The following is a 479,503-nucleotide window of genomic DNA, read 5'->3' as shown; positions in this document are numbered from 1 at the left end:
TAGTTTTTGCTATATGCAGAGGCGTGCCTGCATGTCTTTAAAATGTTTTTATATTGCATTGGTAATTGTAGGCTGGACCTTCACTAAGCTGCCAGTAAAAGGTTGTTGGTGCAGCACAACCTGTGAACACAACTAACTCTCACACTTAACACTGATCAATAAGAATTTTGTCTCCGTTTGCACAAAATAATCGAAACTCTGATTTTCGTCTCGATGCATTCTCAATCATCCAGGTAAGTAAATCTCCAAAAGTTGATTCTGTTCATCTTGACGTAGCGTTTCTCCCACTGAAAACCCTACGTCCATATGAACAGAATCAACTTTTGGAAACTCTGATTTTCACTTCTGGAGTACATCCGGCTTTCTTAAATATTTCCATCTGCCTAATTTCCAGTACAGTCACTAAGAAAAGTGAACCCACTGTTCAACAAGTTAAGCTCTTAAGTACAATTCCCAATATCCCACTGCCTCTAAAGCTCACACCAGCGTGGAGTAAAAACTCAATATTCTTTTAGGTTAAGAGTTAATTATCCCACAGTAAATCCTGGTGTTCTGCTTCACCATTAATTCAGCCTGATTTTTATGGAGTTTTTTTTTTAAAGTTCTGAGGATGTGAGCCATGCAGAGCCTTCATTTTCATGTCCCTCTTCTGTGGAGCCAGCTCCCTGCTTGGATTTACTTTTAAGATTAGACTCAAAACTTTCCTTTCTGACAAAGCTTATAGTTAAGGCTGGATATGATGACTCCGAACCCTTGGTTACAATGCTGTAGGATCAAACTGCTGGGAAGGCTTCCAATGATGCACTGACTCTTTCTTCTTCACTCATCTTATTCCACTCCTCGCGTGTTTCCACCAATGACTGTATTTACTAATTTGCAACTATAAAACTATGGCTCTCTCTCTCCCATAGTTTGCCTTTCGTCCCATCTCACTTTGCTCTCTTCATTTCCCATCATTTCCTGTTTCTTCCTGTCAGAAGGGAGGTTTTCCTTCCCACTGTCACCAAGTGTTTGCTCATAGAAGGTTGCTTGATTGTTGTATTTTTCTGATATTGTAGGATCTTTATCTTATAATATAAAGGGTCTTGAAACAACTATTGGCTGTAAATTGGCAGGAGATTAAAAAAAAGAAATTTTATTGAATTTAATCCTTTGACAAATTCTTGTTAAGACTATGATGAAGAGTTATGCAATATTGAATACATTTTTTATGTTTTTGATGATCTGTGTACCTAAGCTTTTCTATAAAAATTGAAGAGTTTTTTGTCTCAAGCAATAGCTGAGGAGCTCCATGTCCCAGTAACCCAGAGACTTTTCCAAAGAGCTACTTCCCGTTTGCAAACAAGAAAGTGAGTGGTTTCATAAATTATGGCCTGTCATCATACAGATCATGAAAATGACAAATAATGCCATAGCTGACAGTTAAAAATATATGATATTGGAATATTTTGTTACTCTCCATTAGGTATTCTTTGTATTTAAAATTTTCTTGAACTAAAACATTATCACACTGCACACGTATGAGTTCATCCAGGCAGCGCATGGAAGGGAATCATAAGAGCAAAGATGGTCTTATCTTCTTAAGCCACAGAGGAGCATGTAATCCTTAAAACAATACAATGACCAATAGTCTAGTTATTAGATTTTAACAGGCTGGCTTTTTCCTCTATGTGTGCTTTTTCCTTCAGCCCAATATAAAAGTGATTTTTTTTTTTTAAAAAAATGCTTAACCTATGATAAGCTACCCTGTGGTGTCTTTTGTGAATCACCTTCTCAATTCTGAAAGTATTTATCCTCAAGATTGCAGAGTATCCAAGTAAAGGAGCTGATCAGAAAATCTCATTTAATATCAGAATGTGTTTTAGCCTACAGACTTTATTTTATTGCACATAATTTGTTATAGCAGGAAAAGCACAGGTATTATTGATAACATCAAAAATAACTGCACACTAAGTGCTTTGTTAGTTTCAAGGTCCTCGCATTGAGGAGAAATGTCCTTCACCTAGATTTAATCTATTGATCTATTCCTTCATGTGCACAATAAGTTTTAGAAAAATAGGCATGACAAATGGACAGTAATTGCACTATGAGGGGACCAGTGTAAAGATGACTGTACTTTTGTAAGGAAATCTTTCACGATTATCATTGTAGTACTGCTTATTCAAGCATTTCTAAAAAAAATAAAATAAAACAACTTTTTTTTAAATCAGAAGAGGAAAGTTTGTAATGCTTGTGAACATTTTTCCTTCACGTGGGAGAAAAAGATAGTTGGCCGATTCACAGAAATCGAATTGAAAATCTCAGAGTTGCAGTGTTGTGCCACCTCTGCAATCAGTGTTTTTTCCCCCATTTCCCACCTCTGTCATGGTCTCCTTTACACACACGCACAGGCACACACATTTATGGACATGTACTAAAACGAAAATGTGCAAGGCTATCTTGATAGTGACTCATATCTGTCTATGTCTATGGAAACAGGAAGTTATTACCTGTAACTATGTCACTGTCTGAGGTCATTCCTGTGCACATCAGCAAGTCTGCTTTTCAATTCTCCTAATAGCAGACACAGAGACAGAGAAGTAGAACAGACAAAAGTAACATCTAAGTAATTCAATCTTGAACACTGACTCAATCTTTAATATAGACTCAAAGATCTGAATAGAACAGGAAGATTGCATAATATAAAACATGAAAAGAGAACCAAATAAAAACACAAAAATCATTTATCTACAGAAAGATCACTGAACTGTCTGCACAGCCTGGATCGATAATGCATGTCACTAAATCTTATACTCACGTGAACTTAATTTACAGAAGCACTGATCCTGTCTGATTAATCAATACATGAAATTTTTTAATGCGGCCTTATATGTACTGAATTCAGCAGCTACTGAACCATCTCAGCATCATTATAAGCTGCCTGAAGTTTCCATGTACTCAATTTCTTATAGTTTGTCCAGAAGTATGCAGCAGAGGTCTCAGCTTTATCTGTAAATACACTAAACTTGCAAAAGGGGGCGTTTGCCTGTGCATCTCTTTAGTATTGCATATAAATATCTTCATCATCTAACATTTGATATGTAATAAAATGTAATTAATATGACCCCTCGAAAAGTGATATAGTGACTCCATGGTGTAGTGGTAACCACGACTGCTTGGCAAGTGGAAGGTTTCTGGTTCGTATTCACCTGGAGACACAAATCCCTTTTAAGGTTGTGTCAGGAAGAACATCTGGTGTAAAACTCTGCTAAAGCAAACGTGGAGTTCCCTGTCTTATGCGACTCCTTCTGATACCCTACCATTGAAAGCAGTTTTATCAGAAAATACATTTTAAAAACATAACTACTGAAAAAAGAAAGAAGGACTGTTGTCGTCTCAAGTAAGCTAAAAGACAAAGTGGTGAAGGACGTTGGGAAACCTTATTAATTAATGGTATTTATATAGCGCTTTACTAGTCCCTAAGGACCCCATATCCAGTCATTCACCCATTCGTGATGGCAAGCTACATTGTAGCCACAGCCACCCTGGGGCGCACTGACAGAGGTGAGGCTGCCGGACACTGGCGCCACCGGGCCCTCTGACCACCACCAGCAGGCAAATGGGTGAAGTGTCTTGCCTAAGGACACAACGACCAATGTCCAAGCCGGGGCTCGAACCGGCAACCTTCTGATTACAAGGCGAACTCCCAACTCTTGAGCCACAGTCGCCCCATAATGAGACTTGGTCTATCTGAATGTTACCTGACATGGATCGTATCTTGTGACTGGTGGTGCTGTGGCTTGAGTGGCTTCTCCTGACAAACAGGAAGTGGCATTTGGACGTTTGTGCCATCAGATTCTTGAACAGCTGACCTATTTTTGACAGTAATAATAATTGTTTTGCACATCAGGTCATCCTACATATTAAGCCAGCATATTAAGCTATAGCTCTTTTGCACACAACTCTGTTTCGAATCTCCATATTTTGTCTCTCTTTCTGTCTTCATTTATTTACTTGTACTATTTGTATTTATATGTTCTATTTCTATTGTATATATGGGGGTGGACAGCAAACAAAGAATTTCATTGCACAGAGAAATGCCTTTTCCCCTTGTGACACATGACAATAAACACTTTCATTTCATTTTCTAACTTATTTTTCATTTATATTTAATTAATTTTTCAATTTTTTTGTTTTGAAAATTTATAAAAAAAAATTATATTTTTTTGCAAAGTTTTTTATTTACTCTATTTTATTTTTCTCTTTCATTTTTTGCCCAAGTGGACTTTAGAGTCCTTTACATATAGAACAGATAACAAGCAGTTGTATAAATAATCACTTAGTTTTTGTCATCAACAATTTTTATTTATTTCATTTTAAACTTCAATAACAGAACTTAAGGATAACTACATAAATAAATAGTTTTAAAAAACAAACAACAACAACAACAACAACAACAACAACAAAAACACAACAAAAAAACAAAAAAAAAACCCCCAAAAAAACAAAAAACAAAGGAAAGTTATCCTATTCTTTCTTCGCACACCAATCCCCACACCACCACTCTGTCATTACTCTTCTATTCTTCAAGTTACAGAAAGCCAGCTTGTAAAGGGGGACCAAATACAATCATATTGATGCAATTTATAATAATCACTTATTTTAAAGACAAACAGCTGATAGTAGTTTCCTGTCAAACCAAATCTAGCTGCAACTATTATCAATCTAAGAATCATCCCTAACATTCAAACTGTATTGTTTCCTGTATGTGCTGATCAAACCTTCCCTGACAGATATCACCTCTTCTGCACTCTCTCTGCCTGATCTTCACTGAGTCCCAGTCCCCTCTGAAGCTCGAGCTCTCTGATCATCAGCCCACACAGGACGCTGGCACTACCTCCACACATCTCTACAAAGGTACACCGGAACAGAGAGGATAATAACTGCCCGCCTGCAAGTACTGCAGCTCTGCTGGAGGTGAGGGAAGGAAAGGCATGAGGTGGAGGACAGATGAGGGGGAGAGAGACTGAGAGAAAGAACGAAAGAGGGGAACAATGTTAATGCTTTTACCCAATCGCCAGCCAGATCCCGGTTAAGACCTCTCTTTCTCCCAAAGAAGTCTTTTGTGGAATCATGACAAAGCTGAAAAAGCAAGCCTTTGTCTGAAAACAAAGAGAAGTGTGTGCGCGTGTGTGTGAGAGAGAAAGAAAGAGAGCTTGCTATTGTAGTTGTATATCTGTGTGTGTGTGTGTGTGTGTGTGTGTGTGTGTGTGTGTGTGTGTGTGTGTGAACCCAAGTGTGTTCACATCCAAGAGCAAAATCACATGTATTGGCTTGAGAAATTGCTTCTCTTGAGTGTGGGGAAGTGAGTAACAGATACAACTGTTGTACGCAGTGTGCGTTTGTTGGAGTGTGTGTGTGTGCGCTTGTCTCCTTTTTGCTGAAGATTGGGTCGGGGGAGGGGTGTGTATGATGGCCTCTGTTCATCTGTAACATTCTTTAATGATTTCACACAGTGTGAAATACACTTGCGTGCACACACACACCATTACAAAATGCCCCTCCCACATCACCCCCAGCTCCCACTCCTGTCAACGGTCAGCATCTCAAGATATGAAGCAAGACATCCAAGAGACATCGCGTCCTCTGTGAAAACACACTCAGACATGCTCCAGAAGAGTAATGAATCAGCCTCTATAGCTGCCTTGTTAATGGAAATCCAACCCGGCAGATGTGGCCTTCTGGAAGAACACGTGGAGTGTAAAACAGGCTTATGTGTGCACACACAGGTGCCAGTAGCCACGGTCTGTTCAGCCACCAGAGGATAGTGTAGGTGTGTGAGTTATGTGTTTGTGAGACGCTGTGGCTGGACCTGTGAGTCACTGCTCAAAGAGACTCAAATGAGTGCATGACCTAAAAAACCTAAAAGGAATAAAATCCAGACGCGGTTAAGCAGCCGAGACATCGACTGAATTGATGGAAATGGTAACAATTTGCAAGAAGGGTACATAAACTGACACTTGAATTCATGCATTAAAAGCCATCCAGTCATGTAAAACATCATGAATTGTCATGAATTTACTTGAGCTAATAGCATCTCCAGCTTGCCCTGACATCAAGCCTCATTAGATTTTCTAAAAAACTGATGAGTAAAAGCAGTGGATGGATATATATATTAAACAAGAAAATGTGAAATAACTCAAAACATGTTTTATATTTTAGATTCTTCAAAACAGCCACCCTTTGCTTTGATTACTGCTTTCCACACTCTTGGCATTCCCTCTGTGAGCTTCATGAGGTAGTTACCTGACACGGCTTTCCAACCGTGTCGAAGGAGTTCCCAGAAATTCTGAGCACTTGTCTCCCCTTTTGCCTTCACTCTGCGGTCCATCTCATCCCGAAACCACCTCGACTGGGTTTAGGTCAGGAGTGTGGAGGCCAGGCAATCTGGTGCAGCACTCCATCACTCTCCTTAGTCAAATGGCCCTTACATAGCCTGGAGGTGTGTTTGTGGTCATTGTGCTGTTGAAATATAAATGATGGTTCAACTAAACGCAAACCAGATGAGATGGCATGTTGCTGCAGGATGCTGTGGTAGTCATGCTGCTTCAGTGTACTTTCAATTTTGAATCAATCCCCAACAGTGTCACCAGCAAACCACCCCCCACACCATCACACCTCCTCCTTCATGCATGTCGAGACCATCCGGTCACCTTTCCTGCGTTGCACAAAGATACGGTGGGTGGAACCAGAAATCTCAAATTTGGACTCATTGGACCAAAGCACAGATTTCCACTGGTCTAATGTCCATTCCTTGTGTTTCTTGGCCTAAACAAATCTCTTTTGCTTGTTGCTTTTCCTTAGTAGTGGTTTCTTAGCAGCTATTTGATCATAAAAACCTGATGCTATTTCTAAATATATCTTCCCCACTCGCTGTCTGAGGAGGGTGCACAGTATCCTGCGGGACCAACATCACCCTGCGCGCCACATTTTCCATCTGCTGCCCTCAGGGAGAAGGTACAGGTCTATACAGGCCAGAACATCCAGACTGGCCAACAGCCTGTATCCACAGGCTGTGAGGCTCCTGAACTCTCTGCCCCCCTCTCACGGATAATAACCATATCCAACTTCTTAATAGCAATGAACTGGTCTGCATTGGTGCATCATATCTTTATTCTCTTCCCCCTCCTGCCCCCCCCCTCTTTCTTAAATAGATAACTATCATATCTGATATCATATCTCACAGTACAATAATATTGAATGGGTTGCATTGTTGTATTTTGTCATGTTTCTCAGGTCTTTGTCTGAATTTCTACGAACATTATTGCTAAGGATTGTCTTATTGCATTGGAGTCACACTGGGTTAAATATGTACACTTGGGTTTTAAGGGGTATTTATTATTTTCTTCTTTTTTTTTGGGTTGTATGGAAGCCCCAAACGCAATTTCATTGTTCTTGACAATGACAATAAATAAATAAAATACTAAAATACTAAATACTAAATGTCACCTGGTGTTGTTGTAGCCCTCTGCTTCAAGCTTCTTCATGTTGTACATGCCTTGGTATAACAAGCATTTTCTTTTTGAGTTACTGTTACTGCTTTCCTATCAGCTCAAAGCAGTCTGACCATTCTCCTCAGACTTCTGGCATAAACCCAGAGAGTTGCTGCTCACTGGATAATTTCTCTTTTTCCGACCATTCTCAGTAAATGTTTTGAGGAAAATTCCAGTAGACGAGCGCTTTCTGAAATGCTCAAACCAGTCCTTTTGACACCACCAACCATGCCACATTCAAAGTGACTGAAATCACCTTTCTATCATTTGAACTGCAGCAGGTTATCCTGACCATGTCTACATGCCCAAATGCACTGATTTGCTGCCATGTGACTGGCTGATTAGACCGAGCAGCTGAACAGCTGTACTTAATGAAGCGGCTGGTGAGTGTATGTGTTTAGTATTGCCAACCCATCCTATTAATCCTAAGTGCATTTTGGTTTCTGTACCATTAATCATTTGTTAATCATAAACACTAGCAAAGAATTGCCCTGCGGGAGGTTTTTCCAGGCCTGCAGCTGCTGTGTAGAACACAGACATGTATGTTAATTTATCATGTTCTTCTTTTTATCTTCATTATACGACTGTTTACGGTCAGGTAGCAAAAAAAAAAGAGTTCATGGACACCAAAGAAATTAATAATAAATAGGCTAAATATATTTCTTCGTCTTTGGAAGCTGTGGTGCAGGCGCTATTCGCATCACTGCTTGTTTGATATGCGCAACATCATATTCCTGTGACACGTGTCACTGCATTTTGGCAAAATTTATTCGTAAACAGCAACTTACAACTAACATACACGTTCGTTTTGAGATCGGCTGCGATTTATAAGGATTTGGTGGTTTTAAAAATGTTTTCCAAAAGAACTATAGATGTTGATATCAGTATCAGATCGACACTAGAATGATAGGATCGATATTTTGTTCCTATCCTCTAAATACAATATGTAGCCCACCGAACTGTGTTAAAAACAATTTTTTCCAGAAATGTAAAAGTATGCATCTATAACCTTTTTTGTGTTGACTGTCATGTCTATTTTAGTTATAGGTCATTTAAACAACAACCCAAAGAGCTTCAGGGACAGGCACATTTACCTTTCAGCTTTTCATGTATTTTTATGTACGCTGAAAGGAGTGCTTTGTTGTGTTGACCAATTTTTATGGAATGTAAAAATCACAGTAACTTACTGGTCATTAAAATGTGTTCATAATTTGCATAAGTCACACCACACTGCTCTTCCCTACATAAGCTGGCTTTATAAATTAAAAGTGTTGGCATTCGCAATACCGGCTCTGTATTTACTCATTATACGACAGATATAAAAGAATGCAGTATTACACAGCACTACCTGGTACTCTAGGCAGCTTAAGTATTACGTTTCATCCAGACATGTTTAGGAGGAGTTACAGAAATACAGATATACACTATGATCATATAGGGTAAGATTCATAAAGGATCAAGTCATAACTATAGCTTATGAAGGAGCCATAAACACAATGAAGCCATGGAAGACATATAGCCTATAAAACATTTTGAATTTGACACAAAACACATTCACTTCTATTACTGCTCAGGTTTTTAGTTCCTCTCTCATAAACACACCTGAACCTGAGTAGATCACCAACACATGGGCCATGTGACAGCTGAGATATTGTATTATTGTATGCAATACCCGTCATATATGTTAATTTAATGCATAATTAAATGCCCCCCCATACACACACACTCACATACACACATTATGTTATATTATTTTAAGATAATCCACGTACAATTACGAAAAACAGTTTCCATGGCAACTGCTTGTAAACACATCTCCAGGCAAATATTTGCACATTCTGTTAGTTTCAGCCAGAAGGGATACAAAAACAGAGAAGTGAAAATAGAAGGTTTTTTACTTTATTTCCTGTCATACAAAGATATCAGAACAATTACCCGTATTATTATTATTATTATTATTATTATTATTATTATTATTTTAAGTTAGGCAGTATAGTAAGGAACACGCTTTGCAAACCAGAAGGCAAAATAAGGATGGAGAGGTGATGAGGTAAGGAAAGTGTGAAAGTGAAAAGACAAAATTAATTTCTTGAAGGGGAAGACAGTTGATGACGACATAAAAAAAAACGGGGAAAATGAGAAAATCACACAAGAACAGATTAGTGTCAGGAGAACAATAGTGGATAAATAATGGATAAACAAAGGCACCAGAGCTGAACTGGGGGACAGAGGTAAGTGGGACAAATGGATGGCTTCTGAATATATAAACAGCCTCTGTCTGGAAACCAAGCGCCCTAAACTCCATCTGGATTTACCCCTGCACTACACCCAAAATACATCTGTGGAGGTTGACCCAGCCTATTTCTGCTACTTAAAGAAATGTAATGAAAGTTCCATCATTAATCCATGTTCGCACCCTCGCACTATTAAATATTTACAAGTAAAACAATATTTATATATTATATATATTTTTAAAACTCACAATAACACACAGTTGTTTCGACTGTGCTGTGTTCTGTGTGAACCCATGCATGGATGGCTCCATGTTATTCCGCTTCAGCACCCTCCCAGAAATCCCCACACTGCGCACGCGCGGCTTAAGCGCGCTACCGCAGACAGGGGGCGTTAACATGGCGCTGTCTCCTCCACGACCGCACTGACTGCAACCTGCCAATGAGAGAGAGAGCGAGAGAGGAGAGACAGAAAGAGGAGAGAAAGCGAGAGAAGCGTAGGTTTCCATTCCTGTCAAGCTTCCATCATTTTTTTCTCCTACACCTATGAGTCCCTACACATTTTCAGGTGGATAGGGTGAATTTCCAGAGTTTTTCAAACGCCGCTCCCCCTTGTTTCACCTGCGCAGTGGATGGTTTTTGTTCGGCGGCAGCAGCAGACGCCCGAGCTTGTAGAGCAGGTGTGAGGGACAGCGGCGACCGCTCCTCTCCTCCCTGTTTCCGAGGGGAAATGTCGAGCGAGAAGCCGGTTTCAGTACCACCGGGCTCTGCTTCTTCGCTCACGGACACGGACCGAGAGTCCCATCCTCCGGCGGGCTCCTCCACGCAGCAGCCGCCGCCACCGCAGCAGCAGGTCGCCGCGGGCTCTGGCTCCGGCACCACCGGGGAAAGGATGGTGTCTGCAGCCGGCTCTATGGTCCTCCCGGCTGGGGTGATCAACCCCGCTGTTCCGATAAGGAATATCCAGATGAAATTTGCCGTGCTGGTGGGCCTGATCCAGGTCGGGGAGGTTAGCAACAGGGACATCGTGGAGACGGTGCTGAACCTGGTGAGTGGGAGCAGGACCGAGCAGTCCTGGAAAACGCTGAAAGGAAGCCATAGAGCACAGCACAGTCGCTGCGCCCCAACCCGCTATGTTTTATTTACGATGCTTCGCTCTCTCCTGGTTGTGTGGCTTTCAGGGGATGATGTCATTTGTTTGTTCGAGAGGTGGTTGATATTTCTCTTTTATTTCCTTTAGATGAAACAAGGCCGCTGTAAGAAATAATAGTGTGTTATATTTAAGACCAGAGAAGTTGAATGAAGCATGTGACCCCACCGAGGCTCTGAGGGTAGTCTAATCACCGGCCATTGTTGACTAAATGACCCGTTTGCGGTAGCTACAACAACCGGAGACATTCGCAGTCAAACTGTGGGGGATACTGAAAAAGTCTATGCAGGCTATTCTCCTGACCCCGATATGTACCCTGAAGTGATGCATAGGCAGATTGTAACAAGCCGCGAGTGGTTTTAATGTTGCGCACAACATCAGGACCCCTACAACGTACTCCATTCGTGTCCCTAAACGGGCAAAATCATGCATGTGTGCACGTCCTGGCAGCACAAAAACAAACAGATCCAACGCGGACAAAGGCCGACTAGCATTATGCTACCATCGACATATGTGTGTGTGTGTGTATGAGAATGGGTCAAAATTATGCACAGGCCTATTGTTGGAGGCAGGGCCCTGCATCCCGAGCCCAAAGGAGTCACATATACGTTTGTGTATAGGTGGCTTTGGAGCTGTTAATGGTTTATATTACTCTGCTTCAAGCAGCCATTATTTCTGGAGCACATATACGTTTCCACCCCTCTTCCATCTTTACCCCTCCATCGGAGGCTTGTGTCGGCGATGCAGGGCCTAGATCAGAGGATTTAATCCAGCTGGGTTTTTTTTCTTCTTTTTTCCCCCATGACTGGTGTGTACTGTTACGAAACAGATGAGCAAAATGTACAGCCGATGTAGGTCTGGAAGACTAATGCTTTTGGGGGGAGGTATAGGACGTGTGCGCGTTGGCTGTGTCCCCCTCCTTCATCTATCAGGCGATGGCGTGTGCTGCATGATATTACATGCATCTAGCATGGAGAAGAGGAGGAGGGGGTCTGATCATTATTGATTTTCTTTTGAAGGTAGAATAATAATGACTTGATAATGAATTTTTTACCCGATTACAGTGCAGCGAGTCTGACGGCCTGTTAACTCACTGGATGCTTGGAGCAGGACAGCCTACAGTTGAGCCAAACCAGTTTGATCTCAGTCAGACTGTGGTGAGCCATTCTGATTCAGGTCGCCTCTCATCTCCCCAATCGATTATTGGTACTACGGGGAAGTGCAGAGGGGCTTTCGCTGGCTCACTCCAATCTTGTCTCCTTCTTTTACAACCCCCCGGGTTGCACAAGCTGATAACCATCCATCCTGTTCCACAGCCTCCTCCTTCACTCTGGAGGGACTGAGAGGAGTGATGCTGCCTGCATAGACTAGGTTGGCAGGGCAGCGCCATGCATTTAAAAGCAGGTGGAGAGGGGTTGAGGGAGGGTGGGGGAGGAGAAGAGAGAGTGGAGGAGGAGGAGGTGGTAGGATGCTGCAGTGGCTATGTGCTCAGAAAATCACCAGCTGATGCAGCGGAAGAGGACAGGACTGGTCCACATCAGATCAGTGAAAGCCCATCAGAGCATTCAGCTGAAATGCACTCTGCATCATTTTCTGTAAATAACCCGCTTTTAAGGCCTTAATGTTTATTTGCAAGTGTTGCATTAGGCCCGACACGCTGACAAATTAAAGCAGCGTGTGTTGGTCATACAAAGCTTTACTTGCTAAATCCTGAATTGAACAATCAGTTCTGGTTGCAAGGCTGCCAATAGCTAAGCCTGTTAGGGAATTCGGCTGCCCAGCTCCTTAATTAAAAGAGTTGAAACAAAGAGGTGTGGAGGCAGGAAACCTCAGTGGTCATGCTGCTGGTACAATGAGTCCACTGTGACCCAAAAGCTGATCCATTATTCCAATCAGTGTGGGAGACCACAGCAGCCACATTCTCCTCCACCGGGGCTTTATTGATCAGATCCCACTGCGGCTGGAGTGAACAGATGGGCCTGTCTGCTGTATCAGATATGCTCCTTGGTCTGTACGGCGACATGAAACTGTGTAGAAAGAAAGAGAAGAACAGTCGAGAAATCAACTTTGAGCCCGAACACTTCAGTGCTGCCCTTGTTTATTCTTAATCTTTTAATAAGTCCACACACATAGACTAATAGACCTTCACTAGGTGTGGGGGGGTGCTGACAGCAAGGTGCTCAGCAATTATCATCAACAAGGCATCACAGTTGTCAAGGCAACACCGGTCTTTGATTGCCTGCATCCAGACGCTCCACCACCTGGTGTTGCTCTGCACTTCCGGACTTCTCACACAGCACTCTTCCACAGCGTTTCTTTGCTCTCCCTCTCTCTCTAGCTGCCTTTGTCAGTCTCCTGTTTATGTGCTTAATATATCTTAAAGTACAGAACAGGCGATGAGTTACTTTTTTACTTATTGTATCTCCCATTGGGGTTAAGATTGACTTGAAATCTGGCAATTGTTAAGTCCATAGCATGTGATTTTCATACCTCGCTGAGCCCTATGTGGAGGCATCTATGATGGATGTGTTTGTGTTCTAATTTATTCAGTCTTTCTCTTAAATTTGTCACCTTTCTGTAGGTAAGTAGATGTACATCAAACTGCCTAATGTAGATTTTACAGATCATTGGTTCTCAGTCTGGGAGTTGAGGCCCTTTCCGAGGGATCATAAGATGATTAATAGGGGAGGGGAGCAGTAAGCAGATTTATTTTTTCAGACGTTCATTTAATCTTTTGCTTTTTTTTTCTATCCTTAAGAATTACTGAGTAGTTTTACATTTTTAGGTCCCAAGAAAAACTGGGAACCCAGATCTCTTCAGCTGACCTGGAAATATTCAGCTGGTGTTGCAGTAATTTAAAGTTTAGGCACCACTCTTATGGGCAGCCCTCTCCACGATGGGATACTTCAGTCTGTTTGATTGGGCCCATTTCACAGTTGAGTTTTCCCCTTCCAAGAACTTCCTGTCGTTTGCCTCACTGCACTGTTTGTTCTGTAGATTTTAACCCTAAAATCTTTCCAGTTAATGTTCAGCCACTTCTTCCACCCAGTCGCTGGTTATTTGTGTGACACGTTGTGATGCTGGTGGAAGAAAGCCAGGTGAGAAGCAATTTTTGTTGACAGAGAGAAGAGTGTTGATGTGTGACTTATCTGTCTGAACCGTACTGTCATATCTATTCTTTGTTTGAAGAACTGAGACATATATTTCAAATGCATCTACAGGCAATACTGTCAGTCCCTCTGCCTCAGTACAGCACCAGCTGGGCTTATTTATAGGCGGCTTTATCTAGTTGTAATGCTTTTTTTGGGATCAAAACGGCGTGTTTATCTGGGATAGAAAATGATTGGTGACACACTCTGGCTCACTCTTAGTTTTTATGCCACCTTCTTTGCTTTTCCTTTCCTCCTTTGCCATCCTCCTCGGTCAGATGCAATATCTTCTGGCAGTGTCAATCCCCACCTGAGCCTCCTCAGTGGTCCCACTGACTCTCTGTTAGCAAACGTCTCATTATTCTTGTCCACACGTTCCACAATCACCAAGGTCACCTGATCCTGAGTCCTCAGCCGGCAGAGCGAGACTCGGCACAGCACACCAAGTCAGACACATCCTGATTATAAAAATACACCGAGGTGAATGCAGGCACACTTCAATCCATTCATCGAGGTTATAAATGGAGGAACAAATGCATCACAGAGACTCGCTCTGTGTCTTTGAATCTCTGTCTGGTGCGCTGCGACTCTGGCATGCTGATTTATGCTTCATGGATTTGTAAAGGAATAGGTCACCCATTTTCAAGATGCATTTTGTGCCATTGTACTTTGCCCTGAGGTGGTTTGAGACATCAGCACAAAACTCAGTTTAAATGAACCGTTTTTCAAGGGTGCCCCATGGCTGCATACCTAGGGCATAGGTTAACTATTTCCCTGCAGCACTGTGATCTTCTTGCATGGCCTCGCGGTGGAATAACAATGCGTCATCTGGTGCTCGCACAACCGTGGAGATGAGCGTATTAACAAGCATCAGCTAACAGACTTGAACAGTCATTTAAATCATGTGCTCTCTTGCTAGCGTGGTTTAAATGGACTTTTGAGTATAGTGAGTAGTTTTAAAGACACAAAGACAAAGATCTGATTGAAAGTTGTTGTTTTTTTTAACCGTTCAGTACTGCTGGCCCATATTGGACTGTCATATAATATAAGTATTGGTATGTATATTGTCTGATATGCACACATATGTTTTAAATCTGCCAGCTCCACTTTGTTTTTTCAAAAACTGTTTTCCCATCTTCTGCAAGATGATATTGAGGTGGTTATTTTTGGGAAAGATTAGCTGCTGTAAAGCTGCAGAGAAGCTTACGGTTGCCAGTTTGTGCCTAGGGTCCACAGGCAGTAAGCAGCGTTAGCTAACGATGTAAACAGTGCTGGACAAAAACACTGCATGAACGCTCTCTTATTTTGTTTCCCTAAATGAGTATACAAAATATATATATATATATATATATATATATATATATACACACACACACACACACACACACACACACACACACACACACACACACACACACACACACACACACCCCTATGTAAGGAAGAGCTAGAGGACAGAAGGTGTGGCTTCTGCTGCAAGGTCATGGATGACTTTGCTATCTATCACACAGCTGGGTTGTCCTGACAGGGAGCATGAAAGCCAGGAAGAAAACGATGATGTGGAAGGATGCTCATCTTGTACTTTAAAAAAGAAAAGAACAAAATGCGGTTGAAGGAGAAAGATGGTGAACTAAAGGGTGAGAAATGATGAAAAGGATTCAGAGCGGTTCAGTTTGTGATTGTCCTTCAGGTGCTCTTTTATTCTTGAGTGTAACATAGGTCCAGCTGTATGATGTTCTGTGGGGGTCTGATGAGTTCCAGCCCCCCTGCGGAGCCTCATCATGCTGTGGGTATCACTGTTCTCCTCTTTCCTCTGCTCTTTTGGGTACAGCAGGGAAATGTAGTTGGGAGTCCCATAAACCAGGGAAAATGTGAGACTTCGCTCACATTTAAACTTTTAATTGGCCATTTTTCTTCATCGATCACTTGTCACAGCGTGGAATTAACTTGTACTACTTTGTTAGCATGGCTAGCGTTCTTCCAGAGCCGAGATTTGCACCTCTCAGATTCTCCCGCAGTCCGGACAAATCTACAAACTCTTTTCATAGTGTTGCAAATTTCTGGGGAAGGAAAATACCCAATTAGAAGTATAAATGCCAGGTTGTCCATTAAACTACAAACCTTGTTGCTCCCAAATCCTCTTATTACCAAGCTCCTCCAGAATGATCTGCTTCTGAACCAAAGAATCTCTTTTAAGGCATAATGCTGAGGCCCGCTTTCATTATCATTTCTTTTTCAGCCTTTTTAGCTTGAATTAAAACACGATTTGCGCTAAACTCAAACCAGACTGATTTGTATGCGTGTGTATTAGGCATCCGGGCTAAAAACGTTCACCTCTCTGTCTTAAGGCTCCTAAATTCTGCTTCGCTTCTCTAAATTCCTTCTCATCCTTTGTTAGCAGCTATTTCCAGATGTGGGGTTTTTCCAAGGATAAGCCGTGTAAGATTTGGGTGAGCGTGTCTTCTGAGAATGGGAAGAAAACAAGGGGCAGAGGTTTGGTGGGGAGGAGGGAGGAAGTGGCTTCTCTGTCACTTCCTCCCTCCCTCTAGATTGTTCATCTCCTCTAAGCACATCCACTTCCCCTTACCCACTGGTGTAATCTTGTCTCGCTCTTTGGCTCCCTGGCTGGGTGAAGCGGCCGTTGGATGAATGTAGATGATCCCTTTTATGATTAGGTAATGGAGCTGTCTGCAGCGCCACCCCTCACTGGTTCTTATTCTCGGAATACTTTCTCCGTCTTCTCGTCTTTGAGCATTAGAAGGTCTGGAGGGAGACTTTGTGTTGTCCTGTCATCACCTCTTACCTACTGTTGCTAGGTTTTTGTAAATGCAACTGCAGATGGAAGAGAAGTGCAATAAGGAGATGACATAAGGCGCTCAGGCCTGGCTTTTACCTGCAATGCTATAAATTGTCATAGAGGGGATTTTATGTCTAGAGTTTGATTTCTTTAAAACACCATCGGCATAGGGGTCTTAATTTAGCAAGAGCAGGTTTTATGAATTATGAATGAATTGCATAAGGGAAGCACATGCTTGTTGGCAATTATCGAGCTGAAAATGTAATCGCTTTTGAACCGAACAGTCACCTTCTGTGTTTGCTGTATGCTTTAAGGCTCCATTATCAATCTTGATAATTTTTTGATTGAATTTGTTATAATTACCACTCATAAATAATTCAACTTTTATTGATTTTTTTTAATGCCTCAATATGCCAATATGAGATTTGTTAGGTTAAGGACTGAACACTGAGTACACTTCAGCAAATCTAAAATGTGATTCAACACATGATTCGCATCATTAGCAAAGTCATTAGCACAGAGGTTCAGTTACTTTTTCCAGTCTGCGCTGTGATTGACGACCCAAGGTTTTCAATAAAGACATTAAAAGGGCAGCTGTTTGTGTGTTATTAGTTTAGGCGTAAATGTGACCTGAAACCTGAAACACTCAGCCCTGTTAGTAATTCGCTGCATCAAAAGTATCCGTGAATAGAAGTAAGGTCCGCATATTAATACTGTGTAAAGTACTTAACCAAAGATAACCAACTCGTCCCTTTGCATTTGTAAAAGTGTAACCAGCTGGACTTTGAGATTTCTCTTAAATTCCTTAAGATATAAAATATTAATTGATTAATTTAATATCAGCTTTTTTTCTCTGGCCTAATGCATAATTCATTTTCACAGCTTCACATTAAGAGCTCCAGGAAGCATATGTTCTCGATTGTTCTGGTTGTCCTCTGCTGTGCTCCTTGCTTCAACACCATTGTGTCTGTGTGTCTGGCTGCTTCATGCTTTTGTGTCTGCCTCTATTGTGTTTTGTTTTTTTTTTGTGTGTGTGTGTGTGTGTGTTTTTTTTTTTTCTCCCCCAAAAGTGTGCATTGTCTGCGTGTGATTGTAGTGAGATGGGAGGGGCCATAACAATATAATTCCTATGTCATCTTAATACAAAACATTTGGATCAAAAACACTGTTGAGAATCTTGTTTGTTTTGCATCGGTGTATGCGTGTGTGTGCGTGCATTTACATCTGGCACAATGACAATGCAGTAATCTCCAAAATTATAACAAGCTGCTTTGTTTGATTTACCTGGTTTTTGTGTGCCGGCGAGGGTGCGCCCCCAACATCCCAGAAAGAGGAGAAATGAGTGTTCCTACAGAACCCCTGCTTTAGTTTCCTACACCTTCATCTGCACATTTTCTCTGGCAACACACACACACACACACACACACACACACACACACACACACACACACACACACACACACACACACACACACACACACACACACACACACACACACTCTCTGCTCTCTTCCTTTTTGTAGCCCACATCATTCCCTGGCAGGGGTGATTTTATATTCATGCTGGCCTACTTCGCCTCACTCCCTTGGCTCTAAACACACACACACTTGCCTTACTGGAAGTATAGCTAACTGTGTACCTATTCATCATGCTGCATATTGCAGTGGCCGACGGTTGATTATAGCCAAGTTTGTAGTGTGTGTGTGTGTGTGTAATTTTAGTATTCTATATTAGAAATCTAGGATCTCTGAGGTATGTTCGTGCATCCCCTACAGCCTGAAAACGGTGTCAGAAGTTGTCATTTAACACCACATTACACTGGTTAGTAGTTCTGCTCTGCATCACAGCAAATCATTGTCTGCTTTTTGCTTTCCACCCTGTTACACAGTGAGTGAAGAACATATCAGGACGACATGGCCACCACATGACATAGACTTGAAATAGTGTATATATATTAGACTTAAAACTTGTTGTTTTTTTCCTAAGTAAGAATAAGAACACTAGTTACCCAGGCCACAGTGACACTGTATGCTTTTTTTTGTGTGTGTCTTCCTTTTTTGTGGAGGTGATGCCGTTAGCGTAGCAGCGCTGGTTTTGGCTCACAAAATGAAGTTAGGAGTGTGAGCCATGGTTCATATCATCAAGGGAAATAAGAACAGTATCATAATCTACTGTAGAGTCCTTATTTGGCAATAACATTGTGTAGGTGGGCTGGATATCAGTCAGTAGTGTCGACAACTGATAAGAAAGCAGTTCGGGCCATGACAAATCTTACATGTGGGGTCTTTCCAGTGCAGGTGCTTGGAGTAGGTGCTACGTGGAGCGTATATTTACACGATCGACCCTCTTAATCAGCTGTTCTGTGTCCATTGAGGTGTAGGATCAACTGGACTTACGAGGAGAATCATTTTGCGGCAGCTTTGGCTGTGGTGTCAGTTGTAAATGTGCCAACACGACGACAAACACAAAGACGGTTGCTGCAGTGTTGTTTCCTGTGCAAGCCTATATGCCGGGTTTGAAGTCGTTTATAGTGAGAGGGCTGCTACATCACCTGTAGCAGAGTTCAACTAGTCTGTATTAAGCCAGGGCCATTGAAGCCTGTTCTTCTGGGTGGGAATGTGTAAGAACTTACTTTGTTTTACATCTAGTAACCATCTGGTACAAAAGTTTATTGACTGATGTTTGGATCTAGCACCTTTCTAGTCATCTATGTTAGCGTGGGCAGCTAGAAATACTGTATTAGGTGGAAACGTGGAAAAGCCAATACCGGAAATTATAGTAGCCGACTAGTAACCTGTCGACCTGTTTTTTGTTTTTGTTTTTTCCTTGTTTTGTATTTAGTTTTTTCGTTTGTAGCTCTAACAAAATAATTGCAATGACCCAAAAACCAGCTATACATATATTAGATTTCATTTTGACTGGTTGTTTTTAAATCAGTTTAGTTTCTGAATTTTTGCTTTTAATCCAGAGTTGATTTTCCTGTTGATTTCCTTATTTTAGATGAGGTTTTATTAGTCATCAGTGTCAGAGTCAAAATTTAGGTATTGCAATAAAAACACAGAATGTCTTGAAATCAGTGCCTCATCAGACAGGTTGTAACATTTTTACCAAACTAATAAAAACTAAAACTAAGGATTTTTTTTTTGTGTTTTTCCAAATTCAAAAAATCATTTCAGTTAGATTTAGTTAACTATAATAACCTCAGCCTCAAAAACAGCAGTTACTGCAAAAATCAGCCTCACTCCATTTATTCTCTGGAACAGAGAAACTGTAAGCACATGCAAAACAAACCCTCTGAAGCATATCAGGGTGTATATGTGTGTTAGATCACAAATGCTGCTATAATCAATGCTCTTGCAGTATTTGCATTAAAAGCAGGATAAAATATAGTCAGTGGGTAAAGTTAAAAAAAAAAATGTCATCGCTTCACTGAAAGTCTACTCCTCCAGTTTACATGTAAGTATAAATAATGGCTTTTCTTAGACTGCTCATTAGATAAAGAGCTTATTTTTGTTGTTATGCTGCTCATTTGAGGCAGTTATTCCATACAAGTACACAAGAATATTACAGATAATATATATAGCACACATCTAATTAAAAAGTTAAAACACAAAGACAGTGGCAGGCTCACTCTCGGTGCCCAGCAGCCAGTCAGAAAAGATGCAAAACCTAGTACATCTTTGAATTTAACAGACTTAATTGAACACCTTTGGAAACGCTTCATGACAGTGTGGCCTGTTTTGCCTGACCTCTGTATTTGCCCACCAACCAAAAGTTGAAAAGGTGCTGATGTTTCGGTATTTCTCCATAGGATGGAAGAAAAGAACTAATGATTGATGGAGAACAAGATGTTTGTAAAGCCCATCCTGCCCTTAGCTAGAAGCATCTGTGTGACATTCCTAAACCTATTTCATAGTAATTGAGGAAAAATAAACCATGTCACAAAAGGCTCAAAATCCACTGAAACTCTTAACAGCATGTGGAGTAGTGTTTGTGATGGTAAAGTGCTAAATTATCACATTTAAAAAAAGCTGTGCTGTCATAAGACCTTTTACAAAGCATATAAAAAGAAAAAAACTGTTTTGTGACTTAAATCAAATATGTGTAGAAAATGCATTAAAAAAATCACTCATTTGTTTTAACCTGAGAAAATAAAAGCCAGTTTTCAACTAAGCTGGGTGTGCCATTTTATTTATTTATTTTTCAGCAGAAATTTGGTTTCAGACAAACACTCACAGCCACACAACATGTAATTAGCATTGAAGCGCCTCGTAAAGTTTGCCAAAGTAAACCATGGGAGGACCACCGTCATGAAAATACTCCTAACAATAAACCCAGTCACTCAAATCACCTTCACACAACTATATATGAACACTTTAAAGAAGCTAGCAAAGGGAAAATGGTCAAAGCTAAAGCTAGAAGGAACACAGAACTAGCTAGCAGCCTCAGTATGAGCAAAGCATCAATGCAATTACAAGGAGAAAAGCACCAATGTCCCGTAAACATGCTGGGAAATGATTTAAAAACCTGACATTGTTATATAAATCTGTTGCAATTGCTTTTGTTTGGGAAGGTAAAATATGTCACATAAAGGTGGCTGTAGAGCGGCTCATTTCCAGTGAATTATTTATAACTAACTGTTTACAATTAATTATTTATAGTTAAAGAGCACTTTATTTTCAATTGTTTCAGGGAGAGAAGATGATCCTGCAGCTTAATGCAATTTGGAGGAATTGTAAAGTTTACACATTTCTTTTATAATGAAATTAAGTTCAGGCACTGAAGAAACGTCATCATGTTGCCTAGCAACCATTTCCCAATAGGCTAAAGAGACCTGTTTGTAGCGTTTATGCACCTGTAACATCTTGTGTTGTATCATTTTAATTCCATAACAGTGTCATCTCATTAATTATCCCCAAAACTAAAATAATCCATGATATATTATGACATCAAGATGTTGCCTAGTAACCAGCCAACAACTAACATCATGAAGTAAACAATACTGAAGCACTGGCATGTACTGGTTGAATTAAATTAACTCTGACTAGTTGTACAAATAAATATTGGAGAGAAAAAAAACATTTATGTTATAATTGACATTTATAAGTTTTTGGTATTTATGAGTAAAATGACACAAACCAGTTATTCAAATAAGACGTAACCACATGTAGAAATGTTCGTTTCTGATACCAGCAGGACAACCATGATCCTGTAGCACTATGTTATGGTTTATCCTCACCCCTCCTTCAGGCACTTTCACACTCGGAAACCCTCGAGGAGAGAGGTACAAGAAATCATTTTGAAGCCAATATCTGACAGTGTTGGTGACTCACTGTACTAACCTCCAAAAGCCCCTGTGCCTCACCAACCCACCCCTCTATATCCACTGACCCCTTACCCTGCACTCGCCACATTCAAGCTCTGAATGCGGTCAGCTCAGGGTAAGGGTTGGATTATTTTATCTGAGTGCAGAGATGGAGGCTCTTATAATCAAGTTAATGTATGGATTCAATAGATGGCTGAGTCTCACCCTGTGCATTGTACCGTGGGGGTCACGCATGGAAATTGTTTCATTCCCAGTTGCACAGTGACCTAAATGAAAAATCTGGCATTGCTGACAAGAATCATACAGACATCGATTTGTGAGAGTGTGTGTGTGTGTGTGTGTGTGTGTGTGTGTGTGTGTGTGCATAGATAGTCAGATAGATGGATGGATGGGTACCTAAAATGTGATTTTGTTGCTTGCCTAAGGAACTGGAATTGCACTGAAATGTTTATCTCCAAAGCTGCTACAAATGATTCATGAGATGTCTGTATTTGAATGTCACTGCTGACTCCTGCCAGGAGTTATTCCTCCCATGACATAATTTTAGTCACTGCAGTCTTTCTTTTTTTCTTTTCTAAAAATCCTAATCTTTCCGTGTGTTTACTCTCTTATTTCAAGTGTGAGGCCTTCTTGGCAAAGAGAGCGTGCATGCTGGCATGGCTCTGTGATATTTGAGAATGGATTTTGTGTTGATATGACCTTTTGATTGGAAATAGTTTGTGTGTGTGAGTGAATTTGACATTCATGAGATCATTATCTGGGTTTTTATATTTTTGTAACTTTATCATAACCGACACTTAAACATTTCGTGTACGTGCAGTTATAATTTTGAAAGCTTAATATTATTTCATTGTAGTTAGACTGGAATCGGGAGTTGGATATCGGCCACTAATACCTAACCTAATGGCAGCTACAGTGAGACATTTATTAATTACTTTCCTCGATTTGTTTACTAATAAACAAATCCATATGTGTAGTGGTGGATGACTTGTTATGTAAATATTACTAAATAGAGTAAAAAAATGACTTAAATAGTGGTTTTGTAATTGGTTTCCAAGGTAAAAATTGTTAAATTTTGAGTACATTTTGTGTGTAAGGAAGGCATTTCTGGTTAACTTAATACCACAAGTTTTTTTCATAAACGTTGTTGCGTATGTAGTTTTTAGATGTTTTTAAATGTAACTCCAGCTTATATTTTTGGGTTCTAGTTGCCCTTCTTTACGTCTCAAAGTTAAGTCTTTTGATTAGGTCTTTCTAGCTTGCTCACACATCCATTAGTTATCTAATAGCATCCAAGAAAATCTCCTCCAGGATGATGGCATGCACCAAAACAGAAGTCATCAGATAAATTGAAGCTATGAGAGATAAAGTATTAATGTATTAAATCCCCTAAAGGCATGCAAATAATGCAAAGGACAGAAGGAGATGACTTGAAAACATGGTTTATGTAAAAAAAAGAACTGGCCAAAACTGACTTGATTTGAATCTAAAATGATCAACACCAGCACAAACTTCAATTGGTTGTCTTTCAAGGTTTTATTTCCAAAGCACGAGCTTCTGACAACTGCTTCTCTCTTACCGCTGTTTTTGTTTTACTTCAAACGCCTCATGTTCACCACTGTCCAGCGTGGAGGACGAGTCTGAAGTAAAGCTGATGGACAGGCCTGTACTGGTACAGCACCACAACAGATGTGTAGTTGAGGCCTGAGCTCATTCTTTTGGCCGTCTTTTATTAAAAAGCACATTTTGGAATTGTTAGAGAATAATTATATAATGAAATACGTCAGAGCCGAGTTTGGCTTCAGCAAATTTGGCTTCTTTGTGTTCAGTTTTGTAATTGTCTGGCTTGACTTTTGATTGTCTTGGGTGTGTGGGTGTGTGTGCACACTGTGTGTGATCTTTTTTTTTTTTGTACAATAACGCAAAGTACATCATGGTCCGCTAACCCCTCAGCCGTATTTTGTGTGCGCGCGCATTTGAGTGTGTCATTCCTGACTGTGTCTTATGATGATGGATTACTGAGACCCACTGGAGCTGCTTGCTCCCGCTCTTATCCTCCATCAACTGCGGTTCAATGGAACAGTACTCTCCATTGTTTCAGCTGATGGCGAACATGCACGGAGGCATGCGTTTGTGTGTGAGTACTCACACACACACACTGTGCATGCACACATCCTATCTGATGTAGTGCATGCACGACAAACCAAACCAAGCAAACAGATTAGCGATCCTGAATTGCCACCAGCTTGATGCGAGGCAGGTCTGCTGGGTCTTATCTAGTGATCTTTGAACTTAACATCAGCTAGTCTACAGCGGCCTCATCTCACAGACACACAAAGACGCACACACTCAAACGCATTCCGTAAAAAGGCAATCATCACATAACTGAATATGGAGCCAAGAAGAAACACACTTGCACATATAAAACGCCAGACTACTTGCATACTGCAAACAAGTTGCTCTGATCAATCATTCCTTGCGGAGGCTGAGAAAGAACAAGGAGCACATAGTGACTTACACCCAGTGAGGTGTAAGCAACACGCTGGATGCCCTGTAGGACTTCACTTCCTCTCAGCTTTGAAATTATCACATTTTGAGTGAAATCAGGAGACAAGTTGCGAAAGGCCTTGTTAAAGTACAGAACGCAAGCCTCGAGTGCTTCCTTCTGAGGCTCCCATGACATAACGCACAAGCATGCCCTTGTTACTTCCTGTCTTGAGGAAAAACTGAAAAGAGAAATTAAGTTACATCAGTTCCTAGACAGAATCTGCTGTTTCCAAGTGGAAGAGGAGAAAAATGCTGAAAGAAGGGTCCTTAAAGTTCCACTTCAGCACCTCACGGTTTAACTAATGCCTTCACCCGGCTTCAGCAGCATCTCTCATTTGTTTGATGCAGTCCTTCCCACGGTGAGAACATGTCCTTGATTTCACTTCTCTCCTTGGCCCTTTCTATTTTTTTCTCTCTTTGAGCCTTTCTACTTTAGATACTTTTTCGCTCTCCCACTCGTGACTTCCAGGCATTTTATTTTATTTTTTATTTTTTTGGCCTTAACACATAAATCATAAAAGTTGTGTTCTGGTAAAAGGCCCAGGCAGTGCTTCCTTACTGCAGCTCTTAGGTTGTCTCCAGAGTGTATGAAGAAGTTACACCCGTGTTCATTCATTCCTTTGGTTTCAGGTGTTAAATGAGCAAAGCTAAGTGCAGCACGTGGTGACTCTGGCATATTTATTTAACGATTTATCAATCTGTACTTTCCAGAAATGATGAAGCTAACGCTGTTGCCATTCTGTGAAAAAACATTTCTTTTACAAAAACAAGCAGCTCAAAAGGCAGCCGATTGCCTTAATTGCCATCATTAACTTGATTAGCTTAAAAGTCAGTTTACATTCTGGTGCTGCCTCTTGATTACAGTTCACTTAAAATACTTGATCTGATATTTTCTATGAACATGACAAGCTTTTCACCTCTCTCGTGGCATTAAGTGGAGAGCAGTCCTTATGGTGTCACAGTTTTGCAGCTTTATCACAAAAGTAAATAAAAACACAACCAGCGTAGAAGAAATCGGAACGACTACGAACCTCGAATTTCTCAGATGACGCCACTCTGGAGGCTACGCTTGAAAGACACACACTAAGTTATTAAAATTGTATAGTCAGTTCCTTCAGTACAGAATAAAGTGTCATTGGCTGCTCCATTGTCACATGGGGTTGCCACAGCAGGTGGTGATGCGTGTTTGATTTGGCAGAGCTTTTACTCCAGATGCCCTTTCTGACACAATCCCAAAAGGATTTGCGTCTATGGCTGGAATCGAACGAGCAACCTGCCACTTGCCAAGCAAATGGTTAGAGACGACTACACTATAGATTTAAAGTGCAGCTGTTTGACTTCATACACGTCTTTGTAGAAAGGATATGTTGCTGAGGGTGGCTGCCGCACCCAACAATAGCACGATATGACTATACCACTTTTTTATTTTTTCTTTGCGTCCTACTTATTTATTCCTGGGTCCAGGACCCAGTTAACACTAGATGAAAGGGATCAACCGAACAACAAGAGCAAACTGAACTGAAAAGGCCATCGACTGAATTGTGTTGTATAAAGAAAGATGTAAATTTATTCATGAGAAAGTGCATCGGCTTATTATTTTAGCTGAGAGGCACGGTTCTAGCAGTTCAGCGCTGTCAGTCTCAAGCACATGCTTTCAGATTTCTATGATAAATGGTTTTATGTAGGGGATGCACATGCATTTTAATTTTATATATCCAACTCCTTTTTTTAATTCCCTGGCTAAAATAAATAAATTAAAAAAGTAGCACCATGCAGCAGGCTTTTATTGGAAGAAAATCCAAAAATCTCAAACTTTCATTGGCGCTCAGGCTTTCCTAATCTTCAAATTTATTACATAAACTTAAAAAAGCATTTTTTAAAGATCCCACTGATAAACAGCCAAACGAGCTGTGCCTAACTTTAATCAAAAGTCTGAGCTACTGTTACTGCTATACTTACTACTCAGTACTGCATCATTTCAGTGTGATGTTTTTATAGCTTTTTGAATCGGAAACGTGGTTTTTAATAATGTGTTTGTGAAAGAGTATCAGGGCGTGATCTATAACACGAAAGAGCAAAAAAAAGTTTTTTTTTGTTTTGTTTTTGTTTGTTACCCAATAGCATGTGACAAGGCTTATTGCAAGATCCGTTACTAAGCCTCTTTAGCCAATCAGGTGGCAGACATTTTAAACTGCAGTTGGATGAAGTCAGCTTTGCGATCACTTGGCTGCAATCCTCCAATCCCTGCAGTGTGTGTGTGCGTACGTGCACATCTTTCTGACCTGGATTTTTTTCCCCCTGAATATAATATCAGCCGTGCTGAGTATGGCTCTGCTCTGCTGCGGGGGCTCCTGCAAAGAGCGGGGCTTTCGCATCTTTGGTCGTATTTTGCCGCCACGCACTCTTAGACCTTGAAAAGATCCTGGTGGTATTAATACAGCAATTAGTGCAGTTGCAGCTTCAGCTGTTTGTCAATGACTTTTTCCGCCCAAATGAAGGATTTCCAATGCAGCTTCTCTTAGTCAGTGTATCTGTCAGCAGAGAGAGCAGGAGCTGTCCGCTGTGCTGAAAAGAGTCCGCTGTATCTGTCCGTCTTCTCTCTTTATCTGTCATTTCCCCCAAGCAAACATTCACACTGTTACTCTTTCTGCAGTTTTTCCTTTCTGCCCTGTTGGTGACATCTGACCTCACTTTATTTCCATCTCCCTTTCCACTCTTGATCTCTTCTTCTGTTAAAAGCTCTTTTTCCCTTCACTTCTGCTCCAGTAAACAGACTTCTGAAAAATCTTTTTTTTTCTTTTACAAGCTACTCAAATGCTAATGAAATGGTGGCTCATTATTATTGGATTATTTTGGGAAGACTCTCCGCATCCCTGCAGTTCTCTTCCAGTTATCTCCTCCCTTCTCTCTCTCTTTTCTCTTTTCTTTGTGTTTACTCATGCTGTCATTCATGTGAATTGCTGCTACTGCTGTGTGTTGGTGACGAATCAAGCGAGAGTGCGAATGACTAAGACCTACAAGACATTTTGCAATGAATTGTTTAAAGGCCTTTAGCCCTGTGAATGCTGAGTATGTGTGCTGGCTTTGGCCGACTTTAACAGCGGCGTCCGAGTGTTTGCGCTCACTTGTCTGCGTGTGTGCACAGTATGTTTTAAGCTAGCACTTGATAAGGTTTGAGTCAGGAAGCGGGAAAAGGCACACTGAACTGGTCTGCAGCGAACTGGAGACTTTGTAGTGGCTGTCATAAGAAACACATCTCAGCAGGTATTACTGTCTTATCTTGCCTTTTCTCACTCCTCTTTTATGCAGCTCTCCCTCTTTGGTTGCTGGCGGTGCTAATAGAAACAGACAAGCCGGTACATGGGAGTGCTCAATAGCTTTGCTTCTCTTTGATGCATGTACAGACGCACATTCATGCTTATTTTTGTGGAAAACGTGCCCAGGGTACAGCTCCTGGCACTGAGAACCAAAATGCAGTTGTTTTGTTTTTTTTTAAATGCATTTCTTTTTTATGTAATGCAAATGTAGAGCTTTCACTTATTTGCTTAATTGGAGGCAGCACATGCTTGATTGGAATTCGTCACCTTACCCACACAGCACCCTTGACAGGATTACACTAACTGATGGGAAACAAGCCTTCTTTGCCCATGGGCCTAAATATTTATGCATACAGGGCTTTACCCAAATTAAGTCCTGAAATGGTACAAGGACTGAATACCTAATTTTTAATTTGGTGCATTATGGCTCAAAGTTATTGCATACATTAATGCAACACACACAAAAAAACACGCCTATAAATACATTCGTATTTGCCTTATTCAAACCAAATGTGGCCCGTGTTTACTACTACAAGTGGGAAACATGATAAGTGAGAAACGAGCAAATCGTTTGGGGAAACATGAAATCTTACAAGCCCTGGCCCATGATAAGCGCGTCGGATAAGCACTCTCAATCAGACGTTAAGCCCAGTTTATTTTCTCCGGTTTTCTGTGTGTCAGACCTGTGATTGGATGGCTTATGTGTGAGAGGAAAAAAAGTGAGAGGGATGAGAACAGTGTTGATGTTGCTGCATGGAGCTGCTGTATGTGGCTGACGTATCAGCTTGTAATAAACGGCCATCTGCACTCTTCTTCGGGGAAAACGCAAAGTGCGTATTAAGAAAGTGCATTTTGTGTGGCAAGTTCTATGAGATGTTTAAAGCTCCCCGATGCTTTTTGTTGTTTTCTTATAGATGTATACTCACATGTATTGGTGGAAGATGAAAGATGGTGCTCTGTTGCCACATTAGCTTCAATGCAGTTTTTGAGTGGCTGGTTGAAAACATGTCATTTTGTGTCAGCTCCTAAAGAGATGCTGTAGTTTTTTTGTTTATTTATTTATTTATAAAATGAGAGTGTTGAGTCTATGTGAGGATATACTATACCATGCCTAGTAGCAGTACGTCCATAGTGATGTCTACCACACATTTTTATTTCTCTGTCCATCACCATTTTCAGGTTAGCATATTAACACGCACTGTTTACCTGCATGGATTACAGGACTACAAACAGAATGCAAAAGGAACCAGAAAGCTTCCCATACCTAAAATTTTGGTTATGCTTTATTTTCATTAGAACTTGACCAATAGATATATATTGGCCCAGCTGACATATCGGTCCATATTGGCTATTTGCCAATAAATGCTGATAAATAAAAATCTTAAAGTAAAAAGAGTTTGGGGTCTTAGAAATCCTGCATCCGTCATTCTCATTCATATGCAGACTAAATTTCCGTAAACTGTTCAAGAAAATAAAAAAATCTGACTCTTAAAATCAGTTATAGACGATCAAAGTTATTTCCTCCTTAGAAAAATGGGAACGTTTATGAGTCAAGCTGTCTAGAAGCTTTTAAAGCATTACAGTCCAAAACCGAAAGTGCACCTGTCAGCCTGGACGGAGGGAGAGGAAGGGAATCATGTCAGTAGGATTCAATGTTTCAGGCCCATTAATGGCTGTGGCTTGGCAGTCCTTTAAGTAGTTATTTCAGTCACAACTGATGTGGTGAACTTTAAGTATATAAGTATAAATACTGCACATCCGCTTAGTGTACAGTACCAGTTTGTGTAGTTATGGCAGATTTTCATGCCGTCAACTTATCGTCTGGTTTTGGCGAATGCTGTCATCTTCATTTCTTTGCACAGGCTTTACTGCCACTCTTTTGTTTTTGTCCTGCATCTCCGACTCATCCCACATGCCTGCGTCTTTGATTTTTTTTTTTCTTTTTATATTTGTGACCTTAAAAATAGCTACGCTGATCACAGGGTGACCTCACCAGTTTTTACTGGTCCAAACCACCCATATATCCACCCCCCTAGTGTGGATTTATGTAATTCTTGCAGTATCTGGTGTGTGCGTGTGTCTGACATTTCTGCAGTTATCTTCACTTCTCTCTCTTCATCGCACTCCAAAGCTTGAAGTGAAAGCCCTACACTTTATGCATAACAGCCTTTAGATATTCCACACACTCATGGCTGATCATGTTTATTTTGCTGACTCACTGGGTGTGTGTGCGTGTACGTGTGTGTGTGCTGACTGTGTGATTGTGTGATTGTTGTTTTGAATGAGGCTTCATGAGTTTCTCATCCCATCTGCCATCTGTGCAGACGCTGTTACAAAGGCCCATAGGAAATGCAGTCTTGGAGGCTATCCCCTCCTCCCTATGTGTCTAGAGGCTCCAGTCAGTCAACATGTCATTGTTAATCACAATCACAGAGGAAGAGGGAGAGACACATGCATTGCCCTTTTTATTTCAACATCTCATCCTCTTTTCTTTCTTCTTCTTCTACTTTTTATCATGCTGTTTTCTCTGGGGGGTGGGGGTGGGGGGGTGGAGGAGGCTGGATCCTGTTGCAGCTGAAACTGGATTAAAATGCCAACTATCATTTTTTTTGCCATTTATTTTGATTGTTTACACATTAATTATATTTTTGTTTATTCTATTTGACTGTATTGGTCCTGGTTAGCTATATATTTTTCAATGTCTGATTACATATCCAAAACACTACCATTAGTAGTTAATCACTTATAGAATTAATCAAATCTCATTCTCTCTCATAGTGCAATCCATTAATCAACTTTTTCTTAGAATATGTTGTTGGAAATATGCCTGTCTCCTCCAACCACCGTTGGGCCCCTCATATATTTTCAACCTAAAGGTATAAAAAAACAAGATTAAGAAGAAGTTTATCCTGTGAATCTGCGCTAGTGATAAAATTAACTGAGGCTCTTATCAATGCAGTTTTCCAGAAAATGAGGTCATGCAGGATACAGAATGTGGATTATTGAGTGTTTAGTGGCCAGTTTAGCCCTAGTGTAATCTATATCTTTGCAGAGATTTGCTATGGTCATCACTGGAGCACTAAACCCTCAACTGCTCATTGTAAAGCTGCGGGCAATAAAATCGCTCTGCCGGCCTGATAAGAAAAGCACAATAGCATTCGGCCGCTGTCTCGCCCTCATTTTCTTTTTCGCTCCATCTCGCCCGTTCACTCTCACAAACGCACTCTTTCTCATCACTGTTTCCCTTCAGTGCAAGCCGCTTCCTCTTGCCCCTTTGCAGTTCACACCATTCACTCTGTTGTTTGTTTTTCTCTCATCATCTCCCTCTCTGATTCCCCCTTTTTTTTCCCTTTTTTTCCTCGCTCTCCTTCAATTTTGCTCTCCTGCGCTCTGTTGAGCCCTCTTGGCGAAGCGTTAAGTGTATAATCTGTGATCTCATGTCTAGATGGGCCTCTCGTCTCCTCTCACTCTGCACACAAAGGGCTTGAATGGCCACGACTCACTCAGGGGACACAAATGAGTAATGACTCACACATGCGCGCACTCTCACACACGCCAAATAAACACACACGTACACATGGCCGCACCTCTCCAGCACACTCCCGGGGGCTTTGAAGTTGCATATTGATGATGCCATTTCCAAAGGCTCAATTGAATGTGCAGAAGCAGAAGAGGTGGCTATTGACCGTCCACTCACCTCCCTGACCTGTCATCTCTCTGACAGCCATAATGAGCAACAGGTGCCTCTTTTGCCAGGTTTGGCCTTGATAGTTATCCAATATTCAACAGTCAGTCGTAGTAATCAGCCAGCATAATCGCTTGTTTGATGTGCCATCACAGCACTACATAATGGGCTGCGGTGGGTCTGTGAGAGATTGTTTTCGATTAAATAATAATTACTGAGATGAATTTTCACATTCAGTTAATGCTCAGAATAGCTGTGTTTAAAGGCTTAAATTAAGGTGATAAAATAAGAATTTTAATTAAAAGGATTTGTAAACGAACTAGAAAGTAACAAAAAAATTAACGGTAAATGGGTGCTTATAAATGATGAAGCACAATCATTAACAAAAAAAATGGCGTGTGGTAAGATAGCTATTGTCTTCATGTCACGTCAAGACCTTTTCATGTCAAGCTAAGAATAAGCAGAGGCAGAAGAAGTCAGATCACTAATGCCTGAATGGTGCTTTCGTTTAAGAGTGGCGAGAAATGTGTTTCCTGTGTCGTTGTTATGTCTTATCCTTAATTTATGCCGCGATTCGTGTGCAAGTTCTTGCCTACAGCGAGCCCACGGAAAGCGGTTTTCAACCAACACAAACGTGCTCCCATGCAGTCATCCAAAATCCCAACTGCACTTTGCTTGACGTGGATGACACTGTGGGTCAGTCGAATGTTGATTGGTTGACAGGTGGGCTTGAAAATGGATGTGACAGCAGGTTTCACAGAGAATGGCAGAGACACGAAGAAAAAACCATCAAGGATAAAAAAAAAAATGCAGTAAGAAAAGTGCAGACAGTGGCTACAGCAGATATTTATCATTGTTTTTAACACTTGGTCTCACTTCAGCTCTTTGTTATGATTGTTATTCATTATTCATTCTTCTTCATGGCTGGCTGACAGACTGATAAGACTAGCCCGGAAAGAGGTTGTACCACATATTTTCTATACTGCCCCCATCTGGCAGTAAATACTCTCTGTGTGGAGATGAGCAGTCAAAAGCTGCCGATGAATAATTTCCCCATTACAAGGACACTTGAATAGAACAGGGCATTTTATGAATTGCTTTCATTGCATTAGATTACTCATAAGTTTCATTTTCATTTACACAAAACCTTAAAAACTTTCATTTTTATTTTTGGCCTTCATCATATTGGACACTGCAGAGAGAGTTAACAGGCAAGGAGAGTAGGAAATTCAGGAAAATGGTCTGGGGCGGACTCAGACCCATGTGATTCACCGCTGATTTCACATGTCTCCGCCAAAATCTGGCACTACCAAGATGCCTCGAAATTCCTGGAAGCAATGACATCAGTGACTGCAGGAGTGGCATCTACAAGGAATACAGTTGATTCACAGACACAGCCACAAATTCTCTCTGTAATGATTTTCTCTCCATAAAAATGACCAAACTTATACAGCGTAACGTTTCATTTTTTACTATTATAAATAGGAAAGTGTGATTTGTTCTCAAAAGGCACCAAAGTTACACATTGGTCAAATGAGCTGCACCTCAGAATGACATTGAGCGACTGCTAGCAGGTAATATCGCTGATTAAGAGACTCGTTCCCGGTGGGTGATGGGCTCCGCCAGGGCTGCCCTTTGTCTCCGGTTCTGTTCATAATTTTTATGGACAGGATTTCTAGGCGCAGCCAAGTGGCGGAGGGCTTTCGCTTTGGTGGCCTCAGAATCTCATCTCTGATTTTTGCAGATGATGTGGTTCTGTTGGCTTCATCGGGTGAGGGCCTCCAGCTCGCACTGGAACGGTTCGCAGCCGAGTGTGAAGCAGCGGGAATGAGGATCAGCACCTCCAAATCTGAGGCCATGGTTCTCAGCCGGAAAAGGGTGGAGTGCCCACTCCGGGTCGGGGATGAGTTCCTGCCCCAAGTGGAGGAGTTCAAGTATCTCGGGGTCTTGTTCGCGAGTGATGGGAGAAGGGAGCCGGAGATCGACAGACGGATTGGGGCTGCAGCTGCAGTAATGCGGACGCTGCACCGGTCCGTCGTGGTGAAGAGGGAGCTGAGTGTAAAAGCGAAGCTCTCAATTTACCGGTCGATCTACGTCCCTACCCTCACCTATGGCCACGAGCTGTGGGTAGTGACCGAAAGAACGAGATCGCGGATACAAGCGGCAGAAATGAGCTTCCTCCGAAGGGTGGCTGGCCTCTCCCTTAGAGATAGGGTGAGAAGTTCGGCCATCCGGGAGGGGCTCAGAGTAGAGCAGCTGCTGCTCCACATCGAAAGGAGCCAGCTGAGGTGGTTCGGGCATCTGACAAGGATGCCCCCTGGGCGCCTCCTGGGTGAGGTGTTCCAGGCATGTCCCACCGGGAGGAGGCCCCGGGGCAGACCCAGGACACGCTGGAGAGATTATATCTCTCGGCTGGCCTGGGAACGCCTTGGTATTCCCCCGGATAAGCTGGAGGAGGTGGCTGGGGAGAGGGAGGTCTGGGCCTCTTTGCTTAGGCTGCTGCCCCCGCGACCCGGCCCCGGACAAAGCGGATGAAAATGGATGGATGGATGGATGGAAGAGACTCAAAAGCTTGTGTAGTTCAAGAAATGAGTAGATCGTAGCCAAAAACATCCAGATAATTGCCGTTAAGATAACAAAATGTTTATTTTTCACAATTTAAGTTGGTTACTCAATGATAACGACATTATTAATGGCTTCATACTGTTAAGTGTCCCTTTAAGGCATGATTATGTTAAACTCATTTAATATGAACAATACTGGGCCCCCAGGGTGTCATTTATTTTATTACTTAAAGCTTTTGAAATTCTGACCTGTCTTAGCTTGAAAATGCCGATGACCCTTGGAGCTGCTCTGGATTATCTGTGAGCAGTGTTGCTGGCGAGAACCGCTCGGAGGGACAGAGGGACTGTTTGTTTTACCGAGCTCTTATGAGAGCTGGTTTTGGCTGGCCAAGGAGCCTGCCCGTATAAGCCCTTTGTGGTGTGACGGTCCTGGCACCCTCCACCCCCACCCCAGCCTTCTTGAAACTCCCACTTCCCTGACACAGTACGGATGATGCCAAGCTCCCAGTGCCAGCTCCCGTTGGGGTCTGAATGAGCAGTGCTGCAAGGCCAAACAGTACAGCAATAGAAATGGGAGAACGGGCGTGGTTTCGGGCGGTGGGGGGGTGAAACGGCAACACATAAGTGAACAATTATAGAGCTGGTACATTGCAGGAATAACTGACTTTTATAATCACCTCAGTCACAGAGTGAAAAAGTGAGAACGAGTGGTGTCTGGCAGACAAACACTTCTCAAGCCAATAAATACACCACAATATAAGGAGATTACTCATCAGTCATGAGCCCTGTGGGAGATATTCTTACATTTCAGACTGCTGCTGAGTATGTTTCAAGGTTAAACAGCACATGCTCAGTGATCAGAAGAGTGTACTCTACAGTGTAGGCATATAACAAGTAGGCTTCTGTTCATATGCATTCCAGTGTTTACCTGTCAAATGTGAACTCTAGCTGGTTGCCTTGCTCTCTTTTTCTGTGTATGTGCGTGCGTGCGTGCATGTGAATGGAACATCCAGCCCTGGACGGCGTGCTCTGGGAGCAATCGTTGCCGTAATGGAGCCAACGCAAACGTCTTCTAGCAGTTGCCAGGAAGACGGTGAGGTCAGCGAGTGGGTGGCACTGCCATGCCTGTTTATCGTGATGCATGAGGAGCAATGTGGCTCCCTCCCTGGTTTGTGTCTTTTACCCACCAGGGTGGGTAGTAAAGGCCTCTTGTGCGTGCTCATTGATTTGTGAGGGCATTGTCGTTATGGGTGGGAACCGACACTGTAGACACGTGGACCGGGGTTGAAAAGAAAGATTGAAGGTTACGAGTCTTTATGCAAAAGAATCATGTTCCCTCATAAAACTAATTAGGAATCTTTTGTGGCTGTGCACGATGGAGGCGGTGATGGTGCTTGAGTGCGCTCGAGTGTGCTCAGGCTGTTTGTGATGAGCCTTATTGCTATTTAGGTGGCGTGTTTATTTATACATCAATTAAAAACCCCATTCCAGCAAATAATGGACTCAGGCATCTATCACATTTATTGAAGTCTCATGAAATGGAGAACATTAATTTTGACTGGAACATTTTTATACTGAAGAAGTCTTTTTCAGTCTGACTTTCCTTCCTTTTTACGTTTTGAGGTTCAGGCGGTTTTTGGCGGTGTCATCCAGGTTGTTGTTTTTCTTTTCTTTCCCCCCAGATGTTGTTTCTGGTAGAGCAGACATAATAATAATTATTCAGACACTTCTATTTCTCCCACTGCGCTTTCTGCACTCGCGCTTTCCCCCCTCCTTATTGTTTGTCACGAGACTCAATTCGTTGCAGTCGTTTGCATCACCCCTCTCATCTTGGTGTGATCTTCCTCACACGGGTGGGAAGCAGTATGCACAGCGAGATTCTTGTGCTGTACACGTGTAGGTTTGGCCCGGGGATGTATGCGTTTCTCTGTTCAAGTTGCTCCGTATCCGTGAGCAGGTTTCTGCAGAAAAAAATAATTACGCCGCCTCCCCCCCTTAAGCCTCTATTACATGTAATACTGAGCGTCTTCAGACGGACAGGCTGTATAGATGTAATACAACACAGTGGTCCCCAGTGAGCTCTGTAATTGGGAACCTCAGAGGAGAAGGGGAAATTCAATGTGGGATGAGTTAATTCTTCCTCTTTTTATTCCATACCTCATTCAGGGGTCCACTCTAATCTGTGCATTCACGGAGTGCAGCGGATCAATTCTTATCACTGAAAGGGGGGAGGAGAGACATAGGGAAGAATAAGAAAGAGGCAGGAATGAGAGGGAGGTAAGAGCAAGTAACATGCTGATTGTACACTTGGAAGTGTTGAAGAATTGAAAAAGGTGCAGGTCTGTAAAAGGAAGGGAAAAGAAGCATGATGGATATTATGGATAAGGACCAACCTTTAATCTTATAGTTCTGTGAGCCTGAGACTCACAGAAAGTCATTGGATGGGGCAGCACATGACAAATGTTGGTGTTGCTAATGATTGCCGCACCTTTTTTATGTCAATATTATATATGGCAGCGTCAAAAGCCAGGTTTGCAGGAGCTTCGGTGACAAATGGGTTACATAAGTGTTCATTGTTTGATGTTTGTTTGTTTGAAATGTATTCATAAGTCAGGTTTTCTAAATTTTGACTTTCAACTATTATTATTTTTTCTAATAACAGTCTTTTGCAGTGCTGTAACTACTGGCTGTTAAACTGAAGCGTACTTGCTCAGATTTTGTCAGTTTAGGTAGCAAAACATCTGTGCACTAATAAATGGTGACAGCAGCGTGTCCCTTGTTCCATTCCCCAGCAGCTGGTCTTTTACTACATGTCACTCCTCTGCTCTCTTCCCACACATTTCTCCTGTCTGTGTTAAAGTTTGCTGTAGTGGAGTGTTTATTGGTATTCCAGCATAGGGTGAGCTTACATTGCTGGGTATGACATTTATACAGGTAGGAAAGTAGGATGACATAATCAAAGACTATGCTTGTTTGCAAAGTTGCTTGTAATTATAAAAGCTCTGAAGTTTTCTTGGTGTGCCTAAATGAGATCCACTGATACTGATTTATTTTTCCCAATTCTTATTTGCTTTGTAACTACAACTGACAGCATAAGCAGACAAAAATAAACTTTTCTTCATGGTAAAATGTTATTTTCATTATAAAATCAATCATTAAGTGTAGGATCGTCTCTTGCTTACCCTACCGAAAAAAGGCAGTAGTAATAGATTTATATAACAAAATAAATGTCAGATACTTGCATTATTTTTCCAGTATTTTTATAAAGTCAGCAGATAATAGGATATCGACCCTTTGCACTTTTTCCCCTTGTCTCTATAATTTTCCTCTTGCTCAGCTTTTGCTCATACCGAGGCTCTGGATAGCTTTAGCGTTAGCCACTTTTCCTTTGTTGTTTTTTTTCTTTAAAATATCCAAGTTCGGTTTGGTCTGTTAAGAGTCTGATTGGGTTTTGGAAAGGTTTGTGTTTTTACTCACACTGAGATGCTTCCACCATGCTAACGACATGTTAGCATTAGGCTGTGTGTGTGTGTTTGTGTGTGTGTGTGTTTGGTTGTGCTGCTATGCACGCATGAAATAGACTGGCTTGTAATCGGGCACATGTGAGATTGGCCAGTCACAGATGAGGCCCGAGAATTATAGAAATTGGTTGATTCTGGTCCCTAGCTGATCGATTCATGCGTCTGTACGTGTAATATTCAAACCGACCAAACATTTTGATGATGAAAATGAAAGTTGAACCAACATTGTGGTGACTACAACAACTTCAGTTCCCCTTCTGTGTCCTTGGATTATTTGTTAGCCCTTCTACCAACAGAATTGTTTTCTTGTCTTTGATAATCAATTAATTATTTTTTTAAAATTCTAGTAGGTTAATTAACTTATTGCTCAACCCTCATCATCCCTGCGGTTATGATGCTCATACCAGGGACAGAGATGTGCTATCTGTAACAGGCTGAAACATAAAATTTCATATGCAGCAAATGAGGCAAAGATGAGCTGTTCATAAACAGCTTTAAGGTAAATGGACTGGTTCTTCCATAGTGCTTTTCTACTCTACATGAGCACTCAGAACGCTCTATACAACTTGTATGAGTCACCCATTCACACGCACATTTCTATCTAAGTGCTTTCGAGCTAAGATTCACACACATACACACTACGATGAACACATCGGCAGTAACTCCGGGAATGCTCCGGAATAACCAGACGCATTTAATTCCTTCATTTCAATAATCTGCTCTATCCTCTATAAGTTCTCTTGCTGAGAACATTTGGTTCATCTGCAACAGGAGGTGTATTATTTGTCAGTGAACACAAACGATTGCCTTTTGTTTTAGACAATTGCCAGGAAGACTCTTGGTGGAAAACAGTGCTGGACACAATGAAGTGAATCTAAATGTCTCACAAGGTGTATTGATTCATCCGGGATGTGTTTAGCTGCTGTCGAATACAGATTTGTTGATTTGTCAGATGAATATTATTGTGTATTTGTTCTTTAAAAGTTTCATTTTGAAGCTAAGTGTGTGAAACTTTTTTTTTTTTAACAGTGATCCAAAAACAACACAGTTTGTAAATTGCTATGTGATCATCTCTTAAAGATAGCAAGAGTGCGCAGAGTATAACTTTACATTCCCCGCTGAGCTTGTAATAGTTTTTGCTTAAGGGTCGTTTAACCACATGCAGAATGAATTATTGAAAATAAACCCTTTATTGAACAGCACCAGCATTATCTGCGTCTTCCCGCTCCTGACTGCAGACAGCACACCACAGCCCTGCTGCCCCTCCAGTTTAATCACATTGTGAAACAGACCGACTCTCCTTGATTTATCGATTAGTTTTATTCTCTCATGCCGTGTAAACACCACAATAGTCATAATGTTTATCCTGTTTGCTGTCTTGCTAGCTTCTGATAATCTATTGCATGTTTCTTTTCCATCTGATTTAATAACCCCTGTGGTGTTCTCATAGCTTGCTGGTTGCTATGGCTACCGTTTCCTGGATAGCGTAGCGTGCTGAGGGTGAACTGTGTGGGTATGGCTGTGTTCATGTGGCGTGTTAGTTAATGTGCTAGCGTGTTGTTGCTGTACTTACCCAAGTAATTATAGTTGCCAGCCATTAAGAGACGGAAAATCATTTGCATTTAGTTTTTAAAGTGCGGTCTCCTCACACTAATGCCATCAGAGAGGAGAGGGACTGACATGTGCGTTAACTTTGTATGTGTTCAATTGGTGTTGTGCATCTGAGGTGGTAGAGAGGGGCATATTTATGCCTGCTGTATTCTGAGAGTAATTGGAGGAAGAGAGGAAGGAGAGGAAGGAGTGTGTGTGTGTGTGTGTGTGTGTGTGTGTGTGCGTGTGTGTGTGCTCACATGAAGGATGTTTATTTGTTGCAGCATATGAGGCCCCGGGCAGAAGAGATGCTTTCCCAACCACAATCAGCATCCATCAGATGCCAGGCTTACCTCTCCTTCAGACATAAGGTTAAATGCTACACTAAATCATTCACTCTTCTTGTTCTCTCTCTCCACCCTCCCCCCCAATTCCTGCTCTACGTCTGTTCCCTTCCCAAACCCTCCCCCTTCTCCCCCTTCCCACTTCTTCTCCTAAAGCTGGTGGGCGGCGAGTTTGACCTGGAGATGAACTTCATCATCCAGGAGGCAGAGAGCATCGGCTGCATGGTGGAGCTGCTTTCCCACTGCGAGGTGACGTGCCAGGCGGAGATCTGGAGCATGTTCACAGCCATACTCCGCAAGAGTGTGCGCAACCTGCAGACCAGCACCGAGGTTGGCCTCATCCAGCAGGTGTTGCTGAAGATGAGCACTGTGGACGACATGATTGCAGGTGAGCAGTGGGTACACATGGATACATGCGCACATACTTTGTATTTTGATCAGTTTTTTTCAAGATTGGACAACCTATAAAATGAGAATATAGTGGGATATAATGATAACTTTACAGCTTAATTCCCCTGAATTAACTCCACCCTGTAATAGCAAAAACCACGCCTGACTGTTTTTAGATAATTCCCCGAATTACCACAATTTTAATATGACCTCAAATTTGTGGCTTTGAACCAGGTCCAAACAGCTTACAGAGGAAGCGTCTTCAGTGTCCGTGTCCAAACATATTAATGTCTTTTTTACTGGGCTTGGCACTGTGAATTCATCCCAGAGTCAAACTGTCAACGCAAAAATTTTGCCTTCTGTGGGGTCTGAGGACACAAACAACTGGATCGTGCCATTGTGCACCTGCATCTGGTGTTTTTTTTAATATGAAACATGAACACAGTTGTCAGTAACTACAAAGGATACTCTCTAAATTACTCTTCTTCCAACCTCATGCTGTTTCGGGACAGTGTAGGGGATCCAGCACACATTGCAGATACACAAGTGCAATTAGTCTGGAACGGGACTTCCAGAGAGCTTTCAAAAAACACTGGCAGTGGCACAGAGGTGGACTATGACATCACTTTGAAGAGAAGATCAGCCATATTTAAATAAAGGCTTTTGCTCTTTATGGCTGAAGAACTTACTGGTCACACTTAGTTTATGATGATGGTAGTGCTTGAGGAGAGAAACATGCGGATGTATCGCTTATTGATTCTAACTTATTGGTATTTGAAACAAATGCTAACAAAATATTATGATATTATTATTATTATTTAAATGGTTAATAGGCCTTAAATCAAAGTTTGGGATTGAACACAGCTGCCTTGGTTACCATTAGCTTTTACTTTTAATAGCATGTGTTTTTTATTCAGTTGCAGTGACACACACACACACCCACCTTATAGCTATTAGGCCACCAGCGTTATCTGTATGCATGCCTTCACAATGACTGTTTGCATGTGAGGCGTTCAGGGGACATCTTCAAACTGTGACTACAGAAAGTCGAATGTGTCAAAACTTTGTTAAGTTCTGGAAGAAGACCCAAAACGTCACCCATGGAATTTTCAGGAACCACTTATTTTGAATTGCACGCTTGGTGTAAAACTTCTCTGATACTGAAAAATAGGTAAGACTCAGACTAGAAGAGCAGAGTCTGTGCTAAGGTCAGTGTCTAAATCTGCATTTATATGTAATGAGTTCCTTCTGTAAACTCCAGCTCTCCACTGTGCGTCCAAGTTTCATGCACTTTGTTCTGCACTTTTTGCATAACCTTGCTGACAGAGAGGAAAGAAGTCCTCTACCAAGGCCAGTGGCCTATCTCTCTACTTTAACGAAAGTGATGGGGATCCATACCAAAACCTAATGGGCTGTTCTTTAACAGATGCCCAACCTCTCAACCTTGTAATCGTGTTGACGAAGCAACAACCAGCTGAATCTGTAAACGTGCCTCCACCTTGATGGAAAAAACTCAGATGTTTTTCCCTTATATCAAAACCTATTCCACGTGTCCATGAGTGTTTGCCCTGCAGTGAAACATCCATAAAATCCTTCGGTGCAGCAAAAGCAAAATACTAACCTCGATGTGTTTCTGTGTGCTCACTGCCATTTGTTCACGGGGCTTGATTGCAAAACAACACATCCACATTCACCTCTTTACATGAACGTATTGACCTTGGCTTCCCTTTAATGATGCCTCGGAGTGCACATCTTTTGCTCCACCCCCCCAGTGTCCTCTCTGCCCTAGCTAGCGCCGCAGGATGATGTGTTTTATAACTTCTTTGACTTATTACTGCTCACTACAGCAGAGTATACGCCACTTAAATCAATTTAATGCCGATTCTTCCAGAGAGCTGTGATTATAACATTTTTCCAAACCTATGCAAAATGACCCACATGAATTGAACACAACAAAAACAGAGCTTAGGGGTTTTGAATCTAGGACATTGTGTATTGCATTTTCCTCTCATACCCAGCACCTCAGTGAGATATCCCTCTCCTTTATTCCCTGTCGCTAGGCTTTGGCTAATGAAATATTATGGGAAGACTCTATTCATATCTAGCAGGCCTAATGGGAAAGAAGAGCCTTTCTAAGCAGATTGGCTCCCTCTGAGAGAGCTGTGCTGTCTCTCTGCCATATCCACACTGATCTGTTGTGGTTGTGTAAAGTGAAAGTCAATGAAGCAGGAAGGTCATTTGGGCTAAACAAAAGCCTCAATGTGGTATTTAATTATATGCTTGAATATTGAGAGGGAATTGTATTTAAAGTCTTGTTTTTATCATTTCATGACATGTAGCCATTAAACAAAAGCTCTTTCGCAGCCTTAGAGAGGGAGGTTTGCCACTATTGTCTGTTAAAATGTGAACAAATTAAAGGAATAGATTACGATTTTGGTGAATATGAATATTTGTTTTTTGTTTCTTTGGGGTTTATTTGCTAAAAGGAGATTAATACTACTCTGCATGCTGTTTTTTGTACTATTAGCAGTTAAATGACATGTGTGGTCAGAAGTTTACAGACACTCATCATTGTACAGCATCTTTAATTACTTTAAAAAAAGGGAAGTGGGTGCACACGTTTGAATTTGGTTTGGATTTTATCTAATCGACACAGGATCAACATTTAAAAATGTAGGGCCTCTAATATTTTCCTATACTCAAATCTTTTAAGTTATGCTGTAGCTTCTTCGGTGCCTTTTAACCCTGTAAAGCCTGATACAAGTTAAAGATCATATCTGCAAATTAATATTGAATTCATTAATTATTTTTTTTATTCTCACAATTATTTCACAGTTCAGGCTTAAAGGGTTAACCTGACAAGTCCAAGGTCTGTTAACTTCTTGTGAGTGATTATAATTGATTTTGCCAGGTTAAAAATTGGTATTGGACCAATGCTCAGAACAATAGGAAGGAACTCTGTGAAGATTTAAGAAGGAGGATTGTGTAGATTTACATAAATAAACAATTGTATGTAAATACAGGATATTCAGATGCGTCACCCTCAGATGAGAGGATATTTGGTTAGGTTAGGATGTTCAGACAACCCAACAAGCCTGCCATGAACTGGAAACTGTTGGAACACTGGCTTCACTGGCCATAGTGGAGTGAGCTTTTGCCATGGACTGAGGAGATCCAGAACAAACAAGAAGCTCCTGTTCCAAATTCGACACCTTCGAGCTAGACTGGAATTTGCAGCTGTCCACATGAATCAGCCAAATGGCTTTTGGAGAAACGTTTTGTGGTCAGAGGAGACAAAGATTGAGCTAACTGGCCACAATGACATGAGGTTTGTTTGCAGGAGTAAAGGCGAAGCTTTCAAACATAGGAACGTTGGGTCTGTACCAAGAAGCCAACCAGTTTAGATGAATCCCACCAGTCCATCCAAAATTATATCAGAAGCTTTTTGATGGCTGTCAAAACTGTCTGATTGAGGTGCACCCTGCTAAGTGATGTTTACCCAAGTGGGAGTAGAGGTGATGTATGTGTATAGTCGAGCCCGTATGTACAATTGTGACCCTGTGTGGATTAGAGAAAATCAAAACTCACTTCGTGTTCTTAAAGTGATTAAAGATGTAAGCTGTACAGTCATTGCACTCTGGAAAAAGAACAGTTCAAAGAAATCATTAAAAGCCCCAAATCACCACAACATGTAAACGTTTGACCACAGCTATATTTGTGAATCATAATTAACGCTGTCACAGCTGACAATGTATTTAGCCCTTTCTCAGTTGTTTGGCCTTCTATTCCCTGATGTATTAAGATCATTATGTATTAATGGAGCTTTATCCGTTGTCATGTGTACTCTGACCGTATTTAGCAGTGCTGTGAAAAGCAACACTCGTTGAGGTTTGAGGTTGTGTGTGTTTTGTTTACATGGCAGTAGCTCTGAGTACTTGGATGAAGCGCCGCTGATTTTTACTTCTCTGAATAATAAATTGCTCAACTGACAGTAGAACAACCTGTCAGTGTCTTATGCCCTCACCATATTCTATCAGAAATGTCAGTAGAGAGACTTCCAAACGCTGACTCACACACAAACTCATAGGAGCATGCACATTCAGGATATCTCTGCTGTCTTACACTTACTTTCTGCCTTTTGTTTGTGTGTGTGTTTTCTTTGTTGTCAGACCTTCTGGTGGACATGCTGGGAGTCATGGCCAGCTACAGCATCACAGTCAAGGAGTTGAAGTTGCTCTTTAGTATGCTGAGGGGCGAAAACGGCATCTGGGTAAGTTTTGGTGGTGATTTAAGAAGCGATTAGAATTTTAGATTGTGGGTACGTCTCCGCAGGATCTGTCATTTCCACGACTTCCATTCATTGTCTGTGTAAGCAGGTGAGCAGTGTTGTGGTCTAGGCTCCTTCATGCAAATCAAGGGCATCCAGCGCAACTCAAAGCCTCTATAAACTGAAAACTAGCTGTTGTAAGTCGACAACGACAGCAACAGCAACTGCAGGTCTTAAATTCTTGCAGAAACACATTTTGTTACACTAAAGCTACTTTGGGCTGCTCTCTTATTCCCCAAGGGGGCCGCGTGTTTGATTTGGCACAGATTTCATGCTGGATACCCTTCCTAACACAAGCCTCCCATTTATCCTGGCTTGGGACCAGCATTAGGAGTAACTGGCTTGTGACCCCCACCCCCATGAGACTGAAATTGTGTCTCTACCTGGTCATGAAGCAGGGCTATTTCATGTGTTTACCTCTGCGCCAGTCTTAGAGAGCTTATTTGGAAACGAGCTGCCACTTTGGTCTCGGTTTAAAAAGATCTGGAACCAGACAGCCCACACGAGTTCATCCAGTAGGGTGCAGATTATGGTTTGCATGGTTGTAGCTGTAGAGAATAAAGTACGTCATCCAATCTAGCGAGTTCTCCTGCAGGCCAATGCCGGGAAGTGGCGTGACACGCACCATTAGCTACGGGCTAAGACTCATGCACTTAATGGTTCTTTACAGTTTAACAAATATCAACACTGCAAAAAATTTTTTGATGTATGTCATGTGTTTCATATTGGGAGCATTTCTGATGTGGTGTACCTCAGGGGACAATTCAACGACAGAAGGAGCTTCAGTCAGAAACCCTTTGTTTGCTCAGATGGCAGCAGACCAACAAATATATCAGAACATTATTGAAGATTCATGTCTGGTTTGAGAGGAGCTGGTATTCACGAAGCAATATTAATTTTCTCTGCCAACACTGATGATTATTGGGATGTTGTAACCTTGGATATGTTTGATCTTTTTAGGTTTTTTGTTTTTACAGATGTCACATTTGCTGCTGAATTAGACATTTCACTGTTTTTGATTTACTGGTATTCACTTGCTGTGGAAGCTTAAAAAATGCAAACTATATTAGCCATACAGCATGAGTTTGTCTGCGTGTCATTAGTCTGGATGTCACTTAGTGAGATGTTTGTGCTAATGCACTAGAATAATGCAGGATGGGTGTGTATACCTTTGACTCCATATTAGGATTCATTTTTGTATGTTTGTTAAGACACTTTAGCTTGTGTTCTTGTTTTTGTTTTTGCTTGTAATTGATTTTATTAGTGTAATTGAAGAGAAGCATGGTGAAAAAAAAAAAAGTGACAGTGAAAGCTTAATCAGGTGTGAAGGTGAAGGAGCCAGTAGAGTCCAGTAGAGTCACATTCAGGACACATATAATCATCTGAACCGCTCTATGAAGCTGAATGCTTTGTTCGGGGATTTCCATTTCTTCTTCTTTACTTCTCCTTACCTCAAACTTTCTTTACTCTTGCACAGTGAGCCAAATAAACGTCTGTTATCACAACCTGCCAATTTGGCATTGAATTGCTTTGCAGGCAATTGGAAGAGAGTTTGATTAATACATTTCCTCCTTTATTGAAACGGCAACACGAACCACTCTTGCACTTTGGTTGCTTCAGGCTTTTATACTGAAACCCGTATGCTGTTTATTGTCGAATTTCTGCTTAAATTGGCTTCTGCTATTGCTGATTCATGCTTACTTTTAGAGCTACAAACGCCAGTACCTGAAAATGGGATTAATTCAGGAGCTTAGATTTGGGAGTGCTTAGTGCAATCTCAGCTTACATTGCTTCTTGTTGTAAGCTTAACAGCTCCCTGTAGTTTGCTCATTGGCCCACCTTCTAGTCGGACGGTTTAGCTGACTCAGAGCGGATGTTTTAAAACTGTACTGTGAAGATTAACGAGGGTTTTATGAGTCTAAACTGTCTCCTATGACATCCTTACTGACTGTAGTTTTAGCAAGGTTTGCAGAGTGTGCGATGATTCGGTGTTTGTTAACTCATCCTGTGAATCCTTGCCACTTCTTCGGCAATCCCCCCTTCTAGGCAGTCTCCAGGGCAACCTCCATCAGCAACCTCTGGTCACTGATCAGCAGGCCACTGCTCTCTGCTGTCCAATATCTATCACTAACCCATCCACCTACTGCTGTTTTCCCATCTTTTCCGATTCCTCCTCCCCTCAGCAGCCCTCTCCAGAGACAGATCGATTAAGGGTTGCCATGGTATTGATGAGGTGTTGTCGGGGGTAGGACGGAGGTGATTGAAGAGTTATTGATCCAGCTGGGTTGTGGTAGAGATGTGATGTCACACCATGTTGTTTTTTTTTTTTTTTAACAGTCTTACTCTCTCCTGTGCCCCTGATAGGGAGCATCTGTCACTTAATAATGGCAGTCACTTTGGTCTTCCCTCCTCTCCTCCAGCCAAGACACGCTATCAAGCTGTTGTCAGTGTTGAACCAGATGCCACAGAGACACGGCCCGGACACCTTTTTCAACTTTCCAGGCCGGAGTGCAGCGGTGAGACCGACCAGAACGCACTAACCACTTATACACCACTTATCTATCAGAATAATTCTTTTTTATCCAGATTAATCTATGCTTGTTTGCAGTCAGTCAGCTCATATTAAAGGGCATTTTCTCGTGCGTATGAGTGTAGTGATAGCTGATTGTTCTGCTCCAGGCTATAGCTTTACCACCAATTGCCAAATGGCCATACCAGAACGGATTCACTATCAACACTTGGTTCAGGCAGGATCCACTCAACAACATCAATGTGGATAAAGACAAGCCGTACCTCTACTGGTAAGTTCATTCATCTGGACTGTTGAAAAAGTTAAACATCTTCAAACGTGTACGTTTTCTTGAATTTCAATGAAAAATCAGCTCGAGTACTGTTAAAGAGTTTCTGTTAGCTGTGAATCTTGCACTTATTTCCCTGACTTGTTGACCTAATGATGTCACCCTGATATTATTGTGTTAGAGAGGCGTTAAATCGAGGAAAAGGAATCCAAACGTCGCCAAGTTGGGTTTTTTTATCAGCCCTCCAGGATCACAAAAGCACAGGATTTCTTTGTAGACTCTTGGTATGCTTTAAAAAAAACAAAACTCTAGATAGGTTTGAGAAAAAGAAAATGACAAAAGAGGCTCAGACATGAGCAAATTTCTATAGTGGCAGCACTCGCTAGTGTTCTCAGTTTAAAGAAATTTTACTTGTGTACGAAGTGGTTTTAGTTCGTACAGACGTCCTTGTGCTTTCACTATTGATCCAAGCAGAGGAGCCGACATAGCTGCACAAAGCAAGTTCAGGCCTGTTCCTTCTGGATGTCAAAAAGCATTATAGTTACAGTTGGAAGAAAACTAACCTGAGGTGAACACGGATGACACAGTTTGAAAGTGTGCTGCACTTAATCACAGTATGCGAAAGCACTTAATATACTGCAGACTGCAATCTGTCGCAATCTGTATGAACGCCATACAGGATAGGTTCACAAATGTGCATGTAAGAAAGGTTTCAATCGGTGCTTTTGGAAAGGTTGAGTGGACAGATTTCCGTCAGGGTGCACGCACGTGATGGGTTTTAACGTCACGTCAGAAACTGAATGAATCAAAAGAATTCTGGGTTAAAGGAAGGGGAGGTCAAACTGCTTGTGTGAGACAGAGGATGAACTGAAGTTGTTGTTGTCTTTAGGCAACAAAAGCTACTTTTGGCTTGTTCAGAAGGGTTCACAACAGCAAGCACAGTTTCCCTTGTGGGATCAACAAAGTGTCTGTCTATCTATTCCTAAGAACTCTCACCGTGGGAACTTGTCGCGGAGTCATGGGGTCAAAGTGCAGCTGTTACAAGATTAAAAATAAAAAAATCTGAAAATCAGACAAGCATTTTTTTCATGTTTTCAATCATCACAACAAGTTGCATTTGTAGGTTTTTAATAATTTTTTTTAATACAAGTAAATACTCAGACGGCTTTAGACAAGTAACAAACTGTTAGCACTCGCTGTTGACTATCGCAAACAAATTGTGATAGTTTGTTTCGATTTGCAACAGGCGTTAAGACATTGTTTTAATCATGTTTCTGTTTAGACGCGTAATCCATATTATATTTGTGAAAAGGGAAATAAAAATGAGGATTTTTGGTCTAAAATCAGATGTAGAAAAATGCTGAAGTTGTTTGAGTCCATTCTTATGGTGTTTTTCAGCAATGAGTTAACTAGTCAGACTGAATGACATGGTTAGGAAGTTAATAGATAAACAGATAATAAATTAGAACATAACTTTAAATGTCAACACACTCCATTATAAGTGACCTGTTGGGTGGATGCCTCCTCCTCGCTGTGCAGCTCTGGCCCTCGCTGGCCTCACCGTTAGTGTTGCAAGTGCAAGCCGTTAGCTGCTATGAAGCTTCATTAGCTTCGACCTTTTATTTAATTGAACTCCCTCACGCCACTGCTTGGCTTCTTCTCTCTACCTCTTCGCTCTTTGACACTAACTAGCGCCGTCCTGCCTTCACCTCTCCTCCCTCTGATTCATTACGGAGGGAAACGGTTGTGAAGTCGTCTACGGAAGCGCGATGTGCATCCATATATCCTCCAGATACTATCTCGGAGATGAGTGCTAATCAGGAAAAGTGCTCGGATGTAATCTTGTTTCCTTAGTAACAGTTTGGTTTGTCAGGTTGTCATGGTAAGCAGGGTGCGAGAGAGGGAGGGCAGCCTCCTCTTCTCTGGCCCCGGTCTTATCATCCTCCCCCAGATGCAGCTGCTACTCCAGCTGCCTGTCTGATATTGGCCTCAGCAGCTGCATGAAGGCCGTGATAACGCAGTACGTGTCCTACTAATGTGTACCAGGGATTCACTTGAGAGGGATTTATATCTCCTTCCTGCTGTATGCGCGATCCTTCTGGGTCTATTTTAAAAAGAAAATATGTCTGCTTGTTTCAGGAAGAAGCTTAGCTGTGAGACTAGGTTTTATGTGGAGGTTACAAGCGCGGGAAGAGAAAAATTATGCGGGTAAAATGGAGGGATTACTGGTGTTTCTCACAAACCTACAATCTGGGACCCTTGGCATCGCTGAAAAGAAAGCACCTTAAAATCCTGCTTTTTGTGACCCTAAAAGATGCGATATGTGGCTGTGAAAGGTGCCTTGTGCATGTATTTCAGTAGTAAGGGTATCTTGAGGTGCAGTTGTATTTGTGAAATAAAATCCAGCTCTTTTAGTCTAAGCAGCTTCATGGTTCACATGTCATTAAGAGGGACAGCTCATTCATAAAGTTAGCCTAAGCTAATTTGTTTTCATTTACAGCTAGCTGAAAACTTATCACAGCCATTTTCAGACTCGTATCTCGACTCTACACCAAAGTGAAATGAGTGTTTCTCTTTCTCATTCTTCTTCAGTTTTCGCACCAGTAAAGGAATCGGTTACTCCGCGCACTTTGTGGGAAACTGCCTCATTGTGACATCGTTGAAGTCGAAAGGAAAAGGCTTTCAGCACTGCGTGAAATATGATTTCCAGCCCCGCAAGGTAAGAAAAAGAAACACCCATTTTCTAGAGCTCCTGTGCCACTTGTTAAATGACACAGCATCAGGAGAGTGCTGCTGCTCTCCCCCATCTCTCTGCACACACGCCGAATGTTGATGAGTCCAGATAAGGTCTGTCAATTAAGACCTGCACGCTGCCCCTGTACCGCGCTGTCAGCATTTTGCCACTGTCCCACACACGCGCTCGCACACATCCTCGCACGCGCACATAAACAAACACACATTACTTGATGAGATGGCCTTCCAGAGGATTTGCTGACCCAGTAGAATCCCTGCACCGCCTAACGAAGTTCCCAGTGGTTCCATTTGATAAATTTCAAAGCCACCGTGTCTCACAGCGTTTTGCCTTGTCGTGCACATGCGTTAATGCGTGTGTGCATGCATGTACGAGAGACTGAACGCTGGCAACGCACACTTTGTGCTCCCTACTCCCCATGTATACATGCACCTGCAAAATTATAGCTTCCCCACCCTCCCCTTTGCACTCCTGTTCCCCATTGCAGTCTCTCTCCAGGGAACCTGTGTGTATTATCACCAGGGAAGATGTTTTCTAATGAAGGCACACAAGCATATTGCTGTAGCCATGCACTATAAAGGTGGGCAAAGTGAAAAAAGAGAGAGAACAACAAGCGTTCTGTTGAGTAAATGAGTTCAACACTGTTGTAATTCATGTTAGCTGACCTTCTTATAGTGAGCTAAAGTAGAGGGCAGTGAGAGTGAGTATTCTCTGTATTACAAAGATATGAATTTTCACTAAGCTAGGAAATAAAATAAAGTCTTGATGAAAACATACAGTAGTGGATACAGCAGGAGGCTTTTGTCAATATCTTTCAGTAGTTTGTGTTTATTAAATAACAAGTGCAAAGGTGCAAGTAACACATTTTGTTCACCACAGGCTTCAACTGGTTTGCTTTTACAGTAGCTTTAGTAGTCTGTATGATGCATTCAGCCACCAACAGAGCCATTGTCCAAATCAACAACATCAGTGTACCAGATATTTTGGAGCAATCAAGGCTGACAGTGTTTTTCCTTCTATTACTTGCAACCCCGAGAGATCCCTTCACTCTCTCTGAGAAGCAAAAGGGGAAAAAAAAAAAAGAATAAAAAAAGCAAATTATTTGCCTAACTTGTGAGCCCTTTTTTGTGTTTTTTTTTTTTTTTGTCGTTGTGTGTTTCACTCTTGGTTTTCCTCTCTGCTGTCACAGCACAACACCCCAACAAACACATGACAACAGGCTATAACTCGCTCTGCATTTCAAAAGCAGATGAGGTATAAAAATAGGAAATCCCAAAAAGTGCAATTGCAGCACGGGACTCAGGTGTCATCGCTGTGGACCGCCCGACCCCCGTAGCAGTAAACATTATACGCCAAGGCCGTTGCCGTATTTCTCAGTTCTCAGTATGAATGCGTCACCTTTTCACTAAGTTTCAATTTCGTTTCAATTCAGCCCTGAGGGTTTGGATGTAATGCGTCTGATGGACAAACAACTGTCAGTAATAGCCAAGGTGAGAGCAGAGGCAGAGGAATAAAATCGATTAAAATACCGTTCTGGTTGTATATAAAAACGAAAAAAACCAAAACAAGAAAGGTCTCAGTCGTCACGAAACAGTTCTGAAGAACTCCCACAAATATAAAAGCCTCGGGTAAATCAAAGAACATTTAGTTCTTGTTTTGGTAATTTGGTGCAGTGATGCTTTTCTTGTTTTGATTAATCATCTTGTGTGTGTGTGTTTTATTTTAATGTGTTTTTTCAATTTTTCAGTGGTATATGATCAGCATCGTCCACATCTACAACCGCTGGAGGAACTCCGAGATCCGTTGCTATGTGAACGGTCAGCTGGTCTCCTATGGTGATATGGCCTGGCACGTCAACACCAACGATGTAAGGGCGCTGATGTTGTTTGCTGTGGATTTTACGTGGTAGCGTGCACAGTTGATTATGAACGCGGAGTTCATTATTCAGCTGCTTCTATTTGACGATTGCTTAAAAAAATAGATTTAGCTTCAAAATAAGGATTTCCGCAGCACTGTCAGAAATCCAGTACTGGCCTGGCTCTACTTCACACCTCTCTCCTGTTGTGATATTGGCAGACATCTGAGGTTTGCCCTCTGCATTTGTCAGCAGGAACAAAGTTGTCCTTGGGCCTCTTTCCAACATAGCTCACCCAAACTCCAACTTCCAACTTTTCCATTTAGCAGGTGACAGGTAGCTGCACGGCCTTTGTTCCCCTTCCATCCTGGCCAGCTTTTGACATTTCTGCTGGTATTGAAGGTTGACGTTGTTGTAAGAAACTGAGGGAGAGGGTTTTGCTGTTCATGCAGCTCATTCAGAGACTTGAAATCAAGGGTCTCGGAAAACGTCGACGGTATCGGGGTTTGTTTGGTCCTGAGGGCCGAAGATAAAACGTTTGTCCTCATTTTGAAAAAAGGCAGAGGAGTAAAGATTTCATTGTGATAAGGGCTATGAGAGCGAACGGGACAAATGTAATAGCAGGTGAGAGTAGAGTTGGGACCGAGCGATTAGGAACCAGCAGCTATCAAAGGTTTATCTGTTTTCCACCATCCACTGTTTATAGCTTCAGAGATCTTATGATTCAAAATGAACCATATCTGTCTTTCAGATCACTGTAAAGATCAGCAAACTTCAAAACATATTATTTTTCTCCAAACTGTCGATTACTCTGATTACATTTCTGTTTGATTATGTCTGAAAGGTAACATTATCTTGTGCTCTGTCTTTCCTTCAGAGTTACGACAAGTGTTTCCTGGGTTCATCAGAGACAGCAGATGCTAACAGGGTGTTCTGCGGTCAGCTGGGGGCCATTTACGTTTTCAGTGAAGCTCTCAACCCAGCTCAGATTTTTGCTATTCACCAGCTCGGCCCAGGATACAAGGTGAGATAGCGCCCGCATCCATGCTTATCACCACTATAGCACATGTTCTCCAAATGCTTTGCAGTGCTTCAGTGTCACAGTTAGAACATCCCGGCCTCCTGACTATTATTTAATGTTTCTATATGCTGTCGGTTTCCATTCATGTTGTTGTTTATAACCTGAGGATTTTACCTGTATCTTCAAAGTCTGCACTGTGCACTGGTACCTGCTGTGTGCTGATTTAAACACAAACAATAACGGTGTTTGATTAAATGTAATATCATAAATCAAGGCGATCTTGAAATATTGGGGCCTCACCACAGACCACAAATCTTAATTATTGCACTATTTTAAAGTTAAAGGCAGGGTTGAACTTTAAAAAAACTAAGAAGGCTACAAAACCAACACTGGATAGAAGCTTGGAAAAACATCTGGTTTTTATGAGTCTCCTTGTCTATTGTGATTGTATGGTAGGGTCCGAATGTGTAAACAACATGAAAGCATGGGTCCATCCTGCCTTGTGCCATGAGTTCAGGCTGGTGGAGGGGTAATGGTGTGGAGCATATTATCTTGGCACACTTGGTACCAAGCGAGCATGGTTTAAACAACACAGCCCCACAGAGTATTGTGGCTGACCACGTCCATCGCTGTATGACCACAGCGTACCCATCTACTGATGGCTGCTTCCAGCAGGATAATGTACCAAATCATTTCAAACTGGTTTCTTGAACATGACAGTGCACTCAAATGGCCTCCACAGTCACCAGATCTCAACCCAGTCGGGCACCTTTGGGATGTGGTGGAACGAGCTGTGTGGTGCTATCATGTCAATATGGACCAGAATCTCTGAACAGTGTTTTCAGGACCCTGTTGAAGACATTATGAAGTACTTCATCCCAGTACTAGAATATGAAGTGTGTTTAACGAGCTGATTAGAAGTAGTATTTTAAATAAGAACATTTTTTTAGGCACTTCAAACATTTATCTGTTTATAAGACTTTTCTCTGCTGCTACTGTTGACGTGTCCGTTGTCTTGGTTTAAGTTGAAGCTACTTCTTGCTTTTTAGCTCTAATGTGTGAAGCCGTAACTTGAAAGCAGGTAAAAAACATCTGTACACATTTTTAACAATAATACCAAGTTTATTCCAGTATAGAAAACGCACGTCTTAGAAAACTAAATGTAAAAATATACATCAAACGTTATTGTTCAAAGCCAGGCTTTCTCATAGAGGTCATCAGTAATGTAATCTAAAAGGTGCAGGAGTTTTTCCATTTGATTCATCGTGCTTCTGTCAGTTTCAGTGTCATCAACATCAGTTTGTGAAGACAGCAGCAGATGATGTTGTACAGCTTGAGTTCATCTACCTTCCTTCTCAGTGAGCTTTTTGAATGCCTAGATTTACTCATACACCTAGTTTTTTTTTTTTTTTTGGTTGCACTCATTTCCTTGAGGTTAAAAAGGCACAAAAGGCAAATACAGACCTATCCATACATGCCACATTTTAACTCAAGTGTTTTTTGGGGTTTTTTTTAGGACTTTGTGTTCCTGTGGTTATTAAAGTTATTTAAATGAGGCTTCACAATGTTGGGTGTTGAGCTCTGATTGCTTTAGAAATCACAGTTTCTGCCTTTTGGTCTGGCTATCAGTGGCAGCTGAAATGCCTTGCCAGCTGTCTGCTTCTTGTTTTGGCACACTCGCACGCCTCAGGCCACTTACGACTTGTTTATGAAGGTGTCCAAAGATGTCAGAATTTTAAAAACCGCGAGTCGTCATGGGGATAAGGCAGCTGATGTGATTTCAGCTGCTTATTAGAAAGAAAATATCCTTAATCAGATTTTGTTCTTTTAAATAATGTTTTTCTTTGGCATGTTTGCATGTATTAGATGGCAGCTGTGTGTATACATGAGCGATCTGGGGGAAGGAGAACAGGTGAATGGGATGCAGTAAAGATCTGGCCGGCCTGAAAGTGAAACTACAGGCGCACCGGTGAAGGGATTTGAAATTGTCACTGTGACGCTGACGGGGAAAGATGCAGTATATAGAATGCAGGAGTTAGAGCTGTCTCTCATATACGAGCGCTGAATCATACATGTGGCCTTTACACCTTTCCTTTTTTCTTTTAATCATCGAGGCATTTGATGAACTAGACTTCTCTTGTGCTCCTCGAAATGATCGCATGCATGGGGTTTGCTGTTTCTCTGCCATGAATACTGATTCCTCTCTCTGTCACAGCCCACAGTTTCCTGAGGCTGATCAGTCAGATGATTGCCTCTCTGCATGGCTTAGAATGGGCTTCTCAGATGCCCAGAAGAGACCATTAAGTGGCTCAGTTGTTTTAAAGCCACAGGCCTCGGCGCTGGCATTGTAATGACAAGTGCGTGGGCTTTTCGCTCAGCCAAAGGAGGGACGCCAGTGGGTCTGTTTGTGTCACGCAGCTTCCTGTCTTAACTCGAATGTAGGTCGGTCCTCGTTCCCGTGGCTTCACGCATATGTGGACGTATGTGTGTGTGTGTTATACGTTTCTTCTTGGGTTTTGCCTAGTCTGTGTTTAATCGAACTGTATCCACATATATACACACAGTATGTGTGCGCGCAGCCGTATGCGGCTTCTTAGTCCCGGCCACTGTCAGTGTTACTGTTCAGTAATGAGGAACAGCAAGCAGACAGACACTCTGCTTTAGCACAGTGAGGGTGCGCGTGGTGTTCCGGTTCGACGAGGCTTATGATGGCTGACACGCTGTTTGTGCTAAATGTCTGCGTGCGCAGTTCAGCACTTCCATGTTCTCCTAATGACAGAAGAAGACGGGACATAACGTCTTGTTTTTCTGTGCGGGCCACGGTTGAAAGGAAGCTCTGGTGTTATTTTTATCTTCCTCTGCGTGTGTATGTGTGTGTTCTGTATATGTCCTGCCACTCATGTGTTGAATATGTCATTGGTTACACTGTTTATAGGAGGCCCAGATGTCCTCGTTGCAGAGCTCTGCCAGCAATCTGGCCACAACTTAATTAATGAACCATGCGAGTATGTATCTGGACACCTGCATTGTGCGCTTGTGTGTGTTGTTGTGTGTATGTCTCATATGTTTCATTATAGTGACATTCACAATCTTTTTTTGTGGTGCGAGTTGTTAATGTTGAACCTTTAGATTTCTGTGCAGATTAACATGTGTGACTAACGCTGGCTACAAATGTCTTGGTAGATTTCTGATATTTTTGCTCTAATTCAGTTTTAGAAAGTGTTTAGAGTTGACATTTAGTTTTGAATATTTACAGATAGCCAGTCCTAGATTTAGATATTTTTTTTTTTTTATAAATAGCTTATAATAAGTCAGGAAACATTTCTGTCAGATGCTGGAATTCTCATCCTGAAGAGTTGGCCGTCATTCAGTAAACTGTCTGGAGTTGCAGGCAGGCGAAGGATGAGCTGAATGGTTTAAGCGTGCGTGCACGGGCTCGTGCGCCGTTATCACTGCAGGCCATGTCGCATCTGCATCTGTCAGGTGCGAAAAAGGCAAGAGTTGTCGCTTTCATTCCTTTCGGTGTGAGGGGACACATGTTTTTAAGTGCAGCCGCGTAAGGCTTTACATATGTAAAAACCCACGCTTTAATGCATGTTCCTCCTTCCACCTGACGGATATCCCCTTATGTCTTCGTACTTTGAAGAGTCAGCAAAGATCTTTCACGCTTTCAGCAGCCCGCCTTCCCCCTTTTTACTATGGCAACCTGAATGCAAGCTCACATTTAAAAGAGCTGCGTCTATACACACACACACACACCTTGTAAGTACAGCACAATAAACAGGCTGACGCTGCAATAAATCTGCATCCTAATAAGTGCATTAATTTCACATTCAGGCTATACAATACTTTTGTAGGGCCCGCTCCAAAATAAACTGAAGAGGCTTTTTATTAGTGATTGTGAAGAATTATTGCAGAATTTCAGACAATTTTTAACAGATAAGCTTATTGACACACGCTGCTTCACAGAGGAGCTGTTTAACACGGGGTCATCAGCTCCCGTATCTGACTAAAGTAATATCTTCTTAATTCAGAAAATAGAAGCATGCTGTAATTACCATTAATTACTCTTGCAAACAATGCTGTGCTGTGAAGACTGTGTGAAAAGTGGCTTTAGATGCAGATTAGTGGCCTCTCCCGGCTCCTCTTTGCGTGTCCATGCAAGGAAGCGTTTTGTGTTTCTCGTAACTGAATCAGAGAAGGTTTAGTGTAAATTTGTATTCAGCCCTTGGATGGAAATAAGGATGTTACATTTAGTGGTGCATGGTTAAAACTGCTCAGGGCATTTTTAATCTTTTTTTACGCTAGACCTCAGATGAAAGGTTTAGAAGAAGACGGGCCTGCAGGTCTGTCATCGGCCCACGGCTTTCCTGTGCAGTCAGGCTGAGTGAGGTACCTGGGGACCCAGACGCTTGTAGGTGGAGAGTGGCCCCCGCCTAGAGCTGCTGCAGAGGGTGGCAGATCAGTCCGCTGGCCTTTCATCTGCTGGGCTTTATACTTTGTGTGTAGCAGCACTGCTGCAGGACACATGAACCCAGAGACCTGTGCAGATAGACGGATATAGATAAAGATGAAGTGCAACCTACAGTTCCTACAATTTGTGCGTGGACTAAAGAAATGCGTCTATCTTTAGACCGCGTGTCCTGGTTTCAACATACTGCTGTGTTACATTCGTCCATAATGTCAGTGGAGGAACAGAAAAGTGAGAAAATGATCCAAAGTAAAGCTATTTTAGATTCCAGGCTGTGTGGGTTTTTTGTTGTTTTTTTTGTGGGATAAATGTAAATAATGTTTCCCTTCTCTTTTGTGTGTTTGGTGTTGGTGGACTACAAAGAGAGTGATAAATTTGGATCTCCGAGTGCTCCTCTCCCACACATCCGCTCCCCCATCCATCTCTTATTCTGGGCTAATTGAATTAGTGCCCGGGTTAGCGCTGTGTTCATTAAGCTAATGCTGTGTTGTTTACACACGGCTCATGCTGCAATTAAGCAGACTCCATTTTGGGTGTTGAACTTGTGCACACAGAGACGTGCTTCTGTCGTCTCGGGGAAAGTCATTTGTCTGTCTGATTCAATGGTTTCCTCACACAACCCTTGACATCTTCTTCTTCCTCCTCCTCCACCTCCACCGCCACTGCAGAGCACTTTCAAGTTCAAGTCCGAGAGCGACATCCACTTGGCTGAGCACCACAAGCAGGTGTTGTATGACGGAAAGCTGGCCAGCTCCATCTCTTTCACCTACAACGCCAAGGCAACGGATGCCCAGCTCTGCCTGGAGTCGTCGCCCAGGGAAAACCCTTCCATCTTTGTCCACTCACCGCACGCACTCATGCTACAGGTTAGTTTGGCTTGTTTCTTCTGAGAGAGCTCGCTCTAAATCACAGCCCACAGCTCTTGATGTGTTTAGTAATGCATATGTGAATGACTGAAGTGGAATGAAGTGATTGCTCAGTGTGATTATCAAGCTAGTTTTTCATAGGCTGACTCATGCTCGCCTCAATTGCATTTGTGAAAAATAAGTGGTATTTACCTTGCTTGGAGTACTGTAGATATAAGGGATTTCCTCAGTATAAGATATTATAGCTGATATGATATTTAAGAAAATATAGAAAACAGATTTGATTTTGACAGGACTCTTAGATCTTAGTTTAACCTTCTTTGAAGGATACTGCTTGTAGTTATGTTTAAGCATATATCTTTCAAGGTTGATGGAGGTCTGCTCAACCAGTGGTGCTTTTCTTTTCTTAAAAAAAAATCTCCTGATTTCTGAGAATTCCCTCAGTTGCACAGTGTGTGAAAAATGCACCAACCATCCAGGCAGCAAATTCTCTATTTTATAATTATGAGGGCACAAAGGGAGTCCTGTTTTCTTATCCAGTTAATTTAGTTAAGGAAGGTCTTGCAGTCGCCTTTTTCATGATTTTAGTTCAGTGGGTTAAAACAGCTTAAAGTGGTACACAGGTACCATTTATAGCCCTAAGGAAATGCTCCGTTTTGAGATAATTAAAATTATTTTGAAGTAAATTGTTTCAATTTGTCTCTGTGGGATCTAAAACTAGTCTTTAAAAAAACAAAACAATAGATGCACTAAATGTGTGTGTGAAAAGAAGCGAGTCTTAAATTACCATATGTGGAATAAAAAAATGTCTGCAACATTTTCTATTGTTAAGTCTGCATATGAGAGCTGTTTGCTCTTTAATAGTGGAAGTGAGCATGTGATTTCTACTGTGTGAACATGTCAAATAAAGTCAGCGCTAACAGTCTTTTTTCCAACCCCCAGGATGTGAAGGCTATTGTTACCCACTCCATCCACAGTGCCATTCACTCTATAGGAGGCATACAGGTCCTGTTCCCTCTCTTTGCACAGCTGGACTACAAGCAGCTCAATGACAGCAGCGTGGACACCACTGTCTGGTGAGTCATCTGCATAAATACAGAGAACCTGATGGCTGTCTGAAGAGCACTTATATCAACTGCACCATTTTTTCTTTTCCAGCAGAGGAAATCAGGCTGAAGCTTCAAAATATTACATGTTTTGTTTGCTATGCAGTGCTGCAGCTGATCCTGGTAGGGACCCCGAAACAAACTAGGGAAAATGAGAAGAAGTAAATATAGACAATGGTTGACATTAGAGAAAGGTAAATGTCGTATGTGGGAGAGTTGTCTTTCTTTTAAAAGAATAACCTTGGTTGTGCTGCAGGCTACAAAATAACTGATTACAGAGAGTAAAAGGAGGAAGAGCAAGGTGTTTTAGAAAGTCAACGTGTTCTCCTTGCTCCGAGATTCCCCTAAACCGCCCCATCTCATCAGTATTAATCCAGTTACATCCAGTATCGAGCAGCTTTGCAGTCCGATTATTTAAAAAATATATCATCAAGGAAATGACAATAAGAAACAGCAAAGCACCTTGCTTATTAAAAATATATGCTGGGGTATGTGAATGTGGGTCTGAAGAGTGATGAAGCAAACACGGCATGGATCGTCTTGCCTGCAGTAGTAAACATGTTTGTCCAGTAGTGATTTCAATGCAGCATTGCTGGTGTGTGCTTATGTTGCAGTGCTACTCTGCTGGCATTCCTGGTGGAGCTGCTGAAAAGCTCAGTGGCCATGCAGGAGCAAATGCTGGGCGGTAAAGGCTTTCTGGTGATCGGATACCTGCTCGAGAAGGTCAGTACAAGAGCCTCCAGGAAAGAGTTTGCATTCTATTTGAGCTCCATTAAGTTCATCAGGGTTTTTTATCAAGCTTTACTTACATTTCCGCTGTATTCTCTGCTAGGTAGCTTATATGTATATAGCTATTTAAACCTGATGCGGCGTGATGCAACAATATTTTTGTCATTTGTTGTTTTGTTAAAATGTTTTGGGCTATACTGACAGGTGTTTCTTTTATTTTATTCAGTGCAATATTAAAGGTCAAATTTATTGCAGTGTTGATTGCATTTCATCAGTATTACAGAACTGTGCAAAAGTCTTGAGCCACCTGTCTTTCCTTTATGTTTTGCTTCTAATGAGCCAGAAATTCCTGATATACATGTTTGCATGTATGTTTTCAAGCTTTCCGAAGGTCTTTCAAAGTTTTATTTGGACATTGGTTGCTTTTCCACTCATTTTCAGTCCAGTCCTTGTATTTGACCATCTTCAGAGAAATGCTTTTGTTTGTTAGTGTACCTATGAATCACGAGATAAACCAGTGTTGTGTCTACACATGAACCGCACTTTAGCAAATTTAGCATTTAGTTACTAGCAGCCTGTCACAAAACACATAATTTGTTTCCCATTTCTGCTGTTGAATCTGTAAATTTCCAAGACAAATCTGACATAAAATAGTATTATTAGTTAGTTAGTTCGTTAGTTAGTTATTTCCAGAGAGCTATTAGCCAATAATGTGGCATATTTCCACATTATACTGCGTGTACAACTTGGTGAGAGGAAAATGGACTAGTGGAGGACAAAAGCAGAAGTGGCAGGCTGAAAAATCATACAGCAGATGAACAGTATGTGAGTCAGGTCCTTAAGAAATAGGACAAAATCCAGCAAAGACCTGCCACAGGACCTGAGAGATGTATCTGGATCTTAAGTTGATCCATTTACTGTTCACTGAAGCCTCATCAGAAATGGTCTGAGTGGAAGAGTGGCTGTCAAGAAGCCATACTTAAGGAAGAGAAATGGGTGGGGAAGGCTGAGATATGCTAAATTACATTAGAATAATTGGACTAAAAATCAGTGACAACAAGTCTTATGGAGCGATGAATCCAAATTTAAATATGTGAAGTTAGGAGAGAGGTACAGCAGTGTCTACAGCCATCTGTAAAACACGCTGGAGACTTTTACCATGCAGTACCATCTGCAACATCTTTATCAGTGAAAACATTTCAGCATGATAATGATCTCAAACGCCAATCTAGTAAAAGCATAACTGGATAGAAAAACACACTGAAACACTGTCGGTCATGGATCGGCCTCCCCAGAGCTCACGCCACAATATTACTAAAGCAGCGTGGGATCATATTGACAAAGAACAGAACAAAAGGCAGCATAAAAGAGCTTTGAATGTCCTTTAAGAAGGCTGGAGAGCTATTCTGCTTAAAGACATTACAGGAAAGCTTACCTAAGAGAGTCCAGGCTGTGCTAATAAGGTGGTCATATCAAATATTGACTTACAAGCTTTTTAGAATATGATTTAGTTGTGTATATGTTTCCCATTCTTCTAGAAAAACGTAAAGAAAGGAGCGTTGTCTCAAGGCCTCGGTGCAGTGTAGGTATTAGAAGTTGTTGTGCGAAGATAGAAATGTGCAGAGGAAAGAGACAGCGATATCATATGCACACTTCTTAACAAAACAGATGGTGTAAATTAATTACCTGAGACCTGTGTTGAACTCTAGCTTAGGTACCTAAAATTATGTATTGAAAAGCGTCATTCAGCAGGTGATTGGCTGTATCCGTGGTTACACTGGCTGTACTGTAGGATGACAGCAAATAAAACGTTAATAATAATAATTTAAAAGAGTGTTTATCAGCTTTTTTCTTTTATCAGCTTCAAACCTATAATTGCGTGCTCTTTTCCTAGTCTTCACGGGTCCACATCACCAGGGCAGTGCTTGAGCAGTTCCTGTCCTTTGCCAAGTATCTGGATGGTTTACCTCATGGAGCGCCACTCCTCAAACAGCTCTGTGACCATGTCCTCTTCAACGCTGCCATCTGGATACACACCCCCGCCAAGGTCTGTTTATTTTCAGGCATCTCCTAAAAATGTGTGCGAGTGTGTTTTACATGACCTTGCTGCAAAGAAAATAAAGGTCTGGAGGCCTGTAAAAAAATAACCAGCAGAGGGAAGAACATAAAACATAAAAAGAAAGCAAGAGATACTGTTTTTTTCTGATTATTGTGTGCTCTAGGTTTGGTCTGAATTCAGGAAAAAAGAGAGACATGTAAACATCATAAAAGAAAGATGAAGGAGGGGCTGATATCTCTCACTGGCTTTTGCCCTTTACAATAATATAATAAACAAGGATGGAAGAAGACATTGGGGGGAGGGGCTGGGGCATTACACAGGAGAAGGACAGAACACGCGAACGAGGGGAAACAATAAGAAAAAGTGACATTTGAAAAGACCTCGGGACAGAGAGCGATGTGTTGTTCCTCTTTTCCTCCTCACTCTGAACTCGATGTGGCATCGCTGAAGGGCCCCTCAGCTCTTGCCTCCATTTATTCTCAAATCTTCCTGGCTCCCTGTCTCCTTCCCTCTGACCCCGAGAGCTGATTGGCCTCTGGGTATAGCGGTGCAGCCGACGGCGTCCTGGAGTAAAAACAGACGCTATGCAAGCTTCTCAGGAGATGGAGGAGTGTGCGAATGTCAGAATGCAACACTGTACAAATACAGCGTATTGATCTTGGCTTTTATCTCAGAGATTCAAAGTGACTGAAGTATGTGATTACATATTGTTGTTTTTTTTTTTTTTTTACCTGCAATTGAGTGCCACTGCAGGAAAGACGATAAGTTCTTATTACATGATAATAATTAAGGTCACAATAAGAACAGCATAATAAACATACTAAGCAGCCCCACACACACAAGAAATCTTAAAATCCTTTAATCTTGCTTCCTTTGTACCGTTCTGCCTCCCGCTGAGTGTTATTATTTTCTGCCTCTCAGTGTATTATCATTACCTTTGTTATTGGCGAAAATAGCCTCGGTCATGTTCAGGACTTAATGAAACACTTGAAGAAATCACATGTGAATCACATCGCCCGTCTCTCATAATGTGTCCCCTGCTCAGTTTTAAAAGAGCCCGTTTCTCCTGGTAAACACAGTCCTTTCAGAGAGGGAGGAATATATATTCTTCTTGTTTTTGTTTTAATAAGCCATTGTTGGAGCAGCGGAGCCCGAAGTGTTGCAATACGATCAAGAATTTTCGTAAGTTCTGCTGAGATGGTTTTAAATTGCACCAGATAAACAGCTTAATGTGAGAAATGTAATATAATGAAGGCCATTTAAGTCATCTGAGTGCACTCTCCTTTTTAGATGAGCTGTGATGTGGTATGGTCAGGCAGTGGCACCCTGCTAATTTCATCCGTCTAAACAGAGCTAACTCGTTAAGGCTGGTCCTTAGCGTCACGGTCACTGTAATGAGCTCAGAGATTTCTGAGCGTACAGCACGCTCCAATCTATGAAAGTGCGATTGAGAGGATTGGTTAGTGGAATATCAATAGAAGGGGGGGACTTTTTACTTTTTTTTTTTTTTTTTTTTTAAACGGAACATAAAAGGAGGAAAGGAGCAAATTAGCGATTGGAGAACGCACGCCTCAAATGCCAGAGTCAGTAACTGCCTCCTCATATGAGGCTCGAAGAGCTTCAGGCACAGAAACATCAAAATAACACAAAGCAGGAAAACACTGGTGCTTTTACTGGAGGGAAGTTTCCGCTGTGGCCGTCCTTTCACTGTTAAACAGCTTTTTTCATGAATATCATAAACACAAAGTGATGATTTATTTCTCTCCCCAAACTACTTGTCCGTCAACATGCGCATATAAAGACAAGGCACGTACCGTGCATGTGTTGTTTGAATGTATTTTGTGTATTTCCAGGTCCAGCTGTCCCTGTACACATACCTGTCATCGGAGTTCATCGGCACTGCCACCATCTACACCACCATTCGCCGCATCGGCACCGTCCTGCAGCTGATGCACACTCTGAAGTACTACTACTGGGCAATCAACCCCCTGGAGTGCAGTGGAATCACCCCCAAAGGTCTTGGTATGTTTACAGTGCACACAGTTTGCATGAACACAAAGGCATGCTCGCTGTAAGAAGAAAGACAAGAGTGAATAAGGAGCAATGACAGTCCCTTAGGCTCACAGCTCACATGCTCACAGTGTTTCCATCACTTCACCACTAGGGACTCAAAGACAGTGCATACGGTGCACTCTGCCACACACGCACACGCACACACACACACACACACACACACACACACACACTAGTGATAAATTGTGCGCAGTTTTACGGTTCAGTATCAGGTCCAAGGACACTTTGTTATGTGGACTGAGCCACAGCTGCTCTGGCTTTGCTTCTTTTATTTTTTTTGCTAATTTGTCAGATCCCATCCTCTGTGATTCAAATATTTAAAGAGGCTGCTGTCACACACATCACAGAACTGATACAGTTACAGCCAAACTAATGCACAGTTTAGCTGGTCTATTACCTTAGTTTAACAGACTTAACTTTCTAGCATTAATACATGACCACATAAAGGCTTCCAGTCGTCTATCCAGGAAGTTTCTTTTACTGTGTTTTGCTCTAAATCTCCATTATTTCTAAATTAATACGATAATTGTTACCTTTACACGCCTGTTAATGACTTCCTTCTTTCCTTGGTTGTGTTAAAACGCTTCATCTCCTGCCTCGTGGCGTTGTTGTTTTTGTTGTCTCGGTTAACAAATGAATTTCACACTTGTCATGAAAATAGAGAGTAAATAATTCAGAGCTCGGACAGAAGATATTTGCTAGAATATACAGTAAAATATTCTCTTCTTAAAAGCCTGACAGTCGCCCGTTTGAACCACATCAGTTTAACATTTAAACGACTCTTAAAATCATGATTATGTGAGATTTAAGGAATGTTTTCTTTCACAGTTATGAGCAGTAATTTTGAGCTTCTTGTTAATCATTTTCATTTGATTTTTATTGTGCTGTAATAGTGGTGCACTTGCTTTTTTTTCTTAAAAGATGGAGATGGGCCTTGCAAAAAAATAGTTTTAGAAATGCAGCTCAAGAGGTTTTTAAATTGTGAAAGGGAGTTTTTTGCTGACAGTTGACAACTAAAGGTCACCTCAATACCCGAATAAGTGATTAATAACTTCAAATTGCCGTACAAATTTGCAGTGACATCGTACTCAGTCATTTCAAATAGTTAAAGCTATGAATGTATATACAGTAAAGAAAATGATCATTTCTGCTATATATTACACAGTTGTCTTGATGTATGCTCAATCATCCAGGTAAGTAAATCCCCAAAAGTTGATTCTGTTCATCTGGACGTAGTTTTTCAGTGGGAGAAACGTTTCGTCACTCATCCAAGTGACCCTAAAAATAAACTGAACTTGACCCAACCTAAATCTTTGGACTAAAATATAAATTTTATTAAGATATCTACATTGTGGGCACTTTCTTTTGATCACCAATACTTTCTTTTGCAGTTCTCCACAGGGTGAAACAGATTTATGCCTCCACAATATGAGTAATACATGTATACACACACAGACACACACACATTCAGAGTTTTTCCCAACAACCACTGGTGTTTATGGGAATGGCTGAGCGGCTTCTTTTGTGTATTTAAGAGTGAATAAGACCATTTCAGAAGCAGACACTGCATGTTCTCTTTTCCAACTGCTGCATTTTATTTCTTAAGAACAGAACAGGTGATAGCTGTGACACCTGTGTAAATAAATCTTTTATATTTCCTTAAATGTACCCACACCTTGTGCTTCTTGTGAATGCACTTTCTTTTGGAAAAAGGTCTCAAAGATTTGTCCATGGTTTTTTTTTTTATAAAGCCACTATAAAACATATCTATTTTAAAATAACACAGGGCTGACTCAGATATTCAATTTTCTTTGCCTTTGTAATAGAGCAGGGAACAGCTAGCAGTGCTAGCACCGCCGCTGTTGTCACGCTCTGTAGCAGCAAAAGGTCGGAGGAAGCCTCACACTTTAATCAACCTCTCCTTTTGCCCGGGACCCTCCGCTGACTATGAGTACGCATCCCATGTCTCCATGGTAACAGACATGTGATTGGCAGATCCAAGGGAGCTTTTGGAATTTCTAATCAAGTGGCTGTCTGGCTTCTTTTCTGTTTGGCGATATTAGTGTTTGCCTGCTGGGATTTAGCCCCATAAAAAAAAAAGGCGCAGATAACAGTATAGCAGCAATTAGCCTCAGACACATTCGTACTGTAGTTCAAAGCTAAAAGCAGCTAGTTGTGGTTTGAAAGCCTGCAAATGTATGCACTTGACTATACTGTATGAATGTGATATGCACTCATTTGCATAGTAATGGACAGTTATGTTGCTCATACCACGAGCTTTGTGGATAAAAATGCATTCAGCTAGCTGAAGAATGGGCTTGAATCCGAGTTGGAAGGACAATTTTGTATTTTTAGTATTTTCTTTTTTATCTTGCACCAGACTTGGACTGAGCTTAAAATACCAAATTCCTTTAACTGTGTATTTTACAAATGGCTAAATTAGGTGGTGGTTGGAAGTTCCAAGGAAAGAGTGTGTAGTCTTCACAATAAAACCTCTTGGGTCTTTTGCTCTTAAATTGCATTAACTATAATCAGATGTCCTCCACTGAATTTAAAAAAAAAAGAAAGGAAGGGGCTCTAAATGAATTACACTCAGCGGACACTTAACGTACGACTTGTTAGTACCAGGCTGGAGCTCATTTTCCCTCCAGAGCTGCCTTAATTCTTCATGTCAGAGATTCAATGAGGTCCTGGAAGTCCTCTGACATTTTCTTTCTGCATTGACGTGATAGCCTCAAAGAGTTGCTGCAGATTTGTTGTGATGAGTCTTCTGTTCCATCACATCCCAAATTTGCTCGCCTGGATCTGGTGAATGGTGAGACCATTTGATGACGGTGAACTCCTTGTCATGTTTCATAAAGCATTTTGATATGATTTGAGCTTTGAGACATGGTGTGGTATCCGTCAGAAGGTGGTACACTGTGGTCTTAAATTGAAGGACATGGTGTGCAACAATAGTCAGTCAAGTCATGGTGTTTAAACCATGCTCAGTTGGTACCAAGGGACCTGAAGTGTGCCACCATCAGTCTGAACCGAATATACAAGGCAGGATGGAGCCGTGCTTTCAGGTTCATGTTTCACACAAAATTTTGATTTTGTCATTAAAACGGAATTGATCAGGTGATTATCAATTTTGGTAAGTTTTTGTTTAATCTCAATTGTCCCTATTAACCCAGTGTGGTCTTCTGTTGCTTGTAGTCGATCTGCAGTCAGAGATGCTCTTCTGCAATAATACCTTGGTTGTGACGAGTGATTATTTGAGTTACTGTTGTCTTCCTGTCAGCTCAAAGTAAACTGGCCATTCTTCAGATTGTTATGAGCTGACAGGTATACCTAATAAAGTGGCCAGTGAGTGTCTTAGTCATGACAAATCTCTTTTTTTTTTCTGTCTATACACTTTTTTCTTTATGTATTAAGCCTCGTTCAGCCAACTTCCGTGACTTTTTCTATGTACTTTGTGTTAATTGTTGTAAAATGGGCAAATCTTGAGGAAATTCATTTTCTTTTTAGATCAAATCTGAAGCGTGTGTTTGTGTGTGTGTAGTTGTGGCAAAGGGCCCAAAGTCAGAACAAAATCGCACCACTTTAAACCTCTTTATCTCTCGAAAGCTTGCCATTATCCAGTTAAAATAAAAACTACTCGTTTGTTATCGTAAATTAGACTAGATAAAACTGTGCAGCCAGACTAGGAGCACACAAAGACGAAAATTAATTTCAAAGAGTAAGTGATGGTAATTAAACCTGCCCAAGGAAAGCTGTTTAGAAGAATATAAGCTTTATTCAAGGCGTCTTATGACAAAAGAGCTTTAAATAAGGAGGTTCCACTCACACCGCTTTCACCTGGTCATTTAATGCAGAGTGGCTGGGTAAACATGATGGATGGTCAGTGTCACCGTTCAGGCTACACGCACCAGCTTGACAGATAAGGATGATGGATCGCAGTGGATTGCTTGGGTGTCATGTTTTGGCTCCGTGAAGAGCAGGAGAACAGACTGAAACACGTACACACTCGCGTGATTGAAGGGCAGCAGAGCGTGACAAAGAAATGGAGGGACAGGCTTCACATCGTCTTCCTTTCACACCCTCGGCCTTTTATGTTTCTCGTGAGCCTACTTCTGCTGGCTAAGCAACAGTGGGTCAAGTCTTGTTTCTGAGAGGACGTGGTGCATTTTATTCCGTTTACAATAAACACTGTTTGCGATTGTATTTCTCTTCCTTTGAGGAATACATAATAAGGGATAGTTTCAAACACCCTGACACAGCAACGTGTGAAATGACAAATACACACAAACTGGACATCATAAATGTTTACTGGTTCTAATAAACAGAACAATTCTGTCGGGAGTGATGAGGACACGTAGCATTTGAGGTTTATTGGGTTGCATTGTGGGTGCTTGGTTGCTAAAGGCATCGATACAAAAAATAGAGTAGTTGAGGAAAATGGAGAATAAGTAAAAAAAAAAAAGTAGGAAAGGAAGAAGGGAACTTTATCTGACTGCAGTGGGATTCAGAGGATAAATGTCCTTGTTTTTGAAGGGTGGGTCTTATATCTTTCTTGTTTTGATCTAAATCAATGCATTTTTAGGCTTCCTGGCACCGCTTTCCATTAGCTAGTTATTTGGCAGCTGTTTTGAGCCGATTCATCACAGCTATAAATTCAACTGTATCTGACGTGCACATTAAACACTTAAAAAAAAGAATGAAATACAGTTACATCAATTAAAATTTAATGCCATCATCTGAGTTGTCAGTTTTTTTGTCTTAATCATTTTAAAAGTGATAGAGTTGTGAAGCTTTGACGCAGAAGAAACAAACACTATTGCTCTTTTTGCATGTGTGTGTGTAAGTTGCCCAGTTCTAGATGTATCTGCTATAGAAAGCATGCACCTTTTCCTGAACCTTAACAGAACTTTAGTAATTCAATTTTAGTTATATTCCGCCAAGTCACCACAACAGTCTCCTCAGCCTGCTTTATATTTCAAGGTAAAGACAGCACAATAATACAGAGAAACCCAACAATCAGATGACCTCCCTATGAGCAAGAACTCGGTAACAGGGGGAAGGAAAAACTCCCTTTTAACAAGAAGAAACCTCCAGCAGAACCAGTGTCAGGGACAGGCGGCCAGCTGTCGTGACTGGTTGGGGATGAGTGGAGGGATGCGGGACAAGAGACACACTGTGCCGCTCTCAAAAATACATTTTAAATCATTTTTGCATCATTTGGTTTAAAAAACAAAAAAAATGGCACAGCATTAAATCAACAGGGCGCTGCTTTCATCTTTACATAGTTCTACATTAAGTTAATCTTCATAAATTAAACTATGCAGATAAATAATAGAAACTCTTTCACTTCATTCATCGTACCAGCGTGATGGATGTGACTAAAACTCGTAGCAGAGTAGTCGACAGCTCTTTTCCCTCCTGCATACAGTGCAGATTTTGCCACATTGGAAAAATAATTGCTCAAGGGGAGAACATGTCTTTTGACAAGTATGTTGACCATTTTCCTGAAGCCTTCATTACTCACTGTGTTTAATGGGTGCACATTTTTGGCCTAATGGAAGGGGAATGTGTTGGTTATTTAAGGGCTTCTTTGTGTGCTCGGTGGATTTGCAGATGCACTGTACAGGCTCGTTTTTACGGACGTTTGAGTTCCCGATGGACAGTTCACGTTACAAAGCACTGCACTGTTTTTCTTGGTCTTCATGCATTTATCACACTGCAGTTTGTGGTGTGTTTTCAGGTGGTGGAATTGTTAGTCCAATAATCACACAACTGGTATGTTAACTCCAACTTTAATGGTTGCCTTCTTTCGTTCCGCCACACAAGAAGAAACCGACCCTCCAAAAACTTCTACTTCCCCTTCCAGCCTCCGCGTAGCCATGCCCCCCTTCACTGGACACTTGCGCAGTGGGACAGATACATCTTAAAAGAATAATTCAATGTTTTGCTTTGCACATGACTTCTTCTTGGTTAACATCACTTGAGTTAAAACCAGAGTATTTCAAAGCATCGGATGAAGACCTTTTATAAGGGCATGCTCTTTGCCTTCTGTGAAAGTAAACTTACACGGAAAATACTGTTGTGTTTTTTTAGCTCGATTATTTGTGTGTAAACCACCACAGCAAACAACTCATCCAGTACCAAAGCTGTAAAGTATATACAGTGGATTACAGCGGTTGTTTGGTTTGGATCACATTTTTGTGAATTACTGCGTCTTTGCTGTAATACGTTAGATTAGTACAATCATAAAATATCCAAATTGCCACTAGAGTTAATGACAGTTATTTACAGTCATATAGCAGAGTGAGTGTGTGCGAGCGTGTTTGTGTTAACGTGTTTTTCTCTGCTCTCCAGGAAGCCTAATAAAATCCAATATCAGTAAACACCAAGGCTCAGTGGTGGGCTTATTTAGCCGATCATTATCGAGTGTAAAAATGTATTTTTAACAGGAAATTAATTTTGTGTTTGCGCGTCTTTGTCTAGATGGACCACGACCGTCCCAAAAGGAGATCATCTCACTCAGAGCCTTCATGCTCCTCTTCCTCAAACAACTCATACTCAAGGTAAAATGAGAGAAACCGATTTACCGTGATCTTCATCGCATAAGATCCAAGAAATCGCTTCTTTTTTAGCTTTCTTTTCCTATTATGTCCTCTGTTGTTTTTTCTCCTGGGGACTGTTGGCTTAATCTAAAATGTGTGTGTGGAGAATTGCATTATAGATTTGCAGCGTGAATAAAACACTGTAGCTTTTGTGTTTGTGCGCTCTGATATTGATTTGTTCCTGTATTTGCGCGCGCGCGCGCGTGTGTGTGTGTGTAAGGAGGTTGTTACTGCTTCATGGTAAAAATGCAGCCAGAAACAGAATTAATGAAGCGGTGTGTAGTTAATAAGAGGTAAAAAACAACAGGAGATCACGAATGTTTAACTGAATGTCTGGTTTTCACAGGACCGGGGCGTGAAGGAGGACGAGCTGCAGAGCATTCTCAACTATCTACTGACCATGCATGAGGTAAATGCTAAATTCTGTATTAAAATAGACACTGAGAGAGGGCAAAAGAGGGAAACGGAGAGACTGTGAGAGCGGTTGAGTGGAGCTGGTGGCAAAATGTGCATTATAATTTGTGGGCTGAAGTTATGGTCCACTTAAACGAGTGAGTGTGAGTCAGCTTCAGTGCTGTGACCGCATGAAAAATGGAGCAACAATGAACTGAACAGAATGTTCTCTTCTGTAACAATTATATCTATTCTTGCTCTGAAATACCACCTGCCATTCTGTAATCCACCCCCTCCGCGTCCACCCTTACAACTCTCTTTGTCCTCTTAACCCTGTGTCCGTCTGTCCCACAGGGCTTTCTCCATCTCACCTGCTTCATCTTTCCTTTCTTTGCAGGATGAGAATATTCACGACGTGCTCCAGCTGTTAGTGGCCCTTATGTCTGAACACCCGGCGTCCATGATCCCCGCATTTGACCAGAGAAACGGCATAAGGTGAATGCTGCTCACACATCTGCATACATATTAAAAAGGTTTTACACAACACCAGAACCTGAAAAAATAAGTTTATGGTTAGAGCTATGCTGTTTGTGTCAACATAGGCATCCATATGCATCTATGTCGATATCTATATTAGTATTATATATTATTTTGTTATAAGAAAACCCATGATTTATTATGAATAATTTAATTGAAGTAGATAGTGTTCATTCAGAAAAGTGTAATATCTTTCATAAATCCCCAAACTGCTGCGTCATAGGTGTTGTGTTTCTTATTATTATTACTATTTGCCTCCTTGGCAAACTTTTAAAAGAATAGGAATGGTAGATGTGGTTTATACATTAAAAATCATTTTAGTTTCTTTCTTGGCAATTTATTGTTTGAAATTAAAACGACAGGATGCTTTCATAAGGTTTTATAGGTGCATAAAGGTTGAAAATATGGCAGTTTAACAAATTGCTACTTGGTTGCCAGGTAGCATGATAGCGTCATAATTTCAACATGCATAATTTAACTTTTGTAGACGAGTTAAAGGTTAGTGTCATAAAATAAAAATTGTACAATGCTTTTAAAGGGTGATGTAGGTGTATAAACGCTAAAAGCTGACCATTTTAACCTGTTGGCAGGTGGCTAGAAGGCAACATGATGATGTTATATTATCTGATGTAGATAAGAACCTTCGGGGGTCTAAGATTTACCTATGTGCCAAGTTTGGTTGCTCAGCTCCTGGTGGTATAGGAGGAGTTTGGGGACAAAGAAACAAATAGAGATTTAGTATATTGTAGTAGGATATTTAACAAGTGTCTCCATAGTGTAGTGAATTACACATTTGCTTGGCAAACCAAAGATTGCTGGAGAAACAAGTCGTTTTTGGAGTTGTGTCAGGAAGGGCACCTGGTTTAAAAGTCAAACACGCTGGCCCACCCACTGTGGTGACCCCTTGTGACAAGGGAGCAGCCAGAAATAAATGTTTAAGAGCAGGTCGGTCAAATCAAGGCATACACCAACAAAAGTTCGAATGTGACCTGCTGAAGTGTGAAGATTGCAGGAAATTAGGCCATCGATGTTTGACTTTTCACTTCTGTACCAGTAAGAATTGCGTTGCAAATTGTTCAGAAAGAAAAGGACCTGTTGTCCGAAAGGTTAAATTCATCGAGCCAGAGGTCAGAATCATCATTGGGGCCTTCTTACTAACAAAGGCATTGCATTAAGGTGGTAGGTGGGCGGATGTGTTTCTTTGATTCATAAGAAGAGATCCTTTGTAACAGCAGACTAATTGAATGTGGGAAAACTGAGATGGGATGAGCCCGACTGATATAGGATTTTTAAGATCAATATTTGGTCATTTATATATCTGACATATTGGCCAGTTTTTTTTCCTAAAATTTGATATGTGTAGATATTCAAAAGCCAAATATTACTTATGCTCTGCCTGACTGCCTAGCTGGTTTTATTTGTGGTGTTGCAAACGCCTGTGGCCTCTGGTGGACAAACTGTGCAATGTCAGTATTCGTGGTTGAAGGGTGTTTCTCCCATCTCTTTACTTTTTAAAGTTTCATTTATTGGATGTTATAAATCCTGATACTGATATATCAGCACCACTCTAGTAATTACCCTTGTGTCAGTCTGTTCTGTTCATCATCCATAAAATGTGAATGTTTTCACAGTGGGCTGCTTTACAGTAATAGAAAGGGGGTGTGGAGAATGTGTTGGTTTTTGGTATGAAGCCCCTTTCTAAAACCAGTGAAAGATTTAGACATAGATTTAAAATTTACTCAATAGTATTAGTTTAATTGTTTAATTCAGATAAAATTCCTGTAGTTTCACATTATGTTTCTCGAGTAGCTCGAACTACGCAGCCTTTTTCAAAGACGTACCCTTGCTGTGCTTGTAATTCCCCCAAAGCACGACGACACATGGATGTCTTTTTGGTTGCTATGGTAATTCTTCTGTTGCTAGAGAGCTAGTTGCAAACTGTGGCTTGTTCCTCTTTTTTTTTTTTTTTTTTTTTTTGATGTACTGTGTGCACGCTTCTTTGAAGAAAATGTTTCAGTCAGCGCTCGTGTTGCAAACTGTGACTCTTAAGAATGTTTGCTGAGTTTCAGGCAGCAGGTGTTTACTACACAGTGAAGAACCCCTAATTTTGCTCTTGTTTTTTTGTTTGCTTGATGTTTGCTATTGTAGTAAAGAAAGATGTTATAACTGTCTCTCTGACCTGTGACTCTGTCTCACATGTTACAGGGTAATCTGCAAGCTCCTGGCCTCTAAGAGTGAGAGTATCCGGGTCCAGGCACTCAAAGTTCTGGGCTACTTCCTCAAGCACCTTGGTCACAAGTCAGTACTGCTTGCTGAGCTTTCCTGGTATATTTCCTTTGTGTGGTTTTCTGCAGCACTGAAGTGAGGGAGTACTTGATATTTTCCTATAATCCTTTTATCTTTTACTACTAAACCCCCCCCAAAATGCTGCATCAGTGGAGGGAGATGGAGATGTGCCACGCATAGTGTAGGTTTGAGTGTGTGGAAAGACACTGCAGTAAAGCTGCAACAGTGCAGTCTCCACTGAACCTTAGAAAGACTGTTTGTTTGTGTGTTTGTGTGTACACCAAGATAATGCCCTCGTCAGCAGTGAATGCTGGGGGATTTATTCATCCCATGTGACAGCCGCGCCTCTCGCTGCCTGACATGAGAGCAGGCTGCCATAATGCACCTGAGCCCTGCACCGTCAGCCCCCCACCTACTTAACATCTGCTTTAGCCAAACATCCCGTAGGGCTGCCCCTTTCAGTCTACATGTCATTTCACTGCATATGGAAATTTAATATCGATCCTAATCAGTACATCAGTCTTAAATTAAATACTAAAGCCAATCATGCATACGTTACAGTAAAGTAAAAAGTGCTTTTCCTAATAATCTTCAAATATTCTTAAATATACTGAACATTGTCAGGTGGTATTAGATTTACTGATAATCTGATTTCTCATATTAAAAAAAGAAAGCACAATAAAAAAATCAGGGTTCTGCTATGATAACGTCTTAAAAGCCAGTGACATTTTGAATTAAAGATTATCTTACCCTGAACTTATCTAGACATTTCCCAGCAGAACTGCATGTTAGAATATAAATGTCTGATGTAGCCAGAGCAAAATCTTTAAAGTTCATGCGATGTCCACTGTAAGAGCGATCTAGGTAGCTGTCGACTTTATATTTAAATAAATACACGTCTGCTGCTGTGTTTCTTGGGAAGGTTTTTTCCAGCTGTCAGTCAACTCAAAGTGCAGCTACTCCTAAAAGGCAGATGGCCTACTTTAATCATGCGGCATAATGCAGAACTGTGCGCAGGTCTTGAGCCATCCCTCAAGTCCTTAAAGTGGTCTTGAGTTCTCCAGGCTTTTCAAGTTTACCAAGTTCTTTTGGACATTGGCTGCTTTTTCAGCCATTTTCAGTCCAGTCCTTGTACCTGACCATGTTCAGCTGAGCTATCTGCAGCAGTATCTGAAAGTCATGTCAAGGAATAGGAGAAAATCCAGCAATAAACTGACACAAGACTTGGTAGATCTAGCTCTAGCTAGTTGATCCATCTACTGTTCCCTGAAACCTCATCAGAAATGGTCTCTGTGGAAGGGTGGCTGTCAAGAAGCCATACTTGAGGAAACGGGAAAAAAAAGAGTGAATTGTGCCAAATTACATAAGAAATGGACTAAAAATCAGTGGCACAAATGCAGAAACGCGCCAGATTTTGATCCACCATGCAATGCCGCCTGGAAAGCAGCCTTAATTGCCAGAATGACAGTGGTCCCATACACTGTCAGTGCAGTGAAAGCATGTCTGGATGGGAGACTGTTAGTCATGGATTGGTCTCCCCAGAGCGCGGACCTCAACATTACTGAAGTGTGGGATCATCGTGGGAGAGAACAGAATAAAAGGCAGCAAACATCCACAGAAGAGTTTCAAATGTGCTTCAAGAATTATTCTATTCCTGAAGACTACTTAAAGAAATTACAACAAATTTTGGCTCAGAATTGTACAAACAGTGTACTTCCATGTGTGTTTGCACGTTTCAGTAAATCGCTGGATCTTTTTTCCATTTTCCCTGCAAAATATAAAGAAATGAGGAGTAGCTCAAGACTTTTCAACAGCACGGTAGTTTAATACCTGTCGTAGTCGTCTTCACTGCCATCCTCTACAATAGCCTGCCAGACTCGGTAACAGCTTCTTGAGTACGGTTACACTGAATCTATAGACTTGCCTTATTATGACAGCCAGGTATATAGACGATGCTTTTATTTATAAGCCATTTTGCCTCGAGTTTATTCCATTTTTTTTAAACAAAGTTGGAAGTTTGAGCTGATGTCAAAACCAATTTCTCTAAATGAGAGTATGTTTTTGGAAAATATCATTTAAAACGGCACAATAGTAGCTAAAGTGACTCATTATTTTGACTGTATATGCGCGTGTGATTAAATCCTCCAAAGGCTTTGGTCAGGAATATGAAGGCGCTTCAAGCATTATTCATTTAATTCAATTGTAAAATACTCAGAAGTTATTCATCCCTTATTCCTGAGCCTCTCAAGTTTAAACCCTCTTATAAGCACAATTTTTACCCACCGGCAAGGTAACTAATAAAAGTTAATCATTCACAGCCATATGAGCATTGCCCCGCTGCCTCCTATGGTGTCGTCGTATTGTTAATGCCTCTTGTTAATTTCTCTTGTTGGTATTCAATTCGTATCCTCTCTGGTCCCATCATCGCTGACAGGGCCACATGGTGCCACCTGCCAATATCAGACCGTCACCCGGTCAGTGACAATCAGTGTCAGTTTCAACTGTCATAAAGCCTTTACAAATGTGTGTGTTTGTTTCCCTGCAGGAGAAAGGTTGAGATCATGCACACACACAGCCTATTCACGCTGCTGGGAGAGAGGCTGATGATGCACACCAACACCGTCTCTATCACCACCTACAATACTCTGTACGAGGTAGGTGGATGTCAGTAAATATTACAATGGATCAAGCCATCGGATCTGAGTTGTTGGGATCTGTGTGTTTATAATTTAATGACTACTGTCAATCTTCTAACCGTGCAGATTCTGACTGAGCAGGTCTGCACTCAGGTTGTTCACAAACCACACCCAGACCCCGACTCCACTGTCAAGATCCAGAATCCCAGTAAGTGCATAAGCACTTCACCTCGCATCTGTGTCTCTCTGCGGTCTTTGGTCTGCCAGTAATGGAGTGTTTTGTTTGTTTTGCCTTTTCTTAATGCGAGTAAACAAACAACAAAGTGTAAATTGAGAAGCTGACACTGCTGCCATCTTCCACTTCTTGATCTCATTCCAAATGCTTTAAAAGTATTTGCTTCTCCTTCTCTCTCATCTTGTTCTTCTCTTCCCTTTACTTGGTTTTCTTTTTACCTCACACCCAGTGATTCTGAAAGTGGTGGCCACCTTGCTGAAGAACTCCAGTCCCGGTGTGGAGCTGATGGAAGTCAGGAGACTTTTTCTTTCTGACATGATAAAACTCTTCAGTAACAGCCGCGAGAATCGCCGGTAAAAAGCACACAAATCACTGTACCTGCACTTATCCAGCCGTGTTCATTAGCTCCTCACTGTGGCTTTTATTTTGAAATCAAACTCATGCTACAGCTCATCTCACATGCTGCCTGTTTTGTGCACCAGCTGCTTGCTGCAGTGCTCCGTGTGGCAGGACTGGATGTTCTCCCTCGGATACATCAACCCCAAGAACCCAGAAGAGCAGAAAATAACCGAGATGGTGTACAACATATTTAGGATCCTTCTCTACCATGCCATCAAATACGAATGGGGAGGATGGAGGGTCTGGGTGGACACCCTTTCAATAGCACACTCCAAGGTAAGAGTGGGACATGCACAATTCAGTAACAGTTCCCAGTAGTCTTATTTCGTTTAGTACAAGTATAGCTTGTTATTTCGATTATGTTATTTCTGCTGTATTTTAGATTTGGTGGTATGTCTCTGTCCTGGGACTTCCAAAGCCTTCCATGTACATACATGAATGCCAAAGATGGCGAGATTGGCAATAAGACCGAGCAAGAGCAGTGAAGGTGTCAATAAAAGCAAACGTGACATTAGTAAAAATCAGAAATGGCAAATAAAAAGGAGGAGCTGTATTAGAGGGGAGTGCAAAGTGGCTTGCAGATCGGTAACAACTGCAAGCGAGCTAATGGGAGATTGTCCAATAGGAGCCTTAGATAGGGCTTAAGCTCATGTGGGCTGCCACTGATGACAGCTGTTGTGCAGCACTGCCGGTTGAGCTTGACTTTCTTGTCTGCTGTTTGGCTACAAATGAGCAGATATTAATGGGGATTTTCCAGGTGCTGATATTCTGATTCAAGCTGCTTATAAGCTGTACAGAAACCTGGTGATTTGTGCAATTTGACCACTGTTATGTGTTGTTTCAACATCTTCCAGGGCCAGAATGACCCAGCATTGAGACACTTTCAGAAACTGATCACCTCTCTTTTCACTGTTCAGTGACAGAACTTTAACTCGCCCTTTTTTCTCATCTCGGGGTAAAAGTGAAGGGGCATTATGGGTAATGGTCTAATGGCCCCGGAAGGCTAGTGTCCCAGTTTTCTGCACTTTGGTGTAAATGATCTATGAGTCTCCTTTGGACTACCGTGTGGCTATTGATGTGAAGATTCACTTTTGTTAGTGCTTGTGTGCCGATAACATTACCAGTTATAATCTACCATCTGTCACAGGTGACCTATGAAGCCCATAAGGAGTATTTGGCGAAGATGTATGAGGAGTACCAGCGACAGGAGGAGGAAAACATGAAGAAGGGAAAGAAAGGCTCAGTTTCCACCATCTCCGGCCTCTCTGCCACACCTGCGCCTGTCGTCAATGGCAACTTGGAGATCGATGACAACTCCCAGACGCAGACACCTGAGAGTGAGGCGGAGTACAGCGAGGGGGCCGGCGCAGACTCACGCAACCTCCTCGCAGAAGGCGCGGTGAAGAGACCTAACGGAGAAGCACTTACACCTGGGGAGCAAAGTGCAGGTCCAGGCGTGAGAGTGGAGGTCCATGACCTTCTGGTAGACATTAAAGCAGAGAAAGTAGAAGCCACGGAAGTAAAGCTGGATGACCTGGACCTCTCTCCTGAAGGTCTTGGTGGAAGTGTAGGTGGAGGAGGTGGGGGAGGAATGGAAAATGGACCTCTGGTTGAGGTAGATTCTCTCTTGGACAGTGCTTATTGCAGTGTGGTTCAGAACCTAAATGGGAATCTGGCGCCTAAAGATGACACATCTGGTTCGGGGGTTGGAATGGGGACAAACCTCGGGCTTTCAGGAGTCAGCCTGGATGATGATGGGAACATGGGTCCCCTCATCACATTGGCGGATGAGAAAGACAGTGTCCCGAGCAACAACGGATTTCTCTTCAGTAAGGTAGGATTAGTATTACTGTGCTGCCTAATCCTTCTTAGTCCTTTTTACTCTCCCAAATAATGTTTCTAAGTTTTCCTCAAACCTGAAGCTGTACTGTTTTCCCATTTTTCCCCATTCATTCCTTCCAGGTTGATGAGAAGTTGCTTCCAGCTTTGGCAGCCACAGACCCCCTTGTACTGCCCAGTCCAGATCAGCCCACTCCATCCGGCCCAGCCCCAGCTCACTCCACCACCAGCGCTAGTGATGACCTCAGCCTGCTGGCCCACATGACCAGCTGCGGCTCTGATTTAACACAAACCCAAAGCCACACTACCGGGGAACTTCCAGAGGATGGGCCCTTCAAAATCCAAAGCCCTCTTGCTGACATCAGCTCAATTGCTGAGGCTGAGAGCCAGACCCAGGGAACCTCTAGACCAGATTTCCCAGAGGGAGAGGGCACAGACGGTGCAGACGGAGAGACTGCAGGGCTTAAGACTGGAGGAGATACAGCCAGCACCACCTCTGACACAGAGAGGTCAGATGATGGGAAAGACAAGGACACAAAGAAGATCCAAACTACTGCAACCACTCAGGTGTGTTTAAGTGTGTTCAGCTGGTTAAGAGGGAGCTCCTCACATGTTGTGTACACACTGGTCAGCAAATAAACTAAGTAACTCTGCCATGAGGTGTTATCCTGCACATATGAGTGATTTTTTTATTTCCTTCGCTGCATTTATCAAAATGTTAAAAAAAATTATAATGTGAATGCATTAAAATAAAAATAGAAAAAAGTGTGTAATCATCCTTATAAATCACATTAATACCTATTGTCTTTCATCTAATACCTCATGACTTTCAAGTGGCTGCAGTGCCTCATTATGCTACCCTTGCTTGTTGGAATTTTGGGTAATAAAATCACAGAAAGCTGGGGAAAGTGCTTTTTCACCTCCCCCACTGAGATTTATCCTCTCAGTTTAAGGACTGAACAAGTGAGCCACTGGTCACAAGCCTGCCTCTCTACCCTGTCCAATGTGATTTGTGTTGTGATTAAAATAAACACTTCAGCAGCAGTCCTGTTTTCCCGGCCAAAAAGCTGAGAAGCTGCCCACACACGAGCTAAGTTTCAGCAACCGATCAGTGAATGCACAATGAGAGTCTTCTGTGTTTTTTGGGGGGCTTTTTTCCTGTGGTTTTGACACCTTAAATGAAATTGAATTTCATCGATGCGTGTATGCCAAGTCTTATATTAGACCAAATGAGCTTCACTTGCTTATTCAACAACTGTTACAGGCCCTCCACGGTCGCACTGCAGCCCAGTTGGAGAGGGACCTACGCGTTGATTTGGGTTTCAGGGGTATGCCCATGACGGAGGAGCAGCGGCGTCAGTTCAGCCCAGGCCCGCGTACGACCATGTTCCGAATCCCAGAATTCAAATGGTCTCCAATGCACCAGAGGTTGCTCACTGACCTGCTGTTTGCCCTGGAGACAGATGTGCATGTGTGGAGGAGGTGAGTTCGATGCTGTGTTCGCCAGGTGTGTGTTAGTTGACCATTTTTAGTCATTTTACGCCTCGTTTTAAATAAACTGATTATGCTAAAGATCTGATTCATGTGACAGCTATATTGTGTTTTCCTGTTAGAAACTATGTCTTACTTTCAAACGGTTTGCATTTTATTCTCTTCCAGCCACTCCACGAAGTCGGTGATGGACTTTGTGAACAGCAATGAAAACATCATCTTCGTCCACAACACGATCCACCTCATTTCTCAGATGGTGGACAACATCATCATTGCCTGTGGAGGCATTCTGCCTCTCCTGTCTGCTGCCACCTCCCCTTCCGTAAGTGGCTCTTCTGCACCCCTCTGTGGTAGGAGGGAAAACTGCAGGTCGACAGCTCTTTCACAGGCCTGTTACTGGAGCGTTAAAGCCCACACAGACTTTTTTTTTTTTTTTTTTGTATGTGTGTGTGGTTTTTTTAGTTCCCCTTGCAGCACAGATCTTGTGTGCCTTGATAGGGCTATTTCCCTGAATTAATCTAGAAAATCACAGTAGACAAAATAAAATAAAAAAAAGACTTGTAAACGAATTTAACTCCCAATTAAACCAGTATGTGCAACTGTCAACCTAACCCTTCTTAACAATATTTAGTTCTAATCCCTTCAATTAACCGTTTTCGTTAGCTTGATAGCCTATTGTTTTAAGCGTTTTTGCATTTTAACCTTTCTTTTCCTCTCTGTGTTACATGTGTTTTGTGTATTTTCTTGTCTTTTTTTCTCTCTGTTTTTGTCTGTTTTGCATGTGCAGAATTCTAAGAGTAGTGCCAACACTGTAAGTTTGCAGTTTCTTCCTCTTTTTCTATTCTACTAATACTTAGCTCTGGTTTATTAACCATTGTGACTGACACTAACCCTTGCTTGTCTGACATCCATAGTGTTTCTGCGTGTTGTGCTCCTCTGCTGCTTACCTTATATTGTCTAAATCTATTGATTTCTTAGTCTCTGTTCATAAAGATTAAGTATGTCAACCCAGTTAGAATACTATGTGAATATATAGGGGGTGAAAAAGCCTAAAAAGCCACAGCATGGATCAATAAGAAACAAAAGGGAGAAGATTATTTGGGGGGTATATAGTCTGCTTATATATTTTACGAGAGAGAGTATTTCCAAACGTCCTTGGGGGTTTCATCTGCTAAGCCTGTCCCATTTGTATCAACGCTAAAGAAGGCAGGAGGAGCCGGACCCCAGAGGGGGTCAAAGGGAGAGGAGGTGACCCCTGTTCCTGGGGGAGGAGGCGCAGGGGGAGAGGTGCGTAAAGAGCTTGAGACTCTCATCATCACCAGAAGAGCTAAGAGCACCAACCCAAGCCCTTCTGTCTTCACCTTGTGTGTCTGTTATCCCCCAAAATGTCTGTGCTCACTTGCTCTGATGAGCCACCAGATGCTTGCGCTGTCAGCTCTCCACAGCCCTGCACGTCCTGCTTACTGAAGCAGAGACACAGAAAACTACACCGCTTGGTTTTGACCCCTGCAATGCTGCCTTCAGATTTTCAATGTAGTCGCACCACAGTTTGATAAATCAAGGGGCCCATAAGATATTCAAGGCTAGCCCAAGTGTGTCCACACTACTGCTGTTAATGCTAAAAACCCACACTGTCTTTGCCACAACCCCACTGTCACCATGATATGTGTGTCACCAGGCTGTACTTTGTGTTTTGTAGAACACCTCATGTTGCCAAACGTCATCATTATAAGTATGTTTTTCACTAAACCAGCATGACACTCAAGGTTGCCTTCCGTGTTTGTTGTGCAACAGCCAGCCGTGACCGTTTTGGTCCTGCTCATTGCAAGGCGCGACTGCATAGGTTTTTTCTGTTGTTTGTTAAAATAATAAGATAACTCAGGATTTCTTCATCCCTCCTAACTTCTGAGAGCATCCAGTGCGTTGTGTTTAAGTGCCAGTTTTTCACTGAATAACTGGCGAGCACGTGTTGTGTTTTCCCTCTTTCGCAGACGGAGTTGGAGAACATCGAGGCGACGCAGGGGATGTCTTCAGAGACGGCCGTCACTTTCCTCTCTCGTCTCATGGCCATGGTGGACGTGCTGGTGTTTGCCAGCTCCCTCAACTTCAGTGAGATTGAAGCGGAGAAGAACATGTCGTCAGGAGGACTGATGAGGCAGTGCCTCCGCCTCGGTGCGTCCGAGTTGAATCTCTTCAGTGTTTATAAAATGTTTAGATGAGCTGATTCTTAGTCGAGACCAGCAGTTCTCAACTACGAGGGCCGCAGGAAGAAGTGCAGGAGGAGCATGGGTGACCAGGTCAAGCTAAATTATAAGGCAGCTGTTGTGTTTTGGCAACTATCAGCTTCTGAAGGCTCGTGCAAAAAAACAAACTGCTTCATGGCCTTGTTGCATATGACTGGAACTGAAAGTTACTTATGTCAGCATTAAGATTACTGAACAGTTTTCAAATTAAATGTGTAGTTTTAAAGTTAAACATATGAAAATATGCCAGTTTTTATTTCCCTGAGGTTTAAAATGCTTTTTTGTTTATCACTATTGGAATAAGTATTTTTAAATTATACAGATATACTGTAGATAAGTCCATCCATTTTTATCTGCTTAGCCAATTCAGGTTTTGGGGAATTGGAGGCACCTTGGGTAGAGAGCTTAGAGAAAGAGAGGGACAACCACTGGAGATTTGAAAATAAAAAAACAAATTCATTTTTTGCTAATTGGCAAAATAACCGCAACAAGCTTTCATTCCAAAATAATTGTTGATTCCCTTTACACCATGTTGGAGGCAGTCCTGGCTAACTCTTGCTAATAATTGGCTGTCTCTGTTGTGGACCACCTTTTTATCATTTAGCAGTTTGTGACAAATCCCAGGTCTCAATCCCAGATGACCCCCATTTTTCACAAGCTGGCTCAAGCTGACTAACAAGGAATCCATGCAAGAGGTTTATGTAAATAAAACATTCATTAGAGAGAAAACAAACATGAACTTGAGTGGAAAACCCAGGTGAGCTGCTTTAGCCGGTGAAAGCAGGCCACGACCGCCTCAGTAGGAGGTTCATCACAGGGTGCTTCCAGTGGATCCAGATTACTTATATTTAATCTCTGAGTCTTTCTGTCGCTGTACCTTTCTAAGGAGGAAAGATGGAAGGCAGTTCCTCAGTTTGAGAGCTCCAGTGATTGGTTAATTAGCTGATTATTGACTTGTTCAGTGTTTTATAATCAAGTGGTTTTTCTCACAGAAATATTTGATTGCTGGCAGAGCACATCAGTTTACTTAATTTCTTAGATTATTGTAAGTGGAGTATTTCTAGGATGACCTTACATTTCTGCTACACCATATTGTAATGTCATTTCTGATGTAGGGCAGAGAAATGATCACATCACAAAATAAAAATCGTTCTTTGTTTGTAATGTATGGGTGCATGTATGTGTGCTTTAAATAAATGCTTATACACGCTGCAGTCATGACATGCATGACTTCAGGACATCCCCTGTTTGTTTTTTCTTGAAATGTAAAAGCCGACTCCATTACACTATACTTACCTGTTTTTTTCCTCTACCTCTCTGTCTCGTTCAGTATGTTGTGTGGCGGTTAGGAACTGCCTGGAGTGCAGGCAGAGACAGAGAGATCGGAGTTGCAAGTCCTCCTTAACCAGCAGCAAGTCACAGGACAGCCTCCACAGTGCCTCCACCGCCAGCAAGGTAGCACACGCATGAATCGAGGACGCATTCAGCAACACCTAAAACTGTCACAGAAACATGCATATGTATGACACGCCACCTTTTGATATCCTGTCTTCCATATTTAGCAGGATCCAGACAGACTTCTCCAGGATGTAGACATTAATCGTCTCCGAGCTGTGGTTTTCAGAGATGTGGTAAGCGTGCGGGTGTATTTTTGGTATATACAGTATTCGTCTGGTTATAGATACAGGGAGCAAAAAAAAAAAAAAAAAAGAAGATGCCTGAGTGTTTCTCTGCTGAATAACTTTGTGTGCGTGTGTTGTTTTGCTGCAGGATGACAGTAAGCAGGCTCAGTTTCTGGCGCTGGCAGTTGTTTACTTTATCTCAGTTCTCATGGTTTCGAAGTACCGGGACATTTTGGAACCCCAGCGAGAGATTGGCAGATCTACGAGCTTATCCGGGAGAAGCATCCGCCACGAGATTAACTCTCCAACCAGTACAGGTGACCTTTGTTTTTCTTTTGCTCCATCATCCTCCACATGCAAGCATGATTTTGGATGTTTGCATTGTTTGACCAAACAATGATACTGATAAGAAGAATCAATATGACACCAATAAAATAAAAAAAAGAGAAAATAAGGGTGTTACTTGAAAAAATGCTTTAAAGCATTAGTCTTTTTTTTCAGTTGAACATCAAAGGTCAGTATGTTGTGGAATTTCTTGATAATCCAATCTGCACTGAGAAAATATACTTCTTTAATTGTATCAGTGTTTATCCATAAAAAAAAAATTTCTTCCAAATTTCTCCAGAACATCCATCCACAGCCTTCCCCGACCGCGACAAACAGACCCCCACCCCTGTGGATGACTCCCCTCGTGCCGGCCTTCCACACACAGACTCGGGCATTGGAGAAGAGGGCCATGTGAGCGGATCGCTAAACGGTTCGGAGATGGGTCTTGGACTCGGGCTGGGCCTGGTGGGGAGAGAGACGGATAAAGATAGAGATAGAGACAGAGACATCGGAGGAGGAAGTGGGGGAGGAGGCACAGATCTGTTATGCAGTCTGTCATCTGATGTTAGAAGGTCACAGGAGAGCCTTTTGGATTCTCCCCATAACCCCGGCTCCACCCCCAACGCTAGTCAAGCCCCGCCTTCGTCCATCTCCAGCATCAGTCAAACAAACAAAGGCATCAATGTCAAGGTGGGCGTGTGATTCCAGCATCCACATGAGCCTAATTCTGAGAAAACAATAGTCAGCACATATCTTTAGATCTCTCAGTTGTAGTTTCTTTAAATATTTGAAAATCACTGTTTTATTTTAACTAATAGAAATCTGGTTTAATGCAGTCCAAATGTATGTATCCATTTATGTTTACCCTATACTGTAGAGGTCACGTGAATTTTCTATTACTTTTATCGCCTGTATTTGTAGCTGGTTGATTACCTGAGCTTAGATGCTCCTTTCAGTGAGCTTATGTGTGATTAGAACATACTCACTTTTCCATGTTAGATAAAAGAACAAAATAAAACCACCATTCAAAGCAAAATTTAGTGATACGCCTCATAAGTATCGTGTTCTGTCTCTCGTTCGCTGCTCTCGGGAATGCAGGAAATCCTGAAGAGCCTGGTGGCAGCTCCCGTTGATGGAGGGGACTTGGGACAGGAGTCTGGGCCAACTCCCTATCACCCAGACCCTGCCTTGAAGACGCACCCCATGCTGCCCATGCAGTTCCACTCCTTCGACAGGTCAGTCCCAGTTTTTGGACCTACGTGGGGCGTAAAACAAGCAGAGATATTAGCTTCGGTGCACCCTGACACATCCATCAGTTAAACGATTTTGGGTACAGAGACTACATTGTTTAGTGTAGTGCTGTTTGTCAAGTTGCTTTGTACCAGTTTTAGAAAAACAGTGGGTGCAGAAACCGATCGTTGCCTCATATGTGGATAATTCTCACTTTGAACAAAGTTCTTTTGATGGTAACATTTACAAATACACACATTGTGCTCCCCTGCCAGCAGTCTGTGATATGTTTTGTTTGATGGTGACTACAATGGCACAAAGACAAGAAAGGCAAATGCAGCTGAGTGGTTTGAGTAAAATGGATGCATTAGTTTGAAAATTCAGTTTTAAAAAAAAAACCCCAGTAATGTTAATTTTTGTTTATCAGCAGTGATAGCAGGATAGTTTGGATTTTAGATTTAGATACTTGGACACGATGGGGGATGATAAGTTTAAAAAAAGGTTTCAGTTTTTTTGCTGACGACATGCTGATATCTCCTGTACAGAAACAGGAAACAATCACATCTGTATTATTAGTAGTTTTGAAATGCGTGCTCGCCCTTTCAGTTTTGACTGCTATGTTGACATTTTTGGAAGATTAATCAGATCTCCCTCTGTATCTCTGCACAAAAGAAAGACCTGCACTTGTTTTAAAAAAAGAAAAAGCATGTTCGCAATAGTTTTACCTACTTTGACATTTAAAATAGTCTCTAATATTGCTGCTAAGCTCCCAGTAGTCTCTACATCTGAAAAATAAATGTCCTTGTTGCTCCCTGATTTTTGTCAGCTGTTATGAATAAAAAGCAGAAATTACTCTTTGAGAGGATGTCTCGATATCTTTGGGGACATTACTGGGCCCTGAAATTCACTGGTACTAAAAGGAATGTGAAAAAAATGTAACGATGATGATTCATAGGTAGAAAAATTGAGTTTGCTAAAAGAAAGTTTTCTGTTTCTTAGGTCAATTAATACATTAATTAAATTAAGAAACCGTAGTTTCTACATTGAAAGACCCCTCCCTGAGCCTCCTTATGCTGGAGGTTTCTTCCTGTTAAAAGGGAGTTTTTCCTTCCCACTGTCCCCAAAGTGCTTGCTAATAGGGATCATATGATTGTTGGGTTTTTTTCTCTGTATGTATTATTATAGGGCATGGATGAGCAACTCCAGGTCTCGAGGGCCGGTGTCCTGCAGGTTTTAGATCCTTGATCCAACACAGCACTCGAGGCCTGGAGTTTTCTACCCACGTTGTAGGGTCTGCCTTACGATATGAAAGCACCTTGAAGCGACTGTTGCTGTGATTTGGCGCTATATAAATACAACTGAATTGAATTGATGTTTGCACATCTGTCTGAAGAAGAACTTACCCCTTGAAAGCCTAATAGGAAGAAGTTAGTGAGGGTGGTCTACCCTTGGAAAAACTCAGAAACTATTCTAACTTTATTGATATATACTGAGGTGTCAAAACTCATCATTAGTGTTACAAAGGACGTTTTCAAATGTCATCTTCGTGGGGAAAAGAGTTTATTCTATTCTATTTTATTTATTTGGTGCTGTAGCATACAGTAAAACCCAGTGATTTGACAGTCTGACCATGCACTAGGCGACAGTGGGGAGGAAGAACTCCCGTTCAACAGCAAGAGACCTCCAACAGAACCGGGCTTAGTGAAGGACAGCCATCTGACATGACTGGTTGGGGTTTAGGACGGAGACAAAACAGAAAAGAGGATCATAGAGAAATGGCAAACAGCAAATGGGATGCACCACATCGCATGCAGTGGTCGTATATGCATATATGGAGAATTCAGAGGGTAGTGGACGTGAAACACTCAGAGCGTCATGGGATGTCCCTCAACAGTCTGAGCTTATACTGTAGAAGCTTAACTTAGGGATGATTCAGGGTCACCTGACCTACAGGGTTTATTAGAAAGCATAGTTTTAAGATAAGTCTTGAAAATGGAGAAGGTGTATGTCTCCTGAACTATCTCTCACTGTACTTTTACAATAAGCCTATTTCAAGGTCTAGACGTAACAAATACATGGATACATGTTTGCCTGATGCCTTTATGTCTCGTCTTTCACAGGAGTGTCGTGGTTCCAGTCAAAAAGCCTCCACCCGGCAGCCTGTCAGTCAACACTGTGGGCACGCCCACCACTAGCGGAGGAGCCTCAGCTGGCAGCACACCCAACATTTTTGCTGCTGCAACAGCAACACCCAAGAGCATGATCAACACTACAGGTGGGAGAGAACACACAGCTGTAGCGCACACTTAACCCACCCATGTCTTTTTGAACCTACTCGTGTAATTTCGACGTGCATATATTCGATATTTTACTCATAAAGACTTTTGCCCAGTTGGTAGTGTGTGTGCTAAAGGAGATAGAGCACATAGAGAACTGCAGCATGACAAAGGTGTTTGTGTAAAAGGCCTCAAGCAGCTCAGAAACCGCTCAATCAAGCAGGGTTGAATTTCTTCTTTTGTTACAAAAAGTCTTTGAAGCTTCATGCTTTTGTCCTTTAACAGGCAGAGCAAACTGAACCAGCAGATCCTTTCAGGGTTAGTTTTAGCTTGTATATGAGGGCAGATGAAGGAAGTTGCAGACTGCGCAGCAACTATAAGATACTTATCTTATGGTGGACGTTGCACATATGGCTCATACTTAATACTGAATGCAGAAAAAACAGAGAGATATTGTCTATTAGATGATCCTTGACCCAAATTTAGGATAACGACAACATCAGCAGACTTGCAGATCATCCTTTCTGAGTAGAATCATGCTCAGCAGATCCACTGCAGCAGAGTGGATTTCTATTTGAGAATTTGTCAGCCTGTTAGACATATTGTACTTTATCATACATGCATAATGGATAAGGAAGGGATTTGTTCTCTGGAATGGATTCTGTATATTGATTGAAAAGCTTTTTTCTCAAACCGGGGCCATTACCAAAAGGACAAGCAGCAGCATGTCCAGTTCCTTTATTACTACCATTACTGTTAACTTCATACTAATCTTGGTTCTTGTTACTATTTTCCCTCCTGTCCAGGTGCCGCAGATTCGGCCTCCTCATCCTCATCTTCCTCTTCATCTTTTGTCAATGGTGCAACTAGTAAGAATCTGCCAGCGGTGCAGACAGTGGCACCAATGCCAGAAGACACCATGGAGAATATGAGGTCAGAACTCTCGCCATCATACAGCCTTTGGCCATTTCATTTCATAGGTTCAGTTCCATCCTACTTTATTTTGTCCCCCTGTCTCCTGCTTTTGTTTTTTATGTTAAATTGTCTTTTTTCCTGCCTCATTCCTGTCCCTTCATCCTCCCTAAAGATTTCTCACTTCACTTACACGTTCATTACAGGATTATAGGGTAAGATGAAGTTTTTTCTGGACTGATGTGGCTGTGGACATTTTTATTAGGCTCATGTAAGACACACCACATTTGACATGCTAAACTAATCAACCGCAAAAGACGGGTTCAGGTATCGTTCCATCAGCTAATATCAGCTAATATTAATCATCTTCTAGCCACACATATTATATGTTGTCATGCACACGCACCCCTGACACTTCTCACTTACCGTACAGTATGATGCTCATCACCTCTGATATGAAAACTTTGTATGAAAACGTCACCACTTACTAATTAAGACCGTTAATGTCTTAGGCTCAACAGTCTTTTTTTTGTATTTGTAAACATGTAAATGAACTTGTCATTAACAAAAATCTGTTTTGTCTTCAGACTTTATAGGTGTCACTAAAAAAATTATGATCATCTGCAACATGAGGTCTTTACTAATTACCAGTTAGCGTGATTAGCAGTGTTCCTTTACCATTGTAGGAGTTTGCACTGTAACATTTTTGTTGTACTCTACTTAGACATGTTAGCAGATACAGTCATGTGTAAAAGCAAGTTTTCGCAGGAATCTGTGCAGTCCTGTGAAAAAAACTAAGTACACCTTCACGGAATTAAGAAGGTAAGTCGCAGCCAGGTGCTGCTAATCGAATGCACCTGATTAATTGATCATCGCCACGTGTGAGCATCTCTATGAAAGCAGATGCTTTGGCAGTTTGCTGCTCTGGAGCATTCAGGTGTGTTTAAGCACAATGCCGCAATCTTCCCCAAGTTTACTCCAACGTCAGAATGTGCAATGCTTAGGGAAACTGCAGAAAACTCAAGAACTACATCTCAGACTCCACATAGTAACACTGCTTAGGTTTGCAAAGCTGCACAGCTGAACAAACCACAACGAGATCAAGTGGAGATGTTTAGCTGTAATGCACAGCACCATGCTTGTCAGCACGGTGGTGGAGGGGTGTAATGTTGCTTGTTTTTCAGCCAAAGAACCTGCTTTTTGGCTCCTTTTGTTATACCAAAGTATTTTAGAGTAAAACATGAGGCCATCTGTCTGTCAGATAAAGCGTGGCCCAAATTGGGTCATGCAGCAGGGCAATGATCCCGAGCACAGCAGCAAATCTACAACAGAATGGCTGAAAAAGAAAATGATCAAAGCTCAGACCTCAACCTGATTAAATGTGGTGGGCCCTCAAGAGAGCTGTGCATAAATGAATGCCTGAAATCTTCAGTGAAGTCAAGCAGTGCTGTAAAGAAGAGTGGGCCAAAATCGCCACACAGCGATGCAAGATAAGGAAATCAGGAAATCATTACTTTGCTCTGTAAGGTGAATCGTGGGGTTTACTTTCACAGGTTTTTCACAGGACTCCATATAGTTGTGTAAAAAGTTTTTTTCACATGGCTGCACATGTTCTTCTAAAAGTGCACACACACAGGAGTGGGTGGGATGCGTGTGCATGTCTCCCTTAATCAGTGCGCATGTCTGCACGTGTGTTTTTATGTGTGTGTGTGTGGTTTGTATTGCAGTGCCTATTGTGAGGTGGCGCAGTGTGCGCTGCGCAGCGGTCAGACGCCCCCTGAGCTCAAGTCTTTTAGCTCTCTGGCTGGCTTCCAGGCAGCCCCCCGAGATGCAGGACAGTGTTTTAGGCAAGGAGATACTCGTCCTGTCCCCATGCCCCTCCCTCTGCCCCTCCTCCACCACACACCCTCTGCCACGCCCAACCACTACTAAATGTTCCCAGAATGCCATGCAAGAAAGGGCCGACTTCCTCAACAGCTTCAACAATTTTTCAGTAGCAGAGTCAACTCTGTCATTTCTGGCATGGTCATCTCCTCACACTAACCCCAAACTCCAGGCCAGACCTGAGTCGAGATGCTTGTTTTAACCTTCACCGCAGCTTTCGCAAATCATCTGGTTCTCCGAGCAGGTTAAAACAAAACCACAATTGGTAGATTAGCGACCCAGGTCTGTTTCAGAGATCGCATTACCTACAAAGCCAGGAATATAAACTTCACTGCCATCGCGGCTCCATAATTGAGTCTGCTGCTTTGTACTCTTCATGTCTCAATTTCTAAAGAATGGAAAAGCATTTAAAATGCAGCTGTACACACATAAAGACGCAGTATACCATTCAAGAGACAAGTCTGGCAGTTTTTCAGGTTCAGTTTTTATTACACTTTAACCTTCACTCATCCCACAGTGCTAAGCTGACCGGCTAACAATTATCCTTTCTAACTCATCTTTTTCCTAGTAATACTAATACAGACATACTGCTTCCATACCACACCATCGTTTTTTTCTACATTCTGTGTCCGACTTGCACTTTTTTCTGTTTCCTTCACCTGCTTTTTCTCTTCTCCTGTGTCCTGTGCCTCCCTTCCTTGTTCTCACGTGTCTCCACATATTTCTTTCATTCACATTTGTCCCTTCTCGCCTACTGTATATCCCCTGAGATTTTTCCTCAAACGCTCTTGTACCCTCATCTGTATGTTGCTCATGTTATCGGCCCGCCTATCGTTTTCATCCTTGTCTCTCGATTATCTCCGCCACAGTATCACCACAAAGCTGGAGCGCGCTTTGGAGAAGGTGGCCCCTTTGCTCAGGGAGATATTTGTGGACTTTGCTCCGTTCCTGTCCAGGACGCTGCTGGGTAGCCATGGGCAGGAGCTGCTCATAGAAGGTACAGGTGCTGTACACGGCTCCTTTTTCTCTAACTGGCGTCTCTCTGTGGAGTCTCCTCATTCACTGTCCCTCACAGTAATGTATGTGTGCGCGAGACAGAGTGAGATCGAAAAAGAGTGAGTGGAGGGTTGAGAACGAGGTGGTGTGTGTGTGTGTGTGTGTGTGTCTGTCTTTGAACTGGCTGCTTCACCCATTCGTCAAGCAGGTAGGATTTTGCACTGTTTCTATTCAGCTAGCTAGATGTGTCAATATTTTTAGATAAGATTATGCCAGTTTTAGCGTTACGGGTGTAAGAGATTGTACTAAATGCGTTGCAGTCCTGCCTCTGCTCACCTGCTTCCTGGTGTCCCTCATCTTTTCCGTTTGTTCTTGTCTTTTCTGTGGCATGCTTTTTTTAAACGATGATTGTGCACAGCAGCAGAAACCGCTGACACTACAGTGTCTTCTTGATGATATTTTTGTATCTTGCAGTGGTGTGTGTGTGTGTGTGTGTGTGTGTGTGTGTGTGTGTGTGTGTGTGTGTGTGTGTGTGTGTGTGTGTGTGTGTGTGTGTGTGTGTGTGTGTGTGTGTGTGTGTGTGTGTGTGTGTGTGTGTGTGTGTGTGTCAGTGTGTCACAGAGAATAAAAGAGAGGCTCCTGACTGTGTTGTATGTGTCTGTGCCACAGGTCTGGTCTGTATGAAGTCTAGCACGTCTGTGGTGGAGCTCGTAATGCTGCTCTGTTCTCAGGTTGGTAACTTCTCACCTCTCCTCTCTGTGTCTTGATGAAATGTCCTCACGCTTTCAATCAGTTTTGTCAAAACCTGACGTGCCTAAGTGTTTTTGAAAGGCTTTTTTTTTCGGGTGGGGGGGTTAGAGCACACCGGAAGCTTCAGAGTTATTGATCTGCCCTGTGAGGCAGGGACGACTGTGTAATAAGCGCATTGCAGATGTAATCTAATATCACAGCATAGTTTTCCCTCAATAATAATAAAATCAGGGCTAGAATTGTGACCTATGCAAGGTTTAAGTTTTACATAAAAACACATTATGTCACAGACGTTACATCTTAATTCGTTTTGTCTGGCTCATTTATCCGTCTGCTATCACAGTAAGCCAGTAAGCTCAGTTTACTTCAATAAAACTCCATAAAACTCAAAGCGAGAGTGACACTTACCTTCGCAGAGCCTTTCACAAGTGGAACCTGTCACCAGCTTTTCTTTTCTTTTAAGTTGTAAAGTTTCTCAAAGCGCTCTTGTTCTTTTAGGCGTTCATTTCCATCCTCTCGCTCTCCATTTTCTTCATCTTTACCTCTATGTCATCTTCTCTCTCGCCTTTTGTCCTCTTACATCTTCAGCCGTGGTCATTTTTAAATCGGTGTTTCAGGAGCAACTGCTTTCATCTCGTACCACTCTCCACACTGCCCTTCTCTTTACCACTCCCTTTTCTTTTCCTCTCTGTTCCACTTCTGGGTGGCTGCTCGTCAGCATGTATAGTATTACCATTGGCTCCGGCCTTGTCTGCCATTAGAGACCCGGGAGAGCAAACCCTAGCCCAGAAATCGATCCTCCGGATGGGGGGATGTAACAGGAGATAGTCCCACGTGTCCTTCACAGCCTTAAGAGCCAGTGGAGCTAATGGAGGTCTGATAGTTTGAGGCTTTCAGCAGCACTCTTACCCTTCTCCACTCTCCATTCTCTCACAGACAGGAGCATTTTTACTTGTTTCTTTCATCTTTCCTTTGATCAGTGTTGCACTACTGTGCACTTTTCACACAGTCAATGGTAAATGATGAAACCATTTATGTCCTCTGAAATAAAGCTTTTTTTAAATTTCTTTTTTAAGCCTTTTACGTGTTGATCAGCTCGTCCAGTCAGGGTCTGATGATGTAACAGCATTTACTGTGGAAGAATGAACAAATGTTTGACCAATTAAAGGAAATCCCCGATATAACAAATGCAGATGCCTTCACACAGGTTCACTGCAGTACTGTGTATTAATAATCAAGGGTTTCTGGCATGTACTAAAAAGCCAAGAAGGCATAGTTGTTGTTGTTTTAATTAGCATAATTGAAGATAAGTGGCTTTGAAGGAGGAATCATAGTTTAAAAGGATGGCCTGGATGATTTTAGATTAGTGGAAAAAATACTTCAGTATTATTGGTTGAAAATATCAATTACCAACACATATTTTATCACTGTGATGCTGGTCATTAGGTTGATGTTTAATGAAAACAAGAAGGCCAAGAAAGCAGGACACTTGTGTTGTCATGGTTTGAGGAAATGCTGGCTGCAGATCAGTTTTGTCCTGTATTGAAACTTCTCTATCCTGATGAGAGAGATCCTTTCCAGTATATGACAGTGCCCCCATTGCATGTCACGAGAGCTCAGTGAAAGTTTGAGTATGAAGGTCACTAGATCACAACGATATTGAACGCCTATAGCAGATGAATTCTGGGAGACCAGTTTTCTCCACTTTCACTATCAAGACACCAAATGAGGGAATATCGTTTGGAATAATCATCCCTCCTGTAGAGTTCCACGCGATCAATATCGGATCAGTGAAGCTGCTCTGGCATCTGCTGTCACTGCGTTTCTGAGGTGCTTTCAGCAGGTTTCCCAGGCAGGAACTTCAACCTACTGCAGGCTAAAAGAAAAATTAAATTCAACACTCCATTAAAACATGTTTATGGGAACTGAACCGTCATGTGTTTTCTTTGTTTTTCATCAAATACAAAGATATTCAGATGTAACTCTGAATATGGTACAAATATATTATAAATTGTTAATCCTGTATATACTGATATGTAGTGTAAGCTGTAGTAGATACTACATGTGTATATACTTTGCATTGCATTGCATTTGCATGCCCGTGCTATAATATTGTTTGGCCTGTCGGTGCTGGTTCCAAACTGATTTACTTGATAAACTTGAGAAATGTTTAAAAATGGGGCGGTAGATGTGGTTGCTAGGCAATATAACAGCATCATAATATAGCATCCTTTCTGATCTAGCACAGGTGACTCAGAAGGGAGTACGCTAATTTAGATTCTGGCAATATAAAGAAAATGTGTTTGTGACAAAATTATTGATACATTTTATAAGATTTCACAGGTGCATAAATGGATTATTTTAGCTTGTTGCTAGGCAACATGATGACGCCATAGTGTCTGATATGGATAAGAACCATCGGGGCACCAAGATGTACCTGCATGCCAAGTTTGGCTGCTCAACTCCTGATGAGCTAAGAGGAGTTTGCAAACAAACAGACACCCAAACATAGATTTTGTGTATCGTAGTAAGATTACCTGTGAGTGTTCAAGGATTACAATTTAATTCTTTAAAACAAAGAAATGGAGAGCAGAAGTAGAAGGCAGCATAGCACAGAAACACTCAAGTAAAGTACTTGTAAATCATATGTTTTATTTCATATTTTATTGAAGTATTTGGGTAATTGTATATTGCGCCACTAGTCATTCTGATGCTCTGATCCACTTTCATGAGCCATTGTAAAACCAACAGTAAATGAATTAACATTCTTTAGTCTCCAAAATAAACTGACTACATGTTTAGAACATGAATAAAACCAGTATAAAATGACCCGTAGAGGTGTGTGCATGGCTTGACCTGTTCATCATTTACCCTTTTTTACTCCCAGCTGTGGTTCATCGTACTCTTTTTGGTGTCTCTTCTACACTTAGGAGTGGCAGAACTCAATTCAGAAGAATGCTGGACTCGCTTTCATTGAGCTTATCAATGAGGGAAGGTAATCCATCACACTTAATGATTATCGCAGCACATCACTCTGTAATTCACACATTAACACTAATTCTGTATCAGTGCTTAACAACTAATGGGTGTGATAGAGCCCTAATGAGAACCTTGCCAGGATAAGTGCACAGTGCCATGTGTGACCAGCAGGAAGTCGAATCATTATTGTGCAATTACATTTACAGCTGATTTGAGCCGGTCTAATTTCAGTGCTTGCAGTTTTGCTTTTCCTTTTTACTCCAAACTACCCGAGTATCAGTGCAAACCCAACAAAGAAAGCACAAAGTGGAAAACGACAGCATTGCATTGAAAATGAAGCAGATGTTAGCTGAAATCATTAGCCATTCTTATTGCTGCACATCCCATCTTGTTGAGAATTTATGTTTTCTCTAAATAGAGATGGTTCCTTCCATTTTATTTTATTCTTTTGCTCTTTTTCCACTTACTCCCACTGCCAGACTCCTGTGCCATGCCATGAAGGATCATATTGTGCGCGTTGCGAATGAAGCGGAGTTCATCCTGAACAGACAGAGGGCTGAGGATGTACACAAACATGCTGAATTTGAGGTATAAGCACAAAATACAACTTCTGTTTGTCACTTGCTGTATGTATGCGAGCAAGAAGCCACAGAAACTGGACGATATGTATTGTTTTCAACGTTTTTAAAAAAATCAGCAGTGCAGATAAGTGAAGTCCTTTTGTTTTGTGAGGGCTTCAGGTAAATATTGTTCAGGTTTATCTGGTCCATTTTCCAGAAAGCAGGTTCAACAAACTAACTTTGAACTCTGGGTTGGACAAATTTAAGTTTTCAGTTCCAGAAATAAGGTCAGTAAACTCTGCGTTAAGAGCATGCATAAGTAATGGAGCAAAAAGCCATCATTAATGGAGCTCTGATACCAAGAGTCACCATGGCAACAAGTAAATAATAAGCAGAGCTTATTTTTATCCATTGGAATATGAGTGTGAGTCGGTGTGGGCCATGACTTTTATCTTATGAGAAAAGAGTCAATTCAACCATCGTCTGGGTTTGGGTCAGCAGTCTCTGTGGATAAGCCACTACCCACAGCTTATGACCGCAGCTGAGTGTCGGACCGTACACTGATTTCTAAATCAAATTTTTACACCCAGTATCACCGATTTAGATGATTTTTAGTGGAAATGGCCCCAAAGTTTTCAAACTGTGAATTTTCAGACACTGAAACCTTTACAAATTATGCATCTAGTAACTGCATATCAATGTATAATCGATGCATATCGAGGCATATATTTGCAGCCTGTTTAACTTTACAAAGTTTCGTTCTGTTTTATTGTCATGCTCCCACTTTTTCTGTCACTGTGAGCGATTACAGCATCACAAATTATTGTGTTTAAATTTAATATTTAAACTTTAGTTTTAAAACATTTGCAAATATTTCTGTCACTGAAGTGAAGTGACTTGAAAAAACACTTTTTTTCTTTAGAAAAAACAGCTGCATTATTGTTCAAAGAATCACGGAGTTAGAAAGATGTAGCCTGTTATTTTAAACTGTTCATAAATCCATGATGTCCACTGATTGCTGTCTATGCGCTGACATCATTGACTGATTGATCATAAAAGCACTTGTGTGAAATATAACATGAAGCTAATACCGTATATAATTGGGATTTCATGTCTGCAAAGACGTAAAATTGTGCGATGAATTCACTCTGCTATTCATTTTTCTATCAGCCTTACAAATGAGGAACTAAAACCAGACAGCAGACAGGTTCACAGAGTCTGTTACCGCAATAAATGCCTCAAAGTTTTATTCAACTCTTTTTGGAACAGAAAACTCAGTTTTTTCTCATCTCAGGGTTGACAAACAGCCTTGATCCTCCAAGAAAATGATAATCAACTAATTGTTGATATTTAAGAGTAAATGGACTATCAGTATATTTTTTTATATAAACATTTTTTACAGTTTTTTTTTTTTACATTAGATTGCAATTGACAGTTTCGGAATAACTTCAGATAAATCTTGTTAGCATATGTGCAATATAAGATAAGCAGTTATCCACGCGTGTATCGGCCTGATGTGTAAATACTAAGGATCCTCATCTGATCACCTACTGACTCCTTGTTAGCACCATGTCCTCGTCGCAGTAATGGTCCACGGTCTTACTGTTTCTGGTCCTTGTTTAACTTTCCACGTCCCCTTCTCCTCCAGTCTAACTGTGCGCAGTACGCTGCAGACCGAAGGGAGGAGGAGAAAATGTGTGATCACCTCATCAGCGCCGCTAAGCACAGAGATCATGTGACTGCTAACCAGCTGAAACAGAAGATCCTCAACATCCTGACCAATAAGCACGGAGCATGGGGAACAATGTCACAGAGGTAGACCATCACTGTGTAATCTCACGAGCGATCCCTGCAGGAGTATGAGTAAGGAGTCAGATTTTGATATAAATTAATGAAATGGGTAATAAAAATGTGCAGTATCTGACTCCTAATATATTTACTGCCTGGAAGCATCAAGAGACTGATGTCCTTATTTTGTTTTAATGCACTTCAGCATTTGCTCATCCAGACCTTCCTACAGGCTGGCGGCCACATGTGATGTAACATGTAACATCTAACCTTATCCATCCTTCATCCGTTATGCCACTATTAAAGAAACTGTTGGTTGTTTACAGTTCATAACTCAACAATATTTGTTCTTCCTCTTTATCTAAAAGCCCGTTATTGGTGTTTGTAGAGTTGGAAAAGCCCTCATGGTCAAATGATGCCCTTTATCCTAATAACGAGGAACCTTTTAGACTGTAGGAAATTAGTTTGGGTGGTTTTTAGCATAAATGTCACATATAACGTCATCTCTGTCTTTAGACAAGTGCCTCAACTGAAATTGCTCATCTTTTTTCCTCCCGACTTTCAGCCAATTACACGACTTCTGGCGTCTAGACTACTGGGAGGACGACCTCAGGAGGAGGCGGAGATTCGTGCGAAATGCCTTTGGATCTACTCACGCCGACATGCCGCTCAAAGCTCTCGATGAGTACAGTCAGTAATGTTTACTAACATACAAATATTGCTTTGTTTTGTTTTTTTCCTGCATATTCTAACATGCTCACTTAAACATAAACAGGTACAGAAGACGAGGAGAAGGGACTCAAAAAAAAGAATTTCCGGAGTCAGTCGGTGGTCACCCAAAACCCGGAGGCAGAGCTCATGCTGGAGGGAGACGATGACGCTGTTAGTCTGCTGCAGGAAAAAGAGATCGATAACCTCGCTGGTAAGAAACAAACAAACACACACACACACAGACACACACACACACACAGACTTTGTTACAGTCCAGCTGAACAATAAACTCTCTGACTCTTGTTTTTAGTACGTTTTCGTCCGAGACTTTTTATCTCCAAAGGCAAGTTTGACATTTGAAAGCTTTGCAGCTAATCTAACCGTCTGGCTGATTTATCTCACAGAAGATTAAATCACAATTCACTAAAAACTGATGCAAATCAGATCAAACACCTTGTTTAATCCAGTGATTCCTCCCTGGCTTTCATAACCGATCGGTTGTTTCCAACAGAGGGGAAAGAAGCCAATGATTGGTCAATCTTAACTAACATGAAATGACCCTAATGTGCTGTTTTATATTCTCCTGTGATCATGCTTATTGGCATGACCCGGATACTTGTATAACTACCGATAGTAATGCCTGACCCTTGAATTTGTCCCCACAGGTCCGGTGGTTCTGAGTACTCCAGCTCAGTTGGTAGCACCAGTGGTGGTGGCTCGAGGCACTCTGTCCATCACTACTACTGAGATCTACTTTGAGGTAGATGAAGAAGATACTGCGTTTAAGAAGATGGACCCTAAAGTAAGAACAAATCATTTTTCTTTATAAGTGATCAGTGCACAGAAAGAGAGAGGAGGAAAACCGGTAAATTACAGGGTTAACTTATAAGTCTTTCTTTGTGCTTTTTTTCCCAATAATGTGCATCTTCATTAGGTGCTTGCCTACTCGGAGGGTTTGCATGGCAAATGGATGTTCAGTGAGATCCGAGCTGTGTTCTCCAGACGATACCTGCTACAGAACACTGGACTAGAAGTCTTCATGGCCAACAGAAGTAAGTCTCCAGAGTTCTTACTGAAACGATCATACTCACAGGTGACACTGCAATTAACCCGCTTTAGTATAGAATGACTACACTACCTGATCTGTTTAAATGTACTCTTGGATATTAGCTCAGTGTTAAGTGAGTGGTTCATTTTAAATCAGCATTAACTGTATCTTGTTCTCCCTCTAGCATCTGTGATGTTTAACTTCCCCGACCAGGCCACCGTTAAACGGGTTGTCTACAGTCTCCCGCGGGTCGGTGTAGGAACGAGTTATGGTCTGCCACAGGCCAGGTATGCACAGCTCTGTCTTCGAAGGGCAATGCCAAGATTTGATAAATGGAGAATTACATTTCGTGTGTGTGTACATTTCAGGCGGATTTCCTTGGCCACTCCTCGCCAGCTGTTCAAGTCATCCAACATGACGCAGCGCTGGCAGCGGAGAGAGATCTCTAACTTTGAGTACCTCATGTTCCTCAACACTATTGCAGGTGAAGTCCACTTTAAATGAGCGCTGACTCTTCTACCTCTGGACCTGTCAATGATATACGTGTGAACAGAAGATCGGTCAAGCACACAAATCTGGCTGATATGTCCAAACATTTCTGCTGAGTCATACGGACATTTCTTATTCACTGTGAAGTTTTTTAGCAGTTTAAACTTATTTGGTTGCTTCGATTGCCAAGGATAGAAAACGCACACTTCCATTGTGTATTTCCTTCATTGGTGATTCTATAAACACTTTAATGAAGAGGGCAGACAAAGAAGGTGACAGATTTGTAATAAGATGAATGCTTTGTCTGCAGTTTGCCAAATTGTTCTTTATATACTAGAAAACAGATTTAGAAAAATGAATAAAACCACTTGTTTTAATACATATTGAGATACTGAGTAAGTGTCAGAAGCACACAAAGAAATTGAGTGAATATTTGTTTAACTCCTGACATCATTTATCAACAGTTTGTACTTTTATCTCTCTGCTTGACTTTCTTTTTTTTAACTAAAAACATGCGTCTTTAGTTAATGTGTGTATAACATTTCATCTGGGCTCAGCGGTTCGTTAATATTTCAGCACGAGTCCGGCATAATGGATGTGTAAGATTTTAAAATATTTATAGCAACGTTTCTTTTCCCAGAGTAACATTTACACAGACATTTTATAGTTTGTTATAATCTAAGAGTAGTGTGTGTGTGTGTGTGTGTGTGTGTGTGTGTGTCCTTGCAGTTTATAACAAGACTAACGCCACACTGTTGTCGCTGATGGCTGTTGTGTCTTCTGCAGGGAGGACCTATAATGATTTGAACCAGTACCCTGTCTTTCCTTGGGTCTTGACCAACTATGATTCAGAGGAGCTCGATCTCACACTACCGGGCAACTTCAGAGACCTTTCCAAGGTTAGAGCTCCCACCCATAAAACTCTTTATGCACCTTTTCCAATTTCCTGCGTGTGTGCTACTTGGAGATGCTATCAACTCAAATGAATCAAAGTCACAAAATAGCATTTACGGTACATAATGTACCAAGGAATAGCACAAATCTCTCCTTATCACATCCCCACCAAGAGCGTATACACCCCGCTATGCAGAAGAACGCTAATGTGTGGTTTCTCTTCAAAGTATTCATCCAGTTATTTCTCTCTGATTTCTTCTAGCCAATCGGTGCCCTGAATCCCAAACGAGCAGCATTTTATGCTGAGCGCTACGAGACATGGGATGACGACAGCGCACCTCCTCACCACTACACAACCTTATACTCCACAGCTCATTCAACACTGATGTGGATGCTCAGAATAGTGAGTGCCTACTTAACACACTTATAAACTGGAAACAGCTAACTAAACACACGCCAGACACTCAGGGCTGCTTTTCACATGAACGTGTCTGTTTTCTGTTCCTGTAGGAGCCCTTTACCACATTTTTCCTCAGCGCTAATGATGGTAAGTTCGACCATCCAGAGAGAGCCTTTTCTGGCATCGGTCGCTCGTGGAGGAACTGCCAGAGGGACACGGCTGATGTGAAGGTAACGTGGAACAACCTACTGAAGTGACTGGTTTGAGGTTGTTGGACTAGATGTATTCAGCATAAAATCCATCCGCACTGAGACCTAACACCAGGAGCATGAAATTATGGTTTTCTTCTTTCATTTCCAATTTGAAAGTATTTAGAAGTGGCCTTATGGCCTCAAGTGGTTAACATATTTGTTTTGCATATGAGGAAAGGTCCTCAGCTTAATTCCAGGAGGAGGCACAACCCCAGTTTTAAGGGTTTGCAAGTCAGCGGTGGTCGCACTCCAGGATAAATGGGAGTTTTGCAGGGAAGGAAAAGGCATCTGGTGACAAATCTGTGCCAGATCAGACATGTGGAGCCGTTTGCTGTGGTGACCCCTTGGGAAATAAGGGAGCAGCTGAAAGTACCATATGTGAAATATTTGATAATAATTTGCTAAAGGAGCGTCAATAATTGATGTGGATTTTTCTTAGATCCAGTTAACTAAAGCAGCAGCATAGCCTGTTATTATACTGAGAGTGCAGAGGGTGGATTGTTAGATGTTCACCAGGCTAGGTATTTTGTGTGATTTTGGTTTGTTGGCTGTTTGTTTCTGATCTTGGGGTGTTCGTTTTATAATATAACAATTTCAATGTTTTTTTATATGAAAATGCATTGAAATTAAATTTAGCTTCCACTAAAACAACAAATAACGAGTTGGTTTTTTACATGTAACAAAGAAATAATTATACTGTAAGTAATTTTAAGTGCTGCATAATTATTTTCAAGTACTGCATAATTTTCTGGTAATTTGGCAGAAAACAAAATAATATTTTGCCATCTTACAGAGCAAGTAGGCTGTACCTGTGTGTGGGCTGTATTATAGAGTGGCTTAACCGAAATTGTTTCTGTTTTATTGGAAAGGAGATACAAATTATACTGTAAGTAATTTTAAGTACTGCTTAAGTAATTTTTGGTATTGTTTAATTACATGGTAATTTTGCAGAAGAACAATATTTCCCCATCGTAAGTAGGCTGTACTCTTCAGGTCTTTATTTTTTCTATTTATTTAATTGTGCTTTTTTGTTTATGATGTACTCAAAATCAGTTACAATATCATTTGTGTCTCCTTTCCAGTAAGATATGCAGACATTAAGCAAGGTTAAGCCACCACATGGCACAGCATGCTCCTCAAAAAGAGGCAGTGACTGAACAATGTGTTTTTGCTCGTGTCCATAAGGAGCTGATCCCAGAGTTCTACTACTTGCCCGAGATGTTCGTCAACAGTAATGAATATGAGCTCGGGATGCGCGAAGATGCAGTTCCTGTAAGTGATGTGGAGCTTCCCGTCTGGGCCAAGAAACCCGAGGATTTTGTTCGCATTAACCGCATGGTGAGAAAAACAGAGACTTGTTTTTTTTAATACTAAACCTGGAAGTTTTGTTTCTTTTTTTTTCTTTGCCTCACCTTCAAATCTGGAGATAAACTGCGAATATTCTCTCTCTCTGATTCTTTCCCTCTCTCCAGGCATTGGAGAGCGAGTTCGTGTCGTGCCAGCTTCACCAGTGGATTGATCTAATATTTGGCTACAAGCAGCGAGGGCCAGAAGCGGTGCGAGCTCTCAATGTGTTCAACTTCTTATCCTACGAGGGAGCAGTCAACCTAGACAATCTAGATGCTGTACAGCGTGAGGTTTGTTGACGATTATCATTAAAGTGCAGAAATCGAACTTGTGCGTGGTAAGCCCATCTCTTCCTCTCTGATTCCAGCTGATTGAGGCCCAGATTCAGCTTAGTGGTCAGGTGCCCTCCCAGCTGCTGATCGAGCCACACCCACCTCGGTCCTCCGCCATGCACCTGGTGAGATACCTCAACAGCCTTAGCACATCTTGGCACGCACTTACAGACAAACACCTGATGAAAACACCAAGTCAACTGTAGGAGCGCTGCAGAGCTACTGAGCTAGCAGTGCTTTGAATCTTCATTGTTTTCATTTATTTATCATATTTTTAAAACATTTCTACCCAGTGCATCAATTATTTTTAGTCCGCATTCTCCGAGAGGAATAGCTTCCATTAGCAAGATGTAAGCTATTTGAAGTTTTATTACATACAGTAGTATGTAATGGTGTTTGTAGCCTCTCTGTAGTCCCTGCTACTCTCAGCAGCATGAGGCCTCTGCTTCTCTACATCAGAGCCATCAATGTCAACCCAAACCCGTCAGACCCCGAGCCCTCAGCAACCGGTGCATCCGCCTCCTTTCCTAGACCTAGAGCCACCCTCAGTGTGTGTACCTGCTCTGACCCTGTGCTCCCACTAATATACCGTTTCCCCTGCCGTCCCTCTGTCCCATCTGTTCTGTCTGTCCCTCTCCCTTCGTCTCCATCCCCCTTCCTCCAACCTACCCTCTTGCCCTTTCTCTCTCTCCCTTTCTCTTTCTCTGTCTGTCTCACCAGTGTTTCCTTCCCCAGAGCCCTCTGATGTTTAAGGATCAGATGCAGCAGGATGTCATCATGGTGCTCAAGTTTCCCTCCAACTCTCCCGTGACACACGTCGCGGCCAACACGCTCCCCCACCTCAGCATACCAGCAGCCGTGACGGTCACATGTAGCCGGCTGTTCGCCGTAAACCGCTGGCACAACACTGTCGGTGAGTGTACGTTGATGGAAGTCCGTGTAAAATTTAAATTATTAAAGAATTTTTGCGACTGATTTCCCAAAGCCGGTAATGCTTGTATACTTACAGCTGAGCCTGAAGCATTTGCTCTTGTTGTTTCATAATGCCCTTTAGTCCTGTTTTGTTCACACCCTCGATGTTGACATAGAAATATTTGTTAATTAAAGCTTCAATTAACCTTATTAATGACCTCATTAGCGCAACAGACGACGTGTAATTAATCATGGTAATGTGATTATACAGGATCACGGGCAGCTTAAGTGGCTTTTAGTACCGACTGCCACACGAGGCACTTAATTTTTAATGTACGCTTGCATCAGAGCTCCCATCAGAGAGCACTGGATCAGGCCTTCTTCACCACTTGAAGATGTGCGTATGTATGACTGTGTAATATTTGTGCCTCAAACCCTTCAGGCCTCCGTGGAGCTCCAGGATACTCCCTAGAACAAGCTCATCATCTGCCCATTGAGATGGACCCTCTCATTGGTCAGTTCTCACACATATTCACAGCATTTTATCCATTCAAAAAGTTATAGATGCAATTTATGTCGTATTTTATTGACCAGAGGTGGGATGTGGCCCAGATGCAGATCTGAATCAAGGAGTTTTTAATATTATAGGTTATTGCAGAATTTATCACAGATGCTTATATGCAGCTCTTGTTTTTATATAAGCAGTTGCAGACCATAGTTTTGATACACATGTTCTGTAAGTAGATAAAGGGAATTTCCAGATCACTGGGGGAGCTGTGGCCAAAAGCATCACGTGATGCATCGGGAATTTAGATATACTGTTAACCATTTTCCATTTTTCTGCCCTCATTAGCCTGATTACATCTTTTTCTTCCCATGTAGCAAACAACTCAGGCGTGAACAAGCGTCAGATCACTGACCTGGTGGACCAGAGCATCCAAATTAACACACACTGTTTTGTGGTTACTGCTGATAACCGTTACATCCTCGTCTGCGGCTTCTGGGACAAGAGCTTCCGTGTTTACTCCACAGAAACTGGTTGGTTTTTGTATTATTTATAAGTCATGTCAAGCACTAAGTACAGCAAGCATTTCCTCGAGGCTGTCAGCTTCCTTTTTGAAGCTTAAATTTATGATTCTGTCAGAGTCGTTGCTTTGCATGTTTATTAATTTATTACATAGAAGAGATGCAGGCTTTTTTGGAAATACATGCAGGCACATGGAGGTAGATGCTGTTTTTACTGATCCTCGGGTTTAAAAGGAGACACGGCTTGATTAAGTTATCATCACGAAGCATTTTTATCCCACCGTCGCCTTCCAGGAGTTTGATAAGGAGAGGCACACACACGTTGGCAAACTTGTCTACCTCCCTGCTCTCCACAGGAAAGCTGACCCAGATAGTTTTTGGCCACTGGGATGTGGTGACGTGTCTGGCTAGGTCAGAGTCTTACATTGGAGGAGACTGCTACATCGTGTCAGGATCCAGAGATGCCACTCTTCTTCTGTGGTACTGGAGTGGGCGGCACCATATTATAGGGGACAACCCTAACAACAGTGAGTGGTGAAATGGTGGATACAGAATGTGTGCAAGTTAACTAGTCGTTGTTTGGGACATGAGTGCATGAATGCGCTTCAAGGTCAAACATTAAGTTGAATAATTAGAGCATGTTTATTGTATATTTACAGCAATGGAAACATTTTTACTGCAAATGTAGTGGTTTGACTCTTAACTGTGTTTTCCTCAGGTGACTATCCTGCTCCCAGAGCAGTACTGACAGGACATGACCACGAGGTGGTGTGTGTGTCCGTCTGCGCGGAGCTGGGATTGGTTATTAGTGGAGCCAAAGGTTTGTACATCTTTATATGTCTTTGCCCAGAAGAGGTTTATTTGCAAATAAATATTTAATTTAATTATAAAAGATGCACATCAGAGAACAGTGGCGTGGACGCAGTGAACGTTAATCACAGTGAATGTTGCTTTTGCCAAAGCTTTACACTATCTTGCTTTGATCTTTTCCCTCAGAGGGCCCGTGCCTCGTCCACACTATCACAGGGGACCTGCTCAGAGCCCTGGAGGGTCCAGAGCTGTGCCAGCAGCCACGCCTCATCTCGGTGTCTAGCGAGGGACACTGCATCATCTACTATGAGAGAGGCCGCTTCTGCAACTTCAGCATAAATGGAAAACTGCTGGCACAAATGGAGGTCAACGATTCGACACGGGTAAAGCTGTCAGGGTTACTCGAATGCAAACATTTTCATACACTGGTGTTCGCATTATTCAGCCATAAACCAAGAGCTTCTTTTAACTTGGACTCTTTTTTTTCTTTTCCAGGCAATCCTGCTAAGTAGTGACGGGCAGAATTTGGTGACAGGAGGCGATAATGGAGTTGTTGAGGTGTGGCAGGCGTGTGACTTCAAACAGCTTTACATCTATCCGGGCTGTGATGCCGGAATCCGTGCCATGGACCTATCACACGACCAGAGGTAAAACAGGAAGAGGACAAAGACTGCGTCACCTTTGTGATGTGATTGCAAAAGTTTCGATGGTTCGCAGATGTGATTTACTGTGTTCTCTGCCCTCAGGACTTTGATCACTGGCATGGCGTCTGGCAGCATTGTGGCATTCAACATAGACTTCAACCGCTGGCACTACGAACACCAGAACAGGTACTGAGGACAGTGCGAGGAAGAGGACGATGGAGGGAGGCGAGGAGGTGATGCATTCTGCTGTGTATCTGCAGCACAGGGGAAACTACAGGTTCAGAGACGATGGAAAAACAAGTACCGGACCTTAGGCTGTATTCCCTTGTGAAGTTCACTTGATTTTAGGATGCGACGGCGCTGGTGGAAACTGCTTCCTCTGTGCATACGTGTATGTACGCGCACACACACGTGTGTAACCACAGACACTTAATACCCAGAAGATACACACCAAAACCTGCTAATAGAATAAGAAGACTGCAGAGTGGGGAGGGGGAGGCAAGGTGAGCAGATATTGTAGAGGTCTTTCATACCTGTACCACTCACAGGACTGGTACATTTGCTGTTCCTCAAAGAAATCCTAGGTTTTCTTTTCTTTTCTTTTGGCTATGTTTAACATTTTGTTCTTTACTTTTCATTTGAGGAGATGCCAGCACATCGCTTATTGGGTGGATAATTAATGAAATATGTATCTAAACTGATAAGAAATGGTCAGAAATGAACTAGCTCTACCCATTGTTCAAAAACAGGTGCTATTGGCTTGATCTTAAATTCACCCTTGAAAAATTGCTGGAAGGTCTAATTTTTTAAAATTGTTTAATCTTGTTTAATTTCACCTGTTTTATTCTTTTCTTTTCTTTTTTTGAATATTCATTTAGGTTTTTTTTGTTCTTTACCCTCAGCAGGCTTAAATCAGATTTTTATGTAAATAAGGCTCTGCTTCCTTCAGAGTCTACACTTCTACTTTCACTACACGAACTGCGCTTATCACCTTTAATTTATTAATGACTTGCTGTATGTAAAATACTGTGTAATAATTATTATAATGTTGACAAGGCTGATGGTAATAACGGTGGTAAATGTTTTGCCAGGGAAGGTAATGATAAATAGGTCTTACCAGTGCCACCAAGGATGACGAACACAAGACTGACATGATTTCCTTTGTATATTTGGTGATCGTTCTGTCAAATATGTACATATAGTCTCGGTTCAGGCTTGGCGGGAGACTTGATCAGCTGAATAAGACTGGAAGCGCAAACTTTCACTTACCCACATTTGTTGATTATTTAAAAAAAAAAAAAAAAAAGAGAGAGAATCAAATCAATGTAAAAGTTTTGTTTTGTATTTGCACTTTGCACCAATCACATATCATTATTTATTAGCTTGGTTCTTTCTGGTCGGCTGCCATTTCGTTTAGGTCCATTTTCCTACGGGATAATTTGTGCATTGATGTTTGTATTTAAAACGTTGAGCTCATGTGTGATTATAAGTTTTACAACCTCACAGTTGTAAGCAATATCATGATTCTGTAGCTGATAGAGGCGGGGCGGAGGGCGGAGAGAGAGGATGAAATGTGAGATGTACCGTATGTGTGAAGCCATCTTGATCAAATGCGCACATGCACATACTCTATCGACAGGTTCAACTTACGTATCCAAAAAAAGGTTAAATATTTTTGGATCTATGAAACCCTAAAAAAAAAACTATTGTATTCATGTTTTATTGCAAAGATGTAAAATATGACGTGTGAGTTGGAAAAAAAATCATGATAAGAAAATAAAATATGCAAAGAATTTGATGACTTGGCTTTTCATTGATCACAACCGTGTATCACGCGTACATTTATTGCCATTTTGAGTGAAATCTTACTTCCATAAATGCGATTTCTAGTTAAAACGCTGCATTTTGCACACACTTGTCATTCGTTGAACTACCTGCTGTTTTTTTTTCTTTCCTGTTTGTGAAAATAGCAACATCCTGCATCACAGACATCAATACCCTGTTAGTAGTACAAAATTACCACTTTCAGTTTTCAGCATTTCCTGCATTGTTCTTTTCTAAAGAACCCATTTAAACCTACTCCTGTGGAGCTTCTTCAAATAACACAGGAACAGAACAGCCGTCCTCACTGAAAGTTGTCACAGTGATTATACAACCTGAAATTTCACAGACGACATTAGAGGTTCAGTTTTATCTATTTTCTTTTATTTCACCAGTTTAAAATAGTCATTTGTTCTCATAGCTGAACATCTTTATGTGCAAAATTAAACTAAAAGCTAAAATTATACACTAGTTGTTGAATTTGTGAACTTTCGCTGTGAAACTATAAACAGATTATTATTTTACTGCTTTGCTGCAACTCTTAAAAAACACAATCTTGCTTGCTTGGCTGCTTATAAAAAATGGCCACACATTGCTCTCATCAAACATCATTTAATAATTTGATTCAATTCAGTTTTATTTATTCATTAAGCAGCCTGAACTGTTAATACAAGGCAGGATGGATCCATGCATCGTCTTTCCAATCTTCTGTTGTGAGCCCTTACCAACTGTAGCTTCAGTTTCAATTAAATTCCATTTTATTTACATAGTGCCAAAACACAACTTGCCTCAAAGCGCTTTATAATGTAAAGACTACAATAATAAAGAGAAAACCCCAACAATCAGATGACCCCCTGGGAGCAAGCACATGGCAGCAGTGGGAAGGAAAAACGCCCTTTTAACAGGAAGAAAGAAATTGTTTGTTTTCTAATAAAGTTTCTAAAACGCGCCTTTCATATTCACCCAGTGCATCAAATGTAAGTCACTGACCGGCCATTGGGAGTAACTTGGGGGTTCAATGTCTTGCCCATGGACACTTCAGTAAGCCACTTACTTACATAAGCCACTTACTCTGTGATACTAGGTCTGCAGATTTTAAACATGCCTCAGCTCTTTGTTCATAAATATATAGAATATATATCTCTTTATGTTTTAAGTGCTTCTAAATAAGAGAAACATTGGTTTTGATAAAATTTACATGCCAAACAGTTAAAATGACCAGGCAGTAGAAAATAACACTAGTTTAAGTATCAATTTATGCCACTAAAAGTGAATTTTATAGTCTAAAATTATAAATGAAATATTAAAATGATATGACTTAATTTTATACTGAAACGTTTTGATTTCTATTTTTTTTTTTTATTAGATTTAAAACTAATTACTTTAAAATGACCAGAACTTTACAATCTGATTGACTGACTGACCTGGGTGTTTATTAATCCGATTACAATAAGAAATATAGTAAAATAACAAGGCTATGGTCACTATTTTAATATTAAAATTAATACCACCTCATGTTTTAAAAGAATCTGTATTTGAATGTGCTATTTAATGCTATCAATGTTACCTGGAAATATTTGCGGTAGTTATTACTTTGTAATAACCTTAAATCAGGCCAATATGTTTACATATTATCATATTGTAAAACATTAACTGTACAATTACAAACTACACTTACTTTTATTTGCACATTAACAGCCCTAGTTATTAATCTCTTTATTTATACTTTATACTATACTACATCTACCATTGCTCACCTAAAAACTACGTTCAATACCGCACTCTATTTATGGTTATTATTGCTTTATTACTATATTGTGTACCCACTTTTGTTTCCACTGAGCTGTATAGCCACCGAAAATTCAATTATTAAGGTCTTGTATACCTAATTATGGCATCTTATTGATGTGTCTAGCACAGTTTTTATAAAGATATTACCAGAATTGGCCAAATATTAATAATAAAAGATGAATGGATACATATTTTTGTATATATTTTTGGGTTGTATGTGGCATTTTTTCAATCATTTAAAAAAAAATTAAAATCCAGGGATTCGTGGATTGGGAAGAATGAGCTGAAGTGAAACTACAGCAAAGCTAATAATTACATCCAATTTGTTTACAGTATATTTGATGCTTTATCTTATGCTTAGTACTACAGCCATTTTCCTAATTTTGCAAGACAAACAAATCCATTAACACCTCAATTATAACTGGAATGATAAACGAAAGCATTGCCACTAATCTCTTTTTTAATTAGTGTGATGTTTCAGCATGTATAGAAGTTAAAGGGATTTTGTGATTAAAGTTTATACATGGGGGAGTGCTGAGTCTGTCAGACCGTACCACTTGAAATACACAGATTAATTGGAGAACAGTGAGGATTTGTCAAGGAGTCTGACAGCTCTGGCTGTTTTTATTGCTTGCGGCTGTCATCTGTGAGCCTTTGTGGTCTTTACAGTTTATTGACTTTTCTGACAAAGTGTGGCAAAGATGAATGAACCGTTTTCAAATAATTCTCTCTGTACGTGCCATACATTTTTGTCACAGTGTCAAAAAGACTTCAACTCACAATATTAAAAAAATAACAAACAAGTAAATGATGTATTTTCAGAGTAAACAACCATTTCTCTAACCGAAGCCTGGAATAAAAGCTGATGGCAGCACAGAGCTGCTGTAGTCTCTATGGAGACCGGGATCGGACGCCTTATAAATTGACAGGCAAGAGTGGTAATCTGTCGCGCTGGTAGACCTGTCTTTCAGGCTCGGAATTTCCTCTTGTAGTTGATGGCACTTTTGACCTGGCCTGTCTGGAGCTGGAGTCCGTGGGTGCCTGTCTGTCAAGTCTCCAAGCGTCATTTCTTTCTTACCTTCACATCCACATCACCGTTATCGGTCCTCTTCTTGTGCAACCTCCTTTCTTCATACTTTGAATGATTACAAGCCTGACGTGATCACAGTTTGGATGTATCTTGCCTTTTCATTTCCAAAACCTTACTGAACAGCTGAGACACATCTATGTACTTCATGTACAAAGTTAAAGAGCTTTAATAGGATTTTTATACCGAGTTTGCAATGTAGTCTACAGACATTATGAAGCATGCTGTACAAAGCTTCACTTCAAACAATAGTATTTCTTCTAAGTTGAACACGAGTGCAATACGAGAAATGACAAAAAGAAAAAAGAGGAGAAAAGATAATGAGTCCCTCATTATGCTGTTCCCCGCAAAGGGAAAGCAGAATCTCAGATTCATTTGTCTTAATTGTGAAAGTAAGACTCAGAAGGGTGCATTCACACTCACCCTTCAAGACCTCTTCATCACATTATGAGCAGATATTTCCCCTGTGCCTATGCAGATTGCATGGCCCCGCCAGAATTAGAATATGCATGCACGGACTGTAATGCCATTATGTCAGCTTCTTTGGGGCTGACAAAAGGTTTTTGTGTTTGTATGTCACAGTGAGGAGGTGCTGGACCTCTGTGTGCTTTATATGTGTGCGCATGCTTGCCTTTGTTTGCATGGGCATGCACCAATGAGAGCACATGTGCATATGTCTGTACTGTATGTGCTCCCTCCCACATCCCTCAGGTGGAGAGTGCAGAGATGGTGGACCTCTGAGATGAGATGCTACATATCTCCATGTTGGTGAAGGAGCTTCCTCCCTCGCTGCTGCAGTCGGGGACAGAGGAAGAAGAGGAGATGATGTTCTTGAGCCTGTGTAGGGAAATGACGAGCAGCGTCAGAAGGAACACCAGCAGGCCGAGAAAGAGCCATACATAAACATAAACATTCCCTGGACGCCCCGGAGATGAGGCGGCCGCAGATGTGGAGGCAGAGGTCGGGGAGAAACGGAGGAAAGTCCCATTGTCTACTGACGAGATTCCAGTCTCATTTTGGTCCATCAACGGAACGTCAATCCCAGACATCCTGACTGTTGTTTCGTCATGGAATAACAAGAGAGACAAAAGGAAGAGGAGGGAAATTTATTGAGGAGCAAAAACACGTTTAGTTTAAAAATCCAGTATTTACAAAAAGCCTTTAAAAAGTGATTTCTCTTTGTCTGCTGAAGAATGGGAGATGCTTCCTGATGCCCACACCCTCACATAATCCCAAACAGCCTTGGTTGGAAATGATCAATTAAAAAAAGGATTTTTGTTCAGATTAAAAGTCAGGAAGCTTTTTGTTTTACTTTATTTATGCCGATGACACTGCCATGAACAGCAGGGGGAGTGCTTGTCTTATTGAATGCCTGTCAGGCTCGGTGCCCAAAGCTGTGCGTGCTCATAAATGAAGCCATCCTTATCTGATGAAATTAAACCCCTTATAATCAGCTTTCACAAAGACAGATGAAAACCAATCCTCCTCCACTGTATATTAATATTGTTAATAATATTCCATCACAAATTACTGCATGGCACGAAACTGGCGAGGAAATGCGAGCGACCGCTGGAGGAGCAGTCAGAGTCTTTGTGCTGGTGAGACACAGAGGGGAAGGGGGCTGTGCTGAATTTGGGTTAGACCAGCCTTGTGTCTTGACTTGATCTATGACAGCAGAGGAAAGACACTTCAAAGCGAGGAATAAATGACCATGACCGGTATGAAAGCTAGAGGTCAGCAGCACACTTTTCATCTCCCAGTGGTATGAGCTCAACTTCTTTCTTATCTTCTGTTCCTGGCCTCCTTTTCTCCCCATTTTTTATAGCCTACATTTCAGCATGCCCCATATGTGAGCCCGGCCACTCGTGCGATATTAAGGCTGGAGAAAATTATACTCCTGCCTTTTGATCTGCAGTAATAACCTCTGTTAATCAGATCAGTGCTGCTGAAAACTGCGGAAGTAGCTACAATGTAAAAACATGTTAGAAACTGGAAGGTTTCACTTTAAATGCTTTGCCATTTCATTTCATTATGATGTTTCAGTCCGGAAATTGGGAATGTTGCTCTGACAATATTAATAAAAACATTATAAACTTGTCTCAGTGTCACAAAGTGTTCTCTCAATTTTGTAGTTTGCTGCTCAGACACCAAATCAGTTTGATGTGGACTAATAATCATTTATTTAACCTGACCAATGAACACTGTGTTTTAAATTTAATAATACTACAAAGGGACAGTTAGCTAGTAGATTTAACCTTCATAAGCTAATTAGTTAACTAAGCTTGAACTAGCTGCTTGTTATTCTGAATTGGCAGAGATTAAATGATGCAAGTTGAATAGCTAGTGAATGCAAGTTATAAGCATTTTCAATCTATTAAACGCTCATAATGCTACATTGTTACAGTCATTAGTATTTTTTATATATTATTATACACTGATGAATCCCAAGCAGCAAACCCCTGGGTCTGAAAAATGATAATACAGACGTACAAAACTGAAATTCTTCAAATGGACATTTGAGCAACTGAAGTCCATGCTAACCTTATGGAAGCTTCTTTTTGACACTATTTTGATTAATTAATTGCATTTTTCATCAGTAGGCCAAAAGTTTTGGTTAGTATCTCAAGACATTCACACTAAATTTTAAATAAGTCATCTCTAAATTTGGATTTACCCAGAAGTGACTACAAACTGCAAGCTACTCAGTGAAAACTTGAAATATTGAGAAATTTCTACTTCTGTTCGATCCTGTTTGTTATCTAACAAATAATTCCCTGTCATGCAGTTGATTAAGTAGCACACAGTAAACCGAAAGTTCAAATCTTATTAGCAAGTTGCTTACATCTAATTAGCCATTTGTGGATAGTCTTAGCAAACGAAGTTTGCTAAAACATTAGCTAACAACTGATGCTTATTAGCTTAGCACTCCATGCTTTCTTTCATCCATCCGCTTCCGCTTATCCTTTTTCAGGGTCGCGGGGGGCGCTGGAGCCTATCCCAGCTGTCATAGGGCGAGAGGCAGGGTACACCCTGGACAGGTCGCCAGTCTGTCGCAGGGCCAAACAACCATTTGCATTCACATTCATTCGCACATTCACACCTAGTGACAATTTGGATTATCCAATTAACCTATCCCCACAAGCTGCATGTCTTTGGACGGTGGGAGGAAGCCGGAGTACCCACGCAAACACGGGGAGAACATGCAAACTCCACACAGAAAGACCCCGGCCTGATGGTGGAATTGAACTCAGGACCTTCTTGCTGTGCGGCAACAGTGCTAACCACCGTGCCACCGTGCTGCCTTTCATTCAGATAAGGTAATAAATGGTGGGAGGTGTAAAAGATTAGGCTCCTTTTTGATAAAGTTTACAGTTAAGGCTGCCTGCCCACTTTTTTAAGAGCTTCATTTTATCCACTGACGCTTTGGAAAATCATTACTCAAAGAGTTATAAGACTTGAACCAAGCCAATAAGCTACTAAGTGAATATGACCATTAAAAGATTTGATTTGGATAATAAATAAATAAATAAATAAATAAATAAAAGAAAGTGAAAAGACTGTGCAACTTAAATACATTTGGCAGTGAATGAACTAATCATGCCAAAATGCACACCAAATACCAGCTTCCAAAGGGACTAACTTCAAGCCTTCACGAATGGAGTTGTTTTCATCTAAAATATTGTATACTACTACTACGTCTAATAATAATAATAGTTTTGTGTGTGTATATATATATATATATGTGTGTGTGTGTGTGTGTTGTGTGTGTAGTTAAATATTGATATGGTGCTCCTAACTGCATCCACCGCTCTCACTTTCTAAGATTTTGCGCTCTCTGAAGTTTAAACATTTCCATGATAACAGTAACCTCCACCAATCAAAGAGATCTCTGTTTCAGCTGAGGATTGTGGGTAGAGTTCTTTTCCACAGCACTGCAAATTAAACACTTTTTTTATTAATAACACAAAGTTGATAGGTTTCCACAGCAACACATAGCACCATGCCACAATGTTCCACTTAGTAACAGTGGATAGCTGAATGGTTACAATATAGTGACTCCAAATCAAAATCCCAGTGGGGAAAATGAGGGGGATTTTCACTTCTGGAAACTCACTTTTCTACTTTCTTCTTTACTTGACTATATTCTACATATTGCTGAATAGTTTATGTTTTGTCCTTGTCCTCCACTATGCTCTCCTGTCGTGGCCTTGAGGCTGGTTCTACTAGAGGTTTCTTTTTGTTAAAAAGGAGTTCTTCCTCCCCACTGTCACCAAGTGCTTATTAATATGGGATCATCGGATTGTTTGGGTTTTCTGTCTAATATCTGAGTTATGTACCTTACAATGTAAAGCGCTTTCAGGCAGTTGTTAATCTGAGATTGCTCTGTATAAACAAAACTGAACTGAATGTGCAAACCAGTGGGTGACAAACAGTGGCTATATCCATCTTTTATATACAATCTGTTTTGTTGCACAAAGTTTCAGATAATTTCATTTGGTACAAAACTTTCTGTGATGATTTTTGCTTATGAAGTTTGGCAATTTGGCACTCCATTCCCAGAATCTTTTCTTCCCTACGTATTCACTCCATTTTATTCTCTTACTGTCTCTCTCTGGATGGTACATTTGGCAATAACTCTAGCTCTCTTTAATTTAAAGCCCAAACTACCTTCAGGGAGATGCACAGCATAATGAGGAGGAATGAGTTGGGCTGCAGCCTTTCTGTGATTGCGTGCTCTCTTGCCCTAACTCTGTATTCTTTATCAAACGCTCCCAATGGTTGTCCTGGCCCAGTGAAAAACGGTCTTGCCGCTTTTGTTAGCTTATAGTGCCTCTCTTTTTCCCCCAGACTCTTTTGGAAACTTGTATTGATATTCCCTGCACACGCTGCTCACATTGCCTTTCATTGCTTCTGCTGTCTTTTTGCAATGCATCGTTCTCTGTACTGTTTTCTCTCCCAACCTGACATCTTTCATTTAGTGCATAAAATGTTTTGGTCACATTAGATTTCCAATATATTGAGGTTAAAAAAATGTCAGTAATTAGTTGTGTATACATCTGAAACATCCCCAAAAACTTGCCAGTGAACTCCTGCCTACTTATCTATCTTCAAATCTCTCTTCTTCTCCTTCTTCTCAGCCACATTTCCTCATCTTACCTGTTGGCCTCATCTTTCCATACCACTCTTTCCTCCTCTGTATAGGTTGTTGATTTTAATGATATGTTGTTTTGAAATTTGCACTGAAGCTGGTTCATTGTGAGCTGAAGTGGCTGATAATTGTGCTTAATGATGCTTTTTGTATCCAGGCAACGATGCACGCTCAGTTCTTTTTTTAAGCTAATCTACTTTAAGAGGGCAGGCCATGCAGTCCTTCTGACTCTGGAGAGGTGAGCCATACACATGCACACACACACACATGCACACACCCGCCTACATATAATAAATACCAGTAGCTATTTTCCTTAGGAATTGCTGCAAATGTAGTACAGAGAACACAGAGGACTAATTGGGAAAATGAGCTATCTTTATACAGGAAAATTATATGAATTTTAAAAGTGGCTTGGCTTTCACGTGTTGGAACATGAGTTGTTTATTCCTGCCTCCAGTGAGTCAGCAATCTCACATCACATGCTTCTGTTAACAAATTTATGGTTTTTCTTCCTTCTGAAGGTTACACTAAATTCACATTTTAGTGTCAGGTAGAAACCCAAGTCATTGACTTTATGTATCAAGTCTGTTGCAAAAGTTTTCTTTGTTGATCCTTAACTGCATCCAGAGTGATGTAGTGCACAAGTGTACGAGATCCCAGAAGGCTGTCAGCAAAAATATTTACACTGTGTTAAGTTAAAATTTTAAGTGGCCTTCGTCTTATCTCTTGTTTTTCTCTGGTTGTGCTGGATCTGGGTTTTGTATAATGTATAATGTTTTGCTGCAATCAGGCCTTGCTCACTATTCATTCTGCTGACTTTGGACAGATCGTTGGTTATTTGCCCTTGAGCCTACACCTCCTTTCTCTGACAGAGGGTTAAAGATAAAACGCTGGCTGCTGAAGATGGACTTAATTTCTTTTGCCTGTTTTAATGTGTGCGCTTTATTCCCATCTTTTTATGTGTCTCCCACAGAGTTGTCGTCTCAAAAAATGATGTATCTGCTCAGTAATTCATGATTTTTATTAAGATTGCTCATAAACATGGATATCAGATATTCAAGCCCATTTTGGGGGCAAGAGGCATGCTTAATGCCTCATGAAAATCCTTACATCATTACAAATAAACAGGATTTATTTTCTAGGTGTAAGGTCAGCAACATAATTAAAAGCTTTGTGATCTTAAATTGTTGCTCAGAGAGACACTTTTTTTAATAGACACAATATAACATTTTTTTCTATCCATGCTGTCAATGTCTTCCTATTCTTGCCACATCTCAGATTCACTGAAGTGTGATCTGGACTGCTCTCACACCTCCCTCTGAGCAGAAGCTGCTTTTTTAAAGCCAGAATGGCCCCTCTGTTGGACAGCCTCTCCAACAGAGAATGAACACCACTGCTGGTAGCTGCTCCTCTGAGAGGAAATAGGATGAGTGAGGGCCGTACCTTGAGGCTGGACATCAGCAAACTTTACTTGACATGACTTACATCTCTGTCCTTTAATACTTTTCTCCCAGTTTTACTCCCAGTCAGGGTTGCACAGAGTTCAGCACTGTGAGACTGTTCTGCCTTTTAGTCCTCTTATTCTCATGTTTCCTCTTGAGTCTAGCAGCCTGGAGCTCATCAGTGGGTTCTTGCTGAAGTGCTCTCTTTTTTTTGCTCTCTGATATGACTTGTGTCTGATTAAGTATTTCAGCTTTTTATTCCTATAGCAGCATTGGTTTCTGGGCTTTGTCATGAACTTGAAATATGTTCTGTATAGACACGGCTGTCTGCTGCACACTTCAGCAAATTTCTCTGCGTATCTTCACTGTTGCTTTCTTAGACTTTATATTTTTGCCACTGGTCTATCTCTATAGACAGTGAGCCTCGATTCCCAAGGCTCTCTCTTTTTCCTGATCAAACTCCTTCTCTTTGATCTGCACAATTTCTTGAGGTCTCTCCTCAAACAACCTCATCCTCTGCTACTGGAGTATGTTCAGCCAAACTCCTTCTGAGACACGGTGCCGCGTAGCTTCCCGTGCTCCACTTTCTCAATCTGTTCTTCACCCAACACCCTCCTAATTTTCTCATCATCTCTGTGTAATCTTCTTCACGGTCACCATTCAGCTTATGCCTCTGCCCATTCGTCCCCATCAGCCCTCTTGTCCTATTTTGCATGTTTTCATTTCTTAGTGCGTATCGTCTTTTTTTTTCTTCTATGCTTGTTGATATTGCTGGACAGTGCACGTCTTTGCAGTTTTATACCCGATGTGTCGATAAAATCATAGAACAAAGCAAATCTTACTGTGCTTTCTTGTAAGCCTTGTATGAGTCTAATATTAATTACTTGATTAATAAATGTTCAGTCTTTACGCAAGTCTTTTTTTTTTTTCACATTCAGCACCATTCATGCTCATTCAGGGCCAAACAGAGACAGCCTTGGAGCCTCTCTGCAACTTTTTATTAAACCTTGTGGTGTCCGAGAAAGAAAATAGGCCCGGCCATTGCTGGAATTTTAACAATCCATGCATGCGGCTTATGCAAATATTTACTAAAACTGCAAGTTCCCACTGAGATGGATTCTCGTGTTTGTTTAGTTCTGGTACTAGCCCTTCACTTCATGAATAATGGACAACATCCATGTGTTTCAAAATGTCATGGCATTTAGACCATATTCTTTTGTGGAAGTGTGTGCATGTGTGTCGATGCGCACATACTTTTTCATGCACGAAAAAGCACACAAGAGGAGCCAAAAAAACCCAGAAATCCTGGGGATATACATTGTATTGGATGCATGCAACACTTGCACATGCGTATGTATACTTCTATAGTCCAAATAGCAGATTACCAGGAGATAAAAGTAACCTGGATTTCAGCCATGCTACGTATCTTACATTCAAAGCCAGATCAGCTGAAAGCAGACCTAAGCCTCACCACATGAATTCCAATTTGCTTCTGCAGTTGCAAATACCACAGATAACGCACAAAGGGTCAGAGATATGCAGGAATGATGAAAGTATGAAGAAACAGATGTTACAATATTCACCAGAAGCTGTAAACCGTTTCTCCGCTCTTCTTGTTTAGCATGACAACAAACATCATCTCCAGTTTTTTGTGCACTTAAGCAAAGCATTAAAAAAATGTGCACAAATATAAACATAACTGAAGAGGCTCCAGATTTAGAAAAAGGAGGAGTTGAACTGACTGCAAAACTACTAAAGAGCAAACTGCAGTTTCTATTCTGAGCTTTTTACATTTCAATAGCAAAATCTCGAAGCGCACCTGACTGCACTCAAAGCTTTACTGGGGGTCGTGCCCCGGTGTTCAAGCTGCTATCTGATTCTCTCAGATATTCAGGGCATGAAAGTGCTGCTTTCAAAAGGCCAAATTGGAGTGAGATCTCAAAGGTGCTGCGAAGGGTTTAATCTAACTGACAATAAGGTAGCATGAGTTAACCCACGAGCAGACAGGAACAGTGATCATCATGAATAGGAAGCACTGGACGATTTTTTTGGTCAGTGGCCAGTGTGGATAATGAGCTCCTTGCTTTGATGTTTCACTGTGTGTATGTGTGTGTGTCTGTTAGTTCATCCCTGTGGTAAAGTGTATTTTTACACCTCATTCTCATATCTGTTAATTACTCCTGATATTTCTGAGCGCCGTGGCATAAAACCCGATGCTGAGTTACTCTGCCTGTGCAGCTCATTTACTCTCTGATTATTATGATGAGCTGAGTGAGTCATACATCAGTTCAAATGCAAACAAACCCCGCTCTTGTCAGGATTGCTCTGAAAGGACGCTTTCCTCACCCTCTTGGGGGGAACAATTGCCCCACTCATCGCTTGTCACGCTTTTCCTCCTTTTCCCAACTGTCACACCGGAATCCCGCTCACCTTCCAAGTTGGTGACTAAAATGAATTCTTCCCGCCATGCATGCGTACATCTCGCACACTTTTCCTTTTAAATCTCTCTGACTTTGACAGAAAGGCTGCCGGTGACAGCAGCTTCACCGCAGCTCTGCGGGTGTTGATAAACCATAAATAAAGTTGTCTGTGAATGAAGAGATGAGTTCAAGCTGAATAATCTCTCTGTGTTTAGCAGGATCCTTCCTTATAGATCTCATCAACAGATTCCCTGCTCTGTCTGGTTCATTATAATAATTTGGAAAAATGTTGTAAAATAAAACAAAGTAGCCTGAAGCATCAGCAGCATGCATGCAGTTGCTGAGAAAAGAAAGAGGAATAGATACAGACCTTTATTTTTCTTATGTGAAGCAGCTGCTCCTCTCTCACGTTGTGCAAAAATCCATCTCTTGTTTGGTCTTTCAGCCGAGCAAACCAGATCTGTTGCCCCTCAGAGCTTCCCTGTGAGCCTCCCCTCTCCCTCTCTCTCTCTTGCTCTCTCTCTCTCTCTCTTGCTCTCTCTCTCTCTCTCTCTCTCTCTGTCATTCAGTGTGAAACACGGCCGCACAGGCTCGTCAGCCAGAGACGAAGCAGTCACATATGGGTCCCTTCTAGAAATGGAGTGACACATATAAAAGGCCTACAACAAAAACTGTGGCTGCTTAAATGTACTGACACTTCCTTTCCTTGAGAAGCAGCAAAGATGGGCAGAAGAGAGGAAATTTTAATTCCATCCTCACCTCTCTCCCCTTTCCACTTCTCCGTCTCCACCCTCCCACTTTTCTCTTTGCTTGCTCATCAGCTTCAATAACGATCACACCAACGATCAGACACATTCACAGAGCAGTTAATAAGCTGTTCGCGAAGCCTGTTAACGCCACACCACAAGTTGTCCGACAGACACGCAAGTAAATGAAATGACAGTTTTAGCCATTTTAATACATTTCTGTCATTGTGTGCTCAAACACACAATTGAGCCGCCTTTGCTTTGGCTCTTCCGTTTGTGTGAGGGACACACGGCCCAGCTCTGTGCTCTCAGCTAAACTGTGTCAGTAGACAGCATCCAGTGGTGAGTAATAACCGGCTGCTGTTGTGGAGAGGCAGACCGAGCTGTTTAAATGAGACCCCAGACCTGTGGATGAATGAACAACAACAAAAAAAAAAAAACGTGGGGGGGGGGAGCCCAAGTGGAAAGTCGTAGCATTCAACATCTCTTTCTCACCTCCCTTCATCTTAAAGCTCTTATCTCGTGTTTTCACTCCCGTCTCTCTTCTCTCTTTTTTCTCCTTCACCTCCTCAAACCAGTTAGCAGCGGCTAAGCGCATCTGTTCTGTTGAAAAGTCTTTTTATGTGAACTGAGTATGGACACATGCCGCAAATTACACATGAAACGAGGCGCCTTTTTAAAAAAGGCTTCCCATAACTTATCACTTGCTGTATTTCATCGAGTGATGAAACAGAGAGGATCGTATTCTCGACAAACTATGTCGATTTATAAGCAGGAGAAACACTCTGCCAGTGGTGTCAACCACTCTGGATTTATTGGGACAGGCTTTGAAATATGTGTCTGCAGCTTGACAGCAGAGATTTAAAGCAGACTGGTGGCTGTTACAATTTCCGTCTCTGTCCCTGCTCTAGGCCACTCTCGCTCTCTTAATAGGTCCCTGCATTCCATTAGAACTTTGTAGATTTGCCCTGCCAGCCACGATCACACGACTGCACACCTACCAACATCCCAACTATCTTTCTGCTACTAACAACAGACCAGCTTCTTTTACGCCTGGCTGCCTGTCATTTTTTAAACCTGCTTGTTCCTCACAGTAGCCTCTGCCTATCTGCTTGCCCGGAAGCCTCAGCCGTTTTTCATCGCCTGCTCTCCATCTGTGGCCTCCAACCTGTGCTGCACATGGTTTTTGAGACTAAGGCACAGCTGTGATTTGACTAGATTGATATGCTAATTTCAGCATGCTAAAACCTTTTAAGAAAATGATGCCAGTGTGTTAATTTTAACTAGATAAAATTCTTATTGTGTGCACCATGCCTGTTTAGCATGTTAGCATGCTATTGATCATTTACTTCATTAAAATTGAGCTTGATCGTGTCATTAAATGAAGGGTCCAGTAACCTCAGGTGCTGCTGGAACTGAAATATTTCACTAAAAAGGGAAAGGCTCAAAGCCTCTAGAGGAAAAGCTACTGAATTCATTCTTTACATGTCTCTATCAAAGATTTCAACCCATTAATTATAATTATTTAATGTGTTTATAATTATTTAAAATTCTTACCACACTTTGAAATGCCCCGCCCCCTACTTTACCTGACTTTTCAAAAATGATTTATTTTATCTGGATGAACTGACGTTTAAATTGCTTTGTTTGGCACTAGATATGTCTTCTTTTGGTGTAAAGCACTCCAAATAAAATCCAGTCTCATCTGACTTAGCATAAATTATGCTTGTTAGCACCTTAATGGTATTCATGAGGTGTTAATTGTGTGGCAGATGTCACCTGTCTCTGCTCTGTGAAGGGAAAAAGGCACCTCCTCCTCCACAGATGCCTCTATCTCCTGCCATCTGCCCGCTGACATGCGCACCAGAGAGGAATAGCAGCAAAGAAGAACGCAGGGCAGAGATGAGATGACTTTATTTAACATCCAAATCCAGCATCGGCAAACATCACCGCTGGTATTCAGGTGTACGTACTCTGACAGCTATGCTAGAAAAAGGGCTTTGATTTATTGGATCTGCACAAATATATATATGACTATATTTTGATTGGCAACCCAATAAGAAGCTGGTTTTGCATTTCATTTAACTACTCTAATAATTATTTGGCCTGATCTCACACCATAGAAGACTATTTCTAAACCTATCAAAGGGAATCACTGCGGACAACTTTTTTTCTAAATAGGGAATATGCTAGGCAAAGCTAATTAAGGCAATGGGAGTACATGCACCCTCACTCTGTGCAAACTCAAATGTTCTTGTGTGCGTTTTTGTTTCATGTGTGTGTGTGTGTGTGTGTAAGAGCAAGAAAGAGGACTGAAGGATAGAGATAAGCGCTTCGGCCTCAGCTGGCTTTTGTCACTAATCCCAGAAGGCGAAGAAGTAGCTGCCGATTCCATGTCACTCCCTGATTTCCCAGCCTGTTCTCAGTCCATGCCATCCTAGAGCTGCCCTTGTAAGGACACCAGTCTCTGCACTGCATGTTAATGAGAAGAAACATGCAGCAGTCAGGGTACAGCTGCAAAGGAAATCTCTGTTTGCTAAAACCCGTGTGAACACAACTATGAACTCTGAGATAAACGGCAGGAAAGTGTCACAATATTAGTTACGGATTATGTTCCAAGATGCGTACATTTTAGATGTGCCGCAAGATATGATTTACATCCCTCTGGTAATTTGAACCAATTTGCCGAGCATCCCGCTGAGAGGGAGGCTCATAAAAAACAAAATTTCCCTCTGTGATGAGCACAGGAAAACTGCTTCATATCCTCTCCTGACTGCAGGAGAAAGTATTGCTGCGTCTTTAATCACGGGGAGGCAGCGTGCCTTTGTCTCCAAGATGTACGAAATTATTAGTGACATTTGAAAGATTCTGAAACCAATAAATATGCAGCACACTGCCGCTTTTCGTCTCATGGCGGTGGCGTGCCAATCAGAGTGATCTTCAGAGATCTGAGAGCGTGGAGCAGAACGAACATACTGAGGCGTATCAGTGACACACCCACATGTCCACGCACACACACACAGAGGACAGAAGCCTGATAGGCGAGCACTTGTCCAGAATAACAATGAGAGATAGCAATGTGATACTGGGGCTGTCTCAAACCACCCCCTAGCAGTGCGGCAGCTCGACCACAAGAGCACAAGCGTAAGCTCAAAAGTCCGACAGCCGACCGAGGCACCATCCTACTCCAAACTTCACCATTAATAGCACTTTGCAATTTTTTGGCGCTCTCCTTCTGCAGGGTACACTCTAAATTCATGAAAGAGGAGAAGAAAGAAAAACATCCTCAAAGTCAGATTCATTTGAATATATGAATAATTTACTGCACCAAAAGATTTGAGGCCCTTAAATTGCAAAAAAAAAAAAAAAAAATAGAAGCCCTTAGTCTCTTACTCAGACATTCATAATTCATATGTCCCACAGCTCTGACTGGGAGATATTTGATGTACGAGCAGTCCGCAGAAGGTACTGGGGATACAAGGACAAAACGCGGCACTTTGTCTTTCAGCGTGATTACTGAATCGTTTTGTCTTTGCTGTGAATATCAAGTAGTTGACTTTGTTTTCTGTTCTGCTCTCTCCTCCTTTATGTTTTCCTCTCATTTTTTTAATTAATGAAAAGGAAAAAAAAGAAGAAGAAAAAAGCAGTAAACAAAGTTTTTGTCAAAGGTTTGTTATTGTGGCACGCCGTGATATAAAGTGTAGCCCTGGGGTTATAAACTGAACAGCCTGTGTGTGTGTGTGTGTGTTATACGGCATCCTGATTTAAGCAACATAATTATCCTGCCATTATAAGAAACAGACAATAGCACACCCCTGCTCTCTGTGCTAATTTTCCTTTCATGCCTCTGGTTTACTGCAGTGATGGACCTCTTAATGAATCAGACTGGCACCAAGCTTCCGCATCATATCCCTGATTAAAAAGTCCTTAAATCTACATGACAGCTTATAAGTAAACAATAAATAGAGTGGGTGGACGGTGGGAAACAATATGACCTTTAGTTAAGAGACAAGGGAGGAAGATTGTAGTCATCATATTTAATGTAGGTTGTTGGCATCTCCTGCGAGCACTTAGACTCCGTCCTGCAGTTTTCTTCAGTTTGGCACAGATGATTTGTCCTCTTTGGAGTTCTCTGATTTGAAAATGTGCTTATTAAAGCACTGATTGCCTTCTTTAAGAGCCAGTCACTGCTGCTGATCAGTTTTCAACCCCACACGAGGCCTGTGTTGGCAGCAACTAACAAAGCAATGCTAGAGTTAAAGACCTCTTCTGTGTGGTGTTTGCGTGTGCAGATAGGCTGCAGAGACAACGCCATACAATGGGCTTGTGGGAATAGGGATTGGGATAAGCTTAATCAGGCTGAGCTGCCAGTGTAGGTTAGCTACATAATATTTCCTCTTCTTTGAGCAGCTGTAGCATGAAAATGACAAAAGGTAAAAGGCAACTGTAAGAAGATATATCTGACTACATTCCAGTTTGCCATCCTCTAAATGTGCCATCACTGGGATGATTCACTGGACTCTGATGATACATTCATGACCAATTAAATCTTTTTTCTTCTTGCAAAAACCAGTGAATTTGAAAATATCTGTCCAGCAAGAATAATCCTCAGCAGATTGGGGATGCCTTTTCATCTCCTTATCCTTCAAGTTAGTGGCAACTTTCATCATCCTTGCTTCTATTTTTGAACTTTTCTGTGCTCAGGATGGGAGACAGTCTCAGCTCTGGTCCCTCTCAGCACTGTAACACCTCTGGACCAAAGGCCTCCTAGAGATATGAAACTCGTCCTCAGCTTGGTGTCTCCTGGACTGTCCTGCTTAAACCCCCAGCACATCTGATGCATCCAAGCCTTTCACTGGCAATGCATCCCACTAATGAAATGGTACCAGCCCTATGCTATCTGTCACGGGCAATCTGCATCTGCTTAGGGAATGAACGGAAATGAGAATGAGAGATTAAGAAAACAGAGGAAGACGGACAGACTTTGTGTCCCATGAGCTGGTGCCTGTGCAGATATTGATTTTATTTTAACAGAAGAAAATAACCACATCAGGAAACCTTATCCCCCATGCCTACTGTATAAAATAGGCAAGGATATATTATCAGGTCTTTGGTAGAACAAAGTTCCAAAAGCATTTTTCCTGTTAGAAAGAAAATTACTGCTCTCCCTCGACGTAACATCCTCCTGTTTGTGTTTGTTTCTCCCACACACTGATTCAACAGATGACGGATGATTCAAATTTTAACGTATCAATTTACATTACATTACTTTGGAGGAAAAGAATACACAGCTGAGTTTAAAAATGACCAATAACAGTGGAAGAAAGATGCTCCTTCCTCTGCTGTGGCATGAAAACACTGTTTAAATCCAAATCATCAAACATGAATTTTAAATACATGAATATATTGTTATATGTGTGAGGAAAACATGTCTAAAAAGGGTCGTTTTGAGACACTGTGGACTCTGTTTAAAGGTGGAAGGTTTGGTAATGTGCCCGTAAAAAGGCACAGTCGGCTACAAGCGAAGGACCCTTACATCAAATACTAGTGTCAGAACATATTAAGAGCAATGATTGACTCGAGGCTAAAGAAGCATCCTTGTGACCGAAAGGCTAAAAGTGGGAATTTCTAAACTCAGCAGCAGCATGACTGCTTCCTAAATACCTCTATACCTGTAGTTCCTGCTGTGACTAAATAACACTAATAAAAACAACAACTCAAGATTATTCCACAAGGTCTGTTGCCAAAGAAAGACATAGACTTTGAGACACTTTGGAATTTTAATTAGCTGAACATTTCCTCGATTTGCATCACCTCCTTTCCCGAGTGGGCAAAAGTTCAGGGCTTTTTTGCTAAATTAAATTTAACAGGGTCACAGTGTCATATGCTTAGAATTTTATTCAAATCTTATTATTATTATTTCCTTGCACCATGACTGAAGAGAAAGCCTGCCACCTGATGGACTACACAAAATGTGCACTCATTTTTCTCAGGCAAAACACACACAGGCTTCAATAAAGATCATTCATTCTCTGTGAATCCACTGACTACACATTTTTGTGTTTATACTTATGTACATGGAAACTCCCTGTTCAGGGGCACATTACATAAAGGTATTTTTTAGCTTCTAGCAATTTATAGCTTCTTGGAATACATTTTAATGTTTGGATATGAATGTTTCCGCTTTGTTTTCTGCTTGTTTGTTTTTGTTTTTTTGGTGTAGTTATCTAATAATGGATCAGTTGTGACTCCGACAATGTGTCATCTTAAAAATGTAAAAGATATTATTTGCATTGCTGCTTGTCTTTGATCAGTGGCTGTTGATCAATGGTCATGACAATTTGCATATTAATGATCAAAGAACTGACCTCACAGCCCATTGTTCACCAGAGGTGCTAGTTTCAGTCATTGTGCAGAGGTATTGTTTATAGGTTTGGGGAAGCTTTCAGGAAACCTGAGTAAGGAAACATTTCTCCCACTGAAAACGCTACATCAAGATGAACAAAATCAACTTTCTGTGACTTCCTTACCTGCATGATTGAGCCTGCATCAAGACGTGGTGCTGAAGGTTCTACAAAAGTCTTTTAACATGATAACTTGTCTTCTACTTATGGATCTTTATTGACTACAGCTTAAAAGATGGCTCAGTGCCAGAAAATCAACCCATTTAAATGAACTCAGTCAATTCTGCCATGAAAGTTCAAATTTCACATTTCAAATTTTATTTGTCACATTCACAATCATACACAGTACGACATGCAGTGAAATGCTTGTTGCTCTGCAATGCCCGACCATAAAACTACAGGAAACATTTACAGGAAAACGGATATAAGAGTTGCATAATAGATAAAACAAAACAAAACATTGAAGTAAGCTTGTAAAGAATAATATGTAAAGAATAAATTAAGAATTTAACCTAAGAAGTAAAGTTTGAACTAAGAATGAAAGTTACATTTTAAAATAAAATGTGCAATAAACAAATTGAAGAAATTATAAAAAACTGTGCAAATAAACAGTGTGCAAAGTAACAGTTTACAGTGGAGTAAACAGGTTACTGAGGTATAGTAATGAGGTACATCATGTTATTATTATTAGAGTGCATGTGCATTGATGTGATGTATGAGAGAATCCAGTCCTACAGTCCTACATCTCCTTATGATGGCTTCTAAAAGCATCTGATTGAGAAATTGAAAGAAATCATCAAAATCCCACAAATTGCTATGACATCCATGTCCATGATGACTGAAAGTAAACTTCTGACCACACATGGTTGTGTAATCAGGCCTGTACAGCTTCAGGTGTTTCACCAAATGCTGCTTGATGGAGTCAGCAGATTTAAACAGTGACCCAGATAAATGTCATCTTTACTTTCTGCTGTCACATTGTTCCTCCATCCATTACCAGGTTTCCCATGTTTTAGCACGTGAGTGAGAGAAGACACAACGTTAATATTATTTATAATATAATATAATATTTATATTTATAGTTGTGAAAATAAAAGTAGGTAAATAGATTTTGTACTCAAAACTTTACAAAAGTTAGGGTTAATCAGTGTGTATATTTTTGTAACACCCACAACTTTATAGATGACGAATATGGTAAGAAAGTGAATTTAAAAATAATATTTAACATTATTCATAAAGCAGAAGAGGGAAAAAGGCCAAGTGAGATTCTCTGTCAAGCAGTTTTTTCAGCATGTTATAAAATGATAAAGTCCTCTACGATTCACAGAAATAATCTTTTCTTTTTCTTCTTTTCCCTTTTTTGGCAAAGACTATTTATATGTGGAGTATGGCGAAGAGTATTAATAACTTATACATGCAGGCAGCCTTCCTGTTCAATAATTCTCCTACAGCCCCTGCAGCACCTGTAGATTTAATAAAACACACTGACCGAACACAACTCATTTTTCTCGCCTCAGGGCATCAGTTAAGATTGATCTATAATATGTAGAGTCGAAGTTGTGAAGAGTTCAAATAAAACTAATCAATCAAGGGAAAATATTGAGCGGATAAATCCAGTAACCCATGTGACGTTGACCGTCGGCGGTTGCGTTCTGCCACGTGATTGGACAGAGACTCAGGAGGAAATAGCTGATTTTCGAGGCAAACATCGCCGAAAGAAAGTAAAAAAAACCTGCTACACCCAGAAACCTGCTTCAAGTCACGCGAAGAGATCCAGAGGGCGCTGTTGGTACAGATTATTAACAACCAAGTCAGGGGCAGCTGTCGATTGTCCGACTTGGTCGGTGGTGGTGACGCTGAAACGCTAAACTGCTAACTGCACTGATCCTGATCATGGTGAGTTTACAGTTAGGAACAAATACACTAAAAAGTACATGTAACCATGAGCTGGCAGTGGTCTGTGATACATCGGGGTTATGCACTGTGTTTTCACAGTGCAACATCCTGTTTTCCTTGATTTTTTTCTGACTGATTCCTTCTGCTAATTTTTAGTAACCATGGCAATGTGAGACCATAATTGCACCGGGAATATTCATAGTGCCGTGCAGGTCCGGAGTCACCCCTGATTCCTGGATATTTTTCCTCCAATGATCCAGACTGTCTTGTATTTTTTAAGTGGTCTTGAGCAGTAGCTCTCCAGGCTTTCTAAAGAGCTTTCACAGTGTTTTTTTTTCCACCCATTTTCTGTCCGGTCCGAGTAATATTTTTGTTTTCTTCGGGTTTCTTTTATTTATTTGTTTGTTTGATAAGGCACTTAACACTGACACGAATGATTAAAGCTTAAAAATAATATATCAATGTTGCATCTACAACAACTTAGCAAATAAACAATTTTTAATATCATACTTAAAAAGGCCGACACAAAAACATCATAATTTATTCTAACTGCTTTTTTTGGCGAAGAATTTTCAGTCGAAAATTTTGAAATGTATCCTGCATTTGCATGTATGTTTGCACATTTCAATAAATCTGTCCTCCAAAAAACCTTCTTTTTTTAAATTTTTCTAAAATATAAAGAAAGGAAGGGTGGCTCAGGACTTTTCACACCACTGTAAATGATTCTTTATTTCATTTTTAGAAAATATGAAAACAATGCATACTAATCTTTCCTTACTGAAAGATTAAAAACATGCCTTTTTAAAAAATAGAATTACTGAAAAGACACTGTGTTCACACGCTTAGTGAATGGGAACTTTTATACTTTTTAACATCCTAATAGTGGATTATGCTTCTGAAGTCACAGAAAGTTGATTCTGTTCATCTGGGCGTCGCATTTTCAGTGGGAGAAACTTTTCACCACTCATCCGAATGACTTCTTCAGTCTTAGCTGACTCCAGGTTTTCCCACCCTTCTAAACAGCGCATGCACTGACTAACGATGGGCTGTGAGTTCAGTTTTATGACTGTATACAGTTGTCATGACCACTAATCAATGACCATGAGTTAATGTAATTAGCGAACTGTGTCCTGATATATTTATATGGCTCAGTGGTATTTCAGAACAGGATAATAGACCCCTTCTTTCACTTCCTCCATATGCAAAGTAGACATTCTAGGTGAAACTGGGGAACTTATGGCACGCCCATGTTTATGCCATATTTGTCTACATAGTGTGTTGATGTTTGTGACACACAACTTCTGATTATTAGATCAAAAGTAGATCAAATTTCCTTTACTGCCTGATCTCATACTTTAAATTCAGATACATTTTGAAGAGTTTACTTATCTCAAAGTCTTTATTGGATCTGCTTTTCCTCTGATTTTTAGTACATTAATGGTAAAAACAAAACAAAACTGTCTCACCTGTTTGTTTAGCAGGTGACTCTATGATTTGTGAAGCTTGGAGACCCTTAACAGAGGATTTCATTTATAGATTTAGACTCGTAATTTTTCTGCAATCCGCGACTGAATCTCGGTTCCTGTGATCCGCCATCTTACTCACGCACTAGCTTTAGGCAGTCCTTGCCAAAGTGAGTAAAAATGACATCAAGATGTCATTTGTAAGAGTTACAAACCCATTCTCTCTCACTGTAGTATTGAAAAAGGACATGCTCAGGAATACACGGTGTAACACTTTTGCAAACAGTTTTTTTGTTGCTATGACCTCAGTTGGTGTAGATTTAAGATGACCTATGACTTTTCTCTCTTTTACCATTTTTTTTGTGTATTTTTACTTGCAGAGCTGAAAGATTCACTTTTCAACTTTTAGTTGTTTAACTCATTTAATACCAGCAGTTTTTAGTAATAGTAAACTGATCAATCCATGCATTTTTTTTTTTCACGTAGCTTCACCGGTCCCTGCCTCTTGTATTTGATAGCTACAGTTGTGGTTAGAAGTTTACATTTACTTATCAATGACATGAATGCCCTGCTAATTTTGGGTTTTGCCATCTTCAACCAAACAGTTTCAGTAAAAGCAGTTTTAATTATAGTATACGCAGCACAACACTGAGCATCATCCCTGCCATACATGCTCCATCTCCTGTTTTTAGAAAAACAGGAGGTGGAGAGTGATTGGAGTCAAAATGAGCTGGAAATCTGTGACAAACTAGAATCAGTAGAGCTTTAAAAAGGGAACAGTACAAATTTTATATAGAAATTCCACCCATGATGCCAGCAGGGACACAAACAGTAACTATATTCTACATTGGAGAAACTAAAAGGACATTCAGCTGTGGTCAGAAGTTTGAATTGACTTTTCTCTAATCCACACAGGGTCACAATTATACATACGGGCTCAAATACATGCATTCACTTAAATCTTTTTATAAGTGGTCAAAAAGTTGTACAAAGTCTTGAAAAGGCCAAGGAGTGTTAACTCATTATTAGTGATTATGGTCGACTACAACTGTTATTTTCATTTGCCAGGACAAAAAAGATTTGTTTGACAGCACTCATTGGATTGACCAATGCTCAGAACAATAGGGACGTCTAAGAAACTCAGTGAAGATCTAAGACGGAGAATCGTAGAGTTACAGAAGTTGGGAACGTCGCTAAACAATTTCTAGACACCTGCAGATTCCAAGATCATCAATTCAAACTAGACTATATAAGTACAAGTTATTCAGATGTGCCTGAAGTCTGGAAGAAGACACAAACTTTCACCTTCGTGCTCATCTGAAATTTGCAAGTGCATACATGGATGACCCAAATTCCTGTTGGAGAAATGTTTTATGGCCAGAGGGGTTTAGGAACAACCCTTACATTGGGAGGGGGGTCTGATAAATTTGTTAAGCAATATAGGAATAAAAGCTTTAATCATTACACTCCAGAGGCACGTCATCTCATCAGAAAAAGACTTGGCTATGTTGATCATGACTCAAAGAGGGAAGGACACTCTTGGCAGGGTTTACATTCTGGGCCAGAGAAGACAGACGGTTTGAGAAAGCAGTAAAGGAAACCAAAGCCCCCATCTGTGAACGACCATCGTTCAAAACGGGTGTTGGCTAACGACTCGAGCTTATCCACGTAATCATAGACAAAGATTAAGCTATTTGGCCTCAATGACAAGTAAATGTAGTAAGGAATAATGATATGTAATTCATCAACTTCACATCAAAACAACAGTTAGATGGCTGAAGCTTGGACACAGTCGGGTGTGAACTGTGATCCCAAACACAAAACTGGTTTTGTAATGGATAAAGCAGGCTAAAATTAAGCTTCTGGAATGGCCTTCCCAAAGCCCTGACCTCAACACGACTGATAATCTGTGACACATGTCCACCCTAGTTTAAATATGAACCCTACCAATTCTGTCAAGAAGAGATCTACCCAGAATTATGCCAGAAACTCGTTGATGGCTACCAAAAGCATGTGGTTGAGCCACAACATGCTAAGAGACATTTAACCAAAGAGAAACTTATACCATAGGTTAGTGGGGTGTGTATGTATATTTTAAAGCCTGTGTGTGTACTTTTGAGCCTGTGAGAATTATAGAAAGCTATTAAAGATGCTGTACAAATATTGCACCCTGTTAAAAGAGCAGTTGAAAGTGATAATTAAAAGCCCAAAGTGACCATGACTTTGATGCACATGATGAATGCGTATAAACTTCTGACTAAAACTGTAGTTGATCTCCCTTATATGATATTTTCTATGTGATAGTTTTATTAAAAAAACAAACAACTTCATCCACTTTAGCGCTGCGAAACCTGTAATGTGTTTTCCAACATTTCTCTAACTTAAAATCAGTCACTTGCAATCCTGTTTGGCTGCTATACTGCTTTAAAGCATTTTTACTCTGAAAGTAAAGTCTTCATACTTGCTTGCTGTGTTTGCCAATGTATACAGGAAACTGACAGAGACCTGATAATCATTATAATCTTTCTGGATAAAAAAAATCATATTTTTTACTTGTTCTTTTCCAATGTCTTTGTTTAAAGATGAACTTTAGCAAAAGTCAACGCAGTCGAGCCAGCAAAGAAAATATGGCACCCTCAGCCAGAGTAGATACACTGCAGAGGTCCAAACAGCGGACGGTGCTCGGAGTCTTGTCAGAAAATGAACTGCGAGGTCGATCCCTCAGCCAGGTAGGTGACAGAGAAAAAACACTCCCCACCGCTGTTAACGTGACAATCATGTTAGCTTGTCTATGTTGGTTCTCAGTCATCTAGGACAAAGTAAATGTTTCAGCTTTCATTTAAGAGGCTTCTTCATTTGATATTCAACCTCTAATGGAGATTGTGCCATTGGATGTCATCCCGAAGGTCACTGAGCTACTATTGTCACATGAGCCAGGTACAGCAAATTTATTACACCATAAAAACAAGAAAAATTAAATATTTTAGAAATACCTCAAAACCTTTTTAAAACTAGCAATTACTGTATTTACCAACATACTGGTCTTGTCTGAGAAGCCAGAAATTAATCAAGCATAAGATTTAACATCTAAAATGGATTTTTCTGTTCAGGAATGCAAGTAAATAATTTTAGTTTGGCTTCGTAATCACATCATTTTCCTGCTTTTTTGTAAAACAGTAAAATTGAAAATGAACTGTTCACCAAAATAACAGTAATAATTATATTTTATACTTAAAATTGTCATTCTGATTAAAGAGCTTATGCGTATTGGTAGATTAATATTACAGAAACCAAGGTTGTTAAATCTAAACTGAAAATTAAAACTAGACACAAAAAACTAAAAAGCAGACCTTTGAAAAAAAGTTAAATTACTTTGTGAACTTGGAAAACTAAATAAAATAAATAATAATAAATAGTGTTTTTTTTTTATCAGAAATTGCCTCATGAGGCTTTGATAGTTGTGTTTATTGAGACTGTGGATGACTGTGTCAACTGCTTTCAAAAGGTAATGGGTCGTTATTGTAATGTATTTACTGATGTCCTTAAATCTTGTCTCTGGTATGTGCCCACCATAATAAAGTGAATTACTAACAACTAACAACTAAAACTAAGACTGAAACATTTGACTTGAAGCAAAAGGTTAAAATGAAATAAAAATAAAAATTAAGACTAGAAATGAATTAGAAAAGTGTTTTTGGTTATTATCAATACTGCTGATTTAGGGTGGATGAGTAATAAACCTTACACTAGGAGTTGGTCGGATAAATTTGTTAAGCACTGCATGAATAAAAGCTTTGATCAGTGCCAGTGCAACACAAGACTCCACTAGATTGATCAAAGGAGAAAGGAAACTCTCGCTAATGTTCACAATGTCTGGACTGAGAAAACAGACGGTTTGAGAAAGGTGTAAAGGAGGCCTTAGTCTTTGGTGCCAAAGAAAAACGATTACAGGTCACCAGAGAACTTCAATCTATACATCTAAAAACCACAAACCAGGCGAGAAATTTGGGTGTAGTGATGGATGCAGACCTAAACTTAGAAAAACACATTAAGACAATAACAAAGTCAGCTTACTATCACCTCAAGAATATATCAAGGATAAAAGATCTGATGTCTCAACAGGACCTGGAAAAACTAGTCCATGCATTCATCTTTAGTAGGCTTGATTACTGTAACAGCATCTTTACAGGTCTACCTAAAAAATCAGTCAGACAACTACAGCTCATTCAGAACTCTGCTGCTCGAGTCCTCACTAAGACCAAAAAAGTGGACCACATCAGTCCAGCTCTGAGGTCTTTACACTGGCTGCCTGTCCGTCAGAGGATAGACTTTAAAGTTCTGATGCTGGCCTATAAAGCTCTGAATGGTTTAGGACCAAAATACATCAGTGACCTCCTGACCCAGTATGAACCTTCCAGATCCCTCAGGTCATCTGGATCCGGTCTTTTATCAGTTCCCAGAGTCAGAACCAGACACGGAGAAGCTGCATTCAGCTTTTATGCTCCTTATATCTGGAACAAACTCCCAGAAAGCCTCAGATCAGCTGAAACACTCAGTTTATTTAAATCCAGGTTGAAGACTCACCTGTTCTCAGCTGCATTTGAATAAAGCACCAAATCCACACTTTAAGCTTAAATTTCAAAACTTACATTTAACTACTGATTTTATCTACTGTTCTGATTTTATCTGTTTTGATTTTATATACTGTTGTTTGTTTGTTTGTTTGTTTGTTAATTAGTTAGTTAGTTTATTTGCTTGTTTTAATCAATTTTAAATCATGCTTTTTATTTGTTCTTGTTTCTAATGTCTCTGTAAAGCACTTTGAATCACCTTGTTGTTGAATTGTGCTATACAAATAAACTTGCCTTGCCTTGCCTTGCCTTTGTCCACTGTGAACGACCATCGTTGAAAACGGGTGGTGGTTGACGACTTGGGAAGCTTTCTCAGGAGTTTCAGCTGCCAATCAAGTTGCCTCAGATAATTTTAACAAATCAAACGATGATGAATGGGACAATGGTAGATAGAGGCTTCACCCTTTGTCCCCATTCTCAGTAATGATCAACGCCCCTTTTTCATACCTTCACTCATGTGTCGACCCAATAGTAGGTCAGCGACTCTCAGGACCAAGTCCCACTGGGGGTTTATATATCTGGAAGTTCTCTCCTCTGTTATTTCAAAACTGAACAAGACTCGTGGAGGAGAAGGGAAACATCACGCAAGAAATCCAGCTCTCTTCTTTTTAAGGAACCAAGGCCATCATGTTGGGTTATTATCATTTTCAGGGTGGCCAGTTTTCCAGACACAGCTCAACCTCAGAAAGCTCTCAACTCAACTGTCTGGGCTGCCCTTCCAGCTCCAGCTTTGATGTGTACGTGGAAGAGGCTTGCGAAGTTGTCCTTGCGGCTTCTGGCGAAGAAGTTGTCGGACACCGTAATTACCAAGATGAGGAAACCAATGCCCTGCACAATGAAGATATGGTAATCATGCTGGAGCTGAGTTCAAGTGAGTATGACAGATTAAAAAAGAATCTACCAAGAAAACTTGTTGTTTTTTCCTCTTTCCTTAATGCTCATTACTTTTTACTTTTATAGGTCCACGCCAGGATGCTTCTACGCCTTCTGAATCTGAGGAGGTTTTTTGTGTGGAGTATGCCAGAGATATTCACCAGCACTTGAGGAATAATGAGGTTTGAATTTTTTTGTTTGTATGTTTGGTTATTTTTATTTATTTATTTGCCCAGTGACCTCCATAATTTCTTTCAACCTTATTGCAATGTAATTGTGACTTGTTGTTCTTTAGTTCACTATATAATGTTTTGGCTTCTGATTGCAGATTGCATTCAGGCCAAGGCCAAAGTATTTAGAAAGACACCCAGAGATCACGGATGATATGCGCGTCGTTCTGGTGGACTGGATGGCTGAGGTGGCGCAGGAATTCCAACTTCAAGCTGAAACTCTTCATCTTGCTATCAATTACTTGGACCGATTTCTCTCCCTCATCGGAAATGTGAAACGAGGCAAGCTGCAGCTGGTTGGCACGGCTGCCTTGGTGATTGCTGCGTAAGTCACTGTTTGTTTCTAATGATCAATGCTTTTTTTTCCCTTTTCTTTTTTGCTAATAGTCTGTGCTAATAGTCAACCTTACATATAACATGCCATCTGATCTGCTACTTTTTTTTTTTTTTAGAAAATATGAGGAGAAGTCACCTCCTAAACTCGACCAATTTGTGACCATCACAGACAACACCTACACTAAGAAACAGCTGCTTCGGATGGAGCAAGCATTTCTAAGTGTGCTGGGCTTCAACTTGGCGGCACCCACCATAAACTCGTTCCTTCACCTTTTCATGGCCATCCAGTCTGTCTGTGCCAACACCAAAAACCTGGCCCTGGTGAGTAAATTGAACCATTTAACAATAGTCAGGCCAAATGCCTTTAAGGAATATGGATATGATTTTCTATTTTTATTTATTGTATTTTTTTTAATTTCTGCTTTCTAGTATGTGGCGGAGTTAAGCCTGCTGGAAATGGATCCATTTCTACAGTACAGCCCATCTATGGTTGCTGCTGCAGCCTACTGCCTAGCTTCCTACACCATAAATACGTCTTTATGGGTAAGTTTAATATTTTATTTGGTTAATCTAATTTTATTGAAATTTCTTAAGAAATTAGGAAAAAAATGTGACTTTTAACCTGTGTTTTTCTGCTTTAGCCCGATTCTTTAGTGGCTTTTAGCGGATACACGATGGCTGACATTTCTCCCTGCCTGACTCACCTGTACAAGCTATACGCCAGCGCAGAGAGTCGCCCACTACAGGGCATCAGAGAAAAGTACAAAAATTCAAAGTAAGGAATGGTTTATGTATTTTAAAATTCAAACCACTTTAAAAACAACTATGATAAGATGAAAGCCTGTCATGTGCAGTTTTGCATGTCTTATTTTCTGTCTTTCCTTATGATGTTTTCTGTCTCCGTTTACAGGTACTGTGGCGTTTCATGGATCACTCCCCCTGCTTTTTTGTTTTTCCCGTGACTCACTGCTACACCCATCTGACACAATGAAATGAAGAACAAAACAAGCAAGCAAAGTGGCATTTGCTGCCAAGACTATTCATATAAGCCGATCTGGACTTTTTTTTTTTAAATTTATGCAGATGAAAATAACCTGTCCAGATGATCCAGATATCTGCAATAATAAGCCATGTCTGATATTTTTCGAGTTGTTTTGCATGAAAATGTCTGTTTTCTGGTAAGATGCCGTAGAAGTGGTTACCTCAGAAGGTTTCCTGCATCACACACTATTGTCTTTTCATGCAGAATATTTGCTTTTTACATTTGTATATATTTGCAGTGTGTGCTTTTTAAACTTTTATTAACTTTTTTTTTCTACAGCACTTGTACATGTGCAATACATACTTGCAAACACAAACCGCAAGATTTATGTTAACACAGAAAATGATTTGCATTAAAACAAACCGCCTTTTAAGCCTGAACTAAGGCACCATTCTGCGCAGTTAATGTAAAAGTGAACTAAAAGCCACTTTTTATATGTACATGGTGGCAATGGAAAAAGTTTTGGAAGGTAGTATTTAGTGGTAGTTTACTAGAATTATGTATTATGACTGATTGAAAAATGTTTTTAGATAGTATGAACTTTTCAATAAAAGTTCATAGTTTCACAAGAGTTTTTGTCACTGTGTTTTATTTCTTCTTCTGAATGAAATTCTTAATGCATTTAAATTGCAATGTTTAAATATTGTTGTAGCATCCAGTCGAACTGAGAAGGCCAGAACTGATGGTTGTTGAATGACCTTTATTATTCCTTGCCGTGTATCAGACAACGAACCAACGTAAGAGCTAGACAAACAAATAAAACAATTAACATATTATTCATGTAACAGCATCTTAACCGCTCATTACGCTGGTCTAACCGTTTTCTATTAAACTATATAATACATATTATGCATTTCAGATTGCTCAAATTAAATCATATACATTACAAACCTTGTTCCCCTGTCGACTGTAGCTAGAACCATTCGTTTTTGTACAATTTAACTATATTCTTCTCTCCCTTTTCTCCGTTAGCATTAGTTTTCCGTTTTCTTCCGTCTCTTTTGCACATCAAGTTGTTTACCGTTACATCATTCACTTCCGGTCACATAGAAAGTTACCAAAATAAAAGCACAAATGTCATATTACGTGAATATGAGATAGCTTTACATATTCGCCGTTACAATTGTGCATTAAATTGTAAATTAAATATCACACCGGGATTTTCGGCGTTTTTAATTTGTCATCTTTAAAATGACATCTTTAATTTTTAAAGGTATAATTAAAGGATGTATAAAAGTCCGTGATTTGGGGGTCTAAACGGCTTTATCGTCATCATCATTCAGACGGGACTGACATATGTTTCGTAGATTTTAGACTGGCAAGGCATCTACAACAGTTAAAAGACGGACAATCGGTTTGGAGTTTACTTTGAAAGGACTGGCCGGAAGGGTTTTTTTTTTCTCGCGCCTATCCCGGTTACTTTGATGCGCGAGGCTGGTGGAGCGCGAGAAGACGCCGCAGAGTTAAGAGAAAACTGATATGAGGAGGGGATTTTCAAACCTAAATGTCAGTAGAACACTTGAAGATTCAAATAACGACTCTTTGAAGCATTTTCTTTTTTTTTTGGCAGTAATTGAAGTTCAGTTTCCTAGTAGTCTCCCAGTGATGTGTGGGAAAGCTTTAGAAAGCTCGCACGCAGGTCTTGTTGTTCAGGTAAAACCTGCCGTTTAACCTCTCTGCTGGCAACAGCTGCCAATAACAGTTACATTGCTGAGATTTTTCTCACGTAACTCATAAACGCTGCTGTCACAGAGTACGTAAGATCTGAATTAGTGCCACTGACTACATTTTCTTTCTAGAACAGGTACTATACACTATACACACACAGAAGAGAGCTAACAAGCTTTCATTATCTCCTCTCTAGTTTTCTTGCGCCCTTTCCTCAGTGGTAGGCAATGGGTGAACCTGCTGAATTACTGCTCATCAGGGACCAGTATGAGCTGGCGTTTCATTCTTTGAGTCGTGGACTGGCCGGAAGGGTTTTTTTTTTCTCGCGCCTATCCCGGTTACTTTGATGCGCGAGGCTGGTGGAGCGCGAGAAGACGCCGCAGAGTTAAGAGAAAACTGATATGAGGAGGGGATTTTCAAACCTAAATGTCAGTAGAACACTTGAAGATTCAAATAACGACTCTTTGAAGCATTTTCTTTTTTTTTTGGCAGTAATTGAAGTTCAGTTTCCTAGTAGTCTCCCAGTGATGTGTGGGAAAGCTTTAGAAAGCTCGCACGCAGGTCTTGTTGTTCAGGTAAAACCTGCCGTTTAACCTCTCTGCTGGCAACAGCTGCCAATAACAGTTACATTGCTGAGATTTTTCTCACGTAACTCATAAACGCTGCTGTCACAGAGTACGTAAGATCTGAATTAGTGCCACTGACTACATTTTCTTTCTAGAACAGGTACTATACACTATACACACACAGAAGAGAGCTAACAAGCTTTCATTATCTCCTCTCTAGTTTTCTTGCGCCCTTTCCTCAGTGGTAGGCAATGGGTGAACCTGCTGAATTACTGCTCATCAGGGACCAGTATGAGCTGGCGTTTCATTCTTTGAGTCGTGGACTGGCTGCTGAAGAGGCAGAGAAAAGAGCCGAGGCCCTCGAGTATTACAGGAAGGGTCGGCTTCACCTCACTCAGGGACTGGAGGTTCCCACTGGAGGGCAGCGGCAGCAGGGAGCGAACTGGGACACAGCCCGGCGGCTTCAACAGAAGATGAGGGATACTTTAAAGACAATTGAGAACCACCTTTCTGACCTGGAAACATCTCAGCTTACTATAACAGCAAACCAGAGAGACCAGCTGTTGAAGGATCTTTCTGTTCCCCAACTTTATCCAGACCTGGCACCTAACGGCCAGCCTCCCCAAAACTCTGTCCACCATCTCTACCCCACCATACCTGCTACCACCCACAACATTGTCCCAACCCCCAACACAGTCCCTGTCAGTCCTGCGACCCCTCCTGCTCCAGACACACTCCCTGCAGTGGTTTCAAAAACTATAGCCATGGCCAGTCCAGCAGAGCAGCCTCCAGCATACACACCACAGCCCACAGATGGGCACCGTATCCTGGCTTATGCTCCTGTTGAAGGTGGCTTTTGTCCAGGAAGACAGACTGCAGCAGTAGCAGGAGAAAATGGAACTGAACTGCTGTGCATCCCTTCCGGGGTGCAGCTGTTTTTTGTGGCACCAAACGGGCAAGTCAGCTCACTCTCCTCTCCAGGCTACCTTCGCATCATTGTGGTGAACAGTCAGCAGGATTCCCCTGCTGAAAAACCTGCAGTGTTTTTACATGTAAGTATATTTATTGTTAAGTGTATGTTAACCTGTGAGAGTGTGTATTTTAGAAAAGCATTTTTATTTTGGGCGTGTGTCCTGAAGAGCAAGCAGGTGTGACCTCAGGGGAATTGTTTCTTCTGTTTGAGAAGCCTTTCATAACTCTGAGTCAAAGAAATGTTCCTCTTACAAATGATGACGTGTTTTTGACACATTCCTTAACCACTTAAAACACAAGAGAAGTTCCCTACAATAATAAATACACCTTTTAAATGTATTTTTTTATGTACAAGTCGAACAAGACAGTGTGGGACTCATGTTTCATATTATAATTTATGCTATATGCAAGGTTTACGTAATTTATACTTACTTTTTATAGTAATGTAGTGTGAGAAAATTAAAAGGTGCCACTTTTATTAGTAAATTATGGTATTATAAAGTCTTAAGTTTTTTTGTAGACTGCAATTTATGGATATGTTTAGTTCAACAATAAGTATGTGTGTCTACAAAATGTTGGAACTGAATGCTAAAAAGGCAGTGTTGTTAACTGATTTCTTACACCTTTTTTTTTTTTTTAGCAACAAATGGTGGATTAGATGTATTTCTTTTCTGAAAAAAGGCCTTTAACATTTTTTAAAAAAAATATTAAAATAGTTACATATTAAGTTTTAATCATGCCACCAATTGATAGATTGCCCAAATGCTTCACCCTCAGCTTGCAATCCCATCATTGTTGTTACACTGAAACAGCAATGTTGCAGATGAAATTGGTTGCTGAAGTACAAATGCTTATTATTTATTAGACTCTTAAATGAATAACAGTCTAGTTTTCATTTAACAGAAAACTAGACTGTTTCATTTGAGACTTATTATAGCTTGTTCATCTATAGAGCAGATATTCGTTGCTTAATCTTTCCTGTGCAACAGTGTGATTTTATCTACTTTATATCCATTCATATCCTTTTTACTTTGTGCTTTCTGGCAACCTTCTGTGTGATGGCTTTTGTATTGAGTTTATATAAAATACCAATCTATTCTGGCACCTTTACAAAGCCTGTATTATGCTGTGCTGTAAACTGCACTGCAACCCATGACTCTTGTTTCCCACCCGACCAGGCTGGTAGGCTGCTCCTGTATTCTGTCCTTGCTTTGTTTTGGGCCAAGACAATGGTCCCATTAACAGATGACTCTGCGCTTCTGTTGTATTGCTGTTCAGTGTCCTGTGCCCTCACAGGGGTCATGTTATCAGCCGGCATACCAGTGGTACGATGCAGCAAGTGTCTGTATTTTGCCTCAGTTGAGAAGTGACATTAATCCTGAATCCTTAAATCCTACAACGTGTCTATAAACAGACTAGAGGAAATTGTAAATACTTGGAAATGAGAGTACAGTTTTATGCTCAAAAGAGAAAAAGAAAGCACAAATCCTTGGGAAACCCTTCAAACCAAATCTTATAATATCTTCCAGTGAAGTTATTTGATGAAATAAATTGCATATGGGACATATTCCCCCTCATGGAAACAAACACTCAGCAGATGTTGTCATTTCTCACTCTCTGTGTCATATTAAAGATTTCAGGTTTCTGTTATAAACAGCAGATGTGGATCTAATTTCAAGGACTCTTAACATTCATCACCTACATATTTTAATGTCATTGTGTTTTCCAGGTATGCGATTGGATGTACCCACTGACAAAAGACACCCCAGTGCTGCTGGCTAACTCCGGGATCTTTATGTTCCCTGACTCCTTGGCAGAAATGCCAGGGTGCTATGCGGGTATAGTGTTGTCTTCTGAACTGCCTCCTGCAGACCTGCAGACTTTTCAGGACCTCCTGTCACAGCTTGCTGAATTCAGGATCCAGGTCAGCTTTTACTTCCTTTAGGAAACAAATGCAAGGGTGTGTATGTGTTGGAGCGGAGCTTTGGTGCAATTTTTATAGGATGTTTCTCCTGGTTTGGAAACAGAAAGACCTTGTAGGTAGTAGCTCCTGATGGCGCCTTGGAAATTTTATACATACATATACTGTCAATTTGCTAACTAGTACAGGGAAGATGAAGCTTTTTGAGGTCTGCTATTTATTTGTGCCCAAAAATGATCATTGGGTATGTGAGGGTGTAGTGATTTTATCTCTCCATTTTTACCTGTCTTATTGTCTCTATCACAAAGGTTAGCTGTAAAACTACCCAAAACTGTCAAACTGAATTAAAAGCCTTGTGAAACTCTACATTCAAAGCAGTTTGTTATATTGTGTCCATGCATTTAAACAAGCCCTGATTTAATAACTGGAAACGATGCAAAACAAACTCAGTGTCTTAGTGAGTTGTCTTAGTAAAAGCATTAATTGAACCTTTTTGTGGAAACTGAAAACTCATGTTGTGGCTGGTTTAAGTTGTTACACTAGATATACTAGAAACACATTTTTCTTTGACACTTCTTTGACACAGGAGGAATGAAGTGGTTATGTCATGTTGTAGGTAAAAAAATATGCCAACTCTGTTTGGGCGTACTTTTTTTCTTTTTTTTTTTAAAGCAACCCACCCACTGTTTTTGTCCCTTGACTTAACAGGGTCCAGAGGGCACAGAGTCAGAGGTAGTCAACTTGAGTACGAAAGTCCCCCTTAATCCCACAAAAGAGCAAGTAGAACCGACTACATCAGCAGGAGAGCAGGAAAAACTACCACTTCCTGGATGGAGTGAGAAGATGGGTCAAGGAATCTTGACAGGTGAGTTTATAAGCAAGAGTCCTAATGAAGGGGAAAAAAATAACTTGTATATATCCCTTCAAAGTGTTGTATTGAATTCTTATACATTAGACATCCCTCTGTATAAAAAAATGCCCACTAGTGGGTGTTGTTTATCTTTGTAATGCCCTTCAGTGCTTCAAAGAAAATGTTTTTGAAATAGCTTTCATATAGTTTTATTAGAAATTTTTTAAATGACAGTTTCTTTGCTGTTGTACATTCACTATCTCAAATATATCTCCATAGGAGCGCTTCGGTTGAGTGATTCACTGATAAAAGGAGCAGAAGCTACTGGTAGGGCCATTCACAAAGGAGCAGCCAAGATTCGAGACCAACTCACACCTGAAGAGACTCCTTCAGAGGTCAGCCCCAGTACCACCAAACGTCTGGAGATGGCCAGAAAGGCCACTGGGGGTGCTGTTCGAGTCAGCCAGTTCTTGGGTGAGCACTACTTTGAAATAATCCAAGACATCATGTTTTTAAGTCATGGAATCTCTGAACTCTACTTCCAAAATAATAATGATTACCTTTCTGTATCTTTAGTGAATGGTGTAGGCACAGTGGCAGAAAAACTGGCAGAAAAGATGGCACCTCATGTGAAGAAACATGGTGCAAAACTGGTTCCAGAAGCTTTGAAGAAGAAAGAAGACGGCCAAGCTTCCAAAATGGATGGAGCCAAGTTTGTAGCGGTCAGCACTGTGCATGGTATGTACAAGACTTCAGGATGTTCACAACAAGGTTACAGTGCAGTAAAAAAAAAGTACTGAAATGAGTGGACTTGTTTCACATTTACCAAAAAAAAAAACATCCTGATGATTCTCAAGACTTTTGGAAAAATATTCTGTGAATTGATGAGACAATTTTTTGGAGGGTTTGAATCCTCTTGTCTGCCATAAAGCTAACATAGCATTAGTAAAAAGAAGATCATACTATTAGTCAAACATGGTGGTGGTAGTGTGATGGTCTGGAGACTGGTTTGATGCTTCAGGACCTGGAGAACTTGATGGAAATCAATTATGCTCTGTATTAGAAAATCTTGAAGGAGAATATCAGGCCATCAGTTCACATCCTGAAGCAGAACTGTGTTTGAGTTATGCAGCAGGACAGTAACCTGAAACTCACCAGCAAGTCCACGTCTGAATGATTAAAACCCCCCAAATAAATGTCTTGAAGTGCCATAGTGAAAGTCTGAACTTAAAGCTAACAGAACCAGTTATTAGGTTTAGAGGGCATTTACTTATCTTTGTCCAATATTAAAATTTGATTGATGATCTGAAACAACACCTGCGTGACAAATATGCAAAAACTCAAGGAGAGGGCAGATGTTTTTTCAAGACACTAAATGTTAATCAGTTAAAAAATTGTGCATAGACTGATACAATTCTCATATCATCACTAGCACTAACTATCACATTAAAGTTCTAACGTATAAGGTTTCTAAAATCGGTGATATTTTGAACTAGGTTTGGCTACCATTTGGTCCAGTCTGGAGACTGGAGCAAAACTTGTTGGGAAAAGTGTGGCAGCAGAGACGGTCTCAACTGTCACTTACAAGTAAGTTCATATATTTTAATTAATTCATGCTTTAGTATCATGAGTGGATTAATGTTATCTTTTGTTTCCATCTTGTTTCTGAACCTGTTTGGTCATTTTAAACATCAGTACCAAGCTGGATCAGAAACCAGTCTGATTCTTACCTACTTTGCCTCTTTCTTCTTGGGATGGTGGTGCTCTGACCTGCTTTTCACACCTATTTCTTTTCAGATTTAGGGGCTTAGAGAATCTTTTAAACTTGTCCAGAAACATATGACTGCACAGCGGACTAAAGGAAAAGGCTTGTAAACTAACACGTGTACCTGCTCAACCCTTTCATGCACACAGCAGTAAACTGTCAACAAGATAAATACAACAACATAACGCGGAACTAACTTAATCAAAATGGCATTTCTTAGTCATACATGTCAGACACAGAAAGTATGTGTTTTGGTTTCTGTTTTGACTCTTTGTAATTTAAAACCTTGCCTAAACAGGATACGTAACAGATTGGGTGTTTCCTTTGCTCTAGCCCCATAAATGCAACACTGCTTTTATGCTTCGTGTCTAATTCCCTCTGTGTGTTATTCAAAGAACAGTAATGGCTTTGAAAACATAGGTGACCTACACTCAGTGATATGTCTGAACACCTTCTGTGTAGACAAATACATCCCTGGAGTTGGTGCTACTGGGCTAATGTTCTGTTTGAGCTGTGGCTTCTGTGTAGACACAATATAAATATCAGGTGTCTTTCTGGGTCTGTCCATGTTACTGTTACATGTCAGCTTGTGCTGGGTGGTGATGCTTATGCTCTTCATACTATTTATCTGTAGATATTTTCCATAGTTTGTTGTTAATAAACAGCTATAAATAATGATATGACTGTTTTCCTAATTCTTTTGTCTTTTTTATGTGAATGACTGTAGTAAACAAACTTGCCCCAGATTTCAATTCACATGCTCATTAAATTTTCTTCCATCACACAACTCTACCACCATTTCTGTAACCTCACCACATTAATTGTGGTGAAGGTACGGCAACAATGCAGGCGAAGCCACAGACACTGGTCTCCAGTCGGTGATCAACATTGGCGTGACTGCAAACAACATCGATAATGTAGGCATCAAAGCCTTTTTCAAGAAGGCCGGCAAATGCACGGCCAAGGAATTGCCCGCAAAATCAAATGAAGAGAAAAAGTTGCAGAAGGAAGTACAAGAGGATGAGGCTGAGGCAAAAGATGTACAGAAGAACAAGGAAGAAGAGAAGAAAAAATAGATTTCCAGTGCATCTTAATGCCTTCCTGCATGTTTTATCTTTGATAGGGATCTTATGAAAAATAGACCTTTCAGTTCTTTGCTATATTTTGTCATGTCCATGTGAACATACTAGAATTAATTTAACACTGAATGGAGTTTTGCTTCTAATTTTAAGTTATTTAAGTCTGTGTTTCATTTATATACAGATATTAAGATAGTCATGTTATATGTACAGATAGTCTTCAGCCTTGAATGTATGTATTCTTTTACTAATGTGATTAAACGTTTTTAGGCGCATTTAAGCAAGAGATGAATTTATAAAATGTCTGTCAGGAAAACAGAAAAGCAACAAACCAAAAACTCCTGCGCCCTTGTCGACGTTTCCTGATAAGCTGTGCCAAAAAAAAAAAGGTCGTCTGCCAAAAACTGCACGTATTTAAACTATGAATAACTTGTTGGTCTATAATATGTGAAACATATGTCACATGTATCCCTCGTGGAGGATATCAAGTCATCTTGAGCCACAAACAACATTCGTGTAACAAGGTAGAAGCGTCTGTTTTTGGCAGTGACTTCTATATATCCTTAATTTTTCCAGTTATAAAAATCTGGTTGATATTAAAAACGTGTTTTTAAGAGTAATCTGGCCAAGAGGATAGCAGATATTGCAACAAATATAACAATAGTTCTGTAAACATACTTTAAGTGGACAAAATGGACCGGGTTGGTTATAATGTAAGTACAATAGAGGGAGTTATAAAGATACTTAAAAAAACATCTAATTTTATGATTTGATATATAACCCCTTTGTAAACCCTGTTCACGGAGGTCTCTCTACCAAGATACGTAAAGATATTCCACATAAAAAACACAAAAAACACTGGATATCATTTTTTGGCACGCGATCACTTTTTGGCACAACACCGGAAACGGCGGTTTCCGTAGAAACCCAAACAAAGCTTAGATTTTTTTCAGAAACATGGCTAAAGCTAGCGAGGACTGTAAATACGCGTTGGCACGGCTGCAGGTAGAACTGGAAAAGGAGAGGGGGATGAAGTAAGTCTGAAATAACAACAGAAAGACCTTTTTTGTTTGTTTAAATAAATGTTAACTTACACACTGCAAGAATAGTATAATTTAGTTCTTGGTCGTAGAGAAATGCTTGAAGAGTCAGTGTCTGATCTGCGGAGTACCACGAGTGAACTCCAAGAAAGACTGCACAGTGTTGATGGGGAAGGTAAGCAAAATTAAAGTGACTGGTAGAATTGGTTGGTCAATTGGTTGACTAAATATCCGTGCTAAAGAGCGCTTGAACAGGTGTAATAAACTGTCTAGTGAGTGTATGTGTTTAAATGTATGTTAGCTTGAGTACTGTTTACCACATGATATTACATTAGGACCTCCAGAAAAAAAAATAAAGGTCAGACATGGTTCTCTTTTTGTTGTCGGTAATGTCTTCAGTCCTCAAAAGGACTATATTATGATGCTTTTCTATGTTTCTGCTGATGTATCAGGAAATGAGTGGAGGACAAGGTATGAGACACAGGTAGAGCTAAATGGGCAGCTGGAACGGCAGATCTCACTCATCCGTGAGAGACTGGAAGACATAAGAGGAAACCCTGTGGGTAAGTTCTCAGGCTTTCAAAAAACTTTACTGTGAAAGCACATTCATTATGTTGCAGTTTTTTCACAAGTGTTTGTAAGTAACAACACTATACCTCTGTGTATAGTGTGGTTATCTTTCTCCAGATCAAGAGTAGTGTCATCTGCAAAAACTCTTTTAAATATATGAGCTCAACATTTCCAATACATGAAGCATTTGTGATGATGATGTTGCTCGTGTAAAATAGGCAACTTGGGAGGAAAATATTTATTTTTCAAATAAACTCTCTTTTTCCATTTAGTGCAATAAATAAGACAAGATGGAATACTTCCACCCATCTCGAGAAGTTTTTTTTTTCAGTATTATGCATACACACATAATACTCAAATGCTCTTGCTTTTTTTTGCAGACCGACTGGCTTCTATTCGGTCGTATGAGGACATGCCAGTGGTGAGCGCAAATGTTCATTTTCCACTGAGGGTTTGTCTTTATCAGTTTTGTTAAATTTGATATTTTTTTTCCAAGGACAGTTTGACAAAGCGAGAGGGAGCTGCAAGTGTAAGACAGAAGCACGCGCCACAAGATAGAGCCAGAGATGCAGAATCGGTTAAAGAGAGTGGACAGCACAGGCAGAACTGTTTGGCCAGCTGCTCTCTATTCTCCTGCTGATGCAGGATGAATAAGCCAGAGTTTAATCACAGCGCTGTAATCACAGGATTACAAACCATGGGAGAGTAATACACACTAATTACAATACTTTAAGGCACACCAAAGGTTGCACAATACAGTCTAAATATGTGTGTATTTCTTAGAGCAGTGCTAACAGATGCTTATTAGTGTAACCAAGGAAACAATATTGAATACTGGAAGTCTTTAGACAAACTGAGCATGACAGTATGAGAGAGTGAGCATGTGAGAGGAATGTTATCACGATACTGTTAATATGGAGGTAAATGAAAGTGTTCTGGTAAAGTAAGCAATACAAGAGCATGCTACTATGTCTAAAGCTCTAAAGAATGAGGCTAAGAATATTTCTGATTAGTGATCTCAGTGCCTCAAATGCATCCTCTTAGTGGCATACAACTCTAACACAATTAATGATTAGGAAGAAAAAAAATGTGATCTAACCAAGCAGAAAAGAACACTTGGCTGATCCGAAGACATCAGACTGATATTCAGAGAGTGGTACTCATAGATTTCAAGTATTGCAACCTTAAAACACTCTCCTCTCAGGTGCACAATGAAAAGAAGCAGACTGTTCCAAACCTAGAAAATTGCAAAGGTCTTACTGGTCTTTTCTGGGCTATAAATCTTACCATTTCACAGGGCTAATGTGTTTATATGGTTATTAAAATACGTATGAGCTCAGTCCATTTTTGTACTCGTGTTTTCTGCATTAACGATGCTGCTATTGTTTGATCCCGTCAGGCAGCACAGTGCAATTCAAGAACAAATTGATTGGTAATTCAGCAGCGTGACACCCTCGTACTCTGTGGCCTCTTTGTCGTGATTTGTTTCTAATTAACGGGAACGCTTTGGCACAGGAAACACTGAGACAACGTCTGAAGCTCCTGACCGGGGAGAAATCTGACCTCCAGAGTCAGCTAATGGATTGTCATCTTCAAATTGAACAAGAAGGAAAGGTGTGACTCCTAGCTGTCCCTTTTGACATAGAACAGTGAGAGGGATTGTTTGAGGTCACAACGTCTGCTGTTCTACTTATGTTTTGTTTTTTTTAATTTCTTAGACAAGCAGCTTTAGTTTTTTCCAGGTAATAAATAGTTTACTTGTGAGTAGCCACCATTAGCAGTGGATTGAGAAAGATTTAGTTTTGTTTATTGTTCTGCTCAACAAAGAGAGAGATATTCGCTGAATGCTGGTTTAGCAAACGACACGTGCAGTCAGTAATCCCTGTTGCTAATTAACATTGAAGACTTGAGAAGTGCACACACAAACATACACACATTGTACCCACGAGCAGATAGATTATTGCCTGATAGAACAAGCGTGGCTCATGAATACAAATTTGTGACGGTATAGCTTGCTGTTTTTTCCAAATTTCAGGCTTTTCATAAAACCAATGATGAGAGGCGGGCATACCTGTCAGAAATTGCTAAGGTAAGCAGTCACAATCTTAAGCAAATACCCGTTAACGACTAATCCTTGACTGCTAAACACATGCTCTGGTAAGTGTTACAGTAAGTGTTATACTTCTAATGACATACTCTGCATACTGTGTTTCTGCTTTTTTCATGCAGCTCTCATTTATTCTCCTGTTATATAACAGGTCAGTCTGCTCAGGCAAAAAAGGAAGTCAAGGACTTTCCTCTGTATGTTGCAACAAAACAGGTTTCTGCAGAGCGCAAGCTGAAGTGAAACTGAGTTCACTGTGTTTTAGAGACCATAGGTCACAGTTACTGCAGCTTTACATCATGTGTCTACAGCAGGGATGTCAAACTCATTTTACATCATGGGCCACATATAGCACACTCTGATCTTAAGTGGGCCAGACCAGAAAAGTACATTTAACTGAAGATTTAATCACTGAGATGTCTTTAATGTACAAAAATGTCAGTTTAATGGTGCATTTACGTTTTTCTTCATAATAATGTGTAAAATTACAGAAAAAGGTTCTGGTAGCTCATTGCTTGCCCATCTGTAAAATTGATGAAAATAAAGTTGAAAGTTCAAAATCTATGCACTTCTTCACATTTTTCAAAGCCTTCCAGTGAGCCAGATTTGAGTCTTTACTGGGCCAATTCCTGCCCACGGACCTTTTGTTTGACACTCCTGGTCTAGAGTGGACTTGAATTACTAATCGGTTCTCTTCTCCTACAGCTGTCATCTACCCATGAAGCTCAAAGAAGACAGTACTTTGCACAGCCACAGAGGGCACCAGAGAGCAAACAAATGAGGTCTGTGAAGCACAAGGCCCACAGATTATGGACAAAATAACATAAACTGCAGCGCAATAACATGCTTTATAGAATGAATGCAGAATGAGCTTCACTCAAAGGTTTTTATTTTTATGGTGTTTGGCTTAATTCTGATTTCACTTATTAATTTGGGAGGAAGCAATACATGTGTCACTGAAATCAGTTTTCCCTCAACTCCTTAACTGTGTATTCATGCTTGACAAACAATTCATGCTGTAAATAAATAAATAGATTCTGACATTTTCTAAGGCTATTATTGACATAATGACTGTTAGATAAAGCCACTGACATTGTTGTTTTAATCAAAGCAATTTTGGTAGATATAAATTGTACTTTTCTCCCTTTCATCTCCTGTTGCTTAGAGGGAAGCAGACTGGCAGGAAGGCAGAGGCTGATTCTAAGAAAGGAAAAGAGGGAGGAGAAGAAGATGGTGGCGAGGCCTTTGTGAAAGAAAGAGGAGGAGGTGATGGTGGAAGAATAGCAGAGAGAAAAGGAGAGAAGAAATTACAAAGGAAAAGCAGGTTACCCACGCTTAAGCACAACCCGAAGCACGATCCGTAACCCAAACTTAGTCATGTTGCTTTTGGTTATGCTTTAGTTCACATTGCGACTGATTATGTTGAAATACTGCAGTTTCTACACTAACCAGCCACTTAATTAGGTACACTTTGTACTGTCCAGTACTCAGCTGGACCTCCTTTTTCTTTAAGAGCTGCCACAATTCTTTATGGTATTGATTCAACAACCTGCTAGAATAATTCCTCACAGATTTTGGTCCTTTTTGCATCATGCAGTGGCTGTACATTTGTTGGCTGCACATCCATGATCTAAATATCCCATTTCACCACAACTCAAAGTTGCTGTACTGGATTGAGATCTGGTGATTGTTGAAGACATTTGAGTAAAATTTGAGGTGATTTGAGCTTTGTGACATGATGCAGTGTCCTGCTGCAAGCAGCCATCAGAAGATAGGTACACAGTGGTCATAAACAGATTATTAGCAACAACACTCAGGCAGGCTGTGGTGTTTAAACAATACAGCGCTGATACTAATTGACCCAACGTGTGCCAAGAAAATATCTCTCACACCATTACACCACCTCCAGCAGCCTGAACTGCTGACAAAAGGTATGATGGATCCATGCTTTCAAATTGTTTATACCAAATTCTGATGCTGCCAGCTAAATGTTTCAGTGGCAAGACTCATCTTGCCAGACGACATTTTTCCTATCTTCTGTCGTCCAATTTTTGTGAGCCCTTTTTCGATTCAGTTAAATTTTATTTATATAGTTCTCAGTCATCACAAGGCACTTTATATTGTAAGGTTGAGAGCCCACAGTAATACAGAGAAAACCCAAACAATCAGAAGGAACCCCCATCAGAACCAATTTTGAGGGAGGGGCAACCACCTGCAGCAGCTGGTTGGGGGTGAGGGGAGGGAGACAGGACAAAAGACACGGTGTGGAGAAGAGCCAGAGATTAATAATGACTAATGATTAAAAGTAAAGTGGTGGATAAACACATAATGAGCAAGAACAGGTGAATGAATGAGAATTGCTCAGTGAATCATGGGAATCCCCCAGCAACCTAAGCCTATTGCAGTGCTGCAGTGGGAGGATTCAGGGTCACCAGGCCTGATCCTAAAATCAGAGAGGGTGTCTGTCACCAAAACAAAATCAGAACCGCAAGTAAGATAGCAGTCTGAGTGCTCTATGTGGTACTATGAGGTCTTTGATATGAGATGGACCTTTAGATTTGATTCGGGATTTAACATGGAGCCAATTAAGAGGACCTAAAATGGGAGAAATACTGTCTTTCTCTTGTCAGGACTCTTGATGCAGCATTTTAGATCAGCCAAAGGCTTTTTAGGGAGTTTTTAGGACATCCTGATAATAATGAATTACAGTAGTCCAGCCTAGAATTTGTTTTTCCAGCATTACTCTGACACAGGATGTTTCTAATTTTAGAGATGTTGTGCAAATGCAAGGAAGCAGTCCTACATATTTGTTTAATATGCGTATTGAAGGACACATCCTGGCCAAAAATAGCAAGTAATACCATACTGAGGTGCGGTATTCTACTTCAGTAGCTCGTTTGCTTCAAGGTTCAACGTGTTGCGTGTTCAGAGATGCTCTTCTGGTTATTTGAGTTACTGTTGCCTTCAATTTGAAGAAGTCCATTCTCCTCGGACCTTTGACATCAACAAGACATTTTCAACCTGAGAACTGCTACTCATTGGATATTTTCTCTTTTTCTGACCATTCTCTGTAAACTCTCAAGATGGTTGTGTGGGAAGATCCCAGTAGATCGGCAGTTTCTGAAATACTCTCTGGCACAAACAACCAGGCCACATTCAAAGTCACTGAAACCACCTTTATTCCCCATTCTGATGCTCAATTTGAACTTTGGCAGATCAATTTGATCATGTCCATATGCCTAAATGCTTTGAATTGCTGTCGTGTGATTGGCTGATTAAATATTTGTGTTAACAAGCAGTTCAGCTGGCATACTTAATAACATGAATGTGAATGTATTTCGTTTTTTCTGTCCATTTGCTGCAGTTGGTATTGTGTTTTTATTTTTGTATTTTTTTTCATTTGATAAGGTAACCACAGTATTAACCTGATGTCAAGCTATAAAAGGCTACATTCACAACAAAGTGTGGGCTTAGTGTTTTCTTACGTGTTTCTTTGAACAAGGAGATGAATTATTTAAAAAGAGAAATGTTTCAAATATGGGTTTTTAAACTTTTGTGGCTAAGGCCTTTATTTCAGGACAGGAAACAAGCTGAAGGCTTTGAGTCTAGTGTGCTACAAGCCTGCCAAGTTGAACATTTCTTGTGTCACTGCAGTTTTTTTTAACACCTCCTACGATTCACATTACGTATGCAGCACCACATCACCGCTCTCGCTGTTTGTAGTTTCTCCACAGAGCAAACAGTCACCCATGTCCCACCTACTGACCACCTTTTCAAATGTGGGTGTCAGAAAACTCTATCGATATGAGATGAAGTAGTGAATAGGAAAAAAACAACAAAAAAAACAAACACCAGGAGTACTGCTTCAGTTGTATTTGTGAAACGTGTAGGATGGTTTCAGTTCTTCTCAGCCTTGCTGAATTACACTGAATTAAAACAAAATCACAAAGCGGACAACATGGTGCCATAGGCATAAATTGTATAATTTAATTTTTTTGTCCTGTCCCTGTAAATCCTCTGAAAAGTATCGCCTGATCAGCTCGAGTCCTAATGCTTCAATTTCCACGGGAGGAATTTGTTTATTGAGCTGGTATTTACTTTTTGATATGGCTGACTTGGTGTACGCTTCTAAGTGTGATCCACAACAGCTTGTTTATCTTAGATTCATGACTTCATTTAGACATAGCCAGTTCACATCGCCTCATGAAACACTGAGCACATTTGCAGTGTACCACTCTCTCCTTCTAACTAGTCTCTAGTCTTCTGCCATCTCAATTTCACGTATAAGCTTTTTTTATTTATTACAACTCAATGCGTCTTGCCGATGAATCACACAGCCACAGAGGAACTACCCAAATGTCTTCTCCTGACAGGTGAAAGAGAATGACAAATCACAACAGCGACTCTCAAAACACAATGATTCACAATACTGCTGCATTACTATGCTAATTCATTTGGCTCGCGCACTTTTGTGGTAGCACACGTGTTCACACACCCTTCTGTGTAGTGTGAAAGCATTGCATCAAAATACATTAATCACAGGTTGTAAATTGAAAGCAGGTTTTAATTACTCCAGATGAGACTTCAATATCAGTTATCAGTCCATAAATCCATCCAATTGAGCTTCAGCTTCTTTATCATAACCTCACAGAAGTGTATTTGCAGAAGTGTTCTACATCGTGCCTTTTTGTGTTTTTCTAACATTTGAATGAAAACGTGGCCGTTATGCACATTGCTGAGAAAAGGAGCTTGGCATAAAAATATGTTTTTATGATTGTAAAACTGTCCACTTACATACATAATATACAAATAAAATCATACATGCCCACATGGAGGCTTAAAAGTCTTAACCACACACACTTCTCTTTATATCTGCTACGAGTCATGCTGTGCTACGCTTCAAGAGTTGGCCTCTATGAAGAATTGAAGAAATGAAGAACTTACCTAATTAGTATGGATGCAGTATTTCCAAGCTTATTTCATTCTGATTTTGTTCCACCCGGTCTGTAATTAGTCAGTGGCACTGGTGACACAAATGTAGATGGAAGCAATATATGTTTGAAATGCTTGATTACTATGAAATGCTGCTTGCTAACTGCAAGATACTGTATGATCCTAAGACAAACAGAGCTGCTTTCACAGTGTACCTCACATTTTGTCAGTTCTAATATCAGATATGTTTGTTTTAAGTCTACCACAACACCAAAATCCATTTCTCTGCGCTCTCATCTGTTATTTGAACAAAATGTGGAAATTTATAAATCTGACATATCTGACTCTCTTTTGAAAATCACATTATGTCTGAGAGTGTCATCTCCTCTCTGTTTGTGACGCACACCAAGTCCCCAAAATAGAAAAAAAATTGTGGGTGTGTTTTTTTAAATTATTTTATTTTAAATGTATTTATTTGTCTTTCACTCTCACACAGTAAAGAATTCATGGGCACTCACAGGCCACTTTATCAGGTACAAGTACTGGGTTGGACCCACATTTACACACATTGCTCTCAACAATGCTTATTTTGTTGTGGCGCAAATTCAGCAAGGTGCTGGACACGTTCCTCTGAGAGTTTGTACCATATTGACAGGATAGTGTCACACAGTTGCTGCAGATTTATTGGTTGCACATCCATCATAACCTCCTTAAACTACATCCCAAAGGAACTTTAGTGGACTGAAATCTGGTGACTGTTGAGGACATTCGAGTGCACTGAACTCATTGTCATGTTCAAGACACCAGTTTGTGTTGATCTGAGCTTTGGGACACGGTATGTTATCCTGCTGGAAGGACCCATCTTCTGATGGAAGCAGCCATGAGAATATGGGAGCACTGTGGTCATAAAGGGATGATCATGGCTAGCATGGTAGGCTGTGGTGTTTCATTATCACACACAAAGACACAGAGAAAGACTCTGTATTATTACTGATGAAAGTGACATCATCAAAACATAACGCTGTAAATAAAATAAACGAATGGCAAAGATGTGAGAAATTGACGGCACCTTCTTGTTCTTCTTTTTTTTTTATCATCATCACTGGCACATATAAATGTTAGATAATACGCACATGCATGTGTGTGGTTCATTAGTGAGTGGTGGAGTGGGATTTTTGTAGTCTCTGGAGTCTATGATGTAGGTCAGCGGTCTTTATCTCTTCCTGCACTGTGAGACTGGTTCCTGTCTTAACCTCAAATTTCAAAGCTCATAGGAAGAAACGAGACAGAAGCATCATTTACATCTCTCAGTTCTCTGCGTTGATGAATTCAGTGTAACTGAACCTCTTTTGAGCTCATCCATACATTTAATTCCCAAGAAAAAAAAGTCTTCATACAGCAACAACAGTAAGTCATTGTAGAAGAAATACAGCATGTGGGTTTGTGTATAGAGTTAAAGTATTACATAACAACCCACGTGCAAATGTGGGTTAAACACAATGCTGCATTTACGATCAGTTAAGCTATAAATAATGATTTATGTGAAATATGAGGAGGGAATTAAACTGGAAAATAATCACAGAAAAATATCTGTTTTCTCTCTTTACTGAGCACCACAGTGATGATTTAAAATGCCACAAAGCAGGGTTGACACCACCATCCACCCACCTCAGTTGACGCGTGCTTTTGAGGGGCTGGGTGGGGGTGCAGGACCAACATCCTCCCCAGCACGGGTGGGAAGCGTGTGGTTGCATCCTAATGAGGGGTGGGGGCGCCGAATGAAAATCACGACAGAGTGACGTGGAGGAGGAGAGAGAAAGGGTGGGTGTAAAAAAAAAAAACAGAAAAGAGAATGGGAGGGGAAGCAGCTGCTACCAAGTCCATTTCCAGTCCAGCCTCTGCTGCTTGCTTTCTCACAACGCGCACACAAGCACACACACGCACGTATTCACTGGTTTGGTGTGGTGGGGCACATCAACCGGACAACAAAGAGACGCACAGGGGGGGCTCACACACTGCAGCCAGGACAGCATCACATATCACCGGCGTCCAGTGTCAGGGACACTGAACTCCTTTCTCACATCTGCTGGGAATTAAAGCGTCAGTCAGACTGGAGGTGACCGTCACAGAAGCGTTAATTGCTCGCGTAGGTAAGCCTGAGCAGTTGCTTTTTAAAATTATTATTATCATCTCATACCAGCGTGATTAACTGTTTTATTTGTGGTTTGCTGCAAAGTCTTGAAACACACTTTTATATGTTTTTAACGAGTCTTTTTGGGACTGCAGAATATAACCTGGCATATTTTAATGATGGGCATCTATAACGGGACCGCGATGTTGTGTTTTAACTCCGGCCCAGGAGGGATGTTGGTCCAGCTGCGGCTCTTCTGAATATTTATAGGGCCAAATTAATAGGTTATTATCGATTCGTGACCGAGGCTCTCCAGCCATCTGCGCGTCACAGTAGCTCGGGCGCACTGTCACACACAGCGTGGGTCGTCAAGAAGCGCACTGTCCACTGCTCGGCTTAAGAGCACTTAATCTGTCATTAGTGGGGTATTTTGAGACAGTGCGCCAGCGACGGATACCGGCTGGCGGTTATATCAGCCTTCCGAACCTCTCTTGGGTCGGATATTCATTTTCGGCACCTCCTTTTCATTTGTTATTCGGTAGTTCAAACTTTATCTTCTCCCTCCCCTCCCCTCCTCTTTGTTGTTTCCCAGACAGTACTGCCGTACTTGTGAGCCTCGGTAGCGAAATGGAGATGGAGCATTTTGACGAGCGGGACAAAGGTCAGAGGCACAGCCGCTCTAGTGCGAAGATGAACGGTGTGCTGAGTCCCACACACAGCGCCCACTGCAGTCTGTACCGGACCCGGACCCTGAAGACACTGAGTGCGGAGAAGAGAGCCAAGAAAGTCCGCTTCTACCGCAATGGAGACCGGTACTTCAATGGGATTGTGTACGCCATTTCTGCTGACAGGTTCCGGACCTTTGACGCCCTGCTGGCGGACCTGACCCGTTCCCTATCCGACAATGTCAACCTGCCTCAGGGCGTCCGGACCATATACACCCTGGATGGGTCAAAGAAAATCACCAATATTGAACAGCTAGTAGAAGGTCAGTATAAATACATATGTATATCTGCGACAATTCAAAGCACTGAGACACACTTCCTCTCATCTATGACCTTATCAACATGTTTGTGGTTATCTAACATAATAGGATGCCTCTCTTCTACTCTCTAAAAGAGTAAACACTCCCTGACCTGTGAGCTGAGGTGTTATGTGATCTTCCCTTGCTCCCCCTCCTGCTGCATAGAGTAAGGTCACTAACAAGACTGTAAATGTAAAGTAAGAAGCCCCAATGATAGATAATATGAAACAGCCTGTACATGATACTTTTAGGGGGCATTTCTTCACACAAAAAAGCCTAACCCAGTGAGCACACTGTAGATGACTGCTTTAAGATTATGCAACTCATTTGATGGCCAGATGGCGGTCCAGATATCCGGTGTGTCAGCTCAGGTTATCTTGGTCTGTTTTACTCTCTAAAAGTTACAAGCCAATATCATTAGGTCAGGAGGGGTGAAAGAGGAAGAGCTCTAAGCTGTTGGCAGCAGGTTTAGATGATATGGACTGTTGATTATGTGCAAACAGTAAAGAAAAAAAACCAAACCTTTGACCTCAACATTGATAGGGTCCACTGACTCTGGCATAATTATCGCCTGAGATGGAAAGGTCGCTTCAGATCAATACAAAGCTGATCTGAGTAATCGCATTCGTCCAGTGATGAAACATCTCTATTGTGACGGGAGTGGCCTCCTCCAGGATTTAAAGGGCACCAGGGGTCACTGAATGGTTTGAGGGATCTGAAACCAATGTTAATCATATCCTTTATATGCACGTCGCTCTGAATATAGCAGAACAAATAAGAGTGTATATTTTTTTAAAGAATGGTGTTCACCCCTTCAGTAGAGTTTACCTTTAGATTCTCACCCAAATATATAGTTTTTACTCTTTATAATCTATTTCTTTTGCCAAAAGAAGCCTAAAGATTATCTCTTTTGTTTGGCTGTTTTCTAAATAATCCATCTTTGATACCCTCTCTTTTTTCCAACCCCCCATCCCAACAGGTGAAAGCTATGTTTGCAGTTCGACCGAAGCCTACAAAAAGTTGGATTACGCAAAGAACGTGAACCCCAACTGGTCAGTGAACGTCAAGGCTGCGGCAGCATCGTCCCGCGGGCTTCCGTCTCTGGGCAGCACCAAGACCACCGCCTCAGAGGGTCGCGAAAGCAAGGACTTCATCCGTCCGAAGCTTGTGACGGTGGTGCGGAGCGGAGTGAAGCCCCGGAAAGCAGTGAGGATTCTTCTGAACAAGAAAACAGCCCATTCCTATGAACAGGTCCTTACCGACATCACAGACGCCATAAAGCTCGACTCTGGAGTGGTGAAGAAGATCTACACGGTGGATGGCAAACGGGTGAGAATTCCTTACACGGTTCACTGATTTGTAGTTGTATGGAGTAAATAGAATTGCGCTTGCAGAAGATAAGCAGCCTGTTAGTGTTTGCATGGTATCAAAGAACATTAGACGTGGCTTTGAATTGGTTTTATTGTGGATGACATTGGCTGTTAGCCTGTATTAAATTCGAACTAAATCTCACAATGGAGCCAGTGGGAGATGTGTCACACATGATGAGTGTCTCCACTGAGAGACACACTCAGAAAAAGAGGGAGATATTATATGGCTGTTTTAGACTGGATTGGAGAAGGGAACTGAAGATCTATGGTCTGGTAAAGGAATCAAAAAAAGGGTGTAAATATTTAATGAACACGATCCTGAGCCTTTTATGAATGACGAACATTTTTGTCCCCGTTCACAGCCGGAGCTGTGTAGGGAAAGAGCGGCACAGAGACTGAAAGAGGTCAAATGAAGGTAAAAAAAAGAAATCTATGAATGGAGTCTGAGTTCTCACCCACGCTGCAGCGATGTGTGCCAGAAATCATAGTCATACCCCCCCTTGATAGTCCACCCACCTAACCCGCTTCCTCTCTCAGTGGGTGGGAGGCAGACACTATAAAAAGAACAGGGTTTAAACCAGTTGTGTACGCAGACGTAGTGTGTGTACGCGGATCACACATATTCCTCTCTTTATGTCTGAGTGGAAACAGCACTGGACTTGACCTGCGTGGCAGCCGTGTGAGATCAAGTGCTCTTTCTCACACCTGTGTGTCAACAAGAGGACGGTGCAGAGAGAAAGAGGCCGTCTCTGCCAGCGTGTCAGGTTTTAGCTTATACTTCTGACATGCTTTAACTCCCCAGTCTCTTCCTGTTTGCTTTCATGTCCCCAACTCCATCCCTCACGCCAGCCCACATCATCATCATCATCATCATCGTTTCTGTCTGTGCATCTGTCCGTGCTCCCCCCGTCTCTCTCTCTGCCTCTCTCTAGGTCATGTCGTAAGTTATTGAATGCACCGCCAGCAGGAGCATCAGTTAAACAGATTGTACTGGATGTAAAGGGTGTCTGGCTACTTGGTGTCATACAGCTATCTCCTAATAGGGCGCTGTTTGACTCGTCTTAACAAATATTCTCTTTGCCTTGTGGTATTTTCATGCTTAATAGGCATTTTGATACACTGCGCTAGCATCGATCCCAACTCTAATCATTGATCTGCATGTGTTCGCACTGGTTTATGATCCCATTTCTGAAGCCACACTGTCTATTTAATGATCCACCGCTAACCCAGCAGGAAGTGACCTGCTGTTTGAACGCAGGCCCAGCCAATAACATCCTGGAATCGCCTTAAGAAACCTCCTGTCGGGGATTAAACTCACACTTTTGCCCAGTGCCCACTTCCTCTGCCACTGGTTACACTTATGTTGGAAATTACAGAATAAATTCTGCTCCTGCCACATTCAGCCTTCTGCAATTTGAAGTAAGCGTATTACGGCTATGCTATTTTTAGTTAAAGTATTGATCGGGCCTGTAGGCATGGTAACACGCACACTGCCAAATTAGCTGGGCTGGGCTGAGTGCAGATCCAGCTCCTTCGCATTTTTATGTCTGATTTTGTACGTAGGTGTCGATTAATGCCTGTGGGAGAGTTTGCGATTATGTTATTAAGAGAGGAGAAAAAGGGGAGAATGTGGGATTCAACTTGTAAGGTGGGAATTACTGGTGAATAAGCAGCGAGCAAAAGGGTTCAGAACATTTTTGCGTGGCTACAAAAAGGGGAACTCATTAAAGAAATTTAACCTCAGCATGTTTTTTTTTAAGTACCAATGAATGAACTATTATGTCTGAATAAGCATAGGAGTAACATTTTGGATAAATAATGGCAGGGGTTACCTAATGTACCTTTTGACATATCAGAAGTGTGCCAAAGGTAATTTCCTAAGGATAAAGGGACTTTAAGGTTTAAGTAGAGTGTGCGCGCAGGTGCATGCTCGCGTCCTTGCATGGTTTTGCCTGTGTGGCCTGCTGCCGTCAGCTGAGCTGCGTCAGTCATTGAGCCTACGGCAGAAGTAGGTTTCTGGGCCTTGCTGGCAGTAGCGTCGAGTCCCAACAGAGCTGCAGAGCCTAGAGAGAGAGAGAGAGAGAGAGAGAGAGAGCTTGTGAAAACCAGAGCTTGGGCTTCTTTCCTTCATTAACCCCTGTAATGAGGACAGAGTCAGTGCGGAAGGGTTTACGTGTACGTGAAAAACGATCTTCAGAAGTTCAGTTCAAGGAAAAACATGCATATAGATGCTGCTGAGGGAATGTGTTTAGCTGTCAGTCATTTGGTTACACCTGTTCATTTCTATATGCAGGTTCAGGTGCATGTATGAATCTGTACCTGACTGTGTGCAGTGTTTCAGGTCTTTTGGTTGAAATGAAAGCAATCGTCTTTGGGAAACGCTGGGATATTTCTGCAGTGCTTGTTATGTTAGTATGTTATGTAATCTCAAACAGTCTTATAATAACATGCCCCGATTAAGAAATACATACTACATATAATACATATATAAATTAGATCTGATTCTTAGTTTGAACAGGCATTAAGTAACACATTTCTGCACTTAGTGCCGCCAGTACATTTTAGTCAGTAATAATAAAGTATTAGGATGTTCTAAATCCTGCATACCTACGTGTTTATCTACAGTAATGCATGTATGCAATAATGCATGCGATGGAGATTGGACAAGTTGTGAACTCTCTCCGTGAGCTCATTCCACCGTGTCCATTTGGATATCATATTTCCGACTGTAATGCAAGAATCTAGATCAAGTTCCGACCCCCACTATACTGCTACATTGATGCTAACATGCTGGTCTCTTAGTATCTGATAGCTGTTATTTTTAGCTCCATCCTTTCGCCTTTGGGGTTACCACAAATCTCCTATTTCTCGGCAAACTCTTAACCCTGCCAGTTTCTATGAAGATTTGATCTAGTTGCTTAGGAACCAGCAAACCTGATGTGATATCATAGCATGGTGGGATTGTGTAGCTTGGTCGGTCTTAGGAGAACAGAGACGAGCCATAAGTGGCTTAGGACACAGACACGGCTGGCCTATTAATACTTTTGAGCTGTGTTTACACACACACACACACACACACACACACACACACACACACACACACACACACACACACACACACACACATTATGTAGGACCCCAGCTGCCAGCCTTGAGCCTGCTGAGGCCACTTAGCATGGATAGTGACACACACCCTTTTTTGAATGGATTCATCTAGATTTCTGCTCATGCATCGCTGGCCATTAACTGCAGGCACTTGATGCTGATTACTCATTTCTAAGGTCGGTTGCATTCTATTATTCAGAGTCTCATTACTCAGACCTTGTAGTTTGTACCTCAGGGGGTTGAGCACAGGGAAATAGTAGCATTCTCACATTAAGCGCTAATGCTAATGCTAAAGCTAAAACACGCATAAAAAAGGGGACACTTACCCAAAGTGGTATAAATGCTTACAGAAAAGGTTTTAAAATGGAAAAAATATGCAAAACAAAGAGAAAAAACTGCTAAAGAAGAGGAGCTGGCAAACAGTCAATTAACTTCCATAAAGTTAGAAGACAAAAAAAACCATGAAATATTTTAAATCATTGGTAAATTAAGCAGGATAGGCTGATATGCTATTTTTGTTCTCTAAACTGAACAAGGTGGAACATTACTTGAGTCCACACTTCTCCTAAAGCATCATATCATATCATTAAGTTTAATGCCATGGTGGCCATGTTGCTTTAGGGTTAATGGCATCAGCCTGTCTACTTGTTCGTCCCTTCAATGATGAAATTATGCTAAATTATAGAAAAAAACCACAACACTGTTACATGTAAGTTGCTGTTTGCTGCCAATTAATTTGATTTAATTTAAAGAGGTTATGCACTGTTCATCTCCTTTTCCATTATATTCTTATGTCAACCCTCTTTTACATTTGGTATTAAAAAACAACATAATAACGTCTCTTAAGGTGAGGTAGAGGTTACTTGTAGGAGTGATGAACTACTTGTTCACTATCCGCAGTGCAGCTCTCGCTTCTTTAACTGCATTGTTGGCTTGTCCTTCTGCTTGTTGGCAAGGCAAAAGAATCTCTTATATCCTTTTATCGTCATCTTCTGTTTCCTCTGCAACCTCCTTTTTCTCCACCACGCCCCCTTTTAAAATTTTCTCTCCACCCATGACTGCATCTGTTCTATTTGCATCTTCATATATTATTCATCCTCATCACCCAGTTTTCAATCCCCACATCTTTACGTCCTCTGGTCTTATATGTCCTCTCTCCTAACTTTTCTCAGTATGTCTGTCACCTTTTAAAATTTTCTCTCCACCCATGACTGCATCTGTTCTATTTGCATCTTCATATATTATTCATCCTCATCACCCAGTTTTCAATCCCCACATCTTTACGTCCTCTGGTCTTATATGTCCTCTCTCCTAACTTTTCTCAGTATGTCTGTCACTTTGCTGGCAGCCTTCCGCTGTTTTCTTTTTTTCATGGCTGTCTAGTCTTCATTTAATTAGCACACTCGACATGCATCCCCAAATCCAAGAGGCTGCAACATATGGCATTGCTCTTTCTGCCCCCCGACCCTCCCTACCCACCCTCCTTTTTTTTTTTTTGCACATTACTCCATATTTGCTTTGTTTTTCATTGTTTTAATTGTGCCTGTCTCCTTTCTCCCTCTGAGTCTGAATCCAGCTCTGCAGTGACTATAGACAAGGTGCTACATTAGTGATACTTACAGAACGCAAGGACAGCAATTATGTTATGCTCATATGCAAAGCATTAGATCTTGTTATTCGCTGCGGGATGTATTTAATGTTGATGATGTCACCTTTTCTGTATATGAGGATCGTGGGAAGCAGAGCCCCCATCTGCTCCTGCTGTTCTGCTGAGTCACAGTTACTCAGCACAGTGTGGATATGTGTATTTGTTGCTAGTACATAGTCAATTTGTTACTGTGGAGTGTAGTTTTGCATTCCCAAGCAGAAATGCTAAGACTATACTGCTGTTTTTGTGTGTAAACAGGCAATATAGAAGGCTTTTTTGTCAGGCTGTCTGTCTGTCCGTCTGTTTCCTTCTGGTTTGGTAAACCAGTCTGTGTGTGTGTGTGTCTTGGTCCACCAGTGAAGAGTGACTGTAGCAGATTGGAGAGCCTATTGTAGTCAGAGGATCTGCTGCCAAATTAGGATCGATGGCAGACGTTTCCAGCCCTGGCAGACTGTTCAGGACTTAGTCACACCACAACTTTATCACACGCACACGCACATGCATATACATATACATATACAGTCTGACTCATTCACTTCCTGAGTCACTCATTCTCTAATCTGCCTCAAATGAATCTGCATTTGAAAGATTGGATTCCAGCTTCATGCTTTTGGCTGCTTAAAGAGTCGGACTGACATATATCATCTGTCAGATTAGATTTTGTCTAATGTGACAGAAGATATATCTTATTTGAACAAAGCTTATCCAGGCCAGCTGGAAGGCAAAAATGCCGTGCTTTGTTAATAAACACCTCAGAAGTTTTAAAATCGCAAAAGATAAATGTTAATGTGTGGCTAACAGAACCAAACCTTCAGAAGCAAAATCTTTGCATCCTTTATGACCAAGAGTTGTATTTAATGCAGTAGTGGGTAGTCAGCACAACTCACTACACTTATTATTATGCATTTTTTTAATGGTGTCATGAATGTTTTTTAAACCATCATCAGAGCCTGCACTATTGCTCATTGTTCTTTATTTCTGTCTATCAGCATCAACTTCAAAAGGTCAGAGTTTAATCTGCATGTTATGCATTATAGAGTAGTGCATGTTTGTCTTTCCTCTATTATTGCAGTTAAAAAAGGCTGAAGTTACATTTTAATTGGAAGCCATATTGGAAGATTTGTTTAGCCGTGGTTGAGTCAGTCAGACTTGGACTGACGACTTATTTGTTCTTGATTTATTGGTAAATGTTTGTTTATGTTTATTGCAAGTAGCATATTGGGACCGCATCCTTATCCAGCCTCGTTTTGTATAATAATTAACCTGATTTTGAATCCTTGCCACAGGTTTTATTTTCTTCTGTTAGTTGAGCAAAATAAGACATTTCAAAGCATTTGTCAGAAAAAAGTATGATGGAATTTACATTTTATGGATTAATTGAGAGCGTGATCAGCAGGTGAATCAACCATGAAAGAGTATTCCATCTCAGCCCTCAAGTTTGTTCTGCTTAGCAGTTAGTTAGACTGCTTCCTCGCTGCTCACTTAATTGATCCCATGGCACCCGCTTACTTAGGCTCTAAAAACCTGTTTTAGCTCATTAATTCAGCATACATTCGTATTTTATGCATCACACACACGTGCTCCTGCACGCGCACCGGTTTCCCACTATTGGCTGAAACCAGTAGCTTGAAAGAGAAAGAAGGAGGAAAAACATCTTTACACAAATGAATGACAGGAAGATGTTGTCAAATTTAGAAAGACGTGCATCAAACAGCTTCACAAGAAAGTTTGCTTTCTCCCTGTGGAGGCCAGAAGCAGTTACACAAGCTGTTATGCAACAAAGCATCCAGCCAGGCAGGCAGGCAGCCTGCTGCTCTGGTTTGAGGTGAACGCAGTAACACCAGCGCCAACTCAGCCTGCTGCACAGTTAATTGGCCCCACATCAATGCTGCTTTTTGTTTCTTCTGTTTGCTTTCCCCCCGGTTCTTCCTGCCATCCCTTGTTCCCCGCTCCTCTCTGTCAGTTCACATTCAGTTTCTGGTGAAACTGGGCTCTTTGCGTTGTGCTGATTAAATCAGCGGGAGGTCACGTGTAAATTCACCGTCAGGGTACGGACAGTGTCCTGATCTCTGTTAGATCACTGTCTCTCTGTCCTTTAGTCAGGTGGCTCTGCACTTCTCTGCATCTCCTCTGGGTCTACGAGGACATTAGGAGGTGATTAGAAGAATAAGGAAATTAGCTTTAGTTGTTTCATGTGAGAATGTTTTTGGTGATGCTTTATTGCTGCTTAAATATTAAAGCTTTGTCAGTCAGTGTCATGGTTTTTTTTCTTCACATCAGAGGCTCTGAATGATAGAAACAAACACTTTACCCTTTGTTGTTTCTGTATATCCATATTTGTGTCAGAGCATCTGTCAGTTAATCCGTCAGTCTGTGTGTCTGTCAGTTCCATCTGTCTACCCTCCCATCTTCGGTATCCTTACAAGGAAAGTTTTTTTTCAGAGCAGCGTGAAAGGCCCTGTTGGCTCGCTACGGTCGATTCAGCACCACAGACAGCTCCTCCTCAGTCTGAGACGTGGCATTTCCGTGGGCTGGATTATGTTGACCTCACCATCTATTGTGGTGCAAAAGATTAGTGGTTGAATCTTCTTTTCTTCTCCTTCTGCTCTTGTTTCTTTTTTTTTAAATTCTGGAATTGTAGCCATATGTTTGACTAAGTTTGTTAACAGAGAAAGAAAAAACATTTTAAAAAGTACCCAAAAATGAGGTGCAGGAAGGGTACAGACTCATTTGTATTTTTGTTTTCTTTTTTAATTAATTGGGATTATTTCTGGTTCATAAAAGTCATTGAATGATCAAAATCACAAACTCCCACCTATGCTGATTTGTTCAAAAGCCAACAATATCAACTGAGTGACTAGTGATGTGAAATCAAGAGTACGAACTAAGTGAAATTTAAGCAGAATTCAACCTCCTGTTACCTAGTAGTAAATACAATTGCATGCAGCCTCACGTAGTTACACATTATCGTCTCTATCTATGATTGGCTGTCAGAAATTCCCACTAAAATGTGACAGGAGCTGACAGGTGTGTCTTCCACCTGTCAGCTCCTGAAATCAGACAGAGGGACATAAATAGGCGATCCAAATGAGTAGAGCGAGAAGTGTTGTCACTGATCATTTGCTACCAGCATATGATTCACGAGAGCGGATGGAAAGTGAGAGCCAGGCAGATGCTTTGATTTAAATGTGTGTGTGTGCATTTTTCCTTGCCAAATAAGCATTAACACTGTATATGCCATATGTTATGTGCGATCTTATAAAAAACAGGATAGATGCTATGACTCACAGTAGATTAATCTGCATACTTAAACTGTTTTCATGTGTTTTTTAAAGTTCTTTTGAGTCCCAGATGTTCCTACTTAAGCTTTACGTAGGTGAATTTAGGTGAATACATTTGCATATGTTTAATTTCAATTGTAGGTTGTTCTTTTGTCATTACATTTATGTGCTTCAGTTCTCTTGATTCAAGGTAAATTGAGTCAATTTCTTTTTTCATTTGTGGGATTTTGTACTGGCTGTGTCCTCTTCCTGTGATTATTAACCAGCGCCACCGTGTGGTGGCAGTTATTTCCCTGCGTCAGTTTCTCATCCACCTTTGCTGTGATGTTCTGGACATTGCATTAGCTGCGACACCGTGTAAGACCAAAACCTGCAGGTTTCCCCAGATATGATTTGTATTTGTGCTGAAAGACAAAATGAAAAGCAAATAGAAGAAAGAGCGAGGAACAGACACGTCATGGAGTTAGGTGATTCTACACTAGATGGCGCAGTGGCGACATAAAACAGCTTCATAATGGCCTGTTGGTTGTTTTATGCACGATGATCGGGAGCTGGAGGCTTATTCTGCAAGGATTTCTCTAACTGTTTTTTTTTCCATTGTGGAAAATAAACAAAACTTGCCCCCATTGTTATATAAAACACAGTGATACCTATTAAACTGGCCTGTTAAGCGTGATAGCAGTGGACAGTAAAGGAAGAAGTTCAGGGTCAGGCCCATAAGGCCCAGCAAAGAATAAGCTGACATTTTTTTCCTTACTGGTGCTGAGCTGATGGGAAGATTATGAAATCTCCACACTCCTCTGCTCTCCTCTCACTGTTTTAGACTAGATTAGATTTAGATGAGTCTTTTCCTCCGGTGCTCCGTTTCTCTCACCCCGGCCTTGTTTATAGCAGCAGTAGATGTTGTGTAACTGTGCTGGTTCTCTGGGAGAAGGGAGCATCAGAAACATCAAAGTGGCTTGTTTTGTCATTGGGCTCGGATAAGGGCTCGGAGCAGCAGTCAGGAATAAATCTTCTCCGCTGCCCCCCCTCTGTTTGCTTCCTCTCTAACTCAGGGGATTTGATGATTTGGTTTAATCTCTCTCTGATTTTCTTTTTGATTGTTTTCTTTTCCTTTTGTTCTCTTCACCTTTACCAGCTCACTCATCTCTTCATCATCAGTTGATCCATCTTCCTGAGTGTTTCAGAAAAGCGCTTCTTCCTCTCGCAACATCTTTTTTTCACCATTAACCAGGTCATTTGCCACAAGGGCGTGTTTCTGCATTTGTGTGAATGAAGCAGATCATATCATACTATGAGCAAATCATACTCATAGTAGGTAAAATATTAATAATGGAGCTCTCTTATCACCATGTACGCATTGTTGCAGTCAGTGGCATGCATCAACCATGCAACAGTGCCTTAAGGGCATCATCACCATGGCAGCTATACTTTTACTCACCAGTCTCAGTAGACGGTTTGTGTTTGTGTGTTGCTCATTAGCTGCCCCAGATGAAACTCGTCCTTATCTTCCCGTCCTTATCATCCCTGAATCCTCATTCTTTCGCTTATTTATCTTATTACACTCTGCTTTTTCCCCTCCGTGTTTGCCCAGTATTTTTGTTGTTCTCAGGTTGATATGCTTCAAATATCCTAATTTCAAACAAGGGTCTTTGTTAAATAGCAGCAGTCCTGGCTTAAGGACTCAATCTAACTGCTTCAGAGCAGCAGATGTATACAGATATATAGAGCCCTCTGCTCCAGTCCTGCACAAATTGATTGGAACAACAGGATGTGCGTCATGCCAATAAAGATCACAGATTTCAAAAGAGCCCAAGTTTTAAATCGATGAGGCTCAAACGAAGAGTCTTAGACGTCAAAAGAAAAATCTTTCCATTAGAGATGAAACAACTAGTGGATCAATATTTGCACTCAACATTTTGCAGTTGTAGCTCCTCAAATCAGAGAGCATTGTTGGCTCATTTTCTTTTATATAGTGTATACAACATAAACATTGTTAGAATAGCTCTAATAAAGAAACTTTTTTAGAGATCATAGATTTGTGCATAAAAATGCATATATAAGAGTCATTTCTACAGTCTCTGGTATGGATGAACACACAAAAATATACTGGTTCATATTGATTAATAAACAGTTGTGCAAATGCAAGGCTGTATTAAACTAAAACCATCAAAAGAAATATTTGTTTAAAGTAATTTTTCTGTGTTTAAAAAAAAGTGCAAAGGTGCTGAGACTTAGCATGATAATTACTATAATTGCATGCAGTACAAGAGGGCAAAAGGTAGAGGGCGAGGACAGTTTGGCAGTTTTTGCATAAAGGAGAGAGCCACATGTGTTGGTTTATGTTATGCTGTCTGTTATACACCTGGAGACAAAATCTGTGTGGTTGCACTTTTTTCTTGTTTTTAGGGACGTAAATGAGAAATACACAATATAGCATATGGTGAGCCCATAGGATGGCAAGTCCATGTCGTGCTTTTGGGCTGTGCCTGGCTGGCCTCTTGGAGTTAGATGAGGTGCTTTGGGCATCTGGCTAGGGGACCTCCTTTTCACCTCCTAGATGAGATGTTTCAGGCATGTTCTGCTGGGAGGGGGATGCAGAGCAGACCCAGGATACTCTGGAGAGGTTATTTCTCTCAGCTGACTTGGGTTTCCTGTGGTTTCCTGCAGACATCAGTGGTCAGAGTGCTTGCTGCGACCACACATGCTGCAAGAAGTTAACCACTGAGCCCATACAGCTGATAGGGGACACTGCCACAGCAGCTGAGAGCGGCTCAAGATGGCTATGATTAATGAGAGCTTGCAGGTAAACCCTAACCTTGTCTTCACCACTCAGGTAACCTTGACACACCTACTGAAGGGTTCCCAGGAAAGTGAGCACTCTCACCACCTCGCCTGTCCTTGATTATGACAAGAAAGCCATTACATCCAGTTGCTTCAGCTTATAGCAAAGCATCTTTGACATTTGTTTCACCCTGTCAGATCAGTAGTTCAAATTGCAAAGATATCATCAGGACTCAGAAGCTCAACATCTCTCATCTCTCTCTCAAAAACAAGGTCACAATTGTGTTTGATTATCTAAACAATTGGCAATTCATTTTCTTTCAGTCAGCTCATTAATTAATTGACCAAGCAGCATGCGTCATTAGAGAGTGACTGATGTAACGTAGGCTGTGTAAAGACAAAGAGAGATGCGTTCATTGGAGCATCACAGGTGACAGATTCAGCTTGCTGCAACTAAACACGAGTGTATGTGAGACCAAAGTTTGCCTGAGCCTGAAGCAGCCAATAACATTATCAGTGACAAACTTTTCAGTAATCGCTGTGCTTTCAAAGTAGAAGTTGTGTTCAGTGTACTGTAAGCACAAAATCTGATATCACTTCGAAAAAAATGTGAAAAATACTCGAATTAAAAAACTTTACCTTTAGAGAAGTGGCCAAGTCGTCAGCACTGACGCACTTGGGAAATGTTTCCGGCATCTGTATCACGCCATCTTGTTAGGAAGTTAATCACCAGCGCTATCAGGGGACATCAGGGAACAAAGCAATATGCACTCTGTTATGAAACTGGAGTAATATCATTTCCACACGCAGACACACACACACACACACACACACACACGCACACATATGCAGACACACACACACACACGCACACATATGCAGACACACACACACACACACACGCACACATATGCAGACACACACAAGCATTAATTTAAAAAGTTAAATGAAAGTGATCCATACTCCACAGAGAGCCTGTGCCTGAGATTAAACTTGTTTTCTATCTCCCCGCTGGCTCATCTGTGGGTCTACGGGGGGTAAAGCAGGACAACTCCCTTCTTGACACACACAGACGCACACACAGAATGGCCTCTTTGCTGTTTATTTGGCATTTTGCTGATAATGCTGTTACATCATTTGTGACTTTCTTTTGGGGCACTGATTGGTGGCTAATGGGAATCTAAATGGATTCTTAGATGCTAATTGCCATGAAAATGCAATAACTGAAGCTTTGTGTTTGTGTGCTAACTTCAGGCGGTGTTACACTTGCATGCAGCCTAAACTATAATAGCTCCTAATAGGTTTTTGGTAGGAGATTTGTCATACTAGATGAATGAACTATTGTCTTCCAGTAAATCCCTTTCTGACTGTACCGTTTCCAGTGGAGAAATATCATTTGGAATATTGATGTCTTGGAATTGAAGTGTGATGGTTGGCCTTTGGGGTGTAATTAAAGTTATTTGAGCAATTCACGCAGCGTTTAGATCAGATATGGAATTAGCTGTTGACTAAATCAAATAGGAAAAAAATGAACGGTGGTGTGCTTTTCATCCTGTTTGTCATCATAAACAGCCCATTGCTGAGGTTTCTTCCTGGTAGAGAACCAGTGATCTTACAAATTAAAAAGGCACATAACACCTGTCTTGTGCTGCAGCTGAAGATTTGTGAACAATGTGTTTATTAGGCGTGTCTTAATGAAATGGTGTCCATCTGTAGACAGCCTTAAAAAATAATCCAACACTAACTGTGGTGTTAACCAAATCTGTGGCTTTGGTTTTAACTGCACATTAGGGAGCTCATCAAATAATGACAGCGACGCCTTCAGAGTCCTTTTATCCGTAGGTCCGTCTACCTCATCCATCCTTCTCTTTGTTATTCACCACCATTTATAAGATACTGGCCTTCATTTAACCCCACTTGCTTCTCTGGATGTCCGGTGCATGAGCTACGGTGCATCAACAAATTAGTGAGTCAGCAAGGTCCCATTATAGTTACTGATAGACTGATTAGGTGCAGAAGCAGCACAGCGCTGCTGCTTGGGGACTTGTCGGGAACATGGACTGTCTATAAAGAGGTTTGGCGAGCACACAAAATGAACCAAACAAAACCAGCACGCACACACCTCTGGTGTTCTTCACAGTCCTCGGGCTCAGTGAATGTGCCCCTTCACCCGAGCACAGGCAGAGGAAGCCAGTGTTGTGAGCATGCACAATGCAGAGTATGTGAGTGGCTCTCGCAGTTTGCAATGTATACATACAAACACTATCAGCAGCTTACAAGTGACTAAAGTAGACTATGTGACTAAATTTGCCAACATGTTAGCAAATTGCTGTTGTCAGAAAATCTCATTTTCCTGAATAAAACGTTGAGCATTTATCCAACCTTACAAAAACTGAACTCTTCCATCTTTTCAGGTGTCATGCCTGCAGGACTTCTTTGGTGACGAGGACATCTTCGTGGCTTGTGGACCAGAGAAGTTCCGCTATCAAGATGACTTGATGCTGGATGAAAGTGGTGAGAAATACCTTCTCTTACATTTCTATCCTCACGTTTCCTATTTTATTCTTCCCTCCCTTCCTTACTTTCTATTTTCTATCAAATTAACCAAATCTTTTTTTTTAAACCATTAGTCATTTTATAAGCACTCTTTAAATGACCCCAACTTTGTTATTGTTACGGTTTGACGGGGAGAACTCAAGCGCAGGACTCCAGAATCAGCTGTACACAATAATTTATTTACAGAATCCACCTTGTGTATTTACAGGAAGTGCAGGGCAGTGCTATATACAATTAAGTGAGCGACGGGGCTCTGGGGAAATCCAAGGGGGTAGTCACGCGTTCTCCAACTCTCCACACTCACGGCCACAGGTTCACTCATCCACACTCGACACAAAGAATCACACGGGGAGGGAATCCAGGAGGAGAGACGGGGAGACGAGGAATAGTTACACAGTTCACTTTTAAACATTTGACTTAGCTTTGCTGTAGACTTGACTTTCACTAACGCGTGGCAGACAACGATCCAGCGAAGAACAGCAGTCACCTCCTGGCTTAAATGCTGACCGCCCTGATTAGGCTCAGTTGTTTCCTCCCACCGAGGGCGTGAACCCACAATGACAAGAGGAGAGAGAGAGAGTGGAAGTTGGAGAGAAAGATAGAAAAAACCTCAGATCAGCTGGACACTGATCCTGCTGGGTGTGACAGTTACTATTTGTGCTAGAGACAAAAGGAAAATACTTTTGGAAAGAATAGAAGATATTTGGTGTATCATGGCAGCACAGAGCTGTCATAAGGTACTGCTTTCTGAACACAGCTCTTCCTTCATTAGCACAACTTCTCAACCACTTTAGGCTAGAGAGAAAATTCAAAGGATTCCTGAATGATAACAATTATTTTGACATTTTACAGCCAAAATTACAAAATAAGTCCAGGGTCCTGCATGATACTTGGGTGATAAAGGGCTAAGTACATGCACGTCATCATAAAACATTTCAGTGAATAAAATAAAAAAAACATTACCGGTAATCTTCCTGGTTCAACCCTCTGCTTGATGTCCAACACATTTTACATTTTGGGCCACAAACAGCCCACTTTGACCAGTGAAAGTCCCATTTCTGTCAGTGTAAAAGAAATTTAAGTACACATTTCACCCTGGAGATATCTTCATATAAAAACTGTCTGTTTCTCTTCATGATGAAGCAATGCTGCTGACACTTTGGGCTAAAGTTGCAAGAAATAAATGTATAAAATTGCAATAAAAAAAAGGTTTGGTAGCTTGTTGCCCTGACTGTGTTGGAATTGTAACACAGAAGAGTTTTGCTAATTCACAGCACGATTTGTCTCACTAAAATAAAACAAGATCTTTTCTGTCATTTAATTGTTTTTTCTATTACTTTTTAACTGGTGTTGTACAAATGTAGCAAAGGCTGTAAAACTAAAAAGCAGTTCAATAACCGAAATTTATGTCCTCATACATTTTTTCCGAAGCCATTGCATGGGCCAAACTGGAGTTTTTGAAAGGCCCATTCTGGCCACCGGGCCTCATGTTCGACACCCCAGCTGTAGGCTGTCTACTTCATCCTCTCCTCTCGGTCCACTGCACTTAAACCACCGTCTAACCTATTTTACCATTGTTCCTCTCCCTCTTTTCTGCCTGTCTCCCCACCGCTATCCACTGAGGATGTGTTCTGTCCTCACTTTACCCATCTGTGTGTGCTGCTGCCTGTCTCTCTCCCCCTTCCCTTCACTCCTGCCATTTAGTGCTCATCTGTATTCTTACCCTCTCATCTCTCTTCCTGTCTCCTACATGAATGAGTGTGCACTGGGTTTTGTTGAAAGGTTTATTCAATTTATTTGTTTCCCAGGTATCCATCCCGCCATGGTTGCAAACCTCCGCCCCCCTACCCTCTTTTGTCTCCCTTTTCCTCCTCACTCCTCCTCCTCACTGTTCTTTCATTTGGAGCACATTGTGCCTTCCTGCTTTCATTAGCTATGTCTTCCTTTGGTAACCTTCCTCTGTCTTGAGAATGATAACAACAAAACTTTTTCCTTCATGCAGCAAGGTTTATAAGCCTGTGATTCAACTATGTTTAATTAATTACTGACGATTGTCTCCATAAGCATTTTAAACCAATCACTTATAGCTAAGAAGCACCTCTTATCCGTGTGATGAAAATTTAATTATCTGCCCACGCTTGCTACAACTGTGTGTGAACAAAAAACACACTAACAGCGCAGCAATAATGCCCACTGTCGTCCTTGCTCTTAGAGTTCGTAGAGTACATTAGTACATTTTCTAGTACATCAGGATTTGCTGTATTTTCTTGCTGGAAGAATACAATAGGGTCATTTCCGCCTCAAAGCTTCCTCCAAATTCGTTTTTTGAGCTGCTGTTGTGAAAAGAGCTCCAGTCCTCTTTGAAACACTGTAAATCTGTGGAGTTCAGCTGCCTGTTTTCGGTTTCTTTTCATGTATTCCCAGTTTGTCTCAATGATGTTGAAATAAGGGCTCTGTGGGGACCACAGAAGTGGTTGCAGGGCTGCTTGTTCTTGTGTCTCTGCCTGTATCGTAGGCTGCTGTCATGCTACTGAGTGAAGACTAGTCAGACAGCTCCCTGATGAAAACACGTGTTTGAAGAATCCAGATATGTCAAACTCAAGCCTGTACATCTCTAACTTTCACCTAAAACTGCGTTTAAACTTCAAGCGTTGATTTCTGACCTTGTGTTGACTATTTAATGTGTGAAGGACATAAAGGCCTGGTAATGTAATCGTAATTCAGTTAATTATACTATAGTGATCTAAAGGAAAGTTTTCAGGCGCCCATGTTTATATTTTGCTAGAAAAGTGTGAAATAGGTCCAAAGATGCATTTGTGCAAATACATAATAACAGGCAAAAACTGAGGTTGTATAAATCTAATGAGCCTGAAAGTCAATGTTTGGTATTCCCATCTTTATTCTTGCACACAGCCTGAATGCTCTTAGGCAAGCCATCTTTTAAGTAGTCTTCAGGAATAGTTCTCCAGGCTTCTTGAAGGATGTTCAAAGCTTCCTTTTTTTTCTGTTTTCTGTCAAGATGATCTCACGCTGCTTCAGTAATATTAAGGTTCAGGCTCTGGAGAGGCCAATCCATGACTGATATAGAGTTTGTGTGTTTTTCTATTCAGGTGTGCTTTACGGCAGCGGGAGTGTGTTTGGGATCTTTCGCATAAGACCTGTTGTCACTAATTTTCCGTTCAGTTCTTGTGTAATTTGGCATCCATAAGTCTTTGTTCTCTATTTATCTTCCTTGAGAATGGCTTCTTAACAGGTACACTTCCATTAAGACCATTTCTGATGAGACTTCAGTGAGCATTAGATTTATTAACTAAAGGGACAGATGTTGTTGGTACAAAAATACTATTTTAAGTCTGTCAAACTGTGTTATCTGTATTATTTTTCATAGACTCATCTAAAGAAATTGGAACAAATAATGTGTTTTGTTCAGGCTCCTAGTAACAAAGTGGCTAAAGATACTATTTAAAATGGATTCTGTGTTATCCGTTACGTGTGGACACAACACTGGTCATTCCTTGTGTTATGTGCGTTTTTTAAGCCTGAATGATTCATGGGTCAGTGTTAAGTGGCTTAATAATTAATGAATAAAAACATTCCTGTGAGAATGGTCCGGTACAAAAATGAGCAGTGATAAAGCAGCCAATGTCCAAAGAAAAACTTTGAAAGACCTTCAGAAAGCCTGGAAAACTAAACCAAATTAGTAATGGCTCAATACATGGTACCATATATCAACTGTCCCCCGATCACTCCCAGTATTTCCCAAGAATGTGTGCCAAATGCATTTAAATGCAACACTTCTAGTTGCAAATAGCCAGATGTAACATTATCTGATTGTTGTGATAATTGTTGTAATCAGACTACTCCTTGCTCCATCCCCAACCATATCCAATATTTATTAAACTTCAGTTTCATTTAACTTTTATTAAAACGAAAAAGGGTGCAATCTCTTACATTTATAGGGAACATCTTCTTCATATCCAAAATGTTTCCACTAGTCTCGTATGAAAGGTCCTCATGTAAATATTGTGAATAACAGATTACCATAAGAAAATGTACCCCAAAGATACCAAATGTCTGCTATGAAATGCTGCAACATGACCATAAAGGAATGAAAATGATCTTTTTAAAAATCTTACTGAGAATGGAGAGTATACATTCAGCTTTTACCCACGTAGGATCCTTTGTTTAATTTCTCAATTAAATGATCTCATGTGACCATTGAGGGGCAGTATGGGAATGTTCTCTAAACATCCCAAATGTCCTTTATGAAAGTTTGGGCACAATCAACACCGTTAAAAACGTTACACAGACTCTTCTACATAGGTCGATTTTCGTCAGGAGAATTCGTCTGAACCACATTTCCCCCCCAAAAACAGTGATTATAACACAGCCATATCTAATGTTTTATAGACACAGAGCATGATTTGACACCTCATCATGCGCTGGCAGACAGAGAGCAAGAGGCAGAAATAGACAGACAGGAACGGAGAGCGACAAACGAAACAGACAGCGTAACAGAGAGACATCTGGAGTCAGAGCTGCAGACAACTTCGCCTCCTCTCAGCATCGCTATAATTATCGCCTCTGCCTCAGCTCTGGCACACTGTCATCATGTTAACACTCGGTATTGTACATTAATCACTGGGCCACAAACGTCTGCCACACAAGCAAATGCAAATACAGACAGACACACAGCCAGGCTCTCATATGCACGCACGCATGCACACACACACACACGCACGCACACAGACATGTGCGGGGCAAGCTGTACAATTTGTCTTTCCCACTGGTCTATAATGGCAATGAGCTATAATGGGGCTGGGTTAATGAACAGTGGAGGAGTAAAGTTTTGGGGATGGAGCCGACACGGAGCGTGTGTTTTAATACCATCACATGGCTCATTTACTAGCGCTGTGTGTGTGTGTGTGTGTGTGTGTCTGTAAGACCTCCGTGAGTCATAGCTGTCACTTCTGAAGCACCACAATAATTGCGTTTGGAAAACGAGCCCACTGAAGGTCAGGGCTCGTTTTTGCAGGGGGACCTGAAGGTAAAACCAATTACAAGTGTGGCGATACATTAGTGGTTTCCTGTTCTCTTGCATGGCTAAAGGTTAGACTCACTCAAAAACAATATTAAAACAGTAGCTGGCTTAAAATCCATAAACTTTTCATTTCAGACTAACAGAGCTGTCGTGTTGTTCGAGTGCTCTGATGGTGTAATATTAAGGCTGTTTCTGTGCCACAAACCAGTGTCATGTTACAGTGTCGCACACCTAATGTCAGTTTATTTGAGCATGAAATCCCGAGTGCTGCAAGAAGGTAAAAAAGCTGCTACCTCCTTAGGATTTGAATTTCTACAGCTTACACATTTTGGATTTCAGCGCACTGGATGAATACATAAAGGTGAGTGGATTAATATTTGCTAAACAGTCCCTGAACACCTCTATCTGTCCTCTCTTTGTGCTTGCAGAGTGTCGTATGATGAAATCATTGATCTATGGGAGGATGTCAGGCTCTTTGAACCGAGGCTCCCCCAGAATTGTTGTCCAATCGCTGCGCAGCAAGTCGCCTGCATCTGGTAAGACAGCAAAAGTTTCTGTCTTCTTCTAGTCCTCTCTTTAAGTAGTTTAACACACCCTGTAACTCATCCCCTGCCTTTTTTTTGAGCTTGTGCATGTCTGCAGCACCTCAGATGCGTTCGCCGTGGTCGGGAGTTGTTTGTGTAATAATAGCTCATCGTCTGATTGCTTGGTGTTTTCTAGATCGTCACTTAATCGGCATCTCAGCGCAGTATGAATGAACACGATGAAATCTGAGCTCTGTGGAGTGTCTCGCGGCGTACATATGTGAGCTGCGCCTTGTTGCTTGAATGTGAATTCAAATGAGAATGTTTTCACAAGGGAGGAGAGAAAAAGGCAAACAGGGATGAGAGAGGTAAAAAGCAACAAAAAAAAGAGAGAGAGGGAGGGTGGAAGGAGTGAAGATGAGAGGGAAAGATGAACGGGGCTGGTGACTCAATCCTGCAGCTCCCCAACAAGCCGTGCTTCACCTGACATACTAATGAAATGTAATAAGCTTGCACTGGTGCCTGCTCTTATTGTTTGTGCCTGAGAGTCTGTCTAGAAGTCCTTTTGAGATAACAACAGACCAAACGTGTGTGAAAACAATCATTCTGATAGATGAATGCAGCTTTCATTAATGCACCACAACTGTTTGTGTGTGTGTGTGTGTGTGTGTGTGTGTGTGTGTGTGTGTGTGTGTGTGTGTGTGTGTGTGTGTGTGTGTGTGTGTGTGTGTGTTTAAGAGGCCAAACATTCATTCGGTCTGTCTCAGAGCTGGCGAGAACTTGATGATTAGTTTAGAGCTTTGAACAAAATCAGGCATTGTCTGATTGCACAGCTTGAGCTTTGGTTGTGTGTAATATGCCTGGTTATGCAACAGTGCACTTAACTTTTCCTCCACACTGTAATCATTTTATGATTTGTACGCGTATAAAGACCTATTGGGGTTTTTTTTGGTAGGGGGGTTATTGAGTGGGTGATGCAACACACAGAAACTACTAAAGAAGAATTTGTTCCACCTGCTGCTGAAGTCCAGAGGCACCATTTATTTCTTTATTATTATTATTATTATTATTATTTTAACCTTAAATCGTAACCGTAACGTGACCACGCAGAACGAACGCGAACATTTGCTGCTGGATTTTTTGTTGACCTGAATAGGAAGAAGGATGTAAACAGCTGGGGTAAGGAGAGAAACTTCTGGATGCTGAAGGCTTGAAAACTTTGGGGAAAGGTTATGAGAGTGAGTCATACACCACCATCTGATCTCGCTGGCTGCAGCAAAGTCTGGAATAAAGGTGTATCCTGGTGTGTGTGTGTGTGTGTCTGTGTGTGTGAGAGAGAGAGAGAAAGAGAAAACAAGAGACTGGCGGAGGGAGGGACTGATTCGTCTTGGTTGCCATGGGAACATAGCACAGTAGGAGCATGTAGCTACAGACACAATGGCCTGTGACAACCATATATGGCAGGGACTTCCTGTGAAATGGCCTGCAGAGGGGAGAGGAGCTGACTGACGTTCGGCCCTCGCCCTGACTCAGAACGTCCCTGCATTTTTTTCACGTCGCCAAAATGTTCACCTTCTGGTGTTGCTTCCGCTGCTTAACATCATCAAATATTCCCTGACTGGTGTTGACTGTTTTCTGTTTGTATTTACTCCCTCAGACATTGTTGGTCAGGAACAAAACAGCAGTGGAAATCTGTCTGACCCTGACTAACCTTCTGCTGCTCTTTTATTCAATGTTAAAAGCACATCGTGTTCCCTCCCCTTGAGGACAACATGTTCTGTTATAGTAGTGAACAACAGCTGATACTGCTGAACCAGGAGCACATTCACTTATCAATCTGTATGTACAGTTAGGTTCATATTTTCTTTGGACAAAGACACAATTATTGTAGTTTTCTGTGGATTTTAAATCAAACAATCACTGTGTGACTGAACCATAGACTTCCAGCTTTAATTCAAGGGGCTCAGCAAATGTATTCCATTAACTCTTTAGGAATCACTTTTTTTTATACACAGTCCCCAATTTTTAGAGGCTCTAAAGTAATTGGACATTCGTCTAACAAGCAGTTTAATGGCCATGTGAGGCCTGTTCTGCTGTTATTCCTTGAGCTCATTCCAAGTGTTAAAATTTGAATTTGGAAGCTGTTCACTGGACCTCTCAATATGAGGTCTAAAGATCCATTCTTAAAAAGAAGGAATGAACTGGCCAGCTCAGCAACACCGAAAGACCAGAAAGATCACAGAGGAGAACTAAAGTGGATGATCAGAGAATATGTTCCCAAAGAAAAACAACTTCATAACATCAAGCCAAGTCAAGACCAACACTCTTGGGGAGATAGCAGTATCATTGTCAAGGTCAACAATCAAAAGACACCTTCAAAAATATAAACAGACACTTGTGCAAACTACTGGTTTGGCTCAAGAGCAAGACATCCATCCACGTTAGGCTTTGCCAGAAAACATCCAAAACAGCCTGCACACTTCTGAAGCAAATTCTTTGGACAGATGAAACCAAAATGAACTTTGGGGAGGAGAAAAGTAAGAGAAGGAGAACAATAGCTCATGATCTGATCCACAGTATCTGCCAAACATGGTGGAGTCAGTGTTATGGCATGAGCATGGATGTCTGCCAGTGAAACCAGTTTACTAGTGTGTGTCGATGATGTGACTGCTGGTAGAAATGATAGCAGATGGACTGTGATAAGGCGTACAGGGCTGTACTCTGCTCAGACTTGAGAGCATGCTTTTCAGTTACTGAATGTTACGGCCCTAGCAGGGCCTCCTCCTGAAGGTGCCTGTGTGGGCGTGTCACACTACCTCTTCTGCCTGAGGTGCCACCTTTCCCTTTTGTGCAGCTGACTCTCATCAGTAATCAAGGAGATTTAAGCCCAGGGAAAGGTGAGCTCTGGGCCAGAGTGCCATTTTGTGTGGGCCCAGCTAGTGAGCTGAGTGTCTTGTGGTGTTTCCAGCTAGTGAGCTGAGTGTCTTGTGGTGTTTCCAGCTAGTGAGCTGAGTGTCTTGTGGTGTTTCCAGCTAGTGAGCTGCGCTTTCCTTTTGACTTTTTGCCTTACTGACCGACGCCTGAGTTTTGTTTGTTTCTTTTATGGTGATAACGGCTTGTCCGTCTCTTTTAGTTGAATTACTTCAATAAAACTGTTTTATTTAACTGTTTTGCCTCCCTGACTCCTTTTTCTGACCCGGTCACTTTTGTTACTTCCCCCTCCCCGCCTAGACCCCCCCCAGGGGAACGTAACACTGAAGAAAAACTGAAGACAGAGAGACCCACAAAAACACATCTGAAGATGATGTAAAGGTCTAAAGAAAACACAGCATTTGGTGATATCTGTGGTTTCTAGACTTCAGGCACTCACGATTTTCATCTAAGCACTGAAAACAGTCTTTATATTTAAAATCATGTTATTTTGTTCAATTACTTTTGAGCGTCTGAAAATGGGGGACTGTGTCAATGTCCAATGACATTTGATAGGCGTTACTGTGATCAGGTCTCATCACTGGTAATGAAAATAAAGACAATGTATTTATTTACAAACTTTATTTACATCTAAAGTGTTGCGTTAAAGGCAAGTTCAGTGGTGCAGTTTCCCAGTGTGTGCCGTCTCCTCTTGCTATGTGCAATTTGCAGGTTTAAGTATTACTACTGCTGAAATATTTGATCACAAGTGTTTCTTTACTCTGTTTTATATCATTCTGATCGGACACGTTATGGTTATTGGACTGCTATTTACAGATGTCAACTTGGGATTTTTGGAAATTTTGAGTATTTTGGGTAATTATAGACTACAAGCATTTAATCAGTAAATCAAGAGAGAAATTAACAGATTAATTAGCCGTGAAGCTTATTCTTAGTCCTAAATTAGAATAAATATAACAAAAACTGAGATCTGGGGAGCATGTGATCTTACATCATCAACACATTTTCTCAAAATAGAGACATTTTGAGCAGTAACCTGCTATTCCTGAGCTTTGAGTTCACAGCCTCCTGATATCAGGACACAAATTAGAGTTAGGTCTTTCAAATAAACATCATAAAAGACATCACATTTTGGACAGTTACATTCACTTGAAAGCCAAGGCTAATTTTCTCCATTGTAGTCCTGTGTGCGGCAACGTATTAGTTAAAGTTGAATAAATCCTCAGAGTTAAAATGCAACAAATTACTCAAAAATCACTGTGTGATCATATTGCTGTTAGTTATGGATGGACATCTTCACAGTGGAAATAAGACTTCGACATCAGAAAGACTCTTGGCAGACAGTAGAAGTGTTATTTTTCATCCATGATGTCAGTGCATGATGACGATCTCCTATAGTTTTTAACCTTGCTCCGGGTCTTTGGGTGTGCTGAAAAAGCAGCCTTGAATTCCCACATTAATTTTCCCTTCAGCCAACACAGACATAAAATTCTTGATCACATATAATAAGCTGGACCTGAGGAGCTGCACAGAGCAGATGTGAGGCGAGAATTATCTGCAAGGTAGTGAAAGCCAGATAGTGAGTGCACGTAACACAACACGTGTGCTGCTAAGCACCACCTGGTGTTCTTTGTGTGTGTCTGGCTGCTCCTCATTCTGCACGTTTGCAGAATGAGACACCACCTGGACACCACTAAAGAGGCACAGAAAAGCAAAACAAGCGAGCTATAGACAACCGCACACTCATACGGAGACAAAGAATGCGATCGGGAGAATCAAACTGAAATCAGAGCTTTTAAAATGTATCCACATAAGGCACAGGTGTGGTGTTTAGTTTTCTGACTTTGTGCGGTTCGCTTGTGCAGGTGTGTCGACGCAGTGATCGCAAGACCTTTGGAGGAGTTGGTCTCGTTGCGTTTCTAAATGAACTCCAGAGTGGTTGGTTTTTGGTGTGAACCTCATCCAATCAGGATCCCAACCAGCTACCAGGTGTATGTTGTAAGTTATAGCTAAAAAAAAAAACTATAACCCCGTGTGCTTTGCATTCTGAGATGCGGCAAGATACTATAGATGTGCAAAAGTCTACACCAGCTAACAGCTAACTGTGAAACAAATGCAAATGTTCAGTGTACTCCAATAGTCCAGGACACAGCACCTTTTTCCTGTATTTGCTTTTGTTCCTTGCATCCCAGACACATCTGGGCATTAAGGAGACTGTATAAAAAAACCCCAACCAAACAAAAAAAAAAAACACGGGGAAAAGCTCCAAGCTCTTCCATGCTGAAAGAAGGTGGTTAGGATGCCTCCTGGGCAATTCCCATTAGAGGTTTTCCAGGCACCCCTCACTGGGAGGACACCCAAAACTCACTGGAGAGATTATGTACCACATCTGGTTTGTCTTGTCATCTTATCAACTTTAGATAATCAGAAGGTAATGGATGGATGGAGAAGTTATGTGACTTGTGTGGTGGGAATAGGCAGCAAACGATTAGGTAGAGCTACTCTACAGACCTGCTGTGCAGTATGTGGAGCAGGTCATCTACTGATAAGAATCCCTGGCTGCTCCAGTCTGCATGCCAAATATGCAAGATACTAACCCCAAGTTGCTATGAGTATGAATGTGTGTGAATGTTAGAAGAAAGTGTTTATGTGAATGAGGCATGTTGTATAAAATACTTTAAGTGCTCCGGTAGAGTAGAGAAGCTCTATATAAGAATCGGTCTATTTACCACGAGTCTGGTTCACTCTGAAAAAACGCTTTCTTGACTAATCCCTAACTTTTTAACAATTTTACTGTGTTTTCAGAAGAAAGCAGCTATTCAAAAAAATCATTCTATTTTTAATAAGCATTAGATCTAAAAGGTTCACACTAAGGATTTGTGATAAACAGCGCTTGTATAGTGATCAACAAAGCAGTCACAGTTGTGTATTGCTCACAGTGAGATTATACTCCATATAAACTGCAACACACAAAAGTGAATGGAATATATGTAAAAGCATCTCTGTCGAGTATCGGATTTATGTTGGATATGTGATGGAGCAAAAAAAGGATGGTGCAGCCTTTGCGTTCCTTTATCAGACTAGAAAAACACGTTGTCTTTGGTCTCTTTCATGAACAGAAAGCCTTCTGAGAAATATGCTGAATCAATGCAGAACAAACAACTTCTCGTCCCGCTTCCCAGCACAGATGAAGTTTAACTCTCCGTCCTTGTACGTACCGAAGAACATCAAAGCTCAGAGACTTGTGTGCTGAATGTTTGTTAGGTGAATCATGCTCTGTCTCGCCGATGAATCATAATTGCACAGAAATAGAATAATTTGAAATTAACGAGAAGGCATCAAAGTGAAGGAAAATTAAATGTTATGTTACAAATTCCATTTAAAATTATTCAACCTTGCAATTTTAATGCGTCGCTTGGATGCTGCCTCGTTCCCCTTTCGTATTGACGGTGGTCGTATTTAGCATTAGTCTTTTGGTTGTGTGTCGGCAGATTGTTGCTTCTCAGGCTGACATTGTCACTCGAGCGTCGCTCTGAGATGATGTCACAAGCACACAAACCCAAAATAAAGTGAGAAAACATTTTGCACTCATACATAGTTTCTCCTTCCCCTCCCCTCCATTTTACCATCTGTCCCCCGGCTCTCCTCGAATGCCTCATGTCAGCTAAAATTAACTGAGAAGTGCAGATGTAGTCAGGAAGAATCGCTCTCTTGCTGCCTCGGCGTCTCACCTCGTGCTTTCCGTCATAAGCGGCTCCTCGTGAATGGAGAGACTTCACGCTGAAGTGTTTGGGGCAGCTGACCCAAAAATAAATGCAGGGTGTCTCGAGAGGATTCCCTGCTGGCAGCGGCAGCTTCTGAACTGTGAACACATGATGTCTGCAGCCTTCAACACATCTCTTGCTCGGAAAAATCCAATCATGAAAGGCCCGAATGTACTTTGAGCAGAGGGGATGCAACAAATACAAAACAACAGCACTAAATGCATAAGGACACATCCTTTCAGGCAGCTTTGGTGTTATGAAACAGAGCTGCTCTGGTGCTTTTATTGACTTCTGTTATGTCATTTGAGAATTGAGAATTGAGTCATATGAGAATTTGTAATGTTTCACTGTGTTGTCCCAAAACCTGCCTTCATGCATGATTTTATCTATAGAATTTGCTCAAATATGCTGAAAATATTCAATTTTTAGAACAGAGTGTGCATATTTGGATCTAAGAATAAAGGCTGGATACACACAAGCTTCCAAATTCCTCATATGGAGGAGGATGTGAGCCGATGACAATGTAGAAAATCAAGATCACACATTTTTCTCTTATACTGACATTATTAAATAACAGTTTTAAACCACTGTGCTTGTTTACCCATACAGCTTGTAATAGCTGAATGTGTTGCTGCTGGGTACCATAATTGAGCAGGCATTATTTTATACTTGTGTGGATTAAATTGAATTTTTAGACGCATTAATGTCTCGACTTGAGGAAAGGCAGTGTTGGTCTATACTTGGTCCGCTCTGTCACAGAAATTTACAGTTCCCAGATGAAGAACGGTGCTGTCTTGTTTTCTACTTAGGAACCGAAAACACTTTAATTAACTCGCAGGCTTTACGTCGGCTCCGTGTAATGGGTTATTTAAACAATGAACATTGTACTGTCACACTGCTCGTCAATAGCAGTGACAGATCTCCTGGATATACTTCACATTCACTCTGAGGCTGTGTTTTTATTTCTTTTTTCAAGAGTCTTACATAATATGCAGCCAGTGCATCAATCAGGGCATCACTCAGCAGGAGACAGGAGCACACGAGGTGCTTTTCAATCTTCGATACTAGCCCAGCTCACTTGTCATTAATATTATTATTATTGTTGTTGTTTTTTTCTAAGCATAACACTTGCTGCATTTAACACAGTAGGTGTGAAAGAAGCTGAAAAACAGCGTCTTTTTGTGGCTGCATTGTGGCCAAATTGGTATCCTTACTCCAACAGTGGATCTCCTCATGTGTGAATGTTGAGTCACGCTGGAAAAATGAACCTAGAAAGAAAACAAGTTACACTGAATTCATTTGGAACCGTTCGCTTTACAACCTGGCGACACATACTGGGAGAAAAAACCTGCCTGTGTATCACAACCACAAACTTCTCCATTAACTGGTCTTACCAGAAAGTCTTCCAGAGCTTTTGTGGTGGAGTTGTTTCAACATTTAGCCTAAGGTGGGCCCATTTTACAAGCACTTTTTAAATGACCATAATCCTGTTATTGTTGAGACAAAACTCAAACGGTTTCTGAAAGTAGATAAGACGAGCTTTACGGAGATATTTAATGTATCATAGTAGCACAAGGCATTCATAAGGCACTGCTAGCTGAACACTGATAGAAAGAGATTTCATCATCTGTGTGTCACCTTGCTGTAACTCCTCAACCAGTCTGGGCTAGAGAGAAAATTCAAATGCTTCCTGAAGGATGAGATTTTATTTTTTTCATTTACAGCCAAAATTAGAAAATAGCTCCAGTAGGTCTGGGTGAATCTTGTTTGCAGTATCCTCTAGTTTGGCCATGTAACTTGAGGAATGATAAAACCTAAAGACATGCAGAGGACGCTGGTGCAATGGCTGCTGCTTTGGGTGAGACTTCTAATAAATAGAAGAATTATTGTTCTTGATTTTTCCTGAGGATGTTTCCACGAGGAAGTGTAAAGCTCTTAAAGTAGGACAGGCTGCTCCTGAGCATTACAGCCTCCTTGGTTGGATCTATATCTACTGCATTAGTTATATTATCAGTTCTAATCCGCCCCTTTCTCAGCTTGTCTCATACAAGCAAGGAGGCCAGTGGATAGATATTTAAAATATAGATGTTATTTTTTTGTACTACACCCCCCTCCTCTCTCTCTCTCTCTCTCTCTCTCTCTCTCTCTGTCTCTGCTCACTGGTGCGCGTCAGAGTTTGCGCAAGCAGCCTCTCCGCCTCTCTGTGTAGTACACTACAGCCCTGCTCCGTCTCTCCCATTCACCACAGTTTATTATCACACTCGGACGGAGCGAGTACAAAGGTGCTGTTCTTCCTCCTCCTCTCTTTATCCCATTTTGGATTATCACTGTGCTTTTCATCATGCTGGAAGTGGAAGGTAGGAAACCATCCCATCCAGAAAATAAACCCCTGTAATGCATGCAGCTTTTATAATACCATTTCCCCGGGTAACGTAAAACTTTAATTGTCCCTGGATCGGATCATTTTTGGACACCTCTGATTGTGTCCGCCGTGTCACCGCAACACATGCCAAGCTGCTGACTTTGTAAAGTGTCGTGTAGGGATTTTTCTGGTAAGAGGTCAGTGAGAGCTGCCGTTAAAATGTTAATGCTTTTGTTGTGTAACCAGGAGGAGTGTCTGCCTGTGTGCGTAACGCCGTGATGTTGAATTTCATCAATGAAGAGCTTTAGGAGAAGGGTTTCTTTATTTTTTTATCTTTTAATGATGATAATGATGATGATGATGATGGCGATGATACGTGTGATACAGCGGCAGATGTTATATCTTAGTCTCTTTTGTGCTTTCCTCCTTTGTCTTGAATAATTCAGAAAGTTCTTTGATCTCAGCAGGAAATACACAGACTTGTGAGCTGGGCTGAAATTGTATTTAGGTGAACGTTACAAATAAAAGGAACTCTTTACATGCTGGAGCTCTTTATATCTCAATGCCAATATAAACAGAGCTCAGTGCTGGCAGCCATAGAAAGGAAATTAAACCGCATTTTTAAAAAAGGGGTGTTTGTATTAAGTCTTGTAGTGTTTTCTGAATTCTGCTCTGAATCTCTTCAGGAAGATGACATATGCCTTCAGCTGAACTCAGTTGCGTCTCTGACCGTTTTTGTATTCTCCAAGCAGCCTCTTGTTGCCAAGAAACAATAAGTCATGTTTTCAGTAAGATGAAATACAGGCTGGTGGGTTTTTTGCCGGTTAATGATGCTCCTGGATTTTTCTTTTCCTCCCCCTGCCAAACTGCACACAGGATTGGTGTGCGAGGTTGATTAATGTATGTTCTTCTTTAATGAGATGCTGTTGCTGGGTTTGTTTTGTTAGACTGAAAAAAGAAAAAAAACTAGTGTGGACTTCGGTGCTCTTCTTTATCTTTCTCCCTCACTCTCTCCCTTGCTCTCCTCTTCCTCTGCCTCATTCATGTTAATGGAGAGATGCTGAGGGCGGAAGTGTAGGCTGTTGCTAGACACTAATATAGCTGTTCTAAAAAAATAGGCATTTTCATTTAAGGAGTCATCTATTACAATATTTATGTGTTTTTTTTTTTGTTTGTTTGTTTTTTAAAGTGGTCGCTCCACTCTCATCCATCCTGCTCCGTTTTTTCTCTCCTTTCTTTTCTCCCTCCAGTGAACGGGACGCCGGCCAGTCAGCTGTCAACTCCTCATTCGGGAAAATCTCCCAGCCCCTCCCCAACCAGTCCAGGCAGCCTTAGCCGACGCAGGGTAAGAATGGGAATACACGAGCACGCTCGCAAAGCACGCACTAAGAGTCAGCCCGTAGCATTTAGTGACTCCAAATCACAAAACTTATAACACAATTATTCTATTTTCTCAGGAAATGGACAAAGCCGGGACTGAGCATAGGCCGACTACATCTTAGAATCACTAGATTATGAAGAAAGCACAACTTCCCAGCATCTTTAGTATTTCAGACCTCACCCAGTGCTGCTCTGGGCTTCCAGCAAGGCAAATGTTCATTTCATTTGGATATTATAGCACATATTCTGTCCCTCATAAAGAACTCTGTCTGCCTTTGGTGGCTCAGCACTGAATAACGTTAACACCGACCTGTTGAGATCACCTGATCTGCTAGTCGGTAAATTGTGCAGTATCTGATATAAAGATGAGACTGGCTGATTGGCAGTCTGCCCCAGTCTGCAGTGTGTTTTTAATTTCCAGAAATTGGATTGCATCCTTCTTCACCTGCTGGGCATTGCATTGCATTTGACCATCTTTCAGCAAAAAGATGCAATCAGTACACACTTCTGATATAGAATTTCTTTTGTTTTTTTAATCAAGTCACATTATTTTGTACATGTCGAGTTGTGTAAATGATGTAGAAATACATTTTATACTAGTCTATTTGATTATTTAAGCCCTTTTTTGTCATGTATGCCTGTTAAAGTACCTTAATAGCAGTCTGTTTTCTGTAGCTAACAAATAAAATTACTGCTGTGCAGAGCAGGAGCATGCAACTCAAAGGGAAAACTTCGAATTAAATATCTCGACTTCGTGTACACTGTGCGCGCGCGTGTGTGTAGATGCTTATATCAAAGTATTTGTTAATCCAGTCTTTGACAGTGATGTGGGTGAGCTTTTAAGAACAGCTCCAATCCCAATCACTCAGCTTTCTGACAGCATCTCTTAAATTTGCGCTTAAGCCGACTGCTGTTTTAGTGTCTTCTCCCTCCTAAACAAACACTCGCTAGCTCAGTTCACCTCAGCCTCTAGAATACCGAAATACAGATACATGTGTATCCACATAGGCTTCTACTCGCAGGTTTCGTGTGTTTCTAATGCACACTGATTGAAACTCACTGCACGTTCTGCCTGACTGCAGGGATGCAGCTATGATGTATGTTGCAACTATTTATTTACACAGGCGGATTTTATGGGAGGAAAGCAGAGGGGGTCATTACCTTTTATATAAGTATGTGTGTGTGTGCGTGTGTGTGCGTGTGTGTGTTCATGCATGACCGTATCCTCAGTCAGCGTAGGTTAAAGAGTCCATTCCTTGGGTTTTCCTGTGCTATTTTCCGTGAATCGGGAAACATAGATGAATGGCAGAGAGTCTGAATCCATCAGTGAGAAGTTATATTGACGCAATCTGAAGGTAACCCAGGATAACAGATCAGCTATGAGCTGTAGCTATAACAGGGCTTCCACATTCATCTGAATTATGGAACTGGGTCATTATAGTTTACAGTGTTGAGAGGAAATGTTCTGGCTCGTGCGCACATTTATAAGCTCTACCTCCCTTTCTATGTTCTTTGCTCTGGTTAAATAAATGTGGGGCAGTCATTGTAGAAAATGACCCCGCCCACTTTCTGCCTCTTCCACAATATGAAAATCCAGTGCTATAAACGCAAACACACCACCTATCCTTTGGTTTTCGTAACCTCCTTAAACCTTCTTTTCTAGCCCATTTCAGAGCTCACTGTTGCAGCAGTTACATTCCAGTTGAGTGTCTGTTTCTCAAAGAGGGATTATTCCAGCCTCTGCAGCAAGCCCGCGATGGCTTGACTGCTGTAAGGAGGGGAAGAAGCCTCACAGGCCATTATCTCTTCCTTCCACTCTGCAGCTCCACGCTCTTCAGCCATGTTACGATGTAATTCTCCTCTCCACTTCTTACTTCTTCTATCTACCCTGTTACAGATTTCCTCCCTGTCCCTGTCCCTTCCCTCCCCGACACCTTCTAATTTCTCTTTTACAGTCGTTTCCCAGTCATTCTCACACCCACCCCCTCCCTCTCGCCTCCCCATATCAAAGGGTATTAACCTCATGGGGAGAAATTATATTCCATCATCTCTCTTATAGATGTTATTTAATCTTCTTTGAGAAGGAGGCAATAAGTCCAAGACCCTAATTTGCACATTTCCTCCTCTCCTTCTTTGTGATTTGCATGTAAACCCGCACGAATAATTACAACTCTGCACCCCTTTAAAACTAGCAAGTAACATTACCAACCCTGAAGAGCAATCTGAGGCTTAGAGTGGCTAAAATAACACAGATATGAGGTTTAGGTGGTAAAATGCAAGTTAAATATAACAAATAAAAGAATGAAAAATCTATTTCCTAAGCAGCCACAGGGGCTCAGTGACCTACTGCGAGTGCTGTATTTAACAGTTCACCTCGCTGGACCATGCATTTAAACACTTAGAGGCACTTTGCTGCTTGAAGTAGGTTGCTAGCACATCTAGGACCATCACAACCTATTTCCCCAAGCAGAGACTACAAACATAGCATTGCACCATTGCATGCACACGTCTTCAGAAGAAGGTGCATGCACAGTAACTTTCATGTTCGTGCACACTTCAGTGGAACACTTTTGTACAGAAAATTTGTGCACAGCAGCTTCATGCACACTCACACATTTTGCAAATTTGATGCTCTCTGTGACCCATTTTTACTAATTGTCAAGCGACGCATGAAAGTCTGGTCTACATTCATAAAATCGTCCCCCTGCCCGCCGTCCCCCCGCCCTTCCACTTTGCACTTCTTATGAGCTTTTCAAGGCCGCTTGCCTCAGTGAAAGCACTGAGAGCATCCTAAATTTCCGTATTAGTTTTATTTTCATATAAGATCTATAGACACATTATTCCACACAGGCACGCACCCACAACAGTGTTTTCTGTCAATATCAGCTCTGAGGCATAATTCAATGTGCCACCGAGGTCAGCGCTCTTCGCAGTCTGTCCGCTCCATTTGGTGTGAAAACAAATAAACATACAAAAAAAGACAATGCATTAAGAGGAGAGAGTGACAGATCGAAGGCGACACTAACAGAAGGTCTGTGTCGCAGCAGCTGTGATGCATTTAGGAGAGTCTAAGAGAAACAGAGTGCTAGTTGTTATCTGTAGTATCACCTTCATCCTCCTCTCACCGTTCATCCATTCACATCCGTAATCTGTTGAATTGCATGCTCCGTCTCTCATTCTCAGCGTTCATGTTATGTGTCGGGTGATTCATTTTGAAATTATTTGTGTGCGAGTATGTGTGAAAGGAAGAGTGCCGACTGAAGCAGAAAGTGCGCATCGTGAACTTCTTATAAATGTCTCATCTCATTCCCACGAGTGTATTGTTGCTGAAGATTGTATTTGTTATTTTTGGTTGTAATATATTTCTTATTATGTGTTGTGTTTGATGTCATTAGTTGGCTTGTTTCTGTGACTGTCAAAAAGACCGGCCGCATCACACGGTGGACTGACCCGGAAGAGTGTTTTTTGCCTTTTTTTCAAGAATCATTTTTTGTCTTTTGTTTGTTTGTCACACGCACAAAAACAACAACCACAGAAAAACATCAGTTATCCAAATTACTCACTAATGATTCAAATAGCACTCGCATCTAAAAAGGCTTGATGATAATTTTGGCTCTTTCCATTAATGCGGATTTTTGTAAACATGTCAATTATCGACATGTTGTCGTGGTTCCATCGTGCGATGCTGCTCTCTCTTTTTGGCTCATTTTTGTTTTTGTTTGCTAAATGTGTTCATTTTCATTTGTTGACGTCCTCATTAAATTCATTGTCATTTCATTTTCATTTCGTGGTCTTTATTCTCTTAACTCGACACCGTCACTCATGTTCCTCATGTTCCATCAGTACAGCCGTGGGGATGGCGATTTTCTTCTGTAGCACATTTATCAGTGCTTCTCCTTTGTTAAACCTGCCTGCTGTGGGCATTCATCAGAGCAGAACAGCTATTACAACACAAACAGTCTCAGAGGAGCAGTTATCTTTCATTGCTCACTGCTTTTACTCTCAATTTCATATATATATGGGCGGGGCAGCCTAAATCTCCCCTTCTTCCCTTCTTTAATTTTCCCTGAAGTATTTAATCACGTTTCTGTGATTTCCTGGGATTGGAGTCCATACGGATTGTGATTAGGAACCTTCACTGTGTCCAACTGGCAGAGCAGAAAGACAGAATCCCCCAAATGGTTTTGATCTTTTCATGAAAGTCAAGTAGATTATGTTTTCTGTCCGTCTCCCGTACCCTGTGTTCTTGAGGAACAACAAGAAGGAAAAAAGTCCCATTAGCATCAAATCTTATTAGATTTTTACCACCAAAGTAAACACTAATAAATCTTGCTTCTGCTGGATATTGCCTGACAGGGAAAGCAAAAATAAGAGGTCTGGCTCTGGCAGCCTGAGGGGCAGAGACCAAGAAAGCCTCGCTATGTGTGCTGTAATCAGATTCAAACAGAGGCATGAAGGACAAAGCTGGCATTACGCTTAAGTTGGTTATGTAAATGTGTGGTGCATTTTTAATGCTCGGCTCTACAGTTGACAGATTTCCTTTCCAGCCACGGAATGAATGATTCTTTCTTTCTGCTGCAAACCTACTTCTGAGATGATGCTCCACATTTAAGGTCAACTGTGGACATCCTGTTTAATTCCTATTTATGAGCTGATCAGTATGCAGTTGCTGAGTGTTGCCCTCGCAGGTCTGAAGAGCAGTGGCTCCAGTCATGATGTAAAAGGTTTGTCAGTGTCGTTGTGAGTCATAGTTACAGAAAAGGTGTAGAGATGTAGAGCTAGGAATAGTGTATTGTGCAACAGGGAGAAAGCTGGAGTGTCTAACAATAACAAGACAGTTCCTGCCAAATCTCATGATCAATATCAGCCAGACCAGACTCCATACATTTCTCTGCTGCTTCATCACTCCACCTCTCTCCCTCTCTCCCTCTCTCTGTCTTTCTCTGTGTTTCCCACTCTGTCTGTCACCCCATCTGTCTCATCGTTTTCCACACAGAAACGAGAGACTCAAATTTCATAGAAGGCTGAACCTATCTCTCAGCCCGCAGACAGGAAGTGCCCATATATAGGCTACCGTCTCTACACTGGAAGCTGCTGTTCTCCTGTCTGTGAGCAGTTTCCATAGCAACAGTATTTTGTTTCCCTCAGTGGCAGGAAGCGAGAGAGAGAGAGAGAGAGAGAGAGAGAGAGAGAAAGGAGTTCAAAATGAGAAAGCGAGCTGAGGACAGCACTGGATGTGCGATAAGAGCACAAGAGAGGTAAATATCCGAGTTGGGATGAGAAAATAAAAGAACAGAATAAGGATGTTTTTTGAGATAAAGCACAGGAGGGTCATTGGCTTTATGGGTATTAAGTGGGTTTTCTTGTTCCGGGATGAGTGCCCAGCCAACAACAACATTACATAAACCAAACTGAGCCTGACTCACAGCTACATTTACCTACGTGGTTTTCAGGTCACAGCAGCTGAGATGAGTAAAAGAGCAGACAGCTACTATGGCAGAGATACAGGGCAGATCAGCTCTGCAAATAGTTTTCAGATCCAAGTCATTACAGGCATGGCTTTTATCCCAGTCTGCCAGGACAGCAAGCTCCCCGGGATTTACAAATGCTTAGGACATTTCTCTTTCACTTAAAAAAAAGACATTCAAGATCACACACAAATGTTCTTTTCTGAGCTTTTAATCACAGACTGTATGTAAAAGATGGAATTAAACGCCGTGACATCACCCACAGAGTTTAAACATATCTTTAAGACTCAGTTTTGATTTTAAGGATATTGTCATGTTGTCAATTTTTGGAGCCAGAAGTCACTGTGTTTGAACAATAGGGTCCAAGTCCAATATTAATTATCAAACAAAATCACAGACAGCAGATCCAGCTCAGTGACTTGAAAGAGCAAATGTGAAGCTTAGCAGGCAGCAGTCTATCACGGTGAAAGGGATTATTGATGAGCGATTGTTATACAACGGAAAGCAGCAAAATACATCTGGCTACACATGTAATGGGAAAAATGTGTCATGTCCTGGAGAGGTCGTCCATAATTATGTAGTTGAGTCATGCATGACGCTCACAGACACAGACCATCTACAGAGCAAACTGCACTTGTTAATAATGCACAGTGGCAACGTTGCTCCACTTATATTTTAGAGGAACTGCAATGGTGCGTGTTGCCATCACTGGCCAGCCTGCGTCTTCCAGCTGCAGCTAGTGGATTTATTCAAGCACTGGAAAGGCCCCAACCCCGAAGACTGACTGTAAGCCACGAGAACGGATTTGAGCAGAGGAGAGATTAGTAAAGAGTAAAGAAGGTGGTAAAATCCACCGAACACGTGAAAAACGCCACCTTCCAAACGAAACAGGATGAAAGTCTTCTAGTGCAGTAAAAGACTGAAGCAAAACAACAGAGTTTGGCAGCGAGGAGAAGAGAAAGGTGCACAGGAGTGGAACAGACACAGAAATACAAGAGGGGTAGATTCCCATTTACAGTCCCGACTAGATACTCTCCATCCTTGTTGCTTCCATGACAACCAGACAGAAGGTTACAAGGTGGAGGGCATAATGAGTTTTTGTCTTTAGATAGATAGATGCAGACGCCTCTTCTCATCCTCTCTCTTTCAATTTAATGACCCCCCACTTACTATCCAGATGAAAGGCATCTGCCTTTATTTAGTGTCACCGGAGCCCATGTTTTTATGATTTATTAAAGGTAATCGTAAGGAGTGAGAAAACAGGGAAGAATTACTTCCAGTTGTGAGGTGAATGGAAAGGAGCTTATTTGGATGCAATCATCTCTATGATATAGACACACATAGGGGGGTTGCTGGCTTATATGCAGATCAAGTAAGTCTGTTCGGACTCGTTTTCAGATTTTTTTTTTCATGAGCACAGTATAGACACAGCACAGGGCATTACATCAGAAAGATGCGCAAACATAGCCACAGCAGTAGGGCTGTTGTGAGGATACACAGTGGTTACACAGTGTTCCTTTGTCTATTTTTGAACATACATATTTGTTTAGGCTAGGACTGTAGCAGAAGGGACTGTGATTGTGTTTGTCTGGGTTTTTTTTATCGTGATTATGGATTGCAAACTATTTTGGGTAATGCCGCAGATTAGTAATAAACCCCTTTCCATCCTGCTCTCTACCCTGTTCCTTTCTCTGCAGGGGTCCCAGGGTTCTTCCACCTCTCTGTCTTCCACTAAAGGTTCGAGCCCAGTGGAAGATGGTGATGGACTTGTTCCTGAAGGTGAGGAAAAAAAGCTTGCTTTGTGCTTGCAAATATCATGCATGTCTGAATCATGCGCGTGACCTTTGACGCGTCCCTTGCCTGCATAGCATGATTAGTACACGATGCTTACGGCAACTTTCCGCTCTTATGCTGTCTTACTCACCTCTCTGTGACACTGCTTTGAAAGGCTGGAGGATTTTTGGTCTCATATGTGACATTTTCATCTTTGATTTTATTTTATTTTTTTAAAAAGTATCCAGAGGACCTTTTTTTCCCCCTTATAGATCTTTTAAACAGATTCATGAGACTCATTAACACTTAGCTGAGCATTGATAAATCATGCCTATTTGCATCTTGATTTATAAACAAAAAAGTCTTCTGTGTGATGTAATTGCAGACCTCACTGGCTGTAAAAATATGAATCTTTTAGATTTAAAAGGTTTCTGCTATTTGCTTATTTTTACATTTCAAGTCTGCAATCATATTACAGTTTGTTTAATTGTGAAGGTTTTTAAATCTACCTTTATGTCTTGAAGAGACTGGTTAGACAACAGTTGATAATCAGACATCATAGCTTCCTCAGCATATATCTGTGTATATTCTATGGTGCTAAACTGTGTAAACCAGTTTATGTTCCCTCTAAAAACCAGTGCTTCTTCTCTGCAGCTGAAGTTCTAGTCAATGAGGTTCCAGCTGTGCCGTCCTACATATCAGACCGTTACAAGGTGGGGCGAATGTTAGGAGATGGGAATTTTGCAGTCGTCCGGGAATGCACGGAGCACTCCACAGGACGAGAGTACGCTCTGAAGATCATCAACAAGGGCAAATGCAGAGGCAAGGTAAACAAACATCCACCGAATACGACCCAAAAAAGGCAAAAATTGTACTGACACGTCAAGAAGGTTAAAGCTCCACATAATCCTAACTTCAGAGGATAAATTCTTCCTCCTTTCACCCCATCCGGGTGAGGCAGATGGCCGCCCCTTCTTGAGCCTGGAACTTTCTTCCTGTTAAAAGGGAGTTTTTCCTTCCCACTGTCACCAACACGTTTGCTCAAAGGAGGTCATGTGATTGTTGGCGTTTTCTCTATTTTCTTTGGACTGTTGTGGAGTCTTTACCTTACAGTTAAAAGGGCCTTTAACTATTGTTGTGATTTGGCATCATTTGAAAAAACTGAATTGAATTGAAATTCAGTTTTGATAGCTCATTTTTTTTCCACCCAGAAAAGAATATTTTGCATTTTTAGAGTAATATCCCTATTTTGCTTAAAGACCCGCTGATATCTTCGGGTTAATGTGCAACCTTTATTGGAAGGTTGTAGAAATGTACTCCAAGGTGCTACTGAGTTGCTGTAGAGAGGCTGGTGTGACATACATAAAATAAAAATCTTCTAAATGTCTTCTAAATGATTCCTTTACTGAATGTCTTCCACTTGGCTGAACACCTGAACTTCTTTTTACCAGGAGCACATGATCCAGAACGAGGTGGCCATACTTCGCCGGGTCAAACATCCAAATATCGTCTTACTCATCGAGGAGTTTGACACTTACAACGAGCTCTACCTGGTCATGGAGTTGGTCAAGGTGTGTGGCCATGTTTGTACACTGTTACTTTATGAGTTTGTGCACCATCTGCTCCAGTTAGGAACGAGCAGGGACATTTTGCCAAGCTGAGATAACGGATGGGTGTATTCTCTTACAATACAAGGGTGATCATCATTATCTCAAATCTACGACTTAGAGGAGCAGGGAGGCAGTAATAGTGACAGAGACAGAGGAGCGGCATTCAGCCTGTGAAGCAACTGATGAATTTTTCCAACCAGTCACACAATTCGGGACTAGAGTGAATCCGCCAGTGGCCCCGAGTGCTCGTGCGCTCGCGTTCTTCATTCTCTCTCGCTCTCTGAGTCAAGAAATGTTTGTGCATAATTCAGGAGCCAGGAATGTGATCCATCTGTTCGTGCTGTGATGTGGAGTACTACAGAATATAGATGAGAGGCAATTTGTGGAAGAAGTGTGTGTACTTGTGAGCATGTCCAAAGTAGGAGGATCAAGAGGAGGCTGTGGATGAATGGGGTGAAAAGAGTCGCTGCTAAAATAACAGGGGCCGAGAGAAAGAGAGAGATAGATGAATTGAAAGTAGAGGATAGGCGCAGAGAACGAAAGAGAGAGAAAATGAGTGTTCTTTTGCTTGGTCCTGCTCAGTTCAAGTCCTTTAGTTTAAACTGTGGAAAAGCAATAATGAGGCAATAATGTGATCAGACAAAATTGTGTTGCAATTCCAGGGAAGGCTCATTCCTGTTTTTACAAGCGGAAATGATACCCATAAAAAAGAGTGAGGAGAGGATTTACAAAGGACTGATGTAAATCCCATCTTTTGGCTTAATTTCTCATTGACTAACTTCAGCAGCCACGTCCCAAAACTTTGCAGAATGCCCCCAAATTTACAGCAGTATATTCATGTTCGTGTACTTTTGGGCCTCCGATAGCGGAGGCAGAGAAAAATAAGTGAAATGTATTAGCTAAAGCCTGAGCTGGCATTTGACAACTCTCATATTGAAACAGCTGCCAACGAGCAGGTCAAAGCCTTACAGTGTGCTGTGCTGTTCGAGGATAGAGGGAGATTCAGCACTATTTTAAGCCTCTGTTCCACTTAGTCCACTCAATGAGAGAAACGCAGAGGGAATGAGAGGGAGATTCGGACAGGATGAAAAATCAGAGAAAAGACACTGAGAAAAGCCTAAAAAATGACAAAAATGAAAAGAAATATTAACGCGGGGGGGGGGGGGGGGTCGTCTTTCAAGCAAGGTGAAGAATTAGGATTTACCCCCACCTCCTTGCTGCTGCTGAGCAGACAAAAAAGTCTTGTGGTTAAATGAAGTTTTTAGCCTCTTTTCAGAAAAAAAAGGCAAGCAGCTGTGAAAATTTGCAAGTGAATCTGTTCTGCTGGTGCAAAAAACACCAACCAAACTCTTGTGACATCTCCTAATACTGACCCGTCCATCATGTCTTGTCCACAGGGGGGAGATCTGTTCGATGCCATCACCTCTGCCAATAGATACACAGAGAGAGACGCCAGCGGCATGCTCCACAATCTGGCCAGCGCCATCAAATACCTTCACAGCCTCAACATTGTCCACAGAGACATCAAACCAGAAAACCTGCTGGTGAGTGGACGTCACGCAGATTGCATACATGTAACTTGGTGCGGCACTGGTGCACCTCCTCTCCTTTCCCGCCGCCTTTCTGAATGATCAGTGAAGTAATATCACTCACTACGGGGCCCTCCCAGAGCAGAGAGATGACTCATCCCTGCTGCCCTCACACCTTCTGCACGCTCCTTCTCCAGCCTCCCTCGTTTGTTCTTTCCTTCCCTCCTTCTCCCTTCTGTCAAACTCCCCATCGTCCTTGCTTAACTTCAAATACCGCTCTTTGCCCCCCTACTTGAGATTGTCTGGGCAGGAGTCAGACTTCAGAATTCAGCTTTTTAGTGGCCACATTTAAACCTAGTCAGCCGATTTCCTGTTTTGCTTTTTCTCTCCAACGAAATAAGAAAGCCTTGAATGGTTAAAAAAAAAACAGTGGCCTTCTATTCATGTAACTTTTTGAAGGTAATGACATGCAGATTACCCCATCCATGTAGCAGACACCCAGCAACACTAACATTAGTTTTATTTTTGGCCACATAAATGCTTTGCTGCGTTAAAAAGCTGGTCGCTCGCTTCGTCTGTGTCTGTAGGCGTAGGGCAGATAGAGTAGCTACAGCTGTGAGCTGTTAAACAACACACTGAGTGGTGAAATTATTAATAGCAACCCCCATCACATAATGTGTTTTAAGTTTGTTTGTTGTTTGTTGCCCTCATAATAATGCTGTACATTATGATCCTGCTTCTTTTTTTAAAAACATTTTTGCATTCCTGTGTGTTTAGGTGTACGAACATGCAGATGGCAGCAAGAGCCTCAAACTGGGAGATTTTGGTTTGGCGACCGTGGTGGACGGACCCCTCTACACTGTCTGCGGGACCCCAACATATGTAGCACCTGAAATCATTGCAGAAACAGGGTGAGAGCTGCAGCTGCATTTAGCAGGCACCTTTAAGATCAAAGTATGATCACTATGACGGCCAACATATCTGTCGTGTCTTAATCCATTTACAGTAGTAGATATTTGCCTTAAAGGTCATGCTCTGCACGTTTTCTCTATGTTTGCTTTGATTTAACCTCTCTTTTTTTTTCAGGTATGGTCTTAAGGTTGACATCTGGGCAGCTGGAGTCATCACCTATATCCTCCTGTGTGGTTTCCCACCCTTTCGGGGGTAAGTTAACAGCAAGCCCTACCCTACATTTCTCCCTCTGCTTTAACGCCTTTCTTGAAAGTGTGTTATGCAGGACCCTCTACTGGTCAGCAGTAGTATTGCACCTTTATTTGTTGACTCGCTAATTAATATTTGGTTGATGCACCCATTCATGTGAACTTTTTTTTTTTGCAGGAGCAGTGACGATCAAGAAGTGCTTTTTGATCAGATACTAATGGGTCAGCTAGAATTTCCTCTGCCCTACTGGGACAATGTGTCAGAGACCGCTATGGTAAATATCTGCTGTATGTCTGATTGGTGTGGATGGATCTACATGTTATAGAAAATCCAGAGTAAAAAACTAACTGCTTTTTACTTTTGGGGGGGGTGTAGGAGCTGATTCGATCCATGCTGGAGGTGGAGGTCGATAAGAGATACACTGCCCTCCAGGTGCTGGAGCACCCCTGGGTCACTGTAAGTACAGTGTCAGTAAATCTGTTCATTTCCTTTGTTTTCACCAAAACACTGAATTTACTTCCTTTCTCCTCATTTGTCTAATCCAGGACGAGGGTCTGTGCGAGAATGAACACCAGCTGTCGGTAGCAGGAAAGATAAAGAAGCACTTCAACACCAGCCCAAAAGGCACTGACACCACTGCTGGAGTGTCAGTCATTTCTGTAAGTAACCATTAGCAACCATCTAAAGATGTAGCTGTTACACTGAGTTGCATCAGTTTGTAGAGAAATCAGCAAGTTTTTCACGTGGCGTTTAGATTGATTGTGCCGATTTCTCTTTTGTTGTTCAGTTGGATGACAGCTTTTCTATGCAGAGATCTGGGTCGTTGGATTTCTACCAGCACCCGGCCATGTACTGGATAAGGTACGCCAGGTTTCCATAGAGACACGACTGGGTCACAAATCAGCGAGAAATCAAAACAGACCAAAACAGTGTCTCTAAAATTGATGTCTCCCCCTCCTTTGCGTGCTGCCCCGCTGACTGGCTGCTGCTGTGCTGCTTTGACAGCCTCATGTTGTACTTTCTGTGCTCGGCTTTTTGCTTCTCTCCTTTCATCCCTCGCTGTAAACACAGATTTCATTCCTGCATTACCTGCATCGTTATTGTGCGTCACCGGTTAAAGCCTTGTCCTCTGTGTTGTGTCACCTTTTTATCGGTGTCCCCTGCTTTTCTTTAGTGTGTGTGAGTAACGACGTGCCCAATTAGAATCACCCTTGCTGATGATTCTCCTGCACATCTCGTTTGCACAGTTCATTTGTGAATGAACCCTTTCTAAAGAAATAACCCTGCGGTGTTGCTTGTCTGAGTGATTTGCTGTGATGTTTTTGTCTGATGTGATGCTCCCTCACCTGGTTACCTCCTCAAACACCAGGGCTCATTACTGAGCTCACATTACCTGACTCCTCTTGTGTGACTGTGTCCCCTGATTTAGGAGGACCACAAAGTGCATTGTTATAAAGGTCACAGAACTTAAAGTAATATGGACACTGACTAGAGGAATTAAAAATAGGCTGGAAAAAATTAACAGTGACTTAATTTATGAATTATTTGGGTTGAGATTCCCAGTTTTCCAGCACGACAGAGTTTAGTTTGACTGATTAGAAGTCCTGAACATGATGGACCCGAACTTGTGCAGATGTTTCTGATTTGTGTTGTGATTAAAAAGTGATATCCAGAATCTCCTCTTTATAATATTTACTGTGCCTGAAAAATTAAACAAGAATGTTGAACCTGCCTTTATCCGAGAGATTTATTGTGGAAAATTAGATAGACTGTTCCTCAGATAAACATAACATTTCAGAAAAGAAGAAACAATTGTCAGTGTCCATGGTTTTTCACTTCCTTGTTACTGTCCAATTAAATATTCATTAGTAACTTAATGAACATGTGCAAAGTTCTTCTGCTCCTCCTTCCTGGATAATCGACTGTGCAGCAGACAGATCTGATCCTTACCTTTTCCTCCTTCTCCTCTCTTTTTCAGGCCACCCCTCTTGATAAGGAGAGGCAGGTTCTCGGACGAGGATGCCACCCGGATGTGAAACCGCTGCCGCTGCAGATGATGCCAACTGTGAATTCAGTAACAACAACAACAAAAACACTACGGGCGGAGCCCCCCAGTTGCCTCCCTGGCCTGCCCACGGCCCCTCCCTCTCTGACCCCTGACACTTGCTCTGACCCCTCCCCAGACCCCAGACTCCCATCCGACTCTGATGACATCTCCATCAGCTCAGCCAGCACCGCCTGCTCCCCCAGCTCGCCCTTCTAGAGAGCAGGCGAAGGGGAGTAGGGGGAGGAAGAGGAGGAAGGTGTGCAAAGGAGGAGGCGGCGAGGGAAAATCCTCATCCAGCTCCTCCCTCTGCATGTGGAGGAGGAGGAGGACGAGGTGTCAACCCCTTTCTCCCAGTATCTCTGAAAAAAAGAAATAAAAATATCAACAGAGAACTTCACACTTCCCTGAATCCAACTTTCCGAACCTGGAGGAAAGATGGACCAAGGGGTGGATAAGAAGACGTTAGAGAGGTTGGGAGAAAGATTCAAGAGGCAACAAGAAACAGGGATCGAGAGGAAGAGGGAAAAGCCAGAGTGAGGTGAAAGACTTTTGTTGATTTCTTTTTAACATTTTCTCATCTGAGCACATGTTGTAGAGCTCAAGGAGCAAGAAAGGGCTTTACCCTTCAGTGATGATCCAGGCTCGACATGGAAACTTCCTCAAGGCGGAACAGCTCTACAAGGCAATATGAGAATATGGACCAATGTTCATGTTTTATTGAACCTTATTTATTCATACTTTAATTCACAGCATTTTTTGATATGTATTTCTCTTTTTCATAGAAAAAAAAACAATGTTTTTATTGACTTCTCCTTAGAGCTTGGTGGATTTAAAATAATGGCAAAGTGCTTAGAAGTAGAGTGCAGAAACGTTTAAGTAGGTGACAGCAGACGTGATGAAAACACAATGTTGGAAAGCGAGCTAAAACACGTTGGGGAAGGATTTTATGGTTTTTTTCAGTTGCAAAATGTGTTTTAAAAATGGCTTTGATGAAAAAAAAAAAAGATGAAATTGTGCTGTGACGCTGTGCTCAACACAGTTTCGGCGCTGCCTTCCCCCGTAACGTTGGATCGCAGTCATACAGTTTACATTTTACACAGACTGCTATTCTAAGACGACAATGGTGCATTTGACTGCTCCTTCTGGTTTTGTTACTTGCTCGGTTCACGACATCTTGATACACAAAACTCAGCAGCATCCTGGTGCTTGTGTAGCAAACTCGACATCTGAACCCATTTGTCCTCAAGCCACACATTTTCACAGTGATCATCACTCTAATTCTTTTTATATTTTATGAACACTAGACACGTTTCATCAACATGTTCAAGCTATGGTTGGTGCAGCTCAAGTATATGGTTACACAGACACGTTTTCAGATGGAGAAGGCGCACAGTTAACAGTTCACAAGAGGTGCCTATTTGCACATTTGCACTGCAGTCTAGGTGCAGTAAGACATGATCGAGAGAATGACAGTATGGATGCCAGAGAACCAGCAGTACAGCGAAAAAGGGTGGAGGAGAATTTATTTCAGCTCTGTACAACCTCATTCATGGCTTCATTTCTTCAGATGAAAGCATGACAGACATACAGTAGCCTATTCTTATAAAAGAAACAGTTTAGTGATGAAGTATTGTTTATATGTTGTGTAAATAACAATTTTATTTATTTTGATAGTTCACAATACAGTATATTTCTTTACTAGTAGTCAGTCTATGAGAATTGTACAATAATAATACAAAAAAATACAACAAAATCAGTCATACATGCGTATCAGTCAGTCAGCGAAGAAAAAAATAATAAACTAGAGGAGATCATCAGGTTGATGTGAAGCGTTAAGCATGGGTGAGTTGGATGGATCGGTAGTGGATATGAAGAAGAGATCATCAACTTTGCCTCCTACTGGGAATGATGTCACTTCTTTTCTTCAGAAAAGCAGCCAGTAATATAGTTTCCCTTAAACTGATGTGAGATAAGAGATGAGAAGACAGATGAGTGAGAGAAATACACAGAAGTGTTAGGTTTTTTTGTTTGTTTGTTTTTTGCAGATGATCTCCTTGCAGTCGTCACACCAGTCAGACTCTCTGTATTTATTCTCATCATTGCACATATGCGGTAATGTGCTGCCATATTGACCAGATCAGTATGAACTTGTGCTCTCCAGCGCACGGACACGTGGTTTACCAAAGTGCTCTCACAGCTGACCCACTGTATTACAGTCCATTGCAATACCAATACCTGTACCTCTGTTCAACAATGGTCTATGACTATAGTAATAATTAAAATATGTTTAAAATCAAATTGTTTGAGTCTTTTGTTTTGTGTTTAGCTCCTGTTTATAGGACTTTTGTTTCATTACCGGTCTGTACCAAATACACAACTCAGTCCTTGGCTTAACTTTTTATCCATACAGACGTCAGTTTTGTTTTCTATGAAATAATTGCACTTATTCCACACAGGCCCTCTGCTTATTATTAACTTTTGAATGCTTGGTGGTACTTGGCTCTGTTATGGATCCTGTCTGGATTTGAGTAGAAAGTGTGCAGAGAGGTTATTTGAAAACCTTCTGCGAACATAAATTGTAAATTAAAGATGAATGTATTGAAAGTATGAATTTAAATTCATACTGGCTGCGGGAGCAAGGCCAGAACATCCAAGTAATATGCTTCCTAGCATACCCCTCTTCCATCAAGCCTTTTCAAGAAAGGTGTCTATTTTAGTCTATTTTTACACATAGTAGAACTCTAATGTGTCCATGTGACAGGAATATTGTGAACATAAGCATCCACTATGATTAGGAAAGGGTAAATATATAAGTAGGATTGTAGGGGCATTGCCCTTTCAGCAGGCAACAGTGTTATAGTAAACATCTCACAAGTTGGTCGTAGTTGCCCGTAACTGGCGTGCATATGTTATTTTGACCACTAGGTGTCGCTTTAACACATAAACCTAAAGCAGAGAAGAAGAAGAAGATTTTCATGTTTCCTGACCGGTGACAGGCTAAACCAATAGAAGTAAAAACTATGACATTTGCTTCTGAAATACTGGAATATTTATGACCTTTTATTTAGAAATTAATTTAATGTCTAATACTGGAAAAATGGACCAGTAAATGTAAGCGAGTAGCTGTTTTAGCTAACCAACGTGGGGCTACTAGCTAGGTCGCTGTAGCGTCGTTTGTTTGTTTGCTGCTATCATGAGCGAAGAAGACGCTTCCGTATCATCAAGTAAGGACAAAGACTCCACTCTTCTGCTTACTAAAGACGGACATAGGTACTATGTAAATAAAAGCGGAGTTGTGGACAGTAGAAATGTGATAACGCCGCACGAACCGGAGAACAACGCCTCCTACGACATGGACGATCCGGACGAAGAGAGCGACGTTCTGGACGCCTCAGATCCCAGAGACGGCGCAGCTAGCCCGGAGGAGCTCAACGACGAAGAGACCTCCGAGGGCGACAACGCCCCCAAACAGTGTACCTACGATGGGTGCACGGAGACAACGACGCAGGTGGCCAAGCAGAGAAAGCCATGGATGTGCAAAAAACACCGCAACAAAATGTACAAAGACAAGTACAAGAAGAAGAAGAATGATAAGGCCATGTCCAGTGGGAAACTTGATGTAAGTTAAATACTCTCAGTGCTAGAAGCATTTACCATGATGTGGAGGTCTGATTTCCACACTTTAGAGCCAAGCCACAAACAAAACCTGCACATTTAATTGCGTTTTTCTGTCTGTAGGAAAACTCTGAAGAACGTCCTGTGTCTGTGAACAAACAGCGTCTAGGTGCCATGGGGGACCGTCCAGCCAGACCTTCTCTGATAGAGCAGGTCCTCAACCAGAAAAGACTGGTAAGACTGGTTGATTGTTCCATGACGAACATGCAGACAAATGACAAGCATATTATTCTGTGGCACCCGGCTTTAAGGGTTAAATGGACATGAAATGTGATATATTTGCATGAAATCGCATATTTGCTGCAGATTTATTGGCTGCACATCCACAATATGACTCTCCTGTGCCACCACATCCCTAAGGTGTTTACTGGATTGAGATCTGGTGACTGTGGAGGTCATTTGAGTGCAGGGAACTCACTTTCATGTTTGGGAAACCAGTTTGAAATAATTTGAGCTTTGTGACATAGCTTTTTGTCCTGCTGAAAGCAGTGATGAGAAGATGGGTACACTGTGGTCATACAGGAATGGACGTAGTCAGCAGTAATACTCAGGTATGCTGTGGCATTTAAACAATGTTCATTTGGTACTAAGGGAAACAAAGTGTGACAAGAATATATCGTCCTCATCATTATAGCATCGCCAACAGCCTGAAACATTGATAGAAAATTTGATGAATCTATGCTTTCCTGTTGTTTACCTAGATTCTGAACCAACCACTCGAATGTCCAATTTTGATGAGCCATACTGACTGTAGTCTTAGTTTCCTTTTCTTTGCTAACAGCAGCAGCATTGGTGTGGTCTTCTGTTGCTGTTGCCCAGCTGCTTCAAGGTTTGACATGTTGTGTTTTCAGAATAGTTTGGTTCTAGCAAATGGTTGTTTATTTCAGCTCAACACAGTCCAGCCATTATACTCTGACTTCTGGCATCAACAAGGCATCTTCACCCAGAGAACTGTTGCTCACGGGGTATTTTGTCTGTTTTTGGACCATTCACTGTAAACCTTGGAGGTGGTTGTGTGGGAAAATCCCAGTAGAGCAACAGAATCTGAAATGAAGCAGCCAGACTGGCACCAACAACTACTCTAATGCTTAGCCTGAATTTCAGAAGGTTTTCACCATGTCTGCCTTAATGCTCGAGTTGAGCTGCCGTTTGCTTTTTAATGCAGTTGAACAGGGCCACCTAATGATGTGGCCTGTGAGTGTAAGTGTCCTTATTCTTAGTTTCACATATTTTGTTTTCTCAAAGGAGAACCTTTAACGTCTCCTTTTTTTTTTACTTTACAGTTTTTTGGTTTTGGGTTACACTGATGTATTTTCTTCCAATGATCCCAGAATTAGGAAAGTTTCTTTCAGCTGGACTAAAAAAACAAAAAAGAAAACTTACATAAAAAACAGGCATACACGCAAACCCAAATACTGTAATATTTTAAAAGCCAACAATGTTCCAAGTTCATAGAACTCGAAGATTCCCGGGAATCATGGGAAAACACCTATTGGTAACATTAAAGCATCCAGTTCATAGAACAGTTATGACACATATTTTATTAGTGAAAGCAGAGTAATGTTGATTGTCTTGTACTGCAGCTTTGTAGTGAAATATCTTATGTTTTCCAATGTATTTGTCTTGCAGTCGCTTCTCAGGAGTCCAGAGGTGATCAGCTTCCTGCAGCAACAGCAGCAGCTTCTAGCTACACAGAGCCGTAGCCAGTCACAACAGCAGTTCCAGAGCTGCTGACGGTGGGTGGCGGGCGTTAGTTTTTGTGATGCATAAAGCGCACTAAAGAAATACACTGGCATCTGATGCGTAAATGAATCGTAAGCGTACACTGAAAGCATGGATTTCTTCCGTCATGCTGTGAGAGAATAAAAGGACATTTTGAAGTTGTGCTGAGAATGGAAGACTAAACTGATTCAACTCCCAGAGAGTGAAGATTTCTTCAAATCACATACTGACCATGTATTTAAACCAGGACTGGTGCTGTTTTTGGTACATTTTGTCCTAAATTTAAGCCAATATTCGTTTTCACTTTTTGTTCATTTTAAAAACATTGTCCTGTTTTGTTTTGTTTAGTTTAGTTGTTGAAACTCCAGTTCAGACTGTTTTCTCTGGAAGAATTGCGCCTTATAGGAAATGTTGTGATTTGGTGCAGTATTAATAAAATAAAATGAGTTATAAATCCTTAGTGTGTGTGTGAAATTTAACTTGAAATGCTATTGTTGTGACAATCATTTGTGTGGTGCATGTCGTTTCCTGCAGGTTGACGACTTGGTTTTGACAAGACTTTGTCTATTCTCCCTGAACTGTTGCACAAACCTTAAGTGATAACTGAATACAGAGAAGGAGGGATATACTTTACAAATGAAACTCTGTTACTGCATTATCCCTCTGTGTTTAAGTTGTAGTGTTTGTCCCTGATGAGTATATGACAATAAAAAAAGATGCAATATGAGTTTTGTTTTTTTTTTTAATGAGAAAACAAAAAACAAAAAACAAACAAAAAAAAAAAAAAACACCAGAAATTCAAACCTTGGAAAACTGGAATCACAGAAAAAACTTAATGTAAAAAGCAACCAGAACATGAAGTCAAACATTGGTTGACACAAATACAGTACATACCACACCAATAACACTTTGGACGTATAACAGTTTAAGTACCTACAAATATATCCCACTTTTCCTGTGCAGTTAAAGCATCCCAGAGGAAACGGAAGAGGCTAACTGCGTTATACTGAAATTAGGAACGCTTAGTGTAAATTCAGCTAAATAAAATTCATCTTCACGTCTGCTTTAGCCGTGTGACAAAGGTGTAACGCATCTTTGTAACTTTGCATGAGATGTCAAATGTAGGACAGAAAAATGTACAGAATCTGTGACTACCTGTCAGGAATGAGAGCGCGCGCGCGCACACACACACACACGCGCAAGGTGTGTGTCTGTGTTCATGTTACGACACTGAAGAAATTGGGTTGTGTGGGGAACCCATCTGTGTAAGGACTTTATCCAGCCACTGCAGCGGCCCATGCAGATGCACTTCAATCCAGCAGGGGGTGCTGGTCACATCTTGACGGTGGTATTCAGCTCCCCAGCCCTAAAGGAAAAGATGCAACAACTGGTCAGCTGGTAATATTGGCTCTTCAGTTAACTATAAAATATTTAATGCAAAGAAAACAAGTAATCCCACCTTGTGTATGGGAGGATCTGACATGACTGGCAGCACTAAGCATGGGAATTTTAAGTTACCCTGAGAAACTGAGCGTATATCCAACCCTTCTCATTTGATTTTGACTGAGCATGAATAAAAGCATTTGTATGCACTACAGAAGTTAATTTCACGGTTTCCAACCTGTACCGACCTCCGTTTCTATGCATCTAAACAAACAAAACTGAGAATTGCCATAATGGGCGCAAAAATTGCTATCAAATAATCAGCATCCTCTTTCATAAGAAAGCTCAGTCAGTACCTTTACGAAGCTCATGCGGATGGTGCACATCTTGGTGAGCTCATAGACGACCTCGAAGCCGTGGTTAACGGACTGGGCGAGAAGCTGAGCAAACAGCTGGTTGTTAAAGATCTTGAGGCTGCAGCCACTGGGAATCTTGCACACGGTGGTGGTGTGGAAGCCGTGCTGGAAATTACAGTTGCGACTCTGGACAAAGATGCTGCTGTCACTCAGACACTCTGCATACACTTCGCCGCCCACGTAGTACAGGTGCAAACCTGGAATTAAAGGGAGATGATTAAAAAAACAACAACAACTAAATACTAAAGTTGCTGAATGTTTGGTGCTTTAAATGTGGTGGAAATGCAATATTTACAATTTAGCATAGCAGATCTAAAGAGTATAAAAAAAGCTACAAGAAAGACATAATTAATGAGCTAACCACAATATTTCATTACTTCACTGAAAATTAACTGATATTGATGGATTTTTCTCATATTCCCTTGAAAGAAAAACCACAGAGGCTTTTATGTCCGCAAACAAGGAAACGCTGAGTGGTGTTGGTACTGTTTGTGAACTGGGGACCAACTATCCTCAAGCCTTTGTCCCATCTCTGTCATTTAAAACCACACACATCCTCACACTGCACAGTTTATTGGAAGCCACTAAAATGCTTGATGTCGATCCAACAAAGGCAGGCTTTGTAAACACTGAGCATGAGGGGAAAAAAAAAAAAAATCAAACATTATTTGGCCCAAAGGATTTATTGCAAAATGACAAGCTGAGTTTAAAGCATGACAATGTTTTACAAAGACTAGCACATGCACACCAAAGGCAGTGATGAAACCAATGAAACCAATAACTTTTTAAACAACCTTCCTTTAAAAGCTCTTGCTCTCACCAAATGCAAAAAAACCCAAAACCCCCCAAAAAACCCCCCACCCCCAAAAGCCATCCAGCCTACCTTTGCCTATGTGCCTGCGCGTGTGCTCGATGGTTGAGTTGCGGTTGACATTGGAAAGTAGGCCGAGGCAGAAGCGGTTCTTGTTGTTGGACGGGTCTGTGAAGCCGTCCACCAGGACGCTGCGTGATGAGGCATGGAAAGTCTCCCCCACCCGGTTGTTGAGCTCATAGTAAGCTATGGAGCACCAGTACTCTGGTTCCTCGTAGCAAACGGGCCTTAAATCTGAACAGGAACAACAAATGCTCGAGAGGTGGGTGTTAGGGATAAAACATTTTATCCTATTTATCCATTTTAAATTTTAAACCCAATGCAAATTCATATGAATCCAACCTGATAAAACTAAAGCAAGTTTTGCATCGATTTTATGTATTCTAACACAGACTGTATATAAAAGATGGATGCAGCTTCCAGCTCTGAAAAGTAAAGCAAAGTCTATTAAACTTATATTCTTTCTGATGGCTGGTATTCCTCAGCTTATTTAGACTGTGAGCTCAGTAAACTCTCCTGATGAGTTCATGGTCTCCATCACTGGTTTTAAGTCTTGAGGAATACAGCACGATTGTCATTTTGTAATTGATGTTCCTCGTTATAGTCACAAGGAGACCAGCGCATTGCGATTGACAAGTTGCTACCATACTATTTGAACTTCACTTTCTCAGTCAGTCATCACATCCACTTTCAAATCATGCACCTTGAGGTTTTACAGCAGGACAGGTGGGTGATGTCACAGTGGCTAACACCATCTTCCACATAGAGTCTGCTGTTCCTAACACCTGTATATCTTTGTGTTGTGAAAGGATACCTCTGTGCGGAGCAGAAAATGTGAGTTTAGGGGTCTCCATGGAGTTGCTTGGCTTCACGTCCTCTTGGGGATTTGTCTCCATCATGCTGTACGGAGGTGGTGGAGTCTCAGCTGGAAAACCGTGTTTTGAATGACAGAAGAGAATAAATTATGTACTGTTGTGTGAAGATTCAAAGTGAAGGTATTAGCTTGCATACTGTGATTCTTACCTGTGATATGATATGGACTACCAGGTTCTGCAGAGCTGTTGGGGGAGTTGGGGTAACTCTGCGAGCTGGGAGACTGGGCGAGGGACAATGGAGGGGAGGAGGAGGAGAAGGAGGAGCAGGGAAGGGCAGGGAAGGAGTCTGGGTAGATGGCGTTCTGGGGCATCAGCGGCTCGTTGTGAAGGGAGGCGTTCCTAAACTTTGCCAGTAAACTATGTTGAGGGTTGAACTCGCTGTGGCGTGGAACAAGGACTGGTGGCAGCACTTGGGGGAGGGGGGCAAAAAAGGGTGGGGGTGAGAGCCAGATGGAGCTTTAAAAGATCATATTACGGCAAGTGCTTTAGGCTTGGGAACACTATTTGATCAGGCGCCCTTTCTCTAAGGCTAAAATTCAATAAAGGCCATATTTTTACAGCAAATTTAAAGTACCTGGCGTCTCCACCCGTCTGTAGTGGTAGGGGTTCACGCAGATGTCCTTCTGCTTGGAGCCGAAGGCGAACTCGCAGCACTCGAGGGCTTTCAGCTCATGGTGGGACTGCAAGTCAGGCCAGCGCCACACCCTGCAGTAGATAACATGGGGCAGACCCTTCCTGTGGGACACCTGCAACCTCCCGTCCAGCGACCGAGGAATGGTCACACACTTACCTGGAGGATTCACATGAAATAGCTCTTTTTAAAAACAGAACTCTACCAAATTAAATGTGCTGTGTGCACATTAACATTAAATGTTTTTGTACCACTGACCGTTTTACTGAAATACTAAAGCATTATGAGAAACTCTGTTTTCATTTTATTTATTGTATATTTAATTTACATTTTTAAATTCTTCTGGATATTTTTAACCATGTTAAAAAAAGAAAGAACCAACATTGCATGTATGTGTGCATGTTGCAACTAATGTGGCTTTTATTTGAACTGTGAAGCACTTTGTAAATCTACTTTTTGAAAAGTGCTATACACATGTAAAATAATTGGAAATAATTTATTATATAATATATATTATGTATGAACTCTGATTTATAGTTGATAAAATTTATACCTTGTGATCTCATCAATGAAGTGCTGCCCAAGTAAAACCCTTAGTCATTTCCTTTGATTCCCCACACAGGTAAAAGCACCCCCCCCCCCGCTTGTGTTGTCTTTCCCATCTTGTAAACGTCATCCTGTCTAAATAATCTTCATGTTTATTTTGACCTCTACAATTAGAACCGCTAGACTAAACTTCTATATTGGACACTGTGATACTCACTAGGCTGCCCGGGGCAGCTGAGCGCTCTCTCCAGCTCTTCCATTGCCCCCTTTTTCTTTTTCAGTTTCTTCACTAGAGAGTCTACAGCCTTTTCCGCCCACTTCTCCTCCTCGTCCCCTTGTTTCCAGCCGAGCAGGCGCTTCACTGCCGGGCTGGTGAAGGAGAATAAGGATGTAATGGAGGTAGAGGAGTTCATTATGAGATGGATAAATGGGTGGCAAGACGAGCTGATGGGTCCTGTTAAAGGGATAAAAGTTCCCTTGTGGATAACAGTGAAGATGCAAATAATGAGCAGCCAGAAGAGGAAACAGAAGAGGTGAGGATGAAAGACGTGGCGTGATGAGTCTGTGTAAACAGGCGCCGTTTTTTCTTTTCTGTATTCCACTGTTACTTCCGAGCAGCTCTAGTAGAGGTGCTGGACTCCTGCCAGTGCAGCGCAAACCCCCTAAATCCCCTCTCTGTGTTGGGATCCGGCAGCTCTGGAGTCGAAGCCTCCAGCGGGGAAGGTTATTCTTTACACAGCCAGAAATCCAGGTCAAGTTTCAATCATCTGGCAGGAGAAGCAAGAGATTGTATTAACAGATAATTCAGCCAAAAAACAAAAAGAAAAGAAAAAAAGTTTGGAGGTTAGGAAGAAAAAAAGAAAAGAAAAGAGACCTCGGGTTTTATTGGAAAAGCAGAATTAAGACAGAGTCACTAAGGTGATAAGCTGGTGATGAGATGAGAACAGCCAGAGAAAACACCTCATAACCAAAAACTACTCATATTTAATGAAGTGGGCATCGAAGGTGGATTTCCATGATAAGGACGGCCGTATCAGCAGGGCGCTGTTACAGAAAGCACGCCCGCATGAAAGTGATCTCCCCACATGCTGAACAGCAGTGTTATTATTCTCTATGGAGAAAATGAAACACTTCACAAAACTGCTGCAGAAAGCGCAGGCCAAGCTGGCCAAGCTCATTTCTAGATTCACCAACAATGAGGAATGTCCTTTCTGGCCTCTGTTTCTATGATCATGCCACTGACGCCCAGGAGCCATACTGTCTGGCCAGAACACATCACAGGGCAGGAGGGGGAGAGGGAGGGCGACAGACAGAGAGCTCTCTCCCTCTGTTAGCCTCTCTGTCCATCTAAATCTACTGAACAGTATATATTATTATATGAATGCCAAGAATAAGGTGCAGACAAAAAAAGTATCAGATTAAAGTTCTATTATTTAGGTAGGGTTCGTGGGTTCGGCAGCATCTTTCTACTCAAAGAAATTCCTAGATATTCATAAAAATAAACACGTAATTTTATTAGTCTCCTGTTTGTGAGTCTTTCTGCAGCATCATGCCTAACCTTTTGGGTAAAACGCATAGTTTTACATCTTGTACTATCAGCTCTTTGCACATCGTCCTTGCATGTCAGAACACTTTTCCACATGTTTGTGCGCATCTGATGCCGAAAGGGGAAAAAATATGAATCTATTGGCAGACAGAGTTTATAAAAGTGAACTGGAAGCTCAGCTTTCACCCTTTCCTGTAAAAGAAACAGAACCACTTTAGACTTTCTTCCGAATTTCTGTTCTTTTTTTTGTCAAACTAAACACAGGTGATGAGTTATGCGGATCTGTATGTTCACTCTTTTTGCCCTCATGTGCTCATGGCCAGCGCCGGTTTCCCGCAGACAGACACACAGACAGCTGGGGTTTACAATGACAGCAAAAAGCGCACAGGGCTCAATGCGGCATCAGTCCACCGCTGCTGCTGCTTTTATGAAGCCTGGCGTCACTCAGTCTGCAGGCTCAGATAGGCTAATTACCTAATGCTTTATCACCAGGACACCCCTTCCCAAAAAAGTAAACACGCCAGCTTCCTTTTTACTACAACTCAACTGCGAGTCATTCTGCAGCTACAAAATCCAGGCTCGGACCTAACCTCCACACCTTCACTGCAAATATGCGATTAGGAGCAATGACATTGAAGTCGCTCGGCTCATTCTTGTGTGATGAAGGCATGCTACTACAGAGAAAACACGTGTAGGAGCAAAGAAAACTGCAGTTATTATTTTTAAATACATCTTGAATACTTAATTCAGCTCAGCTTTGCAACTTTATACTGAACTCAGCATGTAGATGACAACTCTGAACAAATGAAACCCCCCTTAAAGTTTACCGACAGTGCAAGAGGGTAACATTTAATTTTGATACTATTTCTCTCTTAACAGGAATTCAAATTCGCGTGACATAAAAAACAAATATACATTTAAAATATTTAAAGGAAAAACGAGCCAGTTAGTTTAATTTCTCACCTCTGTAACAAGTGCAGTGCAGACAGCCGTGTGAGTGTGCGAGGCTTTCCTGTTTGTAGTAAGTCAGGCCAGCACACTGAGGCTGCGAAGGTGTGTGCCTGTTTGTATGTGTGTGCGATTGAGTCTGTGAGCATGTGTAGAAGGGTCAACTCAGCCTCAATAACACTTTGCGCCCTGCTGGTGATTTCTAAATAAAAGCATCGCCAACTCAATTTGTAGATGCCAGTTTATAAACGAATATAGCCAAAGGCTCCATTTGACAAAAGCCAGATTTAAAAAAATGAGAGAAAAAGTTTCTATATGTTTATACATTTTTGTCTATCTTCAATCAATATTTGAAAATTCTACTTTTAAAAGTGAAGTACAAAACTACTTTTGTCCGCTGTGGAAGAGAGACAGACATAAATGCAGAGTGGTGCGGTAAGCACCAAGAAAGTGGAAAAGGTGAGTGAAAAAAACACAAACACTTGGCATTACAAGTCATTAACTTTAATAAAATAACATCATTATTTTTTATTTAAATCTTCTAAGTGAAATTATTATCAGTAATTTCTACAGGTAAGTGTTAGAAAGGAGGTTGTAAAGTAAGTCTACATGAAAATAAATAAATAAAAAACATTAAAAAAAATGTTTTGTTTGCTTTTATAATCTTGTAGAGGACATCGCACATAGTGTGAACTTCCGCGTTTATTATGAAGGCTCAGTCTTAGTTATTTCCGGCGTTGTTCGTTGCGGTCGCTTTGACGCAGGTTTGTGAAGCTCGGAGGCTCCACTCCTCCAGCAGCCCCAGCCGAGCGCCACACAGCCTCGGCGGCGTCAGCCTGGCTGGAACCGCAGCGCCTGCATGCTAGATCCCTCCGCCTCCCCCCCCCCCTCTCCTGGAACTTTCTCAGGATTTCAGATTTAGCGCTCGCGGCAGCACGCACGAGCGTTTGTGTTCGAGCACCTGAGCTCCCAATCACCTAATCACGATATAAAGGAAAAGAAAAATAGAGAAATAAAAATCCCCAAATCACACCTGTTCTAGTATTGCTGAAGATTTCACTGACTTTACCTGATAAAACTCTAATAATTATTGTACTTAAAGTGTTTATCAGCGAGTTTTTGTTACACCCATCTCTCTGCCTGTGAGGGTCTGTTTGCTGTCATCTTCTTCCTTTACAGCAACGAGCACCTGTTGGGCGCAGGCCAGGCTATTGGTGCAATGTACCGAGTATAAGACTAAATCTGCTTCTATATATTAACTCTTAAGTTATATATAAAGTCCAGCTCGGGGAGGATCAAATCTGCTATCATATCCAACCACCTCACACTGTTACTTGCCTGTGGCCGCGCGCACGTGCACGCACATGCTGCACCTGTAGGCTTAAAAAAGAAAAGATCAAGTAAAACATCTTCCCGTTTAGTACTCAGTCTTTATGCATGATTCCACACATGCGGTGAAATCATCTTTATTTATATATATATAGTTTTTCCTCGTCTTAAAAATCCAGGTTTGTTTTTTTATCCATTGTTGGGAGCGCTGAGGTCTTTCTCATTGCGGATGGATACGATCCTTTATTGGGAGTGCCGTGACTGGTCCAGTTAATGACGCAAGCCCGGCTGGCGACAGTGAGTCTACAAGTTTGACATTTTCAGAGTTTACAGCAACTGCTGCGGGATGTGACAACACTCCCAACGCGAAGTGAAACTACTTTGAATATCTCATAAAAAAACATTTTTTTTTCATCTTAACCACCAGGTAAACCATCAGGACACACCACTAAATTCAATTGGCCGGTGTGCGCCTAAAAAGGTGGGGGACTAAGAGTCCAAGGTTTGGTTCGGGGACCGCCAAAGAAGCCGCGGGAAGGTTTCAGAGCAGGACCGAGAGCAGTGGGCTGTGCAACCTGTTTGATCACCGTTTTAGATGCGAGCACAACAGCCTGGAAGGGTTTTAATCGCCCATTAGAAACACAGGGCCTATTTTGTGGAGCATTACATTTGGTTTCTTGAAATTAAATTTCATTTCATATCATGGAGCTAATTGGTGCCAATCGAATGCTTTTGTAAATCTTTAAATAGGGCACCCTAATTTTCTGCAGTGCCAAATCTGGAGGCAGGAAACTAGAAATGTGCAGCTTGCGATTCCCCACTTCTGTGTCTGGTAGGGCAGACACAGCCAGACGAGCGGGGCACAAACAGGATGCGCTCCCTGGGGCTCCGGGAGGCCCTCAGAGACATCTGCATGAGCGCGAAGCACAGACCTCAGGCTTGCATAAGAAAACAGCACTATTAAAGTTCATTTACTCAGACCACAAAAACGCTTGCTGGACTCCTTCCAAGATGTCCACACTGGGCCTGGGAGACAAACAAAAGGATGAATATTGAGTCCAGGGTTTCCTACTTTCTTTCATGTTGAGGAAAGGCCAGATCACACTGCCTACTGTGCTGAACATTTCCTAGAGCTGACCCCAGATAACTTAATCAGTTAAACATGATTTATACCAAATTAAACGTTTAGTGGAGTTAGAGCCTGCAGACATCTAGTAATAATATTTCAAAGGTACTTTCCTGACCCTGGTACTCTGTGTAAGAAGCCTGAAAGGTGCCTCACTGCATGTTTGGGAACATCAGTCACAATTAGTCAAGTTTTAAGACCCATTAAAGATCCTCGGCCCTACAACAAGAAACTCCTTTAGCTTCAGTATTAACAAAGACATGTCATGTCTTTACCAAACACTGTAGCTGCAGTAAGCATTGTTACAAACACAGCAGAGTAGTTTAAGTTTCTATGTATTGTATGAAACCATGTCATCACTTATGGTTCTTTAATCTCTACGTCAGAGGTGTCAAACACGAGGTCTGGGGGCCAGAATCGGTCTGGCTAAGAACTCAATTTGGGCCACTGCTCGAATTTGGGAAATATAAAATGTGAAGGAGGGCATTGATTTTGGATTTGAATTCATAGGTTTCATAGCATTTCCTGCTGATAAAGAGCTGGACCATTGCAATTAGACTTCTTTTTATACTAAATGGGGCTAACTGTGTAGTTAAACATCTTTACACTGACAGAAAGGGCAGTTTCGTTGCTACGGCCAAAGATCAAAGTGGGCTGTATGTGGCCGACCGTGTAAAATGAGTTTGTTTACTGCACATTTCTATCAATTTCTTTCTCTTTCTGCTCAGGATAAATCCTGCCTGTCACTCGGTATCAGCTGGAATAGGCTTCAGCCCAACTGCAACTAAGGTGAGAAAAGCAGTTAAAGGATTGGATTAATGGATGTTTTTCCTCCCATTCACCAATCTGATTACATACTGTAAAGCATGTTGTTGTTTTCATACCATCAGTCATTCGTTGATTCTATTTGACAGCAGTGCAAATTGGGAAAAAAAAACAAAAAACAAAGAAAATCAGCAAATTCTGACAACTCAAAATCAATCAAATGCTCATATTTTTTTGAATTAACAACAGTTGTCAGTTACATTTCTGTAGCTCAACCTATTGTTGCAGCTTTGGTTACTAACAATTATCGAGTCATAAATCACTGACTTTTTTATTATTCTTGTTCATGTCATTAAGCCCATCAACCCTACAAAATAAAATTAGTCCTCCACATAACACCACTAAAAGTCCTTCTCGCGGCTGACTGGACACAACATGATGTAACTTAGTTCAAGGACGAGCCACAGAGATGTTCTGTAACCCATGGCAACAGATTTTTTTTTTTTTTTAACATAAGCCATAACAAACAGTAATCAAATAAAAATAAAGGCAGGATCCAGGAGGAAACCACAACTGTGTCATTACTTCACATCCAGTGATGCCTGGAAAGGAGAAGTATTGATACACCGTGCTTTGCTTCTGATTACAGTGAATGATGGACACAGCTGTAACGCTTCCCCCCCCAAACCACCCAAAGGCTCGGTGGCCGTATCATAGGCCGTCTCTATGATACAAGGGCTCGTCTGATTGGCTAATCAGTCTTATGCGACGACTGCAGTTTCCAGGCTCCGGTGATGTAGCGCAGGCGAATGAAAACCAGGTCTCGTCCCATCTGCAGCCAGCTCCAAAATGGTACCAGCTTGGACCCTGTTAGAACAAACCCAGAGGCGCTTCAGCTTCAAGTCGTGCTTTCATAAGACAAATACTGGAAATATGCCTGTGTAGATCAACTTCTACAAATGCCTACAATTTTCAATTATTACAAAAGGTCTAAAAATAAATGCAATCAACCACAAACAGACTTCCAAACACACCCTACAGAGATATTTATAGCCCTCCAGATAGGTGGCATGGTGGGAAGAGACATATTTCATAGAGAGAGAAAAAAAAGTCGTACCTTCTATTTCAGTCCAGTTGACTGCCACCTCAGCTATGGGGATTTTAAAACACTGGGCGATATACAGGAGCTCCACATCAAAAGCCCTGTGAGAAGAAAGTGGATTTAAAGTTCCTGTTTTACTGCAGGTTAAAACCTAAAACCTCACTGTAACTCCATCACCTGTGCTAGGTATAAATCCTCAGGACTTCTTAGTTATTTAGTATTAATTAAGACTGTTTAAATTTCACCAAAAATTCACTTCTTGGAGTTTTCACCAGTTAATTATCAGAAAACAGATGAAACATCCTTGTGACTAGTGTTTGTTTCTGTTACTTTGTATCGTGGACAGTTTGCTGCTCACCTAACGGCCACTCAGGAGGGCTCTTAGCAAGATGTCTGAACCACCTTAACTGTCTGTTTTTGATTTGAAGGAGAAGCAGATATATTCAGAATCTATTTTAAATTTCTAATGGAGAGCCCAGCAAGCTCATTTCTTTCACTTGTATCTGCACTCTCCTTCTTTTTGGTCTCTACCCACAGCTCATGGCTCTGGGTGAGGGTAGAAACGTGGATTGACCAGTAAATCAACAATTTCACTTTCACACTCAGTGCTCTCTTCACCACTGCAGATCCATCTGTGAATATCCCAATCCACTCTTCCCCCACCCGTGAACAAAAAACACAGGATACTTAAACTCCTTCACTTGGGGCAGCAGCTCATCCATGTCCCCGAGTCAGCGGCGCCACACCATTTTATGCCTGAGAATTATGGACTCAGACTGCTTAAAGTCCTAATTCACTTTAAGCGTGTGTAAAGTTTATCTGGTTGCAATTTGTAACATGACATAAATGTGGGTCTCAGCCCTGAAAATTCCTCATGACATAGATTTGCCATCCTACAGTTCATCTGGGGTTGAGATGACACTAAGAGTACACCAACTGTAATTCCCTGAGGCATGGATTTTGCACATATAATGTCCACAGCTCCACCGAGACCTTGTACTGCTCATGTGAACGTCAAAGCTCTGTGTAAAGTCTTCTCCAGCACATTCCAAAGAATCTCAGCGAGGTTAAGGTCTGGACTCTGAGGTGACCAATCCTGCTCCCTCAACCACTCTTTGACTCATGAATCCCGGCACTGTCATCTTGGAATACTGTGTGTTGATTTAATTGATGTAACTTTCTGGGTTTAGACCCGACCAACTGAAGCAATTGCAGACATAACAATAATCTTGTACGGTAGGCATCACTCCATCTGCCTCTCCTCTCAACCTGATGTAGTCATCAGGTTGAGACGACTCATCCACATGTCCACATGACCTTTTTCCATTGCTCCAGAGTCCAATCTTTATGCTCCATAGCAAATTAAAGCCATTTTCTCAGATTAGCCTCACTGATAAGTGGTTTTCTTAAGGCTATGCAGCTGTTCAGTTCCAGCCCCCTGAGTCCCTTTTTGCAGTGTTCATTGTGCACTTTGCACAATTAAACATAGCCCTGACTTATATATATATATATATATATATATATATATATATATATTTTTTTTTATATATATATATATATATATATATATATATATATATATATATATATATATTTTTTTTTTTTTTTTTTTTTTCTCTTTGCGGCTGAAGTTCAATTTCTTTGAATTTCTGAATAAAAGGACCTGAACAATCACACCACTGCGTTTGGCAACAAGCACGTTCGCAGCTCAAAAAGCGCACTTTACTGAATAAACAACGATGTGGAACAAGTGAAGTAACACTATTTTAGCTCAGACACACAGCTAGACGTCGCTCCGGGTCCGGCTCTCTGAAATTATTTCTCTGCCTTCTCAGATGTGGCCTCAAAACTTAATTTGACTTTTTCACAATGCGCTCAGTGTGTAATGGCCTTTAGACAAAATTTTCCAGGAATCCCTTTGCTAAACATATGACACATTGGTTAAGATTTGTAAATTTCTGCTTTTAATATAGTCGAGGTGAATGCACATTAGAGCTAATACTTTAAGCTAAGACATCATCATGTGCCAACAGTGGAGGCTGTTTCCTTACCATCGCTCTACATGGAGAGAGGAGAAGGTCTTGAGTGCAGCCTCACGTGTGAAAAGCTTGAAGCCACACTGAGTGTCCTTGATCCCCTTCACGCAAAAGAACCACACCAGGAAGTGGAAGCCATACATAAGGAACGTCCGAAACAAAGACCGCTGCAAAGACACCAAAGTGTGGTTATTTACTGCTCTGAAATTTGTTTTCGAACACATTTTTTTTTTTAAGCAGAATAAAATAAAACCCTGTTACCTGAGCTACAGAGTCTTTCTCTAGGTGAGCTCTGGATCCACATGAAATTGCCATGTTCTCCTAGATGTGAGAGCAGCACATGAGGCGTTAGGCTTGGCCACATTTTAACCACTTTTACACACTTACATATCGAATAAGTGAGACTGAATTTAAAACAGAACAGAACACCATCACACCGGTTTGGGGTTGAGGTCATTGAGTCCAGCCTCCACTTTCTCAATGTCAGAAAACTTTGTGGCTCCATCAGCATCTGCCATCAGAATGACTTTCCCTCTGGAGCTCAGAGTTCCCTTTAAAAGAGATAAAAACAAAACAAAAAAACCAAAGTCAGCTCCAAACTGCTGCTTCAGGGTTCCCATTTGGACACACACTGTAATCTCACATCTACAATCTCACCATCCGCACAGCTCCTCCTTTCCCTCTGTTCTTCACCAGCGTCAGGACGCGCACTTTATCAGCACTGTACTTCGTAGTGTACCGCAAAGCAACCTGCCAGGACAACACAACAGTGTCCACTCATGAAACCGATCTATACTGGCTGAAAATGTTTAGCTGAGCAAAACGGAGTTGTGCTAAAATAGAAGGCCTGGTTAAATTTGCCCCAAAAAAGATTTAAAATTATTACCTCTGTGGTTTTGTCTTTGCTGCCATCATCCACCACGATGACCTCATAGGTAAAAGAGGGGTTTTGTTTCTGCAGTCAGAAACAAAAACAGACAAAAAAACAAAAACAGGAGAGACTTGTTTCACAACAGCCACTTTACCCAGATCATTGTTGCCACCTACTGGTAAGTCTGAGAATAACATATCCAGCAATATATGTTTTTGTTTTTTTTTAAATAATGAACGTTATCCATCATCAGTGCAGACAAAAAGGCACTAACATCAGTTATTCAAGAAACCTAAATACACAAGGTTGCGGAAAAAAAGGAACCAGTGACCAAAAAATGTAAACAAAATATAAAAAAACTAAACAAAAAACAAACTTGAATTGTATCTCTGATAAGATACAACTAATTTAAGGGCTTTCCTGTCATTAAAAATTTTAAACCATCTGTTTATACATAGTTTAGCCTTAAAGTATGTACATTTATTTATTAATAAATGTTCTTAATAAAAACACAGTCCTGATAACAGCCTTTTTTTGTTTGCTCTTTGTGTGTCAGATTTTGATTATAAATAAATATCCCAAATGTAATTACAGTTACTGTTAAATGTGGTAATTGGATATCTGGTGATACATGTCGTTGTATATGCTTTTAAATGTGCTGCTTTTTACTGTAAATATAATTAAGCTTTAATTCAGGCTCTGCACTTACCTGCCTGTTTTCCAAGTACTCCATAGCTTCATCCATCATCACAGGTACTGAAGGGACACACAGTAACACACATATAATAGCAAGTACAACCTACTGCAGGTGCACAGTGACATGACGACTGACTGCACCAACCTGGATGGATTGCACTACTAACGCCTAAGTGAAAACTGTGACTATTTACAGTGTGTGTCTAATGTGGGCATTCATAATGACTGACTGAGCAGAAAAGCAGACTTTACTCACATCGGAGCTCCTCGTTGTAGGCCGGGACCACCACAGAGAGCTCCCTGGAATGGGGATCATGCAGACTGGGGAAGAGCCGCTTCTCTCCGGTGGCGGTGAGAAAGTATTTCTCCTTCTCATGGCGTGTCAGGTCCACCATCCCTGCGGTTAAGTGTGCTATTACGAGCAACTGAAAAGTGAGAAATATGAGAATTGCATTTGATTTACAATTGAATCTTTCTTGTGATGCATTTTGGCCAAACATCTCCAAACCACATAAGTCTTGTGGTTTGTTTAGATCCAAGACTGAAAACCTACGCTTCGCTCCCATGTTGGTTTTAGAGAGAAGACCTTATAAGACTTTCTAGACTCATGATAACATATGGTACATATTTGCTCGCATGCTTTTAGATATAGACCAGTTTCTAAAGTTTTACATTTTAGGATATAATAAAAAAATAATCTCGTCCTTAGCAGATCTTAAAATTGAGTAAATACAACCTCAGATGAACTACAAAATATGACATAGGAATGCAGAGAGTAATTAGCAGTCAGGTGCCTGCTATTAACTAATGATTAGCAAGTTTGAGCACCTCTATAAAAAAGAAGAAGGACGTTTTCGGTCTGTGTAACCCCATCCCAGGGGTGGAGTAACACAATGCCAAGGAGGAAAGAGATCAACTGTGTCTGTCATCATCAGCTTGCTTCTCTGTGCTAGAGAAGCAATTGGTGGTTTTATATATGCTTTCTATAGTCAATAGGACTAAAGCTCTGAATAAATACCAATCAATACATGACTTATTTACAACCAAAAGATCCGGTATCAGCCAATGTCTAGTTTTTCTGAATTAAATGTCCGTTTCATGCTCAGATATTTTTTCTGCATGACACTTGACCCCTCTGTTGCTTTAGAACAGAATGAAAAGGAAGTATCATAAAACTGAGGTACATGAACAGGCCTGTAAAAGTCTACAATGGCCCGAGTCAAACACAATGCTCAAGGATAACTTGGAAAAAGTACAAAAGGAAAGATACCCACGCTATCACTGTAACTGTATTTGGGCAACTTCTCCCAAAACAACTTAGCTACAGCATCTCTCATCCAAAGCACTGATTACTCACCACGACGAAAACTACAGCTGCCAGTGCGACGAGGGCTTGAACTATTTCACAGAGGAAATCCATTTTCCATCAGGTTACCTACCCTACACCCACTGACAGACAGACCACCTGCAGGGGCTAGCTCAGAAACTAGCTGGCTTTCTCCTTTCTTTTGCTTTTTGACACACAGCCTGTGCTCTAACTTCCTGGTGTGTCCAAATATATGTACCAAATTACGGGCTTACGATATTATTCAGAAGGTTAAAATGTTAAAAATGAGTCCTTATGTTTCCATTGCTGTGAGGACACTTCACCTAACTCCACTTCCAATCACAACTGAACACAACGACGATACGGAAGTAGTGACTGTTTTTCTCCCACATCATCATATTGGAGGAGGAGAACAACGAGCGGCACAGTACCGCTCGGCGCTGGGGCACACTGCCTCATAGCGGACAGGGGTGGAAATGGTGGCAAGGACTCTCTTTAACATGTACGGTACACAAAGAGAAAAGGGAGGTATAATGCTAGGAAGAATATGATTATTTGTCAAAGCAATAAAGACTTTTCTTCTAGTCCGCAACATTTTGTTGTAACATTTATGGAAAACAGGGCGATCGTGGCTCAAGAGTTGGGAGTTCGCCTTGTAATCGGAAGGTTGCCGGTTCGAGCCCCAGCTTGGACAGTCTCGGTCATTGTGTCCTTGGGCAAGACACTTCACCCGTTGCCTACTGGTGGTGGTCAGAGGGCCCGGTGGCGCCAGTGTCCGGCAGCCTCGCCTCTGTCAGTGCGCCCCAGGGCAGCTGTGGCTACAATGTAGCTTGCCATCACCTGTGTGTGTGAATGGGTGAAAAGGAGTTTGCATGTTCTCCCCGTGTTTGCGTGGGTTCTCTCCGGGTACTCCGGCTTCCTCCCACCGTCCAAAGACATGCAGCTTGTGGGGATAGGTTAATTGGATAATCCAAATTGCCACTAGGTGTGAATGTGCGAGTTAATGTGAGTGTGAATGGTTGTCTGTCCCTGTGTGTTAGCCCTGCGACAGACTGGCGACCTGTCCAGGGTGTACCCTGCCTCTCGCCCTATGACAGCTGGGATAGGCTCCAGCGCCCCCCGCGACCCTGAAAAGGAGAAGCGGAAGCGAATGGATGGATGGATGGATTTATGGAAAACAACAACCTGCATCCCAGCAAACAGTCCCCCAATTCCCTAAAGGTCATATTTTGGACAAAAATGATTTTGTAAAACCTATCGGAAATGTTTCCTGAAAATGTCCTACAAGTTCAACAAAAATATAAAAAGCAACTCAATAAATGGCTGGAGTTTATTTACTTGCAGATAGATTTGATCAGAGACGACTATGGACAGTATAATGCTATGATTTGGTTAGAAACGCGTTTGGTTAAACTTTGGTTATGCGCTTCTTCCTACCCGGCTACCGTAGGTCATAGCGCGAACCCACGTGGTTAATCAAAACATCATGGCGGCTGGCTTCAAGTAAGAATATACAAGCTCTCCGTTCTATGTTAGTGAAAATATCACTTTTAGTTTGCTCTGTTTATTTTTTCCTGTACTTACCAGCGGAGCAAATGCATATTTGGTGTTATAATAAATTAAATTATTTATTACACAAAATAAAACGAAAATTCCGGACATCATGCACGTGACATACAGCGCACTTTATTCATTCTTGTGTCACAGCTGTAGTTTATGACTGGCTCAGATATTTGTCATTGACGTGTATAGCAAGAGTACTCGGTCACTCTCTTCGCTGTGCTGTTTCTGACGGAGCTTCTGATGTGTCTGTGCTATGGCTTTCTTTACCGCGTTCCCTTTTAACTTGCAGGACTGCTGAGCCTCTGGAGTACCACCGGAGCTTTCTGGTCAGTGTTGAAAACAAGTTTATCCAACACTTGACAGACAAGTGTTGCTCTCTGGATAGATATGAACTGTTATTTGTTTCTCTTCAGAAAGAAAACTGTCGGCCTGATGGACGAGAGCTGACCGAATTCAGAACCACAACACTGAACATAGGTGAGACTTCCCCACAGTGTGTGTGCGAGAGAGAAGTTTCTGTAACCTACATAGGATTTTTAACTTTATTTCCATGTTTAGGGTCAATTTCCACAGCAGATGGCTCAGCCCTGGTGAAGCTTGGAAACACCACAATCATATGTGGAATTAAAGCGGTAAACACATTTGCTTTTCCTTTTTGTTGTTTTATTTCGTGAGTGTGGACCAGGTTGATGAGTACTCACCTATATCTCCTCCTCCTGCAGGAGCTAACAAACCCTACAGTGGAGGCACCTGGTAAAGGCTACATTGGTAGGTGTAGTAAGAAGTCTTCGTTTTCTCCCATTCTTTCTTTGTTAATTATCTGATATCACATCATTCAAACATTGATGTCATCTCTGTCAGTGCCCAACGTGGACCTGCCACCCCTGTGTTCCTCTCGCTTTCGTCCGGGACCACCGGGAGAGCAGGCCCAGGCTGCCAGCCAGTTTATCGCTGATGTCATTGAAAGGTGCGCGACTTCAATATATGTTAGCTTTTTTAGTTTTTATTTTAAATGAGTGACAGTTTTTAAGCCTGGTGCTGGTTTAACTGAGTTTTTATGTGGCTTTTTGAAGCTCTGAAGTGATAAAAACAGAGGATCTGTGCATCGACAGAGGAAAGGTAAACCCAAGAGTCGCGGAGCTACACTGACACACAATTTGACCTTTAATTATCCAGCCATGGGTACTAAAACTGCGGACTCTTGTTGCAGCTCTGCTGGGTGCTGTACTGTGACCTCATGTGTCTCGACTATGATGGGAACATATTGGATGCTTGTGTTATCGCTCTGCTGGCTGCTCTAAAGAACAGTATGTAAATTTCTACTGTAATGTAAATAAAAAAAAAAATTAAAATAAGTCCATGTGTCGTAACTGGTAATAATCAGTAGTTGAAACAAATCAGTAGTTTTTCTTTAAGCAGTACATGAACTTAACAGTATCCTGGCTCCTCACAGCACGACTCCCAGAAGTCACCATCAACAAGGAGACCTCTGCACCAGAGGTGAATTTAGAAAAGAGACGTGAGCTTCAGATTCACAAACATCTGGTCAGCGCTTCTTTTTGCATCTTTGATGAGTAAGTTTGTCTAGCCATTATAAAAAAAGAAAAAACCCAAAAAACAAATTTATAATTTCTATTTTTAAGTGACATGTGCTTCTTTTTCTAATCCTGGCCTAATCTTGTTGCAGTTCCATACTGATTGCGGACCCCACAGCTGAGGAGGAGACTCTGTCAACAGCAAACCTGACGGTGGTGACTGATGAGGATGACCGGCTCTGCTCTGTGCACAAACCAGGTGAGAAATAAGTTTGAAGGGATTTGCCTTTCTGAGACTGCATGGTATGTAGCATGAATCTAATTGGGTTGAAGATATTTTGGGCTTATCCCTTACTGGAAGAGCCAAAGCGTGTAGCTGATTTGCCAGATTTAATGCCAATGTCCTTCCTGGCACGATGATTTAGTATTAACACGAAAAAACCATCCTCAAAATACCCCTGTTGTATGAATCAATGCATGTGTAATAGTAACACCAACATAAACTGACGGCTTCAAAATGAACACTCAGGTTCAGTCAACAGAAATAAAAAAAAAAACAACAACAACAACTCAAAAATGCCAAAAAGACATTTTTAACTTAACTGGGAAATACTGTTCTATACATTGCTACTTGTTGCTCAGGTGGGACATCACTGTCAGGAGAGAGGCTGCAGGAGTGTATCAGCCGAGCAACAACACGACAGAGAGAGATCCAGAAACTTATTGACAAAGTTGCACACAGTGTGAAGAAGGCACAATAATGACACTCGGACGATGTTTTTTTTTTTTTTTTTTATCTAAAAGTTGTATTTTTCACTGTCAATATATATTCTTTTTTTTTTTTAATAACAATAAAACTGCTGACAAAGACCGCTTTAAAAAATTATTTCTCAGTGTCCGGAAATGTCTCACACACACACTCAGTTGATGCCTCGTAAGAATATGCTCATGGCTCCTGTACTAATTAAAAGGAAATGCCTTTTCAAAATGTGCTGTACAAAAGCAGGTACACCATCTTGCATGATGATCTTGAGTCCTCGTTTGAGCCCTGTGCTGGGACTGCTTAAAAGAAGAAAGACTTCCAACAGACTGAGAGGTAGAGAGCTGCCCCCAGGCACAATTCCAAGATCAGATTTGCATTTCACATGTAACGGTTACACAGGGAGGATTTGGTGTCGGTACGCTCTGTCGGGATCCGTGCTTAAAGGGCAGTTTCTACCTGGGTCAACCGAGCAGAGGCAGGAGGATCGGGCTTCTCGAGGGGAATCCTCTGAGAATGTGCATCTGCGATCCTCTCAGTTCACAGGGCCTCCATCAGAGACAGCTCTTCCACAACGGAGGGGGGTGGTGCGTTATTGTGGAAGCCCACTACCTACAACAATCCTCTTCTGTGTCATCTCAAAAAATAGCATTAATAATTTTTTTTAACTTTAGGGCTCCCTTTTCTAACACCCCCCCCCCCCCCAATCCCCTACGGTGGACACAGTTTTGGTTCTCTCCCAAACATCTGACAACCATTACATACAAATTTGTCAGCTAGAAAAAGACAAACAGAAAAGAGTTTTTTGTGGGGTTTTTCGTTGTTGTTTTTTTGCCTACACTCTCGACAGCGAGGCAGGTAAAGAGCACAATGTGGATCATTCACGTCCTTTTGTGTGTGGATTTGGGTGGGGGGAAGGTTTTAGTGTGATTTAAGTCTTTCATGATTTGGGGAGGGGCTGAGGCGTGCTCCTCTTCCTCTTACTTCTTGGTTGGCTGGCGGTATGGTGCCGTGGCACTCCCCCCTGAGGAGCTGCTGCTCCCATAGCCATTTGCTGCTGCTGCTGCATTTGGTGCTGCAAGAATTGCAACTGTTCAGTGCAAAAAGAAACATGGAAGAAGGACAAAAAAAATAGACTTCAGTATGTTACGACAAATAAGATAATGCAGAAAGAAATAATGATATTGACTTTAAGATTTATGTAAGCATCTCAAGCTCGTTTAACACATGTAAACTGGAATCCCTTGCTAAAACGTCGTCTAGCAGAGTGCCTTGTGTCGTACAACTGGCATGGGTTAGTGAAGCCTGATACATAGAACATACAAGAAGAGTGTGCGGAGAAACACAGGAGAGTGGTTAATGGGTTGCAGAGGGGAAGGAAGAGGAAGGAAGAGATAAGATTTGGGGCATGTCATGTTTTGGGGAGTGAGGCGGGATACAGTCAAGCAGCACCAGTGGCGTCTGGAAGACAAAAATTATTGGCTGTGATCCTGGCATAAAAACAAACAAACAAACATGCAGCTCAGCAAACCGTGCGTTGTGCTCAGAGTAAGCCAGCAACCTCAACTGGGCAAAAGAAAAAAAATCTTAACTCAGATTCATGCTTACAGTGGAACAACTTAATGTCTCTGTCGCAATGCCGTCGGCTACCTTTCAGCGGTCTGTTCCCAGTGACACAGTTTCAGAACCTGCTGCTAAATGGCTGTGCAAGAACATGCCTCCCACTCTGACACTTTGTTAGTTGTTGCCATTGGAAGTGCTGCGAGCTCTGGTGTGTGGGTTGCTGGAAGTACTGGGGCTACTGTGGTCTTTATCAAACAGCATAGTAACCAAACATACAACACAATATGGAGTGAATGGTGTTTATCTATAAAATGTATTTGAAAGAAGATTTTTATAAAAACTTATAATTATTTATTTATTTTAGGAAAATAATACAGTTTATACTAAAACTATCTCCGTATTATATAAAGGTTATGGATGGAAGCTATTTTTAAAATCCATTAACGTGATAAAAATACTAAATCTATATGTCATAAAGCTAGTTTACCTAATTCCCTCACACTTTATGGTGCAGCACAACAGAAGCCTGCAAGATAAATAAAAACAAGGAGAGCTGGTGGAAGCAGGTGTGTCTAATCTCAACAGCTCTTATAAACTCTATATGTGTATATGGATGTTAATGTTGCCGTATTACTTGGATCTGTGGCTGGTGCTGCTGCTGAAGCCTTGGAGAAGGCAGCGGGGGCCCAGACCCGTCCAGCCCACAGCCCAACTGGGACAGCACTAAGGTGGAGGGGAAGGGGAGGAGGGAGACAGGGAGCCCCAGAGGGAAGGACATGATGGCGAGAGGGAAAGAAGCAGCAGAAGAAGGAATGGGGGGGGGGGGGAGTGTAAAGACAGGAAATGAACAAGTGAAAAAAGTAGAATATTTGCGAGGATTAGCGGGAGAGCAGGGGTGAGTTGTGGTTTCAGGAGTGCGTAAACACACACAGAGATGGAAGAGAGAGAAGCAAAAACAAATGTTGCAGGGAGGCCAAAGATAAATGACCATGTGCGTTGAGTTTTAAAAAGCGCATTATGGAGAAATAGCGTGAATTGGGAGATTCAGGGAATTTAGCGAATAGGGCAAATTGAGAAGAGGGACAGGAGGACAGTGTAGGAGGAAAGACAGAAGGGTGGGGGCAAAAAAAAAAAAAAACAATTAAAAAAGAAAAGAGAAAATGTGGCAGAGAAGAAGGGGAAGTTGAGTCTCTCCTGTCAGATGTTACATGTTCCACTGAGAGGAACAATGGCTAACTTCAACAAAATGGTCATGTTTAGTTACAGACTGAGAGTCCTAACGAACAGTAATTACAGTCATGAATACATTAGTACATCTTATCTTATTAGTACTAGTTAGTGTCACGGTGTCATTTTGTTTAGGAACAGGTTAATGAAGAGAAATGTTTTGCGTGTGTGTGTGTGCTTGTGCGGCTCATACCTGCTGCCTGTGGAGACATGAAGCCTCCCACTCCCAGATTTATGACAGCCGTTTGCTGGTTCCCTAAACTTTGATCTGACCCCTGGTCACTCTATGAAGAAAGTCAAAGACAACACAAGGCTGTCACACACAACTGCCACCAAAGCAGAACATGTGACAGTAAATCACACACATATATGTGGGGCAGGGATAGCTCAGTAGGTAAAGTGGTCGCCCCATGATCGGAAGGTCGGCGGTTCGAATCCACTTAACGGCTACCCTGAGGTACCCCTGAGCAAGGTACCGTCCCTACACACTGCTCCCCGGGCGCCTGCTTAGTGGGCTGCCCACTGCTTCACTGAGTGAATGGGTCAAATGCAGAGAAAAACAAGTAATTTCCCCATGGGGATCAATAAAGTATCCATTATTATTATTATTATATATTTAAAAAACTTAAAAGGGGCAAGCAGTAGTGATTTTGGTTCCATATCGTTAGGAAGTGAAATGTTTTGGCAGTGGTTACAGATTCTGTACATCACGGCCGCTAGACGCCATTCCCTGTTATTCCAATCAGATTTGTTCAAATTAATCTTTTTTAAGATGCAGAGTGTCTCAATAACTATTAAGAGGTGTAAATATTTCGCAACGACTCAAATCCAAGCAGGATTTATCAGGTTCAGTAGTTTCAAATTGTTGTTCTAAAGCCATTATTCATTCGCCTCTTTAGGACTACATTTCTTTTGTATTTGTGACTTTTTCCTAGTCAGTCTGGCATGCAGCCCAGTTACTCCATCACATTAGTTTAATTATAGCCCTTTTCCCATTCTACCTACTCAGCTCAACTCAACTTGGCCTTTTAGAGTTTTCCATTAGTTGGCAGTACCTGGTGTACTTTTGTAGTACCTACTCGCCAATCTGAAAATGTGGCATCAACAGACCACATACAACCGACTGGCCAATCAAGTCCACTGGCGAGTCCTTCCCAAAAATCAAACCCAACATTTTTACAACACAGCAACGAGGGAAATGCCAAAAACCCAGCGTAGTACACCATCATCTCGATATCCTCCATTGCTGTGTTGTGTCGCATTAAAATGACGCCATGGGACTTTTGGCTGTGTTGCTATAATGACGGAAAACCCATTGAGATGGCACTCAACTGTAACGGAAAATGAATGAAATTGAGTAGAGCTGCGTTTAATCTAAAATGGTGGCTTGGATTTTTGTGAAGGAGTCGCACTCATGACTCATTGAGTGATGCCACTGATTGGCCAATCGGTCGCATGAGATCTGTTGATGCCACATTTTCGGATCGACTCAGATCGCTTGGATCCCTGGGCTGAATAAGTACTAAAAAGTACATGGCAGGTACTGCCACCTAATGGAAAACCCTAAAAAAACCAAGTCGAGTCAACCCGAGTAGGTTCAAGTGGAAAAGAGGCAGTACAGCGCTCCCTTTAAAACCATGCTAGTTTTCTCAGTTCACAGGTATGAATAGTTTTTGTATTCTATATTTTTTTAATAGGTGTGCCTAAGCTAACTAACTAAATGATGCCAAGCTACACATCTGTGAAGATGGACACTAAACATGACCAAAATCAAACCTCTCATATTTATTAGAAGATAATTTCTAACATCCCTCTGTTGCTGTAATTTAATTAAGATGTGTTCTTCTATACTATGAAAATATGGTGTTTGAGTCTCACCGTCTCCCCCCCTTGCTGCTGAGGACTGGAGGTGGCTGACTGACTCTGCTGTGGGGAGAACTGAGACAGCTGCTGCTGCTGCAGAGAATTAAAGATGAGAGGACCAGTGGGGATCTGAAGATGTAAAATACACACACCAACGAACAAAAAGTGGTGGAATAAAACACAGGGAAATGAGGATGAAGGACAGAGGGAAGGCAGAGGGAAAGGAATGATGCACACATAACCAAAAAGGGAGGAAAAAGGAAATGGAGCGTTAACAAAGAGATCGGCACTGATCATTACTACTATCAGACTAACAGAGCTACAAAGGACTATAAAGGGAATGGCACAAGCAGTGATCCTCAAACAGGCTGTGTCTGCATTCAGATTACATCCTTTACTTCTTCTGCTGCTATTCCTCTAGCAAAAAAAACCTTTGCTAAGAGACTCTTAGCAGTTCAAGAGGTAAAGGGGGTAAAAATGTTATAAAGCTAAGTTGTTGTTCAGGCCAGGACATTGCATAACAAAAGATGCATGCCCCTTATTGCACTAAAGCACTTTCAAGGGTTTACACTACATTGCATATGCAATGAGGTGTGGGGAAATTTAAGCTGCTGATTTCACTATTTCAGGTGTGCCAACACAGGTGAAGATCAGGACTAAGTCACTATGCCAAACAAATACCCAGTGCATGCTACTGAAAGTGTGTTAAGACTAAACTGTAGAGTCATACCTGGAGTAGGTTCAGAGGTCTCAACCCAGCATTGCTATTCAGGCCAAAAGGACTCCCTGGAAAACAAATCGGAGTTACCACGAAACAGCGAGACAATCAGGGCTTTATCTTATCTCTTCTAATGTCATTAGACCCAGTCTTTTTTTTTTTTTTACTGGACAGCTACACTCTCTAGAACTGGATTTAATTAAAAAATAACTCTGTAAATGTAATGCAAAGGTAATAAAAAGGGGGGCATAACTATGGAATCTTACCCGCCTGTGCTGCAGACTGCATGGTAGGCATCAACCCTCCAGTTGGCAGGATTCCACTCAGGTTTAAGCCTGTGCCCAGCATGGGATTGGAGCCACTCATCAAAGCCTGAGGACTGCTACACAGACAGTACAAGATCATTATTAAAAGTGACAGTGATCAGCAGGTGCTATGTGGCATTCGAGACAGTTTAAAATTATTACCAGACTGAGCTGACCACGTTGATGAAATTGAGCCCTGCTGGATTGGCCATGACCTGTGACGATGTGGTTCCTGTGGTGATGGATGTACCCATGGTGGGCAGGGGAATGGTCATGACGGGCAGCGTCTGGCTTAAAGCTAGCGGCTGTTGGGTAAAAGGCGTGAGGAGGGCATTCTGTGACTGGTTCTGAACCAAGGGAGGGTCTGAAGGGGTAGGGGTCACTGAGAGAGGAGCGGAGAGGGCATCAGGGGGGTGAGGGGTCGAGCATGGCGTATTGGTAGGCGTTGGGGTAGATGGCTTGGGGGTTCCCGATCCTGAAAGGGGGAAAGAGGGCCAAAATAGTACAACACTTTAACAAGACACAGTACTTTTCAGTCAATTAAAATCCATTATTAAAACTAAATTTAAATTATGAGGCACTAGTTATACCAAAACCTGATCCCCCTTTTAATGTCAATTTGCGTGACATCTTAGTTAATCCTTTGATAATACTTCAGAGAATAGGGCTTGCAGTTGTCCAGTATTATGTGTATTTGCTAAGCTCCCAATATGTTACTGTTTTTCCATTTTTGTCAACATAATTTATGAGAATATGTTCAAAAACTCCAAATTGGGAAAATTCAGAAGCTTAAAGCAGATTTAAAACATTCCAGAATAACTAATCGGACTCCAGCACTCACTCTGATTGGATCCCATTGGGGAGAGGGAGGCAGGTGACAGCAGGCCCACCTGGCCCAGCTCCATTGAGTGCTTTCTGTTCAGAGACTGGCTTTTGGCTGGAGGGGGTGTAGGACACTTAAGTAGACCACTGGTGGTTTGTGAACTATATGGATTACCTGAAAAATAAAGACATAACATATTTATAATAGAGATGGCACGATACCACTTTTTTATGTCCGATACCGATACTGATATCATAAATTTGGATATCTGCAGATACCGATATAAATCAGATCTAGCGTATTTTATAATCAATAAAACGTTTTTTTAATATCTTGCTGCTTTTTGTGTAAGTTCGTACTCAAGTTTAAAAAACAAAACAAAACTAAATCTATTCTGTTATACCTGTATGCAAAAAATACACTGCACCCAAAATATTTCATAGTTCAGCAATACTGATGAATCTAATAAACTTAAACCCTACACCATCCTCCCTATGCTGGTATTTTAAAGAGTAATTCGTGGAAATACTAAGCAACCTAACTAATAGGGTTGCCAACTCCCAGCAAAAAATATAAAAAAATAGGAAACCACCTCCACCTCATAATGCTTAATTGACATAATCGACTTTCATTTAATGCACGTGAAAAAAAAAAAAAGAAAAGAAAAAGAAATGCACAGAAATCAATAATTTTTCTACAATAATTAAATAGATTCAACATCTTTCTTCAACAGAATTGCAGACTGCACAGATGGTACCTTCCCAAAGGAAAAATTACTGTAGCTTACTAGGTTATAAATTGGACATAATAGTTCCTATATACAATAATGGATTTCTGTACATTTCACAGCAGATGAAAACATTGGTTGTAAGATTCAGATAATTATTTATTAAAAGTTAGACATAACAATTAGAAAGAAAACTATGTCTTTGTGCCCCCCCTTCCCTGTTAATGTCCTACCAGCCGTCAGCTACGTAGAAAAGGATCCTGGTGTACAAAGTAATATTAAATAAATTTTAACAACAGATTATCAAGCTTAAACGTGCTGCTGTTGTTTATCCGCTGGTTTCCTCTTTCTGGTGCAAAGTGGGCGATAAACTAACAAGAGAGATGGACTCGCGACAGAAAAGCCGATCAGCCGATCATTGATCAGTTTCATGATTGAAGTAGCAGCAGGAGAGGGAGGGGGAGAGAAGAGGCAGTCGCTCCATATATGGGTTGTTAAGCTTAACGTGGGAATGCTTTACAAACATTCAGAGATGAACTTACACACTTAGTTTACTTCTCTGGGACAGCTTTCTCAGAGATTAAATGCTGGTTTGGAAGCACGTAGCGAGTCTCCAAATGTTCAACCAGACCGCCGACAGGTCGCGCAGGCCACAGTTGCTCTATCACGTGATGTATACGGCTCCGACGTGCTAAGGTTATGAGCTCGGTTACGTTATGTCGCAGGTTTTGTGAGATGCTTTTGTGATATTGAATGGATCAGATTACATTTTGTATTTCTCTCCGATATCCGATCCAGTAATTTAGGTCAGTATCGGACCGATACGTAATATCGATCGGTCCATCTCTAATTTATAATACTCTTTTCCAAAAAGAATGCACTATTAGAGCAGATCTGGTTCCACCTTTGCTGAGAATGACCTTGAACAGACTCAGAAACATGTTTGCAGTGCACTTAATGCCTCTCTTATAATGCAACTTAATTATCCTAAAGAATCAAACTATCAGATTTGCCTGCAACCCTTTTTTCCCTTCAAAGTAGCACACAAATACGGGGTGTTTTTAGCCACTAATTAAGGATTTGTGTGACGTCAATGAACAATCGCACTAGAAGTAGAAGTTGTACCTGAGGAGCTGCTTCCTGATCCTGACGGCAGTTTGATGGGAGGGGGCCGGTGCTTCACCCCTTTTCCCAACAGAGAAGTCTGGACCAGTGGAGAAATACCATCACCCTGCGTGTGACAGTTAAACCTGTTTTTTAGCCGCACTGCATAACAAGAGTAACCCAAAAGTAATGTTCTCATCTGCACTAATTCCAAATCACCAAATATTGATTAGTTTGACACATCTGAATCTCCCAGGCAAAGAAGTATGAATCTTCATGTTTACCTCATCTTTGCTAGGGGAGGGAGGTCCCTGACCCATGTTGCCTGAGTTATGGGACACTTTGACCTGACACTTGACGTCTCTCTCATACACTCCTTTGTACTGAGTAAGAAAGCTGTTAAAAAGACAAAAACCTTGCATCACACTTTCTAACACCAGATCCCTAAAAAGTCTGTATGAATGAATGAATTTCTGAAGAGCAGCCCACAATGTGACTTACCGGTCCGCATCGATCTTTGAACCTATGAGGAAACTGTGAATGACACACAAAAAACGATGAAGATTAATTTAATCAAAGCAGCATTTTAAATTCAGTTTAATATAACCAGTTTGTCTTAAAGGTGTCCTTACGGAGGATGTATGAGCTTTAGGTCTGGACTGTCGTCCTCTGCTTTTGATTCTTTAGCACAGTAGATCTTCCCGTACACAAGCGGGTCTCCCATTGACTGGAAAATAGAAACCTTGGTCCTCTGAGCTTGGCCCCCAACTTCACACTCAAATGTGTAGTCATCTACAACTTCCTGTGTAAGGAAAAAAAAAAAATAAGAGGACAAAAAAATCTAATGACAAGAACACCTTAAATGGATGTGTGCAGTGACATTATATTTTTGTGCAAAATTTAGCAACTAAGTATTGTAATCATACAGTCCGTATATTTAATGTATGGTAGAACTACCTGTAGCATCTTCAGTTCCAATGCTACAGTCACAATAGAAATTGTAGATACTGGGAGAATAGTATTGCTAACTTGGTTTATATAAATATTTTGACTTTATATAATATTAACACATTAAGACATATTGAGAAGAAGCAGAGGTTGAAGAGAGTTGGGAGTAAGCAGTCTTTAATGTGGATATTAAAAGACACATTCCCTGTATTGAGCTTCAATTCTTTAACCTTCAGGCGACCAGATGACCCCAACTTCAAATTTATATTTGCCATTATCATGTTTTTAATGGTAAAATGTTACATGCCACATGTTTAACAATCTACTTCTCCAACGTTTTTTCCCCATTTTTAAAACAGAAACTAACCGATTGTTGTAGCAAAGGATAATGGAAACTAATGTGGAGTCATAATTTATGACTTTATATTTTAGTGTAATTTGTTGGTAATTAAGCTTCTGAGTTTTTTGTTTGTTTGTTTTTTTTACACAAAATATTTTAAATGCAACACACTTCAAATATGATGCATGTCTAGATTAAACAGAAGCATGGGGACAAAGGCTGAACAAGACCCTGATGAACAAGTATTGCCTAAACAAATGAAAAATTGATGTAAATTTACTTGTAGAATTTGTGTGGGTTTTTTTTAAATTTATTTTATTTTATCACATAAAAATGACTGAAAACCATCATTAATCATATCAGAAAATTTTAGCAGATTTGTGACGGACAAGGAAATAGTACAAGCAACTGGATGTATTTAAAAAACACAGCATAAAAAGGTGACAGTAACAACCTCAGCTCGGTCATTTTATTCGTCAGTCCCACAACATTAAAAGTGGGACAACCTCCTTGTGGATAGGGAAAAAAATCAGTGGTTATCTGTGGACTGCATAATTTTTTTTTTATTTATTTTTGCCCTTGAAGACCAATTGCAAGTAGCTGCACCATAGTTATCTCAGTTTTTTAGAGACTGGTTGCCTCCCACCATGTATCCTGTGCAAACACTTTGCAATTGCAAAGGCTGCTTGATGGGAGAGATGTCTCTAAACACCTGTGGTCTGACTCAGACTGTAAGCTCAACTTATCTGTGACATCTCTTTGCAATAGGAGACTCGGCTCAGCTGGTTAAGTAAATGCATAAAACCAAGTTGCAGAGCACCTTTATCACTTTCCAGTTAAGCTGCCATCCTGCAGAAACTGTGTCACTATTTGTGAAAGAACTACACTGTAGAGTGTGAGAATGTAAATGTTTGCTTTTCTTCCTTTAAAGAAATAATTACCATTTTAAACAAACACTCCTTGCTTATTTCTGACAGCAAACAGCCATTAATGATCTCAACAATGTAAGGTTATCTGCTGCAAAACTTACCTCAGCAGGCCAGATCACAGTTTTATGTTCAGAGCTTGCCAACTGCAAAGACCTCTCAACCACAGCGTACTTTTCCACCTAAATCAACATACATATAAAACTGTCTGTTACAGGATGCAAATTTCATTGCCAAGCAATCACTTGTGTGGTATTAAGTGTTTTTGTTTTTTTTATAAGTAGTGTTGGATCAAGTATTTAAGTGTGGGTTTTATAAAAGAGCCACTCACATCAATTTCCTTGGGCACAGTTAGTTGGCAGTTGTTCTGCTTCCACATGTCAACACACTGCAAGAGATGATAGTTGACAAGCCAGAACAACAGGAAGAAAAACAGGAGGTGTTAGAGAAAATCTGTGAGAATTAAGTGACGTGAGATTTTTGTCAACGATAGTTAACGGTAAAGAGGAACACACCAGAGTACTGACACACCAACTTGTTTTCACCTATTGTTCTAATGACTCCCTTTGGGTTTAGTCGATAATTTAGAAAGATGTAAATAGACAAAAAAAATGGGATCTGTGCTTTGGGACACAGTGAATAGACCCGAGATTTTACCATGGCTGTTATGCAAAGTAACATCATCTACAATTATATTGTCATAACAAACAGGCGAATGATTCTCATTTACGAAAACGTCTGCCAAATTTATGTGTCACGTTTTCATGTAAAACTGTAAATGATCACAAAAGTATCAGCTTTTAGAAACATTCAAAAACACAGAAAGTGTCAGTGAGATAGAAGCTCATCCAGCTCGTGAGCCATCACAATTCAGAAGTGATTGTGCAGAATTAAGGTTATAAGTTCTGTTGTCACTGATTGGCTGTGTAATCTAACGAGGATTTAAATCCACTAAGAAATCAAAGAATCTTACAAATAGTCATATCCAGAATTATTAATTAATATTCTTTCACTAAAATCTGACAGATCAAGGAGGAGTAGCAATTCTTGTGAATTGTGGAGGGATGGAACAGACAGATACCTCACCGTTGAATAAACTTATAGGGCCATTGACTGGATGAGCTAAAAACAATTAATGCAGCAATCAAATTGAAACAAATTTTTGGCATTTATCTTAACTCTTCTGTACAAAAGGTCAGATATCCTTGAGCTATATCTTCCCAATGAAGCAGAAGATGCTCATATTGGTGCCACAGCAACTCTGTTATAAATACGGCTGTACCTCGAATTTCCAGGTCAGTGTTACTTTTTTTTTTTTTTTTTTTGCCTGTCCCATTTGGTTCTTTAGCTGTCAGAATTGTTGTCTGAAGACCAACAAGGATACCCAATGGATTTACTTTGCCAAATGGATCATCACGGCCTTGCCGTATTGGTCCATTTGATCAACCTTTGTTGTTATTATTTATTTTATTTTATTTTCAGTTGTTACAGACGGGGCAGACATGAAAGAAAGAAAGATGAAGGAAAAGAAAAACAGAAGGGAAGCGGGACAGTGAGAAAGGGTACTTAAAAAGAGAAAGAAGAGGAAAAAAAATCTCCTGGGTCACCTGTTGAGAGAAAAAGAAGAGAAAACAAGCAAAAAAAAAAAACAGCAACATCAATCTAGCTAAGTGTAAACAGCAGTAAATACTAAATGTTCAATGTTGTTGTGTAGCAAGCAGGACCGACAGCGCACAATGTGCTTGGAAATAGCAGCCAATAAAGGTGTAGTTTATATCCCTCCTCTGCACCCTGGTGACACACCCGCACCCCAAGGCCCTACTTGTGTGGGTGGGTGTGTTGGAACAGGAAGAGGGAGGCAGCCGGGGATGGGGAGGAAAAGAAGGGAGGAGCAAGATGCCCCTCCCTGGGGCCAGCTCCCCCGCTGACCCCAGTAGGCACCCCCGTCCTTCGGCACCCACCAAGGCAGGGGAGCCCAGGCCCATCCAGATTGGGGCCTACGGCAGCAGGACTGCCCAGCCCCACAGGACCCGGGGCAGCCCACCTGACCCCACCGCATAGGAAACTGTACCCACCCTAACATTCAATCATCTCCCAGACTGCACAAGACAATAGACACCCAGGTTAAGTTTATTCTCCACCTCTCCTATGACTCTCCCCCACCTGCAGAGTGGACAAGGATGGAACAAACTCCCTGTCAGTTGAAGAGCCCCCTAGTTAGGCCGATGCGCCAGAGGCCCCCTGCGCCAGGGCTAAGCCCCCATGCACCCACCCGCCCACAACCTCGGCCCCCAAGGCCCAGCCAGAGCCCTAGCACGGAGGCGAAGCACCCATGAACCCCAAGCCCCCACGCCTGCCCCGCATCCACTCAGGGGCAGCCAGGCTACCAGACCAGTAACCTACGTCCGCCAGCACAGACCCTCCCCCAGCCCTGCTGCACGCAGCCACAAGGAAAACACCTTGGTGCAGCTACTTGCAGAAAAGGTCAGTGTTACTTACTAAATGACATAGTTACAGCGGGAAACGCAGCATCAGAACTAACTGTGCTGTCTTTGAGAAGGGCTTTCTCAGAGTCAATCACGCGTAGCCTAGAGGCTACCAAAGCCTCCAGTGGATGTAAAATACTGCACCAACAGTGCTAACAAGACACATCATATTTCTCCCATATTAGGTTCTCTTCATTGGCTCCCTGTTAGAATTGAATGAATTGAATTTAAAATTCTTCTCCTAAAATACAAAATCTTGACCAATCAGGACCCATCATATCTTAAAGGCCTCTTAGTATCATGCTATCCCAAAAGCACACTTTGCTCTCAAACTGCTGGCTTACTTGTAGTTCCTAGAATTCCTTAAATTAGAACAGGAGACAGTGCCTTCAGCTATTAGGGCCCTCTGCTGTGAAACCAAATCCCAGTTTGGATTCAGGCCCTCACCTTCCACGTAACCTGATGTGTACCTCCCGAGAAATGCAACCACACTTGGGGCTGACGCAGCATGACTGGCGTGGATTATGGCATATGTCTAAGAGGGGATTGCAGTTACACTGCAAGTTACAATGTTACAACGTAGATTTCCTGCATGTAGATTTCATAGATTTCAGACTAATGCCTGAACTAAAGCACAATTCAGGCATTCGTCTGTGTTTAGTTTTATCTCCTTTTTCGCTCTCTTTGCTCCCTGACCCTGATTCTGCTGGAGGCTTCTTTAAATATTTCCTTCCAATTGTCCCAATTTCTTGATCATGAGGGGGATTGCCTCATTGTTGGGGTTTCCTCTTGAATACCGCAAGGTCTGTAACTTGTGATTTGAAGCGACATAAATAAACCTGAATTGAGGGGCATGGCATAAAAAAATGGATCACCTGCATCCATTATAATAACATGGACCCTCAGGTTTTACACAAACTTGTGGAGTACATACTGTTAATAAAGCCAAATGGAGGAGACAAAATACAAGGAGATACAAATATAATCTATAATAAAGTAGTAGTAGTCCCAGTTCATACTTTTGGACCTTGATATATACTCTACAAACTGTGTGGATGTTTCCCACTTACGTTTCCGATCTTTGAGATCTTCAGGTCTATGACAGGCGCGGGTTTCCTCTCTTTTCTTCTCTGTAGGTAGTCGTAGAGTCGTAGCTGTGGTGGTATGGGAAGGTGGGACAGCTCCTGCTGCCTGTTCAGTGCAGCCCGAGAGTGCCTCTTGAAACACCTACAAAGCAAACAATTAACGCGTGTTAACAAAACCAAGGTCTTTGCTTCATTTATTGGCTTTTTTCCTTTATACAGTCACAGAGCTTGCACTTCCCTGCCTTCAATTTCACAAAATAAACATCCGTAAATGAGATCTTTATCCTGGCATAACCGATTTCACACTGAGCTGGCTTCAACCTAGATGAGCATGAGAGGGTATTCAATACCGTTTCATGGAGCGAGTGTTCATTTTCTGTTTGTTGTAAAGCAGGCGGTTAGCTGTGCAAGTAACAGAAATGGAGGGGTCCAGGCACAGAGGTTCAGCTGTAGCCAAAATCAACTGACTTTCCAACTGCAGTTTGTCATCCTAAAGCAAAGAGAAAGGACATGTTACAGAAAACACCTGAGCCTGGAAAATTCTGGGATGGAGCACCACACTAGTAACTCCAAATGCACTTTAAATGAAAACACACAACTACATGTTTCAGATAAAACATACTGAACAATACTTTACCTGTGTCCACTTGTGGTGGTCACTGGTCATGGCATGGACATCACAGATGAGAGTCTGCAGGGAAACAAAGTTGTTATGAATATAATGTAAGTCAGATTTATTGTGCTAAAGATCTAATGTGGTTTTCCACTCATGCCTCCTCATAATCTTATTCTGTCTTTACCTGCATGGTTGGCCGCAGTAGGATATGTCTGCTCTGATAGGTGGGAATCTTGGTATTACCAGACTGCCGGTAGTCTCTGACCTCTACTATTACACAGCCACAGTGGAAGATGTTCACCTGACACACAAAGCATGACCGAGAGGTGGTTACAAACACAGGGAGCTCATTAATCAAAATAGAAACCTTACATGGTTCTTAGCTCTTTATATATTTAAGCAGAAATGTGACACTTTTGCACCATCTTTTGTTTAAAATGATTGGATTTCAAAATGCACCACGCTTGCACACAACCTGTGATTTCTCCAACAAATCCACCAAAATAGGAGGCAACTCCTCAGCGTCGAGGTACTCCAGCAGTTCTCCTTCTTCATATGGCAGGCGAATGGTTTCAGAATCTAGAAAGTAACACAAACATGCAGGTGAGACAACTGCAGCACAAAGAGCCAAAAAACAAAACCCAACGGTCAATGTAATGATCTAACTTGACTTACCAGATCCATTTTTGCCCCTGAGCATTAAAGAATAGCCTTCATTCCCAGGGTACAGATTGACCACCAGACATGATACAGACTCCTGAGACACCAGCTTCTCCAGTAGATTCACATTCCTCCTCAAATTCTTCAGAGAGACAGCAAATGAAACACACAAAAGGCAAATTCCCCTCATTAGAAGCACAAACCTTATTAGTTATACCTGCTTAATGGCATTTAAAAAAAAAAATTTTTCTTAAAAAAAAAGAAAAAAGATATTTCTCTTGTGGCGAGTGCTACAGAACCAAGGACTCCTCGAAGTGAAGCCTAAGATGCCGCCCCCCCCCAAAAAAAAAGAAGAAACATGTATACAGATTAGCAGCAGTGTCTCTTTCCAAAGAAAAAGAAGAAAATCCACAAACCTTGTCATAAGCAACTTAACATAGGGTCTATTTTACCTTTCTTTCTTTCTTTCTTTCTTTCTTTCTTTCTTTCTTTCTTTCTTTCTTTCTTTCTTTCTTTCTTTTTTTTCCTTCAATGAAAAAGCAAGCATGCCACTAGGGAGGACGACTCCGTAAATGATTATATCCTGTCATGCTGTTACTGGCAATAATCTCTTATCACAGCTAGATATAGACTTCCTTCTTCAAAGTTATGTAGTGAATGTGGTTAGTTAGAGGGAAAGTAGTTCCTGCAAGAGGCTGCTGAACAACATTTTTTGTTGTTGTTTTTTGAACAATTGGTGGGGTTTAGGTTACGATTTATTTGAGAAAAGACATCTTAAAAATCTGACAACTCTCATCAAAACAATCGAAACAACAAAAGAAAAAGTATGTCAATCTATTCTTGAACAAATTGTCTCTCTAAGAGAATTTTTAACCAACAATTTTCCTCCCCAGTGGCATGACAATTTTAAATAAAAAATACACAAATAAAATAAAAGGTACTTTGAAATGCTCCCTTATTCACAAGAGGTTGCCACAGCAGGTAGCATGTTGGATTTGGCAGATCTTTACGCTGGATGACCTTCCTTGCTCAGCCCTAAAGAAATCTGTGTCTACTCCCCAGATCAAACCAAGAATCTTTAACTTGTTTGGCAAATTTGTGAAGCAGTAATATACAGATCCATTAATTTATAAAAATGATAGAATGTGTATTCTCCAATGAACAAATACGAAAGCCAATTTAGATATTCCTGAGCTAATGTTTATAATACTTTAATAAACATGTACATGCTTATTCCTATATTATTTAAAGATAATAATGTGAGTTATGTCACGTTAATTCAGCAGGTTTCGCAGTAAACAAAAGCAGGAAGCAACTGTAAGTTCTGGATCCACAAGTTACTGGGGTAAATAACTGTTACAAAATTGTTGTTTCTCTAACTTTACTACAGCTAAAACGTGTTTGTGCAGGTGACGGGAAACAAAGCGGTTTTGTGTCGCAAACAAAAAAAAATCCACTTTTTCCAAATCATTCCCCAAGCTTGGTTTTAAGTAAGGTTTTATTAGATCCAGTAATTACCAAGTAACAAGTGAGTCATGGTGCATAACACAAACCTTTAACTCTGGCTCTTTCTCACATTCCTCTATGTAGAGCTCATAGAGCTTCTGGTACAAACTCTTCCTCCCGCCAGATGAAATTCTTCGTTTGGCTGGTCGTTGTCGAGCACTTTCAACAATGTACTGAATAACAAATAACACACGCGTTATTAATGAATAATGGGGCAGGAAAGAACTTAATAACACGATGAATAAATTGTGCTTCATGTTTCTGAGTACATAGTTTAAATTTATTTCAGAGCAAAAAAAACAACAAAAAACAGTGGTTATATTACCTCCGCTCGATCCAATGCATATTCCAAAACTTGTTGCTTTGGGGGATAAAATTAAAGTGAAACAGATCAGCAACAGCTGGAAGTCACAGACCAATAGAGATCGGAATCTCACATGAAACACTACAGCAGGAGTCCTTTGTCTATGTAGAGATGAATGAACTGACAGAGATTAAACTTACCATTGTGGTCCACCGCCAGCTGCGAGCTGAGTGACGGTAGACGATGCTGTCCTTTCTGACCCACACTGTCACCTTCCTAAAGTGACCATTCACAGCCTGCACGGCAACACAACAGAGGACACGCAGGCAGCGTGAAGAGAAAACAAAAACACAGATTACTGGTACATTCATAGAGATGCACTCAGTGTGTTGCTGGCACGCTGGTAAGAGAGTACTGATGCCAAATCATCCAGCTGACACTCAGCGATGCCACACACAAGCAGCTGCAAGGACTGAGGAGCCAAACTGTTCCATCTAAGTTCTTTTACCATTAGCTTATATTTTAAAATGCAATAACAAAGTAAACGTGACCACACGATGTGTCAGAGTTAATACAACAAAACGGCAAAGGTTAGTGAAGTCTGGTGACTGTGAGCCCAGCCAAGAGAGAGCAGCTGAATAGCAAGAACTCGTTGATGCCTGACCGTTGGGCTAACATAGCCACCGTTAGCATGCTAGCCCGTTCCGAGTGGGCAAAGCTGTAAGTTACAAGCTACGCTGCCAGGCTCACGTCTTCCGAGACACAACCCGAACAAGCGACGACAGTCTAAACAAACAGAGTCGACTTGCCTTTTAGATTGCATAGCGGTCGACTGTAGCTCCGATGTAAGAAAACGAAATGAAATTGAAATATCGGTGTCTTCATTGAAAAAAAGTCGGAGCAGCAGCCATTTTCTTCCAGTGTGTCAACAACAGCTAAACTTCCGGTTTGAGCAGCTGTGGGCGGAGCCATACTGAGCGCCTACAAAGTTGCGCGTACTCTTGGACTTATAGGTATATTTATATATTTACAATAGGCTATAACTGTTCATAAATAGAGGCTGTCCCAAACTTTAAAGCAAGCACATAACTAGTTGCAGATGTAGACCTCTGGAGGTTTCAACTTTATTTACTTTCATTACTTCAAGCAGTTAATTTCATAAGTGAATAAGTTCATAAAAAAGCAAAAACATGTTGTAAATGCATCTACAGTTACATGTCTTATAATATTGTATATTTTTAAAGGTTTTTTAAAAAAACAAAAATGTTGCTAGGCTAAATTATACCTAATGTACTATGTCACCTTTATTACTAAGCTTAAATATGTTTTGTTGATCTTTTGTTTTTTTTCTGGGTTTTTTTTGTCAAGAAATAAAAAAAAAAAACAAAACTAAAAAACAGCTCTTATGATAGTAAAGGTTGCTGACTCCCCTGAACCAGACACATTTGCTTTTTTTTTTTTTTTTGCAAAATATATGATTAAATTAATCTGAAGATTATAGTTTACATCTTGATATGAAAGTGGTGGAAAAACAAATGTGTGCAACTGCTGATTAGCCAATGCTATCAATTTAAAGGATGTTAGTAAAATAGAATTCTTTAGAACTGCGGACTGAACACAAACATCCCCCCAAGGCAGCTCACTCTCTGGGCAGCATCTACTTTTAAGGGAATTGTTTTATAATGTTTATATATTCGTTTTGTTTCCAATGTTATATTTAAAAATACTTTAAGAAGTTTGTAGTGCAGTAAAAACCTGATAAAGGTGGTATGACAGATGTTTACTTTTATTACCAAACATTATGTATTAGGTAATGGATAATAGGTACTAATTAGGTACTAATTTTTAAATAACTGGACATAAACGACTTAAGCTTATGTAACTTGTTTATTTCTCAGCTCATTCTCTTTCTCTTGACAATACTTCAATACTTTATTTAGAGATATAACACAAAGAAGGAAAGGCAAAATGTGAAATGTAAAACTGAGGTCAGAAGTCAAATGTTACATGATATTTGGATGCAAACAATATTGTGATATTTACATCATTTCATACATGTTCCCAGTATAAACAGAGAAGGATAAAATAAATTTTATTCAATTCAATTTTATTTATACAGCGCCAAATCACAACAACAGTCACCTCAAGGCGATTGTAAGGTAGACCCTATAATACATACAGAGAAAACCCCAACAATCATATGACCCCCCCTATGAGCAAGCACTTTGATGACAGTGGGAAGGAAAAACTCCCTTTTAACAGGAAGAAACCTCCAGCAGAACCAGGCTCAGGGAGGGGCGGGGCCATCTGCCAAGACCGGCTGGGAAGAGAGAAGGAAGACAGGATAAATCTTTATGAAAGTTTGACTTTATTTGACCTTGAAAAAGAGGTCAGAGATCCAAAGCACTGTGATATTTAAAATCCCCATATATCATTCCCTACATGCCTACATGTTGTCAACGCAAATAATGTCAGTAAGAAACATAGTTTTAATAAATAGCTCTGTATTATTATATTATTATCAATTTGACCTTCAGATTAATCTATTGACCTTAAAGGAGAGGTCAGAGGTCAAACGTGACATGATGTTTTAAATCTTTTTATGGTATTTTCTATTTTCAATACACCAGCATTTGTAAGAGTCATAGTTTCTAAGTTATAAGGCTTTTTGTCAACCAAAAAGTCATTAAGCCAACCTTGAAGACCTTAGTGGATGCAAGAAAAATTTGAATGGATTGTTCGCATGACCCCACTCCAAACCCCTACAAAGTTGTATCCCAATTTATTCCAAATGTTTCGAGTTATCATGTTTATATTCAGACAGAATGAAATGCAAGAGGTTTGGAAGAGACAATGAAAATGATCCGAATGGATGCATTTAAAAACAAACAAACAAAAATCGTTTTAAATAAGACAGAGCAGCAGTTGCAGTATATTAATTCAGGTTTCCAAGTAATTTAAGAATTTATTTGTTAATCAAACAGCAGCTACTTTGTTGCCAAATTTTTTGCAAAAACAAATCGTTCTTCTAATTCTTGAAGGGATATTTCAAAGAGGATGAGAAGCCACTTAAATGATAGTAAGTTTTACATACAGTTACAGTGTATGCAAATTGGTTGATTGAAATGCCATGACTGTGCAGTAGGGGGAAGTGTAGGATAGCCAATTCATCATGCTCATGTTTCATGTTCCATTTGGCCAACAGATGAGGTGCACAAATATAAAGGAAAATTGATTTCATATGCTATAAAGTTACTGTGTGCTTTTTTTCTTTCATTCTTTTCTTTTTTTGTACAGTTTTTGTACAGTTTACCTCTGAACTTACCTCGTAAACTTAATATTCACTTTAGAACACAACAGAATTTTAGTTTTGAGCATATAGTAACTTCAGATTGTGCTTTAGAAATGTATATAAAAGCATTTTATATAGCCAAAAGAACGGGCATGATTATGATTTCAAAATATACACTTCACAGAGAAGTTAGATAACTGAAAAGTTCTGAATATTATTGGTTTATTTCAGTATTAGTGAGCACCATAAATGTTCTGGCTGGGAATCAGTTAGGACCAGTACTCACCTGCTCTGCACACACACATGCACACAGGCAAACACAGGACGGGGCTTGCCTGAAGTCAGTCACATTTCAAATGAAAGCTTCTAAAACATTTGTATGTACACAAAGGGCAGGACTGCAGTTCATTTGCCTGCGGAAACGGCTTTGACTGACTCAGTAATGAATGTTTCTCCACTGACTCAAATCCCACAGCTAGCTTTATGAAGTGATGAATTTACCAGAAATGAGGCATTACAGCAACACCACTTCTTGGACAGTTATTTGAAAGGAAAATAACAATCAAACGAATGGGTTACTGAATTTTTGTGTGCACATATATAAACAGATTAAGAAAATGAGTAAAGGAAAAGTCTGTTTCACATTGGATAATGAACACCATTCTCTAGCTTTTATACTCTGACTTGTTTCTGTCCAGGACTTTCGCAAAGACCCATGCTGCGATGCTGAATTGACATATCTCCTCACAATAATTCATTCTTTATGTAATTACAAGCTGAAATTCATTGGAGTTTGGCATGAACAGTGAAGTATCACATAATACTGAACAGCGGGAGAGTTGGAGACTGTGCTGAAGAAAAGCGCAATGTGACTAAATGTGATGCCAGTACTCCGTAGAAGTGCCCAGATGAGCCTTCCTTACTGGATCTGGAGCATTTCTAGATGTGTGAAAAGATTAGCATCAGAGCTTGTGCAAAAAGCAAAGTCACATAAATCTGTTAAAAGTTACTGCAGACATGTGCACCGTGAATGCATACGAGGAAGGTATGTTCCATTTTAAGCTTATTGGGATGATTATGACTCCGAACACAAGTGATGGGAAATATTTGGCAGGAGGTCAAGTGGGTGGCAACTGGTGCAATACATCATAATTTATCTTGCTTGGTCCTGAGTTCAATTCAACCATCAGGCCAGGGTCTTTCTGTGCAAAGTTTGCATGTTTTCCCCATGTTTGCGTGGGTTCTCCCCGGGTACTCCGGCTTCCTCACACATGTCCAAAGACATGCAGTTAGTGGGGATAGGTTAATTGATCAATCTAGGTGTCAATGCGGGAGTGAATATGAGTGCGAATGGTTGTTTGTCTCTGTATGTTACCCTGCAACAGACTGGCGACCTGTCCAGGGAGTACCCCGCCTCTCGTCCTATGACAGTTGGGATAGGCGCCAGCGCCCCCCCGCGACCCCGAAAAGGATAAGCGCAAGCAAATGGATGGATGGATAAATAAAGTGCAATTCAGTGTTTTAAAATGAAGGATGCTTGTTTCCATACAGATTTTTTTGCTGATTTTTCACACTGAATGTATACATTTTTCTATTTACAGAAACCTCTGTAATAGTAAAAACAAAAACTGATGGCAGAAAATTACCAGCACATTTTCCTTTTTTGTTGGAATGTATTTCTTTTTTCTTTTCTTTCTTTCTTTTTTACAGTGTAGTAATCCTTTGTTCCTGACAAATTAAAAATGACAGCTCAATACTCATGAACTACCACTCATGAATTGTGGAGAAAGTTGCATTTGGGTTTTTGGATATTGTTTCCAAAATAGACCTGCAATCATTTTGCTCATCCATGGTGCACTCTGGAAAGGTAGCCAGAGGCCAAGGCTGTCGACTTACTATATAGGACATATTTGTATGCAATGGTGGGATTGCAGTATAAACAGCTCTTGGTTTTCATAGGAGTGTACTGAGTCCAGACCACATTTGTTTTTCTTTGGATAAACAATATAGTATATTACTTTATTCTATTGTAAACAGTATTTTATTCTATTCTATTTTATCTTATCCTATTCTGTTGTGTTTTTCTTAATTTTTACTGCTCTTAACTTGTACTTTCTGGCGTGACCAAAAATTTCCCGTGTGTGGGACTAATAAAGCTTTATCTTATCTTATCTTAAGACATCTTTTTTCATAGCTGTCTCAGATCTATTGGGGATACTGTAAGGATGCTTGATAGTGATTACATTACAATTAAACAAATTAATGTTCAAATTGACATTTGCTTTAATCAACAGCTGTTGTGTTTTTCACTAATAACTACAGAATAAACTTGTTCTGGCTTAATTAACTGTGTGACTTTGACCTATTCTTTCCTGTACATCTGCATTTGTTATAAAAATGTACAAAATCATCATGGCAATATTTCTAATTTATTCTTACATGGTGGAATTTAATGTGTGATTTTACTGGATTGGCACAAGCAAGGTTGACAGGTGGTCTACATATTTGTATACCATGGTTGTGAAATAAGCAAAATTAGTTATGACAAGCAAACCTTGAGGGAACAAAATAAGCACAGTAAATGACTTTCAGGATTCACAACGTGGCAGAGTTTCAAAGTCATTTAGATGTGATTTCTTACTATAAAAATCTTAAAAACTAATCATGCTGGTTTACTTACAGAGCACAGGGGGCCTTTTTCCAAATGCATTGTCATTATTTAGCTGTGCCGTGAGCTCTATTCATATTTTTCCACTCCAGGGGGAGATTTGAGTGAACTTCACGCAGGCACGTCATGGTAAGAGAGACATTTGAACATAGTAGCAGATCACGAAATAACAGGGAGATAAACATGTGCTGAGGAGGAATGGGAGAAACAAATTCTTTACACACTGATGACAAGCAGCTGGCCTAATTATGCACACATCTACCATTAGTCTGTTCCCCTCCACGAATTCTCCCACCTTGTTAAATATGCAACCTGGAAAACTATGGGAAAGAAGACTTTTCCATCGGGACTTGAGAGTCAAAAGATGGAGACTGCAGCTGTGCTGGAGTTTATAACATCAACCTCAGCTGAAGGCAAAGGATGCACTGATTTTCCAAACCCAATACCTTGAAAAGCGGATGAGATAATTCTCTGGAGGATGTGGCTTTTCAATACTGCACAATCTGACTCCACATTTACATTTATCTAACTTTAATTATAAACCAGACAGTTGCCTCTATCCCGAGGAAACTGACTTACGGCCATGAATGAAACACAGGAATTGTTTGAATGTGAAACTAAAATAAGTGAAATGCCTATTTTCTAGAAATGTTTTCACCTAAAATCTATTTACTCAAAGCTACCTGAATTTCTGAGGATCATCCACTCAGTGCTCTCACTAAGCGAGCTCTTATTATTACTTAACAGGGAAAAATGTGTAGCATGAGTTATTATTCATTAATATTAACCATCCTTGAAAATATTCAATTTGCATCCCCACTTGAGAAGCTTTTATCCATGAACTTTCTGCTGTGAAATTTAATAATTCAACTCAATAATTTGATCGTGTCACATCCTGACCATAAAGCGAATAGCGAACTGTTCAGAAGTGGATCCAAATGTAGCAGCAAGCATGAGCTGCATATGATTACTTTATGAATGCTGGGGAAGATAACAACGCTGTGGTTCTGAGGGCCACCAATCACCGCTTCAAAGGGCTCAGTTGTGGTCCTGAGGGGATTATACTGTAGCTGTATAGTTGGACCTGCATGCTGCGAGCTTGTGACTTGGCTTTTGTTCCAAACAATGAGCCATTTGGTCCTGTTGCATGGAATTACACTGCTGAAAAGGAATCTCATGATTTCACATGGAAGAGGAGCAGGAGACCCACAGAGAGTTGGCCCGTAGCAGCAGTGAGAAAACCGCCTTTCGCTTTATGGATATGATTGAAATATAGCCCGTGTTTTACTCAGGGTTTGAAAAACAAAACAAAGTCTCGTTTGTTTTAATACACTTCCTTACTTTTTCAGATTTCTCATTCAATATTTACTTCTTATGACGCATCAGACACAGGTGATAAGTTATGCATTACATGGTAAAACAGAGAGGAGAAAACAGTTGAGTTTCTAAAGGCTGCCTTCAATTATAAATCTAATCTTCAGTTCAAAAAACTCCATTCCTGTGACATGCAGTAAACACTCACACATATTAAATCAGTTTATTATTATGACTTTCATCAGCATAAGTCTTTTGCTGTTGGAGGTCTAAGATGACTTCATCTGTTACAGAGGCAGAGCTGAAATAAAAAACGAAAACGTTTCTTTGGTCATTTGCTCAAGTTCAACTCATACTACACTAGGAGCTTACGAGAATTCAAAAAAAAATTCTCAGCATTACATTTCCAGTTCTGGGTAAGATTTGGAGATTTACATGGAACCAAGCTGCCAAGTTGTGATCGTCAGTCCCACTGACATCACAGCTGCAGCAGTTCAGTAAACTGTACACATTTCTTGTTTGTCTTTGACAAAAACCACAGCCGTGAAACTAGCACACTTCTCCTTTGTTTCAGGTGGACAAATATTAAGATAATATGCTGTTTAAACCAAGATTCATGGCTCAAGATAATCTTGCTGAATGGTAGGGCTATTGAAAACCTGTCTGACCCTGTGGTTTCATGTTTCTTGGTCACTTGGGGATTGGTATAGTAGGGATGCTGCCACATTTTAACAACTGACAAATAATAGACACAGTAAAATAGAATAGAATGTGGTGGAACTGGACTAATACAGCATAAATAAATATTTATAATCTCTGTTATATGTAAGACTATAAGAAAACATATTAGTCCCACGTGTGGGACTAATAAAGGTTATCTTATCTTATATTAGTATATGAAAAACTGTACTGGATCTTAGAAATACATATATTGCACACCATCCAGTGTACATACACCATTTTAGATATTTTGCACAGCCCTAATTATACAGCCATTTAAAACAGTTCAGGAACAGTTTCAGCATGTGGCTTATTGAAAGAGGGGGAAGCAGTTGGGGAGGGGTTGCTGTGGGTTACTGAGAGTTCAAGAGTCTGATGACTTGAAACAATTACAGAATCTGGCTGTCTTGGTCCTGATGCTACAAACCCTCTTACCAGAACATTGCATGATGGGGGTGAGCAGAGTCTCTGTTGATGCTGCAGGATCTGCTGAGACAGCCTTTCTGCGCGACATCCTGGATGGATGGAAGAGACGTCTGGATGAGGTTTCTTTTCTGCAGTCCTCACTACTCTCTGCAGGACTTCTTATCTGGGGCCTTATCTGGAGCTGCCAACCCAGACGGAGCAAGAGCTGGTCGGCACGCTCTTTATTGTTCCTCTACAGAAAGTGATGAGGATAGAAGAGGAAAGGTGTGTTCTCCACATCAAGCACAGAAAGTGCACATGCTGCTGAGCCTGTTTAACCAGTGATGATGTGTTTAGTGACCACTCCACGCTGTCAGTCATCTGTACACCCCAGAAACTTGATGCAGCTGACTGCCTTCAGCTCCGCTCTATAGGGCTGATTTTTGCTGTTCTGATGCGACCCATCACTGTTGTGTCATCTGTATACTTGATGATGTGATTAGAAGCAGATGCAGCGTAAACAACAGTAGACTGGGGACAAAACCCTCAGGGGATCTGATGGAGAGAGAGAGATGGAGCTGGAAATGCTTCCCACTTTGTTTCACACTCTCCCTGACTCTGGTCTGTTGTTAAGCAACACTAGCAGCCAAGTGAACAGAGAGATGCTGGTACCCAAGTGGCTCAGTTTGCTCACCAGCTACTGGGGGATGATCATATTCAATGCTGAACTAAAGCCAACAATCAGCATTCATACATGAGTGACTTATCCATGCCATGCTAGTGTTGTGTATTTGTGTGCGAGTTAATTTGTTGCACAAAGTTTTTTAGTCCTGTGCTGATGCTGGGGGAAGAGCAAGAGCTGAGGGCTTCCCTTCTGAGGTTTTAAGTCGTGTCATGAACAACCCCAAAGCCAACTAAAGAACGGAGCTACAGTTTAAAGCTTGAAGCTTTGGCAACCGCCTCTCTTTACTTGTAATAGCATGGTAGCAGACTAGGTGTCTACATTTCAATAATGTGACCTCTTGGCACTCTCTGTTGTTAATGGCAGCTTCAGAGTTCAGGCCAAAATGGGGTGATTCACATCCAGAGAGGCAGCTGAAGAGCTGCTGGATAAGTAATAGTGAACGTCAGTTACCCAGCAGCTCTTGGAAACAGTCCCGAAACTGCAGGAGGGACCAACGAATATGTGGGTGTGGGGGGTCAAGGGAGGAACAGAGTGAGAAGTGGATGGTATCCAAACCAGCAAACATTGTTCAAGTTTAGTGGGTAAGCACTGGTGGTTATTAGTCTTGGATGCATTTTCCTGGTGGAGGCATAACAAACAACATCCTTGAATGATATACTGGGTAATGAGGTCTTCACTGGCTAAAGGAGCTTGTTTCCCCTTGTTTATTCGACTTGGGCATTTTTTTTTCACAATAGTCTTACCACACCACTCATTATCTTGATGGTTTTAATGTCTTTATGGACGAACTAAACTGGAGAGGGTTTGTTAACTGGTAAGTTTACATACTTGAGCTAATAAAAAAATACATATAAGAAATATGTCTGAAAACCACTAACCTAATTAAACTCTTACCTACAGTGTGTGTTGCTTTTGTAACAATTATCAAATTAACAAGTTAAAATTGCTCTGCACTGAGGCAGCTCCTCTTCCTCTGAGTGAAAATGAGACCACAGAAACAAAGTGTACACACCAATCAGACATAGCCTTATATTTAATATTGTGTTGGTCCTGCTATTGTTGCCAAAATAGCCCTGACCTCTGAAGGTATGCTTTGGTGTTTGGCAACGAGATGGTAGCAACAGATCTTGTAAGTTGTGAGAAGAAGCATCCACGGATCAGAATTGTTTGTCCATCACATTCCATAATTACTTAATTGGATTGGGATCTGGGGAAGTTGGAGGCAAAGTCAATACCACAAACTTATTTTTTGCTCCTTAAACAATTCTTGAACCATTTTTACTTTGTGGCAGGCTGCATTATACTGCTGCAAGAGGCCACAGCCATCAGGGAACTCGGTTTCCATGAAGTTGTGTACATGGTCTGCAACAATGCTAGGTAGGTGGTATGTGTCAATGGACCCTAGCAAGGGCGTAGATTTGGTTTTGGCATTGGTGGGGATGGATGATTCACCGAACCCTGCCGTTTCTTTCCCCCCCCTTTTTGTCTTTGCTTCTTGATAAAAAAGGAGAAATATACTTGCCTACACAGGGCTCTAGACTAACTTTTTGCCATGGGCGTACCGGTAAAAAGTTAGGCGTACACAAATTTTATAATAATTTATATAATATAATGTGTTTTTCTGGGTACACTGTGCTTTTTCAGCATTCAAAGATTGATGACACCATGTCAGAGCACTGGCTATGAATTTCAGAAGGATCAGGCCTTAACTTAACAGAAAAGTTAGCAATAGTTTTTTTCCTATTACAGCTACATCCACGTCTGTCGTGCCTAGGCTGCTCACTAGGGCTGGGTATCATCACTGATTTCTATAATCCATTCGATTCCGGTTTTCAAAGTCCAGATTCGATTCAACTTAGCCTCAGACAGTCAGAAATATTATAATTCTGATCATTTATCAGTACTGACTTCTTCAGAATTGTGAACATCACAGCAGATGCCTTTGTGTGAAAGTAACTGAGAATAAAACACAGAAAAACATGAAAGAGATTTTCCTGGTCTGGCTTTTTATAGCAGATAACCTTAAAAATATTCTACAATGTTCTGCATATAAAGTTTAAATTTCTTCAGTATTGAACAACAGAAAAAACAGGCTTTCTTGTCCGTCATTTAAGTGAAAAAAAGAATAGAAAAAGACAGCAGCCACAGCGCTGTAAACAACGGTAGACTGGTGGGTAATAAGCGAATGAATAATACAGAAAACAGAGATTGGAGACGGGAAACTGTTCTTGAAGTACAGAGAGAGATAGAGAGAGAGCTAGCTGTGCATGAAGTGTGATTTTAATAGTCGTGGAAGCAAAACAGCAAAATTCATGACGACATTGATCAAATGTGAAGCGCAGTTTGCTGCTTCTTTTGCTGCTGGCTCGGTGAATTTTGGTTGGAGAGAGACAAAACCTGCAGCTCAGAATCAGCGCAAAAAGACGTAATCACACCGCGGACCCGACGCATCAGGATCGGTAAGCTCCGACAGTGTGTCCGTCTACGGGCCGTCGGGTGAGAAAGCCGAGAAAGACAAAGTTGATTCTGATGCGTCGGGTCTGTGTTTACGTCTTTGTGTGGAATCCGTGTACCTGCTCTCATTTGCTGTTTGGTTGTTGTTGAAATGGTTTTGTGAGCTTTAATCGGAGAATCTGGCAAAACACAGTTATATTTAAAAGTCGATTCAGGATTTAATGAATTGATATCGCTTTATTCAAGCTACTCACCTCCCACTTCCACCTGCACTTTCAACTGGACCACGGCGAATCAGAGAGGTCCCGCCCCTGATTATCTCTGATTGGTTTAGTCCACGATAGGGGCAAAATGTGTGTCTGTTGTTGACCACAGGGAAGGGTTTTTTTTTTTTGCTACCTGAACAGTTGGTCGCACAGGTGCAACCAAATATTTTTTTTAGTCGCACCACTGAAAAATTTGGTCGCATTTGCGACCAAATTGGTCGCACTCTAGAGCCCTGTTACATATGCTATTCTACATGCTTTTAAACCATTTAAAATTACAATTCATAGTTTTATATGTGAATTATATAATGTTAAATTACTATTAAACAAATGACTGACTAAGTATTTTAGACTTTAGTTTACTTCAACCATATTCCATATAAATCAGGTATCATACAAAGATAAAAATACAGTCATGACAGTAAGAAAATATGACTTTAAGGACTTAACAACATTACTTCAGTTATATTACACCAACATCTCTTATACATTAGCACTAAGGGAACACTGAATGACCTGATGGTTTTTGTCCATAAAACTACTCATCTAAGATTTCCACAAAGTAAAAGACCTCTCAGCAAAATGATGCAACATTTTAGCCACACTATTGGCCCGATCAAATCAGTGAGCTGGGATTTTTTATTCTAAACATGAACTACTGCTACAGCAACAGACATAGACTACTGGTGTCTCACACAACAACTCAATGTCCACTATGTGAAGGAGCCAAACACATGCCTTCTCCTCTCGTTAACTGAGATAAACTGCTGGCATATTGGTTTTTACATCTGTACTGTCCAGTCTGTCCTGGTGGACATACAGCAGCATTGTTTAATCTCATTTGAGTCACTGTTGACCGTAGCTATGTTTTTAGTCTTCTGAGAGCACTGAAGCTTCTTTTAGCCTCAGTACATGCGTTTTATCCTCAGATTAAAATTATTAATTATGTGCTTGATGTGCCTCATGTTTGGCCCTGGCTCTTCCCTGCCTCTGTCACCTGATAAATAACAATTCCAAATACATGCATCAAATTTCACCTGTAATCTTGTATTACCATTGCTCTCTGAGCTTTGTGTTGGTTGGAATATTTGCAAAATCATGACTACCTCGTGACATTTTGTCTCAAAAATTAACCCTATGAATATGTCAGTACCATTAGGATGAAATTATTGTGTCACCAACATTTAATGTTAGACGTATAATTTTAACAGCCTCTGTAAACTAATATCCTGGCTTGCTCGAGGCTGCCGTTATCTCTGACAGCTTCAATCAAAATTAGAAATGCTACTGTGGGAGACTGAGAGAACTAATAGTGCTGCCTGTTGTGCATTTAGTTTCCAAAACACGTTATTCATGGTTACATACAATTTTATACTGATGTGGGCCAAAGCCTAGCATAGCCTGTAACGTTATTATGACGGACACATTTTATGCGTGAACTTGACTTTAAGTGACTTACAGGTTTCTTTGAAAAATACTTTCTTATATCCAGGTTCTTCATTTTTGCTGCCATCCTCCTCTCCTCCTTGCAGGGCCTCGCAGCGCAGGCTTGCCGCTGCTAAAACTAAACAGAGCTCCCTAAAAGGCACAGCCAATCACATTGGCCATATTTCTCACATGAGGTATGACTCCATTAGAGAACGTAATTTAACTCTTTCTGCACCGCTGGGTGAATGAGACGTCGACAGATCGTTTTTTTCTTTCTATCAGGTTTGTTTTTCTTTACTCAAAGAGATCAAATTATTGGTGGGTACAATTCAATAATTGCTGGATATTGGTGAGGACATGTCCCTTCCGTCCATGCCAAATCTACGCCCTTGACTCGAAGAGATCAAATTATTGGTGGGTACAATTCAATAATTGCTGGATATTGGTGGGGACATGTCCCTTCCATCCATGCCAAATCTACGCCCTTGGACCCTAGGCTTTCCAATACAATATTGCCTAAATCATCCACATCCTCGATGTGGATCCTGTTGCCAGGTTTTCCCTGGGTAACCAACACACATGCAGCTGGCCATCCACATGATAAAACAGAAAGTGTGATTCACCAGACCAGGCCACCTTCTTCTTTTGCCCATTTTTTGTGCTTCTAATGCATCAGTGACTGAACTGCCTACAAGGAGATTTGCAGAGATTTCCAACACAAGTGCTAATTAAATTATCCTTGTCAGGAATTGACACTCACTACATTACCAGTACTAACTGTCTTTTTACAAGAGGCACAGTGCAGCTTCATGCAGCTGTGGCTCCAGGGTAAAGTTGGTGGACTGATGCCCGACTCGTTGAATCTACGCGCTGAGGTATTTTTGAACTCTGAGTTGCAACTGATGCATCCATCAGAATGAAAATGTTAGAAAGTGTTTAGGCATGTGTGCATGTGACTGGGTGAATCATGACTTGCAGTAGAAACTGCTTTTGATTGCTCAACCAAGTAGAAAGGCACTATATAAATACCATGTGCTTTTGACTGTCTCAATGTGCGGACAGGCAAGAGCAAGTCACTCGTTTTCTTTGTCACTGACTCATTCTTTCTACTTTTTTTTCAGCTGCAAATAAAGACTCGAAGGGACTTTAAAAAAAGACAGGAAACACACACGCACCTCCTGTTTCCTTTTTCTGCTCATTTTCAGATCTGGCAGCTGGATGTGTGTTTTGTTAAAGCAGAGATTTACTGCAAACCCAACACTGTGCCAGTGTTTGTATGCATGCATTAACATCCAATCATAGCAGGAGCACATGCACGGCGTCACACTGAGAAACATGAAAATAAGGACAAACATAATGTAAGCCAATTACTGATGTTAGTGACAGGATACTTTGGCTGCTGCCATTCTGACAAAAACATGTCACAGCAATACGTAACCCAAATCAAGGAAATGGTGAAAACTAGTAATTGCAGTGAGCCATAAATTAACTTCTGCTCAAGTGCAGGAGAAATCCTATTCTCTTATGACTCATGCACTTGTGCAACAAAGGGGGTAAAGCGATCCTTTATGGCGATACAAGACATTACCGAGGATGGATGCCATGTAAAGCAGTAAAGTGCTACTCCCCACCAGTTACACTGGTGCAGGCATAATTATACCCATCATTACTGTTCTTTTAAAGATAATGAGATGATTTCAAAGTTTCCCAATTCATTGCAACATAACACACATATGGATGTTGTAGTTTGCAAAAGAAGAAATAAAAAAAGCCACTCATACCCCCCTTTGTTATAGAGGGCTATGGACTGAGTGGGAAATATGAGTTTCTACCTGGAATCAGTAAGATGAGCCACTTACAATACATGCTGTGGAAGGAAATGAGGAGCAACAACTGTCAAAGTGATCAGGGGGGGGGGGGGGGGGGGGGGGGAGTGGGGAATCATTTTTAATTTCCTGTTACTTTTATATTAGTGGAAAGTCTCAACATAGCTTTAATATTATCAAGTGTCAAGGAAAAACACCAACAAAAGCTGGCCGTGGGATATACTATGACAGAAACAACTGCTTTATTGTGACAAATAAAACCTCACAAAAACACAAGTAACCTTAAGCCGGTGTAGCATTCCCAATTCAATAATTTATGAGGCAATTTATGACATTGCCAGGACAGATGCAGTAAAAGTGAGAAATGTAAGTTGAAGCAAACTGCGTACGCGCTCACCTCTGGCGAGGAAAATTAATTTAATGAGAACTGGCAACATTTCAGGCTTTAAATCCAAAAAAGTGTTAGGATAAGATAAAGAGTCTTCGTAGTTTCAGGCAACACTCGTGAATTGCAATAAACTGCTGCACAACAGGTGTGAAAGTCTTTGTCCTTCAGTGCACGCGTGTGGAAAAGGCAGACTCGGCAACAGTAAGCTGATGTGAGCTGATGTGTGGTGACGTGAGTTGGCTTTCGATATAAATTGCTGCTCTGGAAATGACCCAGATTTGTTCTGTCTTCGTCCCATGCTTTTGATTTTATCTTAGCATGGGCAGGCCTCGGACTTTGAAACAACACATGGCGGTCCTTTATGAACATTAAGCTGGGAACAGACCCAAGCTAAGTGTGCGATAGTGTGCTTGTGTTTGAGACAGGGAAAAGCAGAAAGCCAGGAATAATTTCAGACGGGAATGGCCTGATGGGACAACTTAGCATGAGGCCCTGGCCAAGGGAAACACATGCAGTGCCAGTGAGTGAACACATGTCCTCTGTTTTCCAATACAGTGACAAGTTTACTCCATTACAACTCTTCACACTTTAATACAGCAATTGTCTGTGAGGATTAACTGGACATTCAGGGCACATGAATGTGGAACAGCCTTGAATACAACAATAGAAAGTCCTGTCATGTAACTACAATGGCAAAGACCACTGAAGGTCCTTAAATAAGATTCAGAACATTCAAATCGTTAGTAGCATCAGAATTATTAGGCTTGGAGCTCTGGGCGACATCTATTGAGTGTTAAATTCCATTTTGACCCTAACAAGGGGAAAACGCATTGATTATACAGTATTATAGCTGGACAACAGCTTCTCAGACAGTGCTGCTCATAGGGTTTAAATTTCTGCAAGATTGGCAAGATTGCTGAGGTGTGTTTTCCTACAAGTCCTTCAAAATTCAGTCCCCGCACTGAGGAAATGTTGTGAGGCTAGCCAAAATATATACACTACATGTCTCCACAACTCTAAAACAACTAACACTTTTTTCACCCCGATGACTTCAATTGCTTTTAAAGCTTACTTTAGTTTATTGTTCAACACACGACAGGCCAGAAATATTTAGATTCCTATGATGTAGTCTGTGTAATGGAGGGGTGTCAAACAAAAGGCCCGGGGTCCAGAATCGGTCTGCTGAAAACTTAAATCCAGCCCACAGAACAGCTATAGAGAGTGCATAGATTTTTATTCTACGATTAAATGACAAATACTTTTTTATAACTATTAATATGTTGACAGTAAATTAACAAAAGTGTGTTTATATTGAATGTTTATTGTAAATTACCAAAAAAACCTTTATATTTTATAACGACAGAACAGTCTGTGCAGTGGACTGCCATACCCTTTTCAGTAATTTTACTCCTTGATCATGTAGATTCACTGTTCCGACCCATTTAAAATCACTTAAGATCAAAGTGGGCTGTATGTGGTCCACGATGCAAAATAAGTTTTGAGCTTCCTGGGCTAATGGTTGATGGTTGAAAAATTGAAGGGCTTAATGAAATATAGACATTTCTTTTTCTTCTGGGAATAAAAAGTATTGTATTTCAACAAAATCCACAAATGTAACCCTTTCCCTTTTTATTTATTTATGTTTTTGTACATGTATCAACAAGTGAAACCTTCTCTCAGACACAATCATCTTCTATTTGTTTCAAACCTGACGTGTAAATGTCTTTGCTTATTTAGGACTTCTAAAATTGAATGCTTTATATTTGATCTTCTCTGGTCCTTGAACAGCACATTCTGACTGTGCCAGTTTTCTTAGTATTAAAGATTGACATAGTCTAAGGGCAAGTGACTCACGCTTACATCAACCCTTTAATATCCTGCTTCAGCATGTTGAACCGTAGTTCACTTTGTTCTCTTGTCTCTGTCTTTTCTGGCCCTAAAATCTTATGCAATGTACAAGGAAAGTATGATCAGACAGACAAAGTATTTGCCAAGGTCAGTGTGGTGACATGAAGCAATAAATCATCCTAATTTCCCTGCATGTGTTTTAAGTGAAATCCATGGTTGTTTGATTTTTTGTTTTTTTGCTGAAACTTTTATTACAGTGAAATCAAAATAAAAAAGCACTGTGGTTTACCAGAATCCAGATTTACTGTTTTAATTTAATCTAGCAACAACTCATTGCCTTTGGACATTTAAAGATGGTCAAGATGACCTGCTGAAGTTCAAACTGAGCATCAGAATGGGGAGGAAAGGGGATCTAGCAGATTTTGAACGTGGCATAGCTCTTTCTGTGAGTGGTCAGAGTATTTAAGAATCTGCTGATCTACTTAGATCTTCCCACACAACCATCTCTAGAATTGACAGAAAATAGTCCAAAAGGAAAAATATTAAATGAAAATGACAGAGATTAGAGGAAAATGGCCAACCTGCTTCTAGCTGATAGGAAGTCAAAGAACCAACCAAGGTATACAGAAGAGCATCTCTGAATGCACAACATAGCAAACATTGAAGCAGATGGGGTACCGCAGCAGTGCTGCTCATGTCAGCTAAGAACAGGAAACTGAGGGTACAGTTTGCACAGGGTCACCAAACTTGGACAGACGACTGAAAAAATATTCACGAGTCCCTGCGTGGATCCATCTCGCCTTGTATCAGTGTTTCAGGCTGGAGGGAGTGGCTTAAAGGTTTAAAACATGGGTGCCAAACACAAGGTCTGGGGCCAGAATCAGCCTGGCAAAGACTCAAATCAAGCTTTGAAAAGGAGCTTTTGGAAAGGAGCGACGGAGTCCATACATTTGAAACTTTTAGCTGTATTTTCACAGGTTTTACAGCTTTTCCTATAGAATTTAGAGTATAGCGCAAAGTAAAACAGACAGACTTTTTGATTTAAATTTGTCATTGACACGAATGACTCCCATGAATGTTTCCGAGGTGATGAAGTGTTGGCTTTTTCTTAAATATTTTACTGAATTAGTAGGACAGTAGGCTGGCTTTCAGACAGCCTTTGTGACCCACACAAAGGATGAAAAAGAGAACTGCTGGTGGAGGCGGAGGTTTTAGTGTTCCTGTTTTTTTGTCTAAAACAAGTGGACCAGAACTTGACTGGAGATTCATACAACTGCCTGAGGCTGTTGGAACCCTTTACCTTTCACCAGACCAACTTTCAGCTCTCTGCTCTGTGAAATCACTGCTGAGCCCTCCTCCTAAAAATGTAATTGCTTTCATCCTTCACCCAAATACAGTTGAATGGCTGTTTAGTTACTCTGTGATATAATCAAGATTATAAAGGAGCTTTATAAATGAATTCCACTGAGTAATATTACTACCACTACCAGTAGTAATAATGATAACAATAAAGGTTTATTCATATTAAAAAATATTTTGTAAATGAGAATTGTTGTCCAAGTCTACAATTGAGAATAGTTTTAAATTTTAAAGTCTTACATTTAATCCTCCTGTATACCTTTAGTCATTCTTAAATCTAGACAGAATTAAAACTGCCAGCATTCAGTACGTATTTAAAACAGTTTGTGCCTGTATCACATTATAAATGCCCGAGGAATGGGTAAAAGTACAGCCAGTTGTGGAATCACAATGCCCTGGCCAAGTCTTATTTAACCATAAATCATTGATACTGTCTAATATTATTTCATGGTTTGATATTCTTTTAAGATTTATATCGCTGATAGCCTTGGCTGTACTGTGCAGTTCAATGGATGATTGAGCTGGAGGGATTGTTGGCTGTAAATGTATTTGGCAATGGTTATTGGTTACTTTCTGACTCCTTTAATTGCAATGATGACTACTGCCTGAGAGAAAAGTGCTAAAATGATGGAATGACACCCATGCATGCATGAATATATCCCCATGGGCTTTCCAAATGCACATATTCCATTTGCATTAAAAAAATACTTGTTGCTTATTAGACATTATGGAAATCATTGTCTTTTTGGCTCCAAAATCTCAACTGAAAACATGCGTGCACAGTAATTACTTGGTAAACATTTTCCCCATTTTCTGGCATGACCTAATATGTCTGGATAAGTGCCACTGAGTGGAAAACCTCAATAGGTGGCAAGAATAGAAAATATATAATGTAAAAAATCTATTTCTTATGTAAATGGATGTTTTGGCAGTGTTTGTTGCATGCATCAGTTGCATTCCTATAGTTTCCACCCAAAGGGGAATGTGTCCTGTTTAGGATTTAGGGGGGGAAAAAAAATCACAATTGTTATTATGAATTATCAAAGTCAAAGTTAAAGTCAACTTTATTTGTCAATTCTACCACATGTACAGGACATACAGAGAATAGAAATTTCGTTACTCTCAAACCCTAGATGAAATAGCAAATGAACATTTAAATATAAGAGAGTGATTAAAAAATGCAAATAAAATAATTAAAAAGTAAAAATTTAAATAAATAAATACAATACAAATTAACAAGAAAGCTATGCAATATACAATATACAATATTCAGGTAAGGGTAAATGACATTGAGTGTAAACCAGGCAGAGTAGTGCAAATAGGCAAATAGTGCAAATGGAGATTTAGTAATGTACGGTAAGAGATAGTATAACAACAAAGTCTTATGAGGTAATGGCAGTCCAATGCTCCACAAAGTGACTGGTAACTGGTGCAGGCCAGTGAGTGAGTCAGAGAGTGTGTGTGTGTGTGTGTGTGTGTGTGTGTGTGTGTGTGTGTGTGTGTGTGTGTGTATGTGACAGAGTTCAGTGAGACCATGGAGGAGAAGAGGGGAGAGGGGGCAGAATCGGGAGGGAGTTAAGCTTCCTGACAGCCTGATGGATGAAGCTGTCCTTCAGTCTGCTGGTCCTGGCCTGGAGACTCCGCGGTCTCCTCCCTGACGGCAGCAGCTTGAAGAAGCTTTGCATTGGGTGCATGGGATCAGCCGCTATGCAAAGGGCTTTTTTAGTGAGACGGGTGCTGTAAATGTCCTGGAGGGAGGGGAGAGAGACACCAATGATCCTCTCTGCAGCTCTCACTATGCGTTGGAGGGTTCTATGACAGGACGCATTGCAGGCTCCAAACCACACAGTGATGCAGCTCGACAGGATGCTCTCGATGGTGCCTCTGTAGAAAGTGTACATGATGGGGGCTGGTGCTCCTGCTCTTCTTAGTTTGCGGAGAAAGAAGAGACGCTGCTGTGATTTCTTGGCCAGTGCTGTGGTGTTGTACATCCAGGAGAGATCCTCTGTGATGTGCACACCCAAGAACTTGGTGCTGCTCACTCTCTCCACAGACGCTCCGTCAATGGTCAGAGGAGCATGTTGGGTGTGCATTCTCCTGAAGTCCACAACAATCTCCTTCGTCTTCTCCACATTCAGAGAGAGATTGTTGTCAACACACCACGTGGCCAGGCGTCTCACCTCACTTCTGTAGTCGGTCTCATCCCTGTTGCTAATGAGACCCACCACCGTTGTGTCGTCCGCAAACTTGATGAAGAGGTTGGAGCTATATGATGGAGTGCAGTCATGGGTCAGCAGAGTGAAGAGGAGGGGGCTCAGCACACATCCCTGCGGGGCCCCCGTGTTTAAAATGATGGTGCTGGATGTATTACTGCCGACCCGTACTGTTTGAGGTCTTCCGGTGAGGAAATCCAACAGCCAGTTGCACAGTGAGGTGTTGAGCCCCAGCTGGACCAGTTTTTGTGTGAGCTGTTGGGGGATTATAGTGTTGAATGCTGAACTGAAATCTATGAACAGCATTCGAACATATGAGTCTTTTTTGTCCAGGTGTGTGAGTGCTGAGTGGAGTGCAGTGGAGATGGCATCATCGGTTGAGCGGTTGGGCCGATACGCAAACTGGAAGGGATCCAGGGAGGGGGGCAGGACAGTCTTGATGTGTTTCATGACTAGTCGTTCGAAGCACTTCATCAGGATGGGAGTAAGTGCAACAGGACTGTAGTCATTAAAGCAGGAGGGAGATGACTTTTTTGGAACCGGAATGGTTGTGGTGGCTTTAAAACATGTGGGGACGACAGCCTGGATGAGTGATATGTTGAAGATGTCTGTGAAGACATCAGTGAGTTCCACTGCACAGTCTCTCAGTACACGACCAGGAATGTTGTCAGGACCCGGAGCTTTACGTGCATTTATCCTGCTGAGGGATCTCCTCACGCTGTCCGGGGACAGAGTCATCACCTGGTCACCAGGAGGGGGTGGGGTCTTCTGTGCAGTGGTGCTGTTTTGGACTTCAAAGCGAGCAAAGAAAGTATTCAGCTCGTTCAGCAGGGGGATAGTGCTATCACAGGTCTGTGGTGGGGGCTTGTAATCTGTGATGGAATTATTGTTCTGCACACACACACACACACACACACACACACACACACACACACACACACACACACACACACACACACACACACACACACAGAAAGTAATGATAATTGGGCAGTAAAATCCATATTGGCATGAACACACACACACACACACACACACACACACACACACACACACACGCACACACACACACACACACACACACAGAAAGTAATGATAATTGGGCAGTAAAATCCATATTGGCATGAATACAGAGACTTTCTTGTGTTTATTGTCCCCAGAGTTCTGGATTATAGGGTTGCAGTGGGGTGAAATCAGAACTTTTTGGATTTCTATACTCAGAAACTCATGCTTGTCATCTGTTTTTTGTAGATGGCAAACAAAGCTTACTGCAGAGTGCAATCATTAAGACACCTCATGTAGTGCTCTTGTGGGGTTTAAAAATGAATTATGAGTTGTGATGATGCAAATGATAGAGCCGTATATTGCATTTGAAATAAGATATACAGCGTTGATTTGAAAAGCGCAATACTTACCACACACATATGTATGGAAGGGGCGAGTCCTTGGTGTCAGAGATGATAGAAACCCTCAGGTTCCCATCACTCTTTTTCACTTCTTGCACTCCTTCTTTTGAACCCACTGACACCCTATTAGCATTCCAGCTCCTTTTCTCTGATTGTTGCCAAACATAAATCACAGGTTTGCATTGAGAGGGGAATGGCTCAGTCACGATAGTGAACCTGCTGGTTCAGGGCAATGACATTATACTTATCCCTCTGGTTTAAATTTGCACTTGGATAACTGACTGGTTAGTGTGATGTCCCTGGGTTATTTTACACAGAGGGCCTGTGAGACTGTTAGGCGATGATGGCATCTTGACTAAGGATAAAAGGAAACATTCATTATCAAAATACAATAGAAAATGTCAACTAAAAAAACCACTAAGAAACAACAAAATGAATATTTCAAGAAAGCAATGAGAGCACTAAATGCACCATTTAAAAAGCAAAGAGATTCTGGGCTATGTACAGTACATATGTGGCTCACATTACTCTGTGTTTGGTCGTGCACTCTGCCACACAAATAAGTCAGAACATTTTGTATTGATGACGCAGCCCTATTTGCAAAGCAAATAAACCCAGAACTCTCCACATATGCTTTATCTCTGCTGTCCTATAACCTCAATGGCCAGAAACCTCATGACCGATGTTACATTACCAGCAACAAAACCTTTCAGACATAGATGGAGTGATTTCTAGCACATGCATGTTTGCTTGTAAAGTTAAGTTAAATGTTTGACATTTTGGAGAGTGCACCTTCATGACACCATTTTCATCCATATGGTAACACTTGAGCCAGCAGCTGGTTCTCCTAGTTTAGCATGAAGATGGTAGCTGTGGGAAAACAGCTGTCCTGGCTCATTCAAACGATGATGTCTATCCAACCAGTTTAGAGTGGTTTTTAAAAAATGTACAGCACTGTTCGTAAGTCTTAAGCCACCCCATGTCTCTTTATGTTTTATTAGAAAAATGGGGGTGGTGGTCCAATTCGGCTCGGGCCTCCTCCATGTGTGTGTGGGGCGGTGTCTCTGCCATGTGCTGGGCAGTTTTTGGATGCCTGTGGGCCTGGGGTCATGTTCTTGCTTCGTGCCAAGGTGACAGGCCTCTGGCAGGGTCAGCTTACAGTTCCCTTTGGTTCACTGGGACTCTTGCCTTTTGGGATCAGCCTTTCCTGCTAGGATAGTTGCAGAGTTGTTGCCGAGATGTGAGGCCTCAGGCCTTTGGTACTCTTGGGGGCTGTGAACGCCCGGATCTCAGGCTATAGTGGGGGGATTATTGTACCTTCCTACCCGCATTATTAATTACATTTTATGACAAAGACACAGATACTCACGCTCACTCACGCAAACACACAATGAGAAGATCGTTGATTTGTGTATTTGTGCACTTTCATATTTTTCTGTTCCAGGTGCTGCATGTCTTTTTCCTTTTTCTTTCTTTCCTTACTTCCTAACAGTTGGTGAAACATTGTGCTTTTTCATTTGTGCTCTAAACTTTATCTATATTTTCTCCTATTTTTTCCTCACCTGTCAGCTTACACTTTGGTTTTACTACACATATATTGTAAAAACTGAAATAAGAGTAATGGGAATTAATAAATACACAGATAAACAAAACATACGAACAAGAGACGTCTCGAGAAAATTTATAGAGCTCAAAGCAAAATATGTTTGGCACTACATCACATTCAGAGCGTAATTCTGATTGCAAAAGCTGCAAGACAAGACAGGTTTAAAAAGGAAGAGAAAAAGATAGATGGGAAATAGGAGCAGTGATTTATTAAAACAGGTAAAGACACATGGAAATATCAGTCTGAAATTTAGCCCCAAACCATGGCAGAGTCTCAACTGTGTTTAGATGGTGGTGGTAGACACGCAGCGTTGTACCTTTCAGCCACTGTTCCATTGACAAAAGGCTTTTACTGCATATCCTGAAGGGTATCTGGCCCTTCAGCTGATACATACTGACAGGTGGATGGATCAACTGAAGGAGCAGATGCATCTCTCTGATCATGTGTCAGGTCTCTACTGGGTGTTTTCCTATTACTTAAGGCCTGACTTTCAGGTACTGTTTATCTGCTGTTGGCAATTTTTCAGGCCTGCCACATCGCCCGTAGTCATCCACTTATCCAGATTCATCTTTTTTTTTTATTATTAGAGGCTCACTGCACACCTTATGCTAATCTCTCTGATTGTTGCCAAACATAAATCACAGGTTTGCATTGAGAGGGGAATGGCTCAGTCACGACAGTGAACCTGCTGGTTCAGGGCAATGACATTATACTTATCCCTCTGGTTTAAATTTGCACTTGGATAACTGACTGGTTAGTGTGATGTCCCTGGGTTATTTTACACAGAGGGCCGGATAATATATCGAGTACGGGAGAGAGTATGAGCGTGCAGCGTTTAAAGCGTGGAAGTACTGACCTTACTTTGAGTTTGACTCCATAAAAAGTGACAAAAACATTAGTGTCCGTTGTGCGTGGGAAGAAAACTTCTTTTTACAGCGAAAAAACCCCTAAACAAGCTCCGAGTGCGCAACGACGTAATGGGAAATTCACAGAGAAACTCGCGGATTCCTCCACTGACCACTGCGGCACACCTGCACCAGGGTAAACCTCCGCCTACCTCAGTCCTGCTTTACAGGTGAAAATAGAGCAAAAGGAGCGCTAGTCTTTGACTTTATTTATTTTCTGCTGTGTTTTACTTGCATCTATTTGAAAGACTGAGTGTAAACGCAAAAAATATTTTATTTTATGTGCTGGAATGTGTAGAAAATAGGTTTAAATGTTAAACTAATTTCTTCAAGTCAGAGAATGGCGCATATTTTAGTTGATGCATAAAGTTAAAAGATTAAAACTGATAAAACAAGTTAAAAAAGAGACTTTTCCATTTGATTACATTTTGTATGATGGATTATGCAGAAAAAGTAGAATTGGGCAGAAAGATCTATCACTTTATCACCTATTCAGGTTGTAAATCGTGTAATTAATTACTTTTGAAAATAAGTAATCAGTAAAGAAACAAAATTACTTTTTTGGGGAAGTAGTCAGTAATTAGTTACTGATTACTTTTTTCAAGTAACTTGACCAACACTGCGGCTGACTGCTTGAACAAACTACCAAAAGGCAAACAATCAAACAATCAGCTGCTATTACGTTGGCTAAGGAAAGCCTCCATAACTAATAATTTATGACTGTTTATTTTATTGTTACATTTTTAATGTAATTTATCAACACAGTCATGCAATGTTGACGCTGCCTTTAACTAAATCCCCCAAACTATGTAAACATCAAAATTTGATTGATTTAAGAGTCATTCATTTTTTCCACAGAGGCATTTTTATATGGATATTTTTATCCATAGAAAATAGATAACATTTTTATCCATGTAGAAATCAGTGATTTACTTAAAACCTAAGTAAATTATTCAGTAAGATGATATCTAAGATGATATCTAAGAACATATCAGACCACTGTACTTGCTTTGGTTGATCTCCTTGGTTCTCCTTTCTACTTCAGTATTCAGCGTGACTAAGTAATAATGCTAAGCAGGCCCAGTAACTCTGGTCTGGACTAGCATGTTCTGGCCTTGTGCTATTGCCCCATGTACCTTCAAATAATAAACAGCTGTGGTTACTTAGACATTTTTTTTATTCTGTCTGGATTGGATTCAAGATCTGATTACAATCTGATTACCTTGTGGCTATGTAATCTTTCTTGGCATTTCTTCGATTAGCTCCCTGAATTCTCTGTTATCTGTTTTTTTTATTTAATGCAGTAATTACCCTTATTTATACGTTGTCCTCAAACAGCAAAGGACCAGTTCAGCTTAGAAGCTGCTATTTTTCCTGAAATAGGAGGAGGATTTCTATGATTAAATTATGATTTGATATTAATTGGATGCACAGAAAAAGAGAGCAGAGCAGGGCAGAGGGCCTGTGCTGAGAGAGCCAGCAACAAATCTGGTGAAGTCATGTATATGGCACAAATTTTCTGGACTCTTTTTGATTATTTGATTATTTTATGAAAACATTTAAACCATCCCTCCTAAACAGAAATCTATTCATTGTAACAACCCACCTTCCAGGCTTCATGCTCTACTTTGTTTTCTTTTGGCAGCAGCCTTGATCATTAGAGAAGTGAAGCTAAGAGTTGGGAGTGATTAAGGTTACAAAAGTCTGTTCCTCTGGTCTACTCTCTCTCTGGGAAGTTGTACTTATAGTTTCCTTGGTTTGTTGGTTTTCTTTGTTTTGATGACTTTGTCTAATTCTCTTACATACATTCACAATCGCCCACGCATGCCTCGATGCATTACATTCCACAACTTGCTGTAAGTTTTGAGAAACTAATTAAATAAGGTCACTGGAAAAAATAAACCTTTTGTTTGGACTTTCTTTTGTTTCTAGGCTAAGCCAAGTTTGTAACATCATCCACAACTGTGTCCAATGGGAACCGTCAGGAAAATGCTGGAAGCAATTGCTTAACAGATTCCCAAGAAAGTGCAACAAAAAGCTGGAAATGAGTGCTTGAGCAACTATGATGCTTAATAGTTTAAGAAGAATTTTTCTGGAAAGCAACGATGCCCCAATGGATACATTTTTAGTTTTTATAAAATTTACATGATGTCATTAGGGTGTTTGATTTTCACTGGAAACGTGAGGTAGAGTGGGTTCAGAGCTTTGCAATGGATTCCACATTAAATCTTACTTTAAAACATGACCAGTGCTGGATTTTGTAATACTGGAACACATCTGGAAAACAAATGTGGTAAACATGATGGCTGCAACTCGGTGCATTTAGGAGTGTAGATATGGTGAAGATTACCTGCTGAAGTTCAAGCCATGCATCAGAATGGGGAAGAAAGGTGATATAACTGACTTTGACCATGCCATAAAACTCACTAGACACTGCTGGTCTACGGAAATGTTTCCACGACCAGCTCTAGAGTTTACAAAACTATCCAAAAAAGAGCAACTATCCAGGGAGTGGTGGTTTCCTGGGTCCGAATACCTTGTTGGTTTCAGAGGTCAACCAAGGTATACAAAAGAGTATCTCTAAATGTAATGTGTGTTCGTCGTCGTAGGGAAATTACTCCTGTGCATTTAACCCATTCACCTAGTGAAGCAGTGGGCAGACAATGCAGTGCCCGGGGAGCAGTGTGTAGGGACGGTACCTTGCTCAGGAGAACCTCAGGGTAGCCGTCCCGTGGAGTCAAACCCACGACCTTCCGATTGTGGAACAACCACTCTACCTACTGATGTGTGAATATGCAAATGTAAAACTTACAGCAGCAGAAGACTGCATCAGATGCCATACCTCCCAACTAAGAAAAGCAATCCTAGACTACAATTTGCAAAAATATGAATAATTTTTGTTTGTTACAATATTGCTCTGATGACTTTTGATTCATGCTGCAACAGTCAGATGGTGGGGGTCAGAATTTAGCATAAATAACATGAAAGCATGGCTAAATCCTGCCTTGTATCCACAGTTCAGGATATTTACTTGGCACATTTTAGGCCCCCTAGTACCAATCTTCTGATGGCTACTTCCAGCAGGACAATGTGCAATGTGATAAAGCTCAAATAATCTCAGAGCTATTTAAACTATTGTGTTTACTGACAAAATGATGCATGCAGGCACACGCAAATTCTACCAGTAACATAACCTCCTTGACAGAGGTGAAAAAGAAAAGCCTGAAAGTAATAAATTAGGTACTTTAAACAACCAAATTCAAATATAAAACTAAACAGAGGAATGATACTTAAGACTTTGACGTGCCATGACCTGCACTGCTGGCTTTCAGAAGGTGGAGACTACAGTGAACCTGGTTTGTCTTTTCTACCTAACACAGACTTGTCAGTTTCTCCTTTTCACCTACTGACAATTAATCTGATATTTGTGTTTACAGTTAAATTATTTTTTCTCATAACCACCACTGATGTTTGAAGTTTGATGCATTTTTAATGCATTTTTATAGTCAGCAGTGTTGTCCAGTGTTCTGCACACAAGATTTTATCTGCACTGACAGGAACATGTCACAACATGACACTTACCTGTCAAATCTCCAGGTACATGTGACATGAATCTGTGTGGTATGCCATGAATCTGTCTATTTAAATTGCTGAGAAGAAAAAAAGAATTCACTTTTCTTTTTTTCTTAGATACGAGGTAACTGCAGCTGAATGCCTGCCTCTCCAGACAGAAATCAATCAAAGCAGCTGTACTTTTCAGCCAGTTTGTGCTGAGAAGTGTTGGGGTTGTTACTCAAAAAGTAATGTATTACACATTACCCGTTACTTAATTGCTTGCTGTAAAGTAATTTGTTACACTACTCATTACATTATTATTTTTTCTTTGTAAAATGACCTGAAATTGTCTCATAATTACCAGCTGACAATGTTAACCTTAGGCTAGAGTCCCACATACTGTACCAGCACAAATCCCTATCCCAATGAGGATGCACAGATGATCTTTCTTTTAAAGAAAGACAACAACACAAGGAAATTTGAAAACCCAGCCTACAGACACTTCCGTGCGATTGCCAGGATTCAAACCTGACTTATCATCAATGTGTTATCTGTTGAAGTTCAGGCTCTGGCTGCTGGGCTGATGTTGTATTCAGCTTTATCATCAGTCTGGATTTTTGGCTAGCTTTGTGTTGGCATGCTGTCTGTGCAGATGCTTGCAAAGAGCCTAAGTTCTGTTAGCAGTGGAATGTAATTGTTTCTGTCTGGGATGCTGTTTGCAATTTACTGTTGCAAAAAAAAAGAAAAAAAAAAAGTAATATTCATATCATCCACTCATCAAAAGCTGTACTGCGCCACCATTTTCCTTCTTCTGCATAAACTAAAATCAGCTGATTGTCGCCAGGAAGAAAAAAAAAACAAGCCCTTGTTTATTTGATTTTTTTTAAAAACAATTTCTCAGCAATCAGATAACTGAAGAACCTTTGCAATACAAGTAACGCCATAATGAAAAATGTAATGTGAGTACTGTAGTTGTGATATGCGTGTTATGCCCAAGACTGGTGCTGAGTTTTTCTTTAAAAACATTTGTGAATGTGTTACCTGTTTGTTATACTGGTAACTTTCTTAAGTGAACCCCAAACCCGTAAACTCAGAAAAGCTTCATATTTAATTTGTTAGGAAAACATCTGTAAACACCTGGCAAACACAAGTTCTGCCACTTGCATTGATAAGGTAAAAATCAACCAAGTATTAAGTAAACTCGAATTTAATGTGTTCTCATAGATATGCTTGATGATTAACATGTCGTATGCTATGTTACTGGAGTTGCTTATTATTACAACAGCCTGCAAAGCCATTGTGACCTCAGACTTAGTGCAGCCGACATATTTAAAAGAAGATTAACTCCACTGGTGTTTAATTTGCTAATGTGTGTGTGTGTGTAGGTGAGTGGGAGGTTGTGCAAACAGTCTGAAAATATAATTTAAGAATGAATAGACATGATCAGCCTCTGCTCATTACTAGAGTGTTATAACACACCGAGGAAGGAAGCAAGAATGGGAAACATATCTTGGCTGCAACATTAAAAGCTGTTCGACAGTTGTTCAGGTAATGATACTTCACAGATGACAGTGGGCGTGGGAGGAACGTTTGAATTGAGGAGCTGGGGATGTAGTCAGAACTTAAACTGATCCAGAGTGGGATTTTATTGTGGGTGATCACAGAGGACAACTCAAAGTACATGTGTAGATTATATTTCTCAGACAGACTGAGACTGACTCAGACTGCTCAGCAGGTCATCTGTCCAGCATTTGAAAAAAATTGTTATATTTTCAGGAAAGTAAAAAATATTATATCAGCTCACTCATTAAATCATAATTTTTATCTTCTTCAGAACAAGGAAAACAGTTGGACTGGAACACTTGCAGAAACTGGTGGGATACTAACATTAATTATGAAGTTTTACCATTGCATGGTTGAATACTTGAATTGTACTAAAAAATGTAAAATGTGCAACCATATTAAACAGTATGATCAGATAATTAACATTTTAATTTAGTCCAGAGCTGTAATTTAATCCCGAGTCAAAGGCTTGATAGTCATAGCTGTCTTAAAACTGTGTGCCTGTGAGGACTGCCTTTACATCTGTTCATTGACTAGACTGGCCATCTACCACTCCTTAAAGTTGCAGTCAGTTATTTATTCAATTTATTTAATAGATAAAAAAGAATATTGTAATCATAAAAATACATTGATTAGTGTGCAATTATGCCTTTCATCAGAGTAATGCATTTTCATAAAGATGAGGTCTATCTGATAACCCTGTGCTAATGTTGTTCCTCGATTATCATAACAATGTTGTTCCAGGATCAACATTATTACTGTAAAAGACAAAGGAAAAAAACAAAACATTTTCTTTAATATAAACCTCTCTTCTGGAACAAATTGTAAGATTGTCGAATGTTTTCTTTATTAAGCTTTGAAATATGACAAATATGTTATCACGCTAGGTTTGCGGTTAGCCAAATTTAGGGTACTCATGTTGGTTTGCTTGTGATACTTGTTATTAGCATTAGCTAACTTCTGGCTAATACTTTGGTCAGTTGCAATGTTGATCCTGGACCGAAACTATTATGATGACATAGGCAGTGTTGGGGAGTAACGGAATACATGTACCGCCGTTACGTATTTAAAATACAAAATATGAGTAACTGTATTCCGTTACAGTTACCATTTAAAAAGGTGGTATTTAGAATACAGTTACTTTGTTGAAATAAATGGATTACACTGGTATTTTCCTGTTTCATAATGTGGCGGGTCAGGATTTTTTGGGTTTGTTTGACAGCTATGTTCTATCCGGTTGTTAAGTGATGACGTGACGAATCCTACTTCCGGGCCTAAAGTAGTCTGCGTTTAATATGGCTTTTGTGTTGTTAACATGTTTAATGTCTTGTATTTTCTTCTATTTAATCTCAAAAAGCTCCTAAAACAGTCAGTGATCACTGTTGACCTCCCTCAGCTTTTATTACCACTAATCATTTATTTAAGCTCAGTTTTTAAAACCTTAGGATGTAACTACAGCCCAGCCCATGCAGCAGTATATGAATGACTAACCTCGTATTGTGGATGGATTATCTCAATTGTTCTCCTGGCTGAAGTTTAGTCCTTTTACAGCATCCTGCCATGCGATTACATTTGTTCCTGACCACCGAGAACACTCACGTTAACTTTTATCGAGTGGAAAAAAAGTTAGCTTGTTTATATTATGCTAACATAGCTGTGTCGCTAGCGGTCACGTAGCACATCATTATATACCAGCTAGCCAAACTTCAGTAACCCTACAAACGTCACTGCTGTTTAGTTTTGTCTTCATTTATATTGGAAGTGATAACAGAGCTGTACGTTTTAATTTGTTTCCAAAACCCCGCAGTCAGGACATGCTATGTTGTATTTAGATAGAAGCTAGCGAGCTAACTTCCTGCTAACTTCTAACTCCGTTAAATGTCATAAATTCCGTTTTCATGGATGCCTGGATGTTAAACTCAATTGTTACACCTGGTAGAGCAGAACACTGATCATTTTATTAAAGATGAAAGACTTTAGACAGTTTTTCAACTCTCAGTAATGCCATAGTGATCGTTTGATATATGGACCTGCAGCGGAGTTTAGGCCCAGTGACGTCAGACTTAACAACCGGATTGCTCCAGGCAGCAGCGCTACGGTTGCCATGGTTACAGGGCGACGCTCTCTCTCTGCGACTGTGTGTTTCCTGGGTGAGAGAGCACCTTTTTGTTGTTGTTGTGCTAAGCTAATAGGCAGAATGCTACAGGCATAGCTCTAAAGAATGTAGCCTCATGGGCAGTGTAGTCCGTGTTGCAGGGAGAATGGACTGCCATATCCGTTATGTGTCTGTGAGCAAGAGGAGGTAGAAAAATGATAGTGGACAAGTACGAGCTGTCATCGAGCAAAAACAGGAGCTGGAAGCATGTAAATATAATAATAACCACTGCAGCCAAGAGGAGTGCCTGACGAGCCCAGTTGTAAGTACGTTATTAAGACTCAACTGTACACTGTGTTCGTGTTTTCCTCCGAAAACAATAAGTTTCATTGGAGCAGTCTTTCAACGCCTCTCTCTGTCTCTTGCAAGCAAAGTCGACCCACACAACAAAGTAAAGCTTTTTTTCGGCTAGAGCCCAACACGGAACCCGCCGTATTAGTCAGAGGTCCCTTTACTACGGTTCGGAGCCGCAGACCTTCTGTAATAGTAATAAATCACACAGCAATAGTACTGTACATTCACGTAGTTGTAAAAAGCATGATAATATATTAAGTAATCCAAAGTATTCAGAATATACTGTCATTGAGTAACGTAACGGAATACGTTACAGAATACATTTTGGGGCATGTATTCTGTAATCTGTAATGGAATACATTTTAAAAGTAACCTTCCCAACACTGGACATAAGAACAACAGCAATACGGCAATATCAGATTGTCCTAAAAATATATAGCAGAAGGTAGAGGTTTGTGGAAGCTGCCATGTTGCCCCATGATCCTGAACACATTGAATAGACAGATGTCACCCTTTACCTCCTCACTGCAAGCCTCATCTCCTGAATGGAAGTCGGGGCTTTAACACGCAGCAGCCTACATAAATATGCTTATTTATTCCTGATATTGTCACCATTTCTTATTTCGAGCAGATCTGGACAACGAGACAACTCAACAATAAGAACAACAAGAAGACACTTTTCCCCTTTTCAGCAGGAAGATATGAATCACTTAAAAAAATAATAAAATTGCACAGGGCAGGTCTGGTCAGTGCATCCACCCTTCTCAGGAAAAATACACTTGCACATCCTGTGAGAATTTCTTAACATTAGCTCCTGGAAATATGACTGAGTCTGCCATCACAGAAAAGGTGGGATGTGCAGTGGCTGTTGGCCAGCTGGCACCTCACCAAAATTATCCTGACAAAAGAAAAGAAAAAAAAGAAAGAGACTGAACAAAGTGAGAGTGAGAATGCTGTTTTAGATAAGAGCATGAGCCTGCATTTAGCCAAAGTGCTCCTACACCAAAAGGGCTAAACCTAAACTTTGGCTAAGTTGTGAAAAAAATGGTTGTCATAAAATACTTATGACATATGCTAATTTGACTGTGGAAAAGCAGCATTACTGTTTTTAAGGCATAATTACTGAATCTAGGCAGTCAGTGATTAGATTCTGTTGGTGACTGTTAAGGTAAATTATCTTTATAAACAAATGTCCTGCAAGCTACCGTAAGGGTTAGTAGCAGGAGGCACTGAGACATGTGCACTTGTTCTTCATTTCTTTTTGTTTGTGGTCTCCGATGTGTGTGTGTGTGTCAGAAATAAGCTATCATAGGAGCCCTCTGGAGAAGCTTGAAGAATTATCAGCCAACTGTTTGTATTGCAACGCCAATGACAATGAGAAGGATTAATGATAAATTCCTTACCTAAAAACCACTCAACAAAACTGTCAAGTAGTAGGGATGCTGGAAAAACTGAGGAAGGGATACAGAAGACAAACAACTGTGTGTGTCTCTGTGTGTGTATCTCTGGATTCTGTCTGCATACAGAATCCAAGTTCAAACTTTAATAAGTTCATGCACTGATGGAGGCCAGCTCATTATGACTTGGAGGGTTCTGACCTGTTTTAAAGAAAAGTGTTGACAACACAAACACATCAGTGCTATGAGGATAGGAAAAAACTCGTCTTTCAGTAATGCTGATGCAAGTTGTTTCAAGTTGAGTCAGAGTGGCTGAGCATTTCGTGGAAAAGATAACAGCGGCACTTCCACAGTCTGGCCCGTTTCAGGAAAAAACAGTCCTGTGAGAGAGCAAACCCTCTTTGAAAACTACAGTATGCAGTGTGCTGCCATGTAGACTGAGTTGGTATACGCTGAACCTTAAACCTTATAAGTGGTGCTATTAATGTTGAATGACAGTGTATGTATAAGGTATGCACATGTGTGCTTGAACATGTTTTAGCTTAACCATATATGAGTTAAAAAAATGGGGTTGAGTAGCTTTCATTCGGTCTTCTGAACTCTATAAGCTTCTAAAAACAAACACTAGATCATGATTCACACACAAGTGTTGATGTGGATGTGGATGTGTGTTTGTGTATGTGTGTGTCTGTATGTGTGTGAATGGCTGGGCCTGGGTCTGGATTTTGCCAGTCTTTGGTCCCCGTGGGAGATGGCTGTGGAGGGTTGGAGGTTGTCCCTCCCTATAATATTAATATAAAGTATTAATAATGTAAACACTAATTTAAAGTTAAGCAACTATCATCGAATTATATCAAATGAGCTAAACAGACTGCAGCTTTCAAAGTTGACCGTGGTTTGTCTTTCTTGTTCAGTCCTTTCTGCATTCTTTGCTTCTAACCTGATGGGTTGAAGATAGCTCATGCATGAAGGTGGAGAGATATGCCAAGTATTTTTTTTTGTAGTGTTTGCCCTTTCCTAAGCAGTTTCCAGGACATCATTCCAGATTTTGGTTAATAAACCATCTGGCCTGTAAGATTAATGTGACTTCAGATAAAAAATATATAAATGAAGATTAACTGCAGTTCCAGTGTGTTCATGTGTATATTCCAACACGTAACGGGCTGGTATATTCACACACAAACACACGCACGCACGCACGCACAAATACACATCTTCTTGGAGCAGCTGTGACTCAGGCAGAAGAGTAGGTCATCTAGGTTCGATCCCCACTGCTACTCCAGTCTGCCTGTTGAAGTGCAATGTACTGAACTCCAAGTTTTCCCTAATCTATACGAGTGTGTGGGTGAATGTTACACAAAGTCTTTAAGTATAGGAAAAAGCACTTGTATTAATGTGTGTGTGAATGAGACTTGTCTTTACTGCTCAGTGGTATAGAAGTGTCAGTCTGTTTAATGTTTACATGCGGTAAGCTAGTGTAGTGTAGATTATTGCAGTTTATTACAGATGGATAAGACCGCCAAAATCTCTCCTTTATACACTGTGGGTATAGCAGCCTGTCACAGCCACCATTCTCCTGTCACTCATTACCTCCACTGGGACAACGGGGTTCAGTGAGCTCCAGTCCATTGTATTCTCAGAGAAATGCTTGATGGTTAACGTGTCATATTACATATTACTAGAGTCAACTTAGGGCACCAGTCTGTACTGTCTTGCAGCCTACTGTCAAAGACAAAAACAGACAAAAACATGTAAGTGAAGATTAACTGCAGTGGTGGTGTGTGTTTGTGTGTGTGGGAGGATGTGTGAACTGTCTGAAAAAATACTTTGAGAATGAATACACATGACTGGCTTGTGCCAGTCCGATGCAGCGTATGGAGTCTGTGTCTACAAGAGTGTTATAGCAATTTGAGGAAGCAGCCGAGACTCATTTAGAGTAGGAGACAGTTATCTTGGCTGTAATATTAAGAGGAGTTTGACATTTGTTCAAGTAATGATACTGTAATGAAGAAACATATGAGTTAAAGGCCTGGGGATGTAGTTATATTTTAAACTGGTAAAGTAGTAATAGCAACAAATTACAAGTATTTTGTATTTGTACGTTGTTGCAAATACTAATATTATTTTATTAATATATTAATCTAGGACAAGGTTAGGTTTGCACAAACATAGCATAAATGTCTTTTTACCTTCTTACTTTGAGTACATTCTAGAGCCTGTAGTTTTTTAGATAGTTACATTTGCACTTCAAATTTTAACACAAGATTCTTTTCTTTTACTTTAGTAAAGATTCTCTGTGGTTTTGCTACTCTGATGGTGTTGATTCTGAAGCGAGGCACAATCAGGAGTACAGGCCACGGGAAAGAGCTGGTCTGAAAGATATGGGACTGCCAGTCAGTGACAGCTTTGAATGTGAGAAGCAGGATTTGTATTGGATACACTGGGAAATGGAGAGCAAATGAACCAGGATGAGAATAGGTTATGATACAACCCAGTGTCGTGGCAAACACACCGGTCCACCGTGTCCATTTCATGCTTGGCCTCTCCAAATCGTGAAATGTACATGCATGCAAAAGTTGCAGTAACAGCAGAGAGAGATGTTTTATTTCAAGCCAATGTGAAAATAACAACAGGAAAGCGTTGAAAAAGACATTACTAACACATTACACTACCAGTCAAAAATATGGACACACCGTCTAGTTTAATGGTTCATCTTTATTTGCACTACTATCAAATATATGAAGCAAGATGTATGGAATTATGTAGCAAAGTCTTATATGTCTAATATATTTTAGATTCCTTAAAGTACCCGCCCTTTGCTTTGTTGACAGCGCTGAAAACCCTTGGCCTTCTCTCAATGAGCTTCATGATGTAGTCACCTGTAATGGTTTTCACTTCACCGGTGTGCATTGTCAGGGGTCATCTGTGGAATCATCCCAACAATGGACTGTTCTCTCTGTTGAGGTCAGGAAAGCGATTCCGCTCCCTGAAGACCAACACAGAGAGACTGAGGAGGAGCTTCTTCCCGCAGGCGATACGGTCTCTCAATCACACCACCACACAGTACTGACCCACAGATATAGTTCTTACACACACACTGGACATTGTTTTCACTTCATCACTTAAAAGCATATTTGCACTGCACAAGACATAATGTGGATTGCACAACACTGGTCACTATATTCTTCATTTCCAGTTAATACTTGTACAGCTGCTGATATATATATATATATATATACACATATACATATATATATACATATACATATATATATACATATATATATATACACATATATATATATACATATACATATATACATATATATATATATATATATACATATATATATATATATATATATATATATATATATATATACATATATACATATATATATATATACATATATATATATACATATATATATATATATATATACATATATACATATATATATATACATATATATATATATATATATATATACATATATACATATATATATATATACATATATACATATACATATATACATATACATATATATATATATATATATATATATATATATATATATATATATATATATATATATATATATATACTGCACAGGGAGTGCAGAATTATTAGGCAAACACCATGAGACCGGACAGTGTGCGCACCGCGGATGACGTCAGTGCGCACACTGTGTCTGAGGAGGATGTGCGGAAGTGCTTCAGGAAGGTGAACGCACGCAAAGCTACTGGTCCGGACGGGATTCCCGGCCGCGTCCTCAGGTCATGCGCGGCTCAGCTGGCTGGAGTGTTCACACACATCTTCAACCTTTCCCTCTCTCTGTCTGTAGTCCCAGCCTGCTTCAAAATGGCCACCATCGTCCCTGTACCCAAATCCTCCACCATCTCCTCATTGAACGACTGGCGACCTGTAGCCCTGACCCCCATCGTAAGCAAATGCTTCGAGAAGCTGGTCAGGGACTTCATCTGCTCTGCACTACCCGACTCACTGGACCCTCTACAGTTTGCATACCGCCACAACAGGTCCACTGATGATGCCATAGCCCTGACACTACACACTGCCCTGTCACACCTGGAGAAGAGAGACACGTATGTGAGGATGCTGTTTGTAGATTACAGCTCAGCATTCAATACCATCGTTCCCTCGAAGCTGGACAGGAAACTGCAGGATCTAGGACTGAGCAGCTCCCTCTGCAGCTGGATCCTTAGCTTCCTGTCTGACAGACGCCAGGTGGTCAGACTGGGCAGCATCACCTCATCCCCCATCACACTGAACACTGGTGCTCCACAGGGGTGTGTACTGAGCCCTCTCCTGTACTCACTCTACACCTACGACTGCACAGCCACTAACAGCTCCAACATCATTGTGAAGTTTGCGGACGACACTACAGTGGTGGGTCTTATCACCAACGGTGATGAGACGGCTTACAGGGAGGAGGTCAGCGCCCTGACCCACTGGTGTCAAGACAACCATCTCACCCTCAACGTCGCAAAGACAAAGGAGTTGATAGTGGACTTCCGGAGGTGCAGAGAAGTACACACCCCCATCACCATCAACGGCGCTGCTGTGGAGAGAGTGAGCAGCTTCCGGTTCCTTGGAGTACATCTGGCTGAGGATCTTACGTGGTCAGTACACACAAACAAAACAGTGAAGAAGGCGCAGCAGCGCCTCTTCTTTCTCAGGAGACTGAAAAGATTCGGCATGAGCCCCCACATCCTCAGGACCTTCTATCACTGTGCCATTGAGAGCATCCTCACTGGATGCATCACCACCTGGTATGGCAACAGCACCGCCTACAACTGCAAAGCTCTCCAGCGAGTAGTGCGGTGCTCTGAACGGATAATTGGAGGTGAGCTTCCCTCCCTCCAAGACATCTACAGGAAGCGCTGCCTGAGGAAAGCGGGGAGGATCATCAAGGACTCCAGTCACCCCAGCCATAAACTGTTCAGACTGCTTCCATCAGGAAGGAGGTTCTGCAGCATCCGGTCCCGTACCAGCAGACTGAGAGACAGCTTTTTCCATCAGGCCATCAGACTGCTGAACACGTCATAGACACCTCAGCTTCACTACTGGAACTTCAACATTATGCACTCCACACTGTATATAAATGCCACTTGTTTTGCACATATTCAACTCTGTATATTTTATATATTTTATTATTATTATTATTATTATTATTATTATTATTATTATTATTATTATTATTATTTTTTTACTATTTAATTTGTAAAAATGTGTATACACACACACACACACACACGTAGGAAAATATTTAGTATACACATCCAGAAATGCATACACTATTATATATTGTACATATATTTATTAGTTTCAGGTTGGCCATTCTTGTATTTTGCTCGTTTGTGTTGTTGTGTTTGCACATCTCTGTTGCTTGTGGGGCTCGCACACAAGAATTTCACTCGCATGTGCTGTGCCAGTGTGCCTGCACATGTGATGTGACAATAAAAGTGATTTGATTTGATTTGATTTATTTTGTCCACATCATCCTCTTCATGCATGTTGTCTTACTCCAAGCTGTATAGGCTCGAAAGCCTACTACCAATTAAGCATATTAGGTGATGTGCATCTCTGTAATGAGAAGGGGTGTGGTCTAATGGCATCAACACCCTATATCAGGTGTGCATAATTATTAGGCAACGTCCTTTCCTTTGGCAAAATGGGTCAAAAGAAGGACTTGACAGGCTCAGAAAAGTCAAAAATAGTGAGATACAGTATCTTGCAGAGGGATGCAGCAGTCTCAAAATTGCAAAGCTTCTGAAGCGTGATCATCCAACAATCAAGCGTTTCATTCAAAATAGTCAACAGGGTCGCAAGAAGCGTGTGGAAAAACCAAGGCGCAAAAGATGCCACTTGCCAAAGCTGCCAAGATGCCACTTGCCACCAGTTTGGCCATATTTCAGAGCTTCAACATCACTGGAGTGCCCAAAAGCACAAGGTGTGCAATACTCAGAGACATGGCCAAGGTAAGAAAGGCTGAAAGACGACCACCACTGAACAAGACACACAAGCTGAAACGTCAAGACTGGGCCAAGAAATATCTCAAGACTGATTTTTCTAAGGTTTTATGGACTGATGAAATGAGAGTGAGTCTTGATGGGCCAGATGGATGGGCCCGTGGCTGGATTGGTAAAGGGCAGAGAGCTCCAGTCCGACTCAGACGCCAGCAAGGTGGAGGTGGAGTACTGGTTTGGGCTGGTATCATCAAAGATGAGCTTGTGGGGCCTTTTCGGGTTGAGGATGGAGTCAAGCTCAACTCCCAGTCCTACTGCCAGTTTCTGGAAGACACCTTCTTCAAGCAGTGGTACAGGAAGAAGTCTGCATCCTTCAAGAAAAACATGATTTACATGCAGGACAATGCTCCATCACACGCGTCCAAGTACTCCACAGCGTGGCTGGCAAGAAAGGGTATAAAAGAAGAAAAACTAATGACATGGCCACCTTGTTCACCTGATCTGAACCCCATTGAGAACCTGTGGTCCATCATCAAATGTGAGATTTACAAGGAGGGAAAACAGTACACCTCTCTGAACAGTGTCTGGGAGGCTGTGGTTGCAGTTGTCTAAGCATTTCACTGCATATCGTACTGTGTATGACTGTGTACGTGACAAATAAAAATTTGAATTTGAATTTGAATTTCTGGCTTTCTTAATGGGGTTGGGACCATCAGTTGTGTTGTGCAGAAGCCTGGTTGGCACACAGCTGACAGCTGTATTTAACAGCTGCTAGAATTCATGTTTAGTTGGTTTTTTTTCAACAGCACAGTGACCCCAAACACACTTCCAGGCCGTGTAAGGGCTATTTGACCAAGAAGAAGAGTGATGGAGTGCTGCACCGTATGGCCTGGCCTCCACAGTCACCTGACCTAAACCCAGTCAAGATGGTTTATAATGAGATGGATCGCAGTTTCCTATGATTAAGAACCCTGGGATGTACTTTATACATTTTTTGCTCACTATCCTACATCCATGTTCATTTCAACTTTTGCCTCTCCAAAGTGTGAACTGGCGTGTCTATTACATGCTTTGCCGTGACACTGGGTTGTATAATACGGTGAGACATTACTGATGTGGGTGGTAAAAGAGTGAGTGCAGCATGACTCAACAACTTTTGACACTAAGGAAAGTGTTGACCTGACAACCATTTATAGAGACAACGAAAGCTGTAACTCAGTCCTGGCCAAAAGACTTGAGTTACAACTGCTTTAAAATTACATGTGCCTGTGAGGACTGCTTTTATGTCCATTGAATGTCTGGACTGGTCTTCACAGAGATTGCTGCACAGGCATGAGTTTCTTCTTTTGCTCGCATATTTAACACAAGTTCACACAAGAACCCATTATCTTTTGCCACCCAGCACTTATTCCAATTGTTGGCATTTGTATAGCATAAAAGAGCCGTAACACAAAGTCCCAGAACAAAAGAAAATCCAAGAAGTAGCTGCTGGCAAGACAGATAGACAGAGAGACGCTCTGCAAAGCAAGACAAACAAATGTTTAACTTTCCTGTTAATATTACTGTTATTTGCTAAAACAAAACTTGGATTGGAAGGAATACAAGTTTATTTTGACTCCTGTTCACACTCGAGTGTCAAATTTTAAACCTTGACACCCACTTTGACTTGTACTTGTATTTGCAGACCCGTATTGAACTTGCACCCTGAGAAAACAGGGTATCTATTCAGTAGTCGTAGCAAGTGAAACAAAAATCTGAGGAAGACGATGCACATGGATGCTAAAGTATGCAAAAATAAAGAAAAGGATAAGATTAGATTGCCCTTCTCTATTCTAAGTTCTTCATATTATAAGGTCAGTGATGACTTTTGTCTTCAAAACTACTCCCCCAATTTAAAGACCCATGTTTAACCCATTGCATCACTGTGCTTTACTCTACCTCCATTCTTTTTTTAAAGCCAGAGCATGTTTTGTAGTGTTTTCATAATGAAAAAGATATTTTTGCTTCCTACTGCAATAGTTGTGTTGGCCTTGGGTGGGCATGACTATGAGTTGACTGCTCCACTGCTTATTTCACGGTGTGACCTTGAACTCTTCAGTGTTTATAAGTATTTATGAAAGAGACTCTCTCCAGTGTAAACAGTTGGATACAGAGATCTTTTAACAAGGTGTGACTGAACTCTTCTGTGTTCTGCATGAGGTCCTCGTGGCTAAACACAGGCCTGGTTCATGTAAAGAATTTCTGACTATAACTGTCAGTAGCACGCAGACACGAGTCTCCAGGGCCTTTTAAAAAGTTTATTACTGGTGTTATAACTCTCTATATTTCTCCATTACAGTGTGTCATATAACAGTCTTTCCTCAGGCAAGTGGCTGACTTGCTCGTCATTAGAAACCTTTTGAGAGAATTTATGGAATCCAAATACTGCATTTTAAAGCCCATGAATAAAATATTGGCATATTAGCCCTTTAAAACAAAGTGCATCACATTCAATACAAAATAATTAAAGAAATAAATAAACTGCATGATAATTTTTTTCAGGAATAAATTGCAAAAAAAGGAAACATGATACAAATGTTAACTCTAATACGCAAATTAATATTTAATTATTTTTTTTTTAATTTCATCTGAAGGTTCAAAAAAAAATCTGGCAATTATTTTGTGGTTCAGGCTATAAAGACATAGAAAGACAACATCTATCCTAATCTTATATAACCTAGCAAGAAGCAATACATAATAAAAACTTGATAACCTAGTGCTCTATTGAGTCTGAATTTTGTCTTCCTCTATACAGATAATCACATTAAATTCAACATAGTGGAATTTTACCAAAGAAATCAAAAGATCAAAGAGCAAACGTTATCTCTATGAGGAATTGGTGCACATAAGACACGTCCCTTCCTTTTTCCGTGTTTATTCTTTGTTTGCCAGAGAGCAGCAGCAACAGAGTTCAACATCCTCTATGAAGATTATGCAGTGAAACAATAACCCGCCCTTGAATGCTTCTTTCAATCGACTTCTGATGGATGTTTGTATGATTAACTTTTAACTTCTTGTTTTCTTACAAAAGACATGTTTTGTTTTCAATGGACGTTTTCTCCTAGAAACATTGTTTTTACAATCTTCACTGTGGCTGACATGAGACTGACAATCAGTCTATTACTTTGGTCCAGACTAACATTTCCCCCCAACTCCTGAATATCTTGCCCAGAGGGACAGAACTTTGTGCAGACATTCGTGTTACCAAAAGGATGTTTGCATGCTTATTAGCACTGAGAGTCACTGACAGACTTAAAGATCTGCTAGTGCAGCACTGCAGGCTTTTTCTCCACATCCACAAAAGACCCATGTACGAACAATTTTTGGCTGCTGTCACTCAACTGACAAAATAACTAGAATTGCTTTCAATCTGACTATGAGATACATTTTTCAGATAGATGTACAGCTAAATATATGAATATGAATGAATGAATTTCCTGTCCAGAAAGCTGCCAGTGACATTCTACTTGTTCACAATGAAAGACAAGGTTAGTGCTGGAAAAATAAACAGTGCACATGTGTCACATCTGCTGAGGTTGCTGAGGCACTATGCCAAATCAGTGAGGATGGGGAAACAGGACAGAACCATAAAACATGAGTTTTTAAATTTATTTTTTCCAGATCAGCAGCTTAACTTTAGTCAGACCTGCTTCATTTTGGATCTTGATGAGAAGATTTCCTTGTCAAGTACTGACTTGTACATTTAAGATAGTGAGTCGGAAAGCCAAAAGCATCACAGATGTGTCTTTTCAGCAAATTATCAGTATTTGTATCTAAACTGTAAATGAATTGGTTCATGTGTGCTTCATGTGTGACTGTGTGAGGTCTCTGTAGAGCAAGTTTGCTTTTACACTGCAGTTCAGTTGATGACCAACTGATCTGTTCTTATCTTATCTGATCTTATACTGTAACAAATGTCTATAAAAATTACATTATTTTATTTTATTTTGTTTATTTTATTTTGTTTATTTTGTTTGTTGTCTTTCTACTGGAACCAGCTAACTTTCAAATGAAGTGCATCAGCCCTTGCTGGCAAATGCATTACTATTCATGCATCCGTTTTTTGCGGTTTATCTGGGATGTGGGAAGGGATGTGCTCAGGGTGGTGTGGCTTCCATACCAAGTGCATAAATAACAAGTCGTCATCCCAAATATGTAGTGCATAGTAGTGAAAAGTATTACTAACACAAATACTGGTTGCAAACATTGGTTTTTATGTTGTGGACGTCTCTATATATTAAATTAATTACAGTGTCAAATGTTTGTTTATATAGTTGGTGGCAGATGTCAGTTTATAGTTGGGGTGAGGTGGGAAATTCCTGCGTTATTCCATAATGACACAGGCTCCTCTGGTGTGTTTAGCTTAAGTGCGACTGCGATGTAAAATTAAAAGAAGCGGCTAAAAGAAAACAAAGACAAATCAAAAGCAGCCGGCGGAGCTCGAGGATGTAATCAGTTTTTGTATTTTGCCTCTGTGATCTTATCTTTTCTTTAATTTAGCTTGTTTGTTGTTTAGAAAAGGCAGAAAAATTAAAGAACAGCTTGATTTTGTGCATTAGTGTGGATTCATGCATATGACTGATAAACTAAGGCCTTATATGAACAAACAAACCCACCAAGATTGGTCTCACATTTTTTTCCCTCCTCAAAAAAATCCATCCATCACTAAAACATCCTTCTTGTGAGCAGGCTGGCACATGAGAGAGTAACTTCATCGAGTGAGTCTTGCATTTGTGTTTGTTTTAAGATTTTCATCTGTCAGTTGCAGAATCCTGCCATAGCCCACTGAGATCATCCTCATTTCCACCCCTAGGGAAACATGAACTTTGACAAAGGCTTACATTCAAATAGAGGCATGAAGAGTGTCACTGTAATGAGAGAGTCATTTGGCGTGTCTATACATGCTCTCTAAGTAAAAAAAAAAAAAAGGAATGTATGCCATTTCTTGTCTATATGTATCCATGTGAGGTACTTTAAGGGCCATTAAGTCATTTTCCAGTCATGCTTCACCTTCACCATGGCTACTTCATAAAACAGTCCAGCAATGGACAATTTCATAACTATTATTTGTTAGGTGTATGCAAATAAATTTGTGCATCTTCAGCTCAAATCAGAATTTTTACCAACTAGTAAATATCAGGAGAAACAGTTTTTATAATTTATCTACGATGTTGTTTTTTAAACCTTTCTTCTCATGTTTCTCTTACAGCAGCTAAAGTTTCCACATGGTCACAATCCTCTCTGATACTGTGATGCCAACATCTGCTTACTCAGACTCAAGCTGTCATTTAAGATGCATGGCACTTCTGGCAGAGTTTGCCGTTGCTTTTGTTTAAATTACCCTCTTAGTCATTCTGAATTTGTTATTTCTTTTGAATCATTTGACAGCTGATGAAGCCAAATCTACAAATAGATTATGTTCTAGTTTAAAGGATGTGCTTGCTTTCCGTGAATAGCTGAGGAAAGAATCAAGAGGAACCACCTGGAAAAATAAGGAACACAGACTCTAAAAGCTGATGGGAGCAGTTTCCTGTAATGTCTGTTCATTACTGTAGGGGGTAAGTTAAATACCAGCACTTTTCTTTTCTTTAATAAACATCAAAAACGTTTCACTCTGTCATTGTCATGGCTAAAATAAATGTGTCACATGTATAAATTTAAGTTCTTTCTTTTGCAACCCCAATAAAAAAATGCTATAGGGGAGGTTTTGAATCACTGACCTCCATAAAGAGAGAAGGAATTCATTTTTGGAAGGTTTTGTTGTTTCAGCCTTTAACAGATGGCTTACAAGCAAGTTCTTCATTTTAGTAAGCTGTGCTGAAACTGATTTTCTATGGGGACTTGAAAAAGCCTCTAAGTCTCTAGAATAAAAAGGCATGGGGGAAAGAATGATATCAAATTTCACATGTGTACCAGTTGTCTTTGTAAGTGCCCTGTCAAACTTTGCACGCTATGGGTGATGAGCCTTTGGCCTTAGTTGTGTTTATAATTGTGTGTTATGCAAGTGGAAAAGTCACATCAGACATATTCCCATTAATGCTTGACAGCTAACTCAAGTGCTGATGTTCAGGCAGGTAAAAAAAAAAAAAAAAAAAAAAAAAACACCTCCCAGCGAGCCAGTGAAAGGAAATATTGTTCAGTACCAACAGAATAAAAGTGCTTTTGAGTTACTGGACATACCAACCTGCCTTCTGGACATCTATTGCATTTTATTTGAAGATATTTAAAAAAAAAAAAAAAAAAAAAAAAAAAAAAAAAGGTTTTCCAACAGTCCGACTTCAACAGACCAAACAGTCATCTAAGGGCTTAATTTTTCCATGTGGATACTGATAAGTTTGAATCAGGGCACAGGGCTGTGCTACAACATACCCTGGCCGTCTTTCCATTATCTGCATTCACTCACTCTAATATTGGATTAGGGTAAATGGTCATGCACAGAGCAGTAAAATAAACATTCTAATCATTTTTAAGGTGACAGCTGCACATTCGAGCTCTGACACTTTAAAGTGGATCCATTAAAACATACTATAACACAGCCTAATAAAGGAGAAGTGGAAAACGTGCTGCCCTTCGACTTGATTTCAGATGGAAGTAGAAGAAAATTGCTTGGATTTATGGTTTTATCATTTGAGATTTTTATTGAGACGATTGTCATGAACTGTAGAACAATCTGCCTCATTAATAGCGCACAACACAATGTGACACACTTTCCAGTCTCAGTTTATTTGTTTCTTACATGTTAATTTGTCATATTATAGTAATATGTGAACATCTTTCCCAGTAACACGTTTCGCCTATGATATTTAACACTGATTTATTTGTTGTGGTTTTCTTCTTTCATTATCTGTTTGAAGTACAAAATGCAATGTTTATAATTAGGGATTGGTATCGTTTAGGTTTTATCCGATACCAGTACCAATTTGTGTTTCACCGTACTTTTGAAACGGTGAAACACAAACTTTGTCCAAAAACCTCTCATGTTTAGCTGTTTTCCACTTTTTCTTTGGTCATTTTAGCCTTTTTGGCCAGGGTGAAGGGAGTATCTGCCATCAAACAAGAAGACAGCCGCATGTAACTACGACGGTGTTTGCTAGTTTACCTTACATGCATTAATGTAATAACGTGGTTAGCTTACTCAACGTAAATTACACACGAACAACATTAAGCTACTCATGCAGAGAAGAACGGCTGTTGCTGCCATCATCATCCGTCATCATTTCTGCTACACTGGCAGGGCTAGGGGCCAGGACTCTCCTCTTTGGGTTTTTGGGGGATGTTGCTAACTCCGGGTCAGATAACAGGCAACCCACCCGCAGTAGATGTGCTCGGTGTGAGGTCTCCCAGCAAGCTATCAAATATGGTGCATTTCTCAGCTTTTAACAAAATGCTATACGTCAACAGGTGTTTCATCAGATTCAAGGAGTTACCTCCTTTGCACAGTATCACCTTAAAGCACTTGTTGCAGGCTGCTGAGTTTGATTCTTTTGCATCTTTTGCTGTGAAGTACAGCCAGACTTTGACCACTTCGCCTTGGGCATTTTTAATCTGTAGCTCTGCTCCAAAAGAACGTACGTACCTGGACCCGCCTACTACGCTCGCAAAGGTAAAATGATTGGCTGGAATCCAAAGTGTATGACATCTCAGGAAAAAAAAAAGCACCGAAATGTGCGCTGCTTTTCGGTCTGGTTACTACCGTTTATGTTAGAATGGGTACCGGTATCCAGTGCCATTACCCATCCCTATTTATAATGCACCTGGATAAGCCAAAATCTTGCTTTGCAGTATAGGCCTCAGGCTGTAAAGTTTTATTATTACTAACAACGAGACGTTCACATGCCCTGCGCTGGTGGACTCCGGGGCGGAGCAAAACTTAATGGATGAGAAACTGGCAAGGAAATTAGAGTTATCACTTACTCCGTTCGAACCACCCATCCCCGCGTCTACGTTGACTACTCAGGTGTTTGCTTTTATCACTCACCAGACCGCGCCAGTAAAATTAGTCACATCAAGAAAACCACAATGAGCTACTTTCCTTTTTCACTTTCCCTTCCCCTGACACCCCACTTATTTTAGGTTACCTCTGGCTACAGAGACATAATCCTCACATTGATTGGGCAGGGAAAAAAAATCACCAGCTGGAGTCTGTTTTGCTTGGTGAACTGCTTGAGATCAGCCGTTCCCCCCGCCTCTGCAGAGCGGATTCCAGCCCTGTCACAAGCACCAGACCTTTCCTCCATCCCCCCAGAATACCATGATTTACAACAAGTGTTCAATAAAGATAAGGCGCTCTCTCTTTCCCACCTCACCGACCGTATGACTGCGCCATTGACTTACTCCCGGGAGCTCCGCTGCCCTCCAGCAGACTGTACAATCTGTCTCGTCCCGAGAGAGAATCGATGGAGAACTACATCCAAGAGTTGCTGGCAGCAGGAAAAATCAGACCGCCTTCCTCCCCCGTTGCCGCGGGCTTCTTCTTCGTGGGAAAGAAGGACGGGTCACTCCATGCATCTGTCACGGCTGCCGAGGCGAGCCGTGTGGAATAAATGAGGATCCAATCGCAGGCAGTCGTGGAGAAGTGAAGGTGATTTATTGAACACGAAAAGAATGTGGACAAACAGCAAACGGGGCTCGAACTAAACTAAACTGGGAAACAACTAAACTACAGAGCAGAAACCTGAATGAAAACGAGCAGAGGAGGATGACGATGAACAGCAGGGAGAAGACACGGTGGATACACAGACTGACACTGAGTAATACAGACGAACCGGCAACAGGCAGGAGAACACACAGGGCTTAAATACACACACCAGTAATCAGGGGATGAGAGACAGGAGGGCAACACAGCTGGGAGGAATCTGGGCTGACGGGACAGGGGAAACGTAAACTGATCACACTCACATACGACACGGACCTTCACAATAAAACAGGAAACTCAGACACATGGAACCAGACAAGACATTGAACTAAACAGACAGATTCACAAACAGATGGGGTGACACCATAGACAGACAGATACAGACGCAGACTCAGAGGCAGACCGAAAATAACACAGAACTTAAACAATCATCATCTAGAAAATGATAACAAACTAAAAGCGCTGGGTCACCGACCCAGGACCATGACAGCATCGATTACCGAGGTTTGAACGACATCACTGTAAAGAATAAATATCCTCTCCCATTAATCAACTCTGTTTTCGAATCTCTCCAGGAAGCCACAGTTCTCACTAAGCTGGACCTGCTCGGATACGAGAGGGTGATGAATGGAAGACTGCCTTCAATACTCCATTAGGGCATTTTGAATATTTGGTGATGCCGTTCAGCTTAACTAACGCACCAGCGGTTTTTCAGGCCCTAGTCAGTGATGTGTTATGGGATTTTTTGAACATGTTCGTTTTTGTGTACTTGGATGATATTCTGGTTTTCTTCAGGACTCTCGAAGAGCATCACGTCCATGTGAGGAATGTGTAACAGCGGCTGCTGGAGAGCAGACTGTACATCAAGGCAGAGAAATGTGAGTTCCACACCTCATCTATTTCCTTCTTGGGCTACATTTTGGCAGGAGGACAGGTGAAGACAGACCCTGTGAAGGTCAAGGCGGTGCTGGAATGGCCGGTCCCGGAGTCACAGAAGAAGCTCCAATGCTTCCTCGGGTTCGGGAATTTTTATCGCCGCTTCATTCGGAACTACAGCCAAGTGGCCGCGCCTCTCACCCAGCTCATCTCGTCTATGGTACCTTTCTTCTCGCCCCCAGAAGCTCATGCAGCCTTCGTAAAATCAAAGCAATTATTCACTTCTGCACCCATTCTAACCCATCCTGACACCTCAGCTTGAGGCACAGAAAAGAAGATCAGACACCAGCGAGGGAGGATAAGAAGGACAGACGCAACAACATTGTCATCCCCTATGTAGCCGGTGCATCAGAAAAACTCAGGAGAGTTTTCTCCAAGCATGACATCCCGGTGTACTTCAGACCCAGCAACACGCTCAGACAAAAACTGGTTCACCCGAAAGACAAAACTCCAAAACACAGACTTAACAATGTGGTGTATGCTGTACAGTGCAGCGAGGAATGCCCAGACCTCTACATTGGAGAGACCAAACAGCCACTTCACAAGCGCATGGCACAACATAGAAGAGCCACCTGCACAGGACAAGACTCAGCAGTCCATCTGCATCTTAAGGATAAAGGACACTCTTTCGAGGATGCCAATGTTCACATTTTGGACAGAGAGGACAGATGTTTGAAAGAGGAGTGAAAGAAGCCATCTATGTCCACTGTGAGCGACCATCTTTGAACAGAGGCGGTGGTTTACGACACCAACTGTCTGCCATCTATAATCCAGTTTTGAGTTCCCTCCCCAGACGCCTTAACGCCCATTCACATCGTGGGCCATCTGACCTCAGGAATTTGCATGATAAGGTGGGGCCAGGTTTCACAATGAGCTCACCCGAAACCCTGGCTGATTGGGACCCACACCCAGTTTCACACTGTGGTGGGGCGTGGTCTGTGGTGCCATGCAGGGAGGGCGGACGCACCTGCACGGCATCCTTAATCACGCCCGCCTAGTTAAAAACATGGGGACTCAGGGGTTTGGGTGTGTTGTGGTGTGACGTGACTTAAATAAAGATGGCTCTGAACGTTGCTCCGTGGTCCCGCCGTGCCTTATTCACGCCACATTGGTGCCGAAACCCAGGAGGCGGCATGGCGGGTACTGACCAGAGCCAGGGAAGGGAAGAGCTGGCCGAGATGGTGGCTGAAATAGCGGCCACCCAGCGGAAGCAGGCGGCGGAGGTGCGTCGCCAGCAGGAAGAGCTGCAGGACCAGCCCGAGCGCCACCTGGAAAGGATTGGGGAGCTGGCGGCGCTGCTCTGGGCCTGGGCGCCACCCCCACAGGTGTGTCCCGAGGACAGTGAAGCGGTGGAGGAGCCGTGTGAGGCACCTCAGCAGCCGGAGGTGGCAGACGAGGCGCGCAGGGATCTGCGCCTGCCGGAGGAGGGGGAACAGCCGGGTGAAGGGCTGCTCCTGCCGGGAGCGGTGGATGAGCCGCTCCAACCGGAGGCGGCAGACGAGGCGCGCGAGGGTCTGCGCCGGCTGGAGGAGGAGGAGCTGTGCGAGGGGCTGCTCGAGCCGGAAGCAGCAGCAGGAGCAGCAGCAGCGGCGGAGGAGCTGCGCGAGGGGCTGCTCGAGCCGGGAGTGGCGGCGGAGGGAGTAGCAGTGATGGAGGAGTCGCGCGATGGGCTGCTCCGGCGGGGAGCGACGGAGGGGCCGCGCAAGGAGCTGGAGGTCCCCGTGCCAGTGGAGCCTGCTCAAGTGGAACAGGCGAGCGAGGCGTGCGCCACGCTTGAGATCGCCGTGCTCGCCAGACCGGCCTCACCACCACCAGAGGCCAGTACACGCTACACCTCTGCCCGGCCACCTGTGAGCTGGGGCTCACGACTGTGCCGGCCGCGCTGGGTGCACCTGCCACGCGTCCGACCTCCGAACCAGCTTGGCCTGCGCCACTGGATTCGAGAAAGTTATTTTCTGTTATTTTACGGTAGTATTTTGGCGCACCAGCTGCCGGAATATTACTGTTTTTTTAAGATTTGTTTTTTTTCCTATTTATAGATAATTTCATTGTTTAATCACATTAACATGTTCCTAATTTAATGTTTAAAATTCACTTGAAAAGGCAAGATCCCATGTAAAATTAGCACAACAAACTGTATTTTCATTACTGGAAATAACCGTATTTTTATGAGGAAGTTATTTTCTGTTATTTTCTGGTAGTATTTTGGCGCCCCAGCTGCCAGAATATTACCATTTTTTAAAGATTTTTTTTAAACAGTGTGGGACACCTTTGAACTGGGAACTTGGAACTAATAACAGCATCTGACTGGAGGAGCGCAGAGTTCGAGTGGGTAAGTGCAGGCTAAGAAGATCTGAAATGTAACCTGGAGCCAAACCATGGAGAGCTTTAAAAACAAATAATAAAACCTTAAAATCAATTTAACTGGCAGCCAATGTAGAGATGCGAGTATCGGAGTAATACTCTCTCTCTTTCTGGTACCCGTCAGGAGCCTTGTGGCTGCATTTTGAACAAATTGCAGGCGGGACAGGCTTGAGTGACAGATGCCTAAGTAGAGAGAGTTACAAGAGTCAAGACGTGATAATATGAAAGCATGGATAACAGTTCCAGGTCTTTAGATGAGTTGGAAAAAACTGCGCGAATAACCGAATTTATTTGCTTGTCCAGCTTGAGGGTAGAATCAAAAATGAAACCAAGATTTTTTACATGGTGATGTACATTAGCTGATAATGGGCCTAAATTGTTTCTTATAAGACTAATAGAGTCCTGCTTGCCGAAAAATATAATGTCAGTTTTGTCGTGATTTAGTTTGAGAAAGTTCAGAGACATCCAGCAATGTATGTCGCTAAGACTCTCGGAGACTTTCTGAGACTTTCTGCAGTGTACTATTGGCAACTGTGTATCATCTGCATAAGAGTGATAGGAGATCTGGTGTTTCTGAAAAATGGAGCCTAATGGGAGCATGTATAAGGAGAATAAGACAGGGCCCAGAATAAAGCCCTGAGGTATTCCACAAGTGAGTGTAGCTGGGGAAGAGTATCTGTTACCCAGCATCACAGAATATGTTCTGTTCTCCAGGTAAGATGCAAACCATTTTAGAGCAGAGCCTTGAATGCCGACACATGTCTTTAGACCGTTTAATAGGACTGTGTGGTCGACAGTGTCAAATGCTGCACTCAGGTCTAAAAGAATTAAAACTGTACTTTTTCCATAGTCAGCAGCTAGAAGCACATCATTGAACGCCTTCAGTAGAGCAGACTCTGTGCTGTGGCAGGCTCTGAAACCAGAAGGATATTTATCCAGAATATTATGTATATCTAAGAATGAGGATAATTGGTGAAGGACAACTTTCTTGAGAACCTGGTTAGGCAGCTTTTTTTTTTTAGAAGCGGCTGGACAACAGCTTGTTTAAACAAACGAGGAACAGTTCTATTTGAGATACTGCCATTTACAATAGCAAGGATGGGTTTTTTTTGTTGTTTTTTTCCCCCTGTCCCGTTTGGCTCTTTTGCCATCAGAATTATTGTCTAAAGGCAAAGAAAGATAGCAAGGATGTTAGGGCCGACTGTCTTCAGCACATCTCTGAGAAATGGTGTAGGTAACACATCCAAGGGGCATGTAGTTGGTTTCATGTGCATTATTGTATCAGTAAGATGGGATAATGAAACTGGTTTAAATTCGGAGAAAAAGAATCAACATGTAGGTGGTTCAGAAGGGTCTTGGGATGGGAGCAGCTGCTCTGATATTATCAATTTTTTCAGTAAAAAATTGCCGTGTGTGAGGCAGCCTCAGATATGGCTGAAGTGGTGGGATGCAGGACAGAGTTGACTGTGTTGAATAGAACTTTAGGATTACCAGAATTCTTAGTAATGATCTTGGATAAATAATTTGCTCTGATGGTGCGCTGATAGTTATTTAGACAATCTCTAAACACTTGGTAAGAAACGTGGAGCTTATCTTTCTTTGATTTTTGTTCTGCTTTCCTGCATTCCTGCCTGACGGCACGAGTGACCTTATTTAGCTAAGGCTGAGTTTTAAATTTTTTCCATCTACATTTTAGAGGAGCAATTGAGTCCATTATGTTGGTACAAGCACAATTAAAATATGCAAGTAGCTCATCAGGATTATTGCAATAAGGAGAACGTTCATCAAAGGTGGCTAAAGGAGATGAAGCGAAGGCAGCTGAGAATTGGGGAGCAGTTTCAGGTGTTATAGGACGTATAAGAGAGGGGGCCTGGGTTTGTTTGAAGGATGAGTGAGCAGTGGGAATATTAAACAAAAAGGAAATTATGATCAGATGGACACACATCAATCACCTCAACGCCGATCACCGAGAGCCCAGATGACAAGATGAGCTCAAGAGTGTGGCCCTGCTTATGTGTAGGGCCGTTGACAGACTGGGTCAGGATAAATGAGTCCAAGAGTTGTGAAAATTCCCTAACCAAAGGTTTGGAGGGGCAACACATATGGATATTGAAGTCACCAAGGATTAGCATTCTGGGTAGCATTCTGCATTTAAAGTGATCTCTGAAAACTGTTGCCAAGCCGCCTCCACGATGTGTTAAGGAAGTTACAGTTTTCAGGACTCAATTCCACAAAAGCAGCTAGATCATCAGTGGGTAGCCAAGGTTCTGTAATAAAAAGAAGGTCCAAGCCATGAGAGACAAACAGGTCACGGTATATGAAAATTTGTTCACCATGGACCTTGCATTGATTAATGCCAATTTAAGTGGTGAGGAATGTGTGACAGCACCAGATGGTACAAATTCCAGATGCTGAAAATTGGTGGTGTTGGCACCTCTGTTTTTCCCGTCCAGTCTAGTTGAGAGACAACAGGAAGCTGTCGAGATAGATGGTATTTGGTGAGAAAGTCCGTTTCCCACAGGAAAATTATATACATGCAGATTATGACGGCAGCCCCGGTGAATGTAGCACGGACGGCGAGCTATCCCCAAAGCAACACAGCGCACATAAGTTTGGGGAAGTAGCCGAGTCCTTGTGTTAAGATGTAGCAGTTCCAATTTTGAGTAGTGCATTCTGTCATTTGCATAAAGGTCCGAGCCTTTGATACGGCCATAAAAACACTGCATAGTCCAATAATAAAGCTGAGCAACGGTAGGCATATCAAGCATATAGTTAAAAGGGGAATCATAGTTTCTCCATTTGTTCACACAGCCAGGTTAAAACCACGTTAGCCAGCATGCCACAGCCACGAATTACAGCCCAGTGCCAGAAAAGTAGCTGTGATTACCTACCTGGCACTGTGCACACCATTGGCAGCTTGAGAAGGCAGATACTTGATGTGGTGACAGGCCAAACAGTAGTACATGCAGGGGGCAGCGAGGGCTACGTTAGGCTGGTGAGTCAGGTCCCCAGGAGAGTCTTTCACAGAAAAACGATAAAATCCAGGCTTTCCAGGGTCAAATAAAAAGCCGTGCTCAAAGGCTAAAACAGTTAAATTAAATACTTTAGTGAAAAATGAAAACGGAGCTACATACAGAGAACACACACACGAAGAGCAGCGGCAGAAAGACCCACCAGCGTACGCTCACCCGGAAACAGACTGCCAAATCAATAAAGTTCTGTTGGAGCAGCCTTTCAACGCCTCTCTCTGTCTCTTGCTAGCAAAGTTGACCCAGATAGTGAAGCTAGTTTTCGGCTATGAGCCCGACACAAAACCCGACGTATTAGCCAGAGATCCCTTTACTATGATTTGGAGCCGTGGACCTCTCTGAGGTATCAAGAGAGTGAAAACAATTTATTTTTATTTTTTTTACTAGCAGTCATAAACTACCCATGTGGAAAAGAAATACTAAAAACTTATAAAAGACTTGCATATAATGTGGCCTGCTTCATATAGTGGATCATATAAGGCTTATATGATTTACTCATGAAAGTGGCCACTTTCTCATTACTTTCATATATTGTTTTAATAAGTATCCAAAACATACAAGTTTCATTTATACAATTTTTCAAGGGATCTTATATCTGTTTTCAGTCTTGTATCCTTTTTATATGAGTTTCATACAAGACAGATACAAACTTTATAAGATTTATATATATATTTTCCATATGGGTAATGTGTACACTTACAGCTGCATTTTTATTTTGTTAAATACAAACAAAATTATAGCAGAAGTGCTGTCACATGTCTGGCCAAAAGAGAGTACCAATTTGTTTATTTGGTACTTCAATGAAAAGCTTAATTTAAGAATTCACGTTCACGTTTGCAGTTTTGTCTAGTTATACAATATTTGAAATTAAAAACACAAACAAACAAATAAAACAATACATTTTTGTGGGTGTTTTCTTGTTTGTTTGGTTTTTTCTTTTATACTATTTGAACACTAAAGTGGCCCTACAGTGAGATGACAGTGCCAGCAGTGGCCCACAGCTCAATTAAATTTGAGACCGCTGCTCTAATGTAAGCGTCTTGTTAATGTTGGTGAAGTCAGTTACACAGTGGACCCTGGGCCAGCAGTGCATGGGCAGGAATGCATTTCTTACTTGGAAATTTGGAGACCACTTTACATTTAAAGAACAAATGGATGGGCAAACTCTGCCAGTAAACAAGCTTCTCTCAGCTGGAAGTTCTTTTTAAAAAACTAATGTTAGCCTACTGCAGCTACCTTGTTTTAGTTGTGGTAGCTACCTGGGTTATGTGCCACTTCAGTATCTTCGATGTACTTTTGCTGTGTGATTTATTACTATTACTGAAGGCTGCATTACAACCTGCTAGCTGCAAATAATCATGTGCAGTTCTGAACACAGACAAAAAGAAAACATATCACTGATACAGAAATAGTTTCCTATACGAGATCTCTGCAAAAAGTGCAGCATTACCTAATGTCCACTCTACTGTTACTCATTTTATATTAAGATTTAAAAAAAAATCTAGTTGGTATTGGTATGGCGAGTAGCCTTCAGTAACATTCATGTAGTTGTAAAAAACATGATAATATATTAAGTAATCCAAAGTATTCAGAATACGTTTCTCTCATTGAGTAACGTAACGGAATACGTTACAAAATACATTTTGGGGCATGTATTCTCTAATCTGTAATGGAACACATTTTAAAAGTAACCTTCCCAACACTGGGCGTGTTTATATTGGAAAGTAGATATGCACCTGAAGGGTGGACTCTCACCGGCTGACTGTAAGCTGACAGTTGGCTGACCTCTGGCTGAAAGTAGCAATTTTGAGTGGCTGTATCTATACACACATTGATAACCTATCATGGGTGATGTCCATCTTCTATACTGACACTACACTGTTATACTGTCTTTATACTAGAGTATGACATTGGAATTCAGTGAATGAATCCAAGCATCATCTTAAATCAAATGAATCTCTTCTACACTTGATGTAACCTAACTCTGTCCATGGGCACCACAGACACTGTGCAACAGTCCAACACAGAGATTTACTGTGAATTCAACACATGAATGCAAACTAACCTTTTTATCCTGCACAAAACTACCCAGTATTTGCAACATTTAAATAACACAAAGTTAGCAAAATAGTAAGTTAGTAAAATGAAAGTACATAGTTTATCAAGACATATCATTTGCAAATACAATATGTGATTAAACATTTGTGATGACACTACACGCAAGCTTTTAATTTGAAGTTTATCACTGAGCAGTCCTCTCCTCTTCCTCTCCTGTCCTGTCTGTCTACATCTTTCAGCATCTCTGAGTGAAGTTAATCTTGCACTCTTTTGTCAAAGGAGCTTGCAAAGAAAAGCATCTTTACTTCTTTAAGTTGCTTGAAGACGTTTCACCTCTCATCCGAGAAGCTTCTTCAGTTCTAAGGTCAAATGGTGGGGAGTCCCAGATGGGACTGTCTGGGACTCCCATAATTATATTTTTTTCTGCATAATCCATCATATAAAATGGAATCAAATGAAAAAGTCTCTTTTTAAGAATTGTTTTCTTTTCTAATCTTTTAACTTTATGCACAATGCGTCAAGCAACAATTAATTTATATTGTTGCGAAATCAATCAATGTAGAGCAGTGTCACAAACCACGGAGGCCCCAGAAAAGTGCAATCAAACGTTGAGTTTATTAACAGCCCGGAGAAAACATCAACATATGTCTTCTGACCAAAATACATGTTGTGGACACTTATAAAGCAGTGGGGTACACGCCCCCCCATGGCGTCAATGACAGATTAAAATAGGTTCCAGACCTTAGTCACAGTTAATTGTACATCTTGTACATCTTTAATAGCTATAAACAGACATAGAACTTCTCATTTTGATAACACCTTCCATACAAGGTAATAATCTTAAGCCCTCAGGGTCTCTGAGGCTAATTCTTGACTCTGCTCATCTGTTACCAAGTAGAATAAAATGCAACAAGTTTGCAACAAGAAGCTGGAAACATTTGGGCCTCTGCTCAGGCCTATTCCTAGATTATATGTATTATATGTACTGTAAGCATGCATTGCAGTTATCCTTCTATGTTCTAGTTTCCCTCAGCATGTATCACCTGGACAGTCACGCCAGTGAAGCTTAAAACCCTTAATGAGCTGAACATCAACTCAAAATAGGCACAGATATGCAATGTATATAAAATACTTCTAACCGTACTTTTAGTAAAAGTTAACATAATGGAAGGATCCTCAAATGGACATCTTCAATAAACAACTGTAATGCAGTATCAAGACTGTGAGAAATATTATTAGGTGAACTAATGCTTTAAAGAATGTTATTAATGCAGTTATAATGATGCGGATTATATGGCAGCAATAAAAGAATTTCTGTATCTCCACAATATGCAACAGTCTTTGACTTGAAGAAATTTGTTTAACATTTAAACCTATTTTCTGTATATTCCAGCATACAAAAAAATATAACTTAGTGTGTTTACACTCGCTCTTTCAGATAGATGCTGTCACGATCGGGCGAATTACACACAGTAGTTCGGCGTGCCCATGTGGCGTGCTGGCTAGACCCAAACGCGGCGAAGGCTAGCGGTTGGTGGGAACAGACACGCAGTTATTCTAGTAACTATCAGTGCACGAAGCGTGGCTTCGGAACTGGCGTTACAGACGGAGAGCGAGCGGAGCCGGGATGAGAAAAAGGATTGAAGGGAAAAACACTCACGGTTGCTGAATCAGGCAGAGACTGACGTCGGCAAAGTTTCGGAGCTCCTGACATGAAGAGAACGATGTCTGAACAGCGAACAGGTGGGTGGCGTCTCTTTTAAACCCGGCCCCGTGATCAGCTGATCACCGGCTGACAGGACCCCCCCCCCCCCGAAGACCGGCACCCGACGGTCCAGGACGGCGGCGGCGGAAATCCGAGATGAGAGAAGGATCCAAGACGAAGCGGGACGGCACCCAGGAGCACTCCTCAGGACCGTAGCCAGCCCAGTCCACCAAATACTGGACCCCCCGACCCCGGGGACGGGAGTCCAAGATCCGCCGGACAGTGTAGACAGGACCCCCATCGACGAACCTGGGTGGGGGCGGGGCCCGGGAGGGGGGCGCCAGCGAGGAAGTGACGCGCCGTTTAAGCTGCGAGACGTGGAAAACCGGATGGCCCTTCATGGCGGGTGGAAGCCGGAGACGATAAGCCATGGGGTTGAGTCGGGCAGTGATCTTGTACGGGCCAACGAACCTGGGAGTGAGTTTCTTGGACTCGGTGCGGAGCCGAAGGTGCCTCGTGGAGAGCCAGACGCGATCCCCTGGCTGGAATGGATGACCCGGGTGGTGGCGGCGACGATGCTGCCGGGTGTACAGAGCGTTGGCTCAGGAAATGGCAGCCCGCGCCCTGATCCAGGCCTGACGACAGCGGCGGACCATCCGTTCAGCAGCAGGCACGTCGACCTCTGCCTCCTGATGGCTATAGATAGGAGGATGAAAACCATGACAGACTTCAAAGGGCGAGAGACCGGTGGCAGAAGAGACGTGAAGGTTATGAGACAGCTCAGCCCACAACAGGTAACGAGGCCAAAGCGACGGTTGGGCGGAGACGAAGCACCTCAAGAAACGCCCCAACTGTTGATTGGTCCGTTCAACCTGCTCATTGGTCTGAGGGTGATAGCCGGACGAGAGGCTGGGAGACGCTCCAATCAGGCGGCAAAAGGCTTTCCAGAACCTGACGGTGAACTGGGGTCCCCGATCGGAGACTATGTCCTTGGGGAACCCGTGAAGCCGGACAACATGGTCCAGGAGGAGCTCGGCCGTCCATTTGGCGGAAGGGAGGCTGGCCAGAGCGACCAGGTGCACCGCCTTAGAAAACCGGTCTACAAAGGTGAGGATGGTGTCAAGACCGTCCACGGATGGGAGGCCGGTAACAAAGTCGAGGCCGACATGGGACCAGGGACGTCCCGGCACAGGGAGAGGGCGAAGGTTGCCAGCGGGCGGCTGAGTGGAGGACTTGGCCCGAGCACAGGTGTCACAGGCGGAAACGAATTCACGGATGTCCCGAGTCATGGAGGGCCACCAGAAGGCACGACGGAGGAGTTGGAGGGTCCTGTCGGGCCCCAGGTGACCAGAGAGCGGGGAGGAATGAGCCCAGAGCAAGGCTTCCTGACGGCACCGGGATGGTACATAGAGCCTCCCAGCAGGGGTGTCAGGCGGAGGTGGTTCGGCGGTCAGGGCATCCCGGATAGAGTCCTCCAAGGGCCACCGAAGGGGGGCAGCGAAGCAATGAGAAGGTAGGATAGGTCCAGGGTCTGACGTGAGGCCGTCCTGGGCGAACTGTCTGGAGAGAGCGTCGGCCTTAGCGTTCTTGGAACCAGGGCGGTAGGAGAGGTGGAAATTGTAAGGCTCAAAGAATAAGGCCCAACGGGCCTGCCTTGGGTTGAGCTGCTTGGCAGTCCGAATATGGATCAGGTTCTGATGATCAGTCCAGATCAGAAAAGGGTCTTTCGCTCCCAGGAGCCAATGCCGCCACTCTTCTAAGGCCCACTTGATGGCCAGGAGTTCTCGGTCTCCGACACCGTACCGTTGCTGCGTGGGAGAAAATTTCCTTGAGAAATAGCAGCATGGGTGAAGTTTTCCATCCGGGCCGTGTTGAGAAAGGACGGCGCCAGCGCCAACATCGGAGGCATCCACCTCCACCACAAAATCTCTGGCAGGATCAGGGTGGCGTAGGACGGGGGCCGTAGTGAACCGGTGGATAAGGTCTTGGAATGCCTGTTTCGCACCTGGGGAGAGGCAGAAGGGCTTAGGCAGGTTAGCTGGTTTGGTGAGGGATGTCAGTGGGGCGACAACGGTGCTGAAATTGCGGATAAAGCGCCGATAGAAACTGGCAAAGCCCAGGAAGCTCTGTGGCTGAGGCCACTGGGTCACGGCTTGGACCTTTTGCGGGTCCATGGTCAGGCCATTGGAGGAGATGGTGAAGCCTAGGAAGGTGGTGGACCGCTGATGGAAAGCACACTTCTCCAGTTTGCAGAACAGCTGGTACTCGAGCAGCCTGCTCAGCACGGCCCGCACATGGCGAATATGGTCCACTTCGGTGCGGGAGTAGATCAAGATGTCATCTAGATAAGCAAACACCCACCGGCCTAGCATATCCCGCAAGACATCGTTGATCAGATGTTGGAAGACAGCAGGGCTGTTGCAGAGGCCGAAGGGCATCACCAGGTACTCCCAGTGCCCCTTAGGGGTGATGAAGGCTGTCTTCCATTCATCCCCTTCCCTAATTCGCACCAAATTGTAGGCGCTGCGTAGGTCCAGTTTGGTGAAGATGCAGGCCTGGGAGAGGGAATCGAGTGCGGTGGATAGCAGAGGAAGAGGATGGCGGTTCTTGACGGTGACTTTATTCAAGCCCCGATAATCTATACAGGAGCAGAGCCCGCCATCTTTCTTCTTGTCAAAGAAGAATCCCGCAGCTGCAGGGGAGGTAGAAGGGTGAATAAAGCCCTGTTGGAGAGCCTCAGCAACGTACTCCTCCATGGCTTTGTCCTCTGCTGGTGACAGAGAGAACAGGCGACCACGAGGAGGGACCGCTCCCGGGAGGAGCTCAATGGCCATGTCGTAGGAGCGATGAGGAGGTAGAGTAGAGGCTCGCCTCTTACTGAAGACCTCAGATAGGTCGTGGTAAGCCGGAGGGATCTTATCCAGATCAATGGGCTCCGGGGGTGAAGCCTCTTCTGACTTTGAGTTCTTTTTGGTCCGAGAGAGAAGGCAGCGGCGTGGACACTGGGGACCCCAATCCAGGATCTGGCAAGAAGACCAGGAGATGTGGGGGTCATGTTGACGGAACCAGGGGAATCCAAGGATGAGAGAAGAGGAAGTGGCCGAGACTACTAGAAACCGGATCTCCTCCTGATGATCCCCAATAGACATGTGAACCGGCTGGGTCTGGAACTGGATCGGGTAGGGTTGGAGGGGTCGCCCATCTACTGAGGTCACCGGGAGAAATCGATCGACGGAAGTTAACGGAATGCGAAGTCGAGAGGCTAGTTTTTGGTCGATGAAGTTCTCAGCGGCTCTGGTGTCCAGGAGGGCTTCAGATGAGAACTGTTGGTGTTTCAGGTGAAATATTACTGGTAACAGAAAACGAGAGGGGTCAGAGGAGTGGGAAGGGCCAGGTGGGACTCCCCCGCAGTCTACCTGGCGTCGTCGTTTCACGGACGTAGCGGGCACTGGGGACGACGGTGTCGAGCTGATCTACAGTAGGCGCAGAGACCCTCACGCCAGCGTCTCTCTCTCTCCTCTTTGGAGAGTCTACCCAGCTGCATGGGCTCCTCCCTGGATGTACTGCTTGGGCTAGCAGCAGCTCCGTCAGAGGGGGGAGGAGGCTGCGAAGACGTGGCCCTCTGAGGCTGGAAGGGTTTGAAGGCCCGAGGGGTGTGGCGAGGCCGCGACATCACTCGTTGGTCGATCTTCAGGGCGAGGTCCACGGCCTCATCCAGAGTTTTTGGGGCCTCACGGCCGGTCATCTCATCTCGGATGTAATCAGCCAGTCCCTCCAGAAAATAGAGTGCAGAGAAGCATCTCCCCACTTTAGCTTAGCGGCCAGGGTACAGAATTGGGAGGCAAAGTGACAGACGGGTCGACTGCCCTGGCGTAAATGAAGCAGCTGTGACTCCACTTCCACTTCGCTGCTCGGGGGAACAAACGTCTTTTTTAATTCCTCCACAAACAGGGCATAGTCATTGCAAGCTGCAGATTTATTGTTGTAGAGAGCCGCGGCCCATTCCTGAGCCTGGCCAGACAAGAGAGAGGTTAACAGTGCAACTTTTGCACGGGCGGTGGCGTATTTAGTGGGCTGACATTCAAACAGCATGTCTAAAGTGGCGAGCAAACCATCAGGCCGGCCATCAACTCCGTTCCACTTATCTGGTAGTCCGATCCGGGGCTCCGCGCTCACCGGCGCTGGCTGACGTTGCAGCGAGGTGACGGAAGTGGAAAGTTGGAGGACAGTTTTGGTGAGGGACTCCATTTTTGTGCTCATGTGATCTACCACACTGCAAAGATATAGTACTTCGGCTTTCAGCCGTTCGAATTCCGCTGGGTCTATATGCGGCTCACACATCCTGTCACGATCAGGCGAATTACACACAGTAGTTCGGCGTGCCCATGTGGCGTGCTGGCTAGACCCAAACGCGGCGAAGGCTAGCGGTGGGTGGGAACAGACACGCAGTTATTCTAGTAACGATCAGTGCATGAAGCGTGGCTTCGGAACTGGCGTTACAGACGGAGAGCGAGCGGAGCCGGGATGAGAAAAAGGATTGAAGGGAAAAACACTCACGGTTGCTGAATCAGACAGAGACTGACGTCGGCAAAGTTTCGGAGCTCCTGACATGAAGAGAACGATGTCTGAGCGGCGAACAGGTGGGTGGCGTCTCTTTTAAACCCGGCCCCGTGATCAGCTGATCACCGGCTGACAGGTGCAAGTAAAACACAGCATTTTTTTTTTTTAAATCCCAAGATTTAGCAGCATTTAGTCCTGTCGCTCTTAAATCTGTTTTCACCTTTAAAGCAGGAGTGGGGCAGGTGGAGGTTCGCCTGGTTTTGCAGCGGTCATGTCAGTGGGGGGGATCCAGGAGTTTCTCTGCGAATTTCAAATTCCCGTGGCAGCGTGCTAGGTGCTTGCTCAGATTTGAAGTTTAATTTTCCGCTGTAGAAATAAGTTTTCTTCCCACGCAGAGTGTACAGCAGATGCTAATATTTTTGTCACTTTTTACGGAGTCAAACTCAAAGTAATGTAAGTACTTCCAAGCTTTAAATGCTGCATGGTCGTACTCTCTCCCTCATTTCATATTATCCATTGTTGATCTGCACACGTCTGTTGCTGCCAAGGATGTCCTACGCTTGTACGTCATTGCCATGAAACACTCTCACAAACAAAATAAGGGTTTAGTAACGCAGTAACACAGTGTGCTTACGGGAAAGTAACAGTAATCTAATTACTTTTTTGCAATAGCAATTGGATTACCCCTCTCTGATCACCAAAATGTACGACAAAGTGCCAAAACTGTGTGTTTACTGATGTTTATTGAACTGAAAGAAATGCTGAATTTGAAATTAGCTTCCACTTAAAAAAACGCCACTCCCTTCCTGCCACCTCCTCTTCAGTAGCACAAGCTAGATCCTGCACCTAGTAAACTGTGTTTGACACAGAAATCCAAAAACAGAGCAACTCAGGCAGATAACAGGGGAAAAGAGAAAGAAAGAAAATGAGAACAATAACTAGAATAAGGAAAACACAAGAAATACAACTTAAAAAGGAATTTTGCAACACTTGTAGATAATAAATAACCTGGAAGTTATTTATTCAAACCCCGTATTTATTGATAAGACCACAGGATATCACATATTAAAACTGAGAAATATAATGGGGATTTTCTTTAAAAATATCAGAACAGGAAAATGTTTACTGTTACTACACAGTGCAACTAGTGTGGCTAACATTATCATTAGCTTTTTATTATGTGACCTCTGGTCAGAGCTATGTTGACACTATAATGATGAAAGAGATCAGAAATATCTAAAATCTTATAACTCTTTTATATAAATGACCATTGCTGTTGGCATAGAAAACAAGTACGAAATGGTTGACCAGATACTGCCTTTAACATGCTAAATTAAAGATAACACTTGTGCTGAAATTGAGAAAAAACAACCAAATGCCGTATTTTTTCTCTCACACACTCATTAATGTACAAGTCAGTGAATCCGCGGTCAATGTACAATTCCTGTGGTCTACTCTCTGAACTCTTCTGAAAAGGGGAAAGTGGGCAGGAGGTCAATAATATTTACACCTACCAACACTGAAGGCGCCTGTTTACACATGAACCAAAATCAAGGGTTATAAAACATGTATGTTACATTGAGCTGAAAGATACATTTTATTATTAACTTAACTGATCTCTGTAAAATAACTATAATAACTAATTGGATGATTGAACAAAAAAAAAAGAAAAAACCCAAAAGGAAGTCAATTAGGGAGAAGATGATTACAAAATAAAACAGGAAAAGAATGAATTTAATTAGGAAACAAATAAAAACGTGACAAATAACATGAAGTCATAAAATTATGAAAAAATTAGAAAAATTTTAAAATTATTTGTGATGCATGTAACTCATTTACAAGTGAAAGAACCTCTGAATCTGGAGTTTGAACTTCAGATTCAGAGAGTTAGGCAAACTGGACTAGATTTCAAGAACAGTCTTTCTGTGGGCAGGCTAGACAGTAGTTGGATCTCTCAACCCAAGGTAAGGAATTTCCTAAAACACTGTCCTTTAATTTTGGTGTCTATTTGGTTAAAAGGATCATGTAAATATTCCAGTGCTTGCAAGTGATGTATAGCTCTACATATTTGGCTGAAGAGCAAATAAAATTTTTCTTTACATTGTGGATACTTGATATAATTTATGAGATCACTGAGGTGATTATTTCTCTCTGATATTATAGGAGCCATGACATCCCATCATGTCTTTGGGATGCTTTCTTTCCTCAGTTTATTCCTCATTTCATTTACACCACACTGCGATGGAGGAAACATTCTGGTGTTTCCTTTAGATGGCAGCCACTGGATCAATATGAAAATCTTGCTTGAAGAACTTCATGCTAGGGGACACAACTTCACTGTGATCAGGCCGTCTACCAGCTGGTACATCTCTGAAAAGTCTGATCTATACACATCCATTACAGTTGAAACGGCTGTAGATTTTGAGCATTTTTTTGGTGGGTGTCTACAGGAGCAGGTGGAGGTATGTGAATAGTGTATGTGATGAGTCTGAATATAAATACTCTGTTATTTATAAAAAAAATTCTTTTTTCACTTTTCTTAGGTGGAAAGAGAGGGGGCATCATTGATGACTGCCTTCACACTCACCAAGAATTTTTTTTCTTTAATTTCTTTTGCACATTCACTTTGGTATGATGCTTTGAAAAATATTTTTGATGATCAAAATATGATCAAAAGATTAAGAGATTCCCAGTATGATCTGGTTCTAACTGATCCAGCTTTAGCCCCAGGGCTTATTCTAGCCAAATATCTCAAGCTCCCCTTAGTGCTCAACGTACGCTGGATCACCAGTGGAGAAGGCCACTTTGTGTTAGCTCCCTCACCACTCTCCTATATCCCAGTGCCAGGATCTGGCTTAACAGACAAAATGAATTTCATCCAGAGGCTCAAGAATATTCTTTTCTATAGCATTATACTGTTCCAGCAGAAATTTGTGGTGGACCCAGTATATAATGACATATGTGATAAGTATATTGAGGGTGGATGTGACGTCATCTCACTTCTTCAGGAAGCAGACATTTGGCTGTTCAGGTCAGATTTTGTGTTCGAGTTCCCTCGCCCCACTATGCCAAATGTTGTCTATATAGGAGGATTTCAGTGCAAACCAGCTCAGCCTCTGCCAGCAGAGCTGGAGGAGTTTGTTCAGAGTGCCGGGCAACATGGAGTGATCATCATGAGTCTGGGAACTCATGTCGATGCTTTGCCCAAAGAGGTTACAGAGGAAGTTGCCGGTGTCTTTGCCAAGATGCCCCAGAAGGTAACAAAAAGTCAAAGATTCATATTTCCACTACTGCGTCTTGGATTGTTAACCTATAGTATTTTAATTTGTCCATATCAGCCAATAGATACACTGTGAAAGATTCCATTGTTTGTGTATTGCCATTCAGAAACCACAGTTTAGCATTGCGGTGCATTTTGGAGCCAGAAGTGTATGTAAATTTATGAGAGGATGGAGTGGTATGTTATTAGTCAGGAAGGCTAAATTCTGTAAGAGTCTACACAAAAAAGATAGTATATTTAATGCTGGCACAGGTTACCAATAAAATAATATTAGAGTTACACTTAAAAAAAAAAATAACACAAGCAAGATTTAGGACAGATACCTTGGTTAGACTGTTAGTACAAATAAAGAAAGAGAGAGTCACACTTAGCATAGAAATGCTCCAAAAGAAAAAAATAGAATAAACACTAACAAGAGGTTCTTTTCTGTAACTTGAATTAGGTAAGGTGTCCCTCCCATAGAGTTCCTTTGACGTATATTGTTTTTGCATTAGGTTGTAAACATACTTGCTTTTGATGTCTTGACGTTTTAATTACTGTAAGCAGCCTCAACATCGAAAGGAACAGCAAATGACACTTCAGTGATCCCATCATGTAACTCCCGGAAAAGTTACTTAAAACTCATTAACATTAAGATTTTAGTCTGAATTTGCATCTAAGTTAATTCTGTGTAGTATTGTTAAGTGTTTTGTAAAGTCTCAGGGCTAATGGGGAAATCTTTTTTTTTGTTTTTTCTTACCAGGTGATCTGGAAGCATAAAGGAGACCAACCCTCTACACTGGGAAACAACATACTAATAGTCGACTGGATGCCACAGAAAGATCTTCTGGGTCATCCACAGACCAAAGTCTTTGTAGCTCATGGAGGAACTAATGGTGTCCAGGAGGCCATTTACTATGGGGTCCCTGTGCTCGGCATACCCTTGTTCTTCGACCAGTATGACAACCTTCTACGACTGCAGGAGAGAGGAGCTGGAAAGATCATTAAGCTAGCTGATGTTAATGGCCACAGTTTTGAGCAAGGTCTTAAGGAAGTGATCCATCAAGAGAGCTACAGGCAGAACATTCAAAGACTGTCACGTTTGCACAAAGATCAGCCAATAACACCCATGGAGAAGGCAGTCTTCTGGGTAGAATATGTGATGCGCCACAAAGGGGCTCGTCACCTGCGTACAGAAGCTTATAAGATGCCCTGGTACTCTTACTACTGTTTAGATGTACTGTTCATATTGCTGTCTGTGGTCACTGTGCTGCTTCTCTCTATTGTGGCTGTTTTCAGATTTCTGTGCTGCCGAAGACAAAGAAAGATAAAAACTAAACAAAGCTAAAATATTTTCCATTTGGGAGATGACATACTATGTCTATTAGTTACTGTGGTTTAGTTTTACTCTTTAGATGTACTGTTCATATTGCTGTCTGTGGTCACTGCGCTGCTCCTCTCTATTGGCATTTTGAGATGTATGTATAGCTAAAGACCAAAACAATAAAAACACAACTGAGTTCTCTTTTAGCAAATGTTTCAATGAGTTCTTTTGAATTCTAGATAAACATGTAAAAACAGACTTTAATTTTTTTTTTAGATTTCTATGAATTTTTAATTGGAAGATGGTGCTATGTCTGACCATTATTGTGGTGTTACAGCACACTTGCTAAAATGATTAAACTGGGTTTTAATTAAAAAAAAAAAAAACAAAACGTAACAGCAGATCGCTTGAACTTAAGATGGGGTTATTGCCACAGGCTAAATAAGGAAATGCCATCAGCAAAGGAGGAAAAGTTTAACTTGCTGATTGGCAAGGCTGCACACTTGGGTGTATAACAGCTCTAGAGCAGAGCTTTCCCTCATAGCTGAGAGGTTTTATAAACATTGTATTAAGAAAAAACAAGACTAACATGTTGCAACAAATTATCAAGTCTGTGACATGCCTGGGATTAAAAAGAGCTAGAAATAGAACAATTTCAGAATGATGTGCATGCAAATGCTAAAAACCCCAAACATCTTGGCAAATAATTTTTAAAAAGGTTCAATTTGCTACTGGAAACTCTTCGATACAGAAAGTTTTTTTTTTTTTGGTTTGTTTGTTAGGAAGGAGAAAAGCAATGCCTAATTCAGACTGGCAAAAAGAAGAAAGTCACACATTTGGACATATTCATCGATTTTGACTGGTAATGCATGAATCAATGAAACACCAGAATTAGTGATGTTGTGGTTTGATATTCTTGGTTCTTCTGTTTTTAATGTGAAGTATTTTTGCGCTTTGAACTTTAACATTTATGAAAATTATAATATTGTAATGTTGGTCTACCTGTACATACACATGAACTTTACCATTCACGGCACGACATCATTCAACGATGGACTGGATGCAACAGAAAGATGATCTGGGTCACCTACACACAAAAGGCCATTTACCACAGGCTCAGCATAACCTTGTTCTTTGACCAATATGTCAACCTTATAGATTTGTAGGGGAAAGAAGCTGGAAAGGTCATACTCTTGGCTGATGTTGAAGGACATAGTTTGGAATAAGGTCTTCAGGAAGTGCTCCATCAATAGAACTCATAAAAATGTTTTAATGAGTTCACATCTATTAACATGCAAACATAGATTTTATTTATAGAAGTCCAGAATTTATAGAATTTGAATTAGAAGATAACAAATTGTCTGTTAATCATTGTGATTTAGTAGTGATACAAAGTAAACTTCTGGACTTCTAAAGGGTCTGCAGCCTTAAAGTACGCAGCCTCAACCGTCCTCATGGGCCGCGTACTCAAAGACCGCTAAGGCCGGAAGTGCGAGGCTTGTGAAATGGGACGGTCTAGCCTCCGTCGCGCTGCCCAGGTTGCCTAGCAACCATGATACTAACAGCTGGAAACGTGTCATACAGCTTTGTTTGACAGACATGAAGGAAAAAAATCTTTTGTTCATTTGTTTGTTTCTTTCTACATGAGCTTTGATCATTCTCTGTAAGATTAAGCTCAGCTCTCCCTTGTTTTAAATGCACTTTAGAACAACACGCAGCAACACTACACATGAGCGGGAGGAGGGAGGTATGGGGTCTTCACACACCCCCGTTCTCTACTAGCCATCGGGGCAGGGGGGCTGGGAGGAGATGTTGGCTGACTGATTGGCCTCCCTGCTGCTGCGGAGCCTGGGACGGTCTGCTTGCTTCCACCCCGGGGGGAAGGGTAACATCTCTTGGGTCTGGGTTCTGTTTCCCCCTCTGGGGGCGAGGGTACCTGGACCCGGGGTATAGAGTATGTTTGGGGAGTGTGATATTGTGTACATGTCCATTTATGTCAATCCTTACGTTGGGTGAGTGCTGAGTGTTTGTATATGTGTGCATGAGGGTGGGAATGCATGTTTGTGTCTGTGTGTGCCTGTTTGTCTGTGTCTATATGTCAGGTCGGGTCTTAGACTCCACCTCTCTGGGAACTTCCAGGCCCATCTCCCCTCACCACACTCCCTGCCGGTGACTGATGCCCTCAGGGGTCGGTGCATTGGTGGCTACTTGGCGGGGCCTGGCGCCTGTTGCTTGGTCAGGCCTCCTCCGGGGTGCGGGGGGCCCTCAGGCCTCTGGCTCGGTTCACTCTGGCACAGCTGGCTGCCGGCAGAGCCGGTGGGCACGCCGGTGCAGCCCCCTCTAGCTTCTGCTCGGTGGCTACTGGGTGACACCTCGTCTGGGGATCCTCAGCCCTTCCCATGAGGGTGGCACGGATGCCCCTCCGGAGGTCCTCCTTGGACTCTCGCACTCTGGGGCCTGGATCTTCTCCATGCCTGCTTCATGCCCTGGGGGACAGGGCTATGGCTCTCTACATCCTCTTGCAGACTGTTACGTCGTTCCCCCCCCCACCATGGTGGAGGCAAAGGTAGGAAGGAGACAGCAACACTGGACAACCACAATCAATGAAGGACGAAGACCACAGAACAGTTAAGTATCAGGCAGGATTTATTGGTTGCTTGCCTGGATAGTCAAACTTAACAACAGAAAAGAGGTGGGGGAGGAGGACTGGGCGGTTGATCTAAATCAAAGAAATTAATAAAACAAAAAGAGGTCGATAGCTTCCAGGGCCTAACTGAAAGAAAAAATGCAAAACAAAAGGCCTACCTAGCTACTCGACAAAAGGTCAGTAAAAACATACAAGAGTGGCATCAACCGCATAACCTAGTGTGACTAACAGAGTAAAACCTACAACCAGTGTATAGGGTACCCCAGCTTACCTGTCCAGCCTCCCACCACACACAATATAAAGACGCCTGTTCGCAAATGTTTGTCAAAGCAGAAGCCAGCAGCCACCAGCTTCTTCTTCTTCAGTCAAGTTTAACGGCAGCTTGCATCCAAAACTGTTGCATTACTGCCATTTCCTGGCTGTTAACCGTCCATCACACCTGAATCCTCAGATCCTCCTGATGAGACCAATACTTCTCAAAAACAAAAACCACCACAGCCACCAGCTGGCCAGGGGCTGCTCATTTGTAGTAATCCTCGGCTTGTGATTGGCCAACTGGGCCCAGACCAGCCAATAGACACATGCCAATCAACTTCGAACTGGCCAATAGGTGGAGGCTTGACACCTGAAAGATAAACAGAACACAAAAGCAAAGCCACATCTCTTGGCACGTAACACAGACCATTACATGTGGAAACCATTTGAATACAAGCGCGCTGATCTACACAGGTATGCACACGGGTGTTCACTGTTCGTAGACTTAAATTACACCTTTCTTGGCTGCTACTTCAAAGCACATTGTGCGCTGTCTGTCCTGCGTGCTGCACAACAACATTGAATATTTAGTATTTAATGCTGTTTACACTTAGCTAGATTAATGCGATGGTGTTGTGTTTAGTATGTTGCTTTGTTTTTTTTTGCTTGTTTTCTATTCTTTCTCTCTCAACAGGTGATCCAGGAGATTTTATTTATTTTTTTATTTTCCCCCCCCCCTTTCTCACTGTCCCTCTCCCCTTCTGTTTTTCTTTTCCTTCCTCTTTCTTTCTCCCTTTCCTATCCCTCACTCATGTCTGTCCCGTCTGTAACAACTGAAAATAAAATAAAATAAATAATAAATCAATGATATAAGTGACCATTTACCAGTCTTTGCATCTTATAAATGCCATTATAAAGTGAACAGCGATGGACATAAGATTATTTACAAAAGAATAAGAACAGAGAAGACCTTAAATTGTCTTAGAAATGAACTTTTAAAGCAAGATTGGAATATTGTGTATGAACAAACAGAAGTTAATAAAGCTTACGAAGGATTTTTAAGAACATTTAACACATTACTTGATAAAAACTGCCCAGTAATTGAAATCAATAGGAAACACAACTATGCCGGAAGACCATGGATGACAAAAGGACTACAAAATGCCAGCAAAAAAAAGAATACCCTATATCGAGAATTCATAAAAAAGAGAACAATAGAAACTGAAATGAAGTATAAAACTTACAAAAATAAATTAACTAATATAATGAGATCCTGTAAAAGAGAGTATTACATTAAAAGGTTAGAACACAATAAAGATAACACAAGAGATATATGGAATGTATTAAACAGAATAATCAAAAATGAATCAAGGAATAATGATTACCCTGGATACTTTATAGAAGGGACAAGAAGTATTAATAACATGGAAGAGATAGTAAATGGCTTTAATGAATTCTTCGTAAACATAGGGCCAAAACTGGCAGAAGAAATAAAGGTTGATGGAATAGAAAGGGACACTGGTGAAAATATTGAAAGGAATAGTAGCTCAATGTTTTTAAGAGCAGTGGAAGAGAAAGAGATTTATGACATAGTTAGAGGACTTAAGAACAAAACCAGTACAGACTGGAATGATATTGATATGGTAACGGTAAAGACAGTTATTGATGGTATCGTAAAACCATTAAAATATATATTCAACTTGTCGTTTCAAAAAGGAGTTTTTCCACAAAAAATGAAAGTTGCTAAAGTTATTCCCATTTACAAAACCGGTGAAAGACATCATTTTACAAACTATAGACCAGTGTCAATACTCTCCCAGTTCTCTAAGATACTGGAAAAACTCTTCATAAAAAGATTTGATAGTTTTGTGGAAAAATATGAATTAATGACAGATAGTCAGTATGGGTTCAGAAGCAACAGATCAACAGCTTTGGCACTGATAGATTTAATGGAAAAGATAACGGAATGTATGGATAATAAGAGGTATGCGCTCGGAGTTTTCTTAGATCTAAAGAAGGTGTTTGATACTGTTAATCATGAAATTCTATTAAAAAAACTGGAAAAGTACGGGTTTAGGGGAGTGGTTTTGGAATGGTTAAAAAGCTATGTAGGGAATAGGCAACAATATGTACAAATAAATGAATATAAATCTAATTTGATGGATATAGCTTGTGGAGTACCTCAAGGTTCAGTACTGGGTCCAAAAATGTTTATTATGTACTTAAATGATATCTGCAGAGTATCGGAGATTTTAAAGTTTGTAATATTTGCAGATGACACAAATATACTGTGTTCAGGTGTGGAGTTGCCACAGGTTTTGGGGATGATCACACAGGAATTAACGATATTAAAGAAGTGGTTTGATATAAATAAATTATCATTGAATCTAGATAAAACCAAATTTATGTTGTTTGGAAACCAAAAGAAAAACATCGAAGTAGAAATATGTGTTGACAATGTATATTTAGAAAGAGTAAATGAAATAAAATTTCTTGGGGTGATCATTGACCACAAGCTCTGTTGGAAGCCACACATTACTTATGTTCGGGGGAAATTGGCACGGGGCATTGCCGTCCTGGGGAAAGCAAAGCATATGTTGGATCAGAAAGCACTGCACATTTTATACTGTGCTTTACTACTGCCATATATGAGCTACTGTGTAGAGGTCTGGGGAAACACATACAAAAGTAACACACAAACAATAACTATAATACAGAAAAGGGCCATTAGATTAATAAATAATGTAGGGTACAGGGACCATACAAATGCACTCTTTGTCAAAATGCAAGCTATTAAATTCCAAGACTTGGTGAAGCTTAAAACAGCGCAAATAATGTATAAAGTAAGAAATAAACTGCTTCCCAAAGAAATCTGTAAATTGTTCATAGAAAGAGAAGGTGGGTATAACTTAAGAGGGAAATGGAATTTAAAAATACAAAGTGCTAGAACAACTTTAAGAACTATGTCTATCTCAATTGCAGGAGTTAAATTATGGAACAGTCTAACAGAAGAAATAAAAGACAGTCAAAACATAAAACAGTTTAAAGTAAAATATAAAAACCTAATTTTAAATAAGTATAAGAATGAAGAAAACGGGGTTAACCCAGGACGGTAATGTTGCTGGTAATGGTGTTGCGGTTCTTTTTTGTTTTTTTGTTTTGTTTTGGTTTGTTGTTTTTCCATAACTTGTGTATCTGCAAATATACACATTCTGTATTTTTCATATGAAAGAAACTATACTGTGGTGGGGCTTGCTAATTTCTTGTTTTTGATTTATGTATGTTATGTTTTGTTTTACTTCATATGTTTCATATGTTGTTTGTTTAATTTAAGACAAAAGAAAATTAAATGAATGAGAGGTAAAACTTGAGGGGGTAGGGACAAATAAGTAAATACTTCAGCCTACTCCTTTTCAAACAAATAATGGAATGATATTTTGTAATGATTGTGAAGGCACATGTTTGAAATGTTTGAAATAAAAATGAACTGAACTGAACTGAACTGAATAAAAACAAATTCGATCAAATGGACCAATACGGCAATGCCACGATGATCCATTTGGCAAAATAAATCCATTGGGTATCCTTGTTGGTCTTCAGACAACAATTCTGACGGCTAAAGAACCAAATGGGACAGGCAAAAAAAAAGGAAAAAAAAAAAGATTAAGCTCAACTATTGAACGGCGTATATTTTAAAGTAAAGGCTTTAAAACCAAGTTAGTACAAACGTCACTAATGTCACATAACTTTGCCGACATGTGGCCAACAGTAATGTTTTAATGTTCTTCGTTATTAAACTTTTTTTTTCTTTTTTTTTTTGGCCTGTCCCGTTTGGCTCTTTTGCCATCAGAATTGTTGTCTAAAGGCAAAGAAAGATGCCCAACGGATTTACTTTACCAAACTGACCATCCCAGCCTTGCCATAATGGTCCATTTGATTCACCTTTTATTGTTTATTTTATTTTCACTTAATGAATACGGGACAGACTTGACTGGGGGAAAGAAGGGGAGAAAGAAAGAGGGAAAGAGAAACAGCTGAGAAGAGGGACGGGGGAGAAGGGCAAAAGACAAAAACCAACAGAACGGGCAGAGAAAAAAAAATGCATATATCAATCACCTGGATCACCTGCTGAGAAAGAAAAAAGAAAGCAAGCAGAAGAGAACAAGAGTAATAGAATAAACAACATCACAATGATATATGGGAATATGACAGTAAATACTAAATGTTAAACATTATTGTGCAGCACATAAGATCAACAGAACACAGTGTGCTTTGAGGTAGGAGCCAAAAAGGGTGTAGTTTGTGGGTGTGATCACCCGTGTGTACACCTGTGAGCATGGACGCACTTGTTTTTTGTTTTTTTAAAAGGTTCCTTCATGTAATAATCTGCTAGAGGGTGTGGGGGGGCCACAGCCCCGTCCTCCAGGGCGTGAAGCAGGTGTGGAGGAGATCAAAACTCCAGACATCCAGAGGCCCCCAGAACACAAGAGACCAAGGAAGACCAACAGAGGGGCAGCCGCGCCACTGTCCCGGAAAGAGCTGAGGAGAGTCCCAGATGAGGGCTCACTCAGCAGCCGCGGAGCAGAAGCCAGGGGGAGTTGCAGTGTCGCGCCCGTGAGCTCCGCCGGCAGCCAGCTGCGCCTGAGTGACCGAGCCCCAGGCCGAGAGGCCGGGGGCACCCCACCTCCGAAGTGGCCCGAGCGAGCCCCAGGCTCCAGGCCCCGATAAGCGGCCGCCAATGAGTGAACCGGTGTCGTTATTAAACATTTGCACATAAATAAGTGACATAATATTCAGTACTTACTTAAAGTTTACTCTTCGGCCGCCCCTCATCCGCCGTTTTTTTTTGGCAAAATTATCCACACCCACCGCCGCGCTATGCATTCTGGGATATGTTGGGCCACGAAGTCTACACTGCCACAGCCTTAAAATTCAGGGAAATGAAGGACGCATTTCAGGGCTACATTTCGAGCAGCCTTTGAATTGGGACAGCCTTCGGCGCGCCGCTGTGACGTAATCGGCCTTGAAATGCGTACTTTAAGGCTGCAGACCCTGAATTGGGATACAGCCCCTGTCTCCCGTTTACCTGCTTGTTGGATGAATGTGTGGGCGCGGGTGAGTGATGTCAGCAGTTGGGTGTGACCTTTCAATTATTGTCTTATCTTACTGGCTTTTGCCTTTGTTTAATGGTCAGCAGGAATTGTTAAAGAACTTTGGCAGGGGTATAGGGCTGGAGCAAAGGCCTTGTTGTTCTGGGAATTTCTAAAAAGGAACTGGTAGTATTTTTATCTTTATTTTTATTTTTTTGTGTGCAGTGTGGAGCTGGATGTGGGGAAAAAAGTGCATGAGTTTTACTGCCAGCTGAAAGTTGCACTGAAAGAACTGGTCAAGGTATATAATAATATAAAAGGCTGATCAGAAGATGCAGGCGGATGTGATTTGACATAGCTTTTTTTTTTGTACACCACCAAATTACAACAGACATCTTGATTTGCTTTATATTGTAATTTAAATCCTACAATCATAGAACCTCAACAACTAAATGACTACTTATGAGCAAGAACTTGGCAACAGTGGGAAGGAAAAATGCCCTTTTAACAGGAAGAAAGCAGCACAGGCTATTGCATTGTAACTAGGGGAAGTTTCAGGGTCACCTGATACAGCCCTAACTCATTTGCTATGTCAAAAAGGAATGTTTTAGGCCTAAGTAGAGGGTGTCTCTCTCTTGAATCCAAGCTGGGAGCTGGTTCAACAGAAGAGGATATTTAAAGCTGAAGGCTTTGTCTCCCTTTTTACTTTAAAATATTCTAAAATATTCAAACCATCTTTAACAGGTTTGATTAATCCACAATGCAATCTTCAACATCGGCTGCAGACTCACCCACCCCCACTGCTGCTGTTCCACCTCTGACACCTCAGACACTTCACACCTCCTCCACTCACACTGCTCACTACTCTCCACCCCCAACCAAAGCATCCAGTTCACATCCAACACACTGCTCCAGCCTGTCTCTCTCAACCTGTCACATCTTCAACCTGAGCCTGAGGCTGGGGACAGTTCCACAGCTCTGGAAAACCTCTTGTGTGGTACCAGTGCCAAAGATTCCACGTCCCAAGGACCCCAACAGCTACAGGCCGGTTGCTCTGACATCCCACTTGATGAAGACCCTGGAGCGGTTGATCCTGGCTGAGTTTCGGCCCCTGGTGAGCTCATCACTGGACCCACTTCAGATTACCTACCAGCCTGGCACTGGAGAGGATGATGCATTCATTCATCGCCTGTATTGTTCCCTCTCTCACCTGGAAACTGCTGGGAGCACTGTGAGAGTCATGTTCTTTGATTTCTCCAGTGCCTTAAACACTATTCTTCCCACAGTTCTGAAGGATAAGCTGGAGAACTCAGGAGTGGACCATTACCTCAAAACATGGATACTGGACTACCTCACCGACTGACCACCGTATGTGAGAACTCAGGGCTGTGTGTCGGACAGGGTCTTCTGCAATATGGGGGCCCCAAAGATGTCTTCAGCCATCTTTTATGGTGTGATCTGCTGGGGCGGCAGCATCTCTGCTGGGGACAGGAAGAAACTGGACAGGGCAATCCGGAGGGCCAAATCCGTTCTAGGATGCCCTCTGAACACAATGGAGGTGGTGAGTGACAGAAGAATGGTGGCTAAGCTGTCATCCCTGTTGGACAACATCTCCCGCCCCATGCAGGAGACTCTGACAGCACCGAGCAGCTCCTTCAGTGGCAGCTTGCGGCACCCACGGTCAGTGTTGGGAAGGTTACTTTTAAAATGTATTCCACTACAGATTACAGAATACATGCCCGAAAATGTATTTTGTAACGTATTCTGTTACGTTACTCAATGAGAGTAATGTATTCTGAATACTTTGGATTACTTAATATATTATCATGCTTTTTACAACTGCATGAATGTACTATTGCTGTGTGATTTATTACTATTACTGAAGGTCCACGGCTTCGAACCGTAGTAAAGGGACCTCTGGTTATTATTATATTTACATACTTCCAGCTCCCGTTTCTGCTCGATGACAGCTCGTACTTTTCTACTTCCTTTTTCTCCCTCCTTGCGCTCATATGGAAAAGATATATATAAAAGATATATATAAATCTTATAAAGTTTGTATCTGTCTTGTGTTAAACTTGTATGAAAAGCATATAAGAGTGAAAACAGATATAAGATCCCTTGAAAAATTATATAATGAAACTTGTATGTTTTGGATACTAACTAAAACAATGTATGAAAGTAATGAGAAAGTGGCCACTTTCATGAGTAAATCATGTAAGCCTTATATGATTTACTCATGAAAGTGGCCACTTTCATGAGTAATCACATATAAGTTTTTACTATTTCTTTTCCATATGGGACATAACGTGTATGGCAGTCCATTCTCCCTGCAGCACGGACTACACTACCCATGAGGCTACATTCTTTAGGGCTATGCCTGTAGCATTCTGTAGCTTAGCACAACAACAACAACAAAAAGGTGCTCTCTCACCCAGGAAACACACAGTCGCAGAGAGCGCGCCTCACCCTGTAACCATGGCAACCGTAACGCTGCCGCCTGGAACATAGCTGTCAAACAAAACCCAAACAGTCCTGACCCGCGACAATATGAAACAGGAAAATACCACCGTGTAATCCATTTATTTCAACAAAGTAACTGTATTCTAAATACCACCTTTTTAAATGGTAACTGTGACGGAATACAGTTACTCATATTTTGTATTTTAAATACGTAACGGTGGTACATGTATTCCGTTACTCAACAACACTGCCCACAGTGTGGGATGGAGAGATTTCACAGGTCTTTCCTTCCTACTGCTGTCAGACTCTACAAGATGGTCTCTGCAGGTGACCACACACATGCGTACAGACACATCCCAGTGTCAAGTGCAATCTTCCAATATAACAGTATAATTAGTACTTTGATCTATTGCATATAGTATTTTATTCTACTTTTTTTAATCTTATTCTATTCTATTGTTTTTCTCTCCTTATTTTTACTGGTCTTAACTTGTACTTTTTGCCATAACCAAAATATTTTCCACATGTGGGACTAATGAAGGTTTATCTCATCTTATAACTTATGATAATAGATCACAATTGTCTATCCTATAGGTAATACATATGTGATCTAATTTTTCTGCATCACTCTGAGACAGGATGCTTCTACATTTAGAGATGATGTGCAAATGCAAGAAAGCAGTCTTACATATTTGTTTAATATGCACATATGTAACCTTTACTGAAACCTGAGTGAAACTCTTTGAATGAGTCATTCCTCTGCAGATGATCAGTTAGCCATTTTAAAACTACTTTGAAGAGTATTTGAAATGAAAGGAAGGTTTGAGAAAGTTTGCAAGGTCAAGTGATGGCTTAAGTGATGACACATGTAAAAAAGCATGGATGCTCATGAGGATAAGAGTAAATAAAATAAGGAATGAGAACTTGACAAACACAGATCCTAAGAAGCTGGTGTGATCAATGGTACATGTGAACTGAGGCACGCAGCAGAACAACTCCAAATGATTGTGAAAGCACCTGCTCTGCATGTGGGAATGACAGCCCTGATATAAGATGTGAGAGATCCACTGAGTACTACAGTTGAACAGTTAAGTCAGATATATAATCCTGATTTTCATAATCTTTCCTACTACTGCTATGGTATGAATTGGCATACAGACACCTGGGCAAAACTTTAAACATAGTGGTGGTACAGGTGGCTTGAGAAGGCCTTTTTTTGTATGTAAGTGCATGGTGGTCAGACACGAGGGATGTTTTGCTACTAGTGGTGGATATGCAATATTTAAGTAAAATATAACTTACTAAGGGGCAGAAAAAGAGATAAACTAGAATACTCTGCAATAGAAATATGGCTAGGGAAGTGCCTTGTTCAAAATTTTTCAGAAGGAAGTACAGGAAAAATGTGTCGTTTAAAAGATTTAATTTGCTTCAGCAGCTGAAATTACAGGTTAAAGCGCTGGACCTCTCTGAGTGCAGCCACCTGTCTTCACAGAAAGGATGACCCTCATCGGGCTGTACAGGTTTTATACTGCGTCAATAAGAAATGATTATTATGCCAGTCTTCTTCCAGAACCCATCCTGACGTCTCCATTCGATGTCCTCTCCGTCTGCTCTTCGTCGACCTCCTATCTGCCCCTTTTTCCTGGAATCACAAAGACGGACACACAAACACCTCACTGCCTAGCCTTGATCATTTTAACATTACTGATACTAATATCTAGTTCAGGACATTTTGTTCGGACTCCCTTTGACCCCTATAACCATTATCAAGTGTAATGTGTAAGCATGCTGCAAAACCCTCTGCGCTACTACGTCATCTCAATATTTCAGCCCAGTCATACCACTGGATGAAGCTTCTGACCCTCAAACATGGAACGCCAACTTGAGCACACTGCACTGTGTATATAAAAATAATAAAACAACTTTATTTAATCCTCTTATAACGCTAACAGAAGGAGGCATTACAATGATCTATAATCCTTTTTTTTTTTTTTTTTTTTAAAAGGGTCCTTACTCTTATAACTGCATGACATGTCAAGATGGTGAAAAATGACTTGGGGATTTCATTGCTCTTAGCACACGCTAGGAAGGAGAAAGAACTGATGGGAATGGTGAGGTAATGGAAGAACAAATAGATGAGAAGGAATTTGGATGTTCAAATGATGGACAAGGAACAAACATTAATATCAACTCAGGGGAAAAGTCTGCGCTGGATTTAACTCTAATGTCAAGATCCGCAGCTGAAATTTGCAATTGGGATGTATGGGGGTAAGGAGGTATGTTACTGTTCTGCTGGAAAGGAATGATAATCCTAGAAAAGGATAACTTGTATAAAGACCACGTAGACATGCTGACCTCATGGTATGGAAATGGATTATGTAGGAATTTTACTAGCAATACTATAGTGGTCTGGCCCATTTAAGATTTAAATGCGCTGTATGTAACTCATATCATTGGTAGCATGACAATACCTTGGAGTGTTTTTAAGTAGGCAAAAGGGGCGCAGGGACAAAATTGGGGCATTCTAAAACTTCTGACCAGATGTATGTATGTGTCTGACTGATCCACTCACTCCCTGCCTCCGTCCAGGCCATGCGACATATGGTCATCTGCTCAACCACAGAGCTAACACAGCACTCTAGGGAGAAAGACATCAGGTAACTCATTTACATTATGTAGAGAGCAAGGATTCCTTTAGTTAAACTGCTGACGATAGGTAAGGAAAAATTTGAATGGAATCTTGCTGCAGTATGTATACTGTCGTTTGCCATACAAGTATATGAAATCATTCCATGTTTGAACATATAAGACTACCTGTACTTGAATGTCAGGCAGCGAGAAGTCTGTTATGAGTAAGGGGATCATTATTTGCTTTGGTCTGTTACAGAAGCGATGCCGTCATTTTGTGCCTGTGGGATGCCCATTTTCCTCAGTCTTTTCCTGATTTCATTTACACCACATTGCAATGGAGGAAACATTCTTGTGGTTCCTGTAGATGGCAGCCACTGGGTCAATCTGAAAATCCTTCTCGAAGAACTTCATGCCAGTGGACACAACCTCACTGTGATCAGGCCGTCTACCAGCTGGTACATCTCTGAAAAGTCTGATCTTTACACATCCATTACAATTGAAATGGATGAAGATCTTGAGCATTTTTTAGATGGGTCCATAGAGGAATACATCAGGGTATGTGACATCTTTGGCTCCATTTGATGGGGAAATTAAGTAATTTGTGTGTGATAAACATGTTTTAAACACTCTTTCCATTTTTAGATGCAAAGAGAGCGAGCTTCACTGCTGAATTCCTTCAAATGTATAAAAAAATTCCTCTCTATGATTTTTCAATTCCATTCATTGTGGTCTGAGTTCATAAATCAAATCCTTGATGATCAAAATATGGTGAAAATATTAGTAGTTTCCCAGTATGATCTGCTTCTAACTGATCCTGCCATGCCATCAGGGGCTGTTCTAGCCAAATATCTCAAACTTCCATTAGTACTTTATGTACACTGGATCCCTAGAGGGGAAGGCCACTTTGTGTTGACCCCTTCGCCACTCTCGTATATCCCGGTGCTAGGATCTGGTTTAACAGACCAAATGAGCTTTATTCAGAGGATCAAAAATATATTTTTCTATATCTTTACCTTGTTCCAGCAGAACTTTATTTTTCTGCCAATCTATGATGACATGTGAAATAAGTATATTGAGGGTGGATGTGATGTCATCTCAGTACTACAGGAAGCAGACATTTGGTTGTTCAGATCAGATTTTGTGTTCGAGTTCCCTCGCCCCACTATGCCAAACATAGACTATATAGCAGGATTTCAGTGCAAACCAGCTCGGCCTCTGCCAGCAGAGCTGGAGGAGTTTGTTCAGAGTGCCGGGCAATATGGAGTCATCATCATGAGCCTGGGAACTTATGTCGATGCTTTGCCCAAAGAGGTTACAGATGAAATCGCCAGCGTGTTTGTGGAGATGCCCCAGAAGGTAAAAAATGCTGCAGGCTTTGTTTTGTCTCTTAATTGCACAGGTTAACACTATGCTTATGTAACAGAATGATTCTTCTTGTCAAGTTGCCTCTTCATGTAGAAAGATAAGTGCTCTTACTCAACATTGTGAGCTGAAATGTATTTATTTTTTTTGTTTTTCTGTTCAGGTGATCTGGAAGCATAAAGGAGACGACCCTCTACACTGGGAAACAACACACTAATAGTCGACTGGATGCCACAGAAAGATCTTCTGGGTCATCCACAGACCAAAGTCTTTGTAGCCCATGGAGGAACTAATGGTGTCCAGGAGACCATTTACTATGGGGTCCCTGTGCTCGGCATACCCTTGTTCTTCGACCAGTATGACAACCTTCTACGACTGCAGGAGAGAGGAGCTGGAAAGATTATTCAGCTGGCTGATGTTAATGGCCACAGTTTTGAGCAAGGCCTTAAGGAAGTGATCCACCAAGAGAGCTACAGGCAGAACATTCAAAGACTGTCACGTTTGCACAGAGATCAGCCAATAACACCCATGGAGAAGGCCGTCTTCTGGGTAGAATATGTGATGCGCCACAAAGGGGCTCGTCACCTGCGTACAGAGGCTTATAAGATGCCCTGGTACTCTTACTACTGTTTAGATGTACTGTTCATATTGCTGTCTGTGGTCACTGTGCTGCTTCTCTCTATTGTGGCTGTTTTCAGATTTCTGTGCCGCCAAAGACAAAGAAAGATAAAAACTAAACAAAGCTAATTTTGCTGGGACATTCCAAATATTGTCCCTAGTGTTGTAGTTTCACTGCAAAACATGCTAATTATGACTCTGTATTTTTTTCTTAAGTAAAGTGACAATAAAAATAAAAAAAACCCTCTAGAACTACATTTCACACACATTGTGTGCGTGCATTAAAACTGAATTTGGAAAGAAATTAAGTTGCTTTTAAATAAGAATGGAATCTAATGATTTGTAAACCTTAAACCCATATTTTATTCACAATAGGAGAGAAGAAATGCATCAGATGTTTAAACTCTAATTTCTACTGCATGGAAAAATATTTTTTTGGCTTTGATGGCAAAAAACGGGCATGATTTTTGTCATGGAAGTTATTACAAAAGCCTGGGAACACTTTGAGAAATCACTGACTGTTGTGGAATTTCAACCAGTAACTTCTAATACAGGAAGCTCCGAGATAGGCTCTCTGCTTGAAAAGGAGCCGGGGAGGAGACTTGGCCAGCTCTAACTGCTTCTTAACCCTCAGGATGTTGATCCTGCTCTCTCTGAACGCATGTCCACAGGGCCCACTACTTAAGCGCTCCACTCAGGCACACCTGTTATTAGCAGCTCTCCTTTAAATCTGTGTGCTTGATAACTAACTAGATTTCAATGTAGTGGTCTGGAAAAGTAGGCCCCAAGGATATGTTCATTTTTAAGGCTAGAATAATCTACAAGAGCTCTCAGTGATGTTAGAGTAATATGGTGGTTTTTACCTTTACTCTTTCACAAAAGGAAAAACCCCCCAAAAACAAACGTCTACAATTTTACAGGTTCTGAATGCAGGGTAGGTTAATGCAATTTAGCAGGAGCAAAGCTGAAACCAAATCAAATAATCATATACTCAAGTGACTTTAATTATACCTACCTAATTAACCTACTCTGATCTAATGCTAATATGTGATACTGATCTTGGAGCAGAGACAGGAGGTTGGGCACATCCAGAATGAAGATGCCCCTGAAGTCCAACAGGGAAACAGCATGCCTTGGAAATTCAATCCCCAAGTATGCAGTGAAAATCCAAATCTTAAAGTTCTTATCCACAGGAAAACCATTAAAATCTTGGAAGTTGTAATTCAGCAGAAAAACAAAAGAAATCCAAATCCTCTTGGATTTATAATGAACACAGCACAAATAAGCAGAGAAAAAGCTGAATAATACATAACCAAGTTGATCGCTCTGGCATCTCTACTAAAACGTTGAACTAGGTTGATTCTTCTGTACTGCTCATATCACAGGAGACTAAAAGATGAATAAATGATCTCTTCTGCACAAAACTTTTATACCTGGTCCTCCTTTCTCCCCCCTCTCTTTCTGGACGTCAGTGAGATGACATCTAGTCTCACCTGTTGTGATATCCAATCACTTGATGTTAGTAACTCCATCACATATGAATATAATTTTCTTAAGACTTAATTTATGATTCCATCTCTTTTTAAATCCCTGTAGGAATACGTTTTCTCTTCACAACTCTGTGTTCGTTAGTCACAATACACTCAAAGGTTTCTTTTTCAAATTATACATGTTAAAGTCAGAGATCCTCTTAGATTAGTGCCTCCTCCGTGTCTCTTTTACTCCCCCCTCCTTTTCTTCTCTCTCTCACATACACACACACACTCACACGCACACATCTTTGCACAACCAAGCCACTCCAAATAGAATCTCAGTGAGAGGCCTGAAATTATAGTCATTGTTATATTTTCTTTTTTGTTGTGTTGGTTACATGTATAACATAAACTATCAGCAAAATCACAGAAATTATGATTCCATATTTAACAGTTACAAATACAATTTCTCTTATTTAAATCGTGCATAATCATGGGCTGGTGACACATTTCACATGGACGTTGCATTCGCTGAGCTTGTCTTCAGCTCTCACTTTATAAAGCCTGCATTTCTGATGGTATGAGGGTACAGATTGATGTTGATGGCCACAGTTTTGAGGAAGGCCTGCAAGAAGTACTCCATCAAGAGAGCTACAGGCAAAAAATTTAACGAATGTCACGTTTGCACAGAGATCATCCAATAACAGCCATGGAGCAGGCTGTCTTCTGGGTAGAATTTGTGATGCATCACAAAGGAGCTCATCACTTGTGTGCAGAGGGTTATAAGATGCCCTGGTACTCTTACTAGTGTTTAGATGTAATGCTCCTAATGCTGTCTGCAGTCACTGCTCTGCTCCTCTCTATTTTTGTTATTTTCAAATTTCTGTTTTGTAGAAAAGTAAGAAAGAAAAACAAGTAAACAAAGCTAAATGAGACCCATTTTAAAATGAGAAAAAAAATCTTGTATTACCTTGTATTTTCACTAAAATGCAAAACAGTAGTTTACAAAGTTACAAATACATATAAAAATACATTTTCTTAAGAACGTGATACTTTGATTTTGCTACAAAAAATACATATAAAAAATACAAAGAAAAGTCAATTGGACCCACTTTTTAAGAAAACTGCTAAGTAAAATCTTGACATTTTAAACCATTGACAAAAAATCTAATAATCTTTATAAGGGTCTATATATAGCTATCCATCATATTTGATCAGGAATGCCTTTTAAAATTATATTGAATGACTTATACTCATGTAAACACTCTACTGGAAGTTTTTTACATTTTTTATTAATTTATTAAATCTTTATTCAACATCAAAACTAATAAAACCAAATAAAACAAATCAGAGTTAGCCTAACAAACATCCAACTTATTGCACTCTTCACTTACAGAAGTCTTAATGAGACCTCTGGACTCTCCCATGGAGAAAAAAGCATTTAGCTATAGTGTGCTCTGTAGTTTCAAAATAAGGTGCAAAATAAGAGAATGCTGTTTGAGACAACTGCAAAGTATAGAAGATGCATTTACGCAAATAGAAAGGAAATTTAACCAATATTGCTTTTTCTATTAAAATGAAAATAAAAGAGGTCCCATCATTGAGTCTTGGGGCAAGAAACAGGAAAAATCCAAAGAGAAGTGGCAGGCCTGTGCCCAAAGCTAGGAAATGCAGCTGGACAGCAGGACAGCTGAACAGCTCCGTATCAGGAGGGTTATGTTGGGGAGGGCCTGCCAGAAAGAACATTCACAGACTACAGGGGTGACCTGAAAATTCAATTTATCTTGTTATAGACAGGTTGTTGATGGACAAAAAGGTACTTTTCAAACACAGGAAAATTCTGTACTGAGCGGTATGTCAGTTGATGCTCTTCCTGGTACAACCCAAAAGGGGATTTGTGTCTCATCCTGGAAACATGAGTCATTTGATTGTTAGGCAAACGTGTAAGCCAAAACACTATAAAGTCACAAATTTTATCAATAAATACAAAGAAATAGATTTCAAATTTGAATAAAAAACCAAAAAATAGGGTAATTGTTTTTAGAATATGCTACAATGTATCTGCTACAGTTATTTGTGAAAATACACTACCTCCTGAACAATATTATCTATGAAAGTTAGGGTTTCAGTGGTGATCCTTTTTAACATCATAGCACTTCTCAAAATCGTCCTTATTCTTTAGTTTATAATTCTTTGGAACATATGACAAACCACTCTCACTGTTCACCTGCCAAGCATAATTTTTATTCTGTAAAAGTCCTGAATGAAATCCAAAAGGGACTAGAAAGCGGCAGGTGTTAGGACCCAGCAGAGACATCAGTAATAACTGCATTTTTTTCCTTCCTGAGGAAATTGAGATGGTTGTTTTTCTCTGGCATGTAAAACCAAAGCAGCAAGAGTGGGTTCACCAAGTGAAACGGTATTATGAAAATTAACTCACAAGTTTGCACTCTGTCTTGAAAATCTATCTGCAAATCGTAGAGGCACTAATGATTAGCTTACACAAAGCCATGATCGGTGCAGCTATTATGAAGTATAATTTTAAAGCGCTTCCCCTGCTTTTTTGGATGTAATGAGCAGCCATTAAGGACCTGTAGCTGACGCCCTACGATTTCAAAGTTTACTAACTTTACTGCAATCTACAGGCACAGCTCCGTGGACAGTCATGTAAGACACATAAAATAGTCCTTCAGAGTGATTACTGGGCATGTATTTTCTTATAAATATTAACATATTTAAAAGGTCTTGTGACAAATGATCAATAGGAGGCAACTTTGATTGTTTCCCCTTTACTTCTTGGTATTTGCTCTTTCTTTTTTTAGAAGCCTTAATTCGTATGAAAATAAGAAAATACAGTGTACATAAAATACATATTAAAATCTAATAATATTCTTGATGGTTACACAACTCATTTTTATGTATTAAGTACTTTTACTTGTGTCATTTACGCCACTGGACAATACCTAATTATACTTTTTAAAGTAGTGTAGCTTGAAACATCAAGGTTTTAGTAAAGGTTCTAAATTCTTTCTTTGACTGATCCTAAGTGGATCGTAAGAGGAATGTCAGGCCTTTCAACTAGATTTAATGTTCAAATATGGTCAAATAACCTCTAGGTCAAATCCCTGAGGAAACTAAATACATTCCATAAGAGCATGATAGCTTATGTATTTATTATCAGTTTGTCAGTTTGTCTTTTTTGACACGTTAGTCTGCTATAAGCATTGTACTTATGTAACAGCAACAGTCACAAAGGTGCTCACAGTGAAACAGTATCAGTTCTCTGATATCACTAAATTAAATTTAAAAAAAGTGACTTGTCACGTGTCACAGGTAACTAATTTACCAGAGAAAGAACTGCTCTTGTATAACACTGGAGTTTGAACCCATATGTAAGGAATGATGCATTGGTAGTCCCTGGGCAAGTCCCTGGGCAAGCAGGACTACTGTTGCCTCTTTTTACTGTGGGTAAGTTCATTTCAGACACATCTTCCTTCTCCCGTTGACAGTTGTTGAAAGTTTCTACTGTTTACAAATGTATAAAATAATCTTGAATTGTACTGTATATATATTTAGTCAAACTTTTTAACCTTTACTTGTCATATATATCTTATACGTGGTACATTGACTGATATGACCCTGTCTCCTTCTGACATTATAGGAACCATGGCTTCACATCGTGGGTGGGGGTTGTTTGTTATACTCACTGTTTGCCTCATTTCATTAACACAACATTGCAATGGAGGAAACGTCCTAGTTTTCCCTGTAGATGGCAGCCACTGGATCAATATGAAGATCGTTCTAGAAGAACTTCATGCCAGGGGTCACAGCCTCACTGTGATCAGGGCCGCAAACACCTTATTTATCCCTGAGAAGTCTGATATTTACACATCCATTACAATTGATTTGGGTGAAGATGTAGACAACTTCTTCGAGGTGTACCTTCAAGAGCATATGAGGGTATGTGACTATGGATTTAATGTATTTATTTCGGTGTGATGCATTGTGAGTCGGGCAGCGGTCAAAGGTGGAAGCTTTAGCAGTCTGATCCCAAGAGCTTTGAATTCCCACCAAGATTTGTATTTCCTGCTCAGTGCCTCCACTTTCTAGTTTTCCCCAGTGGGTGAGAGGGTTGCTTCGCTGCACCTTCAGGTTAGGGAATGTTGCATGTGCTAACTCCATGAACAAGTTGCTGGCCTAAGAGGAGAAGTTAAAGTATGTTGGGATCTTGTTCACAAGTGAGGGAAGGAAGGAGTGGAAAATTCTTTGTGTGAATAGCATAATATGCAAAACGCACTGTAAATAAACATCTACATGATCTGCACCACAGTTGTGTTTATAGTTTTATGAATGGTGAGTGATAAATATCAGAACTGAGGAACAATATTACCTCAATTCAGTGAGTTTTATGGTAAAGGAGATAATAAATAAAAGTGCTGAAGCACCCTCCCTTACTATGGCTGCCCTGCAGATACTTTGTGTGACTTCACTTAGGAACCTCCATAATGGAAAATGACCATTTGACTGGACCCTGTATCTCTTTGCTGCTGGATAAGGTGGTTGGGGAGAGGGATGTCAGTGGATTTCTGTTTAGACCGCTGCCCCAGACCTGAATAAGTGTCAGAAAATGGATGGATGCATTTATTTATGAATAACACGTTTTTTTCTAACTATTTTTAGGCACAGAGAGAAGGGACTTCACTGCTGACTTTCCTCAAACTCACCAAGGATTTCCTTTCTATGATTCATAAGGCTCACGTGCTGATATCTGAGATGGCCAAACATATTTTGAATGATCAAACTATGGTCAAAAGATTAAGAGATTCCCAGTATGATCTGGTTCTAACTGATCCAGCTATGGCCCCAGGGGTCATTCTAGCCAAATATCTCAAGCTTCCCTTAGTGCTCAACGTACGCTGGATCACCAGTGGAGAAGGCCACTTTGTGTTAGCTCCCTCACCCCTCTCTTACATCCCGGTGCCAGGATCCGGCTTAACAGACAAAATGAATTTCATCCAGAGGATCAAAAACATATTATTCCATGGCATTACGCTGTTCCAGCAGAAATTCTTGGTGGGCCCAGTCTATGATGAGATGTGTGATAAGTATATTGAGGGTGGATGTGACATCATCTCACTTCTTCAGGAAGCAGACATTTGGCTGTTCAGGTCAGATTTTGTGTTCGAGTTCCCTCGCCCCACTATGCCAAATGTTGTCTATATAGGAGGATTTCAGTGCAAACCAGCTCAGCCTCTGCCAGCAGAGCTGGAGGAGTTTGTTCAGAGTGCTGGGCAGCATGGAGTGATCATCATGACTCTGGGAACCTTAGTTGATGCTTTGCCCAAAGAGATTGCAGATGAAATCGCCAGCGTGTTTGCCAAGATGCCTCAGAAGGTGAGAGAGCCCCTATAATTTACAATTTTAAAGCTGATACGTTACGTTCATTATAGGTGTTGCATTAATTTTCAATCAGCTAAATTATTGTAAATACAATTTATAATCTGAAAGTTGTAGGTACTTAATAGCGTTACAAATAACTGCCTAACTGAAGCAGAATAATGAAACAATTATAATCATATAACAATATAATTTCAGCTGTCTTTCTGTCTGACCCAGAGGTAGTGTAAATCTTTATAATTTAAGATAGACAGAAAGTCTTTAGACTGAGAGGTAGGGAGAAAGAACCAAAGGTTTGTTGAACTTAAACATTTTTAATAACAAAAAGGGAGGAACAACTGAAAAAACATGGCAGTTGAAGAGTATATGAAGTAAGTAGGAGAGTTCATTTAAGGGTAAATCCAAATAAGCACAAAGTCTAAAAAAACAACTAAGGACAAGTCCAGCAGGTGAACTGTGAAGAGAGGGCAGACAAACAAAGGAGTGGAAATGACATGTAAAGCAATACTTTAAAAATAAAACAGGAAAACCACACAAAGACTACTCACAAGTCAGTAAGTTCTTTCCAGAAACAAAAGCTTTTATCATTACTGTCTGTTTCAGGGGTACTTACATACTAATGGTCTTTATTTTTTTGTTTTCTAACCAGGTGATATGGAGGCACAAAGGAAACCGTCCCTCTACACTGGGAAACAACACTTTAATGGTCGACTGGATGCCACAGAAAGATCTTCTGGGTCATCCAAAGACCAAAGTCTTTGTAGCTCATGGAGGAACTAATGGTGTCCAGGAGGCCATTTACTATGGGGTCCCCGTGCTTGGCATACCCTTGTTCTTCGACCAGTATGACAACCTTCTGCGACTGCAGGAGAGAGGAGCTGGAAAGATCATCCACCTGTCTGATGTTAATGGCCACAGTTTTGAGCAAGTCCTTCAACAACTGCTCCATCAAGAGAGCTACAGGCAGAACATGCAACGAATGTCACGTTTGCACAGAGATCAGCCAATAACACCCATGGAGAAGGCAGTCTTCTGGGTAGAATATGTGATGCGCCACAAAGGGGCTCGTCACCTGCGTACAGAGGCTTATAAGATGCCCTGGTACTCTTACTACTGTTTAGATGTACTGTTCATATTGCTGTCTGTGGTCACTGCTCTGCTCTATTCTACTGTGGCTCTTGTTAGATTTCTGTGCTGCCGAAGAAGAAGAAAAGCAAAAGCTAAACAAAGCTAATTAAGGCCATATTTGTTTAGAAATACTGTAGTCTAAAGTGAGTTATGTAAAGCACTGTTTTTATAGAAAAACATATATATAGCCATTCTTATCTCAAATTTTTATATGGTACAAATGACTTGACAGTTGTTTTTTACTAAGTGAATTGTCAAATATACATTTGGTGATTAAATATAGATTTAATGATACATTAAAAATCAAGATCCTGTGATTTTTAATGCCAAAATATCAGTCTCTGACTGTTAGACAATGACCAAATCACATTTTATTTTGTTCTTTTCTCATAAAGTGCTCTATAAATAAAAAAAATTTAACATTTAAAAAATAGTTTTAGTGTTTTTACTAAAAATAATGTCTGGTAACTTTAGCAGTCTGATCCCAAGACTGCTAAACTTCTGACCCCACTTCCGCCAATCCCTTTATTGTGGCGGGAATGAACCTGCATAAGTTCCGGGTCAAGCAACTGCGTGTTTCCTGCTCCTCTGGCTGCTGTTGTCCCTGTGTTTGGCGTACTTGTCCGATATCGACAAATTTTACACTACATACCAGTTTGGAGCGTACAATAACCCGGCCGATTCATTCATCTTTACACCACCTCACAATCGACTTAACGGTGAGTTATTTGTTTGTTTTGTTTTGTCACAATTAATGAAAATGCGGAGCCGCCATCGCACATGCTAAAACGCCGGTAAGCTAATGCTAGGCTAGCGACAGTAAGTGCAATTACTAGTTTTATTTATTGAATATTGTGGTTTTTGTTTATTCCATTATGGCCGAATGTTGACTTAACGTATCTAGAGTTGAGCGAGTGATTTGATTTTTGCAGTTTTGTCTGCTTTGGATGTTTTTTGTTACTTTTCTGATGAAATGCCAAAACGGCCTTTAAGATTTTGCATTGAGTTAAATTCCATTGAGATTATTGAATCTGTTGCGCAACACTTCAAATTTTATTTGTCACGTACACAGTCATGCACAGTACGATATGTAGTGAAATGCTTGGACAACTGCTCGTGACCTAAAGAAAACAAAAAAGGAAAAGGCTATGAATAAGATTGGAAATAAATATGAAAAATTAAAAAGGGTATATTTAACTAGGAAGGAATAAAATATAAATTAAGGTTAAAAATGAAATAACTGTACAACACAAATTAGAATGGAAGGGTAAATTTAACTGGGAAAGAATAAGATAAAATATATAAATTAAAGTTGAAAATGAAATAACTGTACAACACAAATTAGAAATTAGTGGTTAAATGTGGTTAAATGAGTTTTGTAAATATATTTGATTAACTTTGGATAATGTTTATTAGCTTTATTGCTGATATACTTTGATGGGACCCATGAGAATGTTTTTCCATAATAGTATTTTGAATGAAATTCATTATAAGAGATGATGGTTTATTGATTGTTGTATGAAACATGGCATTAGTTACTTGTCTTTGTTATTTATGTATTTATTTTGTCACAGCAGTAGAATGCTGTTTCATTTTCTTCGGTGAATGATAATTTATGTTTTTGACCTTGTTTAGGTCAGGTTTTTTTTTTTTTTTTTTTTTTTTTTTTTTTTTTCACCCGCGATCAGCCCTGATCAGCACGAGATGGCGAGCCACCCTACCACCGCTACGTTGCGGTAGGAATCGTAAACCTATGGACTGAATTAAACTGTTGACACATGACCTATCACAGGTCCATGGAACTGAACTAAATCTCATACTGGACTACACCTCATCCCACCTCCTTTTGGAACCTAATAAGCTGTTTTGTATTGTCAACATTATTTTTGTTTGTGATATATATGCATATTTTGGTTATTATTTTGTACATCCGTCTATACATTTCTCATAACAAACATAATATATATATTTTGAGCTCTACTTTGGCTTCCTGTGTTTTATTCACACACTCAGGCTCCATAGTCGAAATGAATTTTGATAGCTCATTGTCTATGAAGCTGCAGTCAGGCGCCCTGGTCCTTTAACCGCGTTACACTGGCAATGTCTTTAGTAATGATAATAACAATGACAATTTTATTTATATAACACAAATCTCATTTACTCTACATGGAGGAAGATGGCATTAAAACATATGTAATTGATCCTAATTGATCTCATGTCTGCAGGCAGGTTGTTCCAAAGTACAGGATCACAATAACTGAAAGCACTTTCAGCACACTGGGATGTTATTCTGGGAACAATTAAAAGATCTGAACACGATGCCCTGAGAGTCCTGCAAATATGAAATAATTAAAGCTACTTGATATGAATGCAAGTAATGTAACACCTCTGTGTAACTTGTTGTCTAAGTATCAAAGACAGTTTATTGTTTCCTTTAGGACTCCTGTATTACATCAAATTGTGAGAACTGGCAAGTTGATTACAAACCAAGAACACATGTAACTCATTCTGCCAGGATGCCGTAAAAGCCAATTTGTCATGGTCCTGGGTCAGTGACCCAGTGTTTTTGGTTGTGTACTTTTACTTTTGATAGTTTTTGTATTATGATTGTTGTGTTCCCTCTGTTTGGTGTTTCCCTGCTTGTGTATCCCCTTAGTGTAGTAGGTCTCTGTGTTTAGTCCGCGTCTCTGAGTCTGTGTTTCCTGTTTTACGTTGAAGGTCTGTCTTATGTCAGTGTGTTCTGTTTACGTTGCCCCTGCCTCGTCAGCTGTGATGTCTTCCAGGTGTGTTCCCCTCCTGTTTCCCATCCCTTGATTCCTGGTGTGTGTATTTCAGGGGCTGTATCCCAATTTAGGGTCTGCAGCCTTAAAGTACGCAGCCTCAACGGTCTTCAAGGGCCGCGTACTCAAAGACCGCTGAGGCCGGAAGTGTGAGGCTTGTGAAATGGGACAGTCTAGCCTCTGTCGCGCTGCCCAGGTTGCCTAGCAACCATGATAGCTGGAAACGTGTGGTTGACAGAAATGAAGGAGAACATATTTTGTTCGTTTGTTTGTTTCTACATGAGCTTTGTGTGATTTTAATAAGTATCTGAGGCTGAGACCACAGGACTGTAAAACATGATTATTGGGCTTCATTTCTGTACTGAACAGTCATTTAAGATTAGCTAGTAAATAACAAATAGTTAATGTTGTTCATGAGACTAGAGTCAGTGTAAATATGATATGGCCAATATTAGTTATTATATTAATCATTATTAGTTATTACAGCAATGAGTTTGAACTCAAATCAAATCACTTCTATTGTCACATTACATGTGCAGGTACACTGGTACAGCACATGTGAGTGAACTCTGTGTCAAATACTGAGCTTCAGTAAAGATTCAAGTTGCAGCTATTTATGTCCTATCACCTTAAATCTTCACTCAAAGACACACAAGTATCTTTGACAGTGTGTATTATATATGTATTATATATAAGAGACAAATGTTGTTCCTTCAGTATGTTGGCATTATTACATTTGGCTCAATGCTTACATATATGTGTAAAAACAAAAAAAAAATGTGCGAGCTGTGATAACTGTCTGATAGAATGAAGAGTAGACTGATATATGAAATATTCCTTTATTGGGTGAGAAAATCAGACCATGTCATAACTGCTTTAAGTCATACAGAATAGATATCAGAGCCTTAAACAGGCTGACTTCTGCTAAATGGGTCAAACTGGGCAGAAAGTCTACAAACACATAACATCCTTATAGAATAGCATGTAACACTATAGATCAACTTAGCTCAGAATATATAAAACATATAAACAATTACAGCAATATGATGCAACAAACACAGCAGTGCTACTAATCCAAAATACTCAAAGCTTCATAGAAGTGGAACAAACATTTATTTTTAGCTCCATTCTGCTGCTGATACATACTTTAGGTTTCTGAATATTACACTTGTTGCTGCCTTTCATAGTGTGTAACTTGAAGGCCCTGAGTACTTTCTCCCACACTGAAAACACTGGAATGATAAAATGATTTGAACATAACCTAATAAGACTGATTCAGGACAGACAATTAGTTATTTTAAACTTTTCTAGCAGTCCTTTACAAACAGGGAACAGTCTGTCTATTCTCTCCATCTGTCAGCTGCTGCTGGCTCTTACTCCTCCTCTTCCTCACACACTGCTGAGTTTGTCCTTGTGGATCATCAGGGGTGCAAAGCCTCACAGATGATGTGCAGCAGTGGGTCCCTCAGTCTGTCCTCACTCTGGACAGACACACTTGCAGTTGTCACACATGGAAATCAAATGTGTGATAAGCTGCAGGATTCAAACACAAGTGTAACTTATAAATACATGTTCATACTTTTATTACACAATCAGAGAGAAAGAAAAAGAGAGAGAGAGTGCAGGACAGACAGACAGGTGACAGTCTCAGGTGCACACACTGCTACAAAACAGCACAAAAGAAGGAGGATTTAGTGTGTGTGTTATTACGAGTGCTAAACAAGAAGAATTCCCAGATGGTACAGTGGACACATGGGTGACTCCTGTGATTAAAGCATCTTTCTTTCAGCTTAACGAGTGAACCGTCAGCTCGTTCAAACACACGTTAAAGTCCGTTTGGCTCAACACCACCGAACAGAGGCAGCAATATAACATAGCTAACATTAACAGTGCAGTGGATCCTGCTTGTGCCGTGATATTCAGGACTGCAAACCGAGCAGCATCACTGACTTTCAGCTTGTTGTGTTTGTGGATATATGACTGACTTTAATTATCCACAAAATCATCACATTCTCTGTAAGATTAAGGTCGACTATATATATATTTTGAAGTAGAGGCTTTAAACCCAAGTTAACGCTGCAAGTACAAACGTCACTAATGTCACACAACTTTGCCGACATGTGGCCAACAGTAACGTTTTAATGTTCTTCGTTATTAAACATTCGCACATAAATAAGTGACATCATATTCAGTACTTACTTTTGACAGTTCACTCTTCGGCCGGTCCCTTCTGCCGTATTTTGCGGCAAAATGATCCACACCCACCACCGCGCTATGAATTGTGGGATATATGGGACCACGAAGCGTGCACCGGACCACGAAGCGTGCACCGGACCACGCTTGATATTTGGGGAACTCGACGGCGCAGTTGGAGTATGCAGTTGAAGTACACTTCGAATTGGGACAGCCATCGTCGCGTGGCGGTGACGTAATCGCACTTAAAATGCGTCCTTAATGCGTGCAGACCCTGAATTGGGACACAGCCATAGTGTGTGTTACCTCGTCCTCGTTGCTGGTTTGTCTGCGTCTCTCCGTCCGTCTTTCTGTGTATTTCCCCGTACCTCCCTGCATCTTGGTTTCTGTTTAGTTCTGTTAGTTTTCCAGTTTAGGTTTTCTTAGTTTCATGTTTCACCCGCGTCATCCCTGTTGTATCCACCGCTGTTTAATAAACTCACTTGCACCAGAGCTGCCGCTTCCTGGGTCCTAACTAATTCACACGCTTGCCCCGGCAACCCGTGACACAATTTTTATGAAAGACCTGGAGAGCTGGTATGCACTGTTTGTTATTCTTTTTATTTATCAATTCAACTTACATTATCCTCTTATTTAAAATCAATACCAGTGCAGAAAACCCCCTAAAAAGATGATGATGGAAAAAATCCATAATTTTAGAAAATAGTGTGTATTAAAACTAGTGCTGTCAGCGTTAATCTCTCGTCTCGTTATCTCGTTTAACGAGATTAACGCTGACAGCGCTAATTAAAACCATTACTGTTACCTAAACAGTTCAAAAACAGATGCCTTGAAATAATCAGCAATTATGACCACAGCTTTCTGAGAGTTGTAACATATTAGCCAAATAGAGAAGGTTGTATCACAACTGATTATTTCAGTGAGTTACATCAACGAGTAATTGACGTAACTCAAAGTCAGCTGAGGTATGAGAGAAAAGAAAGAAATAATCGCAGATCTACCCAATGAAACTGTCATATAAAGGGATAGAGGGGATTTCCACTTTTTCTGATCAAATGAAAAACAAAACACAAATTAAGGCCTGTGTCAAGTTACATTTGCTCACTAGCCAAATAGAAATACAGAAAAACGGAGCCCCCTAACCTACTGTGTAATCAAGAAGTAAAGACAAGGAATTTATGCAATTGTTTCTTCAGTATTTTAATGACATGGGGATACAGGCAGGGTGGTATATTATGTCTCACAGTAAGAAGGTCCTGGGTTCAAACCTGCTGCCTACCTGGCACCCTTCTGTGTGCAGTTTCCATGCTAGACCTACCCCAGTTTCGGGTCTCTCAGGGTGCACTGGCTTCCTCTCAAAGTATAAAGACATGCATGTTAGTGGGTGATTCTTTAGGTGTGAATGTGACTCAGGTTTGTATCCCACCTCTTGTCCTATTACAGGTGGGGGCAGGCTTCGGCCAACCCTGAATTGGATAAGTGGAAGAAAATGGATGGATGGTGATACAGGCTAAACCAATAAATACAACTAAATAAAACAGTTGCAGATTACACAGTGTGCAACAATGGCAAATAAAGTTAATACCATTCTAATAAAATGAAAATGTGAAAAAAATGCTAATCTAGTTTCAATTTCTCCAGCAACATATACAGGTAGAAATTGTGAGGCCTCCCTTTTAAGAAACCTCTGGATCTGAAAAACCTCCAGCTCGCACTGGAACAGTTCCTGAAAAACCAGGCCAACATGAAATGCCAAAAAAATTGTGGCCCCCCTTATTTGGATTTTATTTCTTTTTATAACTCATCCATCTGAATACTGGAGTTAGGAATATGGCAGCTTTGATTGAAAGGTGTCCCAACAGAGGGCCTGTAGCTGATTAATGCCTCCTAGCCCTCACAACTGTAGACTGGAGTCACTGGAGTGAATCACTCCATCGCGTTTTTGCCGTTTGCTGTTGTAGTGAATGAAAGTCTGTTGCTTAGCATTATGTCTATGCATTGCACCCGTATTGTTCTTCTGCAAATACAGTGTCTACAATTTTCAAGATACGATGTTCTAATTTTATGCAACAGTAGATACCAATAACAACTTGAGTTGATTTAATTTAGGTGAACATCGGGTCAAAGTCGGTTCGCATTTTTCCTTGATCCTCATTGTTAGCTGCCAAGGTTAAAGTTGACCTTGAAAAAAACTTCTAGAAACCATATAGAGTAATATATCTCATGAAAGGGGACAGAGAAAGCTGTACACACAAGTGTAATTTTTTACAGTGTTACAATTACAGCACAAAGCTTTGCAAAATTGCATGCTGCATGAATATATCTTAAAATCTGATGTTGTAACGGCTTATAAAAGCCAATGATTTCAGGGAATTCTCCTCCACTTGTATGTGTAAAGATAAAAAATTATTATGTAATGCTTCAAGGTCATAGGTTATAGGTTTGGCATCCGGAAATTGTTATAAAAGCAGGCTGACGTCAGCATGTTGTCATAACAACATTCTAAAACATCACAGTTTCAGTATAGCCCTTGCCCTTAGGGGGGAGTTGCACTCTCTGAGTACTCTTGTTTATGCTAAGGAAACTATTTTTGAAGTGATGACATAAATCAGCCTTCAACCTCTAATCCAAATTTGCCCACTTATGGGAAATGCTAATAATGAATGATTTCAAAACATCCAAAATCCATGGGTAATGTCTATTACCTCAATATTTACATTTTATACAGTCCATGGTGGTTTTCCACATAATTTTGGTAAAAGGAACACGTCAGTTATTCCAGACATAATGAATAACACTTTTACAAATGCATGTGTTTTATGTTTTATGTGTGCATGTGGGAACGGCTCACATGCGTACATAAAACAGGTGCTGTGCATGTCTCTGTATTGCCACTGCTATCAGCAACTGAGATAGCCAGCACCCAACCTTCCTTCCTCTGTGTCCTCATAATACTTACACAATCTGTTGCACTTTTCCTGCCCAACTCCCTTGTGATTCCTTGGAAAATTGTTCTTGTGAGCATGGCTGGTAATGGATGAGCTCACTGTGCATGTTCTGTGTTAGAGGCTAGTCAAGGCTTAGATGTAAGATCAAATAAACTTTCATTCTACACAGTAAAGGTAGATTTAAATGAGAAAATTGCCAAATTATAAGGAAGTTTTCAATATATCTATATCAATATCCATCTAAATATATATATTTAACTATCTCTTTCTCTCAAAATAAAAAACAACAACAAACACGTCCATGAGAGTTTCAAGTTTCCGTTCCCTGTCTTGTCACTCAGCTCACACACAGAGAGAGCCTCTTTGGCTTGTGCTCTCAAAGGGCATCTCCAAGGCCTGACATCATCCTCTCCACAGTCACACCAATCACATTAATTTCACCCTCTATGGAGGAACTACTGGCCAGGAGCACAAATGGCTCCAGTGATTCTGCACAGGAAATTCTGCTTTACTTAAGTTTGAAGCTTGCACATGTTACTGTCTGAGTCTTGGCAATCATAGCCATCCTTCAGTGATGTGTAATTCTCCCAGACAGACCACAGCATCCATTCTCCAAAATCTGCTGGATCATGTGGTTTAATGCTGCAGCACCTGCAGTGTTTATGACTGGAAATGTTTCTCTACTCAGTGTTGTTTTCTTTAAATGATTATAGTTTAAATTAATTTTTTGTTTGAATTACAGTTGGGGCTGGGTATTTCATTTTTGGCCTGATATTCTTGGGTACACGAAAAACATGTATCTTTTAGATGCTTTGGAAGACTCAGTTTTTACTCTTCTATATTTATTTGCACCATGATAAATTTTCACAATCAAAGATATTCCTGATGATCTGTTTGCACAGTGTACAGTACAGATGTACTGTATGCATTTTATACTTATTTGCTATTCACATATAATATGGCAACCTTATACATATCCAATGTTATGACATTTCATATCTCCTCTACTACCAATCTATGATGTTTATGCCATAAAAGTGAAGACATTTCCTTTTGATGTTTTCTTAATTTAAATTTTTCAAGTTCTGGTTTGACTCCTCATTTGTTAAAGATACCACCTGTAAACACTTTACTTTAATGTAGCATAGTAGTCTTTGTATGTAATATGTAACAGCAGAAAGAAATCACATAGTATGATTAGTAGCAGTGACATATTTGGAGTCATTTGTAAATGCTAGATGTCACAGTACATTAATCTTAAAGTGAATCCTGGATGCCACTTTGCTGTTTGTCTCTGCAGATTATCCTTGAGTTCCATAAATTTTAGATCTGCAGCTATGGTCAGCTGGTTTTAATTTAGAGTTGGAGCATCAACAGCAGAGCTGTCTGGCATTGATGGGGAAGAGTGTACGGATCCTTTGGGTCAGAGCCCAGGAGATATAGCGCAGTTTCAGTACATAAAAATTTGGCCAGAATTTGTCTACATGATGGAAAAAAATTGTACAGGGATCAATGCAGGGAGCAGTGCATGTGGCACAAAAGTAATAACGATGATATATCTTTGCTAATCAAGCAATTAAAAAAAAAACACATTTTGGGGCTGATTTATTATGGATGATGAATTAACATAAGAACCAGATTTAAGAGAAACATTGCCTCATTAAATTATTAAATTAAATAATCAGTTTTATTACTTTGCAATTATTCAGGGCTGATTTTGTTTTTTGTTAATTTATTATGCTCTTGTGTATGCAAAGTTTGATCTTCCTCTATCTAACTTTCAATATTAAATGTGTTACACTGAATCATAACAAAGGAATTATAACAAATGCAGTGTGTGTGTGTGTGTATGTATGTATGTATATATATATATATATATATATATATATATATATATATATATATATATATATATATATATATATATATATATATATATATATATATATATATATATATATATATATATATATATAAAAAAATAACACCCAGCACGCCACTGCGGGCGGTTTATCCTTCAAGCTCGGGTCCTCTAGATCTGCTGGAGCCACTCTCCTAGCTTGGGAGTCACCGCACCTAGCGCTCCGATTACCACGGGGACCACTGTTACCTTCACCCTCCACATCCTCTCGAGCTCTTCTCTGAGCCCTTGGTATTTCTCCAGCTTCTCGTGTTCCTTCTTCCTGATATTGCTGTCATTCGGAACCGCTACATCGATCACTACGGCCGTCTTCTTCTGTTTGTCTACCACCACTATATCCGGTTGGTTAGCCACCACCATTTTGTCTGTCTGTATCTGGAAGTCCCACAGGATCTTAGCTCGGTCATTCTCCACCACCCTTGGGGGCATCTCCCATTTTGACCTCGGGACTTCTAGGTTATACTCGGTACAGATGTTCCTGTACACTATGCCGGCCACTTGGTTATGGCGTTCCATGTATGCCTTGCCTGCTAGCATCTTGCACCCTGCTGTTATGTGCTGGATTGTCTCTGGGGCATCTTTACACAGCCTGCACCTGGGGTCTTGCCTGGTGTGATAGACCCCAGCCTCTATGGATCTTGTGCTCAGAGCTTGTTCTTGTGCTGCCATGATTAGTGCCTCTGTGCTGTCTTTCAGTCCAGCTTTGTCCAGCCACTGGTAGGATTTCTGGATATCAGCCACCTCCTCTATCTGCCGGTGGTACATACCGTGCAGGGGCCTGTCCTTCCATGATGGTTCCTCGTCTCCCTCCTCTTTCTTGGGTTTCTGCTGCCTGAGGTATTCACTGAGCACTCGGTCAGTTGGGGCCATCTTCCCAATGTATTCTTGGATGTTCGTTGTCTCATCCTGGACTGTGGTGCTGACACTCACCAGTCCCCGGCCCCCTTCCTTCCGCTTAGCGTACAGCCCCAGGGTGCTGGACTTGGGGTGAAATCCTCCATGCATGGTAAGGAGCTTTCTTGTCTTTATGTCAGTGGCTTCTATCTCCTCCTTTGGCCAACTTATTACCCCAGCAGGGTACCCGATCACGGGCAGGGCGTAGGTGTTGATGGCCCGGATCTTGTTCTTACCATTCAGCTGACTCCTCAGGACTTGCCTGACCCTCTGCAGGTACTTGGTGGTTGCAGCCTTTCTAGCGGCCTCTTCATGGTTCCCATTTGCCTGCGGGATCCCCAGGTACTTCTAACTGTCCTCTATGTCTGCAATGTTGCCTTCTGGTAGTTCAGTCCCCTCAGTTCTGACTACCTTCCCTCTCTTTGTTACCATCCGACTACACTTCTCCAGTCCGAACGACATTCCAATGTCATTGCTGTATAGCCTGGTAGTGTGGATCAGTGAATCGATGTCTCGTTCACTCTTGGCATACAGCTTGATGTCATCCATGTACAGGAGGTGGCTGACAACTGCTCCATTCCGTAGTCGGTATCCGTAGCCAGTCTTGTTAATGATCTCACTGAGGGGGTTCAGGCCTATGCAGAACAGCAGTGGGGACAGAGCATCTCCTTGGTAGATCCCGCACTTGATGGTGACTTGTGCTATGGGGAGCTATGGGGGAAAACACCAAGACGTTCTTAAGCCAGCCAAGAGATATAATCTCTCCATGATGTCCTAGGTCTGCCCTGGGGCCTCCGCCCAATGGGACATGCCCGAAACACCTCACACAGGAAACGCTCAGAAGGCATGCTGGAACCACCTCAAGTAGTTCGATGTGGAGGAGCAGTGGCTGTACTCTGAGCCCCTCCCTTAGAAGTCCCCTCCCGAACTTCTCAACCTATCTAAGGGAGAGGCCAGCCACCGTTTTGAGGTAGCCCATTTCCACTGCTTGTGTCCGGGATCTCGTTCTTTCAGTCACTACCCACAGCTCATGACCATAGGTGAGGGTAAGGATGCAGATTGTGTGGTAAATCAATGATAAACTTTGCTTTTACACTCAGCTCTCTCTTCACCTCAATGGACCAGTACAGCTCCCGCATCATCAATCCATCTGTTGATCTCCCGCTTCTTTCTCCCATCACTTGTGGACAAGACCTCAAGATACTTAAACTTCACCACTCCACCACCTCTCCAGGTGCTGAATCTCATTCCCACCACTTCACAGTCAGCTGCGAACTGTTCCAGTGCGAGCTGGAGGCCATCACCCGATGAAGCTACAGAACCACATCATCTGCAAAAAGCAGAGATGAGATTCTAAGACCACCCAACTGAAAGCCTTCCGCCACTTGGCTACGCCTAGAAATTCTGTCCATTAAAATTACAAACAGAATCAGTGACAAAGGGCAGCCCTCACTGAGTCCATCATCCACCGAACCCACAGAACGAATCCATTAAATTGCCGGCTATGTGGACCAAGCTCTTTCAACGGTTGTATAATGAGCGAATGGCCCGTAGCAATGGGCCAGACACCCCGTACTCCCAAAGCACCTCCCACAGTACACTCTGAGGGACACGATCAAATGCCTTCTCCAAGTCCACAAAACACATGTAGACTGGTTGGGCAAACTCCCATGCACCTTCAAGTATCATTGAGAGGATAAAGAGCTGGTCCAGTGTTCCACGGCCTGGACGAAAACCGCATTGTTCCTACTGTATCCGAGGTTCAATTAACAGAGAGACTCTCCTTTCCAGCATCCTGGCATAGACTTTCCCAGGGAGGCTTAGGAGTGTGATGTCCCTATAGTTGGAACACACCCTCCGGTCACCCTTCTTAAAGATGGGAACCACCACCCTGCTCTGCCAAGCCAGGGGTACTGCCCCTGATCTCCATCCAACATTGTAGAGGCTTGTGAACCAAGGCAGCCCTACGACATCCAGAGGCTTCAGAAACTCACCCCAGGGGCTCTGCCACCAAGGAGTTGTTTAACTGCCTCAGTGACCTCGCCCCCAGAGATAGGCGAGTCGTCCCCTCGTCCCCAGACTCTGCTTCCTCCACGGAAGACGTGGGAGTTGGATTAAGGAGTTTCTCAAAGTATTCTTCCACTGCCTAACAATGTTCCCAGTCGAAGTCACAGTGCTCTACTCCACACAGTGCAGGTAGAACATTGTTTTCCCCTCCTGAGTCCTCTGACAGTTTTCCAGAATCTCTTTGAGGCAGTCTGAAAGTCTTTTTCCATGGCCTATCCGAACCTCTTCCACACTCGAGTTTTTGCTTCAGCCACTGCCCGATCTGTGTTCTGCTTGGCCTTGGGTTACCACCATGACAGGCACGAGCCACCTTGTGGACGCAGTGGCTTCAGCAATAGAGGTGACTCAATGTCCCAAGTCTCCCCCGGAATGCTGTTGAAACTCTTCCCGAGGTGTGCGTTGAAGATCTTGCGGACCGGGGCCACTGCCAGGCTTTCCAAGCACACCCTCACTATAAGTTTAGGTGGGCCAGGTCTGTTATGTAATAATAATAATAATAATAATGATAATAATAATAATAATGATAATAATAATGATAATAATGATGATGATAATAATGTGTCTCTGTTATTATCATAAGTAATTATCCTCATAATAACAATATTCAGTATTTTTCCATGTCTGTGAATGAAAGAAGAGAACAAAAAACATGCTGAAAACACAGAGTAAGCTGCAATTTGTTTTATCAGGGCCTTGTGATGTTAAGCAACCATTCCTTGTGCAAACTTTAACTTTTCAGAGGCAAGTTGCCACCAGTCATTTAAATGATATTACTAAAGAGCTACACCATGGACAGAAGCTTCTTGCGTAATGGTGATTCTCAGAAGCAAAAGTAAACCAGGAAAACATGAGGTCAATCAGTGCATGTGCTACAGTTAAGACACTCCTTGGTTGAAATCCAAAAGTGAAATTGGTCCAAAATTTTGCTTTCAAAATATTTTGAATAATTTAGTCAGATAAAGATCGTAAGATATGACAGCAAAGTCATCACAGCTCAACAGGTAGCTGCCAGGGCTATTGTCAGATTTGCAGATGAAGCATGCTTGATACTACAATTCTTGAAGCTGTTACCTGTACATTAGTAGACACAATCAGGACTAAGTACACAATAATAACTGTGTAAAACTTTTTTTTTTGTTTCTTTTTAACCTGCATGTTATACTCATATTAACATATTAAAAATATACTGTAAGTGATAATACTTTGGATAATGTAATAATATACATGAGATATAATTGTGAACATTTCTTATTTAAACCATTTAAAAAATAGTAAAAACGTTATTCAGTTTTACATTTGATTTCAGGTCTATGGACTCTTATGAAAATTAAACTTAGGTTTATAGACATCTGTCTGAGGAAGTGATAGCTCATCTGATTTAGTGTCAATACTCTTGAAAACCTTTTGATTGCTTTATGCTTTTTTTGGGGGTTTTTTCACTAGCACTTTACTTTCAGTATATTCATATACACGATGTAGCTCTACAGACAGAATAGCCATGTTAGATAATGGAAAAGTAGATGAAAGGAATTTCTTTAGTCATAATCTGCATTGTATTCACACATTTATTGGTCACTTGTTTGTAAGGTACAAACATAGGATTGTAAAGTCTGATTGTGTATAGACATACACGAGTCAAGTTCCCAATCAAAAGTATGAAACATCTGTCGATCTATCGCCGTCATGATAGAAAAAACCCCATCGTGGCATTTTAAAATGATCATGCCATAATTTACAGAGGTACAGTAGAAGATCTACCGGTAGCAAAACACTATTTAAAACAGAGCACCATATGACAAAAAACAACAAACCAAAAGAATACAAAACTCTTTTATACTAATCTGTTTGCAAAGTGATATCGAAAAAACAAACAAACAACAATTCTCGTACAATATACCTCACCTTTCACCCTATTTTGCCCCCACATTAAAAATCACTATTCCTTACACACCAAAATTAGGGAAATAAAGAGTTTAATCGTATGGCTATTACACGAACTGTGCCTCAGATGGAATAACAAACAAACTTAATGGTTCTTTGGATTAAGAAATGGCTAAATTAATTTAATCTCAATCTGCGGTTTTTCAATCCACCACTGCTCGACCAGGAGCGCTGGAGATGCATACAATCCTTGTGGTGAGCCCTAAGCATTTATCTTTCTGCAAGATTCACTCCCTTGGCTTATGGTGACGCCTGACCAGCCTTGCCCGCCTCTTCATTCCAGCTGAAAAAGACGAAGCAGAGCGAACAAAATGTATTAAGAAGATAAAGGCTGTGAATGCATCAGCAAGTAATTATACTGTTACCTGGAGCTTTCCTGGCAGCAGCAAATCTACCTCCTTCTGCGAATTTAAGAGATAATATGGTTAGTTTGTATATTAGAGATATACAGACAAGTATGTCACAAAATTAAAGTCAAAGCACTTACCTTTAATGATTCTGCTAATTCTCTCAGACTCCTCATCGATCAGACTTGGGTCTCCGTGGATTGTAGTGATCCTGGAAAAGTCTGGGCCTGAACGTTTGAAACAAAACCATTACATCTAAAATCCGAAATCATGTTCTGAGTCAAATCAGTTTTTAAAAAAGCTTCATGATTACTTTCCTACCTTGAGGTATCCACTTGCACTGAATATAGATTTATAATCATGATCATTTTAAGGAAATTAAACATTTGAAATAAACCTATTTGGTATAAAGTGTTTATGGGAGGACACATTACCCTCAATGATCTGAGGCTCGTTCGCCGTGGTGTGTCTGGCTCCACCTTCAGACCGGCAGCGGAGAAGGGTGTTGAAAGTCATTTAACGACTTAGCAACTGTACAAGTACTGACTGACAAATGGACAGACTGACAGGCACATACACCCCATAAAATACTGTACCTCCTCCGCCACCACCAACACAGAGTCAAGCACACATGGGTAAGCTTATGAACATACACAAATTGCACACAGACGCACAGTACCATTAGCCCAAGAAATAAGCTGCAAGACACCAGAAAAGCAGCTGAAAGATCACCTGCTATTGTACCCAAAAGACAATGGCCCAATGGTCTGATAATATAATAATATAATTTGCACACTGCACAATTCTCACACATACATGCCACAACATAGAGGATGTGCAACCTCCCCTAAGAAACAACATCATCTATACTAGGATGGAATTGGATGTCTATCCAGCAGATGGATTGCAAAAATGAACCTATGTTCCTTGCATGCTTGCCAAAGATTGTCGTCATATTCTGTGCAATCCCATGAACCAGGCTGTTAAACAGGGCTTTCCGAGCACAAACAAACACAAAAACAATAAAGAGCAGTTTGATGTATCCAGTCCGAAATGAGGACTAATTCATTTTTGTGTAAATCTTGCTCCAGTCAACACTTGTCCGTCTTTTGGGTACCTCAGTCATGAGCCTTACTGCTGAGTTAATTGCTAACTCCTCTCTCCTTTAGTGTTTTGCTTGTATGTTTTATCTCTAATTCCAAACTCAAATTATGATCCAGCCATCTAAACCGTCATCAAACAACACCTCCCTGTCTGTTTAGTTTGTTGATTATGTTGATTAGTCTGTTGAAGGATCACATTTCCTTCCACCACTACAAGACACTTTGAAAGTGTCTTGTAGAACCTTGCAGCCCAGTTCCTGTGATCTCTGTCAGGATTTGAGTCTGCCATTGTTCACCCCGTCGAACACAGCAGTCGTGGATGCTTTCACAAATCTGAGAAACTGAGATGACAGGTTCAAGCAGCAATGGCGGCTTTGACTGCCACTTAGCCAGCCAGAGAAGGACTGGATGTAAACGATCCACATCCCTGGTTTCATTCTACCGGCAGTCAAAATCCAAACTTCAGGCCTTACAATAAAAAAAAAAATGTTGACGACCATGGCTGAACAACTGTGCTCAAAAGAGCCAAGTCAATGCATGTGCTTTACAATCCCTTCTCTCTTCTTCTGGTCATCATTATTCTTAAGAAATGCAGTATACACCATAGAGGAAGAGAGAGTAGTTACTGAAGATGAGGCATTCACAAAAGGATCAACTCAAGACAAAGAATGGTGCAAACAGTATCTGACTTAGTAGCTGATCACCACACAAAAATGTGATTAAAGGTGAAATTAAATCTGCATTAAAAGAGAGTGACACACAGTGGCTAATATCATCATGCAGATCTGTTAGAAGGTGCATGAACGCTCTAAGATTAATGCTACTACAGTCTTCAAATCAGTAAACATGCAAAGGAAACTCACCTGTGCTGCCATCTCCACCAACACTAGCACCTGTGATTCAAGGCAACATCATCAAATCTGTTCCAAAAACTTTGTTAGCTTCAAATTTGATCATCTATGATGGAAAATGAATGATATAAGCATTTTTTATGAAAATTACCATCAATAACTCTTGTAACTTTAGTAATAGAAGGCTGTCCCTCAATGACCCTGGTGACTTTGGTCTGTGTAGGGTTTCCTTCAATGACCCTGGTGACTTTGGTCTGTGTAGGGTTTCCTTCAATGACCCTGGTGACTTTGGTCTGTGTAGGGTTTCCTTCAATGACCCTGGTGACTTTGGTCTGTGTAGGGTTTCCTTCAATGACCCTGGTGACTTTGGTCTGTGTAGGGTTCCCTTTGATGACCCTGGTGACTTCGGAAGCTGCAGAGTCCCGTTCTATGACTCTGGTGACTTCGGTAAGTGTAGGGTCCCCTTTGATGATCTTGGTAGTAATTGAAAAGTTCGTTTTGATGTCTTTGAGAAGTGAAGGGTCCCCTTCGATAACTCTTTTTACGGTAGTGATAGATGGTTCCACTGAAATAACCCGGGTAACATTGCGGATCACTGTTGACTCAGGAACTGTAGAGAGGGAAAGGTAATTTCAGCATCGGTCAAGAATGTAGGGAATAAGGGTGTAATTCCCTCAAATTCTTTATTATGGAGGAGTCTGAAGGCACATTATGTGTAGTTTTCCAAGCAGATAAGAACATGCATTCAAACCAAGAAGATGGCATGAGCATGGTAAGTGATTGCAGCACTGAAAAAAGGAGGCCTTAATCAGTCCTGCACTTACACACTTTGAGAAATAATCAGGACTGTATGAGAATTTTTCACTTTTTTCTTTAGTTGGTTTAGAGTCTTTCAGCTTTAAAAACTACTGGCTTAAATTATAATAAATGAGATGTGACATCTGACAAAATATCCCCATCTAACCCCAGAACCTTCCCCAAGAAACGTTTGCCAAAAATATCACTTTTTGTGTGTGTGTGTGTGTGTGTGTGTGTGTGTGTGTGTGTGTGTGTGTGTGTGTACAAGAGCCAGCTGAAAGGTGAAAGATTTCCATTTTTATCAGAAGGCTGCTCTTTGGCCTGAGGTTGCTTGATAAGTGCCCTTTTTAGTAATCAGAGCCAAGATCATGTCCAGTAGAGGGTTTTGATACAGGCGACACGGGCGGTTGCCCGGAGCGGCATCGTTGTGGGGGGCGGCAAAAAAATAAATAAAAAAATTGCTCGTACTCATGCTGCCCCGACATCATGCCAGCGCATACTGGGGATGGCATAGGCACCGATCGGTTTTCTATTGCCCATTTGCTGGGAGTAAGGGCGCCCTCCGTTTGCTAGGTGCGCCTGCTGCTTGCGGCACAAGGAGGACAGGGCGGGGCGGTGGGGGGATTCTCTGGCTGGCTGGAGCAGCATCTAATAACCAGCTCGCAAAATAAAACGAAATAAAAACAAACCAACAAACATGAAAACACCAGACATTATGATACAGACTTATTATTTGCGCCGATGGTTTTTCGAAATTCTGTATGCGAGACGTGAGTGCGAGAGCCCTCAGTGCGCCTGATAGTACAGTATATAGAGAGACGAGACGACGAGGCTCCAGTTACAGCAGTGCAAGTAAACAAACAATAAATATAAGAAGAGTAAGAAAAAAAATATACACTAGGGATAAAGGGATCAATAACAATTTAAAATTTATATTTTATAGTTTGATGATTTAAAGTCTCACACACAACACGTCGAAAGGGGAGGGAGACCTGCTGCTTCCAAATAGACCACATTTCATTCATAATGTTTTCAGTCCAAGCACATATGTATTCATGATTTGAATCCTGGGTTGTGCAAAATGGCAGAAATACACCCTAGACAAAGTGAACTAAGGTGTAGGTTTATTAGGTTATGTTGTGGTGATCCTCGGGTTGAGGGATGGGTGTTCATACTGCAGTGCAAAATTAAAACCAAGATGGACAAGAAAAGTTCAAAGCCATCAGGTGCTCAGTTTAGAAAAAAGAGAAAAGAAGAGGAGGAGAAACGAGCAAAAGATGCAGGTAAGCAGATGTGTCATTGGATAATGGCAGGTCATCCTGAAACAATCAGAATCAAAATACTTTATTAACCCCTAAGGAAATTATGTGGGTTACAGTTGCTCCAAGAAGAAATGGTAAAAATACTAACAGTAACAGACTAAACTCCAAACAATACATTATATTACAGATTTTAATATTAATTAGTCGTTGTCAATTGTTGATTTGTCCTGTTCTCATTGTATAATGAATTATGATGGCTGTATGGTAGCCGTTTGCATACTATGCATACTCTCTCTCTCTTCATGTGTGTGTGTGTGTGTGATTTTATAAATACTTCAAGAATGATAAAGTATTTAGCTTACGTAGCTTAGTATGAGGAATAGTTAGGATTCTCTACCCAGATGAGTAATCGCACATCAATTGTATAATCACTGTAAAGTTGTATTTTTAGATTTAGTTATTGTAGCCCTTAAATCTTATGAACATGGTTTCTTAAAAGATAAAAATGAAAATCCCCTTGAGATCTGAAAAACCCTTTGTTTTCTGAACCCACCCAGCAAAACAATGGCCTCTACATAAGTATTACCACAAAAGATCCAAGCAAAGACTGATTTTTCCTTCTTATATTCATTTGTTTGATTAAAAAACATACAAATATAACAACAAATAATATGTCTTAAGACCTACAATCCCTGTCTAATATACAAGTAAGAGTGTCCAGACTTTTAACTGGTACGTACTTACTTCTCTGAGAAACCTCCTATGAGACATGAATTATTAATGTCATTGCAAGACAGATTTCACTTTATGCATATTTGTATTGTTGAGCAAAGAATATGCATTTGTTTTAAAGGAATGTCTGTTATTTATGATCACTGCAGATTGTAAATCAAATAAGTGCAGACTCAAGTCCTTTGTGTAGTTAGGTCTTACCTTCAACAAAATGAGTAGTTGTTGTGATAGTCCTTTCTGAGAAAGTAATAAAATTAGTTTTAGGTTCCTGCTCAGGCAAAAATATCTAAACATAATACAGTGATAGTGATATTATGGGAACTTACTGATGAAGGTGAGCGGGATCTCAGTGTAAGAAAATCCAGAGACAAACTAAAAAACAAAAAGCATAACAGAATGAAAGCTTCAAAAGTCAACCAGTAAAACCTCTACACAAATACACAGACAGGGTTTCCCCTTCACTACCTTTATCTGAATGTACTTAATCAGCTTCCTCAGGAGGATCAGTAGGTCCTGACGGCCCACAGGAAGGTCTGTAAGTAATACACGTCACATTTAATATATATCAAACAAGCAGAATGCAACCAGGCATACAGGTGAACACACAGCACACGTTCTTACCCCCTGGATAAAGAACATTCTTCACAATATGGATCACACCGTTTGTTGCCATCAAGTCACTGTGTGGCACATCCACAGAGTTGACATGGATAGAGCTGTCTACCTGGTAAAACCAAACACAATTAAACGTTACCTTCACACAAATTTAAGAATATTTAAGTCATTTAAGAAGAATGCAGTGTGAGAGCTGGGAATTCCATTTATTAACGTTACTAATATCCTACAATTGTCCAACATGCAAAACTGAGGCAAATCACACTTTGAGCTGAGTTTGAAAAGTTTTTCTGCCCGTGGGCTGAATTTTAAACATTAATCTAAGAGTGATTTCATGAGTTTCATTAGCTGATACATCTGAAACTAACGCTCTATGATATTCCCAGAGGATTTAGAAACTCGTTGCTGGCTTTTTTATTAAAAAAAAAAAAAAAAACTCTAAAAGATGACATACAGATTTAACTTGCAGGTTCTTGCCCTGGAAGGTTTTGAGCAGATTGGTAACTCCTCCCTCTAATCCTCCATTGATGAAGGTCCCATTACTGAAGTGGTACAGCAGGATGTTTCTCAGAACAGTTAGATCACCTGTCGGTGTCAATATGAAGGAATTATAATTCATACTTTGCACAATGTTAAACAATGGTTTTTTCTCATTTCTGCATCAAATAGTTCCCTATTAGATGAAGATACATTGACAGCATTGCTGGGTTTTTCAAAAGATAAGTGCATATGTGCTCACTGCAGTGGGGTACTCACTTTTGAGCAGAGCCATGTCTTCCTTGCTGAGGTCGACAAAGGCATCGTCCGTTGGTGCAAAGACGGTGTAAGAGCCTTCCTGCTTTAACAGATCATACAGACCTGCTGTTTCCATTAACGACAGGAATTTCCTACAGTCATTCAAATAACAGAAAGAAAAGAAGAAAATCAGGGATGCAGGAATAAAATAGGCACAACGTTTAAGAGCAATGTACAGTTTAAGTGTTTACAATAATTGGTTAGTGGAAATCAGGTGATTTTAATGGTCCACTGGAAGTATATTTTCACCACAGCCTTAGTGTTGTGGTTCAGACAGAAAGAAATTTATATTCTATATTTGTGTATTTCCACAAGCAAAATGGTTCTAACTGCAATAACACAATGAATATCAGAACAGATAAAAAAAGGTTTCCCTTTTAAGCCGGGAGGATTATAGTGTTAGCAGGGAAGTTCAGGCAGAGGGTTTGAATGAGATTTGCATTCTCGTGTGGTCCCACTGAGTCACAGATTTGTTTTCCTCAGTTCTTCATCACCAACCTTTACTGGTGCCTTTAATTACACAGTGAGAAATGTTCTGCTGAAAGTGAATCATCAGCAGCATCAGAAAAAGATGTTTTATTACGCACACAAGCAATGTGCGATCACTGTTTCCATCCCCACTACTGGAGATAAAAATCTCACTTCACTCAAAGAGAAATCATTTTCAGCAACAAGTATTTTAGAATGATACTTTGCTCTTACTTGAAACGTCCGTCAGCAATCAGGAGCTCATAGATAGTTTTCTCAGGTGGTTTGATAAGAGACCTCACAGAATGGAGCATCCCATTGCTCCCCTCCTTACTGCCACGGACCATACATGTGTTTTCTATGCACACAGCCTGTCAAAAAAGGAGCATTCATAAAGTTAAGCCACAGGTTTAAAATTCACTGTACAAATCTGGTAACTATTTGCTTGTGTGGAGGAGGGCTGTAAGCCTTTCTTTTTTTTTGATTGTCATCAATCACAATAAGACAATGTTTCTGTGGAAAAATTAAACCCAGCTGACTCTAATATGCTATCTAGTGGAGCAGAAACACACTTCATCTGCCAAAAGCTGGAGTAATTAGATGTTTACAGATTTTTAAAGACAGCAACAATATACCACACACTTGGTAAGGCTCACATAAATCAGACTAAGTTACTACTTTCTGTGGTTTCTCTCTTTTTCTTTCAGATTTCACTTGGTTAATGTAACAATACACACACACACACACACACACACACACACACACACACACACACACACACACACACACACACACACACACACACACACACACAGAATTCTCACAGTGCGGTAAATGAAGACTCGTAGCAGTTTTCCAGCGATTGTTTCCAGCGTCTGTTCGTTGTAAAGCTCACTCAGTTTCATTTTTGTCTTCAAGATGTGGTTTTCCAAAATGAGTCTCAGCGTGTTTGTGTCCATTGACATTACTTCACCTGACAGAGAGAAATATCAGAGATTTAAATAAGATGGATAGTTTTAGATCCTGATCAAATAAGGCAAAATGCCTTGCAATTTAAAAGTGTGGCATACATTATAATATTTTTGGTTTGTAAAAGACAAAATATTATAACCACAAAAAAGTGCTACTTTTCTATAGATAAGAACATGTTTCAACTCACTAGTGAAGGCATTGTTGAAAGGAGCTAGGAGGGTGTACTCTGTCTTTGGACCCAGGGATTCAGCTAAGCCCAGTTCAGACAACTTGCTGCTGAAAGTGCTCTGGGAGGTTTCCAGTAACGATTTCACTTCCTTGGCTGACATGAACAATACAAAAAAGATATGCCTGTGACCCATTAAAAGGAAGACGCCAAACGATTTAAACAACTTCAAAATGTGTTTGTACCTGAGTCTGGGATCAGCATCTGGTCTATCAGGTGGATGACGCCATTGGTCGCTACAATGTCCTTCTTCAGGACCATCTTGATGCCGTTCACAGTCAGACTGTCACCGTCACAGCCAATCTCTATGCTGCTGCCTTCTGCAGTCTCATACATGAATCCTACCATGATTGCTTCTGCACACTGGACACTCTTTAACAGGTGGTAGTTCACCAGGGCTGACAAGGTTGGTCAAAGTGTGAAAGAGGCTAAATTAATTACATTTAATTGAGTAATTAAATAAACATAAACACAAGTTGAACATAGGTTTGCAACTCAAATTACACACCTAAAGTATCTAATTATTATGTGAAGCCTGTGCTGTGATGTGTTATTCAGGAATTACAGGTATGCAGATGAATCAAACATCAATGTTCTCTGTGCTCATTATTCACATTTAGGCATGTATTTATGCCACAGCTGAGCCCGACTATCAAGCTAAGCCAACAAATTTAGCCTGCAAAAGCAATGCATTAGAAACAGAAGCAAAATTTGTATTGTATTTTATTCCAAGAAGAAACCTGTCACTGACTTCATGCCTGTATTCATGACTCAGCAAATAAGCAGATAAGCTGTTTTTTGTGTGGTTTTTGGATTTGTCAATTCAAAAACAAGTTCAAAGTTCAAAGTCCACTTCATATCAATTTGTCTGCGGGCCTACTATGAGCTGTGTGAAGCTGCCGCACACGCTCATAGTAGCTCATAGTAGCTCATAGTAGTAGTGGCCCTTTTTTTTAGCATATTTACCAGGCCACAGGAACAATGTGAAAATGTTATGGTTGTACTTTATGCTCTCATTAAGGCATCACATTTTTACTGTACCTTTAACAACAGCTGGGTCTTCCATGATATTCTCCAAGTAGTCTGGGTTCATTTTGTCAAAGGCGTCATTAGTTGGAGCAAACAAAGTGTATTGGCCAGGCTCACCCAGCTTGTCCATCACATTGGAAGCTAATGCGATAGCCTGGGGAACAAGACACGATGTAAACATTTTTCTAAGAATCAGATGCTATAATGAGTTGGATAAAAGTTACTGTTTGTTAATGGTGAACTGTACAACTGTAAACTTTTTTGAGAATAGTTTCATACACTAAAAGAAGAAAGGTCTTCATTGAGCTCCAAGTGATCCTTGATGGTGTTCCCCACGGCCTTGATTACCCGATCGATGACATGCACCACACCATTTGTGGCCAGCTGGTTAGCATTGAGAATCCTGACACAGTTCACTGTAACAACCTTAGGAAGTAAATATTTTATGAAGATCAAACAATCAATGGCTTAATTGACTCTTATAGATATAATTGTAATAATCATGCAGCATTGCGCTTGTCTACACCGTTCATAAACTGACCCCATTTGGGTAGTGGTTGAAGTGCAGTCCCTCTTCATTGTACATGGAACTGACAGTCATGCCATTCTTCATGTCTTTGGTGAGGACACGGTGGTTTACCATGTGGTAATGCAGAGCGTTGTAGAGTTCAATGTTCACATTGTTCTCTAGTGCAGATCGTTGAGCCTTTAAAAATCACAGTGTTAGTTTCATCAAAGTATAACTGTGTTTGAGCAGACATTATTGTAAATGCATTTCTCTCTAAGGTTTTAAACACAGGTTTACTCACAGGGTCCAGCTCATCCCAGGCATCATTGCTAGGTGCAAACAAGGTGAAGGCGCCTTTTTCCTCAATTTCTTTTCTCAGTTTAGAGACTTCAGCATATCGCTGTGTGGTTGTAGCCTTGACAAAGCCCAGTGTACCATACACATGGTCAATGGGAGCCACTGGTGGTAAGGTTGAGAGTTGTGAGAAACCAGAGGAAATATTCATATTGAATATATTGTAATTTTTAGTTGATTTTGAATGAATCTGTTGAGCCATCCACCTACCTGCAGTGCATCCTTTCGTACCCTCGAGTTTCATATAACCTGGACAGCATTCATATACAACCACCCTGCCAAACCATTAAAAGAGCAGTGAGTTATTCAATAAGTAGATAATCATTAAAAACATAGATTAATTTAATCCAGATATAAAATAAAAAATGTAATTGTTCAGGGTTGTGCATCTTTATCATATAAATTTCAAACAGAGCAAGAGTCTACATGACTCTAACACAAGGTGATGAACCAAAACAAAACTATACCATCTCAACAAACTAAAATAAATGAGTCATTGAAAAAAAACCTGTGCAGCTGTGAGATAATGAGGAGCCCTGGGAATGAGGGCATTGAAAACAACAAATGAGGAAGTAACTCTTGACACTGGCTGACCTGAAAACCACATAGTAAACTTATGAAAAAGTTTGACATGAATTAAACATAAAAAAAACTGTCAAAAAACCAACAAGTTAAGCAGACTGGAAAGGAGAAAAAAACATTTACATGGTTTGTGTTTCCACAAGAAAAGTGACAAAGAGCTCAAAAAGTCCCAAGAGGAGGTTAATCGAGAAAAATTTGGTGACTGGGAAGATCTCTAGTAACTTTTTTTCTGTCTTAAAAAGAAGAAAGAAAAAAATTACAGGACCATGTGTAAGCACTATTATCAAAAAACAGACTGTTATCTGTTACATTTTTATGGACAACTCTAAGTTACTTAGTTTCCTCTCTTCTTTGTGGTACACTGCTGTCAGACGTCTCACTTGTCAAGTCGAATCCTGTAGTCTGTAAATTTTCCAGAAAACATTTTCACAGATTTTCATTCTTTAATTTCACTTCTAAAAAAAACAGACGGGTGTCTTCATTTAGATTTTAGGTGGAAATAAAGGCTTATCAAAACTTGTAAAAGCGTAACTCAAAGAAATGTGTCATGGACCTGGATCTGGTGACCCAGGGTTCATGAGTGTTTGTGGACTGTTTTTTTTTTATGGGTTTGTCTTGGGCTGTTTATGTGTGGTGCTTGTGTCCCTCTTTTCCTTCTTTGTGTGTGTTTGTGTGTATAGGCGTTTATATGTGTGTGTGTGTGTGTATCCGGATCACCGTCAGGCCTGGTGAGTGTGTCCCCGCCAGGCTGGCCACACCCGAGGAGGATGATGGCACACACCTGCTGCTGATCAGCCTCGTCTGGGGGAGCTACTTAGAAGAGTGGCTGAGCTTCCCGTGGATGCTGGATCGTTGCAAGACTTCCCGTCAGTTTCCCAGTAAGTCAGTCGAAAGGGTGAGTCTATCATAATTGTGGGCTTTCTAACGGCTGCCTCTGTGATTTCTACAAGAGGATTGCAAAGACAAGAGGGCAGCGAGCACGTTGTATGGAGGCACAAAGGGAGCAGAGACACAGAGCACGGACACTGGGGAACGCGCACGGGATTGACTGTCATGTTATTATTTACTGCACTGTAAATACACTCACTGTCTGCATCCAAGAGTCCCTTGTTTGGGTCCTACTTTCCCCGTTCCATGACAAAATGCAAGATAAGCACCAGATAAGCTGTGCTCATAACAGGAGCTCAGCTGGCACTCTTTTGCATTGGCATGAATGAAAGAATGAGGTGTGAGAAGGCTAATATAATGAGACACAGGACAGTACTGTAGCTCTAATGTGAGAAGTTTTACTGAGAGTAAACAAACCATAGATGGTTTGACAGGATTTTGATTAGGATTAGTCCCCAGTTAACGAACATTTTCTAAGACAAACTAGGAAGTGAATAACCTGTACTGGGGTTTAATTTGAAACACTTCCTGAGTTTTCAGCTCCGGAAATTAGTTTCGACTTTTTCTTTGAGCTCATTACACTTTCATTACATTTTGCAGAACTTGAGGTTTTCCTGCCTTTTTCTCATGGAAAAATTGTATTTCCACATGTGCACATTAGTTTTTCATGATTTACAGTAAACCAGTCTATCAATAGTTTGCTTTCTATTCAGGAATCGCCAGTATTGATAAATTACGCCAAAGCAATACTTTTTTAAAAAATAGCTTACTGCAAGTACACCAACCTCAACCATAGCTTCTAACTGCATAAAATGTAACATAAAAATGTAATTCTTACAAACAAACAAGCAAGGAACACAACCACAGTCAGTATGCAAGTAGATTCAAGTCCCCTCAACTGAAAACCTTATTCACACACAATCACACATGTGCATGTACACACACACTTTCTACAAAGATTCAAGCTTGGCAAAGTTAATCCATTTAATTAGTATTTGTGTGTTTATAGATAAACGTCTCTGTGTGTGTTTGATTAGTCATTTTGTGCAAAGAGGCATGTTGCTTATAGAGCAATCCCTCTTTGCCTTGACACTAATTTCGGTAATATAAAATACATAAATACCCCTCCACGACTGGCCGTCAGGAAGGTATGAAGTCATTGCTCCCCAGCTACGCTCTGACAGGATAATAGATTCAACAGAGACCTGAAACAGAATTAGCCAGTGCACTGTAGCCAAGCCCCTGGTTGCATCACAGCATGAAACAACTCAATGTGGCTTCCAGAGGAGCAGATGTGCAAATATGGGGCTTTGGTGCACGCATACACGCACGCACGCACACACACACACACACACACACACACACACACACACACACACACACACACACTGTACACATACAAAGGCTTTAGGTGGGGTTTTCTGGCACCAGATAAAGACATTGGAGTGTTTTTTTAAATCCTCTGTAATCACTAATGAACAGTCTCTGTTCCATCCTCATCCATCTGGTCTTAATATTGTGTAGAAGAGCTTTTTTTCTATAGATGGGTGTGGACTTCCTCTAAATACATCTTTAAGAATCTGACTTTTACAGTGGTTTGTTATAAAGTCCACTTAATTTTAATCACACATCCTGTGCTTCCTGCAAATAGTTTTCTTTAACAGAAAAACCGTTTCTTTCATCCAACAGCTCAATTCAAATGAAATCCTCAAAAGATCCTATGGTACCATTATATCAAGAGAAACATGAGCAATTCCCAAACTATGTTAGGTTAATAGTTAATACTTTTAGGTTGGTATAGTGATCTGAAACTACACATGCTTTTAACCCGCAGTGTAAGATCAAAGTTTAGTTTTGGAAATATGTTCAGGATGCTCAACAGCAACAAAACCATTTGAAAAAGATTAAACGTGAAAGTGTGTGACTGACCCACTAGCGCTGGAAAAGAACAAAACAACTAACCAAAGCAAAACAGGGTATCTCTCTGGGTGATCCAATCTATCACCAGTGGTGCACTGCAAAGTGAGACAGATGAGAGGAGAATATACTGAACACTTCCAGCTGTTTAGCAAAGTGCTTTCTGTGGGAAAAACGTACTTATCTTTGATGTAGATTTTGCTGTTTGTAACACTACAAACCTTTTGCATGAACTAACAAATTAAGTTATAAACCAGAAAAAAGTTAAATGCATTGAAATTTATTTTTTCGGCTAACAAAATCCTATTTTAGAAATTGTTTAATTTAAACATTTTAAATATGCCATATTCACATTACATAAAGATCTGACAAAAATAATTTGTAAATAGCCTAATGGGACTTGGTAGTGATGCAATGATGAGGCCAAGCAATTGTGTTTCTTATCTTAGAAACCCCTACTAGCTTCTCGTAATCTACTGTCACATGTTTTGACCAGTAATTCCTGGTTGTTTTCATGTCTACTGCTGTACTGTTTTGGGAGAAAATGACTCACCCCTGAGCTCACACCCCATTTTCAGCCTTATCGATACCGCAACAGGTGCTCCAGTTGACTGCATGACTGAAAACAGACGGGTGTATGTCTACATGTGTGTTCTTGTGTGTGCATGTGGGCTAACGACAGAGACTAAGTGTGTATGTTATTTTCTGCTGCTTCTGCACTTAAGTATACCAGAACAGCTCCAACTAAGCCTTACACTCCTTTAGGTGCGTTTCATGTAATATTTTATGAAATTATTTTGCAGGAAATAACCTAAATAAATAAATCCACCACAAGCACACTAAAGACGGGGTGATCGTGGCTCAAGAGTTGGGAGTTCGCCTTGTAATCAGAAGGTTGCCGGTTCGTGCCCCGGCTTGGGCAGTCTCGGTCGTTGTGTCCTTGGGCAAGACACTTCACCCGTTGCCTACTGGTGGTGGTCAGAGGGCCCGGTGGCGCCAGTGTCCGGCAGCCTCGCCACTGTCAGTGCGCCCCAGGGTGGCTGTGGCTACAATGTAGCTTGCCGTGTGTGTGAATGGGTGGATGACTGGATATGTAAAGCGCTTTGGGGTCCTTAGGGACTAGTAAAGCGCTATATAAATACAGGCCATTTAAAGTTTGGTTTCTTATTATTTTCATAAATGCACAAAGACATTACTGGTTTGAACCATGCAACTTCATTTTAAAGCCAAGGTTAAGAGGAGAAAGCGAGATGCTATAGGTTCAGATAAACTGAGGTACAAGTCTGAGGGTGCAGAAAGGGTTTGGTCAAACATATTGGGCTTCTGCTGATAGATGGGTGATGAAGCTGGGTGTGGTTTGCACTTTTGATCAGACCAGTCTAATTCAGTGCAAATAATGATAAAAAGATGCGCTAATTAGATCCATTCGGTCTTTCAGTAAACACTTACGTATTCTTGCCACAGATGCTGCGTTTGTACCAATTCCTGCATGTGCTGAAGTACTTCTTCTTGGTCCCTGTGACTTGCTGCAAAGCACACACATTGGGTCTGTAAGAGAGGAGAGGGAGGAGAGGGTGAGGTGGGAGTAACAAAAGAACGTAAGGAACAGGATCAGGAAGGTCAGGATATGGAACTGTACAAGCGTAGCAGGGGGAAGGAAGGCGACAAGGATAGACAAGTTGACGAAAAAGACCATGTGAAGATGTGGGGAGGTGTGTATGTATGAAATGGAAAAGAATGCATGGCCGAAAAAAGCGATTTACACATGTCAATATGCAATATTTATGTTAATAAGACATTATATGGACAAAAGTACTGGGTCACCGGCAAATGACGAGTACAGGAGCTGCTCACTCATGGAAACTGATAAGCATGAAGCTCCTTGAGCACACTTTCTGTGCTGATGTTAATGTCAGAGGAGGTTTAGAGCTGTGCAGTCATCAGAGTTTTAGTAGCTTTTAAACACTAAGAGCTGCAGGACAGGAATCACATCAACTCTGCTACTTCATGGCTGAGTTGATGTGGTTCCTAATTGCTTCCACCTTACAAATATACCACTTACAGTTCATTGTGGTATTTCTAGGATGGAAGAAACTTCATGAGCTGACTTGTTGCAATGCTGTCGTCTTAACACAGTACCATACTTGGATTCAGTGAGCTCTTAACAACAACCTTTCCCATTCACAAATGTTTGTAAGGACAGGCTGTGTGAGTAGCTGCTAGATTTTATACCCCAAACACGTGAATTTAAAGATAAAGGGGTGTGGTCCAGTACTTTTGTCCATACGGTGTATTACGCAAAACCAAAATTTGATGCATGTGCATTTTTTGTCTGCTTTGTGGGTTTTTTTTTCAAGTTAGCAGACATTTATTTCAGCAAGTAATAATGGTGCTTTATTAATGAAGCAGACAAAGCACTAATGTACAGTATCTGCTACAGTAATGTGTGCCGCAAGTGTACTGTACTTACAGTAAGGTCAAAACCACCCAAGAAGCGGAACGAATTATTTGGATCATTTTGGCATCAGTCTTAATCCAAAATATGATTTTAAAGAAGATTCATCTTATTCAATTTACATGTGAATTTTAAATTACATTAATTACATAATTAATAAATACACAATTAATAATATTTGGAATATTTCAATAAGAAATACACTAAAACTTTTTTAGAAAGGGTTATTTCTTACAGTATTTGGATTTCTCTGGACTTCAGTTGTTGATTTTTGCATGTTAAATATGTTGATGATCAAGCGGAATTTCCTATTTTTCATCAATATGACTGATCTGTTCATGAAACTGTAGTGCTCAGTAAGATTTAAAACCATATTAAAAATTGACGTAGTCTAACCTTTTACAAATGCTACTGTTTTATTGCCAGATCATACAATTTATGTTCTTGCACCTGCAAACAAGGTGATAGGAAAAATATTAAGTCTACCTACCCTTGATCCCTGGCCCGTATGCGGCTATGGGTGACTATCTTGTCATAAGCTGAAAAAGCTGTGGTCTCCAGACTGCAAAAGGCCACCAACACTAAGGTCACCACCAGAAGCCGATGCATCCTGTGAAGTTATCAGTCCTCAGTGCTGCAAGGGCTCAAACACACACTGCTCTTGTCTTTCAAGTGCACACATACACACACACACGCACACACAAGCAGGAGTCCACAGAAACACACAGGATATGTGGGAACACAAATGAGAGAGGGAGCTTTTATATGAACAAGCTTCTCTAACACACCCACTCCCTTTTTAGTTCTTCACTGTCTATTCCATACCATTATATCCTTCTCCCACCCGCATACACCCTTCTATTCAGTCGAAATCCTTCCTCCACCACTAACTCTCCTCCCTCATGTTCGTATGAATTTTGCATGAATTTGCAGACCACCGTCACATCCCAGAGCACCAAGGGCACCCTGTACTTCAAACTTTACGTTGCTGTACAAGCTGCAGTGCCCGCCTGTCTCCAAACTGTGAATTGTGTTTAAAGTATGCAAACCAGTGATGATTTGTTCATTGTATGTAAAATATTAGAGGATTCATTTTTTTCTGAGGCTAACACCCACAGAATTTGCACTGCAATCAAAAAAGATGCCAATAAAGATGCATAAAGAAAAGCAGATTTTAAGATACAGATCCAAACACTAGTTTGACAATAACACCTAAACACGGGCTCTAAGCATACCTCTGATCTCTCTTCATGAGACTTCTGGCAACAAAATGTAAATAAAATTGATATAAAATGCTATAAAATAGAGGTGTAAATCATGCATGAAGACCTACTGTGGTGAATCTGCACAGTCTGGTATTTTACTTGACACCCTTGAAGGAAACCTGACTGTATTTTTATCACACCTCCCCTGGGACCCCACTGTTCTCCCCTTTAACTTTTATCACATTGATTCATCGTTTCCATCAACGTCCCGTGAACTCCCTTTTGCGCTCCTCTTCTCCCATCATCCTCCTTGCTGTCATGTTCATCGTTATCAGCTCAACTTTTTCCCTTCAGCTGTCTCTGTCTCCCGCATTGAAGCCAGATCTGATACAGCTTCAAAGAATAAATTAATCATGAATACAGGCTTTCCGGACATCCTCGTGTACAGTCTTGACTTTTCGACAGGTGTGCTTCACACTTTACACATGCAGGTCGAGACAACTCAGACAAGGCTGATTTATTGGACCAAGAGCCATTTCTTTCATTGCTGTTGTTTGAAAACGGATACGCCAAGAGTGCGTGTTTTATTCTTTTACAGTAAATATAGTAAAGTAAGAGAGGGGGTTAAGGTTAGGGGTTAGGGGGTTAGGGATTGGGATGAGAACTATGTTTTAAAAACAAAGGTTAAGACAGCTTTGCTCTGAAACTGCAAATATGTACTCGCTCTTATGAACTCACACAACCTCTGTCTTTCCATGAATGACAGATGAACAGTCTCCAAGAGTCTCCTGACTTTGGAAACATCTTTCTGTCTTTGAGTCCGCTGTTTTTGAAATTTTGCTGTAATTGTAATTGTATTTTAATATTAACAGGTTATCCTCTAAAATCGATAAATGAAGCTCATGTGTATCTATAGCAGTTCTTTATACAGTAAGTATAGTGCTTGGATTTGTAACTCTACCTTCTTCAGGAATCACAGCAGGAAATTTGTGCTATGTATGACGTCTCCCCCTACTGGGAATTATTTGTCAGTACAGTCATATGTAAGGACAGGGACTTACATAAAACCTTTCACAACGTCATACATTTTTATTAGTAAGTTTTGACTAGGTAGTAAATGTTAGACTTTGAGTGTTGAAGAGCGGGCCACAATTTCCAAGGAGCCAGCACAGCCTTTACTCTAATAAATCTAACAGAACCCTGAGTGTGCGAACATTTATAACCACTGGCAAGCTTTGCATTTTGGTCCTTAGGTTGCTAGATCCTTGAACATATGTTTTTTTTTTTGTGGGTTAGGTAAATTGCTCCTATTATATATATAGTTTTTTCTTATAATTAAATAAAATGGTCAAAATGTTTCTATTTATTTATTCTTTATCAATTATTTCCTTGAGAAAACAAATCACACTCAATTTTAAATGTAAAAGACTTTTCAGGTTATTTAGGTCATATTTAAAAGTCACATCAGTGCTCTTAACCACGAGTATGCTACTGTATAAGACTTCAGCAGTTAAAACACGTAATTGTGAGTCATTTAAATATGCAATGATAGGAGATATCTATTCATGTGTTTCTGTGTCTGTGACAGCTTGGTTCAATCAAGTTGGAAGATCTATCATAAGCCCAGGAGCATTTCAGTACAGCCTTTTGATCCCACATGGAGCAAAATTTCATCAGCTGCTGAATATTTCATTTCCTTTTCACTTGCTCGGTCACTTGTTCACTGAAATTAGAAATTAGAGGCCAAGCAGCACAAATAGGAAAGCAACAGAAAGTTCAGAGAGAACAAAAAATATCCAGTCTGTGGGGAAACATATGCGGCAGCTGATGAAATTTTAAATAATTTCATAGTTTTACAGAAATTGTAAAAGTTTTGAACTGTGTTTTTATGATGCAGACAGTGCATACTATAGTTACTGTTACATTGTGTAGAGCACAGGTTTTCTATTAATTACAGTGCTTAAACCCCATTTCTCCACTTTTTGTACAAGTGTATAATCACTGTAATACATGTTCACACTCATGATGTTCTTAGGAGCAGAAGAGATGTTAAAGTGGAGCAAAAATGTTGCCAAATTAGCCCTTGCAGTGTGTGGTTTTGGGAAACTGATTGTGAACTAATGGAAATGACATTTCACGACAACTGTTGCTGAGGCAAAAAGAGAAAAACATGAAAGGAGTTCTGTACAGTACTTTAGCTCACCTTATGTGACATCTGTTCCAGGAAGTCACGTGTTTTAACCACCAGTACATGACAATACAGCAGTAGTGTTTGGTCTGTTCACGCTGTTGACAGGGTGATAAACTTCATAAACTTAATCACATTAAGAATAACTACTATTACTACTACTACAGGCTTAGCTGGCAATGTACTGCCGAGGTGCTACCAGCTTTGAAAATTATTTCAGCGGAAATAAGCACAAAAACATCTTAGGTAGTGTTTCACTTGGAAACTTTAAGTAAGACTATAACTTAACAGTTTAGCACTTTAGTTTAACAATACCTAAAGTTGTCTTGTTTTTGTGTGTGCCAGGGAACCACTTCAAATTTGATATTGATATCACAACCAAATAAAAAGAGGCCCAGTAGCACTGATATCAATACTTTCAACTTCTTTGTTCTTCTGAGATGAATCATCACAAATTTGGAATTTCTGAAGACATTTTAATGGCCATTAAATCACTGTGATTTTTGTTTTCCAAAATAATGAGTTTACACAGCAAATCACCCTCTTTAGAGCTTTTCATGTATTTTGAAACTAGGTTGTTGTTTTTTTTTGAAGACCTGTAATGTAAATGTGTGTCTCTAATGCGCCCCTACGGGGTGACCGTGGCTCAGGGGGTTGGGAAGCGCATCTGTAACCGGAAGGTCGCCGGTTTGATCCCCGGGCTCTCTGTCCTGGTTGTTGTGTCCTTGGGCAAGACACTTTACCCTACTGGCAGAGGGGCCGATGGTGTAATATGGCAGCCTCGCTTCTGTCAGTCTGCCCCAGTGCAGCTGTGGCTACAACTGTAGCTTGCCTCCACCAGTGTGTGAATGTGAGAGTGAATGAATAGTGGCATTGTAAAGCGCTATGGATGTCTTGAAAAGCGCTATATAAATCAAATCCATTATTATTCTCTTAAGGTGCTTCTTCTGTAGTTCAAATGTGCTATAGCCTATAACACAGACGTGACAGCCAACACAAAAAGTAGTATACGTTTGAAGTATATTTTTTCATTTACAAAAAAACACACAATCAATTTAACAGAGTGGATTAGATACTGAACTTAGAGGATAGAAACAACATATCAATCCTATCATGCTAGTACTGATCCAATACAAATACCAGCATTGGTATTGATACTAATGATATTTGGATCAATGTGCTCACCCTTACAGAGAAAAGGCATGGTATTGCTAATACCAGTGATATCACAATAGTTTTATATGAATTTATACTAGTATTATCACTGATGGTATGACAAAGCACTACTTGAAACCCACCTCTACTCTGCAAACAGTATATGGTGAGCTGAAGGCCCACATCCATTTAATGAACTGATTTTCAGATAGTGTTCATCTGAATGTAGATAGTAAGGAGATACATGATATGCCCATTTTTTGGCTACTAGCTCTTTGAAAGTCACAAAAATACTACTTCGTGGCTGCCAAACTATATTATCTTTGCCATTTGTCAAAAATAGAGAAAATCCACAAAAAATGACAAAAATTATGTGTTTAAAAAAAATTAATTAAAAAAAAAAAAAAGCCAGGCTGCTAGTAACAAAGTGACAAAGCCTAAAGACACGCCTCAAGAGTAAAATAGACCATTTGGTGATGCTTGTCTGACTCCTTTAAATAGAAAGGTATTGTGTGACCCAATTAAAAAAAATATCAGTTTGCATAACAACTATTAACCATTTCATTATTTTTATACATATGCATTTGTTTCAGCATAACCTCATAATCTACTATGAAGATATACAGTTAACTTTTGACAGTATCAGTTACTGTGTTTATGCCTGTCTGGGATTTGCAATGAACAAAAGAGGAGACAGGAAATTAAGAGTGTATTTCTATATTTATTCTTGATTTATGTTTCAGTTTCTATAATGCCATTCATTCGAACTAACATGACATCTTAAACTAACAGTTAAAAACAGCAGATCTGTTCAAAATAATGAGTTTATTCTTGAGTGACAAAACTTGAATAATACGTTGCTTTAAATAATTTATCGGCTGTGTTCATAATGTCTATCTCAGATAGTTTGGCCACGCCCTACTTTACAGAAAATACTTGGGATGAACTGTCAGCGCTGAATTTACAGTCGGCCTAATCAGTGTGATGAGAATCATGATCCACAGTTCTTGCATAGAAAACTTTGACAGAATTGCTGTTGCAATGATCAGAGTTTGAGCGATCTTTGAAAAAACTGTATGCCATTTTAAAGTGTGTAAAGTGCAGAAACAGACAGAGTAAGGCAGAAAGTCACGTCTAAAACAGAACACATCTATTGCTCTAATAAGATACTGATGGGGAGAGTTAAATGTTCATGGGTAGAGGGAAAAAAAAAGAGGTAGAGAGAGACGGTTATATGGTAACCAACAGGACAATTTGAACTGAAATGCACATATCAGCTGGGAGAAAAAGCTTTTTTCTTTCAGGAAATCATTATTGTCCAATCACCTCTGGGGTCTTAAAACGAAATATAGTAATCCTTAAATGTGATTCCTCGTAATGCTTACACGGAGCTTCGAACAATGTTGCTGCATTTCCACTGCTAATATAACAGCGTTTAAAACAGTTAAACCAAAGGCCTCCCTGAGTCTCCAAAGATCAAAGCTGATCATAAGTTTAGTAATAACTGGAAAAGTTCGACTCATGTTCACAATTCTCACTCGAGGCTCACGTTGATTGTCAGTCTCTCTGTCTTCAATCCAGCATTACTGGGCCTGTAGTTCTGATCACATCGCATCACATCTTAGGCATCGTCTTTGTATGAGCCAGACATACATTCATCAGCTACTGAGTCAGTACAGGTTAAATCCTTGTCTCTTTCCTCGGTTTCTCTTTCTTCACACTGGTCCAAGCATTTTTTGCTGTTCGACTCCTCCTTAATTTCCTCGACTTCTTCCTTCTTTTTTGTTTCCAGGAGTTTCCTCTCACTCTTTTCTCCAGCGATATGTTCCTCTAAGTCTGAGTCCCCACACTCCCCTGCTTCTTCTGACAAAGAGTACATCTCCCTCGAGCTTTCTGCTGCGCTTGATGAGGCTTCTTTGTTGCCCCTTTGGTGTTTCTGAAACAAACCAAAGTCAGATACATCTTTGGAGTTGCTTCTCCTCTGGCTTGACATTTCACCAGAGCTCTCATCAGAGACCAGGGACATGAATCCATTAGGTAGACCATTGGAGGCTTCAGGTGGCCTGGGTGCAGCTGTTGAACTGCCCAGCTTGAGGATGGATGTAGCGATTTTGAATCGATTAAATTTGCTTTTCATCTGGGTGCTCTGTGGGCAAGCAGAGACCTTGAGTGAGGAATTAGGGTACGCAAGGCTGGATTCCACTGAGCTGCCACTGGCCTTTGCCACATTTAAAGCTGACTTTCCTGTCTTCATCATTCCCATCACCTCATAACGGAAACTGGAGATATCTTGTTTCAGCTCCTAAAAAACAAAGAGCAGCTTGACTGTGAAATTTATAACTACTAGCTGTTGGTATCAGCAAAAACTGAGCTGTATTGATTTAGCTAAAAAAGCTATCTAGCTAGCTTTGTAACTAGTTAGCTAACTAGTTAGCTAGCTAGCTTTGACTCAAAAACAGTTATGAGACAAAGCAACACTATGTCTCTAAATGCCTGTAGTCTAGACTAATAATTGATGCATTATTTATCTTTGTATGATCATGGTTATGTCTGTTAAACTAAGAAAAACAGTCACAATGCCCTTCAAATACCTTTGAACTATGATGAAAATCTGGATTAGTGAGCACTTAAACCATCTCCTCATACATCCACATATATATTGTCTTATCATCATTATCTTGTCAGAAGATGACTGTTATTAGTTTGTCTGATGACTTCCAGGCATGTCCTTAAAGGATTTGCATTAACAGTCAACGCATTACAATAATGGAAAAAAAGATTAAATATAACCAAAATGCAAAAGAAAAATATACAAACATGATGATAAATAACATAACATGAATGTATAATGAATGAATGAATAACATGAATGTCATATTCATTCAAGAAGACTACCTTGAAGTTGTCTTCAGTCAAGCCTTCCTCTGTCTTGGCATCTCGAATCATGGCAGCCACATAACGTTTCACCAGGTTCCTCAGTACCTCCTACAATAATTAAAAAAAAATCTTGAACACAAAAGATCTGAAACTTTATTCAATACAAACTTCAAATGAATGAGACAGGAAACAGACAAATGTGCTCCTCTACAATGAAAAGTGATTTAAATCCTACTGAGTTCAGTTGTTTGGCTGATTTTGTGAAACATCATAAAAGCTTTTTATGGAACGTCCGCTTCAGGGTGTCAGCCCTGCGTTGAACCTGCCCTGTGTGTATCCACCTCTCACCCTTTGACCCCCACCTCCCCTCCCCCCTTTTGTAAAAGTAATTAAGAAAATGAACAGATGAAAACTGAGTGCTGGAAACCTAAAAAGGCCAATTTGTGTCTGCCGCACACACTTACACAGACAGTGGTGAGAGACTGTAATTATTTTCAGCTTGCTTTCAAAGAGACTGCACTTACCTGGTACTGATGGTTTATCCTCAGGTTCTCTGCAGCTCGCCTCTACACAGACATCAGATGCCAGAGGTTGGTTAGAGAAAGAGTGGGAGATGAGTTAAAAAAAAACAAACCTAAAACATATTTTGTTTTTCTTCACAGTATCACACTTTTCTGTAAACTCTGCTATCTGTGAGGCTCGATATGTGTGTCTCCTGAGTGCTGCGCCATCAAACACGAAAAAGTTTCCCTCTAAAATTAGGCTGCAATAAAGTGAAAATTCTACTTTCTACAGAAACTAACACTTATTTCACTGGGTTATTTCGTTTAGTGTCATACAAGACAAAGCAGAGCAGCAAATCTTGACTCTCTCTTATAAGTAAAGTTGCCTGATTATTTTTTAAATAAAATTCAGCTCAAGTCATGGAAATTCAGCTCTCAATCACCGCTATTATGCCTGGTCATATCAGGAAGCACTCTGGAAGCCATTCCTATACAACTCCAGACTTCAACATTATGAGTTCAAACAACTTTGTTTGTATAAGTACAAGTTACTCTCCACAGTAAAGCATATTTTACATCCATGGACTGAGAGGGTCCAAGAAAGATGTCCCTGCTCCAAAACTAAGACTTTCACCTTTGCCAGAAAGTTTTATGGTCAGGTGCAACAAACATTGAGCTTGTCACAAGAGGTACAAGTATGTCTGGAGGAGTGAAGGTAAGGCTTTCAAACCTAAGAACACTGTACCAGGCAAAAAGCGTGGTGACAGCATCATGCTCTGGGGCTGTTTTGCTACTCGTGGTACTGGTAATTGTACAAAGTGGGTGGAACAATGAAGGTGGAGAACCTCCAAATTTTACAATTACACGTAAAATCAGCAACTAGAATGTTGAAACTTGTACAATTGGGTTTTCCAACCAGACAATGATCCAAACACACATCAACTGGTTTTGGAGTTGATAAAACCTTGAATGGCCTTTGTAAAGTCATAAACCTCCAACCACAACTTATTTACAAAATATGAATTAGTATAACTGAATTTCTCAGTTATAAGTTAAAAAGATAACAGCAATAAAATCTTTCAGCTTATTATTCCTTATGTTCATTTTTTAAACCAACCAACCCCCCTTTTCTCTCTCTGTATATGAAAACCATACAAACACATTTGACACCAGCCTTACCCCAAGGGTACCAATGGTGTCAGGGCACTTGGAGCTTGTCCTCCACACCTGCTTCTTGATCCAGCACATGAGGTACCAGAATGATTTGGGGCTGGGGATGATGTTGAAAGGAGCTGGCAGAGTACCCCCTTCTTCAAAATAACTCATCCACAGTTTTGTCCTTGCAAATTTCCACTCAATGTCTGCATGGTCCTGAAATCAGATTGAGGTATATTTGATAAGAATGAATGTTTTGGTTGAACTGTTACACTTACATGACTGTTTGCAGTGTTTTTGATTAGTGCTCACAGCAATGTGCTGGTAGGAGTTGTTCATCATAGCTATGAGCATGTTGAGGAGGACCACCAATGAAATGATGTTGTAGGCCCCGAACATGTTGGCACCGACAAATTCAGTGAACTGGTGGTCAGCATCCACATTGGTCACATACAGGCTGATCAAACCAAAGATAGACCAGAAAAGAGACTGCAGGGTCTCAAATAATCTGCAAGACAACGTATGCGATGTAAGCCAAATTTGCTAAACAGTACAGATACATGCAGTAAATAAAATGTGTCCTTGCTAGTTGAAAATGTATTCAGTTGCAGGATGATTTAAAAAAGACTGAAGGAACCCTTCACTTAGTGTTAATGAGATTCTGCTAATACACCAGCTTTTCTTAGCAACTGAAAATTTGACTGAGTTCCCACATTTTGTAACAAGTAACAGCGATATACACGAACGCACAGCTCTCTGATTCTTTGACACTCTCTCTCACACACAAGATCACACATTCACACTACTCGAGCAAGCAAGACAGGATTCATGCAAACTCACGTGGAGAAAGCGTTATTCTGATGCACACATCGGATGCCCTTACACTTTCCTTTCTCATCTGAAGCCTTAGTGTCATAGTAAAAGTACAGCTGGTTCAGGCCATTAGCGAAGGCGAGCAGAACCTGAAAAGAAATGCAGCGTGTGGGCGAAATTATGTAACTTCATTCACTACTTCTGTCACATATAATTTACTGTTCCACTTCTTGTCTTTGTTCTGCTCGTGCGCAAACATTTACCAGGCAGTAGATGAAGAGGAACTTCAGGATGTCGAGCAACATTCGCCCCAGAGAAATCTGCAGTGGCCCCAGGTGAGAGTTGGCCGTGAACAGTGAAATGAGGCGCAGGGAACTGAAAATGTTTGCAATGGCAAACACTGCTTCAGCAACTAGTGTCGGGTGCCACATTTCCCACTGGTTTCTGGGTTTACTTCCGCTGTACTGGATGAGCAAAAAAAGAAAAAGAAAAGATAACTTGAGCATAAAGAAAGGTCACAGCCTGTTTAGTCTATTGTCAACACTAGTGGTTACCTTAGTATAGGCTACAATCTTCAGGGAGATAGTGGCCAAGTACAGAGAGTTCATGACAAAGTCCATCAGGTTCCACCAGTCATGAACATAGTCTTGAAAACCACCATCCCACATTTGCTTGATCTCTGCCCAGATGAATCCTAGAAATTAGATTATAGAAAAACAGAGCATGTGTCCAGTATTAGCATTTTATATGATTGCATATTATTTAAAAAAATTGAGGACTGTAAAGATAAAAATACTCCTTATGTTCTCTTCAATCTGCAGCTACTGTAGCACCCCTGACTCAGGCTGGCTATTTTATTGACATGCCCTTTGAGGAGATGTGAGCTACTGTACATTAGCAAACAAACATGTCTACCAAATTTCATTATCACAGTTTACAATGTTCCCATGTTGACATTTACAGGCTGGCTCGAACACATGATGAAAGAGAGCTAAGGCTGCGGTAAATGCCATTCAATTTTGTATTTGATTATAAACCAAAGTACTGAACAGCTTAAAAAATCAAAAAAGCATTTTCACAATTCTACTTGACGGACACCCTCAGTCTCATGATATTTCAATGGATGCAACTGTCATTATTTTATCTGGATAAATAGAGGATGGAAGTCCCACTGAGATTAAAAATCTCCCTTTCAATGGACACATGGTATTTAACTCAAAACTAAAGAAAAGTAAGTTAACCTCATGGCAGTGCAGGAAAAGAAAAAAAAAAACAATCAGGAAGAATAATACATTATGCCTGAACTACAAACAGTTGATCAAAAAGCTACTTTCAGCTACTTCCTTATTCAGAAGCGGTCGCCACAGTGGGCATCTCTGCATGTTTGACTTGGCAGATTTTTTTGTGCTGGACACCCTTTCCAATACAACCCCCATTGGATTTGTTGGCTGTTGTTGAAGAGATTATTTTGGACCAAAGGTGATGGAAGGACTAAAGTCAATGCCTAAAGTCATGTTGGTAGCATGGCTAAAAAGTAAATAGTAAAAACTGTGGAGGGCAGAAAAGCATGTCAACAAGAAGCACTTAGTCACTGAGCTCAAAATCTGCTGCGATGCCCGAGGCAGGATGAAAAAATAACATTTTTATAGGCTTAATGTTCATTCAGCACTTTGATCCAGTTCTACTTTGTGGAGTATTTGGAGTCAATCAGCAACGAAAGAAAAATCACTTGTTCCCATTAACAATTGTAAAGTTTGGAAGTTTGGAAAGTTTGGATTTGACTTTTCCATAGAAACATCAGCTGAGGTGTATGGTTGTCATAGCAAGAGTAATTTAAACCCAATATTTAAAGATTTAGTGACATTAACTGACCACAAATAAGCTCTCTACTTTTTTACCTTCAGCAATTCACCAGTACATTCACCATCAGTACACTATCAAACAGTATAATCATCCTAATGCAGAGTACAAAACCACTGTACTCACCCAGTACCCAGGGCAGGATCATCCACTCCACAGCGGTGGGTGGAGGGCCCTGCCTGTCCTGCCTGTTCTGCTCCGTGATAACAATGTGCTGGGAGGCGAGGAGCAGCAGGAACAGAAAGGTCAGGTAGGACGCCGTGTGGCAGATGAACTTGATAAAGGGCTTGCGGATGAAGAGGCCATAGCGACTCTTGGGAGCGATGAGGTAGCAGAGAGCAAACACAGGGAAGAGGAGACCTATGAAGACACAGGTGACAAACTTTCCCGCCCAGTGACGCCGCCTCCAGCCAGGGAACTCATCATACCAGCGTGATGCCAAAAGCTGCTGACAGTTGGGCTGAGCTACAAACTTAAAGGGGGGATATAAGAAGGGATGGGGAGAGGTTTAAATGTTTCATCTATGCTGTTTGATTTTTTTGTTTTTAAATGGCTCAAAATAACTTTTATTACATTAGCTGTGTATAGCAGGCATATAGGCCTGCTTGGAAAAATCATCCTCAGCCTAAGACTATTTAAAGGTTTTACACCGACCATCATGCCCTTGTGTCAGTATCCTGGAATTAGTACCTGCAGCAAGCTTCAGTTAACGGAATACAAAAGACTGAGTAGGATGTGTTGGTGGTGTAGAAAATTGAAGGGTTATCATGTACACGCATGAGTATTTTAGACTGAAAAACATATTGGCTGTCTTACAGAAACAAAGGTGGCTTTAAGCAGGCAGGTGGGCCATCTCAAATATTTCTACATGTTTAAAAAAGAATGACTGCATAGGATTTTTCTGAGATTTTCTTAAAGCCCTGGTCTGAATATGATTGGAACTTAATTTAAAGACAAATACCTAACGTGACTGTGAATGCATGTGAGTGAGCAGAAATAAAATGTTCAGTAACGCTAAAATAGCGATGCATCAGAAAAGCAGATTAGCTTCAGTGCTTCTCGCCTGAGTGTAGGTATATGGAGGCATACCCGGTTAAAGCAAAACAAATTCTGCTACAAATGAGGGTTACATCATGAGCATGCATGCATATGCAAGCAAATTATGCAGGAGCACACAATGCTGTGAAAAATCCTGATGAGCTTCCATATCAGTATATCAAGTGTTGACCAGCACCGGCGGGTGCCAATTCACCAACTCTGCAGCCTCGTTTCCATGGGAACCACAGATCCTTATCTGTGTTGGGGTCTGAAGCAGAATGGCTCATATTTCCATACTTCAACTACAGTTTTACCTGAAAATGTGAGAGGAAATGCAGAGCAGAAGGATAGAAAGGGCTGAATTTTATGGATGAGAGGAGAAGAAGAAGTGGTATACTCGTTTTTTCTTCTTCTTTTTTTTTAACCAAATTTGAGAGCGGGATAAAGAGAAAGGGAAGACTGAATGAATGTGTGTGAGAGACAACGACACTGTATTTGAAGAATAAAGAGAAGAAAAAGTCCCAACTTTTTCTTTTCAGATGATTTCTTTGAGCACGGGCCTTACTGCAGTGAACCCATGGGTGCAGACTGAAGTAAAATAGAAATAGTAATAATGATAAAAAATAGAAAGTCTTAAATTCTACCACAGCTATAAATATAATTTACCACTATTTAAAAACCGCTTTTGTCACTTATTCATCAAACCTGCGTCATTTCAGGTCTTTAAAGTTCTGAGTGTTCCATTTATAAACAGAGGAATTTATTTTTAACTTGCATCTTTAATTAAACATCAGAACCTTAATCCTGATTAAGAACTGTAAACACTATTTCCTTGGGCTTCTTGACGTGTTGCGATAATCAGCACGATACATTAAACACTGGCAGTGATGGCGAGGCAGGAAATTATGCTAATTAACATGATATATAGGAAATCAATGTGAGTATTTACTCAACACGTGGGCTGAAATTAGAAAGTAATAAATGCCTGAGATTGAATTAAATTGTCTGGTATAAACTAAAAGACTGCGTTCTAAGTAAGATGTTGCTGGCTATTTTATTTAAGAGCCAGGTTAAAAGAACAGGTTTTATTCTCTACAGAAAATCTCTCTGGCTGTACCTTTGATTGCTCTTAAATAAAAACAAGTTCACCTTTCTATTGAAATATTGTACAGCCATTTCTCATCTGTCGCAGTCACTTACCAAAACCAGCCACAGTAAAGTGACATATTTGCTTTAAGTGGCTTTTTTGCACAGCTCAAACCATCCAAGTCCAGTTTGAAAAATGTCTCCTAGCAAACTGCCTATCACCAAGCCTAAAATGCCAGGAAAGTGCCTGTAACTGTGTGAGAGCTGTTGGTGCTTTCTAGCTCGGCAAAGACATGTTCCCCTGCAGCTCTACCGACATAAAAGAACTGCTGAAAGTTTTTTTTGTCGCTATCACAGACACACAGTGACAAGCAAACAGCATTCAGATGGGTGTAGGTTGAAATACAGGTTATATGAAATCCATTGTTTTGGTCCACTACTCTCTCAGAGTTGCAAGGGTAATTACATATCTAAAAATGTAAACATCTAATATCTGTCATTATAGTTAAAATGTGTGTATTATGGAAGATTTGAGTTTATAGAAGATTTTGGTGCACACTACAGTTACCTATCCATCATCTATGCAATACTGTGCAAAAGTCTTGAGCATTTCTTTATAATTTGCTGCTAAGTGGCTTTGAGTTCATCAGAAATCTTTGGCTCTTTTTTCAGTGCAGTCTTTGTACCTGACCACCTTCAAAGGAATATTTTGTTTGTTAAGCAACTTAACACTGAGCCATGAATCATTCAGCAATAAAAAAAAATAGCTCATGATATTAAATAGTATATTGTGTAAACATAAGAGACAATTTAGCAAAGAAACAAATTTAAGTTGTATCTTTCACACTTTGTTACTAACAGTCTGTCAAAAACACATCACAACACAAAGATAAAACAGTTTGTAAAGTATAGTATTTTTCACCAACAAGATGCCAAAGAGATATTGTGTGCAGCGTGTCCTTAAAAAACTTCAGGAACCTGGGACAATTAAAGACAAAAGAAGAAGTGGGAGGTCTAAAAATCTATTTACAGTAGACACACAGTATCTGAAACTCATGTCCTTAAGAAACAAGAAAAAAAAATTCAAGTAAAGACCTGACAGAAAACCCAAGAGATCCATCTGGCCCCTCTGTTGATCCTACTACTGCAAACTTGTTAAACCTACATATGTGAGATACAATTATTGCTTCCCTTTATTTCTGAGTTTTACAAAGGCTGAACTTTTGATCACAGCAAACTGACTTGTTAAATCAGATTCTTGCTCCTGGATCAGCTGAGCACAAATGTTTTTTTTCCCTACACAACACTTACTACTCTTGGTGCAATTTAATTTCTACTTAATGGGGACATTAAGATGGCTTGAAAATCTGAATTGCAGTTTTTATGAGATATCACAAGGGGGCAACGTCAAACTACTGCATGTAAAATTGATGGGTTCCCCTCGGTGCCTCAGACAATTTTAAATATTAAAGAGACAGTCTGTTTATGTTTGTACTGTGATTTTTCAGTCTACTCACCTCACCTACATTTATACCAAGAATATCTGTATAAAATTTAAGTAATCAACATTTGAACGCTCCAGGGAGAGAAGATAATCTGCTCTTTAATGTTTATGGGTTACTGATCACATCTATCTGATTTGACCTCCTGCTGCATCAAAGCGCTGCCTGCCCTGTGAGTTCAGCTCTTTAGACAGAAAACCTATGGAGATTTCTCTTCAAACTGTTATAAATGGCCTTTTTAAACCCTGGGAGCACATCAGCGCACAGAGCCAAAAACACACACAGATGCGAGGATAAATGCACAAATGTAAACAAGCCTATTTGCACTTTACACAAATGAGAAACGTCCTTCATTTTGTTCAGCCGAGGGTCAAAAACAGACTTTTAATGACTCACATTCATAAACAGAAAGCACTATTTAAAAAAAAAAAAAGTCTTCCATGCAGACTGAGTGTCGTGATTATTGTGAGAGTTTTAAAAGGTTTTCAGATCAGAAACCAGTGTTTCAAAGCACTGAGCAGAGATCGCACCACAGACAATGAACACTCTAACTGCTCTCTGCATGAACAAACAAGCTTTTCCAGCCCCAGTAAGTGTCCATTTAACCCTCAACACTTCACTGGGGGCAAAACTTTACGGATCATCTCTCGCAAACAAAAGGCATTTCCTATTAAGAACTCTGCTTATCTGTGTGCGTGTGTGCGCGCATAAATGTGCACTATACAGATGTGATTTTCTGATGTGAAGCAGCAGATGAAAATGTTTTTCAATGGCCGATTCATGCCATGTTTCCGTTTTCCAAACGAATGAGAAGTTTATTGAAGAAAAATCTCCCCAAATGAGGTTACAGTTTATTGAATATTGTCTTGCGCCTTAAATTCATGTAAAATCCTGTTTCATGTCTTTGCGAGATGACTCTGCCTCTTCTACACAACAAAAAGCACTACCTTCATAACTGCTGCATATACTCCTCAATCAAACAAGAAATCAGGCATAAAACAGAGTCCAAAATGAGTTAAAAATAACACAAAACACCTTACTGCTCAGTTTTTCCACATGATAGTTTTTCTATCATAGCAAAATGAAAAGAAATCTGTCAGCTCTGCTCTTTGGGCTAAAGTTGTAAGAAATAAATGTCTAAAATTACGGAAGAAAAGCTGATAGCTCATTACCCAGACTGTCCTGTAATTATAAAACACAAATTTGTCTTTTTTCTGTGAATCCATTGTAAATAAAGAAATTTCTCTAGTAGATAGGAACATTTAATCATTTATCTGTTACTAAATTACTTTGACGTAGCATAAATGACTGTGGGGGTGGTCTTTATTAGCTGGAAAACCTGTAAAATATATGAAAAGGTAGTTAAAAGTCCAAAATTAATGCGATGCTTCACATTTTCCAAGGCCGCCCAGTCGGCCAAATTGGAGTCTTTGGTGGATCAATTGTGGCCCCCAGGGCTTATGTTTGACACCCCTGTTCCAAGAGAACAAAAAAGTAAGAGTGGAAGTATTAAATTTACTGAAATAGAAACTTTTCAGGCAGTTTTACAACAATAAGACTGCAAAGAGACAGCAACAAACTTCTTAATCAAATTACCACATGCTATAATAATTTCTCACAGACTGAGCATTTCCAATGACTTCATCTTGAAAGGATTCTTAACAACTCCAGGTGGCGAGGACATTTATCATTTGAAAAGGGCGACTGGGTGGATTGTTACTCTCATCCTTGACACTCTGCTCTCCATCAAAATGCTGGAGCGACTGAAAGCTGCTATAGATAGCCGATCCAAGAGAAGGGCACGTTGGGACTCGATAATTAAAACACTGCTGGGATGAGGAGATGCTAGGAGGCACAGTTGCGGCAAAAGCAGCGCGAGGCTTGTTTGTTTACAGTGTGTGCAGAGAAAGATTTACTGGCAACAGCAGAGGGGTTCGGTAAGATGACAGGGAACTGTCCATCATCATGTCCACCTGTGCACTCGCACGGCCCCAAACTGTCCTTCTGTGACTCAACATGCTCATCCGCCAGCCTGTTTGTTGATGCGCAACAACTGCATGGATGAAGGAGGAAAGAGCAGTGTCATAAAATGAGACTCCCCCAAAAGTGCATCATCTCTGACAGCCACGCAGGGCTCCCAGCTAAAGACAGCTGAATGAATTATTAGTCGCTCCTGGGAGGGATGCGTCTGCTTCTTCATCATTTCCTACCTCACCTTCATATGCAGCGTAACAATTCTGTTGTAGAAAATCGATTTAACCCCTTCTTCTTGCTTTTAGCCATCCCATAATTTAGCAAGTCACCGAAAAATCTCCTACATTCACCATCCCGACACTGGAAAGCGTGATCGGCTTTTGCATTAGCCTTTGGGTGTTACGATAGCTTTTAACACTAACAGGAACATTCATAACGACATGGACCTAACCGAAGGGGAGTGCCACATTAATTAGAGACGAATGCTGAAGATTGAGCAGATGCAAAAATCCACAGATACACTTTACAAGAATTAAATCAACTTATTTGCATGTTTATTGTTTATGGCTCTACCCACCGGGGAAGGTTTTACATCCCAGTGGAAATAAAAGGATGAAATCAGCAGACCAGAAAACTGAATATTGTTTTGGAGTTACGACGTTTGGACCATTTCCACCACAATTATTTGCATCCATTTGAATTGCAATGCAGCGCCTACAAAGCTGCTAAATAAAAGATCCCAATTTACTCCCTAGGAAATTCAAATCTGGACTGTGAATGTAATCAGTGTTTATATGGCATGTTTACAGCTCCTTCAAAAGCAGTTGCTCTGTATTAGACTTTCCAGATCGTACAGGGAAGGTGGATACATGTAATTAACAGTTCATTGTCTTTTCCTTTACTTAAAACCAGTGTTGGTCAAGTTACTTGAAAAAAGTAATCAGTAACTAATTACTGATTACTTCCCCAAAATAGTAATCCCGTTACTTTACTGATTACTTATTTCCAAAAGTAATTAATTACTTAGTTACTTTTTAAAAACCCGATTTACAACCTGAATAGGTAATGAAGTGATAGATCTTTCAGCCCAATTCTACTTTTTCTACATAATCCATCATACAAAATGTAATCAAATGGAAAAGTCTCTTTTTTTAAACTTGTTTTATCAGTTTTAATCTTTTAAATTTATGCATCAAGCAAAAATTTAATTATATGCAACATTCTCTGACTTGAATAAATTAGTTTAACATTGAAACCTATTTGCTACACATTCCAGCACATAAAATAAAATATTGTTTGTGTTTACACTCACTCTTTCAAATAGAGGCAAGTAAAACACAGCAGAAAATAAATAAAGTCAAAGACTCAGCGGTCCTGTTGCTCTATTTTTACCTGTAAAGCAGGACTAGGGTAGGCGGAGGTTTACCCTGGTGCAGGTGTGCCGCGGTCAGTTGAAGAATACGCGAGTTTCTCTGTGAGTTTCCCATTACGCCGTTGCACACTCGGTGCTTGCTTGGAAGTTTAGGGTTTTTTTTCGCTGTAAAAAGAAGTTTTCTTCCCACGCACAATGGACGCTAATGTTTTTGTCACTTTTTATGGAATCAAACTCAAAGTAAGGTCAGTACTTCCACGCTTTAAACGCTGCACGCTCATACTCTCTCCCACAATCGATATGTGATCCACTGTTGATCTGCACACAGCTGTTGTCACTAACGGCGCACTCGTTTACGTCACTGTCATGAGACATTCTCGCAAAAAATCATGGTTTTAGTAACGCAGTAACGCAGCATTCCTACGGGAAAGTAACGGTAATCTAATTACCGTTTTTGCAATAGTAATCCCTTACTTTACTTGTTACTTGAAAAAAGTAATCAGATTACAGTAACACGTTACTGCCCATCTCTGCTTAAAACCGACCCTAACTCAAACCTAAACAATGAACATGAATGTTGAGCTAAATTTCTGACATGCTTTTTTAAGGGTATTAGCAAACATATTCAGTCTACAGCTACAATACAAACATGGATTTATTTATTAGATAGTTGCCTTGCAACTGTAATACTCTGGTTATTTAATCCGGGCATCTTCATTCCCATTTGTTATCTGTGTGAGCTGCCAAAGGGAAAACAGTTAAAAACCTTATAAGACCTTTGCACCTCATGTCATTAAACCCGAAGCTAATCTAACATAATTACAGCACTTCTCATCAGCTCACAGTGGCACAGACGAGACCACGTTGGCTTGGTTCAGCAAAACTCTCACATTTGGCAGGTTGACATTTTATTACAAAAATCTAAAAAACAAAAACAGCTATACAATAGATCACGAAGAAAACACTGTTAAGCAATGTGAAAGAAAGAAAAATACTAGTGGAAAACCTGCATAATTTCCTATTTTACACAGTTTGGAAGGCTACAGCTGTAATATTATAGTCTTATCTGACTCTCATTGGCCTTAAGGTAAAGGAGGGCACACTTGACTGAGATGCAGTGTTTGTGTGGGTGTGTGTGTGTCTGCAAAAGATCATTTTGTTGATATCTAACAGGATGACATTCTCTGCTTCCTTCCCCTTCCTGCAACCCCGGCAATGAAAAAACAAACAAGCAACCCATCTCATTGCCCATCTGGAATTTTACACATTACCATATGTCTGTGTATTAATGGTATAAATTAAACGTATGAAGGCCTGCCATATATCAAAATATGACACTCATGTCATACACCCACTTCGGTATTAGTATTTATTCAGAGGCTGAATATTACTATACTTTTCCCTGCTCCCTTATTTCCAACGGGTTGCCACAGCAGACGGCTTTTTACAAAAGATGCTCTTCCTGATGCAACCATCCGAATTATCTGGATGGTTAAACAAAGTGCACAGCAAGTTCGCCAGCTTGTGTCTCCTCCTGGTCTCAAACTGAGGCTCTTTCATGTTTAAGGTGAATGTGTTACCCACTACAGCATGGAGCCACATTACACATGCAATACAATGCAACCATTGCTGGATAATAATTTTACTTTGCACATACCTCTTTTTGGTGGTATTTGATAGCTAGCTTGAGTCTTGCCAGATCATTAGCGCCCTCCTCTTCCAATAAGCTGATATCATCTTTATAGTTGAGGATCATCTCCAGCTCTCTGGAGCTCCTTGTTTGGTCCAGGAGGTCTTTTGCAAACTGCTTACACTGCTGGGACAGCTCTTCATACTCAGATTTAAACTCATTCTCCACCTGGAAGCAAAAGGTGGAGTAGATTTAAAACAAACACTGTAGTGCTGAAGAGCAGGAGTATGTAAAATGTGAGTAAATATGTCAGGAAAAGCCTTGGGGATGTGAAACTCATTTTACATCATGGGACACATACAGATGATTTTGATCGTAAGTGGGCCAAACCAGCGAACCTCCCCTTTCTGTCAATGTAAACTCGTCTAACTTTGTGTTTAATCCCATTACTAAAAGAAAAAGAAGGGCAAGTTTAGCAGTACGTCTCAGTTTATCTACATAAAACTAATAGAGCTGTAGTAAATGAAAGAAATCTGTCCGCACAAATAAATACGTTTTTTAAATTACAGAAAAAGTTTCTTGTAGTTAACTGCCTGGACATACACACATTCACTGAAAATGTCCTTTTTTTGCTCCTGTGGACCCTTTGTAAAAAAAAAAAAAAATTCTATATTAAATAGAGAAAAAAACAGGAACTTTCATGTGTTTAATGGTTATTGTTTATCTATTACTTAATAGTAATAGATAACTTTCTGCATCAGGAAATCTCTTACGTCTTGCTTATACACCTTTTATGGATCACCTCTATTAGCCATGCTCTCTTGGAGGAAAACAGTTGACCTATCTAACTAAAATGTCTGTAAATCGTAGAGCACATACATAGATAACAGCATTTTATTATATTTTAGCTGGAGATATCAATAATATATATATATATTATATATATATATATATTATACATTATATATATATATATATATATATATATATATATATATATATATATATATATATATATATATATATATATATATATATATATATATATATATATATATATAATGTTTGTCCTCTACCCCCCCCCCCCCCCCCCCCCCACACACACACACACACACACACACACACAACTTTTGCACATGTCGAGGAGCGTGTCAGGTTACATTTCACTGTGTGTTATACTTGTATAACTATGCATGTGACAAATAAAGAACCTTGAACCTTGAACCTTGAACCTATTAAATATTAGATTCAACATAAGGGATTTATTTGAATTCTTATCTAATAAATTGAAAGGTCATTTTTTTGTTACACAGTCATATTATATAAAGTTTAAAAGGTTTATTCATATACATACTGTTGGTATTTCAGCTCCTCAGAATTAAATCTTACCAACTGATGCTCAAGCTCCACTATTAGCTGCCTCTCTTTCCCTCACCTTGCTGAGCTCCTGCAGCTCCCAGCTGAGCCTGAATGCGGTTAGGAAGGGGTCTTCGCTGGAGAGCGCAATTAGTGAGGGACTCGACAGTGCTTTGTAGATGTTGAGTCGTGAGCGCGAGTGCCGCAGGCTGTCCACATCCGAACTAGACACACACTCCACACAGTTGCAGCGCACCTGCAACATCAAACAAATTGTTGACGCATGGACACATTTTAATGAGGCTTCTCTGTGTTTAGCAATGGCTCATCTTCCAGTCTTGCAAATCAGCCGCTGTTCTGTCAAGGTATGATACTCAGACCTTCAAGGGACAACCTAACCTGTAGATGTATGTGCACATTTTTACATTTTATAGAAATACACCACCACATTGGATTTTAAATTAAACAAAGTGCATACTTTCAGCTTGGGTTTACCAATAGGATCACAGTAATAGTTCAGAAATTACAGCCATCTTTTTACACAGTGCCCCATTTTCAGATGCTTTGTCTTTAGTACTGAAAGGCATGCTCTGTTGGATAAATACCATGCAAATGACTTTGAAGAATCTCCCATTTATTTCTCTTGAGAAATGCTTGTTTTGCGTTTGTAGCACCCTTCGGGTCATTGCCCATTTGCACTGTAAAGCATCATCCCATCAGTTTTGCAGCATTTGGCTGAATCTGAGCAGAGAGCAAAGCCCTGTACACTTCATCACAATTCATCCTGTTACGTCTATCAGCAGTCATACAATCAATAAACACCAGTAAACTGGCTCCACTGGCAGCCATACATGGTCATGTCATAAAAATGACTGCACCATGTTTGACAGATGATGTTCCTGCTTCGGTTCAGGACCTGCTTCTCTCCTTCTTTATTCTCCTGTCTTCCCATCATTCTGGCACAAGTGAATCGTAACTTTATCTCCTTTCAGAACTGTGCAGGCTTTCTTAAATTCTTTAGGAGAGGCTGTCTAACCTGGACTTGTTGTGTTTTTTAGACAGTGGTTTGCACCTTGTCTTAAAAACTCTCTATTTATCTCTGTCTTGATTGTTGACAGTGATTCTTGTGCCTCCTTAAGAGTATTTCTGACTTGGTTTGATGTTTTGAATTTGTTTTTCTTAACCATAATTCTCACTAATGCTGTCTTTTGGTGTTGTTAAGCTGGTCAGTGAACTCTTTCTTTTTAAGAATGTAACAGAGTGTTTATTTGGCCACACCAGCTAAAGTTTTATGATGCCTCTAATAGGTTTATTTTGTGTTTTCGGGTTAATGATAGCCTCTTTCACTCACATCAAGATCTCTGTGGACCTCATAGTGAGAATTCAAATTAAAACCTAATAAATTTAAGTTAATCTTGTTATCGAATCCATATATTTTATCTACTTACGTTTTCATGGAATAACCAGGAAACAGGCATCACCTGGTTATAAAACTGTTTATTACCCCAATGACTTCTGAGCCTCTGCAAATGGCTTTAATTACTTTTATGAAACCCTGCACTTCAAGCACATATTATGTTTGTTTTAGAATCCACTGTGGTGGTATACAGAAGAAAAAATCCATAATTTGTGTCTTTGAACCCACACTTTTATATGTGTAACTATGGTATCTTGCATAGAGATATTAGATATGGTTCACTCACCTCATGTGGCTGTGGCATAGACACACCTTTCTGCACCAGAAGCTTGATAATTTCATAGTTGTTGGTGTGTGCAGCAAGAATGATAGGAGTGATGTCAGGGGTGAAGTCAGAGAACTGCTTGTCCAGTAGGATCGGTGGAACCTTTGCAGGGAGATGAGAGAATGACAGCACATGTGAACAAAGCTGTCAAAGAAATACAATAGACGCTGACCTGCACAGTACCTGGGGCTTTTAGCTCCTGGAGGTAAAGATAGTTGAAATCCAAACAAGAAATTGTCCTCTTGGAAAAAGAAAAAATGCCTTACATATCAAGGCTAAGGGGCACCAGTAACAGCAAAGCGAGATGCATCAGCGTTTAACACATTTCAGAGGGAATTATGCTCAGAGAGAAACTCATTCTACCTATCCCTTGTCATGGTCCTGGGCCATGTGGGCCCAGTATTCTTAGTTTTCATGTATTTTTGTATTTTGTTCTTTATTTAGGCCATGCTTCCTGGGTTGATCTGTTACGTTGTTCCTTATGTGTTTTCCCTTCGTGACTCTTACCCCCTGTGTGCCCCTCTGTGTATTTATGAGCCCTCGTCTCTCTTTGTGCTTTATTCTATGTTTTCCCCAGCCCGTTATGTCTGCGTTCTCCCCGTGCTCTCTCTCCTCCTGTTTGAACCTCTGTGTACTTCCTGCTTTACTTTGCCCATCTCCCATCAGTGTTACGTTCACTCCTGCCGTGTCTTGTTATGATTATCAGTGTCACCTGTGTTCCCCGTGTGCATCCACTTCCCCTGATCTTCCCTCATGTGTATTTAGTCTCTGTGTTTCGTACAGTTTGTGTCGCGTCGTCTGTGTTCTCACCCCCATGTTTTCACGATCAGTCTTTTGTGATCATCTTCGTCTCAGAGTTCTCTTAGTTTGTCACAGTATTAGTTTTCCCAGTTTAGTTATAGTTTAGCCACGCTATCCCTGCTGTGTTTGTATTCCTGGTCTTCAGTCATATTAAAGGCTCGCTTTCTGTTAAACTCACTCCCGTCTACTCACTTGTGTACGCTCCTGGGTCCATTACACACACCACCGCACGACCTGCCTCTGCAGACCGTGACATCCCTCTTATCACCCACTCCAGCTAAGTCCTTTTTCAATTCCCATATCATTCAAGAGGGGGAATACAGGTGCGGGCAGCAGAGGAGTAAGCTGTGCCTTTTTAATTCTTTTAATTGAAGGCCTGTTATCTGATTCTGTGGTGAGGGAGAATGGGAGAAGAGAGAGAAGACAGCTCAAGAATGATTGGAGGGTAAACATGGAATAGGTAAGGACCTGCTTAGCAACTCAAGGCAGAATAATGGCAGATGGGACTATGACTTTCTGGTTTTACTGAAAGAGCTTTGCCAAGAATGCTAAAGAGACAAGCTTGAGAAGGCTTGGTCTAAACTTTAACAACACCGGGAAAATAGCAATGTAGTTGATATTTTACACCTTTTGAGTCTACAGACTGAGTTTTGTTTAAGCTGTCTTGCTGGTTCAATAAAACAAAAACAAAAAAACTGCATATATACAGAATTGCATAGGTAATTTAAATGTAGTTCATCCATGCCAACTCACAAGTGAGAAATTTGCCACACTGCCGAGCTAAGCTAATTAGCTTAAGATAAGGAGTTTATGCGTAGAAATGGTCTGTGGTGTATGGTAAATGTTAAATGTGACACTTACTATATATTGTGCTTTTCTGCCTCACTGATTCAGTCACACACATCCATACAGTGCTTGCCTTAGTCCATGCCTAAGCTCTTCTAGACAACATTCAGACACACACGGATACTCTGACGGATACATCAGGGGAAACTTGTCATTCATTACCTTGTCCAAGGATCACCTACCTGAGCCACAGCCACCCAGTGGCAAAAATGGTAGACCAGCATTATAAAATTTCATATAATTATGAGATTATAAAACCCACTTAAGTGGTAGTGACATTTAAAGTTATATCAACTTCTATTTATTTTTTTAAAACAGCATGTTACATTATAAACATTTTATATAAGATTAAGGTTTAGGGTTTTTCCTTGCTCAAAATGGGCCCATGGAGGGTATCACACTATTTGTAAGGTACTAAAAAATGATTCTATGATAGAAGAGTCCTGCATTATACAGAATTAATATAATATAAACCAGCAGTTATAGTGTCTTGGCTTTGCAGGGCAGTCGCAGCTACCTGAATTTAATTTATGTAAATTAAAATTACCTCAGAGTTATTACCTGCTCACTGTTTCTGCCAATCTAAACCCTTACAATCATAGTTAATTATATACTCAGTGTTTTTCCATTAAAACAGCAAAGGGCACTGTATGATAGTCTAACAAAACTCCTCATTTAAATCATGCCCTATAGATATATCTGCATTTTTCCCATTAGTTCTGATGTATTTTGATCTGTATGTGCTAACACTGACATACACTCAGGCGCCACTTTATTGGAAGCACCTTGCTTGTACTTGCTTGTATCTTTGTGGCACAGACCCAACAAGGTGCTGGAAACATTTCTCAGAGATCTTGGTCCATATTGGCAGCTGCTGCAGATTTGTCAGCTGCACCTGCACAAAGTCCCGTTCTGCCATATCCCAAAGGTGCTCTGTTGGATTGTAATCTGGTGACAGCGGAGAACAGCGAGTACTTCGAGCACAGGGAGCTCACTGTCACATCCAGGAAACCACTTTGAGGTGATTTGTGTTTTACGACCAAGTGTGTTAACACTGATGTCGTAACGCAATGGATATGGTCAGCAACAAAACTCAGGTAAGCTGTTGTGTTTAAACAATGCTCAGGTGGCCCAAAGTGTGCCGAAAAAATATACCCCTCCCACACATTTATACCACCACCACTAACTAAGCCAGGTTGGAGCCATGCTTTGATGTCTTTTGCACCAAATTCTGCCTCTATCTGGGTTTAACATTCTATCAAATGTTAAAAAAGACATTTTCACCCATAGAAAAACCACTCACTGGATATTTTCTTTTTTCAGGCCGTTCTCTTTAAACCCTAGAGATGGCAGTGTGGGAAAATCCCAGTAGATTATCACTTGAAATACCAGCCAGTGTGGCACAAACAACAATGCCATATTCAAAGTCACTTAGATCATTTTTTTTCCCATTCTGATGCTCTATTTGGACTTCAGCAGCCTGCAGTGACCATGTCTATATGCCTAAATGCACGGGGCTGCTGCCATGTAGTTGGCTGATTACATATTCATGTTTAAAAACAGCTGAACACCTATATTTTAAAAAGATTTCTTTCTATCAAAAATACGTACACAAAAAAGAAAGTAAAAAAAGACCTAGACTCTTTAGTATTTGCAAAGCTAAATAAAGCTATTAAATCCTAAAAGACCAACTATAGGCATGACAGTATAAGTCACAGTTAAGACATGATCTGAGATGTTTTAAAAATATTTCACTTGCAAGCAGCCAAGCAGAAGCAGAAATAGTAAGCCTTTGTCACCACTGCTCACTGAGGAACAAAGCATGAAGAATTGTTCTCCAGGGGTTTTGGTTCATTTTCTCCAAAATGTTTCATCATTCATATAGCATCCAAAAATCATTATATCACACAGGGACACTAATTACTTGGGTAGCTTACTCTCAGAGCAGTCACAGTGCAGCAGCAAGTCTAAAGCGTGGCACAGAGCCATGTCTAAGAGTCGCCACATTTCGCAGAGGTGGGTGATCTAATAAGCTACAGTATATATATTCTGTTCTCCATGTGGGAAGAGGTGGGACATCAAATAATCTACATCAAACAGCCTTGGCCTGTGCCCAAGCAAACTGATATATGTGAAACTATGGTAATTGCGGAGAAAGGAAAATAAAAAGCCCACTCTTCTGAGTAACACATATTTGTTACTCATAGGGAATCCACCATAAGCATATTGATTAAAAATACAACAATGGCATCTGCAGCAGCAGCAGAGTGTGCGGTTACTTTTGTTTTTACCGTGCTCTATTTTGAGCCTCCCTGCTGGTTTTCTACTGCCACCCGACATCATCACAAATGTTTAGATAGAACTGGTGTAAAAATGGGACACCGGGCGGTTTTTGAATTACACTGCGGAAAATAAGCTCAAGTCTCAGATTCAAGCGAGCATGAATGCATTTACTCCGCATCGTGCTCTGTGTTATGTAGGAAGGAGAAGGATTTCCTTCCATAAGCGCCCTTATATCGAAAGGCTGTCGGAAAAAGACAAAGATGAAAAAAAATAAAATAAAATTAAAACAAAACTCAAAACCACCCAAAGGTCATGCAACTGAGAAGCTGTGTGAAATCCATTGTTTGCCATTGACAGATGCATATCTGCTCTCAGAGGATAATACATGGAGCTATTTAAAAAGCTGATATCCATGCGGTCCTCAGCAGAAAACAAATAAGCCAAAACACTTGTGAGATTATTACAAACATGTCATTCAGACGGCTTAAAATAGAGAGACAAATATACACAATTCCAGCCAAGCGCAAAATGAATCTTGGTATTAATAAATCTCAGAGAAGACACTGGCAACAAATACGATGTGCTTTTTCCAAAGAGTTTTTTAATATAATCAATGAGCTTCTATTGGAGTGATATGGTGGCACTAGAGTGATCTGTTTTCACAGCCTACTCAGTGGATGGGAAAAAGCACTATCTTACAAAGGCAGTAAGATAAAGTGTTCCACCTGATTAATGTCACAGCTGAGCAGTTCAGACTGGAAATTTCATCCATTTGACAAACAATCCCAATCTCTCTCTTTGAGCTCACGCTGCCTTTCCCTGCTTATTATTTTCCCCTTTCCTTCCATTTTTCAACAATTGTTCAACTTAATTTTAACTTGAGCTTACTTCATTTATTAAAATTCTTATTGCAACAGGTTTAGAACAGGAGGAACATCTCTCCATCATTACTGCTCACAGGGAGAGGAAAAGAAGGACGTATGTGTGCATGTGAAAGCACACAGAGCAGTAAGTCAACAGAAACTAAAGCTCTATACATTTTGTTCCTGTTCATTACTATAAGTGGAGTATTAATGAATAGCGGTCCACAAACTAATGTGAAACCTTCCTAGAGTAAATAAGAGCAAACCTAAATTAAACAGTGTATTTTCTCTGAGTGAACTCAGTGCTCATTAAACCTCTCTCTCTGTAAGACTTGTTCCTTTTCCAAAACACAGAAGGCTTATGAAGCAGCTTTTTGGAGTGTCAGCTTTTGTTGTTGCCAGCAATACTGGGTCAGTTAATCTGGATGGTCTAAAAAGCTCCAGGCAACTGCATTCAGTTTATAAGCTATACAGTGAGTAGCAGTACTTTACTGGGACTGGCAATCACACTTTATCATTCAGTCACGAAAATCCCTGAGCTGCTGAATGTTGTTTTTAGATTTAAAACTAAAGTATCCAGAAATCCTTTACTGCCATTGGGTAGAAATTCAATAACAACCTTATATGTATCTATACGTAGTGTAATTCAAGCGGTTGGAGAGGAAGCTACTTCTGCACATACTCTTTGCTCCACCACTATTATTTAGAAACTCTTGAGTGTGGTGGGAGACTCTAGCCAATCACAGGGTTTTCAGAGAGAGCGCTTTCCGTACTATGTATGCAAATCCATACAGACTTTCTTCCCAATAGTACAGGAAAGGTTAACAACCCTGTATTTAAAATAACTGCACACAATATGGAACAAGGAAGATGGACTTAAATTATCATTCATAATGATCATCCATCTACCATATTTTTTGGACTATAAAGCACACTTAAAATCCTTTAATTTTCTCAAAAATTGACAGTGCGCCTTACGTATGAATTCTGGTTGCGCTTACTGAGCTCGAACTAATTTTATGTGGTACACGGCGCTCAAAAATCTGCCAAAAATGTTTTGGTATGATTTTGGTAAGCTACGAAGCCACACCGATCTGGGGTCTGGGTCCAAACTCTGCTTCCAGTCCCAAAGTCAAACGAACACTGCGGCATCATTGAGAGTTAAAAACTGTCTAAATTCTTTCATCTTTAATAAAATGATCAATGTTGCTGCTTTACCCGGTGTAACAATTAAGGTTAAAATCCAGAACTTAAATTTAACGGAGTTAGATGTAAGCAGGAAGTTAGCTCGCTAGTTTCCACCTAAATATGATATAGCATGTTCAGACTGAGAGATTTCTGGAAAAAAAATAAAATGTACAGCTCTGCTATCACTTCCAATGAAGACAGAAAACTAAACAGCAGTGACTTTTGTAGGGTTACTAAAGTTGGACTAGCTGGTATATAATGATGTGCTATGTGATCGCTAGCAACACAGCTATGTTAGCGTAACATAAACACAGTGAAGCTGGAGGATGATCGCTAACTTTTTACCACTCGATAAGTTAGTGTGAGGGTTCCTGATGGTTAGGGACAAATGCAATCGCATGGCAGGATGCTGTAAACCGACCAAACTTCAGTCAGGAGAACAACTGAGATAATCCATCCAAAATATGAGGTTAGTCATTATTATACTGCAACAACATGGGAATAGAGCAGGTGCGAGAGAATTCAACATTAATGAATCAATGGTATGGAAGTGGAGGAAGCTAGAAGAATGAGTTGAGTAAAGTTTGACTTATCTGACTGTTTTGCTTCACTTAATGGACCTTATAATCCAGTGCGCCTTATGTTCCGAAAAATACAGTACCATACTGAAAACAGGACTGCTAACTTAGTCAGTTTGCATGTGGTGTCAATTAGAATACAACGCCGTTTAGGACCATTATTTGTCTTATTGCTCTACCATGCTGTGCTTAGGAATGATTTCTTGCCAGTGGCAAGACTCTGATTTACCTTTGAACATCTCTATTTGACACTGAAAGAAAACTTTTCAAAATTCTGTGTTTGCAGGACGTTTCCCTCTTTTATCTAACCATATTCATAGTGACTGGATAGGTTTTGTTGATGAAGGTTAAATGTTTGAATTGAATGTTGCAAATATTTAAGCCTTCTGCAAACGGCATCCAAACAATCAGGCACAGCTGTGTCTAATTCAATTTAATGTTGATGCAGCTCACAGTATCAAAAGTGCTCTTTTAGTGGGAGGGCCTGAGGGTGGAGAGAGTAGAGGGCAAAGGGAGGATGAGAGCTGCACCTGTATATTCCGGCTCTTTTTGCCATTTGCAGCTTTAAGGTGGGAATACTTTGGAAGTAATGCTCTAAACATAAAGAGTAAAGGATTTTTTTAAAAATGTTAATCATTCATTAATGCAGGCATTCAGCTTACGATAAATGATAAAGGCGGTGCATTTATTAAATGGTACACTGTACTAGCCAGGAGAATGTTATTATGTTGGCTACAAATGAAACTGGCACAGGTCCTGGCACACAAATGGATTAAACACTGCACTTAAAAACAGCAAAAAAAAAACAAAAACCCAAAAAACAAAACTCAAAATTAAAAAATGCAATTAACTACTAAAAGGACAGAAACATAAAACAATTCGTTGGAAAAGCAAAAAAAACAAAAAAAAGCTAATAACTTGGAGAGAAAATAAATGTCAACTATTGTTTCCCTGCTAGCATGTCTCCAACCTGGACAGCCGAGAACAGTCTCGGCAGAGAGGCGCTTGTGGCTCTTGTAAATTTATGTTAATATGCAACTCTTTCCACTTTCCTCAGTCCCTTCCTCACCTGCATGCCACCACTCGGCTTCTTGTGATTTAGCAGTAGCTCCACAGCTCCCACCACTTCCTTGCGAATTGCATGCAGCAGGGCGTCGCCGACATACACGTTGAAGCTCAGCAAGAGTTCGATGATTTCCAGGTTCTCGTTCTCAATGGCGATCAGCAGAGCTGTGCGGCCGAGAGGGTCGATGCAATTGATGTTGATCTTGAAGTAGATCTCAGCCTCCTGCCAAAATAAAGTGATTGAAAGCCAGAGTTTGTTTCAAGACATACTCTGGGACTCTGGGGTTCAGATTATGGAGGAAGACACACAGGGAATGAACATTTTTGAAAGGAACTGTAAACTCTTCGCACCTTTTGTAACTGAACAAGCTACTAAAAGTTTGTAGTTTTTCCTCTGAATCTGGAGGAGTGGAGTGGGAGTGAGTTTACCAGATCTCTGTAGCTCACTCTTTTGTATCTGCATTTGAAGCTAGCAGCACAAGACTAAGCTCGCCACTACTGATGGCATAACACAACTCAATATCAGTTGAACTGTTGGCAGTCACGTTGAATTGTGGGGAATGTAGGAATAAGAGTACCCCATGTTTCTGCTGCATTGATTTTACACTTTATACTTTTCTTTTTTAACTTACTGTTTTGTAAGTAGCTTTCTGTCATTAGCTGCCTACACACGCAATATTTTAAGAAATATCACAACAAAAAGGAAGTTGTAAGAATGCAGATGTCCCTTCTTAATCTCTATATGGACAAGCCAAGCGGGCAAACTATCACAAATTGTTATTGTGGATCGTGATGTCATTTGTCACTATATTGCTAGATGACATGTCCTGATATATTACAATTTTCAGCCTCTCCGTTGCTACGGGACTACAAAGCAGCTGCTCCCTGCCAACACTTTGTCTCTGCTACTGGTTTCTATAAAGAGCCTGCGTATTATTTGAAATGCATAGCAATTATTGTGACTTTGCATCCTGCCCATGAATCTTCCAATCTCTTCCACGTCAATCAAATTACATTAACGCTTTAATATTGAGCCATTCCCTCATCCATAATTTTGAGCTTGATGCATCTGCATTAATTCGTCCCTTTATCAGTCAGTTTCTCCATTCCTCCACCCAAACACACACACCTCAAGCGCTTGCTTGACACTCCCATAGTCCCCTTTCTCGACGGCTCCAAGGTAGGCTTTCTCTAAAGGTGACAGCTCCGACTCGGCCCGCACAATTCTCAACGGGATTCGGTCCCGGTATGAGGAGCTGTCAGTCCGCCGGTAGTAGAGCTGTGACATCTCTCTAAGCTTCAGCTGACCAGCACCCTGTTAACACTGCTACAGCTGCTGCTGGGCTGGCGGGGTTCACACTAGAGAGGATAGAGACAAAGCTGTAGAATAAGCTTGTTGTTGGTTTTTGCATAACAAGTAGGAAAAGAAGGAAAAGAGAGGACAGCGGATACACATGCAGAGCAGAAAGGGCTGTAATACTGAGATGAAGCTACAGTAGTAGTTGACCCCTCTCCATTTATTACATGCGCTACATGATCTAATTAAGAACTGCCTGTTTATAAGCGTTTTCCTACAAACTGTGCAAGAATTACGGTTGAATAAAAGGTCATTTTAAATGTAATATAAATAATGAAGAAATATAATATAAGATGACAAGTAGACAAGTGGAATAAGACAGTCAGGAGTCAGCTGTCATCGGGTGAGAGGTGGAGAACAGTCTAGACAGATGTCGAGCTCAACACATGATAAACCATTTAAATATTATGGTTTTATTTGGAAATAAAGAAAAAATTGCCTTTTATTGTTCTTGTAGCATTTAGTTAGTTTCAAATGCTCAGAATCTAACGCCAGGCAATGTTTACATGCTGGCAAAAATCAAGGATAAAAATGTTTAAGTTGTGAGGTAGGAAAGAAATCAAAAACACCTCCACTGCATTGTTTTCCTCTGGTGTCCTGTTAGAGAGCTCTAATATAAAGCAGAAAGATCAAGCGTAGACATGACAGCGGCTGCTCCTGCTGAACATGTTTCACAAACAGCCATCACGATACACAGCACACACTGCAGGAAATACTTGCAGCTGCACTGGATGGTACGATTCATTAAATCTCAAGTTTCTAACTGCTTTATGTAATGTGCTTAATCATTACTAGTTGACTGACACGTTGCATCTTCTCAAATAATATGCACTTTGTTTTATTTCCTCTGGTCCCTGGTTTCTTCACAATCTAAAACATCTCTAAATATATTGTAACATTGAAATACTGAATGTAGATAAAAAGATGAGATAATATTGTTTAAATCATGTGAAAAGCAGCTTTAGTACAATGCTTCTGTCACAAACCCATTTTAAAATTCAAAACTGGAGCAACCATAATAATGACTGAAAACTAGCATCTGTGCGGATGTGTCGACTGTCACCTCTGAACATATGTCCAAGATATTCTGACAGCCCTCTGAGAATTTAAAACTGAAATGAGCAAAGCAGACAAGAACACAGAAAGTGCTGGAGATGAGGGCGAAATATAAACCAGGTGAGTCAAAAACAACATTAAGTGGAAAACGTTGCACAGTCGTAAACATAACAAAAAACAAGAGGTTCAAGTAGTTAGTGCCTAAAGGCTCCCCTCTCTCTCTTCCCACCATCTCAGGACAACTCATTACTGCATCTATCTGAAAAATAATGATTGGACCCGCAGCAGCTAATTAGTTTATGAGAACAAGCCGAAATGCAGCGATTTCTTTAATAAATATGAGTAAAAATATTCATGCTGTGCCCATAGTCCCACATCCTAAAATAGCACATTTAAAGGCACAGTTCAAAACTTTTGATGCTATCATTATTGGCTCTTTTACTGATATGAGAACATGGTAGGTTTGGATATAGTTTGTTTCCCCTGTGTTTCCTGTCTTTCTGAGTTAATCTGCTTCAAGGGGTCAAGTCCTTCTCTCATAATCATCAGTGTGATATCAATCTTCTAGCATTAGCCACAGTTAAAAGGAGGATAAGGGTACTTTGTAAAACACTGTAACAAAGATTTAATTTAAATAAACAAGCTGTGTGATTGGTTATGCTTTCAGTTTTAGGTGTGAGAACTTTTTTTTCAGTCTGCTGTTAAGAATTCAGATGTTGAACATGATTGATCATCTATAGGAGCAGAGAATGTTTAAGATTGAGGGTAAAAGTATTAAAAGTGGATAATATTAAAGGAAAACAATATTTTCCTTTGATCCTGCCTGGACCTGCATTTTGATGGCAGCACTTCATACCTCATCTGAGATCCTTAGTTTGATTTTACAGAGACCAGTTTACCTGTATAAGTAATTGCATGCAACTGTCAACATAAGGAGTCTGTTTAGCAGAAAACTAAACTCTGCTTTCAGTACAACAAGTGGTTTACGATAAAAACAAGTAGCAAAGGACAAGCCAAACAAAACAATGTATATCTGTGTTTAAAAAAACAAAATTATAATTTAATTTTGCTCAAAAACAACACAGTAAGTTACGTCATCGGGGTTCTCTGTGACCTAACTATATTGGTTTGCATTTGTTTGCCAAAATATTATAATGTTTTAGACAAGAGTGTGTTTTAGTGTTTATCTGACACACAGATTAGATCAGGCTACATATTGCAATGTGAGGGTTATGTTATATTTTCTGGTGCTTGCTTGAACCTGCGACAGAAATTGCCTCAAAAGACAGCCGCTATTAAGGGAAGCTGCCAACCAAGCAGAAACACTACAAAAGGTACGGCCTGCTCATAGCTCTGTGTGCAAATACTGAAACGCACACGCAGGCGCCCACGCTCAGTAGCGCACGAGCCAATACACACAACCACGCACGCACACGCGCGCGCACATACAGAGGTAGCCTTTCTGTGCACTGGCTCTCTTCCCCTAATGAGTTTGCCGAATTCAATTCATTACTTGGAAATGGGAAATCTCAGCTGTTTGATTACACGGTGCAGCAGCGCACCAACGCCACGGCAGGGAATCTTTTATTCTGAAAGTTGTAGTTCTCAAGCAGCATCGAATGGATTTCCAACAGACCATGCAGCATATTTAAAGCCCATCCTGCGCTTACAGTACGAGTGAAAACAATCATTAAACTGCCACGGTTTTAATTTTTTATCAGAAACCTTCCGAGGGTAACATGCCTTACTCTTGTCTGCTGAAGAGCCTTATATAGTCAAAGATCAGTAGTAGTACACAGAAGCAAATGACAAACCTTTGGGATGATGGACATTGGAACTTCGCTCAGGGAGCTCAGTGGTCTTCCTGTGGAAAACAGCATGAAAATAATTCGCCTCAACTTTTTGGAATTTGTATCCCCATAAATGTAGAAACAGCAGTGTTAAAATCCCGCTTGTTAGTGTTAGAGATGTCAGCGCGTCTTTTTCCTGTTGTTTTTTTTTTTTTTTTTTTAGTGTAGTACGCATTCTTCCTTCTCGTTTTTTGGATACTTCTTAGCACTCCTCCTGAGAATCCACATTTGGTCAGGTTTAATCACGATTTCAATTCCGTCTTTTAAGGAGGAGGTGCGGGAAAAAACGCAGACCGGCTCACACCGCATTAAACTCACCGCGCAACAAATCCTGGAGACGAAAATAGGCAACAACAACCAAGTTCCCTCGGTGGATTACACCTGGTTTTTCAACGCCTCCAGTTTTCCCCAGGGTGTACATCCACCAGTGTTCTTATCCACCTGTTGGAGGTGATTGAGCGAAAAGCAGCGCCTCCAGAAATAAACGCAGAGCAGCCAGATGCCTGGCAGGCGGTCTGCGGAATAATGCTGCTGCAGACGGGTTGTGCGCACTTGGAGACGCATCGAACACAGTGGCACTGCAAGAGGAAAGGGAGAAAAAAAAACATCTTAGCAAGCAAGTCAGCCAGGCGTTTAGTCTCACTTCCACTGAATGAAAGTTACACTTGACAAACTACATGATTCCACCTTCACATTCAGCTGCTTATCCAATGAGTTGTGGGAATTTTATTAGCATCAGAAGCCAGGAAAATTCACTAAAAATCACATAAATATCAATCCGGATTACTTATATTCGGAATTCAACTCAAATTGATGTAGAGAAAAGAGACATATGTAGAATATTCACCGGACTCACTTACTATTTGAATGTTTAAGAATTGGAATTACTAGAATAACTCTTTGAGATTTATCACCTAATCAGGCTTAAACCAGGTTCACTGTGTTTTACTGATTTGTTTATGTCAGTTATACTATGGATGCCTATAGGAAGAGAATTGACTCAGGCAGCTCACATCCCTTCTGTCTTAATTATCAGTGACCTGGACAAACTTCAGGTCCTTGGATTTGGCACTAAACAGTTCACCAGGCCTTCTTCAAACACAGTTCCTCTCTCCCTCCCTGATTTACACATTTGGCTGTGTTGTAAATTCTTCTTAAAAGTGTGTAACGTTGTTGAAAGTTTAAACAGTCATGTTCAAAGAGTCTCCCGGCCAGTCTTTGTGTTTTGCTGTGTGAGAGTTTATGTTGGCAGAAAATGTATTTAAACTGCAGGTCCGGTCACAATGAAATGTCACCGGGGACACTCATTTGGCTACAGAGAGCGTTTGATTATTCACTGTTTGCTTCTGCCAGGACGGATACACTGGATCCACACTTTGTTTGTGCGGACTGGATACAAGAAAGATATATGGGCTTTGACTGCTTATCCATCTTCCTTTGTACTCTGCTCTTGCTCATTCACAGCTAGTCAACGTAATCATTCAGAAATACTGGACGGTATATTCACTGTAACAACACACAGTGGATTACCAGTAATAGCTCGATAGGGTCTTTGTTTCATGCATGCTTACAAATACATGTCAACTTAGTCTTCAAAGAAAAAAAAGAAAGAATCTCCCCTTCTCTATTTGCACTTTCGGCATCCTCTTGAGAAATTTCTTAATTAAAATTAATTTAATGTGTCATGTCTCTGCTGCTAATTTCTTTGATGTACTCTGTGGAGTCAGATTAAATGACTATACCCTTGAGGCTGCAGGGTTCCCTGCTCTCACCCTGAATCCCACATGTAGGCTACTTTAAAGCAACTCTCTGTCTCCCTCGACTCAGCCTTTTTTTAAAATCTGGTTCATTCATAATTATTACGATCTATCACCAGAACAAGGAACGCTTGCTTTTAAAGCACGATCACCTGCAGTTTTACAGCCCAATGAATTTGAATTAGTCACCTGAAAGTGATTTAGGAACATACATCCAAAGCAGCTGAGTGCTGATCCAGAAAAGAAGGTAGTTAATTGAATTACACATTCAAAATCAACGTGGAATATTTTATTTTTACTGCTCAATCAAAGACATGGAATTTAAAGTCAGTCATTGCAATCTGCTATAGTAGTAATACTCTTAGACATAACATTTGTGTATTTGAATAAGCATTTTTTTAAGAAGGTGTGAGGCAGATTTGGTTGTGTGTAGAGCACGTTAAAATACCTCTCCTACACAGCATTTGTGTGGCCGACTGGTCAGAAAACATGAAATGTTTTTGATTCTAAAAATAGCCCTGAGGTTAATTCTGCTCCCATAAAAGGCCTTTTAAAGGGGATTGATTGGAACAGACTTTTAAACAACATGTAATGCGATGTGGAGAGGGGTAGAAAACCAGCAGAAGATTCCTCCTGCCTCTTAAATCGTTTTAAGCTGCCTAGTGACACTATAGACATTTCGCTGTAATGAAGGCAACGCTTCTTACACTGGTTGATTGAATTTTGCCTCAAGGCGAAACACAGTATGGCTTCAGTAGCAGAGGGATTCAAAAGCAGGGGGCTTCTTTTCTGTTTTTGTTCAAGAGATGCTTGCTAATGGTGAATTACCCTTATTAGAAATGCGGTGTTGCTTTACTTGTTAATACAAACGCTCGAGCATACTGAAGAGTGGGCACAGAGCTGTTGGTTTGAACTGCTCTGCTGCTGCAGCACATTTTGTGCTTTTGGTGTGTGTGTTTTTCTGTCCTCTTAGATTTTTGCAGTAACTTATCACAATGAAAACTTTTGTAGTTGGCCATTTATGAATAAGCAGGACTGTAGTACAGTCGAGACGGTTCAATTTTTCTGGTCACGGTGAGAGATTAGGCAGGAGAATGTGTGGCAGGTAGTTTCTGTAGCTACAAAGCAAACAGGCACCGTCTTTGTCTGTGAAATGTAACATGGCTCCTATTCCAGTATGAGCATCCAGTTGGCAGTGCCAGCTCCCTTTGCAGCATCCCCTCTGTCCGTCTGTCTCCTCCCCCTCTTTCTTGTTCATATCACTCCCTCACACTCTCACACAGCCGCAGGTTAGACCCATGTTTCCTCTTCACCTCCTCTGCCAGCCTTTAGCTGAGTCGAGCCTTACTGCATAAAGTAACTTAAAGGTTTTCATAACCCCTCTTTTCCTCTGCTTGCATCCGTGGGAGTTGAGCTATATTTTGTATCAGTTGTTCAGGGAGTTCCCTGAGGTAAGAGTGGCCATCCAAGCTGTTTGATTCATCATTACGCTCATGCTCTCTGAGAGGTTACTGGGTAATTAAAATTGATCTGTCTCAGTTGTCCCTGGAGATGCGTTGAGGCCGAGCCCCCCCACCCCGGATCCCCAACACGCACAGTTCATATTTGTTACAGTCAGCAAAAATTATAGAAAAGAAAAAGATTGTCTCAGCAACGCACAGTGAAGGATTGTAATTTGCTTTTTTATTTCCTCATATTGGCTAGGCACTGTCGTAGGTGGAAAACTACAATGGATTTTATTTCCTATCCCTTCACTTTTGCATAAGATAAACGAGTCGCCTTAAAAATTCTCTTATATAAAACTAATCTGCTCTGCAGAATACCTTTTGTCCAAGTAATTCCTGCTTGGATTGTGCTTTTCTAAAATCACGTTATCATGTAAGAATTGATCTTATTTTTTTCAGGGGCACTTTATAAAGAAAGCCTGGTGAATGACTGTCCTCACAGCTCAGGATGTGTGCTAAAAACACTGCAAAGAAGGAAGCTTGCCTTACTTAATTTTATAGTTTAAAATTGTCTTACAAATTTTTAATGGCTAAATATCACATGATAGACTAAGCTTATTTGTAAACTAGAAAGTACTTTTGGCTGCTCTCTTATTTCCTGAAGGGTTGCCTCAGCGGACGCATCTGCATACTCGATTTGGCATTGATTTTACACTGGATGTCCTTCCTGATGTGACCCTCCAATTTATCCCGGCTTGTGATCCCCCTCTGGCTGGGTTTGTGCCTCCCCGTAGTTTTGAACCAACTTTAACTAAATGCATAATATGCCTTTGCTTTTTGGTTAGATTGTTGAGAGCTTAAACCTGTAAGTGGAGGTTGGTGTGCATTTGTTGAGAATAAGATTAAAATAGAATTTGTCATTAGTTTCATGTGCAAACACACCATTAAATATGAAGCAATCATGCACATATCCCCAGAGTAATGGTATTGTCTTCTTATATACAAATACAGTGCAATTAGTACAAATTTCAGGGACTTTTGAGAGCTGTTTCCTGTGTAATATCAACACGCTGCGGTTACTTAGAGGTTCCACTATACCAGTGATGCCAAGGATAAGTAAACAGTTCTTCCTAAGAAATCATGGCTTGCTGCAGCAGAAATGCCTCTCACTGCTCAGATATCACTCTCCAGACCCCAGAGAGAATAAACAGATTGTTTCGGAATACACACATGTCATCTCTAAGTACATCCTGCGCTACTGTACACTGTTCACTAACCTCGAATCTTGAAAGAGCAGGTTTGACTCAGCTGCAGTGATCTGTCGAGGACATAGCAGTTACCTGCAGTTATTTTAGGCTTATGTAACTATATCTGTAATACTACTCCCCCCCACCCATTTAATTTTGCACAAAATGTTTCCAGAGGCCTGTGTGATATCTTTTTGATTTGTTTGATATTTTTATAGTGCTTTCTATAAAAGCACAACTGAAAAGTGCTGTTTAAAGATTCTTTAGAGGACTGAACCATGACAGTTAAGGGGCATTTAGAGGGTCTGATAACAGAAACCATTCAAAGTCACATTTTACCTCTGAGTCCTTTAAAGGCAATGAAAGAGTCCCTCACTGGCTGCTCTTTCGGTTTTGCCGTAACCATGCTATTATCACTCAAACAGAAGTGGTTGCCCTGGAAATCTCAATAGTTTTCAAACATAATACATTTAAACCGTATTACCACATTCCCTATTATCTGTCACCTTCAGCTCTACTTTTGAGTGGCACGGCTGCTGCTAAATTGAATGTCTGCTTTTAAAGGCAATAGAAAAGTGGTTGTAATTTAACATTGCTGAAACTTGCTTTTGAACAAATTAATCCATCACTTTCCCAGCTGACAGGGGGAAAGGAAAAGAAAAACTTAGGCTGAATAATAAAACAGCAGGCTTTGTTCTGAAGAAATGTACTGGCATACCTTAACACATTCAAATGCAGGAAAGTGGATCCCTTCGCTTCTAACACATTTTTTTAAAGATTCATATATAGCCTGGATGTTTATGAGTTTCCTGTGGGTTCTGACAAGCAGCATACCTTCTTAACTAACACCATTTCGTGAAGTAATTTGCAATCGCTTCTATAAATAGGAAGCAATCTTTGTCCAATGAGTTGTCCACTCAGGTTGAAAGCAGTTTTTGACCCCTGAGGCAGCTCATTGTTGTTGCTGGAGGAGTTATTTTGGTGGACCTTACTGTCTATATAAGTTGGAGCTTAGGAGACTATAAAAGAGACCTTTTTTCCTCAAAATTCAATACTGACTTTCTCTTAAAGGTAGAGCGAAAGGGAGAGACCTTCAAATTGTGTTTGCATTTGGGACGCTTTTCTTGAAAATGTTGAAAAAATGACTCAGAGGAAGCAGCTGATTGAAAGTCTGTAAAAATCATAAACTTCCAACTTTTTAAGAATAATTTTGCATCATTTTGTTTAGAAACTGAACATCCAAGGAATTTTAATTTAACTTTAATTTCAGCACGTTTATCCAAATATGGCACACTATTAGGTTGAAATGATTCAGATCTCTATCAGCTTTATTAACTGTGATGGTGGCAAACAAGGACAGCTGCTTTATAAAACTAATCCAACATTATGTAGAAACAGAGTCCATGATTGAGGAGCTAATGGACTAACACCGTGTTTTGTTATTTTTAATTTGGATGATGGGTAATAATTGCTTGCATGTCCAATTAAATATCCAACTGAAAGAATCATTCTGGACAGAAAGACAACTCAATGTTGGGTTTTCTCTATCCCGCTATAGCAATAAAGAACAAAGACAGAAAACTCAATATAGTCTAAATTCAGACCCACATTTAATTATTAGCATCCAACCAAATACAATTCAGTCTTCTGAAAGCTTAAGCAGACACCAAGAAGTAAAGAAATTTCATGTCAGAAGACTTAAAGCCAAATTTGCTTTAAACGTACTTTTCTCTTAAATAAGTTTGCCTGACTCTGTCTCCATGAAAAGAGAATGAGACATTTCACTAATTGATCATTCTGAACTCAGAGTCCTCATTACTATCAGTGTGATATTCGGGTCTTGCTTCCCGTCTGTCAGATAAATGATCTTATAATCCGAATGTTAGTTTATAAAAGTACATTTATGATTTTACTAGCCCTCTGTGATTGTTTTAGCTCTGCTCAGAAACATTTATGTCTGGAATAAACTCCCAGAAATAAATTTAATTTGTAGAAAATTATTCATACTTTCATAGTGTTTTTGTAATGATCTGTCCTTAGTTTTACATTTAGTGTTTCTGAATGGGTTTTTTTGTTCCCTTTTCTGTATACCATCTGTCTTTGTCTCATTTGTGTCTGTGTGAGATTGTTCTTGTTCTCCTTTAAAGTTTATTTGCTGTTTATTTCAAAGTTTGGTTCCTCGTGTGGTTTTCTGTGTTGTATATCCCTCCTTTGTTCTTTTCCCTGCCCTCGTTAGTGTTTGTGTACCATATTACCCTTCTCTCCCGGGGATAGACGCCACTTCACAAATTACAGGCCTGTTTCTTTACTACCACAATTCTCCAAAATCCTAGAAAACCTGTTTAATAAACGATTAGACAAATTCTTAGATAAATATAAATTACTCTCTGACAGTCAATATGGATTCAGATCAAAAAGATCAACATCTCTGGCATTAATCGAATCAATTGAGGAGATTACGAATGCTATAGATCAGAAACAGTATGCAGCTGGAGTATTTCTGGATCTCAAGAAAGCATTCGACACAATCAATCATGACATATTAATTAATAAACTGGAACGGTATGGGATTAGGGGGGTTGTACTGCAATGGGTGAAAAATTATTTAAGTGACCGGAAACAATTTGTGAAGCTGGGTGTCCATTCCTCATCATGCTTGGACATTGCTTGTGGTGTTCCACAAGGCTCTGTACTGGGTCCAAAATTATTTATTATTTATATAAATGATATTTGTAAGGCATCTGATATATTAAAATTAGTATTATTTGCAGATGACACAAATATTTTTTGTTCTGGGGGGAATCTAAAGGAGCTGCTGGATACAATTACTTCAGAAATGTGCAAAATTAAAAAATGGTTTAACAGGAACAAACTATCGCTAAATCTAAGTAAAACTAAAATTATCTTATTTGGGAATTCCCTTAGAAATGCACAAGTGCAGATTCATGTAGATGGTGTGGAAATTGAAAGAGTACTTGAACATAAGTTTCTTGGTGTGATTATAGATGATAAATTAAACTGGAAGTCTCATATAAATCATATACATAACAAAATTTCAAGAAGTGTCTCAATCTTGAGTAAAGTAAAACACATTCTGGACCACAAATCACTCCACATTCTCTATTGTTCCCGGATTGCACCGTATTTGAATTACTGTGCAGAGGTTTGGGGCAATACTTACAAATGTTCGCTATCATCAATCTTTATATTACAAAAAAGGGCCATAAGGATAATCCATAAAACTGGTTACAGAGATCATACAAATCCACTATTCTTAAAATCAAAAATTCTAAAATTCACAGATCTGGTTCATTTTCTCACAGCACAAATTATATATAAAGCAATAAATAACCTGCTTCCTGACAATATTCTAAAAATGTTTTCTAAAAGGGAACGGGGATACAATTTGAGGGGGGAATTAAATTTAAAACATCCTCGTATCCGTACAACATTAAAAAGTTTTTGCATCTCTGTGTGTGGAGTGAAGCTGTGGAACAGACTAAGTAAAGATATGAAGCAATGTCCAAGCATGGCGCAGTTTAAAAAGCGGTTTAAGGATATGGTTTTTACAGGGTACAGGGAAAAGGTAGAGATTTGATAGGGTGTTCTTGTCTAATATTTTCATGTGTGTGCGCATGCACGGGTTTGTTGGTATGGGTATATATATGTATGTGTATATGTATGTATGTATATGTATATATATATATATATATATATATATATATGTGTATGTGTATGTATGTATATATGTGTGTATATATATATATATATATATATATATATGTATGTGTATGTGTGTGTATGTATGTGTGTATGTATATATATATATATATATATATATATATATATATATATATATATATATATATATATATAAAAAAACACCCAGCACGCCCCTGCGGGCGGTTTATCCTTCAAGCTCGGGTCCTCTACCAGAGGCCTGGGAGCTTGAGGGTCCTGCGCAGTATCTTAGCTGTTCCCAGGACTGCGCTCTTCTGGACAGAGATCTCCGATGTTGTTCCCGGGATCTGCTGGAGCCACTCGCCTAGCTTGGGAGTCACCGCACCTAGTGCTCTGATTACCACGGGGACCACCGTTACCTTCACCCTCCACATCCTCTCGAGCTCTTCTCTGAGCCCTTGGTATTTCTCCAGCTTCTCGTGTTCCTTCTTCCTGATATTGCTGTCATTCGGAACCGCTACATCGATCACTACGGCCGTCTTCTTCTGTTTGTCTACCACCACTATGTCCGGTTGGTTAGCCACCACCATTTTGTCCGTCTGTATCTGGAAGTCCCACAGGATCTTGAGTGCGAGAGGAACTGACCTGAAAAATAGGATCATGGCCAAGCTTGAAACCTGGATCCCCCGTAGCCGGTTACCAAGATTACGTGAAGTACCCTCAGAAGGTCTGCTAGATGATGTTAATGCAGCACTACGGGCAATACCTACAACCACGATTACCGACACTAACAAGCTGATCTACAATACGGCAGCAGTGATCAGTGAGATGCTTGGCTACAAGTTGAACAGCCACAAGGGGCAGTACCCTCCATGGAGAAGGAGGCTAGAGGGCAAGATCAAAGTAGCACGGAGAGAGGTTAGCCAACTAACGGAGTTGCAGAAAGGTGCGACGAATAAGGTGCCTAAGAATCAGTGGCAGATATCCAAGAAAGGGTCTCCAGTATGAAGAGTTGGACAGCACCAGGGCCCGACATGGTTCACGCCTACTGGCTGAAGAAGCTAACTGCACTCCACGAGCGTCTGGCAGCACAAATGAACCAGCTGCTAGTTAACGAGAGACACCCGGAATGGCTAACTGAAGGCCGGACGGTCCTGATCCCCAAGGACCCCAAGAAGGGACCGGTCCCCTCCAACTACCGACCAATAACCTGCCTCAGTACTACATGGAAGCTCCTGTCAGGCATCATATCGGCTAAGATGAACAGGCACATGGGTCAATACATGAGCGGGACACAGAAAGGAATTGGCAAGAATACCAGAGGCGCAAAACACCAGCTACTGGTAGACAGAACAATCAGCCGAGACTGCAAGACCAGACTGACCAACCTGTGCACTGCCTGGATTGATTACAAGAAGGCCTATGACTCAATGCCCCACAGCTGGATACTGGAATGCCTAGAATTGTACAAGATCAATGGGACCCTAAGAGCCTTCATCAGGAACTCAATGGGGATGTGGCGTACAACACTAGAGGCCAACTCCAAGCCCATAGCACAAGTCACCATCAAGTGCGGGATCTACCAAGGAGATGCTCTGTCCCCACTGCTGTTCTGCATAGGCCTGAACCCCCTCAGTGAGATCATTAACAAGACTGGCTACGGATACCGACTACGGAACGGAGCAGTTGTCAGCCACCTCCTGTACATGGATGACATCAAGCTGTATGCCAAGAGTGAACGAGACATCGATTCACTGATCCACACTACCAGGCTATACAGCAATGACATTGGAATGTCATTCGGACTGGAGAAGTGTAGTCGGATGGTAACAAAGAGAGGGAAGGTAGTCAGAACTGAGGGGATTGAACTACCAGAAGGCAACATTGCAGACATAGAGGACAGTTACAAGTACTTGGGGATCCCGCAGGCGAATGGGAACCATGAAGAGGCCGCTAGAAAAGCTGCAACCACCAAGTACCTGCAGAGGGTCAGGCAAGTCCTGAGGAGTCAGCTGAATGGTAAGAACAAGATCCGGGCCATCAACACGTACGCCCTGCCCGTGATCAGGTACCCTGCTGGGGTAATAGGCTGGCCAAAGGAGGAGATAGAAGCCACTGACATAAAGACAAGAAAGCTCCTTACCATGCATGGAGGGTTTCACCCCAAGTCCAGCACCCTGAGGCTGTACGCTAAGCGGAAGGAAGGGGGCCGGGGACTGGTGAGTGTCAGCACCACAGTCCAGGATGAGACAACGAACATCCAAGAATACATTGGGAAGATGGCCCCAACTGACCGAGTGCTCAGTGAATACCTCAGGCAGCAGAAACCCAAGAAAGAGGAGGGAGACGAGGAACCATCATGGAAGGACAGGCCCCTGCACGGTATGTACCACCGGCAGATAGAGGAGGTGGCTGATATCCAGAAATCCTACCAGTGGCTGGACAAAGCTGGACTGAAAGACAGCACAGAGGCACTAATCATGGCAGCACAAGAACAAGCTCTGAGCACAAGATCCATAGAGGCTGGGGTCTATCACACCAGGCAAGACCCCAGGTGCAGGCTGTGTAAAGATGCCCCAGAGACAATCCAGCACATAACAGCAGGGTGCAAGATGCTAGCAGGCAAGGCATACATGGAACGCCATAACCAAGTGGCCGGCATAGTGTACAGGAACATCTGTGCGGATGTATATATATATATATATATATATATATATATATATATATATATATATATATAAAATATATATTAAATTGTAGGTTGTGTATCCTTCAGGTGTTAATGGGGTTATTGAAAATGTGTATATGTGCGTATGTGTGTATATACGTAGGTATGGATAGATAGAAACATATATGTGTATATATTAAAAAAAAAAAAAAAAAAAAAAATTACACATAACATATAATGTAATTACAAGGAGGTATTTCTGTAGTCTATTGATACTAGATAGTGGAAAAGGGGTGGGATTAAATAAGCTTATGCTTCTTCCTGCTCCTTTTTGAACATGGACGTTATTTGGAGTTGTGGTTGCTCGTTTTCCTTTTGTTTGCTTTGTTCATTTGTCTCTTTTAATTCTATTTTTTTTAATACTTTTTCAACATGTTCAAAATAAAGATTCAATCAATCAATCAATCAATCAATCTGTGAATACAGTCTGTGTCTATGTTTGTCAGGTTGTCACTGCAACTCCCTCTTCTTTCTAATCTAATCTGGTTGATTTTGCCCTTGGATTTTCGTTTTTCATGTTTTTGGCCAGTGGTCTTCCTGCCTTCCTGTCTGCAGTGCCATCTGTTGATCACACGAGTTTTGCATATAAAGGGCTGGATTTCATTGCAGAATATTTTGACTCCTTTGGTAATGAAGCTTGTCTCCAATAAAAATGTTATTTTTATTACATTTATCTTCTTGTATTTCATTTTAAGATTACTAAATTTTGTCTTTGCCTTTATTATCTTCATGATTTAATGTCTCCTGTTAAGTACTTCCATGACCTTTTCATTCAGAGGTGCTATACAAATAAATTTGCTTTACCGTTGTGTGAAAACTAACAGCATTTAAAATGCAGAGATCAAATCTACTGTGTGTATGTTGCAGTAGATTAGATGTCCTTCGGTATTATAGCATTAAGCTTAGAACCTGGTTTGCATAATGCCTGACTCCATCACTTGTACTGTGTCTGCTGTTTGAATGATAATTCAGCAACGGCTCCTATTACTTAAAACACACTATTACTCATTACTCACTTTTACTCATTGCAAGGGTTAGCCGAGTACAGTAAGTTTATTGTTGCACTTTTTGGTGTTTTTGAAAGGGAATTTCTGCAAAAGCAGTGTGATCCAAACCACTGATGTGATAGGCATTAGTGAAGCTGTTTGCTTTTTAAACCACTTTTCTCCCGACTTTCAGAATTCTCAGGCACTTTTAAACTTTGATAATAATGTTTTGTACTAAATGTAACAACATGTGGAGAACAGTTTATCAGGGTTTTAAGTCATTAACACAATATTATAAGTTATTTTATGTTTTTTATGTTAAACGTTTCCATACCCTGTTCAGGGGTATGAGTGTTATGGTAATTTTGGGCTTCTGGTGATTTCTCTGAACTGGTCTTTTTACCAAAATGGAATGATTTTACTGGAGAAAAATGCAATAATGAATACGCAAATTGTCAATAGGGGTGAGGTCAGGGCTTTGGGGAGGCCATTCAAGAAGCTAAACATTAGGCTGCTTCATCTTTTCCAAAACCATTTTTCATGAGGTCAGTCTTGAGAAACCATTTCTCCAGAAGGCATTTTGCTTGTCAGGCGAGCTTGAAGGTGTCCATTTGGCTTCTTTCTTGGTCATCACTCTCTCAGTCTGTGGTAAAGAAAAACTCCTTCAGTGTGGACAGTGATGCTGGTGTTCCACTAGCTTCCAGTTCGTGGAAGGGTTGAGCCTTAGTGGTTTTCTTGAACATCCTAACCAATTTCCTTTCATATGAGGGTGACTGTTTGGCTCCCCTTCCAAACCTGTGGCATGGTGGCATGCCCAAATAAGTTGTACTTATGTACAGTTTTTTGAATTAATGATCTTCTGATCTCCAGTTGTTTAGAAATGGCTGCAAAAGACATTCCCAACTTGTGTGAATCTACAAATCTTCTTAAATTTTGTTGGATTTTCTACTTGTACAAATTTGTCTATCAAGTTAAAATACATTCAGGACAACTTGAGTGTATGTCTTTGAGCCTGCATGTACACTTTTGACCCTGTGTGTATTAGACAAAATCCAAATAAATTCAAACTTCAAATCATAAAAATACTAAAATTACCGTAATATTCATGACCATGATGAGTAGGGATAAGAATCGAGAACAGGTTCTTGTAGAGAACCAGTTCGCAGTTGTTCATTTTTGTGGGGAATTGTCAGTCTGGCTGCTCATCGATCCCACTTGCACTACATTCAGCTGGTGCATCGGAGGAGGGAAATAATGGCACAGTCTGCAACCTTGCACAAAAGGACGAGCGCACAATGGTCCAAACTGCATCCACAATAGAAACAACTGCATTATGCTGCGAACGCTAGCCAAGAACCCAAAATGATTTTAAACATGAGTGAATGCCTCCCCAGCCCAGCAGCCAGACCCTGAACTTCAGCAGGTAACAAATGCAGTGATGAGCAGTCAGGCTGCAGCCTCTGTTTCTACCTGTTCATGTTTCTAAAGTAAAATCCCTGTGGCAATCGCTTTGAAGTCTATTTGTGCTAGAGAAATGTCTGTTGCCTAAACAGGACCGTTAAATCACTACACACAATTAAATGTCAGATACATTTAATTTAAGTCTATTCATTAATGTGGCTTCTCTTAAATGATGTTTTGACATTATTTTCTTTAAAATAGCACTGCCGCTACAGGTGCGTTTTCTATTTCCTTCTTCTATTGATTTCCTCTCTCACCTCAAATACAAGCAAATCAGTGGGTCTGGAAGCCTGGAATCATTTGCCTGCATCCGTCTTTAAAATGGTGGGCACACAGCAGATTTTCTTCCCAGCACGACACAAAGTCAAAGAAAAAACGAATTGGGGGGGGGGGGAGCATCTCTTTTTAAGCAGGGCACCATTGTGAGATCTGAGGTCTGTAATTGAGAACCATGTAGGGATTTCATGCAAAAAGAAAAAAAAAATCTTTGCAAATTCTTTTAAAACAGCTCAAAGTAACTCTTGTCGCTTCAGCTGTTTTGAGATTTGGATCACATGTCCATAAAAATGTAACAGAGGGACATAGAAAATGTTAAAGCGAGGGGAGGAATAACCGACACAGCTCCGGTTGCTAAGGCTATCGTCCCTCGAGATGCAACTTAGTCTGTCTATGCGTGTGTGTGTGTCTGTGCAGCTGTGAGAGTTTTGTATGTGTATGTTTGTGCAGCTGTGAGTTTGTGCACATATGTATGCCTTAAGCATTAGTGTGTGTATGTGTTTGATTTGCTGACAGATCCTCTCACTTCAGAGAATTAATGTGTGAGACTCTATGCCCCAAGGCAGCTGGTGGAGAGCCAGGTGTTACCTCCTGTCTCACTTCCTCTATCAAGGGCTATGACCAGATGAGGAGTCCAAAGGCCTTTTTTGTGTTTGTTTTTTTTGTCCTGGAGCTATGCAGACACCCAAACAGAGATGACAAAGAAAGGACAGAAAGAGGACAAAGTAGAGTAAAGTAGATCTGTCTTGTTCTGTCTTCACTTGTGTTGTACACCAGCTTTTCATGAGTGCTCAGTGCAGAGAGTTTGGCTTTTGTGTGTCTGACAGACGTGCTGTGTTCGAATGTTCACCTTACTCCAAGTAACAATGCAGCTATTGATTCCCCTGATGGTCCTCTTCCCACCTTCCTTTCAGGCTGACGCAAAGCTGTTTTCGTACTTCCTTCAATGTTCTACTCACTCATTATCGAATTCAACCCTGAAGATAAACAAATCACCAATTTGCCCATATAAAAACAGATTAATTTAACTGTGCTGTTTTTTTTAAGCTGTTAAATAAATCGTCTTACTGACCAGTTTTTAGTCAAACAGTGACTATTAGTGACTATTGTATTAGGCAGTCAGTGTAGTTGTGTCAAGACCCATTTAGTTCAAATAAGTTTGTTTTTCTATCTATAGTTATTTATATTTGGCAGTAAGTATCTGTCCTGAGACTTCCCTTTGCAAACGTAGAAAGCCTAAGGTGGGAACAGGAGCCAGAGCAAAGGAGACAATGACAACAGAAACAGTTGATTAAATCAGAAAGCATGATGTGGAGGAGCTAGGGGGAGGTGTGTTTGCAAAGTGGCTTGCAGGAAGTGTATACAGCCTGAAGCATCTGAAATAGCCTACCCTAGGTTGCATGAGTGATGTGTACTGGTAATAAGATCAGCTAATTTCATGGGATTGCTGGCTGAACGAACCAGTATGGTTGAACATTGGTCCTGTAGGTAGTTTCAAAAAGTATATGGAACAACCAGTCACTGGGTCTAATCTTGTCTGTGTTGTTCTCGGCTCGCCTTCAAACTGCCACTGAGAAAATCACGGAGAACTCTTACCATACAAAGAGCTTCCTTATAGTAATATGAAACCAAGTGTTTTGTTTAAATTCTACCCTGGCATATCGGGTTAACTGTCAGGCTACTTGGACTTTGCTTTTGTGAAGGTTGCAAGCACATTTGTATTGTATACCTATAATTCTCCATTCTGCATAGCCAAGTACCCAAGCAAATCTGCTATTGCTAGGTCTGAAAATAACATAAATAAACATGTACTGATCTTAAACCACATTCTTTTACTGACCAACAGGCTGCACGAAGAAGCTTCTTTAGTGCAGCCCATGTTTATTTTAATCTAGATGATGAAGCAGGGTATGATATAGAGTATGGCTACCTGTCCTGACAAGTTGCTACCAAATGGTCATATAGTGTCATTTGTTACTCGATATACCACTCTCGCTGATGTGTAGGCTTTTGGGTTTACAAAGAGGTTACTTTTGGATTTTAAATGCGAGTCTAGTATCATGAACTCACATGTAAATAGTCTTTTAATGTTTTATCACTTTTTTTTTTTTGCTTTTTTTCATGCCACTTAATCTCTGAATTATTTTAAAATGGGATAACCATTCAGCATTAGATTTTCCAATGATTATTCATGTAGGTTTATCATTTATAAATGAAAATTGCATGCTATTTTCACTCAAATCATACTCTATATGGATGCTGAATATTTAATGACTTTTTAAAATTTCAGATTATAAACAGGTGGGAAGTAAACTTGGAGAAGGCAAACTTTTATTCTGCTGTTTTGCTGAGCTCGTTGTTTGCAGTGTTTTTGCAGATGCTTCACTTGTTCTGTAAAAGATGAAGTCATTAAAGACATTTTTGTGCTGGAGTCAGCAGCCGCCACTGCTGTAAGTTAGAAGGGCCTATGTCTGACAAAAACAGGGAAACTAACCAGTTTGACAAAACTACTTAATATGTTGAGCTTTTTAAACATTGCACATCTGTAAAAGTGCAATTAACAGTGTTTACACTAAATGCTTTAGTTGCCCTAAAGCTCTTTTTACAGCTCTTTGTTTATCCGACTGCTTTACACAACAAGCATTCAGGGTTTAGTTTGCTGCTGAGATATTCATGCACTGTGTATAAAGAAAAGAGCTTTTAACTATCTCTTGTTTGTGTGGGGGGGATTTACAGACTGCCAACCTAACAAATCCTAGGTTACAGTGACTTTTTTTCCAGATGCAGTTTCTTTTGTTTTTATAAACAGCATTTGTGTCGGTGACAAAATGTTCCCATAGTAGATGTCACACAAAGCTTCTGCAGCAGATTGTTGAGAATGGGTTTACAAAAGCTCTGTTCAAGAGGCAAAACCAGTGCCCTACTTGCAGGAGCACAGAGTGGCTTTGAATTCTTGTTCTTCTAATATTAGATTCTCAAATATTTCAAATTGTTTTAGGCAGAGCTGTAATTGGACAAATGTGAAATATTCATTTGTGTTAAGTTCAAAGTTAAGACAAAACTTGCTTAATTGTTTTAATTAAGCGTCTTTTTTTTTCTCTTTTTTCAAATTTTCCTGGCAGACTCAAAACATCTGATAGGCATCAAATTGGACTCAACTTTCAGAAAATGAAATGGGAAAAACAAAAAATAAATTTTGTTTGATAAAATTACGTAAATTTGAAAATAATGAGTAAGTAGAGGCAATTATAATTGTTTGGCAAACCCAACACAGAAACCTAACTTTGCTTTTGGAAAGATGGATTTCTTGCTACTTTAAAACTAAGAAGCTTAATTTCAAAATGATTGTCATATGTGTTAAAAATAAACAACACTTTGCAAATGTATCAAATAGTAGTGTTGCTGGAACAGAGCTGAACAACAACAACAACAACACAGGATAAAGAAGGACATATTTCATGGTCACGCGAATATGCCAGTTTTCTTTAGTGACATAACATCTGCAATAAGCGTTCATCTAAATCTGTCTCTGTGACACTTTTTACATAGATTCAGTTTCTACATCCACTGACAGTTTTGCAGTTGTGCAGTGTAAGGCTGCAATCTTTTTAGACAACAATATAGGAAAGATTTGTGCTTTTTGTAGAGTAACCAACAGTTTGTCCACCAGTACTGCTTTACGCCTCCTTTTCTCCTTGATGGCCAGTGTTGGGCAGTAATATATTACTAAGTAAAAATTAATTACGTGATCCCTTGAACTATTTTAGGAATAAAAAGAGTGAGTGATTACAAATTTAAATTAAATGACCTGTTTTGGCTAATATATGCCGTGAACAGAACCTGATTTTATGAGTTCTTTATGTCAAACATGTGTGTGAAGTTACATAAAATTCTTCTGAGGCTCAATAATTAGTAACGTGGCTTTTTTGTAATTATTTAAGTCATTGCCATTGCAATAAGTGACATAATTAGGGCTCTAATGCTAATCGTCTAGCTGACAGTTGGTCAATTGCTCTTCCTTGAACATCTTACTGAGTGGACTCCCACTGGTGTCACTTTCATTACGACAAAAGCCAAGCTTCACTATCTTTCCAGGATTATTCCATAGCACAGGGAGGAGTAGACTACCTAAAGAGTGCTCCCGCCTTTGAAACAACCCAACTTATGAGAGACTGCTTGGTCTAACTCATTTAATATTGATGATTGTTTACTCAGTCGGCCTCAGAATAATTACCACCCTCTCATAGAAGTTTAATTGCATTTTATATATTTCATACTTTCAGAAAAAAAGGTGTTTGCACAACACAGCTCAATAACCAACAACAAAGCTTATCCTCTAAAAACAGAGGGTTTACCTTCTTCATGTTAACACTTGAGGCTTTGAGTGTAAATATGTGAGCACATGAATATTTCATTAAGTCTGGCCTTTGCACACCCAACAACAACTTTCGTGGCTTCAGAGGACACAGCTGAGAGTTTGCTGAAACACTGTTTATTCTGTGAAACATCACATAGTTCTGAACAAGTAAAGTGCATAGTACCTGGCCTCAGGTACAACACACCAAAATGAAGTGTGTGTTGTTACATGAATTGTTGAATATAATAATTAAAGTCTGAGCTTCAGAAAATTAATTCAAATAAAATTAATTGTTGTATTCTTAGCAGGAATTAGCTTTTGAAGTAAAGATTAAAGACATTTGAATCAACAGTTGCTAGTTACATCACAGGAAATTACAGGGATTTTAATTTTTTGCACATTATTCCTACAACAAGTGAAATGCAAATATAGCCAAGCTTTTTTTTGTTGATAATCCAACAAAAAGGCCTCATCAGATCTATTTTAAATCTATTCTAATAGTTATTTTTAGGTCTACTCTAAATAGACATGATCCATTTTTCCACTTTTCTTTTGTGTTATTCCTCCAGTCTAAAGAAAAACCAGAGTCAACAAAAAATAACTGTTTCAATATAAAATTGTTAGACCCCAAATAAAAAATGACTGAACCCTTCAAAATACTGTTAATGCTCAAGAGAAATGTCAGAAGTGAAATGATAGTGAAAATACCACAAATTTGCTCTTCGGTGACAAAGAGGGTTGTGGATCCATACACTTCAGGTGCTAGACGCAAGATGCAAGAGTGGTTAAAACTTGTGCATCTGCTTATGTTTTACTAGCAATCAATTTGGTGCTGTGCTTTTCAGACAAGTGACTCTGGGGAAAACTAGCCAGTTAAACTGCACCTCAAACATCCTTATTAAACAGCTTTGAAAAAGCTCATCTGGGAAGTGAAGTTTGAGCAGTTCTAGTTCTCATTCTTAGGGTGTGCTGACATTTCTGTCTTTTTCATTTTTTCCATTTCATTCAGACAAACAATGCTGTCGGCAGAATGCATTTATTCTTTTGTGGCAGGTAATCTTGAGATACCAACCATCTCCACTACAAATTGATTGGTTGAAAAGCAAGGATGACCAAGATTTTCTTTGCTCAACTGCACTCTTAATTAAAATGTTACATAAGCTTTTTTTTTATTTATATATTCATGCTGCTTCTTTGTCATTTGGAGTACTCTGATTATGGATTGGGGTGTGTCCATCTCACACAGCATCACCAGTCATACGTCCCGATGCCCTGTGAGCCTCTTAGTAATTACCCTTATCGACCTCCCCAGATGTATCAGAGTCATGGGTTATCAGCCAGGGACTCCAATCACAATGCAAATAAAGGTAAGTTGAGCAGGATGATGCGAGTCATGTCTCATGTTTTATTCCTTCCTCTTGGTCCCTTAGGCGGAAAAAAAATGGGGGGGGGGGGGGAAACAGACATATCCAATTATTAGCACAAACGGCATTGATTGTGTCCTTCCCTTGCAGAGATTTAAAGGAAAACCACTGGGAAAAGGAAGACAGCGTCTACTTCAAACATAATGCCTGTAGGAACGATTTCTGTTTAACAACACATTATAATAGCAAGGGCTTTGCCATTTAATCAAACAGTCATTGGCTCCGGTATTTTCTCTAATGCTTCACTGAACATGCATTTTAATTATTTTTCAGATAGTGACAAATTGCACACGTTATGAACAATACAAGCAAACACACTGTGTGTGTCACACATGATATACAAAGAACATAAATGTGTTTTTAATGAGGTTCCTGTCATCCTGTAACGGCTGCTCACAAATGATTAAGAAATCTGATGGACTTGAGAAACTGTGGTTTGATTGTGACTGCATGCTACAGATGTGTGCATCTGTGTGAGTAAAGCTGGAGCCAGGTGAGAGGAGTAGAGTACAGAAAGGATTGAAGGGAGATAAAATGCACCTGACTGGAATTGTGCTTCAGGATCCAAATCTCAGCTGTTATTGCTGTATGGCATAAAATGGCTTAAGGTGGTCGAGTACAAACCGCCCCCTTCTGTTAAATGCTTCTGATAGGGCCAATCCAAATGATGGATTTTTCCAGTAGGCACAAAATAGTGCAAACAGATTATAGAGGTTAACACTTGAAATGTGGTGCTGACAGAGTTATGGTTGCTTCAACATTTATAGTCATAGGTTCTCTTTTAGCAGTATGAATTATGCAACAAAGACAACTGGCCTAGGTTGACTATAAATAGCCCTTTGTTTAAAAGTCAATCATTCTTCACTTATAAATGAACACGCCTGTCATTGTTTGTCATTTGTCGATCACTGTGATAATGCATTTAATGTGCAGGACAGATTTATAGCTCTGCTTATAGATATACAGCTGTCTTCTGCAGAGAACCTAGCAGTCCCTCATTCTTTCTTTTATATTTGGTGGAGGCTTTGCTGGAAATGCAACAGTACACTAAAATAGGACTAAATACATAAAGATAATTTAGCTGTCTCAAAACATCGGTGTAATTCACGATTTATTTATTTTTAATTGAGAACAAGGGAAAATACAGCACCATTAACCTTTTTGGTGGTGTAGTACATTATTTATGTAACCTTTAAATCATTCATGTTGGCAGCACAGGGTCTACATTTCACACATGTTTATGGGATTGTGTTTGAGGTTAAGTGCTTTGCTTGACAGCTCCAGTAATAACTGGTGATGGAGGGGAGGGGGCTGTTAGCCAACAAGAGCATGCACTATTTCTGGTAAGATGGAAGGACATGCAGAAAAAGCTTGTCAATCAAGGTTAAGGTATAGGCAAAAACAACACTCTTGTATCACTACCTCCTTTGGTGTACCGTAGCTTATTTTCACATCACCTAACATTTAACATTAGGGAACATATTTTAAATAAAACATTCATTAACAGATTCATTAACACGTTTATGAAGTCAGTGTTGAGCAGTAACTATTTCGAGCTAAGAATATTACTCCTTTCCTTAAGTCCACCTCAATTAAAGCAAACTGTGTGCTTCTTTCCTGATTTTATGAGGCTTGAGGTACAGCATAATACTCATGTAACAATCTTCCTCACATTTCATCTTGCCTTGTGGGTAGTTGCTCTTGCTGTGTAATTGCTTACGATGGGTACAAACGGCTGCAAAATGTTCAAAATATGTAATCTAGCACCTTGGGAGGAGAGAGCTTTCTAAAGTCTCTCAAAGGACACCATCACCATGGAAATGACCAGTCTCTGAAAATAACAGAAATTATCATTGCATAGTAATTACGGATGTAGAAACATGCACTACAAAATTTATTTGTCATTGTGGGGTTTTTTTCTTCTTGGGAAAGCTGTGCTTGTATAGATGGCAGGTCAAAAGAAGATAACATTCATTTGAATTGTGGATGTATGTTGTTTAAATGTAAATCACAAAGTACCTACGACAATAAAACAAAATGAAAGAATGAGATGACCTATTATTTGATTCTTGGATATGTTGTTAATTATGGGTACATATTGTATACTTATCCTATCATTAGTAACGAAGCAATGTCCACATCTGGTTTAAGCAGTTCCTGTAGCAGTTAGTGATTTTCTTTGCTTTTTTCATTTCTGAAAGAAATGCTCGCTCTGAGTGCATGGTGCTGGATTTCGTCATCATGAATACATTTGTGCAGTCAGTGAAAAAATCCTCTGACCTGATGGAAATGTAGGGTGTCATCTGTATACAAATTCACATTGTTATAATTCAATCATGTGATTGTTTGTGATTTATGTGTGACTCCTCCCACCAGAGGATCGCTGTGGGGGTTTTCCTCTTCTCTGTCTCAGGTGTGGACACCTGGGTGCGTCTTACTGGAGTCCAGTGCCTGCTGGGTCGTTGGGTGGAATTCATTCCTGTTTTTGGGATTGGATAATTGGTTGATCACCCCCAGTGTGACAACCACCTGGCCCGTCTGTCCGAGCCTCCACCACCCAACAGACAGCCTGTGTTTTCCGATTGTTTAGGCAATGTCAGGAACAGACTATGACAGAGGCAAGTACCATATTATTATTATCATTACATGATTTGATTACATTTGACATAGTTTCATCTTATCTTTGTTTTCATCAATTGTTGTGTTTTACGTTTTGCAGTGTAGTATTTATTTATTTATGTATTTATGTATTTATGTATTTATTTATTTATGTATTTATGTATTTATGTATTTATTTATTTATTTATTTATTTATTTTTTGTGTCCCGTTTGGATCTTTAGCCATCAGAATTGTTGTCTTAAGGCCAAGAAAGATGCCAAGCGGATGTATTTTACCAAGTGGATCATCATGGCCTTGCCATATTGGTCCATTTGATTGACCTTTATTATAATTAGGAATTTATTTTATTTTCGGTTGCTACAAACGGGACAGACATGACTGGGGGATAGGACAGGGAGAAAGAATGAAAGAAAGAGAGGGAGAGAAAGAAAACCAAAGGGGAGAAGAGACGGTGAGAAGGGGGGGAAGAAAGAAAAAAACAAACAAATAAAACACCTGGATCACCTGTATGGAGAAAAAAACAACAGAAGAGAAAGCAAACAACAAAGAGCAACATAAAAAAAAAAACAGCACCATCACAATAAACTAGCTAGCAGTAGATAACAGTAGATAGTAAATAATAAACGATATTGTGCAGCACACAAGATAGACAGCGCACAATGTGCTTTGAGGCAGCAGCCAAGAAAGGTGTAGTCCGCGTCTGTGAACACCCGTGTGCACACCTGTGTGCATACCTGCGTGGATCAGCATGCTTGTATTCCAAAGGTTTCTCCATGTAACGATCTGCTAGGGAGTGTGGGGAGCCATAGCCCCGTCCACCAGGGTATGAAGCAGGTATGGAGGAGATCCAGGCCCCAGATATCTAGAGGCCCCAGAGTACAAGGACCCGAGGAGGACCACCAAAGGGGGGGAACCCTGCCACCCTCCTGGGAAGAGCTGAGTAGAGCCCCAAACGAGAGGTCACCCCGCAGCTACGGAGCAGAGGCCAGAGGGGGTTGCAGTGGCGTGCCCGCGGGCTCTGCCGGCAGCCGTGCCAGAGAGGACCGAGCTTCAGGCCCAGAGGCCAGAGGCCCGAGGGCATCCCACCCCCCGGAAGGAGCCCAGCCGGGCCACAGGCGCCCGGCCCCGCCAATCGGCCACCAGGAGTGAGCCGGTACATACATGAGCGCCCAGCCCCAGACGAGTGTAGTGTAGTATTTAAAAGTTTAGACAACTCCACCATCAGGCTGGGGTCTTTCTGTGTGGAGTTTGCATGTTCTCCCCGTGTTTGCGTGGGTTCCCTCCGGGTACTCCGGCTTGCTCCCACAGTTCAAAGACATGCAGTTGGGGATAGGTTAATTAGTTAATCCAAATTGCCCATAGTTGTGAATGCGGGAGTGAATGTGAGCGCGAATGGTTGTTTGTCTCTGTGTGTTAGCCCTGCGACAGACTGGCGACCTGTCCAGGGTGTACCCCGCCTCTCGCCCTATAACAGCTGGTATAAGCTCCAGCGCCCTGGAAAGGATAAGCGGAAGCAAATGGATGGATGGACTCCTTATATGTTTTGGTACATGCCATTTAATAGTCACTGTTCAATATATTTATTTCTACATTATTTCTACATTTTTTATTTCTATAGGTAAATACATTCTCAGAGGGTTCAGTCAAAATGTTCCCATTTCTTCCTGTTATTCCAGTATTTATTTTTTGTGCAGCTAACAGGATTCCCTGCAGAGGTCTTTGCTCACAGATTGTAGAGGCAGATTTACCTGCTGCTGTGAGGCAGTAAATAGAAAGTAAAATGTGTCACAAACCTAAAAGGATTGCCTTTTGCTACTCAACCCAAGCTGGGAAGGGGGATATTGAGAGTAAATGCTTATTACCAGACAAATGGATCCTCTGCACCTCGGGCAATGTGAAAAGGTTAACTTAATACTGGTTATCCTTTTATAACTCCATATGCAAGCTGACATAGTCCCTGCAATCAAGCATTTACAAGGACAAAATCTTGATATTATTCACCAGTTTAAATGGAAAAGATTAAGTAAAATGCAAACACTACTACTACTACTAATAATAATGATAATAACTGCAATTGAAATGGATTTTATGGAAGTAATTTTTCTTTACATGGTAACATATGACTTTGATAACATAAACTTTCACCTGTCCTAAAATCAGGAGTTTATTATGATGGTCAATAATGGCAATAGAAATTATGGTGATGGAAAAATGGGCAATTAAAATCTTATTATTGTTCTCAGAAGCTGAAATGAACTGGAACTGGCTGCAGTGCTTCTCTGAAACTGCTATTAACTCTGGGTTAATGGTCATGCCCACTGAAAATGAGGGAAATGGCTGAAGAGGGGACAAAGGAAAATAACAGTGAAAAGACAGCAGCTGAGTGAGGTCAGACTAAATGTCTACAAGGGTCTAATTTCATCAGCTTCAACTGGGAAAGAACTATTAAGCCTCTGGCGCTTGGTGAGTGAATGTCACTGCATTTAGCTTCATATCCACACATACACTTTTTAATACACTTCTTTTCTTATACAGACTGTGAACCTCTGGGTCTCTAAAGGGCTATGTGTATACATTTTACAGACACAAACAGTAAGCAGAGACAGTACAGTGAGCGTGGTTATGATGATGAATATCATTTATAGTTAAATCTTCTGTTCATTGTGCTCTGTAAACACATCTCTATTTCCATTTTCTTTTACAGGCATCCTTTTGCATCATTCGGCACATTACCAACACTGCTGTCCTTGCTTCCTCAGGGGACTGAACATGTTGGAGTGCTTGGCATACTTATTAAACCATATGGGCTCTGATGTACTAAAAGTGGCAACTTTGAAAAATGTCATTTGAATTAATGTCCATTGAATCAATAGAGCTAAATGAGGTAACACACTGGCAAGTATTGCAATAGTTGCGGTATTGTGAATTGGGCGTCTGTGGCAGGGGTTGGATGGAAGGTGGGGGTCTATTAAATTACTGCTCGTGAAAATTAAACCTTTCTGCCATGCAGCTTCACATTACAAAATTTTACCTGAGAAAACTCAAGTTGACCTTTATTATGAGCGCTTTTAGTCAGAGGCCAGAGGATTGTGGTTTTATCTTGCTAATAGCCAATTTTGGGCTATTTCTCAGCACCAGCCGTGTTTGTCAGTGTTGGAGACCAAAAAGAAAAAAAAAAACAGTTGCAATCATCGGGGGCTTATTCTGCACTTCACATGAAATGTGGAGTAATGCATTTGTTTCTTGTGGTGTTCCCTAGCCACTCAAAGCATTGCATCCGTTGGTCTTAGAATGCAAGGAAGGGATCTGACTGACTAACCAAGGACTGACACATCTTAAAACATACCCTGACTTTAAAGGGAAATGCAATGAACAAAATTAATATTTTCTTATATTAAAAAATAGAACAAAACAAAAAGAAATTGATGCTGTGAATGAGACAATAAATGTTTACTCAGGAGAGGTAACTTCTCATAGACGTCTATACAAGTGGATTTCTTTGTACAACTAGTAGTCAGCCACTGCTGCTGAGAAAATGTGCAGGTTTAAGCTACCTTCACATTTTCTTCACTTGTCAGACCTAAGTGCAATATCTTGTTTTATACAGTCTATATTGGGCTTAGAAGGCACCACTACTGTTCATCAGAAAGAGTCATTTTCTGTACTTTTTGACAGCAGATCAGGTTGAAACATTGCAGGGAGTAAGGAAAAAGGGGAAGAGCAGCAACGGTGAGCTGAGCTGTTAGATGAGGAGCTGCAGGTGACAGTGTGCAGACTTCCAACTTCAAAGTGAGGTAACAAACCCCTTCCACTGTGCATCGCTCTCTGTAGACTATTTTAAAAGATCAGATCACGCTAACTCTCTGAATGATGTAACTATTCCAATTAATTCCTTTAAATGACAACATTTTTTTGTTTTGATATCCCCAGAATTCTGTGGCATGTATTATTAACCAACAAGGGATTAAGCTATTTAATAAAATGGGCTTTAGTTAATAGAATGTTTATCTGGGTAATAGTTTGTGGTAATATTATTATTTTTGCAAAAGCTGTAATATAGAGATAAAGGAAGAAGCAATAGATTGAGAGAGATTCAACCGTTTATCATCTGGTTTAATTAAAATGATTGTATACAAGGTTGCTTATATATTAAAACAGCATATCTTATCACAGGCAATTATAATACCACTCAAGTCCTTTTCTGTAAGGCTTATTTTGTGCATAGATACATACACAAAGAGCAAATATTAGAGCTCTGTTGGTTCTGAAAGTCTGAAAGCATTTCAATCAAAGGGAAGAAAAAAAACAGCACAGGAAGTGACCATCAAGGACAAAAAACAACTAAAATGCAGACACAGAAAAGCAGCATTTTACCTGCGACATGAGCACCAGTGTAAAAATTTAACAGTGCCGGACTATTTAATCATTATTTCTAAATAGATGTTAATGGATTCTACTGTTTGATTGTTTCTTGGAATGAGAATTGCCTGTTTATGCTTCTAGTCATTAAGCAACCATCTTTGATTCGTACGGAGCCCCGCAGGGGACATGGGAGAAAAAAAAATTAAGACGGACTTTTGCGAGATCTCGCAAAACTAACTCGGGATCTCGCAAAAGTTTTAGCCGCATTCTTCCCGTTAGCTCGAGACCTACTACAGCCGGGAGGAACACTGCTTTCCCGGCACATCGTGCCTCGACCTCCCGGTCGGCTTCGAGCCGGCGTCCAAAGAATGCGGCTAAAAGTTTTGCGAGAACCCGAGATAGTTTTGCGAGATCTCGCAAAAGTCCGTCTTAATTTTTTTTTCTCCCATGTCCCCTGCGGGGCTCCGTAGATTTGTGATGGAGTTTGACAGCAAAAATAATAAGTGCATTTCACAATGTTATCAATGTCCATTACTCAACATATGCTGTTACACTAAATGCACATGCACATTTTCTGTTAGTTGTGAAAATACATTATTGCAGAGGCTCTGGAGCATTGTTTATAATCTACAATATTCTAGTAATGTTTCCATTGTAAATTTAGTAGATTAATTGTAGACACTGTGCAGGGTTTCTTTGTGTTCTGGTTGTTTGACTTGTGAAAGAAATGGAAAAGTTTAATTAGTTTAGCTCCCATTAAGTCTGCCTCATGTTTTACTTGTCAGATAATCGGACCAGTATCACATAGAGGAAGTTTGAAATGTTTACAAAAAAGGTTCATTCTGTTCATCTGGACGTAGCGTTTTCAGTGGGAGAAATGCTTCGTCACTCATCCAAGTGACTTCTTCACTCTCAGCTGACTGCAGAAAAGGGAAAGACCATCTCTGTATCAAGGAGGGGGCCTAAGTGTACATCTTTCACCATCTGACAATGCTGTGATTGCAGCCATTCAACTCTCTGTGAATGGTACTCATGGATCAGAGACTGAAGAATTCACTTGGATGAGTGACGAAATTTTTCTCCCATTAAAAACGCAACGTTCAGATGAACAGAATCAACCTTTTGGGATCTACTTACCTGGATGATTGAGCATGCATCAAGACACTTTGAAAAAAAAAATCTGTCTCATTTTGTGTTGGCTTATTTTCTCCCATTACACTATTTTACATGTGTGTTGGCAGTTGTGTTGTCAATAAGGTTACATCATTCAGGGAGTTAGTGTGATAAGTTATTTTACTATTTTGGATCCTAAATGTCATCAGCACACTTTACAGGCAGTAGGTGGAGTTAATAACTGGTACTAACAGCTCAATCGCACTACAGTAAAACTAGGATGAAAACCTCTTAGAGACTAGATGGTTACCAAGTGACTGATTGCAAGCAACTGCGATGACTTCACTGGTCACCTGTTGGTCACCTGTTGGGAGGCAATCTGTCTCGTAACAATCGAGGTGCTACTCAGACTGTTTGCTGTCACACTCAGACAGATCGGCAAAATATGGCAAATAACTGTCATCCAATTTATAACATTGCTAACATGTTGCAATCAGTCTGAGTCAGTCTGCACCAGTGAGCACAACTTGTCTGTGATAAATGTCTTTGCAATAGGGGACTCAGTTGAACCTGTATTCTAGTTATATTCCTTCCTTCCTTCTTCAAATTAACGATTTCATAGGCAACAACAATGCAGCTTCATTACTGCAATTACAATAATTTGGTCACGCAGTCACATGCAGTCTCCAACGAATATCTTTCCTAGTGCGACTGCACCGTTAATGTGTTGGGTTACTCATTTTTCTCTGGAACTAGTCTCCAAGCCTTGTGTAATGTAATGATACAACAACATTAGCTGACTCAGAGTAATACTTACATCTAATTGCCAAGGCCGTGTTCAAAGTGCCTTTAAATGCCTTGTGTGTCAGTACAGACAGACCGCATGTCATTATGGTGCAGCATTCTGCTTCATCATAATAACAATGAATCACTGTCACTTTGGGTTGTTCTCAGTATTAAAGCTTGACTGAAGACTAGATGAGTAAGAACATGTACTTTTTTCCGTCTTGACAAAATACAAATACATTTAACAGGAAAATAAATTAGCAGCAGTTTATCAGTGTCCGAACGGCTACAGTCTTCTCTGAGATTAGAAATCAATAGTTCATCTGACGGAGCACATGGTGACGATTCTACAGAGGAGCTAGTGGTACCACATAGCATTCGCCTCTGTCTTCAGGCTCATATTAGTGATTTAGTAGGTAGGCTTTGCTTTCTAACTCCTTTTAAAGGGGAGAAATTGTCAGGTCATGGAGTCATTTATTTTTAAGAGTAATCCATCATAGTAACTACATTTCTTTTCTTTTTTTTCTGCTAACACTTCTGGAACCCTGTCATTTATCATCCTTGGGGACGTGTGCGACTTTCCAAAGGTTTCTGATAAAGCTATGACAGTTTCCATCCAGTAGCCTTCTCGATAATGAGAACCTCAAATGAAACACAAAAAATGGTGTTGTTCAGTTCTGTATTGGAGACATTGCAGTACCAAGATTCAATGGTTCTTTGAAGATATTTGGGAACAAAGTGAATATGGAGTCAAAGACATATGCCTGTGAAGTACAGAGAATATTTCATTAATTCAAAGTAAAGGTCTGTCTTTTCACGCACCAAAGACAAGCTGGTGTTTTAGCATATGGGCAAACTATAAAAGAAAAGACTTGAGGAAAATAGAAGGAGATAAAAAGATAAAACTGCAGTGCTAGAAGATTTTTAACAGTGTTCTGAATCTGTTTTTTTTGGAATTACTAATAAGGGTATACTCTAAGCTGGACACAGCTGAAATCCCCTCCTGTGTTTTCTAACATCATTACGGCATTATAGATGACCTGCTGTGAGTAACTTGAGCCAAACCATTTGGAAAATACATCCCATGCTTTGAAAAATAAAACCCTCTTGAGAAAGAAATGCTTTGAATGAGATTTGCTCTCCATTTGGGTGCACCATCTTTTAACTCAACACCACCGAGGCCCGTTGTTTAAAGCAGCCAGAAATCAATGTTACCATTAAATGTTTACAAGCCATCATTAGATTCTTTCGTGTTTTTGTTTGGTTGTGATAGAGCATTAGTTTAAGGATATCCATGAAAAATAACTCCACTTGCTCTAATCACATTTTGCTGCTCTGGTCTTATTTCTCATGAATAGATATTGCTTTAGGAACCTTTGACACTAAAAGGTCTGTCTAATCAAATGCTTTACATTTATCAGATATATGTACTCCAATTATAACATTGTTATGCACTGCAACAGTTGGTTTAGCTATACAGTGATTGCCTCGAATAAATTTGGGTCTACACCTTCAAGGGAACAAACACAGCTAAGATAACCTAAGCTAACCTAAGATAACAGTACAGGCACTGCAATGTCAGGTGTCGAGAAGCTACCAGATTTAATTGGTTTGCCGCCTGTAGAAATGACAATGGACCTTTGCTTGCTCTGTAAGAACAAGCTATAAAAGTAATACTGTTCTAGGGATAAATGTTAAATTATATAAGTGAAATTCTGTGTTCTGTTTTCTCTCTCTCTCTCTCTCTTTTTTTAAATAAATGAGAACAAAGCTGTTTTGATTCCACTTTGACTGACACTATATATCAATACAGAGCATGGAATCAAAGGATCAATGAATGAATTGAATATTTCTTTGTACGAATGTAATATCCTTTCCAACATCAAACAAAAACAAGCACACACAACCGCATTTCTGGCTCTGTAAGACTGAACGCATTGGCACACAAGCGCTCACTGATTGTGGGCAAATAATTAGCATATTCACTATTGTAGTTTAGCATGCTAATTCCTCATTTGCATGCTAATAAACAACACAGCTGATGCTGGAAGCAGTCCAGAAGCCGAAGTGTGCGTCAAAGGAAAATATCAACACCAGATGATTCATCCTTCAGGGATCGTAAATGTCACACAAAACTTCAAAGCAAAAAAAAATGGGAGATTTCAATCTGGAGCAAAATATCGAACTTACTCTTAGTTTGACTCTCAACATTACTTATTCTCGTGCTGCTAAAAATGCCTAGTTCTACAGTTCAGTTCAAAATCACTGAATGCCCAGAGGAGATCAAGAAATGTGCAGATGTCTTTTAAAATACATGATATATGAAGAAGGAAGCTATTGGAACTGATGGAAATACATTAGGTTAAGCGGTTGTAGATGCGCTTTGTGCTACGCTGACGAGTAGACATCAAAGAGGCTTTCTACCAGACAGTTATGTAGATGAGTATCCTGATCCAAGCTATCTGAAAACAAGTATTGTAAGTACTTATACACATCACTGTATTTCCAAGCAGTTAAATGCTATCTGTTATGTCAGTATTTGAATGAACTGATACACTATTGTGTAAAAGCAAGTGTTAAGAAGTCACGTTGGTGACATTTAAAAAAAGGGGGGGGGGCTGTTTGTTTTTTGCTTTTATTAAACGTCAGCTCAGTGAAAGACTGATTTTGTTTGGTGATTTATTCGTGACTGAGTAGTTTTGAAAATGTCTTGTACTAATACATATTCAGCCAGTGGCATTTCACAGATGATGCCGGGAAACAAAAATTCCATCATATTACGTGGCTGAGTCCAAAACAATGTGGCGTAACAAATGATTCCGCAGTCAGAGCTGTAGATGATCCAATATAGAAAGTTTTGCATACAACAACAGCAATCTGTGTACTATATCAAGTGAAAATAACATCAGTTTCAAAAGAGGAAAGGTTGAGATATGCCTTCCAAACAGTTTTTGTCATAATTTTCTCTTAAAGGGAGGTGTAGAAGTCTAACGCTGAAAGAGCTAAGTGAGTTGATTTGACCTATGTCACATTTATTTGGAAGCCACTGAGGTGACAAATAACTCTAAGCACCCACTGCCGTTTCCTAGTGCTCTGTGTGTCCACTTGACCTCATTAAGAATATGCTTCACACAGAAACAGCTTTAGTCTTCATGGGACTTTTTCGTGCCTCAATTTCAGACTGCATTACTGTCTGCCTGAGGCAGAAAGGTTCTGACACCCTTATTATCACAATTAATGGGCAATATTCAGCAAACTGAATAGGTCTCTGATGATAACCAAAAACACACATCATTTAAACTCACCTCTCACAGACAGAGGGAGTGCGCTCAGAGTAGAAGACGAATGGGATGAGACATTCGAACACTCCCATAAAAAAGGAAATAAACAATCTGAACAAATGTAAATGTCAGCATCATTAAACCATCAAGTCTTTTCAGTTCAGATATTTTGTATCATTTGAGGACAGATGATGGATAAAATGATGCCTGGTGGAGCGGAGCGTGAACATCACTGCAGTAATCAGTGCATATTGCTTTTTTATCTGTCAGACCTAAAGTTAGAGAAGGTCAAAAGCAAGTTTTATATATTTTGCTGAGAGCACGTAGGGGCTAAGAGCCTTGTTGTCTTTGCGTTTATATGTCATTCTGATATTTCGTTTTTCATGCACTATTTATAGCTTTTTTTAAAGATTTTAAAAATCAGGTGGGCGTGCTTCAGTCATGTGTTGGATCCATGTGCTTTTAAAGCTCTGCACACTGAAGTGCCCTATTTGCACAGATGAGGGGACAAGAACAGGAACCAGGGAGCTTGATAGACTGCCCAATTCATGTATCATCATCACCTTTAGATAGTCAAAACACATTACTTAATCACCCTGACAAAGTGCTGACTCACGGGATATGTAACCGTTCCAGTGGGTGAGTAGATGTGGTCTGATGTGGTTTTACAGCACATGACCTCTTCACTGCCTGCAACCTACACTCCCTTTTATGTTGAAGCAGCTTCAGAACATGGGCGAACATGTTTCTTTTGCATATTGTTTTTGTTTTAAAATGTAGTACCATGTCATATGCTCTTCTAAAATTCTCACATTTTGCACAATTTTTTACATTTGATCTGTTGGCACTTTTGCTTTTTTTATTAGCAACTGATTTTAACCAGCAGCAAAGTGTTTCACATTTAACACAGGACAGGGTTACTGTCTTGCTAAAGGAAGAGTGCAACAGTACTGGTGATAGCCTTGGTATCAGAGTTACATTCACAGGAACCACAACACCCAGGCTTTCTCACCTTTGGATTAATGGTAATTAGATCATGCAATTGTTTTCAGTCGTGGTTGATTGCTATAGTTACTTTACTATGCTCTTCCCCCAAGCAAAGCTACAGTATACTGAAAAAATTTCTCTAGATTGAGGATCAAGTTTTATCTTTGTCATTTTAAAAATGACTGTTAAAGTTTATGGCACAATACCTTCTATCCATCAATGAAGCAGTTTCACACAAAAAATCTCCAAAGTTTGCATCAGTGACCTGTCCATTTTATCAAGTGCTACTTAACTCTTTCACGCTGTTATACTATCACATAATATCATGTCCTCTTTTATCTAAAACATGTACACACAGCAGCCATGATGATTCAAATATATATTACTGAAAGTGAACATGGAATTTATTATAAACATAGATGTCATAACCAACAGGGCACAGGACTCCAGAGATTCAGTTAGTGTATTTACAGTGCATGTGAAAAGGGTAACTATTTACAAAATCTTCAAGCAAGGATAATTTCACAGTCTTTATTTAGATAGTCCTTGGGAAGGTAAATCTGTTAGTGAATCCAGAGCTTCCAATCACACATGACCCAGGAACAGTATCTCTGTCACAAAAGGCCTGGCAGGGAAAAACACCAGAGCTTCTGCACAGAGGAGATGACAGGTTAGTAATCTTTGAGGAAACAACAGGAAAGCAGACTTACAGCTCTGCAATGATCTCAGTAATACAGTTATTTCAACATTCAGGCAAACACTGAACATTTAATCCCAGCATAAGTAGCAGCCGCCTGATCAGCAGATGACAAACAGGTGAGGTTGATTGCTCCAGGTGTGCCCAGGAGGAGGACGGAGATCTCGAAAGGACCCCGCCCCTGCAAGGTAAGGCGTGGTTCTCTCCAAAATGGAGAGAGAAAGAAAGAAAGGGAAGAGGCCTACAGGATGACTGGAGGACTATTACAGTTTATAACCATTAACAGCATTAAACACTGCGTTCACTGCTATATCATTAAAAAAAACTTCATAACTACGCACTTGCAAATCAGTATGTCCATTCAAAGCTGTGTAGGGAACCTTGAGTGTTTGGGATCTGCTCTCATGTTTTCAACACTCACTGAAATGGCAGCTCAGGTGTCTTTATAATCCTATGACCACGCCCACATAATATCCTTTGATCGCTGTTATCAACTCAGTTAGTTCCATCTCAGTTAGCTTAGAAAAAATAACTTCTAATTTGTTCATTTTTAGATTATTTAGCTACATTGCAGGTGCAGATTTCATGATTCTCTCAAGGCTCTCTCTCACCTCTGCATGACCTCTGTGTCTTTCGTGCATCATATATGATCACTCTAATGGCCGCTTCACATAGAAACTGGGATGTGCTCCACTGACCGTTAGGTTGAGTGAATGGCCTGCAATTTCTGGACTCTGTGCTCTAACTGCACTTGTAATAGTTTGCACATACTCATGGTTTAATATATGGACTGTCATGTTTCTAATGGTTGTGAAAATTTACACCGTGCCATGGTTGCCACATGTGTGAAGGCTCCTCGTCTGGTGTTCCTGCACTTCAGCATATTTTGCTTGACATGGCAACAAACTATTCGTGCATGGCACAAGCCATGGGACATAATGGGTTTCAGAGTGCAGTGGTGCCATTGGTGTATTGAATGTGAAGGGCCCTTTCTGGTTTTCTTTCTTTACACTTTTAAAATTCCCCCAAGACCCTTCAAACACCAGCAGGTGTCTGTTTCTGCAGAAGCTTGGGCAAATGTGCTTGGAACAGAGACAGTTCCTGTCACAGTGTCAAGGCCTCCTTGAAATCTGTCATCACTGTCACATAAAAAATACACACAGACATGGCAAGTACAGTTTCACAGTATCCAAAAACATTTTTGACCCACATTGGTGGATCTAAAATGCATCTGAAAAGATATGACCCAGAACAGCCCGCAGAAAAATTTGTAGCACATGTAGTTCACCAAATTTCAGGCTAAAATAATTACATTTAGGGAATTGTTACTGCTGTTACTGAAATATCAAAAAATGTTAAATTTGACTCAAACAATATGTAAGGATTAATGAGACGTGCTCTGTGCACAGTATCCCATTCCATTTACAGAAGCTTCTATCTAAATCTCACAAACAAAAGAAGCAATTTGGCTTAAAATTATAATAATAATGTGTTAGTCCCCATAGGGAAATAGTTCCTCTGCATTTAACCCATTCACCCAGTGAAGCAGTGGGCAGCCACCAATGCAGCGCCCGGGGAGCAGTGTGTAGGGACGGTACCTTGCTCAGGGCTACCTCACGGTAGCCGTTCAGTGGAGTTGAACCCCCGACCTTCCGATCATGGGGCCACCACTCTACCTACTGAGCTATCCCTGCCCCCTTTTTTTTTTTTTTTTTGATGATTGATTTGCTTAATTAATTAAAAGACTTCAAAGAGTCCTGTAAAAACCTTTCTTTGTTGCATCTCTGTATAAACTATACGATATACTGTTCCCAGATTTGTGCTTTAACATGAAAAAATATCGAGGATGTACCTCTCTAATGGTGCCTGTCTTTTTTAAAAGCTTCTCCCGCCTGAGGTATTGTCATCAGTCTGCAAAACTATCTTTCAGTTTTCTCCATTTCCATTCTATTCTCCTTTATCTCCTGGGGTGGCCGCTGAACATAAGGAAACATTATTCATCCTCAGACAATGAGCCAAAACTTGTCTCCATGGTTACCAGGTGTGAAGCGGATAATGCCAAAAGCTGTCTTGTGCTTAATCTCTAAGATGTCTTAATTGTGTCATTTCTATCCCTCTGTCTATCTCTTCCTGCCTCCAACGACCTGAACAGGGTTCACGGCTGACACGGTCACAACGAAATCTGACCTCTCTATAACTGAAGCCGTATATACTGGCTGTATTGTGACCTGTTCAATGAGGTCCATTAAAAAGGGCCAAAAATAGTAAATGAGCTCTGTTCAAAACCTATACTGCCCCTTCCTTTTGTACTTTAACTAATATTGTATACATTAATTGCAACTCCATTGTGCACACACAGAAAAGCCAATATACACATTCCCTGATCTCTGGTTTCTCTTAAGTAGTTATTAGTATTCCCAGATGCTAAATTACTTTATATTAGTGTTCATTATTTTTTATATATCAGAGCATTGCATGCATTGGAAAAGGCACAAACTCAGCCACCACTAATAAAGTTAAAAAAACAGGGCTGAAAAAAAGCATGTCAGACCTAGGGCATAGGGATTAAGCTGCTGTACGTTGTTGCAGAAATCTGGTTCTTCAAATCAGATTACATTTGGAAATGTATTGAGGCAGAAATGGTGGCGCTGCACAAACAAGCAGAGTGAAGAATTGAAGGAAGCTGTTGATAACCTTAACCCTTTCAGGCTCAAATTAAGTTTTAGTTGCTAATGCACAACCATGTCCTGCAGTGGTACTTATGAGTAAAAAAAACCCATAAAATATATATGTGGGGTAATCAGGTTGTTAGTTTTTAACTGTTGCACATCGGCAACGCCTGCCTCGAGAGGGTTAAAACAGTTGAAAAACATTAAGATAACTGCATATTAACAAAGCAAAAGATGCAAGAAAACACAGTCTCAAATGTAAGGGTGGGCGTTACAGGCTCACCCATGCATTTCTCAGGACTGTGATACTAATAATAGTATCACAGTCCTGAGAAATGCATATCACCAACAAAAAAATAATCTCCAAAAGACAGGAAAATATCATGAATCATTCAGACCTTTTTATTCACTTCATTGTGCTAATGTGTGTTTTCAACATTATTCAGTTTGAGTCATTTTTAGTATTAAATTGGACCTGTTGTGGGGATGCTATTCTCCTGTGATTTGTTGTTTTCCTGCACAGCTATGATGGGTTATTTCACTTTTAGGCAACTAATACCAGCTCTGGTTTCACCACAGCTACATGTAAATGGATCAGTAATAGAGCTGGCTGAGTTATTTTGTTGAATGTTTAAAACTGCTTTGCTGCTAATGGCTACTCTAATTTACTAAAAAATGAGAAAATCTACAGATAAATATGGTTCAACTCCATTACATTTTTAAAGCTTGAAATAATATGAATTCGATTTAATTATGTGATGCATTAACTGGAGATATTTGTTCCCATTCTATCGATAATATATATGAGAAAACATTGAGTATGACTATTTGTCCTGTTCCTACAGGACAATGATGACAAATTCATCATTAAGCAAATACACAGCCAAGCGCTTAAATACTAGCTTTTCACCCTAACAGTTGGAAACTTGTTAATAATGTCACATAACAAGCGTTACAGAATCACACAGAAGGCTCATTGTTCTAGACGTGACATATAAAATTAGATCATTATAACTCCCCATTAAGTATAAAAAAAAACCTTCTTGTCTTTAAAGAGCATTAAAGTTAATAACCTTATCAAAGTTTAACAGCAAAACACAAAAAAATGTGTCATCATTAAGTATGTATCATTGTTTTTATTCACCACAGCTTTCAGTAATTGCATTCAGCAAGCTTTTTGAACCAGTGGGCAAATGTTTAGAGGATTGGTATGAAGGTAGAAATATCTTTCTTTAACAGAATTAAACCATATGATGGCTAAAACGTGGTGGGTTTGAGAGAAATACATTTGAATGTGTCAGGATTGTGCATCGTGGCTATGTCATTGTACAGTTTCACTGTACTAGTGTGTATTTAAAGAGAAAAATCTTGAAACCAAACCCTGAATGAACAAAAGTACCCCAAACTAACATATGGCATCTAAAGTTAAATTACTCACAGGAGTTATGGCATTTACTTCCCTTGCTACACTTTCATAGGAGAACAATTGCTTAGGATGACAAATGGTCAATTTATATAACAGCAAAAACAGATGCAGTGGTTACACGCAGTGACAGTTTTGCTACAAGAATAACACCTCCACAGGCACTACAAGGTGCTGGCAACCTCCATTATTGACACTTTATGTAATAAGTGTATTATATACACACACAAGCTAAACATATATTCATAGACCTCCAAATAATTCAAATAAATATGATTTTTTTTTTCCTTTAATGGAAATGTGTTGATTTCCAGAGAAACTGTCAGAAACAGGCACTGATAAGCTTTTGAACAGAAAGCCATGAAAATAGTCCCGACCTCCACCGCAGTTAGTGTCACAAGTCGTGATGAGCAGGTAGGCTCATCAAGCACAAATCATAGGCTGCTGGACTGTCCACACTGTGTGTGCTTCCAGCCAAATTGGAGACACACGTCAGTTGCTGTATAAAACCTACGGCTAATTGTCTCTGAAAGCGCACATTTTCATTTAAAAGTCATTTGAAATGCTGCTTTTTTTAGTGCGCATAAGTGTGTGTGTGTGTGTGTGTGTGTGTGTGTGTGTGTGTGTGTGTGTGTGTGTGTGTGTGTGTGCATGAGAGAACGAGAGAGAGTCTGGCATATCCTGAGTTAGTCCTTTACACTTCAGTATAGCGCCTGCAGTTTCTCAGGCCAGTCATCCATTAAGACTGTGATTGCCGAAGGAGGCCCAGGGTACACTCTGTACTGACACCCTGGTGCCAAAAACAGCAGGCTGATCTCCACCAGCTTCACAGCTTTTTTTTTTTCGCTCGCACTATCTCTGTTTGTAAAAATGTTAAGTTTAAGAATAAATAGAGAATCTTTTTGTTCCCCTTTCATTAAACGGTGCCTTGGCATGCATTAATGCGAAACAAGGCCAAAGCATGAAAACTGATTTGTGTTAAAAGTGTTTCAGAAATTCAGGCTTTTCAGCAACTGCACATGTGAGCTCTACAAGAAGTGTGACTCTTTAATTAAGAAGAAACCCTGTAGATCAGGCACATTGTTTTGCTGAACAAGTTACATTTGAGCTACTTTTATCCAGCATTTTTATGAATATCCTTCTTTCTTTCTTTTTAATAAATTAAATTGCAGTGGTTAGCTGCTATCCAAAAACAATCAGTTTAATAGTATTTAAAAAAAGAAAACTACATACATCAATTGACTTTCAGGTTACAATAATTCCTATTATACTGGGAATTATGCTGGAATAATAAAAGCATTGATCTAACTTCACTGGTTTACTTCCGCTCTTTTAGAGTACCACTATCAGGCTGACTATGTGACTGTACTCCAAAAAAAAAGCCTATGTATATTAATCCTCTTATTCCCCAGCTCCCAAATAATTAGTCTGCACTCTAAAAATAAAGTCCTGATGTGAAGATATATATATAGATACATAGAAATGAGTAAAAAGGTGGTCAGGCAACTTTTTAAAGCTCAGACTAGGTGTGGAACACTTTATAATTAGATGCACTTTATGTGTTTTGTGTAATTTTAGTAACACTTTGCACCACAGCGTTTGATGATGCTCAACCCTGCCTTTCATCTCTGTTTCATCCTCAGTATTAACTGGAGCAGAGCGGAAGCTGCTTTCATATGTTTCTAATTTTATCTTTTGAATTCAAATTCATTGTAGCAACACTCTGACTGTCATTCATAATGCTCACTTCACAATACAGCAAATAACCTGCTGGAAGACAAGACATAATGGCTAACATCACAGCCTCTGTGACAGGGCTTCAATTTAAGCCTTTTCTCAATTGAAAATCTGTAGTTGTGTCAGATGTTAAGCGCTGTCAAATATTACGTTTGATGACAAGCTCTGATAATTCCTGTTCCCCCCTCTATCTGTGTGGCACAAAAAACATCTTATTGTAATTCAAATGCACTGAATGTACATCAAAGTGGCCCGCTTCTACTGGTTTTTATGAACATATTAGCGAGCAGCATGGCATCGCAGCACATATGGAAAGAGAAGGCGACAGGAAATACAGCAATAAAAATAAACAGCTACTAAACACTTGGCATATACATTTTTTTTTTAAAAATTCAATATGGGTGCCTATTTCATCAGCATGGCCGTGTAAAAACGCTGTGGCAGTTTTACAGCCAAGTGCAACAGGCGGTCAGCTGAACAGGATGACATCCATGAAATTCATTACGAGCGTGACAGCACCATGAAAATAATTCCCCAAGCTAATGAGTGGTAGGGAAGCAAGTGTTTGAGCGATCTGGACTGTGAAACAGGACATGGGCCATCTGCAATGACTGACTGGTGTTTACATGGCAGGAGATGCAAAGACGTTAGTGCCAGACGGGTCCCAATCCAACATCACCAAACTGGACTGAGATCAGTCTGAGCGCATGGCTTCAACAGTGCAGGTTTGTATTGGTGAGGCATTAAATAATTTCAGACTTGTAGAAATTATTATAACATTACAATAAAATGTTCTTTTTAAATTATATTTTATACTTGAACTGTTCTTTTCCTATATTATTTTTCTTGGTGTTTTCTTGGTATCCTGATTTTAATCTATGTTTTTAAAAAGCTGTTGGAGTTTAATTATACAGTAAACATACAGAAGCTGCAAACGCATCAAAACTGTCTGTTCAAGGATGCTAATTAAATATATCGCAACACTGAAGCGATTAAGTGACCACATGGCGTGTAAATCTGACTCTGTTATTATCTGAGTATAATGATCCAAAACCGAATCTGAAAAACATTTCTCCCTTTTTTGGTGTTGAGTTTAGTAATGATCCACTCATTATATGTGTTACTGTTTGGATAACTAAAGTCTCCCAATAATTTTAGCACTTTAAAATTTAATAAGCTGCCAGTTCTTATAAAAATTATGTAAACTTGTCTTAGAAAAACTTAGAAAAACTAAGTACATTTCACTTAAGGTACCCAAGTTAGGGCAACTTGTTCATTATGAGGACACAACGTATTAAGAATAATTGCTTTTTATAAACTGCTGGCGTTTTTTCTGATCTGTATTAGTTAGGGTTAACCTGAAGTTTGGTGTATTGTCAGCCCTACCTGTGTCTGTCCTTGGTGCTCTGTTCATGTCCCCGTGTTGTGTTGTACATCAGTCTGTTTCCTGTTTTATTTTGAAGGCTCGTGTTCTGGATTTCCTGTTCTGTTCTGAAGGTCTGTGTCTGTTGTTATTGTGTTCAGCTTGTCTCCTCCGGTCCCCAGGTGTATTAGGTTCAGCTGTTCTTCCCTCCTGTGTGTGATTACCTGATTACCTTGTGTGTGTATATTTAGTGGGTGTCGGTCTGTGTTCGTTGTCGGCTCATCTGCGTTCATCCATGTATCACTGCGTTAATCTACATTCCTGTCTCTGCGTCTCTCTGCCCCGCACCCCTTTGTATGGTCCCAGGTTTGTCACTTAGTTTCTCCCAGTTTAGGTTTCCGTTTGTAATTACTCGTGCTTCATTGCCTGTTTTTGCCACTACCACCCTGTAAATAAAACGTCACTCGTATCATCAGTTTGCTGCATTTTGGGTCCTCCTTTTCCTCCACACCACACGGCTCCCTCCGCCAGCCGTGACAAGTGTACAGTACAGAAAATTTTATAGCCTGGTTTCAATATGCTTACAAACCTTTTTAGAGATGCCTTTCATGTACATCCCAGACAAATTATGTTATGTTGTTTTCTGGCAGAAACGATGATTTTCTTCTTATAAATATAGAGGCTTTGGCTATGTCTGGAAATATATGTTTGTGGTGACAGCAGAAGGGAAATGAGCTGTAATCATACTAATTAGAGCTTTAGGCCTCGTCCTCTGTAGGCAGCCACAGCTTATACATGCACACATGCAAACATAAATAAATAAATACACATTATTTATAGGAATTATGTACACTCACCAAATTCAACAAGATGTTAAAGACATTCCTCAGAGATTTTGGTCTTTACTGCTGCAGATTTGTCACATGTGCATCCATGACTACTACATCCCAAAGGGGCTCTACTGGTTTGAAATCTGGTGACTGTGGAGGGGATTTGAGTACAGAGAACTCATTGTCATGTTCGTGAAACCAGTTTGAGATGATTTCAACTTCGTGACATGGTGTTTCATCCTGTTGGAAGCAGCCATCAGATGATGGGTACGCAACACTCAGGTATCCTTTGTTTGTATTAAATGATGATGATTTGATACCAAGAGCCCAAAATGTCTGTAAAGAAAATATCCCCCGCACCAGTACATCACTACCATCAACCTGAACTGTTGGTACAAAGCAGGATCGATCCGTGCTTTCATGATGTTTATGCAAAATTCTGACCCTATATCCAAATGTCACAGCGAAATTGAGGCTTTCCAGACCGGATCAGATCTCCTGTTGCTGTACCTGCTTCAGCATTAGACACGCTTTGCATTCAGAGCATCGAGGTTCAGCATGCCTTGGTTGTGACTGGTGGTTATTTAAGTGAATTTTCTCCTCCTATTAGCTCAAAGCAGTCTGGCCATTCCTCTCTGACCTCCTGCATTAACAGGGCATTTTCACCCAGAGGACTGCTCACTTTTATTTGTGCTTTTCCTACAGATGATTGTGTGGGAAAATCCCAATAGATCCGCAGACCAGCTCATCCTGCACCAATAACCATGCCAAGTTCAAAGTCACTTAAATCGTCCTCATTTTGAAACTCGATTTGAACTTCAGCAAATCGAGTAGGTTGTCTTGATCATGTGCTTAATGCATTAGTTGCTGCAGCATGATTGGCTGATTAGATACTTGTGTTAATGAGCAGCTGAACAGTGGGGAATAACCAGCACTTATAAACTCCATGGATGTTTACTTTCGGAGAGCTTAAACGGATGGTAAAGGCAGTGATGAGCCCATTAGTTATTACCGTTTCTCAAACCTTCTGTGGTGTCTGCCAGAGTCATATAATGGTCTTATATGACCACAATTGTTTGTGCTTTCGATTTTAGGATGAGAGTGTGAGGAGGGCAAAGTCACCAATAAAACCACTTTACTGCCACTTCACTGTGACGAGAGGCTGCTTTAACTGTCAGCAGCTTCATTCAGTTACTACATTTGAGGAAGGACATGCGGGACAGAGAGACAGTAACAAAGAATTGAATCCAGAACTGTGAAGGTGAAAAGAGACAGAGGGGAAGAGAGGTGCTAAATCTGGACAGCAGGGATTCTTTTTTTTAAATAAAAAAGATATATGACAAAAAAGAGAGAAAAAGAAAGGGGAAGGTAAAACAATACCAAACGATGGAAAAAATATTTAAAAATTATGAGAATATTTTTACTTTTAAACTGTTTAACTTTGTCTGCAAAAACACTCTATGTGAGTCACTTATGATTAAAGACATTACTGCACAATTTTCATATGACTATGAAGATTTGTCACATGGAAAGAATAATATATGCTACAGTACAGTATTAAATTATCATATTAGACAAATTGAAAAAACAATATAAAGCAAAAGCAAAGACTGTAGCAGCCTGAGAATAATTCATTTTCCCTTTGTTTGTGATTTAACATGCTTTTTTTTGCTAGTCAGCAAATGCAAATTTTTGTGCACCAGTTAAATAAATAAATCATACAACTAAAGAGAGAAGATATAAATAAAACCAATGTAAATGTTAAATGTGACACAAATTTAAACAGTAAGCAAAAATTAAATACAATGACCGTGCCATATACAATACATGCGTTTGGGAAATGCACTGAGTCCGTTTTTGGCAACAAATATCACAGTAGGTTCATGCTGGCATGCATGTTCTCTACATCTTGAGACTTTTCTTTTTCACAGATCAAATAACGGTCATTTCTTAATGACTTTTGCACATGCCGGATGCCCCCACATCTGCTGTTACTAAGTTTAAACTATGCAAAGCAACTGCAAAATAAATTGTATCTTTTTGAGTATGAAAACAAGTCAAATCTGTTCATATCACAGAGTCTATGTGGCGTACACATGCGTTGTGGAAACACATACTTCGATGAAGCAGAAATAGAGTGTGCTGCTAATTATCTCTGACGTGTCGGTTTGTTACAGGGATGTGTTGATTTGCCACAAGGACCAAACACCCACGTATCACACAACTTTCTTTCTTTTTTTTGGCCTTCTGTTTTTTCCTTCTCCAGTCCTGTAAAACTTGTCTTCAGTTTTAGCTATAAAGGCTTCAAACTGTACACCATCAATCAACACCTTATTTTTAAGTATTCACACATCCTTTCCACACTGGAGCGCAACATCTGATTCATTGTGAATGGAGCGTGTAATTAAAACGGAAGCTTGTCTGCTCCTGGCTGTCGCTCTTTGCTGCGCTCTCATCTCAACATCACTTTGACACGCATTTACTGGCCTGCTACCTTAACACCCATCTGTCAGTAGCGATGATATGCTGTTAACTGCATGCACTTTGCATGAGAAGTGGGGGTCATGCATAGAAGTTGGATTACATTTTTTTTTTTAAAGATTGGACTGTCAACCAGTTAGGGGAATATATTACATCACTAATGTAAACTGATATTTTCAAACAAAATCTGAAAAACATAATTTTTTTTCTCCCATCAGCTGATTTCCACCGTCTAAATCCACAGCACATGCAGGCAACTAAATTATTCTGTTATGCATTATTAATTGTGTGCATATGTGTGTCTGTGTGAGAGAGAGAAAGAGGCAGAGAGTTATGTTTTGTGATATACATTTGGCCACTCACTTGCATCAGTGATTCATTTTGTTTGCACTCAGTGTACCACCAGGATAATGTCTTGTCTCCTAAAAAGGATCTGGGGAGTGCATTTACGACAGCAAGGTTAAATAGATCTATCAATAACATTAATAGTGGTTAGAGGCTGGGGCAGGGTGGCACATCAGTGTTCTGCACTCTATACAATCAGGTTGTCATGTATGTTACTGTACAGTGTTCTCTTGAGAAACATCCGAATATATATCAGGAAAGCAGCTTTGGTGCTTTGCTCTCTCCCATGTTAACACAGCACAGGCAAATTATTCCCCAGCTCAAATTTAATTACCACTCAGTATGCTGGGGATTATGCAAAGTAAGTAAACATTAAAAGAATGACATTGGGGCTGTCCCCTGAGGTATAGTCGCCGTAGCTGTCACATATAATTATTCATTATTGCTTTTCGCATGAGGGGCAATCTTATCGAACGTGTGACCATGTAACCGCGCCGAAAATGATCATGAATTTTCCATCCTGGCATAAAAAGGTGTTGTTAGGCAGGATGTTATCAGAGGATACATGTTTTAGTGCAGAGTCAAGCGGCTAATACCACTGCATGAAGAATGCACGGGGAAGAGAACACTGACATTGAGATAACTGTGAGGAGATGAAGTAAACTTCAGCGAGCCTTTCAGAACATCAGAATAATAATATGGCCTAAATTCTTTTAGCTAACATTTCGATAAGGGTTATTTCAATAACCTAGAATGAGGTTTTTTTTGCCAAGACCCACTGAGCCTGTCAGTGATTAACAGGAAATGAGAATTGTATTACTTTTTTATCCTATTTGGACTGCCTTTGTTTTTTTTTTCTATTAGTTTTAGATATTTGTGCAACGCAAATCTTAGCTGATGTGTTACCCTCCTGAACTGATGACCCTTTGTCATGCTCAGCCTAAGCTTTGTTCATTTAAAAAAAATTAATACAAAAAAACAGATAAAAGATAAGTCTCCAGTTTTTCTGTTAAAATCAACAGTGAGTGAGGTAAAAAGAATAATAAAATAAAGCATGAGCCTTTCTGATCAGATCAAAATATCTGATGTTTCGTGTTTAGCTTCTGCACTGGCATTGTGCAGCGAGTAGAAATACAACACAGAAAAGCATAACACTGCTGAAACAGGCATAGCACACAACAATCAAACACTTTGGAGCATTACTTGGTGGGTGTTGCAGAGTACTGTGCACAGCAGAATTTCCTATATATAAATAGATAGCTGTGTGAGCCAGAGTTCTTCAGCAGCAACTATAGACACTATTTCATTTACACGTTGCATTACCATTACTCATCTTGCTTTATTTCACCGTGATGTCTATGCCCTTTTCCTAGGGACGTCCAATTATGTCAATATTTCTGCCAATCCAATGAAAATTTATACAAACTGTTAAGCAGTGACCTTTTGGAACTAAACTAATATCTGCTGCATGCATACAGGAATGTGCATTAGGCACATACATTTGGGCATATGTCTACACGCATAAGGAGGAGTATAAATGTAGATAACTGTTATATTTCTGCTGGTAATGCTGGCATTTTCTCCCTCTGTCTATGAGGTTTGCCTTTTTTATGCTTTTTCAGTGGAAGCTACACAATGCACTGAATCCTATTGCTGGGTTATGCATTTTGAACACACCCTCAGACTTTCTGCAAGAAGAAGATGATGGGCAACTGTCATGTTCTTCAAAGCAATATTTCCTCTTTGCCACATTGACAGAGGCACTCCATGAAATGTGTCTTTCTGTATGGAACTCATTCATTATACATTTCTATTTATGATCAAAGAGAATGAGCTCAAGACAGGAACTTCAATGTGACTAGTTCATTAAAACTTCCCTGAATATGCTGAATTAAGTCTCTGTCTCTTTTTGGGGGGGCTGTCAATTACTGAAAACTGCATTCAGTGTATATTTATTATACGTCATCAGTACAAATGTCCTGCACAAAAGATTCTGCAAAAAAACTTGAACTTAAGTGACCAGTATGCTCTGAGTGCCATTTTGCTCTTATTGTATAATCATCTTTGGCCTCATTGAGGGAAGGTTCACTGCAAATCAATACAGAGTTGTTCTGAGTGTCCATTTCTATTCTATGATGACATACTTCAGTGCTGATAGTAGTGGTCTCTTCCACAATGACAATGCCACCATCACAAGAGATCACTGAAATTTTTGAAAAACACAGAATTATAGTCTGTGTTCTTCACAGTCACTGGATCTCAACCAATTTACAAGCCTATGGGAGATGGAAGATTAACATACTACCCATATGGAAAAGATATATATAAATCTTATAAAGTTTTTATCTGTCTTGTATGAAACTTGTATGAAAAGCATACAAGAGTGAAAACACATATAAGATCCCTTGAAAAATTATATAATGAAACTTGTATGTTTTGTATACTCTCTAAAAAAATATATGAAAGTAATGAGAAAATGGCCACTTTCAAGAGTAAATCATGTAAGCCTTATATGATTTGATTTACTCATGAAAGTGGCCACTTTCATGAGTAAATCATATACAGTGGGGCAAAAAAGTATTTAGTCAGCCACCGATTGTGCAAGTTCCCCCACTTAAAATGATGACAGAGGTCAGTAATTTGCACCAGAGGTACACTTCAACTGTGAGAGACAGAATGTGAAAAAAAAAAAAAAAAAAAAAAAAAAAAATCCATGAATCCACATGGTAGGATTTGTAAAGAATTTATTCGTAAATCAGGGTGGAAAATAAGTATTTGGTCAATAACAAAAATACAACTCAATACTTTGTAACATAACCTTTGTTGGCAATAACAGAGGTCAAACGTTTACTATAGGTCTTTACCAGGTTTGCACACACAGTAGCTGGTATTTTGGCCCATTCCTCCATGCAGATCTTCTCGAGAGCAGTGATGTTTTGCTATGGGGTTGAGGTCTGGAGACTGGCTAGGCCACTCCAGGACTTTCAAATGCTTCTTACGGAGCCACTCCTTTGTTGCCCGGGTGGTGTGTTTTGGATCATTGTCATGTTGGAAGACCCAGCCTCGTTTCATCTTCAAAGTTCTCACTGATGGAAGGAGGTTTTGGCTCAAAATCTCACGATACATGGCCCCATTCATTCTGTCCTTAACACGGATCAGTCGTCCTGTCCCCTTGGCAGAAAAACAGCCCCATAGCATGATGTTTCCACCCCCATGCTTCACAGTAGGTATGGTGTTCTTGGGATGCAACTCTGTATTCTTCTTCCTCCAAACACGACGAGTTGAGTTTATACCAAAAAGTTCTACTTTGGTTTCATCTGACCACATGACATTCTCCCAATCCTCTGCTGTATCATCCATGTGCTCTCTGGCAAACTTCAGATGGGTCTGGACATGCACTGGCTTCAGCAGCGGAACACGTCTGGCACTGTGGGATTTGATTCCCTGCCGTTGTAGTGTGTTACTGATGGTGACCTTTGTTACTTTGGTCCCAGCTCTCTGCAGGTCATTCACCAGGTCCCCCCGTGTGGTTCTGGGATCTTTGCTCACAGTTCTCATGATCATTTTGACCCCACGGGATGAGATCTTGCGTGGAGCCCCAGATCGAGGGAGATTATCAGTGGTCTTGTATGTCTTCCATTTTCTGATGATTGCTCCCACAGTTGATTTTTTTCACACCAAGCTGCTTGCCTATTGTAGATTCACTCTTCCCAGTCTGGTGCAGGTCTACAATACTTTTCCTGGTGTCCTTCGAAAGCTCTTTGGTCTTGGCCATGGCGGAGTTTGGAGTCTGACTGTTTGAGGCTGTGGACAGGTGTCTTTTATACAGATGATGAGTTCAAACAGGTGCCATTCATACAGGTAACGAGTGGGGGACAGAAAAGCTTCTTACAGAGGACGTTACAGGTCTGTGAGAGCCAGAGATTTTCCTTGTTTGAGGTGACCAAATACTTATTTTCCACCCTAATTTACGAATAAATTCTTTACAAATCCTACCATGTGGATTCATGGATTTTTTTTTCACATTCTGTCTCTCACAGTTGAAGTGTACCTCTGGTGCAAATTACTGACCTCTGTCATCATTTTAAGTGGGGGAACTTGCACAATCGGTGGCTGACTAAATACTTTTTTGCCCCACTGTATGTTTTTACTATTTCTTTTCCATATGGGTAGGCACAGCTCTGCATTATTAAAACACCAAGTTAAGGAAGATCATTTGGAAGAATTGTGTTTTTCCCTCCAGCATAGACTTGTACAAATCAATGCCAAGGAGCTCTGAAGCTATTTTGGCAACTCGTGCTTTATGTGGGGTTTTCCTTTTCGGGTATCCTTGTGTCGTTTCTCATTTCCTCACATGCCACACTCCTCTATATTCCATGATACATTACTATGAAAGTTTTAATCCTTTGTGAGGTTTTTTCTTTTTAGTAAACTTCTTTTTTTCCCTACATTTTCCTGTGAAAATCTCGTCACTGAATCCCAGAGGTGTTTGCCTGAGTGTCTGCACTGGAACGCTGAGTCATTGAGTCTGTTACCATCTTTTTTGCTGGTTATCATTTCACTGCTTACAGTGTATCACCTACTTTTTCTTACTACTGTATCAGTAGTGCCAGGAAAGAGGCTAAGAAAAGAAAAGAAAAGGTTATTTACTGCTAACAACCACCTTTTGCTTTAACCACACTGAAGACACGTTAAGTCACTTCTACCTTTCTTTTAGCATATTTTGCATGTAAAATCAGCTGTAATTGTAGTCTTTGAATGTGGATTTATTTTGTTAGACTCATTAGGAACTTTACTAATTCAGAGCAACAGGTCGGAAAGTGACTTAAGACGAAAGCTGGTTTACATTAGTCCAAAAGTGCTATGTGCTACTATTTTATATTTGTATGTTATTTGACAATAGAAACTCTTATATTATTGGGAATAAAATTCAAAAGTATTATCGGGCTGTATTTTAATGTCACAAAAAGAAGTAGGAAATAAGGTGTAAGCCACATTTACCATACATTGTGTTAGTTGTTCTAACACAAAACATATGTTGAGATTTTGCCATTGTAGTGGGGACATTTTCATGAAAAATAAAAGCAATCCAGAGGTTCTGCTGGAATGCATGAAGATTCTTAGATTCACTCTTACAGCCAAACAGTTCCTGTGCTTTGCTCATAGCTTTTACACTTTAGAGACAGATTTAGTGAAAGCAGCTCTGGCTTTCTGGCAGCTGGCTGCATCGGGACATGAAGCCGTTTTCTTTGTTTGAGGCTCTGCCAAACCAACCACTAGGCGGGCATTATGACAGTGGTGCAGATAAGTAACAGAAGAAAGGGCAGGACTACATATGAAACAATTGAGCAACAGTGTTTTCTGTGGGAGATGGTCGTTCTAACTGGTACAGACTGTTCATAGTTTGGAAAGCTTTTTTCTAATCCACCAAAGCTATATATCAAATTGTTAAAATTAGGGGGAGAAAATCCCCAAAGCACAGTGGGAAGGTGTACAGAGTATGACAAACCTCAGATATCTGTAAATGTTAAATTATATACATGCAACAAACTAATTAAAATTAAAGGTCTATTGATTAACTCTCTATCTACTATATCTCCCCCTATCTATTTTCACAGAAAGAAGCACCACTGGCATGTTCCTGGTGGTTGGTGTCGATTTATCTGTGTCCAGGTTGGGCTTAGGCTGGTGTCTCATCATCCTGTCTTACAGTGACTGAAAATATACAACATACTGCAATATAGATACACAGCATCAGTCAGAACACTGAGCTACCTGTAGGTTCTACTGGCTGCCATTAAAACAAACGTGAAGGAAATCTGGATTTAATAATTTTCTTTTTAATTCTTAAATTCTTCCCAACAACATCATGTCAAGTAGAAAATTTCCAATCTGAATGAGGGTTATGTTTGTTTAACGTCAAGAACCTGGATTGAGTTGAACAACAGTGCTGAAAGATGTCAGTGCGCCTCACAGAAGTAACTGCGTCTTGTTTACAGCCTTTACGGTAAACGTTAGCTATTTGCTATGAATGCCTGTCCGTTAATAGGACATAAAATGGATTATGTTTTAATAATAATACGCAATTTAACTGAAAAAATTTAGTCATTTATGAAAAAAAACTTACCTAACTATTAAACTTTAAAATAGGTACATTTACTTCTCAAACTTGGCACCAGATGGATGACGTGTACGTGAGGGTCCTTCTGACTTCCGGGTTTGTATAAACAGATATCAAGCGGAGTCGCCTCGCCCATAAAGATGTGAGTTTTTGGACTTTCGTGAAATTTTGACATGGACATATTTCACATGCATTCACGTGTATCCGTCTGTTAACAACAGTAATGGTGTGTTCTTCATTAGGTCTAAAGTAACGTTTAAAATCACCCTGACGTCGGACCCCCGGCTACCATACAAAGTGTGAGTACACTGACAACTCAGCAGTCATCGCTTTAATATGTCAGCCAGCTACATTTTCGACTTTATTTAACGTTTAGTTAACATTTCACGGCTACTGCAGATATTTTGTGTTTGTAGTTTTTTATTAAGCAACGTAACACGTGGGCAATGAGTGAACATCTGCTAGTGCCGATGCTGACACTGTAATCACAGTCGGCTTCCGTTTTCTGTAGTGTGGCTTCACAGCATTTTATGAGGTCTGTTATGAATTAACCTGACCATCTTTACGTCGTGATCAATGGAAATGGCACTCATTAAAGTAATTTGTATAATATATGTGAATCCTGACAAACAGCCAGAGTCATAAAAATATTATTAAATTGATTTTAAACTTTTAACTGTATTTCTATAAGTTTTACAGCGTTTCCTATTAATGACCGCCATTCGTACTACATCAAAGTAGTAAAGTAATAGATAAATGATTAAATGACAGAAAGGTTTCTGGTTTTCCAGTATTTACAATGAGTCTATAGTTTTAAAAATGATCTGAATGAATAAAGACTGAATAAAAGTTGGCTGTTTGGGGCCCCACATTTTAAAATGGCATTGATGTCCCTGCTATATGCAGGATAAAAAGACATCAGAACATGGACAGGACGAGCAGAAACAGGAATCATAGCAGCCAAGGGTAAATGTAAAGCAGACCTTTTAACATTAAGCCCTCAGACAGACTGTTATGGCTGTGGTGTTTGACTTTGCATTGCTTAAAGGCACAGTGTGCTTTTTATAATCCAAGTCTTTGTCATAGTCAAGCACAGGCATGTTTAAAAAAAAAATAGAATGCTAATTCAGAGTATGAGAAAGTCTTTTTTTAATCTAGAAAAAGTAAGTTTAGTGAATCTATTTTTTTATAGTATTATTAGTATAAGTTTCATAATTTGATGATATTGTTGAATATTCAATAGCTTTTGATACAGAGTTTAACATTTTAAGTGGTATTCTTGAACAAAGTATTCAAATCTAGGTTTTCAATATTTTTTTCTAATACTCTGGTTCTTCTGTTTGAGCAACACTTTGGCATATTAAACAGATCCATTTCCATTTCTGCTTGAACTTCAGGTTTCTGACAAATTACCTGAAATCCTTCATGGATTTTATGCAGAAATCATAGTTGAATCCATTTTTGCCATTTCTGCAGCTGATTTGTGTCATCTTTGTTTGTTTGGGTTTTTTTTTTTTAGTGCAATATAAAGTGGTAGAATGAACACTAAAAGACCAGAAAAAATCTTGTTCAGGTCTTATTTAAATAGATTATTAAATAGCTTATTATGAATGTATTCCCATGAATGAAACAAGGGAATAAAGTGGAGCTGAATAGCTTTGTAGCACCTTGATCTAATGAGTACCGGTAATTAGATTATTTTTAAATTAGAACATTTTATTTTTAAAGGTAAGCACCGCTTAACAGGGGAAATTTTATAAACTGGAAATTTAAATCTTACATGTAATTTATTTCTAATAATTTTTGAAATGAGATATTGAAGATATAAATAATGTTTTTCTGAATCAATGCTTTCATGAAATAGCTTGCAAAACTAAAAAAGTGTATTAAATTTATGTTATTCAAAGGTTGCATAAAATACCAGGCAGTTTAGTGCAGGGTAAACTGATTATTGTGCAATATTGAGATAGAATTTAGAATGATGCAATGTGTTGGGCTGGTTGCTTCCTGAGTACTGTTACTAGGTTACATCAAGGGTAGCAAACATCAATTCATATTTAAGGGGATTCACTTGCTGGATTTTACCTATTACCTATTAGCTTTGTGTCTAGGAGTTAGCAATCAGCCATATAACTAGAGCAGAACATAGAGTAGCAGCACAGGTCATTTGATCAAAGTGTATACACAAAGAAAAATCTACTGGAGCTCACAAACAAATCATTATGTGACTTAATTCTAAGTCATTCTTATCCCCATGCTGCACTCCCCCTGTCGAATCTCACTTTAACCCCTAAATAAAACCATTTTTTTCTACATGAATAAAAATTTTTACATTTTCTTTATTTAACTAAAAGTAACTAAAATGTAAGCCATGATTGGTCAACATGTAGTTAATTTAAGCAGTGTGTGCCACCTTACATAAATGATGTCTCACTGTTTTCTCCCTTTTAGATTAACAAAAAGTATAATGGCTTTGTTTTTTACATACTGGATTATGTCATCTGGTTTTGTGTGTATGGGCGTAACATTCCTGCTATCACATTGTCTCAAAGCACTTAAATTGTTGAGCTTTTGACCTTTTATGGACTAATTTGACGTTAGTAGCAAAACAATGTGTGCTAACTTCTTAAAAAACATATACAATCCAAACATCTTAAATCTTAAAATCATGTTCTATGACAATCATTTTTTAAGCAGCACCAAATGACATCCCTATATTTTAACTATATTATTACAAAGCAAAGTTTGAAAGCAAGATTAGAATTTATGTCAATTAAAGATTGTCCTTTCTGGTTGGAAACCCAGCTAAACCCTAGTATTAAGCTGCAAAAAGTTGATTAATATATAAGTTGAATTTTCTTTGATGGTCAATCTAGTGAAAAAATATACAAATAGTGAGGCTAAGAATAAAAAAAATCCCAAATGTCTTATTTTAAGGTTTCACACAAGGTTTTCAAGAGATGTGCCCTTTGTAGAATTGAGGTGTAAACAAGATGCAGTTGCAGAGTGTTTTGTTTTCATGGTATTTTTGTCACATAATGCATGGTCATAATTTCCAACAAAGGTTCAAATGAGTAGGTTCAAATAATTAGATGTAAAATACTGGAGACTGTTGTTACTTTAACATGTTGACAGAGCGTCTTTTCTTTAATGAGGTCAGAGAAAACCTTGCTGGAGCTAATAATGTTATGGCTTGAGCAGAGGGATGGTGATGATAATGAGGTATCGCATTAGCCCTGTCAGACATTCAAAAAAGGTTACCACTGGCTCTCAGTTAACACAAGGTCATCTTTATAATCTCCCAGGTTTTCACTCTCACAAATAGGCTGAAGATTCAGCTTAAGCTTAGCTTCTTTCTCTTTTTACTGCAGTGCTGAGTACATCAATTGATTTTCACCCTCCTAGAGCTCATCTCCACTGCATCACCTTACTTGGCAATTGCATTTCTGGCCTTGATTTTTTTTTTAAATATTTTTTATTTATTTAAAAAAAACTCTCACATCTGTTTAAAGAGTCTGGTGGTTTTTGGGTTGCCCTTGGGAGATCTCTGGTCCCCACTGAGCACTGCTCTGCAGAATTCATTTGAGAAGCATCCATCTGACAGTGTTGTATGTGTAACTGTTTATGCACCCTTAAGGACTGGCCCTGGCCAGTATGTTGAGGTGTGAACTTTAACTGGGCCAGTGCAACTCGTGTATTCTTTTCTTTTTAGCCTTTGTGTTGTAGATTTGCTGCTGTTCTTGGGATCATTCTCCTGATGCATGACCCAAGTTGAGCCGAGCTTTAGATGTCAGACAATTGGCCTCACAATTGAGTCTAGAATATTTTTACAAACTAGTTTTACAAAATACGGTTGGTTCAATGACTGCAAGGTGTCCAGGTCCAGTGTCTGCAAACCACCTCTGTACTCAGTTGGTATGAGGTGTTTGTGCTGAAATGCTGTGTTTGGTGTTTGCCTAACGTGGTGCTGTGCATTATGGGCAACATCTCCACTTTGGTCTTAACTAAAGGACATTGTTCCAGAAGGTTTGTGGTATGTTCAGATACCGCTTTGCAAACCTTCGCTGCCATGTTCTTTCTAGAGAGAAGAGCCTCTGTCCTGGCAACCCAAGTCAGTTACTTTTTGTGTACTCGTTTTGTATTTTTTCCACCATATTGTCAGGAATGTTAACATTTAACATGTTAGTTTAGGCCTGTAGAGTCTTAGATGTTGCTCTTATATTTTTGGCAAGTTCTCTGAGCTTCGCATGGTCTGAGTTTGTGGGGATGTCCACTCCTGGGAAGATTGTGGTAGCACACACCTTGTGCTTTTATAGAGCTGCTCACATTTGATAAGTTTTGATTTGTAGCACTTGGTTGCTCTTTACCCTCTTAATTCCTATGCTAGCAGTAAGGATGTAGTTAGTTCTTCACAAGACTACATAGATCTTAGGGGTGGGGGAAAAAAACGATACTGTGTAGTATCGTGATATTTTGTTTGCTAATAATGTATCGATACCCGGTTGTTCAGTGATGACGCGACGAATCCTACTTCCGGGTCTAAAGTAGTCTGCGTTTAATATGGCTTTTGTGTTGTTAACATGTTTAATGTTATGTATTTTCTTCTATTTGATCTCAAAAAGCTCCTAAAACAGTCAGTGATCACTGTTGACCTCCCTCTGCTTTTATTACCGCTAATCATTTATTTAAGCTCAGTTTTTAAAACCTTAGGATGTAACTACAGCCCAGCCCATGCAGCAGTATATGAATGACTAACCTCGTATTGTGGATGGATTATCTCAGTTGTTCTCCTGGCTGAAGTTTGGTCCTTTTACAGCATCCTGCCATGCGATTACATTTGTTCCTGACCACCGAGAACACTCACGCTAACTTTTATCGAGTGGAAAAACAGTTAGCTTGTTTATATTATGCTAACATAGCTGTGTCGCTAGCAGTCACGTAGCACATCATTATATACCAGCTAGCCCAACTTCAGTAACCCTACAAACGTCACTGCTGTTTAGTTTTCTGTCTTCATTTATGCTGGAAGTGATAACAGAGCTGTACGTTTTAATTTGTTTCCAAAACCCCGCAGTCAGGACATGCTATATTGTATTTAGATAGAAGCTAGCGAGCTAACTTCCTGCTAACTTCTAACTCCGTTAAATGTCATAAATTCCGTTTTCATGGATGCCTGGGTGTTAAACTCAATTGTTACACCTGGTAGAGCAGAACGCTGATCATTTTATTAAAGATGAAAGACTTTAGACAGTTTTTCAACTCTCAGTAATGCCATAGTGATCATTTGATATATGGACCTGCAGTGGAGTTTAGACCCAGACACGGCTAGTGACGTCAGACTGAACAACCGGACAGGGACAGCAGAAATCGATATTTTGTTACAAAAAAGGTTTTTGTGCTCTGACTTCAGAGCATGTTGATCCTTTTTCTGAGCAAGAATCCTGACATTCCTTCACTGTCCAAATGTGTTTTAACTTTTTTTTTGGCAGCAATAAACATGACAGTTTACTTATTTTAATTTAAGACATGTTTTATTTTAATTAAGTTTAAAACTTTTTTTATTTAATGTAAAATTATATTTTGTTTTAATTTAATTTCAAATTCTTCAGTTGCTGAAGGGCCTGCATAGTTTTCATAAATTGCTTAGTTCAGAATAGCTATAGTTGTACCAGATGGTTGCATTCAGTTAAGTTGGACTAGACTGTAATACAAACCGTTCAGTTTGTCACCAATATAACTGACTGAAATGAGAGAAAGACTGAGTGGGAGACTTTATCAATATTCATTTTATCTAATATCAAAGTTTACCTTTATGTACAGAATCTGAATATCGCAAAATATTTTTAAAAATTGCAATAATATTGTATCGTGCGTTAAGTATTGTGATAATATCGTATCGTGGGATGTATGGTGATTCCCACCTCTAATAGATCTGTGTAAACCTTCTTCTTCACAAGACTGTAAAATAGTAGGCATTTTATAAAATAAAAATGTTATTTTAGAGCATTTTTAAAATCCCATTTAATATGTCTGTTGCAGACTAAGTGTCCCAGAGAGCACACCATTCACAGCGGTTTTGAAGTTTGCAGCTGAGGAGGTAAGCTGTTTCTCCTTGTTCTTTGTGCAAGACTACGGTGGAATAATTGCATTGCGCAGTAATGCTGTTCAGCTTAATACAGATCTATGGTACATGTGAAAATATATGTCAGCTAATTTAAAAACAGTTTTATATTTGATGGTTTTGACTGTGACATACCCTTGCAACATTTATTCAACATTTATCTATTTATAGTTACAAAATTCTAGTATAAACAATTGTACCTTTTAATAGACTAAAATGAAGTCTTGTTGCAGTAAGTGTTTCAGGCACTGGATGTGTTTTTCAGCCACGTTTTTCAGTCTGACACAACGGGTTCACTTATATTTTAATCAATAGAGCCATCTGCTGTCACCGAAAGCCTCTCTTTAGCCTTTGAAGTGTATTTTCTTCCCTTTTCTGTGCATAAACACGCAGCAGTACTGCGGCTTAAATCATCCTAATGAATGAGTAAAGCTGCGGCTGCAGATGTGCTCCTTTTCAGTGTGTTGACAGGGTATTAATCTTATTCTGTTACAAACCAGGAAACTAATGAAACATAATTTTCACATTGTGATCCCCAAATTTGCATGCAATGAACATACGTGCTGCTAGAAGTTAATTGACTGTGAGGAGAATACAGTTATGGTTAAGTAGAACGACAAAGATTTCACCATTGATTTCCCACAAAAGTTAGCCTTTGAATTACTTAGCCATGGGAGTAGTTTCCTGGAGTGGCTTCATATTGCTGCCTTGTTCACTTACATTTATTTATTCATCAACACAGATTTTGCTTTTGTGTTAGTAGCTTTATATTTTACATTTTCTTTATTATGGTTCAACTGGCAGAATAAAATGATTTTATTTTCTTTCAGATATAATGTTAAATATTTTATCATAAACCAACCAACCAGGCGGGTGGTTCAAACTCATTTATATGCTATATTTAATCCTTTAGGAGTTTTTTTTTTTCTTTCTGCCACAAAAACAAAGCTCATCACCTCCCATTTGTCTCTGATCAAACTGTTTCATGTGTGCTGCTTGTGCTACACAAGCCAGTAGTTTGGTGAGCAGCACTTTGCTAACCTTATCTCCCTGGAGACAGACTGCTTCCTCCACCCGTTTGCAGCAAATCCCCACCAGCCCACATCCTCTTCTGCCGAACACTGAAGTAGGACATGTATTGTAACCGTGCTGAGTGATTTTCATCCAGAAATTCAAGCGTGGCTATCTTTCCCACAGGCCCTCTCTAAAGTGTTTATTTGAATGTGTGCGTGTGCTCAGGTGCATTTTTGTGTGAAACCGCAAAACACTTGTGTGTCTGACAAGCGTGAAAGTTGGGAGACAAAGGACAAAAACAAAAGAGTTTTTCATTTTTGCTTGTTTTACTCACTATGGTAGTGAAGACATCGTGTAGTAGCTCTCGCTTCTATTTTGAAATTGTTACCCAATAAAGTCAGAGAACGGCAGCACGCTGACTCAGTAGATGAAGCTGTCTTTCATGGTAGTTTTAGTTTCACACTTTGTCTTCAGGCCAAGTGAAATATGGGAGCAACATGTCCCTGATTATTTAACTAGAATGGATTAGTGCTGCTGAAATGTCAAATGCTAACTTCTGTTGAGAAATTCACTTTTAATGTTAACATTGGTATCTGCTTCAATTTCTCTTCCAGTTTAAAGTGCCGTCAGCAACCAGTGCAATAATAACAAATGGTGAGTACACAGAATTTTATTTATTTATTTATTTATTTGATGTTCCAAGTGAACTCGAGTTATTAGGAACCATTTTATGGTTACAGAGAGTCTCGTGCTTTTACAAGCCAAGTGTTTTGACAGGCAGGTTTGAAGTCAACAAAAAGCTGGAAGGATGTGTGGAAGATGCATCCAAGTGAAGGCGTGCTTGCTGTGGTCTTTGAACTACACAGCGGGTCTGGAAATAAGCTGATGCTTGAAGTACTGTCAAGTCACATATAATGATATATTGATCACCAAAAGCAAGCAAACATAATGTAATGGGAATATCTCATCAAACATACATTTAGACATGTGGTCATGGTCAAGACTGGACCTGCTGAAGTTCAAAATAAGGATCAGAATTTGGGTGCGGGGTGTCTCTGGGTGAAAAAGATTTCTACTAGCTGATAGGAAACCAAAAGTAACTCAAATAATCTCTTGTTAGAACTAGAGATGGCACGATACCACTTTTTTATGTCCGATACCGATACCGATATCATAAATTTGGATATCTGCCGATACCGATATGAATCCGATGTAGTGTTTTTTAATCAACAAAACTGTTTTTTAAATATCTTGCTGCATTTTGTATAAGTTCATACTCAAGTTTAAAACAACAACTACACTAAAGCTATTCTGTTATACCTGTATGCAAAAAAAAAAATATTTCATAGTTCAGCAATACTGATCAATCTAATAAACTTAAACCTACACCATCCTCCCTATTCTGGTATTTTAAAGAGTACTTAGCATAAATATTAAGCAACCTAACTAATAGGGTTCCAACTCCCAGCAACAACAAAAATAAATAAATAAAAAATAGGGAACCACCCCTCACGCTCCACCTCATGATGCTTAATCGACGTAATCAACCTTAATTTGATGCAGTGTGAAAAAAAATGCACAGAAATCAATTATTTTTCAAGAAATATTAAATAGATTCAACATCTTTCTTCAACAAAATTGCAGACTGCACAGATGGTACCTTCCCAAAGGAAAAAGTACTATAGCTTACTAGGGTATATATATTAGACTTAATAGTTACTATATACAGTAATTGACTTCTATTCATTTTACATCAAATTAAAACTTTGGGTGTCAGATAATTATTTATTAAAAGCTTGACATTTTAAATGAGAATAAGAAAGAAAAGTATGTCTTTGTGCCCCCTTTTCCCTGTTAATGTCCTATCGGCCCCCCTGGCTAAACTTTGTTAGATCCGCCCCTGCACAGTTACCAGCCGTCAGCTACGTAGAAAAAGATCCTCGAGTAGAAAGTAATATTAAATACATTCTAACAACAGCTGATCAAGCTTAAACGTGCTTCTGTTGTTCAGCCGCTGGTTTCCTCTTTCTGGTGCAAAGTGGGCCAAAAGCAAACTAGAGACACGGACTCGCGACAGAAAAGCCGATCAGCTGATCGTTAAGCAGTTTCATGATTGAAGTAGCAGCAGGAGAGGCAGTCGCTTGTTAAGCTTAACGCAGGAATGCTTTACAAACATTCAGAGATGGACTTACATATGGAACGCCAGGACTGCCATAATGAATTAATTAAATACACCATTAAATAATTAATTAAATGTGGCAATAATTAATTAAAATTGGAATTAATTAATTAAATAAATAGTTATGATATATGTAATTAATTAATTATTGACACATTTAATTAATTATTTATGTATTTCACGTTTTAATTAATTATTGACACATTTAATTAATTAATTATTGACACATTTAATTAATTATTTATGTATTTCACATTTTAATTAATTATTGACACATTTAATTAATTATTGACACATTTAATTAATTATTTAATGATATATTTATTTATTTCATTTTGGCAGTCCTGACGCCTGGCTCTCATCATGAAATAATTTTATCTGTCAGCCTCACCCATCAAACTCAGGGGGCGGGGTTAACGCTGATCGAGTCAAAACCATTGCTTTGGCCTGGTGGCCATTGTTTCTAGCACACAACAACCGGCATGTGGAAGCTAACAGAACTGAGCTTTGAAAAACCCTGTTTGTGTGTTACCAAATACCGTTTTAATATTTTTTTAGCCGAGAATGTAGTGGTTTAATCTTCATGTGTCTGGTCGGTTTGTCAAGATACAGCCTCTTTGCAAAAGTGTTTCGATGATTTCGGAGATGTCGTCCCAGTCTCACGGCAAAGCGTGGGATAGACCCGCTCGCCTCGCAAGCAATCCCACCGACAAAGCGCAGGCCCCGGTACACAGCTGTAGTAACCCCCGCTGACTTCTTTTACTGAGGTTATATTTATCGGTGTTTTATTTCCTGATGTTCTTATGTGTCCTACGTGTTTCAGTCGCCAATTCTGAATTATAACTAACATTAAAAACATGTTTAAGGAGGAGAGAGAGCAAATAAATCTGTTTAACATCTGATCTTTGGGTTTTTGTTCAGTAATCAGCGTGACCTGTGTATAAACACATAAAAGAGATAACGTTGGTGTTTCCGTCATGTAGTAACTGCTGGCTTTAACTGTACAAAGGTTGTTCGACACTATGAAACACATACAGACTTCATGATGTTCGGCTAATATTTTTATTGTGAATATTAATCATGCTGACCTCGCTCTGTACACCACGCAGCGAGGTCAGCATATCCACGATATCCTCAGCTCCATGAGTTAACACAAAGTTTCCCAGCTGACTAACTGCCAACTATTCCAGAGACGTGAAAATATACAGCATAAAGAAAAGTGTTAGAGACTCAGCAGCAGATTAGAATAACAGTTTGTGGCGTGAATAAGACACGGCGGGACCACGGAGCAACGTTCAGAGTCATCTTTATTTACATCTCACCACACCACAACACCCCCAAACCCCTCAGTCCCCGTGTTTTTAACTAGGCGGGCGTGATTAAGGATGCCGTGCAGGTGCGTCCGCCCTCCCTGCACTGCACCGCAGACCACGCCCCACCACATACCCCCATCGCCCGATTGAGGCCGGGGAGCCATCCGGCCGAACCTACTCCCCCACCGTCAGTGGGAGAGGGAATCAGCCCGGACAGCTGGCACCCCCAGGCCCCGGCCAAGCGACGGGGAGGTGCGAGTTCAGGCGGCCGCCCGCGAATCCAGCGGCGCAGGCAAAGCTGGTTCGGAAGTCGGACACGTGACAGGTGCACCCGGCGCGGCCGGCACAAGCGTGAGCCCCAGCTCACAGGTGGCTGGGCAGAGGTGTGGCGTGTACAGGCCTCTGGTGGTGGTGAGGCCGGTCTGGCGAGCACGGCGATCTCAAGCGTGGCGCCCGCCTCGCTCGCCAGTTCCACTCGAGCAAGCTCCCCTGGCACTGGGACCTCCAGCTCCTTGCGCGGCCCCTCCGTCACCGCTGTCGCTCCCTGCTGGAGCAGCCCATAGCGCGACTCCTCCGTCACTACTGCTCCCTCCGCCGCCACTCCCGGCTCGAGCAGCCCCTCGTGCAGCTCCTCTTTCTCCAACCGGCGCAGACCCTCGCGCACCTCGTCTGCCGCCTCCGGTTGGAGCGGCTCATCCACCACTCCCGGCAGGAGCAGCCCTTCACCTGGCTGTTCCCCCTCCTCCGGCAGGCGCAGATCCCCGCGCGCCTCGTCTGCCACCTCCGGCTGCTGAGGTGCCTCACGCGGCTCCTCCACCGCTTCACTGTCCTCGGGACACACCTGTGGGGGTGGCGCCCAGGCCCAGAGCAGCGCCGCCAGCTCCCCAATCCTTTCCAGGTGCCGCTCGGACTGGTCCTGCAGCTCTTCCTGCTGGCGACGCACCTCCGCCGCCTGCTCCCGCTGGGCGGCCGCCATTTCGGCCACCCTCTGGGCCAGCTCCGATATGGACCCGCCGTGCTGCCTCCTGGGTTTCGGCACCAATGTGGCGTGAATAAGACACGGCGGGACCACGGAGCAACGTTCAGAGTCATCTTTATTTACATCTCACCACACCACAACACCCCCAAACCCCTCAGTCCCCGTGTTTTTAACTAGGCGGGCGTGATTAAGGATGCCGTGCAGGTGCGTCCGCCCTCCCTGCACGGCACCGCAGACCACGCCCCACCACACAGTTATACATTTAATAAATCACCAAATGAATCCAAGAAACGAGCAAACCTGTTCCGACAATTTGAATTTGTATTCCCTCAGCTGCAGACTCGCTGCTGTTTAAATGTTTGAAAAGGAAGATTAGATATAAACAAACGTCAAACATAGACTCAGTCTGCCTTCACATTTGATATGAGGCCAGCACGTATAGTGGCCTCAGCAGGCTATTACTGAAATACACGTGCTATATCATAAACTATGATATAAACAGGGAGGTCCTATTAACATGTTTAGTTTTAAAGGACACCTTCCTGCCTTTAGTCTCATTCATGAGCAGTATTCGTTTTCTTCTAACATCCAGAAGTCTGCACAATGTGTTTCATAGTTTGTAACAAGCCTTTGACAGGTAAACATAACATGACCGAAAAAGCAACAAAAAAAAAAAAAAAAAAAAAAGAGAGAGAGAGAGAGAGAGTGTTGACATAAGAAGAGAAAATGCTCTCAATTATGGAGACAGGCAAATGGTTCATTTATGTTTGATGTGTGTTTATTCCTCCCTAAATATCGTCGGTGAAGTTCGCCATGCACGTCAGATTTTCCTGCGCATTTTTATACCTCTGCCAACAGAGAGAGAAAAAAAATCACATTCTAACAGACAGCTGGTGCTTAGAATACAGTTGAATAACTATTAAAAAACAGATGATATTTAGATGATAGTTCAGTCTAACACATGTGCCAGTGGTTCATTAAACGTCTGTGAAACTATGCAGTTATGAAACGTAACTTTAACCTCAGCCAAACCGATTTGCTCAGTTGTAAATAAAACAGCGAAGTAAACGTGACCCGACAGACAGAACCTGAGTGAATGAAGTCCAGCGTTTAACCACTGAGAGCTAAAACTCAGCTGAGGTTTGAAAGCTGTGTGCTGGTGATTGGACATCAGCCGCTGATGAAGCTGTTCGCCTATAAAGTGCTCTGTAAGGAAACAAGCTCCAGCAGCTCTGCGCTCGGGGAAAATACTATATTTACTTATCTTGTGCAGTTAAACTGTGACTATCACCAGGTAACTAGGCGTGTTTCTTGAATTAGCAGCAGGTGTTAAACAGCTGACAGATGAGGAGGAGGATGCATGCAGGTAAACTGAGGGTCTGTTGAGCTGATCGCTGGTTTCGTGAGAAAAATGTCAGCTCGTTCTTTATGTTACAGAAGCACAGAGACACAAGACCAGGCGGAAAGAGACGATCGTTCGGTGAAAATGAGAATCTGCGAATGCAACATGTGGAACACGGAGAGTGGAATATGTAAACAAACCGGTTAATGTACCCCCTCGGTGCGCTCTGCATGCTAACTGTTAGCAGAGCTAGTGAAATCTCTGAAAACATCTGAGCACTTTTGCAAACATGTTCTATGTTGACAACCTGACCAGACATACGGCGCGACATTCGCGGCTAAAACACTGTTAAAAGTGTAGCTGGTGACAGAAAAACGGCCTGTGATTTGATCTGCATTCTGGGATAACTGGCTGCCCCAAGTCTACACAAGCAATCGATTATCTAGGATCGACCTGTTTTGACTTACTTTGCACGGCAACCAATCAAATGTTAGAGAAGCTGCATGGGCAGCGTTAACCCCGCCCCCTGAGTTTGATGGGTGAGGCTGACAGATAAAATTATTTCATGACGAGAGCCAGGCGTCAGGACTGCCAAAATGAAATAAATAAATATATCATTAAATAATTAATTAAATGTGTCAATAATTAATTAAATGTGTCAATAATTAATTAAAATGTGAAATACATAAATAATTAATTAAATGTGTCAATAATTAATTAATTAAATGTGTCAATAATTAATTAAAATGTGAAATACATAAATAATTAATTAAATGTGTCAATAATTAATTAATTACATGTGTCATAACTATTTATTTAATTAATTAATTCCAATTTTAATTAATTATTGCCACATTTAATTAATTATTTAATGGTGTATTTAATTAATTCATTATGGCAGTCCTGGCGTTCCATACTTACACACTTGCTTTACTTCTCTCGGGGATAACTTTGTCGGAGATGAAATGCCGGGTTGCTAGCGAAGCTCCAAATGCTATCCAGAGCACCGACAGGTCCCGCATGCCACAGCCGCTCTATCACGTGATGCATACTGCTCCGACGTGCTAACGTTCTGAGGTGAGTTACGGCGTGTTGCAAGTTTTGTGAGGTGCTTTCGTGATATTTAATGGATCGGATTACATTTTTTTATTTTTCTCCGATATCCGATCCAGTAATTTAGGTCAGTATCGGACCGATACCGATACGTAATATCGGATCGGTCCATCTCTAGTTAGAACCAAGATGTGCAGAAGAGCATCTCTGAAAGTGTGACAAGTTGATCCTTAAGAGGAGCAGAAGACAACACTGGGTGTTACTCCTACCAGCTGTGGAAAAAAAAAGCTGAGCAGTTCACACAAGCTCAACAAAATTGTACGGACGAATGACACCTGATCTTCCAATTTTGGATTTCTGCTGCAATGTTAAATTGATGCAGTCAGCAGTTGGTATAAACATTACTGAAGCTTCCTGCCTCATATCAAAGGTTCAGGCTAGTGGTGGTGATGGTGTGGGGCATAATTTCTTGGCACGCTTTGGGCCCTTTAAATTGTTTAAATGCCACAGCTTACCAGAGTAATTGTTGCTGATCACACCCTCCCTTTTGTGACAGCAGTGTATAAATCTTCTTGCTTAAAACAGGAGAACACAGCAAATAAAACTGAACGTCAACCTGGTACCAGTAAGGAGTAACTAATAAAGTAGCTGAGTGTTTAAGTAAAAATAATTTGAGATATATTCAATAAATAAAAACAATGTTCTGTCAGTATTTTGACTATTTTTAAGCCAAGACAGATCCGTATAAAATATTTCCTAAACTTTGCATTGTTGTAATAGTTTTTCACCGACTGTATTTCTTATGACAGTAAATGGGAGGTGTCTGTAATTTCACGAGCACCTTATAAAAAAGGTTGAATTTAAGTCCACTTTGTGAGGTTTTCATTGCTAAATTAATCTTCGTTTTACTTGGTACTTTTAAAGCATATCAGTTTTAGGCCATCAGGACTCAGTAACACTGAATCCTGCATCCTCCACTAGCAGAAGTTTTGCATAGCTTCTCCCAGTTTGTGTTAAGACCCTTTGTGTGATCTGTATAAAGTAAATCAGTCTAAAGCTTCACCTTAGAGGGGATTCATCTAATTAGTGTGTGTATAAAACAGAAATAGAGTTCAAAGTTGTAAATTAGTGCAATTAAAAATTTTTATTTTTACTTCCATATTTAGGTGAAACGTGATTATTTTTTTTAGCACTTCAGTTTACCAAAATAGGCAAGCATTCAGTAGGTAAGTAAATATATAAATTATATTAAAACAAGAAGTCATTAGAAGTGAAATGAAAATCAGCCTTTTTTATTTAAACAATGATTTTATTTTTTGCACAATTATACACAGAGAAACTGTTCAATCAAATAAACCCCTGCACCAATAGAGAAAACACCCGCATTTTTATTTTATTTGAATATTAACATACTAGTAATTCAAGTAGTGATTACTGAAAACTATTTCTTAATTTATTCTTAGATCTTTTTTGAACGTTTAAACTTGTTTCAACCTTAAGAAACAACGTTTCATTTCATTTATTTCATTTATTTATTTATTTCACACTTTGTCAACAGTTTCCACAGTTAGTTCTTTCAAACAAACCAACTACACTTTCTGTCAGTAAAGCACTGCAACCACGTGTGAAGAATACGAAAGAAAAGAAAACGTTCAACTTTTTTTTTTTGAAAACTAGGTCACATTAAAATCCAACATCAGTTCCTCGAATTCAGTGAAGTCATGCTACAAACATGGTTCTATAACTACAGGAAAAAAGTTTAAAATTACATACAAGTATGATTTCAAATTCAGAACCATTAGCCTGACTCCAGAAAACAGATTTGCTGGATGAACGAGAAAAGTACAACACTAAGCTATTTTTAATGTCTTTTCATGTTCAAGTATTCATGACAAACCAGTTGCACAAGTTTCTGTGCCACTTACCTTTGTATTTATTTTGACAGTGAGCAGTTTGTCCACAGAGTGTGAGTAGGACAAGTAAAATGCATGCTTGGATAAATGTTTGTGCTGCTGTCATTTCAGCCAACTCTCAAAGACAAGAAAAGATATGAAAAGTATCAATAAAATACATTTTCTGGTAAAATATTGAACCTCTGCAAGTACTTTCTCGGGCATGCAATAAGTTGTTAGGTCAACAGATTCTTTTCTAAAAGGCAGAACACATACCGAACAGATGGATGTCTGAAATAATCTGAGCCTAAATTTTCAGCTGGATTCCTCCAGTTACACAACACGTTATTGATCTTATAGCCACACTATCGTTTTCTTCTTCTGACAGGGTTAGACTAGTGAACTTAATTGTATTTTAAATCACAGGAAGATTACTTTCTTGGGGACATATTGTGTTGACAGATAACATAAAGATAAGGTTTGTGTTAAAATGACTGAAGTGATGATACGTTCAAAGATAAGTTTTAAATTTATCAAAAGAAAAATGGCTCGTCTGTCATTGTTCCAGATAGATCTCTTTGCTATCAGTTGTGCTGCTGAGTGAACTGTTATTACAAATGAAGCAGTTATTGAATACATTTTATTTCTTATTTCTTTGCTTGTCTTTTGGATAACAGTTTTTTTCTTGTATTTTCTGCATTTTGTGTTTACATTCTCATTTTAATGTTTGCTTTGCAGATGGAATAGGAATCAACCCGGCTCAGACTGCAGGTGAGTTCTTGTGTTCTTATGTATGTTTTTCTTTTTTCTTTTCTTTTTTTAAGTATTAGAAATACTTTGATCCTCAAGGTGATTTAAGGTCACATGTTCTCCATCTGTTGTATTAATATGCAAATGACCTCTGGGCTTTCTTTTAAGCTTGTTGACACTTGTCAGACTGCTTTTGTCAAATCATAAATAGCCTAAGCAATTAATACAGTTCTTGAACAAAGTATGAATCATTATGCTTTATATCTCGGACGTGTTCAAATCTCAGTGACATTGGCCTGAAGGTCAGCGGTCGTTTTCTGAAAACCTTGCAAATGCAATAACTTGAGAACAAGGCAAGATAGGATTTTGAAATTGAAACCATAGGTGCATCTACTGGGAGCCTGGGGGCTACCACTGGTCACCACCAGTATTTCTGCTAATACTCAATGGGATGTAACTGTGCATGGTTCCAGAAAGAGAGCAAGAATATACAGTAAGAATTACCTTGTATTTTCTTGCTCACTTTGTGATCAGTCATTTCTAATTAAATTTGGGTCATTTAAGTCTGTTTTTACATATTAATAAATAAAATTAACTGTTTTCTTGCCTTGTTCTCAAGTTATTGCAAACTATTATGCACCTGAATCTAACATGACAATGAGAGTCCCATCACAAATCTGCGCTACCTTAGAATATGAGTACAATAGTTGCATATAGAGCACATTAAGTGTTTAACTTTATTAGCTACAGCATCATCAAATATACATCCAACAGACACTTTGTTAGGTTTAACTGTTTATCTGTCCAATAATGCAAATCTCTGATCAACCAATTACATGGCAGCAGCTCAGTGCTTATAGGGATGTAGACATGATCAAGACAAACTGCTGAGCAAACATCAGGAACAGGAAAAGAAAAGTGATTTAGGTGACTTTGGGGCATGGTTGTTGGTCCCAGAAGGGGCTGATCTGAGTATTTCAGTAACTGCTGATTACTGAGATTTTCCTACACAGCCTAGGGATTACTGAGAATGGTCTGAAAGGGAGAAGAAATGCTTTGAGTATCACTTGATATTTCACGTGTGGGTGAAAATGCTTTGTTGATGCCGGAGATCAGAGGAGAATGGCCAGACTGCTTTGAGCAGATAAGAAGTCGACAGTATCTCAAGTAAAGGTTTGTTACAACCAAGGTATGTAGAAAAGCATTGCCTGGTGTGAGTCTTGATTTCTGCTGCAGTATTCGGATGGCCGGGTAAGAATGTATCATAAATATGAAAGTATGGATCCACACTGCATATTTTCAGTGGTTCAAGCTGGTGTTGGTGGGGAGATATTTTCCTGGGACACTTTGGAGCTGTTAGTATCAACTGAGCATTGCTTATTGAGCATTGCTGATCTCTTTATGAGCACAGTGTATTGTTCTTCTGATGGCTGCTTCCAGCAGGAAGGGGGCAGGGATAGCTCAGTAGGTAGAGTGGTGGCCCCATGATCGGAAGGTCGGGGGTTCAACTCCACTGAACGGCTACCCTGAGGTACCCCTGACCAAGGTACCATCCCTACACACTGCTCTCCGGGCGCTGCACTGGTGGCTGCCCACTGCTTCACTGGGTGAATGGGTTAAATGCAGAGGAACTATTTCCCTATGGGGACTAACATGCACACTTTACAGAATAACACGTCATGTCAAAGCTCCAATCCTCTCAGCTGGTTTCTTGAACATTCGAATGAGTAGACTGTTCTTAAATGGCCTCATCAGTCACCAAATCTAAATCCAATAGAGTATATTTGGGATGTGATGGAATGGGAGAGTTATGAACCAACCAATCTGCAACAATTGTCTGATAGCATCATGTCAAGGTGGACCAAAATTTTCTAGGGAATGTTTTTTGCACCTTGTTAAATCTATGACTTGGAAGAATTAAGACAGCTCTGCAGGCAAAAGAGAGTGCAGCCTGATATTAATGTTCTCTGTCTAACTGATCTGAGTCTACTGCAGCCACCTGAACAATCTTCCATTTGTTTGGTAGCTGAAATTTGTTTTTAATGAGGTTGTCTTTGATTTACTTAAAAAAAAAAATAAATAGTGTTGATTGGTTTTGGCTCTTACAAGTTAGATGTGAATTTGGGAGGGCAGAGATGTCACAGTGCTACCTTGATAAGCAAGTATTGAAAATCTTACTAATCATTCAGCCAGTCTCTTTACAAAGAATTGCAGGACTTCATCACCACTGGTCATACTCGGAGATCTTGTCACATTTATATTATATGTTGAATGTGATCAGAACTGTAGAAGTTTGGCCTACTTCTCCTTATGCATTGGGTCTCTTCTGCTGAGGAAGGACATTGGTGGGCATTCAGCTTTTTATCTGAATTACACTCATGCGCTGTGCTGCCAAGAATAGCAGCAGTTCAGAAACCTCTGTCCGATTGGCTTTTTTTCACCCACTGCAGCCACTCCACCTCCTGTTTACAGGACTGAGATGGTGGAAATCAATCTGTCAAGTTCTTTTTTTTCCCGACATGCTTTCTAAGGTTAAAATCACACTTCTTTTGGAAAATGGCAAAGGTGCACATATGCCAATAAGAACTGCTTAAAATGCATGCTCTTGTTAACATCCATTTCTTTCTTTTTTTAATAATTGGTTTATGTAGGCTGACTGAAGAGCTGAAAATTAGGCACTAGGATTTTTTTCATCTGTCAGTTTAGTGATCGTTCCAGCTCGAAGCGTCTGTGTGAAGACTGAATCTGTGTGCAAGTTGTAATCGAATCCAAGACTTTGAGTCAGAGATTGCATGCTTTTTTTGTCAAGTTTCTCTCCCAGCTGGTGAGTTGACATGTTGTTGGCAGCTTTGGTGACAATAAAACCCCTTATTAAAGCACACTGATTATGAACCATGATCTTTATATAGTGCTCTGCCTTGTGTTGCAGGGAATGTGTTTCTGAAGCACGGCTCAGAGCTTCGCCTCATTCCAAGAGACAGAGTGGGAGGACAAGGAGACTGGTGCTGCTTTTCCTCGTCGACATCGGCATAATGACTCACGCGGCAGATTCATGTAACGCTCGAGACCCAGGAAACACCTCAGCGTGTGTCATTTTTATTTTCTGGCCCACCACTGACAGTGACTCACATGAGAGTATATTTAAACACATTGATGACGTGCGCATGTTCCCTGTGTTCAAAAGTTTGGAGTAACATCAGGAGAGAGTAAGAGAGTAATGAATTCACACAACACAGCATCTACATCCCAGGAAAGATCAGCAAACAACTGAGTCAGCTGACTTTTGTATCTTTGTAAATGACAATAAAGAATCCATATGACCAACAGCACATGCTCAGTGCAGCGTTACTTTTGTTCGTACTGGAATTGGTAATAATATCTACAAAGGATGCTGTTAAGTGCTTCATTAAGCGACTGGTGACTTTATCTGTGCTAATCAGGCACCTTGTGTCAGAGCAGTGTTCTTCAAACAGATGCTGCAGTTGTCCTGGGGACCAGATTTGTCTTTGAGTCGATCCAACACAGCTTCTGATTAAAGCATGAAACTGTTAAATCAATCTGTTCAAACATATGGCTCTTTGCTGCCCTCTCTCAGGTTACATTCGAGCATAAAATGCACTCATCCCCCCACTTGAAATCACACACTGCGCACCTACACACAATAAATATAGAAAATCTCCACTGAATAATGCTGCCTGATTATGAACTGATAAAGCAGGTGTTGATAAAACAAGCCAAGCGTCCAAAGAGCTTAGATTAAAATTGGCATCGAGATGTGTCTGAGTAGCTATCAATAAGATTCATCAGCCACTGGTAACACGGATTTTCATCTTGGAAATAAATGTCACGTGTTTGCAGTCGTTTGTCATGTGGCTTCTCTTTTTGACAGTGTCGCAGTTTGAAAAACAAGTAAACAGAAATTGTGTCTTAATATCAAGCCTCCTTGATTATTTCCACCCAAAACAACATGACTAACAGACCAGTCCGTGTTTTTTCCTTTATGAAATGTGCTTTATTAACTGATTAATGCAAAGAAGCAGCTGACTATCCTCTCCGCATTAATCATTTTCATTTGAGAAGGTCTGCATCATTTGTTTCTGAATTGGTTCAGTTTCTCAACCCCCCAAAAAGAAATACAATTCACACTTTGTAAAGAAAAATAGACTGGGGTGAATAATTGAGTGTGCATGGTGTAATACACAAGAGAAAGCTTATGGTTGTGTCTCACCATTTGTTAGGATGCAGGCTGGGATGGGGGGGAGGAGTATGAGGGCCATTGCAAATGGATTTGCTTTTCTGTTTTAATCAAAATCACTGCTGGGCACAGCAGAAATTTGCTTCTTAAATTGGAGTCGACCGCAGAGTGCCCTGAATGCAGCAGATGTTATCTCCCAGCGTTGCAATGTTGGTGGTTGAAAATTGCTTAATTGCTGCAGATATTTCTCATACATGTGTTCCTGAAGGGGTAAAAAAAAAGAGTACATTTTTTTTGTACTTTTTAAACGGGTGAATAGTCTTTAGGCCAAGATCAATACATGATCATTTTGCATGCTGACTAAACCGAATAAGATGAAACTTAAATAAAAAAAGAAGAAAAAAAAGGTAAGAGATCAGCTCATTTCACACCTGAATTTGTGCTCTTTAAAGCATGAAATTAAAATTTCACAGTTAAACAGAATGGATGCTCTGGTTTAATATTTCTGAGAAGCAAAAAAAGTCTCGTAATCGCATTAATTGAGCTCCATGTCCCGAGTCAGCTGCAGGCTGAACTGTGCCCCAAAGTCAAACCTAACTTAAGAGGCACTGATGCACTGTGGGTATCGTACTTGGGCAAAAGAAGTCTATTACAAACTTGTTCTATAGGTTTTCTGGGTTATTTATCAAATGCGAGCAAGCAAACAATAGAACAAAAAAAAAAATAGTTTGTCCTGTGGGTTCTATTACTCTGGAAAAAATAGGCCCCTCATGCATGCTGGTCCTTTAACAGGCTCTATGAAATATGAGAGCCTCCTGGTGTTTCTCTGCTCTTTTAAAATAATGCAGTTAGTAAAATAATCGAAACGAGGAGATAAACTAAATAACAGGGTTTGGATATTTTAAACTAAATTTAAAATATACAGCTCTCTGATGAGTTCTGCTTTTTAATCAACAAACTAAATAGCTCCTACCACCACTGTAGCTGGCTTCAGCAGGTCCATTGTAGAGACGAGACAATCAAAAGGCAGTTCATACAGTTCGGTCTGTTGCCTCTGCTGTGGAATATAAAGACTCAGGGGAGACACTTTAGTGGGTGTCAAATTGGGATGTCTTTAGCCAAACTCCTAGAAAACTCACTCTTTGAATTTTCCAAATTCATTTAGATTTCAAATCAAGACATTTTTTTAAAAAAAGGGTGCAGGTACAGGATAACACATCAAATTTGATAAATGCTTTAAAAGCTGCAGAATTCTCCATTTAAGATTTTCTCTTTGCAATTTTAAAGCCATGGCTCTGTCTTAAATAGCCACTGGTTTAGCTCACTGTAAACAGTTAGGCCACTGAAATGATAACAGAGAATACTGAGTTTTTGATAACAGCATTTGTGGTGTACAGTTGTATTTAAAAGATGTGAGAGACTGTGATTGTTGATGTATGAGGAGGTAACAGTTCATTTGCAAACCACTGATATTAAGATTATTAACACTCACAAAGATTGGACATCTCCCAGTGATTGATTGATTTGTCTTGAACCGAGTTAGGAAACAGTTTGAGGTCTCCAGTTGTATTTTTAGTCTCTTGATATAAAGATGACAGACATAAAGAGACAAACGGGGAACCGGGAGCTGACACGGGCTGACAGCGTAGTGCTGACTGGTCTCAGCGGCTGTGCCTGATACTGTGTCTGTGTCTGCGTGACGGCGAAAAGCCCATTTGCTATGAAATGGGTTTTCCCCATGCACTGGTCTGCTGCCCTCTTTTCCCCCAATCGTTTGCGCTCAACCTGCTTCATAAATGACATGTTGAGTGTGCAGCCACCGAGTAAAGGCGGCCAATCTAAAATGAGATCTGGTGATCTTTCAATTCTCCGTGCAGACAAGATCATCACTGTGGCCACAGGTCAGTGAGCCAGATAAAGAAATCAGGAGCCAGGGAATGGAAAGAGATTCTCTCCGTCATCCCATCCAGCTAATTTTCACCCCCATTCCCACACATCAGTCTCTAAAACATGTGGATATACAGCTCAGTCTGCAAACCGTGTAGTTCTAGTTTAGTCCCAGCTGAACTAGAACCTCAATCACAAAGTCCACACCCCCTGGGAAAAGAGTGTCACACATTAGGAAACATGAGGAAAACCAGTTGAGGCATCACATCAAGATTATTTAATTATATGAATGACCTGATTCTGCCCCCTTCTGTCATAAATTTAGTATGGCAGCTGGTTGAAAGCCCTAATTTGCCAGGTTTAATCTTCCTCAGTTTCTTTTCTTTCTTTTTAACAAAACGCTCGCTGTTTGTCGTGTCACGTCATGGTTTGGCAGTAATTATTTGTTTCTCTTCTCAAGTGTGAATAAATTCAAGGAATATATTCAAGTTATATTTTGAAAGTAAGCCCAAATAATTCTTTAAATATTAATTGTCCTGTCAGTGTATGTATGACATGTCATCTTAAAAATATATCCAAAAAGGATCCAAAGGAAACCTACTGTAAGAACCACAAGTCTGATGGGTTCAGTTGGCTTAACAACAATTCTCTTTGTCACCCCTGGTGTGTGTCTGATAGGTTGTTTCATCTATTATTACACAGAAGGTGAAGATGGTCCGATGACTACAGTATTGTCCTATTTTAACAAGTTTTTGCCGTGAAAGGAATGAACAGATTTCTTACCGCTGTCAGCCTGCCTGCATTTAATACTCAGTGTGTTTGGTATTAAAAGTATCAACTTTTATGTCTTTTATGGCAACCACTACATGATGCAAACATACCAGGTCTACCATTTTACTTTTCATTCAACTGAAAAATGTATTAATCAGCAGTGACACACATCGTATGTTACGGTGTTATCAACCAATAACGTGATTCAACACAACAGCTAACTGAAATGAATGTCTTGTATGAATCTGACTGGCTGTCCACTCTTGAACCTGCAAGGCAGTCCTAGAGTTAATTTTTTATTTTCCCCAGTTTCTTTGCATCACTTCCATCTGTGCAACAACTTTCTGCAACTATGTGTGCAGAGGGGTTGTGTAGGTATTAAGAAATTGCTTAGAGAGTGTATTTTAAGGGCACAACAGCCACGGGCAATGTGCACTCCATCAGCTTGGACAAAACAGAAAAAGCAGGCTCAGCCAGTGTAGTTTTCCAACAGCAGTTCATGTGCGCTCAGCGATAGTATGCTGTGAGAGTGTGCAGCCAGAGCAATTTAGAGCTCCACAAATACTCTGGAGTAGATTGGACACCCATGCTGCCTAGACAATGGATCCTCAGATCATCCCCCGACTTTATCTTTAGAACAGCCTTGGCTGATACTCAGGCTTTTAGTAAAATTGAATGGATTATCATGAAATTTGATGCTCATTTACTTTTCAGTAGAGTTTATCCTTTAATTTCCTGTGCCACCATCAGTTGAGATTTTTATTTATGACACAAAATCAACTAATGCCTTAATTCACTTTAGCACCGGGACACTTTTGTTGTATATTGCTAAAAAGCAAAGGACGACTGCCTAAAATAGGGGACGGAAATGTTACACTAAAAATTGTGATTTCATGTTTTCATTGAGCGTATTTATGCACAGTCAGGTTAGCGTTTAGCACAAAGCACTGCTGTTGCAAACCAGAAACTTACTGTGAGTGATTATTAGCTCTAGACAAAATTGAATACAGTGTACTGCTGCTGCTATTGCTAAATTCACAGGTTTGCACTTGGTTTGCACAGGGTTCAAATAGTGTTTCTGAGCTCATCTAATAATTACCACAACGTTTTGTCTTCTACAGCGTTGCCCCATGGTCTGAAACTAACACCTGTTTATTTGCATGTAGAGGTTTCTCTTCGTTCTCTGAATCTTTCAGTGATACATATCACAAGTTATTAAATCACTGAATTCTTTGTATTTTTAATGTAGAAAAACATGAAAATGCTGAAATATTTGCTTGTGCAGTGCAGTCTATCACACAGTTGTAAATCCCACCACATTTTTACTTTTGAGGCCAAACCTCTGTGCTTGTAATTCTTCTTGGCCAAATACGCAGGCTGCTGCCACATTCTGTATTTTTTGTTTCACCCCTTTGCAAAAGCTAAATAAAACTCACAAAGACAACTTGTTTTGGTGAAAATAAATTTATTTCAGATTTCTGGGAAGCTCTTTTTTCACTCATGCGACTAACTGCACTGACTGTTAGGTAGGAGTTTAATCAGGGGATTTTTGTTTTGAGCTTTTGACGCCTTTTACTGACCGAACGTTTTTGAAATGTGCCACAAGCATCAAATTGTGGCGATGGTGGCTCAAGAGTTGGCAGTTCGTCTTGTAATTGGAAGGTTGCCTGTACGAGCCCTGGGTCCTACAGTATCGGTCATTGTGTCCTTAGGCAAGACACTTCACCCGTTGCCTACTGGTGGTGGTCAGAGGGCCCGGTGGCACCAGTGTCCGGCAGCCTCGCCTCTGTCAGTGCGCCCCAGGGCAGCTGTGGCTACAATGTAGCTTGCCATCACCAGTGTGTGAATGTGTGTGTGAATGGGTGGATGACTAAATGCGCTTTGGGGTCCTTAGGGACTAAGTAAAGAGCTATACAAATACAGGCCATTTACCAAATTCGAAATGATCATATTCATATTTTTTAAATCTAAATTTTAACATTGTATGTATCATGTTCTGTTCCCATGTATATTTAAGGCAACATTCAAACTTTTCTGGAAACAGGGTTGGACGTCTTCCCTGTGGGAAAGTCTACATGTTGTGCAGCATTGCCACAAACTAAAGGGACTGTTGACGCAATAAAAAGCATTAATGTCCCTGCAGTGAGCAGCCTTCCTTTAGTAACAGGGATCTCACAACTTAGACATTCACATTACTCACACTCTCATTACACATACATATAGGATCTTGGGGGTGGGCACGATACACGGAATCGTGTATCGTGCCAGCAGGAGGGACCATGCGCTTACCTGCTGCTCTCTGGCAGGTAGCTCCATGCCCTCCTGGGTTTTAAATGCACCTTAGAACACACATGCATCAACACTACAATGAGCGGGTGGAGGGAGGTTTGGAGTCTTCTCTCACCCCCATTCTCTGCGGCCTGCTGGAGCGGGGGGGCTAGGAGGAGGAGTTGGCCGTCCAACTGCGGTCTGGAGTGTGGGGCCTCCCTGCTGCTGCGGAGTCGGGGCGGTCTGCCTCCCCCCACCGCAGGGAAAAGGGTAACACCACCTGGGTCTGGGTGCAGTTCCCCCCCCCCCCCTCCAGGGGCAAGGGTACCTAGACCCGGGGCTTAGAGTACGCTTGGGGAGTGTGATCGTGTGTACAGCGTCTCTTTATGTCTGTCTCCACGTTGGTTGAGTGTGGAGTAAGTGCATATGAGAGCATGAGGGTGGGAATGGATGTTTGTATATGTGTGTGCCTGTATTTCTGTGTCTATATGTCAGGTTGGGTGTCAGGCGCCACCTCTCTGGGGACATCTCAGGCCCTCCAAGGTATGGAGGCCTATCTCCCCCTACCACCACTTCCCCTGCCAGTGGCGGACTCCCTCA

The 479,503-nt window shown here is 40.6% G+C and overlaps 16 protein-coding genes, 1 long non-coding RNA gene and 1 pseudogene across 51 annotated transcripts; 11 read left to right on the top strand and 7 right to left on the bottom strand.

Moving 5' to 3' along the window:
* Positions 1–10,126: 10,126 nt before the first annotated feature.
* Positions 10,127–108,850, top strand: nbeaa (neurobeachin a). Of its 18 annotated transcripts, XM_085470423.1 has the most exons (62): positions 10,127–10,811; positions 39,910–40,141; positions 44,313–44,413; positions 46,891–46,986; positions 47,150–47,271; positions 49,861–49,987; positions 51,768–51,887; positions 52,753–52,899; positions 58,036–58,233; positions 59,176–59,309; positions 59,954–60,062; positions 61,963–62,115; positions 63,981–64,149; positions 70,687–70,766; positions 71,152–71,214; positions 71,596–71,693; positions 73,941–74,033; positions 76,567–76,675; positions 76,784–76,865; positions 77,122–77,245; positions 77,375–77,567; positions 78,439–79,125; positions 79,254–79,697; positions 80,395–80,612; positions 80,790–80,943; positions 81,409–81,432; positions 81,825–81,908; positions 82,613–82,793; positions 84,195–84,319; positions 84,427–84,495; positions 84,635–84,803; positions 85,112–85,503; positions 85,912–86,048; positions 88,164–88,318; positions 89,126–89,252; positions 90,959–91,078; positions 91,985–92,118; positions 92,781–92,842; positions 95,792–95,856; positions 96,320–96,428; positions 98,049–98,215; positions 98,754–98,878; positions 98,964–99,110; positions 99,210–99,242; positions 99,565–99,701; positions 99,834–99,951; positions 100,132–100,234; positions 100,316–100,431; positions 101,223–101,335; positions 101,593–101,733; positions 101,841–101,960; positions 103,167–103,319; positions 103,454–103,618; positions 103,696–103,785; positions 104,381–104,573; positions 105,015–105,086; positions 105,455–105,610; positions 105,955–106,125; positions 106,317–106,418; positions 106,595–106,791; positions 106,904–107,055; positions 107,155–108,850. In XM_085470423.1, exons 1-62 carry the CDS (start codon positions 10,494–10,496, stop codon positions 107,243–107,245), a joined length of 9,186 nt encoding a protein of 3,061 aa, XP_085326549.1. In that variant the 5' UTR covers positions 10,127–10,493; the 3' UTR covers positions 107,246–108,850. The 18 variants fall into 18 exon arrangements, with proteins under 18 accessions (XP_085326549.1, XP_085326548.1, XP_085326547.1 ...); XM_085470422.1 differs by lacking the exon at positions 99,210–99,242 and having other exon boundaries at positions 10,128–10,811; positions 81,828–81,908; positions 91,985–92,112; XM_085470421.1 differs by lacking the exon at positions 99,210–99,242 and having other exon boundaries at positions 10,128–10,811.
* A 619-nt stretch (positions 108,851–109,469) lies between these two features.
* sertm1 (serine rich and transmembrane domain containing 1) lies at positions 109,470–121,466 on the bottom strand. 2 transcript variants are annotated; one of them, XM_085470408.1, is made up of 2 exons: positions 121,133–121,466; positions 109,470–112,805 (listed from the first exon to the last, which is right to left on the bottom strand). In XM_085470408.1, exon 2 carries the CDS (start codon positions 112,798–112,800, stop codon positions 112,459–112,461), a length of 342 nt encoding a protein of 113 aa, XP_085326534.1. In that variant the 5' UTR covers positions 112,801–112,805; positions 121,133–121,466; the 3' UTR covers positions 109,470–112,458. The 2 variants fall into 2 exon arrangements, with proteins under 2 accessions (XP_085326534.1, XP_085326535.1); XM_085470409.1 differs by lacking the exon at positions 121,133–121,466 and adding an exon at positions 114,594–114,690.
* A 7,967-nt stretch (positions 121,467–129,433) lies between these two features.
* Positions 129,434–138,954, top strand: ccna1 (cyclin A1). The gene is made up of 9 exons (XM_085470401.1): positions 129,434–129,808; positions 133,854–134,000; positions 136,554–136,773; positions 136,863–136,957; positions 137,104–137,330; positions 137,458–137,662; positions 137,771–137,884; positions 137,983–138,116; positions 138,252–138,954. Exons 1-9 carry the CDS (start codon positions 129,806–129,808, stop codon positions 138,301–138,303), a joined length of 1,197 nt encoding a protein of 398 aa, XP_085326527.1. The 5' UTR covers positions 129,434–129,805; the 3' UTR covers positions 138,304–138,954.
* Positions 138,491–139,411, bottom strand: LOC146700252 (uncharacterized). Its single transcript, XR_014922530.1, has 2 exons — positions 139,275–139,411; positions 138,491–139,127 (listed from the first exon to the last, which is right to left on the bottom strand). It is a non-coding gene; the product is annotated as an uncharacterized LOC146700252 (long non-coding RNA).
* Positions 139,412–140,392: 981 nt separating this feature from the next.
* On the top strand, positions 140,393–147,491 carry sparta (spartin a). 4 transcript variants are annotated; one of them, XM_085470399.1, is made up of 8 exons: positions 140,393–140,479; positions 140,838–141,669; positions 143,319–143,513; positions 144,219–144,375; positions 144,640–144,834; positions 144,937–145,098; positions 145,857–145,947; positions 146,958–147,491. In XM_085470399.1, exons 2-8 carry the CDS (start codon positions 140,869–140,871, stop codon positions 147,199–147,201), a joined length of 1,845 nt encoding a protein of 614 aa, XP_085326525.1. In that variant the 5' UTR covers positions 140,393–140,479; positions 140,838–140,868; the 3' UTR covers positions 147,202–147,491. The 4 variants fall into 4 exon arrangements, with proteins under 4 accessions (XP_085326525.1, XP_085326524.1, XP_085326523.1 ...); XM_085470398.1 differs by having other exon boundaries at positions 140,393–140,626; XM_085470397.1 differs by having other exon boundaries at positions 140,393–140,726.
* Positions 147,492–147,607: 116 nt separating this feature from the next.
* Positions 147,608–158,634, top strand: ccdc169 (coiled-coil domain containing 169). Of its 4 annotated transcripts, XM_085470403.1 has the most exons (9): positions 147,628–148,238; positions 148,337–148,419; positions 148,697–148,807; positions 149,195–149,235; positions 150,330–150,428; positions 150,850–150,903; positions 151,624–151,700; positions 152,084–152,242; positions 158,574–158,634. In XM_085470403.1, exons 1-9 carry the CDS (start codon positions 148,162–148,164, stop codon positions 158,602–158,604), a joined length of 732 nt encoding a protein of 243 aa, XP_085326529.1. In that variant the 5' UTR covers positions 147,628–148,161; the 3' UTR covers positions 158,605–158,634. The 4 variants fall into 4 exon arrangements, with proteins under 4 accessions (XP_085326532.1, XP_085326529.1, XP_085326528.1 ...); XM_085470402.1 differs by lacking the exon at positions 158,574–158,634 and having other exon boundaries at positions 147,635–148,238; positions 152,084–152,831; XM_085470407.1 differs by lacking the exon at positions 158,574–158,634 and having other exon boundaries at positions 148,176–148,238; positions 148,324–148,419; positions 152,084–152,831.
* On the top strand, positions 158,609–205,637 carry dclk1a (doublecortin-like kinase 1a). Of its 2 annotated transcripts, XM_085470395.1 has the most exons (16): positions 158,609–158,969; positions 159,985–160,334; positions 173,608–173,707; positions 179,219–179,326; positions 189,622–189,716; positions 196,917–196,998; positions 197,647–197,819; positions 198,444–198,563; positions 200,000–200,146; positions 200,909–201,042; positions 201,218–201,295; positions 201,470–201,566; positions 201,668–201,748; positions 201,838–201,951; positions 202,080–202,153; positions 203,271–203,404. In XM_085470395.1, the coding sequence occupies exons 1-16, from the start codon at positions 158,609–158,611 to the stop codon at positions 203,326–203,328; spliced, it is 2,172 nt and encodes a 723-aa protein (XP_085326521.1). In that variant the 3' UTR covers positions 203,329–203,404. The 2 variants fall into 2 exon arrangements, with proteins under 2 accessions (XP_085326521.1, XP_085326522.1); XM_085470396.1 differs by lacking the exon at positions 202,080–202,153 and having other exon boundaries at positions 203,271–205,637.
* A 634-nt stretch (positions 205,638–206,271) lies between these two features.
* Positions 206,272–209,463, top strand: rfxap (regulatory factor X-associated protein). The gene is made up of 3 exons (XM_085470394.1): positions 206,272–206,958; positions 207,078–207,188; positions 208,644–209,463. The coding sequence occupies exons 1-3, from the start codon at positions 206,533–206,535 to the stop codon at positions 208,746–208,748; spliced, it is 642 nt and encodes a 213-aa protein (XP_085326520.1). The 5' UTR covers positions 206,272–206,532; the 3' UTR covers positions 208,749–209,463.
* Positions 209,464–209,505: 42 nt separating this feature from the next.
* Positions 209,506–216,072, bottom strand: smad9 (SMAD family member 9). Its single transcript, XM_085470393.1, has 8 exons — positions 215,968–216,072; positions 213,676–214,225; positions 212,856–213,071; positions 212,430–212,690; positions 212,221–212,331; positions 211,419–211,640; positions 210,476–210,732; positions 209,506–210,102 (listed from the first exon to the last, which is right to left on the bottom strand). Exons 2-8 carry the CDS (start codon positions 213,869–213,871, stop codon positions 209,959–209,961), a joined length of 1,407 nt encoding a protein of 468 aa, XP_085326519.1. The 5' UTR covers positions 213,872–214,225; positions 215,968–216,072; the 3' UTR covers positions 209,506–209,958.
* A 3,306-nt stretch (positions 216,073–219,378) lies between these two features.
* alg5 (ALG5 dolichyl-phosphate beta-glucosyltransferase) lies at positions 219,379–225,584 on the bottom strand. The gene is made up of 10 exons (XM_085470392.1): positions 225,235–225,584; positions 224,134–224,302; positions 223,891–223,937; positions 223,197–223,265; positions 222,968–223,060; positions 222,748–222,861; positions 222,572–222,631; positions 222,326–222,477; positions 220,290–220,375; positions 219,379–220,039 (listed from the first exon to the last, which is right to left on the bottom strand). Exons 1-10 carry the CDS (start codon positions 225,295–225,297, stop codon positions 219,924–219,926), a joined length of 969 nt encoding a protein of 322 aa, XP_085326518.1. The 5' UTR covers positions 225,298–225,584; the 3' UTR covers positions 219,379–219,923.
* Positions 225,585–226,655: 1,071 nt separating this feature from the next.
* exosc8 (exosome component 8) lies at positions 226,656–229,172 on the top strand. The gene is made up of 11 exons (XM_085470390.1): positions 226,656–226,707; positions 227,057–227,093; positions 227,181–227,244; positions 227,326–227,399; positions 227,490–227,535; positions 227,629–227,734; positions 227,841–227,886; positions 227,978–228,074; positions 228,221–228,341; positions 228,455–228,561; positions 228,945–229,172. Exons 1-11 carry the CDS (start codon positions 226,691–226,693, stop codon positions 229,061–229,063), a joined length of 834 nt encoding a protein of 277 aa, XP_085326516.1. The 5' UTR covers positions 226,656–226,690; the 3' UTR covers positions 229,064–229,172.
* supt20h (SPT20 homolog, SAGA complex component) lies at positions 228,455–247,222 on the bottom strand. 5 transcript variants are annotated; one of them, XM_085470385.1, is made up of 24 exons: positions 247,073–247,222; positions 246,464–246,559; positions 246,285–246,320; positions 246,007–246,132; positions 244,469–244,595; positions 244,269–244,372; positions 243,978–244,094; positions 243,815–243,868; positions 243,528–243,667; positions 243,163–243,319; positions 239,938–239,994; positions 239,711–239,788; positions 238,025–238,194; positions 237,894–237,926; positions 237,677–237,788; positions 237,414–237,519; positions 235,580–235,735; positions 234,901–235,213; positions 234,700–234,815; positions 234,446–234,501; positions 233,731–233,844; positions 232,046–232,136; positions 231,260–231,348; positions 228,455–230,152 (listed from the first exon to the last, which is right to left on the bottom strand). In XM_085470385.1, exons 2-24 carry the CDS (start codon positions 246,464–246,466, stop codon positions 230,003–230,005), a joined length of 2,505 nt encoding a protein of 834 aa, XP_085326511.1. In that variant the 5' UTR covers positions 246,467–246,559; positions 247,073–247,222; the 3' UTR covers positions 228,455–230,002. The 5 variants fall into 5 exon arrangements, with proteins under 5 accessions (XP_085326511.1, XP_085326513.1, XP_085326512.1 ...); XM_085470387.1 differs by having other exon boundaries at positions 233,731–233,808; XM_085470386.1 differs by having other exon boundaries at positions 234,700–234,812.
* A 63,964-nt stretch (positions 247,223–311,186) lies between these two features.
* LOC146700243 (UDP-glucuronosyltransferase 2C1-like) lies at positions 311,187–313,934 on the top strand. The gene is made up of 4 exons (XM_085471388.1): positions 311,187–311,291; positions 311,491–311,789; positions 311,871–312,584; positions 313,350–313,934. The coding sequence occupies exons 2-4, from the start codon at positions 311,496–311,498 to the stop codon at positions 313,932–313,934; spliced, it is 1,593 nt and encodes a 530-aa protein (XP_085327514.1). The 5' UTR covers positions 311,187–311,291; positions 311,491–311,495.
* Positions 313,935–326,486: 12,552 nt separating this feature from the next.
* LOC146700242 (UDP-glucuronosyltransferase 2C1-like) lies at positions 326,487–329,167 on the top strand (annotated as a pseudogene). The gene is made up of 3 exons (XR_014922667.1): positions 326,487–327,551; positions 327,639–328,352; positions 328,522–329,167. The product of XR_014922667.1 is annotated as a UDP-glucuronosyltransferase 2C1-like (transcript).
* Positions 329,168–332,814: 3,647 nt separating this feature from the next.
* On the top strand, positions 332,815–337,395 carry LOC146700241 (UDP-glucuronosyltransferase 2A2-like). Of its 4 annotated transcripts, XM_085470381.1 has the most exons (5): positions 332,815–332,867; positions 333,782–333,916; positions 334,110–334,408; positions 335,129–335,842; positions 336,495–337,395. In XM_085470381.1, the coding sequence occupies exons 3-5, from the start codon at positions 334,115–334,117 to the stop codon at positions 337,077–337,079; spliced, it is 1,593 nt and encodes a 530-aa protein (XP_085326507.1). In that variant the 5' UTR covers positions 332,815–332,867; positions 333,782–333,916; positions 334,110–334,114; the 3' UTR covers positions 337,080–337,395. The 4 variants fall into 4 exon arrangements, with proteins under 4 accessions (XP_085326507.1, XP_085326510.1, XP_085326509.1 ...); XM_085470384.1 differs by lacking the exon at positions 333,782–333,916 and having other exon boundaries at positions 332,840–332,867; XM_085470383.1 differs by lacking the exon at positions 332,815–332,867 and having other exon boundaries at positions 332,893–333,916.
* A 13,928-nt stretch (positions 337,396–351,323) lies between these two features.
* postna (periostin, osteoblast specific factor a) lies at positions 351,324–368,432 on the bottom strand. Of its 2 annotated transcripts, XM_085470378.1 has the most exons (23): positions 368,110–368,432; positions 366,614–366,712; positions 361,988–362,052; positions 361,725–361,882; positions 361,457–361,621; positions 361,195–361,341; positions 360,928–361,069; positions 360,072–360,284; positions 359,848–359,982; positions 359,513–359,661; positions 358,923–359,059; positions 358,182–358,312; positions 357,880–358,010; positions 357,432–357,534; positions 357,276–357,343; positions 357,137–357,182; positions 357,012–357,047; positions 354,170–354,628; positions 354,031–354,060; positions 352,499–352,543; positions 352,205–352,291; positions 352,083–352,118; positions 351,324–352,000 (listed from the first exon to the last, which is right to left on the bottom strand). In XM_085470378.1, the coding sequence occupies exons 1-23, from the start codon at positions 368,226–368,228 to the stop codon at positions 351,945–351,947; spliced, it is 2,757 nt and encodes a 918-aa protein (XP_085326504.1). In that variant the 5' UTR covers positions 368,229–368,432; the 3' UTR covers positions 351,324–351,944. The 2 variants fall into 2 exon arrangements, with proteins under 2 accessions (XP_085326504.1, XP_085326505.1); XM_085470379.1 differs by lacking the exon at positions 352,499–352,543.
* Positions 368,433–372,868: 4,436 nt separating this feature from the next.
* On the bottom strand, positions 372,869–407,499 carry trpc4a (transient receptor potential cation channel, subfamily C, member 4a). The gene is made up of 17 exons (XM_085470377.1): positions 407,442–407,499; positions 403,281–403,540; positions 402,927–402,976; positions 399,829–400,058; positions 398,704–398,922; positions 391,037–391,177; positions 389,413–389,589; positions 388,005–388,205; positions 379,502–379,847; positions 378,070–378,209; positions 377,779–377,979; positions 377,543–377,664; positions 377,015–377,210; positions 376,727–376,918; positions 375,569–375,610; positions 375,063–375,152; positions 372,869–374,469 (listed from the first exon to the last, which is right to left on the bottom strand). Exons 4-17 carry the CDS (start codon positions 399,985–399,987, stop codon positions 373,789–373,791), a joined length of 2,907 nt encoding a protein of 968 aa, XP_085326503.1. The 5' UTR covers positions 399,988–400,058; positions 402,927–402,976; positions 403,281–403,540; positions 407,442–407,499; the 3' UTR covers positions 372,869–373,788.
* A 45,700-nt stretch (positions 407,500–453,199) lies between these two features.
* Positions 453,200–473,111, top strand: ufm1 (ubiquitin-fold modifier 1). The gene is made up of 6 exons (XM_085470376.1): positions 453,200–453,281; positions 453,382–453,438; positions 459,179–459,236; positions 460,889–460,928; positions 469,771–469,803; positions 472,712–473,111. Coding segments are annotated over exons 1-6 (294 nt in total). The 5' UTR covers positions 453,200–453,279; the 3' UTR covers positions 472,816–473,111.
* The last annotated feature ends 6,392 nt before the right edge of the window (positions 473,112–479,503 follow it).

The sequence above is a fragment of the Copadichromis virginalis genome, linkage group LG10, assembly GCF_057382275.1.
Source record: "Copadichromis virginalis isolate Kocher_CV1m ecotype Utaka linkage group LG10, C_Virginalis_male_GT1.1, whole genome shotgun sequence".
NCBI classification, from domain to species: Eukaryota; Metazoa; Chordata; class Actinopteri; order Cichliformes; family Cichlidae; genus Copadichromis; species Copadichromis virginalis.
Note: the sequence above shows the minus strand (reverse complement) of the source record. Positions and strands in the feature narration are given on the sequence as shown.

Bases quoted from the DNA above. Each gene is read 5' to 3' on its own strand.
- rfxap (XM_085470394.1), top strand. From the start codon at position 206,533: ATGAGCGAAGAAGACGCTTCCGTATCATCAAGTAAGGACAAAGACTCC. The intron at 206,959-207,077 runs GTAAGTTAAATA...TTCTGTCTGTAG, and splicing joins TGTCCAGTGGGAAACTTGAT to GAAAACTCTGAAGAACGTCC. The intron at 207,189-208,643 runs GTAAGACTGGTT...TTTGTCTTGCAG, and splicing joins TCCTCAACCAGAAAAGACTG to TCGCTTCTCAGGAGTCCAGA.
- ccdc169 (XM_085470402.1), top strand. From the start codon at position 148,162: ATGGCTAAAGCTAGCGAGGACTGTAAATACGCGTTGGCACGGCTGCAG. The intron at 148,239-148,336 runs GTAAGTCTGAAA...TCTTGGTCGTAG, and splicing joins GAAAAGGAGAGGGGGATGAA to AGAAATGCTTGAAGAGTCAG. The intron at 149,236-150,329 runs GTGAGCGCAAAT...GCTTTGGCACAG, and splicing joins CGTATGAGGACATGCCAGTG to GAAACACTGAGACAACGTCT.
- trpc4a (XM_085470377.1), bottom strand. From the start codon at position 399,987: ATGTCACAGCTCTACTACCGGCGGACTGACAGCTCCTCATACCGGGAC. The intron at 378,210-379,501 runs GTGAGTACAGTG...TCTAATTTCTAG, and splicing joins GATCCTGCCCTGGGTACTGG to GATTCATCTGGGCAGAGATC. The intron at 375,153-375,568 runs GTAAGTGCAGTC...TAATTATTGTAG, and splicing joins GGATAAACCATCAGTACCAG to GAGGTACTGAGGAACCTGGT.
- exosc8 (XM_085470390.1), top strand. The intron at 227,400-227,489 runs GTAAACACATTT...CTCCTCCTGCAG, and splicing joins TCATATGTGGAATTAAAGCG to GAGCTAACAAACCCTACAGT. The intron at 228,562-228,944 runs GTGAGAAATAAG...CTTGTTGCTCAG, and splicing joins CTGCTCTGTGCACAAACCAG to GTGGGACATCACTGTCAGGA.
- nbeaa (XM_085470423.1), top strand. From the start codon at position 10,494: ATGTCGAGCGAGAAGCCGGTTTCAGTACCACCGGGCTCTGCTTCTTCG. The intron at 79,698-80,394 runs GTGTGTTTAAGT...CAACTGTTACAG, and splicing joins AAACTACTGCAACCACTCAG to GCCCTCCACGGTCGCACTGC. The intron at 107,056-107,154 runs GTAAAACAGGAA...CTCTGCCCTCAG, and splicing joins GACCTATCACACGACCAGAG to GACTTTGATCACTGGCATGG.
- supt20h (XM_085470385.1), bottom strand. The intron at 243,869-243,977 runs GTAAAGACAGAA...GTTTCCCTGCAG, and splicing joins TACTGCGGCCAACCATGCAG to ACTCTCATCTGTGATGTCCA. The intron at 235,736-237,413 runs GTACAACTTCTA...TTTATTTTTCAG, and splicing joins ATCAGGAAGCAGCTCCTCAG to GTAATCCATATAGTTCACAA.
- ufm1 (XM_085470376.1), top strand. The intron at 453,439-459,178 runs GTGAGTACACTG...TGTCTGTTGCAG, and splicing joins CCCCGGCTACCATACAAAGT to ACTAAGTGTCCCAGAGAGCA. The intron at 459,237-460,888 runs GTAAGCTGTTTC...TTTCTCTTCCAG, and splicing joins TGAAGTTTGCAGCTGAGGAG to TTTAAAGTGCCGTCAGCAAC.
- LOC146700243 (XM_085471388.1), top strand. From the start codon at position 311,496: ATGACATCCCATCATGTCTTTGGGATGCTTTCTTTCCTCAGTTTATTC. The intron at 311,790-311,870 runs GTATGTGAATAG...CACTTTTCTTAG, and splicing joins GTCTACAGGAGCAGGTGGAG to GTGGAAAGAGAGGGGGCATC. The intron at 312,585-313,349 runs GTAACAAAAAGT...TTTTCTTACCAG, and splicing joins TTGCCAAGATGCCCCAGAAG to GTGATCTGGAAGCATAAAGG.
- alg5 (XM_085470392.1), bottom strand. From the start codon at position 225,297: ATGGATTTCCTCTGTGAAATAGTTCAAGCCCTCGTCGCACTGGCAGCT. The intron at 224,303-225,234 runs GTGAGTAATCAG...CTCACTTTTCAG, and splicing joins CAGCTGTAGTTTTCGTCGTG to TTGCTCGTAATAGCACACTT. The intron at 223,266-223,890 runs GTAAGTGCAGAG...TTCTGACTGCAG, and splicing joins AGTACTTGGAAAACAGGCAG to AAACAAAACCCCTCTTTTAC.
- postna (XM_085470378.1), bottom strand. From the start codon at position 368,228: ATGCATCGGCTTCTGGTGGTGACCTTAGTGTTGGTGGCCTTTTGCAGT. The intron at 357,535-357,879 runs GTATGTCATCTT...TGGTTTTACCAG, and splicing joins AGAACCTGCAAGTTAAATCT to GTAGACAGCTCTATCCATGT. The intron at 352,544-354,030 runs GTGAGTTTCCTT...GCCGGTCTGAAG, and splicing joins TGGTGGAGATGGCAGCACAG to GTGGAGCCAGACACACCACG.
- LOC146700241 (XM_085470380.1), top strand. From the start codon at position 334,082: ATGACCCTGTCTCCTTCTGACATTATAGGAACCATGGCTTCACATCGT. The intron at 334,409-335,128 runs GTATGTGACTAT...AACTATTTTTAG, and splicing joins ACCTTCAAGAGCATATGAGG to GCACAGAGAGAAGGGACTTC. The intron at 335,843-336,494 runs GTGAGAGAGCCC...TTTTCTAACCAG, and splicing joins TTGCCAAGATGCCTCAGAAG to GTGATATGGAGGCACAAAGG.
- ccna1 (XM_085470401.1), top strand. The intron at 134,001-136,553 runs GTAGGTGACAGA...TATCATTTTCAG, and splicing joins GAGGTCGATCCCTCAGCCAG to GGTGGCCAGTTTTCCAGACA. The intron at 136,774-136,862 runs GTGAGTATGACA...TTACTTTTATAG, and splicing joins CATGCTGGAGCTGAGTTCAA to GTCCACGCCAGGATGCTTCT.
- sertm1 (XM_085470408.1), bottom strand. From the start codon at position 112,800: ATGTCTGGGATTGACGTTCCGTTGATGGACCAAAATGAGACTGGAATC.
- smad9 (XM_085470393.1), bottom strand. From the start codon at position 213,871: ATGAACTCCTCTACCTCCATTACATCCTTATTCTCCTTCACCAGCCCG. The intron at 210,733-211,418 runs GTAGGCTGGATG...CTTTAATTCCAG, and splicing joins GCGCAGGCACATAGGCAAAG to GTTTGCACCTGTACTACGTG. The intron at 210,103-210,475 runs GTACTGACTGAG...CTTTTCCTTTAG, and splicing joins TCCGCATGAGCTTCGTAAAG to GGCTGGGGAGCTGAATACCA.
- dclk1a (XM_085470396.1), top strand. From the start codon at position 158,609: ATGGAGATGGAGCATTTTGACGAGCGGGACAAAGGTCAGAGGCACAGC. The intron at 196,999-197,646 runs GTGAGGAAAAAA...TCTTCTCTGCAG, and splicing joins TGATGGACTTGTTCCTGAAG to CTGAAGTTCTAGTCAATGAG. The intron at 201,749-201,837 runs GTAAGTACAGTG...TGTCTAATCCAG, and splicing joins TGGAGCACCCCTGGGTCACT to GACGAGGGTCTGTGCGAGAA.
- sparta (XM_085470399.1), top strand. From the start codon at position 140,869: ATGGGTGAACCTGCTGAATTACTGCTCATCAGGGACCAGTATGAGCTG. The intron at 141,670-143,318 runs GTAAGTATATTT...TGTGTTTTCCAG, and splicing joins AACCTGCAGTGTTTTTACAT to GTATGCGATTGGATGTACCC. The intron at 145,099-145,856 runs GTATGTACAAGA...ATTTTGAACTAG, and splicing joins AGCGGTCAGCACTGTGCATG to GTTTGGCTACCATTTGGTCC.